This window comes from Rattus norvegicus, chromosome 15 (assembly GCF_021556685.1).
Source record: "Rattus norvegicus strain SHRSP/BbbUtx chromosome 15, alternate assembly SHRSP_T2T, whole genome shotgun sequence".
Classification (NCBI taxonomy): Eukaryota; Metazoa; Chordata; class Mammalia; order Rodentia; family Muridae; genus Rattus; species Rattus norvegicus.
Window position 1 is genome coordinate 3,659,677 of NC_141548.1, and position 445,324 is coordinate 4,105,000.

Here is a 445,324-nt window from a genome sequence, read left to right on the forward strand (position 1 = left end):
GCATATACACACATGTAGGCAGAACCATCATAGACGCAAAAGGAGACCAGACAGCATTGAGAAAGAAGCAGGAGAAACCAGCTATAGTAACGGTGTGCTTGGTTCTATGAGCACAGCAAGAACTGATCTAAAGGTTCCAAAGGATTAGTGATGTTCAAAAAGAGCTTGAAGAAACCTGACAGCAGCACAACAGGAACGAGTGACAATACTCTTGTACTGATTTCCAACTTAGGAACCTGGAATTCATTATGTAGATCAGGCTGGCCTTGAACTCATAGAGATATGCCTGTCTCCTAAGTGCTGGAATTAAAGTATACTTTTAAAATTGTTTTGACTACTGGGCTGGAGAGATGGCTCAGCGGTTAAGAGCACTGACTGCTCTTCCAGAGGTCATGAGTTCAAATCCCAGCAACCACATGGTGGCTCACAACCATCTGTAATGGGATCTGATGCCCTCTTCTGGTGTATCTGAAGACAGCTACAGTGTACTCATATATAATAAATTGTTTTGACTACTAAACTCTTTTTCTTTTCAGAGACCAGCCTTGGCTACTTGAGATCCCAAAAGGGAGAGGAAGAGGGGGAGAGGGGAGGTGAAGAAGAAGAAGGGAAGAGGGGGAGGGGAAGGGGGTAGCTTTTGGAGAATTCTTATGTTCTTTAAATGTCTAAGCAAAACTCTGTATGTGCATTTTCCTAAGACGGTTTGCATAGTTTAGATGCCTCTTCAAAGTACCTGAAATAAGGTTTAGATGCAAACAGTGCATTTGGAAATGAAATCCCAGCAGCATAAGGGGAGAAAGCCAGGAACGGGTACTTTAGGTAATGGGGGCTGAGTCCCACTGGAAATCTCAGACAGTCATGCTACTCCAAGAATGGCCCGTGTCATTCAGCAGCTGTGTCTGAGGAGCTCAAAAGTGGGTATGGTGGCTTGCATTTGGCCCCAAGATGGGCATTTGGGAAGAGCAGGAGGATCATGGGAAATATGAGGCCAGCCTAGGCACAGAGTAAATTCTAGGCCAGCCAGGGAGGGCTACACAGCAAGCTTCTGTCTCAAACAATAACAACAAAAACCAAGGAGACAAAAACTGGAATGCAAATGGATATGGCGGCTAGGGCTTATAACCACATCGGAGGCAGATGGGCATCTTGAGTTCAAGACCTGCATGAACTACAAAGGGAATTTCAGGATTGGAGCTTGGGAGGCTGAAAAAAAAAGGGGGGGGGGAGAAGGGAGGGGAATGCAGATTCAGGCCTGAGTACTTGTTTTATTACTTTCTTTAGGTAATCCTACATGTTGGAAAATCCTGAGAAATTTTACCTCAGGCTGGGCAATGGTGGTGTATCCCTTTAACCCCAGAACTCGGATGCAGAGTCAGGATGATCTCTGTGAGTTCGAGGCCAGCCTGGCCTACAGAGTGAGTTCCAGGACAGCCATGGCTACACAGAGAAACCCTGTCAAAAACAAAAACAAACACAAAAACAAACACAAACAAACGAACACTGCTCCCCCACCCCCAAAGCCAACCCAAAACCTAAAGGGCAGCAGCAACAACAGCAGCAATAACACAACAAAAACCAGACAGAAACCAACCAGACAAACCACATACCTCAGACCCGGCCCTCAGGAGTACAAAGGGGGAGTATTCAGCCACCAAATCTTGTTCTCACTGTTTGCACAGAGAAACCCTGTCTTGAAATCCAAAAAGAAATTTTTTTTTCTGAAAATTTTTATTTACAATTTCTGGAGTGCAATCTCTTTATAGAGGAGCACCAACGTTAACACCGGCAAACAGATGTAATTTAAAAGATTGATGGCTGGAGCAATGGCTTAGTGGTTATGAGCACTGACTGTTCTTCCAGAGGCCATGAGTTCAAATCCCAGCAACTACACGGTGGCTCACAACCATCTGTGAAGGGATTGGATGCCCTCTTCTGGTGTGCCCAAAGACGGCTACAGTGTACTTACCTATCATAAATAAACACATCTTTAAAAAAAAAAGGTTTCTTTTATGTGTGTGTCTCTGTGTTTGTATGTGCACCATGTTCATGCAGTGCCTGAGGTCAGGGAGGGGTCAGATCCCCCTGAACTGGACTTACACACTGTCATTAGATGGGACCTGAACTCAGATCCTCTGCAAGGATGACAAGGGTTTTTACTGCTCAGCCGTTTCTCTATCCCCAACACAACTCTAAAGTTCTGAATTACATGCTGTCGTAGCAGCATGATGGAAATCGTGCTGACCCGTACTGTTTCCTTTATGTAGCACAGCCAGGCTGTAAAACTCTCCTCTCAGAAGACACCATCCTGGGTATCGTACTTGAAATAGACTGGTGCTGTGTTCTTAGTCTCATTATTTGGTATATTGCTATAATTGTCGTATTTTGTCAACTCTTGCTAATTTCTATAAAAACAAAGTAAACTTAATGTATTTTGTGGTACTGAGGATCAAACTTAGGGTCTCGTGAATGTTAAGTGCTCTACCATAAGTTACACCACCAGCTCTATAAATGAAAACTCTACCATCCGTGTGCAAACATAAAACAACATAGTATGTTCAGGGGTTGAGACTTTCTGCACTTTTTGGTGTATGGGCAGGTTCAGATCACACTCCCTTCAGATGAAGGAGAAAGAATTCTATGTTCAGAAAGTCTGAGATGGGAAGTGCTCTGAGCTTCTCCTCGTGATGTAATATGCTAAGGCACAGAGAGGTTTGGGTGGAATTCTTAGTTCCCACCAGGTCTCAGGCTTGAAGGTTGTAGGCTCCCTGCTAGAGGTTGAGAGCTGAGGTCTTTTTGCTGTTTTCTTGGGACAGGATGTTGTGTGTCCCAGCTGGCCTTGAATGTCTGACTTGCCTGCTTCTCTCTCTCAAGTGCTGATCACAGGGTGGATGCCTGCATTACTACCCTCTCTTCATGCAGTGTTAGGGATGACACCCAGTGCTTGTGCCTGTTAGGCAAGTGCTCTACCCACTGAGCTACATTCTCATGCTTGCATATTGCTCTCTAGGTGACATGCTCTGTCACACATCTGCAGGCCTCAGGCCTGTCCATGCTCTTCATTCATTAGTTCTTTGAAAAATTTGTACAATTTGCCCTCCTTCTCCAACATGTCCAAGATCCACCCACTTCTCTACCCACCTAACTTTGTGTCTTTTTTAAATTTTTTCTCTATCAAGGCCCAAGTTATGCTGAACAAATAATATTGGATGAGTGGCTTTCTACTGAGAAAACTGACATCCCCCTCCCAGAAGCTGACAATGCCAGTAGCTCCTTGGTTAGTGGTGGGACTTTGTCAAATTCCCCTCTCTATGCTGGAATGTGGTCTAGCTTGAGCTAACACGGGTCCTCTGCATGCTGTCCCAATTACTATAAGTTCATTTGTGCAGCAGCCTTGCTGTGTCCAGAAGACAGTGTTACCTTGTAGACATTCCCGGCCTCTGGCTTACACTTTTTATGGCTCCTCTTCTGAAATGACCTCTCAGCCTTTGAAACAGGGAATGTCTGTGCGTTGTTATGAACTCATGAGTGCAGGTGTCCTTAGAGGTCAGAAGAGAATGTTGGCTCCCCTAGGGCTGTACTTACAAGGGGTTGGGAGCTGGGATCCAAAATCAGGTCCTCTGCAAGAGTAATATACATCCTTAGCTACTGAGTCTCTGCTCCAACCCTCATCGGTATTCTTTAACAAATGTTTACTGTTTATTATAGGTTCTACATTAGGCCAAGGAGCTACAAATAACCCCCATGTGATAGAGAACTTTCTTTTATAGTCAATCATGAAATAATTAAACTTTCCCCTTAAAGTGGTAGAGGGTGCCCAGCGTCTGTTGTTAATATCACTGAAAACTTAGAACCTGAGTATTTTTCCAGATCAGATTTTCTGAAATTTAAAAAACTGAGACAAAAAATTTATGGGACAAATTTTAAAAATTTACAGAGCCAGAGTAATGGTTATTTCTTTTGTAGATAAGTCCACTTAGAAAACAAACTGTTCTCAGAAGCAGCAATGGTGGCCTAATGCATAAAAACATATGCTTGTATAGGCTCCAGTTAGAAGGTCATCATGGCCTCAGGATGGTTTTACCACTCCTTAACCATCAGTTTACATGTGGCTTCTACACTCGCAGGAGAGCAGGCATCCTGGAGGAAGAAGCAGGAGGACAATAAACTCAGACTAGTCTGAGAACAATGCAGAGTAAAAGGCCACCCTGAGCTACCCATTGAGATCCTGTCTCAAAAACCTGTTAACTGGACATGGTGGCACACACCTTTAACCTCCACATTTAGGAGGCAGAGGCAGGAGGATCTCTGTGAGTTCTAGGTTAGTCTGATGTATATAATTCCAGGCTGGCCAGGGCTACACATTGAGACTGTATTCCAAAACAAAACCACAGACAAGCAAAAACCTGAAGGCTGGTGAGATGGTTTAGTGGATACAGGTGTTTGCCTCTAAGCCTGGTGACTTGAATTCCATCCTTGGGATCCATACAGTGGAAGGAGAAAACTGACCTCTGCAGGTTGTTAGTCTATAGTCTGCATGCCCAAATAAATGTAATAGGCTCTGCATTGATAAAAATTTAAAAAGAAAAGACATAAAATGAACAATTAATGTTTGAGTATGTAATACATTAGTGGCTCTTAGCCTTCCTAATGCTGTACAGTCCTTTAATAGAGTTCCTCATGTTGTGTGATCCCCAACCATAAGATTATTTTGTTGCTACTTCGTAACTGTAATGTTGCTACTGTTATAGATTCTAATGTAGACATCTGATATGCAGGATATTTGATACATAAACCCTGAGAAAGGGTCATCTGATACCCTAAGGGATCAAGACCCATAGGTTCAGAACCTCTGTAATGGTGGTGGGCTTGACTAGGGAAGATTCCTTGACTTCCATTCTCTTAGTAGTATGAGAAAAGTGTTCTCTTCTTCAATGTCTCCTGTCTGCCATCATATTTGTTTTCTTTTGAAGGGTCTATGGAGCTATGGATGGACTGCGATTCTGCGTGGAACAGGCTAGCCTAGACCTTGTGGTGATTCTCCCAACTCTGTCACCACACCAACCCACTATCCTCTCTTTTTTTTTTTTTTCTTTTTTTTTTTCCGGAGCTGGAGACCGAACCCAGGGCCTTGTGCTTGCTAGGCAAGCGCTCTACCACTGAGCTAAATCCCCAACCCCCTATCCTCTCTTTTTTATTGCAGTGTTGGGGGTTGAATTTAAGCATTCACAGATGCATTAGCCAGGTGTGGTGATGCACACCTTTAGTCCTAGCACTTGAGAGGCAGAGGCAGCTTGATCGAGTCCCAGGACAGCCAGAGCTACATAGTGAGACCTTGTCTCAAAAACAAAGGAACTCAAGAGGGTCCTTTCAGATAAGAATTTGTGATTCTAGTGCGTTCTAGTATTCACAAGGTTTTGTAGTATATAAGGCTAACTTTTGTTGTTATTTTCCTAGCCTCTGCTGCTATTGAGTTAGCAATTTCAAAGGTTCCTCTTTTATAAATCACATACCCAGAATATTACTCCCCTGGTAGAGTGCTCATTTGATACTATAGAGACAAAGTCTATGCTGTACAATATTGTACTTACTAGCGAGCTGCATGTCATTTCTGAGTTCATTAAACATTTCTGGTCAAAACTGAAATGTGGGATAAATACAAAATAAGTATTTTAAAACTTTTACTCTGATTTTTTTTTTTTTTACCTTGTATGGGTGTTTAGCCTACATGTCTGTGCAGTTCATGCATGCAGTGTCTGCAGAAGCTAGAATGCATTAGAACCTCTGGAACTAGAGTTGTTAGTCAAACCCTGGTCCTGTGTAAAAGCTGCACTCTCCACAAATACTCTTTAACTGCTGAGATCTCTCTTCAGACCCGACCCAAAACACTGGTTTCTGAAAAAGTAAGGGGGAAAAACCAATCTTGAATGAGTGTGGCATTGTAGGGGTTTAATACTAGCACTTGGGAGGCAGAGGCAGGTTTTACCTCTGTGAGTTCCAGGCTAGTCAGGGTGACAGAGTGAGACTTTGTCTTAAAAATGAAATGTTAATATTGATAACAAGTTATTTTTTAATTAATTAATTTTCAGAGGCATGTAGCCCTAGTCCTTCTGAAATTCACTATGTAGACCAGGGTGGCCTGGAACTTGCAAGAAATCCACTTGTTTCTCCCTACCAAGTTCTGGAAGTAAAGGCATGAGCCACCACACCTGGCCTGAATAGAAATTGAAATACTAGTGAAATTAATTTTGGTAATAAATATAGCAAGTGGAAAATTTTAAGTTGTACACTGTGGTTAGCCATATATATTTTTACTTGATAGACCTAAAAGCACTTCACGAAAGGCTTCACAAGGGCTTCTAGAGGTAAAAGTTCTTTCTAATTTCTATTGTCCTGTTCATTCCCTGTGTTTCATTCCTTCTTGTTGACCAATGTCCCGTAAATCCTTCTGCTTCCTAGGCTCGCTTTATTGGCCTATGAGCAGAGACACTCCTTTAGGTCCCGATTCAGAGGATGTTTGCACAGGCTCTCAATCAACAAGTCCAAACCTTGCTCCTGAGAGATTTCCGTTTGCATCCCACGGCTAAACACCAAAGGGTCTGTCTGTCTCTCTGTCTCCGTCTCTGTCATTCGTGTGTGTGTGTGTGTGTGTGTGTGTGTGTGTGTGTGTGTGTGTGTTAGTGTGTGTGTGCGCGCGCGCCTGTGTGTGTGTGTGTGTGTGTGTGTGTGTGTTAGTGTGTGTGTGCGCGCGCGCCTGTGATTTGCTTCCTATTTTGGTCTCGAAAATTGATGGGGCGGGGCACTTGGGATAAACTTTTCCGAGGAAGCCAACTAAGTTTGTCAGAAAAAGGACGGATAAAAAATTCTTGAAGGTAACCTGGAGGTGAGGAGGTCAGTTTCGGGCCTACCCATTCCATCACCAACAATTCGACCAGAAGGGAAAATGTCCGGGAAACGGAACCTAAGGTAAACAGTTCTCAGTCCGGTGAGGAAGGAACACACATGCCCAAGTTTATTTCGGCAGAGGGCTGCCATAATAACTGTCCCCGGCGGGGACTGACCACCGGCTAGCCGGTATTCTTGAACTCGGTCAGAGCAGTTGGTCCTCGCCCGCGTTCCACCTCTTTCTTTCTCGGCTCACCCAGAGCCGCTCTGCCGCCGCCATCTTACACACGATTATCGCGAGACATCCTCGGCCGCCGGCCGCCAGACTCCTTTTCCAGCAGGTCTCTCTTCCACGGTTCTCGCCGTCGCCGAGGGAAGTATCGCGAGAGTTGGTTGCCTTGGCTCCCTGTAGCTATAGCAGCCGCGGCGGTTAAGGATGCGACGGCGGGAGCGGTGAGTGCGACACTCTCAGGGGGGCGGGGCCGGCGGAAACGGGGTGCAGGGGTAGCTCAGGGGGAGGGGGTGCGGAAGGTCGGGTCTCAGGGGACCTGCACCCCGGGGTGACGTGTTAGGAGGGACTCCCTTTCTGTGCGCAGCGGGACCGGGCGTCTTTCTGAGCTGGGGCGGCAGGGGAGGGTTGGCGGTGCTCGGAGGTCCGGGGACGGGGGCAGGGAGACCCGAGTAGAATTAGGCTCAAGGGGGCAGGAATGGGAGCCGGAGAGGGATGTGAGTGATGGGAGCTGGGAGGTTAAGGAGACTCAGAACCGGATGAAAGGAGCCAAGCTGGATCCGAAAGAAGTGGGAAGAAAATGGGGGTAATGTGCAGAAGAGGGTATGTTGAATGGGAGCAAAGAGTTGGGCCCACGTTGGTTTGTACTGTTGAGGGTTGGGTAGGAGTGCGGAAAAGAGGGAGGGTCAGATTTTTGCAAACACCCATTCCTTCCCTGCTCTACGGAAGGCTGGGCTGGGCCACCCGTCCGGCACCTGACTCCTGAATGGTGTGGCGGGAATGGTGGCGTCCCGGAACCTTCCAGCTTTCTGTTCCCCTTGCCAAAGAAATAATCCAGCGAACCAGCACTCTGGACTTGTGAAAGGAGAAGTCTTGGTAAACTAGTATTAGTTGGAGAGGTTCTTTTTAGCGTAGAGACTATGAGTAGGGTACTGATTGATTGCTACTCTAAAATAAAGCGTGGGGTGGGGGCGGGAGAGAGACTTTCTTGAGGAAAAAAAAAAAAAGCCCACAAACCATGAGGTTTGCTTCTTCTGGAGCGTTTGTGAGCTGAAAGAAGGGTGTGTGTGTGTTCACAACACGTTTCTTCCCAGATTCATTCAAATGTAGAATTCCTTTACAATGTGCTCGTGAAATTATATATGCAGTGTAAAATCAGTAGAGTCGATATAGCAAAAGAATGTACAGTTAAGACACTCAAACCTTTTCACAGATAGAACTTAAAACTAAGAACGTGTTTCTGTTGTAGCAGGACGGTGAACACTCAATCTAGGGGCAGTTTAGTACCTTGCATAGAAACCATACTGTTTTTACAGTATGCCCATTCAGATTATCTTTGAAGAAATTGGTGAGGTTTTATTTTAGGAGACAATAAATTTTGAATACCTGAAAATAAAAGCAATTTTAAAATTAACGAGGGAAAAAATTTTACCCTCTGAATCTCAAAAACTGTTTTTTGGAGTTGAGTTTGGATTTTTTGGCTGGTTAATTTCATTTTTAGTGGAAATCAATGGCTTCCTGTAAAGGGTAAAGATAATTTAGCCATTTTTTTTTCTTTTTTCTTTTTTTCGGAGCTGGGGACCGAACCCAAGGCCTTGCGCTTGCTAGGCAAGCGCTCTACCACTGAGCTAAATCCCCAACCCCGTAATTTAGCCATTTTAATCTGCAGAAACAAGCTTTCCAAAATTTTTTCTATTTTGTAGGTATAAATTTACAAAGGGTAACTTCTTTTGATTATGTAAATTATGTAACCGGATTTTGCCATATTGAGATTCATAAATTCATTAATTAGAATAATGGCTTTTAAATCCTTGAGCTAGCTTAAATATAGTCATGGAACCCATTTATTTGATGTATATTAGAGGAAAACTTAGTTTGTGGTGTTTGTAACAGGACTTTTCTTGGACAGGGTGAAGCTTTGTGTGGTAGTTAACAGAAATTTTCTGTAAGAGTTCAACAACAAACTTTATGGAAGCCCTGCTGTGTACCGTATTATGTAAGGTGTTGACGGGAGAAGGTCAGGTCACATCTATTGAGACCTCTTTTGTGTGGAAGACCTCAGGGTATAAAGGTGAAAGGTACAAGGCTCTCTGCCTTTGATTGCTAAGAAACCATTTGGGAGACAATAATGAGACATAATGGTGATATAATGAGTGCGTTGTATTAACTATGAGTATGAAATATGTTCTGTCCTTGTATTTACATAGTTGATTTAAAAAATTTAAAAACAGGATTGGGGATTTAGCTCAGTGGTAGAGCGCTTGCCTAGGAAGCACAAGGCCCTGGGTTCGGTCCCCAGCTCCGAAAAAAAGAACCAAAAAAAAAAAAATAAATTTAAAAACAGCCAAATTGTGGTGGCACATCCCAGCACTCAAGAGGCAGGTGAATCTGAGTTCCAGACCCAGCGTGAGTTCTTCAACAGCTAGGGCTACAAAGAGAAGCCCCTTGTCCCTGTGGCACCCCTCCCATCCCCCCCACATTAAGCAAATTCTAAACTATGCTACATGAATAAAATATTTTTCAGGAGAAGAAAAAGTTGCAATGGAAATTGAAGAGGAGGTTTTTCTAGTTTGCTCCCCCACCCCCTGCCCCTTGAGATGGAATTGGTAGCCTAGATCATCCTGTACCTTTTGAGGCGTCAGTTTATCTAGTGGTCCTTTAAACTTTTTCTTTTTAAAAATAATGGTTTTCACCTATTCTGCAGGGAGACAGAAGGCCAGGTGGCGACTGTAGTATACAACCTGTAGCCTAGTCTTTGCTTTTTAAAAGATTTATTTAATTAATTATTTTATATAAGCACACTTTAGCTGTTTTCAGACACACCAGAACTGTACATCAGATCTCATTACTGATGGTTGTGAGTCACCATGTGGTTGGTGGGAATTGAACTCAGGACCTCTGGAAGAGCAGAGCGGTGCTCTTAACCACTGAGCCATCTCTCCAGCCCAACTCACAACATTCTTAAGTAACTAATAATAATATTCAACACTCATTAAGTTCGTGTTCCGTGCATTCTTCTCATTTGTAACACAACAGCTGGGATCTTAGGGTTTTCTTTTTTGCCTTATGCAAGCAATGACCTAGGGCCTTGCACAAGCATCTACCAGTATGGCCTTGAATACCTACCTGAGTTTTAAAAATAAGGATCAGGCTGGAGAGAGAGAGATAACTGCAGTAAAGGTCGTACTGCACTTGCAGAGGGCCTGAGTTTGGATCTTAGCAGCACCGTCTTGTGGCTGACACCACTTGTAAGTGCCTGGCAGTTGGACACTCACTTCAGGCTTCTGCTGTCTCCCATACACGGCATTCACTCAGCTCACATGCAAATAGAGAAAATAATAAATCTTAAAAGTCAGGATAAGGAAGTTAAAAAATAACTCAGAAACAGAAGGAATCTGGGATTGGTGACATCCTTGCAATCCTGTAATCTGGTAGGCAGAGGCAAGCTTGAAGCCAGCCTGGTCTACAGAGTGTATTCCAGGCCAGTCAAGACTACACAGGGAGACCCCAACTCAAAAGATTAAATGGTAGGAAAAGATAAGGAGGTGTCAAAATGAAGTTGGCAGAGATCATAGAGCTGGTAAATGCCAGACTAGGAATTAGTTGGAAGTGATGTGATTCTTATTTTTACTCTCAGAGGTTGGGACAAGAAGATTGCGTAAGCCTAGAAGCTCTATACAGCTTGTGTATAACCCGGGAGACCCCTCTCAAAGAAGAAAACATAGTCAGGTGAGCAAGATGGCTCAGTGAATAAGGGCACTTGCAGCTAAGCATGGAGACCTGAGTTTGATTCTTAGAATCTACACTGTTGTGAAGTTTCACAAAGTTGTTCTTTGACCTTCACATATATGTGTGACATAGACATAGTTTTATTTAACCCCCAACTCTTGTGTGTGTAAACACACAAAATGTTAAAAAAGAGAGTAGAACATAAACACATAAAACCTAGGCTTTGGTGATACAGATAAAGTGGTATGCTTAGCCCGAGAAAAGCCCAGGGCTCAAGCTGTAGCCTTGTTTTTTTTAAGATTTATTTATTTGTTATATACATGTAGCTGTATTCAGACACACCAGAAGAGGGCATTGGATCCCATTACAGATGGTTGTGAGCCACCATGTGGTTGCTGGGATTTGAACTCAGGACCTCTGGAAGAGCAGTCAGTGCTCTTAACCACTGAGCCATCTCTCCAGCCCCAAGCTGTAGCCTTGTAAGACAGATAAAAAAGAGTCTTTGTCCTGAATTCACTTTGTAGACCGGGTTGGCTCTACAAAGAATTCAGACTGCCTCTGCCTTCCCAGTGCTGGGATTAAAGGCATGTGCCACCACACCTGACTAAAGAATGATTCTTAAACTGGGTGTGGTGCTGCACACCTTTAATCTGTGAGACAGAGGCAGGTGGATCTCTGTGAGTTGAGGCCAGCCTGATCTACAGAGTGAGTTCTAGGATGGTCAAGGCTGTAGGGTGACCCTGTCTCGGAAGAAAGGAAGGAAGGAAGGAAGGAAGGAGGGAGGGAGGGAGGGAGGGAGGGAGGAAAAAGAGCAGTCTTGAAGCAGACTTGATATTGAGGTAGAGATTGAAATTGGAGAGTATAAGTTTGTAGAAGGGGCATCTCTTCATAAGGTTTCCTCCCTCATATATTTATACTACGTATGAGAAACTAATTTGAATATAGCATGATGCTAAATTTGAGGATTTATATTGTTATACAGGGACTTGAATAAATTACAATTTTCATGCTGTGTTTAATTGTATAGGGAACTATGCTTGGGAAAATGGTTGTAACAAGAAATAATTAACATTTGCAAGCTCTCAGAAAATGATTGTTTAGTAGTGGAAATGGTTATTTATTCATATATGCGGCAAATGATACTTTTTAGTTTTTTGTTTTTTTGTTTTTTTTTTTCCCCGGAGCTGGGGACCGAACTCAGAGCCTTGCGCCTGCTAGGCAAGCGCTCTACTGCTGAGCTAAATCCCCAACCCGATACTTTTTAAAAATTTAATTTTGTGTGTATGAGTTTTTGCCTGCAACTATGTGTATATACTACATGTGTGCCTGGTGCCTGTGGAAGCTAGAGGCAGGCATCATCCCATGAAACTAGAATTATAGATACTTTGTGAACACATTTAGGTCCTGGGCACTAATCCTGGGTCCTCTCTAATAATGCTGGCCAAAATTAAAATTTATTTTTGTCTTTTAAAGTTTTTGTTTGTTTTCATTTTTTGATAGAGGGTTTCCCTATGTAGTTTTGGCTGTCCTGGAACTCGTTCTGTAGACCAGGCTGGCCTTGAACTCACAGACATCCACCTGCTTCTGCCTCTCAAGTGCTAAAAGCATGTGCTACCACTGCTGGGCTTATTTTTTCAACTTTAAAAATTAAAAATTGTATCTATTTATTGTGTGAGTATAGGCATGTATGTGTGTGAATGTAGGTGCACGTGTGCCATGGCTCATGTGTAGAGGTCATAGGACTACTGCCTCTCCCGTAATCTTGTGGGGTTAAAGCAAGGTCATCTACCCCTGCAGGAAAGGGCCTCTACCCTCTGAGCTATCTCACTGACCCATTTTGTTTTGTTTTGTGAGGAAGAATCTCAGATACACAGCCTACCCTGAACTTAAAAAGTAGCTGAAGTTGGCTTTGTACCAGATCCTCCTGTGTCTGTCTCTCAATGCTGTGATTGCAGGGACTGATCACACCCACCCTAGAAATGTTACTAGGTTAGACTCTAAGGTGGTTAACTCTCCTTCCCTCTTGGAATACAAAGACACACACACACACAGAGATACCCACACACACACACAGAGAGATACGCACATACACACACACACACACACACACACACACACACACACAGACCTGCTTTCATGGTTTTTACATTATTTTTTTGTTAATATATATGGGGTTTCATATAGAGATTAGAGGGCAACTTGTGAAATTGGTTCTTTTCCTTCCACCATGTGGATTCTGGGGTTCAGACTCAGGTGATGGGCTTTAGTGGTAAGTGCCTTTACCTGTTGAGCCATCTTACTTGAAATTTTTGGTTGAAATTAAAATTTTTTAAATATATATATGCATATAATTTTAGAGATTTTATGTATATAAATGTTTTATCTATATGTAAATATATATACCACATGTGTTTCTGGTGAGGTTAGAAGAGGGCATTGGATCTTCTAGAACTAGAGTTATGGTTGTGAGTACTGGGACAAGAACTTGTTCCTTTGCAAGAGCAACTGCTAAGCCGTATCTCCAACCCCTAATTTTAATATATATTAAATATATTAACATATTAAATATATTATGGTTTATTTATTTTACGTATGTGAGTACACTGTCACTGTCTTCAGACTCACCAGAAGAGGGCATGGGATCCCATTACAGATGGTTGTGAGCTATGATGTAGTTGTTGGGAAATGAACTCAGAACCTCTGAAGAGCAGTCAGTGCTCTTAACTCCTGAGGTGTCTCTCCAGCCCTAATTATATTTTCAACGTACATTTATTCGTGAATGTTTGTGAGTGGTGTGTGCATGTCATGGTGTGTTTGGGGAAGTCAAAGGGCAACTTGCAGGACTCAGTTCTTCCCACCATGTTAGTTCTGGCATTGAACTCCGGTCCTTAGGTTTGGTGGCAAGTGCATTTGCACTCTGAGCTATCTCGTTGGACAGAAATTGAAGTTTTATGTATCTGTAAATAGCTTGTTTTTTTTCCAGTTTTTTTTTTTTTTTTTTTTTTTGGTTCTTTTTTTTCGGAGCTGGGGACTGAACCCAGGGCCTTGCGCTTCCTAGGTAAGCTCTCTACCACTGAGCTAAATCCCCAGCCCCTTTTCTAGTTTTTTTGAGACAGAGTTTCTCTGTGTATCAGCCCTGACTGACCTGGAATTTGCCTTTTAGACCAGGTTGGCCTTGAACAGAGATCCATCTGCCTCTCCCTCTTGAATGCTGGGATTAAAGGTATGTGCTACTGTGCCTCCTACCCATTCTTTTTTAAATTATTTTAATTCACTGAGTTTGACTGGGGCTGCCACTACTCTTGGGTGTTGGCCTATCCAGTAGAGTGCAGTTTACCTAGCAGGGGCCACACCCTTAAAGAAAAATGACCTCCTTTCCACCGAGCCATCCGCAGTCATAGTTTCCGAGTTAGTATGGGCGGTGCCGTGAGTCCCTACTTCTTCCAAGCTGGAATGTCAACTGGCTTGATCTTGTGCTGGTCTCGTGTAGGCAACCACAGTTGTCTCAAGTTCATGAGTGCAGTGGTGCTGTCCTGTCCAGAAGACAGCTTTCTCTGTGATCTCCCCAGTCTCTGGGCCTTAAGAGTCTCCGTGGGTCTGTGGGTGGGAGTAAGGTAGATGACCATTTGTGTCTGAGCACTATGGAGATACTTACTCTCTACTCTTTTTATGGAAAGAGAAATAGATGCTCTCAGGTAAGTTTAGGAAGCTAGTGTTGTCAGGAGACTAGATAAAAGACAAAGTACAAACTACTACTGACTTCCCTTATATTGTATTTATTCTTCCTACCTAGGATAAATGCATTCAGATCATTTAACTAAGTGTCTTTTATATTTGGGGTGTGTGTGTGTGTGTGTGTGTGTGTGTGTGTGTGTGTCTGTATTACTGGGTCATTTTATCTTTTCTTTTTTCTTTTTAAGTAGGATTTACAGATTTACGGGCAAGATGGTGCATACTTTTAATCCCAAGACTGGGATACAGAGGCAGGTGGATCTCTGAGTTTGAGGTAAGTCTGTTCTACAAAGCAAGTTCTAGGACAGCCAGGGTTATACGGAGAAACCCTGTCTTGAGGGGCAGGGGGTAGACAGACAGACAGACACACAGACACTGAGAGATACAGAGAGGGATGGACACACACGTTCACGCACACACATGCACACTTGCACACACACGCACAGAGAGGGGTGGGGAGGATATGTAGATTGAAGGGAGTCAGTGTATGTTTCCTTGAGTTGACTCTTGAAGCATTTCCCATCTGTATTGATTTTTGCTAATAGCATATGGATAAATGAGATTTTTTTTCCTGACACTTCTTTATCTAAGTGGGCACCAATTTAGTCAAGGCCAACCTAGACTCCAAAGCAAGTCCCAGGACAGCCAGGGCTGCTACACAGAGAAACTGTCTGAAAAACACTCATGTTTTCGTGAGTTATTTTTGATATATCGTGACATATTTCCAAGAAAAGTTTTGAGCAAAAGAAAAGTAATACATAAATCCTTGAGAACTGAAAGAGAAACTTGTCCAGGGGATGGAGATACTTGGCAGGGTTTGCATCTAAAAGTGGTCCTCCCTTCTCACTCTCCTCAGGACAGCCTGGATGTACTACTTTTCATTGAAACAGCCTTCCTTTTTTTTTAAAGATTTATTCATTTATTATATATAAGTACACTGTAGCTGTCTTCAGATACACCAGAAGAAGGCATCAGATCTCTTTACAGATGGTTGTGAGCCACCATGTGGTTGCTGGGAATTAAACTCATGACCTCTGGTAGAGCAGTTGGGTGCTCTTAACCGCTGAGCCACCTCTCCAGCCCTCCTTTGTTGTTTTGGAGGTCTGAATTTGCTTTTGCTTCTCCAGGGAGTATAAAGATACTAATTTTATACCACTTACTATTGTTAAATTTTTTATATATTATTTAATTAATGTATGTGAGTACACTGTAGCTGTCTTCAGACACACCAGAGGAGGGCATCAGATCCCATTATAGATGGTTGTGAGCCACCATGTGGTTGCTGGGAATTAAACTCATGACGTCTGGTAGAGCAGTCAGTGCTCCTAACTACTGAGCCATCTCTCCAGTCCTACACCACTTATTTTTTTTTTTTTCTTTTTTCTTTTTTTCGGAGCTGGGGACCGAACCCAGGGCCTTGCGCTTGTTAGGCAAGCGCTCTACCACTGAGCTAAATCCCCAACCCCTACACCATTTATTATTAACAGGAACAAACTGAAAACAGCTAACCCTGCATGATAGATAAAAATGATGATTTAATTTTAAAGTTCAGTTTCTTCATATTGAAGTTGGACAGTTTTCTTTTTTCCTGTTTCTGTCTCAGTCTCTGTCTCTCTTGATAAGGTCTCTCTACATAGCCCTGGCTGTCCTGGAACCTACTATGTAGACCAGGCTGGTCTTGAACTCACAGATTCACCTTCCTCTGCCTCCCAAGTGTTCGGTTACAGATGTGCCCAGAACAAAAAGTATTCTTATGGGCATGAGATGATGTATCGTTTTATTATGATTTTCATTTCCCTAATGGTTAGTAATCCTGAGATGCTCATTGGTCATTTGTATATCTCACTTGATAAAATGTCCTTTTAGGCCCTTGTCCATCCTTCCTTTTTCCCTTCTTTCCTATACTCATATACTTTTGGGGCTTCCCTCCCTCCCTCCCTCCCTTCCTTCCTTCCTTCATTTGAGAAAGGTTTCTTTGTGTAGCCCTGGCTGGCCTGGAACTCACAGAGATCCATTTGCCTCTACCTTCTGAGTGCTGGGATTAAAGGAGTGCTTCACTGCACAGCTTTATTTTTGAGGTTTTAAATATGTATTCATTTAATTTTATGTGCATTTGTGTGTCTGAGTGTATGTATGTGAAGGAGCCTGTGAAGGTTGGAAGCATCTAATACTTTGGGACTAGACTTAAAGTTGTGAGCCACCACAACTCAGTTATGAGTACTGGGAACTGAACCCCAGTCCTCTCCCTAACATAACATTGGTGCTCATAACATTGAATCATCTCTTCAACACCCCTTGTCCATTTTCTTTGTTATATTTTGTTGTAGAGTTGTAAGCATTCTCCACATGTTATACATATTAATCTCTTTTGTTGCTATTGTTTCTTGTTTTGTTTTATTGAGACAGGGCCTCATTCAATAGCTTAGGTTGGTCTGGAACTCGGGATGGCTAGGATGTCCTTGCACTCATTATGATACTTCTTCCTCGGCCTCTTGAGTGCTGGGATTATAGACATGTGCTCATCTGAATATAACCTCTTATCACATTCTTATTTGTACATAATAGCTTTTACTTTATGGTTATTTTTTAAATCTTTTGTTTAATCTGTTATGTTCTTAGTATAGAAACTCATTTTTTGGTTTTTACTAACTTACATATTAAAGATATTTAAAAAGAACACTACAATAAGGATACTCATATATACTGTCTAGTGTGTAAATCCTTAGTTCTACTGATTACCAATCTTTTTTACCAATGGCTGTTGGTGCGTATTTGAAATCCAAGCACTCTGGAGGTTAAGGCCAGAAGATGGGAAGTTCAGAGCCAAGCATTGTCAGATCTTGTCTGAAAACAATCAATCAAAAGATAACCAGTAGTGAATGTGATGTTTCTCTAGCTACTTTAATCTTTAGATAGGCTGTTAGCCTGTTAGAAGTTCATCCTGGCTGAAGTCAAATATTACAGAGGTCTTGTGAAGGAGGGCTAAGGTGAGAAAGGTTCTTGTTTCGTTTCAGGTTCAAAGTGTAGTCAGCAAGCACCACCAGAGGCCTTCGTACATAGTAGGAACGTAGATAGATGAGTTCTTTGCTCTCCAATACTTCTTACTGAAGTTATTTAATACCTCTGTTAGAGCATTTTGAACTGAAATCAGCTCTACTTATCTTTGTGCTCAGATTGTTCTGTTTTGTTGCTCAAGAAATGGGCGTGACAGTAAATGTTTTCTTAAAGGTCGTGAAGCTGAGAGAAAGCTTGGACGTTTTTAGTTCTCACTGCGTGCGACACGTTTGGCTGCCTTGGCTACTTTAAATTTGTGAACAGAGCAAATGGAAGACTGGGGTTGGGAACGTTGCTGGCTCACTTTCTCAAATGCTTGTCCAGCATCAAGTCCAGGGTTTGATACCCAGCACTACCTATATCCCGAGTACTTGGTAGGTGGAAGCAGGAGATCAGAAACTAAAGGTCATTGTGTTGTACTTTTTTTAAAGATGTATTTATTTATTTATGTATAGGAGTACACTGTAAATTCAGACACACCAGAAGAGGGCATCAGATTCCATTACAGATGGTTGTGAGCCACCATGTGGTTGCTGGGGATTGAACTCAGGACCTCTGGAAGAGCAGTCCGTGCTCTTAACCGCTGAGCCATCTCTCCAGCCCCCTTGTTGTACATCTTGAGTTCAAGGTTAGCTGGGATACAGGAGACTGACTCTGCCTTGTTGGAAGAAAAAAGAGAGAAAAAAATAGGAGAGCTATAATTCCCTTGAGGGATAAATTTTTGTAAAATCTATAAGAAGCAGTCATTTTTTTAGTGGAGTCCAGTTAAGGGAAAAACTGTTGAAATAGACAGTCCTGCTTCCTGGATAACGGTGGTAGACCTGACTTCACTGTAGCTGAACGTGAAGTTTTCTTGTGAGCCTGTACTAGCTGTAGCAGATGCAGTCACTGCTGCCGTTGGTCCCTGAATCAGTAGTATGAAGTCGCCAGAACAGGAAATGATCCATGGCATAGGCCCGTGTAAGGAAGGACTTGTAGTTCTAGCCACATTGGTACACAGGTTGTGGGTGTCTCTTTAAGCGCACAGACTGGCTTACTGTAGGAGGAGCTGTTTCTTAAGGACCAGGTGTGAGTCTGAAGTGATGACCTCATTGTTCTGACCAGACCTGCCCTAGACGCTGACTGGATACTTTTCTTATTACACATCCTACAGCTGAGAGAAGCAGGATGTGATTGAAACTTCAAGCAGTCTGTGAGTAGGGGGCAAAAAGCAGGGGGAAACTTTGAAATATGTGGATATGAATGTCAAACTTAAAGACACAGACACTTAGACTTTCTCTAATCTGAGGACTGTGGAAAAAGTACATGAGAGGTTGAGAAAAGCTTTGGTGGCTCTAACTTTTTTCTAGTGGCCTCTATATCTGTCTGTCTGTCTGTCTGTCTATCTCTTTCTAGAGATCTGTCTGTCTGTCTGTCTATCTATCTATCTATCTATCTATCTATCTATCTATCTATCTATCTCTTTCTAGAGACAGAGTCTCACTATCTAGCACTTGGTTAGCCTGGAAATTGCTATGTAGACAAGGCCATCCTCAAACTCATAGCAATCCACCTTCCTCTATGCCAGGGTTAAAGGTGTGTGCCATCAGCCCAGATTTAGTGGCTGTGTGTGTGTGTGTGTGTATACATGTATGCATGCACACGCACATGTGTGCAGTAGCTCATGCCATCGTGTATATGTGGAGGTCAGAGAATAACTTTTTGGATTCTTTTCTCTCCTTATTTTATATGGGTTCTGGGAATCTAGCTCAGGTTATAAGTCTTGTGCTGCAAGCACTTTACCTGACAGAGCCATTCCATGGGCTTCTTTTTTTTTTCTTTTTTTTGGAGCTGGGGACCGAACCCGGGGCCTTGCACTTGCTAGGCAAGCGTTCTACCACTGAGCTAAATCCCCAACCCCCCATGGGCTTCTTTTAAGAAGTAACTTTTCTCTTCTTGATGTTAGGAAAGGCCCAATCTCTGTCTGTCTCTCTGTGTCTGTGTCTGTGTCTGTGTCTGTGTCTGTGTCTGTGTCTGTGTCTGTGTCTCTCTCTCTCATATACCCACACACAAATTTAAAAGTTCATAAGATGTTAGTAAAATGTATAAGTATTGTAGAACTGCAGGGAAGTTATTATATGAAAATTACAAGGAATAGTTATTCTTTATCATTATTATTGTGTGAGTGTGCGCGCGTGCGTGTGCCATGTAGTGCTTGTGTAGGTGATAACCTGTGGAGTTGATGTCTCTATTTTAAGTGGGCTCTAGAGATTGAGTCAGGCCGTCAGGCTTGTGTAGCAAGTGCTTCCACCAGTTGAGCCATCTCACTGGTCTGACTCTAATGTTCTGTTCAGAAGCTCATGTAGGCCTGAGAGCACAGATTGTAATCCTAGCTATTCTGGAGGCCGAGGCAGAGGACTGAAAATTCAAGACCTGGATGGCCTACATAGTTAATTTCAAGAAGGAATTGGGTGGTATAGTAGCACCCTATCTCAAAATTAAAAGTCAGTGCTCAGAAAGTGGGCTGAGTGGTTAAAAGAACTTATCTGCTCTTGTAAAAGACTTAAGTTTTGTTCCCAGCACCCTGATGTGCTGCTTATAATCACCTTTAACTGCAGCTCCAGGGGGATCTGACTCAGCCTTTGAGGACACCAGTACCCATGTGCACATTCCCACACGAACACACATCATATACACAGGATTGAAAATAATGAAAATAATGATATAAAAATAAGTACAAAATACTAGGTTTGTTGGTGTATTCCTTTAATCCCAGCACTCAGGAGGCAGAGACAGGTGGATCTCTGTGAGTTCGAGGTCAGCCTGGTCTACAAAATGAATCTAGGACAGGCAGGGCTCTAATGCATAGATAAACCTTGTCTCGAAATCCTCCCTCCTCTCCCCCTCCAACAAAAGGTAAATAGAAAGTAAAAGATGCTAAGGATGCAGCCTCAGTGTTAAAGAGCTTGTTAGCATATGTGAGGCCTTAATTGAGTCCCAGAACTGTTCTCCTCCTGTTCTAAACAAAACAAAACAAAACAAAAAAAATATCAAGATCTCAAACACAGAAGAACAGGATGTCAAAAAGCTGACTGGACAGTAGTTCATGTGAAGATGTCTGGGAAGTTGGAGATTTGGTGAGTCATGAGTGTGCTGATGTAGCCATGGTTAGTCAGAAGCTGCTCATGCTCTGTGGGTGCTGAAAACACCTTCAATTGTATTCCAGGAATTTATCCGGGTGATGTAAGTATTAGTCCCTATGTATTTTTGTACTAGGTTAGAAACATATCTGAGTGTTGGCATAAATGAACACTGACAAAGTTAAGAGCATTCCAAGGAAGGTAGACAGACTTGAAAATGGTTTGAAAACCATTTAGATGGGAAACATAGGATTTGTGATAGAGATGGTAGTGAAAAATTTAAAACTACAAAGTAGCATAACATTTATAGCCCTCTATTCACAATACCTATCACCTTTATTTCATTTAATTTCTGAGACAGTCTGTAGATAGAGTACCTGCTGGGAATTGGAACCAGGGCTTTGTACATTCTGGACAAGCACTCCATCCATCAACTGAGTGATGACTCCACCTCTTGTCGGTAATTTCTTAATTCTGTTTTTCAAACCTTTTAATACTTGATAGATGATTTTTTTTAAGATTTATTTATTCATTTTATGTATATGAGTACACTGTTGCTGTCTTCAGACACACCAGAAGAGGGACTTGGATCCCATTACAGATGGTTGTGAACCACCATGTGGTTGCTGGGAATTGAACTTAGGATCTCTGGAAGAGCAGTCAGTGCTCTTAACCACTGAGTCATCTTTCCAGTCCCCTATAGATAATATTTTTAATTTCTTGTTCTCTAGCTGTACAATCTGATTTCTCAAAAGATGTGTTTTAGAATTGCACAAGTTATACATGGTCATACAGGCCTTTAATCTCAGGATTGGGAGGTAGAGGGTGGCAGATCTCTGTGAGGATTCTAAATTTGAGGCCAACATGGTCCATGTATTAATGGACATATAGTGACTGTAATGTTTGTGGGTACAGTAATACACACAGTATACGTATACAACATATGACAATCAGATCACGGTAATTGGCCTACCTGTCGTCTCAAGTATATATTATGACTTCGTGTTGGTTAAAGGTTAGCCCTGGGGGTTGGGGATTTAGCTCAGTGGTAGAGCGTTTGCCTAGGAAGCGCAAGGCCCTGGGTTCGGTCCCCAGCTCCGAAAAAAAGAACCAAAAAAAAAAAAAAAAAAAAGGTTAGCCCTGTTGACATCAAATTGCAGGAAAAAGCATCTTTCACACAAATTCTACCTCAGGCATAAAAGGGTTTTCAATAAAGTCTAATTCATACCAGACTCCAATGGACTCTGTATTGATTACTAATTCTTCAGTTATCCCCTTGATTTGGTCTCTGTGTTGTCTACTGGGTGTCAGACATTCTAGATGTTGCTGCCTCCTGTAAACCTAAAGGACAATGACAGATTGAATTGTTCTTGATGTTTTATATTTTCCTACTCAGGCAAGATTGCCTTTATTGGCTAATTATTTAAAGGGTGAAGAAACAGAAACAGACTTGATAGGGCTGGTTGATGACTGTCCATTCATTGACCCTGTCCTTAGAACGTGCTGTCTTTCTGTCATGGGAGCGTATACTACCAGTCTGGGAGTTTACTGTCCCAGTTTGCAACTTTTATCTGAGCCTCATTTGGTAACCATGATTAAATTGACTGGCCACATGGAGGTTTACTTAGATTCTCGACTTCTGTAGTCCCAAGGCTGATATATGGGTCGAAGCTGCAACCATGTGATTGGTCTTTGCAATGTTGCCGGCCTTAACCTTGGCCTGGTGAGTGTACATGTGAGTCAGTACAAACCCTGTGGGTTCCACAAAAACAAGAGCAAAGCCATGCTGGATACTTGAATCATTAGGGAAATTCCAAAAATGTAGAGCTTCTCTCCCAGGAAGGAGTGGCAAAGACAAATCAGGGTCAAGTTCAGATAATACTTCCGTCAAAAGTTGTTATGGATTTTCCAAGGCACTTCATTCCCATCTCTAGTCTACTTTTTCATTAGTGAATCTTGAACATCTTTGTTTCTTAGATAGTAACACTATGCTTGGTTTTTAGTAGCTGATCGCTAAACATTTAATGGATCACAGTATTTAAGATAGGGCTGGCAAGGGGTTGGGGATTTAGCTCAGTGGTAGAGCGCTTGCCTAGGAAGCGCAAGGCCCTGGGTTTTGTCCCTAGCTCCGGAAAAAGAACCAAAAAAAAAAAAAGATAGGGCTGGCAAGATGGCTCAGTGGGTAAAAGAGTTTGGGGTGAAGCTTGATGACCTAAGTTGATTCCTAGGACCCATGTAGTAGGAGAGAAGTCCTCTGACCTCCACATGTGCAGCATGGCATGTGTATGTGCACAAACATACATTACCATAGCATGTATATGTGTGCACATACACACACATTGATAGATAAGTAAAGGTTTAAGACATTTAATGGGTAGATGGAAAGCTCAGTGTTGGATTGTCTTAGAGTTTGTTTGTTTGTTTGTTTGTTTGATTGAGACAGGGTCTTGCTTGTGTAGTCTTGGCTGTCTGGAACTCACTATGTAGACCAGGCTGGCTCTGAACTCACTGAGATCTGCCTGCCGCTGCCTCCCAAGTGCTAGGATTAAAGTCGTCCACCACTACTGCCCAGCTTTAGAGGTGTTTTAAAAGCACACAGAACCAGTAGTTGCACCTCGTCTCTAGCTGATATGTCTTAGGATAGATGTCAGACACCTACTGGTTTTGAAGTGAAAGAAAGAAGATAAGAGTTCATTATAGAAGAGAAATATGACAGGCTACTGTACAGTCAGGACGGCAACCAAATGTAGTTTTCAGTTTTGGGGGGAGAGTATAAAATACTTAAGCTTTTTCTGGGAAAATTTTAAATACTCATATTTTTTCTAGGAAAGTCTTAGCAGGCATGGCTCATTTATACATGGCTCAAAATAAGCTTATATGAGTATTCTAGGGCTGTCATGTGCAGTTTCAGTGTAGGCATCCTGAGGCTTAAGGACAGTTTTGTGTCCATGCTGTCATCCATTGGTGGTTGCTGCCGTCAGCAGTAATACTGAAGTATTAGTCACTTCATAGCTCCCTGTGTTTATGTCGATTCTGTGCAGTCCACTTGTCACAAGTGCACTGTTCTCTGCTGCTTCAACCTTAGTCTTTTTTTAATCCTCACACTTCCAAGAATGTTTTTAAAAATACTTATTTATTTGTTATATGTAAGTACACTGCAGCTGTCTGCAGACACACCAGAAGAGGGCATCAGGTCCCATTACAGATGGTTGTGAGCCACCATGTGGTTGCTGGGAATTGAACTTAGGACCTATGGAAGAGCAGTCAGTGCTCTTAACTGCCGAGCCATCTCTCCAGCCCCAAAATTTTTATATGTACTTAAAACATTTTTTTTTTTTTGAGATAAAGTCTTACTATATAGTAGCAGCTGGCCTTGAATTTATGATCCTTTGGATGAAATCTCCAAGTTCTGGGATTACTAGTGTGTCTTACCACAGCCTATTCACTTTATTTTATTATTTTTCTGTGCTTTAAAAATATCTTTATTGAGTGCTAGAGGGATGGCTCAGCACTAGCTGCTCTTCCAGAAGATCCAGGTTCAATTCCCAGCACCTGCATTGGCAGCTCACAACTGTCTGAAACTCCAGTTCCAGGAGATCTGACACCCTTATGCAGATAAGGGTGCAGGCAAAACACCAATGCACATAAAATAAAAATAAAATAAGTTGTTAAAAAACTATTATTATGGGGTTGGGGATTTAGCTCGGCTGTAGAGCGCTTGTCTAGCGAGCTCAAGGCCCTGGGTTTGGTCCCCAGCTCCGAAAAAAAGAAAAAAGAAAAAAAACTATTATTATTATTATTATTATTATTAATTTTCGGGGTGCATGTCTGTGTGTACATGGGCAGACATGCTGTGGAGTCTCTATGGAGGTTAGTAAACGACTTACTGGGATTGATTCTTTTTATCGAATGAGCTCCAGATATTGAACTTAGGTTGTCAGGCATGGGAGCAAGTGCCTTTCCCCACCAAGCTACCTTCCTGGCACCTCTTCGCGCTCTCTCTCTTTTCTTTCTTATTTCAGATAATGTCCATATAGTCTAGGGTGGTTCTGTATGAGCTTTGTATGTAGCTGAGGCTGACCTTAATCTCCTCACCTTCCCATTTCCACCTCCCACTAGCTGGCATTAGACTTTTAAAAAAGTATGGGTATCATATTTATAAAAGAAATGAAGTTGAAAGTTTGCTTTTTCTGTTTTTATCTATTTCAGATTTATTCATTTATTATATATAAGTACACTGTAGCTGTCTTCTGGTTGCTGGGAATTGAACTCAGGACCTCTGGAAGAGCAGTCTCTTAACCGCTGAGCCATCTCTCCAGCCCCTTCTATTTTTTGAGGTTATAATTACACCATCAATTCCTCCTTGTCCTTTCTTGTCCCCTAAAACCTTCTCAATAGGGGTTGGGGATTTAGCTCAGTGGTAGAGCGCTTGCCTAGGAAGCGCAAGGCCCTGGGTTCGGTCCCCAGCTCCGAAAAAAAGAACCAAAAAAAACCAAAAAACAAAAAACAAAAAAAACCCCAAAACCCTCTCAATATACCCTCCTTGTTTTCTTTGAAAAGTGCCTCTTTTTTAAATCTTTTTTGTTATATACATACATGTATATATGTATGTATAGATATACCCTATGTATATCATATTATGTATGATATTTATATGTTTTCAGGACTGAAGATTTGGTATTGGATAACTAATTGGTGTTCTCTTGCCTGGGAAAGAGTATTTCTCCCACTGTCAGCATTCCTTATTGGTGTTTTGACTGCATGTATGTCTGTGAGAAGGTATCAGATCCTTGGGCACAGGAGTTAGAGTTGTAAGCTGCCATCTGGGTACTGGGAACTGAGCCTGGGTCCTCCAGAAGAGCAGCCAGTGCTCATAGCCACTGAGCCCTTTCCTCTTCCTATAGTTGTTTTGTGTAGGGTTAAGGTCCTGCCCTGTTCATATTAGCATGGCTCTTGGTGTTCTTGCTTAGCTCCTGTTTTAGGCAGTCATTTAGACTTCCTGGGTGTAGCTTCTGCCATTTCTAGGACACACTGTTTCACAGCGAACTCCTTGATCCTCTGTGGCTTTTACAATGTTTCCAAAATAATTGAGTAAGGGAAACAATGAAGTGGCTCAGCAGTGTGCACGGTGTTGCCACTGAGCCTCATATTTGATTGCCTGGATGTGTGCAGTGGAAGGAGAGAATCTATCTCTGTCCTCTGTGCACACATGTGCACACATGCACAACATAAATGTAAGTAAGAATTTGAAAATTAAATTAGTGTTCGATAACGGCAAGGTTTTCAGTGTACTCTAAAGAACTAGAATTTTTTTATACACAATTTGTAAAGATTACATTTATCTGATTGTGTAAGCCTTATAGTGTTTAACCTCATGGATCTATATATATATTTGATTTAAAGAATAGAAGCCAGTTAGATGGCGGAACAGGAAAAAGTGCTTGATGTCCAGTCTCACAATCCGAGTTCCATCCCTGGAGTCTACAAGGAGAGAATTGACTCCTGCAAGTTGTGCCTGCCATGACATAGGTGTGTATTCTCTCTGTCTGTTGCACACACACACACACACACACACACACACACACACACACACACACAGAGTAAGAAAAAAGAGTGCATACATTTTACTTTCTTTCCCCTCCTTTCTTTCTCTCTCCCTTATTCTCTTTCTTGGTCTTGCTAGGTAATCTGGCCTCACCATCTCCTCGCCTCAGCATCCCAAGGCCAGGGTTCTGTCACACCAGGCTCTCGTGCTCTTCAGCTCCCTGTGTCTGCTAGCCTGGATATGGTCAGATTGTTTATCAGATGGTTTTCATTTGACCTCTGAATAGTCTAGGGAAATACTCTCAATAAATAGAGGGAATTTTTACAAACATGAAGTAGAATGTTTGTAATTATTGAGCAGGGTGTGTCTAGCAAGCATCACTCAAACTGCCTTGTTCATCTGTTCTACCTCAACCCAAGACTGGTCTGACATTTGCTGTGTACCTGTTCCGTACATGTTCAGCCGTTTTCTTTTTTAAAATCAGAGTGGATCATTTTCCTTCAGCTACCATGGACTGTGTAATACATAATAGCGATACTGACTTCTTGGTTAGGGAAATTATGATTGCATTCTCTTCTTTAAATGACAATAGCAAAACAAATAAGAATGCACCGTCTGATCTTCCTACATATTCTTTAAAAACAGTTATTGGAAATTGGCACACACACAAACAGAGCTTGTTTGCCTTGCACAGTTGTTTGCCAAGTATTTGAAGCCATCCAGTTTTACCAGGTGGCAGCTGCTGTTGTTTATGGAGACCTAATTTAATCCACAGACATGAAACAAAGAGTATCTTGTTTTGTAAAAAGGAAAACTGTTGGGTAAAAAACAGCTTTATTGAGATATAATTCACATGTTATATAATACACGTGTTTAATGTGTACAGTTGAGTGCTTTTACTGTATGCAGAATGGCTGTTCCCACAGTCACTTTTAAAATGATTGCACTTCTGTACAATGAAATACTGCACATATTATTAGCAGCTTGTCTCCTTAACACACTCAGACTGCTTGAGACAACCAGGAATAATCTGTGTGTGTGTGTGTGTGTGTGTGTGTGTGTGTGTGTGTGTGTGTACTGGTCTATTCTGGATACTTCGTGTAAGTGCAGTCTGTAATGTGTAGATTGGGTTCTTCACTTAGTAAGGTTCATTCTTTCACTTAATAGGCTCATTTTTGTAGCATTTCTATAGTGACTAGAAAATATTTATTTTATGAATATACTATTTTTATTTGACAAATTTATTTATTTATTCATCCACTCATTTTTCTATGTATCTTTTTTTAATGTAGCTAAGTATCCATATATCCAACTATTTATTTTGAGACAAGGTCTCTTGATGTAGGCCTGGCTGTCCTGGTACTCAATGTGTGACTGGGCTGGTCTTGAACTCAAGAGATCTTCTTGCCTTGCCTTTTGCCTTCTAAGTGCTGGAATTAAAGGTATATTCCATTCTGACCACCTTAATAGTTCTATTTTTTTTTAATTTTTTAAAATTTTTTTTTCTTTTCTTTTTTTTCTGAGCTGGGGACTGAACCCAGGGCAAGCGCTCTACCACTGAGCTAAATCCCCAACCCTTTTTTTTAAAAAATTTTTTTTTAATAGTTCTAATTTTAAAGAGTTTCTTATTTTTAATTTTGCATGCGTGTGTGTGTGTGTGTGTGTGTGTGTGTGTGTGTGTGTGTGTGTGTGTGTATGGGCTATATGTGAGCTAGTGCAGGTTCCCTTGGAGGCCACAAGAGGGTGTCAGATCCACTAGAGCAGTGATTATCCACCGAATGCTGCAACACTTTAATACCTAATGTTGTAGTTACCTCAACAGTAAAATTGTATAAAATTGTTCCATTGCTAGTTCATAACTGTAATTTTGCTGCTGTTAGGAATCATAGTGCAAATATCTGATATGCAGAATATCTGATATGCAATTCCCAAAGAGATGAAGGCCCACAGGTTGGGCATTGATGTCTAGGCTTAGAGTTAACGGTGGCTGTAAGAAACTTGGGCCCTCTGTAGGAATAGTGTGCACTTTAACTGTGGAGCTCTCTCTTCAGTCCCAAGCTTTAATTTTGATGAAATTAAGTTTATCTAATTTTACTCTTTTTTTTTTGTCACTTGCGTATCTTCTTTCAGTAGACAAGAATCACAGCAGTTTAAAGATTTTGTCTTCTTTTTGTAACTCTAGAATCAAACAACACTTCAATTAAAAACATCCTCCTCCTCCTCATCACTGAGTGTTAAGATTGACTTCACTGTAACACAGGTTATCCAACTTGTGTGACTAACGACTGTGCCTGAGCCATCTGGGTGGCTGCAGGCAGCTCTTCAATCTAGAGTTTACATGAGGCAAGCAGAGGGGATTGGTTTTATGAACATTAGAAACAAAGACGAAAGAAAAACTGTAAGGAAAAAACCTACTAAACCCCGCTAGGCAAATCCACTAGGCAGTTCCACTAGATCTCTTGAGGGGATGGAAATGCCCTGCAGGGTCAGTGCCCTTCCGGAGTTGTTAGTGTTCTGTTCTGAGCATTGACCTCAGGTTCTTCATGTCAAGGGCAGGACCTACGCCCCCAGCTGCAGCTCTGTACCATTTTTATCTATAAGTACATTGTACTTCAGGCACACCAGAAGAGGGCACCAGATCTTATTACAGAGGGTTGTGAGCCACCATGTGGTTGCTGGGATTTGAACTCAGGACCTCTGGAAGGACAGTCAGTGCTCTCACAGAGCCATCTCTCCTGCTTCTATACCATTTTTAAATAAATGGACACAGGGTCTCACTATGTTAGCTGGACTCGAAGTGCTGGGATTAAAGGTGTGTGTCACCATGCTGGGCTCTATACTATGTCATAATGACTTTGGAGGGCTACCTTTTATATTCCTGATAGTTAATATGTTTTTAAAATTAATCTTTACTTTAATTTCAGGTGCATAGATGTTTAGCTTATATGTGTATGTGTATGAACTGAGTGCACTACTTGTACAGGTTAGAAGAGAACGTCAGGTCCCCTGAGAATGGAATTACAGATGGTTGTGAGCTGCCATCTATGTGCTAGGGATTGAACCCAGGTCCTCTGGAAGAGCAGCCAGGGTTCTTAACCACTGAGCCATCTCTCCAACCTCTAATATTTAATCTTCATTGTCAACCTGTGTGGATTTAGAATTACCATTGGAATTGCACACCTAAAGGTATGTCTATGAAAGTGTTTTCAGAAAGGTTTAAAAGGCAGTACCACAGGGTTGGGGATTTAGCTCAGTGGTAGAGCGCTTGCCTAGCAAGCGCAAGGTCCTGGGTTCGGTCCCCAGCTCCGAAAAAAAGAAAAAAGAAAAAAGAAAAAAAAAAAAAAAAAAAAAGGCAGTACCACTCTGAATGTGGGCAGCACCATGCCTTAGGGGTCTGGATTGAGATAAAAGTTTGCCCATTCTCTGCTCTGCTTCTGGTGACTGACCACTGCAGTGTGACTGTTGTCCATGCTTCTTCAGCTAAGCCTTTCCTGCTGTGAGCCAAAGTAGTTTTTCTCAATTTGCTTTGTCAGGTATTTTCTTGTAGAGAAAAGAACAAATGCACTGTAGGCAGCTTTCCGGTTTAGCACTGGTAGTAGAAGTGTGCGCTTTTGCCGTGCTTCCGTGCCTTGGCACTAGGAATGAGAAGACCTGGTCAGAACGCCAACAGTGAGCAGGAGAAGCAGGATCTTTTTCTCTTAAACTTGGTACTTGCTGTGCTGCCAAAGGACTACTTTACTTTAAGCATATTATTAAAATGTAAGCTTAATTAGTTTTGGGCAGTGTCCATAGTTGCTTAATTTTACCAATAAACTTTAATTAAATCTTGTTTTAGTGACCTCAAGTATTTTCTCTCAAGGTATAGAAATATAGCCAACTTTCATAAATGGCAAGAATTTTGCTGATTGAGTTTTCCTCAGTTGCTTAATAAAGCAACTGGTTTCAGTAAAGCTGTTTAATAGCAGAGTGACACATAGAAGCCTGCCTGCTGGCCCCTGGGCCTCTATGCCCTGCCTGCAGAGGCCAGCTCTGTTTGACTGATGCCATGGTTCGGGGGGCACCCAGCCGCAGCTCCCTAAAGAGGTGTGAAGATCTTAGCTGGAACAGCCTTTAGATTCAGGTCGTTTTAAAAGAATTTAAATTCACAGAATTCCCTAATTTCTTTTAGCGTGGCCCATTTTAATGTTTAAGACAGAAGACTTTTGCCCATTAAAATGGTTTCACTGCGGATAGTCTTGGGATTTTGAACTGATTCAGGCAGCATTGTTTTGGTGATTCTCTAGGGCACTGCAAAGGTGTCTTCTCACAGACACCACATAAAGGGTTCTTTTAGGACCAGCCCTTTGGAAGCAGCTGCCCCCCCTGCAAACCCTGTGTTTTGATGACCTTGTGTTCGGGAATGCCTTTGGAGAAAGCAGCCTCATAGTTGTTAAAAGCCTCCAGTGAAGTCTGTCCTGAATGGTTAGTTCCTTCAGTTTAGCTTCTCAATGAATTGCTCTTGGTAGTTGGCAAAAAAATTGTTTTACCCCTGATATCCTGTTCTGTGCCTTTGTGGTTAGATGAACAGTTTCCCATTGTTACTCTGTCTCCTCCCTCTGTACCCTTGCCTCTGTTCCACTCCTGTGCCACTTGCCCCACAAATGCCCTTGTGAGTGCTGAAGTTTTTTGCTGAGCTCGAATGGGTTGTCTGGTAAGCATTGTAGTTATATTAAAGTTGTGTAGAGGGAGGATACAATGATTGGGTAGTGTTTTAGTGTTTGTGAAGTTATTCCAGTCCACACCCTCCCCCCATAATTGTTAATTTTGGAATTGAGTTTTGAACTCAATTTTCAGGAGACTTTTTATGTTGTCTTTTTTCTGCCCTTTCCCCAACCAGATATTGAATTTGGAGATTTTATTTTCCTCCTCTGACATAACATGCATACATACATCATACATACATGCATGCATGCATGCATATATATGCACTTGTTAGAATTAAAGGGAAGGTTTACAGGTTTCAAGAGTGTAGGTTCAGTGCTCTGACTTCCGGTAAATTATTAGTTAGAAGCTTGTACTCTTTGTGTCTATTTTTCAAACTCAGTACAAGGCTTAAGGGAGTAGCAGAGGGCCTGTTTCGTGGCTAACTTGTGCAATAACATTATTTCCAGAAGCAGAGAGATTTTCCTTTTCCATCACTAGAATGTTCTTGGTAAAATTCCTTTAGACTTTGGCAGTACGTTGTCATTCTGGGAAGTGGTTTGTATTCAAGAAGTATTTTAGAGTGGCAGACCCTTCCTTCTAGAGAGAACCCGAGGAAGTTAGATTCAGAAACTAGACCTGTTCCTTCGGATGTGAGCTATTTTGATCCTTTGAAAATAAAATGTTTTATATTTGATGCTCAGGTCATTCTAATGCCACTTGAATGGTATTTCATAATGTGATTATTTCCTTGTATTGTATATTTTGACCTTTGTCTAAGAAGTAGTGGGATGCATGCATGAGCATATGTGTGTGCGTGTCTGTGTGTGCGTGTGTGTGTGTGTGTGTGTGTGTGTATGTGTGTGTGAGTCTATGTCTGTGTGTGTGTGTGTGTGTGTATGTGTGTGTGCGCGTGTGTACTTGCATTTAAATTCCTGAAAAGCTTCGGGTTCTGTAGAAGTGCTACTAGCAATGTGGGGAGCATTTACTGAGATTTTGTTGCTTTGAGTGTGCTTTTCAAGTGGAGGTTGTACTTGTACAATAATAATTTCTTGATCTCCTCAGTTCTATGCTAAATAGAACCATATATTTCTAATTCCCACTACAACCCTGTTAGTATTTTTCCTTATCACGCATAAGTAGACCTTCTCTCTGTCCTCTTCCCCTTGCCCCCTTGCAGTATGAGGAAAATGACCCCACTTTTCAAGAGCTAAGGACATAAAAATGAAAAAAAAAAAAAAAAGAGCTAAGGACATGCTGTGTCCAGGGATGTTCACTTAAGTAGTTGCTACCATTATTCCAATTTTACAGTGAAAGAGCCACTATGGAAGGCCACTCCCACTCCTTGTAAGTGGTGGGGTTAACATTTGAACTGACTCAAATGCTAGAGTTTTGAGAATCTGAAAGACTTTTTAGGGTAGATTTCCATATCTCCCGGTTGTGACTGTTCTCACTGAAGAGAGCTTTGTTTGTGCTCTTTCTGATTCTTGCTTTGTATTCTCTGTCACCTTCCTTCCCAGTCATGTGCTTGCTTGCTTTCTCACACTGAAGTTGCTTGTACCATTCCGTGCCAGTGTTCTCATGACGGACATGAGTCAGGCTGCTGCTCTCATTGGCTTCCTCTCCTATTTTCCTCTTGTTGACACTGCCATTATATTCTCATTATTGTGCAAAATAACCTAGGTTTGTAAAAGAATTCATTGTTGTAGTCAAGTATCTAAATTATAAAAGCATTCCTCAGTGATTTAAAAAATTAGGAAAGATAAAACATCTTTGGTTCTTAGCGATTTAACCAGAGGTTATATGGGGTAAATTTTTATTTTTTTGCTTTCCAGTGGCCAAATAAATTGCCTGAAACTCTCTTCTTTCAACCTGTTTCTCGTTTGCTACTATTGGCAGTGTGGTTAGGAAAGAACATGGTGTTTGTCTTACTGGCCAGAATATCTTTCCTCCATAGACTTGTTGGCAACATAAGATATGATTTAGGTTGGAGCCTGGGGAAGAGCTAACGAGTTGATTGGTCATATCTGTCACTGAATTACCTCTAGCCAGGAAAAAGTTTGGTTTGTTTTACAGGATTTTGTCAAACACATGCATAGGGTTTCTCTTTGTAGCCCTGGCTGTCCTGGAACTCACTCAGTAGACCAGGCTGGCCTTGATTCAACTGTCTCTGCCTCCTGAGTCTTGGGGTAAAAGGCATGCACCACCATTGCCCAATTCATTAACTTTTCTTCAAGAAGTATTAAGCATCTGTAGCTTTTTAATTATATTCTAATAAAGCACTGTGAAGGTTATACTTGTACAACCTAATTAATGAGGTTCTGGGAGGGAGAAATCCTATATGCTGTCTACATTTTAAAAAGAGAACCTGTAGGAAGTAATTAAAAATAAATTTTTATAAACATTTAAAAGATATTTATAAATTACTAAACATAAATATTTAATAATTTATATTAAATTATATTAAATTAACTTAATAAATAACTATACATTATTCAATATACATGTTTTAAAATATGTGTAAAACATTTTATGTTTTTATATTTTTAGAAAGGGCCTCTCTGTTATATAGCTCTGGCTGCCGTGGAACTCTCTATGCAGACCAGGCTGATCTCAAACTCCCAGAGATCCACCTGCCTCTTTCTCTTGAGTGCTGAGATTAAAAGTGTATGCCCCAGTCCTGGGAAAAATTTTTATTAGTATATGTTAATCACACATTAATGGGTTTCATTATGACACTTTGATACACGCGTATGATGTGTTTTGATCATATTCACCCTGCCCTCCTCCTCTCCCACTGATCTTACTCTCCCAATTGGCCCCAAGAGAGTGACTGAATCTAAGTGACTGCTCTTTATAAGGTGTGGCCATCATTAGACCCTGTCAGAGTGAGTTGCTGCCTCTAAGTGATGCTGGCATTAGGTAGGAGCACTGGGAAGATGGGTGTGGGAAGAGAACAGTCCAGCAAAACACTGGGCACATCTGCAGAGTAATTAAAAATGCTTTTTTTGGGGTGGGGTTATTAGGTAGGGTCTTGCTGTATAGCCCTGTTTGGATCTTGCTATGGTACATCAGGCTGGCCTTGAATTTACAGTTATCTTCTTGCTTCTAACTCGTAAGTACTGAGATTACAGGCATGTGCCACCGTGCCCCACTTTCTTGGGATTTTTTTTCTTAGAGGTGTGTGTGAGACAGCCATAGCTATTACAGGTGTGTGTGTGAGACAGCCATAGCTATTACAGGTGTGTGTGAGACAGCCATAGCTATTATTTATGGAACTACTTTTTCTTTTTTTTTTTTTAACATTTATTTATTTATTATGTATGCGTCATACAGCTTTCTGCCTGCATGTATGCCTGCAGGCCAGAAGAGGGTACCAGACCTGATTACAGATGGTTGTGAGCCACCATGTGTTTACTGGGAATTGAACTCAGGACCTCTGGAAGAGCAGACAGTGCTCTTAACCACTGAGCCATCTCTCCAGCCCAGAACTACTTCTTTTTCTTTTTTTTCGGAGCCGGGGGCCAAACCCAGGGCCTTGCACTTGCTAGGCAAGCGCTCTACCACTGAGCTAAATCCCCAACCCCGGAACTACTTTTTTTTAAACCTGAACTCTTTAAGTGTTTTGTATGTATTATTTTTTTGAATATACACACACATATATAATATTATATACTTGTGTATGGGGGGGTGAAGAGACCTCACATAGCCCAGGCTGAGCTTGGACTTGCAGTATAGGTGAGGACGACCTTGAACTCCTAATTTTCCTCTGTCACAGGTGCTAGTATTACAAAGCTTACGCTACCTCACCTAGTGTAGAGCCTACATTTTTTTTTCCCCATACAGGGTTTCTCTGTAGTCATGGCTGTCCTAGAACTCACTCTGTAGACTACACTGGCTTTAAACTCAATTAGCTTGCCTCTGCCTCCCAAGTGCTGGGATCAAAGGTGTGCACCAAGCTGAACCTGCACTTTTAGAAAAGATCTTTAATGTATTGCATGTGTGTATGTATGTCTGGGTATGCATTTGTCTTGGTGCCCTAGTAGAGGTCAGAGGACAATTTAATCTCGTGGGTTCTGGGATAGAACTCAGCGGTAAGAATTGTTTGGTGTTTTGGCTAGACTAGCTGGTTGGCTGGCTGTTGAATTCGTGGGATCTGTCTGTCTCTGCTGCTTGATGCTGGGATTTCAGGCTTGTGAGGCCATGCCTGGCTTTTTTAGGTAGGTGCTGGTCATTCACACTCAGATCCTTAGGTTTGCAGAGCAAACTCTATTACCTACTGAGCTGTAAACCTAGTCCAGTATGCTCCTCTTTGTACTTAACTGTCTTCCATCAGGGTTGGGAAAGTTCTGGGAACTGTGAGGCTTTACAGAAAGGAGCCAAGTAGCCTGCCTATGCCTCTCTGCCTATAACAAAGCGAAACATGTTTTCTGCTCTGTTTATTCTCTTTTTAGCTGGCTTCAGACAAGTTCCTTGACAGTGACAGCTAGCTTCTTATGAAAACATGATTTTCTGTATGTAACATTTTAATTGTTCCTTTTGTACATGATGGACTAATTTGATACCAAAGTTCAGCCCTCAGGATATTGTTCAGTGAGGTAACTGTTCACTCGGGAGTTTCTGATAGCCAGCCTATAAGCAACAAACAGTTGGCCTTTAGAGATGGCTGTAGATACTTATCTGTATTGTCAAGCTTGAGTTAGAAGGAAATAAATATTTGATTCTGTTTATAAGTTTTTTTTAAGGGTCACCTATATCTTGTTTCTGATGGATTTTAGTGACTTATTTAGAGAATCAGGATTTTATAAGATTCTGGAATGGTAATTATAGTTGCATTTTCTATTTCAACTGAACCTGCAGTGATTTCATTTCATAAATATTATCTACAACTCTATAGAGTAACAGCTCCATGTACTGAGGTCTGTGTTTAGAAATACCTAACGTGAAGGATATGGGATGGGGTGGTGATGGGGTCTCTGTGACCACCGTGACCTGCAGAATAATGATTGTGAGAGGCAGAGGCTCAGTGTTGGTTCAGCGTTGGAGTCTGACTCACAGGAGTCACAGCTCACCTCTTACTGAGTCAATCCTTCATTGTCATGCTGCTGCATCGTCTCAGTCACTTCGTGAAGTAGATGCTAACTTTGCTCTACAGACTCAGAGGATGAAGTTCAGGGTCCTGTCCTGGATAATCTGCCTGGAATTAAACCTAAAATGAATTAAACACAAAGGTATAGGAATGGAAGTAGAGCGCTGTCCTCCTCCTCTGCTCTAGCCGAGGCCTCTGTGGGCTGGGTCACTGCACCCGTCCTGTGATGACATCATACTCTCTTAACACGTCTTCTGGTGCTCAGGAGCCATCCTCAGCTGCTGGTCCACCTTGTCTTTGAGCGACGAGTCAGTTAGGACGGCCCAGGGGTGTGTACTCTTGTCTGTCTGTCCCCTTCTCCCTGGTGCTGGGGACCAAACTCAGGTCCTGATGCTGCCAGCACTTCTCAGACTCAGCCATCCCCCCCAGATCCTCACAACTGTATTTGTTGTGATTGTCTTTTCCCTCTAATTTTGAGATTGCCAGCCTTTTTTTCTTAACTTAAATATAAAGTTTACAGAGAAGTTATAAGAAATAGTAAGATGAAATCTCATACACTGTTTTCATACATGGTTTTTTTTTTTGAAATAGGATCTCACGTCGTCCAGTCTGGCCTAAAATTTTCTATGTAGTTAAGGATGACTTTCCTGACCTTTCTGCCTCTGCCTCTCAAGTGCCTGGGTTATAGGCATGTTACTTAGGCAGCATTAGGGATGGGTCCCAGCTTATGCATGGTAGGCAGACTCTGCCAACTGAGGTGTTTCCCTAGCCTGGCATTCCCGTGCTCTTCAGTGAGAAGCATCTGTTGTTAACATGTTCTGTGTTTTTTACCTATGTATTCTGTTTGTATGTGTTTGTGTATGCATATTCTTTGCTTTCTGAGCCCTTTGAGAATGAGTGGCAGACATAATGTTCTTTAATACTGAAGTAATTCAGTATTGCCTAAAGTTTTTTATCTTTAAAAACATTATTAGGGTCCTGCAGCTAGAAATAGCATTTCTATTCTGGTGTACCTTCAGTAGACAATACCAGAGAACGGTGATATGAGTTAGTGCTAGACCTAGAGCAAGCATTTCCTTTGGAGTGGAATGTCTTTGCCATCAGTGTTTGCCTTTCTTGCCTTTGTTGTTTTTTGGTCGTGCCTTTAGTTTCTGACATACCTAACTAGTGTGAGAGCTTACTGCTTTCCCTACATAATGCTGCCATTCAGAGCCTATGAATCCTTTCTGCCACTGTCTGTCTTTCCTTTGCTCTCTGTGCTTGGGCATGTGTCCTAGGGCAGGCAGGGCTTCAGTGAGTGCCTCACGTGGATATTGAACCCCGCCTGCCTGCCAAGTTCCTTCTGCTGTGAGCCAAGTGGAGGGTTGGCGCTTGTCATTCCTTTGCAGCAGTTGAGCTGAAGGAATGCTGCACGGCTTGTCGGAAGGTGCTTAGTGGCCTTGAGTGTAGTGCTCACGAGGGATTTGTGGAGAAGTAAGGGTCTTACAGTCTTGTTGGAGATGTGGGTTCCTCCTGGTTCTCCATTAATCAACAAACAATAGATGCTGATAGTCTTTATGATGGGGACTTTGGGGATACTGTGATAAGATACATAATTAAGTGACAAATATTACAGCCACTCAATTCCAGCTCTGCCACATACCAGTTAGGCGAGTTGACGTCTTTAAGTCCCTGTTTGTTTTCTGTAAAGCTGAAGTACTTGTGTCTACCTGATGGCTATTGTGAAGATCAGATAAAGGGTGTCGTGTAGCGTCACCATACACTGGATACTAGACAGTGTTCTAGCTTATGTAGTCACATGATACATGACTGATACTGTATGAGACAAAAGGAAAATAATAAGAACATAGTAAATAGAATGACTATAACATATAACTCAATACTTTAATTGTGGCGTGTGCATTCTGAAGATTATAAATAACTCAGGAATGTAGAGAAGGGGAAGGATAGTCTTATGCAATCAATTAATATTCCTGTGCCTCAGCTTTTCTACTGGACACACTGAGGACACCATCAGATCTAGTCTTCAAATAATGATTAAAACCTCAAAGAATTTTTCTTTTTGTTTGTTTGATTGAAGCAGGGTTTTGATATGTAGTCCAGGCTGTTCTGGAGCTCACCATGCCTCTCCTGCTGATTTTAATTGTTGTTGTTGTTGTTTGCTTTTTGTTTTAGGCAGGGTCTCACTATGTAACCCTCGCTGACCTCACTATGTGGACCATGTTGGCCTTTATCTCCCAGAGAGCTGCCTGCCCCTGCTCCTGAGTGCTGAGATTATGTCACCACACTCAGCCTTTTGAGCATTTTCTTTTTAATTTGTATAACTTTTTTGAGATAGTCTTGCTTTAGGCTCAGCTGACCTCAGACGTAAATCTCTGCCTTGCCTCTTGGACACTGGGATAGTGGCGCCTGCTCCGACACCTGGCCCATCTTTGTGTGTGTGTGTGTGTGTGTGTGTGTGTGTGTGTGTGTGTGTGTGTGTGTGGATTTTAAAGGGAGGCTTGAGATGTGAAATTCAGCACTTGGGCCAGGTGTGGTTACACTGTGTATCATGTGAGCACTGTGACAGGGAGGAGGGTTGCTGCAGGTTTGAGCTCACAGAAGGAAGTAAGTTCCAGACCAGCTAGGACTACACATTAAGACCCCATCTCAATAGACGTGTGAATCATTGAGATGACTCAGAGGGTAAGGCATTTGCTGCCTAACCTAATGACCTGGGTTTGGTACCGAGAAATTACCTGACGGAAGGAGGGAACTGACTCCTGAAAGTTGTGCTGGACAAGGTTGACACACACCTTTAAGCCTAGTGCTCTGAGTTTGAGGCGAGCTAGGTCTACATAGAGAGTTCAGGCCAGCATGGTGAGACCCTGTCTCTCAGGTGCTTCCTGAGGGAAGCTATTTGACTTGATAATACTCACTGTTGCCTCACAGACATTTTGGTTAGTTGAAGCCAAAGATTGGTCAGTGGATGACCTCTTGTTCTGTGCCCCTGTAGATAATTTCAAGATTAAGTGATTTATAACTCAAATTATTTATCTGCTCCTCTGGCAAAATATTAATTAATCAAATCAGTCAAACAAGGCAACAGATAAGACAGAAAGGACTGGATATTGAGGACATGTGGTCTAGTGACCACTAGGGATTCTCTGGGATGGAGCCTCATTTCGCCAGAATGGAGTCCAGACTGCTGATGCACTTCCCACCTGTAACTAGGATTCCATAATCGTGCATGGACGGCGCCTTCAAAAACGTGCTTTAATACCAACACCCAGAAGACAGGCTTCCTTGCTTGGTGTTTGCTGTCTCAGTGATTTTGTTGTTTTTGTTCTTTCTTGGCTTCATTCTGGAAAGTTTGTGCTTGACTTTTATTTTAGTCCAGTTCAGCTTTCATCTTTAAAATTTAAGAGAAGTTTTCCATGAAAGTGAAGCTGTCCGCATTTCTTTTTTACTTTTTTTTTTGGCATTTCCCTTTTTTGTTTCTGGTCACCCCCCACCCCCACACCCTCTCTCTCTCTGCATTGTTTGTCAAGGTTTCAAGTTTATACTGAGAGGTGAGGCAACGTTGATCTTGGCAGAACTGTGGAAAGCCAGTAGAGTCATTAAATGATGTAAGCTTTTGATTTTTTTTCTTTCTGTTAAAGCTCTCAGGCACAGCTGGCTATTCTGGTCTCAGAAGAAAAGAGAAGAGGCTTTCTGAAGGTCTGGTAGAGAGGAGAGAAGGAACTTGGAATACAGCTGAAAGGTGGTGTAGCGAAACAGCAGCAGCAGTCCTACCGAGAAAGGACCCAGACGACGTCTCCGCTGGTTAGAGCTTGTCTCTAGAAGATGGTGAGCCACGGCACCAAGGGGATGAGGAGTGCCTTGGGTTCCTGCGCCTTCCTTCAGTCTTCAGTCCTCCAGAAGCACTATAAAGAGGGCTGAAGAACAAGCTTGCTTGGTCCCGGACGCTGTTGTCTTGAAGATTCCGTCTGTCCCACCAGGACTTTAGGGAGGCAGTTTCAGCAACAGAGAAGGAAGCAGGACTTAAGGACGTCTCTACATTGGTCGTGTGCCTAGTTACATTTTGAACAGTGGGCGGGTGAAGGGCAGCTTTGGCACCTGGCTCTAAGGAGACACCTGAATTCCCTGAGTTTACAGATGTGATGTTTGAGGACTGCAAAAGACACAGGTCCCTTGCCAAAAAGATATAAAGCCTCCTTTCCCCCACTTTTGGGCTAATGTGAACAATAATGTCTTGGAAAAGAAATTACTTTTCTGGAGGCCGAGGTAGCGTTCAAGGAATGTTTGCACCTCGGAGCTCAATGTCTATTGCCCCCAGCAAAGGCCTCAGCAATGAGCCAGGGCAAAACAGCTGCTTCCTCAATAGCGCGCTACAGGTAAGCCCACCTCCTTCGTGTTGGTAGTGCTGTGTCTGCAGACTTCCAAATGTGAGACTTGAGGGCTCCCCAGATCATATTTTATGTTTATCTGTGTGGTTTTAGGCAAAGCTTTTTATCCTTTTGAATGTCAGTTACCTAGTATAGAACTGGAGAGAATGGTAAAGAATTATTAATGTGTCTTGAGAATAGTCTCTCTCTCTCTCTCTCTCTCTCTCTCTCTCTCTCTCTCTCTCATGCGTGTGTGTGTGTTCTGGTGTGTGTGTGGGTGCACATGTGAGTGTCGGCTTTGGCGATCCTCCACCTCTGCCTACCTAGCACTGAGATCACAGTCAGGGCTGCCATGCACACCCAACGTTTACTGGATTCCAAGGATCTGAACTCTGGTCCTCTGCTTGTGCAGCAAGTGATTGGCCAACCAGCACGTCCTCCAGTTCCAAGGATATCTAATGTTGTTTTTCAGGTGGTAGAAACTCTAGGTGTGCTGTGGCCTGGTTTTCCAGAGCAGTTTTATTATTGTTTTCTTCACAAAAGATTATTTTTATTAAACTATGTATAGGCATGTGTGTCTGCATGTGAGTATAGGTACTCTGGAGACCAGGGGCCTCCTAAATTACAGAAATTATAAGCTGTCATGTGGGTGCTTGGAATTGAATCTGAGTTCTCCGGGGGAGTGGCAAATGCTTTTAAGTACTGCACCATCTTTCCAGACACAAATCTCCCCCACCCCCTTTTTAAAGATAGCATCTCACCGTGTATCCCTGTTGGTCTAGAACTCTATGTAGACCAGGCTGGCCTTGAACTCACCGAGATTTAACAGCCTCTGCCTCCCAAATTCTCAGATTAAAGGTGTATACCCCATAACTGGCTCTTTATTATTTTTCCTTTATATATATATATATGTGTGTGTGTGTGTGTGTGTGTGTGTGTGTGTATATGTATGTGTGTGTATATATGTATATGTATGTATATTGTATATAATGTGTATGTATTCTATATACTTTATTCATTGGTGTTTTGCCTGCATGTATGTCTATCTGAGGGTGTCAGAAGTCCTAGAACTGGGAATTGAATCTGGGTCCTCTGGACGAGCAGCCAGTGCTCTTCACCACATAACTATATCTTCAGCCCCTCTTTTTTTTGGTTTTTCAAGACAGGGTTTTCCTGTGTAGCCCTGGCTATCCTGAAACTTTCTGTGTAGACCAGGCTGGCCTCAAAGTCAAAGATCAGACTGCCTCTGCCTCTTAGGCTGGGATTAAAGGTGAGCACTACCTCTGCTTGGCCATTTATTTATTTATTTGATGTATTGTGCCATTTCTTTCTAGCAAGGAAAACTTTCTTAGACATTAGGGTTATTTTATTTAAAAACATTTTTTGTTAATTCATTTGTATATATGTGGATGCTTTGCCTTCCTGTGTGTGTGTGCACCACATAGGGACAAGACCTGTGGAGACCAGAGGGAGTTTGATCCCTGGGACTGGCATTATAAACAATGGTGATCTGTCTTTTGGGTGTGGGAATAGAACTTGGGTAAGGCCTCTGCAGCCAGTTCTTTTTTTTTTTTTTTTTTTTTTTTTTTTTTCTTTTCTTTTTTTAGGAGCTGGGGACTGAACCCAGGGCCTTGCGCTCACTAGGCAAGCGCTCTACCGCTGAGCTAAATCCCCAACCCCTCTGTAGCCAGTTCTTAATTGCTGGGTCATCTCTACATCCCCAACCCCATTTAATGTTTTCAAAACTGTTGCTATTACATTGTTTGTTTGCTTATTTACTTATGTGTGTGTGTGGTGTACATGGAGCCAGGGGAGACATTAGTGTCATCTATTGCTCTGTACTGTATATGTTTGTGACAAGGTTGCTTAGGGAACCAGGGAACCTGAAGCTAACATTTCAGTTAGGCTGGCTAGGCAGAGAGCTCAACACCAGGATCATGAGCATGTGAGTGCACCTAGCTTTTATGTGGGCGCTCTTACCCACTGAGCCATCTCCTTAGCCCTATGGTATTACTGAGAGAGAGAGAGAGAGAGAGAGAGAGAGAGAGAGAGAGAGAGAGAGAGAGACAGAGAGACAGAGAGAGAGAGACAGAGAGAGACACACACATACACAGAGAGAGAGAGAGAGACAGAGAGAGAGAGACAGAGAGAGACAGAGACAGACAGAGACAGACAGACAGACAGACAGAGGGGGGGATAGATCTTGCTCTGTCGCTCTGGCTGGCCTGGAGCTTGGCATGTAAACCAATGCAGCTTTTTTTTTTTTAAAGATTTATTCATTTATCATATACAAGTACAGTGTAGCTGTCTTCAGACACACCAGAAGAGGACGTTGGATCTCTTTGCAGATGGTTGTAAGCCACCGTGTGGTTGCTGGGAATTGAACTCAGGACCTCTGGAAGAGCAGTCAGTGCTCTTAACCACTGAGCCATCTCTCCAGCCCCCAATGCAGCTTTTTTTTTTTTTTTTTTTTTTTTTTTCGGAGCTGGGGACCGAACCCAGGGCCTTGCGCTTCCTAGGTAAGCGCTCTACCACTGAGCTAAATCCCCAGCCCCAATGCAGCTTTTTAACACAGAGATCCACTTGCCTCTTAGAGGTTTGTGTCACACACCTAGCAGCCCACTATTACTTTTTTATCCTATTGACTTAAAGGAATTGTCACAAAGGTAAAATTTTTACATTATGGTTCAAACTTCTAATACAAATGTAAAGCTCTTCATCCTTTTCTTGTGGAAACCATTCATTTTGTACCATTTATTGGTGAGTTGTTCCTTTACATGGAACCTTTGCTAAAGTGTTCTATCACATGGAGAATCCCTTAGTCCAACTGTACAGCTTTTAATCCCCAAATTTCTTCTTTAACATCACATTTGACTTTTGTCACAGGATGTTTTCACTAGGTGACTTATTTCCTGTTCAAATGAATGGCTTTTCTAGAATATGTTCATTTGTCATTCTTGTTAGTTACTTTATCCCAGTTTCCTCCTTTGATTTAAAAAATGTTTTACAAGTTTTTTTTTTTTTTTTTTCTTTTTTTCCGGAGCTGGGGACCGATCCCAGGGCCTTGCACTTGCTAGGCAAGCGCTCTACCACTGAGCTAAATCCCCAACCCCTACAAGTTTTATGCACGTGTGTGTGTGTGTGTGTGTGTGTGTGTGTGTGTGTGTGCGCGCGCGCATTTGTGTGTGGGTTTGTATGCAAGAATGCAGTGTGCCTATGGAGGCCGGATAAGGATGTTGGACACCATGGAGCTGGAGTTCTAGGTTTCTGGGAGCCGTCTTCTGTGGGTGCTAGGAACCAGATTCCGTAAGAACAGTCTGTGCTCTCACCACTGAGCTTTCTCAAGCCTGATGCTTCATCATTTTGAGCCTTGTTTTACTATGATAAGAATGAGCTTTTGTCCTGAGAATAAAGTTTTTTTTTTTTTTTTCTTCAGTCAGTCCCTGTTTGCTTGAGTTCTTGACTTTATAGTTCAAGGCCGTTTGTAGGATAACGGGTTTCCCCTGTTTTGGAAGGTTTTGTGGCACTTGGACATCTTCCGCCGCAGCTTTCGGCAGCTCACATCTCACAAGTGCATGGGCGATTCCTGCATCTTCTGTGCGCTCAAGGTAAGGCCGTGAAGCTGCTGCTTCTTGGCATTACAGGTTGCCAACTTGCTACTAATGAGGAGATTTGGGTGATTAGGACAATTCTTAAGAACTTGTTACTGAATTATCTTTTTGCAGTTTATAGCAGAAATGCATGTGATTATTTTGCTTTGAAATATTATTGTGCAGCTAGTGCTCCACTCTGAGACAGTTTGCCAGAAGGCATGTATTTGCTGTGATAAGATACTGTTCAAGTGTGCTTCTGCTTGCCTTTTACTTCCAAAGCTAATTCTGAATTTCCCTTTTGAAAGAACAAACAGTTTTTAATGAAACCAGCTATTATTGTTAAAACTAAGTTTAAGAAATTTATTGTTTCGTAATGTTTCCCATTAGATTTTCAAAAATTAAATTTTATTTGTTTTGTGTATTTGCCATGACACTTGTGGAGGTCAGAGGACAACTTTCAAGAGTCCATTCTGTCCTACAGTGTGGATGCTGGAGATTGAACTGAAGTCATCAGGCTTTGAGGCAAATGGCTTTACCTGCTGAACCATCTCACAGTCCCCCTTTGATTATCCTCCCTTCCTCCCTCCCTCCCTCCCTCCCTCCGAGTGTGTGTGTGTGTGTGTGTGTGTGTGTGTGTGTGTGTGTGTGTGTGTTTCTCTCTGTATAGTCCTGGCTGTCCTGGAACTTGTTTTGTAGATCAGGCTGGCCACAAAGACAGGGATCCACCTTTCTCTGCCTTCCAAGGAGTGCTGGGATTAAAGGTACACCACCACGCCTGGTTTCTCATCCAATTTTTTTCTACTACTTCTCTATCTCATATTTTCATGCGGGTAGTAAAATGAATCTGGGTATTTATATACAGACGAGGTGGGGGAGGGAGGGAGGGAGGAGGGGAGGGGAGAGGAGGGGGGGAGGGAGAGAGAGAGAGGAAGAGGGAGAAAGAGGGAGAGAGATTTCACAAAGAAAAAGAAACATGATGGTCCTTGGTTGGTGCCATATCCTTGACCAATCACTGTGTTAGTCTCCTGTGCTTTTGGTTCAGATGAGTAAATCTGTAACATCCATCTCAGTTCAGGGCACGATTCTGGGGTCATTATTTTGTTCATGAAGGTTGAATTCTTTTTTTTTTTTTGGTTCTTTTTTTCGGAGCTGGGGACCGAACCCAGGGCCTTGCGCTTCCTAGGTAAGCGCTCTACCGCTGAGCTAAATCCCCAGCCCCTGTTGAATTCTTTTGTTTGTTTGTTTGTTTGTTTGTTTGTTTTTGAAACAGGGCTTTTCCTTGACACAGCCCTGGTTGCCCTGGAACTTACTCTGTAGACAGGGCTGGCCTTGAATTCACCCCCTAAGTGTTAGGATTAAAGGCATGCACCACCACACAAAGCCTGAAGTCTGAATTTTCATGACTGCTTAGGTGTGATCATTATATATTTAATTTAGTTTCTTTTTAGCTTAAAGTAGAAGTTGTAGTTTTTTTTTTTTTTTTTTTGCCTCAGACGCTAGCTATAGTTGGCAGGCGGTTGTAAGTGCTCCAGAGTCTTCATTACCTGCCGCTCCAGTCGTCTTCGCGTGGGTTCCGCTAAGCTCTTCTGAGCTGCCCGCTCTCTACACACGCCGTCGCCGTAATCCGCCATCATGGTGAAACTCGCAAAGGCCGGCAAAACCCACGGAGAGTCCAAGAAAATGGCTCCTCCTCCAAAGGAGGTGGAAGAAGATAGTGAGGATGAAGAAATGTCAGAAGATGAAGATGACAGCAGTGGAGAAGAGGAGGTTGTCATCCCTCAGAAGAAAGGCAAAAAGGCTACCACAACTCCAGCAAAGAAGGTGGTTGTTTCACAAACAAAAAAGGCTGCAGTTCCCACACCAGCTAAGAAAGCTGTTACACCAGCCAAAGTAGTTCCAACTCCTGGTAAAAAGGGAGCTGTCACTCCAGCCAAGGGGGCTAAGAATGGTAAGAATGCCAAGAAGGAAGACCGCGATGAGGATGAAGATGAAGAGGATGAAGATGAAGAGGATGAAGATGAAGAGGACGATGAGGATGAGGAAGAAGAGGAAGAACCTGTTAAAGCAGCACCTGGAAAACGGAAGAAGGAGATGACCAAGCAGAAAGAAGCCCCTGAAGCCAAGAAACAGAAAATAGAAGGCTCAGAACCAACTACACCTTTCAACCTGTTCATTGGAAACCTTAACCAAGTCTGTTGCTGAATTAAAAGTTGCCATCAGTGACCTTTTTGCTAAAAATGATCTTGCTGCTGTGGATGTCAGAACTGGTACAAATAGGAAATTTGGTTATGTTGATTTTGAGTCTGCTGAAGACCTAGAAAAGGCCCTGGAGCTCACTGGTTTAAAAGTGTTTGGCAATGAAATTAAACTAGAAAAACCAAAAGGAAGAGATAGTAAGAAAGTTCGAGCTGCAAGAACACTTTTAGCCAAAAACCTCTCTTTCAACATCACTGAGGATGAATTAAAAGAAGTGTTTGAAGATGCTGTGGAGATCAGATTAGTCAGCCAGGATGGGAGAAGTAAAGGGATTGCTTATATTGAATTTAAGTCTGAGGCTGATGCAGAGAAAAACTTGGAAGAAAAGCAGGGGGCAGAAATTGATGGACGGTCTGTTTCACTCTACTACACTGGAGAGAAAGGACAAAGGCAAGAGAGAACTGGAAAGAATAGCACTTGGAGTGGTGAATCAAAGACTTTGGTTTTAAGTAACCTTTCCTACAGTGCAACAGAAGAAACACTTCAGGAAGTATTCGAGAAAGCAACCTTTATTAAAGTGCCCCAGAACCCACATGGCAAATCTAAAGGGTATGCATTTATAGAATTTGCTTCATTTGAAGATGCTAAAGAAGCTTTAAATTCCTGTAATAAAATGGAAATTGAGGGCAGAACAATCAGGCTGGAGTTGCAAGGACCCAGGGGATCACCTAATGCGAGAAGTCAGCCATCCAAAACTCTGTTTGTCAAAGGTCTGTCTGAGGATACCACTGAAGAGACCTTAAAAGAATCATTTGAGGGCTCTGTTCGTGCAAGAATAGTAACTGATCGGGAAACTGGTTCTTCTAAAGGGTTTGGTTTTGTAGACTTTAATAGTGAGGAAGATGCCAAAACTGCCAAGGAGGCCATGGAAGATGGAGAAATTGATGGAAACAAAGTTACCTTGGACTGGGCCAAACCTAAGGGTAAAGGTGGCTTTGGTGGTCGAGGTGGAGGCAGAGGAGGTTTCGGAGGCAGAGGTGGTGGCAGAGGCGGAAGAGGCGGATTTGGCGGAAGAGGCCGGGGAGGCTTTGGAGGCAGAGGAGGCTTCCGAGGCGGCAGAGGAGGCGGGGGAGACTTCAAGCCACAAGGAAAGAAGACGAAGTTTGAATAGTTCCTTCCATCCCATTCTTTCCCTCTTCATTTTAAAGAAAGGACTCTGGAGTTTTTACTCTGTTACCTGTTGAATGACAGAGCCTTTTAAGGACATTCCAAGACAGTAAAGATCCTAAACTCTGTGCCAGACTTAATACTTCCTAGAGGTTACATTTGGACTGTTGCTTAAGAGCTTGACAAGACCAGCTCTGCCCAGTGGGAATTGGAGTTGTGTTCCTACTGCTTTCCAGCTACAAATGTGGAGATTGGTTGTGGGGGCGGCTTCATGATTCTAATTTGGAAGATTTAATATTTCAAAAAAAAAAAAAAGTAGAAGTTGTAAGCTAAATAGTCTTGAATTTTCTAATTTGCATTGATTATATGCAATAGTTGACCGAACACAGGGTTTTAGATAGTTTCTTATGTTGTCAAGATTAACCTAGACTGGCCTTGAACTCACTACTTAGCTGAGGATGATTCTCTTGAGAATCCCTGCTGTGTGTGCTGGGGTCACAGGCATGCACTACATCAGTTTTACCTGATGCTGGGGTCAAACCTGGGGCTCTGCGTATGCCAGGCAAGCACGTTACCAGTAGAGCTACACTGCTGGCCTTCACTGACACTGTTGTCAGGCATTTGTCTTTTGTTTTCTGTTACTGATACTAATCTGGCTGATTTGGAATTTGCTGCGTATTAGGCTGGCTTTGCACTTAATTATGATTCTTTTTCCCCTAGTTTCCATGTTCTATCTAGCCACCATGATAGAATCTTGGGAAGAGTTATTTGGACCAAAGACATCATTTTTCTACACTTTATTTAGAACCACTATAACTTGTAACAAAACAACATTAATAATGAGAGGAGTATATAATCAAAATATATGCATATGTGAAATTATAAAAATAAACATTATACGCTAGTCATTTTAAATACAAATATTTAAAAGATTATTTATTTTTATGTACATTAGTGTTTTGTCTGCATGTGTGTGTGAGGTTATCAGATCCCCTGTACCTGGAGTTTCAGACAGCCATGAGCTGCCATGTGGGTGCTGGAAATTAAACCCTCATCCCCTGGAAGACCACCCAGTGCTCATAACGACAGAGCCATCTCTCTAGCCCCTTTTATAATTTTAATATTCTAAGTCTTTAATAAATTAATTGTAACATTTTCTATGAGACCCATTCAAAAAAATCCATCCAAAAGAACATTTTATCTAATTTTATAAATGACATTTTTAGATCAGTATAGTGTCTGCTTGGTCAGTAAGTTCAAGGGAAGTCTGATCATTAAAACCATGCTAGGCAGATATTGCTAAGAGATTCTGGGTAGAGCAATTTCCTGAAACTAGAAATTTTTATCTGTACTAAGAATGGATAATTGAGGGGTTGGGGATTTAGCTCAGTGGTAGAGCGCTTGCTTAGCAAGCGAAAGGCCCTGGGTTCGGTCCCCAGCTCCGAAAAAAAAAAAAAAAAAAGAATGGATAATTGAACTTGTGAGACTTCTCATATGCACTGACTGGCTGGAACTTTACTATTTATTTATGTGAAATGGGGTCTCACACTGTAAGACCCCCCTCCTTTATCTCCTCAGTGCTGGATTGCAGGTATGAGCTACTATGTCTGGCTGTGTACTATTTATTGACTTAGGAGGGACTCTGGAGAACCACCTGTCACACTTTTGTTGTATTCTCAGAGTGACAGTTGTTATTAGAATGTGAACTAGTATCTTATAAGCCAGAGAGAAAAGAAAGTTAGCTCTCAGCCTTTATGCTGCATATCCAAAGATGTCTAAGGGCAGAAGGAGACTTGCTTTTCAATCTTTTTGCCTTGAACTTCAGAAAAAATGCTTATGATAGAAGGGTAGATACACTTAGGAGGTCCTAGGTGATATTTTGGGACTTCATGATTCTAAAGATATGTTATAACTTTAGTATTTTCCTCATGTTGTCACTACTGAATCTGACCAGATTTATTTTCTTAAAGTTAGTAGAAAACATAGTGACTTAGGCACTCAGGTTCTGTAGGGAACTAACTTCATGTCATTTTGATTGTAAGTGCTGTTTGCCCAGCAGGTGATTCTGGCAGGTGATTCCAAATGTGTACACAGCCACACACCTACACAGCCACACACCTACACAGCCACACAGCCACACACCCACACACCCACACAGCCACACAGCCACACAGCCACACACCCTCACATCCACACAGCCACACAGCCACACAGCCACACAGCCACAGACCCACACACACTGTAAATATTGATGTTAAAATAGCCAAGCATTGTGTGTGGCATGTTTATGGTTTTTGAGAAATCCTAATGTATTCCAAGTGGCCACAGGCTACCTGTGTCAAGTTTAGTTCATGAATATTTTGTTCTTCTGTTTTAGTGTATGAGTATCCTCCAGTCTTGCTGTCACCTTCCACCTATCCCTCCCTCCCTCCCTCCCTCCCTCCCTCCCTTCCTTCCTACAGTGTCTCACTATGTAGCTCTGACTGGCCTGGAACTCACTATGTAGACCAGGTTGGCCTCTGGAGATTTGCATGCTTCCCTTTCCCCTATGTGCTGGGATTAAAGGTGCTCGCCCTCACACTCAGTTACATGTCTTGTCTTAATTCCTTCAGATCATCTTTCTGTCATCTGGGTTTATCTGCCCTTTCTTTGGTCTCTGTAAAAGTAAAGGGCTGGAATTTTTGTCAGAAAAAATATCCATCCATCATTTAAGTTCTATGTTATTTTGTGGTTCCATGTTACTTTATAGAGATAATTCTCTACTTTTTATTAATGATTTATTTATTTTATATATGCAAGTACACTGTAGCTGTCTTCAGACACACCAGAAGAGGGCATCAGATCCCATTACAGATGGTTGTGAGCCACCATGTCCTTGCTGGGATTTGAACTCAGGATCTCTGGAAGAGCAGTCAGTGCTCTTAACCACTGAGCCATCTCTCCAACCTCTGATGATTCTCTTTTTTTAAATCCCCTCTTCACATTGTTTTCTTTGTTAAAGTTAAGAGGAATGTTTGATGCTGTTAATAAGAACTCATTTTTTGCTAAATATTAGTGACATGTTTGCATTCTTCAATGTTTTATCCTATTAAGTTTAGTATACAAAATTCTTATGTCATATTTTTTTTTCAGAACAGGAAAGTCCTAAGTTTCTTTTGAAGTATACTTTAACATCCTGCAAATTTCATGAAGTCAGATTTTATTATGTTGGAACATAATTGTTCACTGTCATATCCAGACACTCACCTAGAAAATGACCCCACCAGCATGTTCCTAGATGAGCTAAAGGCTAGCAGCTCTGTATGCCATGTTTAGATGAGGATTCACACCCTGTGAATCCTACCTTCACCACAGGCGGTCTTGCCATGCGTGATCTCACATGGATGTGGGGTACTTTAGTAGATGTATTTATTATTTCTGTTTCCTTAGCATCTGTCAAGAGTTCTTGGGTCTCTTGAGTTCACTATGTCTGTTGTATCACGAGTTCTTGGGTCTCTTGAGTTCACTATATCTGTTGTATCCAGAGTGAGTTCCTGGGTCTCTTGAGTTCACTGTCGTATCCAGAGTGAGTTCCTGGGTCTCTTGAGTTCACTGTCTGTTGTATCCAGAGTGAGTTCCTGGGTCTCTTGAGTTCACTATGTCTGTTATATCCAGAGCTTCCAATTGCTTCATGGTGGTTTCTGGATAATACTTACAGTATTGGTGTTTTGTTTTTGTTTTTGTTTTGTTTTTTTTTGTACAATGAAATATACTATTTCCCCTGTGTCATACCCTATTGTGGCATACCCTGTGTCAATTCCTAGAAGATTGTGTCATACCAATTGTTTCTTTCCCGCCTGTGACGAGTGAATGATTTTCCTGACCTAAGTTGTCATCACCCGTAGCCCAGAGTTAGTTTTTTGCTGGTCGCGTTGCGTTGCTCTTGTACTCCCTCCCACAGGGGTCACTTTACTTTGGTGTTGGCGTATCCATTTGTCTGTGTTCTGGAGAGGAAATCCGTCCTCTGTACTTAATACACTACAAAGATTTTGTTCTTCTTCCAGGGATTGTACTAGAGATTTTAGAGTGCCAGCATATAGAACAGAGTACTTTTTGTCATAGGAAAAGAAGAATGTTGCTTTTGATTGACTAAATTTAATTTTTTTCTTTTTTCTTTTTTTTTTTTTTGGTTCTTTTTTACGGAGCTGGGGACCGAATCCAGGGCCTTGCGCTTCCTAGGCAAGCGCTCTACCACTGAGCTAAATCCCCAACCCCAAATTTAATTTTTTTCAATCAGTGACTTAAAAAACACAGAATCCGGGGTTGGGGATTTAGCTCAGCGGTAGAGCACTTGCCTAGTAAGCGCAAGGCCCTGGGTTCGATCCCCAGCTCCGAAAAAAATAAAATAAAAAAAAAACAAAAAACAAAAAAAACAAAAAAAACAAACAAACCACAGAATCCTGCAGTATAACCTGAGAGCTGGCAGGGATGGGGGTGTTCGGTGGGGGTGGGGTGGTAGGAGGAAACAGGTTTCTATTTATTTTTTTAAGATTTATTTATTTTATTTATATGAGTACACTGTCGCTGTCTCAGACACACTAGAGGAGGGAATAGGATCCCATTACAGACGGTTGTGAACCACCATGTGGGTGCTGGGAATTGAACTCAGGACCTCTGGAAGAGCAGTCAGTGCTTAACCGCTGAGCCGTCTCTCCAGCCCCCGCAGGTTTGTATTTTAAGGTGCCCTGAAAACTCTGTATTTAGAGAGCAGACAGGCTGTTTAGCTGGGGCAAATTTGAGAATTCCGGGGAACACAGTCCTTAGTATCTTTCAAGTGGGATGGTGGGCTCCCTCCTTTGAGTAGGCAGACTAGCACGTGGAATAACTGATCTTCACTCCTAGTTAGTCTTTTCTGTAGCAATTCGAGGTTTTCATTGTCCTTCACATGATATCAGAGAGTAAGTTTATTATCCTATACTATTTAAAGGGGAAATTTGATTTCTAGTATGCTCGCTAGAAATCTTATCTAGTAAGTAAGAGTACACATACGGAAGTCTTTATGTCTATCCAGTTGGTATGTGCTTGTATTTAACCTCCTTATTTTGATTACCTCTGAATGTGAGCATAATCGTGTTGTTCTTTGAGTAGTCATCATGGTTCTTAAGTCCTCCTGGCTATGGGGTAGCTTTCATCCTTTTTAGAATTTGGAGTTCAGATTGCACATGCTAGTCAAATAGAAGGGTTTAACTACAAGAAAAAAATATAGAAGTCATGATGAGCTCTTTCCTTTCCAGAGTTTATGGCAGTCTAAAACTTAATACAGACTTAGAATGCACAAGGATCCATTCATTCTCCTAGTGCAGTAAGTGGATATTTTATTGATTCTAATAATGTCAGTAATTTGTGACGACCCTCATCTTTTGTTATGGCCAAGTTAGTAAATTGCACATTGTCTTTTATAAAATATCAATTCAGTTTTATGATTTTTCACTAAAAGCAGTACTGTGTTCTGGCCCATCTTTGTATTCATTGTTCTGAAGTTTTGTCTTTCTCTACCTCTGTCTTTGAACGTATGGCAAATTCTTTTAGTGCCTAGCAGCGGGAGTAAATGTGACAAGTAACTTTATTGATCTTTATCCTTATGATTCTAAGACCAAAAAATCAAGGTATCAGCTCAGTATAAATAAAGGCTTACATTTACCGGTACATATGATATTGATAACAGTTTAAAGGAATAACCTAGGATATGTGGATGCTTTTGTTTGTAATGAAGAAGTCTGGAAGGTAGCACTTGTTAGTCATCAGGGGGAGAGAATCCCAAGGGAGAAAATAGGCCGTTGTTTGTTGTGTCCTCTAAGGTTGGATCAAATATGTTTATGCTTAGGCCTGATGGTACATGCTCATGACTCCTGCATTCAGAGGCTCAGGAAGGAACATAGCTGTGCGTTTGAGACCAGTTTGCTCATGTAATGAGTTGGAAGCTATCTTGGGTTACGTAGCAAAAAGACCTAAACTGGATGGTTATCTGATTATATTAAGGCATTATTATTACCTGTTGGTATAGACAATCTTTGAACAAAGAGTTCTTTTTTTTTTTTTATACTTTTTTTTTGGAGGTGGGGACCGAACCCAGGGCCTTGCGCTTGCTAGGCAAGTGCTCTACCACTGAGCTAAATCCCCAACCCCCTTTTTTTTTTTTTTAAAGATTTACTTATATATTTTATGATATCCCATTACAGATGGTTGTGAGCCACCATGTATGTAGGTGCTGGGAATTGAACTCAGGACCTCTGGAAGAACAGTCAGTGCTCTTAACCGCTGAGCCATCTCTCCAGCCTGAGTTCTTATTTTTTGAGTTATCTTCTGGAATATGCATAGGCATATTCCAAAATGTCTGGCTTATGCATCAGCTGATTGGGGAGTAGGATACATAATACAGTCAACACAAAGGGGATTAAATCAGCCACGAACTGCTAACAGTTGAGTAGGATTATGGACGTATAGAAGCTGGTCATCCTATTGTCTGCTCTTGATGGAGGTAAGATTTCCTGTAACATAATGTGAACAATCTTTTGTTGGCATGAATGGTGGCACATGGTTTCTGTGCACTCGGCCTTGCCCTGTCTTGAAGAACTTTCAGCATTCTTTCACCACACAAAACCAATTAAAGTTTTTGGTTTTTTTTCCAGCCTTTGGCAGGTCTCAAGGACTAACTCCCTTTTACCTCAAAGGCTTAAATTTACAGAGTGGATTGTCTCCATTTAGGTTCTTTGATTTCCAGGAGGTGGAGGGAAAGAATGATCAGGAGAGCCAGAATACCAAACAAGGTGGGAAGCCCGGAACAGATGGGACTCCTGAAGAGCTGAGCAGATAGATTGCAGGGGTCACAGAGGACATGGTGAGGCCTTTGCAGAAGGCACTGCTGGCCTGTGAGAGGTGGCAGTGGGCCTGCTCTCTGCAAGACATTCTACTATCTTGGTCATTTAAATTATTGGATCAGTGAGAACATTTTGTTCCTGAACCTCACTGTCTCTAATCCTTATGAATTATTTTAGATATAAAGCTAGGATATTCTGAGAGAGAAATAAAAAGCTGTTCTCTGCTTAAAGGCAAGTGTATGTGTTTTAGGGGGGAAAAGGAGTCTTAGGGAACAGCTGCATTTGCAGATGCCAGAACACAAAGGTGCTCTGTCTTCAGGGCGCATCTGAATTATTTACATGGCTTTTGCTAATCCCAATAATGATGTGCTCGCATGGACAGAATTGTCTGCTGCTTGATCCAAGAGAGAAGGGTGGGGAAGCACCTGCTTCTAGTCATTCAAGTCTTGTTGCTTTTGTACTGCATCCAGGAAAATAGTTAGCAGTAATTTACTACTTCATGAATAATAAGGACCTTTAGTTTCCTCATGTGAGGAAGTGTACACAGAAATCTGAAAGGTGTTCTTTTTTTTTTTTTTTTTACTTATCAAAATGGAATTGTTAGGGACCCACAAGGAAAGATGGTTCCTAGGTTTGAGTTCTTTCTGTCCGTTCTCTCTCCCTACTGTAGAATTCAGCAATTGGAATAATACCAGGTTTTGTTCCTTATTGGTACTGCCACCTGTTCTTACTGCTGAACTAAATGTTCTTGGCGTTCTTTGGTGTGAACAGGATCTCCCTCTGGGAAAGGTGGGAGGAGGGTGAAAAAGAGAACAGGAGGAGCCCGTTCCAGCCCCTGTGCTCATGTGAGAGGGACACACAAGGGTTAGTGTGCGGCCCCAACAGAGGGGCTTTGTGCTTCAGCCTCTCGCAGAGCTCTAGCAGCACAGATGCAGACTAGGAGGGCTTAGGCTGCTCATCCTAATGCAGTTCTTCTAGCGAGAGCAGAGCAAGACTGATGTTAATTAAAGTAAGAGAAAAAGAGGATTCAGTCAAAGTGGATGGGGGAGGCTGCCTATAATTAATTAAGGGAAGAGAAAAGAATACAGCATGGAGACATTGATGCTACTGGATACATGAGCCAGACCTGTTGTTGTCTGTCTACTGGATGCAGACAGAGCTCTGACCTCAGGCCTTTTTTTTGGGGGGGGGGCATTGCCCAAACCCAATTAATTGAAGTCACAGAAAGTCTGCTTTTCTTTCTTTCTTTTTTTCCTTTTCTTTTTAAATTTATTTATGTCTTTTTTGAGACAGGATCTTCACTTTGTGGCCCAGGCTGGCCTCAAATTAATGGCAGTCCTCTTCTACCAGCTTCTAGAGTACTAGGATTGTGTGTACCAGTCTTCAAATCAGGGCCCAGATGACTGCACCGTCCTGAGGTTGCTGTGCAGTTTGTGCCATGCATGGAGGGAGTGTAAGTTCAGTAGGAATGCTTTACGAGTAGTAGGGCTCAGTTTCCAAGGAAACTCAACCAAGACTAAAGGGGTTGAAATTCGCAGCTGTCTAACTTGTATGGAGTTGTCCTAGAAATCATCTCCTAGTTATTTTAGAGTTAGTTTTAGAAGCTTGGGTGATGGCTCAGTTGGTAAATTGCTTGCTGCTTAAGTAGGAGGACCTGAGTTTGGATCCCCAACACCCTCATAAAAAGCCAGTCATGATAGTAAATGCTTATAATCCCAGTGCAGAGGAGGCTGACACAGGAGGATCCCTGGAGGTTTGCTGGCCAGACAGTCTAGTGAGTCTGTGAGATCCAGGTTCAGTGAGAGGTCCTGTCTCAATAAAAACTAAGATGGAGAACAGTTGGGCTGGAGAGATGGCTCAGCGGTTAAGAGCACTGACTGCTCTTCCGGAGGTCCTGAGTTCAATTCCCAGCAACCACATGGTGGCTCACAACCATCTGTAAAGAGATCTGATGCCTCTTCTGGTGTGTCTGAAGACAGCTACAGTGTACTCATATATAATAAATATATCTTTAAAAAAAATAAAGGATGGAGAGCAGTTGAGGATGATGTCAGACCTCTGACCTCCACATGCGTGTACCTGCACACAAGCAGGCATGCAGACCAATTTAGACCCCAAACAAAGGCTCTAACCTCCCTCACGGGCCCTTTAGTCTGGAGGTGGAGTGTTTGTCAGCACAGTAACAGCTGAGATGAGCCAGTTGGTGATCACAAGTCTTGCCAAACTGGGGTGTTTTTTGTTTTTTTGTTTTTTTCCAGAAATCGCCAGCTGTCAGGCCCAGTCCACCATGTGGTTTGTAGTAGTTGTCATTGCTTTCCCGTTTCTCCTTTCCCTTGTTTCCCTTCATTCCTACACATTTTCAGTGTATAGAACAGGTATCCCATTGTTAAGCTGTAGACCATGCCTTCTCTTGGTCCAGTGTAAGTGCTTTCTTGTGGCCTTGCTTATTCTTGAGCCATCAATTCGAGCAGCTTACTGTGCCTTCACCTAACTGTTTAATAGAGATGTCAGTAGATCCTAAATCGCTCCTAAACAACCTGGAGTAATTATAGAAGGTTTCCCTCAGAATTTATTAATTAATACCAAGTATGTATTGTTGGCCCTGCCTCTTTCACAACATATGGAGTCATTTGTAGGTACATACTAAGTTACATGGTAATTCATACTTTAGTGGCATTAGAATATTTAACATGGATGACAGAGAAGATGTCAGTGAGAGGATGAGATGAGGGAGACAATTTTACTTTCAAAATAGCAGGGCCAAACTTAGTTCCGTTTTCCTTTAACAGTTAATATTACCTCAAGGTTCTCAGCTTTTCTGTGTGATTTCAGTATTTTCTTCATAATTTATTTTTCATTTATGTTTATTGGTATTTTGCCTGCGTGTGTGTGTGTGTGTGTGTGTGTGTGTGTGTGTCTGTGTGTGTGTGTGTCTGTGTGTGTGTGTCTGTGTGTGTGTGTGTCTGTGTGTGTGTGTGTCTGTGTGTCTGTGTGTGTCTATGTGTCTGTGTGTGTGTCTGTGTGTCTGTGTGTCTGTGTGTGTCTATGTGTGTGTGTGTGTGTGTGTGTGTGTGTGTCTGTGTGTCTGTGTGTGTGTGTTGTCAGAACTCTTGAACTAGAGTCACAGACAGGTATGAGCTGCCATGTGGATGCTGGAAATTGAACCTCCGTGCTCCGGATAAGCAGCCAGTGCTCTTAACTGCTGAGCCATCTCTCCAGTCTAATTTTCTGTATTTTTTTTTTTTTTAAAGGAGAAAGAAGAAAGTTCCTTTAATATTCTTTCATGAGGTCTACCCATATCACATGATTGATTGATTCAGTTACTTAAAACTTGTATTTCTGTTGCCTTTTATATAATAGTGTTATTTTAGGCCATGAGAATATATCAAGCAATAAAAGAGCAAAGCTTATTTTTTCTCATTTGTATATTCTAGGAACTAGAGGTGGACAATAGCCAAAGTAAGCAATGTGTTAATATTAAGTGCTAGAGTAAAACATAGGCAATGTGAAGAGGTAGGAGAGGAGAGGAGAGCTTCTGTTTAGTCTGTCTTTTTGTTCTTCAAGTTGGGATTTCTTTGTGTAGCCTCTGGCTGCCCTGGAGCTCACTCACTCACTCTCTTCTCCTTCTTCCTCTTCTTCCCCCTCTTTTTTAAAGATTTATTTATTTTTGTTTTCTGTGCATTGGTAGTTTGCCTGTGTGTGAAGGCCCCAGACGCCCTGAAATTGGAGCTGCAGAGAGTTATGTGCTGCCAAGTGGGTGCTGGGAATTGAACCCAAGTCCTCTGGAAGAGCAGCTGTACACTTAAACCGAAACCGCTGAGCCACCTCTCCAGCCCCGTGGGACTCACTCTTTAGACCAGGCTGGCCTCAGACTCAGGGATCTGCCTGCCTCTGCTTCCAGGGTGCTGGGATTACGGGTGTGCACGCCTGGTATAGAGCTGGCAATTTAAGTGGTTGATCTAGAGTTGATATGCTGAGAAGTGGAACTTAGATAAGTTTTGTAGGATCCAAGTGATCAAGTTGCACAACGAGAGAAAAAGTAACTCAAGTAAGGAGTACAAGTACAGAGTTCCTGGTGTAAACATGCATAGTAGTTGTGGGACATAGTTGGAGGCCCATATGGCTGGAGTGATGAGTCAGAATTAGCAGAGTTGGCCAAGTAACATACAGCATTTTCACTTTGGCATTTACTGCCTGTTTGACGGGAAATCTTTGGAGGATTTTCAACAGAAGGATGACATTTGATTCTATTACCTTTTTTTTTTTTTTTTTTTTTTTTTTTTTGAGGCAGTCTTAAGTGGCCTATTCTGACCTTAAACTTGCTCTTAGTCAAGGACTCCCTTGAGTTTCTGACCCTCCCGCCTGCCTGTCTAGAGTGGGGCTATAGGTATGCGTTGCCGACTATGCCTGCTCTCTGCAGTGCTGAGGATCTAACCATGGACTTCGTGCATGGTAGGCAAGCTAATCAACTTTTTATTTTTAATTTTTTAAAATTTTATTTCATTTGAAAAAATCATTTGATTACTATTTTCAACATACCATGTATTTCCTTGGAGACATGGTTCAATCAAATCGTTGCCATTGGGTTGAAAAGATGGCTCAGTGGTTCTTCTAGGGGACCTGAGTTCAGTTAGCTCCTTTAACCTATTCCAGGTGTCTTACAATTGCCTGTAACTCCAGCATCAATCCTCTAAAACCTTTGGCCTCCACTGTACATATCCATCGACATACCCATGCTCGAGCATGATAAAAAACAATAAAAATTAAATCTTATGAAGAGATAGTTAACAGCCACCCAGTGAAGAGGACAGTGCACGGCAGATGAGGAGGTGAGCAATGTGAAGTTTGAAGATACCTGAGTGTAGAAGTATGATTGACAGGAGGTGAGTTCTGAGACCAGGAGGTCAATCATAAATTTCAAGGGTTTTTGACCTATGAACCACAAGGAAGTAACTGGAAGTAAACCTAATGGAGTGCAATTCTCTCTCTCTCTCTCTCTCTCTCTCTCTCTCTCTCTCTCTCTCTCTCTGTGTGTGTGTGTGTGTGTGTGTGTGTGTCACACAGCTTTCCATTGCTGTTTCTTCTTCCTCCTCCACCTTGCTCCCGCTTTGTTTTTTCTTCTTGTTGTGTAACTGAAGGAGTGTGTGTGGTGAGTAGAGGCGTGCCCACCCCCCACACCCAATTGGTTTCAGAGTCTTGATCCTTCTGCCTCGGCCTCGTAGGTGCTGGGATTATGGACACAATACCTGACTTGCTATATTCTTTATAAGTTTGGGAATCTTCTATTATCTCAAAAATACAGGGTTAAGTTTCATAAGAGGATGCTTCCCAAAGAACAATTGTCAATTCATTTGCGTGTAGCATTCTTCTAGAAGCATCTGCTTTTCTGCCTTGTAGGAAGTGTTGTAACCACATGACATTACGTCACTGTGTGACAGTGGGCTGGCTCTCTTAGTGTGCTCTTGATAGCGTGACATCAGATGCAAGCTCTACAGCAGAGGTGCTCGCCTCATCCCGATTTCTAGCCATTACTTCCTGAATTACTAGCTGCCTACATCCTGTCTCCATGACTCTCAGCATAAGGAAGGTAGACTGGGATGTTCCGAAGCTCAATAACTCATTTGTGCTTTCCCTTGTTGCTCCTCTCCCTGCAGGGCATCTTTAAGCAGTTCCAGTGCAGTAGTGACTGGGATGTTCCGAAGCTCAATAACTCATTTGTGCTTTCTCTTGTTGCTCCTCTCCCTGCAGGGCATCTTTAAGCAGTTCCAGTGCAGTAGTGACTGGGATGTTCAGAAGCTCAATAACTCATTTGTGCTTTCTCTTGTTGCTCCTCTCCCTGCAGGGCATCTTTAAGCAGTTCCAGTGCAGTAGTGACTGGGATGTTCCGAAGCTCAATAACTCATTTGTGCTTCCTCTTGTTGCTCCTCTCCCTGCAGGGCATCTTTAAGCAGTTCCAGTGCAGTAGTGACTGGGATGTTCAGAAGCTCAATAACTCATTTGTGCTTTCCCTCTTGTTGCTCCTCTCCCTGCAGGGCATCTTTAAGCAGTTCCAGTGCAGTAGTGACTGGGATGTTCAGAAGCTCGATAACTCATTTGTGCTTTCCCTTGTTGCTCCTCTCCCTGCAGGGCATCTTTAAGCAGTTCCAGTGCAGTAGTGACTGGGATGTTCAGAAGCTCGATAACTCATTTGTGCTTTCCCTCTTGTTGCTCCTCCCCCTGCAGGGCATCTTTAACCAGTTCCAGTGCAGTAGTGACTGGGATGTTCAGAAGCTCGATAACTCATTTGTGCTTTCCCTTGTTGCTCCTCTCCCCTGCAGGGCATCTTTAACCAGTTCCAGTGCAGTAGTGACTGGGATGTTCAGAAGCTCGATAACTCATTTGTGCTTTCCCTTGTTGCTCCTCCCCCTGCAGGGCATCTTTAAGCAGTTCCAGTGCAGTAGTGACTGGGATGTTCAGAAGCTCGATAACTCATTTGTGCTTTCCCTTGTTGCTCCTCTCCCCTGCAGGGCATCTTTAACCAGTTCCAGTGCAGTAGTGACTGGGATGTTCAGAAGCTCGATAACTCATTTGTGCTTTCCCTTGTTGCTCCTCCCCCTGCAGGGCATCTTTAAGCAGTTCCAGTGCAGTAGTGACTGGGATGTTCAGAAGCTCGATAACTCATTTGTGCTTTCCCTCTTGTTGCTCCTCTCCCTGCAGGGCATCTTTAAGCAGTTCCAGTGCAGTAGTGACTGGGATGTTCAGAAGCTCAATAACTCATTTGTGCTTTCCCTCTTGTTGCTCCTCTCCCTGCAGGGCATCTTTAAGCAGTTCCAGTGCAGTAGTGACTGGGATGTTCAGAAGCTCGATAACTCATTTGTGCTTTCCCTTGTTGCTCCTCCCCCTGCAGGGCATCTTTAAGCAGTTCCAGTGCAGTAGTGACTGGGATGTTCAGAAGCTCGATAACTCATTTGTGCTTTCCCTCTTGTTGCTCCTCTCCCCTGCAGGGCATCTTTAAGCAGTTCCAGTGCAGTAGTGAAAAAGTGCTTCCTTCTGACACTCTCCGTAGTGCTCTGGCGAAGACTTTCCAGGATGAACAGCGTTTCCAGCTGGGGATTATGGATGACGCTGCAGAATGCTTTGTAAGTGTCCCTTCTTGTCCTCTCTGACATGGAGTAGGAGTTCATCTCCATCAAGGACTGACTATTTACCGTGCGTGCCTTGGTCTCTGCAGAGGAACGGGGGCTTTGTCAACCATCTCGGCATTTGAGAGTCTACTGCTCCAACGTGGGTTGTCTGTGGCGTTGTGACTTTCTTCCCTGCAGGTTCAGGGCACTTTCTGCCTTGGATTCAATAATCCAGTATAGGACCATACTGTCCCAGTGACGCTGCTCTGGAGAACTTCTCTGTTTCAAATGACATTAAGCGGAAACTATCGTGCTCAGTGTAAACACATTGCTCTAGTGACTTTAATCCTTGTTCTCCCACCTTCCAAGTGCTAAATAAATGCATGTGCCGATGCACAGAATGCCACAGATAACCTTTTGAAGTCGGTTAAATAGAATAGAGTACAGAAGAGTTGGGTCATTGACTGGTTTTTTTTTTTTTTAAAGATTTATTTATTTATTATATATAAGTACACTGTAGCTGTCTTCAGATACACCAGAAGAGGGCATCAGATCTCCTTACAGATGGTTGTGAGCCACCATGTGGTTGCTGGGAATTGAACTCATGACCTCTGGAAGAGCAGTTGGGTGCTCTTAACCGCTGAGCCATCTCTCCAGCCCCATTGACTGGTTTTTATAGGGAGTTTATTTTTCTGTTTATTTCTTTTTAAGATTGGGTCTTGCAGTAGAGTCCTTGTAGGACTGGCGTCGCGTCTTAGAAATCAAAAAGGGGGTTGTAGAGGATTAATGTTGAATGAAAATATAATATCAAAAGTTCATATGCTGGGATTGAGGATGTAGCTCAGATGGTAAGAGTACTTGCTTAATGTGCTTGTATCCTTGAGTCTACTAATTGGACATAGTGACACACAGCTGTAATTCTAGCACTCATGAAACGGAAACGCGAGTATCAGAAATGCAGGGTTATCCCAGGCTACATAGTGAATTCAGAGTTAGCCTAGGATACAGGAGACCCTGTTCAAAACAAAAAGTTATGTGCTACGTGATACCATTTTATAGTATGCTTCAGTATTGCTGAATGACATAATGGTAAGGGTGGAGGAGCAGGCTGGTGGGTGCTGGGAGTTAGGAGTGTAGATAGATCGATCATTGAGGCTATAAAGAAGTAGGGTGGAAGGGCTCTGCGGTGAAGAAATTCTCCTGTATCTTTTAAAAAAATATTAATTTAAAAACTTATGTATGTGGAGTGTTTTGCCTACACACTGTCTCTGCACCACATCCATGTTTGATGCCCACAGAAGTCAGAAGAGAGCATCAGATTCCCTGGAACTGGGTGCTGGGATCCAACACGGCAGGCAGGTCCTCTGGAAGAGCATCATGTGCTCTTACCACTGAGCCACCTCTCAGCCCCACTCTTCAGGGCCTTGATTGTGGAGGTGGTTACATGGCTGTGTATGGAGAAATTGCATTGAGTTCCATATAAACCCGAGTTCATAGAAAACTGCTAAAGTCTGAATGATCCTGGAGTATATTAATTTCATCTATGTGTCTGACTTTCTTCTATCTGCTCTTTAAAAAAAGATGAAAGGGACTTAGAGATAATTCTGCTTTCCAGAAAGGTCGCTGTGTCTTGGTGGGTTGCTCCCCCCTGCCAGTTGGGGACTTAAGTGCTTTTGTGTTTTCCTGTCAGGAAAACCTCCTGATGAGAATTCACTTCCATATCGCGGACGAAACCAAAGAGGATATATGTACTGCTCCACACTGCATTTCCCACCAGAAGTTTGCGATGACGTTGTTTGAGCAGGTAAACCTGTATCTTGGACTTTTTCTTGAAGCATATTTTATCTGAGGTGTAGAGTTTCAAAACAATTCACGACTGGCTGCTTGATTTCACTTCCTCTCTCTGCCCAGTGTGTGTGCACGAGCTGCGGTGCCACCTCTGACCCACTGCCCTTCATCCAGATGGTGCACTACATCTCCACCACTTCCCTTTGGTGAGTTCCATGCACGTCTTTTCTTTTCTTTGTGACTTATGAATTTTTTTTTTTTTTTTTTTTTTTCGGAGCTGGGGACCGAACCCAGGGCCTTGCACTCGCTAGGCAAGCGCTCTACCGCTGAGCTAAATCCCCAGCCCCCTTATGAATTTTTTTTAAAGATTTATTTATTCATTTATTGTATATGAGCACACTGTCACTGTCTTCAGACACACCAGAAGAGGATATTGGATCTCATTACAGATGGTTGTGAGCCACCCTGTGGTTGCTGGGATTTGAACTCAAGACCTCAGGAAGAGCAGTCAGTGCTCTTAACCACTGAGCCATCTCTCCAGCCCTGACTTATGTATCTTTATATTATGTGTATGGATGTTCTGTCTGCATGTATGTTTGGACACTATGCTCATGCCTGGTTCCTGCAGTGATCAGGGAGAGTGCTGGAGGATCTCCTGGGACTGGCTTGCAGATAGCATGAGCTCCACATGTGGTGCTAGGAACTGAGCCTGAGTCCTGTGCAAGAACAGGCACTGCCTTTAACTGTTCCTCGACCTTCCCCAGCCCATTCCTACAGAATCCTTTATTGCACTGTTAGGCTTTCCTTCAGTTGGTTGGGTTTTAACAGAAGGCCACCAAATAGCAGATATCCTTATTGCTGAATTTGTGCTGTTTACAAAACTTCCAAATTTGTAGCTAGCAAAGTGGAAAGAGAAATGGGGATTCTGAGGGCTGATTTGGGGGCTGTGTTTGCAGGACACCGAGGCTAGTCAGGACAGGGCAGATAAAAAAATCACATATGCCACACCTTTAATCCCAGTGCTTTGGAGGCAAGGACTGATGTATCTTTATATGTTGGAGGCCGGGCTGCCTGGTCTACAGAGTACATTCCAAGACAGCAGAGAGAACTACACAATGAGGTCCTGTCTTAAAGCAGGAAGTGACTTAGGGGTTGGTATGAATGATTTTATCTTTTCGTTTGGACATAACTTGGAATAACATCCACTACCATCACCTTCCTCTCTTTCCCGTCTGAAGTAACCAGGCCATTTGTATGCTGGAAAAGCGGGAGAAACCTTCACCGGGTATGTTTGGTGAGCTGCTTCAGAATGCCAGCACCATGGGGGACCTGCGGGACTGTCCGGTGAGTTAGCTCCATGGAATGTAGGACAAGAAGGGGAACCCTGGCTTGTCGCATTGCCGCAGAGCAGGTAGGCATGTTTGAACTAGTGCTGTGTATGTATTTCAGAGCAACTGTGGGGAGAGAATTCGGATCCGCCGTGTGTTGATGAATGCACCACAGATTATCACGATTGGGCTGGTTTGGGACTCAGACCATTCCGACTTGGCAGAGGATGTCATCCACAGTCTGGGCACCTGCCTTAAGTTGGGTGATGTATGTATTAATTGCCTTGACTTTTGTGTGGTTCAAGCACTGGCCATAGAGGTGTGTTCTGTGTGACAAATTGAAGAGCATTTTGGACAGAGATACTTGTGTTTCTGTGTGCAGATTCATGAGCCTCATCATGAGCCTCATGCTCACACACCACTTGTGTGAGGATGGTAGAACCCTTTAGAAAAAGTGGCACAATTGACCTTGATGAACAGGACGGGCAGAACTCAGACACTGGTGACGAAAAAAAAGAAGCAATTTCTATGGGATGCTCATTTTTGTACCAGGGTGGTGTAGAGAAGTGTATTCCCACATGAGAGGTAGGAGGGTTAAAGGAACAAGTGTATTCTGACATGAGAGGTAGGAAGGGTAAAGAACAAGCTTCCTTGACTTGGGAACAGAACTCGGAACAAGTTGCTGGCCTGAGCCCAAGAGTAGGAAATGAGGAGGCACTGTCTGTTGAGAGGGTGATTGTATCTGAGGACTCTGTAAAGAGACCAACAAAGCCACTCCCTTGTGAGGGGTATGGTTTTTATTGTAGATGGGGGAGGGGGCTGGCAGGCAGGCATCTGGGGGAGTCTGCCTTGGCTACCTCTGGGACAGAGAGGAACAGAGAGAAAAGGCAAGCAGAGGCAGACTGGCAGTTGCCAGGGCTACGGGAGCAGAGAAGATAGCAAAAATAGTGGGAGAGTCCTGCCTGTTCTAAGGGGTTGTGTTACAGCAGGAGGAGGCCCCATAGCTGGAACAGGTTGGGAAACTGGCATGGAGCTCTGATCTGTTAATAGAGAGCGAGGTGCCCTCGCTGGAGACTGGAGGCCTGTAGGGATGGACAGGAATGCAATGGCTTTCTCCAGGCAAACAGAAAGGTTCCTGAGGAGTGCTGAGTGTTACCAGGGCAGAGTCCAGCCTGAGCTAGCCCAGGGTACCATTTTGTCAGGTTTGAATCTTGTCTGTTATTTAAATTCCACTGGGGTTTCTAGCCCACTTTGGTTATTGAATTCCTGGATGAAAGACACACTCACAGTCTTTATAGTTACTATAATCAGCTCTAAACAGCACAGTAGCTGGGAGCTGTCTACCCTCCAGGCTGTTAGAATCTACTGCTCTCCTATTGATAGCCCTGTTATTGCTGTTCTATGTCCCATCAAGGCTTCTCTTAACTTCAATTGGGCAGCCCTCAGAACCATGCTTCTTTAACCCTTAACCCATGGTGACTTCTCCATCCTCGTCTCCTGCCCCACCATCTCCTCCTCCCCTTCTTCCTCCTCCCCTTCTTCCACTTCTTCATAGTCCTTCCCCTTCCCCAAGCCCACAAATGTACATCCCATTCTGTCTTTTCTGATTAGCTATTGGCCATCAGCATCTTCATTCACCAATCAGAATTACCTTGGTGGGTGGGGTTACAGTGGCTGAGTGCAGACTCCAGGTCTTGGGGGTCGGCACTTAGCATTACAATAGACAGTAGAAGACAAATCCTCCTTAGGATGTGGAGTAATGAAATAGATAGCGATGACTTAGTACTTTAGTGTTTTCAATGTATTTACTTTGGAGAATGGGGAAAAATGGGAGTAGGTCCCATTCTTATCAGCTCCACGTCCTAAGATAGGGACAGCCAGTGTTTTTCTTCCATTCAAGGAGAACCAGAAAGTCCTGTTTCCTTTGTGCTGGTTTCTGTCTAGGATAGTTCAGTGACTAAGGAGAATCTGTTCTTGCCACTCTTGCGAATAAATGAATCGTCTGGGGTCACATTCTGGGTCTCCTCAAGGAATCTATCTGGAATAGGTTGGGCTCACTAAAAATCTTAAGAGTGTAGTTTATATACTCTGATTCTTTCTGGCTGGCAGTCAGACTCTCATACACTCCAGATGGACAACACTGGGAAATGTAGTCTAGCTTTCCCTCTAGCCTTTGTATAAAGGACAAAGAACTACAGGTGTGTCATGCCTGGTTTGGACTTAATTATTTTGATTTTTTTTTCTCAACTATGTGACTTTTTAGGTCAGAATCTCTTAACTCAAGTCTTTGTATGTCCTTAACACTTGAGGCTGATCTGAGTGCCTAGAAATTGCAAAAATTTGAAACTTGACAGCTGGTTTTGTTTGTTTTGAAATTGTTCTGATTTCTTTTGGCCTCAAAGAAAATACTGACTCTTCATGTAGCACAGGCCAATTTAAGGCATACAATCCTCCTGCCTCAGCCTCTCCATGTTGGGATTATAGGCATGTGCCACAATAGGTACAGTTTTAGTTCATTTCTAATGAATAATCTGGACTAGTAAAAATATTCCAGCTTTGAGGGGGAAACAAATTATGACCATCATTAGGAAATGTTGGTGGGCACTGGGCATGGAGTACCCGTCTGTAATGCAGCACTAGAGGACAGAGGGAGAGGGTTAGGAGTGCAGTCTTCTGTAGCTGTACCCGAGTTCACAGCCAGTCTGGGCTGCATGAGGCAGCGTCTCAGTAACGCAGCAGACGGAAGATCCAGGCTGGCTGCATGGCCGCAGTCTGAGCACTCAGGAAGTGATGGCCGCAGTCTGAGCACTCAGGAAGCAGAGGCTTTAGCATGGCCATGTGCGTGAGGCCAGGCTGACTACAGAGGGGGCAGCTCCAGCAAGGGGGACACGATGGTCTCGTTCAGGATGGGGGGAAGGAAGAGAATGGTGGTGGAGTCTGCTGAAGGAGTGTGGCGGATGGTCGACTGTGTGACGGTCTTCCCCCTTTCTCTCCTCGCCATAGCTGTTTTTCAGAGTGACAGATGACCGAGCCAAGCAGTCGGAGCTGTACTTAGTAGGAATGATCTGTTACTATGGCAAGCATTATTCTACATTCTTCTTTCAAACCAAGATCCGAAAATGGATGTATTTTGATGATGCTCATGTCAAGGAGGTAGGAATATGTCAGGATCTTGAAGTATTTGATGACGGAAATAAAAATAAAATCACATTTATTTGTCTAAAGTTTTTATTTTGATAATTTTGAATGGTTGCTTTACAGTGTTGGTAAGGCACACATACTTTGTGAATGCATTGGTTGTTTTTATTTTTTTTAAAAATAGATCTAATTTTATTGTTTGTAAACCTGTGTCTCTGTGTGTGTCTGTGCATTTGTGCTTGCCCACTTACGTGGGTACATGTGAGTGCCAGTGCCCACAGAGTCCAGAGGTGTCAGATCTCCCTGTGTCTGCAGTTGCAGGTGTTTGTGAGCCACCTGGCATGGGTGTTTGGAACTGAACTCCTGTCCTCTGTGAGAGCATTAAGCAGACTTAAATGCTGAGCCATCTCTCCAACTCCCAGTTTGTTCTTTTTCTGGATTAAGGTCCTGATCTATAGTCCAGGCTTGTCTGTAACTGACAATGTACTGCAGGCTGTCCTCAAACTTGTAGAAGTCCTCCTTTCTTAGCCCCCCAAATTATAGGTAAGAGCTATTGCACCTGGCCTTTATCTGCTAAATATAAGTGCATTAATTTTCAATTCTATAATAGATAAGAATAGGATATATTTTTATTATTTTTCAGTCTCCTCTCTAGGCATTCAATATAGTTCTATGTTTTGTTTTGTTTTTTAAGATTTATTTATTTTATGTATATGAGTACACTGTAGCTGTCTTCAGACACACCAGAGGAGGGCATCAGATCCCATTACAAATAGTTGAGCCACCATGTGGCTGCTGGGAATTGAACTCAGGACCTCTGGAAGACAGTTAGTGCTCTTAACCACTGAGCCATCTCTCCAGCCCTAGGTCTGTTTTTATAGTTGAGAAATCATTGTTAAATGGCTGATTTGAGTGGAATATGTAACACAGCTAATTAGATTATATGATTAACACAGAATTGAGGACTTTAAATCTGGCATCACTCATAGGTGATGCTTTGTTTCAAGGCTGCTAAAAATTATTCTTGGCTGGGCAGTGCTGGTGCACGCCTTGAATCCCAGCACTCAGGAGGCAGAGGTAGAGGCGAGCGATCTCTGAGTTCGAGGTCAGCCTGTTCTACAGAGTGAGTTCCAGCACATCAGGGCTACACAGAGAGAGCCTGTCTCAAAAAACAAACAAACAAACAAACAAATTTATCTTTTAAGCCTCATTTCTCTGTAATGACTCGTTAGACGTTAACATGGTTTTGGGTAGATATGAAACAATGGGGTTACAGTGATCTTATAATAAGAAACCTGGTTTTATTATATAGATAAAATGTTCTAGGTGTCTGCGTCAGTTAGGAAGCTGCTAGTCATGAAATCGGCAGCAATGAAGACTGCTCACCATATCCAAGTATAGATTTAAAGTAAAAGCTTCCATTAATAAAGCTTTTGTCAACTCCCATATTCTCCTTTTTTAGGTGGTAACAAATTATTTGAGCATTAGTTTTGTTTTTTTTTAAGTCTGAACAGTATTCTTTCAAAATATTAAGTAAGATTGATATGTGAAAACATAAATTATGCTTCAATTATAATAATGGCAACTCACTTCAAGTTGACTAAGTGTCTGCTGTGGTTGAACTACCACACTAGCTGTCTAAGTGGACGGGGTGAGTCTGGGGTTTGGTGAGTTGTTTGCATGGCTGCCATATACTCTTCCTCTGGGATAGCCGAGTCGTAACCCGGCCAAGAATGAGAAGTCCAATTGTCCATCCTCATGTCAGGGCAGCCTGACAGCTTAAGTCCTGCCAGGTTTGAACTCAGAAATCGAGTATCATTTCTTCAAGGCCCTCTGCAGGACACTTCCTATTTTGCCTTTCTAATTTGTTAAGGTGGTTTTAATATTTAGGAGAAAATTGTGGAGATGAAAATTGGAGCTGAGCTCTTAAATCTAATGTCTGTGAAAAGAAGTTGATCACTAAAGCATCTTAGACTGCATATAGCATGTTTGTCTTTCTGAGGTTTTATGTATATTTGCAAACTGAATTGATGTTTCACAGAAATAAAACCATTTACATTCATGTTCTTTGCTCTGATACTATTTTAAATGCCATTTTTGTTTGTTTGTTTTTTAAAAAAGATTCAATAAAAAGTCACTAAGTTTAGACTTCAGATCTTTTTTGTTTTCTCTTTTTCTACCTGACTCTAAGAGAACCAGGTGGGAAAGGAATTGTTTTGGGAAAGGAATTATTTTGGGAAAGGAATTGTTTTGGGAAAGGAATTGTTTTGGGAAAGGAATTGCGTTTTGAATTGTGGCTATGAAGTTAATCGTCATGCATGTCGTTCCATGTTTGTGGCTCAGATTGGTCCGAAGTGGAAGGACGTGGTGACCAAATGCATTAAAGGGCACTATCAGCCCTTGCTGCTGCTCTATGCAGATCCCCAGGGTACCCCCGTGTCTGCCCAGGACCTGCCTCCCCACGCTCAGTTGCTGTCACACACCAAGACATGCTACGACAGTGAAGACTCAGGTGAGCAGCTCAGCTCTCCCGCTACTCCATACAGTCCGATGGTTGGGTCTCATACACAGGTTAGCACAGAGCTAGGAGAAAGAGGGTCTGTTACAGTAAGAGAGAAAGGCCAGCCCGTGTGCACGCAGCTGATTCCCATCAGACTTGTTTTCTTGTGCTTTCAGAGTGTGCTGCTCAAATCAGCTGGCCTAAAGTAAACGTGAGAAGGCAGCTATGTTTGTGTGCATTGAGATACTAAACTGAAATTATAAGGGATGCCTCAGTAGCCTTGAACATTCTTACAGGTTATTGATTCTTATTAGCAGTGTTACAGTGTCTTAAGGAAATTCTGAAAAAGATAAATTTTATTCTATGTGTATGACTGTTTTGCCCGTGTGTGTGTTGCACTGTGTTTATGCCTGATGCCTACAGAATCTAGAAAAGCTCCTTGAATCCTCTGGAACTGGAGTTATGGGTGGTTATGCTCTACATGTGGGTGTTGGAAACTGAACCCCAAGTTCTCTGCAAGAGCAGAAAGTGCTCCTAACCACTGAGCCATCTCACCAGTCCCTGGCTTAAGTGAATTGTTGAGAAACACTACACCACTACAGTACTCATTCTTGGAGGGGGAAAAGTTTTATTTAAATTCCAGATGCAGAAATGATGGTCCTCCATGAATGAATCATTTGTTCCAGTGTAATCCAACTGTCTGGAATTATAGAACGCCTTCCTGTAGAAGTAACTTTGAGCTTATGGCTAATGTTCCAGGATATCCCAGAGGCTGATAACATTTGAACTATAGCCCTCATGGTTTGGGTTTGATTTCTATAAAGATACAGGATTGGCCTTTAGTCTAGTTTTGAAAGAGAGGGTACTTACCCCACAATCTTTCCTCTTCCATTACATCTCCTTCCTGTCTGGTCTGCTGTGTTTCTTCCTGCTGTTTTATTTTGATTTGTTTGTTCTTTGAGACAGAGCCTCACTGTGTAGCACAGACCAGCCTGGAACTCACTGTATAGCAGGTTGGCCCCTATTTTATGGTGATCCTCCTGCCTCAGCCTCTTGAGTTCTGTGCTTATACCAGGTCCAGCTGCTCTTCCTGCTTTGTTCTTTACCCAGGCCTGCCTTATTTCTTCCTTCAGCCAAGTGCTCGTTTGTCTGTCCGTCGTGTTTATTTTAGTTAAGGGTCTGGGGAAAGCCTTCAGTTGGGCATGTTCACAGCGAAGAGTGAAGAACTGCCCCATAACTTTTCAAAGATACTAAAAATGTGCATGTCAAGTTTTTAAAGCAACCTGTGTGACAGTGTAGGAGAGAGCTTGTAAGATAGTGACCAGCTGGCATGTGTGGCAGGTTGGCCTGGGGCTTTCATCTATGTAGAGCTTACATCTCACAACTTTTTCATTTCTTCCACTTTCCCCCATAGGTTTTCTAAAAACCCCACAGTTTTTCACAGTGGCAGGCAAAGTGAGGGCTTCAGCAAGGTAGGGACAGGGGTGGGAGGAATTGTATGTGTGTCTGGATTACCTGGAAGACGGGTGTTGGGAAGAATGGCTCTGTGGTGAATTCTTCTCACCCTTCCTTCTAGGAAGTCCTTGCTTACGGGTCTTTGTTGCACCTATCTCCTTTCCTCAAGGCTGTCACTGTCTATCTCCTTTCCTCAGGGCTGTCACTGTCCTCTTTCCTTACTTTTGCATATGTATCTCCTCCTTCCTTCAGGGAGGGAGCCTTCCATCTCAAGTGATACTCGAACAGATTCCTCAACGGAGAGCTATCCCTACAAACAGTCTCACCATGAGTCTGTGGTCAGTCACTTCTCTTCCGATTCTCAGGGGACAGTCATCTATAATGTGGAGAATGATTCCATGTCTCAGAGCAGTCGGGACACAGGTAGGGACTTACACATAGAACCCTGCTGGTCTGATTTAATTTCTACATAGAAAGTCTCCTAAGAAAAAGAAACTGGGGCGAGTAGTAAATGCTGTGCAAGGCAGACAAGTACAGAATTTGGGTAACTGAGTAGGATACAAAGAAACAGTGTAGTTCTGAATGAGGAATGGTGCTCCATTGCACATAGCCGTGCATCAGTCAGGAGCACACGGTGTGATTGTCAATGTCTACCTTTGTCCTGGCATTCTTTTGTCTTCTACCTGGTCATGTTTCATGCCATGGTTGTGAATGAAGGGCTTCAAGAGAAGGTGTATTTATGTGTGGTGGACACCTACTTATTCCAATGCAGGCTTTTGAAGGACAGATGTGCAAAGAAAGAACAAATGGCTGTCTTATTATTGTACTTTTCCTACATAAGAATTCTTAACTTGTTTTTTAGTCTGTGTTTTTATCAGTGGAAGAAGTCATTACAGGACACAGAAGGAAGAGTGTTGAGTGACCACTGAAATGAAAAGTTAGGAGAAATAGCACATAATAGCAAATTAGGCATGCACTACTGTCTGCTTGCCCAAGGACTTGGAGGATGAGTGGAGCTCATGGCTTCAGATCAGTGCTTTATAGTCTTCATGCTTTGGGTTTTGTTTTTTGTTTTTTTTTTTTAATTATTTTTATATGGATGGGCACCATGTGTATGCCTAGTACACACAGAGACCAAAAGAAGTCACTGGGTCCCCTGGAGCTGGAGTTACAGACAGTTGTGAGCTGCCAGGTTACTAGGAATTGACTCCAAGTCCTCTGGAAGAGTAGTCAGTGCTATTAACCATTGGCCATTCCTTCAGTTTCCTCGTTAATGAGAGAATTACAAGCATTTCTAAGTAGTCAAAATGCCTGCCCACGTGTATTTATCACCTCATTTCAATAACTGTACCCCAAGACCAGTGTAATCTTATCTGTACCTTTACTCATGTCTTTTACTCCTCAACTATTTTGAAGCAAATCCAAGACATTATATTACGTCTTTCATAGATATTTTTACACTTACTATAAAAATATACATCATTTACAAACATTTAAAAATAGTCAAGAAGGCAGGGCATGTAATTCAATGTTTGCCTAATATGTGTGAGTCTCTGTGTTTGATTTCCGCATGGGAACAAAAGGACAGTAATTCTGTTTACAGTTGCTAAACACCAGTGAGTAGTTTGCTATTGCAAGTGCTGTCTTTACTGATTTGTGTCTTTTTCCCAAAGTCAAAAGAGATCGATACATTTTGATGAGTCTTCTCTGTTTTTTCATAACTTTTTTTTTCTTTTTTTTTCGGAGCTGGGGACCGAACCCAGGGCCTTGCGCTTGCTAGGCAAGCGCTCTACCACTGAGCTAAATCCCCAACCCCCCATAACTTTTTTTAAAGGTTTATTTTATTGGTCTGAGGAAATAGCTCAGTGGGTAAGAGCATTGGCTGCTCTTCCAAAAGACCCAGGTTCAAATCCCAGCATGCACATGGCAGCTCACAATTGCCTATACCTCCAGTTTTAGGGTATCCGACGCCCTCACACAGACAGATATGCAGGCAAAACACCCAATGCACATAAAACAGAAATAAATAAATTTTAAAAATTATTTGTTATTTTATTTTATGTGTAGAGTGTTTTGCCTACAGGGATGTGTGAGCACCACGTATGTTCCAGGTGCTCTTAGCGATTAGAAGAGGGTGTCAGATCCCCTGGGACTGGAGTTAGAGATGGTTGTAAGCCGTTTTAGGTTACCTCTTAATTTTACTTAGTTATTTTTGTTTCTCGAATTTCTTTCTTTTTTTTTTTTTTCCTGCAGAACTGTAGAACTTCCTGATTCGCTCTGGGGGGCACTGTCCAGCCTCCCAAAGGCAACAAAGCACTTTGCTGTGTGCACCACTGTTTAAACACCACTGCAGTAGCGGCAGTTCTTGGGTTGGGTGCCTGTTTCTTGCATTTCTTGACAAGGTTTTGTTTTGTAGCATAGGTGGGTCTCATATTCAAGGTGCCCTTGCTGCAGCCTCCTGTGTGCTGGCATTACAGCCGTGCTATACTACACCTGGCTTTATTTATTTGTTTATTTTTTAAAAATTTGAGGTAGGGTCTTGGTATGGAGCCTAGGCAGTTCTGAAACTTCTCCATTGGTAGACTACAGGTGCATGCCACTGCGTGTAGGTACTTTTAATGAATAGAGGTTTTTTTCTTCCACTTTTCCCTTGCAATTTATACTTCAAAACTATGTAATTTAACTTGTATATTTCCCAGGTTCTGAATTTTGCTGACATAATTTCTTACGGTCCTTGAGCGATTTCTTCCGTCCTGGTTTTTGTTTTGTTTTGAAACAGGATTTCTCTTTGTAGTCCTGACTGTCTTGGAACCAGCTCTGTAGACCAGACTGGCCTCAAATTCAGAAATTTCTGCCCCTCTGCCTACTGAATGTTGGGATTAAAGGCATGGGAAAGGTGTCCCCACTGCTCTGTGAAGGGTAACTTTTAATAGCCTTGAGACTCAGCCTCACCCATGGACGATGCCAGGTTCATGGACCTGCAAGTTTGGCTAGTTCATTGGGTTTCTCTCGAAGACTGCTGTGTAGATGGTGTTTGGTGCAGTTGCTTTTTTAAGGCTATCTTCCTGGAATCTTGGGCCAGAGAGAGAGACTCTTGGTATCATTTAGTTGCTGCAGTTGATTTTTTTTTCTGTAAATCTTTCTTTTGGGTTTAAATAAACAAAATGGAGAAAAGCAATAGCAGATTGCTCGGGGCAGTTGGCTGAATAGTATCCATCATATTCCATCATTGACAGCCTGAGTGCCCTCCAGGCTCCGTGTGTGCCAAAGGTGAAAAGACACTTGTTAACTCATGCCTTCGAGAACCCAGGCAGTTTCTGTAAGGTTGGTCTTCAAACTTAATTCATCTTCGAGGTTCCAGCTGCTTGGCTGATTATATTTTTTACAATCTGACCTTTTTAATATAACTTAAGCATATATATTTGCATACTGTGTAGGCAGGATGGTAGGAAAGTTATACAAAATACAAAGCTCCCTTGGGGTTTTTCAATGATTGCTGATAAAGAATTATGAATTACAGTGTTTGAGTGAAGTCAGAGTGGATGAATCATAGGTTGGAAAGGAGAATGAATGAACATGGAAATGTGCTTTAAAATGCACATTTAAAGAGGATTGAGAACTGTGTCCCAAAGCCATCATAGTAAGAACTGTTGCCAAAGAAGTAGAAGCAAATTCTGATTTCAGTTTCTGAGAGAGACTGGGAGGTAGTTGTAATGCATGCCTGTAATCTCAGTACTTGAGAGACCGAGGCAAGAGGATTACTGTGAGCCTGGACAATATAAAATAAAAACAAGACCCTAACAGAACTCTGCCTCAGTAAAATAAAATAAAACCCACCCACGTGAGATTTTAAAAAAGGAAGAAAGAATAAAAAATATGGGTTTATGAGATTTTTAAAAGTTGTTTCTTTTGCCTTTAAAAATTACCAAGCTCTGGAGATGGAGCTCAGTAAGCCCACTTGTTCTTGCAAGGGGTTGGCTCCTCAGCACCACAGGACCCAAGATAAGTTATAAATCGGCAGTTTTATTTCTAGTCGCCTGGGAAATATGATGTGTGTGGTTTAAGACTGATGATTGTTAGGATATGTTATAGATTTGGAAGGCGTCACTAACTCCCCGGGAGCTTTACACTCAGGCCCGACGGCTCTGATCCTATAATTTCTGATCCTTGTATATAAGAAGTTTGTGGCACTGTTATAAGCCCCAAAGGGAGACTGAATTCTCAGGAGGGGAGGGTTAGTGGTAGAAAGCAGCTTACTCCCATTTCCTTGTTCTTTCAGGACACCTGACTGACAGTGAATGTAATCAGAAACACACAACGAAGAAAGGGCCCCTGGTGGAGCGCAGGAGAGGCTCTGGCCGCATTCGGAGGAAAGCTGATGCCCCACAGGCCTCAGGCTATCACAGTGAAGGCAAGCACTGCCCTCCTCTTCCCTCCATTACACTGATGCTTTCCTGCCAAGCGGCTTTCCTTACTTCTCTAGAATGAGGACATTTGTGATTGTTTTAAACGTCTTCATTTCTTTTATGCTCTCTGATTTTTAGGAGAAACACTGAAAGAGAAGCAGGCTCCTAGGAATGCCTCCAAATCCAGCAGCACCAGCAGGCTAAAGGATTTCAAAGAGACAGTCAGCAATATGATCCACAGCAGGCCTTCCTTGGCTTCTCAGACCAATGCAGCATCTCCCTGTGTAGGCAGGGCAGGAGACCAGCCAGACAAGATACCAGCAAGGAACTTACCTCTACACTCTCGGGGCTGGGAAACGGAGAGTACCAGCAGTGAGGCAAGATCCAGTTCTTCCAGCAAATACCGCCCAACATGGAGACCTAAACGAGAATCCCTAAATATTGACAGCATTTTCAGTAAGGACAAAAGGAAGCATTGTGGTTACACCCAGCTTAAGACCTTTCCTGAAGATGCAGGTGAGCAGAGAATCAGGGAACAAATGGGCTTTCAAATACAATTGATTCGTGTGCTTAAAAATCCTGAGTTTTTAGTATAGCTGGCAAGGAACATTTTTACTCTGATGTTATGTTTTTTGAAGATGTGACTGTAATGAATAATGTCTAGGGGAAGGGTTTAGCTAGATTTTAATTTAGACCAACACTAAATCTACCTCATTTTCTACACCTGTCCTTTGATTGGGGCAGCTAAAGAATTTGCACAAGATGAAGTAAGCAATCCAGTTGCTAACGATATTAAAGATGGTGGACCAAGCTCACAGCATAAACTCTGGGGAACAGCCAGGCCAGGCTCTCATCTTTTAGAACAGCATCCTCGACTAATCCAGCGGATGGAATCTGGCTATGAGAGCAGCGAGAGGAACAGCAGCAGCCCTGTCAGTTTGGATGCTGCCCCGCCTGAATGCTTGAATGTCTACAGGTATGGTCTGGCCTTTTAGTAACACTAGTTCTTTGAAGCAGCGTGAGCTACCTCCTTGGAACTTTGAGCTCTGGGTGTGCCAGTGAAGAGAGAGGTTTCACATTCTCTACCAGCTTTCCTATGGCAGCAGCACCCTCTGTTGGGAGGAGGGGTAAAGGCAGTGGTTTTTTATTGCAAGCATTAGCTGTGCAGTCGTAGTTGTTTAGTACACACTTAAACACAACAGAGTAAAGTTGGAATAGTACAGAGAACGCTTACAGGGCTGACCGTGAATTAATTTTGTAGCCCAGATTGACCTTAAATTTAAGCTGACTCTCTAGCCTCATTTCTAGAGTGCTGAAACGACAGGAGTGCCCTACTGTACATATTGTGAATATTTTTTTTTTTTTGGTTCTTTTTTTTTTCGGAGCTGGGGACCGAACCCAGGGCCTTGCGCTTCCTAGGTAAGCGCTCTACCACTGAGCTAAATCCCCAGCCCCTTGTGAATATTTATAATAGTGCATATTTATTTCAAAACTAGTTTAGGAGGGGCTGAGGAGATTACTTAGGAGTTAAAAGCACTTGTTGCTTTCGCACAGGACTCAGATTTGAGTCTCAGAACCCAGGTTAGATAGCACACACTCATATACATAAATAAAAAAATAATTGTTTAGAAAATAAATTGTTTCAATAGAAAAATGAGTTAGTGAATTACATTAGAGAAGACATCTAACCTGTAACCTTTTCTGTCTTGGTTTTGGATTCCTGGGGAGCAGATTATGAAAGCATTGATAATCATAATCTTAGGCAGTAATAACCGCAGCTTGGCAGAGCTCATTATGCTGTGCTTAAAGGCTGCGTTTTCCTCTCGGTGCATTGTTTTTATTGAGTTGCTATAGAAGCAGAATTCTTACCCTTCTAGCTGTTTCGAAAAGAGTGATTATATCTTCTGCCAGGATGTTGGCATCTCCTTATTCTTCTGCACTGTTCTTGCCTGACTACTGGGCCCTGTTCAGTTTTATACCTGAGAAAATGTTACAAAGGTTTAATAAGTTGGGCTTGAGTCTAGCTCAGTGGGTAAAGTACTTGTTAGCATGGTAAGATTCCCAGTCTTGTCCTTCAAAATAAACGACTTCCGTGACAAAGAGGAAGATAATACCTGTGAGAATATGTATGATATCAGTTCAGGCCATAGATTTTGAATGTTTACTAGATTCCAGATACTATTGATGCACAAGATGTCAAGGAAGTAAGATTTTAAAAAGTAGCTATAGCAGAATGAGTGAGTTTATTAAGTAAGCAAGCAAAAGATAAAAGAATGAACAGGGGGCAGCAAATATGCAGTAAGACATAATAAAATCTGATGTAATAAGACATTCAGAGATGACTAGAGTACCTCAGTTGATAACACAAGCAAGAGATACCATCATCAATCTGCAGCTCATAGACACTCAGCAGAGATTGACAGTGGATGGCACTTGAAGTAGCCAGTGTGAATTCCTGAGAGAACCCTGAGCAGAGCAGAGAGAGCACAGAGAGCACAGAGAGCAGAGAGCAGAGCAGAGAGCAGAGAGCAGAGCACAGAGAGCAGAGAGCAGAGCAGAGAGCAGAGCAGAGAGCAGAGAGCAGAGCACAGAGAGCAGAGCAGAGAGCAGAGCAGAGCAGAGCAGAGAGCAGCGAGCAGAGCCGAGAGCAGCGAGCAGAGCAGAGAGCAGAGCAGAGAGCAGAGCAGAGAGCAGAGAGCAGAGCAGAGAGCAGAGCACAGAGAGCAGAGAGCAGAGCAGAGAGCAGAGCACAGAGAGCAGAGAGCAGAGCAGAGAGCAGAGAGCAGAGCAGAGAGAGCAGAGCAGAGAGCAGAGCACAGAGAGCAGAGCACAGAGAGCAGAGAGCAGAGCAGAGAGCAGAGCAGAGAGCAGAGCAGAGAGCAGAGAGCAGAGAGCAGAGCAGAGAGCAGAGCGCAGAGAGCAGAGCACAGAGAGCAGAGAGCAGAGCACAGAGAGCAGAGAGCAGAGCAGAGAGCAGAGAGCAGAGCAGAGAGCAGAGAGCAGAGCAGAGAGCAGAGAGCAGAGCAGAGAGCAGAGCAGAGAGAGCAGAGAGCAGAGAGCAGAGAGCAGAGAGCAGAGCATTCCTTGGCTGAGGCTTCCAAGTAAAAGAGAAAATAACAGCAAATAAATAATGCCATCAAACTGGGGCTTCCAATCCTCCAGCAGAAGTTGGCTGGAGAAGCCTAGCAGCCAGCTGAAGCTCCCGCTGAGAGAGTCCAGGTAGAGGGTTCTCTTCTGACCTTTCTGTGGGTGACCTTTTATTTACTTTTTCTATTGTAGGCATTTGTACATTGTGGTATAAGCAATAATAGCCTTGTCTGCTACTTAGTAACTGTTCTTAAGGATACAGTATTTTATTTTGATTTGTTTGGTTTTAGTGAAATTATATTTTAAATGAGAGAGAGAGAGAGAGAGAGAGAGAGAGAGAGAGAGAGAGAGAGAAAATATGAATCTCAGAGGACAACTTATGGAAGTCCTTTTTCTCCTACCACTTGAGTTCCTTGGTTTGACCTCAGGTCAAGGCCATGTGGCAAGCACCTTTGACTACTGAGCCATCCTAGCAGTCTAAGGACACAATGTTTTTGACTCTCATAGCAGCTTGCTATTTTTCTTTCTGTTAGCTGTAGAGTTAGTGAGCCTGTCTGCCTAGGACAGGGAACTTCACGGAGACTAGATAGGCCCTCCTCACCCCCACAATGTTCTTTCTTCTCTTGTTTCTCCTTCCCCTTCCTTCCTTCCTTCCCCTTCCTTCCTTCCTTCCTTCCTTCCTTCCTGCCTGCCTGCCTGCCTGCCTGCCTGCCTTCCTTTTGTTTTTTGAGACAGAATTTCTCTCTATAGTTTTAGTTGGCCTGGAATTCACCTTATGGACCAGGCTGTCCTTAAACTCACAGATATCCACCTGTGTGCTGGGATTCAGGGCATTCTCTATCATATTCCTCCCCAGAGTCTTTAACGAGCATAAATAGAGAATTTACCAATCAATGCAATGTATATTACAGAAGTTGGCTCTCCTACCTCCCTCCCCCCAAAAGAGGAATTTTTTTTTTTAAATTTTTAAATTTTTTATTTTTTTCGGAGCTGGGGACCGAACCCAGGGCTGAGAGGAATTCTTGATCAACTTCTTGATGCTTAAGCCTGGTATTCCTATGTTTATTTCTCTGCCTCAGCCTCAGGAGTGGCTGTGTTATGGTTTTGATCCATGATCCTTGGTTCTCACACTTTTATGATGTTTGCTTTCTTTTTTTTTTTTTTTTTTTTTTGGTTCTTTTTTTCGGAGCTGGGGACCGAACCCAGGGCCTTGTGCTTCCTAGGTAAGCGCTCTACCACTGAGCTAAATCCCCAGCCCCGATGTTTGCTTTCTATTTTGGATTTTAGTCTTAGGAATGTTGTTAGAAGCCACTGCTTGAAATTTTTTATACTTTGGATTCTCTTTTAAAGGGATCAAAGCACAAAGAGAGCTGTTGGGTTTGTTCCTTCTTGGCGTCATATCCCAAAGTCTCACAGCAGTAGCATCCTGGAAGTGGACTCCACAGCACCCGTGACTGGCTGGACAGAGACCCAACCTTTCTCAGGTAAACAGGATTTGGGGAGCTGGATTTGACCACCAGGTCTATTTGGGAATCAACTTTATTGAGCATACTTCAACTAGTAGATAGTTGTTTGAGAATTCCTTTAAAATGTAATGTGTATGCTAGAGAACAGTTAGTGCTTGTTTTTTTTTTTTGTTTGTTTGTTTGTTTAGTTTATTTATCATATACAAGTACACTGTAGTTGTCTTCAGATACACCAGAAGAGGGCATCGGATCCCATTACAGATGGTTGTGAGCCACCATGTGGTTGCTGGGAATTGAACTCAGGACCTCTGGAAGAGCAGTCAGTGCTCTTAACCACTGAGCCATCTCTCCAGCCCTAGTTAGTGCTTGTTAAACACTATGAAGACCTGAGTTCAGTTCCCAGCATGCTGGGGAGACATATCCATGGAGCTCACTGTGTAGTCCAGCCAAAGTTGAATCAGCAAGTCCCAGGTCCTGCTGAGAGAACATGTCTCAAAAAGCAAAGTGGATATACTAGGGGTAGTAGTCAAGTTTGACCCACACCTACCAGTGAGTACACATACCATCCAAGCACAGCCATCCCAAGTCTAAGTGTGGAGGCTTTTCAGCTTCTTCTTTTTTTCTTTTTTTTTCTTTTCTTTTTTTCGGAGCTGGGGACTGAACCCAGGGCCTTGCGCTCACGAGGCAAGCGCTCTACCACTGAGCCAAATCCCCAACCCCTAATATTTATTTTTATTATATTTATATATATATTATATTTTATTATTTATATATTTATATATTATATTTATTATATATAAGTACACACTGTAGCTGTCTTCAGACACACCAGAAGAGGGCATCGGATCTCTTTACAGATGGCTGTGAGCCACCATGTGGTTGCTGGGAATTGAACTCAGGACCTCTGGAAGAGCAGTTGGGTGCTCTTAACCACTGAGCCATCTCTCCAGCCCAGCTTTTCAGCTTCTTCCTCTCAGTTTCTCTAGTTTTTATTTTCCATGACTTGCCTGAATGTTTTAACAAAAATTTGTTAAAGAATTTTGTGGAAATGAGGAGGAACAGAAATATAGTGCACGGTGGTAAAATGGTTTCATTCTTTAGAAGCATAAGTTCTCGGGCTTTCCTTCGTATTGGCAACCTCTTGAGAAGTGAATTCCTCCGTGATTTCTGTTGTGAGCTGTGATACAACACAGATGTGTGGGCAAAATATGAATTAGCAATTCAGGTTTGCCCACCCTTGCCTCTATGTCATAGTCTCATTTACCAGTAGATTGATAGTTACGAATGGTCCGTAGAGTTAGGTGGAAAGGTGTATGCAGGAGCAGTAATAGAAAAGTGGGAACTTGGTTTCTTCATTGGTGGTGACTGAGAGTTTTACTGGGTATAGTATTCTAGGCTGATATCTTAGGGTCTTCAAGACCTCTGCCCAGGCCCTTTCAGAGTCTCAGATGAGAAATCGCATATAATTCTTATGGGTCTGCTTTTATATGCTACTTGACCTTTTTTCCCTTGCTGCTTTTATAACTCTTTCTTTGTTCTGTATATTTTGTGTTTTAATTATTATGTGGCAGGGGATTTTCATTTCTAATCTAATCTGTTTGGTGTTCTGTAAGCTTCTTGTACCTTTTTAGGTCTCTTTCTTTAGGTTAGGGAAATTTTCTTCTATGAGTTTGTTGAAGATGATTTCTGGGCCTTGGAGCTGGGAATCTTCTCCTTTTATTCCCAGGAGGTGCCTTGTCCTGCAGTGACTTGATGTGTGGGGTATAGGAGGTGTTGTATTTATTAGTGGGGGGTACTCCTAGAGGGTGCTTCCTCTTCTCCAAAGAGAAGGGGAAGGTGAAATGTGGGGAGGATTCGTGTGAGGCAGGTACTGAGAGGAGAGGAAGGACTGATATTGGGTTGTAACGTGATATGTCTCTGTTGTATCACAGCTCACAACAGAAATCACTGAGGAATTCATTTCTCAAGAGGTTGCCTATATGAAAGAAAGCCCTAGAACTTATGCTTCTAATGAATGAAACCATTTTTACCATCGTGCACTCTATTTCCTGCTCATTTCCACAAAATTCTTTAACAAATTTTTGTTAAGACATTTGGGCAAGCCATGGTGTTTGTGTGTGTGTGTGTGTGTGTGTGTGTGTGTGTGTGTGCGCACGCGTGCATGTGTGTATGTGTGTAGTGTGTGAGTGTGCATGTGCGCGTGTGTGCGTGTATGTATGTAGTGTGTGTGTATGTATGTAGTGTGTATGTATGTAGTGTGTGCGTGTGTGTGTATGTATGTTGTGTGTGTGTGTGGGGTGCTCATGCACTGCATGTGTGTAGTGTGTGTTTGTGTGTGAATGTGCATGTGCGCGTGTGTGCATATATGTATGTTGTGTGTGTGTGCGCATGTGTGTGTGTGTGTGTGTGTGTGTGTGTGTGTGTGTAAAACTGAAGGCATGAACTTACTTAGGTGTGTGTACTGACACTTGCTAGGCAGAGAGATGCCAGCTCCTATAAAATTATATACTGTCCTGTTCACATTTTAATTTATTTTATGTACAGTACTATTACTTTAAAAACTTGTGAATGTGGATGACTACTATTTTCTTCAGAAAGGTGGCACCTTTTCAGGATAATAAAAATTGCGTCTCATTGTTTGCCCTGTTAGTCCTCGCTTCTGGGTCAGGTGGACAGAATAGAATCTTCTGATAGGAAAAAGATATTTGGCAAATGGTGACAACTCTTTTAGTCACATATGCACAGTGTCCACACATGAAGAAGTGTGTGTGTCCTCATGTGCTTGTGCATGTGCCCCCCCAAACCAAAAGAGAAAGAAACTGAGCTATAGAAAGAAATTTGTGCCAACAATTCAATAGCTGACTTTTACTTCCTGAGACTGAATGAGTCAGTGTTAGCACCATATACATACATATATTATATATATATACATATATATTATATAAAACTATTAACATTGAAGTCACACTATGCATACTATTTTATCCCTCACACTTTTACTTGATTTATCATGTATATAATTCTCAATCTATTTAGATTCATCAAGTCCTCACTGTGGATATTTTACAAATTGATTTAAACAGATGGTGGAAATGAAGAGAAAGAAAACCGACTAATTTTTTTTTTTTTTTTTTTTTTTTTTAGTACCAGGAATTGAACCTAGGAGTTTGGGGAACAAATATGTTAAGCAAGTGTTCTGTCACTGAGCTCTATTCCTGCATCCTTTCTGCTATTGATTTGGTTCTGAGACAGGCTCTCTCTGTGTAGTCTGTACTGGCCTGAAACTAATGTTATAGCTCAGGCAGGCCTTGAACTCAGGGCAGTTCCTTTGTTTCAGTGTCCCTAGTGCTAGCTTCACAGGTATTAGTACCACATCAGATACTTTCTGAGCCAAGGTCTCACGAAGAGATCTAGGTTGGCTTTGAATTTATTCTAGGAACCATGTAGGCCTTGGGCTTTTACCCTCTTCCACCACCATCTGCAACAGCTGGGATCACGGGCTTGTGCCAACAGTCCCAGCTCAGTTTGACATACTTGACTGACGTCAGCTCTACCATTTGCCATTGTGTTACCTTTCTGTGTCTCAGTTTCATTTTCTTCTAAAAAGGATAACCCGTGTCCCCTTTACCTTATCACTTGAGAGAAATAAAGGAAAAAATGTATGTAAAAAATGCTTTTAAAGTTGTTCCTAGTATATTGAAAATACTTTATTAGGAGTTACACTGTTACCATTCATGAGATGTCGAAAATATGTATGTTGTCAACATCATCATTATTCATAGCCTGTATTCTCTCTAAACCTAATAAAGAAGGAACATCCAAAACACAGCTGGAAAGCAAGAGTTCCAAAGGAAAAATGGCATTGTGACCATAAACTAGACAGATAATTCAGCTTGATTGTGGAAGGGTTGTAATTTATCTTTCTTCTATCTCAGATGGGGAGATCACCTCTAAAAGTGAGTTGGATGAACTTCAGGAAGAAGTGGCCAGGCGGGCCCAGGAACAGGAACTTCGAAAGAAACGGGAGAAGGAATTAGAGGCTGCTAAAGGCTTTAATCCCCATCCTAGCCGATACATGGACTTGGATGAACTACAGAATCAGGGTAATTGTGAGAATTTGGTTGTAGGTAATGGGGACAGAGAGAAAAGGCAAAACATAACACCCACACTTGGAAATCCACGGTTTAGCAATATTTGATTTTATCTCAGTTCAACCACTGTAATAAGAGCTAAGTTTGGAATTGAGAAACTGATTGATTGGAGAGAACACTACTAGGAACATCCACTAAAAGCCTGAAGGTTATCGGCTGGAGAGATGTCTTAGTGGTTGAGAGCACGGCTGATCTTCTAGAGAAGTTCAGGTTCGATTCCCAGCACCCACATAGTGGCCCACAACCATCTGCAGCTCCAGTCCTAGGGCATCTGATGCCCTCTGCTGGCCGCCTCCTGATGGAGATGGAGCCGGAGCCTGAGGCAGGGAGTGCGCCAGGCGGGCTCGCGGCTGAAGGGTAGCCCAGGTCGTGATTGGCTAGTTTTGTTTTCGTTTTGGTTTTAGGATTGGGGTTGTTTTCCAAATGGGGTTCTCCCTTTGTTACCCAGGGAGGCCTTGTACTCCTGTCTTCCTGCCTTCGCCTCCCAGGTAACTAGGAAGGTAGCTCTCTACCACCACACCCATCCATGATTAACTTTTGATCCCATGACAGCTCGCTCCTAGATCTTAGATAAAATGCATGGACTTAAACGTTCCCAACTGCCCCATGTTGGTTACTTACCCCAACCAAAGACAGAAACAACTCGGCTTTAGGCTATCACACTGCAAGAGACTCGTCTTCAAACAGGAGTTAGCAGCTTGAGGTGATCTTCTTTATACAGGCTTTGAAACATTTACCTGATTTTTTTCTTTCTCTAAAATGAATTCATTGCTCTTATTACTCGGAATCTGCTGATCACACAGCATGAAGTCTAGGATTTACTACCCTTGGACTAGCTGCTTTTCCTCAGTTCTTTGCACACTTAAAGCAGCCGTTTGGACTAAGTAGTCTCAATTTGGGACAGCTTTTCTTCTAATCTTACTGTGGTCTTGTCTTTTCTTGTCTTTCTTTTCTTTTTGTGATATTGGGGATTGAACTCAGGGCCTCACCCTTGCCATGGTCTCTACACCTGAGCCAGTTACCCGCCCTCTACTTTCTTTTGACTAAGTACAATTTTGTCTTCTATTTCTCATGTTATTTGTTGTGCTTGTTTCAAAATGGGTTTTAAAGCCTGGTGTGGTGGCACACACCTTTAGTTCCAGCACATAGGAGGCAAGGCAAAGGCAAAGGCGCAAAGGCGCAAAGGCGCAAAGGCGCAAAGGCGCAAAGGGGCAAAGGCGCAAAGGCAAAGGCAAAGGCAAAGGCAAAGGCGCAAAGGCAAAGGCGCAAAGGCAAAAAGGCAAAGGCAAAAAGGCAAAGGCAAAAAGGCAAAGGCAAAAAGGCAAGATCCCTGAGTTCAAGGTTAGTTTGGTCTACAGAACCAGTTCCAGGATAGCTAGGGAAGAGAAACTTTGTCTCACAAACAAAACAAAACAAAATAAACAAACAAAACCAAAAAGAAGAAGGCTTTAAAATTTCAATTCTTCTTAGCTGTTTCTATATTCAGTAATCAGTTTTTGATTTTGAACTCAAGTCCTAACAGTTTGATGTTTCAATTTTATATAGTTCTGTGTTTATGTGTTTGTATGTGCACAGTGCACATGTATGTTTTTGAGTGCATGTGGAAGCCAGAGGACAACCTTGGATATTGTCTACCTTTTTTTCTTAGTCCTCTGGGATATATTCTTTATTCTGGAACCTGCCTGAGTAGACTACCTCTGCCTCCCCAGTGCGCGGATTGCAAATGCACACTCCTGCCTGACTTTATTCAGTGTGTGTTGGGAATGAAACTCAGGTTCTCATGCTTGCAAGACAAATGCTTTATCACCTCAGCTACCTTCTCATCCCCCCCCCCCCCCTTTTTTTTTTTTTGAGACCAGGTTTCATCACTCTTGGGCCTCGGCTGGCCCAGAGAGCTCTCCTTGTAGATCAGGACATTGTCACATGTGTGGCCATTCTTCTTGCAAGTGCTGAGACGACAACATGTGCCACCGTTCCTTAGTTTACAGTTACCTTTCTACTGAAAGGGGAATCTTACCATCCCTGTCCTTGTCCTTTTCTTCCTCTCTTAGTTCCACCATCCAGTAGAGTTGAATAGGAGTCCTGTTCATCGTGTTTCATTATCCGGTATTGATGAGCGTAAGAGCCCAGCCTGGGGTGCGGAGACTGCAGATGACTACAGAAGGCTAAATCCGTTGCACTGGCTCAGTGGCTGTAGTTTGCTAGGTCTTGAGAACTCTGACATGCCTGGGCCTCTGAAGTGCTGCGATTATATGTGTGCCTCCATGCCTGGCCCTTCTTTTCCCCCAAGCTACCACCTCTAATTGTAACGATGTTTAGACCCAGTTGATTCCAATCATAATGAAAGAGCTTCGGGTCTAGGCCTGGGGGAAATGAGAGATGTAGAGATGTAGAGATGGGATAGAAAGTGACTGCCAAGGTTTTCAGAACCAACCGACTTTCTACTGTCTTTTTGCTTTCTAGAAGCTCAATGCTGTAGGAATTGAATTAGTTAAGTTCTGATGGAGCCTTTCTTACCATGTCCATGTATGGAAGCTGCAGATAGGGCACTGGTGACACGAAGACAAATGACTCAGACGTTTAATCCCAGCTCATCTCATTTTATTTCTTTTCCGTTGTTTTGATATTTTGAGATATGATCTCATTATGTAACCATGAACTATCTGGCTTCTAACTTGCTGTGTAGATCAGGGATCCTCCTGCCTCCGCCTCTAGAGCACTGGGGATAACAGGCATGTGCCGTCGTAACTGGCCTGACATTTCATTCTTCCAGCCCCTGTGACCATGTGAAGGCTCAATGTCAATTCCAATCGTAGGTGAAGTAACATATGACTTCCTCCCAGTTTATGGTTAGAGATGACTAGGAGGCAAGGACATCTGACAGTCCTTCATGAAAGTGTCTTTACTGTACTTCTTAGTCCTTTCGTCTGTCACTGTTCTTTTGTAGCTCCTTTGCCCCACATGCACTGTGGGAGTTGGGAGAAATATCCTATGTTGTTATATGAGAGGTGGCTTTTTAGAGATGGATACTTTCGGTGAGTGAGGCATGATAAAAGTAAAAACTTTTCATTGCTAAAGAAAGATCAGTTTATGTAACAACAAATGCAGTTCAGTGCTATGGTAGAGTTATTGAAGTAGAAACTGTAGATAATCTCAAGGCCCAGAGGTGTACTGACAGACTGGTGGTGAAGAGGGAATTGAAGCTCGCTGTGAGAAGCAGCGAGGGCGACTCCACAGAATAGTAAGCCACACTGTGGTCACAGCAGGAAGTGACAAGGAGTGTCCTGGTATTTCGTGGAGGAAGTTCAGTTCTAGGCACGAGAGTCCTTTTGGACAATACTTTGTTCTCCGAACAGATATTAGAGTTGGAATAGTAGTATGGTACTCATATGGTTCCCCCACCTCCACTCCTCCCCCTTGCCTTTTCCGGCCTTGGTTAGATCTCAGGTAAGGCAAAAATGGGTGCCTTAGTTGTTCTAAAGGCTAATAAATAGCAATGGGCAGGCAGGTAAAAAGTAGACCAGAAGCTAACAGCAAGGCTGTGTGTCCCAAAGAAAAGAAACAGTTCATAGGACAAGTTGGAATTAATTATAATAAAAATGAAAGTGCTGGCCCTTTCAGGGAGGAGTGACGGCTTTGAAAGGTCCTTGCAAGAGGCAAATTCAGTATTTGAAGAGTCGCTGCATCTGGAGCAAGAGGGAGACTGTGCTGCCGCTCTGGCTCTCTGTAACGAAGCTATCTGTAAGTAACTCAACCGCTATGGCTGTGGCGCATCCTCACTAACTCCGCAGTAGGGACAGTGTTGTCAGGCAGATGGCCACAGGGACAGTTTTTAATGTCTCTTGAGTTCTCAAGTGGAGGCCAGTTAGCTCTCTTTCCCCTTGAGATTTCAAAATGTCCCTGGTGGTGTCACTGTGGTCTGTGGACGTTTACAGGAACAGCCTCAACAGGGAACTACAGATGGACTCTAACCCAAATAAAGTCAGCTCCTGCGCTCTCTCTAGTCAGAGCAGCTCCGAGGTAGCCTGCGCTCTCTCTAGTCAGAGCAGCTCCGAGGTAGCCTGCGCTCTCTCTAGTCACCGGCTAATGAGTAGACAAACTGAAGAGACTGCCTCTGTCTCCCTAGGCAGTAACTTTTCATTGTACTACTCTTTTTTTTTTTTGTTCCTCCCCTGCCTTTCTGGTATGCAGTACCATACTGAAACACTGAAACAGCAAGGGGCAAGGCTAAGAATTGGTACCCGACTCAAGTGTGGCCCCATGAAGCTGTGCTCTGTAAAGACAGGTTCAGTTTGGACCTTACTTTTGCCACTGGCCATCAGAAAGGGGGAGTTGGGAGCAGAGCGTGGGGACCGGAGTCAGACAGGTCAGGGAGAAGATGGGGGGCAGCCTCCCCGTGCTGGTTTACCTTCCTGGCTCCTCTTAAGTTTGTTTTCTTTCCTTTAGTGTTTTGTTTGTTTCAGTTTTAATTAACTTGTTTGGCCTGTGTGGCTTCATGAACGTTTCCTGGAGCCAGAGCTGGTTCTGTGCTCAACAGCGCATGTGTAGTCTATGCCTTGCATTCCTGCTGCGAATTTTGTTTTACTGCCTATCTTTGCTTGGTTTTAGTTTAGTTTTTGTTCTTTTATTTTTGTTTGTATTTTGTGTTGTTTCTGCTATATTTTCTTTTGCATTTTAGCTAAACTAAGACTTACCCTGCATGATGCCAGCTCTAGCACGCACAGCAGAGCCCTAGTCGATAAGAAGTTGCAAATCAGTATTCGAAAAGCTCGAAGCCTGCAAGATCGCATGCAGCAGCAGCCACCATCGCAGCAGCCGGTGCAGCCCTCAGCCTCTCTCCCATCACAGGGGGGCGGCCTCCCTCAGCCGACCAGGTAGTGCTTGAGAACCAAAGTAGCTTATGGACACGGGGAGGAAGTGACCATGGGTCTCCATAGCAAGACCTCTTGCCTTCTTCACTACCCGGGATCATAGAAAGCTATACCACTAAGGTTTTCTTCTCTAAGGTCAGACATACAGAAGCTCATTGCACAGATGGTCCTTTTCTCAATAATTCCTAGAAAGATGCAAAAAAGTACAAAATAACAAGCTACCCAAAATTCCTGGATTTGTGTAGCAACAAGAATGTTATATCTGTATTTATTATGTTCCTATACATGGAATACCTCTCATGTTGTTGTAGTAAGCTTTTTTTTTAAAAGATTTATTTGTTTTATATATGTGAGTACACACATAGCTGTCTTCAGACACACCAGAAGAGGGCACCAGAAGATCTCATTACAGATGGTTGCGAGCCACCATGTGGTTCTTGGGAATTGAACTCAGGACCTCTGGAAGAGCAGTCAGTGCTCTTAACCACTGAGCCATCTTTCCAGCCCCCTGTAGTAAGCATTTGATTTGGGATTTCAATGTTTCCCATCACAGAGAAAATAACCAGTTTTTCTTGCTTTGATTAAACTATAGGAAGAGACACACAGATTTTCTTTGTTTGCTTCTCTAAGGTCAGGACAAGGAGAGAGTCCCAAGAGGTACTGGGGTAGTTCCCACATTTTTGGGGTATAACTATAGTAAAAGCAGAACACTTTTCTGTGTGTGCGTGTAAATGTATGTGTTGCTGGGAATAAAACCCAGGAACTTGAATATACTACTAGGCAAGCATTGTACCAGGAAGCTACACATTCTCTGCCTCTATTGTTTGTCTTCTAACCGTCAGCTCCATTATGTTTGTTAAAATTTTTGAACATTTACCTGGGTTCAGATCAGAGCCAAGTTTTATTTCTTTATAATTACGTGATGAGATAGTAGTTTCTCCCTTCTTCCCTCGTCTTTCCCTCCCTCCTTCCTCCCTCCCTTCTTCCTTCCTTCCTCTCTTCCCTCCCCTTTTCCTACCTTTGAGAAGCAGTCTCTTATAGCCTAGGCTTACTAGGCTCTGGAATACCTGATCTTTCTTTTGCCTCTGGCGTGCTAGTATTATAGGCCTGTTTAACACTACTCAGGTTGAACCCAAGGCATCCTGCATGTTGGGCCAGCACTCTATCAATTGAACTACATAGCTAGGCCACATTTGATTAAAGTATCACATTCATGGGCTAGAGAGGTGACTCAGTGGTTAAGAACACTGACTGCTCTTCCAGAGGTCCTGAGTTCAATTCCCAGCAACCACATAGTGGCTCATAACCATCTGTAATAGGATCCGATGCCCTCTTCTGGTGTGTCTTAAGACAATGACAGTGTGTGTACAGTGCACGTACATAAAATAAATAAATCTTTAAAAAAAAGTATCACATTCATGTTACAAGAGTGACTGGGTGATTAAACCCACCAACATTTGTGATATACAGTTTGAGTATTCCTTATCTAAAATGTCTTGAGACCAGAACTAAGTCACTGTCTGTCTGTCTCTCTTATCTGTCTGTCTCTGCCTTTCTCTTTCTGTTTTCTCTGTGTCTGTCTTTCTGTCTCTCCCCCTTCCCTTCCTCCATTCCACTTCCTTCCCTCTGTCTTTTTCTCTTTATTTTTTGAGATAGGGTTGCTTAGCTGACCTGGGACTTGCAAGGTAGACTGTATAGGTCTCTTAAGTTACTATAGTCTTCCTGTCTTTGGTTCCTGAATGCCAGGATTAGAGGTTTGCTCTGCCATACCCAGCTCAGATTTCTTTTTTTTCTTCTTTCAGATTTTGGAACACTCATAGATGGGTTGGGCACCCTTAGCCCTGAAAGCTGAAGCCCGAGACGCTTCAGGCCCCAAACTTATTTCAGCATTGAGCCCATACTTAAAAGAGTTGGAGTTTGAAGCACTCCGGTTATAGATTGCCAGTTTCTTAATCCTTATCTGAAACTCTAAAGTTGGAAAGGTTGAAGTTCCCTGTAAGGGTGCATTTTTCTTTGTAATAAATATAAAACAGTAAGAATTAAGCAAATGCAGTGTATCTGATGCCTCAGTGTTAGCAGAGCCCTGTTCCATCACTGTGAGGAGACATCTGAGTGCAGAGTGCAGTGAGAGTTGATGTCTGTGTACCAGGAATCTAAGTCACCGCGTGTTCAGTAGTAGTTCTTTGTTTGTTGACTGAGCTGTCCCATAGGCTCCTAGAGTGTCAGCATCCCCTTGTACAGCATCCGGGACACTTGTTGTACAGTGTGAGTGGCTTTTAGACTTTCCCTTTTGTGGAAGAGGCAATTTTTATCTTTTGTTTGTTTGTTCTTTGAGACAGGGTTTCTCTGTGTAGCACTGGCTATCTTGGAACTTGCTCTGAAGACCAGGTTAGCCTCAAACTCAGAGATCCACCTGCCTCTGCCTCCCGGGTACTGGGACTAAATGAGTGTGCCACCATTTCCTGGCAATTTGCATCTTTTTAAATTGTCCAGTACAATGTGATTGGAATGGGATATTGCAAGTAGTAAAGAATGTTGGCCAACACTGGACTTAATAACACACATACAGATTTGGTGATACTTCATTCTTTTCTTTTGTGAACCTGTAAACTGTTGGCTTTGTTTGTGTTTGTCTTTCTTATTCTGTTCATCATATCTGTGAATAGTTAGAAGCAGAGCGGAATGAATTGTCCTTTTTGGAAGGTTTATTGTTAGTCAAGGCACCGATGTGTGACTGGTTCTTTCCATCTGTTTCAGTGAACAGTCTGTCCCGCTCCAAGTACTGCTAAGCCAGCAGACACAGCTGGAACCCTGCAAGGATTCAGAGCTCGGCGCCACTTCCCCTTTCTTCCACTCACCTGCTTCCTGCCCTGAGCCACACTCATCCCTCGTCTCACCGTCACCTGCTCAGTCTGTCTCTCAGCACAGTCCTCCTGGGACGTCTGCCTTGAAGCTCCTGAAGTCTTTTGAGGTGGATATCGTCAACCACTCTGCATTTCACAGGCAGGATTTACCTAAAGCAACAGGTAGAACTGAGATGAATTCTCAACATGAATGCCTGCCCTTTGATGCCCTTGAAGATAGGCTCCAAGGTCACAGGGAGGACAACAGCTGTTGTAGCAAATTCCCACCCCAAGAAGGAAGAGACACAACTCAAGATCAGCTGTTGGAAGGAAGGAAGACTCCTGTTGACATATCCATGGGGATGCCTTGGTCACATTCAGCAGGAGGAGCTACTTCTGAGAGAGTTATGCATAGCCTAAACAGTCCTTCAAGTCCATCAGCTCAGCCTGCTGTTCCCCCCTACGGTGCCTGCCACCCTATAATGTCTGCTGCTGCTTCACCTGTGCTTCATGCTGCTGACCCCATGCAGAAACTTAACCAACATCTCCAAGCCCAAAGTCTCCAAACTTCATTGGCTTCAAAAGTGGTCAGAGGCAGTGAGGAGCCCTATAGGCCAGAGTTCCCCAGTACAAAAGGCCTTGTCCGCTCATTGGCAGAGCAGTTCCAGAAGATTCGGAATACTTCCACGAGAGATGTTATAGGTTCCCAGGATCGAAGTTTGCCAAATGGTCTAAGGAAGAGCTCTTCTCCTTCTGACTTTATGCTTCCATTATCCCAGGGTCCAGAAAAAGAACACTGTCGTTGGGTAAACCAGCCCCCTTCTCCAGATGGCAGGGAAAGACAGCCCTGCTGGGAAGAACCTGCAGGGCATCCTTCTGTTTCCATTGACTCTGGGCTTCCTAATGGTGAAGCCTCGAGGAGAAGACAGCCCAGACTGGCCGAGGCAGACATATACCAAGGAAAGCTACCCCAAGTGACAGATACTAGGCCCACGGAGCTGGGCAGTAGTGTCAGCTTGGGGACTTCTTTGCCTTTGGATTCTTGGGTAAATGTCACAAGGCTCTGTGATTCTCAAGTTAAACACAGGGCTCCTGGGCTAGGAGTCAAGTCCTCCTCCCATGATTCCCGTACATGTGTAACCTATCCAGAAAGAAATCCTATCCTTTTGCATCCACACTGGAACCAAGACACAGAGCAGGAGACGTCTGAACTGGAGTCTCTCTACCAAGCCAGTCTCCAGGCCTCCTCTCATACTGGCTATTCTGATTGGAGGTCACAGGATGTGGCCTGGCAGCCACTTAGCCTAACAGGTAAAACTAACCAGTGGTGGGGTCATATAAAAACTGAAAGCCAGAGAACAAGATCAGAGTGGGGCAGTGGTCTGTATGGTATGGCTAGCTTACCAAGAGGCAATGAAACCTCTGGCTTTCCTCATAGGATCTTCAGGACAAGGGCTAGGCATTCTTTTTCATGGTCAGAATTGAAATCGGGTCAGAATAATCATTGGGAGAGCAATTCCCTCCTTGTAAGGAAATGACTACGTAAGTATTGGCTGGTGGGTTCTCCAGAATATAGTGCAAAGAACTGCTTCACAGGATTTTGAGAGTGAGTTACACAATACGGGGAAGTCTGAGAAGAGTCTTCTTTTTCTGTGTTTTAGATGTTAAACTAATCCAAGAATCAGACTTCAGGTTCATCTTGCAACAAGGATAGCTACACTAAACCACGTCACTATGGCATTTTGCAATTTTCCCAAGCTAGCAATATCAAGACCCTCCCTGGTTCTTCCAGGAACTGTTGCGTATGTTTCTTTGATATTAAGTAGATTCAAGAGTTCATATTAAGATATTTCTGATATGCATTCTAGTGTGGACTTTATAATAGCATTTACTAAGTACTCTTTAGGCATACGAGACAGGCTAAAAGGGAGATTTTCATGAATGAGGAGAAGCTGGAATATATACTTCACTATGCTTTCTTCTAATGTGAGAAAAAGATATGCAAACATTAAGTTCAAACTAAACGTTTACAAATAACAGTATCATGCTGAGGAGGTGGTTTAGTGGGTAAAGCATTTTCTGCACAAGTCTTAGACTTGAATTCAGCTCACATGATCTACATAAAGGTAGGAGGAGGTTTAGAGGGATGGCTCAGTTTGGAGACTGTCTCACCGTGGTATTGAACTCATTATGTAGCCCAAGCTTACCTTAAATGCATGGTGATCCTCTAGCCTCAGTTTCGTAGGGTACTGGAACTCAAGGCAAATGCTATCCTAACTACCACACCAGTTTTATTTTAACTTTATTGGTTATATCTGTACACCATGTGCATTCCTTGTACCTGCAGACCAGGACAGGACATGGGATCCCCTGGATGGAACTGGAGTCCCAGATGGTTGTGAGCCACCATGTGGTGCTGGGAATCAAACCTAGGTCTTCTATGAGAGCAGCCAGTGCTCTTAGCCGCCCACCACAGCCAGTTTAAAGTGTTTTTGTCACTTTCCACAGAGCTCTGCTCCAGCAGCAGCCCTATCCCTTGTCTCTCCTCCCTCTCCTTACTCCAAATACACACAAATGTTTCCTGTGTACACTGTTCCCCCTGGACATTTCATATGAACAAAATATTCAGTGATAAATGACCTCACTGGTTATTACATATTAGTTCCTGAAGAATTATATAAACTCGGTTTTTCTTCTATATTTTAAATTTTCTAGTACTTTCAAGTTGCATAGAAATAATTTTATCCATGTTGTTGAACTAAAACATTGAAAGTAGCGTTTGTTAAGGAAATTTCAGGCCAGATGTGGTGGGGTAAGTAATCTCAGCACTTGGAAGCAGAGGGAGACAGATCCTTGTATGTTCCAGGCCAGTCCAGTGTACATAGTGAGTTTCAAGTCAGCCACGCTTACAATTCAAAAAGCAAGAAAAGAAAAAATTTAATACATTAAAAAAGAGTAAAGATGAATGCTATAATTAACCCTGAGGTGTCTAGTACCAGTTTCCATGGTGATTAACTTGGCACTTCATCAACAAAAGGCCCGTTTTGCTGTGGCCATAACACCTCCACACTACGTTTCCTTCCTCACTATACTTTAATTTTTTCATAAGATTATTATTATTATTATACACTAAAATGGGCCTAGTCACATTGTAGTTCTTTAACAGAACTGTACGATGCATTGCTTACAAGTCGGTGCTTTGACAGTTTAAGCGGCCTGTAGATACACAAGAGCTGGTTGCTGTAGTTAGCACTTCCGGTGCTCAGGCCGTGCCGTGCTGTGCAAGCTGACAGACTGAAAGAGGCTTTGCTCATGTGCACTTCTTGTGTCTTTCACAGCACATGTTAGGAGTACATTGTTTCTTTTTAAACATACATTTAGTGTGGATTGAGAGGTGGCTCAGTGGTTAAAATCATTGAATGTTCCTTGAGAGGACCCAGGTTCAATTTCCAGCACCCACAAGGTGGCTTCCAGCCACATGTAACTCCAGATGTAGGGAATCTGATGCATTATTCTGTTCTCTGCAGGCACCAGACACACATGTGGTACACAGATATACATACAGGCAAAACACTCATATCCATAAAAAAATTACAAAGTGACTTGAGTTTGTTCAGTCTAAAGATTTAAGAGGTAAAAATTATAAAAATCGGGGTTGGGGATTTAGCTCAGTGGTAGAGCGCTTGCCTAGCAAGTGTAAGGCCCTGGGTTCGGTCCCCAGCTCAAAAAAAAAAAAAAAAAGGGAAAAACAAAGACTTTGGATTTGACAACAATTTCTTAGATGTGGCACCAAGAAAACAGTCAATAGATGGAAAAAGATAAACCACGCTATATCGAAGTTAAAACTGTTTGTGATCAAAGGACATTGTTGACCTCTAGGTGTGCATCAGTGGTGGGGCATTAGCCTTAGCATGCATGAGGCTGGGTTCAGTCACCAAGATCATAGAAAAATAAAATCAAGAAAGGATGTTATATGGGACTGGAGAGATGGCCTAATGGCTTAGAGCACTGGGTGCCCTCACAGGTTCAATTCCTAATACCACATGGCAACTCACAACCGTCTGTAACTTCAGTTCAGGAGATTCAATGCCCTCTTTTGGCTTTTGTGGCTACTGCATGCAAGTGGTACACAGACGTATGTATGTAACATGTATACACTTAAAATAATTAAACAATACAGAAGACAAAACAAATGAAACATTCATTTAGTATGTGTGTACATGTGTGCGTCTCAGCATGGGGGCAGTGTTCAGTGGACAACCTGCAGCAGTCAGCACGTGTGTCTGTGTCCTACATGTGTGCAGCACCTGTGGAGGGCAGAAGCGAGAGCCATGTTCCCTAGAACAGAAGTTATAGATGGCTATGAATTAATGAGTTGGTGATGAGAATTAAACCTAGGTCTTCAGTGCTCTTAATTTCTAAGCCATTTATTAAAAAACAATTTGAACTTCTTTATCCTTCTCCCTCCACCTAACAAGTACTGAGATTGCAGCTGTATGCCATTACAGCAGCCTACATTTTTAAATTATTTATTTGTTGGACAGCTTTTTAAAGTAAAAATTCCTGCCAGTCAGTGGTGGTACACACCTTTAATCCCAGCATTCAGAGGCTAAGACGGGTAGATCTCCAAGTTCAAAGCCAGCCTAGTCTATAGAGCAAGTTCCAGGACAGCCAGGGCTATACAGAGAAACCCTGTCTCCAAAAAACAAAGCAAACACCAAGAAGTTGGTGTTTTACATGTTTACGTGTCTATTCCCCCTTTCTACCTACTAAGGCTTGAGCCCCCAATGCTTCATGTATGTTAGTCAAGTGTTATACCACTAAACTATATAGGTATAACTTTTAAAGCTCTCAGATGAATCAGTATGATTATGAGAATCAATGCATTAAGTAACAGGAATTTTTAAAATAACTAATCCAAGCACTGACATCGACAGTATACTTAGCACGCTCTCTCTCTCTCTCTCTCTCTCTCTGTACACATATCAAAGTATCATATCCATCCATCCATACCTCCCCCCCCCCAAATGTAGGTCAAGGGTAGGCACATTTTCATGACATAATTAGTTGGATTGGGGATACCCCTTGTGGGGGAGTTCATATATCCAGTTTAAAGCAGTATTGATGGTTGATTATAACTTAAGTGATTGGGAAAAGCTAGGAGTAAGTGGGATAACAATATTACACATGCTAAATATTCCTGAAGTGATCCTGCTCAGAGAGAGAATGGGAGAGCATCAGAAGCTAAGAAAATACTGTGCTTAACATTGAAAGACTTAAGTTTCAATTCTGGTTAAACGCCATCTCAAGCCTCTGGAACTCATTTCCCTATTACATCAAAGAAAGTTTGATTTACAATAGTTATGATCGTTTAAATTCTGAACCAAACTGGAGATACCATTTCCTTTCTTCCCACACTCTGTTAGAGCAGGTCACTGTGTCAGATAGTTTCCTTTACAGATTACAAGTACTGGGCCTGATTCTGAACACAAAGCTCATTCTATTCCTAAAGGAGAAATGTTGATGGGTGACATATTCAGCTGGCTGTCCTGACAGCTCCTTTCCTGAAAATGTCTTCAGTAGTTTTGATTTTTGTGGCCAATAGGAATTTATCTATATGGTGAAATTTGGTATTTATAGATTCAAGGAGCATACTTCTCCACTGAATTCAGAGATGCATTTTAATTACTTAATGAGAGAACTCCACGTTTGTTCTTCCAGGCTCAGATTCTAGAGGAGAGATGGCTTCAACTTGTTTCTGTTTTCCTCCTTAGGTTCTGCAGATGGCATGGGGAGGAGACTGCACTCAGCCCCTGGTCTTGATCTTTCAAAGACTCCAACAGCAGAAATGGAGCGCATTCTTTATGAACCGAGTACAGTGCCTGTCTCTCAGGTATCGGCTTCTAGTGCTAAGGTGCTGGACTACTCAGGTGCTGTGCTAGAGAGGGCATGCAAAGAGGCTGGAGTGGGATGAGGTTGTTACCTGGTGACCTACCACCTTTGCAATTGAACTACTTGTTAATTGTGACTTGTAGCCAGTTTCCCGTATCCCCGAGCACAGGGCCTGGGGGAAAACCACAAGTCTGATGTTTTGCATCTGGCTGTGTGTATCTGCGTGTTTGAAGACGAGTTGTTTGTCCCAGGGCAGCCATGAAGCAGAGGAACAGTGACGAGAAGGGTAGCAGGCAGCATGCCTTTCAAAGGCACAGTGTGTGATTTGTTGTCTCCAGTTACAGACCCTCTAGTAGTCCAGTTACTAGTGTGTTCATGAATGAACAAACCTCCAGTAAAGCTAGCACCCTGACGATCAGTCACTGCTCAGGGACTGGATCGACAGGGATCAAGTTTTCAAATTGTCGGCAACTTTATTTTCAAACCATAACAAGAGTTATGGAAGCCTTGAGATCTGAGACAAGGTTTAACTGTGTCCATATTCCTGGCAGTTCTCTGAGTCGCTCTGTAGACCATTCTGCTCTTGAATTGATGGTGCTATCCTGTCTTTACCTTCCGTCTGTCAGGAGTGATTGCTGTCACAACTGCACCCAAGGAGAGGAGCTCAGTCAACAGACGAAATAGTGTATTGTTGGCTAAGCTTATAGGTAGTCACTCTTCTGAGAATGTTATATACTTTGCTAAAACAGGTTGAATTTTCACTAGTGTAAAGGTGAGAATATGAAGCACCCTGCTTTGAAACTTGTCTACCAGATTAGTTGGATAAAAATGTAAAAACAGGTCTTATTTTGTTTGCTTTGTTATTGTTGTTATTTTTATTATTTACAGGGTCTCATGTACTCTCCCTAGTAGAACTCACTCTGTAGACCAGGCAGGACTCCACGGAGAACTGCCAGCCTCTGCCTCAGAGTGCTGAGATGAGAGGCGCGCACCACAATACCAAGCTTTACCTTTGCAGAACCAGGACTGACCCAGGACCTCATGTGCCAGGAAACCCTTCCATCACCCAATTATATACACTAAACCCTTTAAAATGGGTTATAAATTAAATACATGGTACAATTAAAAGGTTCAAAAGGACATATATCTCCATCCAGTTTCCCTCCCAAAAAGAACTCTAGGGTTACTGAGTGTAACTTCCTATGTGGACATTTCCTCTTCCTTCTCATTTTCTTTCTCTCCTGTTTTTCTCCAGTTTTTAGTCTTTTCTTCCTCCTCAACATTTCCTTCTCCTCTTCATCTTCTTTGGGAAAAGGTAGATTCTCTGGCAGAGCATTTGTCCTAACATAGTTCCGTGCATTTAATTGAAATGTTGTTTTCCCAGGAGAGCTGGCATCTATCCATTGCATCGTGCAGTTATTTATTGATGGAGCTACCCTGTAAACCGGTGCCTACCTGACGCCGTTTCTGATGCTGGTTCAGTGTGCTGAATGACTGGTCTAGTCTGGTTTCATGGAGCATCTAGTCTCCTGCAGAGACAGTACACACACAAACAGTTTTATAGTGTGATTAAATCCTAGCTGCTATGAGACCGTCCTAGACGGTGAACTACCAGGGAAAGGAACAGTGAGTCCCCAGGCGCTGGTGTGAGAAGGCTGAGAGTGATGAAGAGAAGCCATGGCAGGCTGACAGTGGGAGGAAGGACCATAAGCAGGAGTCAGGTCACGGTCACAGAGTTCTGTAGGTCACATAGGCCTTGCAGAGCATAGAGAGAAGGACATATATCGGAGAGTCAGGAAGTAAAGGCAAGACGTGGTGCCTGTCTGCCTGCCTGCCTGTCGGCACACAGGGGAAAGAGGAAAGAAGAATGATATTGTGGGTTGGTAATTACATTTGGGAGAATTAAATACACTTAAATTTTGGTATATTATGTACTACTGGAAATAGCCGGTTAGGTCTGGATATGAAACATACGGCTTAGAAGTAGAGAATTGGATTGGGATTCCTTGCCCCTGAAAAGAAGGAAAAGGATAGGAAATGGGTCAGCACGTACTTATGAAGAGTCTCATATTTAAGGTGGTTCTTTTTCTGAAAAGGCTTAAGACAGTACAGGCAAGGTGGCAAGAGCTAATGTATTATTGATTAAGTACTTTAGACAGTTGTATAGATTAGTACACTATTTACTAAGTATTTGCATTGTTTCAGATGTTAGGGATACTGAAGTTAAATGTATTCTACTGCAGGAAGGAAGGCAGTCGTCAATGATGGTGCATTTCTCTAGGGTTGCTTCTAGTTAGGACAGTAAGTGGTGGTCAGAGGAATCAACATCTGATCCACGATCCCAGTGATCGGAAGTTTAGGGCCATGACACAGAACTCCTGGTGTGAGATAGGATGAGCTGGTGTTTGCGAGACATTAAGAATGACCTGCTGAGGGACGCTTGTCTACAGTATTGACACTCATGAGGCTGTGGCTGGAGGCTTTGCTTTGGTTGGAAAGCTGTTCAGTGCCTGGGTGGTGGCAGCACTGCACAACGTAACTCCCAGCAGTCCAGAGACAGAGGCAGGGGATCTGTGAGTTGGAGGCCAGACTGGTCTACAGAGCAGTCCCAGGACAGCCAGGGTTACACAGAGAGACCCTGTCTCCAAAAAAAAAAAAAAAAAAAAAGAGAGAGAGACAAAAACAAACGAACTTAGGTCCTGGAGTCACAGACATCTGTGAGTTGCCATGTGGGTGCTGGGAAGAGCAGCCAGTGCTCCTAACCACTGAGCCGTCTCTCCAGCCCTGAAAGCTGCAGTATTTTAAGTTTGAGCCAGCCTGCGTCACATAACAATATGCTGTCTCCAAAATAATAATAGTAATAGTAATAATAATAGTAATAAGCAAATCAGAAAAAAGTGTGTGTGAAGAACACAGAGACAATACAGGATTAAGTGAGAAAGATCAGCTGTGGTGTCACTTGGGACCTTATGATATAATTGAGCAAACAGGAAATGGGAAGATCAGATTAAGGCTTCTGCAATGCTCCAGGCAAATTTAAATATGAAATCCATATGTAGAAATGTCTCTTTGACCATAGTGAATGGGAAATAGGAAGTTAAGGCCAAAACCAATATTTATGTCTGAGTAACTCAGAAAAATGTGGTACCAAGAGGAGGCTTTTGGAAAATGTTATTCAATTTTGAATGTTTCAGTGTTTTTGATAATATTTGAAATATTTCTGGGTCTTTACCACAAACGTGGAGTCACGGCAGAACATAAGCACCTGGGAGTAGGGTCCTGTGTGACCTTCAGAAGAGACAGCTGTGGGCTGAGCTGTCAGGGCAGAGCAGAGTCCACCTCTGTCTCAGCAGGTAGTTTGGTGCCTCTTAGTCTGCTTAAACACATACCTGCACCTCCTCCTGTCTCTTTTCCTGTCCGTCTCCTTTAGCTTTTGGGGTAGAGGGATTAAACCTAGGGCCTACTCTACAATTGAACTAAACCCACAACCCCTATTTGGTTCATGCTTGTAGTTTCTTTCCTTTTTTCTTTTCTGTTTTTGAGATATGGTGTTGCTTGTATAGCCCAGACTGGCTTTAAACTCAGAGCAGTCTGCTGAGCACCACTGATGAGAGCTGTGCACAGATCAGCGTCTTCAGCTCTCAGCTCCTGTTTCTAAGGTTCTGTTTTAGTCTCTTTAATTGTACAGTTAGCATTAAAGTGTTTGCTAAAGACCCAGACGGTGGACCTAGGAAGGTAGAGGCTGCGAGGAGAGTGGTAGAAGGTGAGCATCTTAGGGGTTTCCTGGAAAGGCCATCAGGTAACGTGTGCAGTGATGTGAGTCCCTCTCTAGAGGTGTGTTGTACTCTGGTTCCTTCCATTCCCTCCTGCTTGCCTCACTGTGTTTATCCAACCACATCCTGCCGTGTTAACCCTCATCTTTGTGTTTTTGTCTTGTCTCATTATAAGGATTCATCAAACGTGAGGAAAAAGACTTTGGAAACCGGGCACCATTGTTCCAGCTCCTCTTCCCTCCCTGTCATCCATGATCCTCCTGTATTTCTCCTTGATCCTAAACTCTACCCTCCCCAACCACAGTTCCTGTCCCCAGATGTCCTGATGCCCAGCATGGCAGGGGAGCCCTATAGATCCCCAGGTAACACCCCCAAACTAATATTATCTGCTAAAATGTGATTCTTTTTCAGGGTCAAATCAGTATACTTCCTAGGAAAGTGGGGTGTCGCAAGCTGGAATGGAATAAAAGACATAAATTACTGTTTTAAGATCAAGCACTGATCTTCATGAAGTATGACAATAATTTTTCAGATACCTTGCTTCACTCATGAATGTGAACCAACCTGTTTCAGTCATGAAGGAAAAAGCTTTGAAGTGATAAAGTGTAGTTAATAACTACTCTTCGGAATTTCCCCAATTCTCCCCTGTTGTTTATTAAGTCTTAGCTGAGGGATGATGTAGGAGGACAGAAGTGAACGGAAGACTGGGAAGACACTGTACCTTGAGAACACATGTCAAACGTATAGACCCACATAGTTCCTGGAAGATGGTAGCACCCTTCTGGCTTTCAGTGACTTCCATGGAAGATGTTCTTTTTTTACTCCTTCTGGGTTTAACTTACATTTTAAGTCTTTGGTTCTCAAAGGGGAAAGAGAACCTACTACTTGCTACTTAACGGATATTGGACAAAGATTCTTCAAAACATCATATAGTGCACAGAGCAGTCCCTTCTATCCTCCATAAAGAATTATCAGCCCACCATATCACAAGTGTCATAGTGAAAAAAATGTATAGAGAAAAGATTTTCTACATTGTGTATGAGGTAAGTGTGATATGAACAAAAGCAGCGACCTCAGAAATTGAACAAGGATTTAAGTAGAGGTCATCTAACAGCAGTCAAGGTACCCATGTTAAGATAAGCCAAGCGGCCCAGCAGTGGTGCATGTCGTTAATCCCAGCACCTGGGAGACAGAGGCAGGCGGAGGCCAGCCTGGTCTACAAACTGAGTTCCAGGACAGCCAGAGCCACACAGAGAAACCCTGTCTCAAGCTGCCCACCCCATGAATAAAATATAAATCTTAAGAAAAGAAAAGCCAAGTGAGATTTTAGTGTAATTGTTATAGGAGTTTGCAAGAGAAATTGTAAATCCACTTGTACACGTGTGTTCGTGAGCGTTTGTTAGAGAAGGATTGTACTGGAAGTACTCATGGCAATACCTAAGATAGAAAAGATTGCTTTTGGCATAATATTTAGGAGTTGTTAGGGTTAAGGGTACAGCTAAATTGTAGAGTGTTTGCCTAGCATGCATAGGCCCTGGGTTCAATCCCCAGTACTGGGGAAAATTTTTAAAGAAAAAGTGTGTGTGTGTATTTGTATGTGTATACATACACACACACATCTCCTATGTTTTTCCTCCTTCTGTATGTATTCTTGGAGGAGTAAAGGGTTGGACAAAATAGCAGGAATAGTCCTTTGGGAAGGAGATTTATTTTCTAAAAATGCTCAGTCTTCGGCTTTCTTTTCTCTTCTCAGGAACTTCGAGGAGTGTCCAACAGTTTCTGGCTATGTGTGACAGGGATGAAACTCCCCAAGGGGTCAAGTACACAGGAAGGACTTTGAACTACCGAAGTCTACCTCATCGTTCCAGAACTGATGCTTCCTGGGGACCAGGGACAGAAACCAACCAGCACATTGGGGCCAGAGTCTTAACTGCGCCAGCATGCAAGCCTCAGCTAACCTACACTGCCACACTACCAGAAAGACACCAGGGCCTTCAGGTTCCTCATGCTCAGTCCTGGGGCAATCTTTTCCACTTACCCTCCCATCCTTCTGCTGTTCACCCAGGGTCCCCACCATCCAGCAGTCTTCATGTACTCCATAGGTCATCTTGGAATTCGGGTTCTGTTCTGGGGTCCCGAACACCTGGTCCTCGACGAATAGACGTGCCCCCAGATGATGACGGGAGACAGAGCCAATACCCCTCTCAGTATAGACACAGGAGTGCAGGGGAGGAGAGAGTTAGGTTTGCTCTGTCAAACACTGCGGGCACAGAGCAGAGCAGGGTGAGACTGCTACAGCACAGCAGGTGGTAAGAGCTACCCCAACCTGCCCTGGGGCCACACCTCCTCTAGAACCTGTATGGTGGCACAGTGGTACCTTGAGTCCTGCCAGTTATGCCATTCTTGTCTCAGCGTCGACTTGGTCATTTCCCGCCAGGCATTGCGCCTGCAATCCCCGAGGTCCGCAGTTGAAGGTAGAGGCTGCACAGTCGCATTTCCAGGCCAGGAACTCTGGGTAAAAAGAGACCATGGGTCTTTCTCTTTTTTCCGTTTCTTTCTTTTTAAAAAAAGAACAGAACCACGACAACAAAAAAGATGTTGATTTTTTTTCCTAAAGGTGTTTGCTTCTTTGGGATGGAATATTTGAAATTCCAGCTTTAGCGCTGGGGATGTAGCTCAGTTGGTAGAGGGTTTTCTTAACACGCAAATCACCGGGGTTCTATCCTAGCAGTGTGTGAAACCGCATGGTGGTGCACACCTGTCACCCTGGCACTTGGGAGGTGGGGGTAGGAGGATCAGAGGTTCAGATTCATCCTTGGCTACATAGCAAGTTCTAGGCTTGTCTGGGCTACTTTATTTCTGGTTTCTTTTAGCCCCCATCTCCATCAGAGCCCTCAACTCCTGGCCCTACTATATTCCCAACTTATACTCCTTGTTTATCCACCTGTCCATATTACCTAACTCCCTTCCCCATCTCCTGTCAGTAGTCAGGATTCTGATCATGTTCTTAAGGGAAGCTCAGCTGCCCAGGTGTGGCCTGTCAGCCTTCCTCGTGACTCAGACCATAGGCCTGGAGTGGGGAGCTGCCAATAGACTATTTGCCCTTCTGAACAGGTGGCGTTGGGCACACTAACACTCCCTCCTGTCCTCAGCAGCAGAGCCATTACTGCCACTTGCTCAGTCACCCTTAAACTCTCAAGAGTCAGCTAAACTATTTTAGGGCAGAGCATACTGTTTTTGTAAAGTATTTTTCATTAATAAATCTGTAAGATAGTTGTATTTAACCTCTTGTCCTTCACTTGTGTATGTTTTTGCTCATTCCTTCTGGGCTGGGGAAGCCTCGGAATTTATATGAAATGGCTTTGACCAAGTGAAAGTGAATAGCCAAAGAGGAGTTTAAAAATATGGAGTCCACATGTCCTTATGTAAACCTTTCCCTTTTGCTATGGGTACAAGTGTGTTAACTGTCCCTCTGTTAACTGCCTGGGACACTCAGTGCCTTACACACTCCACTCCCAGCACAGTACCAGTCTTGGTGCCTTTCCTCTCTGCATTACAGGTGTGCGATGTGCCCTGCTCCCTTCCTATGGCCCCATTCCCCTTCCTTTCCCCTTAAGAGTTAGAACATCTCTGTGATGATGAGATCTAGCTTCACCCATGACCCAAAAGTCGATTTCCTTTAAAAAGTATTTTGTAGTGGCTGGAGCCATTCAAAGGTTAAGAGAACAGGCTGTTCATTCATTGTACATGGGTTCAGTTTTCAACACCACATTTGGTAGGTCTCGTTCCAAGGAATATAACTCTCTCTTCTGCCCTCCATGCAGACTGAACACATGTGGTGCACATTCATGCAGGCAAAACATATATACATACAAAAGAAAATAATTTTGTAGGTTCCCTTTGCAACGAATGTCTATTGGGTTTTCCCTCCTTATTTACTCCAGATCTTGGTCTCACTGATGAACAGAAAGAGACAACGGATGCTGAGAATGTTGTTCTGCTGCCTTCCTAATCATTGTAGACAGATTCTGAGCATGTATGTTATTGATAGGATACAGAGGACTTTCTTGTTTCATCCTATTTGGATGCTGTAACAGACACATGGGCCTTAGATATATTGGCCCCTGAACCTTTCAACACCATTCGTGTCATACATACTCCTCTAACCTTTTATAAGAATTGCAGTGGCTGCATATATATGAGACAGACGCATGAAGGCCAGAGTACATTGTAGCAGTCAGCTCTCTTTTTCTACCGTGTGTGCCCTGTGGTTCCATAATTGGGTTTGGTGCCTTTACAGCCTGAGCCATCTTAGAGTAACCGATAGTTATTGATGGAACAATCTCTTCTTGTTTCTTGGCCTTATGGACGCTAGCCGACCTGGATATGTAAGTTGCCCACACCCAAATTCTGTGTATATACAGATAAGGAACTAACTTCAGTTTTCTACCTACTTAGTGTCCGCTTTCCAACTTTTCTATTACATTTAACTTACTTACTTACTTACTTACTTACTCAACGTTTTAGCAGAGGTCAGACTTGAAGGAATCTATTCCTTCTTTCCATTGACTCCTTCCACCAAGTGGATTCATCCCAAGGAATTTAGGTCACCCACCTTGGCTGCAAGCACCTTTATCCATTGGACCATCTCTCTAACTTCAAATGTATTTGCCCAATGAATTAAGAAAGCCCATAGCCTTTCCAGGTGAATCTTAACAGGTTTCTGAATATCTCTTGATGTCATTCCCTACTTCCCTTGACTCCTTTTGGTTCTTAAATCATGGTGCTTAGACTTTGTCAGCTGAATTTATGTGCCTTTGGACTCTTCCAAACCCAAACCAAGGGTTGGAATTCTATGCAACCCTCTATGCCCCCCTCCCGTTTGTTGAGACAGTCTCACTTTGTTGCCCTGAGTGGCTACCTCTGCCTCCTGAGGTCTGGCAGTAAAGGACAAATTCCATTTTAAATGATAATAGCACTCTTCCTTTTTTTTTTAAAGTTTATTTATTTATTATATATGAGCATACTATAGCTGTTTTCAGACACACCAGAAGAGGGCACCAGATCTCATTACAGATGGTTGTGAGCCACCATGTGGTTGCTGGGATTTGAACTCAGGACCTCTGGAAGGGCAGACAGTGCTCTTAACCACTGAGCCATCTCTCGCACCAATAATGCTACTCTTTACATTTTCCAATGCTTCTTTCATTTTTGTCCCTACTCAGATTTTGTAGATAAATTGTCATATATTTGTCTAATAGTGGGAAATTCTGAGGTCACATTACATCTCTTCATTTCCCTGGGCTCCAAAGAGGCCAGAAAAATGTTCTTTTTACCTTGCACTCATCAACAGTCCCTAAGTCTAGTCTGCACCCTTCTCTTTACTGGCTTGTCTTTCTGCATGTCAGGAATTTTCACCTGGTCCCTTGGACTGCTCCCGTTTCTGTAGTAGCTTCGGTAATTTTGCTCAAGTCCCTGGAGCCTGTCCCGCCCCCGCCCCCGCACGCGCGGTGCATGACGGTCTTAGCCCCTCTGAAGGGAAAGAGGGTCCGCCATGTTCCCCGGCGGCGCCGCCGCTCGGCTCTGGTAGCCGCCGCCCCCGCCCCCAACCCCGCCCGGCCCGGCACCTAGCCGAGCCCCGGGCCCAGCATGGCCGCCCCGGAGCCGGCCCGGGCCGCGCCGCCCCCTCCCCCGCCCCCGCCGCCCCCCCTCGGGGCCGACCGCGTCGTCAAAGGTGAGAGGTACCCGAAGCCCTGGGGGCCTGGCGTGAGGCGCGGTGTGAAGGCGGGCGGGAGTCCGTCCCCTCCGGAGCCGGCCCGGCGGGGCGGGCGAGTGACTGGCTGCCTCCCTTGGGGAGTGGCCCCTGGGCGGGTCCCCGCTGGGCCGGGCCCAGGCGTTGGCTGCTCGGCCGTCTCCCGCTCGCCCTGCAGGCCCGGGCGGGGGTTCTGTGCGGGGTGTCGCTAACGCGGGGTTAGGGCGGTCCGCCGCAGCGAGCCCCTTTCTTTCCTGCATTGCCTGTTACCGGCGCAGTGCCCGTGTTGAGCTTCCGGCTCATCGACAGCTGCACTCCGGCTGGCCGGGGCGCACCGTGGGGCCCCGGATTCCCTTAGCTTCACGCCGGCGGACTCGTCCGGGTTCTGGCCCACGCCTGCTCCCGGGTGACAGCGCCTTGCGAGCGCCAACAGCAGGGTGTTTGCGCTCGGTCCTCAGGTGCCACCCGGCGCGGAAATTGGGGAAAACCATATGGGACTGGACAAGAGTGAAGGATCCAGGCGTGACTTAGGAACCCAGACGTAGCTGCAGGGCAGTATTGCAGAGAGGACAACTCCTCCCCCCCCCCCCCAGAAAAGTCGCATGTATAGGAAGTGGTAGTTATTTTAAAAACCGTCAGCACGTAACAGAAAGGGTTTTACGTATCGTCTCTAAACACGCGTTATACTCTTTAGAAAAAAAGTGAAATTCTTCTGTGCCAAGGAGGGAGGAGATAATGGACGTTTGTGTACAGATAAACAGATTTATTTAAGATAAATTGAGAGGCAGTTGAGAGTTCTTTAAAAGTCCAAGCTCTCAAAGAGAGCTACCACATCTACTACACTAATACTGTGGATATTAGTAAGAACTGAAATTATTTTTCTTTAAAGTTATTTTAATTTTCAAATACAGTGTCAAGTACAGACTGGCACATTGTTTAAATACTGTTAGTTTTGTTTTGAACTGTGACTGTGGTTTGCCATTAAAATATTTAAAACAAGAAACCCTTTTCTCGAGCGTGTGTGTGTGTGTGTGTGTGTGTGTGTGTGTGTGTGTGTGTGTGTGTTTCGTGGTAGTTTTCCCGAGATACTCTGTGTCCTGGAACGGAACCTGTAGACCAGGTTGGCCTGAAACTTAGAGGAGATTTGCCTGCCTCTGCCACTTGAGAGCTCAGATTAAAGGTGTGCACCACCACTCACTGCCCACCTATGTGTTTTCTGTTTTCAGTCTGCACTTTTTGGTTCTTAAAGCATGACCAAATATATTCAAACCTAGGCTTATGTGGTTGGGTTAGGCGTTAGAATGAACTAAAGAGTTTTTGAGCTTCTTTTTCTGGGATTTTTTTTTTTTTCTTTTGCCTTAAGAAAGAGACAAAATCAGTCGCTGATCCTATCAATACCTGTAGTTTTGTAGGTGGGGGTTGAAACAGGCAATGGCCTCCTCTTTATTTTCTTAACTGTATTTCCTGTATGCTTATTTCTCTGGATACTTCTCATCAGAATAATAGCTGAGGGAACTAGTCACAGTCCTGAATCATGTATTTATGTTGTCCTTATGTGAATCTTGTTCCTTGTCATTTATGTGGCAGTCTTTTTCCCATAGTGCTTTAATGAAGGAAAAATGAGTTTCCAAGCATAAGGCAGATATTCCTTAGGGGTGAGTTGTAAGTCTAATACATGTCCATTTACAGTTTATTGTTTTGAAATGAAAACCATTTTCTTAGGAGGAAAGGAGCTTGTTTGGGAAATTTCAGTTATAAAGCTTATGGCTAATGCCTGCTGTATTTTATTTGTATCTTCTTCATGGTGACAACTTTCATTTCCATGTGGAATGTCTTAGAAATCCTGATACTGCAGTGGCACATGCCTTTAATCCCACCACTCTGGAGGCAGAGGCAGAGGCAGAGGCAGAAAGATTGCTGTTAATTTTGAGGCCAGTCTGGTCCACACAGCAAGTTTCAGGGTAGCCAGAGCTATATAATGCACCCTGTCTAAAAAGATACACATAAACAGTAACACATAAATAAATCTCAGATTTCATAAGTTCAGGATATTTTTCTAGCTTTACATATACACTACTTCCTCAGATTGTTGGGAAATTGCTAGTAGTATTGAGCGCAAGTAGTCTATTCCTCTTTGGAACTTTTCCTTGTCTTTAGTAAATTTTAGGCCCAACGCTTCTAAAGATCTTTATTTTATCGACTTTTTTTAAATATTGGTTTTATTTTATGTGTGTGGATGTTTTGCCTGCATGTTGCATATGTGTACCACATGTGTATAGTGCCATATGAGGCCTGAAGAGGGTATTATATCCTGTGTAATTGAAATTACAGAAGGCTCTTAGCCATATGGGCATTGGAAACCCAACTCAGAGCCTCTAGAAGAGCGGGCAGTAAAGGTTCTTACCTGCTCTTAACTCCTAGTCACACTCAGGAAATACGGATGTGTGAGAGATTTTAATACTATAGGTGTTTCATTTATAAATGTGATGAGCCTGTTACTAAAAATTTAGTAGCAACTCTCTTTCATAGTCATGGATAATTAGATTTCTAGGTTAGTTCTGTTTAGTTCTGAACCTGGTTGTCCAGCTACTGCCTCAGCTCAAACTGTTCATTAGAGATTTAATGGAGAGGTTGTCTGTTGGCCCTGTGTACTGCTCTTACAGAGGGAGGACCAGAGTTCCATTCTCAGCATCTGCATCCAACAGCCCACAGCTGTCTCACTAAGTCTGGCTTCAGAAGATCTGATGCTCTCTCCTGTGCTCTGTGGGCTGCTGCATTCACCTTCATATGCTCCCACACAGACATGTATGCGTATACATAATTAAAGATTAAAAATGAATCATTAAAACATTAACCCGATATGGTTAGTCACAATGGCAGACTCATAATTCCAAGACTTAGGAGGCAGAGGAGGATTATTAGTTCAAGATCAGCCTGTCTCACATAGTGAGACTATGTCTCAAAAATCCTCAAACAAAACAAAATAAAATGTTCCTGAAGCTTTTGTTACTTTTTTTGTGTGTGTGGGGTCTATATTTCAATTAAGAAAGTGGAGACAAACATCTTGGTGAGACGCTCAGTGGGTGATTCGTGCTGCCAAGCTGACTTAACCTTGATTGATTCCTGGGACCCACTTGGTAGAAGCAAAGCACAAGTTCCTCTGGAAAGTTGTCCTCTGCGCTTCACATGCAAATAAACTCATTATTCACAGTAAGTAAGTGGAGCAAGTTTAATAGAATGTAGGCCTAACAGAAAGGAAAACAGTTGTCTGTGTACCTCATTGCCACATCAGGAAAATGGTCCTGACTTAGGAGTGTACCTCCCTTCCTCTCCCAACACATTTACTTATTAGCCTCATTTTCCCAGGTACTTTTCCTCCCTAAGTCTTAATGCATGTTTTGCTACATAAACTTAAAATTCAGTTTTGTAAAGCTCTCTGTTACTATAGTGTGGAATTCACCATCCCATAGAAAATAGTGTTTAGATTATATCCATTTTAGCACCCACATTTTTTTCCTTAAGTTTTTAAAGAAAAATATTGTACTTTCAATGTTTGGGGTGTGTGTGGCAGAAATGCCAAGGCATTCCTGTGGGTGTCAGTTTTCTTATTCTACCTTATGGGTCCTAGCAGTTCAATCAAGTTATATCAGGCTTGATGGCAAGTGTCTGTACCTACTGAAGTATTTCACACAGCCCCCCCCCCTTTTTTTTTTTTTGAGACAGGGTCATATGTAGCCAAGATGTTGGCCTCAAAGTCAGTTATTTAGCCGAGGGTGGCCTTGAATTTATCACCAGGCTTCACTTCACCAAGTACAAGAGTGCACACATATATTACCATGCCTAGCAACAATTTTCCTTTATACTCAGCATTACCCTCCAATTTTCTAGTTTTTATTAATCATAAATTACCACATTTTCAGATTGAACCAAAATGCTGAAAAAATATATTTTGTTTTAGACTGATTTTTTTTTTTTAAATGGCCAGGCATATTCATTTAGCTTATAAATCAGAGTTCATGTGCCACTCTTATTTCTAATACCTTAGTTTTATTAAAATTGTTTAATTTTTCATCACAGATTTGCAAATGATTCATAATATTCATATACATGCTGATTTCAGAGTTGCTCACAGATATTTTTATTTCATGTTTTTTTTTTGGTTCTTTTTTTCGGAGCTGGGGACCGAACCCAGGGCCTTGCGCTTCCTAGGCAAGCACTCTACCACTGAGCTAAATCCCCAGCCCCTTATTTCATGTTTTAAAAGCAGTTTGAATGTTAGTTTCATTTACAAAGTATCTTATAGGCTTATATATAAAGATAACTCCTTAAAATGAATTTCCTTTTTACCCCTGTTAAAATTTTAACCATACTAAGATAAGTTTTTAGTACCGTGTGTTCTAGAGAAAGCAAAGGAACAGAGACTACAACATGTGAGTTTAAAAGAAAAGAGAAAGGGCTATGGTAGCAAGTTACCTTAGAAAGAAAATGTCAAGAAGGAAATACAGCTGCTCAGGAGAGAGCTGAAAGCCAGAGTTATTGAATGATTAAGCAAAATTGTAAGGGGAAATTTGTTGAAAAGAACTGTGAAGTTTTAAATGAGGTATGTTTTAGTGTCAATCATATGACTTCATTTCATCATAAAAATGTTAATTTATATTCAGAGGTAAAATGGTTGAACTGATTGTCTTTGTACATAAAATTTATTTTAGGATATGAAAGTTATAAAATAGTAATAGGACAATGGTGGAGCAGGCCTTTGACCTCAACATTTGGGAGGCAGAGGCAGACCATCCTGGTCTACAGAGTGAGTTCCAGGGTAGCCATGACAACACAGAGAAACTCTGTCTCAAAAAAAAAAAAAAAAAAAAAAAAAAAAAAAACAAAGCCAAAAAAACCCCCAAAAAACAAAACCCACAAATAAACAGAAAAAGTTATAAAATAGTAACTATTTTTTTTTCTTTTCTTTTTTTCAGAGCTGGGGACTGAACCCAGGGCCTTGTGCTTGCTAGGCAAGCGCTCTACCACTGAACTAAATCCCCAACCCCTAAAATAGTAACTATTAAATTCCTGCTGTATGTTTCTTAACCTTGTGGGGTAGAAGACAGTGGGGGTAGAAATAAAGTCTTGATCCTTAGGAAACTAAGTACTCATGAAAAGTTAACAGATTTCATTGAATATGAATGTGGTTGTGATTGTGGTTATTGCAGAAGTAGGAAGTTGTCTCAGTTCAAAGGATGTAGTAATGTCTGGTCTGGCAGGGCTCTCTTTTTAAAGACGGGTTCACTATGTGGCCTTCAATGACCAGGTTAGCCTTGAACCCAAATCGTCTGCCTGCCTTTGCCTCCCTAGTGCTAGGATTAAAAGTGAGTGCTACCACACCCTTTTTTAAAGTGGGAGATAGATATATATTACTAAGAGCTTTTTTTAAGGGAAAAGAAGCCTTGAAGAATGGATAGAATTGAAATAAGAAGGTAGGGTTCTTTACATGTGCAACATTTATTGGGTACATGCTTCGTACCAGGGATTTTAGTAGGAATTGGAGTGTGTAACTTATTTGGTATTATGCTTGCCTAGCATGCAGGAAGCCCTGAGTTAATCTGTAGTACCACATAAACCAGATGTAATGATACATCTTAGTATTTAGGAAATTGAATCAGAAGTATCAGAAGTGCAAGGATATCTTGTTTGAAGTCAGCCTATGATACATGAGACTGTTTTAAAATAGAAGATAAGTTACAGTCTTAACTAATACATGAGACTTTAAAAATAAAAGGTAAGTAGAATACAATCTTAACATGGGAAGTATGGTGGTGACACTGAATAAAAACGAGGTAGAAACAAAGTGCTATTAGAGTGATAAGAGAAATGACAATCTCAATTTAAAAAGAAAGTGTCACTGAGAATAATGTTTAAAGGTACCCCTTGAAAGATGAGTACAATTGGAATAGAGAAACAGAAAGGTACGTAGTTTGAAATGGTAGTTAGTATATAAGGTGCTTGGCAAGGAGTGGCAGATGAAGTTGAAAAGGGACCTTTTGTGTTCCAAGTTAAGAAGCTGAAGTTGTGGCTTGCTCTAGCAGGTTAGCCTGTGGATGATTAAGACTGAAAGCCATAGATAGAATTAGACTTTCTGGCTTTGAAAACCAGCTGTGCCACTGAATAAATAAAACTCAGGTAGACAAGTTCTTAACATTCTCAGTCTTAGTGTCCTCATGAAAGCTAGAGTTAATACAGTCTTTTTGATAGAGTTTGTGGGATATTACTGAGAATAATGCATATAAAGTGTGTAGCATAGTGCCTAGCCAGGCATGTGGCTGTTTTTGATTATTTTAAAGTAGAATAGTGATCCATTACTATTTTGAAAGCTAACTGATGAAATTTTATTAAACAAAATTAATTATTAAAGGAGGCAGAAGCTTTACTTTGGTTTAGTTATTTAGAGTAGTTCAAGAGAGGGATGGCCAAAACATCAATTAAGGGAAAGGAAAAAAATGTGTCTGATTATGCTTAATAATAGTAGGAGGTAAGCACATATTGGATACATGATGGGGATGGGAGTGAAACAGATCAACAGCACTGTCTGAGGGATAGTAAGACTAAATTTGCTTTAAGGAGATTCAATTGATCAGTTAGTGGAAGTACAGATTGGAATTACTTGTAAAAGATTGAAAATGGTCAGTCTTGGAAAGACTTCATTGGAAAAGACCTTAAGATTTAGCATTCTAAAAAATACCTCACTCAGTGAAGTGCCTGTGAGGTAAAAACATGTCTGTATAAGCCTGGTGGCCCAAGTTTGAGTCCAGAACCCATGGTGAAAGGAGAGAACTGGTTTTTCCTTTTATTCAGTATGAAACTATTTCCAGTCATATAGTGTACACATTCAATCCCGGCATTTAGGGGAGACACAGGAATGCTATTAAGTTCTGTCTCAGTCTGAACTAAATAGGAGAGACTAAACAAGGAAAACTTAAACAAAAATAAAACTACCTAAAATTTTGAGCCTGGAAATTAGCTGTGCTTTGTTTTATTGAAGATGAATAGTAGAATTCAAGTTTTCTAATAGAAATTAGATGATAAGAATTGAAGTAATGTTGACACAGTGCAGTTAAAAGGAAATTCAGTAATGAAGATGTTAAAAAAAAACTGCAAGAATTTGAATATCAATCAAAAAGACTTGGAATCATTGTAGAAGCAACTCAATTATCTTGCAAAGAAACTGAGTTCCTTTCCCTGCTCCCACATCTGATGGCTTAACACCAACTCCAGTTTTGGTGATTGTGAAGCCCTCTTCTGGCCTCCAAGGGCATCTGCTATACACATGTGGTACACTATACATACTCAGGATCACACTTACTTGTATAAAATAAAAATATGGCTAGAGAGAGGGCTCGGTGTTTAAGAACACTTGTTATTTGTTGCTTTTGGAGAAGACTCAGCTCCCAGCACCAACCTTGTGGTTAACAACCATTTATAACTCCAGTTCCAGGAATCTTGATACCCTTTTCTGACCTCCATTGGCACCAGGCATGTATACAGCACACATACATACATGAAGGTAAAACACTCCTATATCTATAATCTAAAAAATAAACTTAGAGATATAAAAATAATAAACCTTTTAAAAAACCTAAAATCCAGAAAGGTTAAAAAATCCACAATTTTTTTAAATTAATCTGAGTGATGGGCATTCGTGATACCATAACAAAAATAGCAATAAAGAAAATAAAATTTGAGGATGGATGCTTATTATTTAATAACCACAATTTTTATTTCTTGAATCTTTCCTTAGGTTACTTAGGATCTATGGCTGGCTACTCCATAGATCTATATTAGACTGGTAAAAAGTCTATGGTTTGGTTTGATTTGGTTTGGTTTATGGTTTTTGAGATAGATTTCTTTTCTTTTCTTTTCTTTTCTTTTCTTTTCTTTTCTTTTCTTTTTTTTTTTTTTGAGACAGACTCTTACTGTGCTCAGACTAGCCGTGAATTCTTGGTCCTCCTAAGTGCTGGCATGACAGGTATACAGCTGAGGAGCCTTTGGATGACCCCTTAGAGCAAATGAAGTTTGTCATTGTGTTAGTATAAAGACGTGATACTGGAGATCATTTAGACCTAGTTTGAACCATGGCTCTGCATTTTAAGAAGATAATTAACATCTGAGTCTATTACCTCATTGATGAAATGGAGATGGTATCTGTATGAGCACACAAGACATCTCTGAAGATTACATGAGACTGTATGTTAGCAAGTATTTACAGACTAAATCATAAATACATTGTCATTGCTACATAAATTGATCTTAAGATTTGTAAGTATTTTAGAAACTATTACATAGTAATAATTGAATAAACTATATTATATATCATTTGATATATAGAGAAGAAAGACTTAGCCCCTTTACATTCAAGGTACTCATAAGCTGATAAGGAAGACAGGCATGGGGCTGGAGAGATGGCTTGGTGGTTAAGAGCTCTGGCTGCTTTTGCGGAGGTCCTGAGTTCAATTCTCAGGAACCACATGATGGCTCACAACTATCTGTAATGGGATCTGATGCCCTCTTCTGGTGTGGCTGAAAACAGCTATAATGTATTCATAAATAAAATTAATAAATCTTAAAAAAAAAAGGAAGTCAGGCATTTAACGATGTATTTGGTACGTGCTATAACGTAAGTATGCATCATGTCCTATGTTATTTGGTCCAGAAATAAAGAATACTGTTAATGTAGGCTGGGAATATCATAAAAGTTTCCAAGAGTAAAACATTAAATGATATTTAAAGACAAGGGGTAACTGGGTGTGACCGTTCATTCATGAAGTCCTGTTATCCTAGGGTGTGGGAGGGCTAAGGGGATTGTGGAAGTTCAAGTTCAGCATGGTTATAGTGAGTTCCAGATGAGTCTGAGCTGCAGTGTGAGTGAGACCTTATCTCAACTTCCTAACATAAGGTGAGGTTATATATCCACAACAATATGACATGCAACGTAAATCAGCCCAATTGATCCATCCACATCCATTCATCTGTATATCCATCTGTCATCTATTGAACACATTGTCACTATGTAGCTTGGCTGGCTTGAATCTTGCTATGTAGACCAGACTGCCTCAAACTCATAGAAATCTACCTACCTCTGCCTCCTGAGCACTGCTCTCTATACTGCCATGCAGAGTTTTAAATAAGAAAGCTAGTGTCCACAACAGAATATGTTCAGAATATAAGGTAGTGGTAAAAGATGAGGGTGTGTGTATTTGGTCGTGAGGGACCTTTATACTGTATTAAAAGAAGCTGTGGTTAAGAGAACTTCCTGCTCTTACAGAGGACCTGGATTTAGTTTCCAGCACCTACATGGTAGCTCATAACTGGGTGTGACGGTTCATTCATGAAGTCCTATTATCCTAGGGTATGGGAGGGCATCCTCCCACAAAGAATACTTTCATAACTCTAATTCCAGGTGATTGGATGCCCTGTTCTGACTTCTGAGGACACCAGGCACACATGTATACACAGACAGACGAACACTCGTACATATAAAATAAGTTTAAATTAAAAAATAATTTGAAAAGTAAAGCCAATCTGAAATACAGTCTTGATGTTTGAGTTTTAGGAAGAGTATTCTGTAGGTTTGGGCAAGCAGCTCAGTAAGTAGAATGCTCCAGGACCTGAATTCTGCCTCCAGAACCCAAATAAAAAGAGCTGGTTGTGGCAGTACCTGCTAGTAAATCCAGTACTGGGGAGGTTGAGACAAGCAGGCCTTCAGATCTCTCCTGTCTGTCAGCATAACGTAGCCTACTTGGTGGGTCCCAAGCCACTGAAAGATCCCATCTCAAAAAAAAAAGCACGACAGCCAGGTTTGTCCTCCGGCCTAGACACATGCTCACAAAGAATACTTGTCATGGGCAAGATGGGAAAGATTGTAGTAGTGGGCATGAGGAGGGGAGGAAGTCTTTATTCGATGTCTCTGGCGACTAAAGAGACCTGTTTTCCATGTAGGGTGAGGAAGAAGTCATGTCTGCGATAATTTGCAGATTAATTTGATAACTGTTTTGGTGATGGTTTGGATGGAAAAACATTGCCTTTACAAAATCTATAGGCTATAACGTTGGCTAGTTTATAGTTTATAGTTTAATGTGGATCTGGAGTACAAGGATGGGATCTGAACCGAAGCTTTCTATTTAGAAGTCTGCAAAATATAGGTGCTAGTGCATATTTGTGATCTTAGCAGCACTTAGGAGCCTAAAGCACTAGAATTTCAAGTTGATGGCTAGCATGGACTATTTATATACTAGAAGCTATCATGTTGAGTAAGATTACTAATTCAGAGTAGTATGAGAGGAGCCTCAAAGACAGGACCCATAAGACCACCACTGACATTTAAGGTTCAAGAGAAAAAAGTGGGTTGGGACTGTAGCTTAATTGATAAAATGCTTGCTTAGCACTCACTCACAAAGTCATGCTAGGTCTCCAGCACTGTATAAACCAGGTCTATGATTGCAACATTGGAAGGTGGAGGCTAGAGCATCAGGAGTTCAGTGTCACCCTTGGCCAACCTGGGCTATATTAAACAGATAAGTAAAAGTTGAATATGCTGGCATACATCTTTAATTGTACCACTCTGGAGGCAGAGGCAGGTGAATCTCTGAACTTGAGGCCAGCCCGGTCTATGCAAGTTTCAGGTCAACTAGAGCTATATGCAGGGTGATACTGTTGTATAAAAAAGGAAGAGGCCAGGGTACGTATTGTAGAGCCAGGTATGTTGAGGTGAGAAGGTTTCCTTGGCAGGCCCATGCTGAGGTATCCCTTTCCCCTGAGCCATGCAACAGGTTTAGTATAGAATAGAGTTTATTTAGGACATGAGTTGGGAAGGGAGTGGAGACAGACAGAAAAGACTAGAAGCTGGCCAGGAACATGTGAAAAGAGAGGGGGAGATGGAAGGGGAGAAAGGGTCAGAGAAAGAAGGGGCAGAGAAAGAAGGGGCAGAGAGTAAGAGAGAGGAGGGGGCAAACAGCCACCTTTATAGTAAACCAGGCCTACCTGGCTGTTGCCTAACAACTGTGGGGCAGAGCCTAGAAGGGATGCCAACAGAAACCCTATCACACACACAACAGAATGGGAAGAAGTCCATGAGTTAAACCAGTGAGACACTGAGTTAGAAAGTAAGATGCAAAGCCAGGTAAGTTCTTTTGAGAACCCAAGGAGAGAGAATTAATTACAAGGTAGCGAATAGTGTAGAAGCCAGATAATGAGAAATTTGGGTTGCCTGGAAGTGCCAGGGACTAGCTAAATTGGAGACTATGAATGTGTAGCATTACTGGGCAATTTTGATAATTTTATACTTGCCATAAAAATTTACAAGCTAAGTTTTTGAGAATTGGGATTTTTGCCTGCCATGTAATGTGGAGAGACAGAAGGACAAAATGTCTAGAATGCTTCAAAAGTGGATGAGTGGAGTAGCCTCATTGTAAGAATTAAAGGTAACCAAGAAGGAGTTGATAAGAAAGGACTCTGCAAGTTCTTTTTAAAAGAAAGAATTTCTTTTTATTTATTTGTGTGATTGTTGTGCTCAAACTCACACTATGCATGTGTGCAGAGGTCAGAAGAAGAAATCATATCTGGAGCTGGTGTCACAGGTAAGCCACCTGACATAGGTGCTAGGAAACGGACTCCAAACTCCAGTTTCATTTTGTAGTGGTCCTCCTGGAATCCGGGGCCTCGATAGATGCTCACTGAGTCAATAGAAGTTCAGATCTTCAGGTTCTTAATACAGACTCAAACTCCAGACAACGAAAAGGGAGCAAAACCAGAACATAGAGGGATGTGGTCATTTAGGGACTGCAGTTCAGAAGGTGGAGCAAGTCAGAGTGCTCAAACAATCAGGGAATGTTCAAACTTTCTGGTTCTTCAGTTTTAGGTAGGTCATACATTTGGATATTGACAGTGAAGGAATTTAGAAGGGATAGGAAGTTAGGATGACAGAAAACAATTTAAATTTAGTAGATGGCAGAGACATGACTCAACTAGTTAGAAGATAATATCTCAAAGGAAGACTTTGTTTTGGTCTTCAGTGCAGTGACAATGTTGAAAATCATAATGGAGGGGGAAAAGTTTGAGTTATAGACCATGGAAAAGCAAGCAAGATCCACTTTGAAGATTTGGTATTTTCCTTTAGGAGAAGCAAGAATTAATTAAGCTAGAGAGATAAGTATTATGTGAAGAGATAGTTTGTCTATGTAATGGGAGAATGTACTTTTGTGTCTGTTATCTTAATTTATAAAAGTAGTTCTAGAGTCCTCAATAAAACTGTTTGGAAGAGAACACTAAAAATATCATGAGGAAAAGGACAGAGGTAATTCAGAAGCATAGAAGTATAGTGAGTGTTGGATATTTGTCAATAAGACATGGTAATAGTAGGAAGCATAGATTGGGTTGACTGATCACAGGAGAAAAGTTGTTCATTTAGCACAGGCTACCTGTGCTTTAGAATTGGAGGCCTCAAAGAGCTAAGATTTTGCAGGTCTTACTTAGAAAGAGGAGCAATATTAATTTCCAAGATTCTTTGTTTATTTCGCATATTGATGACACAGTAAGATTCCTTGTTCTTTCATCCCTGATCAATCTACATCTTCAGTTTAATTTTTAGAATATTTTAATATTTTGTTTTGAGCTTTTTAATATATTTTAAATTTTTTAAAAAATGTATTTTCATTGGTGTTCTGCCTCCACATATATCTGTATGAGGGTGTCAGATCCCCGGGAACTGGAATTATAGACAGTTGTGACTTGCCATGTGGGTGCTTGGATTTGAGCTTCAATCATTTGGAAGAGCAGCCAATGTTCTTAACTGCTGAGCCACCTCTCCAGCTCCCCTCCATCCATATATATTATATGGATGATCTGGAGCTTCACTAGTATTGTGCTCCCAGAAGCCCTCCTGCCTCTGCCTCCCGAGTGCTAGGATTAAAGGCTTTGTTCTGCTTTTTGTTGTTTTTTAAATTACATTAAATTTATTTACTTTACAACCCAACATCAGCCCTTCCTCTCCTCCTAGTACCCCTTATGTAATACTCCCTCACTCCCCTAAGAAGGGGAAGCCCTCCTCTGAGTGTCAACCCTTTCCCACCTCCCATCCCGCCCTGAACATCCAGTTGCTGCGGACTAGGCACATACTGAGACCAGACAAGGCTGTCTGTTTGGGGGTGTGAGGTCTACAGGTAGACATGGAGGCAGCAGGCTCAGGGATAGCCCTTGCTCCAGTTGTTTGGGGGACCTGCATGAAGACCAAGCTGCTCATCTGTTATACATGTGCTTAGGTCCAGCCTGTGCTTGTTCTATGGTTGGTGACTCGGTCATTGGGAGCTTCCAAGGGTCCAGTTTAGTTGACTTTGTTGGTTTTCCTGTAGATTCTGTCCTCTTTGGGTCCTTTAGTCTTTTCCTCAACTCCTCAAGCCCCATCTACTCTTTGGATGTGAGTCTCTGCATCTCTTTCCATTGGCTGTTGGATGGGACCTCTCAGAGGACAGTTATGCTAGGTTCCTGTATGCAAACATTTCATTATACAAGCATTTCAGTATGCAAGAGTTTCATTAATAGTGTCGAGTTGGTTCTTGCCGGTGGAATGGGTCTCAATTTGGGGCAGTCATTGTTGGGGCTGTCCCTCAGACTCTGCTCTTTTTCTCTGCATACCTTGTAGGCAAGACACATTTTGGGTCAGATGGTTTGTGGGTAGGTTACTGTCTTTATCCTTTCACTGGGAATCCTGCCTGGATACAGGAAGTGGCCACTTCAAGATCCATATCCCCCACTGCTAGGAATCTTAGCTGTTCTGTTTTGTTTTTAAGACAGGGTTTTGCTACACAGTTCTGATTAGCCTGGAACTATGTTGAATAAATATGGTCTCGAATTCATGACAACTCTCCTGCGTTAGCCTCCCAATATCTAGGATTACAGCCATCTCAGCTAAGGCTATTAACTATTTTTACATTTTATTTATAGGTGTATGTAAGTACATGTGCATAGAGTGCATGTAGATGTGTGAGTGTAGCCAGACCACCTCAAGTTTCATTCTTCCTTTTTAGCTGTAGCCTAGTTCTTAGTTTTTTTTTATAACATGTATATATTTTGTGTGTACATGCTTGCATGCACATGCCATTGTGAGTATGTGGGTGGGTAGTCATGTGGAACTCTGGGATCAAACTCAGGTAATCAGGCTATTTGTTTGTTTGTTTGTTTGTTTATGTTTTTAAACCACTGAGCCGTCTCTCCCCCTTGCCTTTTGAGACAGGGTGTCTTACTGGAATCTGATGTTTAGAGTAGGCTTTGCTGGCAGCTCCAGGGATCTACCACTTGTCTTTGCTTCTCTAGCACCGAGGTTACAGGTGACTGCCACTATACCAGGCTTTTTATAATTAATTCTAGAACTTAGAGGCAGAGACAGGAGGATCACCTCAGTCTGGTAGCCAATCTAGTTTACATATGGAATTATAGACCAGCCAGGCTACCTACCTAGAGATGGATGAAGACGCATCTCAAAAAATTGGTGTGCGATGGTGGTTGTGGTGGAGGAGATGACAGACAAGAAAACCAAAAGAAGGACTAACACTGTCTTATGTTCCATCTGTAAATACCATTGTTTTCTTCTTACTGGACTTTCAAAATTTACATTTCAAATGTTATCCCCTTTCCCAGCTTCTTGTCCACAAATCCCCTATCCCATCCTCCCTCCCCCTTCTATGAGGGTGTTATAAATAATATTTAATTGTGCAGTTGTGATTACTTGTGGAAATCATAAATACATACTTCAGGAATGGAAAGAGTTATAATGTATTAAGTATATGTGGGCAGTAAAATAAGTTAAATTGTATAGGTAAGCATTTGACTTTGATTTTATCTACATCCCTAAAAGATCATATTAAAATTGATCAGAAGACATTGTTTTATATTTGTATTAAGAACATGGAAGATGGGGCTGGAGAGATGGCTCAGCGGTTAAGAGCACTGACTGCTCTTCCAGAGGTCCTGAGTTCAAATCCCAGCAACCACATGGTGGCTCACAACCATCTGTGATGAGATCTTCTGGTGATGATGCCCTCTTCTGGTGTGTCTGTGGATGGCTGTAGTGTACTCAAAAATAAAATCTTTAAAAAAAAAAAAAGAACATGGAAGATGGACTGGCAAAAGATATCAGCAGGTAGAGAGGCACTTGCTGCCCTGGCGACCTGAGTTTGATCCTGGAACCCATGTTTAGATGGAAGTAAAATAAACCAAAAATTGGCCTCTGACCTCCACATACATTTTGTGGCACATGCACTCACACACATCATATAGACTAGTGGTTCTCAACCTTCCTATTACTGTGACCCATATTACAATTTGTCATGATGTAGTGATTCCCCAACCATAAAATTATCTTCATTACTGTTTCATAACTGGGATTTGCTACTGTTAATGAATCATAATGTAAATACCTTGTGTTTTCCAGTGGTCTTAGGTGACACTGTTATAGAGGAGAAATATGGATATAGTCACATAAACACATGCTATAATAACTATTTTAGAAATAACATGGAAGATTATCTTACTTGCATTTTATTTCTTATTCAGATATATATATGTATATATAAAATAGGTTTATATATATAATAATAGGTTTCGTTTGGTTGGTTTTTTTTCGAGACAGGGTTTCTTTGTATAGATCTGGTTGTCTTAGAACTAAACTAGCTTTGTAGACCAGGCTAACCTTAAACTCACAGAGTTTAAGCCTCTGCACCGCCACTGCCTGGCATAAAATATATTTTATAGTTGAGCATCTATTATAATCAAAGGGTTCTGACTGAAAATGTTTTGTAGTAAAGAAAAAACTTGAGTTATCTTGATTTTTTTTTCTCCAAATAACTCAATTCTCTAACCATTTTCAACAAAGAACATGCTGTTATATGTAGCTTGTTATCCTCCCGCCTCCACCCCCCCTAGTGTTAGGGATTAAACCTAAGGAACGCCTTGCATTTGTGAGGCGGGTACTCTGCCACTGAACTGTAGTCCAGATCTTACAGAGTCCAGCTAGCTAGTTTCCTTCATTATATTTGCTTATACATGTGTGTGTGTTATATTTATGTTTTGAGGCAACTCTCAGTTGCCTAGGCTGAACCCAGGTTTGCTAGGTTGTAGACCTCTATAGCTTGACAGAAGGAACTGTAGAAGGTGGACTCAGGGGAACACCAATAATTTCAACACCTAGGAGGCAGAGGCAAGTGAATTTTTTATGAGTTCATGACCAACCTGGTGTACATAATGAGTTCTAGGAAAGCCAGGACTACGTACTGAGACTTTATTTTTAATTGGTTATTTTATTTATTTATATTTCAGATGTTATCCCCCTTCTAGGTTTCCCCTCTGAAAACCACCTATCCCATTCCTCCTCCTCCCTGCTTCTATCAGGCTCCTCCCCCACCCACCCACTCACTCCTACCTCAACACCCTAGAACAAGACTCTTAAGAAATACTTTTTTTATTTTCGTGTGTGTGTGTGTGTGTGTGTGTGTGTGTGTGTGTGTGTGTGTATTGGGGGTTGGGGAATACACGAGTGGGCGCTCACACACAAGAACACTTTTAACATGTAGGATGACTGGGTTTCATCTCAAAATTACAAAAAGTAATTTGGTTATTCCTTTAGAAAAATTTTGTTTAAATTAACACTTGTATCCATTAAATGAAGAAGAAGAAAAAACCTTGCTGGTGCTTTTCAAATCTATTTTTAAAAAATTTATTCAGTTTTATTTATCAAAATCCAATTATTAGTTTCTGTGTTAATATATTGTTCCCTATTTTATGTTCTTTAAAAAAAAAATGCAGCCGTTCCTTTTCCCCCAACTCACCGGTTGACATCTGAAGAAGTGTTTGATATGGATGGGATACCCAGGGTTGATGTTCTGAAGAACCATCTGGTAAAAGAAGGTCGGGTAGATGAAGAAATTGCACTAAGAATTATCAATGAGGGTGCTGCCATACTTAGGCGGGAGAAAACCATGATAGAAGTAGAAGCTCCAATTACAGGTAAGCTTGCTTTTGGTTTGGATATTATTACACCAGTGTTTGGTTGATTGGAGAGAAAGCTGTGTCCCTTTCAATCACAGAGTTACTGATTAATACTATATGGACATTATCTTGATTTTACAAATTTCTGTATTTACACAAAACTAGTCTAATATGTTTTTATGAAGGCTTCATCAGTTGTATTGGCCATATTTGAGTTTGACTCAACACCTTCCTTTGCTCTTAATTACCCGTGCCAAATGGTATTAGATACCTATGGTGATCATTTGATGGTCATTGAAAAATACTGAGTTAAAGTGGGGTTTATTGCCAGCATTATAATCTTGTTATCCTTAGCTTCTAAAAGAGGAGATTTATAAATTTAGAGGAAAAATCTATTACTGTCACAAACCTCGTTACTTCTGTTACATCTTGCTTTAGATCTTGAGCATATGAGTGTTTGGTTAGATATTCTCCCTACGATGGTTCTTCACAGGCCACTCTTCAGATAGCATCTGTACTGTCTCATGTTACAGCACTTAGAGTTTACGTAATATTTGTTAATTTAGAGACTTTTTTTCATATCTAATAATCTTCTTGTTTCAGTGTGTGGTGACATCCATGGCCAATTTTTTGATCTGATGAAACTTTTTGAAGTAGGAGGATCACCTGCTAATACACGATACCTTTTTCTTGGTGATTATGTGGACAGAGGTTATTTTAGTATAGAGGTAATAATCATATACTGTCATTTGATTTGCTGTTGTTAATATAGATTATTTCTATTAATTCCTAGTACAGTAAGTTTCTAAAAATACTTGTATTGGGTTCTTTTTAATACTTCTGTATATTCTGAAATATGTAGGAAAAGCCATTACTCATTCCTTTGTCAGACCGTCCAACAGTTTTATTTGTGTTATTTCTTATAGTTATAATTGTTTCTTTCCCAGTGGAAATGAGCAGACCGAGATCTTTATTTTCTTGTTATCTCATGGCTTATGCGCTAACGATGGTTATTTCTTTCTTTGCCTTCCTTGCCACTAAGGGCATTAAACCGTGAGAAACATGATATTCTCTTTAAGTTTTAAATGAAGTACCTTATGATTTTTTTGTTGCTTAAACCCTAAGATCTATCTCATTGTGATGGTATTAAGACCTAATAATATCTGAAACTTAATTTTTTTAAACTTAAGAGGCATTAAAATGACCTATTGTTTGTCACTTAATTCAGGGATTCTTTTTGTTCCTTTCCTTTTTAATTGTATGAAGTATGAAAAATATGGAATGGCCGGTATTTTCTAACATGTATCTCTTCTGTTTTAAATGAAAAATGGGACCATATGAAGACATTTGCCTCTGTCTGGTCATCACGTAATGTCTATACACCGTAATGTCTATACACTGTAATGTCTATACACCGTAATGTCTATACACCGTAATGTCTTTACAACTGGTAAATACAAATCTAAAGCTGTTTAATAGCGTCCGTGTCTTCCACTGAGTGACAAGCAATAACTTGTTACACACTTAGAAGTTCTAAGTCTTTTTTTTCCCCTCATTACAAAGATACCTTATTGGGACATTGTAGTCCTACATTTCTGTGTATTTACCCTATTATTTCTGTAGGACAGATTTTTAAGTACACTTGCTTAGTCAAATCTCTGTCAGTATATAATTTATGTTACACATGTAATATATTCCAGTTTAAGCATTAGCAGATACTGGTTAGTTTAGTCTTCACAGCAGTGTGGTGAGGGAAGTACTGCTGTTTATCCTTCAGTGCACAAGGAACCCAAGGGTTGAGTCAAGCAGTCTGACCTATGCTTCTGCTTTTATCCTATGTCCTAAATGGGTACTGAGGCCTTCCTATCTAGCAAACCTCCGTTCCGCTTAGTGTTACCTGTATCCACTTGTAAAGATTTTTTAGTGTACTCTACTTCTCAGTAAGGACTTTGGGGATGTGTCCATTCCTTCCCTTTGGAATATTATTATCCTAGTTTGTTGTTATTCCCAGTCATAATTTTATTATTAAACCCTTTAATCTTTTCTGAATTACCTCATGGTTTTAAGAACAATTAGAAAATGGTCCTACCTAACAAAGAATTTAGTGTAATGACGAAATCAGAAGGTAAAACTTAGTTGTTATTAAGCACATTGGTGTAGATGTACTCATTTAAAATTATTTTGTAGGGGTTGGGGATTTAGCTCAGTGGTAGAGCGCTTGCCAAGTAAGCGCTAGGCCCTGGGTTCGGTTCTCAGCTCCGAAAAGAAAAAGAAAAATTGTAGCTCAATTAATAGTAGTTTTACTATTACAAAAAAGTTAAAATATAAAAAACAAGTACAGTTTAGTTTTAGTAGATATTAGTTTTATTACTTTTTAAAAAAAAATAAGACTAAGGTCTAAGTAGTTAACGCCTGTCAATGGACTTGGTTAGTAATTTTTCTTTTCGTATTATGTAAACATTTATTTCTACATGAAATAGCACTATTTTCCTTAAAATAATGTTAGTCTTTTTATATTAAATCTAGAGAAATCTATGTATACAAAATGCTGTCCATTTCATTGTCTTTAAATTATAAAAGTTGAATTTTCTTGAAATTGAATTATATCAGTGGTTCTCAACCTTCTTTTTTTTTTTTTTTTTTTTTTTTTTTTTTTTGGTTCTTTTTTCCGGAGCTGGGGACCGAACCCAGGACCTTGTGCTTCCTAGGCAAGCGCTCTACCACTGAGCTAAATCCCCAACCCCCGGTTCTCAACCTTTTTAATGTTGTGACCCTTTAATACAGTTCTTCATGTTGTTATGGCTCCCAAAATAAAATTAATTTTATTGCTGCTTTGTATCTATATTTTGCTACTGTTATAAATCATAATGTAAAGATCTGTGATTTCTGATGGTCTTAGGCTACCCCCGTGAAAGGGTCATTTGATCCCCAAAGCAACATGACCCTCAGGTTGAGAACCTCTGGATTAGATTAGAAATATTAGAAATACCTGCCGTATGTAAGGAATCATCTGCAGACAGCAAAGCAGACGTGAGACACGGCCTTTGTGTTTAAGATGAAGGATGAGAAGAGCAAGCCTGTCTATCCGTAGGAGCTTTGTGACGGGGATAGGTTACTTTGTTACTGTTTTAGTTTCTCTAGATAAAAAGAGAGATAATAATGATAATTGCTTTTTGGCCTTTTGGCTAAGATAAAGTGGGAATGCTAGTAAATACTTCAGTTTGAGGAATAAAAGAAACATTTTTTGTTAGTGAAAAGTTATAAGGCAGTCTACTGCTGACATATGTAGTTACTCTGTAGATATGAGCTGCTATTATTACTTTTTGCATTATTATCTTTACTAATGTACTTAAGGAAAAAAGCCCTTTTGCTAAGCTATATTAAGTGAACTGTAAATGTAAAGTAACTAAGTAGATTAATTTATTGATTCAGCAAGTATTCATTACTCTTCTGTTTGCTAGATAACTTTTCTAGAAGAGTCAGAAGTCTATTTCATGAAGCTTATGTTTATTAAGGAATAAAGAGTAATAATAAAGAGTAATAGAATTTGTAAGGATAACATAGTTAAAGATAAAAAGCAAAGATTGGCTTAGTTAAATATAAAGGAAGTTCACTGGAAACTCTTTTCTCTTTTTTTCAGTGTGTCTTGTATTTATGGGTCTTGAAGATTCTATACCCAAGCACATTATTCCTTCTGAGAGGCAACCATGAATGCAGACACCTCACTGAGTATTTTACCTTTAAGCAGGAATGTAAGTACTTTTAGGGGAAATATTTCCAGTTCCTTGGTTTTCCTTTGGGATGACATGGGTAGTAAGAAATATGAAGACTTTACAGTACAACACTTAAAAACATATTCCATGACCACCAATGTATACTTTTGAGAAAAAAATTGTTAAGATTTTTCAAGTCTATTTTGTATTAAATTTTATAGATGTAGCTATGAGTAGATCGGGTTTTTGTTTTTTTTTTTTTTTTAAAGTGATGTGATAATTTGTAAAGCAAGTATAGTTTTAATGTTAATGGTTTCTAGTAGAGAAAACCAAGACCAAAGGGGTGGTGGTAATATAATTTTTCCATAACAGATTTAAAAAAATACTTAGTTTTACTTTTCACATATGAGTATTTTTGCCTGAATGTATATGTACCACATGTGTATGTGGAGGTCAGAGGATCCCCTGGAACATGAGTCGCAGATAGTTTTGAGCTATAATGTGGATGCTTGGAATTGAACTCTGGTTCTCTGCAAGAACAGTCAGTGCTGTTAATCTCTGAGCTGTTTCTCCAGTCCTCCATTGCAGTCACCCATTATCAACTAATGACTAACTGATGACTGCTGCCACTCTAGTGTTTTCTGTGTCTCCTTGCTTTGGCTTCAGTAGCCAGTTTAGAAAATTTTCCTATAACAGTTGAAACCAGCTATTCAAAGCTCACTAAAAAAGAAAAAAAAAGTATAGAGTATTATGAAGAGAATAAGAAAAATGCTGCATTGGTGTATAAAGAAGAACTGTAGGGTTGGGGATTTAGCTCAGTGGTAGAGTGCTTGCCTAGGAAGCGCAAGGCCCTGGGTTCGGTCCCCAGCTCCGGGGGGAAAAAAAAAAAAAAAAAAAAGAACAAAAAAAAAAAAAAAAGAAGAACTGGGGGGCTGGGGATTTAGCTCAGTGGTAGAGCGCTTACCTAGGAAGCGCAAGGCCCTGGGTTCGGTCCCCAGCTCCGAAAAAAAGAACCAAAAAAAAAAAAAAAAAAAGAAGAAGAAGAACTGGGCTTGTGAGATGGCTCAGCAGATAAAGACACTTGCCACCAAGCCTGATAATCCGAGTTTGATAGTTCAAACCCATGTTGAAGAAAGAGAGAATTGAATCTTGAAAATTGTTCTTTGACAAGAACACATGATATGTGTGACAATATGTATATGCACATACATATACAACTAAATAAATGTAAAAACAAATTTAAAATAGCTAAGGATTTTCCATTGCTAATATTTTTCTCTTTCTAGGTAAAATTAAGTATTCAGAAAGGGTCTATGAAGCTTGTATGGAGGCTTTTGACAGCTTGCCCCTTGCTGCACTTCTAAACCAACAATTTCTTTGTGTTCATGGTGGACTTTCACCAGAGATACACACACTGGATGATATTAGGAGAGTGAGTATAACCAGCTTCTGAAGTTGTTCCTGTTAATGATATTTTTGATTAGAGAGTCTTTAAATTCATCAAATTTATTCTCACTTATAAGATTCGATTACGATAAAAATTTATATGCTAGTTAATAGACTGCTTCAAGGAACTAGATCCTGATCATTTAGAACAGTGTAGTACAGACTGTACTCAAAGTTGGGACTACTTTCCTATGTGCATTTTGTCTGTACTTGATAAGTTATTTCTTTATGTCTTTTACTTCACAGTTAGATAGATTTAAAGAGCCACCTGCATTTGGACCAATGTGTGACTTGCTGTGGTCTGATCCTTCTGAAGACTTTGGAAATGAAAAATCACAAGAACATTTTAGTCATAATACGGTTCGAGGATGTTCTTATTTTTATAAGTAAGGAAAAGCATCCAAGATTAATCACATTTTGTTATATAACAAGTTTATAGTTTTCATATGAAAAGAAGTGCTTTACTTAATTTACTCTTTTCCCCTACAGCTATCCAGCAGTGTGTGAATTTTTGCAAAACAATAATTTGTTATCGATTATTAGAGCTCATGAAGCTCAAGATGCAGGGTAAGAATTCTGTTTCCCTAGCCCAAAATTACACGTAAATACAAATCAAACTTGGTACTCATGATTGATGCTTTACGATGCATATTAAGCTATTTGTTTTGCAGCTATAGAATGTACAGAAAAAGTCAAACTACAGGGTTTCCTTCATTAATAACAATTTTTTCGGCACCTAATTACTTAGATGTCTACAATAATAAAGGTAAGATGTTGTTGATAAAAAAACCTGTATAGACAACTTAGCCTTTTAATTTACTTTAAAAATAATATGGGGCATTGTGTGAAACTGTCCAAATCTTATAGAAAACCTAAGATATAAGGGAGGGGAGAGAAAAAGAAATAAAACTCAAAACGTGCACTCAAGTAGTATGCAGCCTGCTCTACCGCCTGCTGCTCCTAAAGCTGTTTGTAAACGTGCTGAGCTAAGCACAGCCATGGATGATTTCGAGTCAAGCACTGCCGCTGATGAGTTTCCTGAGCCCCTCTCTTAAATCTTCTGTGTCCCAGAACGTTGTCATGTCTGTAGTCGCTGCTCACCGTCTCATTTGCAGCGTCTGCTCGGTTCCTTTATCATGCTGTTTGTTTTATGTTCACCAGCACAGGTTTTCTTCTTGCTTTTTCCACTTCTTTTTCTTCTATCTTTTAGTTATTACTTTAAATTACTTTAAATAACTTCTGCAAGATTTGAGGGTTGTTTGTTTGTTTGTTTTATCTTTTTAAATAATCCACTTTGGTCTACTTTTAGAGATAGCTCTCTCTCTCTTTTATTTGCTTTTAACCTTTTCCTTATACCCTTCTTCTTTACCTCCTATTCTAGGCATCTATTTCTCCCCTCTCCCCTTTCTCCTAATTTGATCTGACTATAAAGATTGGATTTCATTTTATTCTGAACATAATTTACTGATTGGAAATGCTTCGGGTTTGTAATCTAGTTAACCATGTTCCAGGGACATGGAAGATGAGATAGGCTCTACGTAGCTCACATCTTCAGAGAAGGAAATTAAGAGGCCGGCTTCTGTTCTGTCCGGGCATGTCCAGAATTCAGTTGAAGTCATAGCTTCAGGGTCAGACTAGATTAGATGTGCCAAGAGTGAAAAATAGAAGTTAAAGATGTTAAAAAGTGCACAGAAAGATAATGAGGTCATTGCTAAATGTGGGTCCTATTTGAACAAGTTTTTGATGATGGTAGATGAGAGTTAACAGGTTCAAATATTAGTCTGGGATTAAACAGCACACTAGATCATTTTCATCTAGGATATGCTGTAAGAACATATAAATACTCAATGAAATATGGCTTCATTTTTTTTAAAAGAACCATTTCTAAGGTTATCAAGATCAAAATTGATTGGTCCATCCGTCTGCTAGTGCCCGAACTCTTCAGGCGTGTTTTCTCTTAATGGCAAAGGAGCAAGCGTCCACTGCTAGGTTGATTGCTGTCTTACTGCTTATCCTTTGTCACTTTGACTTAGGAGGCTAACAAAATCAGTTTTTATTTTTAATTTTTAAAACTGAGACTCAAACCACTAAATACTCTGTCAGAATCAAATGATTTGTGCATAAATGATGTTAATGATTTGAGTGTTTATATAGAATGGGCATTTTTGTGATGTTTCATTCTCACACAAAAGGCAATTTCCTGATTTTGTATTTTTTTCTTTTCTCCTTTAAATAAAAAGTCTCAAAGGTTGGTATGAGCCCCTGATTTCTGAGACTGTCCTTAAGATGTCTTTGTCTCATGTGGGTGAGGTATAGGTGATAGCACAGAGAGGGCTGCCTTTGGTTCCGTGCTGACTGGAATCGCATGTTGGATTCAGTGTCTCCATTTCCGTGCTTTTTGTTAAGATAAGAGGGAGAGGAGGATAATCCACTGATCACGAGGTGAACAGGCCTTTGTGGCTATACTTCCGGGCCATGCTATATTAATCCAGCTGAGATCCAAAGCACTAGGCAAATTAATCATGAGTGGAAATCTCAGAATTATGAGCCAGAGGAAACCTTTATTTCTACGTTGAAAAAAAATCACATATTTATAGAATATTTTACACTTTTTTAATGGTTTCATATAGAATACATTCTCTGATCTTTATCTTCTAACAGATAGACAGGGTGGACATTTTTATTTCATCTTATAAATGAACAGATAAGTTAAATGGTAATGAGCTGCATAGCTAGTATATTCAGTTTTGAATATATCCCTTCTAATCCTGTGTTCCATAACATAGTATAACCAGTACCTGAAACAGGTAGGTTATGGTCCTCCCATTGTACTGGGACACTAGAGATATAGCTAAAATTGAGGTGAATGTGTATTCTTGGATTGTTTAGTTATAGTATTATTCTCTTCTGTTATTTTAATAAATTATTTTTTCATAAATGAGGTAAAATACTCCTTTGAAATAGTTCATCTGACTTTGTATACTAAACATAAGAAACACATTTATACACTCACAATTCTAAGTTGGTGAGGTTTTTTTTTATTTGCTTTATTGAATTTAGCTGTTCTTATTAGATTGCCTGAAGTTAAAAGGATCTTCTTTAATTTCTCAACTGCAAACTAGAAAATTGCCCATTGCCATTTTATGTTTTCCATAAAAATTGATATTCACAATTTTGCATTTAGTAGCAATACATGTTCATCATTGGATTATAAAGTAAAACAAGCATTCTGAAAGGAATCTGAAAAATTTTTTTCAAAGATTTATTCATTTATTATATATAAGTACACTGTAGCTGTCTTCAGACACACCAGAAGAGGGCATTAGATCCCATTACAGATGGTTGTGAGCCACCATGTGGTTGCTGGGAATTGAACGCAGGACCTCTGGAAGAGTAGTCGGGTGCTTTTAACCGCTGAGCCATCTCTCCAGCCCGGAATCTGAAAATTTTATTAATAATTATTAAACATTTTATGTTTACATATTTTAAACTGGGCATGGTGGCACATATCTTTACTCTCAGCATGCAGGAGGCCTAGGCAAGTGATGTCTATGAGTCTGAGGGTGACCTAGTCTACAGTGAGTTCAGGACAGCCAGGGCTATAAGTGAGACCCAGTCTACAACAAAAATGATGTGTGTCATTGCAAAAGGAATTCATTCCTGCTTCCCACTATCTAACCTGGATCCTCCTTGTCTCTATGTCTCCGTCCTCATAAACAGTTGCTGTGTTTTATGTGTTTGCTGCTCTTCAGGCTCAGGATAGTTTGTTATACTGATGTTCGGCCTCCCTTGCAGCTGCTGTACTAAAGTATGAGAACAATGTGATGAACATCCGCCAGTTTAACTGTTCTCCACATCCTTACTGGTTGCCCAATTTTATGGATGTCTTTACATGGTCTTTACCATTTGTTGGAGAAAAAGGTATGAGTTTTGTTTTTGGTTTATAAAATAATGATTTCTTTTAGATTTACTCTAGGTTACTATCACAGATACATACTTGCTAGAGGAAATTGAAGCCTGGTTTCACTGCGCTTACAGCTATACTTGTGTCTGTGGGTGTGGACATGGCAGCTTCAAAGATATTTTCGTTTGATGCTTACAGTCCCCATGAGTGAGGATGGCTGGGGGACCGGGAGAGGATTTATAAATAGTCTGATGTTGTCTTCAGCTGTTGGATTTTCCTTCATTTTGAATTACGTGTAGTCTTCATGGAGGGTGAGCTTTTCTTTAGAATGGGCACCTCTGTATTCTAATACCATTTGTGGGGATTTCATAGCAGCTTATGGGGGAACTTAGTAGCTGTCATTTAGGCAGCATTCTCAGTGGAGGAGAGAAATCCAGGTTCTTCTCACCTAACAATTCTCTTATGTCAAAAAATAGGCTTTTTTTTTTTTTTAAAGAAATGATGCTTTCTGACAGCATCGAGAAATAACCATTTGAACTTTTACCTTTGAGATGTTATCATTGGGCTTTTAAAGAGATAATAAATGCTGTTTAAGATTTTTTTTCCTAGTTGTATAGAAGTCTTAGATTTTTTGTTGCCTTTTTCATAATAGTGTTCATTCTTTCTCTCCTTCCCTTTTTTTCTTTCTTTCTAAACAGGGCAGTGCATCAGATTTCATATGTGTCAAGTTGACAGCGTGAGAATACAGATAGACTTACAAAACATTTTGTTCTATATCCCCTCTAGTTTTTTCACACCTCTTCCTTGTTATAAAATATGTCTCTTCGGCAGGGCAATTTCCAGTTCTAAAGTTGAGTTAACAGTTACACTGTATATGCTATGTTAGAATTTCAGTAGATTGCCTTTACTCTTTGTTTACTCAGTAGGTCTGATGTTCAGTTTATGTGGAGATAGAATTACCCATTTTAGGATTTGAGAAGAGGCTGGTTAAGGGCTTAGGTGAAAGGGATGCACTACACTTCCAACCTTCTGTCTTTGAGATATGAGAAATAGTTCACTCAGAGCATCATCAAGCTACTGGGATTTAAGAATCCATCCAGGTCACTGTGTCTCTGGGATAGATTGCAGCTCAGCTACTTTAACCGAGGTGGAGTATGGGGATCAGGATAAAGCAAAGAGGAAAGGAGTTAATTTGTATAATTCTTCTACCTCCCTGTACTATTTCATAATATCTAATGTTTCTGTTAAGAGTGTTTAAACAAATAGAGATCACAGCTTATAAGTCTATCAATTTATATTGTCTACTTGTTGAGAGATGAGAAAATTTAAGCTGACTTTATTTGTCTGCTACAAGTGAGGAGAGGATGGAGAGTAGTAGACTACTGTTTATATTCCTATATTTGATTGCGATCAGATGATCTTTAGCTCCTTTCTATGGATTTTCTTAAAAATTACACATTTCATGTGTGGTGTGTGTGCATGTGCATATGTGTCATGCATATATGTTGAGGCCAAAGGAAAATGTGTGAGAGTTGGTTTTCTTGTACCATGTTGGTCTTTGGGATAGAACTTGGGTCATCAGGCTTGGCAGCATCATCCTGACCCACAGAGCCATCTTGCCAGACTTTGGTAGTTCTTTTGCTACACTAATGCAAATGTTGAGCTGCCTGTGACAGAGCATTCTTTTTTTTTTTTTTTGGTTTTTTTTTTTTTTTTTTTTTTTTCGGAGCTGGGGACCGAACCCAGGGCCTTGCGCTTCCTAGGTAAGCCCTCTACCACTGAGCTAAATCCCCAGCCCCGTGACAGAGCATTCTTATGAGCACAGCTGGGAGTGGGGTGGGTAAGAGAGTAGAGGCAGGAAGTGTGAGGCCAGCCTGAGTTACATTCAATTCTCTCTGTTCCTTGAACCTGGATAGAGGGCTTATTCGTTAAGAGTATGAACTGCTTTTCCAGAAGACCCAGATTCATTTCCTAGCACCTGTGTCAGGTGGCTCACATCTACTTGTAGCTGGAGCTTCAGGGAAGAACCAACACCTTTGGCTTCCAAAAATACCCTGTCTCCAACAAACAAGCAACGATCTCTTGTAAGGTGTGGGAATACTATAATTTATGAACATTTTTCCTGTGGATCTCCTGTAAAGTATAAGAAAGTAAATCTTAAGAGGTCGGTAGTGTCAGTAAGATGTTTCCAGCCCCTACATGTATCATATACACAATAATAGTGAAATTACGTTTTTTAAAACTTTAAAAAAAAACACGGAAGTTTAGTAAAGCTGGGCATGGGGCTTGTTCCTATCGTGCCTGCATTCAGGATGCTGAGCAGAAGTATCGTGCCAGATTCAAAGCCACATTGTGGGCGTGAAGTCACCCAGGGATACAAGAGTGAGGCTCATGGCCATCCTCTGGTCTTCAGCCTTCAAAGCACAGGATTAGAGTTCTGACCCAGCACCTCTGTTTTCAGAACCGCTTTGCAATTTCATTGAAAAAAAAAAGTAAAAAAATGGAGCTGGATGTTGCCTACATTTTGTTGTTGTTTGTTTGTTTGTTTGTTTGCTTTCCCCAAAACAAAGGTTCTCTGTGTAGCCTTGGCTGTCCTGGAACCAGTTCTGTAGACTTAGCTGGCCTTGAACTTATGCTGCCCAAGCTAGAGCCAGACCTGAGATGAAGCAGTTCCACTGCTTTCGTGCTGAGTACAGCATTGGCACATGCTTCTGTGGCTTGTTTCAGAGGTTTCTGATTTTGATGAAATTTCATTTAGTTCCTAAGAATTAATTACCTAACTTATAAATATTTACCCCCCATTTTTTCCTAAGTATTTTATAGTTTTAGCGACTTTTGTTCCATCCTGAGTAAGTTTTCATATTAGTGTACTTGGGCGGGGAGGGGATCTGACTTGTTCCTTTTCAGTAGATATGCAATTTTGAAAACCATTCTATGTCTGCTGAATTATTTTGACACCCATATTAAAAAAAATAACTGGCGTTAACTGTGAACTCTTATTTATGGGTGTCATTCTTCATAAAATGGAAAATGAAGTCTAGTCTATAGGGCCTCTCAGATGCTGTTCATTGAAACTCTCATTCCTTAGCAGATTTGCTGTGTCTTAATCTCAGCTTCTCAGAGTTCTTATCTGTTAAATTGCTTTCATCTTAAAGTTTAAAATGTCCTCATTCCTGCTGTCACGAGGTATCATATTGAATTATTGCTGTGCGTAAATGTGGGCGATCGTATGTCAGCATCTAACATGTTCTCTTTTCTTTCTGAACAGTCACAGAGATGTTGGTAAATGTTCTCAGTATTTGCTCTGATGATGAACTAATGACAGAAGGGGAAGACCAGTTTGATGGTATGGATACTCATCTTACTATTTCTGTTTATGAAGTGATACCTCGGTAGTACTGAGTCTCAGTACACTATGTATCAAAAAACATTCATTGCTTTCCCATGGCTGTCCTATTTGATAAGTGAGAATTCACCTACCCCCTCCCCTCAGTGTATATACGCGCGCGCACACACACACACACACACACACACACACACACACACATATTTTAAGTTTTGAGAATAATTTAGGTGTCTTTTTTGTAATAGTGTGGGACTTTTAGGAAAGGGGAAGTTTGGAAGAAAGAATAGATACGAGAATGGAGAGTTGAAAGGATGTGGTTCTTGATGAATACAGACATTACTTTTGAAGAGGGCATTTAGTACAGTGTCCGTGGTTCCTCAGAAGCATCTCTGACCTACTATTGTGTTCACTTTATTAATGTAGGGTGTTCTCACTGTTGGGTACTTATGTTCTAAAAGACTCCTTGCTGAATGGATTTTGGAAGTTTATTTTTCTTTTTCTATAGAAACAAGGTTATATGTAGTTGTTAGCTCTTACATAAGCAAACAAACTTGTGGGCCTAATACATATGTATAGTATGTTTAAAGGAATACCATTAGAAACTATTGGGGTTTATGTTTTAAAATTTTTACTTAAAAATTTAAAGCTACTTAAATTTTAACAGAGTAAATGTAAAAATAAAGTCATTTAAAAACTGGAAAACTGTTACATTCCTTATCCTTATGCTTTGTGTATACTTTCTGTAGTGTACTAAGTTTATATGGTAGTCAGCATGGAAATTCTTCGTTGTGCTAATTGTTTTCCACATGTTAATAAGGTTTAATAGGGAGATATGTTCCTTTTTTCTCCTTTCTATTCCCCCTACATACCTTTTTTTTTTTTTTAATTTTTGAAACAGCATCTCACATACTTCAGGCTGGCTTCAGAACTCACCCTGTACTTGATGACCATGAGCTTCTGGTCCTCTGTTTCCTAATCACCAGGATTATAGACAGTTCCATCTTCCATGTTCTCTTACTGCTGTACCTTCATTAATGACCTAACAGCAAATTTATGTTAGTCCTTTTGGGAGGGGTTGGATAAGAAACTTTTTTTTTTTCTCCTGAGTTTCTATTTTGAAATATTTGATCATGCATAGCTTATTTTTCCCTTAAAAATATAAGTAGTTATAATTTCTGTACTACTGTATCACTAGGTTCAGATCCTAGTTCCTTGTGCGAGCCTCTGAGGCTTCAGGCAAGTCATATACAGTTTTGGATTTACGCTTCCCTTGCCAGTTTGAGTGTAATAATCACTCCTCATGCTGCAGTGCTGAGACAGTGTTGAGATGACGATTGAAGTGACACATGCCTTGTATGCTTTTCATCTTCTTAAGTTTTCTGGCAATTTGTCACATTTGCTGAAATTTTCAGTGGGTGTTTTAGTTGGTTTATGTTAACTATATGAGGTCTAGTACTTTGAAAATAATGTTTGACTTTCAAACTAAAGATTTCTTATCTAATTAGTACATTTACTGAAATTTACTCCACTGAATTTATAATTACTTCAGTTAGAATTAATTTTTTTTGACATAAGGTTAAATTGAAACTAGTATATATTTTTTTTAATTCTCAATACTACTCAACTGCTATATTTAACATCTTCTTTGTCCATATTCAGGAATTCATTATTATTTTAAAAGCTTGTTTTATATCTAGTAAGATTGGTAGACATTTTTTCACATGGTAATTTAACTTGTGTTTTATATATAACTTCTAACAATAAGTCATTTGCATTAGATTGTGGTATTCCCTAACTGGCCATTATATCCTGTCGTTGTTGTTATTAGTGTTGCTAATAGCGTATTAAGTTGGAGCAGTAATAGGTTAGTGTCTTGTAATAAAAAGAAAAATGGTTTTATAGTTAAGGCTAACTTAGTACTTGGTTTGAGTATCTATAATTTATATGAAGATAATATAATCGACTTTTAAAGATTTAACAAGGAAAATATAAACGGTTATATTAACTGTTCAAAACAAACAGGGAAAAGAACACATAATTTATCAACTGCCTAAAGCATAGAAGTTTTAGAATATACATTCCTTTTAAAGAGCTTGTATTTTAAGTTTCATCCATCATAAGATATAAATTATGCCTGTTTATTTATTTGTTGTATTATTCTTGCATTCCAGGGATAAATTAAATTGAATTATTAAAGAGGCAGTATTACTTGATAATGGTTTAGGAGTATCTTTCACTTTCCATTCATAGCTATGTGGTCTTGGAAAAGCACCCAACTCCTTTGGATCTTCTCACTTATGAATTGAGAGTTCAGGAAAGATGACATTTTATTCTCAAGTAACTTTTACAGTTTTCTGCACCATTTATGACATTGTTTCCATAGGAAATAAACTGGGTTCTCTTTTGTATTCTAAAAGTAGGTCTCCCTTCATTGTCGGCATCACAAGTACTCCTCCTGTTCTCACCCTTTCACCAGCCAAGTTTTAGTATCAGAAATTCTGAAGAAGATATAAAAATATGAGTCCACAAGTTTCTATAGGGGAATGGGAGTGGTGTGGGAGAGAATGCATTGAAAAAATGGAGGAGAGTGAAAGGTGTTAGGATGGACACTAAAGTCTAGCGTAGGATCCATGGAAGTCCGCTATCCCGTGCTTCCATGCTTCATCCCTTTTGCCCTGTCCTTTTTGTCACTTTTCTACTTTCCTTTCACATGATGGCATGACTCCCATCTTTTCTCTCTCTTCCTTACCTCCGTTAAGCCGTCTTATGGATATGGAAGGAAATTTGACTTTAGAAAGAAAGTTTGGTAGATTGGGGTTTGCTATGGAGGTCGAATGAGGGGTTAATTTTTCTGTAGTAGAAGGGAGAAAGTAGTATTAGAGATTTCCCAGTAACAGGAAGCAAAGCGTATGTTTTACAGGTTCACTTTGAGATCTGTTACGGTGGTAAGACTCTTACTGATGGCCTTTGGCACCCACATTGTTGTTTAATGTTTGTATGGCTTGTTTGTGTTTTTGCCAAGATAAATCTGCATAAACTCTGCATAAAAATGTGTAGCTTCCTTTTTAGAGCTGTTAATCGTGAACAAATTTTTTAACACTAATTTCTAGGACTTTAATGCATACATTTCTTTCAGATACTTATCTTTTGCCTTCAGCTTTGGAAAAGAAATGCATAATCTATGTGTTACAGTGTCACTGAGTTAAACTCTAGTTCCTGTAGTATAATCATGCTTTAGAGTGTAAGGTCTGAAACCTCAGACCACCTCTACTGCTACTCAAAGCTGTTTACTTGGTTTGAAGTAATCTGTCACTATTTTTGCAAAAAGATGTCACTCAGATTCCCAGATTGGATGGTAACAAACAGCACATTGTTAAATTTGAATATATGCAAACATTCTACAATTCAGATTCAAGAAATCATGTCATCTTGTCATGGAATGTGGGAGACTCAACTTTTTTTATCTGGGAGTGGTTGAGGCTTTTCACTGAGAAAAGTTACCTACATTTCCTGTCCCTGCTATAGATTTGCATATGTTGGTATCCTTGAAGAGCCACCTGAGTTCGTATCTTATGTGTCATCGCTTTTCACTTAACATACTTTGACGGATGGCACATTTCCTTAGAGTTATGGCTATAAATGTGGTTGTTAGCACAGTCTTTTATTGGTCTTATGTGTTTTCATGTTTTTTTCTGTCCCTAATTATGTCTATGTTCATCAAAAATTATAATCACTCTTACTCATAATTTCTCTCTGACACATATCTTTTAAGAAGTCTTTGCTTTAGAGCTCTACCCTATAGCATCTGTCTTTTATTCACCAATTCTACAGTACTACATTTTTTCAAAATTTCAAATATGAGGGCCTTCATTTTTTCTCCCTTTCTTTCTACATTCATCCTTCAGTACCACTGCCAAGTTAAATTTCTATCTTTTTATTTGTCTCAACCACCTTTTCTCCATCATTCACTTCCTTTTTTCTGGACTCTCCATCTGAAGAACGGCTCATATATGGCAATAAAAAAGGTACAGACCAGACAGAGTAACATTGTTTTGAAATATGACTTTATAAGTTACTTCATGTCCATGTAAGTTGGCACATTCATTGACTAATGTTTTTAGAGTCTTTTTGGGCCTGTGCAAATTTAGACTGACATTTATGTGAGTTAGTATTTGATGTTTTAGAAGTCATATTCCAAGACATCTGTCTTTCTGTGCATGGAAATAGTTTTCCCTCCTTTCATTCCTCTTGTTGTAAATTTCATTCTTTTGCTTATTTGTGATGTTTTGTACTTCTCCCTGCATGATTAGGGGTGACTGTCTTATTCCCCAAACTTCTTTACTATGATGCATGATGTGTTTGTAGACTGATTTTAAATCCTCATTTGTACAGCGTGTTTATATTCCTTAACATTTTTAATTTGAATTCAGTATAGTCTCATGTCGTTTTGTTTTACAAATATATAAATTAAGGCTGAAAAGACAAATGTATATTGTTATAGCCATTCTTCTTAACCTACCACTCCTTATACAAATCAAACTACTTTAAAATTTCTGCCAATTTAAAAATAAAATATATTAGTTTATTAGAAGAGATTCAGACTTTCTATCCTTGGAAGATTTATTTTATAAACTCAGGGTTTTTTTTTCTTTCTTTCTTGTTTTTTTTTTTTGTTTGTTTGTTTTTGTTTTTGTTTTTTGTCTGTAAAATAAGGAAGTATACCCAGTATGTCTTCAGATTTTTATTTCTTTGATACTTAACTTTTTTAGTTAATCTGAAGACCATGTCTTTGATGCTTTGATGCTTTGAAGACCACATAGTTTAGGGCGTGGAGCTTCAGTACTCTATATTATCCTTTAGAGAATACCAAATCAGGTACTGGAGTCCTGCTCTCTAATACATGCTGTTTTCATCCTTTGGACGTGGACTGTTTTCCTGTTTTCCTGTTAGACCTCTGATTGTTCAGGCCTGCATCCCCAAAGCCTCTTGGCCTTTCCTTGACCTTCTCCTCAGCAGTGGTGCTTCCGTACGCGTGTTTTCATCTGTTGAAGCACAGGTGTGAGGGGACACTCTGGTCCAGAGTAACTCTAGTTGCTATATATGTGCTAACAGGACACGGTTATTCTTCTTGCTGGAGACCAAGGGAAGGAAGAGTGATTCTTTGAGTCCATCCAGCCAAGGAGCCGGTTCCTTTGTTGTATTCTTTAGCCAGCGTTTTGAGGGAGTCTTTTCTTACTGTTTATCTCGTATTTGCTATGGTTATTAAAGCTTGCATGATTTTAGAGAACAGCTAGTCCATGAAGTTAAGAGATATTCATTGTTTCTAAAATACTGCTTGTGGTCCCTACTTTGTGATCACCTTTGTAATTATTGTTACCTTTGTACATTTTTTGTAGATTAACTTAGTAAAGAAGCTTATTCTTTTATAATACGACATATTTCTAGTGTGCATGTTAAAGGCTTTTGTGATAAACAGAAGTCTTCCATTTGTCTTAGTCTGCATGCCAGAGGCTCCCATGAAAATTAAAAACTATAGGATTGTTTCTATTTTTTTGTCCTTTGGTTTATAATCCAAGTTGGGCTCAAATCACCCTACTCCTACCCCATTTTATTCCTCTCCTGATTAGTGGTGTAAGATAATTAACGTTTGCGAATTGTTCTAATCAGTCCCCAATATTTGACTATTGTTGGGCTAATCATTGAGGGACTGAGAAACTTTCTGGCATGAGTTCATCTAGTCTCCTCCATGTGAGCTGGTAGCAGGAGAACTGGTATTGATATAGATGAGTCTGGGATAGGCTAGTAGAATAATAAAACAATGCCTGAGTGCCCTAAACGTGAGCCTTTTTTTCTATTTATTCCACTGAAAGTAGGTTCAGCTGCAGCCCGGAAAGAAATCATAAGAAACAAGATCCGAGCAATTGGCAAGATGGCAAGAGTCTTCTCTGTTCTCAGGTACTGGTACATTTTCCTGATCGTTTGCAAAAATGATCTCATTGTATTTTGTGAACATTGTTCTGGTTGCTACCTAAAGCAGCTGGTTTTCTTTGTTCGTGGAAACTAGGTGTAGGTTTCTGTTCTGTTGAGGGGAGTAGAGGTTGTAGCTGGTGGTGGGTTATTTGCTTGCTTTTCTTTCTTATTGTGGTGCTGGACTCACACGGGACCTAAACCAGGAAGCAGGCCGTCTCCGCTGAGATTTCATCTTGTGATGAAAGCACCAAATTTGTACCTTGAAACTCAGACGAGGATACGATTCCTGGTGAATTTTCTCCTCCATAGAATCCTGTATCTGTTTTATGATAGTACAACTTAACCTTCTTGGGGTTAAAATTTAGGAAGGCGAGGTTTCAGGAAAACAATATATATTTCAGTGATAGTATGTCTACCCTCCTAAATGAAATGTTTAAAATATGGAAAATAAGTTTCTTGGAATTGAGAGAAGTATGTTAATAACAATGAATGTAATAAATTATATGCATGGACTACATCTGAACCATAGCTCCTCTTTTTTTTTTTTTTTTTTTTGGTTCTTTTTTTCGGAGCTGGGGACCGAACCCAGGGCCTTGCGCTTCCTAAGCAATCGCTCTACCATTGAGCTAAATCCCCAACCCCATAGCTCCTCTTTTAAAGTAAATACTTATTGATAGACTTTTATTTTATTAGTTTTTGATTTTTGAAATTTTGGGGATGGAGCCCAGTGCACTGTGCACACTGGCAAATGCTGTACCTCTGAGCTTCTTATATTTGTTACTTTTCTCTCTAGGGAGGAGAGTGAAAGCGTGCTGACACTCAAGGGCCTGACTCCCACAGGGATGTTGCCTAGTGGAGTGTTGGCTGGAGGACGGCAGACCTTGCAAAGTGGTAATGATGTTATGCAACTTGCTGTGCCTCAGATGGACTGGGGCACACCTCACTCTTTTGCTAACAGTACACATAATGCATGCAGGGAACTCCTTCTGCTTTTTAGTTCCTGTCTTAGCAGCTGACATAAGCAGGGTACTGTATGATAGGCATCTGATTAGTACCTCGCCAGGGCATAATATCAATAGAACGAGTTGTCTTTTAAGTGAAAATAATGGTCATTTCCTAGCTGTTGATAAAGTGATGTGGGAGCAGCTCATGTCATAATTGTGAGATATTTACTCATTGGTTTAATGCACCCTTGCTTTTAAAAGCCTCAGTCAAGACTGTGAATCAGGGATAGACATATTACTAACGTGGAGCTGTAATTCCATTCTTTCTTTCTTTTAAATTTTACATAATTGTATTAGATTTTGCTTATATTTTCAAGTATTTATTTTTTGAGTTAAAATTCTGCTTAGGCCCCAAAACTTCCTTTATGCACTCATTTGCCAAAAGATTTATGCCAAGTTTTGTACCCTGGTAAATGAATAGAGTTTGTTTTCTGTGGTGTTTGTCAAATGTTCTATGTATAATTGACTGTCTGTAACATGCTGTTTCCTTCCTCTGCAGATAGAGCTGCTTTCCTAAATCTGTCTGTCTTTCTTTAGGATAGCTGTATGTCTGTAAATATATGTTCTATTAAATCACTCTATCAGACGCTTGTCTGTCTTTTGATGTAGAAGCAGCTTTGTAGCACCTTGGTTTAGGTCTGCTGCATTTTGTTGCTGCACTTGGTTCATTCTGAATATAAATGTAACATCAGATATTAAGCTATTGTTATAAAAGGTTGAATTTAAATCATGTAAGTCAAAATTGAAAGGGTGTTATTAAGTGTGCCTTTATTTTGCATGAAAATAAAAAAATTATACGTAAAGCATTTCTGTAATCCGGCTCATTGAATATTTTATGTTTTTTTTTAAAAAAGCTAACTTTATTGTTTTAAGCATCTGTGTAAGTACTGGGTAAACTTTGAAAGCCCATTACAGATTGAATAGAAAAGGTGTGACTATTGCAGCCGATACACAGTAGCACACAGTCTCAATTTCTTTCCCTTATGGATAGAATACAAAATTTGTGAAGTGGAAAAAACTGTACATAAAGTGACTTTGACAGGCCCTTGTTTTATTAAAATGGCAATGATAGATCTGTTGTTTTTACTACAGTTTCTTATTGGTGTTGTAGCTAGTAAATTTTTAAAGTAGAAAAATAAAGGAGTTTTAAGTATTTGAATAAATTTCAAACTCCCTCGAATTGTTATTTCAGTCAGTTCCAGAACAGATCCTTTTTAGTTAAAAGTAATTTTTGATAGACTTAAGTTTTAGTTCATGTCATTTTATCATGTGCTGTTATCACTGGTGCAAACAAGAAATACAACTAGTACAGTAATGGCTTTCACTTTGAATAGAAACTACATATAACTTCAGATTTCTATGGTGAATGAGGTTTTTTGTTTACTTGGTTCTGTTTTATTTTTTTCAGTTTTCAATCATGGTTCTAGAGATCTGAGAATCTAGAACCTTGAACACTACTGAACCACTGAACTATATCCCATCGCTAGATCTCTTTTCTTTTATTTTTGGATTTAAAAGAAAGCTCCTTATAATTTTATTTACCCTCAATTTTTCTAATATATATATTTTTAAATGCCAAGAAAAAGTACCTGAATATAAATTTAAATATTAACAAAACCATAAATATTCAATAAAAATTAAAAAATTTTTACTAGTAAAAGGATTATTTTAATAAGGAAAAGTATACCCTTTGTTTAGAAATAAAATAAAATTAAAAGATACCATATTTAAATAAATATACTTAACAGTCATCTCTCAGTTATCCTTGGATATATTATTAGTTTTATATTGTATCCATGGCAAACCTTGCTTTCAGATTTCACACTTAGCACCTGCTAATTACATGCTTTGTTGACAGCTTGGTACTTCTATTTATTCTTAATTTGCATGCAGCCTGAAGCTCATTCCTTCAACTTGGAAACCACCCTCAACTGCAGGGAAGGTTTGGGAGACAGCAGCTTTGCTGAAGGGACTGTCTGTTCCCAGCATAGAGTGAGTTACTGGAAGGAGCTGAGCGTGAGGGGTCTAACTTGGGAAACTAGACAGCTCCCTAGTTTTGCTACGGAGGGCTCTTGATGTTATGGTTTGAGCATTTGGTTGAAGTTATTTCCGTAGCATATGAAAACCTGACTTTTAAAGAAGTGACAAAGCTCATATAGAAACTACATCTTTGAGATGTTTTACTAGAAGGTTAATATTTTAAATTTCTGTAGATACAAACTCTGATGTTAATGTGTATGACAAAGAGGTAATATAAAAATGAATTTAATTCTGAGACTTCAAGCCCATTTTCAGACTATAAAAGATACCTTTCCAATATCTTTAGAAATATTTTTGGTTTAGTTTTGTTTTCTTGAGGCAGAGTCTCACAATATAGCATGGCTGGCATGGAGTTCATAGACCAGACCTGCCCTCGTACTTCTACGGGTCCTCCAGCCTCGCCTTATGACTGCTGAGATTAAAGGCACAAGTACTACCACTCCCAGCTTCGTTTTAGTATCCTTGAAGCTATTTTTACATGTTATCTCTTGGGTGGAGGGAGTTGTTTTTTAAAAACTACAACTCTGTTGCAGTTTGATTTTTGGAGTTTTGTATTTGTTCCCCTATAGTAATTTAATGGGGAATTAACCCGATAATTCTATCCACAAGCTGTATGTGAAAATATGTAGGTATCTCTATTTTAATAATGCCAAATTCCTGTTGATCATTTATTCTCTGTTGTATTGAAGAACATAATAGTTAAAGGCAGCAGTGTACTGACACTTACTAGCATTGTCACATGTGTAATTGACAGTCAGTGAAGGAAGGAGAATTACAGTAGTGCCTTTGAGGTAGAACTTCACTGTTACCAGGTGTTTTTTCTAGTCTGCTATTGAAGCTTCAGATGCCTGTATTTCAGTTTTAACCCTCTCAGGGTGACACACTATATAGTTTACTATCAAGTTTCATAGCTTAGAAAGTTAATCAGTAGAATCAAAAAATTTTTATATAATTAGCTAGACGGTAATTATCTTAATGAGATTAATTATAGTCTTAGTTTATTACCATATACAAGTTAAAGAATGCTTCATGTATAATCACTTCTAGTATCAGAAACATGTAAATCATAGTCTGATGGACATTTTTTCTTTATTCAACTTTATGAAGAAAATACATTCTGAAGGGACTGATAATGGATGAGGACTAATAAGTATAGATGGGTCTTTTTTCATTCCATTTGTGTATTTTCTGTTTGTTTATTTGAGACAAGGTCTCTCTATCTATCTCTGGCTGGCCTGGAACTCACAGAGCTCCATCAGCCTGAGTGCTGGGATTAAAGGCATTGCCACCATGCCCTGTTAAATGGACCATTTGGCCCGTTTTCTGCCTGGGCAGATTTTGTAGAGTTCTTTCCAGACACAGAATGCTAGGCTTTCCCCAGGATAAGCTCCTGGTGGCCATGTAATGTGTGTGTCTGAGTAGAAACTCTATCAATAGTTAAGGAGAACCAGATCTCTAGTCAATATTCATCCTACCTCTTGGATCCCCAATTCACTTCACATTCTGGTTGAGACTACCTGTATTTTTGAAATTTAGCTTATAAGGCTCTTCTTTGTAACTATTTTGGACGAAATAATGTCTAAATTATACTGTTTCTTAAAAAGACGTTTCAGGAATAAGTATTGTAATTACCTTTATTGGAGAGAAGCAAAACAGAAAGAATGTGGCGTTCTTATAACATGAGCGTGCACTCTCTGGGTACACAAAGGGTAACACTGTCAAGCAATTACTACTGTTCCTTGCATCTTTAGATCTTGTTCCCCCTCTTCAACTCTTTCTATGGTTTAAACCCAAAAATAAATGAACATATATCCTTTAAAAGGTTTTGAATTTTTATTTTATTATCTTATTCATATGGGTGTTTGGCCTGCGTATATGTACATGCGCTGTGTACATGCATGATGCCCTTCAAGTTAAGAGGCTGTCTGATCCCCTGGGACTGGCATTAGGGATGATTGTTAGATGTCAGGTGGTTGCTGGGAATCGAACTTGGATTTTCTACAAATGCTCTGACCTACCAGCTTTGCATTACCCAAAAAAGCATCTTTGATTACAAAATACATGACTAATATTCAGCTCTTTAAATGTGCCAGTGCAGGTTATACCAAGAATTTTTCACATGATCTATATATTGTATCCATTATGGAATAATTAGGATTCATTGCCTGAGAGAAAGTTCTATCCCTCAATGCCTTTCTGATTAGTGTACAGGTTTAAAAAGATGCCCAGTAGTGTCTTTCTTTCTTCACCTAAGAAAGCAGGCTTCTCCCTGCTAAGCAAATTCATCATCATGATAAACTGAATATAAATAGAATTTTTACAGCATTATAGGTATTTAAATAGTTAGGCAGTCAACATTCGAGTAGGGGCCAGGGTACTGTGGTATACTCTTGTAGCCTTTCAGCTACTCTAGAAACTGATGCAAGATGATCACTTGGTAAAGAGTTCAAGGCCAACCTCCTTCAAAACAAATAAACCCCAAGTTCTTAGCATAGAAAATTGATTACTTTAGGGTCTCCCTAAAGAACAGAGCTTGAGGATTAGACTAATACAACAAATTCAGGGTCCTTAAATTTCATCATAGTTATTTTGACTGTTTATTTTTTGCCCTGAAGAGACAAATCTGTTACTGACCTCTTCTAGTTTCTATGTTAGAGAACCAAGTGGTGATGAATGTTGTTAATATTGGAAGGGAAAGAAAGATCTTGTTTGTTTTTCTGCTACAGTGCTATTATCATAATTTTCCTGTAATGGTAATTCACTGATAAAACAAACAATGGAAAATAAATCGAAACAGTAAATTCAAGATGAGTAATTAATACTGGAGTATATTTATTTGCATGGGTGCTGAGGTGTCTGTCTTTACAATAGGTCTCTATGTCCTGTGCTCTGATGTCATAGTGCTGTGTGTAAGCCGTGCTGTGTTAGAAGTTGGGGGATTGGATGGGCTCTCTACTGTGGGAATAGTTTGTATTCAATTGTAAATGATGTAGTTGGGGGTACTGTGATATGTTAAGTGATCATTGCCTTTTCTGCTGTACAATATGACCCTTCTCATCTCTCTCATTCATTTTGCATGCCTCTGCTCACTTCTGTACAGCCACAGTTGAGGCTATTGAGGCTGAAAAAGGTACGATCAGAGTCCTTGCACTGGGCAGGGATCTGTGGTCTGTGGGTGGGAATCAGAGAATATCCTCTGGGTGTGTCTTATATCTAGCTCGCAATCTAGCTCGCACAGATGAATCGTACTGGCTAACTCATCAAGTTTAACAGCCACATTCCTCTTATTTAAATCACAAGAGCTGATAACTATATATACATATATGTGTCTTTTCTCTTTTCTAGCATAATCTAGAGATCATTGTTGCTGATTTCCTTAGCAGAGGTTGTATATGTAGTAGTTATGATGCCTGTTTTAGTGGACATTATTAAACTAACCCTGCAAGTAGAGATCTAGCCATATTTTGTGTTTATGCTACTCTGATTTTTCCCCCTAAGTGAAACCCTTCCCTAAATAAACACGTGAGTTCATACGTGAGTTTATTTTTTGTCCTTTCTAGTACAGGAACTTTTACTATAATAATTTTTTTTTGTTTCTTGCAGTTTGGGCTGTAGTTGTTTTGTTTTGTTTTGTTTTCTCAGAGCTGAGGACCGAACCCAGGGCCTTGTGCTTGCTAGACAAGTGCTGTACCACTGAGCTAAATCCCCAACCCCGGGCTGTAGTTTTATAGTTAAGATTATATTCATGTGTTTCAAGACTTAGCTTGATATTACACACTTCTGTCTAGTGGCCATAGCCATTTGTTTGCTTCATGCTTTTATATAGAGTGCTAGAGATTAGATATATTAACCAGGTAGACTATATGTAATTGTATAGATATTTTTAACTAACATTTTGTTAATGGAATTTGCATCCTTCCAGATAAAGTAATATTGAATCCATAAATGGTGGTGTATGCTTGGCTTGGTGTTGAATGTTTATCTTAGTGATGTTGAGTCAGGAGGATCACCTATTTGAAGCCAGGCTAAGCTACATAAAATTCCAGATAGTGAGGCCCTGTCTCAAAACAGTTAAACTAGAAACGCCTTGATATTCGAGAAGAATTGCCATTGCTTTTGATAGCGTTTGTATTAATTGGCCAGAAGAGGAAAAGAAACATGTTTTTCAATGTAAAATCATGGACCCTTTTGCTTGTCATTCCAAACAGTTCAAATGGGAGGCATTTCCTCCTTTTTTATTTTATACTGCTGTTGCTGGGATGATAGTTCTTCAAGGTAGTTCTTACCTGCTAAGTTTTACTTCATTTCTTTCTCCTCCCAATTTTCCGGTACATACTTGTGTGTTGAGGATTGTCCTTCTTTAGCTTCCTCACATGCCCCCTCTTTACTGCCTCACTCATGTGATCTGAGGTCTGAGGCAATAGGAGATGACTGGTTTGGTAGAAGCAAACAGATACCTTGAGGCCATGGCCTGTAGGTTGTTTTTTGTGAGCAGGGAGAGGTCATTTTAGTGTCTTTGTTTTGATTTACTTAAAACAAACAAAACCATACTAACTTGTCATTTATGAAGCTTTCTTTTTATTTAGGATTAAAAATGTTTCATATTTAATAGGAAGACTCAAATGGGGATAGAATTCAGCTAAAGTAAAATTTAAATGTTGCTATGTACAGTAATTTCTTTTCTTCTTAAAATTCGTTGTTTTTGAAAACTCAGAACTGTTTTCACAATTACTGACTTATCAAATTTGCATTTTGTTAAGCAATACGAGGATTCTCTCCACCACATAGAATCTGCAGTTTTGAAGAGGCAAAGGGTTTGGATAGGATCAATGAGAGAATGCCACCCCGGAAAGATGCTGTGCAGCAAGATGGTTTCAATTCCCTGAACACCGCACATACCACTGAGAACCACGGGACTGGCAACCATAGTGCCCAGTGACCAGCGGCTTCCCAGGGATGGACAGATCACTAAGGAGCCGGAGGGGTCGGCCGAGCTGATGATAAATGTCATAATCTCTCTGAAGAAACAAACCATTGTGCTTTTTGAGACCCTTGCCCCCTTCCCGGATGGAGGCTTGAGGGCCTTGGGACTTGTGCTGTCCATAAGATTGGGGAATCGCTGCCACAGCGGAGAGCAGTGAGCAAGGGGCTTGGGGCAAATTCCAGTGGAGGAAGCCCAAACCTCCATTTATGCTTGTGGTTCACACATTTACGTTTACAAATGAGATTTCCTTTGTTTTCTCCCTCAGTAGAATTAGATTTTTTTCAACCATGACTTTAAATGCAATCTTTAGAGTTAATGTGGAACCTCCCTCACCCCCACCCCATGAAATGTCTTTAAGAGGATGGATTAGCATGGTCTTAAAATATATTTCTGAGGTTACTAGATGTATTTTGAATTGTAGACAAAATCTGAGAAACCCAGTTGGTGTTTATATAAAAACGCTGACCTCAGGTCATAGTTCTTAAATGTGGCTAATTCTGTAACATAGTCTTGGTATTTTTCAATTATGAATGCATAAACTATTTCTAAGAAGACTCTTACTTGAACAAGATCCAAAAAACCAATTTAGATTCTTTTTTGCCCATATCTTTTGAGATTTTCACCCCAGAGATTTAAGGAAAAAAAAAAACTAAATTTTAAAATTATGAAGAATTACAGAATTACTCATTTAAGGTACTTTAAAAGAAGTTTGTACATTGTCAAAGTAAATTTTAATTCAAATCATTGTCTGTAAAACTTGACGTATTTTGTGTATGCATGTTTTCATTTTGCAAATATTTAATATATAGACCTATGATGTACAGGTACAACATGTATAGGTTGCGTGGATATTATGAGAAATTTTAGTTTCTTGTGAGTACTCCAGTTGCTTAAAAACCACCAGGGGGATTTGCTGCTGGTTCTAACATTTTTATGTTTAAATGCAAAGGAAATTTAAAGTGTCTGGACATGTTTCTGACTAATGCAGCCTAGAAGCAATGGTTCTCTTCAGCCCTTCAGATGTTAGTGGAAGCATAAAAGTCAAGACTGCATGTCGAAATTTTACTTTTGATAGTTACAGAACTGCTTGGTTAAATTAAATGGAGCCATGTGCTAATTTTACAGTTACTGACCTTGTACTGATTGCCACTGTAGTTTGGTGATCCCTTTACTTTGGTGGCTTGCTTCCCTTATGCCCTGGACTACAGCTCATAGCATCAGGCAGCGGAGCCATCTGCTGTTTTGTTTGCCAGGAAGTGCACCTTGTATGGTCTTCTGTCTAAGTTGGAAATATTATGCATGTGCAGGACTATTCAAGTATTTTATAAACAGTAGCACACAATAAATTCCATGCATGGGCCGCTGCTCCTATCTCTGTGTTGGGTTTTATTTGGAAGAGCTAGTCTGACTTAATCTTTTTATGCAAACTGTAAAATGCTGTTAACAGAGCTAGGATATCTTAGAGATTATCCTAGAGATGATTGATGATTTCATGAGTTAAATTCTTGTCTTCATAAATTTTGTTTTCCCCTTCAACTTTTGTTATACTTTTTATTCAATGTGAGTAGTTGAGTATTGGATACCTACAATAATTTTCCAAAATATAATATTTAAAGTCACTTTTCTGTTTTTAACAACCCTGGGTTGAAAGGGATGTTCTAGTCTTGAGCTTTGTCAGAGTGATACTGATAAATTGGGTATTTTAACAGCAAGCAAAAATACTAATATTGGGTTGCTCTGCCTCTGCCATTATTGAATTGAGTATAACACTGTGCAAATTGAGAATTGCTCACATTTATAATATGGCAAATAACTTTAAACCGTGGCTATAAGACACATAAAGCATCGTTTTATATCAAAATATATATTCTAGGCAAATTCCAGTTAAAAACAATCAAATTATTTTTTACAGCGTCTAATATAATATTAAATTGTAAATAAATATACATGAAAATGGTAGATTTGCTGAGCTGAAAAGATGAGTCAGCGGTTAAGATCTCTGGCTGCCCTTCCATTGGTCCTGAGTTCAATTCCTAGCAACCACATGGTGGCTCACAACCAACTGTAATGGTATCTGATTCTCTCTTCTGGTGTACATGAAGCCTGAACACTCATATATAATAGGTAAATAAATCTTTTAAAAAAGAAATAGGTGAATCTTTAAAAAAAAGAAAGAAAGAAAGAGAGAGAGAGAAGGCTGGCTGTCACCCAGCCTCACAGACTTCTTTCAAATAAAGTATGAAATTCTTTCTAACCCCCACCCACCCTCTCCTTCCTTTTTTTTTTCCCTGAAAAGAATCTGTGTAGCTCAGATTATCCTTCCACTCATCTATCTGCCCGCCTCATCCTCCCTCAGCTAGGACTTTTATAGGAACGAACTGTCATGCCTGGCTTTTCATCTTCATGACAGACAGTTCTACCAAAAACAGTGGATACTTAGATAATTTTCATTGCAACTCATGATACAAATTACAGTAATTTGGATCTCTAAATTGTTTCTTTAAATGTCTACCAATATAAGTAGTGACACTAAAATAGAAATATCCACTATCAATTTTCGTTCTCCTGTTACTATCCTCTGTTTCCAAAAGATGACACTGAGTCGGTTTATGCTTTCATACACCTTCTGGAGTTCAGTCCTCAGTAACAGAATTCAGCCTCGCGGACGGCTGTCATTTCATTTTGAAGTTCCTTTTGTTTGAAGTTGACCTGAAATCTTTATCACAGTAATAAACTCTTTAATCGGTTTTTTAATATTATAACTGATTCCCTTTGTTTACAGTTACTCTATATGGCATTGTGCAATGTTTCATTGACTCCTTGTTTATTGTTCCTGTTTTCTATTCTTTGGAATCCTTTCTTGGTGACAGAATTTTGTAAAATTGTATACTACCTTCGAGGACCCCCATTGTCAGAAGTTCTATTTTCCAGAGTCAGGTAAGTGTGACAGCTGAGGTCAAATGCAAGTTAAAACAAAAAAAGTGGGGAGGGGGAGGAGGTGCCGGATCTCTGTCCAGATGTCAGCTGTTAGGTTCTCCAGCTCCATAGTTACAAGTGGAAAGGAGTTAGGAAGTGTGATGGAACCTTCTGTAGCAGCAGCATCCGTTACCAGGAGTGAAAAGATAATCGTTTTCCATCCCTATAAATAGTACGTACTTTTACTCAGTAGCTTAAAATTGGTCTCAGTTATTTTGATATTTCAGAAGCATTTCTTTCTTTTGAAACCGTCATGTAGAATGTCCTTTGAGAATACCTTATGTACCGGTGAAGTGATTGGTTTTTTGTTTTTTTTTTTACAAAGTAGTTCTTTTTTTTTTTTTTTTCTATAGTTGAGTTCCTTGCACCATTAAATGCCACTCTTCTGCCTTTTGGGGGGTAATTATATTTGTACTTGATCCTAGTTTGGACATTGTTGGATTCTATTTGACAAGTGTGTGAAGCTAAAAAGTTCTCAAGTGTGGAGAACTCGTCCTGTGTCTAGATTGACGTCCACATTTTCCAGTGGTTCCTTTCCTCTGGTTTGGTGTCTGTCTTTCCAGCGAAATACTGATTCCCTAATTAATCCCAAGGGGTTTCCCCCTCCTAATGAAGCTGTAAAGTGAGAGCAGAAATGCTGCCTTGAGAGACATCCAGGAAATGGTAGGTTTCATCTTTCCTTGGCTTGCCTGGCTTCGGTGAGCTGAGTGTTGACACAGTCTTGAGCCCTCTTGGCAGAGGATAAGGGTCAGAGAGAAAACTCAAGCAGGTGTCCTGGTCCTGGCTTGTCTCGTTAGGGAGAATTCATCCCTGTCTGTCTGGTTGGCAGGGCACATGTTAGTCACCGAGACCCAGCATTTCAGCAGTTTGCAGAAGAAGTGATTTGAATGGACAGCTGCAAGTGAGACAGCCTAGACCTGAAGAGATGAAACACTCACTTCACTTGGAGGAAAGAAGGAAGCAAGCCTAGGGCTTAACAGGTAAGTTACTTTCCCATCAATCTGTCGACTTAGTTCATTTTATAATTCTGTAAAGTATTTATCACTTGAGGGAGTGTTAATCACTGACTAAGCAGCTAATGTGGTCAGAGTAGCAGTTTCTCAATGTACTCGATCCCCACCCCTACCTTCTCCCCACATTGGGGGTTTTCTTTGGTTTTTGAGACACTCTCCAGACTGCCTCAGCTTCCCGAGTCCCGGAACAAGTGCTCATTACCATTGCCAACCTTCTCCTACCCTGTTCAAGGATCCAAGTGACCAGTTCTGCTTCCCCATGTCTTCCTTCCACCATCCAAAAGATGTTTTGTTTTTGCTGATGGATTTGAGAAACTGCAGTCTGGAGACAGTGCGATGTGGCTGTATCTTATGTGAAATACAGGACTTTGTTAATGAGGAAGGGGAAAGAGGGAAATGTGCTGTTCCGCATAGGTGAATGTTTTCGGTTAGGCTTTGGAGATAAGGGTAAGAGTGTTTGCTCTAAGTCATCAGGGATGGCTTGAGGTAGGCTGAATTCTCTGGAGTTCTGAGTGCTTACCAAAGCTCTTTCTGGTTTCACCCTTCCATGTCCTCTGGGTCTCCCCTTTCCCCCTTTGCTTTTTCTCAGTTTGTACCCCTTGAAACTTAGAGGAGCTTGGGATTCTGGGAAAGCTAAATCAGGGTGTGGGTCTGTGATAGGCATATTCAGAATCGATTGTGCGTACATGCGTTCTCGTGCACACACACACACACACACACACACACACACACACGCACACACACACACGTATAAAACCTGACTTGTCATTCCTATAATCTCACCTTCCTGTCAGCAAGCTGGTAGTCATAACTTAGGTCATCAGTATGCTCTGAATATAGAGCAGTTTGTGATATTAGGGACTCACCAGAACCTCCTTTTCCTTCAAGTGGTGCACTGCTCTTGATTTCTGTCTGGTTATATCCTGCTCTCCTAAATACACCGAAGTTTATGGCCCACCTTCAGCTACACAGTTCAGGGCCTGCCTGGACTAATCAAACCCTGTCTCTAAATAAACAAAAGTGATGGTCGGTGGACTGGGAGTTTTGCTTAGTGGCAGACTACTTGTTACAGGCCTAGCATCATGGAAGGAAGGATAAATTAGAGGCACAACCAAGTCAGTTCTTGGAAATGGGGCGCAGAAGTATGAAGACAGAGAATCTTCTCTTTGGAACAGTAGGTCCATGTCCTTACTGGTGTTAGGGACAGAGGGTACAGAGAGCTTTTGCCTTCAAGTTTGAAGTGGACATTGACTCAGAGGTTGACAAGAGAGAGAGAAAGGTCGATAAAAATGCAAGGATGAGAAGAAAGAAAGTGCAAGAGAAAAACAGGAGTTGATTCCTCCCCTAACTTCAGGCCATGGATTAATAAGAGCAGCATTTAAGACATGGGCAGGACAGCTCTCGCAGACCATTATGGCCTGACAAAATCAGAAGGTTCTTTGATCCAGAAAAAAAAAAAAAATAGAGACAGGTATGAGCTTGATGACTCTGGAAAGAGTTTGTTGATTTTGCTACCTTTGTACAATTTGTAGCTTCATGATGGTTCTGGAAAGTTCCCTTTAACAAATCTGATTGAAACAGATCAAATGTCAGGCCATTTTTATAACAAAACATGATCCCTAATGTGAACCTTGTTACCTTATTTGCAGTAGAACCAACTGCTGCCAGTGTTTTAGCCTCTGTCCGTTCCTTGTCCCTTGAGATAGGAAGCCTGGATATTAATAACTTTAGCCTCTGTGCCTATAGATATTTTTATCTCTTAAGTTTTTCAGATTGAGGAAAATTTTACATATGAAAGGAAAAATTGAAAGTTAGCAATAAAATGGTATTTCGTGCTCTGTGTATGTAGTTTAGTTGGTATAGTGTATGCAGTGTTGATATAGTGCTCGCCTGGTGTGTATGAAGTCCTGGGTTTGATTCTTATCCTTCACTAACCCAGTGTGGGGGTATATTCTTATAATTGGAACACTCGTGAGAAAGAAGCAGAAGAATCAAAATAGAAAGCTCGTTCTCATCTCCATAGGAAGTTTGATGCCAGCTTGAGACACTTGAAACCCTGTCTCAAAAGGTTTTTTTAATTAATTAAACATTTTTAAGTATATTCACAATATTATACAACCTCTGTATCTGAAACATTTTCATTCCGAAAAGAAAACTCGACAGAGGCAGTTATCCCTCATTTACTTCCATCCAGTCCCTGGCAACTGTCAATCTACTGTCTTTCTCCAAGTTTACCCTCCTCCCTTTCTTTCCTCTCCTTCTAATTAATCCCAGTGTGCTCATCATTCATTTTTATTGGACCTTTAGTTTCTAGTTGACTATTCTGGACAGTGTTGTTCTGAACATTCACATAAAATATTTATTAGGTAACCATTTTCAGTTATTTGGGGATGCATTCACAAGAATGAAATTTCTTTGACGTGTAGTAATTATGTTATTTTATTTTTCTTCCTTTTTTTCTTTTAGTGAGACACTATTCCTGGCTAGCCTCAAAGTTACTGTATAGTCTCAGCAGGCCTGGAATTTGTGGCAGTCTTCTGCCTCTCAAGTATTGAGATCATGAGTGAGACCCATAGTGGCCTGGTTTTATTAATAGCCATCTGTATGGGGAATGAAATGATATTTCATTATTGTTCTGATTGGAAACCAGTGGACATGTCTTCTTCTGCTTATTTTCCATTTACATATATCCTTTCAAAAAATGTCTACTTAAATATCTTCTTTATTTTTGAGAATTCCAGGCATGCATATAATATATTTTGATCAAATACACCTCTTCGTCTTCCCTTCAACTTCTTCTGAACAGTCTACACGTATACACATACAACATAGCCCACTCCCACACTGACTTCTTTTTGAAATAACCCTTTGAGCCCGGATAGCAGTGCCTGTGTGTGTATAGGTGTGGCCATCCACTGTACCATGAGCAATTTCACAGTGACCACAGTCCCATCAGTTGCCAGTCATCTTCAGATAGGGGTTGGACCTCCTGAACGCCTTCCCACTCATGCTGGAATTTTGTCTCCTTGGTCATCTGTGGATTCTGAACAGGTCAAGTAACTACAGTCTGTGGTTTTATGACGACAACACCATGTCATGTCCAGTACTCGGCATTTAATGCTGTTTCTTTGCATTGTCCAGGTTTTATAACCCAATGCCCCAGTCAGTGTTCCCTGACTGGTGGTGTGAATTGTAATATAGATGATAATTGTCCCACGTCGGCCTGAGCACTCATAGTCACTTATTTTTTGCCGCTTTGACCAGTTGTTAAGTTCTGCATTAAGTACTGTGCATTGCAAAAAGCAGCTTCTCTGACCAGGGTTGAGAGCAGTATGAATCTATGGGGATAGATTGTAAACATTTAGAAAGCAGTTTGACAGTGTGGGCATGTAGCAAAAGGACAGTACTAGGTTACCCTAGGGCCTATGAGTACCTGACTCAAGCTTTTCACCAGATTTACAGTAATCAGGCACGAATTCCTTCTTGTGGAACTGGCTTCAGATACAATCAGAAAGTAGTTGGTTACCTTCTAATGGTCATGCTAGTCTTTTACCCTCAGTGAGCACATCTTGCCTGGAAGGTCAGTATTTTAGCATTCAGATCAAACACTGGATAAGGCCCTTCGTCTCTTCACCCCCAGCAGACAGCACAGCACCTCTGTGACTATGAAAGCTGGCTACCAGAGAGAGAGTTGCTGAGCCAGCTCTAGAGATTTGTAGTCAGAATATGTATTGTCTTTAGCTGTAGGACTTTAGCACCAAGCTAGGATGTACTTGGTCTGTTGCTGATTGGGTTATTTGTTGTCCATTGTTCATCGAGGTTGGATGGCAGTGTTGAGACAGTTCTCACTGTGTAGCTCTGGCCTGCCAGTGTAGACCACGTTGTCAAGGCACTCACAGCGGTCATCCCGCCTCTGCCCTCTGAGTGCTGTAGTTAACAGCATGTGCCACCATGGCTGTCAGTAAAGAATCTTTCATATACTCTATTTTCTTATAGGTATATAATTTATAAATATTTCCTTTAATTCTTTGGCTTGTTATTTCACACTGTGGATGGTATTTATCCATACCAATTTCTTTTATTTTTTTAGATTTATGTGTATAAATGTTTTGACTACCTGTATGTATATGCACCTTATTTATGCCTGGTGCTCACTGAAGTCAGAAGAGGGTGTTGGACCCACTGGAACTGGAGTTAGCAATGGTTGTAAGCTGCCGTGTGAGTGATGGGAATCAAACCTGGATCCTCTGGAAGAGTATACAATGTTAGAGCCATCACTCCAGCCCTTAAGTCATTTTGTCATTAGTTCTCAGATGATTTCTGTCAGTATTTCTATAGTCATCCTCTCCTTTGTATTCAGATTTTCTTCTCCCTGACTCCGTGCAGGTCAGTTTTAACTGCTTTCATCTCATGAAATTGCCCAGAACGTGCTAGAGATTGTTCATTGCTCTCGTTAGTGCTTTCCAGAAGATTTCATAGTAACTTATAGTTTGTGTCTGATACCCCTATAGATGAAATACATGTTTCTTCCTGCTTTCAAATGACAAGGCTACTTTTTTGTAGCCTAAACTGATCTCAAGCTTGAGATATTCCTGCCTCAACCTTTTTCTGAGGTCATAGGCATATTGACAAAAACATTGCCTACATTGCCAAAACTATATACTTTCTCATACTTGTCTTCATACAGTATTTTTTTTTTACTGTCTTAAGTTGTTTATTGTATGTGAATTTTACAAATATTACGTGTACTAGCGGTAACGGTGGAGCTGAAGAGTGTTGCGCCTTCTCCAGGCTGCACGTCGAGATCCACCAATGGTGTGGTGGAACTTGTGGCCCTTTCCAAGGCCACGGCTCTTGCAGCCAGCTGATGTCAGCCCACACATCTCCCTGTGCTTGTGGACTGGTTTGGTGATCCATTGGGTGTCAGGATTTTTTCTGATAGCTTTATGGAATGGATCAATGAGGATAACCTCAAAAAATTTGTATGTGGAATCTTCACCAACCCAGTAGGAATTCAGGACTCTCAAAGCTCCACAATGGCACCCAGCTCTCTCCTCAGCAACAGACTGAAGGCTTCGGGCAAACTTCAGCTGGTTAACACCGTGGTGGACAGGCTTGCCGTAGTTTTCACCCTTAGGAACTGGGCGCTTGTGACCACCGCGGCGGACACGGATCCTGATGGCTGCCACTAGAGGAAAGGGCATACAGTATTTTATAAATTGATTTTACCTGTTTATCAATAAATATACATTGGGTGAGTGATGTTTTAATTTTTTCCAGAATGATCCTTGGTGTCTAGGCACAGGTAAAAGACAGGCAAGAGAGATACTTGGGTATCATATCCAGTGAGATTAATGGATGGATATGGCCTTTTTTTTTTTTAAGATTTATTTATTTTATATAAGTACACTGTAGCTGACTTCAGACACATAAGAAGAGGGCATCAGATCTCATTCCAGATGGCTGTGAGCCACCATGTGGTTGCTGGGATTTGAACTCAGGACCTCTGGAAGAGCAGTCCGTGCTCTTAACCGCTGAGCCATCTCTCCAGCCCTAGATATGGCCTTAATTTTACTTCAAGATTAGTATGTTTTAGAAACTTTCTTTATACTTTATTTGACTTTTCTTTTTCAGATAAAGTGACTCTTTAGGTTTTTATTTTATTTTTCTCCTTGATCTGCTATACTCATTTTTTAAAAAAGATTTATTCATTTATTATATATGAGTACACTGTACCTGTCTTCAGACACAGCAGAAGAGGGCATCGGATCTCTTTACAGATGATTGTGAGCCACCATGTGGTTGCTGAGAATTGAACTCAGGACCTCTGAAAGAGCAGTCGGGTGCTCTTAACCGCTGAGCTATCTCTCCATTTACCATTCCAGTTTTAGGATGTATGCTTCTAAAGAGTGCTTGAATATATAAACTTTAATTAATTATTTTTATTTCATGTGCTTTGGTGTTTTTCCAGTGTGTGTGTATGTACGAGGGTGTTGGATATTCTGAATTACAAGAGTTTGCTCTTAATTACATTTATGTATGTGTGTCTATATGCACAAATGTGCATGTGCACATGTTCACAGAGATCAGAGCAGCCCTCAGAAACTGGTCTTCCAAAACAGTGCCTCTACTCCAAATACAAGCTGGCTCAGCAACACTTAAGTGCTCCTCTCCCAGAGGACACACCCCAGTTGTCGTTTCAGCATGCACGTGGCAGCTCACAGCTATTTGTAACTTCAGGTCAAAGGGATATGACACGCTATTCTGAACTTCCCGGCACCAGGCATGAACATGACACATGTATGAACATGTGTAAGAAAAACACAAACAAAAAATAAATCTTCTAAAGAAACCTGAGGTGGCTCTGTAGGTAAAATTGCTTGTCTGCCAAGCCCCGATGACCTGGATTTTCATGGAAACCAATTCTATAGTACACATCTGTAGTCTCACTGCTCTTAGGCCAAGATAGAGGTAGAAAGGGGAATATCGTCTAAAAAGGTGTACACCACCTAGCCTGGATTGCAGTGAGATACAAATCACAAGAAAGAGCCTGTCTGAAACAAAGTGGACGGCATTCAACAACCCAGAAGTTGTCCTGTGAATTCCATACACACAGTGCAATGTGCATGTGTCTGCATTCATGCTCACTATGATACTAGTTCCATTATCTTCTGCCCTGGTATTGTTTGTTGACAGGCACCAGCCAGGTGTCATCGTATGTATGTAATAGATCCCAGTTGGTTAATACTTTCCATTTCTAGGCCGTCATTAACATCCTGCCTAGAGCCTCATCATCTTTTATGTTAGGACTGACACCCTGCATTTTGATTCACATGTTCCCTGTGAAAACCTGGTAGTTATTTAACTTAGCCGAGATGTGCTTCATTTACTCTGCATCCCTGACAGAAAGATTTTGCAATTTCTGGTCTCTGTTCCTCATTTACCTTTGAGTGACTTCACGTAATCTTTGACATACTCAAAGACATTTGATAAAAGTGGTTCTGATTATCAGCCCCAGTGATTATTATGTTTTAAATTCCTCTTGGGGCTGTCAGCAGAGGCTTTTCCACCTTCGTTACCTCGTGCCCTGCTGACCATCCTAGGCCTAGGTCACAGGAGAGTGCATCATAGCCAGTGCGGTCCTAGAGGATGCTTATGAAGGTGACTAGGTCATGGCACCGTTTACAGGGGCAGCGGCGAGCCAGCAGAACACACTGGCCGGAAGTTAATGTTTTCATTCACAACCTGGTTACATTAGCCGGTTTCCCAGCCGCTGGTAATTTTGGATAGCCCAGACTTGTGTTCCTTTTTCTTCCTTTTTAAAATTTAACAACCTGTATGCTGAGACAGATATGGTAGCACACAGCTATGTCTCAACAAACTACAAAAAATTCTCTGCCATTAGTATATTAATACGTTCTTTTTCTGAAAAAGAGACTAGGGATGTAGATGCTTGCCTAGCGTTCATGGATGTGGTCCTAATACTTGAGAAATGGAGCCAGAGGGTCAGGAATTCAAAGTCATCTTTGCCAGCACAGTGATTAGGGACCATCCTGGGCTACACGAGCTGTCGCCTCCTGCCTCCTAAAAGGTCAGACATACACAAGTCTCCGCACTGTTCTCATCATACAGTTCTTACACTTATAATCAATAAGTTATAAGTAAGTAATCTATAAGTAGTGAATACATCTTCTGATAGTTGGGCCTCAGAGACTTGAATGGGAAGTAAAATGCCAAGCATCCAAAGATTTGCATTTCATTTTGTTAAATTCCATTCCTGTTTAGCATCTGATCCCCAAGCATCTGGTCATGGCTCCTCGTTCACGGCGGCGAAAGCACAAGAAACCGCCACCAGTGACTCCCATGCCTGACATCCCACCCACAGACGTATCTGCAGTACGTCCAGCCCTCCCAGAGCCTGGCCCCAGCATTGACGCCCTCGGCTTCATTGCCTTGGACAGCGATGTACCAGGCCTGCCCCAGCGGATCCTGCAAAGGCTGAACATGAAGAGCTATGAAGAGTACAAGTGAGTGACCAGTTCTGTGGGAAGGCAGTGTCTTGGTACTAGTCACATCAGAAGGTTGGTCAAGTATGAGTCAGGAATTTCTCATCCTGACCTTTGTCAGTCAGGTCGCTGTAGAAGAAACAATGTGCTTAAAAAAATGGGAGTAGGATACATTTGAGATTACCATAAAAATTTACACAAGGCAGATGAGGCACGCGAGAGGCTTGGGAGCTACTCGCCCTGTCCAGCTTCTTCCATACTATCCCTACAGGTTGGTGATAGATGGGGGAACCCCAGTGCCAAGCTTTGGGTTTCGATGTCAACAAGAAATGTTCCAGAGAATGGAGGACACATTCCGATTCTGCGCTTACTGTAAAGCACTCCCCCATGGCCTTTCCAGTTGCAAGGTTCTGCGGCACTGTAAGAGGTGATGTGTGGGGACTAGTGGGGGACATGTAGAAACGGCCCTATGTATACTAGGTCCTCATTCCAAGAGGGACAGCCCTGCAAGTTTTGGTTTTGGTGGTTTTTGTTGTGTTTTGAGAATAGTTGCTCATTTTGTGTGGCCCCAGTTTTAATCCTGTTTATTTTTGGTATCGTGGGAGATGAAATAACAGTCTTCCTACTTCTGTCTTGAGTACACAGAGGTTAAGATGACATTTCTTCTGAAAGGCTAAAGTTGAGGCATACCTGGTAAGGGAAAGCATCCCCAAATGTCTAGGGTATTTTGGTTCTTCTTTCTTTATGAAAGAGATTTTAAAAAAAAACTAAGTTGTTTTAGATGGGTGGAAACTGGCACAGAACCCTGTCTAAGAACAATTGTATTCCTAATCCATTTGCTTCATCCACCACATGGCTTCTTCATTCTTCTCCAGACTTCCTCGCCTCCCTCTGGCCTCTCTGTAGGTGCAGGCTCCAGCCCCTTCCTGGACAAAGACACCTTTGTGACACAGGCACGTGCTTCTTTGGTTCATTCTCTCAGGTGCAGAAACGTCTATTACTGTGATGCAGAGTGTCAGAGGTCAGACTGGCCAGCACACAGGAAGGTGTGTGGAGAGCTCCGTCTCGTGGCTGTGGACCGTGTCATGGAATGGCTTCTGGTCACAGGTAGGGTGTAATTGTTAGGAAACTGCACTGTAACAGCAGCTGATCACTTAGCTGGAACTAAATAAAAGCATGGTATTCTAAGGGAAAATGCAGAAACCGTGATAAGAAGTGGGGATACTTGTAGTTACAGGTTGGCAGAATAAATATGGAGGAATTATTGAGGAGGGAATTTGAAACCCAAGGAAGGATTTGATGTTTCTTTTTAAAGTATAGGTCCGGAGGCTAGAAGAGGGCATGGGAGCTCCTGGAACTTGAATTACAGGAGATTGTGAGTTCCCCAATTTGGCTGCTGTTAACCCAACAGCAGTTTGCCCTCTTCTCTCCAGCCCTGTTTAGTAACTCTTTCTGCCCCACAGGTGATTTTGTCCTACCCTCAGGACCTTGGCCATGGCTGCCTGAAGAGATACAGAATTGGGATACCTGGTTCTCCATGAGGGGTTTACAGCTAGAATCTACATTGAATGCTCTTCTGGGTAGCCATGCTATGACCATGCTTTGGGCCAGTCTAGGAAGGCCACGACCAGACCCAGATGTCTTGCATGGCTCTTTGAAGCGGTTGATGACAGATGTCCTGTCACGGCCTTTGACCCTGGGCTTAGGGATTCGGACTCTGGCGATAGATGTTGGGAAGACTGGGGGAAGCACATTGCACGTGGTTGGTGCTTCCCACGTGGAGACATTTCTCATCCGTTCTGGAGATTATGATGAGCTTGGCTACATGTTTCCTGAAAACCTTGGCTTTCGTGTGATTATGGTGGGTGTAGATGTGAGTGCTGACCTTTTACAGAGTTCCTCATCTTTACCCCTGGAGCCTGGAACAGTTCAGCTTAGTGGCCACAGGGCCCTGTATCATGACTTCTGGGAGGAGCAGATAGAGACTGGGAATCTAGCCCATCCAGATTTGGTGGCTGCATTCCATCCAGGTAAGAACTGTTCATTCAGAGGGATGCAGAGGAGCTGATAATTTCCCACCCTGCACTTGTGTCCTAGTAAGGATTTCTGTCAGAACACTGGGGGGGAATGGGTTTGTCCAGCTCATACTTCCACATGTCGCCCATCACTGAAGGAAGTCAGGGCAGGGACCTGGAGGTGGGGCTGATGCAGAGGCCGTGGCTGGGTTATGCTTACCGGATTGCTTGTCATGGTTTGCGCAGTCTGCTTTATTATAGAGTCCAGCCCAGGAATGGCCCTCCCATCAATTTCAATTACTCTCTTAGTTAGGGTTCTATTGCTGTGAAGAGACACCATGACCAAGGCAGTCCTTATAAAGGACTTATAAATTGAATCCCTTAATTGAATTGGGATTGGTTTACAGTTTCAGAGGTTAAGTCCGTTATCATGATGGGATGCATTGGCAGTGTCCAGGAAGACATGGTGCTGGTGAAGGAGGCAAGAGTTCTACATCTTGATTGGCAGGCAGCAGAAAGGGACTGTGTTGTATGTCATAACATGTCTGGTCATAGCTTGAGCATCCAAGACCTCAAAGCCTGTCCCTGCAGTGACACACCTCCTCCAACAAGGCCACACTGTCTAATAATGCCACTCCCTAATAGGCCAAACATCCAAACTCAAGATTCTATGGGGGCCAAACCTACTCAAACCACCACAATCATTAGTTAAGAAAGTGCCCAAAGCTGGATCTCCCAAGAGGTGTTTGCTCCTCTCAAATGACTCTAGCTTGTGTCCAGTTGACATAAAGCTATCAGGACAAGTTACTTAAACCTTTTCATTTGGTCCTCACTAGAGAACTCTGGTGAGCTTGGTTGACCACGTGCCATGCACATTACCTTGGTTCAGGATTTTTTACTGATAGTCACTGGGGATGAACAGCACGAGGAGACAACATCAGAGAGAGCTCTGCTCTTAGGCTGCACCTCAGCCTTTCTGCCCACTTCGTTCTTGTTCTTCAGGTTTCCATGCCTCCCCAGGCTTGATGGAAGCGTGGCTACCTACCCTGCTGCTCCTTCGTGACTATGAGATTCCAACACTGATTACTGTTTACAGGTGTTTACCTATTTCTGTTTGTGGTCCTTTTCAGACTCACTTTCCCCTAAATACAGATAAACTCATTTTGATTCCCCTTGCCTGTCTGTCTTGGGAAGATGTTCTTCCTTCCTGCATGTGGCTGTTAAAAAAAAAAAAAATTCTGGGAACAGTCCTTTGCTAATCAGGGATTTGGTGAGACATTTGGGAGGAAAAAATAGTCCTTGCTTAGTACAGCTTTAGATAATTTTTAGGGTTGATCATGAACTGCCTTGCACTTGGGCAATTTCTGTTCTCTCACACTAAGTAGAGGACTCTTCCTTCTCTCTTCTCCAGCCAGCAGGAATTGGAAGCCTCTTTGCAAGTCCTGGTGAACTTGGATACACACATCATTGCTTGTGGCGCTAATCCTTTCGCATCCCTCAAACCAGAACAGGTCTATTCCAAGCCCAACAAGCAACCGGTGTACAGCAGTGCCTACTACATCGTGTTTCGTGGATGTTCCTCCTGCCAACTAGATAAGCAGCAAGTAGAAGAAGAACCAGATGAATTTTCAGTAGTTGAATCAAATCCTAACTGAATGCCTGGAAATTGGAAGCTTCAGCAAATTACCCAGTAGATGTCAGATTTTTGCCAGCTGTTGTATGTGAACCTTATTCACAGTTGAAGTAAAGATTCTAAACCAGTGGAAGTTAACATGACCAAACTCATTTCTGACCCCTCCCCCCCCAAAAAAAACCAACTTGGCACTGAACCAAGCGCTTCACTATTGAGCTGCATCCCCAGCTCCTTTTGTACTTGTTGATTTTTTTACTCATTCATTGGATGAGACAGGGTGTCATTAAGTTGCTGAGGTGCTTCAGCTTTACAGGTAGCAGGAATTACAGTTCTGAAACCTGTGTGAAAAAGGGAAAAAGATCAAAGAAAAGACATTTATTTCTCTAAGTTACAGACTCTGGGATTTCACAAACCAAGGTATTGGGAGGTTTGTTTTCCTGGTTTATAGAAGGCATCACCTTTCTTTGTTCTCACCTGGTAGAAGGGCACCAAACAGTCACACCTTTAGTCAGGGCAGGAATCCCATACATTAGGGTAGTGCTCTCTGGGCTCAGTCATCTCCCAGCAGCCTTACCTCCTACTACCGTCTTTTTGGAGACAAAGACTTTAAAACATGAATTTTGAAGGAGATACTTTTAGACCATAGCAAAAATTGAAAAAAAAATCCTATTTATGAGTCAAAGTTCAAAGAGATAGACTTTTCTTTTTTCTCCTTTTTTTTTCTCCTTTTTTTTTTTTTTTTTTTTTTTTTTTTTTTTTTTTTGGTTGTTTTTGGGACAGGATTTCTGTGGGTAGCTGTCCTGGAACTCATTCTGTAGAACAGACTGAATAATAGACTTTTCAACAAAAACTGCTAGAACAATTGGACAGCCATATACAAAAGAATAAAGTTGGAGAGCCCCAATTCTTATTCTCTAAAGTGAATTCAACCTGTGCTGTGGGTCATGCCTGCAATTCCAGTACAAGTGCTGGTGTGGCAGGAGGGTCAGGGATTGAGGGGCTGTCATGGCTACACAGCAAGACTAAAGACAAAAACAGTCCCGGGACTGGGGAGGTGGAGGCAGAAGGATCAGTGCGAGCTCATCTGGCAGCACGGCAGGTTGGAGGTCAGCTTGAGCTGTATGAAGACCGAGCCTCAAACTCCTGTTTTAAAATGGGTCAGAGACCTGAAGAATGTCAGTGCTTAGAATATACACATCTTCATGGATTCCTACCACATTTTCCTAGATGCTACACCAGAAGTACAAACCTTGGCTTTTCACACATCTTAGGCAGCTTTCTCTGCTATGTGCAGAGACCTCCAGCTGCCAGGCTCCACCCCGCAGACTGACAGAAGAGTGGCCAAGCCCTGCACTACAGAAAAAGCAGCTCATGATCAGACCACATAATCCCTTCAATCGCAGGCCACCCTGGAACCGCCTGCCCCTCCCCACCACCAAGAAACCCTATGTAAATCCTGCCTTCTCAGTTCTTCACTGCTGCTTCGCCAAGCTGAGGCAGCCACCTTCCCTAGTGTATCTTTCCCACTAAATCTCTTCTGTAAGGTTTGTTGTGTGGTGTGACTCTGGTATTCTTTGGCTCCTAACTGCCAGGATACCTATCACTTCAGGGATGTTACAACAGATGGAAACAAAATTATTTAAAATTTTATGTCTCAAATATCAAGCAAGTGAAAGCGCCTTGGGCCAGTGAGATGGTCAGGCCTGAAAAACACAGTTGCATTCTTTGAGCCTACATGGTACAAAGGGAGAACTGTCTAAAACTCCAAGTTGTCCTCTGACCTCCACAGGTGCCCACACACATAAATACATCTTATAGAAAAAGTATATGTAGCAGAATTGGTGTGTGCTGAGGTGTGAAGCACTTGTCTCCACGCCTCACCCAAGCCAGGTGTTTACTGTAAAGCCTTAGGACCTGAATGAATTCCATCCCTGGAAATCACACGGTAGAGGAAGGGAAACAATCCCAACAAGTCATGCTCAGGCTTACATACCCAAATACATTTTTGTTGTGAGAGTGAAAGCCATGACAGAGAGAGGGCTCAGTCGTGTGCAAGTGTGAACCTGTAATTCTAGCACTGAAAGTGTAGGCGTGAATCCCAGGACCTCACTAGCCAGCCAACCATGCATTGCTGTCCATCAGTCCCAGTGAATCCACCCTTTTGACAGGTAACTTCCATTCACCGCATCACCATATCACCGTGTGTGGGTGTGGGTGTGTGTGTGTGTCCCCTAGTGAGTCCAAGCCTTAAAAAAGACAGATACCTTCCATGTAAGTGCCTTAAATACTTAGTTCTATATATAGTGAGTTTAAGACACTAATGGACCAATAGAACTTTGAACCAACTCACTTCTGCTTAGTTTTGTTTAATTCAACTCCAGTTCCGTCTACCCACAATCCCCTAGAGTCACAAGAGACAAACTCTCTTAGGTTCTCAGGATACCCTGAGGCCTGGAGCTCAGTACCTCTGAGTTCCTCTGCTCCTCCCACTCTCGCGGCCGGACCCAAGCTTCCGTCTTCCCGCAGCACCACCTGGAGTAGATTCAACTCGGAGAGAGAGACACGCGTTAAAACCAGCAGAGCCACCTGAGGGGCGCAGGGTCCCGCCCGGGCTTGGGGGCGGTCCAGGCAGCCAGCATCCTCGCGCCGCCCATGCGCCACGCCCTCCGGCCCTCCCTGGCTCCATATTGCAGGAAAGCGGGCTAGGGTGTGACGCTGCTTTCTGGTTCAGGTGAGGACCGACACCCCCCCTTGCTGTTCTTCCGCCGGCCAGTCAGCTAGTTCCCAGTCTCCAGTCTGGCCTTCCAGCGGTAGTCGTGGAACCCCGCGCGTGTCCTAACGGGGTGGGCCTCCGGGTGGCTGAGACTCGGACGCGTATAGGGTGCTGGGGTGGGTTGGGCATGCTTTCGCCGCGTGCGGAAGGACTGGGGAGGCCTGTTGGTAAATCACTCTGCTAGGCTTAGAGTGGGATGCCAGGGAGCAGTGGCACCCCGCTTTCGGTCAGGTGGGTCGCAGGTGGAGGGCTTGAGACCAGAGGGCGGGTTTGGTGGGCCGACTAATCGCTCCGAAAGCTGGGTTTGGCTAGTGACTAGACTTTTTGGTGACACAGCAAATTTAGGCGATCTTGAGGAATTTTTGCTGTGCTTAATGGCACCTAGGACAGAATTCACAAGCCTGATACGTAAGGTACGGCTTAAAATTCTTGGAAACTATTCTCGGAAGTAACAGTCTAGATTTTCCTTCCTAGTCCTTGACCCTTACCAGACGTCCAGGTAACCAAGATGCAGAGGGGAATGGCTAAACCGGGGGACAAGTGAAAAGACGCAAGGTATCTTATTATTATCCATTACATTACCTAATTGCTGCCAGGTGATAGCGAGCCATTCTGAGAAGGTAATCCGTCCCAATTACAATGCAAGTGTAATGAGCTACCGTCTCGGCAAGAAAGACATTAGAAGCCAGTGGAATAAATAATTTTGCCCCTGCAAACTTAAACCACTTTCTGGTCCTCATGGTTAAATAGAGGGCTACCTTCCCATGCACAGGACTAAGCGGTGTTTCCTTGATATTCCGTCATTGCTTTAAATGGCCCTTCCGGAACCTAGAGGCGGCTTTTGGAAAACTGTTCTTCCCTGACTTTAGTCACACTTCCTGTTTCCCCTCCTCCGTGTTTGTCGACATCGTTCCCCCACCCCCACCCTTAACTTCTTAGGCCTCTTGCCAGTTGAGAGACTCACATAGACCCACCCTTTTACTAGCTGACTCACTCACTGGGTGGAGATGGTTTGTAGAACCAAGAATGAATTTTCCAAGTGTTTCTAAAGGTTGTTTGTAACAGTGTTAAAGGGAAAAGTAAAGCTTTGGTTCACTCAGAAGAGTCCTGTTACTGAGGGAACTTGAGTCATTTGTTGAGTCACCCTAGGGTCTGTTAGCTTTTTACAAAAACTTCAAAGTCTACTTTCTGAAGTGATCACACGAGCAATGTTTAAAGGGGCTAAAAGGCCATTGAAATGTGAGCTGCTTTGTCGTCATTTATACACACACACACACACACACACACACCTGCATGCACTCTCCCAGGGAGGCTGCCACCCTTTCTGCTTCTGTCTCCTTCCTGTGCACTTGTCTACAGAGAGAAGAAAATGGGAGTATTTCTTTACGGGAATGCTTACAAACTATCTATCTTGCCTTGTTTCCCTTACCGTGTGTGGTAGATGGTTTTGTATATGGATTTTTTTTAAAGCATAATGACATGTGTTTCACTTGTCCCTAAATGATGTTTACATTGTCTTGAACAACTTCTCATATTACAGAGGATGCTATGATGAATAGCCTAGTAGCTACCTACATAAGCGTGTGTTTGTGAAGGTGTTTCTATGACCTATATGGACATGGAATTTCATTTCTCATACTTAATCTTCAAGGGGCTCTGAAATTGTTTCAGTTTTTCATATGCTAATACCTAGAAAGTCTTTGCTTTATTTATTTTTGTTTTGTTTTAAAAGTCTTGGTATAAGTCCTCTAGGCCCTTAAAGGTTTAAGATTTAATACAGTAGTTAAAATATAGAAATAGAACTTTGTCATTGGAGTGATTCATGTGTTTATCTGTGTATGTATATGCATGTGTGTGCTGGGTGCACATGCCACAGTGTGAATATGGAGGTCAGAGGAAAGTCTTGGGTGTGGGTCTCTTGCTACCTATCCCATACACCAGGCTAGCTGGCCTGGAAACTTGCCTTCCACCTCACTGTAGGCGTGCTGGAATTAGAGATTTGAGCTGCCTTCCCCACCTTCTGGGGATCTGAATTCAGATCTTCAGACTTCTGTAGCAAGCACTTTACACACTGAGTCTCCTCCCCAGTCAGCTGCTCTCCCTCCCACTTACCTCTGAGCTACAGTGTCAGCCTTTTTGTGACTCTAAGCATTATTTCACAAATTATTTTCAGATTTCCCCTTTTGATCCTGATCTCTTTCATGTGGTCCTCTGACTGCCCTTTAGAAGCTGCAATCTTGCCCTTAGCTCCTGATGGCAGTCAAGAACAGAGAAGACCAACAAAGGGGAAGAATTTAGCCCCGCTCTTCTCTGAGGCACAGGTCTTTGGCTTTCAAGTAATTGAGACCAGACTGAGTCAATTTTCTTATTATCTTACTGTGTGTGTGTGTGTGTGTGTGTGTTCATGCTTCTGCATACATGGGCGTGCTGGTATGCACATGTAGAAGCCAGAAGCAGACATCAAATAACCCTTCTCTGTTTTTTTCCACCTTAATTTTGGAGTCAGTGCTTTTCATGGAAGCTGGTACTCTCACTGATTGCTCAGACTGGCCATGGAGCTTACGGGACTCCACCTCCACCTCATCTTCCCGCCCCCTAGCACTGTGGCTACATACTGTGCTGTCTGTCACACCTGGCATTTTACAAGGATACTGGGAGCTCAGATTCTTGTCGTGTATGGCAAGCAGTCTACAGCCATTTCCCCAGCCTTACTTTATCTTAATGATGTAAAGCATTGATATTGCGTATCATAGCTTCTTGCCTATGGTTCTGCCAAGGGGCACTGTAACAACACAGTAACACATTTTAAATTAATCAAAATAGAAAATATTTTCAGAAATGCCAAAAATACCAAAGTATAATCATCTTGAATTGGCACACAAAAGGTTACATACATTTTTCTGAATCAGCTCCCAGACCACTGCTTAGTTTAATGAGTGACGTTTCCTAAGGATTGAATTTAGTCAGATTTGTTATCTTTTGCTGTTGGGGAACCGAAGCAGGCCCTATGCACATGCATGTTACCCCGCTGGCCTGCACCTCTGCTTGTTTGCTGTCTTGAGGTCAAAGAAATACAAACCATTTATGTCTACATTGAGGAGAAACACACCTTTTAAATCATTCAAATTAGAAATTATCTCCAGAAATGCCAAAAATGCTCTGGTACCAGAATATAATCAACATTAACTCAGAAGTCTTGTTAGAAATACAGACTCCTGGGCTGATGAGATAGCTCGGGGACTAAAGGTGTGTCCTGGTTCGGTTCCTACTGCCGTGATAAAGATCCTGACCAAAAGAAACTTGGAGGGGACTGGGTTTGCTTGTCTTGTACTTCCAGGAGGTCAGGGCAGCAGTTCCACAAAGGAACCTGAAAGCAGGAGTTGAAGTAGAGGCCACAGAGGAGGGGCACTACTTCCTGCTTGTTCCTCCTGGCTTGCTCAGTTTGCTTTTTCACACAACCCAGTACCACCTGCCCACGGATGACACTGCCCATAGTGGCCCGTCCACGGCAGTCATCAGTCAAGGGAGTGCCCCACAGTTTGCCTAGAGACAAGTCCGATGGGGGCACTGTCTCAGTTGAGGTCCCCTCTTCTCAGATGATTCCTGAGCGTGTGTCAAACTGGTAAAGGAATAGCCAACCCAGTGTGTGTGCTCCCAAGCCTGACAGGGCGAATTTAATCCCCAGAACCCACACAATGCAAGGAGAAAAACCACTCCCTCAAGTTGCCCTCTCACCTCCACAGAATGGTATGGGAACAGTAGCCTGCAGACTCAGCAAGCTGGGGGAGTGGTTTCATATTCAGGGCCAGCCTCATCTACCTAGGAGTTCCAGCTTACCTGGGCTATGGGGTGAGACCCCTTCCAGAAAGGGGCAGTGGTGGGACGGACTCTTAGTTCCCAACCTAGAACTCCTAGTTCAGTGTGGACTTCTGGGAGATTTACCTGTGTAAAACGTGAGAACCTCACTTTCTGTTGATGGTATTGTGTAAAGAAAGGAAGGGATGATCACAGGCTCGAGGGCCAAGTCAGTCAGAGTGGATCAGAGATGAAGGAAGGATGCCTGGGCGATGGGGCTGGAGACAGGACTCAGTACTGAAGAGCACTGGCTGCTCGTCCAGAGGGCCTGGAGTTAGTTCCCGGCACTCCTATGAGAGCTCACAACTGTCCGAAATTAGCTTTAGTTCCAGAGGCAACTTTAGTTGCCCTGGCAAGTATGTGCTATACACGGATACACATAGAAACCAATCTTAAATTAGAGAAAGAATTGTCGACTATAATTGGAGTCATTACCAAGGGGACTGGAATGTTTGACCAGTAATCTTTTCTTCCTGTTTGTAATGGGGTCTGAATCTAGGACTAGGCAGGTCCTACCTTTGCAACACTGCCAGCGAGGTGTTTTTTTTTTTTTTTTTTTTTTTTTTTTTTTTTTTTTTTGGTTCTTTTTTTCGGAGCTGGGGACCGAACCCAGGGCCTTGCGCTTCCTAGGCAAGCGCTCTACCACTGAGCTAAATCCCCAGCCCCTGCCAGCGAGTTTTTAACTCCATACTTCAGCAAGAAACCATTGTGGAAAGGACAGCTAGTGATGATGTCCAGGGAAATTGGAAAGCGGAGGTAGATAGCTATAGTATAAATGGAAGGTAATCTTAGCACGCAGTAGCCATTGTGTGTGGCGAGACCTGCTGCGAGGACACAGCATGGAAATGGAAATGAAGAATAGGAGAGTCGCCCCCACAGATGGATAAAACTACCAGGTTACATCCTGCAATAGAGTATTGGTTCGTTTAAGTAGTGACTGTTGACAGCTAAGGGACGGATGTGCTCTGGTAGTGTGAGCATGTAATTCCACACCAGACTTGACAACTCCAACTGCCTTTTGATTTCCTCAAGGTTCAGGGCATAAATCTCAGGGCTTCCGTGCCCAGGGAATATAGGCGTGAGCTCCTATGTCTGACGTTCCTGTGCCCGACTGCATCTGTAGCCCTGGTCTTCTACCTCAATCTCTCGTTTTTATTTTGGCGACCACCCATCACAGTTACATCCCACCCTGTCCCTTGTATTTGTCGTCGTCCTGCTTTCTGGCCAGTCTGCGTCCGGCACTTCTTAGAACCTTGAGTTCACCTCAGCCACTCACTTATTCTCCGTAATAGTGTTTTAGGCCAACCTTGCTCATGAGGGCTTCTCGAACAGATCTGAGGCTTACGGATGAGCCCAGGCCAGTGAGCCCTGAGGATTTGCATATCTCCAGCTCCTCAGTTACTGGATTAGAGGGTCTACCACCACATCTGGCTTATTACACGATACTGGGGGTTGAACTCAGGGTACTCAAATTCCACAGTAAGCCCTTCACCAGGCTGCAGTTGGGGGCCGTACAGAGGTCAGAGGACAACATGCAGCAGTCATTCTTTCTGCCCACCATGTATATCTGAGGTATTGAACTCAGGTTATCAGATTTCTAAGCAAGTAGTCTTAATCCGCTTGAACCATCCATCTCAGTTAGGGTTTTACTGCTGTGAACAGGCACCATGACCAAGGCAACTCTTATAAAGACAGCATTTAACTGGGGCTGGCTTACACAGGTTCAGAGGTTCAGTCCATTATCATCAAGGCAAGAACGTGGCAGCATCCAGACAGGCTTGGTGTGGCAGAGCTGAGAGTTCTACATCTTCATCTGAAGGCTGCTAGCAGAAGACTGACTTCCAGGCAGCTAGAATGACGGTCTTAAAGCCCACTCCAACAAGGCCACACCTCCTAGTAGTGCCACTCCCTGGGCAGAGCATGTACAAACCATCATACATCATCTTTGGCCTCGTTAACCACATTCAATGTCCACCATTATACTGTGCGTATGTGTATTAATATCTTCAAAGGCCTCAAGGTATACAAAAAAATTACAAAGGACTTGTTGTTGTTGTTACAGAATGTCATACCCAGGCTACCCCCCGACAGGCTACCCACCTTTCCCTGGATATCCTGTAAGTATTGCTATCAAAGTACTAAAGTCACTTACATCAACCATACGGTTGTTATGTAGAAGTACCCTGTGCCCTAGAGCAAGAGTCATGAACTCGTGTCCAGGGCTATAAATCAGCGCTGTCTGGAAATAATAGGGTGTGTCATTTATGCGTCATATATGGACGGCTCAGCTCTAGTCCAGTGTGGCCGTGCAGGGAGGCACACCCAATGCTGCTAGCGTAGGTTAAGTAAAGACAGAAACCCGTATTTCACGTGAACTGGCTCACAGTTTTATTGTTTTTATCTTCTGAGAAAAGGTCTCACTGTGTAGTCCCAGCTGACCTAGAATTTATATGTAGGCCACGTCGATCCGAAACTCAAGAGAACCTCGTGCCTCTCTTCTCTGGAGCGCTGGGATTTAAAAATATACACAGCCACGCATGGCTCAAGCGGTGTTTTTAAAACTCGAAAGTTAGGTTTTAAAAAATGCTAATTACTTTCTAAGCCAATACAACATATACGTATACAAACTCCACCCCAGGAATCACTGGTCAACCTTTGTGTTGGGAGGGCTAAAATAACCAAGTAGGCTAGGTTTACTCATCGAGTGTAGCACGCTTGCCTCACATGTGCCAGCTCTGGAAACAAACACACAAGCACGTGCTAAGTAAAGCGTGGCTCAGGTAGATTTACAGATCAGAGCACCTGACCCAGTGATAGCGGCACTGTTCTGGGGCCTGCGTTCATGGCCGACGCTACTGAAAGGTATGTTATCATACTATCACTCTATCCTGGGGAGAATAAAGAAGGGCCTCTCCAGGTATAATAGTGTGTCTGTAGGCACACAAGCTAACTATATAGATTTTGAAGGAGGATGAATACATTCTCCAGTCCCTGCATATGAAGTGGGACTGTGGCAATCATTTTAGTCCTCGCTGAAATAGACAACCCCAACATCTCTGTGATATAATGCAATAATAACATTTTAATTTTGCTTGCTTCGAGTCTCCTGGAGGTCAGCCATGGACTGTTGAGTAGTGTGGAGGGGAAGCATCGCTGTGTGCAGCATTCTGGGCTCCCAGGTTCTTCTACTGCTGATTCTTCCTAGGATAGAATAGAGGGTCGATGCCACACAGGGAGGGGGTTTGTCATCTTGGTTCATTGTCCCTGAGAAGTTGGGATTGGATGAGAACAGGTGTGATAGCACAGGCCAGTAATCACGGCACCCGGAGCTGGAGGCAAGAGGAGCAGAAGTTAGAGGGGAGCCAGGCTGTGGAGCAAGGCCATGCAGAGAGAGAAGGGGAAAGCGGGGAGAGAACTCACGGGCTGGTTCTGGTTCCTGTAGAGAAATGGACCGCTCTTGTCCACACCATATAGAATTGATTTTAACTGAGTTCTGGGGAAAAAATCCTGACAAAGTGGAGTAGGATTGTTAAAGTTAATAAGATAACCAGAGATGCCAAGTTGTGGACTTTTTTTAAGATTTGGGGGGGAAGGACCTGGGGGGAGGGATATACCTGAATTTTTTTTTTTAAATGGGTCCTATAATTCTCTGATTCTGTCTGTTTCTTACTTTTCCAGCCTGCAGGTCAGGAGTCCTCTTTCCCCACTTCGGGTCAGTATCCGTACCCTAGTGGCTTTCCACCAATGGGAGGAGGTGCTTACCCACCAGCTCCAAGTGGTGGCTACCCAGGAGCTGGAGGCTACCCCTCACCTGGAGGTTATCCAGCCCCTGGGGGCTATCCTGGAACCCTAAATCCAGGGGGTCCTCCATCCTATCCTGGAGGTAAGTTATGACTTGAGGTTTATCCCTTCCTTACTTTCTTACCTTCTTCATTATCCCCTGTATAGTGAGAGTTCACACTTACTCTAAGTTAACCAGGGAGGGCTAAAACGTGGGTAGTGAGCTAGGGTGCTGGAGGTTCATAGAGGTTAGGAGAGCTGGGAGACTAAAAACTTTGCTCAGGAATTGTAAAGTTCTTAATATCCTACTTGATTATCATTAATCTTACCTGATAGAGAGGTACTGAGCAGTGCTTCTCAGCCTTCCCAAGGCTGCTGTCTTTAATACAGTTAGTTCCTTGTGTTGTGCTGACCCCCGCCCTCCAAAGCCATAAATTATTTTTGTTGCTACTCCATAACTATAATTTTGCTACAGTTAGGAATTGTAATACAACTATTTTTGGTGATGGAGGTTTGCCAGTGGAGTCTCGATCCACAGGTTGAGAATGTCTGTGCTGGAGAGATGGCCTTAGCGGGTACAGCACTGACTGCACTTCCATAGGACCAGGCTTAGGTTCCTAGCGGCTCACAGCTGTCCGCACCACTATCTGCAGAGGCTCTGACACCCTCTCTCAGCCTCCCAGAGCATCGCATGAATTTAATGCATTGCTATGCTGAGAGCACATGTACACATAGAATAACTAACTTAAAAACATAGACAAGAGAAACTTTAAATAGCATGGCATGTTACCTTTTAGGCCACTTAATCCAAAGACTTAAGGAAGACATTGCAGGGGCTAGAAAGACGGCTGGACAGTGAGAGCACTTGCCGCTCCTGCAGAGGGCCTGGCATCCCCAGCACCCATATGGAGGTTTACCAGACATCCACAACTCCATTTCCAGGGAATACGCTGCTTCCTTCTGACTCTGAGGGCACCACACATGCACATACATACACACAGGCAGAACACTGACCCACAAAACGAAAGGAACAAATCTAATTTTAGAAAGTTTTTTTTTTTTAAACTCACCATAGTGATTTATATTGTTACCAGAGCTACTAAAGAAGTTAAATGTACTAAAACTTTCGGTTTATTTAAAACAGGACTTCTCTGTGTATCTTGGCAGTGCTCAGTGCTGGAGCTCACTCTGTAGTCCAGCCTGGTCCAGAACTTAGAGGTCCACCTGCCTCTGCCTCCCAAGTACGGGGATCAAAGGCAGGCTCCACTAGGCCCAGTCATACTAAAGTGTGTGTGTGTGTGTGTGTGTGTGTGTGTGTGTGTGTGTGTGTGTCCAGGAGTGCCGTGGTGTGTTTGTGTATGTGAGAATCAGTTCCGCTCTTCCACCATTTGGGTTCTGGGGATCACTTCAGGTGGTCAGGCTTGGCAGCAAGTGCTTTTCCCTACTGAGCGGCTCACTGACCCTCAACCATAATTCCCAGTGTGCTGGGAGTCGATGACGAGTTGAATACACACATGGGGTGACTGTTACAGCATGACTGACACGTTTCCTCTGATAACATTCGACATTTTTCTTAGATTTTTCTCTGCATTACAAGGCTTGTGTTTTGAGACAAGTTTTCAGCCTGCATTCCAGGGTGGCTTGGAGCTCACTTCGTAGCTCAGGCTAGCCACTGGCTCATAGCAGTCCTGGGTGCTGAGGTTACTACGAATGGCTCTTCAGCATGGCTTATTGAGATGTTGTTTTTCTAATCTCTGCAGGTCAAGGCTTTGGGGCCCCACCTGGTGGGGCAGGCTTTTCTGGCTATCCACAGCCACCTGCACAGTCTTACGGCGGTGGACCAGCCCAGGTTCCAGTCCCAGGTGTGTCCAGCTGTCCAGAGAGAGATTGTGATGATCCTGTGAGCTTTTCATTGTCCAGAAGACTTAGATAGTATTGAGAACGTCTTCAGGGAATGTTTATACAAGTCTGGAAATAATCTTAAGGATGTAGTCTCAATTTGATATGAGATCATAATCAGTAAAATGGAGATGATAATAGTAATAATAATAATATAATAATTTTTTCTATTAGCTAGTCTGTCCTAGAGTCTAAAACTAGGAACCACCCCCAGAACTCTATCCTGACAGATTTCAGATGGAATCAGAATTGAGCTTAGTTCAAGGTTTTCTTTTGTTTTAGGATACGGAGGAGCTAAGTCAAGGGCTCAGCAGTTGAAAGGGTGCACTGTTCTTGTAGGGGACCTCAGTTTGCCTGACGATGACGACGGCAGGCAGCTTCCAGCCACCTCTAACTCCAGTCCCCGGGGGACCCTACACATCTGGCCTCTACAGGCGTCTATACACTCGCATATATAATTTTAAAAAAAGTTTGTTATAAGGGCTAGAGAGATGGCTCAGAGGTTAAGAGCACTGACTGCTCTTCCAGAGGTCCTGAGTTCAAATCCCAGCAACCACATGGTGGCTCACAACCATCTGTAATGGGATCTGATGCCCTCTTTTGGTGTATCTGAAGACAGCGACAGTGTATTCATATATAAAATAAATAAATCTTAAAGTCTGTTATAGGTATATACTATTTGTTAGGATCTTATTAAGAGATGTATTAGACCTAACTTGATTTTTTCATTTAATAAATCAATATTTAAAAGATTGGGGCTGGGGCTTGGGGATTTAGCTCAGTGGTAGAGCGCTTGCCTAGCAAGCGCAAGGTTCTGGGTTCGGTCCCCAGCTCCAAAAAAAAAAGAAAAAAAAAAAAAAGATTGGGGCTGGAGAGATGGCTTAGCGGGTTAAGAACACTGACTGCTCTTAAAAGAGGACTCAAGGGGTTGGGGATTTAGCTCAGTGGTAGAGCGCTTGCCTAGGAAGCGCAAGGCCCTGGGTTCGGTCCCCAGCTCCGAAAAAAAGAACCAAAAAAAAAAAAAAAAAAAAGAAGACTCAAGTTCAATTCCCAGCAGTCATATAGGAGACCTGTTCTGGCCTCTGTTGGCAGAAAGCACCCATGTGGTGCACGGACACACGTACATGTAATCAAAACACTCATACACAAAACATGAAAATAAATATTAAGTTACATTTATAAAAAAAATTGAAAAATAAAAAAGATCGTCCTGTGAAGATTATGGGATTGGGAAAAGTTTTATTTCTCTACTTGTGTTGAAGCAGGGTCTCACTCTGTAACCCATGCTGTCCTGGAACATTTTTTGTAGAATGCAGATTCCTTTGGTTGGTCAAAGGCAGCCAGGGAGTGTCTGGGATTAACAGTGCAAGCCACTGAGTCTGAAGAAGAGGTTTAGAGGCACGGTGGAAGAATGAAAGGGAGCAGTGTATATGACCTCAAAGCAAAGTGTGGTTGTTTGGAGGGGCACAGATGTAAACAAAGAACAAAGACCACATATGCAGAACGACGTACGGAAACCCACTGTTCCCTACCTTAGAGTGCTCTTGTGTTTTTGTTTCAACACACAGGTGGCTTTCCTGGAGGGCAGATGCCGTCTCAGTACCCCGGAGGACAGTCTCCCTACCCTGGCCAGGTACTTTTGCTTCTGTCTCCTTGTGCACATCTTACTTCTACCCTTTAAATTCAGTGTGGGTACCTGGGACTCAGTGCCGAGGGATGGTGCCACTCTTGCGAAGCAGAGGAAATGATCTGTCACACTAATGGGAGACATAAACTTTGCTCTTGATGGACCGTGTGGTCTTTGGCCCATCTGCTTTACATAGCGTCTGATACATTTGGTAAGAGCAACCTCCATCCTTCTCATAGGTGACAGTGCTGTCCCTCCGTCCTAGAGGGTGCATGCATGCCTGCGTAGCGTCTCTGCCCTCAGTAATTACAGCCGTGGCCTTAGGTTTGAGGTCAGTGTGTCTCAGACTGTGAAGGCAGTTTTCTCTTCTGCTCTGCCCTTTATAACTTTTCCATTCTTCTTTCAGATTGACACAGAGTCCTTCTCTTCCTATCCTGCTTTCTCCCCTGTTTCTTTGGATTATAGCAGTGATGTGAGTAGACTGCTTACTGATCCTAATCCTAATACTAATCCTAGCTCATCCATGTATGCCAGCATTTGTTCCTGGAACTCAGTGTGTAGACCAGGCTGGCCTCGATCCCCTGCCTCTACCTCTTGAGGTGTGGACCGCCATGTCTGGCCTCGCTCCTGATTTCTAGTGTTATGTTTACTCCGGTTGTATCTTTGTTTCCCCTCAATGCTTGGCAGAACTTTAAACATGGTAGCTAATTAAGTTTGCTGAACTAACTTCTCAAATGCCCTCTAAGGTTTCCCATATTGAAAATCCTCTCCCTACCTCTCTAGATAGGTCTCCAACTTCATTCTATCTTATAAATTCCTCTGTTCTTTTATGTCCTATGCAAATTACAAGAACAAGATTGCTAATCTTGGATGCTTCCCTTTATCTTGACTTTTAAAATTACTTCTGTGTGAGCGAGAGCAAGAAGGGAAGAGAGAGCGGATTGGGTCAGGCACACCTGGCCATTGCCAGGTAACTGGGGCGGAGCCTAGACAGTCCTAACACACAGTTCTTCTGACTAGCAGAACCGTAGAGAGGCTCTTCTAAAACCACAGTAGATTGCTTTGAACCCAAATCTGTAGTTACCTTAATTGTGAAAGAGAATTTTGATTGTAATGTAAGCATGTTGTGCGCGTGTTCCTGTATATGTTCATGTATGTGTTCCTATGTGCATGCACATGTGTGAACACAGCTGCCATAGTATATGTGGAGGTCAGAGGAGATCCTGCAGAAATTGGTTCTCTCTTTCTACAGCGTGAGTCCCCAGGAGTGAACTCAGGTGCTTAGCAACAAGCACTTTTACCCAATGAGCCCTTTAGCTTGCTGGCCTCTTAATCATTAATTTTTAAATTAGCATGGGAGGCAATGGGCTTCAGTGTAATCTTTATAAATAATATATGTGCACACACATGTGCCCGTGTGTGTGTTACGTCTTACATGTTCTCCCCTTCCCCTGTCTCTCTCCTGAGGACCCCTTTCCTTCTCCCATATTACCCTCTCTTTTCTGCTTTCGTACCTCATAGCTTCTGTTATCTTCTGCTTCTCCCAACACCTTCCTCTAAGGCCTCGTTATTCAAGCCTCCTGCTACACTGAGGGATTTTGGCGTTCACTTACAGAGTAACAGATGGGCTTGTCACACACACTTCTTCGGGTTGATTCTGCCCCCCTCCTCACCCCAAGCCTGTTTGCTGTGCCCCACTGCCCACCTTTCATCAGAGTGAAAAAGGCTTTGTTCTCTCTTCAGTCTCGGGCCTCTTTTTAGTTCCTGGTGGAGGTTTACGTATGAAGAATATGTTGGAAATACCTTTTTGTACTGCAGTATGTATCACAAATAGAATAATTTTAATTTTTCCTTAAAACCACTATGGAAATATTTGTTCTCCGTTTGCATTTCTGGCTTAGACATTAGTGGGGAGTAACTGCTAAGCCTTTTTAATAAAACAATATTACGGCGATAATGTATATGAGTGGGAGGAATTGCTAACAGTCACAGCATTTCCTTGGAGCTGGTGAGCTTGCCTCAGTAGAATCTCCTTCCTGTCTTGCACAGAGCCTGGATTCAGTTCCCAGCACCGTGGGGAGGCTTTTCCTCTTGCAGCTACTGACTTGTTCACATTCCATTCTCTCTCTTTTTTTTTTTTTTTTTTTTTTTTTTTTGTCTCTTAACAAGTGTTGGGGAGGTTTTGTTCTTTGTTTTAAGATCTATTTACTTTATTTAATGTGTGAGAGTTTGGCTGTGGGTGTATATGGCCCCCATGTACGTGCCTGGTGCCTGCAGAGGTCAGAGGAGGGTCAGATTCTCTGGGACTGAAGTGGTTACAGGCAGATGGCCGAGTGAGTATGTTGGAAACTGAACGGGCTTCTCTGTAAGAGCATCAAGTCCTCCTGTCGTTGAGCCGTCTCTCCGCCCTCTCTTTTTTTTTTTTTTTTTTTTTAATTAAGAAATTTAAGTTTTAAATTTAAATTTTAGTTTTTTGAGACAGTATCTTACTGTGTATCCCTGGCTATCCTGGAACTCAGTATAAATGTCAGGCTGGGCCTCGAACTCACAGAGATCCTCCTGCCTCTATGTCTTTCTTAACATGGTAGGGAATCTGTTTATAATTTGAAATTATGTTGACTACATTGGAGATGGTAGGTTAAATAAAACACACTACATCTAAAAGCAAACAGACAAAACCATGTTACAAGTGTCGTCTTCATCACACCCCTTTTAAGCCTTGGCCTGAGCATTTTAAGAGAGCAGTTGGTTCCTGAGATGCTGTTAGTGGTAGTGCCAGGCATGTGCCGCACCCTAGTTCATCCTTAGAACACAGACAGGCAAACAGACGTGCTTGCAGATATACAACATTGCATGGAAACTTTTGATTTTTAAAGTCAGGCTTACAAACAAAATTGCAGCCAGACTACACAGACTTTCTAGATTCTCCAAATGCTATCTTCCAACAAAAACGCAGTGTGATGATCAGAATCAAAAAGTTAAATTAGTGTAGCACTATTCCCTTAGACCCTTTTCGAATTCCCCTAAGTGTTCCAGTATAGTCCTTCTGGCTCAAGACGAAACCCAGAATGGAACACTGAATTACTGTCCTGTCTCTTGAGCCCTCTTTGAAAGGTCCTCAGTCTTCTTCGTTTATGACCTGTGCACTTTGAAGAGTACTACAAATATGTCTCAGTTTGGATGTGTCCGATCTTTCCCCGTGTTTAAATTCCGGTCAGGCTATTTTGGCAGGAGTCCATCAGAAGTGAGTTTCCCCAGCACACCATGTCTGAAGGCATTTACTCTTGGCTCGTTCCACCACTAGTTCCCTGACACCAGTAACTGGGTCTACCCAGTAACGTTGCAAACTGTGCAAATGTCTTGGCTCTCGGCATTCCTTTGCCCTCTAATTTTTAGCACATACATAATTCCTGTGTAAACTTGTTAATTACTCTGAAAATGAATTTTTATAGCCATGTAGATTTGTGCTTGCAAAATATTCTATTGTGATTTGCTTCTCCGTCTTTTGTATGGCCCGGGGATTGAACCCTGACTTGCTAGTTTGCTGCCACTAAGCTACAGCCCCCGCCTTCCTGTTCTGTTTATTTAATGTAGCATATGAAGCACTTCCACTTCGTGCTTTTCTCACCATCATACAAAATGTTTACTTCGTATCTTGGCAAATAAATAGATCATACGGGAAATGAAGAGAGATTTTCCACTGCTAGTGTGAAATTCACTTGGGCACTCACGGTCTACATCATTAACACTATTTTTTTTCAAATCAAACGCTATCACTCAGCTCTTCTTTCACTTATTTTACTTTTTTATTTTTTATTCTTCTCCCATACATTACATCCTCCACTGCAGTTCCCCTCCCTCCCCTCCACTATCATCTCCTGTTGGTCAGGGGTCTTCCCTTTTCTGTCAAAAAGGAAGCTATGGCATAAGAAGGTTGTGACTTTAACCTCACGAGTTTGACTCGCGTCTCATATCTCAGGCAAGGTTGCTGTGTGGCTCTCAGTTGGTAGGAGACAAGTGTGTTTGGAAGAGGGCTGGATCTGCCTGTTCCAAGTGAGGCCTGGTGATACCATCTCATAGCCTTGCCCTAAAGCCCTCGTACACAGATGATACCTGGATGAAGTCTTCATGTTGCCTTACTGTCCGAGCAAAGTCCTTACTTGAATTTTACACCTTTTGTTGTTCTCAGCCTGCTGCGATGACTCAGGGCACCCAAGGAACAATCCGCCCAGCCTCCAACTTCGATGCTATGAGAGATGCAGAGATTCTCCGCAAAGCAATGAAGGGGTTTGGTAAGGAGAATGGATTGTCTTTTCACACCAGTAAGGAAAGTCTGTCACAGACAGAGTCCCTTGTCGGCAAGCACCTCGGTGTCATCTGGTGCCTGGAAGAAGTTTCATCCTTAATATAAATATCCATGATTCTTCCAGGGACTGATGAGCAAGCGATTGTGGATGTCGTGTCTAACCGTTCCAATGACCAGAGGCAACAAATTAAAGCAGCTTTTAAGACCATGTATGGCAAGGTAAGCTTTTCCCCTTATTTAGCACAGCAGGGTCTACTGCGTCTGAATTTGTGTCAGAGTGGACACTGTATTTTTACTAATGCTGTGGGGGAATGGATAGATAAACGGACTTCACAGGCTGCAGTGTACCCCGAATCCTTGCTGTTTCTCCTGGCCATGCGCTCAGGGTCCATCTCTCATGGCACCATCTCCTCTCTCCTCCTTTCCTCTCACTTCGGCCACCCCCAACCAGGTAACTCAAAAGCCACCAACCTCTAATCCCTCCAGTAAATAATAGCTTTGGCCAATTCTGTGTAACAGTTTTAAATCAAGGAGCAAAGCGTGTGCAACGAAAGCTTGTAATCGTAGGCCTAGACCTTCTGGGTAGAGTTCAGCATTCCAGTAGTACACAGCAAACCTCCACTCTCCAGTTCAGTGTCTCTTCAGAACCTTTGTTACTTGCGAGCAGCCGCCCTTCCCGCCTCATATGCATCTTTTATGTGACCGTTTCAGGAAACAGTAGACAGGATCCCATCAAGACCTGCTCCTTACCCTGTCCCTGTTCCTTCTCAGCCATTGGTGACCTTTCCCCGTTTTCTTCCCTCCGAGCGTGTCTTGGGGTATAATTATGTGGAACTGGTCTTTTATACTTCTGTGTTAGCACATGCTGTACTCCCGGGCTATTACTCTTCTCCTCTCTGCTTGCACGGTAAACAACTTTTTCAAGATCTGGCTTCGAATATCAGCTGCCGTGTGTCCTTCATTAAATGGGACAGCACTGGCTGGTCCTTCCACCGAGGTCCAACCATGATTCTTTAAAATCTGTGCTACTGTTGGCCTCACCACCGACTCTCAGAACCTGTGCGCTTCCTTCGCAAAACCCATGTCGTGTTGTCCTCTTCATGTTCCGCCGCGGGTGTGTAATGAGTGGTTCCTTAGTGAGTGTTTGTCGAATCGATGACCAAGTGTAGCAAAGTTCATGGCAAAAAAATGCCATTGTTCCTCAGGTATATAATGGGGAGAAGTGGCTAGCACTGCTTTTTCATTTACACACAAATCCTAAACTTTCCAAACATCATCTGCTGCAGCCTGATTACTGTCTTCAGAATAGGCAAGTGGTCCATCAGCTTGTCCAGCCTGTCTTCCTCTGCCCGGTTCAGACACACTTTATTTCATCATCACCATCACCACCATCATCACCACCATCATCACCACATCACCACCACATCACCATCATCACTACCATCATCATCGTCAGTAGCAATAGTAGTAGTAACAGTAGTAGTAATAGTAGTAGTAGTAGTAGTAGTAGTAGTAGTAGTAGTAGTAGTAGTAGTAGTAATACATTGTATTTATTGTGTGCATGTATATTTTGGTTGTGTACTGAATACCCTTGCCAGGCTGTCTTTTTTTCTTCATTTGTTTATTCTTCCTTTGTGTGTATGGATGGATGCATGGATGCATGGATGCATGGATGCATGTGGATATGTTCAAGCCACATTGCACATGGCTAAGTCTTGCCGGAATGGGTTCTCCCCTTCCTGTGGGAAGGCAGGCAGGGCTGGAACTGAATAGAGACCATGGAGGAGTGCTGCTTACTGGCCTGCTCCCCACAGCTTGCCTGCTTTGCCCTCATGCACAGCCCAGGACTGCAAGCCATCGTCCGTCGGTCATTCAATGGTGCATCAAGGGTACGCCTTCCAGACTCAGCTCCAGGCCAGTGTGATGGAGGCGTTGTCTCAATTGAGGCTCCTCTTTCCAGATATCCCCTGCCACCTACCAAGATGCCAAAAAATGTAGCCAGACACATACTCGGCCCTGTTTCTTCACTGATTAAAAACCAAGAGATTCTTCTTCTAAAGAGCTGGGTGTGGCAGTGCACACTTATGGTTCTAGCACAAGTGGCTGAGATGGAGAGAGCAAGGAGTTCTGGGTTAGCCTGTCTACACAGTGAGACCCTACTTCATACACAAAACTACTATAGATAATTGCACTGCTGAGAGCCTCCTCTGTTCTTGGTGTGTAGCCCATCTACCTTGTCTTAAGTAACTGTCTCCTTCTCTTTGCCTGTTCGTTTTCTTACACTCTTTAAGGTAGGAACTAAAAGCTTTCTTTGAGCTTCCTAGCCCACTTTGGAAGTCACCTGGCTTTTGTTTCTGTGTTACCTATTCGACACTTGTCTTAGTTACTTTGTTGTTGCTGTGAGGAGATAACCAAGGCCGAGGCAACTTATGGAAGAGTTTCCAGGGGACTCAGGTTCTACGGTTTCAGAGAGTTAGTCTGTGACTATCGTGGCAGGGAACATGGCAGGCAGGTAGGCCTGGCGCTGGAGCAGTGGCTGAGAGCTCACAGCTTATCTGAAAGCCAGAGACAGAAAGAAAGCAACACTAGGCCTGGTGTGGGCTTTTGCAACGTCAGAGCCCACCCCCAGTGCCACAGCACCTCCCACACGCACACGGCCTCATATACTAACTCTTTGCAAACCTTCTGCCACCTGAGATGGAGCATGCAATTATACAGTGAGCCTCTGGGCCATCCTCATTCAGAGCACCTCAGGGCTATATCGAGGTTCTTTTGTTGGGGGTTTTCTTCCCACTCTTTCCCAATTAGCTTTTGAGCAAACAACACAGAAACATCACCTTATTAACAAGCTATAACAGGTTCTGAAACTATTAAAACCCAGCTAGTCTATTAATAACCAGATAAATGCCCCATTACTTGACAACTGCGTCTTGCTGTTTCATGAGTGACCTCATTGCGACCTTCTTTGGCGACATGCTCATGGTCTGTCCTGCCTCATAGTAACCTCTTTTTTCCTCCTCTCCTCATTCTCCCTCCCTCTCCTTCATCCTTTCGCTCCCCCCCACCCCACCCCCAATTTGATCTCAAGTCTTCCTGTCCTCTGCCCAGTCATGGGGTCTAGCCTTTTATTAACCAATGAGGGATCATTGGGGAGCACGCTTTACAGCACATTGATTAGTACAGTACACCAAGATTAGGCTGCCGTCTGGACAGGGGCACAGAGCTCAGCTTCTGAACACACAGCGCACAAGACAAAGCCAGGTAGCGCTAGGGTGCGGTTTGCTTTGTGTTATCTCTTCAGATGTTTGCGGTCTCAGTGAGACCAAGATGACAGTGATTTCTACTTCTTTCTAGAGCCAAAAGTAGTTTCTTATACTAAGTAAATACCTGCTTATTTTGTATTTTTACATCCATTTATTTAGTTTTGGGCGGGTGGCTATCTATGAGTGTGTGCTTGTCATCCTATGTGTATGGAAGTCAGGAGTTAGTTCTCTTCTTGCCCCATGTGAACCCCAGGGGTTGAACCCATTGGCAAGTATCTCTTACCCACTTAGCATCTCACCAGCCCTCATTTCGTTATTTTGACCTATTCTTTTTCTAGCCGGCCCTTGTGCCTTTGTGTGTGGTACAGTAGAAGAACTCTGCAGCAGGGGTTCAAGTGTTTACAGACACAAGGAATTCACCACTGAATTTAATAGATTTCCTCGTTCTTTTGTATTTCACATTCAGATTTGAAATTTCAACTTTCATAGTGCCAGTTCTACTTAGTTTTTGCATATTTTCCTAAAAAGACTCAAGTGAGGGGTTGAGGAGGTGGCCCAGTGGTTAAGAGCGCTGGCTGCTCTTCCAGAGGACTCGGGTTCTGTTCCCTGCACCCACATAGCAGCTCACTACCCTTTGTAACTCCACCTCCGGGGGCCTTCTGTGCCCTCTTCTGGCCTGCACTGTCATTTCAGGCATGTGTACATAGACATACAGATAGACAAAATATCCGTACACATAAACAGCTTTTAAAATTATTTTTTGTAAGCGATTTATGTGAAATAAGATACAGAAATCCTGTAAGCTTCTCATATGTCATTAAACAGGATTTAATTAAAGATCTCAAGTCAGAGTTGAGTGGAAACATGGAAGAATTAATCCTTGCCCTGTTCATGCCTCCTACATACTATGATGCCTGGAGTTTGCGGAAGGCGATACAGGTATGCTGTCTTATTTTCTGCGGTTAGTCCGTATTGCTCGTATCTGTACCTCACACGCTCTGATAGTTCCCATGTGCAGATGGATGAGACAAAATTGTTTTGTATCGTCTGAACTACAGCTGAGGTGTCGTCAGAGAACTCCCTTTGCTTCTGTGTAATCCTGCTCTCCTCATTTCATGTAGGGAGCAGGAACTCAAGAGCGTGTGTTGATAGAGATTTTGTGCACAAGAACAAATCAAGAAATCCGAGACATTGTTAGATGCTATCAATTAGAATTTGGACGCGAGCTCGAGAGGGACATTAGATCGGATACCTCAGGACATTTCGAACGGCTCCTCGTGTCCATGTGCCAGGTGAGTAAAGTCAGTGTTAATGACTGTTCGTTAGTGAAGGGACATCATTTGTACCTGTCGCCAGGGAACATTCTTTATTAGTGTTAGCCCCTTGGATTATTGCCATCTTTGTGGAACAACACAGAATGCAGTGGGCAGATTGCTTCTAGTTACTACTGAGACTGAGTTCTGTAAGGAAGAGGAAATAACTTCTCTTAGATTTCATGAAGTCAGAACCTTCCCGAGGCTCTGTGGTGGAGATGAAGGTGAGATCCATGACAGCTTTGCAGTGTCATGTCAGGTAATGTGGGCCACAGTGAAAGTGCCAGCGGGTGTCCAAGGCAGAGGAGCAGAGGTAGGAGCACAGGAGAGTACTGCAGTTGGCGTAACTGCGAGCTTTCCCACGTGCACCCCAGTTCCCGAATAATGAAGGCTTAACTATTTACGAGTAAATGTGTAGGCTGTAACCTTGCGCCTGTTCCCCAACTAGCTCATAACTTATATAAGCCATTAAACTATTCTATGTCCGCCACGTGGCTGCTTACCTCTCCTCAGTTTCATATGTCTGTCTCCTCAGAGTCCGGGTGGCAAATCTTTTCCCTCACCTGTCTGTCTCCTCAGAGTTCCTATCTCTACCAGCACTCCCTCCCTCACCCCCACCCCGCACCCCCTGTAAGCCCCGCCCCCTTGTTAGCCCTGCCTTTTGCTCATAGGCCATCAGCATTTGATTGACAGGTGATGCTTCTACACAGTACACAAGACATTCTCTCTGCAGTTGGCATCTGCCTTATTATTCCCCAGGTATGCAGAGAGGGGACAGGAAACACTCCAAGAGCGTATGTAGAATAGTATTAAAAACAGGAAGCGGGGGTTGGGGATTTAGCTCAGTGGTAGAGCGCTTGCCTAGCAAGTGCAAGGCCCTGGGTTCGGTCCCCAGCTCCGGAAAAAAAAAAGAAAAAGAAAAAAAAAAAAACAGGAAGGGAAGGTTGATGTGTTTGACAGACACACAAAAGACTAACACACTGGTAAGTATCGGGAGTTACAGGCTGCCTGCTTGTGAACAACACGACAGGATCTCAAGGGATCTAAAAGTGGAGGAGGGGCTCTGAGGAGACATGGAAAGAGAGTTACAGAAAGTGTTCAAGATATACAGTGGGTCTGGGATAGTGTGCAACGGTGGGAGCTACAAAAGTGAGAAGAGGAAAATGCTGGAGAGAACTGAATTTGCCTTGAACACCAAAGCAGAAGAGGAGGTCAGGTTTGGCAAGAGGGGAGGACACAGCAGAGAGAGCTGTTGAATGCAAAGCATGAGTCTCAGTTGGCTTGTCTTTATGCAGCGTCCGTGACCCATCCGGACCTTTCTAGGGTGGGAAGGAAAAGAGAGAAGTCACTTCTAAGAAAATGGGGACTATATTATGTACTTAAGCCCAAGGAATTATTTGAAGTTCCTTCCCTGAACACATTTAAAATACATTTATTATTTGCATTTGCAAAAATGCTAGAGGTTGCAGGCCTGGTGTCTGGGCTTCAGCCCACTTTGGAATACGTTTTTCTGTGTTATGTCCTGTTACCCCTTTGAACTACGACTGTACCCTTCCTCGTGCCAAGTGCTTCTCCAGAGATGCCTGTAGCTTTAAGAAGCATCTTCCTGTTTGGGTCCTCAGATGGGCACCAGGACTTGCCCTCTTCCAAACCCTCATACGTCATTTTACCAAGTCTTCATGGTCAATTCATTGTTTGTTTCCTTTTGTTTCTGTCCTGGGGATTGAATGTATTCTCAGCCCTCATAACAAATGTGTGTGTAATAAGTGTACTTGGGTCTGAAATCTTTCATAGTCCTGTAGACTCTGGTGTCCTGTAACTGAAGGTAGATAGGAATGGGTCTCTACAGAGTGCTTTGATCTCAAATCCCAGCTGAAGAGAATTACCCTTTTTTTCCTTTGAGAGAGAGTTTATACTTTCTTCCTCGATATCTCGTACTTTAGCACTCAGAGCTCTGAAACCCTCACTGTAGCCTTACTAAAGCACGACAGTTTATTCCGAAGCCCGAAACTAAGTGTAACAAACAGGGATTTGGAAAGGCAGGGCTTACATGGCAGACGGCGCATTCACGTTTGATAAATCCCAGTGACTAGACTGGGGAAAGAATTTCACCTCTGATTCCTGCCTTCCTCTCGCAGGGAAACCGTGACGAGAGCCCAAGTATAAACCACCAGATGGCCCAGGAAGATGCCCAGCGCCTCTATCAGGCTGGGGAGGGGAGGCTAGGGACAGACGAATCCTGTTTCAACATGATCCTCGCCACAAGGAGCTTCCCTCAGCTGAGAGCCACCATGGAGGCTTATTCCAGGGTATGTCTTAACTCCTCTGAAGATGGGGTGTTTGTTTTAAGATGTGAGAATGCTTAACTCTGTAATTTTTGTTTGCAGATGGCTAATCGAGATTTGCTAAGCAGTGTGAGCCGGGAATTTTCCGGATACGTTGAAAGCGGTTTGAAGACCATATGTAAGAGACTTGTGCACTCTGCCTTATTTCGCTGAATGATTACAGTTAGTATAGTCTCCCCAGAGTCCGTTCATGCAGAAACTGAAGGAGTCCTATACTTTGTGTAAGATTCTAGGTGTGGTTGATGGTGTGACCAAAAGGATTGTCTGTCTAAGGTGATTTGGCTTACATTTGTAAATCTTTGTCGAGTACTGCAAGAAGACCTTTTAGTGGATGAGAAAGCCCTAAGGAACTACCAGTACTACCACAAAAAAATGTAATTGCTTTACTTATTTATTGAGACAGGATTTCATGCTGTAGATCCGGTTGGCCTCGAACTCACAAAGGTGCACCAGCCTGCACCTCCTGAGTGCTGGCATTAATTGCACGCACCTCCATGTGCATAGCACAGAAAGCTTCATTTCGAGCCTCAGAACCTACCATACAGTCAGTAAGCACAGGGACACTCTTCAGTAGGTTTCTGGTGATTCGACACCTAGGCGTTTGGGAATGGTGTCCACAGATAATACAAGAATAAGAGTGTTGCTAACACCTCGATAGTAGCAGTGGAGTGCCTGAACCATTGCTGTAATAACTGGGGCTAAAGAGATAAAAATGCGGGGTTGGGGATTTAGGTCAGTGGTAGAGCGCTTGCCTAGCAAGCGCAAGGCCCTGGGTTCGATCCCCAGCTCCGAAAAAAAGAAAAGGAAAAAGAAAAAAAAGAGAGATAAAAATGCACAGTGTGTAGACGGCACTCGCTTTGCTAAGTAACTTCCCAGTGACTCAGAGTTCCAATGCCCGTTTTCAAATCTTGGACACATCTGTTTTCTCTTGAACTGTATTTGTAGCTTTTTCTCGGCCAAGTGATATTCTGCGTGCACGTGTGTGGTGAACCTAGGACCTTATGTGTGCTAATACTCTACCACTGAGTCATGTCCCCAGCCCCTAAATGGTACTCTTGCATTTTTAAATTTAACTTTATTTATTGTGCGTGAAAGTGTGTGTTATCTATGCTATGTACTGACACACGTAGAAACTAATGACATTTCATGGAGGTAATTCTTGCCTTCCAAATATGAGTGGATTTGGGGGATGGATTTCACGCCACTGGACTTTTAAAAGTACTTTACCTGCTGAGTCCTGCTGGCTCTCAAAATTATATTCTTTTTTTTTTTTTTTTCTGGAGCTGGGAACCAAACCCAGGGCCTTGCGCTTGCTAGGCAAGCGCTCTACCACTGAGCTAAATCCCCAACCCCTCAAAATTATATTCTTAATGTGAAGATTTACGTCCTTTCTTTTAGTAAGATGCTACTTAACCTGGGGTACACTTCCTATAGAGTTCCATGTTGTAAAGAATCCACATCAGTTCATCTATAAAGAGAAGATAAGATGTGTTGGCTAGAGGGTATCCTTTAGAATTGGAAGTTGCCTATCTGAGCTACAAAGATTAATGTATGCTGAGGGAAAGATTATCAACACGCTTCAGATTACTGTTTTAAAAGAAAATAATCAAAGCCAGGCTTACAGTGGTACATGAAGCCACAGAGGTAGATCGACTGGTCAGGCCAGGACTCTGTTCTGAATCATGTCTGTCTGTCTGCCTTACAGTGCAGTGCGCCCTCAACCGCCCTGCCTTCTTCGCCGAGCGACTCTACTATTCCATGAAAGGCGCTGGAACAGATGACTCCACCCTGGTCAGGATTGTGGTCACTCGGAGTGAGGTGAGGCAAGGGGACAGTTTCTGTATCAGGTTGTACTTAGTTTCCTTTTTTGTTTTTTTTTTTTTTGTATTTTTTTCTTTTATTTTTTTTTTATGTTTTTTGTACTTAGTTTCCAATGGTGGCTTCTTCATTGTTATTGATTATGAAACCTTTAGGAAAGATGTGTGGGAATTTCTGTAATAAAATAGACCTCCGTCCTCAGGAAAGAGCACTGAAGCTTTTATATTTGGGAAGGCCTGTGGAGGATATGGGTTTATGGGAAACTCCTAGGTTTTTTTGTTTTCATTTTTTAAAGACACTGAGGTCTCATTAAGAGTGTCTGGGCTGCCCACACTCTTTGGCTTCTGTGATCTCTTGCCTTGACTGCACTGTAGCCAGGACTACAGATGCGTCTGGTTTGCTTATTGGTTGATTGGAAATCAACCAGTGCTGGAAATCAAACCAAGGTACTTGTGCATGCTAAGCAATTACTCTGTCATTGATCTAAGTTTCAGTTCCTGGCTGAGATAAATCCATTTGGAAACCAAAAGTTAGCATCCTTATTAATTATAAAATAATCTTTAAATTCATCAGTTTTTACTTTTACGTTTTTTTGTTTTGGGGTTTGTGTTTCTTGGTGGGGGGGGGCGCGTATGTTTTTTTCGAGACAAGGTTTTTCTGTGTAGTCTTGGCTGTCCTGGAACTCACTTTATAGAGCAGGCTGACCTAAAACTCACAGAGATTTGTCTGTCTCTGCTTCCCTAGTGCTGGGATCAAAGGCGTGTACCACCACGTCCAGCTTTACTTATATTTTTAATTGAAAGCATACATTATTAAACAATACCATAAGAGGTAGGTTTGTTTTGGGGGGCAGACAAAATTTGGTTATTTGTTTTGTTTTGTTTTCTTTTGTTTGAGATGGGGTTTCTTTACATAGCCATAGAATTCATAATGTAGACCAGGCTGGCCAGGAACTTACAAAGATCTTCTTGCCTCTGCCTCTTGGGTGCCGAGATTAAAGGCTTACATCACCACACCCAGCTTAAAATTTGGGTATATTTCAATCCTTGATGTGTGTTTATTCTTATACCTAAATTATCTAAGCAGAATCTATTCTTAAATTGTAATAAAATACACATAATAAAATTTACTGTTTGAACCATTTTTAACTGTACTGTGGTGGTAAATACAGTCACATTGTTGTACACTATCACATGATCTAGAACTTTCTACATCTTACAAAACTGAAAATTCATACTCATGAAACAGTTACCCTCTGCCCTCCTCGACTCCTTTCTGTCCTGCGTTGATAACACTGGGCTCCCCACGCAGATGGTATCACACAGCATTGTTGAGACTGATGGTTCTTTCACTTAATCGAGGCTTCACAGAATTCACTGTGTGTGGGAAGTCTCATCTTAGGGCAGCGTACCAACCTAGCACATCTGTGTCAACTGTGTGCGTGCTGGTCTTGCTTCTCCTCTTGTGTTTTATGAATGACGCTGTTCATGGTGTCCACTACTCCCTTCGAGTCCCTGCTACCTCATTTGAGAATTTAAGCAACAAATGGAGTTGCTAGATGATACTGTGATTCTGTATACCGTACTGTTCCCCACAGAAACTACCCCATGTTATATTCCCATCAGGAATGTATGAGTGTTCCCATTTCTTGGCATCTTTACCAACCCTCACTATATTATTAATTTTATATAAAGCTGTCCCGTTATCAGATAACTATCCTATCTTTTTAAATGCCTAGTATTTGGGGAATGGCAGATGACACTTACATCACATCTCTCCAGTGCTTCCCAGATGAGGTCCTCCGGGGTGACGTCAGCGTGCGCGTGAATGGAAATTCCAGAATGTCAGCCATGGGTTGTTTGTCCTTCCCATTCTGACTACTACAGATTATTAAACAAATACGTGCATTTTTAACAGATTTTTTTTTCCTGCCCTGTTGTTTCTTACAGATTGACCTCGTTCAGATAAAACAGATGTTCACCCAGATGTATCAGAAGACTCTAAGCACGATGATTGCAAGTGACACCAGTGGAGATTACAGGAAGCTGCTCCTGGCCATCGTTGGCCAGTGACGGGGATTTTTTTCCCTTTAAGGAATGAAGCTCTTCAGGGCCTATCTTTCTGAGCAATGAGACCTGCATGCAGCCACGTCAGACACCAACTGACCAGAGTGCTTTTCCACTGAGGCCTGTCAGGGGGTGTGCTGCGTTTGCACATGTTGTCACTGCCTTAATTCTAATGTTAGTCTCTTTCTTTCTGTATCCAATCAGTGTAAAAGCCATGTCAATGACATAGTAATGTAAATTTGTAAAGCTTCACTCCCACTGCTTTCACTTTAATCCGGATTTCAAATTAAAAAAAATTCACAGCAATCTCTAATTCTGTGTAACGTTAAAAGAATGAGAGAATGAGAACGGTGTTCATTCTCATTAAAACATGCCGTTCTGGTTTGATTGCAGAAGGTGATATTCAGTTCAGGAATAAGCCTCCGTGACTCACATCCATGGCTAAAGTTTCCTGGTACAAAGGGAATAAATCTGTCTCAGCTAGTAATAGTGCAGGACGGAAAGGCCATGTGGTGTTCCCCTAAATACGACAGTCTATGCAGGCAAGCTTCTCGGAGGTTCTGGAAATGTCACTTGGTGTTCTTGAGACCCCTTTCCATCCCAAGGCCAGCAGTTGTCAGCCGTTAGTAACGCACCACACTGTGTGGTAGGAGTGCCTTGAACACCACACAGCTCTGACAGTGGTGTCCTGTACAAGGCTGGCCCTCGTGGTAACCAGCATGTCCCTGAGACCATCGAGAGCTTAACTGGAAGCAGGGGAAAGCTCCTCCTCTTCCTCCTCCTCTTCCTCCTCCTCTTCCTCCTCCCCCTCCTCTTCCTCTTCCTTCTCTTCCTCTTCCTCCTCCCCCTCCTCTTCCTCCTCCCCTCCTCTTCCTCCTCTCCTTCCTTCTCCTCCTCCACTTCCTCCTTCTTTTCCCCCCCCATAGCCCAGGTCTTTGAGTAACCTGATTACTTCTGTGTTCCTACCCAGTTCCAGTGAATGAGGAAAAAGGCAAGCACCATTTTACATTTAATTGCCACAAGGAAAATTACTTATAAAAGCCTCCGTTTTCTGTCTTTTAACAACAGATTTTATGTGTACGAGTGTTTGCCTGCGTACATGCACATGCACCCAACCACTTGCATGCCTATTTTCCTGAGGAGGCCAGGAGAGGTTTTGGAAACCCTGAAATGGAGATTATAGATGCTTGTAAACTAGCCACTCAGTGCTGGCATCGGAACCCAGGTCCTCTGTTTGGTTTATTAGAATAGAAAAGTGAAAAGCTATAGTCTGAGCTTTGATTTTAAGATAAATGTTTAAACAGTCTGGTCTCATGACTTTACAGAAACAATAAAATTGTATAATACTTCTTTAAAACCACAGTTCTTTTGACCTAGAGTGGTGGTAGTAATTTATATGTTTTTTTAAAACAAACTTATTTTTATGTGTATAATCTTTTGCCTATATGTATGTCTGGGTACCCTGCATGCCTGGTGCCTAAGGAATCCAGAAGAGGGCATCAGATATCCTGACAATAGAGTTAGAGATGGTTGTGAGTGCTGGGACTTGAACCTAGGTCCTCTGGAAGATCAAGCAGTGATCTTAGTCACAAGGCCATCTTTCCAGCTCCAAGTGTTTTTTGTTTTCTTGTTTTTGTTTTTACCTCAGTTGTGTATTTTGGGGTTTGTTTTTAAAAGATTTAATTATTTAATCTATGTGTACGAGTACACTGTAGCTGTCTTCAGACACACAAGAGGGCATTGGATCCCATTACAAATGGCTATGAATGGGGTTGGGCATTTAGCTCAGTGGTAGAGCGCAAGGCCCTGGGTTCGGCCCTCAGCTCCAAAAAAAAGAAAAGGGGAAAACAAAACAAACAAACAAAACAAATGGCTATGAACCACCATGTGGTTGCTGGGATTTGAACTCAAGCCCCATGTATTTATTTTTTTAAAGACAGTCTTGTTTCATAGTGACTGGCTTTGAAAGTTTGTACCCTTGAACAACTTCCATTTTTATGACCTTTGCCCCTAGCAGCCGTCACTGTCCTGTTAATGTGAGTTCTCTTGGACTCCATATACTTGTCATATAAATGGCCTATCTTATTTAGTTCCTTAAGTTCACAGTTCATCCTCATTATCGGATTGTTTCTTGGTTTTTGTGCCTGTCTGTTTTTGAGACAGGGTATCACAATGGAGTCCTGGCTAGCCTGGGACTTGCTGTATAGACCAGGCTGTCCTCCAACTCAGAGCCCTGTCTGTCATTGCCTCCCAGGGGCTGGGTTTGAAGGTGTGCACCCCCATGCCTGGCTCACCTGCGTTGTGGTAAATGGTGTGTGGTGGGTAGGATTTCCTTTTTTCAAAGGCTGAGTATTTCCTTCTGTGTTTACATATCACAGTTTTGTGTGTGCATACACATATACCTCCGTGTGTGTTGCTATGTAAACATTCATGAAGTATCATATATACCACAGAGTAGAGGTCAGAGGTCAACCTGGTTTTGAGACCGTCCCTTCTCAACTGCTGCGTGTGCCACCCATCTGACTGGATTTCCAGAGAATCCCCGGCCCCTACTTCCCATCTTGCTGTAATTAGCACTGGCATGATACACACGTGTTCAGCTTCACGTGAACTGCTGTGCCTTGAGTTCAGATCCTCACAGCTCCCTGGCAAGCACCTGAGTTGTTCATGTCCCTGCGATAAGCAAATTGGTTCACCAAGCTGGAGTCGGTAGATGTGAGTGTTCTTTACCTCCTTGGATTGTCTTGTGAATCCTGTGCAAGATCTGTTGGTCATGGCTGCTAGGTGTGTGCTTCTCAACTCTTGACTCATTTTCTTTGGCCTGTGTTATCTGTCCTCGTTCCTTGATACTTCTTTAGGATATTAGGAAATAGAGAAGCGTGGAGCCTCTTGACTTCTGACCAAGCAGTGGTTTTTCAAAAAATGTTTTAAATCGTGTATGCAAGTGTGTGTCCCTGTCAGGGATGTGCACATGGGTGCAGGCGTCATGATGACTAGAGGCATCAGGTGACCTGGGACCCCTGGAGCTGGAATCATAGTCACTTCTGAGCCACCCAGCATGGGTGCTGGGAACCAGACTTGGGCCTCTGCAAGAGCACTCCACATTCCTGTGGTCTGTTACACCAGCCTGTCAGCCATGATTTTGATAGCCGTTGCTTAGACCCTGGGCCCTGTACATATACTTCTGATTATATTATTACATATGGCCAGTGATGGGGCCAAACTTGGTATAGTGTATGCTTTGCAAACACAGCAAGCGTTTGGCTATGTGGCCCTATCTGGCATGCCCAGTTGAGAATCAACTTTTTTTTTTTTTCTTTTTAAGATTTTTATTTTTGGGATTGGGGATTTAGCTCAGTGGTAGAGAGCACTTGCCTAGCAAGCGCAAGGCCCTGGGTTTGGTCCCCAGCTCCGAAAAAAAGAAAAAGAAAAAAAAAAAAAGATTTTTATTTTTATCTTTGCAAGCACACACTCAAGAGAGGCCAGAAGGAGGCACTGGATTACTTGGGTCTGGAGTTACCCCTTGTGGGTACTGGGGATTGAGATTGGGCAGTTCGAAGAGTGCAAGGGCTTCTAACCACTGAACCATATCTCTAGATTCAAGAGTCAGCATGTGAGAACCGGGTATTTTGAGAAGAGATCTAAATTACCAGTTTACTTTTAAAGGGCAGAAGACTTTTATACTGTCCAGTATAGCCTCAAACAGCAACTCAAGCAATTCTTTTTTGCCTCAGACTTCCAAGTAGCTAGAACAGAGACAAGGGCCAGGGCATCCTGCTAACATGGGCGTTGTTGAGTGCTATTGGCATTTGATTAGTAAAGACTTTTTCTTTTTTTCCTTTTTCTTTTTTTAGACATCTAGGCTTCTTTCCTTAAAGAAAGCTCCTTTTAATTTTATCGTTCTATTTTTTGTGAATATTGAAATCAAGCGTTAAGGGAAAAAAAATTTAAAGGTGGAAAGTTACATTTTTACCTAAACTTGCAGAGGAGAAAAACCTAAGGGGCGTGGTTTTCAGAGCACAAACCAGTGACCTCCTTCCTCGAGACAGGGAAAACAAATTCTCGCGAGAGTTAGCTGGTTGCTATAGTTACAGAAAACAGCCGGCGTCTGTCTCAGGTAGGATAGTTATTCCCTTTCCGAGGCTATAGCTGTCACTCCCACTCCCCAGATCTTTTCTTCCAGGATTCATACCACTTTCCCTTCTGCTAAGGCCAGGTTGAAATTCTCGCTCAGCCCAAGATCCTGCTTCATCCAGAGCCGGGTCCAGTCCCATCTCCTATCCCCAAGTCGATGGTTGTGGCCCCCCTCTGAGCCTGTGACTAGGAACGGATGCCTCGTTGATCGCATGAGCAAGAGTTGGGTACTTGTGCAAGGTCACAGTTACTCAGTAGGAAAGTCGTCAATCTCCACGTCTGGGACTGTGGATCTGGTTCAGTGAAGTGTTTCCACTGCGTGCGTGGGGCGCAAGGTAAACCAACGAAACCCCACCCTCATAAACAAAACACATGTGCGGGAAGGAGAAAGGGCAGAATTCACAGCCACGGTGAATGTTCCTGAATTGGAGAGAATCTTCATCGACTAAGAAATGTTCAAAGTGAATTAGGTAGCTGTGGCGCCTGCTTTAGGAAAGATGAACAGAAGAGAGTAAAGAAGGCAAAGAATATGAAGGTTCCATTGTCTGCAGACTCTGGGGTAGGGAGGGAGGCACCCTAAGCCAGACCACAGGCTAGAGAAGCAAAGCTATCGGCTCTGCTGAGACTAGAGTGTTGGGGACATAGTAATACAGCTGAACTGCATTTCCTCTGCTTTGATCTTCCGATTTATTCTCACATCATGATGCAAACAGAGGTCATGAGATTTGCTTTTTAATCTTTGCCTTTCAGCTTTTGACTTACCTTTTTCTTTCTGCCTGGAACAGCACCCTACACTATTCTGTTAGCTCCAGGTCCCCTCCGATGAGGAGATGTCCCTGGTACACACATTCACACATGCACGCTCAGATCAAGTTAGGTACCAGCTACAGCACACCTCTGCCCGATGATGAGCTGGTAAGAAGGCAAACTTGTCGGAAACTCACTTTCCTCTTTTACCTGCGTGGCATATGCGAAGGCTTTAGCATGTACCAAGGCACAATGGAAAGCCAGTTCCCTCCCCACTCCCCAACATCTGCCTGTTACAAGGCTAGCACCTCTCAGTCTATTGACACGTCTCTCTTCCTCACTAGACTTGGGGCTTATATATTCTCTCTGCTATCCTCAGCATCTGTCCCTGTCCCTAACTTGATGAAGTTTGCTCCATTAATGATTTTGACATAAATAGAATGGATTTGAATAAAAAAAAAAGAGTCAAAAGCGTGTTAGTACAAGTTCCAAATACGCATTCAGTAAGGACATTGCCGGTGCCTCTGAGGCCCCAAAAGAGCCTGCAAAGCATTTGGGTGAAGAATCAGGCTTTTAGGAAAGGGAAATGACAGGGTGACTGTGAAACCCAAGGGCTGCAAATGGCATCACCTATCCCAGATAGACACACACAAGTCGTCCTCACAGATACGTTCCACTTCTGGTTTTAAATTTATTTTCTTTCAGTAAACACACAAAACAAATCTACGACACATCCACATGTCTCAGTCCTTGTTACTTAATTTAGATTCTTTCTCCCGTTTGTCTGACTTTCCCCTCCCCCTCCCCCTCCCCCTCCCCCTCCCCCTCCCCCTCCCCCAAACAGTCCCACTTCTGCTTTCCTGTAAAGTGTGTTTAAACCTAGGTGATACGTAGGAGAGGGGACATGAGATGTTTGTCTCTTTTCCCTTGCATCGTCCTGCTTTATCCCTCCTCCCTTCGTACCCTCTTCCTCCACACCCACTTCCTCCTCCTTGTCACGTATATATTACATATTTAAATATAAATACTTCATAGGAGAGAAAATAGACACATTTGTCTTTCTGATTCTGAGACTTTAACATAATCATATCCAATTCCATCCATTTTTTTTCTGTTGATAACATGAGTTCACTATTCTTTACACTTTATTATCTATGTAATGTATATGGTACTTATAGACTATTTTCTTCACTCATCTTGTGAGCTTCCAGGCTGGAGCCACACCTTGGCTCCTGTGAGTAGTGATACAATGAACATGATGGACAAGTGTCTCCATATACGACAGATAATATGACGATTTTATTTTTACCTATTTTTACACGTTAGGTGGTGCACAGACATATGGTCAAGCCTGGTATCCTGGGAGGTCAGAAGAGGGTGTCAGAGCCACTGGAAGTGGAATTAGAGAGAGTTGTGAGCCAGCACGTGGGTGCTGGGATGGAACCTGGGTCCCCTGGAAGAGCAGCCAGTGCTTGTCACCACTGAGCCATCTCTCCTGCCCGCCATTATTATTTTTTTTGAGGAACCTTCAGATGGATTCCCGTAATGGCCACACTGTTTCACTTTACTGGCAGTGACATACAAGGCTTTTCCTCATCATATCCCACTTTGGATTGAAGTAGAAAACCCGGTCTTTAAGAAAAAGCAAAACAAGAGATAGTGGACTATGGTTCCCTTGGCAGGGTCCTTACACAGCATTCACGAAGGCCGGCATTCCACCCCCAGCACAGCATCGTCTTAAATGATCCCAGGGAGTTCAGGGTCAGCCTCAGCTGTCTTAGTCTCTTTTCTGTTTCTGTTGCTGTGATAACATACTCTGACAGAGTGACTTAAGGCAGAAAGGCTTGTGCTTAGCCCAGAGTGCCAGGTTCTAGTCCATCATGGTGGGGAAGGCAGGCCCTGAAGCTTGGCGAACCCAGTCACACTTGTCAGAGAGCAGTGCGTGCCTGCTGCTACTGCTCAGCTGGCTTTTTCTACTCATCCAGAATCCCACGACCAGGGGATGGAGCCACCCATGGGAGGTCACTCGTCAACTCAACTAAGTCTATTCCCTTCAGGCATACAACACCAGGAGAGTACAGATTTGTCAAGCTGACAGTACTAATTATCAAAGGGCTAACCTAGGCTATATGAGATCCTGTCTCAAAACAAGCATACATTATCTATCTATCTATCCATCCATCCATCCATCCGGTAGGACAGGGTTTGTCTGCGTAGCCCTGGGTGACTGGTTTTGAATTCACTACGTAGACCAAGTTGTCCTAGAACTCACAATCCTCCAGCCTCAGCTTCCCAAGTGCCAAAAGTTACAGGTGTGTGTGCTGTCACACCTGGACAACAATTACTTGAAAATATCGATGCAGAGACATAAGTCTTTGTCGTGTTAAGATTCCATAAAGCTGGGACACAATCTTGGAAGGGAGCTTCCCAGACCGTGGGTTGAACAGTGAGCAGTGACCGTCTGCGTCGCTGCCTTCTGATCCCTTGCATTTCTTGGGCCGGTTATGGGTTGAGGAATCTTTAAGATCAGTTAGTGGACCCATGCCTGTGACAACTTCCTGAAAGTGCTTCTGGTCCAACAGCGGAGGCGGCAAACGGTGGGTTAAAACGTAGGTTAAACAGGGACAAACAGTCTGGCCTTTAATGTGTCTGCAGTTCTGTCCTGAGGTCCTGGTCATGATGTTGTTCACAAGGAAACAAACCCATCTGTTATCTTTACACAGGCCAAAGAAGACCAGAGAGACTTGACCAAGTGCTGACATGGACCAGCCGTCCAGCGCAGTGAGAACCGTGAACATTACTGTGACAAATGGATATGACTTGGTACATTGACTCTTGGAAACCCAGAGGGGGCAAGATGGGAGTTTTTGTGTGATTTTTTTTCTCCCTCTAAGCAGAGGTGCTGTGTGTTTGTAGTCTGTATTCAGCAAGTCACCATGTCACGTGTCTAATACCTGGCCTTTTGAATTAAATTTGACAGGGTTTAAACAAATCATTTCAGTTTCGCTATGTAATTTTCTCCCCCTTACCCTTTCTTCTGAGACAGAGTTTCTCTAGCCGAGTCTCCCACAAATTCACAGCAGTCCTCCAGTTTCAACCTCCCAGATGCTGAAATTACGGCACGAGCCACCCATCTGAGTTAGAATTCCTTTCCTACCTTTATTTTTTCATCATTCTCTCTCTGAGTAATTCCATTTTAGGATTTCAAATAATAGACCTGTAGTAACCGCTAAGAATTAGGTGAATAATGAAATGGGGGAATATTCAACGTCCTAGAGCTTACAGAGCTGTTGTTTAAAAGGGCACAGTTAATAAATCGTTTAATAACACACATATAAACGTATATATGTGTATACATATTCACAGAAGCATAAAAATGTGTTCTGAAATGTTAATGTTCCCGCACAGTAGAACCAAGCCAGAGGATTTTATCCCTGTGTAATTTTTTTCTCACTTTTTAAAGATGCCTGTCATTTGAAACTGTAATGTGATGTTTGTCCCCACAGAAAGGCTTCAAAGGAGACACCCCAGTTACTTTTGTCCGTGCAGAATTCAATCAGGCAGTTCTCGGAGACTCTTCAAAAATCACTGTCTCTCCAGAAGGAACTGCAAAATACAATTTTACTTGCAACATTGACCTCAACCCAGATGGGGGAGTTACTGTAGATGACCTCGCCCACAAACCGTTATTCCGTAAGTCCCCCCTCCCCCGAACTGAGGACCGAACCCAGGGCCTTGCGCTTGCTAGGCAAGCGCTCTACCACTGAGCTAAATCCCCAACCCCTAAGTCTCATGGTTCTAAGTGAGCAACTGAGCACAGAGTCCCTGTGAAGGGAGAAGGGAGACCCCCCCCCCGACTTATTCACTTTACATCCTGCTCACTGCCCAACTCCTGGTCACCTACTCCCTCAGTCCTTCCCCCACTGCCCCTCCCCTTCTCTTCTGAGCAGGTGGAGACCCCCTGGGTATCTCCCCATCCTGGCATTTCCTCTCCCACTGAGGCCAGACAAAGCAGCCCAGCTAGAAGACCATATCCCATGTGTAGGCAATAGCTTTTGGGGCACCCCCCCCCCATCCCAGTTGTTCAGGGCCCACATGAAGAGCAAGCTGCACATCTGCTACAACTGTGTGATGAGGCCTAGCCCTGACCGTGTGTTGTTTGTTTGTTTGTTTGTTTGGTGGCAGTGGTGTTCAGTCTTTGAAAACTCCAAGGGTCCAGACTAGCTGACTATGCTAGTCTTCCTGTGGAGTTCCTATGCCCTCTGGGCCTAAATCCTTCCTCCTGTTCTTCCGTAAGAGTCCCGGAGCCCTGTCCACTGTTTGGCTGTGGGTGTCTGCATCAGTCTGAGCCAGCTGCTGGGCGGAGCCTCTCAGAGGACAGCCATGCTAGGCTCCTGTCTGCAAGCATGACAGGGTATCATTAACAGTGTCAGGGGTTGGTGCTTGTCTGTGGGATGGGTCTCAAGTTGGACTGGTTATTGGTTGTCCATTCCCTCAGTTTCTGTTCCATTCCCCATGCCTGTACTTCTTGTAGACAAAAGCAGGGAAGAATAGCATCATGCATGGTCTTTGTTTTGTCTGCCTCTGGCACCAAAGACCATGACATGCTCATTTTAATCAGTTGTTTGTTTGTTTTCTCTTCCTTTGTATCCTAATACTTATGGTTGCCAGATTTTAGGGGGAAATTACTTCGAAAAAGAAAAGCCCAAGGAACCTGATACAAGCTTTAAAATTGCCTATTGTCTATTTGACATTCAAGTCTAACTGGGTATTCTGTGTTATCAATGCTTTTGTATGCACACCATCAGGAGTGGCCATTTTCATTTGCCTCTCCTCCTAAAGGATGCCCTTCTTAAAATCAGGGCGAACTTTCAATTCCTAGAAACATCTATAGCATAGCAAATGCTCAGAGTCTTAGTGGAATGGACTGGATGGGAAGGCGGATGGTTTTCACATCTGCATTGTTCTGGTTAACAGTACGCACTGGGTATTTATAGCTGATGTAATTTGTTACAGTTGCATGCTACCTCTTCTACTGTTTTGTTTTAACCTGTTCTCTCTCTCTCTCCCCTCTCCCCTCTCCCCTCTCCCCTCTCCCCTCTCCCCTCTCCCCTCTCCCCTCTCCCCTCTCCCCTCTCCCCTCTTCCCTCTCCCCTCTCTCCCCTCTCCCCTCTCCCCTCTCTTCTCTCCTTGGCCAGCCAATTAGCTCCAGGAATCTACCTATCTCAAGATTATCCCACCCCACCCCTACCCTAACATAGAGTCTTGGTCAATGTTCTATTTCTGTGAAGAGACACCACAACCATGGCAACTCATAAAAAAGCATTTAATTGGGATTTAATTACCAACTAATCAGGAGATTAGTTCATTATCTTCATGACGGGAAGTATGGCAACACAAGGGCAGACATGGTGCTGGAGAGATAGCTGGGAGTTCTACATCCGGATCAAGAGTAAGCGGAAGGGGTTGGGGATTTAGCTCAGTGGTAGAGCGCTTGCCTAGCAAGTGCAAGGCCCTGGGTTCAGTCCCCAGCTCCGAAAAAAAGGGGAAAAAAAAAGAGTAAGCAGAAGAGAAAGAGACTCTGGGCCTGGCCTGAGCATTTGAAACCCCACGATCCTCTCCCAATGACACACCTCCTCCAGCAAGGCCTCACCTCCTACTGCATTCAAATAGATGAGCCTATGGGGGCCACATGTGCTTGCCGCAGGCTCCCAAATTTTATGTGGGTATTGGTCAGGGTTTCATACTCGCACAGTAGGAACTTTATAGACTGAGCCATCTCTCTAGCCCCATGTGTTTTAATCTGTAGTTGATTAGGGAAGGACTCTCTAGAGGACCAAAGCGGTCTATTCTAAGTTGCCATTAGCAGTGCGACCCTCGGGCTCTTATGGTTATGTCAAAGGAGGCCCAGTGTGGTGCAGAACTTCATTATGTCCTTGTGGGACCAAGTCCACCCCCACTGCATGACTAGTGGATGTCAAGGAATCAGAATTCTAGTCACTTTCCTGGTAACTGGGTGCTGCTTCCCTGAGGAGCAACAGTGAGTGGAGTAGTCAGGAGGAGTACCAGGCCTCAGTACCTCAGAGCAGTACCTCTGCCCCTTGCTAAAAGAGTATCAGAAAAAGAAAGAACTAACCAGAGCGGAAGGTAGACGTAAAAGCCAGAGTTTCAAAGGCTCCCAGGGAAAGGCCAGCTTCCAGGAGAAAGGGAAGTCATTTTAAGAAACGACAGATCTCAAACTAAGTCGCAAAGTCAGTCAGCAAATGCAACACCAAGGTAGCTGTTGGGTCACAAGTCCAATGCAAGGATTTTATTAAGAGCCAAGGGATGAGTCGTCACCGAACAATTACAGACATTCTGGGAACAAATGGGGAAAAATAGAGAAAAGATTTAGGAAAGAAACAGAAGATATAAAGAAAAACTGAACCAAAATAAAAGGACTGGGGCTAGAGGGATGGAAGGCTCGTTATGGAGGATGCCCTTGCAGAGCGCTGGGTTCAGTTTTTATGCTGGGCTAACCTCTGTAATCCATTACCAGGGAGGGGATCCAACACCTCTTCTGGTCCCCACAGACACTGGGCACACGTGTGGCACACATACAGGCAGGCAAACACCCAAACACATAAAATAACTCAAAGATATTTTAAAATTACTGTAATTGAAAAATATAACCTGTGAAAATCTGAGTGAATAGGCTCGACACTAGAATTAAGAAAACAGGAAAGAAACAGCAAGCTGGAGGTTACCTGATCTAAACCACACAGAGGACAGAGGGCAGAAATGATGAGAAATGTTAGGGCTTCTGTAACTACGACAACACACACAGTGTTAGTGTCCTTTGGACTTGACAGTGTGCACAGTGTGTTTGTGTCCTTTGGAACTACGACAGTGTGCAGAGTGTCCACGTGGAACTATGGTAGTGTGCACAATATTAATGTCCTTAGTGTCTCATGACAGGAAAAGGACGGTAGAACTGAAGAGTAACTCAGAACAATAGTGTGAAGCTTCTCAAGTTGTTAAAATCCGTTTTACTGTATTTTATGTGTGTGGGTGCTTTACCTGCGTGTACGTGTACCTTATGAATGCCCACGGCCCTTGGATCCCTTTGAACGGGAATTGTGGATAGTTCTAAGTCACCATATTGGTGCTGTGGGCTGAATCCTGGTCCTCTGGGAGAGCAGCCAGTCTCTTAACCACTGAGCCATCTCTCCTGCCGATTCCCCCTGAGACAGGGTCTCACTATGTATCTTTGGCTGGACTAGTACTAGCTCTGTAGACCCAGGCTGGCCTTAAACTCACAGAGATCCACGCACCTCTGCCTCCAGAGTGCTGAGATAAGGGCGTGTGCTACCGTGCCCTGCTTATAAGCCTGAAGTTTCAGGAAGCTGAGTGAGCTGAGCAGGAAGGAGATCCATGCTAAGAAAGTGTCACAAGCTGTGCTGGGGTGCAGACGGGCTTGAAGCATGGTTGCCTGGTGTGTACAAAGCCCTGGCTTTGATCCCAGCCAAAGCCGGGCATAGTAGTGGTACTGGATGGTTTTGTGTTAACTTGACATAGGCTAAAGTCATCTAAGAGGAGGCAAACACAGGAAAGTGCCTCAGGGGTTGGGGAAGATGGCTGAAACTGAAGGAATATATATATTGACCTAAATCAAGGCACCAAATTATGGGAGTAACAGAACCCAGACCTGCCATCTCTTGTCACCAAATGAAGCTTCGAGTGCCGGGAATGGGTTACATCTAATTGAGCTGTTGGCCAAAGGAGGCCCATGGAACACCTAAACAACCCAGGCTGATGCCGAGACTGTAGTTTGCTCTCTACAATCCCATAGCAAGGCCCCATTACTGATGACAACACCTACACAACTCACTGGACATGGAGAAGCTGAGTCGGTTCCCACATAGAGCCTTCGCCCCTCCATGCTAGCATTCTTGGTACAGGAAGGCACTCTGCACGCTACCAAAGAAGAAGCACAAACACCAACCCAGACACAAACGATTGATCTGCAAAGCTTCCCTAGCTGAAAGATATGCCAGTGCAAGGAGAGCACAGGGCTGTTGGAGTGACCAACCCATGTCTGCTTTGACTTGGGCCCACTCCGTGACATGGGACTCATGCCTGATACTGTTTATGTGACCAAGGATACGAGACTAGATAGCCCAGGGACTGCAAAACCAAGAATTACTGTTCAAAACCAAACAGATTAGCAGTAAAAAATGACGTGTAACGACATTCTGCTGTACTCATAGATCAATGCCTTACTCAGCCATCATCAGAGAAGCTTCCTCCTGTAACAGATAAAACAAATAGAGAGCCACGGCCAGGCAGTATGCAGAGTCGGGGACCTCGGGACACTGAGCCCTAGATAGGATTTCTCACCTCAAGGCTCAGGGAGTCCTGTGAAGGAGGAGGCAGACTGAGTAGGGGACTCAGAGAGGATGGCAGACACCAAGAGAGCAGGCTGTCTAAATCGAATGGATCTATGCACACGTGAGTTCAAGAGCCCCAAGCAGCATGTGCAGAGTGCTCTGCTCCAGATGGAGTCTCCCCTCCCTAACCCAGAAGCCATTTCCAGTTGATGACCACTTGCAAATGAAAAAGGATCGCATGGAGGAAAGGAACTCCTCTGAAGGGTTGGCTCCGCGCACAGCAGTGCATGGCCAGCAGGAAATGAACTCAAGGGCAGCCTTGGAGACTCACTGTCTCACAATATCATACAAGGGCCTTTTTTCTTATTCTAACGTTTTAATTTTACATTTTTTTTTTGGTTCTTTTTTTCGGAGCTGGGGACCGAACCCAGGGCCTTGCGCTTCCTAGGCAAGCACTCTACCACTGAGCTAAATCCCCAACCCCCATTAATTTTACATTTTTAACCCCACAGGTCCTTTGCCTTCCAGTTTAGCGTTTTGTTGCTGTTTTTATGAGATTGCTGGGTGTGTGAGCAAGTGTGTTTCTACATCTACAGTGGTTCCTTTTCCTTCTGCTTCTCTTGTTCTGTTCCAACATGTTAGTTATTTTATCATATTACATTACAGTTAATTATATTGTATTTATTATATTATACTCCCTTGGAAGCCTGTTTTCTAATGAGAGACAGGCGAGGGTGGATAGAGAAGTAGGGAGAAACTGGGAAGAACATGGGAGGGTGTGGTGGTTTGAATGAAAAGGGCCCCCATATGCTCAGAGGGAGTGGTACTATTGGAGGTGTGGCATTGTTGGAGTCTGTGTGGCCTTCTTGGAGGGAGTATGTCACTGGGGGTAGGCTTTGAGATTTCAGAAGCTCAAGACAGGCCCAGTGTCACTCTTTCTTCCTGCTGCCTGCCAATCCAGATGTAAATATCTCAGCTCCTTCTCCAGCACCATGCCTGCCTGTGTGCCACCGTGCTTCCTACCTAAGTGACAATGGACTAAACTTCTAAAACTGTAAGCCAGTCCCAATGGCATGTTTGGTTTTCTTTTTTTGGTTTTTTTTTTTTTGTTTTTATTTTTTTTGCCCCCCGGAGCTGGGGACCAAACCCAGGGCCTTGCACTTGCTAGGCAAGCGCTCTACCACTGAGCTAAATCCCCAACCCCTGTTTTCCTTTTTTAAAAGTAGCTGTGGGCCATGGTGTCTCTTCACAACAATAAAACACTAAGAGAGTGGGGAAAATGTGATTGGCATACATTGTATGGGGGACTCCAGTGAAAGAAAGGCACAGACAGTGACACTGGTTGCTGAGAAGGAAGCCCTCATCAGTGACTCTCAGTGATAAATGTTGGACTGAGAAGAATTAATGTCAAATACCTAAAATACAGTTTTCAAATATCTGGAAAACCAGAAAAGACAATGGTGCCACTTGGAAGGCAGAGGCAGGCAGATTTCTGTGAATTTGAGGCCAGCCTGGGGTTCAGACTGAGTTCCAGGACAGCCAGAGCATCAGAGTGATACCCTGTCTAAAGAAAAGAAAGGAAGGAAAAAAGGAAGAAAGGAGAAGGAAAGGAAACACCTCCATAAGAGGTTGTTAGCCTCTGGAGCAAAGGTTTCCCTGTGTAGCTCTCGCTGTCCCGGAACTCACTCTCCTCACCAAACTGGCATGAAACTCACACCCATCCTCTGCCTCTGCTTCCCAAGTGCTAGGATTAAAAGCATATGCCACACTGGGCTTGTGGGGTATGTTTTAAGTCCGTGATTGGTATTGGAGGGCCCAGCCCACTGTGGGTGGAGCCATCCCATGCTGGTGGTCCTGAGTTCTAGAAGAAAGCAGGCTAAGCAAGCCACAGAGAGCAAGCTATTAAGCAGCACCCCTCCATGGCCTCTGCTTCAGCTCCTGCCACAGGTTCCGACCTGTTTGGGTTCCTGTCCTGACTTTCTATGATGATGAACAGTGATGTAAAGTGTAAGCCAAATAATGCTTTTCTCCCCACGAGTTGCTTTGGACATGGTGTTTCATCACAGCACTGATAACCCTAACAAAGACACTGGGCACACTGTGGTCCCAGCACTCAGAAGTAGAGGAAAAGGGATCAGAAGTTCATGGTCATTCTTGGCTACATCGTGAGTTTGAAGAAAGTCTAGGATATGTGAGGTCCTATCTAAAATCATCAATTTCTAAAGAATGTCCACGTAACACAGTTTCACCATTAGTCCAGGCTGACCTTGAATTTACAATTCTTGCTTCCACCTCTTGAGTGCCACCACTTCTGTCAGTAATTTTTAATGACAAATATGATAGGAAGCAGCAGTTCTTTCCGATAATAAGGAATAGTAACTGTTGCCAGATAGCTATACGCATCAGTTGCCTTTGCATGTCTGTACTGCACGATTCTGAGGAGTGTCCATTCCTTACAATTCAAGACAGAAAGTTCAAAAGTCACACAGCTAGTGACTCCCACTGTCTACCAGCAGTCCCTGATGCAGTCCCCGATGTGCAGTCCCTGATGTGCAGTCCTGATGCAGTCCCCGATGTGCAGTCCTGATGCAGTCCCTGATGTGCAGTCCCAGATGTGCAGTCCCCGATGTGCAGTCCCCGATGTGCAGTCCCTGATGTGCAGTCCCCGATGTGCAGTCCCTGATACACAGTCCCCGATGTGCAGTCCCCGATGTGCAGTCCCCGATGTGCAGTCCTGATGTGCAGTCCTGATGTGCAGTCCCTGATGTGCAGTCCCTGATGTGCAGTCCCTTATGTGCAGTCCCCGATGTGCAGTCCCCGATGTGCAGTCCTGATGCAGCCCCTGATGTGCAGTCCCTGATGTGCAGTCCCCGATGTGCAGTCCCTGATGTGCAGTCCCCGATGTGCAGTCCCTGATACACAGTCCCTGATGTGCAGTCCCTGATGTGCAGTTCCTGATGTGCAGTCCTGATGTGCAGTCCTGATGTGCAGTCCCTGATGTGCAGTCCCTGATGTGCAGTCCCTGATGTGCAGTCCTGATGTGCAGTCCCTGATGTGCAGTCCCTGATGTGCAGTCCCTGATGTGCAGTCCCTGATGCACCCTCCTGGGTCTCGGTATAACTGTCACTGCTGCTGTTATTGATGTCTGTCCTGGAATTTGATCTGAAACCTCAGGCAAGCAGTCTTACCACGGTGCTCTACATCCTACATCCGAATTGACTTTCTTTGACGTAGACGTTGCCTGCTGAGGCTTCGTCATCTGATGGAGTGGTGAGGAACACTCTCCTTTTCTTTGCTTTGACTTTTCTAGTAACGGTGACTGAAGTTTTACCAAGGGAAAAGAAACAGAAAGATGAGAAGACCTTAACTCTTGGCCAGGCTGTGGTGGATCTTCTTCCTTTACTAGAAGGTCAGATGTATAATCTACCCAAAACCAAAAATAGCAAAACCCATAAAACCCTATACCCTGCAATGTGTGAAACCCAGCCTCCATGACTTTGAAAGATTTTAGTGGAAAATGAAGGCATGACTGTGCCTATAGCAACTGTGATCTGACCCTGTTTTCTTTGGCTTAACTTGACCCTACAGGAGAGGAGTCATTTGAAACGACGGTCCCATTACACCCCGTGCAGGGGTCACCCTTGGAAACTACTTTGCCAGGCTCTAAGGTAATCGGAATTCTAAGTCTTAGTGTTTCGGCCTCTCTCATAAGCCAGATATACATACAGTCCAGGTCACGTGAGTCCAATGCACTGGGCGCTTCCTCTCCCGGCACCAACGGTGCAGGTTTCTGGTGAGAGAGATGAATACAGCGAGTCCCACCCCATGGCCTCTAACCCAGTGTGATGAACTGAGAGGCAAAGAGCAGGTACGGGCTGCTTCACCCAGAGTGTGATATGAAAGGTTCAACTTCATGTATGTGAGTACACTGTCACTCTCTTCAACACACCATACTTCATGTATGTGAGTACACTGTCACTCTCTTCAACACACCATACTTCATGTATGTGAGTACACTGTCACTCTCTTCAACACACCATACTTCATGTATGTGAGTACACTATCACTCTCTTCAACCACACCATACTTCATGTATGTGAGTACACTATCACTCTCTTCAACCACACCATACTTCATGTATGTGAGTACACTATCACTCTCTTCAACACACCATACTTCATGTATGTGAATACACTATCACTCTCTTCAACACACCATACTTCATGTATGTGAGTACACTATCACTCTCTTCAACACACCATACTTCATGTATGTGAGTATACTATCACTCTCTTCAACCACACCATGTGGTTGCTGGGAATTGAACTCAGAACCTCTGGAAGAGCAGTCTTAGCTGCTGAGCCACCTCTCCAGCCCTGGAAGTGCTTCTTGAGTATGCACCCGTGGGTTGAATTATATATGAATTATGACATATTACACATATGACCGTGTACTCCCCATGTAGGCACAGCATCTTGCCTCTGGTTGGAGACTTGTCTCTTTTTTTTTTTTTTTTTTGGTTCTTTTTTTCGGAGCTGGGGACCGAACCCAGGGCCTTGCGCTTCCTAGGTAAGCGCTCTACCACTGAGCTAAATCCCCAGCCCCGAGACTTGTAATTCAATAGTACCAGCCAACATCGCGTCCGGAATTTCGGAATGTGAGATTTTGCAATGCACTGGAGTTCTCTGCCGTGACGCCCTATAAACATCTAAGACACAGCATTCTAAGCCGAGCTCGCTCTCCTCCCCTGAATGTGCTCTGTCTGTCGTCTTAGTGTCTCTGGCCGATGGTCTTGCCCGTTCCTGAAATTTCATGACAGGATCTGTGTGACAGCCACGGATTCTAAGGACCGGCCTCCAATTCCACCGGAGCAGTCAGTGCTCTTAACCTCTGATCCATCTCTCCAGCCTCCTCCTAAGCCTCTTTAAATGCTTTTTTTTTTTAAACCATTTTTCCACTCAGTGCTGCCTCAGCTTTCATGGGGTCTTTATGCACAGCCTTGGCACATGACCCCGCTTCAGCCTTCCTGTTGCTTACATAGCAACTAAAAGGAAATCTAATCACACCTTTCCCCTGCTTAGTGTGGCTCAAGTCTTATCCACTGTGTGTGTCAAGGTCCAGATTTCTTTGCAAGCAACCCACATTCCTGATAACAGGAGCCTCCCAGTTGATTGACTTGACTCATACACCCTATGCATTCTGTTCCAGTGTCCTGAACTGTCCTTACCTTCGCCTAAAGGCAGCTCACTGCTTCAGCCCCCTTTACGGTTGCTTTTCTTTGGACCTAGAATTCTTTTTTCTTTGTTTCACTTGTTGATCCAAGTCACAAACTCCTTGATATTCTGCAAAAGCTGGACCTGAAAGCATTGTTCCCTACTCTTCTCCAGCCCAGCCATTAATTATTCTCTTCCTCTCTGGTGCTTCTCAGCAACTGTATTTTGTTCAGGATTTGTCGTAACTCATTACACTGTAATTCAAGTTTCTTAATGACAGGAAATGCGTCTTCTGTCAGCATATCGTTAGTAATCAATACACACTTAAGGGACCAGTGAGATGGCTCAGTGTGGAGCACACTTGGTGCCAGACCTTGAGCTCAGTCCTCTGACCACCTACCCATTCATGTAACTAAGTAATAATTTTAAATCTATAATTGTAAGGTTATAATACACATTTAAATGTTTTTATTGTATTGTGTGTAAGAATGTTAGGTGTATACACACACACACACTCACATACACAAATACATAGATAGATACTTAAAAATATCTTATTATGGGGGCTAGAGAGGTGGCTCAGAGGTTAAGAGCACTGACTGCTCTTCCAGAGGTCCTGAGTTCAATTCCCAGCAACCACATGGTGGCTCACAACCATCTGTAGTGGGATCTGATGCCTTCTTCTGGTGTGTCTGAAGGCAGTGACAGTGTATTTATATACATAAAAATGAATAAATTAATCTTAAAAAAAGAAACAGGATTTGTAGGCATGTACATATATAATATAATAAAGAAAATATCTTATTATAAAACACTGCACTCAAATTATAATAAATAGTTATACAGGGATGGGTATGGTGATACATGTCTTCAAGTCCAGCACTTAGGAGGCAGAAGCAGGTAGAGTCCGAGGCTAGGCTGGTGTATACAGTGAGTTCCAAGACAGCCAGGGCTACACAGTGAGGCCTGTACAATAATAGTAACAACAATGACGATGATGATGGTGAGGATGGGGATGGTGATGAGGATGATGGGGATGGTGATGATGATGGTGATGATGGTGGTGGTAGTGATGATGGTGGTGATGATGGTGGTGGTAGTGATGGTGATGGTGATGATGATGGTGCTGAGGATGGTGATGATGATGGTGATGATGGTGGTGATGATGGTGGTGATAATGATGAGGTGAGGATGGTGATGATGGTGATGGTATAGAGACGACGGTGATGTAGATGGCTTATGTGTAAGGCATTTGCTATTCAAGGATGAGGGCCTACGTCCAAATTCCTAGAATCCATGGAAAGCCAGACATGGACCTTCACATCCCAGTGGAAAGTGAAAACATGCCCAAGGTTGCCCTTTAACCTTCCCGCGCTCACAGTGCCACATACATACCTGAATACATATACACATCCCATATGCACAGACCCCACTAATCATAGAATACAGGCTAGCAAAAAAAAAAAAAAAGCGCCCACTCCCACTTCGTGAGTGCCTGCTAGGCACCCAGTGTGGAGCCGTCCAGCTCCTGTGCAGACATATTTGTGTTTGTGCTTTTCCTCACTGGTTAGGATGAATGAGTCTAGCTCAGCGTAGGGGTCTCCTGTTCTCCTTTTGACTCTTCATCTCCTCCGTTTGGAGTAGCTGGCGCCATCTTGAGCAGTGGTAGATGATGATAAAAAGAATGAAGACCTATGTCACTTTTCACAAACGTTGCTTTATTTTATTTTATAGCCATGCAGTCTTGATGTGAAGGTATTTGTGACAGAGCCCTTACTGACCCCAGCCCAGGTCGCAGCAAGCAATCTCCTGAAGGTCACGCTGGAGGCGGCCTATTCCGTGCCTGAGTCCTTCATGCCAGTCGGGCCTCAGCAGAACTACATGGTTGGTCTGCAAGTCCCGTCGGTCGGAGAGGTAAAGCCCCACCTCCGATGCGTACACGGGCTGAAGCAAGCCTGGACTCTCGGCCAGGTTCCCCCTGCCAGGACTGCATGCAAACTCACTCTAGGATTTGGTTTTAGGCTTATAAATTTAACACTTTGGTTTTACATTTTCATACCTTCACATTTCACATCCCATGTAGTTTATTAATCAACATATAGTTATGCTCTGAAATAACATCATTTGAAGCGCCATGTTTTGGTATGCTTATACATGAATTATGTGACTGTTTGATGGGTTTTGTGTCAGTGTCTCATTGTGCACGGCTCTCTCTTAATTCCAGGTATTGTTTAGGTCACATTTTTAGATACAGGAACACTTAAGGCTCTAGCTGGATTCCCAAGGTGCCATAAGTTAATGTCCTGTCCTGTGCTGCCCACAGCCTGACACTGTCCACGCGCTGGGGTTTAAATGGGTCCAGAGATGCCTGACTTTCATTCCTAAAACTTTTCAAAGACTTTCTGAAAGAGTAATTTGCACTTTGCAATCTTTTCCGTCACTCAGTACCTTAGCACAAATAGAATAAAGGGCACAGGCCCCTAGACAACCAGACCATCATGGAAAGAATACCCAGAATTCCACTGGGAAGGTACCAAGCAGACCTTATCCATTCCAGAGCCCTCTGCAGGAGTCCTGACGCCTGGCGTCTCTCGTTCTAGAAGGACTACAGGCATCCTGACGTCTGCGTTTCTCATTCTAGAAGGACTACTCTATGATATTCAAGAACGGGAATCTGAAGCTCGGCGGGGAAAGAGAGCCTGTTCCCAGGCCTAAAAAATGGCCTATCGCTAACATTCTTGCTCCTGGAGCTAATAACATCCCTGACGAGTTCATTGTTGGGGGGCCCTATGAGGAAGAGGAAGGAGAACTCAACCACCCTGAGGTGAGAGAGAACATGTTTCATGTTAAATGACAAGCCCTTTGTGAATCTGAACTTTACACACACACACACACACACACACACACACACACACACACACACACACCTGTCATTTGTCAAAACTGGTTGCATGTCAAAATCGAATGTCATCTAATTCTGCAAACAGGGGAGTTTAAATCCAAATTATTCTTTATTTTACGTTTGCTTCTTTTTGAGTTAAGTATGCTATTCAGTTGTTACTATAATGAAATACTTGAGCCAATCAACTTATAAAGAGAAAAGGTTATTTTGGTTCACATTTGGAGATTTGTCTCCATGATGGATTGGCCCCTCTGTTTTGAACCCAAGGAGCCCGCCATTAGGTTTCCTTTCCTAAAGACTCTATAACCCACCAGTAGTACTACTCTCAGGTTTTTACCACAGAGGTCTTTAAGCTTCCAACCTGCAGCAATAATAATATAGTTAGAAATTAATTATACAGTTAAAGTTAAGTGTCCAGTGAGTCTTTCTCCCGTGTGTCGTCACCTTCCTGATCCTCTCCATCCTGGTCCCTTAGTTGTTATTCCCAGATGCCTCTTGTACATACGGAAGAAGGGCAGCGATGTGAAGACTAAGAGGACGAGGAAAGGGGATCAGATTTCAGAAGGACTGGCTTACTGAACCCAAGCAAGTGTTTAAAAGAAAAAACGAAAGCCCCCAGGTGGCTACGTTTACATTAGTGATCACAATGGGAAAAGCCTTTCCTTTTGATGATGATTCCAAAGGCAATGAAATAATCTTCAGGCAGCATTAGAGCAAAATCTACAGATAAATATTTTTCTTGATCCCAGAGAGATGACTCAGGGGTTAAGAGCACTGGCTCCTCTTCTCAAAGACCCAGGTTCAATTCTCAGCACCCATATTGGGGATCACAGCCATCTAACTCCAGTTCCTGCAGATCTGACACCCTCTTCTGGTTTCCCTGGGCCCCAGGCACACATACGGTGCACAGCCATACATGCGGGCAAAGCACCCACATACACTTAGTAAAACAGTTGTTTGCTTTAGAGAATCCAGACCTTCTGTAAGCATCCAGTCATATTATTTTCAGTAGGACATATCAAGAAGCCACTCCTATTTTTCTGTTTACTCCCCAGTATTGTTTGTGTCTGGGCTGGGTATAGGTTGCGCTTTCTCCCGTCAGGAGCAGGGCAATATGTCGGTTTTCCCTCACGTGTCAATAGACATTACTGTGTGCATGCTGATGCTGTGCCCGCCATTTCCCAGGCCACTGTTTAACTGGCCTTGCTTTTACCATCACCACATGAAGCGTCCATTCGTTTTCCTTTTCTGTGTGGTTTCTATAGTGTCTGACACTGAGTGGGCATCTTTAATCTACTTACTCCCTTACCAGTGGTAACCAAGATTCCTTAATTTAAGTTTTTTCTCTTTATTTTAACGTAGGGCATAGAAAGTGATAGAAAAGCGATTACAAATGGTTCTCGTACGAGTGGATGAACATCAGGAGAAACATTCAGAAAGATGATTACTGAAATGAGGATGGTGAATTCTTTTCATTGAGTCTGAATAGCCAAACCGCAATAAGGCTAGCGATATTTAAAGTTGCTGACGTCCTTTTTCATCCGTTGTTTAGTGAATGTTTGTAATTCCCTTATATTTATATTTTATTTTATATACTTAGATCTTATGCTATCTTTTAGTTTACACAATTGTTTCTCAGCCTTGACCACACTTTGTAAAGGTGCCAAGTGGGCTAGCACATGCCTATATCTTGGCACTCAAGAGGAAGAAGATCTCCATGTGCTTGAGTACATCCTGGTCTATGGCGCGAGTTCCAGGCCAACTGGGACCACGTAGTGAGACCTACTCCAAAAACCAAGTCAAACTGAAGTAAAAATCTGTACAGCTTTTTTTTTTTTTTTTTTTTTTTAAATGAGACTGAGTCTCCACATTGCTGAGGTTGGCCTTGAACTCAACCTCCTCAGAACCAGGGTTACAGAGACGTGCAGCTACTTATGGTCCCTGAAAATATTTTTAAGACGAAGACAGTGGTGTGTTGGTTTCCTTTTCTATTGTGGCAAAATATTCTGATGCAAGCGACTCGGGAGAGGAAGGGAGTGTTCAGCTCACAGAATCCAGGGTGCAGTCTGTCATGTCAGGGAAGTCACAGACTTCCTGAGAAAGCTGGGTCACACCACATCTGTAGTCAGAAGCAATGGATTCATGCACACAGCCTCGTGCCCAGCTCCTGGCAAGACTCCACTACACTAAAAATGAGTAAGTGACACACTACCACTCTCTAGGTCGGTTTTTAAGCGCTTCCGTGATTTTGATGTACATTCTGAATTGAGAATCACTGACTGGGGTTATGTGCGTAAACACTTGGCATTCAGCACAGCATTGGCGTCAGTAGGTCCTCTCGTAGACTGAGGCAGCTGCAGGAGCCATCACGTACAGGAACGCCCCCAGACCGACAGAAAGAAGCCAGCACACAGAGGACAGAAATTTCCACCTTATTATTTCGCAGGACAGAGAATTAAGGAACCAAGCCGAATGCCTGAAGAAGAGGATTGTCTGGGACCTGGAAAGTCGCTGCTTCCTCCATCCCTCTGCTGTTGCAAGGTGGGAACAGCGAAGGACCGGGCCCCACCACCTGGGTCCGGGGTGGGGGAGGGCAGTTCTTCCCGCTGGCTAGGTTTGAGTTAAGGCGGTTTGAGACTTTCTCTTCTGCATCGGCTTGACTTCTGCCTAAGTGCTGATCGCAGAAGCCCTAGTAAGGGAGACTTCACCAAGGTGAGCACTTCTTTTCCACTCACATAAAATAACTTGAGAACTGATATGCACAACCTTTGCTCTACCTCACGGCTCAAGGTCGGTAGAGCTCGTGCGTGCGTGCGTGCGTGCGTGCGAGCGTGCGTGCCTGCGTGCGTGCGTGCGTGGGGCGCGTCTCTGCGGCTTTCATAGGTGTTGGTGCTGGTGTTGGTTTAAACTTCAGGAGTTGTTTATTTTGGGTTTATTTAAGCACAGCATAATCAGGTGAGAGCTATTCTTGTGAGGATCAATTCAGCCCCTTGTGCACAGCCAAGCATACCTAAATCTCTCTGAGGAAAGAGGCAAGATAATTACAGATTAGACATGACTACATTGAAACTGTAAGATGCCTGTGACACCTTCCATAAAGACAGTTTATGCAGACTGACTAAGAAAAACACATTTAGGAGAAAGGTCTGCTGCTGGCTCTGGATTTCGAAGAGGCCACTAGACTAGAAACGTGTCCTTTCCTGCCTTCTGACAGAAAACACGCTTTGCATTCCTTCCCATGGAACAACTGTGTGTGCTTAACATGCCAGCTCCCTTAGCTCATCCCTGCGACACAAAGACCCGTATGCCCCCACACGCTCGGCTGGAGAGCTAGCCCAGCAGTTAAGGGCACCTTTACTCTACAAGAGTGCCCGGGTTTGATTCCCGGCATCCATATGGTAGCCCACAGCCATCTGTGACTCCATCCCGGGGAATCCGATGCCATCCTCTGACCTCTGCGGACACCAGACAGGCTTGTGGCACACATACATACATGCAGGCAAAACACTCAAACATGTGAAGTTAAAAAGCCAAAAGGATTGCTGGAGCCCTGGCTTGTTCCAGAAAGTGGTTGAAGGGAGTGTGTGGGTTCAAAAGCTCACGTGCTAGCGGTTTAGATGTTATGAGGCTTTCTGTCTGCCCTGCCCCCAAACGCGCCTAGAAACCAGAAACCTAATAGCCTCTTGTATATCTTATGGGTCATCTCTAGATGAAATTGATGCTAGAAAAGACATTGTTTCAGTTGGATACATTGTCACCAGCCTGAATCAGCATATTATTATAGGGAGAGTCAGGGGCTTGATACTCTGCACATACCTCTCTCTGCTCTAGAGAGCTGCTCACAGGTGAGGAACCAAGGGTTGTCAACTGCCATCACAGGCCTCAGCTCTGGCTTTTTTTTTTTTTTTTTTTTTTTTTTTCTCTTTGGAGCTGGGGACCAAACCCAGGGCCTTGCGCTTGCTAGGCAAGCGCTCTACCACTGAGCTAAATCCCCAACCCCTCAGCTCTGGCTTTTTAAAAACATTAATTTTTTCCCAGAATAGTTTAACATTTATTTTTTTAAAAATTGGGCAGATATTTCAGAGGTCTACCTGGTCACATGTAATTCCTTTCACATGCTGATGGACTTGATTTTGCTGAGGATAAACTGTTGCTCACGTTAATTTGAGCACATACTAATCCATTAGATCAATTAAGAATAAGACAAAGTGGGGTTGGGGATTTAGCTCAGTGGTAGAGCGCTTGCCTAGCAAGCGCAAGGCCCTGGGTTTGGTCCCCAGCTCCGAAAAAAAAGAAAAAAAAGAAAAAAAAAAGAATAAGACAAAGTTTTAGTTGTTTTACTTTAATTAAATGTTTGGGCGTTTTCCTCGTGTTCTATGGATTTGAACTTACGACTCAGTATTTTGTTTCTCTGTAACCTTTAGCACTTTCTGTCTGCTCATTAACACACATGTAGAGCCTTTCCTCACCGGTCAGGGCTGCTGGCTGGTTTCCTGTCTGAGAAAAAAACGTTACTTCTCCTTTTGCAGGGCAGCTGTAGTGAGACTGGTTAGTGGGCACGTTTGGTGAGGTGTAACGACACAGTGGAAGCTTCAGGAGTGCAGGACCTGCCACTCATCCAGGGTCCATGATCGGAGATAATTTAACCTCACGGAACTTGATCTGTGAGCTCGAGACCAGCCTGTTCTACCCAGAAAGTTCCAGGTCAACCAGGGCTACATAGTGAGATCCTGCCTCAAACAAACAAACAAACAAACAAACAAACAAACAACACTGGCCACTGGGGAGTATTTCAAACCATTTACTCTCCATCCCTCCTTGAAGCATGAGGTTTCCCTCCTGCAGGGCGCCGACCCTTAGAACAGGTAGCCCTTATATCTGGGTTCCCTGGAAATTTTCAACTCTTAGTTTCAAAAAATTTGTCAAAATTTAGTTTTTATTTCCTGGTACTATACTGGCCAATTTTCAGTGTTTTGTTTATTTAGATAGGATCTCCCTGTGTAGATGAGGCTAGGCTGTCTGAAATCCAGCTCCTGTCCAGCAGTGCTAAGATTAAAGGCATGCACCACCACCCCACACCTCCCCGGTGTTTGTTTGGTTTTGAGACAGGGCCTTGCTATGTATCCCAGACTGGCCTGGAGCTCACTGTGCAGCCCTCAAACTTGTGATCCTCTTGTGTTAGCCTCCTGTTGAGCTTAGGTTGCCATATGGCACTTAAAGATGTATTTTTTGAGATTGTTAGCATTTTAAAAATTATTTTTATAAATCTATAAACCTAGGAAGGTTTTCTAAAAATCAACCAGCTGGGCTGGAGAAGTGGTTGAGCTATTATGACTGTCTGTGCTGCCAGGGGACACTGGATCAGTTCTACCACCCACATCAGACAGCTTGAAAGTGCCAGGAGCTCCAGACTTAGGGCATTCAGTGCCACCCCCAGGCACTGCACTGACATGCACAGAAACATGCATATACATGCACATGATTCAAAATAATAAAACAATTTAAATCAGCAGTGTAGGCAGGCATGGTGGTGGGCATCTCTAATCAGGTTTCCAGGAGCTTAAAATAGAAGGGTTCTAAGTTTGAAACCAAGCGGGGCTATCCTAGTCTCTCAAACAAACATAAACCCGTCTGCCTATTAAGACAGACATTCTCTGTCTCTCTGTCCTTGTCTTTGTGTGTCTCTCATGCACATACTCACACACACACACACACACACACACACACACACACCCCACACGTATTCCATTACTTTCTAGAGAAACACTCACTTGACCAACTGGGCCATATCCCCAGCTCATTTTACTCATAATTTCCTAGAAAAGAATGTTTCCTTTTAAGCTGTGCCATTTGCGTTTGCAGATAGTGCTGATGGTCTGATTTTTAATTTGCAGTTTTCAGAAGCGAATTGCTGATTGCCGACTCTGGCCCGTGGAGATCACAAGAGTGCCTTTGATCGTTGTACCCAAAGCCAAGCCAGGCAAACTTGAGAAGGTAAACATGTGGATCCCTAAAATAAAACGATAGGGTGTGGTGGCTTCTGCCATGGTTCCCGGCACTGGGAGACTGAGACAAGGATCATATTAGATCCGGAGTTGGAGAGCAGCCTAGACACAGAGCCTTCCCCTCAAGTTTTATAATTAGAAGTGACCTATCAAGTCAAATCTGTTATTCTGTGTCTAATCCAGTTTTATGTGGCTGTTTCCCCTATGTGACCCATTTGTGGTTCTTTGCCTAGGACTTTTTTGGGGTCCTGATGTACTGACCGCTCAGTTCCCAGGGAACCCAGGATGATTGGTTGGCCACAGAAGTCCCCTGTTGCTCAGTATTTTCAGATACTGATTTCCCCTGACCCTGCCTTATTGTCTTACCAGAGGTACCATAAGAAACAATCATTTTTATCTAGGTCAAAATGAGTGATTCAGCTCAATCTAATTAACTTAGGCTTACCTGCAGATGTGCTAGACTGCATGTTACTGTAATAGGATTAATAGATTAAACCAAGGCTTTGGAAAGACAGGGTTTTGTGAGCCTGGAACATGTTCCATATTGCTTTCCCTGTCTATGTTGCACCCTTACTCCTTGTGTATAAATTCCATGAGGGTAAGGGTCATTCAGTCTTTTATTGTCCGCTTTTATAGTCTGCACAAACCTAGCACATCACACAACTCACAGCCAGCCCTCAGCAAGCATCTAAGTCATTTGACTTGGCTTTGAAAAGGCTCTTTGGTATAACGAAAATGTTACCACCATAACAAACAAAAGGCAGCCTTATTCACTACTGGTCAGGGTGGAAATTAGCATGGAGGCTCCTTAAAAGCTAAAAATAGGTCTAGCATATGTCATAGCTGTACCATTCACTTCTGAGTATTTGCCCAAATGACTCCAAGTCAGCACATTCCGCACAGTTCACAGTAGCAAAGCTATGGAGCCAGCCACAGGGGAATGGCTCTAAAACTATGGGGCTTCCCTTTCGGTACCATGACCTTTTAAAAGGCAGTCTACTGAATGACCTCTACCCTCATGGAATTTATACACAGGAGTAGTAAAGACACGTACACAGGAAAAAATGATACGGGACGTGACTCCAGGTCCACGAAACCCTGTCTTTCCAGAACCGTGGTTTACCAATCACAGTAACAAGCAGTCTAACGCATTCTGTAGGTCAAGTCTAAATTAACTAGACTGAACTATATCACCAATTTGACCTAGATAAAAATGACTACTTCTTATGGCACCTACGGTAAGACTATAAATCATAACAGATTTTTTTCAGCCATAAAGTATAAAGTATTGTCATTTGCAGGAAAATAGATGCAGTCATGTGATACCCATTACGTCAGTCTCAAAAAGAGAAATCCACATTTCTGTCATTTGGAGTTCCTGGATTTATACAGAGACTTACAGTTATGTCTGAACATGAGATATGAAAATAGAAGCAACCAATGAGAGAACAAGAACAACTAAGGGGCGGAGTGGAGGAGAGGGTGGGGGGGGGGTCATGCTCAGTGCACACACATCCATGACTGAACATACCCTTATGTAACACTGCGTTGCATATGGTGAACATATACAATGAAAATGGTTGTGTTCGTTATGCTCACTTATTTATTTTCATTTTATGTGCATTGGTGTTTTGCCTGTGTGTATGTCTGTGTTAGGGTATCAGATCCCCTAGGACTAGAGGTAAAGACAGTTGTGAGCAGTCATAAAAGTGCTGGGAATTGAACCCACGTCTTCTGGAAGAGCAGACAGTGCTCTTAACCCCGAGTCATCGCTCCTGTTGCTTGTTGTTTTGTTTTGCTTTTGAGACAGAATCTCTCTGCATAGCCCTGGCTGTCCTGGAACTCACTATGTAGATCAGGCTAGCTTCAAATTCACAGAGATCCTGCTGCTTCTGCCTCCAGAGTTCTGGGATTCAAGACATGTGACACCATGCCTACCCCTAAAAACCCTTTTAAATACTGGTTATGTGTATGATATGCATGCATATATGAGTGTCTATATATATGCGGGTGCACTGGTGCGTTGAGGCCAGAGGTTAACACTGTATGTGTTCCTTGACGGCTCCCGACCTTATACGTCATAGCCAAGTCTCTTACCTTGAACACAGAACTCCCCACTTGGGCTAGTCTAGCTACTGGGATCTCCTGTCCCCGCCTACCCAATGTTGGGATTCCAGTGGGTTGCATGCGCACCATGATCAGCATTTATGGGTGTGCTGGCATCCAGATTTCCGTTCTCACACTTACAGGGCAACCACCGTGTCCTCCGAGCCATCCCCCAGAGTTTTTAAATGAGGAGAGCTCAGTCTATCTAAAAAAAGAATAGTTACATCAGCATGTAACTATTTCCCTCTTCTATTATAATATATATATATATATATATATATATATATATATATATGTTAACATCCCTTAGATAGCAAAGCCACGAAATGTTATGATGGAAACAAAGGATTTTTTCATCTTGTATCTAACTGTTATAGTAGGCAAATTTAAGGAGACCACTTTTAAGCTTAGAATTAATGTTCCCTCTAAAATTTGGTTTTCCCTGAGCATATTTATGGCAAAATGACATCACCATGTTTGTTAGCAGGCATTTTATCTTTGGAGTGAGAGTTTGGATGGAATCAGGTACTGCAAATACAGGCAGGCTTGTTTGTGGTCCGCAGTCCGTGGCAGGCCCTGCTGGTTGATGGAAACGCTCTTTGGGACCTGGGTACATACAGAGGCCCTTTCTCAGCAAAGCATGCTCTATCAGCTGAGGGGATAAGATAAAACATGCTGGTCAGAAGCCACAGGAAGGCTCATGTCACAGAGCTCTCTAAGATCCAGTATGAGCTAGACTGTCTGACCATCCTAAATTCTGTTACCATCTTTCTACAAATTCTTACTTTTCTCCTCAGAAGCGATCCGCTGAAATGGACTTTTTAGTTGGGTGTTTATAATATCAATTCAGTTGAATATACGTCGCGTTGGCTACAGCCTTAACCTCATTAGCCCTGCTAACGTGTGTTACCTTGGTGGTCGTTAAGACACACAGCTACGTGCTTAGCAGAGCTTGTTTCTAGAACAGCCTTCGATCTCGGAGTCTGAACGCCACACCATACCCCTGCGGTGACAACTCTGCTCATACTCCCTTAGATCGAAGATGAAAACCAGCTGTCCTTTCACGGCGTGGCCTACGTCAACATGGTCCCACTCCTGTATCCCGGAGTGAAGAGGATACGAGGGGCTTTTCATGTGTACCCCTACCTGGACGGGACAGTCTTCGAGAAGGTAAGAAATTGCATGAGGTGTATCATCTTGATTTATTGTCCAAATACGTGGCGGTGAATATTAAGAAATAGGCAGAGCCTGTTGCCCACTCTAGCCCCCGCACACGTGGCGCTGCTGGGTACCTTTATCTCAGTGGCTCCACGGTGCCCCCAAGTACTCTCAGACCCAGGCGGTCCACGAGCTGCTGCCACACTGGTCCCTAGACTTAGTTCTGGCACTCGTGGGGCCATATGGAACTAACCATAATTTATCTCTGGTAAGTATCTCTCCTGGCGGCTCTTTGTTAGCCTGGAACTCTCTGGTTCCAGCTGCCGGGTAAAATCAGGGCTCTAGAAGTCCAGCACGGGGCTGGCCTATCGCAGCTCCCTGCCATGGACTCTGCCCACACTCCCAACAACTCCCCCTGGTAGGTAAGCTATAAACTACCAACTACACGGTGAAATTGTGTCTCAATAAGCTGTAATTTATCAATCAGATTTATGTGTTAAAGTCTCGATCCACAATATATCCACACAATAAACTCACAACCAAATGATACAGATATAAACCATCCGCCTGGATAAGATAAACTGACCTATAGAAATCCATCCCTTAAGAAATACACATAACTACCCATGGCCATTTAAGACCACCTGGATCTGGGTCGTCCTTCTCCATCTCCATCTTGACTTCTCTCCTTCCCCTTCTCTCCCACCTTACAAAAGCTTTGTCCTCACCTTACTTTTTACTGTCCGATCGTGGGCCTGACCTAACCTGTGCCAGCCCTCACCTGCGTACAGACATCAACCTACACAGATATGCGTTTGGTTGCGTCTTTGGCACTCAGGTCTTTGGTGACATCTAGAACCAGTTAGTATATGGCATTCACCGCAGTGTAATGTAGGGAGCGGTTTCTCTCGTTACGACTGAGAGAAGCATCTGTCTCTGGGTTGTAAACATACGCGTTCAGACATCATTTCAGGCTACGTCAATCTAGGTCCTTCGTGACCTCCCCAGGCTCTGGTTGCTAACTGTGTTTGTAATAAAGACAGCTCAGGCTGTTCTTGAACTTGCAGCTTATCTGCCTCTGCCTCCCAAGTGCTTGGGATTATAGGACATGCCCATGTTTTGTTTTGTTGTGGCTTTGGTTTTGGTTTTGGCTTTGTGGAGGCAGAGTCCCACTGTGCCACCCTGGCTGTCCGGGAACTTGATCTATAGATCAAACTGGCCTTAAACTCGCAGAGATCCATCTGCTTTGTATCCAAACTGCTGGGACTAAAGGTGTGCATCACCATGGCAGGCCTGAGGATGGGGGGATGATGATGATGACGACGATGGCGGTGGTGGCGGTGGTGGCGGTGGTGGTGGTGGTGGTGGTGATGTATGACTGCTCTGTTTGCATATACACTTACATGTACACCTATATGCCAAAAAAGGGAATCAGATCCCTTTATAGATGGTTGTGAGCCACCGTGTGGTTGCTGGGAATTGAAGTCAGGACCTCTGGAAGAGCAGTTAACTCTTAAGCTCTCCTGAGCCACGTCACCAGACCCTACCTTATTGTTTGTGCTTGTGCTGCTAAGATGCCCAGAGAGTAGAGGCACTTTCAGGCAGGCCTGACAACCTGAGTGTGATCCCCAGGCCCCACAAGATAACAGGAAGTACTTCTCTTAAGAGCTGTTTGCTCACAGACACATACGCACGCACACAAATAAAATTAATACAATTAAAGTTATTCATCTTTTTATTATTTAGAACAATCTCTAAATTTAAATGTATTTGACCACATTCTCCTCCTCCCCCAAGTCCTTCCAGATCCTCTCCATGTTCCCTACCTACCCAACTTGAGTTCTTTCTCAAAAACAAAACAAAACACTGAAAGCCAAATACAACAAGAAAACAAAATAAAACAACATCCAAACAGGAAAGCAAAACAAACTCACCCAATTGCAACTAAATAAAAGCACACAAAAAGCTGTGGCGCCCATTGTGTGTCGGCCAACGAGTCCTGAACACGCGACCTGAGCTGGAGTGGCCGGTGTATGACAGATCAATTGTTAACATTCACTGTAGTAGCAGGTTTTCACTAAGTCATTCATTCATTAATTCATGCATGCATTCATTCATTCAAAAAATAACAAAAGATAAAACAAAAGCTATCACATCGAAGTTGGAAGGCTAAATCAGCAGAAGGAAAAGAGCCCAAGAGAAGAAGGCACAAGAATCAGAGACTCGGGGTTGGGAATTTAGCTCAGTGGGCGCAAGGCCCTGGGATCGGTTCTCAGCTCCGGAAAAAAAAGAAAAAAGAAAAAAAAAAAAGAATCAGAGATTCGGGGCTGGGGATTTAGCTCAGTGGTAGAGCGCTTACCTAGGAAGCGCAAGGCCCTGGGTTCGGTCCCCAGCTCCGAAAAAAAAAGAACCAAAAAAAAAAAAAAAAAAAAAAAAAGAATCAGAGATTCATTCGTTCACACACTTAGGAATCCCATAAAAACACTAAACTGGAAGCTGTTGTGTACTATGTTGTGTATATGTAGAATGTATATGTACATATATGTGTGGATGCATGCACTGAGGACCTGGTGCAGACCCGTGCAGTCCTGTGCACGCTGCCTCAGTCTCTGTGAGGACACATGAGCTTTGCCCGTGTTGCTTTAGAGGGCCCTGTTTTCTCAGCGTCCCCGTCACCTCTAGCTCTTACACACTCTCTCTGCCTCCTTTTCTGCCTGGTTCCCTGAGCCCTGAGGAGAGGGAGTTGAGGGAGACATCTCACTTTGGGCTGCGTGTTCCCAGGTCTCACTCTCTGTGGAATGTCTGACTGAGGGTGTCTGCATTTGTTCCCATTGCTGTAGGAGGAGGCTTCTCTGATGAAGCTGGGCAAGACACTGAACCTTGAAGGTGGCAGGATGCCCTGAGAGCCATTTATCACTGTGCGTTTAGGCAGTTTTCCTTTCTGTTTTTAGATCAGTAGTATTTGTTTTTACCCCGGGTCCCAGGCTATCTAGCCTCTAGCTCTTGGTCACCCAAGCAGTGTGAGGATAGGTTTTATCTCAGGGAGTGGGCCGTATCCCCAATCTGATATTGATTGGTTACTCCCACAAGTTTTGTGCCAGCATCACACCATTGTAGATCAAAGGGGTTTGAGTTATTTTAATGGTAAATCTTTATAAGTTTGATATTTATTTGTTTGTTTATTTTTGGTTATTTTCTAGATAGGGTTTCTCTGTGTAACCTTGGCTGGCCTGGAACTTGCTCTGTAGACCAGACTGGCCTTGAACTGCCTCTGCCTTCCCAGTGCTGGGAATGAAGGTGTGTGTCGCCACAGTGTGGCTGATTTCTATTTTAAAAGAAGACTCTGGGGGCTGGGGATTTAGCTCAGTGGTAGAGCGCTTACCTAGGAAGCGCAAGGCCCTGGGTTCGGTCCCCAGCTCCGGAAAAAAAAGAACCAAAAAAAAAAAAAAAAAGAAGACTCTGCTGCTCACTTGGTATGCAAATGGACGGTGGGGCTTCTATAACTATTGACTATTAACTATTAACTTCTATTAACTATTGCGATGAGTGCACAACGCATTGTTATTGTTAAATTTTCCCTCAGAAATCATGACAAAACCCGGCTGTGGTTTGAACTACACACTGAGGTTTTATCCTGAACTTTAACTTGCCTTATCCTTTCAGTTCTATTTGATGGTAGTAATTAGACAAATATCGTTTCTTTCATATAAATGAGTTACTTTACTTGAGGTAGTTCAGAATTGTGTGTCAAAGAGGAAATCTTTCTGATGACTACAGTTAATCAAGTGCAGGTGCCAGGTCTCCTCCTACCACCATTAACCAACAGGGAGCCAGCTCTTTTCCAGTGCCGGCTTTCCATGCCCACAAGGGAGGGGTCCCGGAGGGTGCTCAGGTCTCTGAGGTTCTAGAATGGTCTAGAATGGTCCCAGGGAGGCTCCAATGGGGAGGCCCGCTGCCTATCACCGTGTTCGCTTGTTTCTTTGCAGACCAAGTGCTTGTTCAGCTTGTTCAGGGACACTGGGCACCATTTGGTTCACAATAACAAAGCAGGAGGACTTAACTCCCCGCTGTCCAAACCTCTCTCCAAGAATCTGAAAGAAGAGAGAACAGGGAAAGACAAGGACATAGACGGACGGCCTCGGCTGGGAGAGTTGGTAGGCTGGAGACCATCCCTGGAATCAAATTGATGTATTTTGCATCGTAATGCCCCTCCTACTGTGAAGGCCGGGGAGCAGTGCACGTTCTGACTTTTCTTTTTGTTTCAGCAAGCACCGAGTATAAAATCGCAGAGCTCGGACACCCCTCTGGAAAGCGAAGCGCCTCTAAGCCACAATCTCGAAGGACAGGTGACTCTTCAACATTTCAGAACCTGACCTTCCTCTTCCAGACGTTGACTGAATAACACAGCTTCCATGGAAAATGCTGTGGGTGGGACACGAGTCCCCACAAGTCCTTGCTCAAGAGTAGTAGTCTGTGACCTTGAGCTAGCTTGTCCACAGCATAGTGAGTCCGCACAGACTGTGGTTAAGCTCCTTTCCAGAATTAAACTGGTTTAGTTTTGTTTTCTTTTTTCCCAGACAAGGTTTCTCTGTGCATAGAAAAGAGGAAAGAGTGACCTGCATTTAAAATAGTTCCAGGCGAGCTGGTGCACACTGGGCAGGCAAGAGGACCTCTGAGTTCAAAGCCCTGGTCCACACAAAGAGTGCCAGGTCAGCCAGGCCTTGTCTCAAAAAAGAAAATAAGTAAAATTTTTAAAAAAATATGTTCAACCAGAGCCACTAGAGTAGAAATTCCAAGAACAGCCATGGAAACGCTTCCTTCCATGAGCTAACCACTTTTGCCACATTCCTTCAGATTGTTATCCCATGTAAAATGTTTAAAATGTTTGACCACCGAGGTCACACCGCATATGCGTTTACACGCATGTTCTCACTCGGTCTGTTGTGAGTGGTACTTGATTATTAAACATATCACCAAGGCCTTTTCGGGAGGTCAACAGGAACCATGTCTTTACAGCAATACGTGGAGGCGGGGACGTACATCGTCCTGGAGATCCAGCTGGACAAAGCCCTGGTACCAAAGCGGATGCCGGAGGAACTGGCCAGAAGGTGCGGGCGGGCGCTCGCGCCACTGCTGTGCAGTTTAGGCTGAGGAAGAGCCACTCAGTTTGCCCCACAGTGCAATTTCCCCTGTCCTAAGCAACAGGGTTTTTGTCTTCATCACAGACAGAGTTTACTCCATTATTGTTTCTTCATGGCAAATGCCATTACATTTTTTAGTTGACAGGAGAGTATAAAACACCCAGATTCCTTCTGTCTTGTGACATTGTTTTCACTCTGTGCTGTCTGCTGAGAGCTACAAGGTGTTCTTGTATCCTTTTAAAAATCTATCTGTTTATTTCTTTTCTTAGTAGGTCTTGCTAAAGGTTTGTATTTTCTTCTATTTTTAATTTTGTTCGTTTGTTTGGGTTTTCGAGATAAGGTTTCTTTGTGTAGGCCTGGCTGTCCTGAAACTCACTTTATAGACCAAACTGGCTTCAAACTCACAGAGTTTGCCCCTGCCTCCTGAGTCCCGGGATTAAAGGCACCACTGCCCAGCAATTTTATTTTATGAGTACTTTGCCTGTGTGCATGGACAATGTGTGTATGTGTTTGCATTGTAAACTAATATATAATATATGCACATGTGTGTATGGGCACACTCACTCATGTATGTGCTGTCTGTGTGTGTGTGTGCTGTATCCGTCTGTATATGCATGTGTGTATACGAACATGTCTGTATATGCGTACTCACTTGTGCATGTGTGGAGGTCAGAAGGCAGTGTGTTTGTGCTGTATCTGTCCGTATGCACATGTGTGTATATGCACATGTGTGTATATGTATACTCACTCATGCATGTGTGGAAGTCAGAGGGCAGTCTTTTTCGGTCACTTTCACTTTATGTTTTAAAGTTTTATTTATTGTCCTTGTTCTGCTAGTTGTGGTGGTGGTGGTGTGTGTACACTGCATGGTGCATGTGTATCAGATTACAACTCCATAGAGCTGGCACCCTTGTTCCCTTTCACACAGGCTCTGGGGAGGAAACTCAGGTTTCAGGTTTGCACTGCAAATGCCTTTATCCCGAGTCATCTCTGTGGCCCATCTTTTTTTTTTTTTTTTTTTCTTCACTCAACATGGAACATAACATTTTAACTAAACTGCGGGGCCTAGCTAATGCCCTGTCCCCTCCCTCTCTATGGCTACCCCTACTCTAGGAGGTGAATTGTACCCCCATACCTGGCTTTTTTATGCTTCTACATAAGAGATGGGATTCAAACTCAGGTTTTCTGGTTTGCACACTGAGCCATGTCCCCAGCTCATTAATGCAGCATTATAATATGGCTAAATTAGAATGAAGGCCAACCCATGTGACCCTCTGCTCTGGAACCAGGTAAAGGTCCTCACAAAGACCTACAGTGGCCTGCACTCTGCACCTGCCTGGCTTCCCATCTTCAGTCCAACCAAACTAGTATCTTTGCTTTTCCTCACATTTAAGACGTGTTTTTTGATGATCTTGTTTGTTTTGCTTATGACCCAGGGTCTCACCACATAGACCAGGCTGACCTTGACCTCACAGAGATCCCCCTGACTGTGCCTCCTGATTGCTGGGTTAAAGGCAAGTCCCAGCCACTAAGCTCCCATGTGCAGCAAGCTTTACACTGGCTGCTGCTTTGCCCGAAGCAACCCTAGTCTGAAAACCACGTGACTTCCCCTTCCCCTTCCCTTGGGCCTTTGCCCAGGTATCATCAATGAAGCCTTCCCTAGTGAAGTCTGCTCTCCTGTGCCCGACAGCCTGAGCCCCAGCGTAGCTCTGCCTCCCCACATCACTTCCTCTGGCACATGTTGTCTTAATAGGTTCCTTTCCCTACCAGAAAGTAAGCCCCGGGGAGACGTGTGTCGTCTAGCTCCATCCCCAGGCCTCAAAAAGCTCCTGACAGACAGTAGGAATTCGCCGTATATTTTGAATGCATTAATAATATTATTTCTGGAGAGGAAGGTAGAGGGCTGACAACAAAGTTGAAAGGAGATACTTAGCTACACATTGTTCCAAGTCTTTTAAATGTTTATTATTGTCAATTAAGATCAATAATATTCAAGTTACTAGTCAATTATTTAGGTCTTATCAAAGGAAAGTTGAACATGTCCAATTGAGGCTCTCAAGGCCGAATAGCATTTTTGGATAGGGATCTGAATGAATAAGGGACCAGAGCTATCTGATTTATCCCTTGCAGATAGGAGAAGAGAGTTCTCTCTTCTGTTTTATTGTGCTTGGTTTGTTTTTTGATACAAGGGCTCAAGAAGCCCAACTGGCCTCAAACTTGCCATACAGATGAAGCTAACCTTAAACTCCTTCTTCTCCTGCTTCCACCTTCCAAGTGCAGGGTCACGGGGGCACAGCACCATGCCTGGACCTCCTCGTAGATTCATATAAAGTTCCCTAGAAGAACAGGCAAGGATTTGGCTTGTATTGCTTTAGAGAGATGAGGCCGTAGAGATGGCTTAAGTGACAAGAGCGCTTGGCTGCTCTTCACAGGACCTGGGTTTGGTTCCCAGCAGTGCCCCCTTCTGGCCTCTTTCTGTACAGCACGTAGTGCACATTTATCACTTGTTTTTTTTTTTTTTTTTTTTTTTTTTTTTTCCCCGGAGCTGAGGACCGAACCCAGGGCCTTGCGCTTGCTAGGCAAGCGCTCTACCACTGAGCTAAATCCCCAACCCTGTGCACATTTATCAATGGAGCCAAAACACCCATACACATAGAATAAAAACAAGCAAATATTTATTTATTTATTTATTTATTTATTTATTTATTTATTTAGGAGACAGACTTTCTCTGTGTGCCCTTGACTGTCCTGGAACTCACTCTGTAAATCAGGCTGGCCTGGAACTCCCAGAGACCACAGCCTGCATGTGCCTTCTGAATGCTGGGATTAACGGCATATGCTACCACCACCTGGCTCAAACAAGCAAATCTTTAAAAAAAAAAAGTGTTCTCTTAGAGCCTAATAGCATTATTGTACTTTAATAATACAGTTGTATAAATTATGATTAAGAGCATATGTTTTGGGCTAGATGAGATGGCTCAGCAGTTAATAACACTGACTGCCCTTCCAGAGGTCCTGAGTTCAAATCCCAGCAACCACATGGTGGCTCACAACCGTCTGTAATGAGATCTGATGCCCTCTTCTGGTGTGTCTGAAGACAGCGACAGTGTACTTATATATATTAAAAATAAATAAATCTTTAAAAAAAAAAAGCATGCTTCTTCCCAGGTGGAAAGGAAACTTAGTTTCCCGAATCCGTGTGCTTTGAGAAGCAGAGACCCCCAGAAACACACAGACCCATTGTTTTCTAACCCTTAGTCCAGAGTCTGTTTACCAATACTTAAAAAGAAAAGAGTGAGGACAAAGCCAGGCTCAAATCAGCACCGTCTTATATACTGTCCTGGGGTTCAGCTCCAGGGCTTTATGTGAGACAACTCAACTCCTCAGATCTCCTCCACACAGACTCAGGGGGAGGATGAAAGAACACGGGCCTGCAGATAACAAAGCCTCTGTCGTTTTTTTGTTGCCTTTTCCTGATACAGGGTCAAGGATATGATACCCCCGAGGCCACCTCTCACCCGTCGGACAGGGGGAGCTCAGAAGGCAAGTGTTAGCGCCAGGGAGAAACTGTGGGTAACAATGCATTTGAAGGCAACACAAGCTCTTCTATGTGGTTTCCTGAGGTGTGGTGGAGTGTGTGTGTGTGTGTGTGTGTGTGTGTGTGTGTGTGTGTGTGTGTCTGTGTCTGTGTCTGTGTCTGTGTGTGTCTGTGTCTGTGTGTGTGTGTTTATCCATTTGCGATCAGAGAATCCTGTACAGCGTGTAGCCTGATTTAGTGGAAAAGGACAGTGTAGTGCTAACCTGGTTGAGGACTTGTAATCTGTGACCTGTTCACTGCTGGACCTTGGCTGTTCTCCCAGGCGGTGAGTGACTACCACTCGCAGATCAAGAGCATCTCTAGAGCCATTCTGAATGAGTACCACCGCATGTTTGGGAAGCACCGGCCGAAAGAGGAGAGCGACATAGACAATGAGACCATGGAGGAGCAGAAATGCCAGCTCAACTATGAGCTCAATTGCTCTGGAAAGTACTTTGCTTTCAAAGAACAGCTCAAGGTGAGGCATGCATTTCTCCAGGTATCCTGTCACCCAGTGGAGCCCTCCCACACACACCTGCTCAGTGGCTTCTGCTCTGATTCCACTCAGCTTGGTGCTGTGGGAGGGAATGTCAGAAACCCACCCACTTCTGCAGTCTCAGGATGCTGTGGATTTATTTCGAATGAGAGCCTGTGAGAGCCAGTCCTCACTTGAGACTGGGCTGGACTTGAGAGCAAACTGCATACCCTCCGCTTACAGGAAGTTTGCTCTTGACACTGTAACTGACTCTCCATCTCTCTCTTAGGCCTCTTTGTCTGCAGAATAAGAGCCAAGAGCTGGTGCTGCACACCCGTAATCCCAGCTCAGCAGGTGAAGAATCAGGAGTGCAAGGCCAGCCTTGGCTACAGAACAAGTCTGAGGCTAGCCTGGGCTCTGGGCTATGATGAGAACAAAAACAAACAAAAAACTGTAGTCTTTTAAAATAGTAATGGCTAGTATTTATGTTCAGAACATTTTTTTAATTTTGGAGATGAGTTATTTTTGAGCAATAAGAGATAATATTATCACATGGGATTATTATGAGAATTAGTATGATGAAGATGTTTAGTATATAACCTGACTTAGTGAGGGAAAAGAGGAACAGCAGCTGTCAGGCCGTACCAGCATGCTGAGTTTATATATTATTCTCCCTGCATTTGTGGTCTGTGTTCTAAGATCCCCAGTAGATGTTCAGAACTGTGAATAAGGAGCCAGAGCCAGCTCAGCAGGTAAGAACACGGCTGTTCTTCCAGAGGACTGGGTTTGGTTTCCAGCACCCTCATGGAAGCTTGCAGCCATCTGTAACTACAATCCAGGGAGTCTGATATCTCCTCTGGGCTCTCTGGGCATCAGCACACATGTGCACACACACATATGCAGGCAAAACATAAAAGAGAAATAGCTAACTGCTTACAGCCGTGGATAACATTGAACCTTACATGTTTCCTCTGTGTAGAGGCCTATAATTTCTTTCGCTTTATGGCTTCTCTTTGGAGTATCATGCATTGTAGTGCTTGGAGCTTTTTCCTGTCCAGTAGGGACTGTGGAACACACATGCTCTGGTACCTTGCTGTCAGCCTGATAACTACAGAGTGCTCAGTGCTCTGCGTCCCGTATGGTGTGAACTGCTAAGCATACGGAGACTTCTACATCTGATCACTCCTTTCTGTAATCTTCCATTTGTCTTCATCTTGGAATTGACCATGGGTGATGGACTGCAGCTGCAGCGAGACTACTGTAGTTGTGCATTTTTGCTCTGTAGACAAAGTCTAGCTGTACAACCTTGGCTGTCTTGAATTACCGTCTCTCCTGGCCTTGCGCTCCTGATGCTGGCTTTATGGGCATAGCCACTGCAGTTTTATGTAATCCCTCTGCTTTCTTTGTTCAGCTTCTGAAGTATGATGGCAACACTGGAACTACGTGTGCCAAACTTAACAAAGAAAGAAACTGGGTACCAAAAGAGGATACATGATGCTGGCTGGCGGTGAGGCACGCTTGTAATCCCAGCTCTTGAGGGCAGAGGCAGGAGCATTTTGTGAGTTTGAGGCCAGCCTGGTCTACAGAGGGAAATTCAGGACAGCCAGAGCCAGAGCCAGAGCCAGGACAGAGAGAAAGAGACAGAGAGAGAGAGAGAGAGAGAGAGAGAGAGAGAGAGAGAGAGAGAGAGAGCGAGCTTGTCTGCCCCCCCCCCCAAAAAAAACCCAAACAAAACACAAAAGAGACACACAAGCCAGGGGCATATTAAGTGGTACAGTGACGGTGTTTAAACCAGAATCCCATGGTCTAGCCTCTCAGACCTTTCTCCATGACACCGCGTAGGCGCTGGGAAAGACAGAACTCTCAAACTTACTCTCAAGGTTATTTGAGCTCCATGACCCTCTCCACACGGTATGGGCACTGCCTTTCCCCTGTTGTGATGGTACAAGATCTAGAGAGGAATCTCTTACAGCCCGGGCTCGGGGTGCTTGTTCTTAAATCTAGCGCTTGGGAGACAGAGGCAGGAGATGTGCGTTGAAGAGCACCTCGGGCTACAAAGTGCGTTCCAGGCCAGCCTGGGCTACATAGTGAGACAGCCTTTAAATATGTAAATCCATCCAGAACCTGTTGACTGGAGAGCTGTGAGTGCACTGATGGCCTCCCAGTTAACTGGGAAGTAACTGACTTGAGGCTGGTGAACCCGGAATCCAAATCCCTGGAGAGCTGGGCGTCAGTAACTGCTGAACCTCCCATCAGAAGGGGCTGTGTGTGTCTTGCAGCACGCTGTGGTAAAGATCGTGAGAGAGAAATACTTGAAGACAACAGCATTCGAGAGCCAGGAGGAACTGCAGACGTTCATCAGTGAACTTTATGTGTTCTTGGTAGATCAGATGCATGTGGCCCTGAACCAGGTGAGTGCTCACAACCCAGAGCCACCCCGAGGCAGCAGAGCTCCTTCAGTCAACAATGCTGGTGAAGTGCTCTGCTCTGTACAGGGTACTACAGTCCATGTGGAGGGGAAGAGACATGCTTCGTTCTCCTGCTTTAAAACAGTGTGACATGGGCTGGGACTCAAGACGTGGCTCAGTGGTTAAGAGGACTGGTCGCTGTTCCAGAGGACATGAGCTTGATCCCAGCCACCACGTGGTGGCTCATGACTGTCTGTACCCTCATCTGGCCTCAGACAAGACATGCATGCATTAACACACACGCACACGCACACACACACACACACACACACACGCACACACACACACACACACGCACACACACACACACGTAGAATAAAAGATTTCAGTGTGATAGATTTGTTAAAAAGCTATGGAAGTCATGAAATGAAACATTATTTTCTGAATGCACAAGTCTCAATTTTTCTTTAGGATAATAAAAATAAGGTCAAATGATATCTTTGGATATTTGAAAAGGCATGTTTGAACTGCTACTGTAAAGAGGACGGTAGTGATTAAAATATGCCTTTAAATTTTTAAATTACATTTTCATTAATTTCTTGTATGTATGTGCCACAGTGCATTTGTCAGGGTCCCTCCCTCCCCAGGACCTGATTTGAGTCATTAGCATTGGCAGCAGATTCCGCTACCCACTGAGCTACCTGGCCAGCTCAGAACATGCATTTTAGGGACTGCTGATCACTTCATACCCATGAGTCTGTGCCTGTTTGCACACTTGCATCTTGGCTGCTTTTCTGCATTCAGGCTTGCAGTCAGTTGTTCCTTGGTGTGACAAAAGCACATCTCTGAGCAGCTAAGCCACCTCATGGCCTCTGTCTGTCCTCTCCTCTTTCTTCACTGCAGTCTTTTTCTCCGGACCTTTCCTTACATGCTTCCGTCTTCTCGGAATAGGTAAGACCAGAGAGCACAGTGCTGTAGGATTAGAAGGACAGCCCTGCTTGGACGTGGGCGTGGGTGGCATGTAAGATTTGTTTGGAAAGCTCTTGACAATTTACATGCAATGGGAATTGTTTGCTTGCCACCTTCCGTCCCCCGGGAACATTTGCTAGTAGAGGAATCAGGCCTGAGACACAAGTGAGGTAGATACTTTGATAGAGACACGGCTCTACCGGTGCAGGCCAGAGCTTTGTGCGACGCTGGGACCTTTCGGGGAAGGCTTCATAAAGGAGCTGGGCTTTCAACACTGCAAACATCTCCAGGCGGATGTCTCTGGGCATTGAGTCACCAGGCACATCACAAGGCTTAGGAGCTCAAGAATGTGACACGTACATTTCTGTATAGGCCACGGAGTTCAGGAGCAGAGGCTGACGTTGTCTAGGGTCGGAGAATCAGGACTTGAAGCTCGGGGTCCATTCCTGATGAGAGGCTTTGAGAGGGTGGAGGAGAGGCCTTGAATGCTTCACAAATCAAAATTCCAGGGTCAGAGGAATAGCTAAGCAACTGTCGAGAGTGTTGGATGCTCTCGCAGAGGACCTGGCTTCAATTCCTAGCACCGACATGGTGGGTAACGTCCACTGATAATTCCAGTTCAGATGAATCTGATGCCCTCTTCTGGTATCCATGGATACCAGGCACACACGTGGTACCTAGATATTAGCAGGCAAAAAACGCCCATACACATAAACTATTCTTTTAATTTAAAGCTTCCCCCATTAACAGGAGTTAATTCAATCACTCATACCGGGATACAGTTTGATTAGATTAATATTTTTACAGAAAAGCACTCTCATAGCAGTTACAGAAGCTGGATTTGAGGTGGCTCTGGTGATATTGTCTGGTTATTACATACTCAGGGAAGAAGAGCCAAGGATTGTTTTTTAAAGGATTCATGTTCATTTTATATACGTAGGTGTCTTACCTGCACATATGTATGTATACTACATGCATGCAGTGCCCACGGAAGGCAAAAGGGTGCGTCTGGTCCCCTGAAACTGCACTGCGGTGGTTGTAAGCTGCAGCCATGTGGGTGCTGGGAACTGGGCCCAAGTCCTTTGTTAGAACGGCCAGTGCTCTTGACCTCAGAGCCATCTCTCCAGCCCTGAGTCAAGTGTTCCTAATCTCAGGGTTTGGTGACTGAGCCATTGGTGGCCAAGGAACAGAGCATGAATAGATGGTTGGGGGAGTGACCCTGGGTTTATTTTGAACATTAGCATTGGTGGGTCTTAAGAGAGAGCAGTCTGAGGTAGAGATTTGAGGAGCTGTGTGGCCAGAAATGCAGCAGCCTGAAAAAATGATGAGGAAAGAACGTGGCCGCAGGCAGTAGACACCTAGGAAGTATCGGCGAAGGGGTGGGTGAGCGGAAGAGATGACAAGGACAACCAATGAAACCGTTTAGGAAGTGGGAGTGTGGGGTTGCCAGAGCCAAGGAGAAAAAATTACAAAGGAAATAGATGTACATTGTCCAATGCTTAGGGATTCAAGAAAAACACATCTGGGAAATTTGTTGTATCTGACAATAAGGAGATTATTGTCAAACTTTCCATGGGAACATTCATTTACACTGAAGATTCAAACTAAAATTAATCAAGGAGTAAGTGTGCTGACAGGCGATAATATGCATTCACGAAGTGGGACAAAGGAGCGTAGAGTCTGGAAATTAGATTAGGCTGCCCCCTCTAAGGCCAGCACGCCAGGTGGGTTTTGATAAATGAAGTGGGCAAAGTGGAGAAGTTGAAACCAAGTGAAGGACTGGGTGTGGTGACTCTGGCACCCCTGAGACTGAGTGAAGCAGGGGGATAGCCATGAGTGGAGGCCAGCTTAGGCTTCAATAGTGAGTTCCAGGCTTGCCTGGGCTGCATTGCTCTTTTCAGACTGTCACAGGCAAGAGTGTGAGAGCCTGTCTCAAAGAAAGCAAACAAGAACTATTGCTGTAAAATTATAAAAAAGAAAATGTTGTCTTTTATCCCCCACTAGATCTGGCACCGCAGTGCCCCAAGATATCTGCTGGATATCTCAATTTCAGTCAGCAAAGCGTCTCACCCTCTCTGCTCCATCCCTTATCACACTGCCCAAGGCCCCTTTACCTGTCTAGTCCCCAAGGCAGGTTTCCATGCCACAAACACACATCCCAACTCCCTGGCGGCCCCAACCAGCCACCGCACACTTTCTCACCCTTAAATCTGCACATGAAAGAACACACAACACAATAACTCTGATCCAATTGATAAGATATAATTGCCCACCTAAACATGCAAAGCCCTGTACACACCCACCCCTTAAGAACATCCATAACAACCTGTAGGGTACAGCATGGATCTTAACCTCAGCTTCCATGTTGTCTCCGCCACAGCTTCTCTCCTTCCTCTCCTCTTCTGTTCCCATCTCCTCCTCTTCCTTCAAACTTTTCTCCTGCCCATCCATCCTTCTCGTCCAGTGACAGGCCTCATTCTGTCTTGTATCTGCCTCACCCGTGACATCATCCCACACAGAACATTAAGCAAAGGGAGGAAAGTACAGTCAGCAAGCCCTAGACAGATAACCGAGAGAACCCAGGCTTGAGATGGAAGGGTTAGGCTCAAAAAGAAGGAGACTTTGCATGACCCTTCATCTGAGATCACAAGGACAGAGCACAGGGAGAAGCAGTTTAGACGGAGAGTTAACAGCTGAGGAGTTAGCAGCGAGAGAGACGGCTCAGCAGTTAAGACCACTGAATATTTTTTTCCGAGGAACTGGGTTCCATTCCCAGCACCCATGTGGCAGCTCACAAGTGTCCCTAACCCTCACACAGACGAGTGTGCAGGCAAAACACCAATACACACAAAAAATTTTTAATTTATAAAAAAGAAAATAGTTTATAAAAAAAGTTGAAGGTTTAGACTGGGAACCTAGCTCAGAGCATTTCCCAGGCATCTGCAAGGCCCTAGGTTCAGTCTCCAGCACATTCGAGAAATTAAGGGTTGCTTGCCCAGTACCTCTCTTTGTTCCTTTGGACAATGTTTCACATAATCTAGGCTAGCCCTGAACTTGCTATGTAGCCAAGGATGGCCTTGAATAGACCCTCCTCCACCTCCCAGTGCCTACTGTAGTTACCCTTTCTATTACCTCGGTGAAAGAAATTGGTATTGAAACTATGTTTATGTTTCATTAATATTATGACTGCATCTCATATCCAGTTTATTCTTGTACACATCTCCACCTGTAACTCTTTATGTTGTTTCTTTACGATCTCAATGACAAGGCCATGCCAGAAGACGCCCCAAGCAGCACCTCAACGATTCAGACGAGCAGTGAGCAGCTTCGGCTCTTCGCGTTCGAGGCAGAAGTCGACGAGAAGTTTGAAATGGCAGCAGTGTATTATGAAGAGGTGACCAGGCTTCTCCGTGACTGTTGTGACTATCTGTGGATGTGTGTAAAATCGTAGGTTTTTGTTTGTCTGTTTATAGAGTTGCTTAGTTGGTCTTAGTTTTTTGAGACAGGGTTTCTCTGTGTAGCCCTGGCTGTCCTGGAACCTGTAGACCAGGCTGGCCTGGATCTCAGAGATCTGCCTGCCTCTGCCTCCTGAGTGTTGCATTTAAAGGTATATGTCACCACCACCACCCAGTACATTGTAGTTTTTTATTAAATATAAATTCCATCAGTCAAACTATAGACACAGATGAGTAGGACAGAAAGAGAGAGACCAAAACTATGCCCATATGAAAGAGATCATTTGACTTTTGGTTTTGGTTTTGTTATTTGTTTATCTTTTTCTTTTCTGGAGACAGGGTCTTGTATATCCCAGGCTGACCTTAAAATTCTTATATAGCCAAGGGTGGACTTGCACTTCTCCCTCTACCTCTGATGTCAGGATCATAGCCGCACCCACAGCACTCCCGGTTCATGGAGTACTGGGATCCAACCGGAGGCCTTGAGCATGCTAGGCATGCACGGACTCTACAAAACCAAGTCTATGTCCAGCCCAGACATTGGGATGAGTTGTTTCCCTGTATCTCAAGCTGGCCTATGAGACCTTCCTGTTTCAGCTTTCTACAACTAGAGAAAAAAGCCATGTGTTCAACAGGTCACTTGACTTTTTTTTAAATTTGTTTTTATTTTATGTGTATAAAGTGTTTTTCTCCGTGTGAGCATGCCCACCAGGTACATGCCTGCTGTCCGCGCAGGTCGGAAGAGAGCGTCAGAGCTCCTAGTACTGGCGTTACAAATAGTCACAAGCCACCACATGGGTGGTGTGAGCCAAGCCTATTGTGGCAGGCTCTCTCCTGTGAGCCCATAGCCGACCAATCTGGCAAGTCTAGCTGGTCAGCTTGCTCTGGGGCACACTGAGATTTCAGACAGGCCGAGACACCTTCCTGGCTTTTCCTTGGGTGCCAGGGATCCAAGCTCTGTTCCTCATGTTTGCTTAAGTGCCATCTCTCCAGCACCCAGGGCATCAGACCTTTGATGAAGTTGTAGAGTAAACCCAATGGATAAATGCGTTGTTTCAACCAATAGTACTAGAACAGCTGGTAATCCACATGCAAATGAGGGGCCTTGGCCTGACTGTGAACATTTGCTAGTCAAGGTGAATGGATAACAAATCTTAAGGTAAAATAGGGAACTTTCAGAGGAAACAGCTCTGACCCAAGGAAAGAAGGTGACTGGGAGAAATGATGCCGGCCATTCCAGCACCAGAGAGCAGAGGCAGGAAACTGCCATAAACTGGAAGCCAGCTCCGGCTACACAAGTTCCAGGCTCGTCAGGGCTGTGAGAGCACAGAGTAGGATGGATTATTCGTAGAACATATACTTTTCAAGCAACTTGTATCCAGAATTTAAGACTCAAAATGCAGCCAGGCAGAGTGCACACCCCTTTAATCCCAGCACTCAGGAGGCAGAGGCAGGCGGATCTCTGAGTTGGAGGCCAGCCTGGTGTACAGCGAGTTTCAGGACAGCCAGAGCTACACGGTGACACCCTGTCGTGGAAAAGCCAAGCCAAACTAAAAGACTCAGTGCAGCACTTTACTGTTCAGCCTCTGCTTCCCGCTGCTTTAACGTTTAATTATGTTGGTTATACCTCAGAGTGGGGCTGCTGGCTGTGTAGGGCTGCTGCTGGCTGTGTAGGGCTGCTGCTGGCTGTGTAGGGCTGCTGCTGGCTGTGTAGGGCTGCTGCTGGCTGTGTAGGGCTGCTGCTGGCTGTGTAGGGCTGCTGCTGGCTGTGTAGGGCTGCTGCTGGCTGTGTAGGGCTGCTGCTGGCTGTGTAGGGCTGCTGCGTTTAGCAGTCTGCTCCACCACAGGGCTCAGCTGCTCCGGGAGGCAGGGCGTGGGCAGTGACTGCGCTTACTCCACACCGCTGCAGTGGGCGAGGAAGCCCCGGGACAGCACTTGGGGTGTGTGGGGGTGGGGTGGGGGGAGCACAGTCTGTGGTGTGAGGCAGCTGCAGCTGGCTCGGGGGTCCCCAGGCCTGCGACAAGGCTGGGGTTGTCTGGTTCTCAGGTGCTTGGGCACCCAGGCTCTGCTGGATGCCATGGAACAGCTAAGGACGGAGTGCCCCCCACCCCCGGGCTGGATCTATCCCAGGGTGGAGGGTTGGGGGAGACTCCGTCTGGTCCCATGAGGAGAGTCTCTGGCTTGATGGCTACAGGCTTGGCTGGCAGCTGGTTGTGGCTGGGAGTGCAGAGAGGTCTTCTATGGGAGACTAGACAGTGGCTCTGTAGGGAAGGCCTTTTCTGTGGCTCCCCAGGGCAGATCCTGAAGAGAAGAGGCAGCCCGTGGTTTTCAGGTGTTTATTGTCATGGCGAAAGTGGATGAGCATACCCCACTTCTCAGAGTGGGCCTGAGGTTAAATACCTCGTGCAGGGAGGAGGTCTGGAAAGGAAAGGTGATTGACTAAGCCCTTCAGGCCTTTAGGTACCTCATTGTCTTGAGCCTGTGTGACCTGTGGTCACCTTCTTTTCCTGTGAAGGGGCTTGGGGCGTTGCCCTTACGTGACTGACGCGACCGCAAATCTACGAGGGAGCTGCAGCGAGTGAGTGACGAGTGACAGGGCCTGGTCCCCAACAGGCGAAACATCTACCATCCCTGCAGGGTCTCCGGAGCCGGGGCGGGGGAGGGGGTTGAGCCTTAGCTCAGCTGGGAACCAGGCTGCCTTTCCTGGTCCCACAGATTGTATAGTGACTCTGTTTACCTTTGTAAGGATTTCTGCTGGGATGCTGACAGGGATTGCCCTGTGTGTAGGTTACTCTGGGCAGCATTGAGATCTTAACAACACTGAATCTTCCATCCTGACCTGAACTGGGCTATCTTTCCATTTATTCATGTTTTCTTTCATTTCCTCTTTTTCTTTTCCTTTTTTGGAGGGGGCTGGTTTTTGGGTTTGGGAGACAGGGTTTCTCTGTGTAGCTCTGGCTGTCCTGGAACTCACTCTGTAGACCAGGCTGGCCTCGAACTCACAGAGATCTGCCTGCCTCCGCCTCTCAAATCCTGGGATTAAAGGCGTGAGCTACTATCCCTGGGTAATCTCTGTAAGCCACGTTTGTGGTTGTCCTTTCGTGGATCTATGGATGAGTGTGTGCGCTTGCTGTCTCAGGGTTATGATAGCAGTCATTGCCTATGGCTGCTGCGATAGAGCCCTTCGTTCCTAAGGTAGTGACTGGGTTTAAGAATAAAGTTCTTGGGGATTCTATCTTTAAGTCATGTCAGCGATTCTGTTCGCAAAGCCAGAGCAGTGCGGTAGGCACCTGGGTCCTGCGGAAGCAAAGGAAGAGTGGTGTTTTTGGCTGTCACAGAAAGTCCGGTACCTACGGAAGATTTACTGTTATCTGACAGAGAAGGGTGCAGTGCAGCAGTAACCCTGGCCCTCCCCATGCTGTGTGTATTTAGAGGTTGGTCCGGGAACCCCAGAACCTGGAAAACTGGCTGGATTATGGTTCTTTCTGCCTCCTCACTGAAGACAACATCAAAGCACAGGAGTGCTTCCGGAAAGCCCTTTCTCTGAATGAGAGTCACGTTCACAGGTAGGGAGGAGAGATGGGTGAGGTGCAGTGGATGAGCTGTACCTCAGCTTGTCTTTGTTCCATTGGAGTGACCTGGGACCAGACTGCTAACCGTGCGAGTGGGTCTCTCTTCCCAGCCTGTTGCTGTGCGGTGTCCTGGCTGTCTTGTTGGAGAACTATGAGCAAGCAGAGATCTTCTTTGAGGATGCTACATGCTTGGAACCTACCAATGTCGTTGCCTGGACTTTACTCGGTATGCTGTTTCCCTGGGTGTGAATGTGGATGTGGTGTGGTGTGGGTGTGGTGTGGGTGTGGATGTGGTGTGGGTGTGGTGTGGTGTGGTGTGTGGGTGTGGTGTGGTGTGGGTGTGGTGTGGTGTGGTGTGTGGGTGTGGTGTGGGTGTGGGTGTGGTGTGGTGTGGTGTGGTGTGGGTGTGGTGTGGTGTGGGTGTGGGTGTGGATGTGGTGTGGGTGTGGGTGTGGTGTGGGTGTGGTGTGGGTGTGGATGTGGTGTGGTGTGGGTGTGGTGTGGGTGTGGTGTGGGTGTGGTGTGGTGTGGTGTGTGGGTGTGGTGTGGTGTGGGTGTGGTGTGGGTGTGGTGTGGTGTGGGTGTGGGTGTGGTGTGGGTGTGGTGTGGGTGTGGTGTGGGTGTGGTGTGGGTGTGGTGTGGTGTGGTGTGTGGGTGTGGTGTGGTGTGGGTGTGGTGTGGTGTGGTGTGTGGGTGTGGTGTGGTGTGGGTGTGGTGTGGTGTGGTGTGTGGGTGTGGTGTGGTGTGGGTGTGGTGTGGTGTGGTGTGTGGGTGTGGTGTGGTGTGGGTGTGGTGTGGTGTGGGTGTGGGTGTGGGCTGGGGAAAACCCCATCGAGAGATTCTCTTTTTCCTGTTTAGTGACATCCTCTCTGGTTTTTAAACTTGAGTAGAGCAAACGTGGCAGAGAGAAGTCAAATGTACCCATCCTTCATCTGTGATGGTGGAAGTCAGCCGTTTAGTTTATCTGTATTTCCTCAGGACTGTTCTACGAGATTCAGAATAACGACATTCGGATGGAAATGGCGTTCCACGAGGCCTTCAAACAGCTCCAGGCACGAACCCTGCAGACAAAGCTGAAGAGCACGGCTACCGTCCAGAACATTGAGGAAGGAGTGAAGACAGAGCCCAGCTTTGGCCCTTGGGGGATCACACAGGAGTCCTCCACAGCCATCAAGTCAGAAGGCCAAACAGGTGGGCGTGGCCTGTGGAGACGGGCGTGGTCTAAGGGGTGGGACCAGAGACATACAGAGAAGGCACTAAGACAGTATTCAGCAAATACTGAAACCTTTAGCTATTTCAGCAACCTCAGGAGAAATACTGTTTTTAGACCCGTCGCCTGGGCCTGGTCTGAAGTGTCTGTTGTGATTTCATGTCATAGAGAATTTACTCCCTTCGTAAGTATTCCTTAAAAACAGTTATTGTTCTGAGCACTTTAAAATGTCTCTTCTCTCCTTTCCTCCTCACCATGTAATTTTTAAGTGTATTTATTCATCCAACCTGTTTTCCTTCCCCCACTCTCTATTCCTGTGTTCTTTTAAGATTAGGGGGGATTTTTTTTTTTTTTTTGGTTCATTTTTTCGGAGCTGGGGACCGAACCCAGGGCCTTGCGCTTCCTAGGTAAGCGCTCTACCACTGAGCTAAATCCCCAGCCCAAGGGGGGATTTTTTTATTATGTAAGTATATGAGCGCGGCTCATCGGTTCGTGCACCACAAGTTCCAGGCCTCCACAGAGTTCAGACACCCCAGAACTGGAGTTCAGACCATGTGGGTGCCGGGAGCAGGAAGTGGTCCCAGTCACTGAGCCTTCTCTCCAGCTGCTTTCCGCGTAGTTTAGGAAACCAGTTACTCCGCTATGGTTCCTAACTCCTGTCTTTGCTTGTGTATCCCTCGCACAGGCGTGCTTTGGTGTTCTGTGGACACACGTGTTAAGGTTGCCTGAGACATTTTCAGTTGATATGTCATGAGCTGCACACATGTGAGGTCAGTTTACTCAGTGTTGACAAAGCACACTGGAGCCGATGGCTCGCTCACGCCCCCTTGTGATGCCATCTGTCTACCCCCATGCCGAGAGAACCACTGAGCTACGCTCACCATGGAGGAGTTTGCATTGAACGAGTTATATTTGGGTCAGGAGGTAGGTGTCCACTGGCACCCATGTGGTGCTCGGAGGACACCGGGGGAGTCAGGGTTCTGTCATAGCCCCATGTGGGTTCCTGGGATGGGACTCAGGCCTTTGGGCTTGTGCCAGGCTTGTACCTGCTGAACCATATAAACAGCCCAAATTTGTTGGTTTTTAAGTTTTAGAATTCTAGAAATAGTCTAGAATGCTTTCAGAGTTCAACGGTATATGCTTTTTGGTCTGATTTTTTTTTTAACCAAGCATAGTTATCTTGAGGTTTTTCATGGAATACTGAATGTGTCTTTGCTGCCACACTGCTCCCCAGTGTAGACAGAGCACCCCGTGCTCACCTCCGTTCTCCTGCTGCTTCGCGTTTGGTTGTTTTCATGTCGAGACTATTGAGTTCAGAGCATTAGGACCTGATTTGTGCATGGATAGACTCATTTCCCGAAAACACCTAGGAACTCACCAGCTGAGACTATGGGTGATTTAGTGATATGGTTTTGATTTTCTAAATATTTGGAGATTTCCCCATATATCCTTGCTTTTTATTTATGACATAATCTCACTGTGGCTGGAAATTAAACTTTCTCTAAGTGAAATTCTTCAAAAATATTGGAACTTGTTTTATGGGCCAGCAGATAGTCTGTCTTGATAAATATCACTGACAATACAATGCTCTGCAGATGTCAGTGGGGCGTTGTGGCCACTGCACTCCGGGGCTATATCCATTGTAGTTCTTTCTCTTTGAAGCTTAGGAACAGTCTTAAAGACAGGTGTCTTAGTTAGGGTTTCCACTGCTATGAAGACAGACCACAACCACAGCAACTCTTAGAAAGGAAAACATTTAATCAGGGCTGACTTACAGTTCAGAGGCTTCGTACATTGTTGTCATGATAGGAAGCACATCGTGCAGGCAGACATGGTGCTGGAGAAGGAGCTGAGAGTTCTCTATCTGGATCAACAGGCAGCAGGGAGGGACTGACACACTGGGCCTGGCTGGAGCCTCTGAGACCTCAGTGCCCGTCCCCCCAGTGACCCAGTGACGCACTTCCTCCAACAAGGCCACACCCGCTAAGAGCACCCCTCCCTCTAGGCTCCCCCCAGTGACATACTTCCTTCAACAAGGCCACACCCACTAAGAGCGCCACTCCTTCTAGGCTTATGGGGTCACTTTTATTCAAACCACCACAACAGGGTTTCACTTAGTAATGCAGGCTGGTCTCAAACTTGCCCTGTATCTCAAGCTAGCTTTGAATTTTCTACGATTCAGCCTTGGTCTCCCAAGTGCTGGGATCACAGGCACCAGTTTTCATGCCTGGCCGTTGTTTAGGTATATAATCTCTTTCTTCTTTGTGTAACACATTCTTCAATTAACTTTACAATTGTCTCACATTTGGTCTTTAGAGAACTGATTTTAAAATATTCTGCCACAGAAGCATTGCCCGTTAGTTTTTGTCTGGATAGGAATCTGGTTTTCTCAGCTGTCTCTCCCAACCCCATTATTTCCCTGGTGATGGGAGGTATACATTCCTAAACTCTGATGTTGTCATTCCGTGGTGCTTGCTAGGGGTAAACACAGACGCGACACATTGTATCCACCTCTTCTGTGGCTGTGGTTTGGGTCAGTGCGTTGATATCTGTTTCTCTCATGTAATTGTCTCCCTTAGCTGTGTGTGGACCTTATTTCTCTGTATGGATTTTATAGTGAATTTATTTAGTGAATCTTTAAAATGTAGTTATCATTTTTATTTGGACTGTATTGGAAATTACAGATTAGCTGAGGAATACTTAGCATTTTCATGTTAGCCCACTCTGTCCGATGTGGCAATGACACCCTCCACTTAGCAAGTTTTCTTCTTACTCCTTTAGTAACACCTTAACATTTTATCTAATGAGGCCCTGTTTAGTAAATGAAATTTCTAGTCATTTCTAGGTTCCAGATAATTTTTATTGGACTTTATGTGGAAACCTTCCCCAACTTTTTTCACTCTAATGAATTGATGATTTTTGTTGTTTCTTGAAATTTTGACTATGAGCTGGGCGTGGTGTCCACACTTTTAATCACAGCACTCAGGAGGCAGAGGCAGGTGGATCTCTGAGGGCATGAGGCCAGCCTGGTCTACAGAGCAAATCCCAGGGTAGCCAGAGCTATACAAAGAAACCCTATTTTGAAAAAAAAAAAAACACCAAAGAACCAACCAACCAAACATATATATAAATGACTGATAGCACCCACCAATAAACATAGTTTATCTTCTTCCTCCCAAAGCTCATCTCACAACATCTTTTTAAAATGTTTTGCCTTATTTTTAATTATGTGTGTGCTTGTGTCTGGGTCAGGGGTGTGTGCACATGACGTCAGGAGCATGTGGAGAGATCCAGTCCCCCTTGATGTTCTAGGCAACTGGGAGCCATGTGATGTGGGTGCTGGGCTTGTGTTCTAAGCCCCTGCGCTACTTCTCTACCCCACACTATCTTTCTATCCCCCCAGGATTATCACAGTGTCCCCCTTCCAGTTGTCATCTTTTGTTGCGGTTTCTGGTTTATCTGGTGTAACCCCTCAGCTTTCCTCTCTGATGTGTCTGAAGAATGACCAGGAGGTTTTTCCTTGCTGTCCCCAGGGATAAGGCCCAGGACCTCACACCCGCTGAGTCCTCGCCCCACCGTGGAGCTGCATCCTCAACCCCAAGGTTCTTTTGCTGTTTACCTTCTTCGTTTCTGTGATGTGGTCTCCTTTTCCCTCTCTTCAAAGTGGGACGCGTTCTGTGGGGTGCATTTCCCTCTGTCACCTTCATCGCCCAGTTCCCGGGAGATGGACTCAGTTCCGCTGTCTTCCATGTGACTTCTCTGTGCCTGCATCGAGGGCCTTGGCCTCCCACGTGTCTGTCCTTAGTCACGAGGCCACCCTCGGGCCTGTCCCTTCAGGGTTTGCGCATCTCCTCTCCTGTAGCCTTTCAATGCCAGAAAGAGGGCGCTGTTTTTCATGAAAATCTCATCTGTTTAGGACCAAACACTGCTTTGTCCAGTCTAGACGAGTTTTTGGAAGAATCATCTAAGGCGCAGTCTGACTCACAAGAGCCAATAATCACTGTACAACCTCTGGAGTCCTCCCTTACACAGAAGTCATCCAATGCCCTGCTAAAGGAGCTGACATCCAAAAAAGGTGAGGAGAAGTCAACGTTTCCCCTGGAAAGAGGGCATCAACCAACCAGGAGAGCATGACCATGCTTAGTTTATGGGTTTGGGGGTTCCTGAAGGGTTTGAAGTTGCACTGACCACGCTTTATTAGTCTAGAATCTGAATTCTAAACCCTATGCTGGGGCTCCTCTGATGAGTAGGATTTTAATCTTGTTCACACAAGTAGCTAACAGAACTGTAATTTTCCCGTAAGTCTTCATTTTCAGAATATCTGTATGTCGTGTTTCAAACCCAAGGAGTTCTAAAAACTTCTTTAAATTAATTGGTTAGTGGTGTGTGTCTGTGTGTGTGTGATATGTACACGCATGTGCACGGGGGTCCAGAGGCCAACACCAAGTATCTTTCTTAGTCACTTTCCACCTTGATTTCTGAGACTGTCTTGTTGTTTCAGCTGTCCTGTCTGGCCAGCGAGCACAGGGGTGGGATTCCAGTGACACACCTCTCCCTGTGTGTGTGTGTGTGTGTGTGTGTGTGTGTGTGTGTGTGTGTGTTTGGTGGAGGTCAGAACTCAGGACTTTACTGACTGATTCATCTCTTCAGGACCCTTTGAATAGTTTCAAAAGCCCTTCATTTGGTTGTGATTTTCTTTAGAACACCCAGTGCATCTGATTTGACGACCTTTGAGACCACTGTCTGCATCATAACTAGAAATGGTCTATTGCTTTCCAGAATCTGGTCTTTATCTCATCTGAGTTCAGAATCTTCTCCCTACCTTATTAATATGACTGGGTCTCTGGCATTTCCTATTTGCATCTGGCCTTCTATGCTGTTGCTCTGTTTCCAGAAACATCAAAATGCCAAGATTCATCAGCCTTTTTCTCTCCTACCCACCAAGCTATTCCCCAGCCCCCTGTGACGATCTTCATGGAGACCATTCGCTTCTTGATGAAGGTCAATGCTGTCCAGGTCAGATTCTTTGGGAACTGGGACATAGACGGAGGGCTTCAGTGAACTCTGTATGTACTCTATCCAACATAGACGGAGGGCTTCAGTGAACTCTGTACTCTATCCAACATAGACGGAGGGCTTCAGTGAACTCTGTACTCTATCCAACATAGACAGAGGGCTTCAGTGAACTCTGTACTCTATCCAAAATAGATGGAGGGCTTCAGTGAACTGTGTACTCTATCCATAGCAGTGTCATGTGACCTTCAATATGTGAGCGGCAAAAACCAAACGTGGTTTTTGTGCTGGGGGTTGAGCTTGGGACCTCCTACATGTCAAGCACACATTCCACCACTGACCTCTCCCACTACCCCTCAGATGTTCTTCTCAGGGCATCTCTTACCAGATGTAAGGAATATCCAAACACTGACCATCACTGAGAAGTTTGCTCCCTGCAGAAGACCAACATAACAAAGTCAGACTCTAAGTTTGACTGTAGTCTGACTTCTTTCTAGTTTAGAATATTTTTACATTTACATATTTATGAGGAGACACACACATGTGAGGTCCAAGGACAACTTGCCTAAGTCCGTCTTCTCCTCCCACCATGTGGTTCTGTGGATCAAACACAGGTCATTTGGTTTGGCAGCAAGTACCCTTACCCACGGAGCCATCATGCCAGCTCCTGGACCTTTTCTTTTAAGGTGTTATGAGTGGTGGGATTCATAAGCCTGTGATCATGTGATCAAACCCCTTTCCCTGCAAAGTCCTGTGCATGTGATCATGTGATCAAACCCCTTTCCCTGCAATGTCCTGAGCCTGTGATCATGTGATCAAACCCCCTTCCCTACAACGTCCTGACCAACTGAAAACAGATATACAATGCCATGTGAGAAAGGGCTAAAATAGTAAATGATTTTAATCATAAAACTAGGCTATAGGTCTGGCAAGATGGCTTAGTAAAGGGCTTGCCAACCAAGTCTCATGATTTGAGTTTGATCCTGGAACCCCTATGGTGGAAGAAGAGAACTAACTCTTGTATACGTTTTTTGTTTTTGGGGTTTTGTTTTTTTGTTTTTTTTGGTTTTTTTTTAGATTTATTTATTATATATGAGTACACTGTAGCTATCTTCAGACACACCAGAAGAGGGCATCGGATCTCATTACAGATGGTTGTGAGCCACCATGTGGTTGCTGGGATTTGAACTCAGGGCCTCTGGAAGAGCAGTCAGTGCTCTTACCACTGAGCCATCTCTCCAGCCCTTGTTTTTTTTTTTGGATATCTTTTATTTACATTTCAAATGTTATTCCCTTTCCCAGTTTCCTGGGCCATAAGCCCCCTATTCCATCTCCCCTCCCCCTGCTTCTATGAGGATGTTTCCCCACCTCTTCCTCCCTCCCTGCCCTGACATTCCCCTACACTGAGGGGTTGAGTCTTGGCAGGACCAAGGGCTTCTCCTCCTGTTAGTGCCCAACAGGGCCATCCTCTACATATGCAGCTGGAGCCATGGTTCTCTCCGTGTGTGGTCTTTGGGTAGTGATAAGTTACTCTTTTAACTCAGCATGTGCAATGTGGTATCGGTGTGCCCCTGCTCCCCCCCCATCCCTACAAACATACATACACATACAAACACAAATAAATGTAAGAGAATTGTTTTGAATTGTACTAGAGAATATTACTGGTTCCAAATATACTGACACACATTGTCACAGGCAGAGCATCTGGGTGTCAGTCTTCTTCCCAGAAAAGAAGGCCATCCAATAGTCACATGACCACCTGAGGAGTTACCATGAGCAAGTGATGGGAGGGAGGGGGACCTGGTGGAGTTGACTCTGATCTTGTAAACTTGTACCTCACCGAGGGCATGCAATCTCAAGAATTATGATCTGGGTGGGATTGAATCACATTAGAAATGAACCCTTCCCAGCAGTGAATAAATGCACCTCCCGGAGTCAGTGCCAGGAGTCACGTAGAGAGAAAAAGTGCATCTTGCCAGGGTGGTTTCCTGGGAAGGTGGGCATAAGGCTTCCGTATCACAGGCTAGGGCTAGAATGGACAGCAGAAGCTGGGGAGGGTCCCAGGCACATCTGACTGCACCAGACTTGCAGGTCCTTTGAAGGGTTGGGGATAAAGAGCCCCAAATGCTTTGGTGAACATAAATATTTAGTGCTATGGCAATAGCACCAGTGTATGCTTGTGAAGTCCCAAGTCTTAGCACGTTAAAGAGGCAGGTTTTGTCATTATGAGTTTCCTTCCGATGTCAACTGTCTGGAAATGCTACTTCAAGTGCAAGCAGGGAGGGTCACGAAGTGCTGCTGCCTGCTCCTCCTCATAAGTGCCGTCTGAACCTTGGTCTCACAGCCACAGGCCTGCCCCGTGTAGCACTGCAGCGGGAATGCTGGTGGCTTCCCCTGTCCCTGTACCACTGCAGATGATCGCCCTGCCCTCCAGTCCCTCACTGTTTACCGTCAGAGCCACACTCACTCCACCCTAAAAGCTGTTCAGCTGACACAGTGCAGTCACTGTTATGTTCTGAGTCACTGGGTTTCCTTGCAGTTCGTGCACCGAGTGCTGGCACATGAGCTTCTGTGCCCTCAAGGAGGACCTAGTTGTGAGTATTATCTGGTTCTGGCCCAGACACACCTTCTCAAGAAGGACTTCGCCAAGACAGAGGAGTACCTGCAGCAGGCAGCACAGATGGACTACCTGGTACTGAGTTCCTAAAGAAAGCCTCCGAGTGGGAGGAGGAGGGGTGTACGGTCTTTGCTAGAATGGAGATGACAGTGGGACACAGAAGCCTGAGTCTCAGCCGCTTGGGAGGGTGGGCCCAAGAGCCTGAAGTTAACACAGTCAGCATGGTGATACTCTGAAAACTGATAGAGTAGTGGCGCCACGCAGAAGGAGACTTCCGGCATGCGTGGGTAATATTTACGTGTGTGTCGGTTTTTAAAAAGTAAATAACCCTGAGTCCTACACGAGGTAAAGAATACACAGGCAGTCATTTAGCAGGGTTGCTCGTTATTTCAAGTTCTAGACTTTTCTTTGCTCCTGATAGCATCATAGTGATTATAGCTGAGTGTGTGTCTTAATATGCACCCCGAACACAAAACGGCTTTTGAGGAATACAAGAATGAGAGTATTCCCAGGAACAGACCCACCCATGTGTTAAAATGCTTCTTTCTGTATGCGCGCTCTTAGGGAAAGAGAGAAAAAAATGTATGCATCTAAATTTAAATGTTTAACAAAATTCATTAAGGACTTAAATGTCACCTCACTGTGTGCTCTTCGTGTGCTTCCTCAGAACCCCAACGTCTGGGGTGTGAAGGGCCATCTCTACTTCCTGAGTGGAAACCATGCCGAGGCCAAAGAGTGCTACGAGAGAACTGTTAGCTTTGTGGTAGATGCTTCTGAGATGCACTTCATCTTCCTGCGCCTGGGACACATCTACCTGGAAGAGAAAGAGGTAAGGGAGAGAGAAGGCCCCAGTCTGTGGTCCAGGACCTGGCAATGGCTACAGAGAAAATAGCTCAACGCTGCCACCTACAGCGACCTGAAGAGCTCCCGGCCTCGATCCTCCCCTAATCCTCCCACACGGTCATAGCCACTTACGGAGACTTACCAGAGGCTTTGGGTAAAACTACATCCATGACTGCACTGCAGAGAAGAATTCAGGAGGAAGTCAGGATGAAGCAGAGTTAGGGAGTTTATTAAGTAGAAACACAGAGTAGCACACGGTTTAGTTAAATGCGAGTTGGGGAGGAGAGAGAAAAACTGACTCAAGAGTTAGTGCGACCCCAAATGGGGACGGCCTTCTCGAGAGAGCGCTCCGGGTGTCCTTACAGTGTCCACATGCCTGAGTCTGGGGTGCCATTTTTTTTTTAAAGCTTCAACAATTAAGTAAATTTTTGAAAATCATGAGTTCAAAATTTAAGTGAACGTTATGAGCTGTGGGGCTGGAGAGGGGGCTCTGGAGGTTGACACATGCTGTATTCTCATCCATGCAAAACCTCCTGCAGAGGAACCCGGTTTGGATCCCAGCACTTACAGAACAGCTCACAAACATCTACCAGGGGATTCTGATTTCCATAAGTTCCTGCATGCACACGGCAGGCAGACACCCAGGCACACACAAACATGCACAGAAAGTTCCGTATTTTTAATACCCGACCTGGCTTATTAAACTTGAAGGGTTTCCCTTTGTGGCTTGAGAGAAGGCTCAGCAGTTGTGAGTATACACTATTCTTCCAGAGGACCCCGGTTCAGATCCAAGCACCTACATCAGGGAGCTCACAACCACCTGTGACTCCAGGGGGTCTGAGTTCCTCTTGAGGTGTCCCTGGGTACACGCATGGCACATATGCATATATGTAAATAAACATTTTTAGAAGAAATCTTTAGCTAAGCAGCGGTGGCACACACTTTTAAACCCACCACTGAGGACACAGAGACAGGAGGATCTCTGTGAGTTCAAGGCCAGCCTGATCTAGAGAGCAAATTCCAGAACAGCCAGGACTATAGAGAGAAACCAAGTCTCGACAAACGAAACAAAACAACAAACAAACGAGCATCCGCAGGCAGAGTGCATTTCTGGCACCCGCAGCAAGCAGCTCCAAACTCCTCGGAGCTCCAGTTACAGGGATCCGACAGTCCAGCCTGCACAGGCCTCCCTCACACACACACACACACACACGTATGTGATTAGAAATAAGGTAGATCCTTTTGTAAATGAAATCGACAAGGTTTCGTGAGGAGCATCTTTTGGGTTTTGGGTGAGAGAGGAGTGGCCATGGAGCTAAGCTCAAGACCATCCTGGTCTAAGAAAAGCCACCTGCTGGTTTTTTTTTTTTTTTTTTTGGTTCTTTTTTTCGGAGCTGGGGACCGAACCCAGGGCCTTGCGCTTCCTAGGCAAGCGCTCTACCACTGAGCTAAATCCCCAGCCCCCCACCTGCTGTTTTTAACGTCCTTGCTCATCTCCAAGGGGGATTCCAATGTTAGCAGCTGAGTGAAGTTTCTGACTTGCAGACAGATAAGGGACAGGAACATTCCTTTCTTTGCCCATGTTTCCTTGACTTTTCCTGCTTCCTAGCCACCCTAAAAAGGGCCACATGATCATGACACCTTTCTACCAGTGGCAAAGCCATTGATCAGCAATACGGACCCAGTAACTAGGGTAGAAATAAGAGTCTGTTATTGACCACCATGCTACTAAAATTATTATGAATATAATGAATATTATTTTATTAGTACATATTTTATAAATGAATATTTTATTAGTACTAATAGCAATTTTACTTGAGGTAATAGGTTGACTTATCTAACAAAACATGTCTTGGGACTCAAAAGGACTTCTCCAGTTTCCTTCTTGATACAGAGCATTAGGCCTAATCTAGCTTAGGATAGCCCCATTCTATAGGGCACTGTAACGTGACTCTAGTGGCCCTCTGCCATCTTTAGGAATTGCTCCAGCGCCTTTACACCAGGTGAGGAGCAGGGTAGGCTTGTTATTCTAGAAAACTTCAAATACATGAGAGTAAGTGTAGCAGTAAATATTAAAAAATGAATCTACCGTCCCAAGCTGGTGCCAGCTCCGCCGGGTCACATGGCATCTGCGGGTACCTTCATCTTAATCAACAGAGCGTCTCAACCACTAAGCTGCCAGTCTCCATGCTGCCACTGGCTCCTCTCTGGGCCCTGCAGTAATCCCGCCATCCACCTAGTTCCGGAGGCGAGTCGCTGCCTCACCAGTTCCATACAGAGACCGCCAGTCTTGTGGCCTCTGCTCACAGTCCCACTGCCCGCCCCTGTGGTTATAGTCACAGCTCCCAGTAGCCATTAAAATCAAAACTCAATAAGTTTGTAATTAGCAACCAGATTTATATTAGTAAAACCTTACCCCACAAAATGCCCACACATTAAACTCTAAACCAGTTAATATTAATGTAAACTGTCCATGTAGATAAGACAAATTGTCCTATAAAAAAAAATCCATCCCTTATGAAATATTCATAAGTACCGGTGGCCCTTTGAGGCCACACAGATCTGGGTCGTCCTTCTCTGCCTCCATCTTGGATCTTCCTTTTTTCCTCTCTCCCACCTTACAAAAACTCTGTCCCCACCTTTCTTTTTCACTGCCCAATCACAGGCCTTGCCTCATCTGTGCTTGCCCTCATCTGCATATAGACATCAACTACAACTCACCCTTTCTGTCTAATTTTAAAACAGAGTTTTTCTCGCAAATGTAAGCTGAGCATAGTCATTACCATTTTATAATTTACAAAGTATAAAATACACCTAACACCCAGTCCATCATTTTTGCCAGTTAAATAGTGCATTCTGTTATCTATCCTAACTTAAAAAGGGCTTAAAATCTAGGTGTTATATCTTGGCTAGCTTGTCTACTATCTGAAAACCATCCAGTTAAATACATATTTTGAATGTTAAACAGCCTGGGAAGGCTATGAGACTATAGTTAGTCTTCAACCCCGTCAGAAATCTGAGGACGACCAATACTATCTGAAACTATAGGAAGTCTAACACGGCTTCCCGAACTGAGACAAGTTGAAGGGACAACTCTCTTACGGGTACAGTCCCATTAGCAACACTCCTAAAGACTGGCCTAGGATCATCTGACTGACCTTTGTAACAGGGAGTTTTGAAGGACTGGTTATTCTGACTGGGCAGAGATTATCAGTCGAGTATTCTGTTTGTCCTTTTCCGGACAGAATTAGTCTGTAGATGAAATGGGCAGTGGCTGCCCAGGGGCTGCCTGCCACAGTGCATTACCTCACCTGGAGGCAGAGACGCTCAGTTTCCTCTTTGAATCCACAAAAGGGGAGCTGCTAGAAGCAGATATGTCTCGACAACAAAAGAACAAACATTAAACGTGTTTTGTGGATTTCTATGTAGAGTAATCTGGACTCTTAGCTATTTCTAATAAATTAACTTGAAAACACCTTAACAGTAAACTCAGAGCCATGAATTTGCTATCTGGCCTTAACTCATCATCTCAGCTCAGTTGTAAGAGCAGTTATAGGGCTGTGTCTAAGCCTTGTACTCTTAAATGTTGTATAGGCACAATGTCTATATGAGAGGAACCGTTTTAATTTCAATTTTATATCAATAAGAAATTTGTACCAATAAAAACTTTAAATTTGTATTAGATAAATCCTGTACCAGTGTAAGAGGTTATAATTTCGACTCAGGAACAAATACAAGGATCTCTACCAGATGAGATTATGGCTGCACAGTCAATTCTAGCTAATTTCTCCCTGTTAAATTCTGACCATTTCTAAATCCCTGAGAAAGACAGCCTCAGAACAACCACCCTCAGGCCCTGAAGTCCAGGACACTGGGTCGGTGACCCTTCAGGCTGAATATGGGCGTTGAGGTATCTTGGGGGTGGGTATGGGAAGTTGTTTGGCTTTAAGAAGGCCGCACCAACAATTGCTGCAGTCTCTGCTGTCTGTCCTGACTGGACCCGGCTGAAAGTCCCTGAGAGCAGGAGTTCAGGCAGGTCAGTTCAGTACGTCTGGTGATGAGACTCACCAAAGCTGTCCATTCTGTAAAATATAAATCTTAAAACAAAGTTTTAGTATCTTCACGATATCTGTGTGGATTGTAACAGTCTGTGTAGGGTGTACAGACTGGAAAGGATGAAATTTTGTGTTTTTGTTTTGTTTTCTTGACTCTAGTTCTTCCAGAGGTCCTGCTCTGTCAAATCTGATCTGCACAGCTCTGGAAGCTGTGTCCAGAGCCCAATCACCTTTTCTAAAAATGCAAAGACAAAACCTTGTCTCAAATCAGCAACCGGAAAAGCAACCAGAGAAATAATATTATCACAAAACTCAAAATCACACCCGTTTTGAAAATTGAAACAATTTAAAATAAATGAAGTAAACTAAACAATACTGTCTGAGCTATTTTAGGCTTCTTTAATCTGTCATGTCAGGAAATCAACCCAAAATTCCCATGGAGCCCACGTTAGAGGAAATGAGCCTTCTGCAGAGCTCTACATACATCTATCTGTTCCGCTCTACCGCGAGCGTCAGACTTCAACTCACTGACTACTTCTGTAGTATATGTCTGTATGCACCCTGTCTGGTATTAAAGACTTCTATTTTTCCCTGTACTCGTTGTGAATGGAGGGCAGAACTTCCCGAGTGACTCAGGCAAAATCTGTATTTTCTTCTTCTAACTATAAAGACAAATCACACTTCTAGTAATGCCTGCTAATAAGCCGGCAGCTTGTCAAACCAGGATTTTAACCCAGAACTCCTGTAGCGCACACGTTAGCGAGAATATGAGCATCCTGTGAGACTTACTAGAGCACTTTATCTTTATAGACATCGGTCTGTTAAGCTCTGCCGGCACGTCAGACTTCTACTTCCACTCACTATCAACATCTATAATATATGTGCTATGTATGCACTATCACATCTATAATATATGTGCTATGTGTGCACTATCACATCTATAATATATGTGCTATGTATGCACTATCACATCTATAATATATGTGTTATGTATGCACTATCAACATCTATAATACATGTGCTATATCTGCACTATCACATCTATATGTGCTATGTATGCACTATCACATCTATAATATATGTGCTATGTGTGCACTATCACATCTATAATATATGTGCTGTGTATGCACTATCACATCTATAATATATGTGCTATGTATGCACTATCAACATCTATAATATATGTGCTATGTATGCACTATCACATCTATAATATATGTGCTATGTATGCACTATCAACATCTATAATATATGTGCTATGTATGCACTATCAACATCTATAATATATGTGCTATGTATGCACTATCACATCTATAATATATGTGCTATGTGTGCACTATCACATCTATAATATATGTGCTGTGTATGCACTATCACATCTATAATATATGTGCTATGTGTGCACTATCAACATCTATAATATATGTGCTATGTGTGCACTATCAACATCTATAATATATGTGCTATGTGTGCACTATCAACATCTATAATATATGTGCTATGTGTGCACTATCAACATCTATAATATATGTGCTATGTGTGCACTATCAACATCTATAATATATGTGCTATGTGTGCACTATCACATCTATAATATATGTGCTATGTGTGCACTATCAACATCTATAATATATGTGCTATGTGTGCACTCTGGTGCTACCACACTTCCTTTTTTTTTTTGGTAATAGGAGAACAAACCACGTGGACCCACCTAAGAGTTGCCACTGTTCTGCCACAGGCGTTTTGACCCTGACTTGTCTTTGTCTCCCTTCCCTTTTCCACCCATAAGTGGCGGTTGTGCACCGGAAGGCTAATCCAGGTCAGAGAGAAATCACAGCCCTACTGCAGTGAAGTAAATCAGGACTCTCTTTCCAATGTCAGTGCAAACTGCCATCTTCAAGGCACTACTGACCTCGTGGTTACTAGGCAACCAGTTTTTAGGCTGAAACCTCAGGACCAGCTGCAGGTACTAGAGGAAAAATAAGCCACCGGGTCCTACCTGTTTTGGAAGTTTCACTTTGGAAAGAGACGGGGGTCTTGCTGCATGTGGTAGTGTGTGAGCTCAGGAGGCTTAGGTCACAAGATTGCTCGAGCTCAGAACGCATAAAACTGGGTGTGGTGGCACATCCCCGAAATTCCAGCTTTCAGGAGGTAGGCGTTAGAGAATCAGCTGTTGAAGGGCATCCTGGGCTACACAGCAAGGTCGAGGTCAGTCTGGGCTATGAGACCCTGTCATATCCTCACCCACAGTAAACGGAAAGGATGGTTATTATAAGACTGCCCTTGAACTTCTGGACTCAGATCACCCTCAACTCTTAGAAACCGAGCAGCTAGAAATATGGGCATTGCATCTGGGTGAAAGCTTGATTTTTGAATTTTTCTCAATGTCTTCTGTGGCACTGTTAAGACTTTTCTGATAGGGGAACCAGAGATCTTGGTGTCTGCCCTCCCCACCACATGGTGCCACTTTTAAGTGAAAAGATGTGATCCATACGGTCTAGACAGAATTCCAGTAACTGCTGTGCTTGCCCAAGATGTCAGCGCGAGTCCCTCCTGAATCCTTGGACCCATTTCCAGGTGAAGTGCAACCTTTCATTAGCTCCCTCATCTCTCCCCGTCCCCTTGCAACAGCTCCTTTACTCATGAAAATATCATCTGAGGACTCACTCAGTTTCAGATTATTCTGGAGCAAACCCGTCGAGAAGCTCATGGTTACCTTAGCAACACGGTGTTTGAAGCTTATCGCTACTTTCTTTTGCCAGTATGATAACGCAAAGAGAACATACATGCAAGCCTGTAAGAGATCGCCTTCGTGCCTCACTTGGCTTGGACTAGGAATCGCCTGTTACCGGGTAAGACAGCCAAGGCTCGGCCTGGTGGCCCTCCAAGTGTATTGTGGGGGTGTGTGGTGGGATGGCAGTCAGCTCTAATGAAAAAAACTCTTTCAAGGTTGTGCATGAACAGAGACCCTTAGGAGACTAAAAATAACCCCATCTCAAGGACAGTTTGACAATGTCCTTAGTTGTAAAGAGAAGGAAATGCCTTCCACATCACTGCCACCCTGATATGGCAGTCACTAACCTTAGACCCTCACTGTCTTCATCCTTGCCCTAGTATTGCCCTCTGGAGCCATTCAAGGCAAAGGTAGCCATGAGACATTTCATCTGCAAATCTGTTAGCATGGTCAGACTGGAATCTAATTCCTGTCTTGCCCAGTACAAAACATGGCGTTCTCGCATACCCAGGGTGGTCTCAGACTCACTAGATAGCCAAAGATAACATTGACCTCCCGAGCTTTCTCCCTTACCTGCCCAAACTGGTATTACAGACACAGGATTTTCCACCTAAGTCATGATGTTCTTGACATCTGTCATGTTTCCAGAGTCCCTGCCTGAGGCTGGGGGCACCGCCTTCAGAGCTGTAAACTGGCCTTCGTTCCCATCATTCAGAAGGCAGAGGTGGGGGGTTCTCTATGAAGCCAAGGCCAGCCTAGTCTATACAGCGAGTTCCAGGTCAGCCAGGGCTACAGGGAGACCCTGTCTGCCCCACCCCCTGCAAAGGGTGGTTTTATGTGCATGTACTCCATCCGTCCATCCGTCCATCCATCTGTCACACCCACACCTTTACTGTTCTTGCCCTTGTGCCCCTACTTCTCCCTCATGGTTCGTCTCAGTGATGTTTCTCTCTGAGGCAATTCTCCAGTCTTCTGGCAGACCTGATACCATTGCTCTGTCTCACCTCCAGACCATACATGTACTTTTGCTTCAGAAATATTTATTTTGTAAAACTGTTCATGCACTTGATTTTTTATTACCTGTGGTTACATATCTGCCAGTGAGGTCTCTGGGGGCAGGGGCTGTAGACGTACAACCTACTTTTATTCTCGGCATCAAGTACATTTCTGAGCAGAGAGCCCATCTTCAGCAAACCCGAGTCAAAACATGGGCACGGCTGGAAGGCCGCACTTCATCTCTTCACAGCCTTAGAAACTCACTGTTCTTCTAGAACAGAAGAAAAAGATGTCTAGGCTTGGTGGCTCATAAATATAACCCCAATGCCCGATCAGCTGAGGAAGGGGGATAGTTTCAGGTTCAAGGCCAGCCTGAAATACATATGTTTCAGGCCAATCCTGTGAGTTTCACTAACAGGGAGACGCAGTCTCTTAAGTAATTTAAAAAACAAAAGTAAATCAAACAAAAATTGGAGGGGATATATACCTATCATATACCCACCCACAAATACTGTCTATTATAGTTACATAATTATACAGAATGTATACAATATATGCTACATAGGAATTCAGAAACACTGGTGGATTTTGAGGTGTGTTTTGAAAAGCACTAGTACAGGTCATGGGTGGACATCTGTTGGTCGGATAGCAGAGTCAGCTAAGCTGACTCTTGCTGTGTTTTATAAAAAAGAAAGAGGACAGGATATGCTTTGGTAGAGGCACGATATGGTGAGGTGGGAGGGGGTGCTCTTGGGGCCCATGCTGAGGCATCCCTTCCCCTGAGGTGCTAGCCACATAATGGGTACACTATGGAATAGAGTTTATTTAGGGCATGGGAAGGGGAGTTGAAAAGGGAGTAGAGACAAAGGTGAGACACACACACACACACACACACACACAGAGACAGAGACACACACAGAGACAGAGACACACAGAGACAGAGACAGAGACAGAAGAGAGAGAAGAGAGGGAATACCAGCCAGGAACATGTGGAGAGAGAGGGGGTGGGAAGAGAGGAAGGATGAGGTCTGAGAGAGACGGGACAGAGAGAGTAAGAGAGATGAGAGGGTCAAAGAGGGGGGCCCCTTTTATAGTAAACCAGGCATATTGGCTATTGCCAGGGAACTGTGGGGCAGAGCCTAGAAGAAATACTAAGAACTCTAGTTGACTTAAGTGAAAACTACTTTGGACTGTCTCTCCTGACTCTCCCCCTCTGCCAAGCTGGAGGAGCTCACTGAAGCTGAGGATGCTCTGTCTGAAGCCAATGCATTGAATAACTGCAACGCGGAGGTGTGGGCCTATCTGGCTCTGGTCTGCCTGAAGGTAAGTGTTCCTTAGTGTCCCTTCACAGAGCCCTCTCAGGGGTCCCACTGAGAAAGGAAGTCGGGGGAGATCCAGACCTGTCATTGTACTGATGACAAAGGAAGTGTCCCTCCTGGGCGGTTCCTCGAGATAGATGTGTGCTTAGTGATCACTTACTCACTTTTCTTTTCTTTCAGGTTGGACGACAACTAGAAGCTGAGCAGGCTTATAAGTACACAGTAAAGGTGAGACGGGAGATTGCCCTTCTGAGCGTGTACAGACTGTGGGAGCGCTCAGTGCTTGATGGATTTTTACCCATGGAGCCAATACACTCTAATTCTTCCTGAGAGCTCCCAGTGTTGAGAATAGAGGAGAGGCCCATTCCATCCCTGCAAATCTGGAGCCTCATAAATTAGAGGTCTTCAGAGTTACATAGTGTGTTGGACATGACTTCTTCCTGCCTTGTTTCTGCAGCTGAAACTGAAAGACCAGGCTCTGCTTGAAGAAATCCACAGTGTACAGGAAATGGTTGGCTTTGGAAATCCATCTTTCTGACGTTCTTACAAGTGGATATTTAATATAGAACCCCAAGCCTCTCTCCTTCCCAAATTGTCACCAGATGAAACCCGCCCATCCCTCCCACCCTTTGTTTGTTGGCTGTTAGATCACATTAAAAAAACCCAAAAACTCAAAATTCATCGTTTCTGGAGTCGTATGTGTAGCACATTATATGCTCTTATGTAATTATGTAACAATTAATAGACACTATTCGTGGGTGGTATATTGCATAATCAATGGTGTGACTATTAGAATTTCTGATGAAAGTTTATCTGACCACCCTGGAGGTAATCCCCTGGAGGTGCGCAATTGCCAAGGCTCTTGACCAGCTTTAGTTCCCAGCTGGGGCTTGGGAATTAAGGCAACATCTTCAAAGGTGGGCCTAGAATACAACTGTGCTGTTTCCCTGGGTAAGAGAACAGAGGATATTCCGAGGGCGTGGGAAGTGTCGCAGGAGAGACGTACTTGCAGGGTAACCAGCACCCCAGTGGACAGGACCGAGAATGTCCGCACCACCACAGGAACTTAAGCTAAAGACCGCCAGCAGCCCCCGCCTACAGACACGCCTCTTCCGCAGCAGTCAACGAACAGTCACCGGTGCCTTGCCGTACGCCCGTACGCATTGGAGGAGAAAGCGGAAGGGGCGGGCCGATCGGCCGCTGCTTCCGCAGAGGGCTTTCCGGCTCTGGTGTGATGCCGACGTTGCGGCGAGTACCTGCGCGGCCGCTTGGGGGCGCTCTTTCAGTCTTTAGGCTCCGTGGAGCCGCTCTGTGCAGGGGGACAGCCGGAAAGCGACTCACCGGAGCGCCATGGTCCACCTCAGTGAGTGCGCGGGGCTTCCGGGCGGGTGTGGACTGCGGCCACCCGGGCTAGGCACGGCCACGCTGCCATCCAGTGGATCTGCTTCTCAGTCCGTTTTGCTTTTAGCGATGGTCTCATTGTCTGGGCTGGAACTCGCAATGTAAAGACAGGCTGGCTTCGAACTCCTTCCTAGTTTGTCTTTGCCTCCCAAATGTGCTGTGATTAAAGGAGTGAGTTGCCATGCACAGCATCTCCCTCCCCCGCCCCCCCATCCACCACAAGTAGAAATCGTTTTGCAGTGGAGGCACCTAAGGGTAGGACAAGGTCACAGCTAAGTAAGTGGTGTTAAGGTCTGAGAATTTGGAAAATAATCCACAATGAAAACCAAGTTCGAACCAGCAAAAGTTTTATTCAAAAAGCTGATATTTCAGGGAGACCGGGGGACAAGACAGGGCAGCCTTTTAAAACATAAAACCCACAAATTAGGTGGGCTAGGGGCAACCAATAGGGTACATGCCAGGTTTTTCCTGCCTGGCATTTTAAGTAGGTTTCTACTGGTCAAGTACCTCAGATGGCTTTCTTAATAACTTGGCCTGGATTGAGGCCAGCCAATCAGAGCCTATGTAGAGGCTGGGGTTTCAGTCACTACTGGGTGCTAACCGACAAGGCATAGGGTGGGGTATTGTGGTCTAAGTTCATATGGGACACCTAGGCCAGAAGCCATTTCTGGGAATTCAGCTGTTTGTTGGAATTTATCTTAGTACAAAGTGGAGACTAATATACAAGATGGAGTCTCTGAAGGTAAAGAGGCCCCCAACAGCAGCAGGTCTGCGTTACCAGGATTTGGAAAAAAGGAGGTCTGTCTTGTCTGGCGTGGTTAAGAGGAGTTTCCCAAACAAGATTGTATCTAAGCTGGATGGAGGATGGCGTAGATTGGAATTGAGAACATTGCAGTAGAAGGAGGAGTTGTGCTTTTTTACCTTACATGAACCGAGTCTTCTGTTTCTGCGTCCTAACTAGCTGTTTCTCCACAGCAACCTTTTTCTGCAAAGCCTACCACGGCGGCCACCTAACCATACGCCTTGCTTTGGGTGGCTGCACCAACCGGCCTTTTTACCGCATTGTGGCTGCTCACAACAAGTGTCCCAGGGATGGCCGATTTGTGGAGCAGTTGGGCTCCTATGATCCACTACCTAACAGTCATGGAGAAAAGCTAGTTGCTCTCAACCTGGACCGGATCCGGCACTGGATTGGCTGTGGGGCTCAGCTCTCTAAGCCCATGGAGAAACTTTTAGGTAAACCAGCTCCGAGCTTAGATAATTTAAGAGATTTTATACTGTGGTCAACTCTGGAATAATGGAAAAGAAGAAGGGTTTTTAATTTCCATCCAAGCTACTCTAGACAGGAGTGGAAGGTGAACTTATATAATTGCCATTTTTAAATCTAGAGACCCCCTTTGTGAACTCCTTTAGAAGACATGGACTAGGATTTTGTGCAAAAAAAGAAAGAAAGAAAGAAAGAAAGGAAGAAAGAAAGGAAGAAAGAAAGAAAGGGCTGGAGAGATGGCTCAGAGGTTAAGAGCACTGACTGCTCTTCCAGAGGTCCTGAGTTCAAATCCCAACAACCACATGGTGGCTCACAACCATCTGCAATGGGATCTGATGCCCTCTTCTGGTGTGTCTGAAGACAGCTACAGTGTATTCATACATGAAATAAATGATGGGGCTGGGGATTTAGCTCAGTGGTAGAGCGCTTACCTAGGAAGCGCAAGGCCCTGGGTTCGGTCCCCAGCTCCGAAAAAAAGAACCAAAAAAAAAAAGAAAGGAAGAAAGAAATGTGTCTTGGTTGTCTGTCAGTTCTTTCTCTCTCATTCATTCATTCATTCATTCATTCATTCATTCATTCATTCATTCATTCGTAGAACCCTGTTGGGAAGTAGACAGTGAGCATGGCAAGCCAAGAGTCTATTTCTTGTCTCTGCTGTGGGTCAGGTGTTGGGTCTCAGTTCTGGGAAGCAGATTCTTGGGAAGAATTGGCAAGTGCCACACTATAATGAAATTCCTGTTGCTTTTAGGTCTGTCTGGCTTTTTCCCGCTGCATCCGATGATGATCACCAATGCTGAGAGACTACGAAGGAAGAGAGCAAGAGAAGTCTTCTTAGCATCTCAGAAAGCAGACTCAGAGCCCCAAGAGACAGAAGCAAGCTGACTTCAGTGAACACAGCTGTGGCCGCAAGGTCCAGGGCCTATAAAACTTGTGCATCGAGTTCGTGCTGGGTTTGAGGATCAATAAATGAAGTTTTCCAAGTCTCAATCTTCCAGCATAATCTGAGCTGGGGTCAGACAGAGGTTAGTCTTTGTCTGATGTTGGAGCTGGACGTAGATACCTGCTAAGCTTTCCTGCCTTACCTTGTGACATTCAGTAGGTACAGGGAGGTTTGGGCTTTGGGTTAGGCCCTGGTCACATGGGCAACTTTACAATCTGCTCATATCCAGTACTTTCCTGCTTCAAAGTCTTCAGCCAGAGTGGTTTTGGCCCATTCAAATGTTTTCTTTAGGGCTGGAGAGATGGCTCAGTGGTTAAGAGCACTGACTGTTCTTCCAGAGGTCCTGAGTTCAATTCCCAGCAACCACATGGTGGTTCACAACCATCTGTAATGAGGTCTGATGCCCTCTTCTGGTGCATCTGAAGACAGCTACAGTGGACTCAGTGTGCTCATATGAATAACATAAATAAATCTTTACAAACAAATGTTTTCTTTAAGATAGGGTATTGCTCTGCAACCATGCCTGTCGTGGCACTTGTTTTATGTGATATGTAGGCCAGCTTAATCTTGAACTTGTAGCCATCCTCTTGCCACTGTCCCCTGAGTGCTGGGATTGTAAGTAGGGCTTCTATACGTGGCCCAGATGTTTCCTTAAACACTTGGGATCATCCCAAAGTTCAAGAATACAGTCGCCTTGTTTATTGCTTGTGTGAATGGGGATTTATAGTGTTTCCTTGACACATGATCTCAGGTTTACAAAGATTCCTTGTAAAAGTTGTTTGGGGGCTTTAATAGCCTTACCTTTGTTTTGTTTTGTTTTTCTTTCCTGACACTAGTTTCTCTATAATAGAACTTGCTTTGTATGCCAGGCCAGCCTTGAACCAGAGAGATCACCTGCCTCTGCCTGCTGAATGCTGGAAATAAGGCCTACTGCACCACCTTTTAAAGAGTAGTCAGAAGGAAGCTAACCCAAGACCCTTCACATAGTCACTGTGTTAGACTGTGCTGTGTATGGTGTATGTCAGCCTTAGGTCACTGTGTTAGACTGTTGCTGTGTATGGTGTATGTCAGCTGTAGGTCACTGTGTTAGACTGTTGCTGTGTATGGTGTATGTCAGCTGTGGGTCACTGTGTTAGACTGTTGCTGTGTATGGTGTATCTCAGCTGTGGGTCACTGTGTTAGACTGTGCTGTGTACTGTGTATCTCAGCTGTGGGTCACTGTGTTAGACTGTGCTGTGTATGGTGTATGTCAGCTGTGGTCCAGTTATATCCATGTTCATGGGAGGAGGGAAGTATGCCTCAGGAGTAGGAAACTTTTAGAGCCATTTGGGATTCACACTCTATGTCTACCTACTAAGAATTTTCCTTTTGCCTGTATGAAGGGGAGAATAATGATAAGACAGCTTTCCCAAAGTCTACTTTAAATGTCAGTGGTAGAGGCCTACAAGATGGCTCAGGGGGTAAAAGTACTTTAATTTTACCTCAGCCCTGAGGTACTGAGTTCAAATCCTAGAACCCATGTAATAGCTGGACAGGAAGCAGAGAGTCTGGAGTAGCAGCATCCTACAGGGACATGGTGGAGAGAGACAAAGGAATCCTGACACTCAGAGGCCAGCTGCAGAGTGGAAAAACAACACAGGACATCTTGTCTCAAATGAGGTAGAAAGTAAAGACTGACACCTAAGGTCATCATGCACGTGCCCACTTTAACCAACACACGAACGTGCATGCATCATACACAGAACAAGGTCAGTGGTAGAATTGTTTTAGGGATCATGAGTTTGGTGTATATGACAGGCTATATGAAATAAAGTGTAACATCTGATTCATAATGCCCCAGAACAATGGGGTGCTACATGCTGGATAATGCCATCTAAGTTTATAGAGAGTGTTCTAGGGCCTGCTAATGCTCTGGCCTCTCTGATCTGGGTTCTGAGAATAGTTACTCAGTAATGTACACTCAGAGGTCGCTCTCCAGTGTGGCTGCTGGCTCTCCTTCACTGGCATGAAGGGACATTGAAAGTAGTAAGAGAGGGACTGATCTGAGGAGGGGAAAAGCCAAGGAAGGACAACTATTTAAAATGATGGATGAGTCAGTGCAATTAGGTCTATCGTTGTGTGAGGTGACTGGGGCAGGTGAGTGGGATTGATTCTGTGCTGCCCAAGATACACATCCTGTGAGATAAAAGGCATTTTTTGTGTGTGTGTTTTTTTTTTTTCTTTTCTATTTTTCGGAGCTGGGGACCGAACCCAGGGCCTTGCGCCTGATAGGCAAGCGCTCTACCACTGAGCTAAATCCCCAACCCGCTTTATGTGCTTTGTGTGATACAGGCTTATCTCTGCATGACCTGAGGGTTCAACCCATATGGGTCTCTAGTTGTACTTCTGAGTATCGCCTTAAAAAACAAAACTTAAGGTTGAACATGCTAAATTTCCCAACTTTGGTACATGACTTTATTTTGTATTACATTTTCCTTACTTTTCATGTGTGTGTATAGGCCAAAAGACAGCTTGTTGGAGTCTGTTCTCTCCTTCCACTGTATGGTCCCAGAGGTCTTCAGGTATGGCGGCAATCACTCCAACCCGCTGAACATCCTCGCCAGCCCGAGTAACGGCTCTCTGTTGGGAAAACTTTCGATCTGTTGTGTACTTTCATGTGTCATTGAGCTTCTGTGCAGGGGACAGGGAGGAAGAGTAGTTGTGGAGGGCAGGGGCGGAGGGAGGGTGTGCCTCCGCTGCAGAAGACGCCACCATCCCCATGCTGCAGGCCGAATTTTACTTCACGGGCGAGAGCGAGGCCGCTTTGCGCTGCCGTAAACTGCCGTAACGCGCGGCTGGCCCCGCCCCCGGCGCTCCTCCTGTGACGCAGGCGCCCAGAGCTATTTGGGCGGGAAAAGGCGGCGGGCCGGCGGAGAGGCTGTGGGTAAAGCTTCGCGGGGTTTGCGGAGCAGCCTCTTCCCCGGGATGGGGCTGCTGGAGCTGTGCGAGCAGGTGTTTGGCACCGCCGACCTCTACCAGGTGCTGGGCGTGCGGCGCGAGGCTTCCGACGGCGAAGTCCGACGCGGCTACCACAAGGTGTCCCTGCAAGTGCACCCCGACAGAGTAAAGGAGGACCAGAAAGAGGACGCCACCCGCCGCTTCCAGGTTTGTGGGACCGCGATCGGACGGCTACGCGGCCCTGTGCTCTCGCGGGGCCCCCGTTCCTAGGACAGCGCGCTGCTGATCCTCGGCCTGGCATTTTTAAGCTTTTCTAGCTTCCCTGTTTCAGTGGGAGGCTCAGGGTGACTTTTGGATGTTCTGCTTGCAGATCTTGGGGAGAGTGTACGCGGTTCTGAGTGACAAGGAGCAGAAAGCAGTGTACGATGAACAGGGGACAGTGGACGAAGACTCTGCTGGCCTCCACCAAGACCGAGACTGGGATGCGTATTGGAGATTACTCTTTAAAAAGGTAAAGAGCTTTATGGCTTTGATTAATTCCCACCATTCAGTCCGTAAGAACAATTCGCGAAGTTAAAGCAATCTTCTTTGTCATTAGATATCGCTAGAAGATATCCAAGCTTTTGAAAAGACATACAAAGGCTCCGAAGAAGAGCTAAACGATATTAAGCAAGCCTATCTGGACTTCAAGGGCGACATGGATCAGATCATGGAGTCTGTGCTTTGTGTACAATACACAGATGAACCCAGGATAAGAAACATCATTCAAAAAGCTATTGATGCCAAAGAGGTTCCGTCCTACAATGCCTTCGTTAAAGAGTCTAAACAGAAGATGAACGCAAGGAAAAGAAGGGTAAGTGAACGTTGTTCATAACACAGCTCAGCTGCTTCAAAGAAAAGGGGGCTTGGTGTCTTTACAATGGAAATAAAGACTGCTGAAATTCGAACTGCTTGGTCGGCAGCATCGATCCAACTAGATGATCAGGAAGAAACCCCTGCTTATTTTGAAATTTTGTGCCGAAAATGATTTCACTTTATGGATTGTTTGCAGTCACCCAAAAGTGATTTCTGAAAAACTTCATGTGAGGCAGACCTTGTTTGTAGCTTTGCTGTATGGAGCCTGGTTACAAGGCTGTGGGCCTTGCGTGGTTAGCAGCAAACAGGGAGAAGATGGCAGTGATTGTGTTTGTTAAAAGTGTAAACTGGCGGGGTGGTGCTCCCAGTACTTGAGCACTGAGGATCCACTTTTGAGGTTAGGCTGTGGTGTGTGGAGTGGTGGTGTGTTGGTTGTCTAGTGTGTGGGAGGTTCCTAATTCTCCAAAACAGCCCAGAACAGGAGGAGGAGAAAACACACTAAAAAAATTCTGGGAATACATATAATTATTTTAAACACACACACACACAAACAAAAAGGCTGGAGAGATGGCTCAGTGGGCTTTACTGCTCTTACAGAGACCCAAGTTCAACTTCTAGGCCTCACACTCTAGCTCCCAGAGATCTGACACCTCTAGTTTCTGTGTTACCACTGGGTGGTCTCTCCTGTCCCCACTGTGAGGAACACAACTGCCTACAGTTTAGGATTGGGACTTGTGGTTCTTCACACCGTTCGTCCCTGTTTCAGCAGGGATGGTGGGGTTGATGGCCGAGGAGTTAGCAAACACCTGTGCTTATGCTCTTATGCCCTGGAGTGCTGGTAAAGCAACAGTCGCTTCATCTTGGCTCTCACAATTGGAGCTGCCTGGATCGCTGGCGGTTTAAGGTGTTAGACGTCTGGTGGGTACCTGAGTTGCCTTTTGTGTGGCTCAAGTGGGAGGGCAAAGACCTGGAGCTTTTAGAACAAGAGAAAAATTGACCTTAGTGTTTGGGGTGAGTTTAAGGCCTGCTTTACAGAGGAAAGACTGCCACGCCTGTTGCAGGCTTGGAGTCAGGCTGCTGCTTGTTAATCATTTTCTCACGTAAGACTGAACAGCTGTATTTTATCAGGCTTTTGGTTTGAGAAACTTAGAGTTTGAGGGGTTCTAAATGACAGTCTGGTAGTTGGGGATTTAGCTCAGCGGTAGAGCGCTTGCCTAGCGAGCGCAAGGCCCTGGGTTCGGTCCCCAGCTCCGAAAAAAAAAAAAAAAAATGAAAAAAAAAAAATGACAGTCTGAAGGCTGAATTTTAAGAGACGATAACAAAACTTGGTTTTGTTCTAGGATAACTATTCCAATTTATCACTGTTCCCAGTGGTGATGGCGTTCTTTGCTACTTGGAAAGTTCTACAGTGAGTTAGGGCCTCACAATTGTTGTTAGCTGTTGTGGTATTTTGGCAAATTTTGTTAAATGAAGGCAGTTTTGAAATCAGATAAGGAAAGGCTAGAACGGAATTTGCTAATGTTTTTTCTGACTATTCAGAAAACATTTTATTTTTGTGTTGTGTGCGTGTTTGCATGTGTTTGCGTCTGTGTTTGCGAGTGCAGGAGTGTGGATGTCCACAGAGCCAGAAGAGGCTGTTGATCCCCTGGAGCTAGTGACAGACAACCTGGTGTGGGTGCTGGGCGTGTCCTCTGGACAATCAAGGAGCTCAGCGGGGCCAGCTATCCAGCTCCAGAGAAAGCCTTTAAGTCACTGCAGCTCACGAGACTGCCACCAGTGCTGTGTAGAAAATGGGGTTTCAGATGAAGGTCCTTAAGCCCCTGGCACCTGGTGTCCATTTTGAAGCTGTCCCTAGCTACGTGGCCCTTTGGTCACCTAGTAGGTTCCTTTGTGTGGTCACGTGGTTTGGGACGCCGAAGTAGAATTAGGGATAAAATAGAAGGACTTACTGGAATTGGACTGCTTGCCCTGAGCAGTTCATAGAACTCCAGCTCTGGAAGGGGGTCTTCACATTTTCTTTAAGGGGAAGAACATTTTATCTGTTATTGTTTGATTGCCATGGAGTCTGATGGAAGCTTCTGTTCAGGCTCAGGAAGAAGCCAAAGAAGCAGAGCTGAGCAGGAAGGAGCTGGGGCTGGAAGGAGGAGTGGATAGCCTGAAAGCGCTCATCCAGGTAAAGGCGGCATCAGGCCCTGCACGGGTATTGTGTGTGTGCTGTTTGGAATGTCTTTTGGAGTTGGTTTATCTTTGTTTTTCTTTTAAAGTACAATTACACGTACGTTATAGCATCTTTTGGGGTTTTGAGTATATACAATTCAGTGAATTCAATTCACACCCTGCCCCAAGTTACGCAGCTGTCCCCACTACAGAGGAAGCCCATACCCATTATTAGTCACTGGTGTGCTTTACCCCAGCCCCTCCTAAGGATGGAATAAATAAATACTGTGTCTCAGCGGACAGTGTTGCATTTTGAAAGCTGTATTTTAACTTATCAAATAGAGCAGACAGAAGGATCGGCAAAAGGAAATGGACAGTTTTCTGGCTCAGATGGAGGCAAAATACTGCAAACCTTCCAAAGGAGGGAAGAGAGCAGCACTCAGGAAGGAGAAGAAGTAATGGAGTTTCCTCTTCACGGGCCCTATGTCAGTGTACGGTGTACACAAGGTAAAGGCAGCCACTAATGTAACCTTTGAGAGAAGTTGTTTGTCCTGCCTAAGCCAAGCAGGATTCATCAATCTGGTCTTAGTAGTTTCTAGAAGTCACCTAACACTGTGTGAGGGCTTCGTGTGAAGGGTTGTGGTGTGATGGTTGGGAGGGTGGGTTTGACATTTGCTTCCGTGGACCTTGTGCCCAAAGAGCTCTATCTAGAATACAGGTTTCTGTGGACTGTTCTTACTGATGTGCGTGTAATGAAGAGATTCCTATGGAGAACACCCTCAGAACACTTGCTGAACAACTGTCCTCTAAATAAATGCCAGTGTGCTCTGGTCTTAATCCTACACAGATCTTCTTTTCTGGTTCTACTGTTAGGGTTTGTCTTCTGTCCTTGCAGTAGCAGACATGTGTATTCATATTCTTGCTAACTTTTTTTGTAAGATTGTATATGGCTAAATAAAGAAACAATGACAAAGGTCTGGTGGATTATTTAAATGACCCCATTGGTCTATAACAAAGTGTTTAAAGGACTTAAGTAATCTAGTTAGCATCGCACAGACAAGCTGGCTTTGGCACAGATAGATGTCACAGTCCTGTCTTTGCAGGACACAGGGTTAGGCATTTCATTGGCCTTGTCTGAACTTTTCATCTGCAAGAGGGCGATCCAAACTCATTAAATTGCATGTACTAAGTCTAGTGGGTTTTATGTGTTTTGATTTTTTTGTTTGGCTTAGACGAGTCTCAGTGAGTAGCTCTGGCCAGCCTGCGATTTGCTATTGTAGACCTTCACTCAGGTTTTTTTGAAGATGAATACTGACTAGCTTTTAGGGGACATACACAAACGGGTAAGGAACTGGGCTAAGTGATCTGACGGTACTGAGTTATAGCTGCTCAGAAAGACCACACGTGCAGATCTGAGAACTATTCCTTGTACAGATTGATGAGAAGTTTTCATTTACATTTTGCGTGGTTGTGGTGTATTTGCAGTGACTCTTCAAGTCTTCCCATTGAGTGTTATAATTTAAGGTGAACACATTACACATTGAGTTTTTGATTAGAACTATTAAAATATAACTCAGGGTGGGTTATTTGAAACATCTATTTCATGGCATAAGAACTTGGAATGATTTAAGTCACCTCTAGTGGACAACCATTTGAATTTAGCCACTTTGAAAGTCAGTAATGTCAAAGTGGCGTGATAATTAAGGCAACAGTGGCATTTTAGTAAGACAGACTCAAGCCATAGTTAACCACCATTGCTGTGTTCTCTGTGCGCTGGAAAAGCTGGTGTTCTCCAGCTCCACTGCTCTTGGTGGTAAAGAGCTCATAAACATGAAGGCTGAGTTTGGATCCCTACCACTGGAAAAGAACGAAGCAAAACAAAGCTGCCTTGGCACACAGATGAAGATCTCCAAGTTCAGTGGGAGATCCTCTCTCAGACCGAGATGGAAAAACAATTAGGAAGAGCACCCAGTCGTCTCTGCCTGCACACACGGGCACACAAAGACCCTGATGTAAGGCTGGCACGTATGTCTGACCTAGGAAAGAAACAGTTTACACAGTACCTTGACTTCATTCTGCTTTTTAAAGAGACAGATTGGCTAGCAAGATTATTCATCAGGAAAAGGCACGTACCACACACCCCCCACCCCCAGTCTGTTGATCGTAGTTCAGCCTTGGAACTGACTCCTGAAAGTTCTTCTCTGACCATGTGTGTGTGTGTGCTCCTCCCAGCCATTCATACATATAAAAATGAAAACAATAAAGAACTTAAAGTTTAGGAATGACATTTATTTGATGAATATCTCAGATTGTTGGCAGCACTTTCTCCTAAAAATATGTTAAAACTGAGTACAAGCCTCCAGAAATTAATATAAGCAGAAATATTCTGAACTCAGTGATCTGAATCATTTGTGTGTATGCAATCTCACTGAATCGTACTAGAATTGAACAGGTGATTGGTTACAGACAACATGAGCAGTGATTTGGGGTGGTTTTTCATTGTCAAGTCTTTGGGTACAATCTTTACTGCCCCATGGAATGAGAGCTAAAAGAAGGCAGGAACTGGACACAGAACAGCTTCCCGTGCAGTCTTTGGCAGATACTGTGGTGGTTCTCAGACATGTGCTCCAAGATGGCTCTCGATGGACCACGCTGCTGTTTGTAGGAGCTCTGGGTCATCTGGTGCTCAGGCTGGTGCATGAAAGCCTCCATGTGTTCCCAAGTCTGCTGCAACCTTGCAAGTTCTCACTTGCTCTGTGGTCACTGCCTGGTTCTAGAGATGGGTCCACCTCTGCTTTGAGGTTTTGTAGACCCATGTGACTGAGGGCCTGTCAGACACAGAAATGCACAGAATAACATTAGTACGTGGTCTATATTTGGAAATAAGCATCAGTGTTCCTGTCTCAGGGACTTTTACATAAATGAGTAGTTGGAATTTAAATTTGGAGACAGTCTCTTAAAAGTACTCAGAAATATGTTTACCAAGGCATTAAAAGCCACGTTTAAATAGTTTACCCTATTGAGAAAACTACTAGAGTTTAAGGAATCAAAGGAGGCTGGATGTGGTGTCACGTACTTTTAGACTCAGCACTGGGAAGGCAGAGGTGGGAGGATCTCTTGTTCTTTCAAAGCCAGCCTGGTCTGCATATTGTGTTCCAGGACAATCAGGGCCAAATAATTGAGACTTGTCTCAAAAGAAAACCCCAACTAGCCTAGTTTTGCTTGAGAGCCTATTCACTAAAAGCTGAGATGCACATTTCAACAACTTAGGCATTAAAACTAATTAACATCTTATTCAAAGTGTAGCTGAATGTAGTAACTAGACTGGAGGCTTAAAAAAAGATTGATGCTGGAGAGTGGCAGCTTTTAATCTCAGCACCCAGGAGGCAGAGGCAGGTGGATCGCTTGAGCTTGAGGCCAGCTTGAACCACAGAGTGAGTTCCAGGACAAGCAGGGCTCTACAGTGAAAGCATGTCTTGAAAAATCAAAAAGGAAGAAAGGTTTAAGTATATGTATGTGTGCCTTCGAGTGTGCACCACACATGTACAGGTATCTGGAGGCCAGCAGAGGGCGTCTGAGCTCTTGGACTGGACTTGCAGGTGGTCGTGAGTTGCCTGACATAGGTGCTAGGAACCTTAGGTTCTGAAAGAACAAGTGCTCTTAAAACCACTGAGTCATTCTTTTCTCTGGTTCCTCAAATATTTTTGTTAAAAACAGTTATTTACCTTAAAGGTGAGTTTACTTGGTAATTTTTTAAAAAGCAGAAATCAGGAACTTTTTGGCTTTGAGCAGTTGGCCTTTCTTTTATACCCATCTTATGCTAAGATGATTTACCTACGTGGGGGACAACTAAGTATAGCAAAGCCTGCAGGAGAGGAAGATGTGTGGGAAGAGGAGAGTGAGCCCTGCAGCCCCGTATGTACCTGCAGACCCCCTGCCAGGCCGGGCGTGATGAGGGCACTCAGACGCACATGAGCTTCGGTACTGTGTTTCTGGCTACAAGAAAAGAAAAGGCATATTAGGATGTAGCTCTCAAAAGATGCTCGTTTGAGGCTTCCAGAGTATGTCAGCTCCTTTCCTGCTACTTTGATCAGACACCATGAGCAAGACTGAGAAGGAGTGGCTCATTGAGTCCGTCCAGGCAGGGAAGCAGAAAGCATGGTGGCAGGGACAGCTGAGAATCGTGTCTTCAACTGCAAGCAGGAAGCAGAGGGATCCAGCCAGCAATCGGTGGGCGTCTAGCTCACACACGTTCAGCTGATGAACTTCCTGCAGGCAGGCCATGCCTCCTAAACTGCCCAACAGCCTCACTGACTAGGGATGAAGTCCTCAAATGCCCTCGACTATGGGTAGCATCTCACTCAAACCACCACAGAGGAGAACCCTACGTTAACAACCTGTATTGAATTCCAAGTAGAATATTCCAAGCCAGATGTTCACGAAGCGATTTGCTAACTTGTAGGAATTGCATGTTCTACAACTGTATTACTGTCTTTAAGAAAATCTTAGCATTTACAAATCCATGTGGTGTAATGTTGCAATCAGATTTTAAAAAAGATATTTTATTTTGCCTCTACTGTGTTGGGACTGCAGTTTGCAACACCATAGCTGGTCAAAAGAATACCATCTGATGTTACAGTGTGCCGTTTAAATAGAATCAACACTGTGGTGAGGGGAAAGTACCTAGAGAGTCCATGTTCTGCACCAGTTTCCAGAACGGCAGCATCTGTAGCTCATGTACCCATCTTGACCCTTGAGCCATCTCACATTAACGGTGGTGGGAGCTTGTATTTATGCCTCACAGGGCTTTTATAACAGATGCCCACAACTCTGCAGCCAAAACAGTAGGAAGGCGAGGGATTCGCAGATCGCTGTAGGGGCCACATGGTAGAGTTTGCAATGACTTAGCATTGGCTGTTGTAAAGTAGCCATAGACAAGTGAGCTTGGTGACTGCCAGGAAAGCTTTATTTACAAACCAGGCAGCGGCCCTTGCAGAGCTCACGGACTGCGCTTTATTGACTCCTGCTAGACAAGAGCACCAAGGAACAGGGTTCTAGTCAACAGCTCTAGGCCTGAGGCTGCACTCACACTTGTAGTTAATCGAGCTGCTACTTAATCTTTATGGTAGGGAATAGGGAAAATAATGCTAAGGCAGGCAATTTTTACTGTTAGAACATAAACTTATTTTTTAAAGAGGCTTTGAAGTGCTTTCATATGTTGTTTTATTCCTAAGGCAACTAAAACTAATTTTTTTTTTTTTTTTTTGGTTCTTTTTTTCGGAGCTGGGGATCGAACCCAGGGCCTTGCGCTTCCTAGGTAAGCGCTCTACCACTGAGCTAAATCCCCAGCCCCCAAAACTAATTTTTAAAAGGAAAAAACACATAGAACATAAACATTGCTTAACAAATGTTCTGAATCTAATTAGGAGACTGGGTCAGATGTTCGCAGGCTTCTAGGACTCCAAGTGAATCCATGAACAGAACTTCATTTCTCTTTTGGCCTTTTCTGTGACTTTCCTCTTAGCTCAGGCCCCATGAAATTTTGAGTTGAATACTGAGTGCCCTTCAAAATTCATGTCCTCCTGGAACTTGTGAATGTGACTATTTTTGGAAAACCATTTTTTTGCATAAGTAATCAAGCTAAGGTGAAAATTGTTTTAGAGTGGACTATAAATTCAATGGCTATTGTCTTTTAACTTTACTTGTAATAGGCATGATGACTGCAGGTATCATCAGGAAGTTAGACTTGTGACCTGCCTTGTGGGTGCTGAGAATGGGAGACAGAGCTTTAACCACTGAGCTACCTCCCTCCCCCCAGCCTTTTTAAATTAATTTTTCTCTGTGTTGTGAGCAGTGTGTGTACCCACATGTGTGCACGTGGCAGGTCCCACCTTTGGTGTGGCAACCAGATTTCTCACTGGGATCTGGGCTTATCTACCAGACCAGGCCACACACCCATCCTGCCCAAGCATTGGGGAAACCACAGAAGCCACAGAGAAGCAGGAAAGTTCTCTGCAGCTTGCACAGAGCTCTCCATTTCTGTACCTAAGAGGGACACAGTTTTTGTTGTTTTGGCTGCCCGAGTTGTGGGCACTTGTTATGGGAGCCCTGAAACACACAGAAATACAAACTCCCATTGTTGTAGATGGCTTGATTGGGTACACGAGCTACAGATGTCACCGTTCTTAAGGCTGGTGCAGGACACAACACCCAGGTAAACACTCAGTGTGAGCTCAGTCATTTCCTTATGCTGGGCAAGCCCCCTTGCCACAAAGCAGATGAGGTAGGAACCATGTACTGACCTACAGGTGTGCAAGGTGACATGGCCCTCGTCCTCAGGATGTTCTTTAAGTGCTTCCTTAAAAAGAGGTACTAAGTGCACGCTGATCAAGGAGGCAGGTGTCAGCATTTAGCACACTCATAGGAAGAAGGTCAACTCCAGGTCCTCCACCTGACCCCACTTTATCGTGTAAATTGCACAAGAGCAGGGAAGACAGCAAAGTCAGGCTTAGGTGTGCAGTGGAGCCCGTTGTGTGTGCTTATGTCCAGAGCAGGTTGCTGAAACTGTTTATAAGTGGGGCATTTTATCACCAAGAGAACGAGGCGGGGACCACTTAGGATTTTAAGAAGATACACCTAGAAGGTATTTTATCAGTAGAACATCCAACTGTCTTTCTTAAGAGTTGATCAAGCCGCTAGATAAGTCCTAAATTTGCCAAACACAGTCCGCCTGCCTCACTTCTTTCCCTAACCATCAAAGACAAATAGGAGCTTGAGGCAGAAGGGTTAGGAGTTCAAGACCAGCATGGGCTGAGACACTGTGTTAACCCCTCCAGAACACAGACAGGAAGCACTTTACCAGAAACGACTGAGTTGTGTTGGGTCTAGAGAAGACAGGCAGAAGGAGCCTCTCCTGGGGCTGCTGGTTAGGCTCGTCCACCGCCGCACTTCGGGCTCGGCTGGAATCACCGTGGGGTTTCTGCAGAGGAGATCAAAGTCACAGAAACAGCTGGCCTGGGAGCTGTACCTGTTCCGTATCAGCCCTGTCCCATGTCAGCAGCTGTGGTACCCATTCCTAAGCAGCTCCGACTGCACTGCCATGGCCTAGAACCCGAGGTGAAGTCCTACAGAACTACTACTGCTGGGAGAGCTCAGAGTGAGCCCGGGCAGGCGGGGTGAAGGGCTTACTGTTGGCCGTTGGGACCCCAGGATGCTCAGGTGCTCTACATCAGCTGTTCCAATAGGTGGCAGCAGGTTGTTCCGACCCATGGTCATTGGTGAGGGAGAAGAGAGTGAGTCTGCTGTCATCGGACTGAAGATCCCATCCATATGCGAAAGCAAAGTTGTAACAACACAAAGTGATGAGAAACTCGGTAACCCAAGCCCTCAAATCAGTGTGCTCAAGAGGCTTGAAGCCACCTAGATTTCCAGAATAGGGGCAGCAAAGAGGGTTTTTTCCTTTTCTCCCTTACATTTCACAAATGTAATTCCTCAGCTGAATCAAGAGAATGATCTCATCCAGCTTTGTATTTCACTAAAACTTAAAAGCTTGAGCTGAACTAAACCTGCAGACGATGCACGGTGTGACTATGTGCATTAGTCTGGGGCACAGCCTGTCTGCTTCTGAAGCCTGTTCTACGGGGAGTCTGTTATTGTTACTAGTTTACCAGTTTCAGAGAGTCTGCGTTTGAAACCTACAGCCGGGGTCCTCTGAGGATTTCTTCTGCAGGCCACGGTGTTCCAGTGCGTGAGTGGCTCGTGCTGATCGGATGAAGGGTGCGTGGTGGGGGGTTGCGCCTCCTGGCAGACTGCGTTGTATATGACAAGGATGATGTACTGAGCTCCATGGCTCGGTTTGGCCAATTTCGGTTTGAAAGGACGGAACTGGACCCAGGCCTCATGAGGAGCTTGTCATCAAGATCTCTAGTGGCCAAATCAGAAACCCATAATGAAAATCACCACATAAAAGAAGACAGGGCTCAGGGAAAAAAGCCTTAACCTGAGATATTCAGGGAAGAAAAGGACAAACTGGCTTCCAGAAGTTATCTAGGATTCAGGCATGAGAGGCTGTTTTTAAGATGGGGGACTTGTTAAATAGCCTAGGACAGGCTGGAATTTGAGATCCTTCTGCTCAGCCTGTCAAGTGCTTGGATTATAGGTATGTACCTGACAATGACCTGTTTCAGCTATGACTTCCTGGAATGGAGATCTGGGAACCTGCTCACAATCTACTTGCCACACAGTCACTTGTTCAGTTACAAGAAAAGCAAGGTTGACAGGTACTCAGAGCTTCCCACTCAGGGTCCTCCAAGACTTGAAGCATTTTTTGAGCTGACAGAATGTCCTCAGGGTAGATACTGAGGCATCAGTGTGGCTCTCATTTGATATTGAAATAGTTAAGTTGCAGGGCATCAAAGCCTCCTCTGAGTTCTGTGAACACTGCACACGTGTGGTACATACACATATGTAGAAGCAAAACATTTATACACACAAATAAACCTCTAAAAAGTGCTGGCTAACTGGAACTTAATTACAGTTCAGTCTGGAGCCTTGAAACTGGGAACAATCAAAAGGTCCCAGCCATATGCTGCCCAAGGTAAGTGGAGCAGTGGCTCCCTGTAGAAAGACCAGAGAAACCCCCAAGTCTCAGGCCTACCCCTTGGGCATTCTCCTTCCCAAGTCCTCCAATCACCAAGGCACTGGATACAAGCCAGGCCTTGTATGCAGTCCATTCTCACTAGGCTCTAGTTAAAAAGGTTCTCCAACAATTCCCATTCTGTCACCTCCTCTCCTTTCTGTGGATTCAACTGCCATCTCTTATTGGGTGACCTTTAAGTCAGTTGCTGCATCTGGTCTCTTCCACATTCTCTGCAGGTGGCCCATTACTCAAAACATAACCCAGAAGAAACTCCTATTTCCCACAAAGCAAATGTCCTGAGCTTGGAATCCGTTTCTGACTGCTTCCTGTTGTTACATTATCTCCTACTCTGTTATTCATCCTCCTTTGAATGGTGGGAACAAATACTTGAGAGGCAAGTCTCTGGCCGAGCTCCACTATGGTCCTGCTCACTTACTCCCTGGCCTGCACCAGTGCTGACTGCAGTCCTCACAGCTCCTGCTTGAGTCTTGGTGTAGATTCCTTCCTCTCAGTCCCTCTGACTGAGTCAGCCTCACCCCTACGGTATGGTCCCTATGAAGCTGGCTTTGCTGGTGAGATTTCATCAGTACTTTGGCAGTTCCTCAAAAATTAAACACACACCTGTTTTGCCTTCTTTTTGCTTCTAGGTATTGACTCAAGAGAAATGCCCTCAAAAATGACCTATGCAAAATACACATAGTGTTTCTGCATAATAAACCCAACCCAGAGGTAACCTAGTGAATCCTGCGTAAATTATGCTGCCCAGTTACAGTGGTCACATACAACACATGGACGAGTGCCAGTGTGACATTCATAGTCATACACAATCTGATCGCATTAATTTCATAAATTCTTTCCCCACTAATTTTACCATGGCCTATATAAATCCTATAATATTGTTAATGATCTTTGATTGGAAGCATTAAAGTTCTAAAACATTACTCTTTTGTGGGCCAGATGTATTGGTGCGTGCCTTTAATCCTAGAACTCAGGAGGCAGACACAAGTGGATCTAAGGTGAGGTCAACCTGGTCTATAAAGCGAGTTCCAGGACAGCCAAGGCTACATAGAGAAAGTCTCAAAAAAAAAAAAAATTCCTTTTCTGTGTGTGGGAATGCACGTGTCGGGGTGTGTGTGTGTGTGTATCAGAGGACACCTCTGAAAGCCAGTTCTCTCCTTCCATCGTGTAGGTCACCGGAAGCAGACTCAGGCTGTGGGCTTTGGTGGCTGTGGGCTTTGGCGGTGGGCACCGGCATTCGCTAAGCCAGCCCCCTGGTCAGAGAGCACTGCGGTCAGGCATCTTACACTGGGTCTGGTCCCCATCCTCAACTCCCTCACGTATCATTCTTCCTACCTAGGACAGCTGTGACCTCTAAATCTCTAGAAGTGGACTCATCAGAGTCTTCTCCTTTGGGACTGCACAGCACATCATCAGGGGAGCTCTCACGTGACTCTCACCCACAGCAGGCTGTATGTGGCCAGGTCCAGGGTATCCTTCCCAGTTACCAGCTCCCAGGCATAGAGACCTTGCCCCTTAAATGTTTTCCTCCATGGCTGTGTCTGGCACTTGGTGGCATGGAGGTGACTGATGTTGCTTTCCCATTTCCTCAGCATTCTATTTAAGTTCTATAGTATATTCCAACTCGAGCTTCTTACAGGAGCTTATCCATCAGGGAGAGATTCCTTGGCTGTAGAGGCATCCCATGAATCAAGAGGCCATTCACGTTTGGCTGATGACCACTTGCTTGACAGAAATTCATCTATATGTCAAAAGCAGACATTGGTTGGTGAAGACACCTGCTCGATTTGCTATGTTTGCAAAGTTAGTGTTTCCAGTTAGGTTATTTACCCCCCCCCCCCACCTTGTGCCTTAACTTTTAGAACAGTTGGCCAGGACCCCCAAAAGAGCACTGTCAAGAGAACAGGGTTCTTTTTGTTGTTGTTGTTCGGTATTTCTAAGTGACAGCTCATCAGTACAGATGAAAGCACTTAATGGCCACTCTCAAAGAGGAGAGAGGGACATTATTATTGCTTACAAGAGAAAAGAATAGTAAAGTCACAAGCAAACTCTGGAACCACAGACAAAAGTAAGTGCAAAGTAATGATCTTTTATCATCAGCGCATGGGCCTGAACTCTGCAGACTTATCTTTAACTAGCCTGGAGTGCTGGTACCATTCACTGTCCTTTGTGAGTTTCCTTTCTTCCTTTCTTTCTTTTTTTGGGGGTGGGGTGGGGTCAATTGGTTGGGCTTTTTTTGCTTTTTTATTTTTAATATTTTTTTTTTTTTTTGGTTCTTTTTTTTCGGAGCTGGGGACCGAACCCAGGGCCTTGCGCTTCCTAGGTAAGCGTATTTTTAATTTTTTATGACAGTGTCTCTCTGCATTGCACAGGCTGCCTTGAAGTGACAGGCTCAAGTAATCTTCCTGTGCCAGTCATCTGAGTAGCCAGAAGTACAAGGTGTATGTCTCCCCACGTCCTGTTTAATAACCTAAATTCCAAAGGCTTTGTAGGGGTGAACTGTAGTTGTTCTAATGTGGCCTTTAACCATCTCTTTTGTGTTAAAAACATTTTCCTTCCTCTTTCTCTCAAGAACTAGCTGTAACCACTTCTAATCCCAGCACTTAAGAAGCTGAGGCAGAAGGACTGTGAGTTCAAGGCTGGGCTGGGCTACACAGTGAAACCATCTCTCAAAATAAGTATGTTATGAAATTTCTTGCTAGAAATAATGCAACCAAGGCAAACACCCAAGCAAGCTTCCTCTGGCAAGAACAGTGCTGGGTTCTCACAATCTGCTCTGGGGCTTACCGGATTTGAGGTGACTGACATCACCTTAGACTGCGGCACTCGAGGTAAGACCAAAGGCTGCTGTTCGTTCAGCATATAGGGACTTCCCGAATCCAGTCTGGTAATTTCAACGTTACTCTCATCATCTGAGCAAAGGAACAGGATCTATTATCCATAGGTATCTTCTGATGTAAAGCACTGAGAGAAAATCTCCCTGACAGCTAGCAGTCTCAAGAAAGGCTTCACTAACATCTGCAGCTCACCTGCATACACCTGCATACACCTGCAGAGTTACACCTGCATAGTTACAGACCCTCAAGCTCAGTGCAGCTTAAAGTGGTTCCCAGACTGACAATGGCCGGCGGTACCAAGCAGAAGGATAAGCAGAGATCTGTAACCACCTTTGGAATGTTTTATATCAGTGCTGACCAATGTGTGGCCATAAGAGGCACTACCATGGGACACTTAAAATGCTCATACATGGGGTTGGGGATTTAGCTCAGTGGTAGAGCGCTTGCCTAGGAAGCGCAAGGCCCTGGGTTCGGTCCCCAGCTCCAAAAAAAAGAACCAAAAAAAAAAAAAAATGCTCATACATAGAGCAGTATGACCTTCAGATCAGTAATCCTGACCTCAAGTCCCATAGACAATGCCAATGAAACCAGACAGCGTTAACAACCTTGTTTTCTACAAGGAGAGCAAGTACCCTGAAAGAGGGCAAGCGCAACAGCACTGTCAGCTCTGGAAAGACTTCCAAAATCCGGACGGACAGACACCAGATGTACACCAAAGATTGACCCACAAACAAACCAACCAACCAAAAGCAAAACAAACAAAACAAAAACCAAAAAAACCACCCTAAAAATATAAGTGCAAAATATAAAAAGGAATTTTCTAAAAGAACCCAATAAATCCACAAAACCCTGTCAACTAAAATGTGTGCGGAGGGTTAAAGACATAGAAGATTAGGAAGGACATCTGGGGCTGCAGAGACAAGTCCACAGTTAGAAATGTCTGCTGCTCTCTAGAGTTCGGTTCCCAGCACCCACATCAGGCAGTTCACAGTCACCTGAAACCACAGCTCCAGGAGGGGTTCCAGTAACCACCTGGGGCTCTGCAGTACCAGCATACACATGGGTACACACAATCGCATGCATGTGCATGTACACACACACACACACACACACACACACGAATATAAGTAAATTTAACAAAGGGATAATCTTAAATGCTAAAAGGATTTTTCCTTTATGAAAAATTATACCTTCATTTCAAAAAATGCACAAAAATACCCTTTTATACACAAACAAAAAAATTAAAGCTTGAAGAACATGATTGACAAGATTGAGCACAGGAACTTGTGTCTGAGCAGGGGGGCTACAGACTCACCATGACATTGGAAAATTGTTGTCTACTGCCCAGTGACCAACCCACCATTCCTTGGTAAGTGAACAGAACACTCACATGTGTGTCAGAAGAAGTGTGCAAGATGTTCACAGCATTGATGTCAAAACTGACAAATTACATTGTACTATTTTTAAAACAAATTGGTATTCAAAATTTTTGTAGTTCAGCTGGGGTGGTGGTAGTGGTGCACATCCCAGCACTTGGGAGGCGGAGGCAGGCAGATCTCTGTGGGTTCAAGGCCAGCCTGGCCTACAGAGTGAATTCCAGGAAAGCCGGGGCTACAGAGAGAAACCCTGTCTTGAGAAACCAAGACAAGAGTTGCTCTGCATTACATTTGTCTGTCTGCGTGTGTGCACCTGTGCCATGGTGCTCCTATGGAGGTCCTAGCAGAGGACAACTTGACAATTTGCTCCTTTCACCAAGTGGTTCTGGGGAATCAAACTCAGGCTGTCGGGCTTGGCAGCAAGCTCCTTTACTGTCAGAGCCTCACCACCATAAACTGGGATTTTTGCACTTTTCAACATTAAGCACAAAAAAAAAAATGAACTTGAGAACAAATCATGTTTCTGAATGAAACCAATATGAACTCTTGTAGTCTTTATTGCCTCTAAATCATCTCCATTATCATCATTGGGTTACCATCTAATTCCGAGACGGTACATTTTTTCATAAGCAATTATCAGTGACGTTTGTTTCCCCATTAGCAAATTAGGGTTCAAATCATGATAATACAGAGCTAAATATTCTCTTCCTAATTTAGCATCTGATTGAGAACAATAACAAACACAAGCTGTGAAGCCTCTGGAAGCTCTATTAATTCTGTGTATCTTTTGCATGGTTGGCCCAAAGTGCACTGGGCGAGGACAGCAGAGGATCAAGTTCTATGTGCAGGCAAATGTTGAAGCTCCTGTGAGGCCCTTTTCCTTCTATATCTGCATTTGTGAGAGAGAATACTGGTTATGGGCTGGAAAGATGGCTCAGTGGTTAAGAGCACCGGCTGCTCTTCCTGAGGACTTAGGTTCAATTCCAGCACTCACATGACCGCTCACACCTGTCTGTAACTCCAATTCCGGGATCTGACCCCTCACACAGACACACATGCAGGCAAAACACCAATGCACATAAAAGTATTGGTTACATCACTCAGTTTATACCTTTGGTTTACAGAAGAGCATAGAGCATAACAGGTTGTCATGTGACTAACTGCAGGTGAGGTTGTTAACACAATTTAGAGTCACCTGGAAAGAGGGAACTCAATTAAAGACCCGCTTCCATGTGACTGGCCTATAGATATGTCTCTGCAGCTTTTTTATTTTATTTTTTGATTAATGATTGATGTGAGTGGGCCCATGGTGGGTGGTGCCACCCCTGGACAAGTGATTCTGGGGTGTATAAGAAAGTAGGTTAAGGGTTGGGGATTTAGCTCAGTGGTAGAGCGCTTGCTTAGCAAACGCAAGGCCCTGGGTTCGGTCCCCAGCTCTGAAAAAAAGAAAAGAAAAGAAGAGAAGAGGAAAGAAAAGAAAAGAAGAAAAGAAAGTAGATTAAGACTGCTAGATGGCTCACAACTGTCTGTAGCTGCAGTCTCAGGGCATCTGACACCATCTTCCTGGCCTCTACAGGTACTGCATGCAAATGGTGCACAGACATGCATGCAGCCAAATACATGTACACATAAAAATAAAGTAAAAATAATCTATAAAAACAAAAGGAAAGAGAAGTTGAACGAGCTATGGAGAGAAGCCAGAAGGCAGCATTCCTCTATGGCCTTGCTTCAGTTCCCACCTTGGTTTCCCTGGTGATGGACTAAGATCAAGACAAATTCCACCCTTTCCCCAAGTTGCCTTTAGTCATGGTGTTTATCACAGCAACAAAAGCAAACTAGACCAGCTTTCTTCCTTATATACCAAGAGGAGATGCTGCTCTCCTGGTCTGTTTCAGTGCCAGTTTGCTCTTATGCAAAGAACCACTTGGTTGGTCTACACGGAAGACGTGAATTCCTGAGTTATCTTTGCACCAAGTACAAGTTCATTTACAGGCTGTTCCCAGCTCCCTGTAGTCTGGAGGGCAGAGCAGAGTGGAGTGAGAACAGATAACTGTCCTTGAAAGGTTTGCTTGTCTGGCTCTGTGAAGACAAAGGCTCACTCTTTCAGGGCCTTTCGGTCTACTCACTGAATTTAGATTTTAGAAACAGGTTTTATGTAGCTTGGCCAAAGTGCTAAGATTACAGGTGTGTCCACTACAGGCTAACCAGCTGATTTTTCCATCAGGTTTGTCTGTGAAGGGGTGGGGACGCGAGCGTGAGCATGTGCTGGTGGGCATCATGTGCCACGGCATGTGTGTAGACTGTGTAGAGGCCAGAGAGCAACTTTAAGGAGTCAGCTCTTTCTTGGTCCCTCATGAGATTGGGGGACTGAACAAAGGTCCTCAGGTTTGCACACAAACACCTCTGCCTGCCTCGCCCTTTCAATGGCCCTGACCAGGTAATTTTAATGAAGAGTATTGGTCCTGTTCTCTTGGGTCTCAGAAGGGAATACACATAGACAACATCAAACACAGCGAAGGTTGGACAACTGGAATTCACACTATCAGAGAGTGTGCATGAAGTCACATGAGAAAAATTTAGGGGGAGATGCCAATGACGTTGGCATAGTTATCACATGACCTACTAGTTCCATGCATAGATATACACACATATATGTATATATAGAAAACATATGTTCTTCCAAGGACACATAGAGATGTTCCTAACAGCACTCTATGCAAAAGACATAAACTACCCAAATAACTGAGGGAAGGTTTCTTCCTTCCTGTCCCTCCCCCCGCCCTGAGACGGTCTCTCTTTGCATCTCTAGCTTGCCGTGAATTCAGAGACCCTCCTGTCTCTGCCTACCAACTACTGAGAGGTAAAGGTGTGTACCTCTATACCCAGTTTAGGGGAACGATTTCTTTTTGTTTGTTCATTTTCTTTTGAGACAGGGTTTCTCTGTGTAGGCCTGGCTGTCCAGAAACTCTCTGTAGACCAGGGTGACCTTGACCTTCTGCCTCCCAAGTGGTGGTGGGATTAAGGGGGTGTCAGCACTCCTAGCTTTGGGAAGTGTGGGGGTTCCATGTAGTTGAGCTGGCCTGAAGCTCCTCACCCCCTCCTTTGCCTCTTTGCTGGGATCATATGCATACACCATCACCCCAGCTTATTCTTCTATAAATTTACAACAAAATTAATCTGTGGTGTTGGAAATCAAGAAGAGCTTCTGGAGTGTTGGTAGCATTCTATTCTTGGTTTGGATGCTGTTCATTCAGGAATATCCACTTTAAAATTATTTTATTTGTGTGCAGTATTTGGTATTGAACTCAGAAGCTTGCACAGTGCTCTATCACTAATCTACATCCCCACATCAAACATACTCAGTTTGAGGTGGAGAGATGGCTCAGCAGTAAAGAGTACTTGCGGCCCAATTAAGAGTACTTGTACTTGGGCTACCTAGTAAATTTGAGTCCAATCTATGTTGTATCAAAAAAATTATTTGCCAGACTTTTGCTTCTAGACAAAATCTAAGAGTGACAGATTTACTTACTCACTTGTTTAAAATAGCCAATCAAAGCCATACGACATTGGCTGTCATCCAATGGACAATGGCTGATAGACAGTAAATCCTGGTGATATAAACAAATGAGGCGTGACCTACAATTGCCTAAGATGATTTCCAAGATCAAAAACTCAAAGGTAAGGGACAGGAAAATACAACTCACAGTGAAGAGGGTGTCAGAAGCAAGACCACAGGAGTAACAGCTTTCAAGTTCCTCTACATCCCGCCTTTTCTCAGGGTCTCACTACGAAGCCCAGGTTGGTCTTGAACTCAGCATCCTTCTACTTCAGCCTTTGAGTACTGGCGTTACAGGCATGGGATACACCGCCCAGCATTACTCTACTTATTCAAGCCATGCGACGGAGGCATGGAAGTACAAAGATCATACACATAAACTCTGAGCTCACACTGATGAAGTACACGTCAAGTGACTAACTTAGCAGCACACTTAAGGCACAGGTGACACTGATGAAGGAGAAGGCACAACATGCAGTGTCACAAGAAAAATGGGGGAAAGAAATTTGAAGCAAGATTGGGGTTTATTAAAATAATAAATGTATTAATGTAGATTTGAGTGTGGATATTAAGGGGGAGAGGAGAGACACAGAGGCTATTACAGGCAGACAGACACAACAAAAGCACAGTTGCACACACCCAGGGTGGTACGAGCTGCTCAGAGGATGGCCTGAGGAAAAAGTTTTCAAGTCAAAGTTATCTGAGGGTTCTGTGATCAGACAGATCTATTTCTGCGTGACCCAAGTCATGACAGATGATTAGAAAAAGGAGGGGCTGGAGAGGTGGCTCAGCGGTTAGAGCACTGACTGCTCTTCCAGAGGTCCTGAGTTCAATTCCCAGCAGCCCCATGAGGGAGCTGTGTGTAATGGGATGTGGTGCCCGCTTCTGACCTGCAGAGCACTGTGTGTATACATAATACATCTTAGGAAAGATGGGAACGTGAAGAAATAATGGCTGAGACGTGAGCAGGAGCTCCTGGGTGAGCAGGAGTCCAGCACTTCCACCCGGAAGGAACAGGAAGAGAACTATTACAGCACATTATCAGACTGCCTGAAGCCAGCAAGCAGGAGAAAACCTTATGAGTGCCCAGAGGCTGTGGTGGCAATGTGCCCTCCATCCCAAGTCTTGGGAGATACGTAGGGACAGGGTGACATCGGGCTTCTTGTTAGAAGTAGTGCAAGGCAGAAGACCATAGTATCTATAAAGAACTCGGGGGTAAACTGTTGATAGGTGCAAATGAATAGCAGATCTGTGCACAAATAATGTTAAAGAACATTTGTCAGACCAGCCTTTTAAATATGTTATTAATTTTTTATTTTATATGTTTGAGTGTTTGTCTACCTGTATATATGTGCACCACATGCATGCAGTACACAGGGAGGCCAGAAGAGGGCATAAGATCTCTGGAACTGGAGTTACAGGGATTGGGAACCACCTACCAGGTGGGTGCTGAAATCTGAACTCTTTGCAAGAGCAGCAAATACTCTTAACCACAGAGCCTCCTCTCCAGCCCCAGGCTAGAGGTTGTGTGATGTTCGTTTTGTTTTGTAAAGCAAGTGTTTTGTAGCGAGGTAAGACTCAGCAATAACCTTAAAATCTATGGCAGTTTCCCAGCACTCAGTGCTGTACCACCATCACCACAGTGTCTTAGAGAACTCCCATCACTCCAAGTCCCTTCTTCCAACCCCTGCAACTTTGTCTGTACTATCTGCTCTGAATGTTTTATATGAATTAAACAATGCATTAGTAATACATGTGACTTTCTGTGTCTGTCTCCTTTAATTAAGTATATTTTCAAGGCTCACCCATGTTGTAATAATGGTTGGGTGCTTAGTTCCTCTCTATGGATGCATAATGTTCTACTGTGTGGTGTATTAGTCTGTCAGGGCTGCTTTAACAAAATAACAGGCTGCGTGGCATACACAATAGACACTTGTTTTCTCACAGTTCTGGGGTCCAAGATCAAGATGCCATCAGGGCTGGGCTCTCTCTTAGGGCTTCTCTTTCTGGCTTGCAGATGACCACCTGCTTGCTGTGCTCTCATTCGGCCTCCTCTCTGTGCATGTGTGGAAAGAGAAAGAGATCTCTGGTGTCTCTCCAGCAGATTCTTATAAGGACACCAGCCTACTGGTCTAGGGTGCTGTTATCCCATGGCCTCACTTAACCTCAAGTACCTCGCTAAGTACCCTAAAAGCACACTGAGAGGTAGAGCTTCTACAGAGGATTTTAGAGGGCATACAATTTAGTCTATAACACATGCATATGTCAACATTTTGTTTATCCATTAGTTCATGACACTTGAGTTTCCACTTTAGGTCTATTTCCCATAATGCCTCTATGAACACACATGTGGAGTTTCTTGTGTAAACTTTTTTTGGTTCCCTTGGTAATATACTTAGTAGAGGAATTTCTGGAATTATAAATGGTGATTTAACATTTTAGGAACTCTCCACAATGGCTGTACCTCTTTAATTTGCAATAGCAATTCAAGAGGCCTCCAGTTTTTGCAAACCTTTCCCCATTTGTTTATCCTCAAAAGATCCACTACTCACTCACTCTCTCTCTCTCTCTCTCTCTCTCTCTCTCTCTCTCACACACACACACACACACACACACACACACACACACACACACACGCCCCTAGTGGGCACGAAGAGGCATCTCACTGTGGTATTACCTGCATCCCTAATGATTAATGATCTATACCATCTTTTCATGTGACTTTTGGTCATTTTTAGATGTTTAGGGAAATATCTGTCGAAGGCATTTGCTCAGTTTTAAAAACTGGGTTGTGTGTCCTTTTTAAAATGAAGTTGCAGTTCTTTATCTCTTCTGGAGATCAGCTCCATACATACATATACATACATATACATATATGTGTGTGTATATATATATGTATATAAATCATTTATCATGTGTGTTGTTTTCACAATCTTGAGAATGTCTCTTGATGGACAAGTTTTTTTTTTTTTTTTTTGGTTCTTTTTTTTTGGAGCTGGGGATCGAACCCAGGGCCTTGCGCTTCCTAGGCAAGCGCTCTACCACTGAGCTAAATCCCCAACCCCGATGGGCAAGTTTTTAATGTTGATAAAGCTCCCTGCTATGCTGGCTCTTATTGTCCCATCTAAGAGCTCAGTGTCAAATCCAAAATTTATTATAAGCTTTTTTCTGAGAGTTTCATAATTTTCACTCAAATTTAGTTTTTGATCAATTTTAAGAGTACTTTTAAATTTTTAAATGTTTAACATTTGTTCATTTTCTTTTGGTGTGTGTAGACGTACATGTGTCATGGTGTGCATGTGGAAGTCAAAGGACGATGTGTCGTATTTCTCTCCTATACAGGTTCCAAGGACTGCCCTCAGTCACCAAGCCCTCTCATGGCCTGTTTATCCACTTCCGAGTGACCTTCTGTAAATAGTGGGATGTTAGTTCCAGCCTGACTCTTTTCTGTGTGGGTCCACTTGCTCTGCGGCATTTATTGGTAAGATGTCGCCTCGCTGACTAATCTCAGCAGCCCTGTTGGAATCGTTAGATGTAAATGCTCAGGCTTATTTGTTTTCACTACACTGACATATATGTCCTCTGCTAGTCTTTTTTTTTTTTTTTTGGTTCTTTTTTTTTTCGGAGCTGGGGACTGAACCCAGGGCCTTGCGCTTCCTAGGCAAGCGCTCTACCACTGAGCTAAATCCCCAACCCCGTCCTCTGCTAGTCTTAAAGAAGTATTTTAAAGTCAAAAACTGAGTTCTCTAACTTCATTTTTCAATACTGTTTTAGCTGCGGAGGGTCCCTTGCAGGTCCAGAAGATGGTCGGGTCTGTTGGCCCGTTTCTCAAAAATGCATGAGTTTGTTCTGTGTTGGTGGCTTCTGAATGTGAGAGTCAAGCAGTCTATCATGTTCTGTATGACCATATTCCAGCTCGGGCAGCTGGGACTGTGACAGGAACCACATTTGACCTACAGATGTATTTGGAAGTCCTGTCACCTTAACAATGTGATGCCTTCCAACCACGGACATAGGCCAACCTCCCATGCTTCTTTAGGTTTGTGCTTCTGAAATATCATATGGTGGTGTTTGTTTGGGTACATAACTCTTCCCTTCCTAGAGTTAATTTTATCCCTAATCATCTTTAGTAGACAAGAAAACTGGCAGTATAAAAGCAAAAGGAGGATAATTAGAGATATAAAGATATTATTTGTTTTTATTTTATGTGTCCATGTACAATGTACATGCAGTGCCTGTGAATCCAGAAGGGGGCGTGTGATCCCTCTGAAACTGATGTCATAAATAAGTGAACTGTGTAATTCTGGTTTGACTGGCTGACTTTGAAAAATAAAGTTGCCATGAAAACCACCATCATAAGGATTTGTTCACAATCCTTGTGTACACAGAGACAGAAGTGGACACTTTTCTAGCTTAGCTTTCACATGAAAACGTATTATTGGCCAATACCTTGACCTCAGTCTTGTGAGACCGTAGGCAAAGGACTCATTAAGTTGTTCTAGGCTTTCTAATCCATAAACGTGTGAGATAATAGGATGCGTTGATTAAAACTGTGAGATCTGGAATAATTTGAGTGGTAAAGATAAACATAAAATATAACAAAGTATTTATGTATCTATGAATATAACCCAGTCATCTAGTACTAGTAATCTGCCTAGAGAAACAGAAATATGTTCCCCTAAATTCTTGCACAGTAGTATTTGTACCAGCTAAAGTGGAAAGCAATTCAAATGTCCATCAATAGGTAAACTGATAAAATGTGGCTTCATGAAATAATACCCAGCAATAAAAGGAGTTACAGATGCACAAAGCGAGGCAGCTAAGTCTCAGATCATCATCCTGAGATGGAAGAACCCGCCAGAGAAGTCACCTGCTTTTTGTCATTGCAAGTTGTCAGCTTCAGATGTTGGGAATGGAGTTAGCGGATAGATGCCCTGTCTTAGTTAAGGTTTTATTGCTGTGAAGTGACACCATGACCACAGCAACTCTAACAGGAACATATTTAACTGGGGCTGTCTTACAGGTCAGAGGTGGGCAGCACAGCAGTGTGCAGGCAGGCATAGCGCTGAAGAAGTAGCTGAGAGATCTACATCTGGATGGGCAGGCGGCAGGGAAAGAATGTTGCACTGGGCCTGACTCTGAGCATTTGAGACTCCAAAGCCCACCCCAGTGACACATTTCCTCCAACAATGCCACATATATTCCAAGGCCACAAGCCCTAATCCTTTCAAACAATGCCACTCACTCAGAGCTGTTTTCATCCACACTACCATATACTCTCTGGCTTCTCTCAGCAGAAACATCTTCTGGGAACAGACACAACATACAGTGACAGGAAGCAGGGGCTTACAGAGGACATGAACATCTGGGAGTGATGGATGGCCACTGTACTGACTGCAGTGAGGGCTTCACAGGTGCACACTACATAGATGAGGACTTACCAAGCTTTATACTTCATGTGTGTGAAGTGTCTTGTGTGTTAATCACTCTCACTGAGACAGTGTGAGAAGCATGCACCATTTACATGGTCTCCTCACAGATGTGCTGGAGGAGAGTCCAAACCCTCACGGCCACAGGTGAGGCCTCATCACTCCTCCACCCAGTCTCAAGTATTTACTAAGTTCTTTGCTAGTTTCTGTGAGAAACACCAACAGTAATCAGGCTTTAATAATATAAAGCAAACGTATTTGGTCTCTACCTAGGTTCTGGTACATAGCTCCTAAAACCCTTAGAGTAGTCAAAGCAATAGTATCTTTCTGTGTCCTGAAGACATGGATGGTGGCTGGGAGAGTCAGAAGAGTTTCAGGATAGGGGCAAGGGAGGGTTAGTTGACAGGGCAACCAACCATGTTATCAGCTTTGGAACTTTTAGTCCTAGTCCCCTGACTTGTGAAGGGTGAATTGATCAATGGCCAATTATTTGATCATCATGCTTACATAGTGAGGATTCTAAAACCCAAGTAAGGGCCTTGTTCAGAGGAGTTTCCAGTCTGCTCACCACTCGAGGTACTTGGAGAGTGGCATGGATACCCACTTCGGTCCCCCTACACTGTCCTCTGCATTTCTTATCTAGCTGTTCATCTGTACGCTTTGTGCTATTCTTTACAAGCTATGCTTCTGAGTTCTGTGCACCACTCTACCAAATTGATCAAACCTAAGGAAGGCTGTCCCATGAATTCTAAGTTTTGACTAGAAGCACAGATCATAGCCTGAGGCTTGAAAGTGTCACATGAGGTATGAGGTGGGACAGATAGGCTGTGGACTGAACCCTTTGAATCTACAGCTATCTTCCATGCATATGAGACCAGAACCATAGGATACTCGGATGGTGTATGAGAATCTGCTAAGTAAGTGTGGGAATACCCTATACATTTAGTGCCAGAAGTGTTGTGGGGTGGGTGTGTGTGAAGACAGAAAAAAACAAAAAACAAAAAAACCCCAATGTTTTTTGCCATCTCTCATACCTAGGAACTGTTCTAATGAAGCATATAACCTTGACTTCTTAGAGCCAGAACTGATAGCACAGGCCCATAAATACCAGCTACTCAAGAGGCTGAAGCAGGGGGATCACAAGTTCAAGGCCTGCCTGCCTAAGTTAGTGAAGCCTTGTCTCAAAATTAAAAAATAGAAAAAAGGTTGTGATGCAACTTGGGTAGTGTTTGTATAGCATACACAGGGTCCTGGGGTGACCAGCACCACACATACACAAAAACACTGACTAGGCTTTGTAAATCATTAATAATTATTTTTTACATTGGTTTCATGAGGATCCTTACCAGAAGCAAATCCCTCCCAGTGACTACGTGTCAACTGCTCCATACAGCCCACAGCCTTGCTCCACACGTTGTCAAACACATAAGCAAGAACATCCTCTTTCATGCAGTAAAATGGTGCAATGGGAGGGTACCCTAACTTCTGTTTCTCTGTAGCTGCTTCTGATTTGTTTCCATGAAATCCCTCTTCCCTGGAATAGAAGCAAGAGGGAAAGATTTCATGATTATTCTTCCCTAAGCACCACCACTGTTTGTGACTCAGAAATGTGCTTGGTGCTGCTCCACCCTCCTCCCCCTCAGCTAATGTAGCACCGGAAGCTGCCTTGTGAGGTAAAGGAGTTCTCAGTAGGAAAACCTGGGTTCCTTTTTAATCTCCACACTGTCCTAGAACCCTACAAAAGAATTGGGGACTGAAATCAACAAGACCTCTGGAGTTCTGTGAGCAGAAACTCCTCAGGAGCCAGTCTATGTGCTGAGGAGAATACCAACAGCCTGGTGCTGAGGAGGGCTGGCTGGCAGCGTGCTTACTTAGCACAGACTACTCTAAAGAAAGACAAAGCAAATTTAGGAAGCGGCTTAGAAAGGGAGAAATGTTCCAGATTTATACAGTGAAGACTGCCCTCAGGCAGCAGAGATCTCCAGAAGGAAAAAGGCAGGACAGAGGTTCACGCAGGGCAGTGACCTAAGGAAGAACTAGCTAGGCATTAGTAAGTGGCCTAAGAAGGTCAGAATGACTGTGCTGAGCTGTGTTTACTTGCTTTAACTGTTAAATGTAATTTCAAGGGTAGGATCTCACTATGTAGCCTTGATTGGCTAGAATTCCCTATGTAGCCCTGGCTGCTCTTAAATCTGTGGTGAACAGACTTGCCCCTAAATAACAAATGTTGGAACTACAGGCATATAACATCATTTGGTGAAACAAATCAAACTGCAAAGAAGGACTCATAATGAAAAGGCTGTCTCCTACATGTCTGATCCTCGTCCCTTAGCAGAAGCAGATGTTCTATACTGTTCCAAAGAACCAACCACACCATGTGTTACACTGCACATCATCTTATTCACCAGGGCACCTGCAACTGCTCCCTCTAATACAGATGAGCCTGTCTCTTAGAGCACGGTTGGAGCATCCCAGCGATGCACCATGTGTGTCCAACTAGCCAGGCCTTTTCCCACTAAGGTCAGTACTCTAACTGTTATGCAGTGTTCACTTCATGAGCGACTGCATCTGTAGAACAGAGCCCTAGAAATACAACTAGTGAGGTAAAGGGCACCTGCTTTGCAAGTTGAAAGACCAGGTCCACCATCTTCTCAAGAGATTCTTTATTCCAATAGTGAAAGAAGATGCCATTTAAGGATAAAGATTTACCTGATTTCCTTGACCTGATGGCTCTCACGGAATCCCACCATCGTCTGACATTTATATCTAATGTAAATGTGGTTGAATTTCATAAATTTAAAATGTTTGTTCTGCTCATATCAACTTTCTCTTCATGTCCTTTCCCTGTGTAATCCTTAGTCCTTTTCTTACTGATGTGCATTTTAAGCAAATTAACTCTACGAACGTGGTGCTGATATTTTTGCCTCGTTTGTCCCTTGTTTGACCTTGTATTTCTTTTTTCTATGCAGAAATACTGCCTAGTATCATTTAAGAACTTCTTATATGACTTAGAGATTTTGTATTAGGTTTTAAAAATGCCTTTGAGCCCTAAAATAGTGGCACATAATTTTAATTCCAGCACTTGGAAGGCAGAAACAGGTGAATCTTTGGTGTTCAAGGCCAGCATTGTCTATGTATCAAGTTTCAGACCAGGGAGGGCTCTGTAGTGGGCCCTTGTCACAAACAAACAAGGCTTCCATGTTCATGAACCTACATGATTTGAAGTTTTATATGTGAAATTTAAATTTTGTAGAAAGATAAGTTAGGAATGTGCCTTTTTCCTGGAGTGTCTACGTGTATGAAGCTACTGCTAAAGCTATCACACAAACTCATTTCCTGCAGGACTCTCACTTACATGTGAACACCAGTATCTTCAGTTAGGAACATTTTCCCTGTGGTCCTAGGGTCTCAGCCAGGGCCTTCTGCAGGACAAGCTCTCTACCCCTGAGTTACATACTCCAGCTCTCACCCCTGAGTTACATACTCCAGCTCTCTACCCCTGAGTTACATACTCCAGCTCTCACCCCTGAGTTACATACTCCAGCTCTCTACCCCTGAGTTACATACTCCAGCTCTCACCCCTGAGTTACATACTCCAGCTCTCTACCCCTGAGTTACATACTCCGGCTCTCTACCCCTGAGTTACATACTCCGGCTCTCTACCCCTGAGTTACATACTCCAGCTCTCTACACTGAGTTACATACTCCAGCTCTCTACCCCTGAGTTACATACTCCAGCTCTCTACACTGAGTTATATACTCCGGCTCTCTACCCCTGAGTTACATACTCCAGCTCTCTACCCCTGAGTTACATACTCCAGCTCTCACCCCTGAGTTACATACTCCAGCTCTCTACCCCTGAGTTACATACTCCGGCTCTCTACCCCTGAGTTACATACTCCGGCTCTCTACCCCTGAGTTACATACTCCAGCTCTCTACACTGAGTTACATACTCCAGCTCTCTACCCCTGAGTTACATACTCCAGCTCTCACCCCTGAGTTACATACTCCAGCTCTCTACCCCTGAGTTACATACTCCAGCTCTCACCCCTGAGTTACATACTCCAGCTCTCTACCCCTGAGTTACATACTCCGGCTCTCTACCCCTGAGTTACATACTCCGGCTCTCTACCCCTGAGTTACATACTCCAGCTCTCTACACTGAGTTACATACTCCAGCTCTCTACCCCTGAGTTACATACTCCAGCTCTCTACACTGAGTTATATACTCCGGCTCTCTACCCCTGAGTTACATACTCCAGCTCTCACCCCTGAGTTACATACTCCGGCTCTCTACACTGAGTTACATACTCCGGCTCTTTATCCTTGAGTTACATACTCCGGCCTGTTTTAACTTTTTATTTTGAGACAGTGTCTTCCCAAGTTGGATAAACTGGTCCAACCTCACTTTATAACCCAGGCTGGCTTTGAACTTGTGACTCTCTCTCCTTGACTCAATTTCCTGAATAACTGTGATTCTAGGCCTGCTCTAGAGGGTCAATTTTAGTCAGTAACATTCTAAAGGCCACAGTGTCACTTTACAAGAATATATTTTGGTAGCATCCCTAACAAGGCTGCCTTTCAAAGTCTTGCCCATATTTCCTGATTACCATATTATCACTTGGGTTTACTCTCGTCAGAAAAAGGAAGGTGCCCTAGGAGCACATACCAGTCATCTGTATCACAGTTTACGTTAGTCAGTCTACTTCATTCTTTATAACTTAAGAGGAAGGACGGAAGGGACAGACCTCTGACTTGAAAAAAACAACCAAAAAACAAAAGACACAAGTAGATGAGAAAGATGGAAGGAGGGGTCTCTAGAAGATCAAAAGCACTCATTGCAAATTCCCTTACAGACGGAGCTGTCTGCTGGCTGTAGGACTCTGAGTCCATGAGTGAGCGAGCACAGGAGTGAAGATGTCTGTAGAAGACACCGCAGGAGGAAGAGAGGTCTACAATCATATGACACAATCGCCAGATGCAACCCCCCGGCCTACACAGTGCCGGCACTTCCAGATATGCTGTTAGAATACTGGTCCTGGAAATATTTGTTTGTTTTTTTTTTTCCTTTTCTTTTTTTCGGAGCTGGGGACCGAACCCAGGGCCTTGCGCTTGCGAGGCAAACACTCTACCGCTGAGCTAAATCCCCAACCCCTAGTTTTTTATACAAGGAGTCATTCCCCATTAACTAGTTTTGTGCGTGATCTGTGAGTGCGTGTTGAGTATGGATGTGTGTATGCTATGGTGCACATGTGGAGGTTAGAGGACGACCTTAGGTCTTCGCCTTCCATCGTGTTTGAGATGGAAGCTCTCTTGCTCACTAGTAGGTGCACCAGGCTAATTGCTCCATCAGCCTTTGGAGATTCTCCTGTCTCTGCCTCCCAATTCCCTGCACGAAAATATTCTGGAATGACAGACGTCTGTGCTACTGCATTTAGCTTACGTGGGTCTTAGGGATCTGAGTCAGTTTGTCAGGCTTGTATGACAAGCATTTACCCACTGAGCCTTTTTAAATGAGACAGAGTGTAACAGCCCAGGCTTGCCTTTAACCTTCTCTGCAGCTGAGGACGGCAGCCACATAGCCCAGGCTTGCCTTTAACCTTCTCTGCAGCTGAGGACGGCAGCCACATAGCCCAGGCTTGCCTTTAACCTTCTCTGCAGCTGAGGACGGCAGCCACATAGCCCAGGCTTGCCTTTAACCTTCTCTGCAGCTGAGGACGGCAGCCACATAGCCCAGGCTTGCCTTTAACCTTCTCTGCAGCTGAGGACGGGAGCCACATAGCCCAGGCTTGCCTTTAACCTTCTCTGCAGCTGAGGACGGCAGCCACATAGCCCAGGCTTGCCTTTAACCTTCTCTGCAGCTGAGGACGGCAGCCACATAGCCCAGGCTTGCCTTTAACCTTCTCTGCAGCTGAGGACGGCAGCCACATAGCCCAGGCTTGCCTTTAACCTTCTCTGCAGCTGAGGACGGCAGCCACATAGCCCAGGCTTGCCTTTAACCTTCTCTGCAGCTGAGGACGGGAGCCACATAGCCCAGGCTTGCCTTTAACCTTCTCTGCAGCTGAGGACGGGAGCCTCTGCTTCTCTTACTACTACCTCCTGGACACTGGGTTACAGGCCGAGCCACTGCTCCCCGTTTATGTGGTGCTAGGGATTGGACCCAGAGCTTTGTATCTGTCGGGAAGACAATTTACCAACTGAGCCACATCCCAGTTATCGACAACTTTTAATGACTCAGACAGATAGTTTACATTTCAGAAAGGGAGCACGGGGTGTCATGAGAGCACCGAGTTTAGCAGATGAATGAGGTTCTGGCTTGACTGAACCTCAGACAGATCCCTTATTCACTTTGAGCTCACCTGTCCCATTTCCGGGTAGCATCTCATCTATGACTACTGTCAGAATAAAGTAGCTAGTTTAAGCATGATTAACTGATAAATTATGTATCCTTTTAAAGTAAGAATTAGATGGCCATAGTGATGCACACCTTTAATCCTAGCACATGGAAGGCAGAGGCAGGTGAATTTGTATGAGTTTGAGTCCAGTCAAGACTACTGATTGAAATCATGTCTCAAAACAAGAATAACAAAGTAAGAAAGTTTATTTTAAACAAAGTTCACACCTCTTCAACTTTTTGATGTTATCACTGGTGATAATTTATAAAAGGATAAAATCAGATTATGTAGATAAAATTAGTCATTTAAACATCTGATTATAGAAAAGGCAAACCGTAAGTGGAGAAGAAGGTATGGAGGACCCTGGTGTGTGGGAGCAACAGGACATGAGCTGTGCATGTGGGAGCTAACTGGAAACAGATTCCAAATGGTTACAAATCTACTTCAGGCGACATTAGTAATCAGTCTCTAAAAAAGTAGACGCTAATAGATACACCAGAGTGAGACTCTTGAAAGGAGGTACTCACATATCTGTGTGGTCAAAAGCTAGGTACTCCTCGATTATTCCTTCAGAGAAGATTATACAGTCCGCCTCCTCTCCATCAGCAGACGAGCCAGAGGCTTTGGTGCTGGGAGATGCTTTGTAAGACGATGAAAAGTGTAACTTCTTTCCCCTTATACCAAATCTTGGAGAGGGAAGAAAAGGTACTATTAATGACGTACTAGAACAGCTCTCACACAGCTGGCAGCATAGCGTGGTAACAGAACCTTGGGCAAACCCTCTTGCCCTGGCAATACCCTAGCTATTCTAACTGTTTCCCAGTGCTAGGGGCATTACCCTCGGTACCTGACCATGCTAGGTGATACTGCCTGGCTCTGACTTGGACTCCTTTTCTGATGGTAACATGGGATCTTTTCACACAACTGATGGCCACTCACGTACATTTAGAGAGCTGTCTATTTGTATCCTCTGTCCATTTTCAGTTAGGTTGTTTTAGTTTTGAGTTGTAGAAATTCCTTGCACCTTCCGGCTTTGCAAACATGTTATCCTATTCTCTCTTTCTTATTTGCACTCAGGAATCTGACTAGTTTTGATTTTGCCTATGATATTATGTCCTAGAAATCACTGTAAAGCCAAGTGTCATGGAAGCTTCCCCTGTGTTTCACTGTAGGGTTGCTGTTCTCTGTACACCATGGCAAGGGCTGACTTCCTTACCTAGGAGGTGGAATCTAGTTCTCCCACAGCACTGTACTCAACAGCATCTGTTGAAATTTGTATTTACAATAAATATAGCTGGGTAGAGTAGAATATGCAGGTGGATCTCTGAGTTTGAGGCTATCTTGGTCTACACAGTGAGTTCCAGGCCAGCCAGGGCTACATAGTGAAACCCTATTTAGACACAACTGTTAAATTAACCTGAAGCAGAAGAATGCATAGTTTATCCCTGCAAACTCAACTTTTCAGGTTTCTTTTTCTTTCTTTCTCTCTTCCTTCCTTTCTTTCTTTTTCTTTCTTCCTTCCTTCCTTTTCCTTCCTGGTTTATGATTTAACTTCCTGGACTACCATTTTGACCCACATACTACTATTTATGCTGAAGACAACCTTATTTGAAACCATAATCTCATTTATACATTAGTCTGCTTTTTTGTGCATTCTGTTATCATGTAAACATGTTATGTTCTCACTTAGAAGAAGTTGAAGGATGTCAGTGGTATCTAAGGCACTGTGGTAGGTGTCAGTCAGACATACACAAAATGACTAAATTGCTTATGTGTGGCTCCTTCCCAGTCCAAGAACACTTTCCAAATGAAAGTGGACCAACCCCATTTGAATGCATTTAAGATATGAGAGGCAGTTAACATCAGGAGGATTGCTGAATGAGAGACAAGAAAGTGACAGACAAGAAAGCAGCAGGTAGGGCCAGCTTATTAATTTTTATATATTTATCTTAAAGGCAATGGGAATCTATTAGAAGCTTTTTTAATGCAATGTGGCAAATTGATAGGATTTTTGTAGAGACTCTCAGCCATTGATAAACCTTATTTTATGGCAACCTGTTATGTTAACTTAAAACACCCAGGACACACTTCTCTGATACTTCCTAGAACAGAACATGGTCAAAAAGCAGACCTAGGCCACACATCTCAGAACGCAGGCTCTGCCCCTGTGTCTCCACCCTCCCAAGGAGCCATCGCAGCAAGCTAGAGGACTGACAGATGTGCTTGCATCAAGCTAGAGGACTGACTGATGTGCTTGCATCAAGCTAGAGGACTGACTGATGTGCTTGCATCAAGCTAGAGGCCTGACTGATGTGCTTGCATCATGAAATACTTACATGGTAGACTCTCTTTCTTGAGGCAAGATTGCTTCATGTGAAGCTGACACAGCAGAAGGGGATCTAGGGTACAATCCATAGCCTTCACTCGAAGTGATTATCTGCCTACCCAGAATCCTTCAAACAAAAACAGACACAGTGAAGGCCTTCCCTTGGCCTGCATGTAAAAGCTAAGCACTTTAGCATCAAGTCTGATGGCTCTCCTAGAACGTCTACAAAGTTAGTCAGACACTGCTTATGAAGGACTCTTCCCTTTGACAGGATATTTATGGAAAAAATAAAGCCATTGTGCAGAAACTTCAAACCCAAGAAACGCTAGGGGTGCAGGGCAGTACAGTGCAGTGGTAGGACACCTCCTAGGGGTGCAGGGCAGTGCAGTGCAGTGCAGTGCAGTGGTAGGACACCACCTAGGGGTGCAGTGCAGTGCAGCGGTAGGACATCTCCTAGGGGTGCAGGGCAGTGCAGTGCAGTGGTAGGACACCTCCTAGGGGTGCAGTGCAGTGCAGCGGTAGGACACCTCCTAGGGGTGCAGTGCAGTGCAGCGGTAGGACACCTCCTAGGGGTGCAGTGCAGTGCAGTGCAGCGGTAGGACACCTCCTAGGGGTGCAGGGCAGTGCAGCAGTAGGATACCTCCTAGCCTGACAAGGCTCTGGGTTCAATCCCTACTACATCCCACACCACATTCCCCCACTCCCCATACACCTTTCAAAAGAAAGGTTCTCTGGAATGTCCTGACACTCAAAGCCAGCTACTGATATATTTTACTTGGCTTGTGACATGATGGCCCATGTCTGCAATCCCAGGAGGCGGAGGCTGGAGGAGGAGTCAGAGTTCAAGATCATCAGCTCAGATGCGGAGTTCCATGCTTGGAGCTCGAGAGAGAGCTCGGAGGTTAAGAGCACTTTCTGCTGTTGCAGAGGACCAGGTTCAGTTTCCAACGCCTACATGGCAGTTCACACTGTCTGTACACGGCAGTTCACACTGTCTGTAACTGCAGTTTCAGACAGTCAGACCCTCTTCTGGTCCCCATGGGCACCCGGTGAATGTGCAGTATGTGTACATACATTTAGGCAAACAGAACATTTCAGGAGGGCTTTTTTGTTTTGCTTTGTTATTTTTGTTTTTGAGACAGGGTTACACTATGTAGCTCTGGCTGTCCTGGATCCCACTATGTAGATCAGGCTGGCCCTGAACTCATAGAGATCTACCTGCCTCTGGAATGCTAGGACTAAAGGCATGTGACACCATACCCAGCCTAAGAAAAAATACTTTTTTTAAAAAAGTTTAGGGCCAACCTGGGATACCTGAGACCTTTTCTCATATGTACACAGACACATTTATAAAACAGTTTAGGACTGGAGAGATGGCTCAGAGGTTAAGAGCACTGACTGCTTTTCCAAAGGTCCTGAGTTCAATTCCCAGCAACCACATGGTGGCTCACAACCATCTGTAATGGGATCCGATGCCCTCTTCTGGTACGTCTGAAGACAGCTACAGTGTACTCATGTACATTGAATAAATAAACCTTAAAAAAAACCCAAAAAATGTTTTACTCATAGCTAGATGTGGTGGCCAAGGGGGGCAGAGGCAGGCAGATAAATGAGTTGGAAGCCAGCCTGGTCTACACAGTGAGGCCCTGTCTCCAAAAAAAAAAAAAAAAAGTTCAATTAGAATGACATGCTGTTAGGATAAACTTGTACTGACTTGACTTTTCTTTCAGCTGAGGCTTTGTATAACATGGCTTTAGATAATTTAATCAAAATCATATATGTTAAAAACAAACAAACAAACAAACAAACAAACAAACAAACCAAAAAGCAAAACAAAGAAACAAAAACCATGCCTGGGCCAGGTGAGCCTTTAAACCCAGCACTCTGGAGACAGAGAGGAGGGTCTCTGTTCTGTGAGTCACGGCCAGTCTGGTCTACAGAGTGAGCTCCTACACAGCCAACCTTTCATAGTGAGACCCTATCTGAGAAATAATCTACAGCCCAGAAAGGTTCCCGGATCCGCAAGTTGGCACCTGAGGTGAGGGAAGCTGGACGCCCACTGCTGGCACTCTTTCTGCAGGCTCTGTGTGTGCACGCTCGGCTTCTGTTCATACAGGAGCTCATCAATGGCCGTGAACATGGCCTTCACTTTCTCAGTGGCATTCTGGTCAAGTTCCTAGAAACAAACAAAGGCAATCCCACAGATGGTTAGATGAGACGAGCTATTAATATAATAGATCTACTGGGAACTCTACATGATCAAACACAATCCCACAGACGTTCAGATGAGCTACTGGTAGAAGAGATGTACTGGGAGTGTCTACACGGCGGGAGTGTCTACACGGCTAGCTATTCTTTACACTTCACTTTACGCTTTCACTACCAGATATTTTCATGTACTTACGAGTCACTGAGATGCGAGAGGTATAGACTTTGTGTCTGATTAATTTTGGTGTGTGCTTTTTGTTGGCAAATTATAATTTTTAATTTTTAAAAAAATCTTACAGTGTATTACAGAATGAGCGCCAGTGGATATCATAACATGAACTTTCTATTTTTAAGCCAACTCAGGCTCACAAGTTGTCATCTTCTTTATAAAATTAAAAAAAAGATTTATTTATCTTTATGTGGTGTTTTGCTTGCATGCAAGAGTGGCAGATCCCCTGGAATTGGAGTTACAGACAGCTGTTATTGAACCTGGGTCCTCTGAAGAGGAGCCAGTGCACTTAACCACTTAGCCATCTTTCCAGCTTTCCATAAGTTATCTTCTGAACTCTATATTCATACCATAGCATTGTGTCTCCAACACAGAGGCACACACACAGATATAGATACACACATAGACAGACACATATACAGGCACACACAGACACAGACACAGACACAAGACACACACACAAGCACAGGCACAGATACAGACACATGCACATATATATACACACAGACACACACACAGGCGACATACACACAGGCACACACACATACATACACACAGACACAGACATACACGCACAGGCACAGATAGACACATGCACAGACAACACACACACACACACACACACACACACACACACACACACACACACACACTCAATCTCCACCACTGCAAATACAAATAGCAGCAATCATATTTTGCTATCTTAGAGCTCATTTGAGGCACTGTGTTTATAAAGGGAAGTTAAGGCAGGGGGCGTTCATGCCAAGGAGTGGAAGAGATCGGAAACATGTACATGACATTTAGAGCCTAAAAAGACGGATCACAACACAGAGGTCATGGGACTGTTTGGGTGGCTCACTGAAGCCTCCTGGTCAGGCGTGGGATTCATTCACCAGGAGGAGTTTGATGCCCACAGGTGCAGTCCTGTTCCACTGCTCCACACCATTTGTGCGTCTTCCCCAGATTCACCACCTTAGATCTCCTCTACCCATGCACCTTTTCAGTTCTAACAACGTTTATCTATGAAATACAAGTTTCTTGTCCTCTTATGTGTGTCTGTGTGAGGCCAGAAGAGCCCAGGGCATCAGGTTTTCTCTCCATCATGCTGTGCCTGTTCCTGAGATGGGTCTCTTCTCCAGTCTGGGGCTTGAGTCTCAGCCTAGCTGGAAGTAAGCACCGCTATCTTGAGGTTATAGGCACGGGGGGTGGGAGACCCAGCTTACAGCCACTGGGGAGGCACCCGGCTTACAGCCATTGGGGTTGGGAGACCCAGCTTACAGCCATTGGGGAGGCACCCGGCTTGTTATATGGATGCTGGGATCATAACTGGTCCCAGTGATATTTAACCACTGAGCTATTTTGCCAGCCCCCTCTGACATTTATCTGTCTGAAATCTGAAAGTCCTTTTCTCTTTCTTTACACGATCACCTCTTCAGTCCTAAGTCTCAGCCTGTTATACACTCTAGTCTCAAGTAAATACCCTTGTTACATGCTGTTTCAGCACTGTGCTACAGGTCACTCCCTGTACCTTACATCCTTGTCAGTCTCCTCACCCTAAATCCTAAGGTAACTACAGCAACAGACAGATATGTTCAAAATATTCTCTGAAGAAACTAATACAATCTGAAAATCCAAAGTTAAATCTGGAAATGCTCTCACTACAACATGTTAACACCAACACTATTATATATACTATCTAGTTGACGGCTGTGGAGCAGTAATAAACACCCACATTAACAATGGTGAGTGACAAAAGGAGACTAAAAAATAGTATATACATGCAAATAACTGAGGAACCTATACACTCATGAAAAACTACTGGAAAGTGACTAATGGTAGTAACAAAAGATTTAAACAATCAGGTGACTCTATGAAAAGAACAGCTAACTATGGACAGATGGCTCAGTGGATTAAGATGCTAGCCTGCAAGCCTTACACCCACGTAAAGATGGGATTAAATAACTTTACGAAGTTGTCCTATGCCCTCCACAAATGGACCAAGGTACCAGCACCCACACATACATAATATGCATGCATGCACAGTTTTTACAAATTAAATTGAAAAAGTATAAAAACCATGCACAGTGGCACATGCTTTTAATCTCAGCACTCAGGAGTAAGAGACAGGTAGGTCTCTATGAGTGTGGGGCCAGTCTGGTAGACATAAGCTCCAAGACAGCTAGTGCTAACTAGTAGAACTTTGTCTCAAAACATCGATGCAGAATAAAATGCCTGGGCATGGAGGTGCATCCTTTAATTGCAGCACTGGAGAGGCAGAGGCATGTGGATCTCTGTGAGTTTGAGGGTAGCCTGGTCTATATAAGTGAGTTACACAAAAAGACCTTGTCTCAAAAACAATAAACAAACAAGTAAGTAAGGTTAAAAGTGATCAAGGAAAACACCTACTGTTGACCTCTGACCTCCATAGTTGTTTACATGGCAAGCATACACACACGCGCGCGCGCACACACACGCACGCACACACACACACACACACACACACACACACACACACACACACACACACACACACCACCCCCCACCACACACACACACTGTGCAGAAGAGTGAAGCAATGACGATTCCTCAGTTCCTAGGACTGCAGCAGAATGATTAGCAGACAACTCACACCATATCCCCAAGAGAAGTCGGAGCTGCCTTCTGTCGAGACCCCTGTGCCTGCGTAGCTTGGAAAAGCAGAGTGCGAATTCCCAGTGTCAGTTGATGTAATCGGTGATTCTTGGGTGATGTCAGATTCACTAAATGGATAATTTGAGAGAAGGGGAGAAAATTCTTGATTCCTCAGCAACTTATCAGGTGGTAAGTAAGCATACACTATATGAGTAGAGGCCAAAAATAAACTTGGAATTCAAGTGCCCTGTAAGGCCTTGTCTGTATAGAACGGATGGCAGCTGTGGTGAAGAGTGTCTGTCACCTTGTGTGGACTTCGTACTCACCTGTACGGGACACTCACTCTTTCCCACTAGAGATGCTTCAGAAATCTAACAATGTCTGGACTTGTTCAGTGCCTGCAGCTCCTCAAGGACATTTACAGACACCATCTCATCTAACCCTTGACACTGTAGCCTGCCAGTGCAGGTCTAATTGACTCTCTTAGAATTCTAGGAATCACAGTTTTATTTCCAGGTTTGACACTAGGTTTTGGCTTTACAGTTTCTCCTGACAGCACATTGTTCCTCAGACCTTGCTGAAGCTAGTCTCCTAACTCCCTTTCTTAGTATCCACAGTTATTACTCAGGGCTCACTATATGACATGTGCTGTGTGAAGTCTGATTATTGGTTTCTTTTTTTTTTTTTTTTTTTGGAGCTGGGGACCGAACCCAGGACCTTGTGCTTGCTAGGCAAGCGCTCTACCATTGAGCCAAATCCCCAACCCCCTGATTATTGTTAGTAGTGGTTTTTTTATTCTTGGTCAAACCAACTAAAGATTTGTTGCTTTTCCTGGCTTAGCTTCCAAGAACCACCTTCTGACTGATGTTGTTCTATTTCATTATCCATTAACTCACTGGCCCAATGGTCCTCAAATAATAAAAGTCAGGAGTAGAATTAAAATCGCAGATCTGATCCATTAACAACTACACAATGTCACCTCTGGTGGGCTGGAGAGCTGTCTCTAAAGTTAGAACATGCACTGCTTTACAAGAGGACGCAAGTTCAGTTCTCAGCACCCATGCTGGGCAGCTCCCAGGGGCGGCAGCTCCCAGGGGCGGCAGCTCGCGCTTCTCTCTCTCTCTCTCTCTCTCTCTCTCTCTCTCTCTCTCTCTCTCTCACACACACACACACACACACACACACACACACACACACACACACACACAGCTCTAGGCTCTGTGGGCACCTGCAGGTGTCTGTACAAGTGCTCACTTGTGCTCCCCTCCTCCCCAACTCATGGGTGTGGGGGAGAGAGGGGGCAGACAGACAGACAGACAGGCAGAAAGGCTTTGCAATCCAAGCTCCAGCAAGCTTCCTGCTCAGGCTCTCATAGAGATAACATTTCTTGTTTTGTCTCACTAGCACGGGCTTGGTCCCAATGAACAGAACCATAAGCGAGCACAATGAGCGAGCGGCTATGCTTTGTGCTAGTACCTCTGAGAACTTGTGTCCTTCTCGTGGCTGTCGTTGGTAGAGGGAACGTCACCCAGCTGCTCTGGAAGGGGATGGTGGGTCAGAGCGTGCTTTGTCAGTCCTTTCCTGTGAAAGACAGCAAGACAGTCTTCTCTTGATATTTACACTTCCTGAAGGAAGTCACTGGCTTACAGTACTGACAATTCCTATTATTCTCCGCGTATGTGCATGTGAAGACTGGGACCAGCCTGTGAGAGTTGGTTCTCTCCTTCCACTTTGTGAGTCCTGGAACTGAACTTGGTTGTCAGCCTTGGTGGCAAGTACTTTTACATGCTGACCATCTTGCCAGCCCCTGGTGAAAATACTTAAAAACAATTAAAAAAATTTGTGTAGGTGTCTATGCCTGTGTGAACTTGAATGTATCACATGCACAAAGGGTATCAAGTCTGAACCTTGAGTTACAGGCAGCTGTGAGCCCGATGTGGCTGCTGGAACTAAACTCGGGTCCTCTGCAAGAACAGTCAGTGCTCTTAACTTTGAGCCACCTTTTCAGTCCCACCATACACTTTAAACCATGTCTACCACTAGAGAGAGAAAAACTCAAGTGTACATTCCTAGCTTTACAAATATAGAACAATTCACTAAAATCTCAAAATGTCCATCTCCACTGAGAAGCCTGGGAACCGGACTACTTAGGTTTAATGTTGACTATAATTTACTAATCATATTGTCATATTATTTAATCCTGTGCTTTAAGGGAAACGCATGTACTAGGGATTCATGATGTATGTTTGCATATTAAAGACCTGGGGCACTCCCTCTAAAGAAACTTGTAAGACTGCTTAACCTACAATGTCTCCTGAATATACCTAACTAGAGAATTTTGTGGGGGAGGTGATGCCTACTCTAGATAGTTATGTCTGGAAGATGTAATAACTAATGCATGGTTTATTCCAGCAGACAAGCCCAGCAGAAAACAGATTCCGGGGGAGAAGTTCCCAACAGATAGATGATTAAAAAGTTATGAATGTTTTACATTTTAGGTGGTCACACACACACACACACAGACATCACACCTTGCTTATATGTTTAAATAAAATTTTAAATGAAAGTCAAGGCTGGGAATACAGCTTAGCAGTATTAGCACATCTGGGGCACTGAGTTCAATTCTCAGCACCAAAAGAGGGGATGAGAGACTATACATAAAGTCAATTCTGCTAAACTCTTAACATCTATAACTAGTAACTGTTTGAAAATGCTACTGCTTTAAAATGAACCGACACGGTAACATCTAACATTAAAAATTCATTTAAATTCACTCTCATATGTATGCATTTAATCCTTATGGTTTACTCCACTATGATTCCCTTTTAGAAAGGTTATTTTTAGGAACTTTAAAAAATAGCATCAAGAACAAATTGTATAACTACATAGGCTCAGTAATTCCAGCTCAGAAAATGCCTATCCAGAGTTTCTTCATAAAAAAATGTATTTTTAGCCTCTCTGGTTAGAAATAATTATAAAAGCAAATCTGGGGCTGATGAGATGGCCCAGGAAATAGAAACCTCATGACCCCCAAACCTCATGACCCGAAGACTCACATAGTGGAAGAGGTGACTCTTGTAAGCTGTCTTCTAACCTCTAAAAGTGTGCTATGGTACATGTGCATGCACATGTGAACATATGCACTAAATGAAATCTTTAAAATTAAGAGCAGATTTTAAGTTAAACCCTTCTCACTTTGGGGAAATGACTGTTTCTTAGTTTCATTCCCTAAAGAGCTTATTATCTGATTTGCTATTCCTTAACAGATAGCATGAAAGGCAAGGAGCGGTTCTGTCCTTTGTATGGCTTTTACCAAGTAAAGGTGTAAGAGCAGAGTGGGGTCATCACGTATTGAGGACCTACTGTGCACCAGCCCTATGCCATCATTTTAGACATGCTTGTACATCTTATTTGTATGCATAGACAGGAAGGTCTAGATCTAGTAATTTTCCTTAAAAGCTACGTGGCAAGAAAAGTATCCATCTAAGTCTCAGGTGTGACTTTAAATGCATGTTATTGGCATGGATGATAGTGTATGGCTGCAGGAGTTACTTAGTCCAATAAGGAGGAACAATGGGACTTGGATTTTTGAAAGTTCAGGCTCTATTGGCTTCAGATGTGGAATTCTAATTTTATCTGAGAAATAGAAGCTAGTTATAGCCATCTTTCAGAACTGTTGAAAGGATCAAGAAACTGAATGTTCTTTTGAAATTGCAATGTACCAGCAAACATAAGGCACCAAGTTACAACACTTTACAAGGGTACAAAGCAGGTCTTTAAACTACAAGTGCTTGCTTTTTACCGACAAACAAAACTGATCACTGTTTGCAGGGGGTGTGTCGGCAATGTGTGTAATAGCTTGACAACAGGCTTTAGAATAGAACTGACACTTGGTTTGTACTTTTGAGCTGCACCACCTTCTAGATACAATCTTTAGATCTGTGATCTTTATTTGTAGGATATGCAAAATTAGTCTCAACCTGATTTTGCTATTGCATTCAAGCATACAGCTTTGCATGTTGTTTTGAACTAGACACATCCACCTTTATTGTAGCATTCAGCTATTATCTTCAGTGGTGTCAAAAGCACTGTGGGGGACAATAAATGCTTCTGAAGATCCACTCCCTCAATTCAGGTAGTAACCGCCCAAAAGGCAGTCCTAGGATAGCATGGATAACATACTCTCAGCTGGTGACCCAAGGACAAAAGGCACGACTTCCACCAGGTTTAGGAGAGAAAAATTCAGGATATTTTTCGTCCCTATGCCTAGGACGGGAAAGGAGAGGACGGGTTAAACAGGGTCCCTTCAACTCCTGCGGCCCAGGTTGGGCGAACAGAGCAATTCACTCACAGCTCCACGCTCTGTGGCACGGCCTTCCGAGTGTATCTGGAGATCATTCTCGTTTTTCTCCTCTGCGGCCGGGGCGGGCAAGCCAGGGCGGGGGCCTCGGGGCCTGGCCCTCCCGCCGGCTCCGGCCCGGCCCCCTCCTGCCACCTACCGGCCCCGTCTCGCCCCGTCTCGCCCCGTCGCTTAGATTCCGGACCGCCACCTCCCAGAGTTCCCACTCTATAGTCTTCCGAACTGCCTCCTTCCTTTCGTGAGCGGAAGTGACGAAGGAATATAGGCTCGTTCAGAAATTGGATCCGATGCGCCTTAATGACTACTCCCAAGGTTCCGGAGATTCATGGCTTCCAGGCTTCCAGGCTTTCAGGCGTGGGCCCAAGCGAACGTGAGAACACTGCCTGGTCGGGGATTGGGCAGTTGGTGGTAGCCTCTCCCCAAGAGTCCTAGTGGAAGAGGCGGCCAAGGAAAGGTGCCAGAGCAGAGGCACACGAGAGAGCTAGTAAACGAATCGCTTTACTTTTGTCAGGTGGAAGAAGAGAGTCTAGTTTGGTGAAAGATCACTAGACCGCGCCAGGGCAGTGCTCCTGGGTCGCTTCTTTCCGTGCTCTCAGGTATGTCACTTACCCGCATGATCTCGAGTCCAATTCTGACTCTGTAGATTCTACATAAAGAGTCCTTCTTGGATTTAGGGGGTGGGGTGGGGGGTAGAACTTTTCCTTGATCCTCCGGGTTGAAAGGCAGCACGATTCTAATTTACAGTGGTGCGTGAGTAGGTAGTTACATAGAAGATGCAGGTTCCTTATTGGTTCATTGCAAAGCCAAGTAAGCCTAAGAATTAAATTGCTGCATTAGGTGGGCATCCGGAACCATGGCGAATTATTTGGGGATGAAACTCTAACACACAAATGTTTGCAGTTTTAAATCTTCTGTAGAAGCCCTGTAGAGCAAGGGACACTGCCTTGTAACGCACCTAATAACACAATTTTAAACTAAGGAGGTATTTTAGAGATGGGAGACTTAACACTTTCATTTCATGATTAATTATAAAGCTCATGAAAGTAGAGTGCCCAAAGTATGCAGCGAATTGAAGCACAGTTGAAGGTTTTGAGAGAAAAATAACAGATAGGAATATAATGTTTTCAAACTGTATTGCACTTCTACTGAGTTAAGGGCAAGCATTTGTCTGTGAGAAACAGTGTATGTTGCCTAGGCCACCTTCAGACTCCTGGACCCAGGTGATCCTTTTGCCTCAGTTTCTCAGCTGAGACCATAGACCATTGCACCAAGCTATTTAAGGAACATAGTTTTAAGTATGAATGTCACTCAGAGGATAATCAGTCAAGTGGTGCCTGGTAAAGGCCGGAACCATGATGATGATAGGTGCGTATCACCTAGAAGAATTTTTGAAAGTGTTTTTATTTATCCTTTGATGTGGCTTATGTCACTGGAATTTCGAAGGCCGTTTCCAGAGAAGAATGGAGGGCAAAGGGAGGCTTGCAATGGTAGAGGATGCCGTGGAATACCATCTGTTCCTGATACCAGATGAGGCCAGAGACACAGACGGGCACAGGGAGAGTCTTCAGAAGTACATTGAACAAATCATGACCCAGTTCGCACCCATACTGGTCCCTTACATCTGGCAGAATCAGCCTTTCAACCTCAAATACAAGCCTGCAAAAGGTAAATAGCCCTTCCATTCGGTGCTGCCTCAGACAGACTTGCTCCTACAACACTCTTATGGCCGAGCATGAGGGGACCGTGTCCACTGTTCTGAGCTTCTTACTCTGCCTTGGTGTGAGTGCAGTGCTGCACAGGTCCAGGCTTACCCTGAGTCTTAGTCACAGCTCTTCTTCACTGCGCAGTGCTTGCTTGATGATGTCTTTGGTAGGTTGCTTAGTTTCATGTCGTCGTTGTGCTGAGAATCAAAGAGTGACTTTGGCTAATAAAGACAACTAAATGGGCTTTGTTACTGTCATTCGCCACCCAGAAGCATTACTCTGTCCTTTACTGCTGTCACCAGTGCTTTTTGGCCAATTCTAGCAATACAGTGGTCTGTTCTGTCATTTCTCCTAACTTTATGAAAATGAGTGAGTGCTGCGTGTCTTATATAGGGCCTGTTTGGTATCAGGAGCCTGGTATCTTTTCATCCTGCCATTCCTGTTCGTGCTTTAGTGCTAACGTGTTATATTTGGCTAGCAGCTGCACACTTTCTCCTTTGCTCTTACTTTTACTGAACTTTCTCCAGCACTGGGCATTGAACTTGGAGCCTTGTGTGTTGCTAAGCAACTGGTCTGCCACTGAGCTATTTACCCAGCCCTAATTGTTTTCTGGAATACAGGCAATGTTTACTGACAGGGAGATGAACAAATTAATGTGCCACATATGAAACGAGCCCGCTAGACAGATATGGTGGCACACACCTGTGATTTTAGCTCTCTGGGGCTAAGGCAGGAGAATCACCAGTTTGAGGCCAGCCTGGGTCACAGAGAGCAAGTTTTAAAACAAAAGCAACCCACTATCTTTTAAAAAACCATGCCTGGGCCTGGAGAGAAGCTCAGTGGTTAAGAGCATTGACTGCTCTTCCAGAGGTCCTGAGTTCAAATCCCAGCAACCACATGATGGCTCATAACCATCTGTAATGAGATCTGATGCCCTCTTCTGGTGTCTGAAGACAGTTACAGTGTACTTCTATATAATAAATACAATAAATAAATCTTTAAAAAAAGGGGGGGGTTGGGGATTTAGCTCAATGGTAGAGCGCTTGCCTAGCAAGCGCAAGGCCCTGGGTTCGGTCCCCAGCTCCAAAAAAAAAAAAAAAAAAAAGAAAAACAAAAACAAAAACATGCGTATCCTGCATTTTCTCACCGTGTAATGGCATTGCTGACTGTTACCCAAGCTAATTAGTATTTCAAATTACAGTCCCCGATTTGCTATGTGCCGTGAGGAACAGAGCAGGAAAGCATGGTGTGAGCGCTCCCAGCATCTCCCTTTTCTCACACGTTTGGTCTCAGGGAGGATGCTCTTTATTCTTGCCTCTGGAGAACTGCAGCTTCCTACCTTCCCTCTCTAGTTCAGTCTCTTGAGCTCCTCACCGTTGGCAGGTATCTTTGTAGAGCACAGTACCTTTGTGTGCCACTCCCCAGCTCTGTTTTCCTGTAGCTGAGGGGGTGAGAGGGTGGGAGTGGGGGTGGGGGGAGGTTTCAGTTGAACTCTGATAGGTATGTCAATGACAGTCATACTCTACTCTGAGCTCTAACTGGAGAGATAAGGGGGGTTTGGAGTGAGAGCAGCAGAACTGAGCGGCTGTTCATCTCACACCTTCTGTTTTTTTTTTTGTTTTTTTTTGTTTTTTGTTTGGTTTGGTTTTTGCCGTGGTTGCTGTGGTAGACCCTGTGGTGCATTTGTTTGACCTTCATGTGGTGCATTACATCAAGTGATTTATTAAATTTTTTATTTTATGTGCCTGGGTGTTTGCACATATGTCTGTGCACCACGTTCACACAGTGCCCTCAGAGACAGAGGAGGGTGTCGGATTCCTTGGAACTAGAGTCACCAATGGTTGTGAGCCACCATGTGGGTGCTGGGAATTGCACCCAGGTCCTCTGTAGCATGGGAATAAATCTCACTCCATTGTGGTAGTATAATTCCTTTCAATGTGTTGTTGAATTTGCTTAGTCAGTTTTTCAGTGCCGTGATAAAAAATACCTGAGAAAAATCAACTGAAAGGGACTTATTTTAGCTTATGGTTTCAGACAGATCACTTGGCTCTACTGTCACTCAAACTCATGCCCCTCCTCCCTCAGCCTCCCCAGGGCTAGGATCACAAGTGTGTGCCGCTGTGCTCAGCTGTTAGAGGCTTTGATTACTGACCCAGCATCCTCTGTAGCTGTAGGTCTGATAATACTTTTTACTACTTCATGATTGCATCAAGGCCTTAATCATGGATTTATTAATGTCTGTAAATGATAAGACACAGATTCCCTTATAATCTTTTATACTCTGTAGAAAGTATACTGTTTCTTCTTTCATATCTGACTCTGGTTGTCTCTTCTTTTTTTTTTTTTTTTTTCTCGGAGCTGGGAATCGAACCCAGGGCCTTGTGTTTGCTAGGCAAGCTCTCTACCACTGAGCTAAATCCCCAACCCCTGGTTGTCTCTTCTTATTTGATTCTATTGACCTCTGCTGTAACTGTCTTGTTCCTCCTGCTAGATTTGTGCTTTGTATGAGGTTGTCCTTCCTTCCTGAGGTTGGAGTGCTGGTTTGAGATCTTGCATAGCTGTACACTGCTACTTTCACGATTTTTGCTGAAGTTTATGAACTTTCATATGTAATACTTTCATTTGTTCCGAGATAGCTTTTCACTTCTCCTGTGATTCCCTTTTGGAGTCTTGGTTGTTTAAGAATGTGTTGACTTTTGTATACTTAGGGACAGTGTCCTTGTTTGAGATGTTCTGCACCTCCAGGACAGAATCCTTGTATCCCATGATACTCGCTTATCTACGGTAACTTCGCACCTCTGACCATGCTCTTCCTTCTGGAAAGTCCAATCCGACGTTTAGTGATCTGTTTCTTGTTTTAGACCCAAACTCCTCAGAAATGCACTTCCCATGTCTTGCTCAGAATTGCAAGCCCAACTCCCAGAGTAATTCTTGGAACTTAGTCCTCGGCTAGTAAATGAATGCGTCTGTTTGTTTTACTCGCAGGGACACATTGCCTGGCTTATGACCGCTTCTCTCTTGTTCACAGGAGGTGTTCCCGCCCACATGTATGGCATGACAAAGTTTGGAGACAATATTGAGGATGAGTGGTTTATTGTTTACATCATAAAGCAGATTACAAAGACGTTCCCAGAGCTGGTGGCGAGGTATTGTCACTATTTAATTATTCTAGAGGGAATCCCATTTAAAGCATTAGTGATTATATTTGTGTTCATTCCGGAATTTTTGTCTGAGCTTGGGCAGTAATCGTTCAATTTGGGGCAGATTGAAAAGGTGGCCGTCTTCTATTCTCTTGTGACTTTGTTTTCTCCAGAAAGATAATGGAGAATTCATTTCCCCCAAAAACTTCAAGCAAAACCTTCTTATTTCAGGTTTTGCACTTTTTGAGTTCCAGTTAGTGCTTGGCATCGTGGACGTGTATAGCTTCAGTGCTCTGGAGGGGAAGGGAGGAGGATTGGGGGGGTCTCAGGACACCTGGCTTATACTATGAAGACCCTGAGAAACCATGATTGTAAGAGAGCAGATACTTGTGGTGAATAGACTGTGAAGCACCATGAAAGGTGGCACTGCGCTGGCGGCTTCCTAAGTCACTACTGTGAACTCTGCGTTTGTATGTGTGTTTGTTTTCTCAAGACAGGCATTTCTATGTATCCTGGCTGTCCCAGAACTCACTCACTCCATTGACCAGGTTGGCCTCAAACTCAGAGATCCACTTGCCTCTGCTGCCTGAATGCTGGGATTAAAGGCGTGGGCCACCACACCCAGTTCATCTTGAACAACTACTCCTTTTCTGAATAGCCAAATTTTATTTTATTTTATTTTATTTTTCTCACATATTACATCCAGTCAGAGATTTCCCCCTCTCCTTTCTTCTGGTCCCTTTCCCTCTAAGCTATAGAACCATCACATACATGCAAGTCAGACCATACAGGCTCCCTAATTGTTGGTGCAGTCTCTGTGAGCCCCTCAGAGTCCTGGTTAGTTAATTCTGTGGGTTTTCTTGAGGTTCCTCAACCCCTCTGGTTTCTGCAATCCTTCCTCCTCCAAGCGTCACCTAATGTTTGGCTGTGAGTCTATGTATTGGCTCCCATTACTGTTGGTTGCAGCCTCTCTGATGATGGGGCTGGGTTAAGGTCTGTGCGTATAGCAGAATAGCATTAGCATTAGGAGACATTTCAGTGCCTTTTTTTTGGCTAGTTGTATTTGGTTCTATCCTAGATCTCTGGGCTCTCCAGCCTCTGGTTCCTGGCCCTCCAGGCAGTTCAGGTATGGGCTACATCTCATGGAGTGGGTCTCAGGTTGGACCAGGCACTGGTTGACTGCTTCTGCGGTTCTGGACCTCTTTACCCCGGCCCATCTTGTAGAACAGACTGTACATTGAAAGTCCTGTGGCTGGGTTGATGTCCCAGTCCCTTCACTGCAAGCCTTGTCTGCTTACAGAAGATGGTTCTGTATCTCCAAGGAGTCTTCACTGGGTCACCCTGGTAAATCTCCGGCAGATTCTAGTGTACTCTGTTCTACCTCACCCCGGAAATGCCCCTCTATTCCAGGAGTCTATCCCTCCACTACCACCCTGACCTGATCCCTCCTGTTCCCATCCCTACCGGTCCCCAGTCCACAATTCCCATGACCTTTTAATATCTATGAAAAAAAGTTCTAACATGGGGCTGGGGATTTAGCTCAGTGGTAGAGCGCTTACCTAGGAAGCGCAAGGCCCTGGGTTTGGTCCCCAGCTCCGAAAAAAAAAGAACCAAAAAAAAAAAAAAAAAAAAAGTTCTAACATGGTGGTGTATACTTAACACTTAATGGCCAAAGGTAGTTGGATCTCTGGGAGTTCGAGGCTAGTCTGGTCTACATACCAAGTTCCAGGCCAGCCAGGAACACACACACACACACACACACACACACACACCCCGAGTCTCCTAAATGTTAGTAATACAGACACATTTTTGAGGACACATAGCTATCCCAGCCCCCATCACATACACCTACGGATTATTTACATCGGCCCCACAGCTCGTCCACTAATGGCTCCATGTTTCTCTTGTGACTTGTTCAAGACTCAGTTCATCTCAGTGTGACTGACGCTTCGCCTCTTCTCGGCCTCCCTGGAAGCCACGGTTCTCATTTTTCTCTTCTGGCTCCACTTTCATCACATCCACATCTTCACTTTTAATCTTTCTGTAAATATGCTCTGTTCTGAGTCATCGCATTATAAAGATTAAAACATAACTCAAGAATCTTCGTGTACAACACTTTTTTTTTTTTCTTTTTTTCGGAGCTGGGGACTGAACCCAGGGCCTTGTGCTTGCTAGGCAAGCGCTCTACCACTGAGCTAAATCCCCAACCCCACGTGTACAACACTCTTACCTGGAGTCTCATGGTCAGCCAGTCCAGGTCATCTGCACACCTGGCAGGGAGACAGTAATTTCAGTAATATGCGTTTCACAGACTTCTGCAATATTTTCTCTTGTTGACTAATGATTTTTCTTCTCTTCTCCTTTTCTTCTTTTCCTCCTCCTCCTTCCTTCTTCCTCTTCTTTCTCCTCCTCCTCTTTTTTTTTTTTTTTTTTTTTTTTTGAGACAGGGTTTCTCTGTGTAATAGCCCTGGCTGTCCTTGCTTTGTAGACCAGGCTGGCCTCAAACTCATAGAGATCCGCCTGCCTCTGCCTCCCAAGTGCTGACAGTAAAGGCATGTACCACCACACCTGGCCAATGATACAATTTTTGAGAAGTCATACACAGAAATTTAAGAGAAATCAGTATGGGACACATAACAGGTGTTATAAATCTATTTTTAAACGATAGCTAGTTCTCTGTAACTACCTCCCAGGGCCAGCAGAGGGCACTGCACACATCCTTTTTGACACTGACTTTTCTTTTCAGACCATCAAATTGGATCCTCCCACAAATCCTTTCTCCAGCAGAACAAAAGAGAAGGGAGCAAAAAGTTGGAAAATGTTTTATTGTTAAAATGCAAAACATATATAAAAGTAGAAAAAAACAGATCCATGTGTACCTGTCATCTAACTTCAGCAACCATCAAGTTAGCATTACCGCCATTTTCACCCATGTCCTGCCATCACACACAGTGCTTTGATTAAGGCGTGAGCCATCACTGAGCGGCCAGACGGTTATTTTGAAGGAAATATCCAGTATGTGCCATTTGGCCCTTACGTAATTCAGATCGTAGATCTAGTAGGTAGTTCTCTACTTTTATCTTTTTGTCTTTGAGATTGTGTCTTGGTTCTTGCTGTGTTGCTCAGGCTGGTGGGAACCCCTGGGATTAAACTGTGCACCCCCCTTAACTCTCCTGGTAGCAAGGACTGCAGCTTTTGTAATGCTTTTGGTTTATTTTTCTTTTCTTTTTTTTTTTTAAAGATGGGTTTTTTTTTTTTTTTGTGTTATGTGTGAGGGTGTTTTTTTTTTTTTAAAGATTTATTCATTTATTATATATAAGTACACTGTAGCTGTCTTCAGATACACCAGAAGAGGGCATCAGATCTCATTACAGATGGTTGTGAGCCACCATGTGGTTGCTGGGATTTGAACTCAGGACCTCTGGAAGAATAGTCGGTGCTCTTACTGCTAAGCCATCTCTCCAGCCCCCTATTTTTATTTTCTAAACTTTACATTGACAAATAAAAAGTATATACACTTACTATGTAATGTGTGTTTTGAAATATATATATACATATATATACATATTTAATATATATAATGAAATGGCTAAATTGAGCCCATTAACACATGCATTTCCATCCATATTTCTTGTGTTTAAATTTTAAGACAGAAATACTTGGGGTTGGGGATTTAGCTCAGTGGTAGAGCGCTTGCCTAGGAAGCGCAAGGCCCTGGGTTCGGTCCCCAGCTCCGAAAAAAAGAACCAAAAAAAAAAAAAAAAAAAAAAAAGAAATACTTGCTTTCTGTTTCTGCCAGATTGGTCTTTCTAAAGGAAAGTTCTAATTATTTTTGCTACCCTGCCCTACAAAACCTTTTTTTAAGTTTTTTTTTTTTTAAATAAAAAGTAAAACAGCACAGGCTCATTCATGAGCCCCATGGTAGGATGGCTTTTTAAGTCTTGTTCTTTATGAAAGTCACCGTCCTCCAAACAACACAACTGTCTGAATGTTGCCTCTAGTTCTCAGGGACTCAGCGCCCTCTTCTGGCCTCTGTGGACACTGCACACTGAATGATGCACATTCATACTTGCAGGCAAAATATTCATAAAATAAAAGTAGTTTTAAATTTTTGCTTACTAGCACAGCTGGGTGTGTTTGTGTGCGTGCACGGGATATCTGGGGTGAAAGGAGACCTTGTGTGCACAGTGCAAGTGTGGATCTCTGTGGGCTCCTGGGATGAACTGCAGGTTGGCAATGCTTGTCCAGCTGGTGCTTTACCAGCTGAGCATTTCCAAGCTTCCCACTTTCACTTATACACACCAGAAGAGTTAACTGCGGGACGTTGTTGCTCAAAAGTTAAAAATAGATGAGACAAAAAAATCTTTGTACATAGTAGCCTACCTAATTTCACTTATAAGTAGTTACCACCACCACCACCACCCTCCCCCGCCTTTGGAGCCTTCTAGCACCTATGTACTTCCATATTCCTGTCTAACATAATACTTTGATTTTCCTCTCCTTACAATCTTATAATTTTCTACTGGCTATTCTTGTAATTTTTTAAAAATTACTTATTTTATCTATATGAGTACACTGTGGCTGTCTTCAGACACATCAGAAGAGGTCATCGGCTCTCATTATCGTACTGGGAATTGAACTTGGGACCTCTGGAAAAGCAGAGCCTTTAACTGCTGAGCCATCTCTCCAGCCGGTCCCTGTATTTGCTAAGGTTTATCTTTATTGCTGCACACGTGAGTGCCGGTGCAGCTGGCGCTGGCTCATAGATGTCATCAAGCTGGATTTACAGGCATCTGTTAAGAGCCGGATACGGGGCCATGAACCAAGCCCGGGCCCTGTGTGAGCCCAGAGCCTGCTCTTAGTTGCTGGACCGTTCACCAGCCCTGCTTCTGCATGCTAAATTTTGTCCCCCCCCCCTTTTTTTGACAATCTGTTCATAGTACATACTTAAGATCGTTCTAAGAAGAAGGGGAAACATTTGATTAAAGTCGTTTGTGTCCTGTGAACGTGAAAACGGCTCTTCTCTTCCACTAGGATCGAAGACAATGATGGTGAGTTCCTGTTAATAGAAGCGGCCGACTTTCTCCCCAAGTGGTTGGATCCGGATAACAGTGCCAATAGGGTAAGTCCACCTGGGCTGAGAGAGTGCAGGTGAGATCTGCCGCATCGTTTCCTGTGTCCCCAGGCTTCCCGGAGCCCACGGGGAAACTAAGACCACTGCTCTTTTGCAGGTGTTTTTCCATCGTGGGGAGCTGTGTATTATTCCTGTGCCGAGGAAATCCGAAAGGATACCCTGGTTACCCACGACGCCCCCAACGATCCAGCAAGCGTTGAGTATAATCTCAGCACACCCAGAAGCTATTCTGGCTTCAGAATCTGTACAAGCTGCTGTGGACAGGCGCATCAGTGGGTAAGAAAGGGAACACCGATGCCCTTAGCTGGGGAACGCTTCGGTACAGTGCTGCCCAGGTCTTTTTTTTTTTTCCCCTTTTTCTTTTTTTCAGAGCTGGGGACCGAACCCAGGGCCTTGCGGTTGCTAGGCAAGCGCTCTACCACTGAGCTAAATCCCCAACCCCGCTGCCCAGGTCTTTATTTGCACACAGAAAGCCTTCAATCTGGGTTGATGCTCACCTGCACTTTATTGACTGACGTCACTTTTCATGAAACTGACAGTTAAGTTTATGGAATTTAAAATCAGAAAATAGATTGACTGATTGGTTGGTTGATTGACTGACTGAATGAGATAGGGTCTTGCTGTGTTGCCCCGACTGGCTTTGAACCCCTGGTCTCACGCTAACTCTTTCCCCAACCTCCTGAGTAGCCGTGGTTCCAGGCGTGTCACTGTGCCTGATGTAGATGTGGTTCACCTTCCCATCCAAAAGTGTCTTTTCTTCTGCATGCTTAGGTGTCAGGCAAAGTACAGTCTATGAAAATTCCAGATTGGGGCTGGAGACAGAGCGTCCTGGTTAAGCACACTGGCTGCTCTTCCCAAAGACCTGAGTCACAGTCTATAACTCCAGTCCCAAGAAATCCCAACAACACCCTCCTCTGGCCTCAGTGGGTACCGGGCATACATGTAGTGCACAGAGATGCATAGAGGCAACACATTCATGTACATAAAATAGTAGATTTTAAAAGATAAAATAAAAATCGAGGTTTTTAAAGTGGAAAACCTAAAGAAGACAGCGCGATACGTTTGGCCTTTTGTTTTGTTGTTTTTGGTTCTGGAGCTTCTGTGTAGTCCTTTAACCTGTGTAGTCCTTTGACCTGTGTAGTCCTTTGACCTGTGTGGAACCCTTTAGGCTTCATTTCGAAGAGAAGGGAAGTCCTAATAGCATTTTGGTTCAAAGTATTGTCTTAACAATACTACAGTTCTTTTTTAGCTGGACGTGCTAGCTCACACCTTTAATCCTAGCACTGTGGTCAGAGGCAGGAGGATCCCTGTGAGTTCCAGGCCAGCTTAGTCTAATAAGCAAGTTCCACGCCAGCCATAAGCATATACTAAGACCCTGAAAACAAATCCTGGTATTACATATAAGATAAATATAAAAAATACATTTAAAGAAAAGCATTCGCTACCTGTCACAGGTATCCAGAAAAAATTGGAGCCTCCCTCCACCGAGCACACTGCTTCCTTCCAGCTGGCATCGTGGCAGTGCTCAAACAACGGCCCAGGCTGGTGTCTGCCGCTGTCCAGGCCTTCTACCTACGGGACCCCATTGACCTGAGAGCCTGCCGTGTCTTCAAGACATTTCTACCCGAAACACGGATAATGGCATCTGTGAGATATCTTCCTTGGTTTCTATAGTTTTCTTATCGATTTACTGATTCTCTGAGAATGTTAACCTCTTCCTTCCTCCCTTCCCCTTTTTAAAGAAGCCCCAGGTGTTGGCAGTGTTACGAAGTGCCTCACTTTGTAGCTTAGTGCATACGGGCTGTATCTTCACTACTTTTGTATTTATTTCCCTCTCGGCAATAAAACATTTCATCTCTGAAGAATTATTATCTTCTACCCCTCTAAGTTGCCATAATGTAATTAAGGATAACTGCACTTGTGCCAGCTCCAAGATGGGCAGTAGGGTAAATGTGTGGATGTGCATCTCACGACTGTTCCTGGAAACAAGCAGGAAGTGCACAGCCCGAATCCTCTCTGCGCTTCCTTCCCCTGTGGCTATGTGAGCACGAAGCCCGTGGGTGGACTGACTTATATTTAATATGAGATGATACACAAAACCCGATTTGAGGAAAGGCTCACATGTTTTGTGTCCCAATGCCCAGGTCACTTTCACGAAATGTCTGTATGCACAGCTGGTACAACAGAAGTTTGTGCCCGACCGGCGGAGTGGATACGGCCTCCCACCTCCGTCGCATCCCCGGTACCGGGCCCATGAACTGGGCATGAAGTTGGTAATGTTGAACGAGAGAACTACCTCACTTCTTTCTTTTCACTTCTTCTCTCCCTCCCTCTCTCCTTCCCCCACCTTCTTGCCTTCCTTCCTTTCTCCTATTGGAAGAGCTTTAAGGGCTGGAGAAATGGCTCAGGGCCTACAGTACACACCGCTCTTGCAGAGGGCTCCTTTGATTGCCAGCATTTATACCAGGTGGTTCACAACAGCCTGTAATTCCAGATCCAGGTCATTCGCAGGCTTCGGGCCGCTCTGAGTACCTGCATTCACGTGTACATACCCGCACACTCACACGCATATGCACACGCACGCACCGACACACACTCACATACACGCATACAAAGACACGCTTGAGCATTAGTGATAGAGACAGAAATGACTCAGATCCCTGTAGGCAACAGTTTCCTGCTGTTGGTCAATGTTTCAGTTGCTTGTCATTTCACCCAATGGTGAATGACACAGAGTAGGAACTCTGGAAATGCGTCCCGTTTGTATGACAGTGAGGTTCAGCACTTCATTAGAGCCTCAAGTGAGTTATTCAGTAAATAGTGATCCAGCCGCCCTGAAGCCATCTGTGAATGAAAATCGGTCCCTTCACACTTAGAGCCAAATAAGTTCCACTTGGATTAAACTTAAAAACTGAAGCTATAAAATTAGAAAATACAGGAAAATTATCATCTGTTGTAAAAATATAAAAAATAAAGCAGTCTTTTTATCCCCACTAGGTCCATCACTGCAGTGCCTCAAGATATCTGCTAGATAAGTCTCAGTCAGCAAAACCTCTCACCCGCTCTGCTTCATCCCATATCACACTGCTGAAGGCCTCTCTCTGAGCCTGGCAGCCATCTCTCTACCCATCTAGTTCCCAAGGCAGCTTTCCATGCCAGAAGCACACATCCCAACTCCATGGCGGTCCTTCTGCTGCCACACACTCTCCCAAACTCAGTTCTCCACACGAAGGAAGACACAACACAATAACCTTTGATCCAATTGATAAGATATAACTGAAACATAGAAAGCCCTGTACACATCCATCCCTTAAGAACATTTATAAAAACCTGTAAAGACACAGCGTGGAATCTTAACGTCGGCCTCCATGTTGTCTCCGCCTCCTCCCTCCTCCCTCCTCCGTTCCCGTCTCCTCCTCTTCCTTCAAACTCTCCCCCCCATCCTTCCTTCTCGTCCAATGACAGGCCTCATTCTATCCTGTACCTGCCTCCCCTGTGACATCATCCCACAATCATCTGACTAAGAAAGACCTTTTTTAGGCGTGACTTGCAAGCAGGATCAGTAAGAGGCTGACTGATTTGATTTTGTAGAGATTTCTAGCTAAGCACAGTGTCCATCTATGATGGTAATTAGAGTCCAGGAGTCAGAACACACCTGCACAACAGGTAGCAAGACTGTCTCAAAGAACAACACAACAGTAAATGGAAGAAGAGTCTACATGGAAAAGAAAAATGTGAACTCGAGATGACAGAAAGCCTGGAGAAGGAATATTAGGATATTCCTGGAGGAAATGATTCTAACTGTTCAGAAGCTGAACTAATAGTTCACATAAAAAGATGTACAAATGAATTTTAATTAAACACGAAAAAATGCTGACTTCTGCTCTTGAAAGTTAATATAATTTAAAACTACAATATAGTGTTCTCCACCACAGGATTGGCAAGTATAAAAAGTATGAGAACATATACTGGGTTGGTAAGAAACTGTAAGAATACATAAAGGAAAAAGATACTTCATGTCTGGCGTGGTGGTGCACCCCTTTAACCTTAGCACTCAGGAGGAAGAGGGAGACCTCTGAGTTCCAGGGTAGCCGGGGCCACAGAGTGAGACCCTGACTTGTAAAACCATGAGAGCGGGACAGAGAGAGGGAGAGACAGCCGATCCGTCCCTGTGGGGAGCAGACAGTGCTGATCCCACCCACACTGAGACTGCCAGCACTACCCATTGTCCTTACCACTGTCACTTCTGGAAAGGCATTTGCAGGTGTGCACCACACAGAAGTGAACTCAGGAGCGGTGTCTGTAGCACTGAGAGCTCAGCGCCCAGCTTACTTCTGAGGGGAGAGTCTGGGCGCTGGTAATAATCTGTTTGAATTGTTGTCTTGCATTATTCTTATGTTGTTTTTTTTTTTAACCAAAGTTCTTAAAATGAAATTCTCACTTTTCCTGTGTCTGAGAATATGCTCAATTTACTTATTTTCACATTTCATTTCAATATATTTCAATAAATAAAGCAAACTTTTATCTATTTTGGGTGCATGGTAGGGTTGGGGAGCTTGCCATGGTGCACATGAGGTTCGAAGGACAACTTTGGGGAGCTGGTTCTCCACTTCTAATGTGTGGATTCCAGGGATTGAACCAGCACTGAGCCACCTTTTCCACTCAGAAATAAATGCTTACTTTTTTTTTAAATTTAAAAAGTGTTCTAAGTGAAGCTGGGCATGGCAGTACACACCTTGATGCCAGCGCTTGGGAGGCAGAAGCAGGTGGATCTCTGAGTTCCAGGCCACCCAGGGCTACATACTGAGACCCTGTCTGAAAAAAGCCACAAAAGCAAAAAATACTCTTAAGTGTTCACATGTCTTGTATCACTGTGTTACCTCGTGTATAATGGGGCTGAACGAAAAGAAATTAATCTATGATGGTAGAGAAAGAACGAAGTAACATAATACAAATTTTGTCTGTCTCATGTAGGCTCATGGATTTGAGATTTTGTGCTCCAAATGTAGCCCACATTTTTCTGACTCCAGGAAATCCCTTGTCACAGCTTCACCGCTCTGGGCCAGCTTCCTTGAAAGTCTAAGAAGGAATGACTACTTTAAGGTGAGTCTTGTGCTTATTTCTTTTCATGAGTGAGTGTGTGTGTGTGTGTGTGTGTGTGTGTGTGTCACTGTGTGAGTGTGTGTGTGAATGTGTGTGTCACTGTGTGTATGAGTGTGTATGTGTGTGCGAATGTGTGTATCAGTGAGTGTGTGTATGTGTGTGAATGTGTGAGTGTGTGTGTGTGTGCGTATGTGTGAATGTGTATGAATGTGTGTCTATGTGTGTATGTGAGAGTGTGTGTGTGAATGTGTGCGAATGTGTGTATCAGTGAGTGTGTGTATGTGTGAGTGTGAGTATGTGTGTGAGTGTGAGTATGTGTGTGCGTATGTGTGAATGTGTATGAATGTGTGTGTCTATGTGTGTATGGGAGAGTGTGTGTGTGAATGTGTGTGTGAGTGAGTGAGTGTATGTGTGAGTGTGTGAATGTGTGTTTGAATGAGTGGGTGTATGTGTGTGTGTGAATGTGTGTGTGAATGTGTGTGAATGTGTGTGTGTGTGAGTGTGTGTGTGTGTGTGTGTGTGTGTGTGTGTGTTTTGTGTGTTCTCATGTATGGAGGCAGAGGTGGGTGGAGGGTGTCTTCCTCTCACTGAACTTACTGAATGACTGCACTGGTGGCCAGGGAGCCCAGGATTCTCCAGCTCTTCCCTTCTAGCTCTGAGGTTACAGGAGTGTACTATCATGCCTGGATTGTTTGTTTTATGTGGGTCCTGGGGATTCAAACACAGGTCTGTACGCTTACACAGCAAGACCTTTATCCACCACTGCCATCTCCCTAGCCTCTGTAGTTTTAATTTTAAAATCTACAACTCACAGGAAATCAAGTCATGATTCATTTAAAAGTAAGATATAATTATGGAAGCTCAAATAGAAGGACACCTCAGATACTCAGGCATGGGAAGCAGGCAATGAAATAGTATTTATCGAATATTTATGATACTAGAATTGTTTTTAAGTTGTTGTTGGTGTTGTTTGAGACAAGGTCTCTTCTGTAATCTTGGCTGTCCCGGAGCTTACTATGTAGACCAGTTTGGCTTCAAACTCAAAAAGATCCTCCTGCTTCTGCCTTTCAAATGCTGAGAGGCCATCCCATCCAGTTTTATTTTTAAAAATCTTTTAGGGGCTGGGAATTTAGCTCAGTGGTAGAGCGCTTACCTAGGAAGCGCAAGGCCCTGGGTTTGGTCCCCAGCTCCGAAAAAGAGAACCAAAAAAAAAAAAAAATCTTTTAAATTATGTAGTTAAGGGGCCATGTCTATGGTACAGCATGTGGAGGTCAGAGGACAACTTGTGAGAATCAGTTTTCCATGTGGGTTCCCAGGGTTGAACTCGGGTCATCAGGTGGACAGTGCTTTACCTGCTGAACTATCTCGCCAGCCTAACATTGGGGAATTCTAATTTTATGTTTGTCAAGCAATAAAATGTATTACTTGTATCTGATGAACAACTTCTAAAGCTTGAAAAGGCAACATGAAGCTACTAGACAAGAACATTAGCAAAGATAGGGATCTTTAGAAACTACAAACCACAGTGGTCTACTTGGAGAACGAGAGACTGTGTGGTGCTCAGCCCAAGGCTCAGGGATCATCTCAAAAGACAAGAACCAGGGATAGGAGAGTACAACAAAATAGTGTTTTCCAGACAAAGCAGGGCACTGCACATTTGAACCCACAGCTGCCGTGACCTGCCCAAGATCAAGCTAGACAAAACCCCAGCATGGCAGGGGGAAGCGATCGCAAAGTCCTACCCTGGCCGAGGACAGTTGATGGCTACCAGCAGAGGGAGAGCCAGCTCTCTTGAATCTGGCCCCTGAGAGACTAGTCTCAATCAGCACATGGCCCTCCACCCATCACAGGCTAGCATGAAGCAGACTCAGTGGATTTAAAAACACACAGATATGAAATGGGAAGGAACAATGGTAGCGAGACAGGAGAGGAGCTGGAGGAGCATGGGAAGGTGGACTCGATACACCACCTCATGTACAGGTATGAAATTCTCACAAATTTAGAAAAATTACAAGACAGGTGTGGTGGCGGCATATGCCTCTAATTCCAGCACTCAACACAGAGACATGGGAATCAATGCCAGCTCAAGGCTAGCCTGGTCTACATCATAAGTTCCGGGCAGCTGAAGCTACATAGCAAGATCGCAACCCAAACAACCAAGCCAAAATGTTTGAGAATGTGCTAGAGAACCACGGGCACTTTCACTCGAACTTCCGTTTCAGGTGATCTTTTATGAGAAACATCCAGAGTGTCGAAAGCCTCTAGCACTATTATGGTTATAACGATTGTGTGGTAGTATGAAAAGGTGTGGGAGAGTGTGGTACGTTTCTAAAGAGTAAAATCTTCGGCATGTCGCTACCGTGAAATCGTGTGTAGACAGTAGAAAGGAAGCTGTGGCAGGATTATGTGGCTTTTGGTTCTGTTTGCCAAACTTCCTGTGCCTTGTTTTAGAGGTTAGTTACTAATTAGTCAATTGTAAATTAATTGATAGAAAAGCTTGCAGACTAGAAGAGGCCTCTGAATGGTAAAATGTTAAGTGTTGGGGCATAGTCTTTTTTTTTTTTTTTCTTTTTTTTCGGAGCTGGGGACCGAACCCAGGGCCTTGTGCTTGCTAGGCAAGCGCTCTACCGCTGAGCTAAATCCCCAACCCCGGGGCATAGTCTTTAATCCCACCAAATACATTCAGACCACTGAGACTCTGAAGCCGACCTGTTCTACATAATGGATTCCAGGCCCCCAGGGCTATACAGTGAGACCTTGTCTCAAACAAAACAAAACCCAAGACAGCAGCTAGCCTAGTGTCTTACTTGCTTGGAAGAAATTGGAGTCCACACATATATAAACTAATGACAGAACATATGTCAGGCCTGGGACCTCTCTGAGTTCCTGAGTGTCATATGCTGCTTTTTTCAACGTCACTGGTAGGTAGCTGTTTAATGACGTAACGCATAAGTCCTGTTCTAATGTCCGGTATCGTGTTTTCAAGGGACTGATGGAAGGTTCTGCTCAGTACCAGGAGAGGCTAGAAATGGCAAAGAACTATTTCCAGCTCTCCATCCACCGGCCAGAAAGGTGAGTTACAGTGAGGACCCGCACAGAGTAAGACAGGCTGGCAGCCGGGTAGTTCTTTTTAAATAATGTTTTAAAACCTATTTATTAAGGTTTATAATGTATAATGTATGTATGAGTGTAGGCACAGGCATGCCATGGTGTGTGTGTGTGTGTGTGTGTGTGTGTGTGTGTGTGTGTGAGAGAGAGAGAGAGAGAGAGAGAGAGAGAGAGAGAGAGAGAGTGAGAGAGTGTGAGAGTGTTAGGACAACTTTCAAAGATTCGGACTTTGAAAGTTGTGCTTGGTGGACTCTGGAGGTCAGACTCAGGTCATCAGGCTTCCAGGGGCATCTTGGCTGCCCTAAGTAAGACTTCTGTTGTTGTTATGAAAAGCACAGATACTCTAGTACAAATAGGAAATGATGTGAGGAGGAAGACATTTATTCCAAAGTTGCCCACTATTATTTTGATTTATTTCCTTCTAGAGATTATAGATATTTTTATTTCTGTACTAATTTTACTTATTTATTTTTCTGAGTCCTTTTTGTTTATTTTTTTTGTTTTTGGTTTTTCAAGACAGGGTTTCTCTGTGTAGCCCTGACTGTCCTGGAACCCGCTGTGTAGACTTCTGTCTGCCTCTGTCTCCTGCCTGAATTAAAGGCATGCACCACCGTTTGCCTGGCGAGTACAGTTTTCTTTGTTTTTTGTTTTTTGATAAATGGAAATACTTTATGGAAAAACAATGGAGACAGACACTGCAACCGTCTTTGAAAGAGACCTTGAGAGTATGCGAGGGAGCAAGGAACCAGCAGTGGGTTTAGCCTTAGGGACCAGGGATTGGGGATCACATTCGTCAATACTTCTAACTATTGTATTGTGATCTTATAAATGTCTCTGATGTCTTACTGTGCTTACAATTTCTGTTGTGCCTCAATTTTTAAGACCTAAAACGAAGTCTTCACTTTCTGATTATGAACCCAGTGTTATCTTTCTGATAATGAACCCAGGAGACAGAAGTAGGGGGAGGAGAGAGAAAGACTAAACAGTAGACTGTGAGTCTGCCTGACGAAGTCCAGTGCTATCCTGGGGGAAATGTCTCCTGTTGTTGTCACCTCCAATATCATAGAGGGAGTCAGGTATGCTGTCATCTAACCAGCAAGGGGCATGCAGCTCAGAAGAAACTCACTTAGGGATATTGGTTCTTTAGAACAGAGAGGAGAAAGTTAGGGGTGAGGGCACTGGGGAGCTTCACTTGTCCTTCCGCAGGTGGTGGAAACTCTGCAGAGTCCTTTCCACAGCATCGTCCATGGTGACCAGTGGCCGGTACCCAATGAGCCTTCTGGCTTTCTCACAGCTGCAATAGTGAAATGTCCCAGCCAGTGCCACCCGAATTGGTGTAAAAGTTGGCTGGATTTGGATGAGAGGGCTGACCACAGTCACCAGTAGAGAGAGCAGGAAAGCAAGATAGTAGGCCACCCAGCAGGGGACGTGGGACTTGGGGGCCTCATACTTGAGGCCTGTCAGAATGTGGGACAGGAACGTCCAGAAAGGGATTGGCTCATCGTTGGTGATGTGAGATGCTGTCCCACCCAGAGCTGCATCTCTCTCGGGAGAGGTGCTCAGCCGTTAAGATGTCCATGAACTACACTCTCCATGGAGTCCACCAGGTTCTTCCCACTGCCAGTCATGAACTCCATCTTGCCTTTCTAGCTGCAGCAATTAAGATTGGGACCAACTGGGGGTCCCTTGGGCCAAAAATGCTATGAGGACGAATGGCTGCAGTTAAAAACTTCTTCTTAGGGTCATTGTCATCCAGTATGCTCCTTCCTGCGAGATCTCTGTATAGTAGCCAGTGACTTCATGGCATGAGGGAGTCTTCAGTCCCATGATTTATGCCAACGCCCTCACAGACAACACTGGCACTGAGGGTTAAAATGAGTCTCTGAGCTCCAGCCTCTGCACGTGTCAGTGGCAGCCTTGGTGCCAGTGAAATTCCCTCTATAAAAGTGCTCCTTGTCCTTACTGTATGGCAGGGGTGGTGCACAGGGGAAAACTGCTTACACCTTTGAGAGCTGTTGGCTGCACAGGTACCTATGACGAACTGCACCCGGGGTCATCAGAGCCTTGGTGGACACCAAATACATTGACAGCCGAGCCTCGTGCAGCAACTGCCCCACCGTGTGCTGCCCCAGGAACCCAGAGCCTCCAGTCACTGTGCGCTCTTAGCTTTGGAAACGTCACTTATCAGATGTGTTCCTGTGACCTGGCCTCTCTGATTCACCGTGGACAGCTTGTTCCATCATGACTCCATCATGACTCCAAGAATGGCCTTGTTTGCGGTCAGCTCTTCTGGGTTTAGACACTCAGAGGATCCACCTCAGCTTGTAAGCAGCCCACAGCCAGCGACACTGTTCTGTGTTTTTTAATTTATATATAGGGCTGGAGAGATGGCTCAGCGGTTAAGAGCACCGACTGCTCTTCCAGAGGTCCTGAGTTCAAATCCCAGCAACCACATGGTGGCTCACAACCATCTGTAAAGGGATCCGATGCCTTCTTCTGGTGTGTCTGAAGACAGCAACAGTGTACTCACATACAAAATAAATAAATAAATAAATAAATAAATAAATAAATAAATAAATTTATATATATATATATATATATATATATATATATGAATTTTGCCTGTATGTATATCTGTGTACCATGCATGCCTGGCTCCCTAGGGAAGCCAGAAGAGGGTGTCAGGTCCCCTGGAGCTGGGTTACAGACAGTTGAAAGCCGCCATGATGGTAACTGAACCCAGTTCCTTTGGAAAAGCAACCAGTACTGTTAACCTCCGAGTCACCTCTACAGTTCTTCATATTTGAGGAAGTGGAGTACTGTAAGGCACACAACTGTTCTCGCCACTAAGGAAAATATACAAGCTGCTTCAAACATCTACTATTTTATGCTAGGTGTGATGGTTCACTGGTATAATCCTTGCTCTCCGGAGACTGATGGAGGAGGGTCCGTGAGAGTTTGAGGCTAGCTATGTAGTTTCTAGGCCAACCTGGCCCATAAAGAGAAACCTTAACTCAAGAAACAAAACGAGCAGGATTTGGAAGTTTCAAGGGAGACTCCTACTCTCAGGCCAATCCTTTTCCAGCAGTTCTGATTTGCTCTGGTTTGGTCTTTTGACCTTTGAGTCAGAGTCTCACTATGTAGCCTAGGCTGGCCTCATATTCTTGCTCCTCTTGCCTCTTCCTCCCGAGTTTTGGGATTAAGGACATGAACCACCATGCCTGGCTTTTTAAAGTCAAACTCTTCCTCCAAACCTGTTCTTGAATCCCAGTGCATACATATCTTTTTCTTCTTTCATTTATTCATTTTATATCTGTGAGTGTTCGCCTGCCCCGTGTTTGTATTCCATGTTTGTTCTTAGTGCCTGCAGAGGTCAGAAGAGGGAATTAAATCCCTGGAACTGGAGTCACTAATGATTGTGAGCTATCGTGTGAGTGCTGGGAAACAAGTCTGGATGCTCTGCAGGAGATAAGTGTCCTTAACCTCTGAGCAGTTGCTCCAGTTTTCAGAGCCTTTTAATAATGGGGTTCATGACTCCTTTTGTCTCTCTTTTGAAACAGGGTCTTGCATAGCCCAAGCTGGCCTTGAATTTACCATGTAGCTCAGGTTAACCTTGAGCTCTTGATCTCCTACCTCTGCCTCCCAAGGCAAGTGCCGGTTAATCTCACAGTCTTTTACTAGCACCAGCCACTCTCATCCTCATCGTCTGTGGGTCTAGTCTGTAGCTCTGGTTATTATTTTCCATGTCCATATGTAAACCTGGTTCCCAGCCCCTAGTGATTCCCCTTTTTCTTTTTTATTTTTTTTTTGAAGATTTATTTAGTTATCTTATGTGAGTACGCTGTTGCTGTCTTCAGACACACAAGAAGAGAGTATCAGACTCCATTACAGATGGTTGTGAGCCACCATGTGGTTGGTAGGAATTGAACTCAGGACCTCTGGAAGAGCAGTCAGTGCTCTTAACCTCTGAGCCATCTCTCCAGTGCCAATGATTCTTCTCTTTCAATTCAACCATTAGAGCCAGGAAAATACCTCTTTGAACATGCTATTACATTTCTTCTAATATGAAAATCTATAATTCATTATTGTAATAAAATTACAATAATGAAAAGTACCAGAAATATTTATCAAAATACAAACTGCAGTGTACTTTTTTCAGATTTATTTTTAAGTGACAGATAAAATTGTGCACATGTTTTATATATATACCGTGGTGTTTTAAAGTGTGTCTCCTGCAGAATGTTTAAGTCTAAGTAAAAGGCCTATTTCCTCATATACTTGACAATGTACTCAGAACACATAGTGAGCTGTGAATGTTCTGAGTGCGTGTGTGCCGGCCACAGCATACTTGTGGAAGTCAGAGGACGCCCTGCAAGAGTGGGTGGGTCTCACTCCTGTCAGGCCCCGTCTAGTCTTTAAAGAAGCTTGTTCACACCCCAGGGAAAGTAATTCAGTGCTTTCTTCCACGTCTCTTTAGTATTTGCTGTTTCCAAATGACTGTACTTTGCCATGTTTTTAAAAGTATCTAGGCTTGTTACATTGGTTAATTTCCAGTACCTTAGCGCAGGCTGGCCTCAGACCTGCCCCGCTGCACATCTGAGATTGGTTTGGAAGTCCTGACTCTCCCGCCTCTACCTCTCAAAGTGTGCACTCTCATATCCACCCGCGTTTTCCCGCTTATTGATTGTTTTTTCTCACCCGGTAATGCTTACATAACATGGGGTGGGGACAATGTACTCTTGTTAATGAATTTGCTTCATCTAAATACTTGGGACGGTTCCATCGGTGTGGCCAGTAAGTCATGATCCGCCATAAGAAATGCTCGTGTCTTCCGTTCTTTATAGTTCGCTTGCCATGAGCCCAGGTGAAGAGATCCTAACCCTGTTAGAGACACTGCCATTTGACATCGCCGAGCTCAAGACAGAAGAAGCTGACCTTCCTCCTGAGGACGGTGAGCAGGGGCAGGAGCATGGCGGGAAGGGAGGTCAGCATAGCGGGAAGGTCGGAACTGAGACACCGTTCCGGGAGGGCCTCCTGTGACACGACACTGCTTTCCTTCTCAGATGACCAGTGGCTAGACCTCTCGCCAGACCAGCTGGATCAGCTGCTGCAAGACGCTGCGGGCAGAAAAGTCTCTCAGCCCGGTCCCCAGAAGGAGGAGCAGCAGAACTGTGATGTAGGGCAGGTCTCAGACAGCATGAAGGCCTTCATCTCCAAGGTGTCAACCCACAAGGGGGCAGAGCTGCCCAGGTGAGTGCACTGGGCCCGCCTGCCCAGTCAGTCGTTCCAGAGGCTGAAGCCATGGTCTGTGGAAAGTGTCGTGTCTACCTAGACTTTCCCAGAACTCACTATATCGACCAGGCTAGCCTTGAAAGCACAACTGTCTGCCGCCTCTGCCTCCAGAGTACTGGTGTGAGTACTGGTGTGAGTACTGGTGTGAGGAGTACTGGTGTGAGGAGTACTGGTGTGAGGAGTACTGGTGTGAGGAGTACTGGTGTGAGGAGTACTGGTGTGAGTACTGGTGTGAGTACTGGTGTGAGTACTGGTGTGAAGGCTGTGGGCTCCCATGCCCAACCTCTTTAGACTCTCATTCAGAATCTGTAGACTCCAGCGTGCAGCTCTCAGCAAACTCAAGCTTCTGATCGCCTACCATGCAAGCAGGCTGGAGTCCTGAAACTCAGAGAGGGATTTAAGGAACCTATCACAGAGCTGTGAAGTTGTTTGTGGCAAGTAACTAGGGAAAAAGTGGATAGATTATTACCCGCACAGCAAATATCCTTCTTTTCTATGGGATTGACCAGAGGCTGTGCACACCATTGACCACAGGCTGTGCACACCATTGACCACAGGCTGTGCACACCATTGACCACAGGCTGTGCACACCATTGACCACAGGCTGTGCACACCATTGACCACAGGCTGTGCACACCATTGACCACAGGCTTTGCACACCATTGACCAGAGGCTGTGCACACCATTGACCACAGGCTGTGCACACCATTGACCACAGGCTGTGCACACCATTGACCACAGGCTTTGCACACCATTGACCACAGGCTGTGCACACCATTGACCACAGGCTGTGCACACCAACAGGTACATCCTGGTGAACTCCTTCCCCAACCCAGTGAACCTTGGTCACTGTGGGTCAGTGTGGGTATTCCTGAACTGTAAGAAAAGATATGTTTATGCTCATTATTTGTTATTAAGAAAGAAAGAATGGGGGGCTGGAGAGATGGCTCAGCGGTTAAGAGCACTGACTGCTCTTCCAGAGGACCTGAGTTCAATTCCCAGCAACCATATGATGGCTCACAATATGATAGGATCTAATGGCCTCTTTTGCTGTGACTAAACACAGCTACAGTGTACTCATATAAAATAAATAAATCTTTTAAAAAGATTACTTTCAAAAGAAAGAACAAGGGAAGGTACAATTTTATCAATTTGAAAAGCTTCGATTTTAGTTATTATTGTTTTCTTGCCTTAAGCTCACATGAAATCATGATCTTCCTGACTTCAATTCCCAAATGCTGGGCTTAATGGTATAACTTGAAGTCCTATAAGACTCCATGCAAATGAGCTCAGATAATCATTTCTTCGACAAATGGGTCATCAAATACATATGCTTAAAAAAAGTGTAATTTTTACTTTTCCATCACCAGATTTTTGTATTTCTGTTGCTACTCAAGGTTAATAAGCACAAGGAATTTTTCTTATTTTTTTAAACTGAAATTTCTCTTGCTAATCTTTTCTTGGATATTTCTGGTACTTTCTATAAGAATAGCACCATCTTTGAAAATACCTCAAAGAACTGTGGTCAGGAGAAGTTACATGCTCTTTTCCCTTTTTCCTTTCAGAGACCCTTCGGAAGCCCCGATCACTTTTGATGCAGATTCTTTTCTGAATTATTTTGATAAGATTTTAGGTGAGTTACAGTGTGGTGCTTCCTGTCGGTCACTGTTGCTGGAGGACTGGGGCATTAGATCATTTATGAGCCGAGACACTACTTTCTCCTGACACTTTCAAGCGGTTTTAGACCAGAAAGTTCCGCCCTGTTGACACACTTTACAGAGGCAGCCAAGAGTGCTTGGCTTGCTAGCTGCCCACTGACCGAGGGCACGCACCTTTTCTGTTTGAAAGGGTTTTAGTGTGGTTTCCATCTTTGTTTTTCCTTTCAGATTTAATGTTTTAGAAATCAGTGAGAAAAAGGAATCAGCACAGGGGACTGGGGAGGTAGCTCGCACAGGGGACTGGGGAGGTGGCAGCCAGCGATGTGCTTGCTGCACAGGAACGTGAGGCCTGAGCTCAGATCACTAGCGTTCTCGTAAAAAGCCCGAGTCCCAGGCCTGAGGGACAGATAGACAGGCCGATCCCTGGAGTTTGCTGCTGAACTCCAGGTGCAGTGGAGAGGCTCTGTGTCAGATACAAGGCAAAGACTGATGGAAGACACCTGACATCAACTTTCATCCTCCACATGCATGTATGCACATGCAGACACACGGGCACACACGTATGCACATGCATGTATATACACACAAAACAAAACCACAGGGTGTGAATAGACTGCACACTGGAGGATAACAGGAAATGTTTGAAAATGGTCAACTCTTCCTAGTAAACAAGCAAAATAAATGCATGATTTTTTTCTTACCTTATAGAAAAAATTAACAATTTGCTATTTTTAAGAGTTGGAGAAATGAACATCATCAAACTCTTCAAGAAGAGATATGTCATCTTTTTACAGGACAGTTTGAGACTCTTGGAAGTCATTTTCACTTAGCAATTTCCCTTCATGCTTTGCTCTGTGAAAGATATATGGTCACTGACTGTCACTACAGTGCTTCTCTGTAGTGCCAGAGTCCTAGTTCATTTACCCAAGAGAGAAATGGGTGAATAAGTCACCGTCTCAGGAGTTTGCACGGCCATAAGAAAGTGTGAAGTCACCCGTCTTCCGCAAGAAGAAGAATACAGACATAGAAAGAATATACAAAAGCAGACCGTAGTTCATCTACATTTAAGAAAGAGAACTGTGGGACTGGCTTAATGGTCTTTCAAGGAACTGGGGTTTGGTTCTGAGAAATAAGTCAGGTGGCTCACAACCTTCTATAACTCCAGCTCTAGGGAATCCAATACCCTCTTCGGGCCCATGCTACACACCTGGGAGTATGCACGCACACACACACACACACACACACACACACACACACACACACACACAGAGGAGTATGCATGTACACACATGGGAGTATGCATGTACACACATGGGAGTATGCATGCACACACACACACACAGGAGTATGCATGTACACACACACAGGAGTATGCATGTACACACATGGGAGTATGCACGCACACACACACACACACCCACACACACACACACACACACACACAGGAGTATGCATGTACACACATGGGACATGGGAGTATGCACACACACACACACACACACAGAGGAGTATGCATGTACACACATGGGACATGGGAGTATGCACGCACACACACACACACACCCACACACACACACACACACACAGGAGTATGCATGTACACACATGGGAGTATGCATGCACACACACACACACACACACAGGAGTATGCATGTACACACATGGGACATGGGAGTATGCATGCACACACACACACACACACAGGAGTATGCATGTACACACATGGGACATGGGAGTATGCATGCACACACACACACAGAGGAGTATGCATGCACACACATGGGAGTATGCATGCACACACACAGAGGAGTATGCATGTACACACATGGGAGTATGCATGCACGACGCACACGGAAGTGTGCATGTACACGCACAAATGAAAATCTTTTACTGGATGGAGGCAAGCTCTGTATTTGCCTGTACACAAAGCTGTGGCTGTTCCATCCGACATCTAGACCCCAGCCGAGTGTTCAAGGATGTCTCAGAGAAGTCAGGGAGCTAGGAAATAGTCTCTGTGTACTTGAATGTTGACATCAGTGCTTATTTATGGAGTTTTCTAGTTTTTAATGTGTATTTGTATTTCTTAAAGACTTATTTTATGTATGAGTGTTTTGTCTGTGTGTATTTATGTGCACAATGTGTGTCCCTAGTCACCGAGATGGCCAGAAAGAGTGTTGGATGCCCTAGAACTGGAGTCCCAGACAGTTGTAATCACTGTGCGAGACAAGTGCTCTTAGCTTCTCTCCAGCTCCCGGACTTTTATTTCTATTTTTTATGTTTTGGTCCTCATACCTGCAACTCAGTCTCTCTCCCACTGAGCTATACTCCCAGCCCAGTGTCTAAATAGAAATTATTATTGTTGTTGTTGTTATTATTGGTGGTGGTGGTGGTGGTGGTGGTGGTGGTGGCAGGCGTGTGTGTAGTGTGTGTGGGAGTGTATGTCTAACATGGTTATAAAGATCAGACGGCGACTGTGTGGAGTGTTCCTCTCCTTCCACCGTTGGGTCACCAGGACACACTGCAGGCGCCTGTCCTTGGCAGCTCTCTCAAAAGGCCGGCTTTGCATCTTCTTAAGAAAAAGACTTTTAATCAGATTCACATTGAAAAACAGGTTGAATCTCTTGACTCAGCCTGTTCTCCTTCCTATAAATGTCTCCCTGAATCACGGTTTTGGGAAGGGTTTTTTTTTTTTTTTTCCTTGAGACAGGGTTTCTCTGTGTAGCCCTGGCCATTCTGTAACTCCCTCTGTAGACCAGGCTGGCCTCAGACTCAGAGATCTGCCTGCTCTTGTCTCCCAAGTGCTGGGATCAAGGATTCTTACAGAGGAGTAGGATTAAGTCATTTGGTCCTGGTGGAACATTCCAGTCCTTCTGAGAGGTATAACCCTGCTCAAAAAATGTGACCAAGTGGTTCTTCCTGTTTCAATCATGTAGGGACAAAGCCTCAGGAGTCAGACTCTGATGACCAGGACGAAGATGACTTGGAGTGTTTAGACAGCGACGATGACTTGGGCTTGGAAGCTCAGGAGTCTGAATCTCTGAAAGGAGCTCTTGGCAGTCTCAAGTCCTACATGGCCCAGATGGACCAGGAACTGGCACACACCTGCATGGGAAAAAGCTTCAGTACCCGGAAGCAATTGGTAAGTGTGTGTTAGCCTGTCCTTCTCTAAGTGTCTTAACCTGCCCTTCTCTAAATGTGTGTTAGCCTGTCCTTCTCTAAGTGTCTTAACCTGCCCTTCTCTAAGTGTCTTAACCTGCCCTTCTCTAAATGTGTGTTAGCCTGTCCTTCTCTAAATGTGTGTTAGCCTGTCCTTCTCTAAGTGTCTTAACCTGCCCTTCTCTAAATGTGTGTTAGCCTGTCCTTCTCTAAGTGTCTTAACCTGCCCTTCTCTAAATGTGTGTTAGCCTGTCCTTCTCTAAGTGTCTTAACCTGCCCTTCTCTAAATGTGTGTTAGCCTGTCCTTCTCTAAGTGTCTTAACCTGCCCTTCTCTAAATGTGTGTTAGCCTGTCCTTCTCTAAGTGTCTTAACCTGCCCTTCTCTAAGTGTGCGTAGGAGAGTGAGTCATGTTTCATCTGAGTTTCCCTTTCCTTTCTTTTCTTTTGGATTTGTGAGGTTTGAAATAAATGAGTGCTAATTTAATTAGCTGACTGATTAATGTAAGAATTGGCCCCAGGACCTGGGATGCATGCTAAGCTCAGAGCCCATCACTAAGCTATACTCCCAACCCCAAGAGTGCTAGTTTCCCATAGCATTGGTGCAGCGAAAGGTTGTTGAGGCCAGGTGCAATGGCGTACTGTGATTCACAGCTGCGGACAAGGCTGAGAAGGGAGGAGGAGCGATTGAGCCCAAGGGTTTGAGCCCCACGGGGCCACATTGAGTCTTCGAAAGAAGGGCAGGTGCCAGGAGCACAGTTCAGTGGTAGAGCAGGTATCTGGTGCACAAAGCCTTTGGTTGATTCCTCAGCCCTGAAAGGACAAAGCAGTTTATAAACTTGGTTTTCTATACATAAATGTAATGACTGCTTCTTCCTCTCCTTTCCCCTTCTCTGTCCCGCCCCTTCCTTTCCTTCACCATAGTGAGTTTCCCAAAGTGGCTTTAACTCTTGGGTTCAAGTGATCCTCCTACCTCGGCCTCCTGAGTAGCTGGGTACAGACATAGCGGGGAGAGGCTACCGCGGAGATGGCTCAGCCATTAGAGTGCTTGCTGCTCCTGCAGAGGACCTGGATTCAGCAGGGTAACTCACAACTCCAGTTCAGGAGACCCGACGCCCTCTTCTGCTCTCCAAAGGCACCAGGCATGCCCTGGGTGCACATAGATCCATGCAAGCAAAACATTCGTACGCATAAAATAAATGCATCTTATCAAAAACCCCAGAATATTTAATTTCTTTAAAAATGTATCTATGGGTGTTTTGTGTGCATGTATGTCTATGTACCATGTGTATGTATGCTTGGTGCCCTCGGAGGCCAGAAGAGGCATCAGATTTTCTAGGGCTGAAGTTACGGATGGAACTGGAATTACATCAGTTGTAAGCTGCCAAGTAGGTGCTGGGAATCAGTCCTGGGCCTTCTAGATCCTCAGAAGGTGCTCCCAACCGCTAAGCTACACACACACACACACACACACACACACACACACACACACACAGAGCAAGAGAGAGTGAGAGAGAAATTACGAGAAGAGAGAGAGAGAGAATAAACTTTTAAAATATTCTAAAGAAGCCAAGCATAGTGGCAGGCAGCTTTAATCCCCGCATTCAGGAGGCAGAGGCAGGTGGATCTCTGTGAGTTTGAGGCCATCCTGGTCTACAGAGAGAGTTCTAGGACAGCCATGGATATATGGAGAGACCCTGTCTCGAAAAACCAAAAAATGAAGTAAAAATAAAGAATTAAAGATAGCTAAGAGGAGCTTAAATGCCTGAATAACTTCAATCTTAATTGTTTCTTACCCCCCAGTTAAGAGCCAAACGTAGCACTTCTCTCGTTTATGTACTCACCTCAGTGGTTTAGCAGCACCGTGTCCCAGCAGGAGGCCTCCCGGAGCAGCAGACACCGTCAGGAGCAGACTCTGAAACAGCTCAGCCAGCTACTGCGCTGTGCTGTCTGACTAACCAGCAACCTCACGCCACAGAATAGTGTGGAATAACAGCCCGTGAGAGCTCATGTTAATATGAACGTCTTGCTTACCCGTCTAAACTACATTTAAAATACAGTTGCTTTCCACCCAATAAAGGTGGTTTATTAGACTAAAGTGTGAATAAATATTGCCTAAGGGTCTTGATATAATAAAGGCCTTTATTAAGCAGGATGGACAAATAGCTGAAATTTCGTTTTGGGAAGTCTTGAGAGAGGCAGACTGTGGTCCAAGGCCACATTTGAGTGACAAAGAGAGAAATGAATGTCTTTAGGTCAAGACGCAGTTTTCAGATCTTTCCCAGCCTGTGAAGTTGGAGGCCCAAGTAACAGCTAGATCCCCTTCCAACGCTGTGGTCAGGGAACAGAAAGGGAATCCAGGTCTTCATTTGGGAGATTTGGATTTTGTCTTTTATTAATTATTAATGTTAATGCAGGCTATGAGTGTACCTCTTTACTGATAGCTATCTCTTGGGGATTATTTCAAAGCAGGGACAGGCGTGTTCGGTTTGTAGGAATTCTTTTGCAACAGAAATGTGGCCCCATCTTCAGAGCTAAGTTCCTTTTGTTTTGTTTTAAGCTAGGATACTGGTTCACGCGTCCTTAAGCTCCGTGTGTGACTGAGGGTGACTGCTCTCTGGCGTTTCCCTCCCAAGTACTGGGATCACAGGCGTGTGCCACCATGCCTGATGGAGCCAGGTGTTAATATATGCATTAAATTACAGTGTTAGAGCTCATTTTGACTTTGCGTCACTAAGGATTGGGAATTTCATTTTTGGTTCTTTTTTTTTTTTTTTTTTTTTCGGAGCTGGGGATCCAACCCAGGGCCTTGCGCTTCCTAGGCAAGCGCTCTACCACTGAGCTAAATCCCCAACCCCGGGAATTTCATTTTTAATTTGGGATTCAAATATATATATATTATTAAGTTAATGCATTTTACTGTAACCAACCAACATGTAACCTAAAGGGTTGGTAATACTGTTTCATGTTGTTCTCCTTCTCTCCCTCCCTCCCCCCTCCTTCTCTCCCTCCCTCCCTCCTTCTCTCCCTCCTTCCCTCCCTCCCTTCTTCTCTCTAACATAAGGACCCTCCATCCCAGACTGCAAATGACAATTCAGATGAGGAAGATTCTGGTGCAGGAGATTGCACTGTTGAAGCTGTGGATGTCGACCTGAACCTGGTCTCAAATATACTGGAATCCTACAGCTCCCAAGCTGGCCTGGCAGGACCTGCTTCCAATCTGCTACACAGCATGGGCGTGCGGCTGCCTGACAACGCCGACCACCATAGCAGCCAGTGACAGTGAGCCTGCACATCGCCGCCCTTCTCACTGAATTAACAGGGAGTGACTGTGCTCATTCTCCCCCACTCTTCATAAGAGTGTCTTCTGCACAGGCTTCAGAGTCCCAGCGCCACCTCTCCCAAGTACTCATGAGCGCCTTCGGTTTGCTTTAAGTTTTCCCAAGACGGGGTTTCCCTTGTAGTTTAATAAAACATTGCCCTGTTGGTGTAATTCTGAATCTTCAGTTTCTCCCTTAGGCATGTTCCTCCTCGGGTCAGAATTCTAAGTTGGCAAAATCCCATTTCATTCACTTTTTAATGAGATAGAAAGTGTTCAGTCTGCACGTGCTCCTAATTCAGGGTGAAGAACGGATCATTCTTTAGTTAGCCAACTAAGGACATTAGCGCACAGACTGGGTCTGACTGAGGCCTCTCACCCCTGGGTGTCTCACTTGGCTTCTGTCCCCTGTCCCCTCGTCCGTCTCCTCCGCACTCATCTGCCCTGCTGCCTGTATCGTGTATTCATTTAGGTCTCGGTTCCGTCTGCAGGGAGATGTGGTGTTTCCTTGTTCATCCTCACTGCCCTCTCTTGGTCCCCACTAATTCCCCTCCGGCTCCATGTCAGTCACGGTTACCTTCTTTGTTTTTATTGGGAGTCTCTTGTGAGGGTGGCCTCAAATTTCCTGTTGTTGGGACACATGAAGGAAATTGATTTTATTTTTCATTGGAAATTTAGACTTTTTTCCTGTTCATGTTCGTCATATTGGCAAGTCCTTGATCCTCCTTTTCTACCTCCTAAGTGCTGGGATTACAGGCGTGGGCCATCGCACTCTACTCTTACTGTGTATTGTCCTGTGAGAGCCAAATGCTGGGGTGGGGCTGGAGAGATGGCTCAGAGGTTTAGCGTGCAGTTCTTGCAGAGACAGAGTTCCATTCCCAGCACCCACAGGGTGGCTCACACCCGCCTGGAAATCCAGCTACACAGGGTTCTGATGCCCTCTTCTGGCCTCAGTGGGTACTGCCTGCATGTAGCGTACACACATACTAGTAAATGGCGCGTACACATTGTGAGGTCTGAATTGAACCTCTTCCAGGACCTCTCGAATGAGACTCATGGAGACGGTGATAGATGCGACAGGCATGCGGGGGTGGGGGGTGTCCTCCCGCCTCAAAGGGAGACGAACTGGGGCAGACTCTGACAGGGAGTTTTATATATACCTTGCAGACAGCAAACAATGGGGCAGAATTCAAACAATTGGTAACTAAGTGGGGTCTTATTGATGGGACAAAGTGACCTCCAGGCTGATTCATGGTCAGTGGACTGGTCTGGACTTTCCAGGGGGGACGGTTGGGAGTCACAGGTAGCCTTGTTTGTCAGTTTGGTTTGCAGTTCTCTGGGAACTAACTACTCCCTGGAAGGGAGGGTCTTTGTGCTTGGAGGTTTGAGGTGGACTTTCCCACTGGCCTCAGATTCACCCCAAGTCTGGCTCTTTCAACATGAAATACAAATAATTACAAAGAAAAGCATCAGGCTGGGTGGAGAGCCCTGTCAATAAAATGCTTGCCACACCTTTCAGTTCCCCAGAATCCACCTGAAGGGGCTGGAGAGATGGCTCAGTGGTTGAGTCCCGGCTGCTCTTCCAGAGGCCCCAGCTTCAATCCCCAGCAACCACAGTGGCAGCTCACGACTGTTTGTAGCTCTAGTTTGGAGGGATTTGGCAGCTTCACAGACATACATGCAGGCAAAACACCAGTGCACAGTCTAAAAAAAAAAAATCCACCTAAAAAAGCCAGCCATGGTGGCAGATGCTTGTAATCTAAGACCGGGAATCACCATAGCTTGCCGGCTGGCTAACCTAGCCTAATCAGCAAGGTCCAGGCCAGTGAGAGCCTTTCTCAGAAACCATGTGGATGGCTTACGAGAATGACACCTGAGATTGACCTCTGACCTCTACACCTGCACATACACACACACACATACACGCACGCACTCGCGTAGATAAAATGCTTCTTTTTGTTAGGCAACATTTTAGAATTTTAATTAACATAAAATGCTAAAAATAGATAAACAGCAAAAAAGTGAACAATCCTTATAGTTTGCTTTGAAATTTAGTTCCCACATTAGGTAGGATCCTGACCCTGCTTTATTATGAGAAGAGGCCTTTCCCACAATGCATTGATGTATGTTAATTATGAGAAGAGGCCTTTCCCACAATGCATTGATGTATGTTAATTACATCTTCGTTGATTGCTTTAGACAGGGTTTCTCTGTGTCACCCTGACTGTCCTGGAACTAGCTCTGTAGACCAGGCTGGCCTTGAACTCACAGAGATCCACTTGCTTCTGCCTCCCAGTGCTGGGATTAAAGGTGTGTCACTATCACTGCCGTGCTAGAGAGTGGGTCACTTTTCTATTCCCGTTACCCAAGCTAACTGACCTCGAGCCAGAGTCCCTCAGGTGACAAGTACATCTGTGAGAAGCTTTTGCCTGTTTTTGCTAATTGGCAATTAGCCACGCTATCCGGAGTACTTCTCTAATCCGTTGTTGTGTGCGTGTGCATGTTCACATGTGCATGTACATGTGGGTGGACATGCACCCCATGCCTACTTCTCTGCCATTTTCAGTATCCTAGCGTATCTGCAGATGACCTTGGTCTGTAGCAAGGCCCCTCTGCCCAGCTTGTGCGGGGAAAACAAAGTTCAGTGAAATCGCTCCTATTAGCGTCCCCCATCTTTTAAAAATCGTTTTTTAAAAGCAGATTTATCAAGAAGCAAACAGCCAGCCAGGAGCCAGAGCACTCCTCTTTGTGCCCGTGACTTCACCCCGGGAATGGATGGGCTCAGACACACCCCCTTCACAGCATGGACAGATGGCAGTGCACACAGACCCTGCAGGACGTGAGGAAATCTTGTCCCCTCTCCCAAGTGACTTTCTCTACCTGTGTGTCATCAAGGTGAAGGTAGGCAGGCTTCCAGAGCAGGCCCTGCACTTCTACCATTGAAGGGCTCTGCACAGAGGCACTGAGGTTGTCCCAGAAGTGACCTTTCGGGGTCAAAAGGAAATTCAGAGTTTCGACCTGGTCACTTCACTTCCGCCTGGTGCTGTAGAGCCCTGTGTAAGCCGACATCACTGGGTCTTTTGTCTTTCAGCCATCAGTTGGTGCCCCAGCCATGCTTCCCAACAGACCCTCTGCACATTTTCCCAGTGGCGTCACCCTGGGAATCTAAACTGTCACACACAAAGGTCTTTTCCCATCCCCGCCCCATTCCCTCTTTCTAAAGTTTGGGTCATAGAATAGGAAAAAGTCTGAATAAAGGCATGAAGATTTATTTTCCTCAGAGAAACGTCTCCCTTACAGTGCAAGATACAGATGACACAGGGGTCTGGGATACAGGCCAGCGACAGGCTGCCTATGCCTGAGGTCCGAGTTCAGTCTCTAGCACCATGGGAGGGGATGAGGGCTTCAGACTTAGTGCTTGCTTGTCCTCACTGACCCTCACTGAAGCCGTGCCCTCGGCGTGCAAGGACTCCAGCGCTGTTTCATGTGTAGTTTTTCCCTGGGTCACAAGCGGAGCAAGTAAAAGAGAAGAAAAGACAGCATAGTCTTAAATCGTCATCGTGCGCCCTTCCGGGTTTTGGCTTCTTCAAAAGAACACTCTGAGGAAGACCTTTGCTCCCACTTTCCTCATCCCTTCAGAGCTTAAAAATAAACAAAACCATAACTCTTGGGCTGAGGATACACCTCCATAGTAGGTCATGTCTCTACCGAGCATGTAGCCCTAGCTTGATCTGCAGCAACGACTACTAAAGTCATTAACTGCCACATACGAGAATGTGTCTACAGGCGCTGGAAAGATGGCTGCTCTTCCAGAAGATCCAGGTTTGGTTCCCAGCACCCACTGGGCAGCTCACCACAGCCTAACTTCAGTTCACCCTCTTCTGGCCTCCGCAGGAACTAATGCAAGTTGTGCAGAGACATACCAGCAGGCAAACACTTAGGCAAATAATAATAAAATAAACATTTAAAAAGTACATCTACACATGAATTCGAAAGCATGTAAAATGCTATTTTTCTGTGAGGATGTTAGCAACTCAAATGTGAGTTGAGAATTGTGAATATTTGGCAGCAAGAGCTTATCCTGGGACGTTTAGCAGTTCCTGTAAACGCAACACCAACCAGCCCAGGCCAGAGGGTGTTTGTCCCCACAGCCTTGGAGAAAACAGCTACACCCAGACACCAGCATCAGCACCTTCCCTCAGCTCTTCACAGAGCGTCCCATCGGTCAACCCTCCTCCCTGCAGTGTCTGGGTTGTTCTTAAGTGACAGTGTCTAGTGTGTTGCCTGGGTTGTTGGGGCAAAAGCGATGATGCTCTTGCCTCCGTCTCCATAGTAGCTGGGACAAGCTGACGCTTTTGGTGAGCCATTAGAAGGCACCTCTTGTGGTAGAACTTCTGCCCCGAGGCTGTCCTGGAGTCCGTGGCAGCTTTTGTCACCTCCTTTTGCAGTTCATCCCCAGAGCCCCTGCGGCAATGCCGGGAAGGGAGGGATCCAGATTCCAGGCTGCATCTGAGCTAAGCAGCTAGGGAAGAGCGGCTCTGCTTCTCCACCCACTCCTTAATCATGTGGTGGGCGACAGCTAACTTGGGAGGCAGCATCAGCGGGGAAGCCTCTCTCTGCTGCTGAGCAAATGAGCCCTTTCTCCTCAGGGCTGTGGCCACCTCATCCAGACTGAACCATGCGGCTGCCTCTAGTTCCTTCAAGTTCACTTGGATCTGAAAGGCAAGGAAGGGGTGTAGGGTGGGGTAAAATGTAAAACACTAAGGCCAAAGTGAGAGAACTCACGAGGACTAAGCAGCCGCAGAAGGTAACACCTGGGGCCAATGGTTAGGTTAAAATTAGTTCTAGATAACGTTCGGAAACAACAGAGAATTGAATGTATTTTGAAATAGTTCTTTAAAAAAATGGTAAAATTTTAAAAATCCTATTCGTATAATAGCTCTAAAGAAGATAAGTTTAAAAATCCTATTTATACAATAGTTATGAACTTTTTTAGAAATCCCACTTGTCCGAGGCTGATCGTGCTTGTTAAGCCTGGACTCAGTCCCCAGTGCCCACACGCATACAGTCCTAAAGCAGCACAGGCACTAAGGTATGGAGTGGCAAGTCATGAGTAAGTGTGTCTGCATCGAGTGTATTACCCTTTCAATTAAAAAGGAGCTGCGGGGTCAGCGGGATGGCCCAGTGGGCAAAGGCATTGCTGCCAGCTGAGCTCGGCCCCCAGGACGCACACGACCAAAGGAGAGAACAGGCTCCTGCAGCAGTCCAGGTAAGTCCGCACCAAATACAGAGAGCGTTTTTTAAGAATCGCCATTCATACAAATGCTACTCTCTTTAGAGGATAAAGGTTAATGATAACTAAAAGCAAGAAGCAAAGTAAACACAGACTGTCCCAGGAAGTGGAAGCAGATTAGAGAGCCCATAAAAATCGGAGAACAGAGCAGGCAAACTGTAGGCAGGGCCTCCAGTGACTTCCATCTGCCAGACATGCCACAGACAACCAAGGCGAATTTAGGTACGACATCAAAGTCCCTGTCAACCAGAGGTTCCTATAGTTTTATATCACTAGTCCCCAATGTCCACAACTCCTTGGGCAAGAACAGCCCCAAACAGTGAAGTGAGGTATGTGCGCTCTGTCTCACGCAGTGAGTGCACACAGTAAGGAACTGCTAAGAACTGAAGGAGAAAAATACATCCCAGCACACATGGCGTTGGCACATGGACACATGCGGAAGAGTGAAACTGCACCCTTTGTACCAAAACCCACAGAAGATGGATTAAAACCTACATGCACATGTAGGAGCTGACATAAACCTCTTAGAGGAAACTACAGCTACGTCAATCAGCTGGCCTGGAACCCCTGGATTTTCCTTCCTCTGCTTCCCAAGTACCAAGGTAACTGGTATTTGTTACTCTGGCTGGCACTACTAAATTTTTTAAATGAAGGGAATTGTATATTTATAATAAGGTGATGGGCTGGAAGTCATGCTAAGTAGAATAAACCTATGCAAATTCTCTGCGGCAGGGGAACTCTAAAATGGTCAGACACCAAGGGTGCAGTGCCTGTTCCCAAGGCCTGGAAGGAGGGATTGGGGAAGTAGCGAACAAAGGATACAAGGTTTCAATAGTAAGTTTTGGAGGCCTATACACCATTCACAGTTAGCAACATTGCCTTAAATACATTAAACTACTGCTTATGTTAAATGTTCTTAGCACAGAGGTAACATGGGGGGAGGGTACAGAAAGCAGTGGATACGCTTAAGCCACTAACAGTAATGACTGATGGAAGGGTTCAGCTAGTAATGACTTATCAATGGTTCCTGATACACGCTTATCTCCAAACTCTGCAGGTCACGTGCATTAGATGTCTAAAACAACAAAACAGGGTGTGTGTAGTCTAGACTGCTCCCAAAGTATCCTCCTGCCTCCACCTCCCAAGTCTTGGGGCTGTGAGTGGGTAGGGACAGGATGGTGCTGAAGACTGAACCCCTGGCTTTGTTTGTTATTCTAGCACTCTACCAACCCAGCTGCACCCCGAGTCCATTGACAATCTGTGTTCCTTATACTTCCACAAAGCAGCTAGCGGAAGCTGTTTCACAACTGATAGATAATGGCGGTTATCGCATCCTCAAAGGCAAATTCCTTCAGGACAGTGATTACCTTCTCTATTGCCACATAACCCAGACATCACTTCTCAAGACAAGTGCTCAGAAAGGACAGGCTGCCGGACAAAGGGGACACGGCAGGACAAGGGAAAGTGAAGACTTTACCTCGGTGTGCCCTGGTTTCACGGTCGCGTGACAGGCGATCATGAGGGAGCTGTTGGGAAAGGGCCAGTGCTGGGACGCGGAGTACTGGATGTTTTCCACTTCCAGGCCCACCTCTTCCGCAACCTCTCGGTGGACAGCCTCTTCCACCCTTTCACCTGCAAACGCTCAGATTAATTCCAGACAGCCCTGGAGCAGGAAAATCGTATGTCATCTATCTGCATCCTTAGCTCACGCCCCTGGGAGCATCCCAAGTCTTAGTTCCCAACGCTAGGAATCAGACCCTGAGTATAGCAAGTGGTCAGGCCTAGCGGGTTAGTTACAATGCAGGGGAGTGTGGCGATGAGTGAGGTTACTGCTGCCCTCGGCTGTGTGACTGCCACTCTTTACCCTCGGTAGACTTCCCCCGGGAACTAAAGGAGAAAACACTGTGAGGGAAACTGGAAGGAAGCTTGGAGTTCTAATTATCCCCGTGTGGGGTGAAAGACTCGGAGGAGTACGCTAATGTCTGCAGCTTGTTCATCAGAAAAAGAAGAAGGGCCGACGGCAGGGCAGACAGACAGACAGACAGACAGACGCACACAGTGTATTGAAGTGCACACAGGATGGAGGCAGTGGGTGTGGGAGCATTGAGTGTGTAATTCCTGCAGCTATGCTGCATGGGTGAAAATGTGCCTGCCTCCTGTTGTGTAGGAAAACTACACATAACTCCAGGACGCTTTTCTGGGACACGAGAGTGGCGGATGCTAGTGACTCTAAGCATGGTGGCAATAGGTGTTTTATCTCCCAGCGTCACGGCAGCTCCTCCCCTAAACTCCTTACCTATGTCACAGAAACCTGCCAGGGCAGAGTATAATCCCCTGGGAAAGGAGCTCTGGCGGGCGAGCAGGCATCGGGCCCCATCCGACACCAGCGTGATCACTACGGGGGCCATCTAGGACAAAAGAGCGCAGGTTGAGATGCTGGCGCTTTGGGGCCTAGGGGGGAACAGGAACAGACAATTGTGGGGGCCTTCTGAGCACACAGGCTTCCTTCCCCAGGACAGAGGAGGCCTTCTCGGACCACTGTCCCCAGTTTTCTACTTCTTTTCTCTTTGTTTTACATAGCAAATTCTAGGAGGGCCAGGGTGACATATAGACCCTCTTTCAATAAGCAAAGAGAAAAATAATGAGATTAATTTTATTTATTTATTTATTTATTTATTTATTTATTTATTTATTTATTTATTTGCAGTCAAGGTCTCTCTACATAGCCCTGATTGTCCCGGAACTCACTATAGAGACCAGGGTGCCCTCAAACTCACGGAGACCCTTCTGCCTCAGTGTTGACCACAGTGCCTGGCTGTTTATTTTTTTACTTTAAATGTGTGAATGCTTTGCCTGCGTGTGCATACCTGGTACCTGAGGAGGGCAGAAGAGGGCGTTGGATCCCCTGGAACTGGAGTTACAGAGGATTGCAAGCTGCCATGTGGTTGCTAGGAATCAAACCCCCAGAAGAGCAGCCAGTGCTCTTAACTGCTGAGCTGGCTCTCCAGTCCCTTGTTTTGTTTTGTTTCTATGAGAACACCTCATGCAGCTCAGGCTGCCCTTCACCCCCCAAGGACTGGGATTTCGGGTTTGTTCCACCCCCATTGTCCCCACCTGTGGATAATAGATGATGTTATTGGAGGGACACACTCGCTTGCTGCCCGCCATGTTCTTCTGGGTGGGCTGCCCACTTTTGCTGCAGAACTGATGGCCGTCATGCCAGCGGAGAAGAGCTTGAGCCTGCAGACAGGAAGGTGGGTCTGGCTTTAGAGACTGGTACCTAACACAGTTCGTGGGGGACTCTTTCGCTAGCTCACTTTGGAAAAGAAGTTGTTGAATTGTGTTTTTAATGGGGCCGGAGGCAGTGGGGCATGTGCCAAGGTGCATGGATGGGTCAGGAGAGTCCGCAGAGTTGGTTTTCCCTTCTGCCTTTACAGACCATCTCAGGTCACTAGGCTTGTACCATAAGCATCTTTCCCTGCTGAGCCATCTCACCCGTCCTGGCTCACCTACTTCAAGTGGCTCTAAACTGTAAAATAAGGAAACCATCTAAATATATTTTGCTAGCTCAAAAATCTAAAAGGAAGCATATTTTATGGGTTTTTTAAAAAATGTTTTGCAGTACTGGGAACTACATCTTCACATACAGTAGGAGGTAATCTACTGAGCTATATACCTAGCCTGAACAGGACTTTGAAATGTGTTATGAATTGTTTAAGACGTGATATACAAAAAACATACACATAAATAAAATATATATAATATGTACACACAAAATACAATGTAACATAAAACAAAATAGGCAGAAACATGACCCAATGCAAAAAGGAAACATTTCAATTTCCAATATAAACATTTCTATTATATTTATTCCTCAATGAAGTTATGATTTTTTAAAATGGTGTGTGTGTGTGTGTGTGTGTGTGTGTGTGTGTGTGTGTGTCGGTCACAGGAAAACTTTGGTTCCCAGTTCCTGCCTTCCACATTGGTGACGGTCTCCATGACTTTGCTGTGCAGTGTGCTCCATGTTAGTGGCCTCTGAACCTTCAGCCATCCCGGCCTCTGCCTCCCATCTTGCCATAGGGCTGCTGGATTCCAGAGGCACAGCACAGCATATGGCTTTTATGTGGGTCCCAGGATGGAACCCAGTCAGGTTTGTACAGCGTGCTTTTACCCACTGAGCCTTCGCACAACTTAAGTTGTCATTTTTCTTTTGTCAACTAAAAGAAGTCTTAGGGTTTCTGTTTAACTTAGAACAGGCGATCAAGCACCCCAGCATCCAGGTGTGGTGGTGCCTGTGACCCCAGCACTGTGGCAATGGAGGACTCAAGGCTCCTCACTATACAGTAAGTTGCAGGCCTGGCTTTAAAATTAAAACAAAGCAATGCAAAATGAGCCACTAAAGGCTGGCACGATGGTAAGTCTTGTTAATGTGGCAGGATTTAGAATCTCCATGGAAACAACTCATGGGGAACTCCATGGAAACACTATGTGGGAAAGGTTATCTAGATTAGTTTAACTGAGCTGAGGAGACCCACTCGAATTGTATCTAAGACCATTTCAGGGGCTGGGGTCCTGCACAGAATAAAAAGAGATAAAACCCTGCTTCAGAAAAGAATTTAAAAGTCAACAATAAAAATAAAATAACAAGGGGCTGGGGATTTAGCTCAGTGGTAGAGCGCTTACCTAGGAAGCGCAAGGCCCTGGGTTCGGTCCCCAGCTCCGAAAAAAAGAACCAAATAAAATAAAATAAAATAAAATAACAATTGAAATCTAAAGCTGTGAGATCAAGTTATTAAAGCGATATAAAATATAACATGCTGTGTATATGATAATGTGTATGCTGTTATGAGGTTGCCTGGAGGGATGGCTGAGTGGTTAAGAGTGCATACGGCTCTTGCAGAGGACTGGAGTTCGGTTCCCAGCACCTAGCACTTCTAATTGGCCGTTCAGAATCACTCATAACGAGCCCCTGCAGACACCTACACTCATATGCACATAGCTGCACTCAGGCATACAGACACACACGATTAAAAATAAAACCCTTTAGCAAGGCCCTGGGTTCGGTCCCCAGCTCCGAAAAAAAAAAAAACCAAAAATAAATAAATAAATAAATAAAACCCTTTAAAAACACTCAGGAGACTAACAAACTGTTGCCATGTTCTTAGGAGTCAAGCCTTCACGGCAGCCTTGCTGAAAGTAAAGCAGGGAACGAGCTTTCCCAGTACACTGCTGCCCTCTGTGATCCGTGCGAAACCCTGTGTCACCCCAAGCTCTCAGGCACACGTGCCCTTGCCCACGCACACCGCATCACTCTGCTTCCCACAGAACTGAGAAACTGGAACTACCGTGAACAGCAAGGAGGAGTCCACCGAGTTCAGCTGGAGAAGAGCCTGCCTCAGCTTGACGAAAGAACCTCCGAGCTCTGCCTCCATTTCAGATTTCGGCAAAGAGGCTAAAAGGTTAGAAAAGAGAATGTAACTGAAGCGACATCCGGCTGTGCCCCTGTGCCGGCCATCGGTCAGAGCACTGCTCCCAAAACTTGCCCAAGAGACTCATCTAAGGACCCGAGCTTCTACCTGTGGGGGGCGGGGGGAGGGGGAGGATGCCCCACAGAGTGTGTTGTATGCAATAGGTGCTCTGGGTCCCCAAACCTAGATTTTGGAAGAGTGAAGACAGTTTAAACAAGTACGGGGTGACTCTCGGATTAGTGTGGGAAACCCTGTAGCACAGGATTTCTCACGATCCTATTTAGAGAGGCCAAGCTGCCGGAGCGGCCATACTCCCTGTGGAAGATAATCTGGGGGTGGGGAGGTCTAACTCATCCACCATCACATTTACACCCCAGACACTGAAGAGAGAAGGTGCGCACGGTAGGATCCATGAACCAAGGTCAACCAACTCTGAGTGCAGGGCTGAGGACCCAGAACTACTCCATGGTAACATTGTTATAAAAAACGATACCACGGTTTTGTTTGTTTTTGGGATAGAGCGCTGTGTAGCCAGCCCGGCCTCAGGCTCTGTGTAGCTAAGGATGATCCCCGTCCGGTCCTCTCCCCCCCCCCCCCAGTTGGGAACCGAACCCAGGGCCTTGCTTGCTAGGCAAGCGCTCTACCACTGAGCTAAATCCCCAACCTCGCTAAGGATGATCTTGAACTTCTGATTTCCTGTTTTGCTTTTAAAGTCCTAGGACTGCAGTGGCGGGCTACCCTGCCAAGCTTTCGCTCTGGTTTCTTGTTGCTGTTCTGGGTTTCTTGTTTTGTTTTGCTTTGTCTTTTTTTGAGAGAAGACTCACTATGTAGACTGAAGTGGCCTAGAATTCACAACTATTTGGCCTCGATCTCTTCCTAGTACTGGGATTACATATTGCCACACTCAGTTTTGAAGACATGAATTTTAAAATATTCATTAACTAGTTGTGATATAAAATGTATAAATGTATGGGGAATAAAATAAGCAAGTGTGTCCCCACCATTTGGAAGGAAATCATCGCGATGCCCTTGATTTTCAGCCAAGTAATGAGGTGCACGTCTGAGGCAGCAGGGCTGGATTTGAGGCCAGCTTGAGCTACAAGAGCAACTTACTATCGGACACTTGATAGTGATGATGCCGAAAAACACTGTCTTTACATCCTATTTAAAGAGGAAAGCTGATAATGTGTCTGCAAGGGTAAAATTTCCCTTGAAACGATATCACACAAGACCCTAACGTCTGGGAGCAGCGGGGAGGTACCTGTCAGGGAAGCAGCACATACCTCGGACAGAGGAGGCACTCTTCAGACCCAGATCCAAAGCAAACCATGCTTCCTGCTCGTTGGAGCATCCAACCAGCACTGAATCTTCTATTCTTTGCGAATCCTGTCCGAACTTACCCAGCAGCCCTTCCAACTCTAAACAACAAGACCAGGGAGAGAAAAGGTGAGATCTTAGTGGCACCATGGTGTGAGACCCACAGGAAGTACTTCTGCTTAGAGTACACAGTTGCTCCCTCAGCATCCGCTGGGGTCTGTTACAGAATAGCACATACCAACCATTGCCTGTTCTCAAATCCCTTATGTGAAACAAGGCAGTGTTTGGCAACACTTTAAATAGTTCTTGGTTGGTGAAAGTATCAAGTAACAGTGCAACTATGTATCCAACTGCTTTACACTGTTTAGGGAATACTGACAAGGATTGGTAAATCGGTATTTACCCTTAACTGGATGGTTGCAGGACTTCTTTTCCCTGCTACTGAGATTGAATCTAGGAGCCTCAAGTGGAGCTCTGAGTAAGAATGGGCCTCGTGGGCACCTACGTTTGATAGTTTGATAATTGGTCTCCGGTTAGTAGAACTGCTTGGGCAGGGGGCGTGGCCTTGTTGGAGGAGGCATTGTTACTGCATGGGGAGCAGGGTATGCAGTAGAGCTTTGAGGTCTCAAACGCCCACGCTGTTTCCAGGGTCTTCTCTGCCTGCTCTCTCAGCTACTTCTCCAGTGCCATGCCTGTCTGCTTGCTGCCATGTTTCCTGCCACAGTGCTCTCATCCCTCTGACACGGTACTCCCAAATACATTCCTTTTTCTGTAAGTTAGCTTGGGCATGTGTTTCATCACAGCAACAGAAAAGCAACCAAGACCCTCATGTGAGCTGGTCAAGTGTTCTCTACTGACTGCCCTCCACAGCCGTCAGGCTTCTCAATCCACACTGGAATCTCAAAAGCAAAACCTCCAAACCCAGAGGCTTGCATCACTAGATACATGTACGGAAAGGGGTCTTGGAAAGTAACTTGTATTCCATTTTGACCTTAGCAGAATCAAGTTAGGATGCAAATCTCAAACTATGTAACTGCAGTTCCCTGAGGCTAGAAATCGGTAGCCTAAGGCAAGGCTGGGTAAAGCTTCTATGAAGACACTAAGTATTTAGAGTATATCACGTAGTCAGCTGTGACTACTCAAGTCCTATTGTAGAACACAAGCAGCTGGACACAGTATGTCCGGAAGGAGTGTGGCTCTGTTACAATGCAGTTTTATTGACAGAATGGGCAGCAGGCCTGTCCCATTGGAACAGCAGCTCCATGGACCTCTGTTTTAAGGCGCTCATGGTTCATATCACCACTAAGAATATCCAGCAATTCAAGTTCATAAAATGAGTTATCAATTAGCAGACACGGCCATGTAATCTTGAGACTAAAGATCTGTTTGAAAAATCTGAACTGTAAAGGATGATTTTTGTGGAACTCCCTGAATCCCACATCACTGGTGGCCGAAGCGTCACCTACTCCACTGGTGCACTTTGACCTCACCTGCTCGGCTAAGCCGGGGCACCAGGTATCGATGTCCTGATTCCTGAAGCAAAGGGTCCAGGTCATGAAAGAGGTAGAACAGCCCTGTCTGCTGGGCCTTCCTGCAGGCCTCGTCGTCTTCCTTCAACTCAAATAAGTATCTGCATTTGGGAAATGAGTCATTGAGGGACCATGGTTAGCCTAGTGTGGTGACTCAGCAGGTAGAAGGTGCTTGTCGTCCACCTGAGGACCTGAGTTTAGTCTCCAGATTCCTCATGGTGGAAGGAGGGACAGACCAGCCCCCTCATGTGATTTTCCAACCTCTACACATATGCCAGGACATATTCAGATAGAACCCAAGTTAAATAAACAAGCAAACATAAGTAAATCACACTTGGTTGTTTATCTGTCATTCATCTGGGGACATTCTTCTTAACTCTCCTGCAGTCTTATGTATGTATATGTGTGTGTATGTATATATGTGTGTATGCATGTGTGTATGCATGTGTGTATGCATGCATGTATGAATGTGTATATATGCATGTATGTGTGCATATGTATGTATGCATGTGTATATGTATGTGTGTGTAGATATGCATGCATGTATGTATGCATGTACATTTGTATTACAGAACTGGGACCTGAACCCAGGGACATGGACATGCTAGACAAGCTCTCTAACGCTGAGCTATGTGCTCAGTTCTTTTTCACCTTTTATCACTAAGTTGCCCTGGCTGCTCTTGAACTCACTCTGTAGTCCAGAAAGACCTTGAATTAATCCTCCTGCCTCAGCTTCTAGTGTATCCATGACTATGGGACTGTGCCATCACGCCAAGCTCCATTCATTTATTTTCATCCCAGTTTGCTCCCAAGCTGAAGTGGCTACAGGCAAGTGACTCTGCTCTCTCCATCCTGCTCTCCCGTCCATCCCTGTGTGTCGTGGCACCATTTGTCTCCCCAACCCGACTGTGACCTGTGCAAGCACAGGGTCCGCCATGCTTGGCTTTTCAGCTCTGTAATTAGTGTAATGAATATTATGCTTAGCTCAATGTGTATCTATTGACTTGAACTTCAAGGGCCATAAATACCGAATTAAACCTTAACGGACTTGGCCAGTGTTACACAGTGAGGCGAGCGTTTGCAGGCAGTGGACTGAAAGGAAAATGAGCACGATGATAAAAATCTTAGCACAGCAGGGCCACAGATTGGAGTGGGCCGTGCTGCCTGCCTCGGAGCGCAAACACCGCACTTTTAGGGGTTTTCACTAAGTCTAGGGAAGACAAGGCACACACCTGACACTAGTGTACCCTTGATCAGACAAGAACTCCCTCAGCTTCTTAAGTGTATCATGGAGGCCATTGAGAAAGCCCATTCTTGACTGATCGAATTCATTGTGATAATAGTTTCAGTAGGCAAGATAAAAATGTGGACGAAGAAAACTTTCTGGACTGGGCATGGTCTTTACATGATCTGTACACATCTTTAATCCCAGTACTTGGGAGGCAGAGGCAGTAGATCTCTGGGAGTTCTGGAACATTGAGGGCTATGTAGAGAGACACTAAGGAGGAGGAGGAAGAGGAGAAGGGGCAGGGGGAGGGGAAGAGGAGGAAGAAGAAGAGGAGGAGGAAGAAGAGGAGGAGGAAGAGGAGGAAGAAGAGGAGGAGGAAGAGGAGGAAGAAGAGGAGGAGGAAGAAGAGGAGGAAGAAGAGGAGGAGGAAGAGGAGGAAGAGGAGGAAGAGGAGGAAGAGGAGGAGGAAGAGGAGGAAGAAGAGGAGGAGGAGGAGGAAGAGGAGGAAGAAGAGGAGGAGGAGGAAGAGGAGGAGGAAGAGGAGGAAGAAGAAGAAGAAGAAGAAGAAGAAGAAGAAGAAGAAGAAGAAGAAGAAGAAGAAGAAGAAAGGAAAGGAAGAAGAAAGAAGAAAAAAAGAATTATTGGTTTCTCAAAAAGACATAATAATGAATCAAGTTCTAGGCTTCTCAAATAGCTTCATTTAGGGTGGTAGGAGTCTGTCCACCAGCTTTACAAACTGAATCAGAGTCTTTAGAAACCACTAGTGGCTAAATGTGCATTATCTTGGGGGCTTACTTATTAACTTTTTTTCGTACTTGTTAAAACCCTAAACCAAACTAAGGATGCATCTCGGTGATAGAAGGCTTGCCTTGCATGTGAAAGGTCCTGAGTTTGATCCCTGTACGGAAGGACAAAAAATTGAGGCCTAAAACAGACTCTCAAGTTTATGCTATATTTTGATATGTGGGAAACATAAGATCTAGAAACATCTGTAAAAGCAGCAGGCGGAGTCGTCACAACATGAAAATATCTCATTACTGGTAAGAGGAGCCTCAGTGAGCTCTTTAAAAACAGAGACAAAAGAAAACCGATTATTTTAGGACTTGTGACATTTTAAAACTTATCTGAAGCGACTGTCGCCTCCTGGGGTCAAGAGTCAATATATGTCAAAGGAGAGACAAGTGTCCCCCCAAATTTACCAAATACAAACGATAGAAACTGCTGCCTTCACAGACAGAGCAGGGCAGCCATTGCTATGCCCTGCTTACCCTCAAACGCAAATCCCTCACGTGAAGGTTCAGCCTTACTAGATTGGGGAGACCCAAAAGTTCATACACTCCTCTAAGGAAAGGACTCATTCAGTTTTTCCCTAGTACCACGGAAGCCACCATACTGACTGCCAAGGCTGAAAGGAGTTCTTTTAAAGTTCCATCTGACTTCTTAAAAGAATAAAATAACAATCCCCAGCTCCGAAAAAAAGAACCAAAAAAAAAAGAATAAAATAAAAAGTCATTCTTTTAAAAAAAATAAGAAAATACTATAATTACTATTAATTTTTTTTAAAAGGCAAACCATCAGTAATCCCACTAATCAGAGAAAATCCCCATTTGGGGTTTTGGAGTCATCTGAAGAGTATTCTGTATCAATACACATGGAAAAGAGTACAAGTATACAGGGAATAATACGTGGGCGGACAGAGAACCAATCACATCCACGTGTTTGTAGCCTTTTGTTATTGTTGCTATCCCTTTAAAGATGTATCTGTCTTTATTGATGTGAATGTTTGCTTAGCCTGCCTGTACATGTGTATCATGTGGACTCCTGGTGCCTCTGGAACCAGAAGAGGGTGTGGGGTGCCACGCAGGTGCTGGGAACTGAATCTGGGTCCCTGCAGGAGAGCAGGTGCCCCTAACTACTGAGTCTTTGCCCCACCCACTTCTACCTTTCCCTAAAGTCTTTCTCTTTTGAGAAAGAGAAGGTCCTGGAGTCATCCTTGCTATTTCAGGAAGCAAAACTACATTATTCAATATAGTTTTAAACTGTGTTTGATAAAAATCCCACTAAACCGGCCTGCTATAACAGCTCCCTTCCTGTGCATGCATCTAATATTTCAATGCTGTCATTCCTGAAGCACCGTTTCATGCCACCAGATGCCACAAAGGAAAGTCCAAGTCTTAGCTGGGTGGAGGATACACACAGGCAGTGTTGTATACTTGAGAGGTTGGTGCTGGCGCAGAGGAACAAGTGTTCAAGCCACTCTGAGCTGCACAATAAGACCCTGCCTCAAAAGACAGATAGGAGATGCGGAGAAGACCCAGCCAGTAAGGTGCTTGCTAAACCAACGTGAAGACTGTATCTGTGGCACACAGAAAAGGCCGGGCAGGCTCCCAGGGCTACGGAGTTAGAGACAAGAGAATGCATGGGGCCTGCTGGCTCACCAGTCACGGAGCTGTCGGTTCTGTGTCCCCATCTCCAAAGATAAAAGTGGGGGACTAAAGAAATGGTTCTGTAGCTAAGCACACTAGCTGCTCATCCAGAGAACCTGGGTTCAGTTCATAGTATCCACATGGCAGCTCACAACCATTTACGTGAGTTCCAGAGAATCTAACTCCCTCTTTTGTGGATACTGCACAGACACAGTACACAAACACATGCAGGCCAAATACCCATGCACATAGAACTTAAGGAAAATAGTAAGGTGGAGAAGTGATTGAGGAAGACATCTGGTCAACCTCTGCTTCCTCTGCATATGCACATGGGTTGCCATAAATATATGCACACTCAGGAAAAATATACAGCCAAGCCCTGTCTCAAAAGAAAACTAACAACAACAACAACAACAACAACAACAACAACAACAACAACAAAGAACAGTCTCCTTTTTTTGGGAATGTTTAATGTAACCTGGGATGACCTCAAATTCTCTATGTAGCTAAGAAAGATCTTGAATTCCAGATCCTCCTCTCTCAGTCATCTAAATGCTGGGACCACAGGTGTGTACCACCACTCTTGGTCAAAAGGACAATGTCTTATTTGAGTAGAACTTGTAGTTAAGAGTATGAAATATTTACATATTTTTAAATTTAGTACCAAATCGCTTTCAATTGTAAATAATTTACAGTGAACATTATTTTGTGTAATTTTTAATCTCATACATTTATTCTTAATATGGAACTTTTAAAAAAAGATTTATTTATTTTATACAGTATATTCATATACTGTAGCTGTCTTCAGACACACCAGAAAAGGACATCAGATCCCATTACTGATGATTGTGAGCCACCATGTGGTTGTTGGGAATTGAACTCAGGACCTCTGGAAGAGCAGTCAGTGCTCTTAAATAGGTGAGCCCTCTCTCCAACCCATTTTAGTATTTAATAGGTTAAAAAAATAATCAGATTGGTCAGAACTCACCGTGCCTTAGTGACATAGGTTGACAGCAGCCTATAGCACCCAAAAGATTTCCTCCTGAAAAATGTTCCACAGTACAGAGACATTGTTGGGTTCCTAGAGAAAAATGGAAGGTTTTCATTTGGTTCACTTTTGGATTTTTGTTTTGATCCTAGTATGCACTTAAAATAATAAATCAACAAGAGAGTTATGGCTTAAGCCTGGACAGAATCACTTTGCAGTATCAGGAAAAAAGCAAAATAAAACAACAACAACAGCCACCAAACAAGACTCAGGCTTTGACTTTGGTTTTTAAGATGGTGTCTCATTATGTAGCCCTGGCTGGTCTCAGACCACCTGCCTCTATCTCCTGAGTGCTGTGAGTTTAGATGTGCAAAACCACCCCTGGCCTTCAATGCATTTCATCACTAAATGGATCTCAAATTCGCAGTGACAAGGCTTCTCTGTGTAGACCAACCAGGCTGACCTTGAACAGCCTCCATGGCCTGGGATCAAGGCCTGCGGCACCACACCCGGCTCCTGGGCTTACTTCCTAGCAGGAAGTTGGAACCTGTTCTGAGAGTCAGCTACTTAACTAGTAAGTTCTGAGAGTCAGCTACTTAACTAGTAAGTTCTGAGAGTCAGCTACTTAACATAAGTGGTTGCTTCCTCCTTCATACTGTGAGGCAGAGCAGGGCCGTGCCCGGGACAAAACAATATGCATAAGTGGAAACTATCCCTTCTAGCACTAAGCAACTCGCAGTGAATGTGGCTTCTCCATTGCCTGGAGGATTCCAGCCGAAAAGGCAGAGCCATTCGATGGAATAGCTTGGACCCTTGACTCACAAAGCTTCCCACCAACCAAAACTCTTTGTCCGATTGTTTGTAAGAAATGAACGTTGAACATATTGAGTATGGGTAGGAGTGGGGTCGTAGGGCTTCTACCATATTAAGAAGTTAAAAATAGCCGGATGGTGGTGTGGTGGTGACCGAGGAGCACGCCTTTAGTCCCAGCACTACAGAGCCAGAAGCAGGCAAACCTCTATGAGTTCAAGGTCAGCCTGGTCTACAGGGACAGCCAGGGCCACAGGGAGAAACCCTGTCTTGAAAAAACAGAAAGACCCTAAACATTTTTACTTGCTTATTTATTTTTACTTCGGTTCTGTGGGCCAAGTGCAGATGCAAGCCGTGTGGTCTACACCGAGCCCTACCCTGGTCTCCTGAACACTGAAACTTGTTATGGCAATGGCATTATCCTAATAGAATAAGTGACAATCCTGAGATGTGTTCAGACTCCTGAATCCAAGTCTGTCGTCCATGAAAAACAGCATTCCAGGCCGATGGGACAGCTCAGCATGGAATGGTCCACGCCACCAAGCCTGACAACCCAAGTTCGGTCCCCAGGACCCACAGGGTGGAAGTGAAGCCACTCCTACATGTTGTCTTTTGGCCTCCACAATGCACCATGGCATGCACACGTACACACAAAGTAAAGTGTAATGAAAAATTTAAAAATCCAACATCTCTTAGAGGATGAAGTAGGAGAAAACTCCTGTGGCTCAGTGGTTCTTCACCTGTGGGTCAGCGCCCCTGTGGGTAGTGGCACATCAGATATTTACATTACGATTCATAACATGAAATTACAGCTATGAAGCATCAGTGAAGTAATTTTATTGCTGGGGGTCACCACAACATGAGGAGCTGTGTAAAAGGGTCACAGTATTAGGAAAGTTGAGAACCACTGATATAGATTAAAAAAAAAAAAAATAAAGTCGTGGCCATTAGAAAAATCAGTTATGCAGATGCACAGGAATCCACATTGGTTTCTACTTTTGTAGTTTATCCTTTCTCTCAAAAAATTTGTTTTCAGAATTGTGTTTATCTGACTCTTTGTTTTTAGAAGCACGGGGATTGAACCCAAGGCCTCACACATCCTAATGCTACCATCCATATCCTAAGCGAGTGCTCTACCACTGAGCCACACCCCCAGCCCCAAGTTCCTTTTTAAATTATGCATCAGTGTGCTGACTTCCCCGTGCAAGGTAACTTCCACATGAGTGGTAAAAAACGTAAAGAAATTCCCCTGGGAAAGTTAGACCATTAGCACAGTTAAACGACCAACCACCTTTCAACTGTCCCCAAGGGAAGCACGCTTTGACACGAGCCTACGAAACGTTTATAGTTCAGGCCTGCTTCTTGGTTGCACAACTGTGAATCACTGATGACTAATCCTTGAATGGTTTTGCTTGCGATCTATGACCTAGGCAAGGGTAAGATATATTTAGCAAACGGGAATCAACAAAATACTAGGACTCACGTTACACCAGGTCATTCAACACGCGACAGTGTGCAGCGTGAATTGTGTTCACAGAAGGCAGGATGTACCACATGGGTTATGAAGCACTCTGAGATGGTGTTAGAAGGCGCGATTTTAGTAATATTATGTGTTTAAGCAATACTTCATAATAGTATGTGTTTAAGGTCAACTTTACTACCTCAAATATAACTCAGGAATTCCAATATTTTAAGGTTAATTTAGGAAAAGCCATTAATGTGTTAAACTTTCTTTTAATAAAAATTCTCCTTCTAAGAATTTATCCTAGGGAGGACAAATTTAAGAATGTTAATAAAAAAAAAATTACAGGGGCTGGAGCTGACTCAGCATTTGAAGGCGCTGGCTGCTCTTCCGGGGGATCTGCTCTGTTCCCAGAACCACGTGCCAACTAACTCCAGTCTCATAGGATTCCATGCTTGCTTCTGGCCTCTGCAGGCCTCAGGCACACACGTGGTACATAGACATGCACGGATACACACAAAATAATTAAATAAATTACGACAATGGGAGCCAGCAAGGGGGCTCAGCCACTAAAAGCACTCGAGACACAAGCCTGACAACCTGAGTTTGCCTCCTGGCACCCATGGTGGAAGGAGAGAACTACTGACTCCCTGAGGCTGTCTACCGGCCTCCAGCTCGAGGATGTAGCTCAGTTGTAGACTGCTCGCCTAATAAACATGAGGCCCAAGGTTTAATCTTCAGCAACCACCTCCCCCATTATGATTAAACAGAAAAATAAATAGCTTCTAAATTTAGAGTGATCTGTGTCGTAGCAGGAAGGAGTATTCATATCATATTATTAGATGAGAAATGTCTGTGAGGCAGTGGGGAGATGTTAGTCAAAGGGCACACAGTTTCACTTGGACAGGAAATGTAAGTTCTGTAGATCTGGAGCACTGATGGTCACCACATACACTTGGAAGACACTTGAAAACCACTCAAAGATCTTAAATGCGCTCACTGCAACGAACAACTATAAATATGTAAGGTGACAGATAATACTAGCTTGATTTATTTAATAAGATATGCAAATACCAAAATACTGTGCTGTATTATATATATATATATATATATATATATATATATATATATATATATATATAATCAATTTACTGTTACTATTGTTGCTTTTTAAGATGAGTGTGGCCTAGAACTCACAACGTAGCCTAGGCAGGCCTTGAACTAGAGGCAATCCTCCTGTATCAGCACCTACATGCTGGGATAGCACACGCCTGGCACCATACCCAGCTTTATTTGACAATTATATATTCAGTTAGACAGGTGGAAAAGGCAAGGGATATCTGATTGGTCACCATTACCTAATTCATTTATAATTAAGAGAACAGGTAGACATTCCAGGGTACATGAGTTAATTTTTGTTTTGTTTTGCTTGTTTGTTATTTTTGAGATTGAATCTTTGCTTTGGTGGCCTTGAACTCATGGCATCCTCCTGCCTCCGACTCTGAGATTACAAGTGTACAGCTCTCTGCTCCTCTGGAGTTATGTGGATTCGTTACTGTTGGGTTGTGTGTTTGTTTTCTGGTTTTGAGAGGGCTCAAACCACTGATCTTCCTTCTGCCCACCGAATGCTGGGACTGTAGCTAGGCATTTATATTTTCAAATGACTAGAAGTACACAGACTATAGACAGTGGCTAGGAGAAAGAGATGAGGAGGAGGAGGGTTGAGAGGGACACATGCAATCAAACTGTTCGTTTGTACTCTTGTGTGTGTGTGTGTGTGTGTGTATGTGTGTGTGTGTGTATGATGCATGTGTGATTGATGCCTAAGTATATGACTGCATGTGCATGTGTATGATGTGTGTGTGTGTGTGTGTGTGTGTGTGTGTGTGTGTGGTTCGTGAGGGAGGCTGTAGGCACACACATGCCACAGGATATGTGTACAGGTCAGACGTGTTGGTCCTCATCCTCCACCTTATGTTGAGACAGGATATGTCTGTTGTTCATCACTGTGTGCATCAGGCTGGTGAGCTTCCAGAGAGTTACAGATGAGTCCTAGTGCACCCCACTTTCCATGGGGGGCACCAAACTCAGCAAGCGCTTTACCTGCTGAGCCACCTTGGCAGCCCTGACTAAACTTTACCATTTGTTTTTATGATTTTGGATTTCATTTATTTATTTATTTTTGAGACAAGGTCTCACTCTGTAACCCAGCCTGGGCTCAGACTCACAGTGACTGTTTCGCCTCAGCAGAAGAGATTATAGGCGATCTTTAAAATTTTAAACACATGCATGTATTCTTTTCAAAATACAATAATGTATAACAAAACCAGGAGTTTCGGGGACTAACGGCCTGAGGAAGTTATTTCTAGGCTACTGGAATTCCTCTGGTGAGGTTACTGGGTCCTGGGAACTGGGCTGTAACTACTCACTACTCTTGTGTGGCCCACTGTATGTATTTCTTGGCCAGTATCTGCTACCAAATTAATTTAAGCCAACTGTTGATTATCAAGGCCTGAAGACTGGGCAGTTTGTCAAACAGCACCCCCATATAAACTCGCCGCCCCTGATGTAGCCGGGTGTGTGTGTACAAAGAATTATAGATGAGATGAAGGGTAACATTGTTTTACTCAAAACTAATTTTTATGCCAAGGCAGGATCCTTATGAACTAACAGCTTCTGTGACACCCAGACCCACATTTCTCATCCTATTCATCTTTCCAGGAGGAGAGACTTATAAGGCATAAAGTGTGACCGTGGGTTCATCCTGAGTCTTCACGGGTGCTCAGGGAGCATCCACTGTGGACTTCTGATGGGCTGGCAACGCTGGAAGCTGATGAGCCGCCGTGATGCAGACTTCACGGTCTCTGTGCCCTGGTTTATACGAAAAGCTTTATGGTTTACTTCTAAAAGATCCCACCACCACTTAAAAACTCAAGAGAAAAGGTGAGATACTGGAAAATTCCATTTTTAAATAGCTCTTCAAAAACATATCGGAAAATACTCAGAGGTATTCAATGTCAAGTGCAAAATGGTCCGGTTTCTCGAGATTAGAAAGAATTAAGTTAAAACTGTCAAACTCTGGAGCCGAGAGCGCCTGCCGAGTTTTGTTTATGGCTCCTTACTGCATCCTGGTTGCACTTAGGTTTCGTTTCCTGTACTCACTCTGAGTTCTTTTCGAGGTGCCTTCTGAGCCCCAATGGTCTGCAAACCCCTGGAAACTCCAAATGTTCAAGTTCAAATGGTTTCTCTTTTTCCTTCCCGGTGAGACTGTGCTTTTGTCACTCCTCCCAGAATCCTCCTAAAGCTGCACTCTGGGAAATGTAATTCAATTGCTACAGTGCGACAATAACTATAAACGGCGCCCGGGGGTTGGTGGTGGGAAATGGGCCACACTTCCCATCATTCTCCGAGAGCTTACCGATGCACTCTGGGAATTGTAGTTTAATTTTCAGGCAGGGAGCCGTGACCTTGGGCTGCAAAGCTAACCTTGGCTGCCAGAGCTTATAGTGAAAACCAACACAATCAAATAGCTTTCACAGTTTCCAGATCTTCTGGGATAGAGGTGTTATTTAGATGTCGCTTAGCTGAATTGGTGAGCTCCAGGTTCAGTGGGAGACCCTGCCTCAATAAACAGAGGGGAAAGCCATGGAGGAAGACATTCCATGTCAACGTCACCCTCTACATCCACACACTTGAATGTGCACCCCATGGACACACATGTGCCATGAACATGAACACACACACACACACACACACACACACACACACACACACACACGAGCAAGAAAAAAAAACTAACTGTGTGTGTGTCAAACTCAGGACTCTGGAAGAGAAGCCAGTGCTCTTAACCACTGCGCTATTTCCCTAATTCCTCAAAATGCAATTAATGAGCACAAAAATATTTTTGGATCTTTTAAAAGTACAGAATACAGAAAACATGTATCCGTATGTAAGTCAAATCCTATGGGAGGAAACAAAATGAATAAATATAGACCTGATTGTAAGTGCTGGGGACGGAAATGAAAGCATGTGAAGAGGAAGAATGGCCTTGCTGTCTAATGTAGGACGGTTAGCCTCATTGTTAAGGTAACATCTGAGGGAAGAGCTTGATGGAGCTGACAGGGATAGACATATTAGGACTTACGGGGAGACTCGTAGATGGAATAAAATCAGCTCATGCAAAGGCCCTGGGGTGGAGATGTGCCTGGCGCGTTTAAGGAAAGACTAGGACTGGGGCTGGAGAAATGGCACAATGGTTCAGAGCCCTGACTGTCTTCTGGCCTCTGTGGGCACTGCTCAATTGTGGCACACAGTATGCATGCAGACCAGACGCCCATAACACATAGGAATAAGAGGTAAAATACAGAAAGCTAGGACAGATCATTGGAGATGAGGTCACATAATGGACAAGCATTATTAGACCACAGAAAGCCTCATGAGAGCTACGCTCTTATAAACCATTATAGTGTTCTGGCATAGAATGTCCCCAAAGGGCTTACATGGAACAAGAGAACATTTTAAAAGAACCATTGTAGGGGACAAGGTTACTAAATCCTGAATATAGAAAAAGGAGAGCAAACCTAGGTAACTGGCTAGCCATTTTGTTTTTAATGGTGAGAGGAACAGGTGAGTGTGTGTGTGTCTGTATGTCTGTGTGTGTGTGTATCTCTCTCTCTGTGTATAGCGTATGTGTGTATCTGTGTGTGTAGTGTGTCTGTGTGTCTGTGTGTGTGGTGTGTCTGTGTGTCTGTGTGTGTGGTGTGTCTGTGTGCGTGTGGTGTGTCTGTGTGTGGGTATGTGTCTGTGTGTGTATAGTGTGTGTTTGTGTGTATAGTGTGTGTGTGTATAAGCCATTGGACAGCCTTGGGCATCATTCCTCAGGCACTGGCCATGTGGGTTTTTGAGACAAGATCTCTCAGCCTGAAACTCTCCAAGTAGCCGTCAAACCCCAGGGATCTGCCTGTCTCTTCCTCCTCAGCGCTGGGATTATAAATGCTGGCCACTGTGCCCAGCTTTTTCCATCAAGGATGCAAAATGGAACCTCAGAGATGGTTCACCAGGTAAAAGATTTTAAATCCCCAGAACCCACGTGGTGGGAGGAGAGAACCTACTCCTTAAGTTGTCCTCTGACCTCCACATCAGCGCCATGGCTCACACACTAAATAAGTTAATTAAAGTAAAAAATAGATAGATGGCATCTGAGGAATAATACCCAAGGCTGAACTTTGACCTCCTCATGCACACATGTTCATGCAAGCACACGTACACACACACACAAAGTTGGCACCAATAAAGCTTTTTATTTATGTTACTTCATTTTTTTTCTTTTTTTTTTTCTCTATTCTTTTTTTCGGAGCTGGGGACCGAACCCAGGACCTTGAGCTTGCTAGGCAAGTGCTCTACCACTGAGCTAAATCCCCAACCCTATGTTACTTCATTTTATGCTCTGAACATACTCACAACCCTAAGGCACACAGGGCCAAGATCTTGACCCTTATTTTGACAAACAAGGAAACCGCGGCAATTGAAGACGTCTCCCAAGGCTGTGCAGCTAATGAAGCCCCTATGTTCTGCTCTCTCCACTGGACCACACTGTCTTTAAAGCCACAGCCAGCAAGAGTTGCTCTCTCTGCAGTGCCTTTTATCTTGGGGGGGGGGGAGGGCCGAGATTATTACAGGGCGGAGCTGCAGCATGCCCCGCTCCTTCCCTGTTGCCGGGGTATCATTCTCAAACAAACAGCACCCTAGAAGTAATTCATCGAAATGCACAGAAGTCCCGTGATCTAGTTTTTATTCTCAAAGGGAAAAAGAAAAATTCTGGGTTCTTAGTAACTGTGGAGACTCAAGGGAAACCATACACAGGGAAGTGCTGGGGCCATTTTCCACCGAGCCAGCAGGCTCAACCTGTCCAGACACACAGCGGGTGTCTCTGGCCAATTATGTAGCATTCTGTGCTCAGCCCACTTATCAGATCCCACCACCAAGCAAACAGTAGCCAGGCCAGCACCATCTCAGCCAAAGCAAACATCCCGCCCGGCTGGAGGTTTAGCGTGTTGCCCTATCATGGCTTCTTCCCAGCACTCATTACTGTGAATTTGTGACTACGAGGAGGGCTCAGGGACACACAGACAGCTTTAACCCCTGCCAAGGGCACCAGCAGACAAGAACACATCCCCCACAGGGGCGTTCGTCATCCATGGCATTGAATCTGACCTTCCACTGCCAAGCATGGGTTTTACATCTAAGGAAGTAAGGTTAGCTCCTTCCTGGGGGCCCCTTAATGCTCCCATTTGGAAGTATTTCCATCCAGAAAGGTCCCGTGGAGAGTCCCCATAGCCACAGTCCCCCCTGCCAAGGGCTCCTAGCCATTCCCTGAAACCCCCAACTCTAGTTTGGGTTCTGGGGCCCTTCCTGAGGTCAGGAGACTGCTCAGGGGATTAGGAGAGACAAGACTTCAATCCAAGGGCTCTCTCTGCCATTTGTGGCGTTGATCAGGCCATACTACAATACGATTCTCTCAGTGTCTGTCACAGACAGCACCTGCCCTCACTTGGTTAGTGAAACTCTGGGGAGATAAAGCCCCGCCCCCCAAAGTCTTTCATACTGTACCAGGAGGGAGAGTTGGCAGCAGGGAAGGTGGCCTTGATAAGACCTGGTCCCATTTTACTGATAGTGCTGGACGATACCCTCCATTCCAGTCATGTCAGCCCCATGCTACTCCAACCCCATTGTATGGTGGTCTGTTCATGTGAGGAACTGTGTTCCAGAGTATGGTGTGCTCTGGGCTCTGCTGAGTACTGTTTCTTCAACCTCCTGGGCACTGCTGCTTACTGGTATCTAGGGGAGTTAGAAGAGCTGAGGTTGGAGCTGGCTCACCCTCCCAGACTTCCAACGGCAGCATTAACTCATCGAAACCCAGGCTGCCCATCAGCAGCATAGATGAGACATCAGACCGAGGCCTGACGTGGCCCAGGTTATGACCACGCCTGTCCTTGGACAAGAGAGAGGAAACGGGGAAGTTCAACCCTGACTGAGTGCCAGAATTACTGGGCCATTCCCCAGAATTTCGATCCTATGGGCCTGGAGTGTCCCTGGGGTGGCCTCAGAGTGGAACACATAACCTTCATAAGCTAGGATGTGCCTCAGTTTCCTTCCCATCCCAGAGCTGGGTTAGGACGGGTCAGAATAACAAAAAAGAGCCAATGAGATGGCGGCACTGGTATGGGACCTTGCTGGGGAGCCTGATGGCCCAAATTCCCTCCTCGGTGTCTTTCTGGTAAAAGGAGAGAGCCAATGTCCACAGATTGTCTTCTGACCTCCTAACACACAATGTGACATGTAGGCACACAGACACACAGACACACAGACACACACTAAATTAATTAATTCATCAATGAATCAATCTGTTAATCAATTACAAATATGTTAAAAAGAACAATCTGCCAAATTCCACAATGGGGCTCACACATAGCGCTAGCCCCTCGGGACTCCAGGCACAAGTCTCGTTGTCCTACCCGTTTACTCCCCGTGTGCAGTGGACTTTGGTGACCACCCATTCTGCTCACTCATACCACACGGGCAAAGCCCACAACCCTCGCTCATGGACAGGCTCCACAGTCCAGTTCTGGCTGGCTGCAGCTGCCCTTGCTGTGCCCTCACCAACCTCAGCCCTCAGCGCCCTGTGAACTCATCATTTCACCCAACAGATCTCTCAGAAGTCCCCTCTTGCACCTACTTTATTGGCCAAACTTTGGGCAGATGAACTATGCACCATCAATGCCAGTGCTCATTGGCAATTTCGTGTGCGTGCTATGGATGTAAGGATTCTGTAAGGATTCAAACTTAAGCCTGTACGTCCAGGGTGGAACTGAAGCCTGAATGTTTAAAAAGATTTATTTTAAAGTGTGTGTGAGTGTGTGTATGTGTATGAGTGTGTGTGTGTATGTGTATGTGTGTGTGTATATATGTGTGTGTGAGTGTGTGTATATATGTGTGTGTGAGTATGTGTGTATACATATGTGTGTGAGTGTGTGTGTATATATGTGTGTGTGAGTGTATGTGTATGTGTGTGAGTGTGTGTGTATGTGTGTGAGTGTGTGTTTATGTGTGTGTATAGGTGTGTGTATGCATGTGTGTATGTGTGTATATGTGTGCGTGTGTGTATGTGTGTGAATGTGTGTGTATATATGTGTAAGTGTGTGTATATATGTGTAAGTGTGTGTATATGTGTGTGTGAGTGTGTGTATATGTGTGAGTGTGTGTATGTGTGTATATGTGTATGTGTGTGTGAGTGTGTGTGAGTGTGTGTATGTGTGTGTATATGTGTGTGTTTGTGTGTAGTAGTAGTAGTAGTAGTAGTAGTAGTAGTAGTAGTAGTAGAAGTATTAGTGAAAACCATGGGGATGGTTTTCACCTTCTGCCTCAGAGCCTAGGGAATAAATTCTGCCTGGCAGGGGGGTCAGGATGAGTCCATTGCTAGACAGCCTCCCCTGAGCACCAGCCAGTCCTGGAAATGTCCCCTCAAGCTAACCAACCCTATCTCTTCAGGCCTGCGAAGCAGCTGACTTTTCTCATGGGAGTCCAAGCCTGAATGCAGACAGAATGACTGCTGTGAAGATGAAGACCCCACCCCTCACTAGTGACCTTGGAGTTGACATAAGCCAGTCAGAAGCGACTGGGGAACTTGAGGTCAGAGGAAGGTAGCTATGCTTCTTTGAGGATGGTATCTGGGAGACTACCAGAGGATGGGCAGGGTTGTCGGGAGGTCTTGACAGAGCCATTGTCAGGGTGGGCAAAACCAGGGAGCTGAGAGCAGAAAGGAGGTTTCTGCTCACCTCCTAGAGATAGTGCAAGCCACCATCACAGAGGATGGGTAGGGAAAGTTTCAAGCAGGACTCAGGAGGATGATAATCCAGTATAGCTATCATTCCACCAGCCCACCACTGCAGCCTTTTCCTAGCCGAGAAGCCCAGGAGTGTCTGTGGCAGGCCAGGGGGTGCTTCAGGCTTTGGATAAGATATTAACAGATAGAGTACTTTGATGGTCAGTGTCCCAATCCTTGTGGCCTGGGTGACTTGTAGGCAGAACCGAACCTGCCCTTGCCTTGTCCCTAGGGAGATATGTGAGGATCTCACAGGACAAGAGAATATCGAGAAACTCCCCAGAGCCCTGTAGCCATCAGTCCTTGGGCTCTCGCCTCAGCCAGTTGCACAGGGCTCTACAGAATTAAGGCTGAAATCCCCATCCCCACCAGGAGAGTGAAGCTGCCAGCAGTCTTGCCTCAATGACTCCCCCAGCACTCTACACCCTGACTCTGTGAGGCAGACTAAGTGGGCAGACAAGGGAAGGAGGGAACAGAGTCAGTGATTGACTGTGTTGGGGTCCCAGGAGCCGAGGAAGAAGAGGGGGTGGTGTCTAGAAATGATGACACCTGAAGAAAAACACCCTCCTGTGTTCCTGGTGTGTCTGCTCCAGAAGTAGAAGGTCTCGTGACCCTGGGAAGAGGACAAGGAGATGGCACAGTGACACGGACTTCTTGTTTTGTTTGTTTGTTTGGTTGGTTGGTTTTCTCCTCTTTAGGCATCTTGAAGCTAGGCGGGTCTGCAACACACTTCTTAGCCATAGCCTGGCTTATACGGTTAGGAACCAGAAGCACAGGGCAGACTGGACTTGTCTTCCCATGGCCGGTTTCCTGAGCTGCCACAGACTTAAGTGCCAGAGCTCTGTAACAGCCAGGACCTGTTTCTTAGCTCCTTTCTGTGCTCCTGGTACAGAGCCAGTGCTTACTAAACAGCCCCTCCTTTTGTGCATGCCAAAGCCAGAACCCACGCCCACTTCTTGGGCTACAGTCACTCTTTCTGCCTCCCTGGGGATTAATGAGTAAGCCCCAATAGGGAAGGGGGTCACTCATGGTCCTCCTAGCCCCTACCATTCCCAGTTCAGTCCCTCATAGAGCTAGTAGCGTGAGGTAAAACCAACCTGTCTAGAAGCCTCCTCATGACACATCCCCAGGATGTGAGTGCAGATTCACACAAATCTGTGTTTACTCGAGTTCCCACAGATAACACAGAGCTTGCCAGAGTCCCTCATGATCGGTGCTGATGTCCCTGGAACCCCTTGATGTCTCCATTTCCTAGAACTTGCTGGGGTCTGTTGACTTTCTAAATGTGCATTACAGCCTCACACACAGGGTGTGAAATAGCCACCCAGGCAGGACAGGAAGCAAGAAAGAGAGGAACACAGCCTGCCAGGAACCCAGTGCCACTTGGCAACCTGCTACATGTCACTGACGGTCAACCTACCTGATACTGGCAGCAGGGATTTCTGGAGGCCAGAGAGATGGCTCAGCAACTAAGACCAACCTGATGGCCTGAGTTTGGGCTCCAGGGCCCACACAGAGGGAAGAGGGCTGACTCTTGCTTGCCCTCTGATCCCCACAGGTGTGTTGTGGCTTGCTTACCCACATACACGCACCATGTCCCCCCATATCGATAATAGTATTTTATGTTTATTTTTGTTTGTTATTTTTGTTTGGTTTTTGATTTTTGGCTTTTTGAGATAAGGTTTCTCTGTGTAGCCCTGGGTATCCTGAAACACACACTGTAGACTAGGCTGGCCTCAAACACTCAAAGATCATCCTGCTCCTGCCTCTGAGTGCTGGGATTAGAGGTGTGCACTGCCACTGCCCAGCTAATAGTATTTTAAAATTTTTAAAGGGGGAGTTCTAGAAGTCAGAAACTAGGATATTGAATAACTGGGGGTAAAAATTTCACTGCCTTTATAGAATTTACATCCAAAGCTTTTTTATTAACAAAGACTCACAGGATGAGAACTCCTTCCACACACACTGTAAATACAGGCTTAACTCTGTGATCTGCTTCGGAGACACAAGCAGGGGCTGGGCCTGTGCCTGCCTGGAAGGCTTGCCTCCTTCATTCACTGCAGTGATGTCCTGAGGTTCATAAGACAGCGATTGTCCTTTCGTCCAATGTCCTGGGAGACACAGAGAGCAAAGCCAAGCCAGCCTGGAGACTGGAGCTTCCCAGGCACAGCTAACTCCAAGGCCTGTTCTCACGAGACCAAACACTTCTTGTCATAAACCACCAACATGAAGGCATCTGTTACACAGCATTGTTCAACAGCTGGCTAATGCAGGAATTAAGACTCAGACACAGTGCACAGCTAGCTTGGTATTTCTCAGTGCAAAATTTACTCCAGAGTCTGTTGTATCTGCTGTGGGTAGCCATAGGCTCAATAGGACCTCTCCTTTGCATGGCGAGAACTACACAGTATGTATAAAGCAACAGCTTCTAGACCTCATGTAACAGGCAGTGCCAGACACTGGTCTCTGAGAGAAGGGAGACAAACAGGGTGAGCCTCATGAGGCTCCAAGCCCTGCCAGGCAGTGTCTTCAGAATGCAGAGGAATCAGTGGCTGCCAAACAGAAGAGCCCAGTGGCTTCTCTGAGCTGAGGAAATAGATCTAGGAGGCCAAGGTGGTTAAAGCATGCAAGGCAGGGTTCTCAGAGAAAACAAGAGAAGAGAGCTTGGGGCAGGGCAACACGCTGTGGTGACTTTTCAAGGGGTACCTTTGAGGTATCCACCAACACAAGTGTGTGAGGAACTTACTCCAGGTGAGGAAAGATGTTTCAGAAGGAGAAATATCTCCACTAAAGAGACGCTAAATAAACACACAGACCTCATCTTATCTCAGACATGGGGCATTAGACCCACAATGAATGACTAGTCACATCTAACATCATCATCATCATCATCAACAACAACAACAACAACAACAACAAAACAAGCTTCAAGGGGATCAAATAGTTTCCAGTACCTTTCTGACCAAGCCTCCAAAACAAGGTTTGGAACTCATTAAAGGGTCTGGGGAGATGCTCTGTCAGCAAAAATTCTTGCCTTGAAGATATGAGCCCCTGAGTGCAACCCCAAGGCACAGGTTAAGAAAAGGTGAGGTGACTTGTGATTCTAATCCCATCTCTTGGGAGGCAGAGACAGGCAGATGCTTGGAGCCCCATAGCTGGCCAGTGAGAGACCCTGTTTCAAAAGCCAAACTGGGGCCAGGCAGAGTGGCATATGCATTTAATTCCATTACTTGGTAGAGACAGATGGATTTGTGTGCGTTCAAGGCCAGCCTTGTCTACATAGGCTCTGGGCCAGCCAGCCAGACTCTGTCTCAAAACACACAGACACACAGACACATAGACACACAGACACACACACCACACACACACACAACACACAACACACACACACACACACACCACACACACACACACACTCACACACACATATGGCACACATGCATGCATAGAAATACATCAGAAAAAGAATTAAAAAAAAAACCAAAATGATAGCATCCAGTAATTTAAATTGACAACATTTTCACACTTGCATGCATAAAATGTTTGAAAGAGCCAGGGGTTTCCTTGAATACCCTTGATACTTCCTTAATGCGTTTGCTGTGTGACAAGTGGCTTCTGTGTGTGGCCCTGGATGAATGCAAGAGTACAGATCTGCAAAGAAGAAGGAAAATGAGACCCACTTGAAGGATATAAAACTACCAAAGCAGCCTCAAAGAATGGCATTGATAGCAGAGTAAGCAGACAAGGACTTTACTTTAATGCAACATAACTGTGTTTGCAATATAGGCAATACATGTGAACTAGGTTCACTCTCTGCTCCTTTAAACAAAGACAAGACTATCCGCTATGACTGAGGGAGGTGACTAAGCCCAGACAAGTACAGGACCTCACATCGTAACGCGGGAGATCACCTAAACAAAGCACAGGAGAACCTGATGACAAGAGGTGGTGTAGGTTAGGACAGGTTGAGCCTGCTGTCTGAGTGGAATGTGGAGAGGAAGGACACAGGACATCAGGTCCACTGATTGAGGAGGGTATGGGTCATGGAGTATCCATGAGAGAAAGCAGAAGGATAGTGGTCTGTGACATCTGTCCAGGGACCGATATAGATGTCATGAGATTAAGACAGTATGTGGGGAGGAGCTGACCATGAGTGTCAGAAGTTGATCATGTGTTCATGAAATGTGAGAGAGGGTAGGCTTTCCTTGAATACAGGTCTAGTTGCATGGATAGCAGCCTCTGCCTGTGGTCCTGGGTAAATTGCAGAGGGCATAGAAGGAGATGCCAAGCCACACTTGGACTCCATGCTTTGCTTCAGCTTTCTGTGGCTCGGTGCCAGCCTGCGAGATGAGCATCTTTAGAGCAAGAGCAGACAGCATGTTGCTTTGGTTCTCTGCTGGCTTTATTTCCTTCCCTCCTTCTCGAAAGAACCGTCCCTTTCCCAGGCTAGCCCCATTCCCTCTCTTGCCCTGGGTGTTGTCATCATTCTTCTAAACTATCTTTGGGTTTACCTTTTCAGCATTACTTTTACAGTAAAGTATGTCTGCCCTCAGCTCTGCTCCATGAATTTAGAGATGCTTTGCTAGAAAGCTGCTAAGTGTCTCCCTGGTGTCAGGACCAGCCATGACCAACAGCAACAGTAACAGTTCTATAGGAACCATCCTTGGCCCAAGAGAGGCTCCATTTGAGCCTCAGTTCCGTTCTTTTTCTCTATTGAAGGAGTGTCTTGAAACACATGTGTGGGGTCTACCAGATGTCCCAAAGGGACAAAGCCTGCTTGCCTTCCCATGAACTGAATAGATAATGAATCTGTAAGTGTTTCTTCTCTACCATTACTCTTACTGTAAACAACTTGGTCACTAACCTCATATGTGCTTCTGAGTTTGGCACTGTATTTTTTTTTCCAGCAAATTTGGTAAACACAGGAGTCTCAGAAATATTTTCAAAACATGAAAGTAAAAGGGGGAACTGGTACAGAAGAAGACAAAGGCAGAGTGAGGGCAAGAATGGGTAATGGGCAGATACGGTCAAAGTGCATTATGTGCACATATAGAAATGTCACAATGAAGCCCATTACTTTGTACAAAGTATACTAATATTCACTGTATTAATAGCTACCTGGCATTGCTAGGATGCAATACTTGGCCAAGCATTTTAAGGAAGGAAGGATTTGGGCTGGAGAGATAGCTCAGTTGCTAAAGGCTGATCTCACAATCAAAAGGTCAAGGAAAGAAGAATCTATTTTGACTGACATTTTGGGAGAGACAGTCCATTGTGATGGAGAAACAGGGACTTGAGGTGGCCGGTCACGCATCTGTAGCCAGGCAGCAGAGAGTGATGAACGCTGCTGCTACTTCTCTCCCTTTCTTCTTTTCACTGGCTCTGGACCTCAGCCTATGTGAGAAGCCAGTGAATAGCATTGCTCCATGGTCTATACTTCTGTTTCTGCCTCCAGATTCCTCCCTTGGCTTCTCTCTCTCTCTTTTTTTTTTTTTTTTTGGTTCTTTTTTTCGGAGCTGGGGACCGAACCCAGGGCCTTGCGCTTCCTAGGTAAGCGCTCTACCACTGAGCTAAATCCCCAGCCCCGGCTTCTCTTCATGATGCACTGTAACCTGTAAATGGAAATAAGCCTTTTCTCCACCTAAGGTTTTGTGCGCGCGCATGGGTGTACTTGTGTGTGTGTTGTTTATCACAGAAACAGAAAGTAAATTAGAACAGTTGGGTTTTTGGTGCAATCTCCATCTGGTGGGGCACAGGGGCAGTGTTGGTAAGCACTCAGCTTTCTTAATCTCAGTGACCTAAGGTGTACTCTACAATCTCTCCCAGGTTGTCCCAGAGAAGTCAAGTCCCAGTGTCAACAGCAGTCCTTTGCTTACCTACACACTTGTCCCTGCCTTCCTGAGTCCTCTGTCCTGACTTCTGGCATCACTTACCAGATGAACAATCTCACACCATCTTAGATCTGGTCTGAGGGAGTCCAGTGTTGGCCAGGGCATCTGCTCCAGAATTGTGGATGTGGATTTGTTCAAAGGAACCTTGAGCTGTGGAAAATGAGAGCTGTCCCAATCCCAGCCCCACCCCTACCCCACCCCCAACCATGCTGCCACTTGAGTTTCAGATTCTGTCAAACAAGCAAGCAAGCAAGCAAGCAAGCAAGCAAACAAACAACAAAAATACCCTTATCCTTCCTAAAGAAAAAGCAGCACTGATTAATCAAGATCAATATCGGGGCTGTAGAGATGGCTCAGCAATTTAGAGGACTGGCTGTACTTGTAGAGACCTGGGTTCAATTCTCAGCACCCACATGGCAGTTGTCTTAGTTGGGGTTACTATTGCTGCAACGTAACATCGTGACCAAAAGCAACTTGGGAAGGAAAGGGTTTGTTTGGCTTATATTTTCACATCACCGTTCATCACTGAACAAAGTCAGGATAGACTCCTTTCACACAGGGCAGAAACCTGGAAACAGAAGTCGATGCAGAGGCCATGGAGGGATGCTGCTTACTAACTTGCTCCACAAGTCTTGCTTTTTTATAAAAACCAGGACCACCAGCCCAGTGTGCTATCACCAACAATGGGGTGGGCCCTTCTTCACCAATCACTAATTAAGAAAGTGCCCTACCAGCTTGCCTACAGCCCTACCTTATGCAGGCATTTCCTTAGTTGAGGTTCCTTCCTCTCAGATGACTTTAGCTTGTGTTAAATTCACATAAAACTATCCAGCACAGGGCTCACAACCATCTGCAACTCCAGTTCTAGGGGATCCAACGCCCTCTTCCAGTACCAGGTACACATATGGTGTACACACATTCATGTGAGCAAATCATTTATGCACATAAAACAATACGGTAAATACATCTTTTAAAAAAATCAACAACGTGTGTGGCTACTTATTTAACTGAAGAGCCCTCTCAAATCATCCCTCAGCATCCCACATTCTCACTTCTGGTCACATCAAGCTGGACCTCATCTGAGATTGACCTGTCAGATAAATAACGACTCATATAGACAGACTGTACCATCTGCTCTCCTACAGTCAGGAAACTTCCAGGAGCCCCCAGCATCCTTGACTACAGCTCAGCCCTTTAGCCACTTGGTTCTATTGAGTGGGTCATTAAGGCGGCCTCTCTCCTCTCTCCTCCCCCTTCTCATACAGAACACAGACCGGGGTCCTCTCCTCTTGGCTCCTGTTTGACAAGTCTTTCACCTCTATGCAGACACATCAGTTGAATGAGTCCATAAGCAAATACCTATGTTGGATGGTCATGTGGGTGGCCTGTCCTTTTCCTTATCTTGAGGCTCCTTCAGATGGAAGGAAGCCCAAGGCCAGCTATCTGTTTACTCTGGATCCTCTGTTCATTGTACCTGGCATTGATCTGGGCTTCCCCCCTGCCCCCTCCAATCTCTCTATTAGTTCAGCTTCAGAAAATCTCTTATCACCTCCAGATGTTAGGCCACTCTCTGCCATCAAGCCTGCCTGGCCATTTTGCGTTTGTCATTAATTGATTTTGCCTTCCCCACTTGGGAAGCACAAATTGGCTCTGCCCGTTAGCGGTAATATTTCCCCGAAAGGGGTTATAAATCATGCCTCGTGTCTACCTCTTGATCACAGTGGAGCAGTATCTACATAGGGAAATACTGGGCTACGGTTAATGTGTTAGGGATGGGGAGGATGCGACAGTCCACATACTAAAGGCTGACAGAGCCCAGCACAGAGAGGATGCTCACTTTGGATGTATAGATGGAATAGAGGAAAGAAAAGAAGGAAGGGCAGGAAGGTTGTATGGCTTTCCCTGGAGAGATGTGAGAAAATTTCTGATCACTCCAGATAGGCCATGGACTACAGACCTAAGAAACCATCCCACCGAAGTCCAGCTTGGTGAGCCAATGAGCTTCCTGGGGACTATGAATGACTCAAAGGTAACTGTGTCTCTAAAAAGCCCACCCCAGCGTGGGTGACAACCTACAAGGTGCACCTCTGGAGCTCACTGCCCAACTGGAAGGCAGCTCTGAGGAAGAATCTCCTCTTTCTAGAAAGTATTTACTGCCTATCTAACACGTGAGAGCGGCTTTGGGACTCTAAGTTTTCTGAGCTTCCCTAAACCTTGTGAAGGAACGAGGAAGAAGAGGTGGGGTGTCTCTTCAATAAGACTGATTTAAGGACCCTCACTCACATTTCACCTTTGCCTTTTGTTTGTCTATTGGTTGGTTTTTCAAGACAAGGTTTCTCTATACAGCCCTGGCCATCCTGGAGCTCACTCTGTAGACCAGGCTGTCTTTAAACTCGGAGAGCCACCTACCTCTGCCTTCCAAGTGCTAGGATTAAAGGCATACACCACTACCATGTGGCACACCTTTGCATTCCAACACCTGTGGATTTTATGGGCTAAGTCTTAGACTCTAAGAGTTTTCAGAAAATCTGCTAGGTGTGGTAGCACCTGATTTTAATCCTGCTACTGAGGAGGCAGAGGCAGACGGATCTCTGTGAGTTTGAGGCCAACCTGTTCTACCCTGTAAGTTCCAGGCCAACCAGGACTACGAACAACACTGTCTCAAAACAGTAACAATGAGTTTTCAGAAGTTCTCTAACCACATGGATGTGTTCTTGAGAGAGACCCCATCCATATCTTGGATCAGAAAACCAGAACCAGCAGATGCCAAGGACCAGCCTCAGTGTGGAGAGGGGTTCTGAGGAAAGAGTGTTTGGGAGCAGCAAAAAGAATGACATGAAGTCAAATTGTGGGTACAAGCTGACAGCCTGTGTTCCACTCATGACAGCTTTCTGAAGATCACCAGACAGTTCAGCTCTCACAAACCAAAGCCCAGTCTTTTATTTACATATCAATTATCATCCACCCCAGGTTTCCTTTTGATTATCCCATGAATCTGCATTTTTTGATGTTAGTACCTTGACTCCTAGGAAAAGACAACAAGCACATTTTTCTTAACAATGCAAATGAATTCAGAGACTGCCTGCCTTTGTAAGCACAGACAGTAAGCTAGCCGGGTGGGATCTGTCTCTGAGTTCACCATTCCCACCAGGTTTAGGTCTAAATTTACTCTGTCCTAGTCCCAGGTTGACCTTGAATGCAGGAATCTGCCTGCCTTTGTTTCTGCTTACTTTTGTATCTTTCTGGCAAGCTGGCTCTTAGTGCAGCTGCCTCTGTTCATTTAGGTCCATGAAACCCCTCATATAATTCATATTACATCTTTATATTTTGCATAGTTGAGAAATTATATATATTTGAACTCATGATTTCAGAGTTCTTTCCCACAGCCTGAACACAGGCTGCTCTGAACATCACAGTGTTTGCCGATTTTGCCAAGGATACAGACACACTCTCACCTCCCAAACTTGTACTGCTTCTAATTATCATGGAGTCATTAACCTTGGCAGGGGGAATATTTCCTGAAAGAGAAACATAAAGTAAATTGTGTACATTATTATACAAGCAAGCTGTATGTCCACAGCAACTGTCAACACTTGCAGAGACCCACACCCTGCTGACTGCGTTCCAGGGGTGAGAACTGCGTCATGCCACCCTGTCCACATGGCCATGCAGGACTCAGCAAGCAGAGAGGTTTCAGAAAAGATGGCTCCCCAGTTCTCCTAGCATTGCCTCCCAAATGGACCACATCATTTTTCACTCTTAATGCCAAGTAGCTGCCCCTGCCTCATCTCACCCCAGTGATGTCTTGTGATTTATGTTAAGCTTTGTAGCAGAGAAGACTCTCTCTCTCTCTCTCTCTCTCTCTCTCTCTCTCTCTCATATATATATATATATATGTATATATATATATATTTATTTAAAGACATAAAAATTCCCTCCTTGCTTTCTTGCTTTGGTTTTCTGTAAGCCCCTTGTCTTAGTTAACTTTTTCTATTGTTGCTAAGAGACCTATGACCAAGGAAAATTACAGAAGTAAGAGTTTACTGAACCTTTGCTTATAGTTTCAGAGGGTGGCCATCATGAAAGCATGGTGGCAGGCAGACATGGCACTTGTAGCAGTAGTTAAGAGCTTACTTTTTTTTTAAGATTTATTTTTACTTATTGTATATGCATACATACTCTATCTGGATGTGCACCTGCATGCCGGAAGAGGGCATCAGATTGCATTGTAGCCACCAAATGGTTGCTGGGAGGAATTGAATTCAGGACTTCTGGAAGAGCAGCCAGTGCGCTTAACTGCTAGGCCAACTCTCCAGCTCTAAGAACTTATATCTTGATCTACAAGCATGAGGCAGAGAGAGTGCTAACTGGGCCCAACATTTTGTTGTTGTTGTTGTTGTTGTTGTTGTTGTTGTTGTTGCTGTTTTAGTTTGTTTTTTGTTGTTTTTTTTTTTAAGTCTCAAAGTCTACCTCCAGTGATACACCTTCTCTAAAAAGACCACACCTATTAATCCTTCCCAAATAGTTCCACTGACTAGGGACTAACCATATAAATATATGAGCCTATGGGGGCGTTTTTACTCAAGCCACCACATTCTTCTACACCAGCATACTCTCATCTCCGCCGTATTATAAGAATAATGGTGGTTGTTTGTTCTGACGGGATAGCCATAGCATCTGCACACCAGAGCTTCTTCTAGGTGATGCCTATACCTGTGGTGTCCAGAATCTTGCCTGCTTAGTTACTTGACCCAAAGATGTTCCATCTGGTGCCAAAACCCCGTGGCATGACCATGTAAATGTTCTCATGGAAACTCTGCCTTTCCATGGAGCCAGGATCAGAGCCAGGAAACACCAAGAGAGGAAGGTAGAGAGTGGCAGGAACTGGTGCCATCCAGATGCCAAAGAGTGGTCATGGTGCTCATCTTTGTCACATTTCTTCTGTATGAAATTGCCAGAATAGGGAGATCTAATAGACAGAAAACAAATACCTGTAGGCTGAGGGACCAGGCTTGCTTGAAGGAGGAGCGAAAGCTAATGAAGAAAAAAATCCCTCTTTGAAGCAATAATCGGCAACAGTGTTCTTACAACTCTGTGGATATTGCACAAATAATGTGTGATGGTCAGGGCTGACTGTCAGCTTGACAGGGTCTAAGAGACAAAACACGTTGTGTGTCACAAACCTCTGCAAGGGGGGTTTAGATTGAACTAGTTGAGGCAGGAAGATCCTTGCTAAATGTGAGCAGGTCCACCTGATGGCTGGAATCCCAGAGTGAGTTTAAAAGGAGAAGGCAAGAGGTTCACAGGCTCATCCTCTTTGCTTCCTGACCTCCAGTGCAACGTGAGATACCTCACACTCCTGTGGCCTCCCCTCCTGCCGTGCTGAACATGATACACCCCCACACTGTGAACTAAAACAAATGCTTCCTTCCCTACGTCACTTCCGTAAGGCATTTTCTCAGCAGTGAGAAAATTAATTACTACAATGTGGGGCAGGGGCGACGGCTTTCAGGATGAGCGTACAGAACAAATTCAGTGAAATGTATTACTACAGAACCCACTGCAGATGGACGGACAAGGCAGATGCAGTATCTGTACACCACGGAATACTGCCTGTCCATTAAAAAAAAAAAGGAAAATCAAGACATTGGTAGGAAAAATGCACAGAACAGGAGATTATTATATTATGCTCCGAAAGGAACCAGACTCAGAATGGCAAATATTGCATGTGTTCTCTCATATGCAGAATCTAAATTTGTGTGTGTGTGTGTGTGTGTGTGTGTGTGTGTGTGTGTTTCTACATAGAAGTAGAAAGTTGGCCTTGAGAAAGTAGGGCTGGAGAAGGGTAATGGGTTGCGTGTGATATAAAAACAGAGGGTGGTAGTGTATCAGATTAAGAAGGGCAGTGAACATGTGCATGGGTGTGCATGTGGTTTGTTTTAACCATCGACTTGACACAATCTAGTATTCCTTGGGAAGAGAGTCTTCATGAGGAATTCTCTAGAGGGACATGTATGTTGGGGACTCTCTTGGTTGTTAATTTGTGTGGGGAAGACCCAGTCCACTGTGGGCAGCACCATTCCCTAGGCAGGAGTCCTGAACTGTATGGGCGGAGAAACTGAGTAGTTGAAAAGCAAACAAGCAAAGATTCATGCTTATTCTCTCGCTGCTCTTGACTATAGAGGGGACTGACTGCTTGAGTTCCTGCCTTAGCTTCCCCCCCTCAAGACCTGGAATAATAAGTAGAGTAGACTCCCTTCGCTCAGTAGTATGCCTTCTGTCGGGATACTTTATTACAGCAACAGAAATGAAATTAAAACACTGGGGGAGGGCAGTAGTGGGGAGAGATGAGTAAGAACAAAGTGTGATGACATCTACAGATGAAACTGCCATAATTAAGCCCATTACTTTAGAAGTCAACTTAAAGATTTAATAGAAGTAAATGAAGTCACTAAAACAATTTCATATACCCACTAGCATGAACCTACCACTGGGAAGATAAACAGGCATTTAGAGGTGTAGGATGAGAGGGTTTCTTTTTCTTTTTAATAGTTGTGTTTCCCTTATTTTTTAAATTGTATGTGTACGTGTGTTTTGCCTAAGGGTATTTGTCTGTGCACTACATGGGTCTTTCGCCTGAGGAGGCCAGAAAAAGGTGTTGGACTCCCTGGGACTGGAGTGTGTAGACTGCTATGTGTGAGTGCTGGGAACCAAACCCAGGTCCTCTGAAAGAGCAGCCAGTGCTCTTAACTACTGAGCAGAAGGTTTCTGTTTTTCAAGCTGTTTTGTCTTAGGCAATACGATTTATTTACGTATAAATATAGACGGATATATCTGGGGAGATGGCTCAGCACTTAAGAGTTCTTGCTGTTCTACCAGAGGACCTGAGGGGTAGTTCCCAGCATCCAAGTCGGGCACCTCACAAACAAGATGTCCAGGTGCCTCAGACACCAAACATACAGGCTGGGGATGTAGCTCAGGTGGTAGAATGCTTGCCTACCATTCGCCAAGCCCGTCGGTTAGATCCCCAGCCTCCTATAAACCAAGCATGGAGTCCACGCACGTAATCCCACCCCCTAAGGGGTGGAGAACAAGAGGATCATCAGCTCAAGGTCAGTCTTGGCTAGATGCCAAGTTTAAGGTCATCTGGGGGCAAGATAAGATCTTGTATCAAAAGAAAAATAAAGGCAGGGGTGCTGGAGAGGTGTTTCAGTGGTCAAAACTTCAGCACCCACATTTGTTAGCTCACACTGCCTATAATTCCGGATCCAGGGCATTTGACACCCTCTTGGACTCTGTGGGTACCCACCCAAACCATGGTATACATCCACACCCACAAACATGCACACATATAAAAATAAATATTAGGGGTTGGGGATTTAGCTCAGTGGTAGAGCGCTTGCCTAGCAAGCGCAAGGCCCTGGGTTCGGTCCCCAGCTCCGAAAAAAAAGAAAAGAAAAAAATTAAAAAAAATAAATAAATAAGAAGCCCAAGGAGATGGCTCAGTGATTAAGAACACACACCATCTGATCTTCCAGAGGACTCAGGTTCGATTCCCAGCACCCACATAGCAGTTCACAACCATCTGCAACTCCCATTCCAAGGGATCTGACACCCTCTTCTGGCCAGCACATGGTACACAGACAAACATGTAGGCATGACATAAATGTATTCACAAAATAAAGCTAAATAAATATTTTTAAATAAATAGAACGGCATAGCTAGCCATGGTATCACATGCCTTTAATCCTGGCACTCAGAAGACAGTGGATCTAAGTGGATTTAAAGCCAGCCTGGTCTACATACCAGCCAGAGCTACAAGACAGACAGACAGGCAGGTAGACAGACAGGTAGGTGAGTCTGGAGAGATGGCTCAGCTGTTCAAGGCTAAGCTAACGCCTGAAGGGAAGCAAAGCAGCAACTGCCCACGTGCACTGTATGTTAGGTGAATTATTTTACGATGCTAACGAAGTAGCCACATCTACCAAAGATCAACTGAGGCACTGTGGATCCTCCAGGGGCTCACGTCTGTCTCCTCCACACTTCTGCCTCCCGAGCTCAGCATCCCCCAGACAATCTGCCCAAGGTCTCAAGCAAGACCAACCACTGACAGAAGTGATGGCCGGCAGTAACCAGGGTCGCAGCAATTGAGGGTGCTGCCAAGCAGGGCTGTCATCCGTCTGTTTGCTTTGCTTTGATTTGCTTCACTCCGGTTTACTCAGCCCCAGGTTCCCCCGATGGGCAGGTCAATCCTCCCCATTCCCTTCTGTTAGCCTGGCCAACCCACACCCATGTGAGACTTCCCTCCCAGCTTATGTTGGAGCTGGGAGCCTTCCCAAGTAAGGAATCTCGTCAAGATCCCTTCAGTCTCCGCAGAGTGGGCTCCAGGTCAGATTCTCTCCCAGACACTCAGCCTCACTTGGAAGCCAAAGATAAGACCAAGATGAGCTCAAGAGAAGCCCGTAGGTGTCCCCGAGGGGCTCATGCATTTGCTGCCCTGCATGGAAAAACAAGGCTGGGTGGGGGATGGCAGGCCTGTTTGCACACCGCACTGTTCAAACAGACTCCCCTGCCGCAGACACCTGTGCGGTGGAGGACAGGGCAGGCAGCGTGGCAGGGGCTCTCACCTCTTCCAACTCTCCCCATAGCCACCCTGACAACCGCTGCAGAGTCCTGGCCACATCATGCCCCGTGCTGGGGTCTGCAGCTGCTGGGGTGGCCAAGTATTGCCCCTACTTCTGGCCTATATCTGCTACCTGCTGCTTGGGGCCACCATCTTCCAGCGGCTGGAGAAGCAGGCAGAGGCTCAGTCCAGGGACCAGTTCCAGCTGGAAAAACTGCGCTTCTTAGAGAACTACACCTGCCTGGACCAGCAGGCCCTGGAGCAGTTCGTACAGGTGAGGGAGTATGAAAGGATGGGACCGGAAAGGTGGGGAGGTGGATGGAGGGACTGGTGGCGGGTGAGGAACCACCACCCAGAGGTTGGTTCCCTGTTGGGAAGCAGAGTATGGAGGAAGCTGGAGGCTGGAGAGAGCTAGTCCGGGTCCCTGACCCTCAGGTCTCTTATGTGACCTTGATCCAGTCACTTAACCTAAATGTTCTCATCCGTAATATGAGAAGGAAAATATATCTGGGCTTGAGGAGATGGTTCAGCCAAGTATCTGCCAAAACAAAGATGAGGACCCGAGTTCTAGACCCAGACCCTCTGTGAAAAAGCCAGGGGTGGGCAGGTAAGATGGCTCAGCGAGTAAAGGCACTTGGCACTGAGCCGACCCTGAAGACTGGAGTTCAATTCCTGGCACTCACACGAGAGAGGAGAAAATCAACTCCCGGAAGTTGTCCTCTGGTCTTGACATGCGCACCATGGCACATGCGTTCCCACACACATAAACACCCCCCACACTGCTACGTACTAATTAAAACGTAATTAAAAGAAAGAAAGCCAGGCACGGCGACTTGCAACCTCAGCACTGGAACCCTTGGGTTCTCTGGCCAGCCAGCCTTGCAGATGGGCAAGCCTCAGACCTCTAAGAGAACCTGTCTCAGGAAAAAAAAAAAAAAAGTAGAAAGCTAGGCAGACGGTTTAGTAGGAAAGAATGCTTTATAAGCACAGGGACCTGAGTTTGAATCCCCAGCCCCCATGTATCACTCTGGGTATGGCTACAAGTGTCTGTGACTCCAGCACTGGGTTGTGGGGCCGGGGATGTCTCCATTGTTGGTGGATCCTGAGAGTTCACAGGCTAGGCCAGACTGGCCTAACCCAAAGGCAAGCTTCTAGTTTAGTGAGGGACCCTGACCCAAGGCAAAAAACCAAACAGGGCTAATGGCTCTGAGGACGACACCTGCGGTCGAGCCCTGGCCGCCTGCGCAAACATAATTCATACACAACTCTGCACATCAGCAAATGTATACACCCACACAGAACACGCAACTGCAGCCCGCACATGTGAACTGTCAGTCACCACCACTCGAGATCTGTCCTCTCTCATGCTCCCCCACTTCTCAGGACTGCTGCTCCATCAGCTGGCTCCCAGCTTATGTCCCCGGGGTGGAGACACGCACACAGGTTAGAAAGGTTAGCTGGGCTGGTGGACGACTGCTGGGTGGGGTGGATGAACGACGCCGGGACTACACCCCTAGTTGGTCTTACTCCCTGCCTGGGCTCCTCCTGCCTCCCTGTCTTCCAGAAACAAAGCAAAACTAGGTATTTTGGGCAAAGGTGGGGCGCTGAGAAGATGGACAGACAGGTGGAACAGGTAGTGAGCGCCAAGCAGCAGGCGGAGCACGGTTGGCACAGTGAGTTCATGGGTAGGGATGGGGCTCTGGGCCATCATGACTCAGCACCCATAGGTACTTTCTCCCGGTTGCTCGCTGCAGCTCACTGGTGAGAGAGGCAGAGTGTCACCAAGGCTGCATGGTCATCGCCTGAGGCAGAACCCACACCCACGCTTCTCGCTGGGGAGCCCTCTATTCCTCACTGTGTGAACTAGCTCACCTGCTGAGGGCAGGGTGCTGCTGAAAGGGAGAATTTTTTTGGTGCAGCCTGTGGTCCTCCCTCACCAGTGGCAGTGCCTGAGAGCACATCGGGAAAGCAAGCGTCAGCGTCCACCCAGGCCTGCTGACTCAGGCAGTTTGGGTGAGCTCACCAGGTGGTGCTGAGGCCCGGAGACTTCTCCTGGGACTGAGAGCAAAAGGGCTACAAGATGAGATGTGAACCGAGGGGACTGTTCTGTTTTTCTATATGCTGATATACTCCAAATATAGTTACTCAGGGATGATTCTCATCTCCAGCCCCCACCCCCCAACATCTCAGAAGTAAGCCTGAGTCAGGAACACCCCAAAACCTCCTCCTGCCCTGGGCTGGTGGTAGAGCCAGGAATGAGGAGTGGGCAGACAGGTGGCAAGGCTTAAACCAGCTCTGTAGTCAAGGGGCAAGGATGGATGAGGTCTGACTGCATCCAAGGGGCCAGTGCTTAGTCTGAGGACTCACTGGGAAAGATGAAACAGACACACCCCTGAAAGTCCCCAGTTGCAGAACAAACCCTTCCCTCCCAGGGTAAGTAGAACCTGGAAATAAGATTTGGAGGAGTCCAGTTTCCAGGGAACTCACACACTGAGTCACGCCCAGGGCTGAGTGTAGTGTTCAAATCTGACTCCAAGAGAAAGCAAGCTTGTACATCAGCCCCTTTCCCTGTTGCTGTTGGATTCCCTGGGGCCACAACCACATTCAGGACCATCAGAATAGTCAGAATCCCTTCTCCACAGGTTGGAAGGCTCAGAGATGTACAGAGGACAGCCAGGGTCCTGGGCAAATGCTGTGCCCAAGGGTGAAAGTCTCCAGGGAAGGGACATACTCTGGAATACCTGCCCAGCTCCCTGGGTGTGTGGGAAAGAGGAGGCCAAAGTCTTCATCGTAAGAGGTTAGTTCCGGCCCAAGTGAGGGCCAGGAGGCCTCCACCCAGCTGGTGAACATCAATTCCCACGGGAAAGAGAGGCAGGGGCAGCCATACTTTCCAATGGCCCCTCTGCCTTAGGGGCATCGTCAGACACTAAGGCTGAGCTGCCATCACCCTAAGACCAGTTCCCAGCTAAAGGGAGAAGGCTGGAGTTTGTGGGGGAGGGAACCCTGCCCATTCCCCACGAGGGGTTAAGGACACAAGTTTGAGCCTGTTAAGGCTTCTGTTCTAGAAACACCAAACATGGACACAAAGCACACTCACTCCCTTACACGAAACCTACAGCACTATGTAGCATATGCAATCAACACACCACTGTATCACTGTACACACACACACACACACACACACACACACACACATGCATGCACGCACGCATGCACGCACACTTGTGGGACTCTGATGGGATTTCTCCAGCAGGCATGGGTTGTACTCACTAGAGAGTGCCAGAGAACGAGGCTGCCAGCATCCACACACCCACCCCATGTCCAGGAAAGCTCTCTCTCTTTCCCATTCCCTGACCCATGGAAAGGCAGCCCTAGACACAGCAAACTCTCCCAGAAGCATTTAACATAACTGTCTCGTCCTATACATCCCCCTACAGTCTCTGTCTGTCTGTCTGTCTGTCTGTCTGTGTCTGTCTGTCTCTGTGTGTGTGTGTGTGTGTGTGTGTGTGAGAGAGAGAGAGAGAGAGAGAGAGAGAGAGAGAGAGAGAGGAAGAGAGAGAGATATCCTGACTTGCCTCAGTCAAGCACTAGCCACTTAGTGTCTTAGTCAGAATTTGGAGGCCTTCATGTCCACCTCTGTGAAACGGGAGTGCCGAGGTCTAAGAGACAGGAAAGCATTCTCCCGAGAGCTCAGTGACTGCTGATCCTGCTGACCATGCTACCTCCACAGGTCATCCTGGAAGCCTGGGTGAAAGGTGTGAACCCCAAAGGCAACTCCACCAACCCCAGCAACTGGGACTTCGGGAGCAGTTTCTTCTTTGCAGGCACAGTGGTCACTACCATAGGTAAAGGGGAGAGGAGCGAGGGGCCTCCCTAGACCCTACTCAGCGTGGGATCTGCTGTAAATTCCATCACTGGGACCAGGATGTGGTCTATCCCTGTGTGCCACACAGGACACAGATCGGGAAGTGGGTAGGGGAGACCCACGGAAAAGGAAGGCAGAAATGACATAGATAGAAGTGACATGAATCATGGCTGTTGTCATGGAGGCAGAGAGTGGCAGTTAGGAGGGCTTCACAGAGGCAGCATCGTTGGAGATGAGCTTTCTGTAAGCAGAGACTGTTCTATCCGGGAATAGGCGAAGTGTCCACGGGAACAGGGAACTCTCATCTTCCCACAGAAGTCATGGAGACAAACCTTTGCTAGAGTTGGTGGGTGGGTGGGGGGAGTCGGTCCGGGGCTGTTCCCCCTCCCCCTAATCTGCACATTCCCTTGCTCTGCAGGTTATGGAAACCTGGCACCCAGCACGGAGGCAGGGCAGGTCTTCTGTGTCTTCTATGCCCTGATGGGAATCCCACTCAACGTGGTCTTTCTCAACCATCTGGGCACAGGGCTGCGTGCCCATCTGACCACACTGGACAGGTGGGAGGACCACCCCAGGCATTCCCAGGTAAGGCAGCGTCCTCCCTCCCCTCCAGGCCCTGAGGACAGATAGTTGAGAATTGAGAGATGGGCTTGGGTATACAGACACCTGAGATTCGGGTATGGGGAGAGAAATAAGTGGAAGGTGATACGGGCTGGGAAGGGCATGGTCTGAAAAGGCTCTACCGCACTTTGACTGTGGATTCTACCTCTAAAGGGGCTGAGAGCCAGGCACTGGGTATGACTGAGAGTACTGATTCTGGGTGCTAGGCAGCTCTATGCTGTATCCTCCTTTGGTGGAGAATCTGAACGTTACGTTATCTCTCCACGGTGGTCACGGGTGTTCAAAACAGTCTCCAGGATACCCAGCACACCCCACAGAGGGATCTGGAACAGTTTGGTTGGGTGACAGTCGTCTAATCCCAGACCTGAGTAGAAACCCAGGGAGCCTGCTCAAGTGTGATTTTCAAGTTTAAAAGGGTCTTTGACTCCTTCCTTGACCCACTAACACATTCCCCGGCTTAGGAAAGCTTGGCACGAACAAGTCCCATGCGCATGCGTGCCGTCCCACCCAAAAGTCTGCAGCAGGGATGGAGTGGGGGTGGAGCTTAGACATTGCCCTGCCCACACCTAACTTTCCCCAGACCTCCCTCATATCCGTCCAGAACCTCCCAAGACGTCTCAAGGGCAGACTCTTCTCCTCCCAGCTCCTGCAGGTCCTGGGCCTGGCTCTGTTCCTGACCTTGGGGACCCTGGTCATTCTCATCTTCCCGCCCATGTTCTTCAGCCACGTGGAGGGCTGGAGCTTCCGTGAGGGCTTCTACTTCGCCTTCATCACCCTCAGCACCATTGGCTTCGGGGACTATGTTGTCGGTGAGAATGGGATAACCAGGTTATCTTGGTGAGCACCCGCTGGGATGATGAACACAGAGGTACCAGCTGCGTGAGGTTGGTTACTTCTGCAGCCGCTTAGAACTCTTGGTGGCCTCCTCAGAAGTCTCTGGTCCAGTAGCCATCACCGCTTCCTCCGTTAGTAGTCCTTGGTATGAGGACGGGGCAGAGTACATCCCTATGGAAGCTGGGGGTGGCAATGCCCTCTGACACGAGCCATCCCTTCCCTGGACAGGCACAGACCCCAGCAAGCACTACATTGCGGTGTATCGGAGCTTGGCAGCTATATGGATCCTCCTGGGCCTGGCGTGGCTGGCAGTGGTCCTCAGCTTGGGATCCCTGCTTCTGCACAGGTGCTCCCGGCTCTGGCAGCTTATCCGAGGCCTGGACGTTAAGGACGGAGCAGCCCCGGGCTCTGAGCCCAGATCACAGAAAATCCCCTTCTCTGCATGAGACCCAGGTGTCCTGACCTGCCCTCCCCAAACCCGTGACATTCCCTGCCCTTCCCTTAACCCTAACCTCCCCCCACCCCCCCCCCTGCCCACACTACCCAGCAACTCTCCAGGGAGAAAAAGGAGACAGATGAACCTACAGAGTAACTGAGGGGAGACAAGGAGACAAAATCAAAGTCTGTGTGGGTGGAGATGTCAAGGTTGCCCTGTTTCCCAAAGAGAACCTGGAGGAGAAGTTAAACCCGACATGAATCGTGGCCGAGTCACTATTGCCATCTTAATGTAGTAACGGGACCCCTTAGGCTGCAAGCAAAAGCGGACTTGATTGTTGTATCATTTACGATCTACATGGCAGGCTCTTAACAGGTCCGTACTAGGTAGCAGGCGCTGTGCCTGGTTCTAGGGCTTTGACAGTGGTGGTCTGGGCTGTGCTGTGTCGTCAGTCTTGAAGGAGCCCCCGAGGCAGCGTCCTCATCTTTGATGGGAATAAACCTGGGGAGAATGAAAGTTCAGGGCAGTGGCTGGAGGAGGAGAGCTGGACACACACCTGGGGACACCTTTGGTGTCCCCAAGAAGCCATCCTCAGGAGTCTCACAGCTGAGGAACAAGAAGCCTGCCGGTCAGTTCTCCAGCTCTCCTTGCTTACAAGTGGAGAGGGATCCTAGAACAACACGGGGGACCCCTTTCAGGTGTCCCACCACTTTCCTGAACATGACCTCCCCTGACCCTCAGAGCACTCTTAGACCTCTTTACTCCCCCTGAGAAGCTGGGGGCAGGGTGGGGGCAGCAGATCCCAAGAGCTTCATAGACTGTGCCCTCCTTAATGGTATGGACTCCCCTGGGAACACTCTTCATCTGAGCCTGGTCCTTCTGCCAGACTGCGACACTGGGCCAGAAGGGAGAGACGGTTTGGCCCAGACTCACGGGATTGGGAACTAATTTTTGTTTGGACTTCCTTCCCCTCTCCAGTGACAGAGGGGTTCCCAAATTCTGTGTCCTCTTTATAGCATTAAGGGTGGGGTGGGACTGTGAGCCCCAGAGGTTGAGGGGAGTCCCAGGGAAGGACCCACATTGGCAGAGGGTTCCCAGCACCCAAGTCTTACTGCCACCCAGGGAAAGATTCAACTCGGATGTCTCCAACACGTCTACACACGCTGGACCCCGCTTCTGTTCTGGGTGCATGGAGATGCAGGGACTTCCCTCCAAAGCAGCCAGGAAAGTTCGCTCTCGTTCTCTTGCCTGCTAACCTCCCAACCCGCGGTCAGCACAGACAAACCATGCCCACCTGGCCCCTATTTTATTTATTTTAGTAAACTGGCTGTAGGGAGATCTAGGATGACGCAAGCATGCATTTGGAAGACGTCCGTGGCCCCTCAGCTTAGGCAGGAGTCCGGTGTTAATAAACTTGGCTGCTGTTTCTTCTCTGCAGTGGATTGCAGGAGTCTCTCCTACTGCGTGGAAGCGCCGGGGTGGGTGGGGGGGCGGGGGGAGAGGTGGGAGAGAATAAGGTCTCTGGGCCCTTCTGTCCCATGGCTGTGGCTGCAGCCCAACAGCCCTCTCCTTTCCTCTGATGTGGGGGTGGCCACGCCACACTCTTCTAGGAGTGTTTTTTGTTGTTGTTGTTGTTGTTGTTGTTGTTGTTGTTGTTGTTGTTGTTGTTCCAGGGATTGGATCCTTGTGGTTGGGGAGGGCCATCCCATCCTCCAGTATTCCCGAAGAGGGAAAAAGAGAAAGGCGTTTTGCTTAGAGAAGGGCCATTCCTGGCTCTTCCTGCCTAACCTGGCTCCCGTACCACATAGCTCTCCCGAGTTCTGGCCTCCCCAGTCATGTTAGCACACCAAGACTCCTGTGACCAAGGCTACCTGTGGCTGCGATCTCCCATGGCGCCTTAGTGGGCTGGGGGCTGCGGCATGCAGCATGCGAGGCACCAGGCTCCTGCTACTCTCCTTTCTGGCTTGTTGCTGGACGCTGGAATGTTCTGGACGCTGGAGGGTCACGTGCCGCAGCCTCCCCCGCCACAGGTGGGGGGGCTACAGAACTACGCATGTCTGGTTGGCCTGGCGCTAGGCCTGCTGATCCCGGTTAGGGGCCAACCTGGGGAAAAAGTGGATTGGGCAGGGGCTCACAGGATACTTGGTAGGGCTGAAGGATGCTCTGGCCCGGGATCCTGGGAGCTGTTATCCAACAGAGAGGTGAAGGGCACAGGTCTGGGAACAGCAGGGCTGAGTGGTTGGAGGTGGGTGGCCATGGGTTGGGCTGGACAGCAATTGGGTCTTCATCCTTAAGGAATTGAGAGGGCTCGGCTAGCCTTTAGAAGAATACAGCCATCCTAAATTTGGAAATAAATACAGAAGGTGCCCTTCCCTGGGTCACAAGCTACTGGGCGGCCATGATAGTCAAGATAGCACTTGATTTGGTGGCAGCCCTGTGTAGGATAGCCCTATGGGTTTCGGAGGGTGGGGGGGTGGCGGATGGAAGGCGACATCTAGCCTTTCCCGGAGGGCGCACACGGTGGGGGTGGGGCAAATAGAAACCTTTGGCTTGACTCTAAGGAGGATCAGGACCCAGGGCCGGAACAGAATCTTTGGCACTTGGGAAAGGGCTCCTCCAATAGGGGTGGTTAAAATAAAGCCAAATTGTGCTTGCCCTGAACAGGGACAAAGGAGAGAGAGGGGCTGCGAGTGAGGGGACCTTGGCTGGATCATAGGATCCAGTTTTTCTAGAGGACATCCTGTCCCACCTGCAGTGAGGACCGGGATGAAACGAGTGGGCATGGGTGCATGGATCACTCGGCCAGAGGCTCCTTAGCTGGTGAGATGCTAAAGGGTAGGGAGGCAGGGGGCGGTTCATCCTAGCAGGGCTTCCCGTGGATGGCTCTTCCTTCCATTCATGGTCTGCAAGGAACACAGGGCCAGGCAGCTGAGCAAGCCAGTGTTTGCATTAATATCCACACAGAGCGCAGGGGACAGAGCGTAGACCCACATGCCTGGGTGAAGAATCTTCACGGTCCTGTGCCCCAGTCTCTAGGCTGAAGCCAGGTAGCGGAATGGAAGAGGAAATTGTTGGGGGTGGGACAGGAGGTCAGCTCAGTGGAGATGGACTTCCAAACTTTTGGGAAGACCAATTGGGCAGGATCCGGAGCTAGGCAGGGTGGGGGCTGTGTCTACTCACAGCCACCACAATCGGCAAACACCTCTGTGGCAGCTCTTCCCTTGCTCAAGGCCCCCACTTCCTTCTCAGGAGTCTCACTAGCAGGTAGCATCCCTATTTGGAGATGAGCAAGGCTCAGAGAGGGTTTGTGTGAACGCAGGCCTGCACAGCCAAGAGCGGAGGCCACTGACTGGCCAGACGATGCTTCTGTGCACACCTACGCGTGTGATTGTTTCCCAGAATTCCCAGCCATGCTCCACGGATTTAACCTTCGCCGAGAAGATCAACCATTGTTAATATGTTACAGATAAGGGAGTCGAGGCATGTAGAAATTGACCAACCGCAACACAGCCGCCTTCGTGTCTAAAACGGCTTTGATGGCCTGTGTCAGAGTTAATTCTGTCCTCTGTCCCACTGAAGGCTGAGGTCATGTCTCTGTGTTCTTCCAGTGAACCCCAACCTACTGCTTCCTGCAAGGCTGGGAATGAACTGGGCAGCAGTGGAGTAGAGGTAGCCCAGAACCCATCCTGACCCAGCTAGGGCACCAATGAATTACCAAAGGAACTGTCCAACCAGGTCTATCTGGGCGAGCCAGTGAGCTCGTTGGGGTTATTAACAGGAGCATGGGGAGTCAAAGGCAGCCATATTACTGAAAAGCCCATCCCAGCGGGGGCAATACTGCACAGAAGCCACGTCTGTGGAACTCACCACACAACGTGCAGGCAGCCACACCGAAGCGTCCCTTCTCTTCCGCAAACCAATCGTTACCTTGCATACAACACGAAAGAGGGGCTCTGTGAATCCTGTAACTGTCGGAGCCTGAGAGCCTTGTAAGTGAATGAGAACACGTGGGTGAGTGCACGCGGCTCGCAGGTAGATTGAGGAGAAGGTTTGTGGTAAATGTGATGGGGAGCGTAAACAGAGGCATCTGGAAGAGTCCAGACCGACCTGGGCGATGAGGGGACCATGGGGAGTGGAGGGGAGAGGGGAAGGGAGGAGGGGAGAGCAGGGGGAGAGCCAAGAGCAGTCGTCAAGAGACCAAGAGGTTGGGTGGGTTATACAGGGAAGAGAAGCTGGGGGAAGGGCCCAAGGGAGTTTAGGATGGGGGCAGGGTATGGCAGCCAAGGACATCTTCATAACAGATGCTGGTGATTCTGAGAGGCTGGCAGACAGTGGCCACTTTGATGTGTTGATAGGTCCCGAGTTTGAGACCTCACAGTAAGTCCTTTGAGTGTCTCTTCCCCACTCCAGAAGGAAGTCTCTCACTTTGTAGAGTCTGATATAACCTGAAGACTGCAAGAGTACAAGTGTAGGCAGGGACATAGATGTGGGTGTGTGGATGTCTTGGGGTGCAGGAGTAAAGCCCCCTCCCAAGGTCCTGTTGGTCACTACAACTTCTTTCTGGGACATCATCCAAGCATACGACGATGGGACCAGCCTCCTAGGAAATGCCACCAACATGGGGTCTGGGAGTTCGTGGACTCTTTCTTCTTTTCCGTGTCCACCGTCACCACTATGGTAATGGCTGGGTAGGGACAGTCTGGTGGGGTGGGGGAAGTGACTTCTCCCTGAGAGTCAACAGAGCCTCCCCAAGAGGCAGTGGAACTGGTGGTGGCATCTGAAGAAACTAATCCAGGTGTCACATCTATAACACAGTCAGTTCTACAGCACGACATCCACCCTCCTACAAGCAGCACCCCTTCCTCAGTGCCGTAGACTTGGTTTCTGCATTTCATCAGGCACAAAGGGGACTGCGCACACTTTCAATTTGGGGAGCTGCTGCCCCCTGGGGCTTTAGTCATCCCACTCAGCCCCTCCTACAGTCCCTCTTAGTCCACCAGCGCCTGTCATCCCTGTCACTGTTCTCCAGACCCATTCTCATCCAGAGCCAAGCTGAGGTGGGACTCATCAGAAAAGGGTCCCTAGAAACTGTTGTGTGAAAACTGTGGGCAGAAAGCACTGGGTTCCTGCAGTTTTGAATTTCAGGAAATAATGCTGTTAGTGGCCCTAACCCCCTTCCTCGCGGCATCCCCTGCATGACCTGGACTTACCACCAGGTGGCAGGCTCACACCAACTATGATTCAGTTCCAGCTTCTCTTACCTTGTCCAACCAAGAGTGAGTAGGTGAATTGCACTGTACAAAGTCCTCCGTGTGGCTTTAATCCAGCCACTACTTCTAGAAGGGTACTCTGACGACTCCAGGGAGCATGGGCAATCTTTGAGACAAGTGTGTGTGAAAGCTCCCTCTGTCCCCATAGACCTGCCAGAAACCCTGGAAGGACCAACTGGCCATCCTGGTGTTTCTACATCTCTATTTATCCATATCTTTTATTTATTTAATGTGTGTGTGGGGCATTTTGGTTTATTTTTCCTCTGTAGCTATCCACCTTGTTTTGTTGAGACAGGGTCTCTCATTGTGACCCAGGACTCACCAAACTGGCTAAACTAACTGACTAGAGAACCCCAGTGATTTTCCTATCTCTGCCCGGCCCCCCAGTACAGGCACACAGCACCACACCCCACTTTTTATGTGAGTGCTGCCTGAGGTCATCTTGCTTGTGAAGTGGGCACTTCCCTGCCTGGGCTAATTTTTTTTTTTTTTTAGGAGCTGGGGACCGAACCCAGGGCCTTGCGCTTGCTAGGCAAGCGCTCTACCACTGAGCTAAATCCCCAACCCCCTGTTTTTGGTTTTGATACAGAGGGTCATGTAGCTCTACGTGTTCTGGAACTCACTATGTAGACCAAGCTGGCCTTGCACTCACAGAGATCGACCTGCATCTGCCTCCTGGGCACTGGGATTAAAGGCATGAGCCACTGTGCCAGACTTAGAGACCTTGTTTTGAGGCAAATAAAATAAAACAAAATGTGAGAGGAGACGATGGGGATTCCAGGAGGTTCTCGGGACAGGTGCCAGTATGGGGCCACTTTCCATCACCCATCGATCCATACACTCAGCCCTTTCCCACACTGTCTGCTCAGGGAGTCATATTCCCATCTACAGCATGTCCCCACTGTGGCTTCTTCACAGCTGTGCCAAGTGAATGTTGGCAGCCCATTTTAAGTCCAAGGAAACGGGCTCAAAAATATCAAAGCCCCACAGCCTTGCAGGGGACAGGGCACGAGAAAGGCAGCTGGGAGGGAAGAGAGCTCTGAGTCATTACTCAAGCTGCCCACTTACCACAGCGGAAGTGGAATCCTGGGAGCTGGGTGGGATGGGCAGGGAAAGGGGCGTATTTGTAACCTTGGAAAAAGGGGGATGGCCATGTGCAGAGCCAGAGGAAGAGTCCCCTTCAACCTGAGCCCGCAGACCTTGGCTGCCCACGTCTTCTGAGTATTCTTTTCTCTGCTTGGGATTCCGCTCAACTTCGTGATGCTCAACCACCTGGGCCACCTCCTGAAGCGTGGGGTGCACAAACGTGCCCACCGGCTTGGGGGCAGCTGGCAGATAAGGGGAATGGTCGGGAACCGGCATGAGTCATTTCCAGAAGGAAGGACTGTGGTGGAAATGGGGTACAGGATTAGGAGGGGTGGAATGGGGAAAAGGAGGGGATTGGTAGGGTTAGGGGAACAAAGTCTAGAATAGGATGTTTGATTGTTAAGACGTCCATTATGGGGTTGAGAATGATGGCAGGAATCAAAGCCGCCATAGGCTCTTGGCAGGTAATGTGGGGAAAACCCAAAGCTGGCGAGGTGGGAATAGGGAACTCCCTTCTCGATCCTCAGGCCAGAGCCATTGGCCAGTGCTGTGCGCTGCAGGACCCCTCACGGGCAAGGTGGTTAACAGGCTCGCCTGAGCTGCTCTCAGGCCTCCCGTTCTTCCTGTTGCAGCCCGCACTTATCTTCTCCCACGTGGAAGGCTGGAGCTATGTGGAGAGCTGCTTCTTCGCTTTCGTCACACTTAGCACGGTGGGCCCCGGGGACCACGTGACGCATGAGAGGCAGGCAGGGTTGGGACTCAGGCTCCGGCATCCACCTCAGGCGGCTGGTTGGTATTCGATGGCGGTGACTTGGTGAACTGGGCACACTGCTTGCCACCTAAGTAGGCCCTACCATTTCCCAGTGTGGTGGACTAACATCCTTCCCTCTTGCGGGGCAGCATAGAGTTGTCCTCCAAGGCCTACCTGTAGTCCTAGAGGGACATAATGCCCAGTCTCCCTCCGACCTAATCTCTTTCACATGCATTCCATCCCCCAGGTTCAGGCGAAGACTCAGGCAAAACAGTTTAAAGAAACCCCGGACACCTCAGTCTCTCCTGGGTCCAAAGGGGGGGGGGGAGTGAGGGGGGGACGGGAAGAGAGAACAACAGACAAGGTATGAGCCTGTCAAGAAGGCCTGTGGCTGACTATAGCCAGCCTCAGTATCTCTCTCCCCTGCTGGCCCTGAAAATCACCTACGAGTGAAGATCACAGACTCCTCCACCACCAGGCTGGCACTGGGGATGCCACATCTTCTAGTAGACCAGTGCCCTGAAATGAAGGGGGGAGGTCTGTCATGAGAATTTTCTCCTGGGGTTAGGCAACACCTTTCCCCCCTTTTTCCGAGGTTACAAATACAGAACAAATCAAAGTTTGAGTTCTTCGAAGTCACCCCTGGGTAATTGTGAGTCTATTGGGCTTACTTGAAGAGCATGGGTGAGGGGTGACAGGCAGGAGTATGAGTGATCTCAAAGCATACGCCGGAAGGATTTCACCTACCATGGACGATAACTTCCCCATGACCACATAGATGGAGCCCTTCTCCTGGTCCTTCCCAACCTATATACCATACACCACATACCACACACCACATGCCGTTCACCGCACACTTGGCTGAGAGCCCGGTGAGTCTCCCCACCCCCATCTTCTGTGAAGGAGTATTAACCAAACACAAGCTCAGCTGGGATGACCACAAGCTCAGCTGGGATGATCTTTGGCAAGTGATCCAGCTGATACGATGAGGATATTAGCGGTTTGACTTGGACGGTCGTCCTGCACAACAGGGCCCTCTCCGTAATTCTTCAGTGGACAGCTGAGGCTCTGCCAGGATGGCAAGCCACTCCCTAAATCTACAACCCAGAAGGAGTGTGTCATCCCTGTTTCAGCAACGAGAAAGCTGATTTCGGAGAGCTAACCTTATCTGCCTGAAATAGTACAGTGAGAAACAACTTCTAATCTGTTTGATTCCACGCCATAAGCTGTTTCTAGAACCCTCTCTGCACCTCAGGATCCCTAACTGAAAGGATCTAGCTTGGGGCTTGCTAAGAACCCACCACTGCCTTCTGGCCTCAGGGTTCAAGATCTCCTGCCTCAGGCCTTACCTCCCCTGAAAGGAGGGTCTCAGAGTTGGGGGCTCTGTATCTCAGCCTGGCTCTCTCCAGCTTGTGGTCAGGCAGAACTGATTTGGATAGATTTCTTCCAACTGGGTCAGGTGATCACCTCCACCCTCCTGTTGGGAGCCTGTGTCTGAGGAGAGCTGCAGCCAGCAGCATGGAGGACTAGGCTTGCTCCTTCCGGCCTTCCAGTTCAGGAGACACTTCTGGAGGCTGTTTCAAGTCTCTTTTTCTTTCCCACTACTATTTCCTGTCAGGCCAGGACTGTCGCATAAGACTGCACAGGTTGGGCACCGCACAGCCTTCAATGGCCCCCATCCACACAGCGTAATGAGGTTTAGCCCTCAGGGATTAGCGCATCCTCTTCTCCGGTCCCTCTTGGCGCCTAAACTCTTATACCATGTTTAGCGCCTTTGAAAGCCTTCAGGGTTTCCCCATAGTTTTAGAATGGTCCTCAAACTCTATAACTAAACCCAGGTGTGGTTCACCCCAGCCATGCCAGCAGTTTTTAAGAAGATAGAAGGAAGAGGATCATGAGTTCAAAGACAATCTGATCTACATCATGAGGTCCTACCTCACAGAGAGAGAGAGAGAGAGAGAGAGAGAGAGAGAGAGAGAGAGAGAGAGAGAGAATATATATATTTCCCAATTTGGCAGTGTTCTGTAGACATCAGCATTTTGGAAATGGAAGAGGTATCAGCCACCTTCTAGGGAGGGGCAGACTGGGTGCCGTTGCCTGTAATCGTAGGAGCGAAGTTTGTCTGCTCTGTGGAAAGCAGGATGAAACGCTCAGTCTCTCACACTATAGCTCCCTGCCCTGAGCCTAGTCTGAAGCTCTGGATGTCAGAGGGGACGCTGGGAAAGCAGTGAGGCCCGCCACGGTTCCCTTCAGCCGCCCAGCATGGCTACAAGGACGCTACAGAGAGTACCGAGCTGCTTCATCTGCCAGGACTCTTGCTTATGTACATGGAGAAACTGAGGCCTGGAGAATGGCAGAGTAGGGCCCCACCAGGCAAGTCAGGGCAAATCCAGGGTGGATCCCCAGATCAGTGTTCTGGAAATTTCCACACCTATTTCCCAAACCTCAGCTCTCTTGTTTTTTTTTTTTTTTTTTTTTTAGAAATGGACTAACCTTTTTCTTGGGTGGGAATACTGACTCCTACACACACACGCGCGCACACACACACACACACACACACACACACACACACACACACACACGGTCATGAAGTATCACTGTCCCTGTCTGAAGCCAATAGCCAGGGTCACCCTACTAGACCCGGCCACCGGTTCCTCCCATGGCTGCTTTAGCTGCTCAGTGGAGTGCTTTGTCAGCTGCCAACCCTCCTGCCAAGAGATGAAATCTAGAGGAGAAAGCACCTCCCCTCCCGCCCGTTCTTGTGGCCAGAAGCTGGAGCGGCTGCCTGGTTCTGCTGATCACAGTTGGTACCGCAGAGAAATCAGCTAAGCCACATAACCCTATCACATTAAGCCAGGGGGGTCAGCCAGGGCCTGGGACACTGGCCAGGCTGATGCAGGGCCAGCAAGACAGGATGGGGATGGGAGGGTGATCAAGATAGGAAGGCTGTGGAGGCCTAAGAGGCAGGTCCCTGCCTTGTACAGGATCCCAGTTTGATGAGGGAGGGAGGTCAGGCTCCCAGAAGCATATAGAGAAGAGGGAAACACGTTACAGAGCGGGACTGTCACTGGAGTCAGCTAAGTCTCAGGGCAGGTCCTTCTGTTTCTTCTCTGGGCCATTGCTGACCCAGTACACTGGGGCATCATGGGTAAGCACCTGATGAGCAGCCCCAGACCTTGGAAGTGTGCAGCACCCAGTGGGTTTTAGCATATAGGATCCCAGAGGAAAGGGTTCTTTTGTCAAAGGCAAGGAAGAAGGCACAGCAAAGACACCCAGGCTTCAGGCGTGCGGCAGGAAGGATGTCTGAGTCTCGATGCAAGGATGATGGGAAAGATCATAGACCCAGAGCAACTGGAAATAAAGAACTATGGGAGCTGAGGGAACCGTGGGAGCTGAGGATCCTACGGCAGAGAGAAGGACCGAAAACTGTCCACTCAGGGACAGAAAAATTGGAGAATGGATAGAGAGCCTGGAAGCCTGGATGTACGGTGATCTCTAAATCCAAAAGGGGAGACTCTCCTTTGTCAGGGGTGCAGAGTACTCAGACGGCAGGCAGCCATTGCTGCTAGGAACAGAGGCAGGACACTTCTCAGCAACTCCATAGCCCCATGCATCTTCCTAGACTCCCTGCTGCCGCTACCCGTCCCACTTCAGCCAAAACAAAACGGGAGCATAGAGAGTGGGGATGTAGCCAAGTGGGTAGAGTGCTCCCTTAGTGTGCTTCCGGCTCTGGGTTTGAGCCCCAGCATCATATAACTGGGTGTGGTGGCGCATACCTATAATCCCAGCACTCGGAGGTGGAGGCGAGGAGGATCAGAAGTTCGAGGTCATGTTCAAGGCTAGATCGGGCTAGGTTAGACCCTGTCTCAATAATCAAACAGGGGTTAGAGAAAAGGCTCAGTGGTTAAGATCACTTGCTGTTCTTGTGGAGAGCCTCGGTTAGTCCCCTGCACCTACCTGGTGGCTCACAACTATCAGTTCCAGAGGATCTGACACCCTCTCCTGACCTCCAAGAGTGCCAGGCACACACGTGGTGCACAGTCACACACGCTGTCAAAACACTCAGGCCTCCTGGTTTCTGTCTAACCAACCACAGATCATCCTTCTCTAACCTCACTGTTCCCCAGGCATGGATCCTTCTCCAGAGTACCTTCTGTGGGACAATAGTATTGCGTCCCTGTGGGTCTTCTTCGGGATGGCTTGGGTGGCTCTGATCACCAAACTGATCTCGTTCCAATTGGCGATGTGGGGGGGGGGGGGTTGGGGGGGGCATGGGCACCACCTGCTCACACTGCTCCAAGAGGAACTTGAAGGCTCGAAACCAGAGGCCAGGCCAAGAAGGAAAACATGGAATTCTGTTTGTCAGCTGTTGCTTTGAGGTGTCTGAGGGAGTCAAAGCATCTCAAAACGTGGGTTATGAACTGTGACAAGGACAGCTAGCTGCGTTTCGCAGTCGCTGGGTCTTCCTTGCCACACTTCTGACTTTAAGCAATAATTCCACATCTTTCTTTCCAGCTGAGTTCAGCTAGGTGATAATTCAAGTTCATCCATAGGTTGCCTCCCATGTGACTTACGCGATGTGACTTTGGAAATAAAGAACGCCCCTCTTCCCCCCTTTATTCTCACCTTCTGCAATGTTGGCCTGCTGGCTGAAACTCTAGCAGCCATGTTGCATGAGTTAGAGACCATGGCGAGTGAAATTGGTTGCACAGTAACAAAAGAAGCATGGGCTCCTGGTCATCACGCTGTCATTGTACCAGACGGGAACACAGTGAACTCTAACGTCACAATTTACATACATATCCAGAAACAGACTACAACTGAGGCTGTCACCTACAGAGAGAGGCAATGCCGGGCCAGGGAGAACTTGCCCAGGATTGGTGAAAGGATTGACAGAGGGGACGGGAGATTCCTGAGCCCTCCACCCTCAGACGCCACAGGGGAATTCACAGGGCCTTTAGATGATTCCCAGGGCCAATCCAGCAAACAGGTATAACAAGAACCTGGATAGCTACTGGATCCTTAAGCCAGAGGGAAGCATGGGCGGACCTATGGTCTGTCCCTGCCTCCCCTCCGTCCTTTGTCTCGGAAGGCTCAGTTTAAACAGCCCAACTGTCTACACTGCATCCTCCCCACGCCTGCAGTTTCCTTGCCTGTCCTCTGGCCCTGAGAACACAACAGCACAGAGTGGGTTATCCTCAGCTACACTGAGTTTGAGGCTAGCCTGTCTCAAAAAAAAAAAAAAAAAAAAAAAGAAAAGAGAAGGAGAGCAAAGAGATCACCACTGGGAAGGGCGCATAGAGGGAGGCAGGGGAGTAAGGAGAGGCTAAGCAGAGAGGCTGAGGCTGACTTGCTGCCTGCAGGAGGACTCGATCACCCTGCCTTCCTGGCAGGCTCAGATGTGGCCACCCTCTGCCCACAGACAGAAAGGATGCTCGAAGCAGGCCTTCGGGACCAGGTGTGCAGCCCACCTTCCAGGGTAGGAACCTTGATTCTGTCCTAGCAGGCTCTGTTACCCCAGGCAAACTCCGAGTGATCATCAGTTCCCCTCTGCAACACAGATAAGATCTCCCAGGATTGATGACTAAGGCTTGCAAAGGACTGTAAGCAGTGCGTCAGCCCCTACAAACATGCATGCCTTCCTAGCCAGGTCGGTGGACCGAGGCCGGAGGAACCACTGCTCTGCTTGGATCCGGCTGACGTGGCATCTCCGCTGACCTCTTGGCAGTAGCCAGGGTGGAACCGGCCTCTGCCCCTGGGGGGCTCCCTGCTGACACTATCACATGCTGGCCAGGATGAGGGGCTCTGGACGTCTGTGACTCATGGGGGAACATCCAGGAAGAGTCCAAGAAATGTAGGCCAAGTGTGCAGATGTGGCCCAGGGACCAGCCACAGCTGCTCCAAGATGCTTCCTGCAGCCGCAGCTCGCTCTTCTGTCCCTCCAGCACTTGCCGTCCTGACTGCATGGCTTCCGGCATGACCCTTCCCTTTAAGACACCTTTATCGTTAGTCACATCGTGTTTTGCTCGGGCTTGGTTTCGAGTGTTCGAGATCAGGTCTCATGGGATCCAGGCCGGCCTTGATTCTGAACTCCTTATCCCCCCACCCCCCATCTCCAGGATTAGGATTTAAAAATGTGCACACGATGGGGAGCACTGGCTTAGCCTCCGAAATTGTCCTGGAGGGACGATAGTTGCTAAGGCCATCAAGAACATGAGGCTGGGCAGAGTGGCACATAACTTTAATCCCAACGTTTGGGAGACAGAGATAGGCAGCTCTCCATGAATCTGAGGCCAGCCTGGTCTACATATTCAGGCCAGCCAGGGATACATAGTAAGACACTGTCCTTTTTTTTTTTTTTTTAAAGTCAGCAAGATGACCTCAGCTCATCAGCCCCCAGGCCTGCATGGTGGAAGGAGAAACCCAGCCCCTGTAAATTGTCTTCTGACTTCCACACGCATGCCATGAGACAGAAGCACTGCTCCCAAACTCAAATAATCAATGAATAAATCCTAGCCACGTCCGGCACGGTGGCGTAGATCTGTAAGCTATTTAGGAGGCTGAGGCAGAATGGCTTCGAGTTCAAGGCCAGCCTGGGCTTGAGTTCAAGGGCAGCTTAGGCAATTTGGCAAGACCCTATCCTAAAACTAAAAGTGAGAAGAGGGCCGGGGCTGTAGTTTGGCGGCAGAGTGCTTGCCTAGCATGTTCAAAGCCCTGGGTTCAGAGGGCTATGGCAAATACAGAGTAGTCCTTTCAGGCAGTCCAGAGAGATGTCCTTCATGTCCTATAATGTCAAGCATCTCCTCTCCACCTATGAGAGAGGAGGTGGCTCTAAAGTCTCTTTATATCTGCCTCCTCACCCCAACGAATCCCCACTTTACCCAACCCATTAACAACCAACTAACCCCCCAACCCCTGCCTCTCTCTCTTTCTGCAAGGAAGACTTGGACATGTTCACCAGGCCTTAAGTTCATTGGGCCTCAGTCCCCTCAGTCCCCTGAGTCCCCCCTGCCCTCCAGTCTCCTTCTCTGGATCTTCAGCCTGGAGAAAGGTATCCAACAGTGCTAGGAGCCAGCCACAGAAGTACTCGACCGACCCCACAGAAGCTTGTGAACTCCTAAGACTGAGCCAACTTTATGAGACTCCCATCCCCAAGGCCCCTGGGCCCTTATCTCACCAGATCCCCACCCTGGGCTCCAGGCCAGGAGTTCGCTGTCCTGAAGTAGGCCTGCTGACCTCCACCCTCATCGGGCCACCCACAGGGCTGTTTCCCACCCACCCACCCACACTGCTCCAGCCTCCCTGCCTTCCTTCATCCTTGGCTGGACAAATCTCTGTCTGAGTAAAATCTTTCTTGGAATCACAGAGACCTCCTCCAGTCCAATCCCTGTACCGGGGCCTGGGGGCTGGGACCCATGTCCAACCAGAGTGGAACCTGTCCCTTTCCTATGCCTCAAACAAACGGGCCATAGCATGAAGACTAGTGCTTCTCAACCTTCCTAATGCTACCAACTTTTGATACAGTTCCTCATGTCACCTTCATATCCCAATCAACCATAAAATTACTTTTGTTGCTACTATTATGAATCATAATGTAAATATTTGACATTCGACTTCTGTGAAAGGGTCATTTGACGCCTAAGGGGGTCACGACCCACAGGTTGAGAACCACTGATGAAGACACCTGTGCCCTGGCCTCTCTCCATGCCACCCTCTGACCCATTTGTATAGGAGTTATTTCTTTGACGGGTGTATCTGTTCTATGGCTGCCACCAACCCGTTGGTCACTTGTTCACTGGCATGGTTATTGAATAGACTGTGGCAGGTACCGTGAAGCTCATGGTCAGGGCTCCATCCCTAATCTTAAGTACCCACTGGGGTCTCAGAATCCATCCCCCTCCAGACAAGAAGAGATCCACATATCTAGAAGCTGTACCACCCTCAGAGCTAACGCCATCCCCACCCCCACCCCCAATTCCACCCCCACTCCCAACCGGGTATTAATTACCTCTGCATTATGTGTCCTTAATGTGGCCTGAGGAAAGGGCCAGCTGCTCTCTGCAAGGACCTGCTGGGCCCTTACCCAGAGCATCAGGCAGGAGCAGAGACTCGAGCAGGAACTAAATCACGCACTTACCCTGACCCTGAGCCACTCCAGCCCTAGAAAGGTCAGCAAGATAATAGAGGCCCTGTCATACTACAAGGTGCCCATGAGATAAGTCACCTGGGCTTGCATCTGTCCTGTTGATGACAGTCTTACAACACCCGCTGTCATGGAAAGGCCTAGAAGTTCAGAGAGTGATCCTCCTGCCTGATAGGAAGGCCTTTGGAGGGGGAGAAAACTTGTTAAGTTCTGCTTCCCGATCCTACCTGGGTTCTCTTCCAGAATCACATTGGTCTGATCTATGTGCCTCTGGGCCAGTCACCTGTCCTTGGGGTGGCCAACTCATCCCGTGATTCCTGGAATCATTCTGGAAAAGCACCACACCCAAGGTTCTCCTTAGTCCTCAGAACAGTGGAACAAATGCCCAGACCTTCGCCCACATAGCTGTCCCATGCAAGGAGCAGGTCTGTCCACAGGTCTCCACAGGGAGCAATCCAAGTGGGCACAGAAGGTGGAGGTTCCTAGCTCATGGGAGTTCGAGATCTAGCACCCAGACCTTTCTATGACCTCTGTCTCCTCTGTTTGCATTCCCCAATAGCTAACCATGGAAAGGATCTAGTCACAAGGAGTTTATGTGGGACTGACTGTAAGAAACGAGGAATTAAAGAAGAGTTAAAAAGACACACGACTAGCAGCCAAGTCAGCTACAGAGGACATTTTAGGAAGGCTGGAGAAAGCATGTCTCCTGAGGCAGCCTCCAAGGGACAAGGAACAGCATCTTCTCAGGGAGGGCAGGGGCACTAACTCCCAGTTCTGTGGCAAAGTGCATGAGGATGATGGATGCCTGCCGGGCCCTGCCAGCCTCAGCCGTGATCTCCCTCATCATTCATACAAGGTGCAGGAGGCCTGAGAGGAAAGAAGATGCTGGCCTAGGTGTGGGAGGGGGCTCAAGGTAGTTGAGGAGAAGAGGGGCTTCTGGGAAAGCACAGACACAGATCAAGATGAGCAAGGAAAGCCTGTGGGGGGAGGGGGAGAGGAGGGGGAGAGGAAGCAGAAAGGGGGGAGGGGAGAAATGAGAAGGGAAGAGCGAGGGGAGGGAAGAAAAGAGCCCGAGAGAAGAGAAAAGGTGACAAGAGGAAATTCATCACAAGGAAATTCCTCACAAGCCAGGTGGGGTGGTACACGCCTGTTAGTCCCGCACTGGAATTTGGACATAGGAGGATCAGAATTTTGAGACCATCCTTGGCTACATAGTGACTTGGAGGCTAGCCTGGGCTACCTAAGGCCCTGTTTCAAAAATAAAAAGATGAAGGGAAGGAAGAGAGAGAGGGGGAAAGAGGGAAGAAGGGAGAGAGGAAGGGAGGGAGGGAGGAAAAGAGGAAGGCAGGGCTAGGGGTTTGACCCAGAGGTTGAAAACTTGCCCAGTTTTCAACACAAGGCTCTGGCTTCCAACTCCAACATGGCAAAAACTGAAAAATAAACATCATAATCTCCTTCCTCCAGCTGAGGCCGAGGGAGAGCCAGAGCCTCTTGTCCTAGAGGTTACAGAGGTCAGGGGAATGCTGGGTCCCACCCAGAGCAGAGGTGAGGGAGGCTTCTCTAGCCGAAGTCCTAGGCCAGGAGCCAGAGCGTTGAAGGAAGGAGGCCTTGGGGTGGTTGAGGAGTCAGCCCTGGGCCAGGTACAGCCAGCCAGCCTAGATGCAGGAGGCCATTGGCTAACACCACACTGCACAAATATTGTTGTTTTGACTGCTCGTGGGATTCGCTATTTTCCCAGGGAACCACAGGCATGACGTGTGAGCTCACTGCAGAGCAGGGCCCACGAGGAGAACAGTACCTTCTGGCCAGGCACGTGTGCACACAAACACGCATGCACATGCATGTGCACATGCTCACACTCCTACCCAGAACGCAGAGCCCTCATTCTGCGTGCAGCTCACTGGCTTCTCTGGGGGTAGGCAGGTTATTTAAACTCTCAGTACCACAGATGCTGACATACAACACATACAACACATACATACAACAATAGCTGCCTCCCAGGGATGAGAAAAGATGGTAAGAGTGGCCTAGGGTGGCCTCCGGCCATGACTTGGTAGAGAAGTGACTAGCTTTACCTAAAGCCCTGGATTTGATCCCCAACACCACATAAATGAGACATGGTGTCACACACTTTCAATATCTGTAATCTGGAGGTTGAGGTAGGAGGATCAGTTTTCAAGACTAGCCTTGGCTACATTACAGTTTGAGGGTAGCCTGGTCTAGGTGAGAGCCAATTTCAGAGAAAGAAGACAGACAAAAGAAGTTGACCAATTACAAATTCCATCACTGTGTGTAATGGTCCGTTTTAACAGTCAACTTTATTGGGCTGAAGAGATGGCTCAGTGGTTAAGACGACCCAAGTTCTGGGGCTGGGGATTTAGCTCAGTGGTAGAGCGCTTACCTAGGAAGCGCAAAGCCCTGGGTTCGGTCCCAGCTCAAAAAAAAAAAAAAAAAAAAGACAACCTAAGTTCTGTTCCTAGGACTCCTGTCCGGCAGTTCACAGCTACCTGTGAACTACAGCTTCAGGGAGATCTGACACCCTCTTCTGGATTCTGAGGGCATGGCACTCATGTACTCATAGACACCAATTTATTCATAGAATAAAAAAAAAGTAAATAATTTTAGAAAGAAATAACTTGGGAGGGGGTGAGTCAAACACACCCCTGGGGGTGATTGTGGGCATTCCCAGAAGCAATTAGATCCTGAGGGCTTTAGCCTGAAGGAAAGTTCGTCCCTTGGTGAGGTCTGGTGGTGTTTTTGGCAGGTAGTGATTGGGAGGGGGCAGGGCCTTCTTGGAGGAAGTAGATCATTTGAGGACATATTTTTGCCCTGTTCCCTCTCTGTTTCCTGTCTGCCAAGGAGTGAATAGCCTCCCTGCCACTCTCCCAACCGCCATGATGCTCTTCCTTAAGAGCATGGGCTAAGGGATCCAGGTCTGATCCCATTGAAACCCTGAGCGCAGATAAACCCTTATTCCTCCCTCAGTTTGTTTCTGGCAGGTATTTGGCCCCAGCGACAGCTCACATGCTACATATGTGAGAAGGGAAAAAGAGCCCGTGTTTGAACAGTTTAGTCAGATGTGTGAACAACCTATGAAAATTGGTTTTTTTTTTCTTTTTTCTTTTTTCTTTTTTTTCGGAGCTGGGGACCGAACTCAGGGCCTTGTGCTTGCTAGGCAAGCGCTCTACCACTGAGCTAAATCCCCAACCAAAAAAAATTTTTTTTAAAGATTTTATTTATTTATTTTATTTATATGACAAGTACACTGCAGCTGTCTTCAGACACACCAGAAGAGGACATCAGATCCTATGACAGATGGTCGTGAGCCACCATGTGGTTGCTGGGATTTGAACTCAGGACCCCTGGAAGAGCAGTCAGTGCTCTTAACCTCTGAGCCATCTCTCCAGCCCCGAAAATTGTTTTTAAAGGGAGAGCCAATCTCTTTTCTTTTCTTTTCTTTCCTTTTTTCTTTTTCTTTTCTTTTTTCTTTTTCTTTTCTTTTTTTTTTTTTTTTTGACTTTTGTTCTTCCAACCTTGTAAAGATTTTGGTTGATATTGCAACAGAGATCTTGGATCGGGAGGCGAAAGTTCTACATCAAAGTGATCAAGGGGTTGGGGATTTAGCTCAGTGGTAGAGCGCTTGCCTAGCAAGCGCAAGGCCCTGGGTTTGGTCCCCAGCTCCGAAAAAGAAAAAAGAAAAAAAAAAAAGAAAAGAAAAAAAAATAAAGTGATCAAACCAGCTGGGGTGTCTTACATGCTCACATTGACAAACCACTCTGAATAGCCTTCCCACGCTCACTGGATGTATGTGGCCCTGGGAAGTGCTGGGACCATAACACTTAGCCAATGACTCCATGGCCAAAGGCACCATAGATGAGGGTGAATCACGGGCAGATGGTTTGAGAAGGCCTGGAGAATCTGAAATCAACCAAGAAACAAATCTCCCTCTCTCTGTCTTTCTTCTTTCTGCCTCTGTTTATTTTCTGAGACAAAAATCTCACTATGTAGTTCTGGCTGGCCTGGAACTTGCTATACACAGACAGTCTTGCCTCAAAATCACAGAGATCCTCCAGCTTCTGCCTTTCGAGTGCTGGGATTAAAGGTGTGCACCACAGTACCCCCTTCACCTTCTTGGCCACAGCTGTGCGAACATTTTAGGTGACTCCCTCTTCTTTCTTCCCTCTCTCCCTCCCTCCCTTTTATTCTCTTCTTCCTTCCATGAGAAAATGTCTTCTCTGTGAAACTTATGGCCATGACTAGAGAAATCTAACTACTGACACATGGCAGACATTATTTTGAGTGTGGGGAGGGCTAGACCATTTGCTTGAATCCCTGCAGAGGCTCAGGTCGATGTTAGCCCTGAGGTGCACATAGATTGGGGCCGGAGGTTCTGGCCTTCTGACTCAGTGCTCACACTTAGCCTTGGGGATTAGGCGAACACCCAAAGAATCCTAACAGTTACAGAGAGACTCCAAAAGACAGACACGGGGGCTTCTGTGCGAGGCTGGGGAGGCTGGAACTCCATTTCTGGAATCAGATATGGCGCCCAGCTGATCAGCTTCAGTCATTGTCTGCCAGTGTTCCTGCAGCTGGCTAAATGTGGTGTCTCTCTACTTTTCATTTCTGAGGCTGGTTTTTCCTCTGAGTCCCCTCCCCACACACCTGAACTGCTGGGTTCATTTCTTCTGTCTCCTGTCCTGGCTCGTGATGGCTGCTTGAGACCCAGTCCTTTTGTCTGTATTCAGAAGAAGAAGAAGAAGAAGAAGAAGAAGAAGAAGAAGAAGAAGAAGAAGAAGAAGAAGAAGAAGAAGAAGAAGAAGAGAAGAAGAGAAGGAGGAGGAGGAAGAGGAGGAGGAGGAGGAGGAGGAGGAGGAGGAGGAGGAGGAGGAGGAGGAGGAGAGTATGTGTCACATCCCACATTTCCTTTTAGACTCTTAGATTTCAGTGATGGAGCAAACTCACACTGGAATGCCCCACTGCAAGGGGAACTGGGAAATGTAGTCTTATGGTTGCTTGGCAAAGTAACCAGTTATAAAAGACTAAAAAGTGGAAGGCTTGGAAAATACTAGAAGTTTCTACTGTGAGATCCAGAAACATCAACAGATGCAGCCTAGGCCTCTGTCTTGACAGCAGCAATTACTGTGCACATGGTTGACCAGACGGCTCCATTTAAAGGCCTAAAAACAGGGCTGATGAACTGTGTGCCTAACATTTGAGATGATACTGGGTTTCATCCCCAATATCACACTAACCAGGCACACTCAGGAGGTGAAGACAGGGGGATCACAAGTTCAAAGTCATCCTATGAGACCTTGTCTGTGGAGGGGATGACATACACAGATTGGTGCTATCATGTGATAGAGTCCTAATCAAATGCTCCATGAAGAAGTCAGGCCCCAAGTCTCAGGCTGTGCTCCAGCTTCTATGGCCATGCAGAGTGGGACATACATGGGTAGATGGCAGATAAACTGGACTGGGGATGGTGCTCAGTGGGTGGGTGCTTATTGTGAAAATGGGAAGAACTAAGTTTGATCCCCGAAACCCACACGGATAGCCTGTGTGGTGGCAGCACAGGTCTGCAATCACAGTGCTGAAGAAGAGGAGGTAGGAAGCTCCCTGCGGCTCCCTGGTCAGCCAGCATAGCCTAATAGGTGAGTTCCTGGAATTAGTAAGGACCCCAGCTCACAACCCAGGGAGGGTGCGGAGAGAAGACGCAGTGGTGAAGAGCACTGGTTCCTCTTACAGAGGACCTGGGTTCTGCTCATAACAAACAGGACAGCTCACAGCTTCAGTTCCAGGCAACCCAACGCCCTCTTCTGGCCTATGCTGTCACTGCATGCATGTGGTACACACACAGACAAACAGAGACACACACGGACACAGACACACACACATAGACACAGAGACACACACACAGACACACACACAGACACACACACACAGACACACACACACACACACACACACACACACACACACACCAGACACCCCTACGTACACACAAAAAGGAGTTCGGTTGTCGCTTGAGATGACTGGAAAGAGGCGGTAGCTTAAGGACTTGGTGTACTGGAGGTGATGAGATTATTCTAGAATGGACTGTGGTGATGGCCACACTTGTCTATGGATAGACTAAAAGCCACTGGACTGCGCCCTTACAGTGATTTACTCTGTGGTACACAGATTGTATCTCAGAACTGTCCTCGACCTTTCTAGAAGCCTGAGTGCACAACCTGCCTTTTTCATTCTCAGTGCCTGGCACGCAGTGGCCTCCTCGGACCTCTGATTGGTCTCTTCCTCTCTGCTTTCATCCTGGGTTACTTATGACTAGTCCCTACTCACTGGCATCTTGTCGATTTCTTCCCTGTCCTACTGCCACCAAACCAGCTCAAATGCCCACTGTTTCAACCTCAAAAACACCTGATGCCCCTTGCTATCTTTATGTCCTTTCTCCTCCCAGGAGCTGGGGGCATTGCAGAGGTCTGAGGAGATGGCTCAGGAGATAAAGGGTTACTGTGCAGGCAGAGGACCTGATTTCAGTCTCTAGAATGTCTGTGAATGCTGTTTGGAGTGGAATATGTTTGAAAGCCCTGTGCTGAGGTGGTGGATTCCCAGGGCCTGGTGCCAGTCTGCCTAGCCCGACTCAAGTTCTAAGGCAGTGAGAGGCATCTGTCTCAAAAAATAAAAAAGTGGCAATCTTCTGAAGGATGATAGCTGAGGTTGTCCTCTAAACACACACATGCACATTTATGTCACATGCACATGTGTGTGCACATGCATATGCGGAAAATGTCAGATTGGATCTTTCATGCCTATGTCAATCACCTCAGTGATTTCTCACTGCTTTTAACCAATGAGCCAAGCCTAAAAGATAGCTTTTGAGTTCCTCAAACCTGCCAGTGGCCCACCTCCACAGACAGCTGCCTTTTCCACCTCTGTCCCATTGCCTGTATCCCCTGAGCTATTGTCCTGTAAGGACTTCCATACCACCACAGACAAGCCCCCATGTCTGTGCTTAGCAGTCTAGAGGTCCCAGCTCCCAGCTCCCAGCTCTCACTACCCCTCCCGTACAGTGTGGGTCTCAGGCACCAAAGCCTTCACACATCCCAACCTTCCTTCAAGACATTGCTGTCCCATGTTAGTGGTTACATGCTTAACATGTGGATTACCACTCAACTGAACTCAGCAAATATTTACAGAAGAGTGAGCATACAGAGTGCCAGAGTTGTTGGGCAGTGGTGGGGAGCATCTTTTATCCCAACATTCAGGAGGCAAAGACAAGTGGATCTGAGATTGAGGCTAGCCTGGTCTATGGAGCAAGTTCTGGGACAGCCAGGGACACACAGAGAAATGCTGTCTCAAAACAAATAAAACAGAAAAACAAAGCAAAAAACAAAACAAAACAACAACAACAAAACTCAGAATGCCAGACTGTCTACTGCATGCTATTACCTCCTTCTGATCCTAGACCCTAACCTATAGGGCCTCCAGTTGCCTCTGCTGTCGCCTGAAGAGAAGGGACCACCCTGGTGACAGTGTCCTAAATAATTGGGACTGTGAGAGCAATGACTCACGTCTCTTCTCCCCATCGTACATGAGCTCTTGTACTTCAGAATCCAACATTCTGTGAAGAGTACATTGTGGAAGGACTTGAGTCTGCCTTTACTGGCTCCCTCCTGAGTCCCTCTTTGTGACAGGCCTGGTTTGTGTCTGAGCAATCATGGAAGCCTGTGCATGTGTGGGCACAGCCTAGGACACAGAATGGGTTTCAAGGACACAAACATGTTGCTGTAGTTTGGATGTAAATGTTTCCTACAACCTCAGTGTTTGAACTCTCCATTCCTGGCTGGTGGCGTTGTCATAGGACAGAGGCCTATTGGACATAGGCCACTTGGGTAGGAACTTTATAGTGTGACACTAACCCTGGGCAGATGTGAACAAGCCACTTCAAGACAAAGTAAGTACATAACCAAAGTCTAACTTGATGAACCAGTGAGTTTTACTGAGGTCCCTTATAGGAGTATGGGAGAAAGAGTTAGTTATTTACAGGAGCAGAGATCATTCTGCAATAGGAAACCCAACCCAGCATGGGGGTGTCAGCTAAGGAAAGCTGGAACTCTCTGTGTGACTTGTCCACCATTCAACAGGCCAGTATGTGTCTTCTCCACACATGTCACATCTCAGCCCGGTCCAAAAAGTTCCAATGATCTGAGAGGCACTCTCAGCAGTCCTTACTGCTCATATAACTTTGGGAAAGGATGGGCCTTGTACATTTTAGTTTCAGTGACTTCCTAGGACTTGTGAGTTGTTTACTTCCTTAGTCTTCCTAAGTCTCCCTTTAGAATTTCTCAGGTCTTTTTTTTTTTTCTTTTTTTTTTTTAGGAGCTGGGGACCGAACCCAGGGCCTTGCGCTTGCTAGGCAAGCGCTCTACCACTGAGCTAAATCCCCAACCCCCGAATTTCTCAGGTCTTAAAAAGCTTTACTTCATGAAGGAATGTTTTAACTTAGAACTGTAGCTTTCAAACCTTTAATACAATTCCTCATTTGGTGGTGACCCCAAAACTGTTTTCATTGTTACTTTGTAACTGTAATTTTGCTACTGTCATGATTCGTAATATAAATTGTGTTTTCTGATGGTCTTTGGTGGCCTGGAAGGGGTCATGACTCACAGGTTGAGAACCATTGACTTAGAAGAGGTTGAGTTGACAACTACATTGCAGACTTGAGGGGTATGACACAACTCAACTTCTTGCCCGAGATCATTTACCACGGTGTGAACAAGCCATGCCACTAAGCTCTGCTGACACAGATGGAGTCATGCCAGCCACCATGATGATCTATAACCCCCTCAGACTGAGTCAAAAGAAATCTCTCCTTTCTTAAACTGTTTCTGTCAAGTTTTGGTCACTTGAGAAAACTGTGTGTGTGTGCGCAAGCATGTGCATATAATGCAAGCCTCACTTGAAGTGCTGCCTCAAATAGTGTGGAAAGAGAATGGAATTGCCATCTCTTCTTCTCCCATCTCCTTTATCACTCTGAGTACTGCCTAGGTAACCAGCCAAATCTTTATCCCACCCTAACTTGTTTGTCTTGGAGGAGGAAATGCCTGTAGGCCAGTAGTTCCTCCTGAACTGGGCTGGATGAAACTAGCTAGGCACAAGATGGCTGCCAAGCTTACCCCTAAACAACTTCTAAGAAGTCCATCTTTGTGCCGAAGGACATATTCTTTAGCGCTGTGACAGTAGAAGGTTGCCATGGCAACAACTAACAAGAACCATGCAAAGAGTGAAAAGAAATGGTGATAAGATTCCTGGGAAACATCTCATCCTCAGAAAACGCATAAATATTCTTCCTTTTCTTTGTTAATCTACCCCTTTCCTCCCTTTAAAACAGTTACTCTTGTGTCAAGCATGTGGGTGTTTGTCTGCATGTCTGTATGTGTACTGTGTAGGTGCAGTTCTTGTGGAGGCCAGAAGAGGGCATTAGATCTCCTGGAACTGGAGTTAGAGGTGGTCGTAAGCTGCCATGTGGGTGCCAGGAAGCAAAGGACAGCAGGAAGTCCCATCTCCCCAGCCTCCCTCTCTTGTTTTTATCACCATAGATCTGCAGACTCCTGAGCTGCAAAGGCAGAGCGGTTAATCTGTCGTTACTCTATCAGCACACCTCTCGCTGAAGCCATTTATTCTTGGCCAAGAGTAGAAGTCTCCTCCACTGGTCAGTCTGTGCTCTGTCCTACAGTGGTCCTGCAATCCTAACAGGAAATAAGGACCCATCTCAGGGGCAACAACTAGAAATGCTTCTGGCCTCTTTTTTTCTCCTAGTCCAGGAAAAAGTAGTTTTCAAGACCAGCCAGTGGTTTGGAATAAGGAGTTTATTCATTGTAATAGTTAGTGTCAGTTGTCAACTTGATGGGGATTAGGATCAGCATGAGAGCAAATCTCTAGACATGCCCGTAAGGGAGCTACTAGACTGGGTTAATTGAGAAGGGGAGATTCACACTAAATTGGGGGGAGGGCCCCATCCCATGGGACCCTGAGCTGATGACAGCTTTCCTCTCTCTCTCTGTTTCTTGGCTGCATCCACACTGTAAACAGTCACTTCCTGCTGCCTACTGATACTATGTCTTCCCCCCCCTACATGGTGGACTGTGTTCCCTCAGACTGTGAACCAGAGGAAACCTTCCGTGCTTAAGCAGCTTTTGTCAGGATTTTGTCACCATGATGAGATTGGTGACTAATATGATCATGTAACAAAATACTATAAAATACCATTTTATTTTGCCCAGGAATTTGAACTTTAGTTGGGTCTCAGAGGGGTCATGTTTGTGTCTCCTGACGTCAGCAGGATTTCTGGAAAACTCAGCTTAGGGCCATCTGAACACTCATTCCTTTGTTCTTTGATGGTTGAGGTTGACTGGGGCCTTAATACATGTCTGCCTGGCTTCCTCCTGTGCCTAAGGCCTTCTTAATACTGTGACTGTTCCTCAAGGGTGAGTATTGGGAGAAAGACACAGTCTTGATGCTTACAAGCAAGACTGGAGCCATGCAGTGACACCTTCTCAACCTTTCCCTCTGGCTCAGCTAGCTCCGATGAGGGGAAGAAACAGCCATCTCTACATGGAAGGTTCTAGAAAAGTGTCCGCTGAAGCAAAGTTCACTTAAAAGAAAACATCCTGTTTAACATTTGTTTTTAATGCGTCTCTCATGAGTGCCCTCATCCTCTCTGTTCCCTGCCTGCACTTATCTGAGGGCGGGATGGGGGGTCATCATCTCACAGTTACTCAGACTGAAGCCAGACCTGCTGATAGTCATGCTGACCTGAGAGACAGAGAAGCCCTGAAGAGGAGGAAGGAGAAAGACTCAAGATGGGGGTGGCAGAGGCACAGTACTGAGAAATGACAGCATGTGCCGGCCACAGAAGGTACTGACAGGACAGAGGAGAGCAGGGAGGGACAGACACCCGCTGGACTTCACATGGTGTCTGCGGCAAGTCTTGGAAAGGATCAAAGCAAGAGGAGAAGGTAAGATTTGCACTGTACAAAGTTGACTTTTTGTTAAATGAAGATTCGAGAAGCGTTGGGAAAAAAGAAAAACCACCGGTGTGAGTGAGGGTTGGGAAAGCCAGAAGTGGGGGGCAGCTACCTCGGTTCTCAGGGCTCCTCTCTCCCAGGGTTCATGCAGGAAGATCCCTGTAAGACACAGCTAGGAGCCGTCCCAGCCCCACATGCGTACCCACAGCCTTGTCAAGATCTAAATTCGTGGACAGACTGAAGTCAGGTAGAGGTCTTAAATCCCTCCACTTAGGAGACAGAGGCAGTCAGAGGCCAGCCTGGTCTACAAAGTGAATTCCAGGAGAGCCAGGGTAGTAATGACAGCCAGAGCTACACAGTGAGACCATTTCAAAAGCCACCACCACCAACAGAAAGTAACAACAAAATAGCTGGGTTCTAATCCCAGAACTCATGAGACAGAGGCAGGACGGTCTCTCTGAGTTCAAGGCTGACCTGGTCTACAAAGCAAGTTCCAGGACAGCCAAGGCTACACAGAGAAATCTGGGGGAGAGGGGATGACAAAAAAACAAAACAAAACAAAAACAAAAACAAAAAACCCACAAACAAACAAACAAAAACCCAATCGAACAAACAAATCAAAAAGCCCTAAACAAACAAAAACAAAACAGACAGGTCTCTTACGCTGTGTGTGGCCTTACTATGAGTCTAAGCCGGGAGCAAATGTCCCAATGACAAAGCCAAGTGGCCTTCAATATAAGAGCTTCTCAGCCAGCAAGTACGGGGGCCAGAGACCCAGTAGGCAAGGGAATGAAGAAGCCTCGAAGACAGGAGACATACCCACGCTTTTCCCTCAGCCCTCCCACACCTGCCCTCCACTCAGTCTTTATCGATGTCAGCAGAAATACCAGGGGGAGTGGGGGAATTAGGGGAGAAGCATGTCCACTCTAGGACCAAGGCTGATGCTGTCCTGGGCCCCTTGACCTGGGCATCCCAACCGATGCCATTGTGCCCAGCAGCAAGGACACAGAGTAAATAAGTCCTCTTGAGGGGCTGAAGTGGTTGTGGAGGACTGGAACTCCAGCAATCCCCAGGTGACGGGAGAAGGACCAGCAGCACTTTAAGGTCGAGCTGGGCTACATAATGAGCCGGAGGCCAGCCTGGACTCTGAGATTTTTGTCTCAAAAGGTGGAAAGTAAAGAAACAGGGAAAAGATGGGGCACACTTAGTAGATATTGGACTCAGAGAATGTAGGGGATATGTTGTTTTATACTGATATTACTCAGAGGGCTGGGGATGTCGTTCAGCTGGTACAGGACTTGTCTAGAAGGTTTGAAGCCCTGAGCTCCAACTTCAGGGCTCATAAGCTGTGGGTGGAGGTGCGCACCTGTGACCCCAATGCTGGGGGGAGGTGGAGGCAGGAGGATGGCCTTAAGTCCAGCCTGAGATACATGAGACTCTGTCTCACATAATAATACTAATGATAACAATGATGATGATGATGATGATGATGATGATGATGATGATGATGATGATGATGGTGGGAGCCCGACAGAAACTGATGGCAAAGAGAACGTGCTATTCCTGCAAAGGACCCAGGCTCTGTTCCCATCTTACAATGGGCATCTCACAACTGCTTGGAACTTCACATCTAGGGGGATCCGACACCTCTGGCCTCCCCAGGCACCTGCACTCCTGAGTACGTAGCCACACGTGCGTGCACATAGTTAAAAAAATAATACATGAAAAAATGTAAATAGGGGTTGGGGATTTAGCTCAGTGGTAGAGCGCTTGCCTAGGAAGCGCAAGGCCCTGGGTTCGGTCCCCAGCTCCGAAAAAAAGAACCCCCCCAAAAAATGTAAATAATCATCACATGTATCACTATGTTAAAAGCACGTGAGGTATCAGGACGCAAAATCCATCTGAGGGCTTTCAGCAAACGAGGACCTGAGCCCACTCTCTCGGGGATCTGGGGTTGGTTGTGTGGAGCCAAGCCCTTTCTGGCATGCGTCCTGGCCTCTTTGACGTAGGTGGAAAAGTTGGAGAAACACCACAGAATTCCTCAACACCCGAGGTTCCCCAGGGTGGCTATGCGCATCGCCGCTGCTGTGTGCCAACGCGGCTACCTACACTTTGCACCCCGGTGAGCACCGGGTACAGCAGACTGCAGATGCTCTCTGGCAGATGGGAACTGCTCCAGAAGGATTCCCAGAATCCTTCCTGCTATTGCTCCCTCTGGTTGCGGAGTCTTCCCCATCACCCTCGTTCCCACTGGGGCGGAACCATCCCCTCTGGACTCTGGTCAGTAGTCAGCAGGAAAGGGCAGCGCAGGGACGAGCCAGACCTTGTCCTGACTGGTTGGCTATTTTGGCTCGGACTTCTGCAGTTCCCAAGTTTACCACCCTTGCCCTTTGCCCCTTGTGAGTGAGTACGGGTGGTTCTAGATTAGAAAAAGAGAGCCAACCAAGGGCTGCCTGAAGAGCTCACAGGTGGGATGGGGAGAGGAGTTCGAGGCAAGTGGTACGGCCTTGTGGGGTCTGACTAAGGAAAAGGGACAGGAAAGAAGGGCGTGTGCATGAGGAAAAAGAGAAAGGTCATGTCCTGATGTGAAGACAAAGCTATGTTCCAGTCAGGAGAGCCGGTAGCATTGCTAGAGCTCCCTCTCATAGAGTAGGCTTGGGACAGAGTATGAGACCTACACTCAAACCCCAGCAAATTCAATATAAGGAACACACAGCTTATTCCAGGGGAGCCCCAATCTAAGGGAGACATGGCCTCTGTCCTTTGGGAGCACTACTCTGACAGGATGGCCCTGGCCTGGCCCTCAGAAACCCCTACTCGGTGGACATGGTCTCCTAGGGCCCCTGCAAAGGCTCCTGCCTCACATACTCCAGGAACCTGTGCCTCTGCTCTGAATTCCCGTAAACAGAGGTGGGGACGCCAGCAGCCGAAGTACTTTTTAATCACCATTTTTTTATTGTCTTTCTGTAGGTGACTCATCCATAGGAAAGTCACAGCTCTGGAGTGAGCCCAGTAGCTCGAGATGCAAACGGAGAGGGACAGTAATGAGTGACGATTATTGACACAGTCTGGGCGGCTGCTGGGCCTTGTTCAACTGGTCACCGCAGCCGCTGGCACCGTTGCCAGAAGCAAAGAGCTGAGCTGAGATTAGAGGACACTCGGTCTGCAGGAAGCCCCATGGCAGGGCTGTCTCTAGATTCAGGCAGGAGCTGTGCGCAGTCTCGGAAAATCCGGGAATGAGGTCTGGTGAGTGGCTGCTGGTCAAGCCACTCCGTGGGAATGTACCCGAGAATAGATACGCATGCAGTGTCCCTGCCAGTTCCAGATCCTGCTCTCGTCAGCCATACCCGGTCCCTTCCCAGCCTGCCATCACGGTCCAGTCTGAGAATACTTGTGAAGTTTTCATGGTTTCATCGGAACCCTGATGCCTTAAGAGCTGGTGTTGCCTAGAACAGAGTGGTCCTGGTTCTGGTGGAAATAAGAGGGGTTTTGGGGGTAGGGGGTATGCCTCAGTTGGTGGTCTTAGAAAGTGGGCATTGTGGGTAAATATCTGTGAGCCCAGAACTGAGGAGACAAAGGCAGAAGATTCAAACCTTAAGGTCATTCTTGACAGTGGCCTTGGTGGGAAACATGTGATCCTGCTGTGGGCAGTGGGGGCAAGAGGAGAGGAAAGAACAGGGAAGGACTGAGTCCAAACTCCAATTTTCTTAGCAGCAAGTACATGTGTGAGGAGCAAGACCCAGGGACTCCTGGGTCTCCAGGACTGTGAGAGCAGGGCACTTCTCCAAGATGAGAGGGATCTTTGGACTTACCTGGAAACAGCCCTCTGGGAGGGAAGGGGTTGTCTAAGGTCTCAAAGCCTCCCAGGAGCAGGGTTAGGGATTGTGGTTTTCTCTGGCTCCCTTACTTTGCTTGACCCTCCACCCTTGCACCTGGACCCTGGGCTCTGGGCCAGGTTAAAACTCACAAGGAGACATGCCGTTCCGAGCTTCTTTAATGGGGTGGGGCGGGGAGGGGTGGGGCGGGGAGGGGTGGGGCGGGGAGGGGTGGGGCGGGGTGGCCATGGCAGTGGCTGACGGGCTCCACCCAGGGTGGGCACATTTCATCACCAGAAGGCCTGGCCAGAGATGACAGCTGCTGCAGCCCAAGGGAAGGTGTGAAAACCTCCAACTAGATCCTCATCCTGGCTCTTAGACAAGTCTCTACGGCACTCTGTCCTGCTGTCCTGGAAGGACTCAAGCTACCTCTCTCCCACTGAGGCAGCCCTGAGCCGGTGTCCCAGGCCTGTGAAATCCTGACTGTGGGAGAGGGGTGCTCCACCCAGATGTCCCCACTTGGGATAGTTCATTGGTGATCTGAAAAATTATCACTGAGGTTATCTAGTTGGTCATTAAGTCCCTTGCTCTCCAGGGAGGTGGCCACTATTATTGCTGTTGTTTGACAGGCTTGAGACAATGGGGCCTGAGAAGGACAGTGACCTGCCCGGGTGTCACAGCTAACACCTGATAGAGCTGAGGTTATTCTCCTCCCAGATGCTGTCACATCCCTCAGCCTCCGGGAAATGGATAGACACTGAGCACAAGAACCAGACACCCTAGATAAAGCATAGTGACTGCAAGTGCCAGGGGTTGGGGATAAGACCGTTCACTTGGCCATAGCAGAAATGTCTGCTTGGAATCTTGCCCTTTAAGGAAGGGATGGGAGCTAACATTGGACAAGACAGGTGTCTACTAGGTGCCAGTCTTGGGCTAGCTACCTGCAAAAAGAGGATACCAGTGCCTGGGAGATTACAGAAACGGCCTTTGCTGCGGTTACCAGGGCTGTCTTGGATTTAATATACCCAATATGTCCTTAGGGACCCTCATGAAGACACTAACACCCTCTACTGGGTTGCCAAATGATGCCAGTCAGGGTAGCCTCGCTAGTTTGATGGAAAATAGTCCATACAACGCACGGAGGCTGAGTTAATATCCTTAGTGTTCCCCAAACAGCCCACAAAACAGAGGAGAAAGCGTCATCCAAGAATTTAAAACTCAAGCCTGGAAACTGATCTTATGATCCTAGCATGATCCTGCCTTCTTCATATTGACCTCCCAGCACCTTAGTGTGCTTGGCTATAATGAAATGCACGATGCAGATCAGCTTACAAAGAAGAAAGGTTTAGTCTGGTTCCCAACCTCAGGGGGTTCAACTGTGACTTCCCTGATGCTCTGGGGCCTGTGTCAGCCACAATGCTTCATGGGAGAATGCTTAGCAGAGGAAACTTAAACTTTCCACCACCTCTCAATAGCCCTCTGGGGGTGAAGCCTTTAACACTTGGACACTCAGATCCAAGCTACATCACCAAGAAGACGAATTGCTAAAAAACACTGCTAACCCGCTTTTCTAAGTATTTTGTTTGTGAATGTCGATGCACTTCAGATGGCCTTTGCACCGTGGTATGAACTAGTGATCAGCATGCTTAGCAAAAACTCACTAAAGAACAGGACACTCAGGGGAACGTAGACGTGGAAGGGGGGCTTGGGGCCGAGAGCTGGCACTTTGAAATACATAGACAACAGAGAAACAAGACAATTTGAAAGCGGGTAGAGAACTCAGGGAACGGTGAGGTCCAATTAAAAACTTGATCAGACTTTTCCCTCCCTGAGGTGGACGGTTGGACCTGGGGTTACCGGGGAGACCTGCCCCCCAGGGGGAGGCAGTTCTAAGCTATGCAGGTTGTTTTGAAAACATGAGGACTGGAGTTTAATTTCCAGAACCGATGTGAAAAAGCTGAGCACTGTAGCACACAACTGTAATCCCAGCACTAGAGGTAGAGACAGGCGGATCCTTGAGACTCCATGGCAGACCAGTGAGAGAGCTTGACTCAAAACACAGGCATGGAATGGTGGGTGCTAGGGTTGTCCTCACACGCACACACACACTCATACGAACACATACACACATCCACACACAAGAATAAAGAAAGACATGTGGGAAACCTCACTGAGCATCTGGGGCTCAGCTTTTCTGAGACTCCATAGCCAGCCGGAGGAACTCCTGATCTCTGGAATTGTTCCGGCCTTATCCCCGATGTAACTGAACTTGTGTCTTTGTGTTTTCATTAATTTTTGTCGGCGTCACCCTCTTGTCTCTCTACCCACCTGTAATGTGGAGTAAAGGGCATGAAGCCAGAGAAAACAAACCAACAAACTAAAAAGAAGAGACATTTAAATCAGTAGTTATTTTATGCCCTGAGTGAACTTTCCCTTTCTCTCCCTACCTCCCTCTTCCTGTTTTCCCTTTTCTTTTTTCCTTAAGAAAGTCACAGTTTTCTCACCTTGCCCTTCCAAGTAATGACATCACAGGCGTCTCCTTGCCCTGAAATGCCTTGGGCACCCAGAGAAAAACAGGTCTCTGGACCGAGAGAGGTCCAGCTACAAGCTCATTTGCATATACGCAGTCCAAATATTCCTAAGTCTAGAGGACAGGCAGCCCTCCAGCTTCCAGGCACACCACAGAGCTCTCCCCAAGACTGGGCTGGTGCTGGGAGCTATGCATGTGCTCCACTCCATCCCCGGGTCCTCTCTCCACACAGCTGCCTTTGTTGTAGGCTCAAAAGCAGAGTTCTCAATCTGAACAGTCATCTCAAAGGGACCCTGCTGCACAGCTTCTGTCTGCCTCTGTTCCACCTAAGGCTGTTCAGCCGTTACCACAAAAGCTCCTTGTGCCCCATTGACACCATGCTCCGACCAGTTTCCCTGCACAGATTAAGGACTTAGAGTGTTATTAATAGTAGCTAGCTGCTTGAAAGGCTGGGAATTTCACAGGGTCCAAGGCCTGCTTGGGTAACAGTACCTGCCACCCGCTCAGGGCTGGCACCTTCTCCATTCCTTCCCGTGTTATTTAATTTTCATAGGCGCACCCCAGGACGCTCCAGGATCCTGAGGCACAGGCATGTAAGCTGATTTGCCTAAGTCTCCCTATTCCCCAATTCTGTGATGTCCAAGGACAAACAGGTTCATCTGTCAGTACCAAGAGTGCATTGCTCAGCCTACAGTAGCCAGTGTTACTGCCTCTTAAGGACTCCGAGTCACCTTCCTGCCGCTGAATGCTGCCTTTCGGAAGACTTTAAGATCTCTGAGACCCCTGCTGAAAGCCATCAGTTTTTCATTGTGGGGCGAACGGGGTCACCATGGAAATCATCAGTTCAGCGCTACAAATGAAGTGGAAAGAGGCCCTACATGTTCCTCAGACTGGGCACAACTTAGTTATAGTCCATGACCTGGGACCCTCAGTCTCCTCATCCTGACCCAGTCTGAGGCTCGAAAGTTGCCCCCCCCCACAATCATATACACACTCACACAATCATACACACACTCACACAAACACATGCACACACACTCACACACACAATTTCACACACACATGTACACACATACACAATATGCACACACATACACACATATGCACATGCATACACACATACACACACATGAGCACACATGCACACACACACATACACCACACACTCACATACATACACACACGCACATACACCACACATACACAATCACACACACTCACACACACATGCACACATACCTGCACACATACACACACTCTCTCACACACACAATTTCACACACACATGTACACACATACACAATATGCACATACATACACATATGCACACACATACACATATGCACACACATACACACGTATACACACATACACATGCATGAGCACACATGCACACATGCACATACACCACACACACAATCATACATACACTCACACACACATGCACACATACACACACTCTCTCACACACAATCTCACACACACATGTACATACATACACAATATGCACACACATACACACATTTACACACACATACACACTCATGAGCACACATGCACACACGCACATACACACGCACATACACCACACACACTCACATACATACACAAACGCACATACAGCACACGCACATGCACACACACACACACACACCTACCACCACCACCCTGCTTGCCAGCTTGCTCCTTCTCTGAAGGATTAATATATGCAAATAATTCGGAAGTTTCCTCAAACCTGTTTTTCCATGGGTGACCGAAAAACTTGGCTTGTCTCCATGTCTGCCACATTCTACGCACCTACCAACTGCCAGGCTTGAGAAGGGGACTAGGAAAGGATTTGGCCCAGGGTCTGTCTTCTCTGTTCAGCCCTGTGGGCAAGGGTGTACATATGTGTATATGTGTGTGCATATGTGTGTATGTGTGTAGATCAGGCCCTACTGCTCTGTGTCCACATAGAGAAGTGAGAGGAACACCCTCATGAGAAAGTGAGGGACTTCTGAAGAGGCAGGAAGAGTTTTAAAGAAGCTACAGGTGGGGCCCTGTGGTAGAGTGTCTGCCTTGCTTCAGCTCAGCTCTGGATTCCATACCTAGCTGGGGGGTGGGGGGAGGCTCCAGAGGGAGGGAGTGAGGGCTTCTGGTAGGCACACACCCCAGAGGCAAGAAAGGAAAAGTGAATCTGGTGGCCCAGTGGTATCTGCTGGGACTTTTCCACATACTCTGGGAAGGGTGAGAGACTGAGACCAGCTTGTACAATCTCGGGTTGAGCTGGGCTCTGAGCCAGGAAAAAAAATCGGCTTCTTTGAGAACAAGAGTGAGAGAGAGAGAATTGAGAGGGGAAAAGGGAGGAGAGGGAGGAGGGGAGAGGAGGGGGGAGGAGGGAGAGACAAAGAAACACAGAGACACAGAAAAACAGAAACAGGGAGACAGAGACAGAGAGAGACAGAGACAGGAAAATAGTTGATAAAGAAAACCCAGGGACCAAGAACCAGGGTTTGGAGGAAGAAGCCTTTTGGACGGGAACAGGCTGGGGAGTGGAAGGTAGGGATTGAGAGCTGAGAGGGTAGGGGCCACAGGACTGTCCTGCTGTGAGCAACAGGCAGAAGCCATTTGGGTGAGTGAGAGCTGGTAGCATTTACATAGCTCTTTACAGTCCCAGGGCTCTCTCTCCAGATTCTTTGCCACGCTGAGCACCCCATTGACCCCTCCAGAGAGGCAGCCTTTTAACTCCTTGTTTGGCTTTCTGTGCTGGGGATGGGAGAAGCCACAGGCAAGAGCTCCGATGTGAGTTCTTCCCCCAGCCCCACTCACTACACAGACTTGAGTTCCAGATAAAAAAAACCAAAGCAGTTCCTCAGATGCCCAGCTCTTCCCTGCCCCCAAGTCTGAGACGATGTCATGCCACCCACTGGCAACACCTGGGCCAGTGTCCTAGTTCCTGTCTCTCCAGTGTGGTGCCATCTGCCCAGCTCACACCAGATGCCCGCTTCCTTCTCTGGGCTTCCGGGAGTGACTCAGGTAGGTATTGTGTTCTTGTTTATCCCCCCCCCCCATGTCTTTCTCCCACGGATGGTGAGTGCCACGAATCTCAGCCATGGCTGAACCTGGCCACAGCAGGTGCTTTGATGACTGTGACTTTAAAGGAGACCTTTGACTCCTTACCAGCCTTTTAGTCATCCTGGCTCAGGTTAGGCCCTGTGAGGAGTTGACTGTCAAGTGCGTACCGAGTTTCCGTTTCTCTGAATCAAAGCTCCCTGTGGGCCATGAGTTTCAAGACCCACTCCTGTTTTTCCGATCCTCTCTAGGTTCTGCCCTTCGGAGTCCTGAGCCTGAGCAGGGCCCAGAAGCATGTGTTCTGCTTACCTCCCGGATCATTACCCCTTCACCTGTGAATGGTAACCGTCCTAACACCAAAGGTTGTAGATTAATCTCTGTCCTGTGTGAATTTGATAGGAGCTGCGTCACAGTACATCCTCAGTGCAATGGGATTTCTTTCACTCAACGTGGTTTTGAGTGAGTGACTTCCTGATTATCACATGTGATAACTACTCTTTCTCTTTCTTTCCTTTTGTTTTTGGCTTGTGTGTGGTGGTGGTTTGGGGCAGGGAGTACTTGTTTTAGAGACAGGGCTTCACTGTGTAGCCCAGGCTAGCCTGGATCTCAGGATCCTCCTAACCTCAGCCTTCCAAGAGCTGGGATTGCAGATATGGGAAGTAAGACCTTTATGCTGTAAGGATCTACCTCATGGCTACCTAGTAAGACCCTGTCTCAAGAAGAAAAAGGAAAAGGAGGAGGAGGAAGAGGAGAAGGAGAAGAAGAAAAAGGAGGAGAAGGAGGAGAAGGGGAAGGAGGAGAAGAAGAAGGAGAAGAAGAAGAAGAAGAAGAAGAAGAAGAAAGAGAAAATAAATAAATAAATAAATAAATAAATAAATAAATAAGGGAAAGCAAAGCAGATTTAAATATACAAATCTACAGAAAGGATGTTAGCCTAGAGAACAGGAAAAAATGTCTGATGTGCTGATTTGGTGCAAGTCTGTGATTTTCGAAATCCCTGATCTTGAGAGGTTCCTGCTCTCTTTTTCCATAGGCTGAGACTTTTAAGAGTCACAATCTTGGGGTTGGGGATTTAGCTCAGTGGTAGAACGCTTGCCTAGCAAGCGCACGGCCCTGGGTTCGGTCCCCAGCTCCGAAGAAAAGAAAAAGGAAAAAAAAAAAAAGAAAAAAGAAGAAAAAGAAAAAGAAAAAGAAAAAAAGAGTCACAGTCTTGGGGTTCTGGAAAGCCCCCCTTCCCAAGTTCTCTGTCCTATTGGTTCAAGATGCAAAACCTTGTCTAATGAAGATTCCAGGTCTTGAGATTGCCTCCTTTCTGATCTTGGGCTCAGAATGTCTGTAACTTTCCAGCTCTCAGAGTTCCAAGACAAGCGAGTTCTAGCCACCAGCTCAGGGAGAGAGGCTCGGTGTTCCCCGCTTACCTGTGAGCATTCGATAAGCTTTCAGAGCGCTTCCTACTGAAAATGGAGCATGGTGATTTGTCTCTTACCAGTCAGGTATCATCATGTCTTGGCAGTATCCATCTTTCTTCCCATTGCCGTATAATAAGATTGGGTCCCAGTTCTCACTGGGGTGTTTCCAGTGTCTCCCTCTCAAACCTGTGCTCTCAAGAGCTTGTGAATGAACACGGTCAGCAGTCACAAGCGAAAGCAGCTTAGGATGCCTCGGACCTGCAAATACTCACCTCCAGAAAAGTTTCCAGATGCTTCCCTCAAGTGGCTGCACATTCTAAAGTTCCATTTAATTAAATAATTAAATTAATTAATTCGTTTTATATGTATATGTCAAACTTCTAGAACTGACGTTCCCTTTCCATCATTTGGGTCCTGGGAATCAAAGGCAGAATCTCAGGCTTCCCAGCGAGCGCTTTTACCTGCTGAGCCATCTGGCCAGCCTATAGCCTTTGTGCATACCAACATGTATTCTCCCGTGCACGCGTAGAAAGAAGACTGGTGATAGTGTTGAGTCCGGAGTTGGAAAGTCAAAAGGCAAGCTGGGGGGAAACTGAAACCTCAACAATCTATGCCTTTGGAATGGAAGCATCTTAGAGATTTTATTTTATTTTTAATGATGCGCATGCGGGTGCGGTGCCTAAGGAGGCCAGGAGAGGGCGTCAGATCCTCTGGAACTGGAATTATAGGTGGCTGAGAGGTGCCTAACTTCCGTGCTGAATCCAAACTCAGGTCTTATGCAAGGGCAGCCAGCACTCTTAACCTCAGAGCTATTGCTCCAGCCCCTGAACGGAAATGTTTTGAAGAATTTGGTGACATTGCTTCTCAGTTACAGGGGAATGGGGAGGCATCTTTCATTAAACCCACCAAGATAGTCACCTGACTGCCTGTGAAGCTTAAAGCTCTAACCCTCCGACCCTGACGGCTGTCTGACAAAAGCAACAACTAAGGGGGTTGGGGGGGACAGGGAGCTCCTTCGAGGGGAGTCCAGCTGGGGGGAGGGGAGGTTAAGAAAAAAGCGGGACTGGGAGAGTAAACCCCAGCTAATCGGGCATCCCTGAATTCCAAGTGGCTGTGGAGCTAAGGTGTGGTCTGGGCTCTGCTGACAATCTGGAAAGACTTGGTGATTGGGAAGCTTCGGAAGATGAGAGGATAAGGAAGGAGAGGAGGCAGTGACGGGAACCTGTGGACTGTGGGTGCTGTGCCCTTTCTCCTTCCTTCCAGAACATTCCACAACCCTCCTTCCTACCCCCACCCCCACTACCCATACTCCGCTGTAAGAGTTTATTCTAATTCATGACTAACTCCCTCACCTACACACTCCGTTTCCGGCCCTGGCCTATCCCATGACCCAGGGGGTAACCTGTTTCTCCAACCGGAACCAACAGGCTGCTGCTAAAGCACTGGCCTGCAGGGGCCAGCGCTACTGGACCATCTGCCTCCCTCAGCTAGGCTTTTGGATGTGCTGGCAGCAAGCACAGGGCCATTGGTGTCTCCTGGTGAGACTTGCTAGTCAGGGTCACCCCAACAGGCACATTCGCACATTGGCTTCCTCCCTGGTTTATCCATCCGTCCACCGATTATGATGATGATGATGTTACAGACCTTGAGCTCTGTCCCTCCGGCCTCAACCTCCTGAGTGTATGCGGCGCGAGTGTGTGTGTGTGTGTGTGTGTGTGTGTGTGTGTGTGTGTGTGTTACACTAGTGTATAGTATAGTGTATTTGGGAAATAGAGGCAGGGAATCAGAGTTCAAGAACAACCCCTTATATGCAGGTCCCAGATTAACCTCAAAGGCCAGCGAGAGTCTCAGAACTGGTAGGGGGAAAGGCTCAGCAGCAAGGGTGGGTGGAACCTGGGAAGGAGCCCAGGCAGAAAGGCTGCAGAGGTGAGGGCAGAGGGCAGAGGAGTTTCTGTTGGCGTCTGTTCCACAGCCCACATGATTCTTGCAGTCATCAGTGCGCCCGGACCCCACCTGACCAGCTCTGGTAAATGATTAAGAATTGAGGATGGCAGTAAAGAACGGTTATTGCTGAAGCCTAGGGGCAGGGAACATGTATAAGACAGATGGGCGGACAGACAGACAGACGGACAGACGGACGGACAGAGACGCTAGGAACGTAATGGTTCAGTGGGGAGAGTATTCGCAAGTGTTCGGATGCCCAGCACCTGTGTAAAAGCTGAGCGTCTGTCATCCCCACTCTCCTACTGGAAGGCGGGAGGCATGCGTACACACAGGCTAAATGTAAAATAAAAACAAATACATCTTTAAAAATAAAAACTAAGGGGTTGGGGATTTAGCTCAGTGGTAGAGCGCTTGCCTAGCTGGGTTCGGTCCTCAGCTCCGGAAAAAAAAAACAAAAAACAAAAAAAACCCCAAAAAACCAAAAAAACTAACAAGGAGTATAGCGCAATGTCATTAGAAGTTATTTTATTGCTTTTCCCCCCACAAAAGTAGTGCTTGGTTTTACTCTAGGTTACTGGGTTATCTACTCTCAGGTTCTTGGTCATCCAAGTAGCATCAAGGGTGGGTGCCGTCTGATAGGATGGCCTTAACTCAAACCAGATAGTAGTTGGTTACTCCCACTAGCTTTGTGTCACCACCGCCCTCGTGTTGCAGATAGCAGGCAGGAGGATACCACTGTAGGTCAGAGGGTTTGTAACTGGGTTGGTGTTTACCTTTCTCCTTGGGTAGTGTGCTGCGTACACTCTGGTCTGGATAACACTAGCCCATAAGGGTGAAGGCTCTCGGTGGGCGCCATCTTGACCTCTTCACGTGACGTGAGTTGTGTAGGTGTTGTCTTCCGTAATACATTCTTGCTGTCAGTTTGCAAAGAGCAACCTGTAGCCTTGGCAACGGCCTGGGTTGTTTAGGGTTCCCATGGGGCCCTTTGGGTCAACAATTAAATTAGACACAAGCCATTCCAAGTACCGGAAGCTCCGTTTGGTGACGAGATGTCCAGCTGGAGCTGCCTTCCCTGCTATCTGGCGATCTCATTGACTGCATCTTCATATATGCATATATCTTAGGAGCTTCCGCTGTATTAGGTTTCCAAATAACCCCTTAATTTCAGCTCTCCTTCCCCATCCCATATCACTCTCTCGTTCCCCCTTCCTTTCCCCTCCCTATTTGATCCTCCCATTCCAGCCTGCCCCTGGAATGTTCCCTTCCCCGGGACATCTATCCCCGTCACCTGGTCCCTCTCTACATCTAATCAGTGGTTCTACAGATTGTAGATTAGGTCTCATTTTGCCTTGGTTAGCACCGACATCCACATGTAAGTGAGCACACACCACATTTGTTTTTCTGGGTCCAAGTTCCCTCATTCAGGATGGTTTTTGTTTCCTAGTTCCATCCATTTACCTGCAAACTTCATATTTTCACTTGTTTTTAACAGCTTAGTAAAATTTCTTTGTGTAAATGTATCACTTTTTTTTTTAAATCCATTCATTTGTTGATGGACATCTGGACCTAAACACTACTTTCGAAGGTAAGGCACTTGCCCAAAAAACAAACTCAGAAGCATCTCTGGGAGTTCTCTGTCTAAGAATGTTGTCAGGGATTTTTTTTTTCCTTACAGGCCCTTCGCATATATATTGTCTTCTGGTGTTGTTTTATACAATTCCTGTGGTGGTAGCTGTGTGTGTCTCTGTGTCTGTTTCTTGTGCTTTTTCTTTGGCCCTTTTCCTTCTGTTTGTTTTGTTCTATTTCAACTGTTGTTTTTTTTTTAAATCATATTATTACATTATATATTATTACATTACAATCCCTTAGATGCCTGTTAGTTTTATTTTCTTTTTTGTGTTTGTTTTGGGGTTTCTTTGTGTAGCTCTGACTGTCCTGGAACTCACTCTGTAGACCTTTGATCTCAGTGATCTACCGGCCTCTGCTTCCCAAGTGTTGCATTTAAAGGCTTGTGCCACCATGACTACCTTCCTGTTTCCTAAGGAGAGACAAAAAAGAGGTCGATCTGGATGGGAGGGGAGGTGGGGAAGAACTGGGGAGAGAAAACCATAATTAGAATATCTGTATAAAAACATTTTCAATTAAAAATATTTTAAACAAAAATAAGTAAATACATATATAAATGAGTAGATAAATCAATAAAAACCAACGAGTTGGAAGACCAGGACCAACAGGTCGTACCATCAATTTAAGCTTATCCCTGACTAGCTTACAAATGAATGAGACTCAGACCATGGTTATTTTGTTTGGCTTTGACAATTATTGGGAAGTCACCCCTATTCTACTTTTCTAACTGCTATCCTGGCTACCTCCCTAGCGGTGTACCGCAGATACCGGTGTTTCTCCTGGCCAAGTGCTCATCTCCTCTCATGATGTCCTCTTCCCCCCTCCTCCTCCTCTTCTTCTTTTTCCTCCCCTCTCCTCCCCCTCCTCTTCCTCTTCCTACATTTCCTCTCCTCCTCCTCCCTTCCTCCTCTTCTTCTTCCTACACTTCCTCCCCTCATCCTCCTCTTCCTCTTCCTCCTCCTTACCTTCCTCCTCTTCCTCCTCCTTACCTTCCTCCTCTTCCTCCTCCCCCTGGCCTCTCCTCACTCCTTTCTCTTCTCCACCCCCAACCAGGTAACTCAAAACCCACCTACCTTTAATCCTTCCAGTAACTGGCTGCAGCCAATTTTATTTAACCAATAGATTTAAATCAAGGGACAAGGTCTGCACAACAGGGTCCATAGTTAACATTACAATACATAGCAGCACACCAAACCTTACCACTAACACTCTAGGTTGTCCCTCTGAGTTCTATCTGTGCTTCTTGGCATGTGTGTGTCTACATAAGTGTGCTCCCACAGAACACACACACACACACACACACACACACACACACACACACACACACATTAAAAGGAAGTGTAGACTCTGCTTTAGACTGGACAGTGGGTAGTCATCCCATACTTGGCTCTGTCCCACTCAACAGATGATGCCTGGAAGAAACTGCCCAGCCCAGGCTGGCAAAACTCACTCAGGGATCCTGCTCTGGATCATTCTAGGCAATGGAAAAGTGGGACGCCCCAAGACAGGAGCCCCACCCTCATCCTGGTCCAGGTTGACTCAAGCCTAGGGCATGGCTGACTCCTTTCTGAGCATCAGACTTCTGAGTATGCAGTTGTCTCACCCCACCTCTCTCCACGACCAACCCGCTCTCAACCTGGCACTTTCTCATTTCCCATCAAAGGCTCCTCCAAGGTCCCCGCTCTCCCAAGCCACCTCATGGTCCCGTCTTAAGAACCACTGAACCATAAAGGCCAAGAACATCCCCGACACATGGGAAACAATGAGTCAGCTACACGGGAAGCAAACACACAAACAGGACCAATGTCCAAGACCCACGCTCCCCTCAGTGCCCTGAGACAAATTTATCCTACAGATCTTAGACCTGTAGGCTGTTTCCGGAAGCCTTGTAAATATCGGACAGTCGTTGGAGACTATCGCACGCCTAACGTCTCGCCAGCAAGAACGACGCGCGGACACCAGGATCCTTCTGCAGCAAAGCGTTTATTACATCTTGATGAGGAGAGAGTGAGCCCCAGAATGGTGCTGCTTATATACACCCTAATGTGGCGTGTCCACGCCTGATTGGTTGCTTACCCATGATCTCATAGGCACGCCCCAGAGTGGGCAAAGACCTGGCATGAAGGCACTCTTGCACATGCGCACACAGTTAACTTCCTGAAAGGAAGTCGGCTGTCGCCATCTTGTAATGGCGGAGGCTATCCTGGCCTTCCACGTGGGGCGCAGTGGAAGCCAGCGCCATCTAGCGGTGGCGAATGTTATTGCGGCCCTCTACAGGAGACAACCAAAATGCCCACCAGTAGGGAACTGGTTTAACATGAAGACATATCTAAACAGCAGGACACTGTACAGCTGTGTAAAAGAATGGGGCTGTGCTTGCTAGCTTTCATCTTTTGTGGGCTTTTTTGTTTGCTTCCTTGTTTTGTTTGTTAATTTGATACAAGAGTCATCTAGGAAGAAAGACTGTCAGTTGAGGAATTGCCATCAGATTAGCCAGTAGGCAAATCTGTGGGGACATTTTCTTGTGGGAGGACCCAGCCCATTGTGAGCAGTGCCACCCTTGGACAGGTGGTACTGGGGTGTTGTGCTGGTTGTTTTTGTCGACTTGACACAAACCTAGACCTATCTGAGAAGAGGGAATCTTAATTGAGAAAATGCCTCCGTAGCACTCGCCTGTAAGCAAGTCTGTGGTGAATATTGATATGGAAAGCCCCCACCAACTGCAGGTGTCACCATCCCTAGGCCAGTGGCTGATGGGAATTAAGAAAGCAGGCTGAGCAAGCCCCAGGGTGAAAGCCTGTAGGCAGCGCTCCCCAGTGCCTTCTGCTTTAGTTTCTGCCCCCAGGTTCCTCCCTGAGTTCTGTCCTGACTTCCCTTCAAGCCATAAGATGACATAAACCTGTCCTCCCTGCGTTGCTTTTGGTCACAGTGTTTATCACAGCAGTGGAAAAGCAAACAAGGGAACGGAGAAATCTTTATGTACTGACAGAACAACCTTCAAAGTGCAGATGGTGCTAGGCATGGTGACTAGGGAGAATCCCGTCCCCAGGGAGAGTAAACAGTGCCAGCCATCTCCTTACAAGGTTCTAAAGACAAAGTGCAAATTCACCAGAGTTCACTCCTGGGAAGTGTAGTGACTGAGGGATGACTGACCGGTTCCTGAGTGATCCTGTAGGAGCAGCAGTATAGGAAAGCCAGCAAGCATGGAGTCCCTCTCCCATCAGCCTCCCGTATCTAAACTCCCCACCCTTTCCTTATGTGAGAGAAAGCTAACCTTCCACAGACCCAATTGTGATGGTTCTTCTCAAGCAGGCACAGCTGATCTGTTGAAGGTGACAGCCATTTTGTTCCTAGGACCATGTACTATACGGTCCTAGGAACTTGACTCTCAGTGCTTGACAAGCTGAGGTGGGAGAATCACTGAACTTGAGGCCACCCTGGGATAAGAAGTGAGATCCTATCTCGTAATAGCAAAAAACAAAACACAAAAAAGATACTAATGTTGAAATAGGAACCAAAGGGAGAGATGGGAAGAAAGGGGAGGAAAGAAGGTGGGGTGGGACTTACTGACTTCCGAATCATCATGCTTTTAAAAAGGATGCTAAAATAGTTAAGCTTCCAAAGGAGATCTCTCTCCTCCCAGTCTCCTTGACCATGGGTGTTTATAAAGGGTCATTTAATTACTGGGCAGGACTTCCATGTGCATATCCATCTGTGTGCGTGCTTTTTAAAAAAGATTTATTTTACGTATACAAGTACACTGTCACTGTCCTCAGACACACCAAAACGGGGCATCAGATCCCATTACAGATCGTTGTGAGCCACCATGTGGTTGTTGGGAATTGAATTCAGGACCTCTGGAGGAGCAGTCAGGGCTCTTAACCACTGAGCCATCTCTCCATACCCTTTATATACTTTTAAAAACATGCTCTATGGGCTGGGCATTGGTGCTGTACTCCTTTAATTCCAGCACTATGGAGGCAGAGGCAGGCTGATCGAGAGTTCAATGGCAGCCTGGTGTACAAAGAGAATTCTATGACAGCCAGGGCCACACAGAGAAACCTGTATTAACACACACAGACACAGACACAGACACACACACACGAACGCACACACAGACACACACACACATGCACAGAGACAGACAGACACACAGACACACACAGACACACACAGACACACACACACACACACACACACGTTCACAGCAGCATTAAATTTTACTTGAGCCTCCATGGACAGATAGGTAGATAAAACATGGTATGACCCATGCAATAGGATAACACTCAGCCATGACAAGGATGAACCTTGCAAGTGGCTGAACCTTGCAAACAGTGTTGGGTGAAGGGAACCAACCAGGAGATGATGACACATGCAGTATGACTCCACTCAGAAGAAACACCGGGCATCGCCAAGAGCACAGAAACAGAAAGTGGATTGGAGGTTACGGGGGAGGGTGGGGATCATTTGCATCGTGGCTTGAGTTTCTGTTTATGGTGATGTAAAGCTTTGGCCAAGCATCCTGGAGATGGGTGGGCGGTACTAAAAATGAAGTGACCTTTGCCTCAAACACACTCAAAGGTCAAGCAAATGAGCCACAGATAGGACGTTTCTATCACACCCTCCCCACAAAGGGTAGAGAACGCTGTGGGAGATGGGGCAGAAGGGTTCTAAGAGCCAGAGATTGGGAAGGAGCAGGAAGAAATGATGTCTTTAGGAGATCAAGACAGTCAATACTTCAGATGAGGTGGTGAAGGGTGGCCATGATATCCCATCTCCAGCTGAGGGCTACTGGAGGGAGGAGAGTCAATTTTGTTAAGAGTTTTCATCCTGCTGGGTGGTAAGGGCACTCGCCTTTAATGCCTGCACTAGAAAGGCAGAGGTAGGTTATCTCTGTGATTTCAAGGCCAGCCTTGTCTAGAGAGGGAGTTATAGGACAGCCAGGGCTACATGTAGGCCAGCCTGTCCCTAAAAAGGGACTTCCACATTTACATGCACACATGAATCCACCTGGGCACACATACACATACATAAACACACACACACACACACACACACACACACAGACATGCACAATTATGGCATAGTTGAAAGAAAATAGCTCAGAGGACACACACACACACATGTACACACACACACACGTACACACACACATATACACACACATACCACAACCACACATAGACATGCATAATTATGACATAGTTGAAAGAAAATAGCTCAGAGGACACACACACACACACACACACACACACACACACAGACACACACACACACACACACACTGGCCCTCAAGGAAGAAATTAAGGTTCAGCCACTTTAAGAGGGCCTCTTGGAAGAAGAGGCACTTGAACTGTCGGAGGAACTGTGACTCTAAGTAGCAAAATGGCAGCGGGAGAGGCACAGTGGCCACAGAAACCCCCAGGGAGGAGGCTAGTGGTCTTTCTTGGACTAGTAGAAAGTGAAGAGAACATTCACGAGGTTAGAGGACAGGGAAGTGAAAAGGACCCCAGGGTCAGTTGCTCATGATAGAGAAGGACTGCAGATGTCAGTATGGTAGAACCCACCTATAAAACCAGCACCCAAGACACTGAGGCAGGAGGATCAGAAGTTCAAAGTCATCCTTGACTACGTAACAAATGTCGAATCCAGCCCGTGAAACTGTCTCAGAGAAACAAAATAAAAATGTAAGATGAATGCTTTGAGCACTAGACTGTATAAACATCTGGGGTGGGTGCTGGTCGCTGTATTTTATAGGTGGGTAAACTGAGTCTCTGTAAGTGGTGGGGCTTTTTTCAAGATGGTATATCTCACAGAGGATGGGGTGCAGATTCTTCTTTACTTTATTTAATCTATGTGTCTGTGTCTGTGTGCGGATATGCCACACGCGTGCGCTGTCAGAGGAAACCTAAGAAGATACAGAATCCCCTGGAGCTGGAGTTAGAGGCAGAAACAATCTTCCCTCTGTGTGTGTGTGTGCTGGGAATCAAACTCTCGTCTTCTGGGAGGGCAGCAAGGACTCTCGACCACTGAACTACTTCCCGTATCCCCTCATTTTGTTGTAATAAACAAACACTTGCATATTTTTATGACTTGAAACTGATACGTTCGCATGTGTATGTATTACAGCACGATCAGATGGAGACCCGACTGCAAGTCAGGCTGAGGTAGCCAAAGGCAAGCAAGCAAATAAAAGCAGAAAGCTCCAGACAAAGTGGCTTGGTCCAGTCTGCTAGCTACTCTTTATCACTTTGACCACGCTCCTGATTTAAAAAAAAAAAAGCCACTTTCAGGGAGGGAGGGTCTGTTTTGTCTCACAGTGTGGAGGGGTGGTAGATACAGTCTGTCACAGTCACCTTTCCCCTTCCCACCCCACCCCACTGTGCCTTCTTGTGGTTGTTTTTTTCCAGGACGGCATTTTTCTGTGTAGCCCTGGCTGTCCTGGAACTCACTCTGTAAACTAAGCTGGTCTTGAACTCGCAGAGATCCTTCTGTCTTTGCCTCTCAGTCTTTTTTCTTCTCATTGTCAGGGCCGTGGCTAGAGAGGTCATAGGTCCCAGGGGAAAACATACTGCTATCACTCTGCTAAACAGACCTTCTGTTAAGCTGTGTCTAAACAACTTATCGTTAAAGCCATAGATTAGTACGTCTCTCTGCCCTCGTCTGCGGAGCTCCCTTTGAGTAGCCCACAATTGGTCAAGATGCTGAGAAGAAGACCACAGATTGCTCTGCTCTAAATCACACACACACACACACACACACACACACACCCTCCCAATGCTGAGGAACCATCGCATAAGAGCAGGTGGAGCGAACGTAAGAGCCACAGGCAGTGGATGACTACAAGAAAACAGTAGTTTCTGTTACGCATATGAAATCATAACACTGTGAAGGCATTCACAATAAGATGGGCACAAAGTCCCACTCCTAGCTGAGGATCTCCGGGCTACTGATAGTTGCTAGGTGAGGGAGAGGCCGTTTTCTTTAAGGGCGCGGCTCCTGGCGGATTGACCACGCTCCAGCAGAGGCCACGTATCCAACCATATATGGACAGCAGAAGTTGGACTCGATGCGGGTTTCTGCCTTTTGATCCTGGTCCTTGACAGTGCACACATGCTAAGCACCTACTAGACCGTGCGCCGCCACACGCTGCCACTCATCGTGTCTTCGTGGCGAAAACGTTCTGTATCTTTTCTTCTAGCTTTTTGAGACATCACAGTAGTTGAAGAAACTCAGGCCGAAAGGCACATGACCTAGGCATGGTGACAGACAGACATTTGTCATCTCAGCTCTCAGGAGGTGGAGGCTGGGGAATTTCTAATTCTAGGCCAACTTGGGCTACAAAGCAAAACCCTGTTTTGAAGACACACCACTACCACCACCACCACCAACAACAACAGCAGCAGCAAAGCCCCAGTGCCAGTAAAAACAACTCTTACCAAAACAGACAAGCCAATGGCTCATGCTGGAGGCAGGAATGCAAATTATCTCAGCCAAGATGGAGACTGTACCTGGGTGACTCAGTGCAGAAATTCTGTTTTCCCTCCAGTGCTCACAGCAATGGTTCTTAGCCCTGGCGGCACAATTATGGTCCAGAGTGCTTCCTTGGCGCCTTCTCTCATTCATAGCCTGGGTGAGGCTCACTCAGAGCCCTGTGGGTACTGAGGTGGAGGCTGGATTACACCCTGGAAGATGTTCCTGATTTTGAGACTCAGGTGTAAAATTGGTATAAAAGAGATACCATGACTATCTGAGGACAAGGTGAGATTAGGGGTACCCTGGGCCTTTCCTTCCTCTCCCTCCGAATTTGGGGCAGCTGAGGAGGGAGTCCTTGAGGATGCAGGAGTCCCCTGCACAAGCCATAGTGGGAAGTACCCTGCAGAAGCAGTAGTGCCAGACTTTGGAGGACACAGCTTGGAGCAGCAGGCAGAAGAGGGAGGAGTCTGATTAGGGCTGAGCAAACAAACACAAAGGGACACAGAGAGCTAAGGCTTTCCCCATCAGAGAACAGTTTTGCTCACAGGGGAAGCATGCATGCACGCCCCCTGGAAATGTACAAGCCGTGAGAAACCAGAGTTGCCCAGAGCATAGGTTCTGCCTGCTGAGGTGAGGCTGTTTTGGGTGCCAGACTGAGGACCTGTCTGGCCTTTCTGAGCACTGGGAGGTTGTGGTATACCTGGCAGGAAAGCATTTGAGCTAGATTCAACTTTACTCAGTATCCAACCACAAGTTCAAGGTGATGTGGCAAGAAGATGTGTTCAAAAGGTATCTCAAAGTAGAGACACGTGATGAGGTTCTGTGTCCATCCGTTGAGGAAAATATGGTGACCAGTGACTCACAAGAACCTGATCTGGTGTTATTCCAAGGATGTGGTTTGGTATTTGCTAATTCAGGATGGTTGGGTGGTTAAGAGCACTGGCTGCTCTTGCCGAGGATCCAGGTTCAAATCCCAGCATGAATGTGATAGCCTCCGCTGGCACTGCATGCATTTGGTGCACATACATAGATGCAGGCAGAACATTCATAAACATAAGATAAATAAATTAGAAGAAGCACGTTTTTATCAGGTACAGGTGTTGCTTCTTTATGGACACATAATCTCATCATGTGTTGCTACTTCAAGCACCAAGCGTAAAGACCTGAATTCCATCCCCAAGACCCACAAGACAGAGGAAGTGACTCTGATTCCTCAAAGTTGTGCTATGACCTCCATACACCCGCTGTGGAACAAGCTCACAGACACACAGACACACAGACACACACGGACACACACACACACACACACACACACACACACACACACAGACCTATGACCTCCATACACCCGCTGTGGAACAAGCTCACAGACACACGGACACACAGACACACACACACACAGACCTATGACCTCCATACA

At 44.7% G+C, this 445,324-nt stretch overlaps 13 protein-coding genes, 3 long non-coding RNA genes, 2 other non-coding genes and 3 pseudogenes across 129 annotated transcripts in view; 14 read left to right on the forward strand and 7 right to left on the reverse strand.

Annotated features, from left to right (window-relative positions):
* Positions 1 to 6,795: 6,795 nt before the first annotated feature.
* Positions 6,796 to 105,324, forward strand: Usp54 (ubiquitin specific peptidase 54). Of its 27 annotated transcripts, XM_087586366.1 has the most exons (25): positions 7,274 to 7,335; positions 14,764 to 14,846; positions 21,107 to 21,205; positions 26,149 to 26,274; positions 39,701 to 40,435; positions 43,942 to 44,034; positions 61,223 to 61,357; positions 63,033 to 63,146; positions 63,254 to 63,336; positions 64,369 to 64,474; positions 64,580 to 64,726; positions 67,462 to 67,611; positions 69,940 to 70,108; positions 71,804 to 71,974; positions 75,831 to 75,962; positions 76,096 to 76,473; positions 76,702 to 76,933; positions 80,395 to 80,528; positions 84,446 to 84,613; positions 88,283 to 88,402; positions 89,340 to 89,535; positions 92,290 to 93,686; positions 98,150 to 98,268; positions 102,216 to 102,402; positions 103,794 to 105,324. In XM_087586366.1, the coding sequence occupies exons 5-25, from the start codon at positions 40,289 to 40,291 to the stop codon at positions 104,351 to 104,353; spliced, it is 4,938 nt and encodes a 1,645-aa protein (XP_087442492.1). In that variant the 5' UTR covers positions 7,274 to 7,335; positions 14,764 to 14,846; positions 21,107 to 21,205; positions 26,149 to 26,274; positions 39,701 to 40,288; the 3' UTR covers positions 104,354 to 105,324. The 27 variants fall into 27 exon arrangements, 14 of the variants coding, with proteins under 14 accessions (XP_087442494.1, XP_087442501.1, XP_087442492.1 ...); XM_087586374.1 differs by lacking the exon at positions 71,804 to 71,974; XM_087586365.1 differs by lacking the exon at positions 26,149 to 26,274.
* Ncl-ps1 (nucleolin, pseudogene 1) lies at positions 45,800 to 47,510 on the forward strand (annotated as a pseudogene).
* Positions 51,678 to 51,758, forward strand: Trnat-agu29 (transfer RNA threonine (anticodon AGU) 29). The gene has a single exon. It is a non-coding gene; the product is annotated as a tRNA-Thr (tRNA).
* Positions 73,805 to 73,932, reverse strand: LOC120097214 (small nucleolar RNA SNORA68). Its single transcript, XR_015639174.1, has one exon. It is a non-coding gene; the product is annotated as a small nucleolar RNA SNORA68 (small nucleolar RNA).
* On the reverse strand, positions 98,721 to 108,071 carry LOC103693236 (uncharacterized). Of its 2 annotated transcripts, XM_087586902.1 has the most exons (5): positions 107,786 to 108,071; positions 104,418 to 104,551; positions 104,079 to 104,300; positions 99,723 to 99,796; positions 98,721 to 98,911 (listed from the first exon to the last, which is right to left on the reverse strand). In XM_087586902.1, the coding sequence occupies exons 1-3, from the start codon at positions 108,050 to 108,052 to the stop codon at positions 104,294 to 104,296; spliced, it is 408 nt and encodes a 135-aa protein (XP_087443028.1). In that variant the 5' UTR covers positions 108,053 to 108,071; the 3' UTR covers positions 98,721 to 98,911; positions 99,723 to 99,796; positions 104,079 to 104,293. The 2 variants fall into 2 exon arrangements, with proteins under 2 accessions (XP_087443028.1, XP_087443027.1); XM_087586901.1 differs by having other exon boundaries at positions 104,079 to 104,551.
* Ppp3cb (protein phosphatase 3 catalytic subunit beta) lies at positions 107,575 to 152,595 on the forward strand. Of its 8 annotated transcripts, none has more exons than XM_087584942.1 (15): positions 107,575 to 107,774; positions 124,635 to 124,835; positions 125,421 to 125,545; positions 128,458 to 128,569; positions 129,817 to 129,962; positions 130,223 to 130,362; positions 130,466 to 130,543; positions 130,648 to 130,742; positions 133,772 to 133,897; positions 137,149 to 137,226; positions 141,225 to 141,251; positions 143,097 to 143,181; positions 143,990 to 144,087; positions 149,341 to 149,370; positions 151,001 to 152,595. In XM_087584942.1, the coding sequence occupies exons 1-15, from the start codon at positions 107,690 to 107,692 to the stop codon at positions 151,177 to 151,179; spliced, it is 1,605 nt and encodes a 534-aa protein (XP_087441068.1). In that variant the 5' UTR covers positions 107,575 to 107,689; the 3' UTR covers positions 151,180 to 152,595.
* Positions 152,596 to 155,132: 2,537 nt separating this feature from the next.
* Positions 155,133 to 167,005, forward strand: Mss51 (MSS51 mitochondrial translational activator). 2 transcript variants are annotated; one of them, NM_001106025.1, is made up of 7 exons: positions 155,135 to 155,180; positions 162,999 to 163,240; positions 163,491 to 163,646; positions 164,202 to 164,326; positions 164,683 to 165,249; positions 166,237 to 166,330; positions 166,646 to 167,004. In NM_001106025.1, the coding sequence occupies exons 2-7, from the start codon at positions 163,023 to 163,025 to the stop codon at positions 166,887 to 166,889; spliced, it is 1,404 nt and encodes a 467-aa protein (NP_001099495.1). In that variant the 5' UTR covers positions 155,135 to 155,180; positions 162,999 to 163,022; the 3' UTR covers positions 166,890 to 167,004. The 2 variants fall into 2 exon arrangements, with proteins under 2 accessions (XP_087441254.1, NP_001099495.1); XM_087585128.1 differs by lacking the exon at positions 166,237 to 166,330 and having other exon boundaries at positions 155,133 to 155,180; positions 166,646 to 167,005.
* LOC102554047 (60S ribosomal protein L15-like) lies at positions 159,962 to 160,417 on the reverse strand. Its single transcript, XM_087586741.1, has one exon. It carries the CDS (start codon positions 160,415 to 160,417, stop codon positions 159,962 to 159,964), a length of 456 nt encoding a protein of 151 aa, XP_087442867.1.
* Positions 167,006 to 169,430: 2,425 nt separating the features above from the next.
* On the forward strand, positions 169,431 to 196,218 carry Anxa7 (annexin A7). 10 transcript variants are annotated; one of them, XM_087584847.1, is made up of 15 exons: positions 169,552 to 169,710; positions 170,115 to 170,195; positions 175,558 to 175,612; positions 177,174 to 177,378; positions 179,036 to 179,137; positions 180,743 to 180,807; positions 181,208 to 181,273; positions 184,991 to 185,093; positions 185,232 to 185,326; positions 189,196 to 189,309; positions 189,492 to 189,662; positions 191,822 to 191,992; positions 192,071 to 192,146; positions 193,734 to 193,846; positions 195,796 to 196,218. In XM_087584847.1, exons 3-15 carry the CDS (start codon positions 175,559 to 175,561, stop codon positions 195,916 to 195,918), a joined length of 1,458 nt encoding a protein of 485 aa, XP_087440973.1. In that variant the 5' UTR covers positions 169,552 to 169,710; positions 170,115 to 170,195; position 175,558; the 3' UTR covers positions 195,919 to 196,218. The 10 variants fall into 10 exon arrangements, with proteins under 10 accessions (NP_569100.2, XP_087440973.1, XP_087440972.1 ...); XM_087584846.1 differs by having other exon boundaries at positions 169,552 to 169,598; XM_087584844.1 differs by lacking the exon at positions 170,115 to 170,195 and having other exon boundaries at positions 169,552 to 169,871.
* A 3,780-nt stretch (positions 196,219 to 199,998) lies between these two features.
* Positions 199,999 to 265,607, forward strand: Cfap70 (cilia and flagella associated protein 70). Of its 44 annotated transcripts, none has more exons than XM_087585947.1 (30): positions 199,999 to 200,029; positions 200,124 to 200,381; positions 203,517 to 203,616; positions 204,300 to 204,486; positions 212,473 to 212,571; positions 212,751 to 212,830; positions 216,110 to 216,289; positions 217,017 to 217,199; positions 219,724 to 219,818; positions 223,172 to 223,271; positions 226,424 to 226,558; positions 230,533 to 230,700; positions 230,812 to 230,892; positions 231,563 to 231,654; positions 235,170 to 235,230; positions 235,548 to 235,742; positions 238,019 to 238,150; positions 242,385 to 242,510; positions 246,004 to 246,137; positions 246,254 to 246,369; positions 247,122 to 247,334; positions 250,887 to 250,955; positions 251,270 to 251,428; positions 252,248 to 252,369; positions 254,906 to 255,058; positions 255,651 to 255,812; positions 262,644 to 262,733; positions 264,833 to 264,934; positions 265,111 to 265,158; positions 265,388 to 265,607. In XM_087585947.1, the coding sequence occupies exons 3-30, from the start codon at positions 203,554 to 203,556 to the stop codon at positions 265,466 to 265,468; spliced, it is 3,426 nt and encodes a 1,141-aa protein (XP_087442073.1). In that variant the 5' UTR covers positions 199,999 to 200,029; positions 200,124 to 200,381; positions 203,517 to 203,553; the 3' UTR covers positions 265,469 to 265,607. The 44 variants fall into 44 exon arrangements, with proteins under 44 accessions (XP_087442073.1, XP_087442077.1, XP_087442074.1 ...); XM_087585951.1 differs by having other exon boundaries at positions 252,299 to 252,369; XM_087585948.1 differs by having other exon boundaries at positions 200,129 to 200,381.
* A 584-nt stretch (positions 265,608 to 266,191) lies between these two features.
* Mrps16 (mitochondrial ribosomal protein S16) lies at positions 266,192 to 268,590 on the forward strand. Its single transcript, NM_001109518.1, has 3 exons — positions 266,192 to 266,293; positions 267,307 to 267,567; positions 268,347 to 268,590. The coding sequence occupies exons 1-3, from the start codon at positions 266,281 to 266,283 to the stop codon at positions 268,478 to 268,480; spliced, it is 408 nt and encodes a 135-aa protein (NP_001102988.1). The 5' UTR covers positions 266,192 to 266,280; the 3' UTR covers positions 268,481 to 268,590.
* Positions 268,591 to 271,436: 2,846 nt separating this feature from the next.
* Positions 271,437 to 275,681, forward strand: Dnajc9 (DnaJ heat shock protein family (Hsp40) member C9). Its single transcript, NM_001108865.2, has 5 exons — positions 271,437 to 271,682; positions 271,846 to 271,986; positions 272,074 to 272,328; positions 274,417 to 274,503; positions 274,830 to 275,681. The coding sequence occupies exons 1-5, from the start codon at positions 271,503 to 271,505 to the stop codon at positions 274,944 to 274,946; spliced, it is 780 nt and encodes a 259-aa protein (NP_001102335.1). The 5' UTR covers positions 271,437 to 271,502; the 3' UTR covers positions 274,947 to 275,681.
* Positions 275,682 to 276,755: 1,074 nt separating this feature from the next.
* Fam149b1 (family with sequence similarity 149, member B1) lies at positions 276,756 to 314,707 on the reverse strand. 20 transcript variants are annotated; one of them, XR_015637908.1, is made up of 16 exons: positions 314,483 to 314,707; positions 311,608 to 311,712; positions 310,130 to 310,259; positions 307,097 to 307,239; positions 305,074 to 305,190; positions 303,265 to 303,423; positions 297,688 to 297,875; positions 291,061 to 292,968; positions 290,890 to 290,964; positions 285,931 to 286,055; positions 284,583 to 284,884; positions 282,186 to 282,410; positions 281,676 to 281,799; positions 281,347 to 281,466; positions 278,411 to 278,483; positions 276,756 to 277,315 (listed from the first exon to the last, which is right to left on the reverse strand). XR_015637908.1 is itself a non-coding variant. In NM_001401019.1 (14 exons), the coding sequence occupies exons 1-14, from the start codon at positions 314,527 to 314,529 to the stop codon at positions 277,248 to 277,250; spliced, it is 1,728 nt and encodes a 575-aa protein (NP_001387948.1). In that variant the 5' UTR covers positions 314,530 to 314,695; the 3' UTR covers positions 276,756 to 277,247. The 20 variants fall into 20 exon arrangements, 10 of the variants coding, with proteins under 10 accessions (NP_001387948.1, XP_087441246.1, XP_087441244.1 ...); XR_015637906.1 differs by lacking the exon at positions 290,890 to 290,964 and having other exon boundaries at positions 284,781 to 284,884; positions 292,858 to 292,968; XR_015637907.1 differs by lacking the exon at positions 290,890 to 290,964 and having other exon boundaries at positions 292,858 to 292,968.
* Positions 296,837 to 301,389, forward strand: LOC148000669 (uncharacterized). The gene is made up of 2 exons (XR_015638613.1): positions 296,837 to 297,258; positions 301,199 to 301,389. It is a non-coding gene; the product is annotated as an uncharacterized LOC148000669 (long non-coding RNA).
* Positions 314,708 to 314,800: 93 nt separating the features above from the next.
* On the forward strand, positions 314,801 to 346,275 carry Ecd (ecdysoneless cell cycle regulator). Of its 2 annotated transcripts, NM_001427195.1 has the most exons (15): positions 314,801 to 314,861; positions 315,003 to 315,087; positions 315,935 to 316,156; positions 319,223 to 319,340; positions 324,369 to 324,456; positions 324,566 to 324,744; positions 325,923 to 326,115; positions 326,613 to 326,741; positions 329,443 to 329,571; positions 332,558 to 332,643; positions 337,524 to 337,630; positions 337,743 to 337,929; positions 339,537 to 339,604; positions 342,563 to 342,768; positions 345,847 to 346,275. In NM_001427195.1, exons 3-15 carry the CDS (start codon positions 315,952 to 315,954, stop codon positions 346,060 to 346,062), a joined length of 1,911 nt encoding a protein of 636 aa, NP_001414124.1. In that variant the 5' UTR covers positions 314,801 to 314,861; positions 315,003 to 315,087; positions 315,935 to 315,951; the 3' UTR covers positions 346,063 to 346,275. The 2 variants fall into 2 exon arrangements, with proteins under 2 accessions (NP_001414124.1, XP_087442714.1); XM_087586588.1 differs by lacking the exons at positions 337,524 to 337,630; positions 337,743 to 337,929; positions 339,537 to 339,604; positions 342,563 to 342,768; positions 345,847 to 346,275 and adding an exon at positions 333,196 to 335,269.
* Positions 333,868 to 334,919, reverse strand: Nsdhl-ps1 (NAD(P) dependent steroid dehydrogenase-like, pseudogene 1; annotated as a pseudogene).
* A 3,079-nt stretch (positions 346,276 to 349,354) lies between the features above and the next one.
* Nudt13 (nudix hydrolase 13) lies at positions 349,355 to 369,925 on the reverse strand. 4 transcript variants are annotated; one of them, XR_015638158.1, is made up of 9 exons: positions 369,788 to 369,925; positions 364,354 to 364,446; positions 359,673 to 359,812; positions 358,149 to 358,283; positions 356,743 to 356,849; positions 354,509 to 354,634; positions 353,691 to 353,802; positions 352,872 to 353,057; positions 349,355 to 350,816 (listed from the first exon to the last, which is right to left on the reverse strand). XR_015638158.1 is itself a non-coding variant. In NM_001127636.1 (9 exon segments), coding segments are annotated over 8 exon segments (1,059 nt in total). In that variant the 5' UTR covers positions 364,437 to 364,446; positions 369,788 to 369,858; the 3' UTR covers positions 349,355 to 350,615.
* Positions 369,926 to 389,971: 20,046 nt separating this feature from the next.
* On the forward strand, positions 389,972 to 397,213 carry Kcnk16 (potassium two pore domain channel subfamily K member 16). The gene is given in 5 exon segments (NM_001109520.2): positions 389,972 to 390,294; positions 393,751 to 393,865; positions 394,304 to 394,470; positions 395,150 to 395,315; positions 395,569 to 397,213. Coding segments are annotated over 5 exon segments (879 nt in total). The 5' UTR covers positions 389,972 to 390,081; the 3' UTR covers positions 395,787 to 397,213.
* A 482-nt stretch (positions 397,214 to 397,695) lies between these two features.
* Positions 397,696 to 402,950, forward strand: LOC134482076 (potassium channel subfamily K member 17-like; annotated as a pseudogene). The gene is made up of 4 exons (XR_015638197.1): positions 397,696 to 397,864; positions 400,339 to 400,473; positions 402,213 to 402,393; positions 402,693 to 402,950. The product of XR_015638197.1 is annotated as a potassium channel subfamily K member 17-like (transcript).
* An 18,805-nt stretch (positions 402,951 to 421,755) lies between these two features.
* On the forward strand, positions 421,756 to 425,740 carry LOC148000670 (uncharacterized). Its single transcript, XR_015638201.1, has 2 exons — positions 421,756 to 422,044; positions 425,024 to 425,740. It is a non-coding gene; the product is annotated as an uncharacterized LOC148000670 (long non-coding RNA).
* Positions 425,741 to 443,265: 17,525 nt separating this feature from the next.
* LOC148000671 (uncharacterized) overlaps positions 443,266 to 445,324 on the reverse strand; it is a 2,674-nt gene continuing 615 nt past the window's right edge. Inside the window, exons 2-3 of the long non-coding RNA XR_015638202.1 lie at positions 443,940 to 444,113; positions 443,266 to 443,681 (exon numbers count right to left, since the gene is read on the reverse strand). This is a non-coding gene — a long non-coding RNA (uncharacterized LOC148000671). The remainder of the gene's footprint in view (positions 443,682 to 443,939; positions 444,114 to 445,324) is intronic.

What these genes read in the sequence shown, in the direction of transcription:
- Fam149b1 (NM_001401019.1), bottom strand. Translation starts at nt 314,529, where the DNA reads ATGATCTCCAGATACACTCGGAAGGCCGTGCCACAGAGCGTGGAGCT. An exon ending in ACTTCTCTTGGGGATATGGT is followed by an intron (nt 307,240 to 310,129) that starts GTGAGTTGTCTG and finishes GTTTGTTTCTAG; the next exon opens with GAACTTGACCAGAATGCCAC. An exon ending in TCCCTGATGGATAAGCTCCT is followed by an intron (nt 282,411 to 284,780) that starts GTAAGAAGCTCG and finishes TTTGGCCACTAG; the next exon opens with AGATCTTGATGACAAGCTCC.
- Usp54 (XM_087586368.1), top strand. Translation starts at nt 40,289, where the DNA reads ATGTCTTGGAAAAGAAATTACTTTTCTGGAGGCCGAGGTAGCGTTCAA. An exon ending in CGATGACGTTGTTTGAGCAG is followed by an intron (nt 63,147 to 63,253) that starts GTAAACCTGTAT and finishes CTCTCTGCCCAG; the next exon opens with TGTGTGTGCACGAGCTGCGG. An exon ending in GCAGCCACTTAGCCTAACAG is followed by an intron (nt 93,687 to 98,149) that starts GTAAAACTAACC and finishes TTTCCTCCTTAG; the next exon opens with GTTCTGCAGATGGCATGGGG.
- Nudt13 (XM_087586545.1), bottom strand. Translation starts at nt 356,829, where the DNA reads ATGGAGGCAGAGCTCGGAGGTTCTTTCGTCAAGCTGAGGCAGGCTCTT. An exon ending in ACTCCTCCTTGCTGTTCACG is followed by an intron (nt 354,635 to 356,742) that starts GTAGTTCCAGTT and finishes TCCTGTCTGCAG; the next exon opens with GCTCAAGCTCTTCTCCGCTG. An exon ending in ACATCATCTATTATCCACAG is followed by an intron (nt 353,803 to 354,508) that starts GTGGGGACAATG and finishes CTTTTGTCCTAG; the next exon opens with ATGGCCCCCGTAGTGATCAC.
- Cfap70 (XM_087585947.1), top strand. Translation starts at nt 203,554, where the DNA reads ATGGACCAGCCGTCCAGCGCAGTGAGAACCGTGAACATTACTGTGACA. An exon ending in AAGTCCCGTCGGTCGGAGAG is followed by an intron (nt 216,290 to 217,016) that starts GTAAAGCCCCAC and finishes TTCTCATTCTAG; the next exon opens with AAGGACTACTCTATGATATT. An exon ending in GCCACAATCTCGAAGGACAG is followed by an intron (nt 230,893 to 231,562) that starts GTGACTCTTCAA and finishes ATGTCTTTACAG; the next exon opens with CAATACGTGGAGGCGGGGAC.
- LOC102554047 (XM_087586741.1), bottom strand. Translation starts at nt 160,417, where the DNA reads ATGCCCTTTCCTCTAGTGGCAGCCATCAGGATCCGTGTCCGCCGCGGT.
- Ecd (NM_001427195.1), top strand. Translation starts at nt 315,952, where the DNA reads ATGGAGGGCAAAGGGAGGCTTGCAATGGTAGAGGATGCCGTGGAATAC. An exon ending in GTGGACAGGCGCATCAGTGG is followed by an intron (nt 324,745 to 325,922) that starts GTAAGAAAGGGA and finishes TACCTGTCACAG; the next exon opens with GTATCCAGAAAAAATTGGAG. An exon ending in TGACCTTCCTCCTGAGGACG is followed by an intron (nt 337,631 to 337,742) that starts GTGAGCAGGGGC and finishes TTTCCTTCTCAG; the next exon opens with ATGACCAGTGGCTAGACCTC.
- Ppp3cb (XM_087584942.1), top strand. Translation starts at nt 107,690, where the DNA reads ATGGCCGCCCCGGAGCCGGCCCGGGCCGCGCCGCCCCCTCCCCCGCCC. An exon ending in TTTTACCTTTAAGCAGGAAT is followed by an intron (nt 128,570 to 129,816) that starts GTAAGTACTTTT and finishes TTCTCTTTCTAG; the next exon opens with GTAAAATTAAGTATTCAGAA. An exon ending in GGATGTTCTTATTTTTATAA is followed by an intron (nt 130,363 to 130,465) that starts GTAAGGAAAAGC and finishes TTTCCCCTACAG; the next exon opens with CTATCCAGCAGTGTGTGAAT.
- Mrps16 (NM_001109518.1), top strand. An exon ending in GCCCATGGAGAAACTTTTAG is followed by an intron (nt 267,568 to 268,346) that starts GTAAACCAGCTC and finishes TGTTGCTTTTAG; the next exon opens with GTCTGTCTGGCTTTTTCCCG.
- Anxa7 (XM_087584844.1), top strand. Translation starts at nt 169,837, where the DNA reads ATGCCAGGGAGCAGTGGCACCCCGCTTTCGGTCAG. An exon ending in AGCCCAGGTTCCAGTCCCAG is followed by an intron (nt 179,138 to 180,742) that starts GTGTGTCCAGCT and finishes TTCAACACACAG; the next exon opens with GTGGCTTTCCTGGAGGGCAG. An exon ending in AGTCTCCCTACCCTGGCCAG is followed by an intron (nt 180,808 to 181,207) that starts GTACTTTTGCTT and finishes TTCTTCTTTCAG; the next exon opens with ATTGACACAGAGTCCTTCTC.
- LOC103693236 (XM_087586901.1), bottom strand. Translation starts at nt 108,052, where the DNA reads ATGCAGGAAAGAAAGGGGCTCGCTGCGGCGGACCGCCCTAACCCCGCG. An exon ending in CCAGGCCCCCAGGGCTTCGG is followed by an intron (nt 104,552 to 107,785) that starts GTACCTCTCACC and finishes CTTTTTACCCAG; the next exon opens with AGTTCCTGGCCTGGAAATGC.
- Dnajc9 (NM_001108865.2), top strand. Translation starts at nt 271,503, where the DNA reads ATGGGGCTGCTGGAGCTGTGCGAGCAGGTGTTTGGCACCGCCGACCTC. An exon ending in GGAGATTACTCTTTAAAAAG is followed by an intron (nt 271,987 to 272,073) that starts GTAAAGAGCTTT and finishes CTTTGTCATTAG; the next exon opens with ATATCGCTAGAAGATATCCA. An exon ending in GCCTGAAAGCGCTCATCCAG is followed by an intron (nt 274,504 to 274,829) that starts GTAAAGGCGGCA and finishes CTTATCAAATAG; the next exon opens with AGCAGACAGAAGGATCGGCA.
- Mss51 (NM_001106025.1), top strand. Translation starts at nt 163,023, where the DNA reads ATGGCTCCTCGTTCACGGCGGCGAAAGCACAAGAAACCGCCACCAGTG. An exon ending in GTTCTGCGGCACTGTAAGAG is followed by an intron (nt 163,647 to 164,201) that starts GTGATGTGTGGG and finishes TCATTCTCTCAG; the next exon opens with GTGCAGAAACGTCTATTACT. An exon ending in ACACTGATTACTGTTTACAG is followed by an intron (nt 166,331 to 166,645) that starts GTGTTTACCTAT and finishes TCTCTTCTCCAG; the next exon opens with CCAGCAGGAATTGGAAGCCT.